The 555,421-nt window shown below is 38.1% G+C and overlaps 21 protein-coding genes, 4 long non-coding RNA genes and 37 other non-coding genes across 85 annotated transcripts in view; 27 read left to right on the top strand and 35 right to left on the bottom strand.

Moving 5' to 3' along the window:
* Positions 1 to 690: 690 nt before the first annotated feature.
* Positions 691 to 15,930, bottom strand: LOC144027447 (uncharacterized). 5 transcript variants are annotated; one of them, XM_077534978.1, is made up of 60 exons: positions 15,821 to 15,930; positions 15,681 to 15,719; positions 15,535 to 15,588; positions 14,827 to 14,884; positions 14,242 to 14,349; positions 14,080 to 14,125; positions 13,850 to 13,903; positions 13,729 to 13,773; positions 13,596 to 13,649; positions 13,469 to 13,513; positions 13,230 to 13,283; positions 13,101 to 13,145; positions 12,948 to 13,001; positions 11,966 to 12,010; positions 11,828 to 11,881; positions 11,703 to 11,747; positions 11,508 to 11,561; positions 11,305 to 11,412; positions 11,176 to 11,229; positions 11,039 to 11,092; positions 10,820 to 10,864; positions 10,676 to 10,729; positions 9,990 to 10,034; positions 9,857 to 9,910; positions 9,691 to 9,744; positions 9,558 to 9,611; positions 9,430 to 9,483; positions 9,290 to 9,343; positions 9,130 to 9,174; positions 9,004 to 9,048; positions 8,269 to 8,376; positions 7,988 to 8,041; positions 7,860 to 7,913; positions 7,624 to 7,677; positions 7,449 to 7,546; positions 6,727 to 6,780; positions 6,555 to 6,662; positions 6,229 to 6,279; positions 5,441 to 5,477; positions 5,284 to 5,337; positions 5,108 to 5,161; positions 4,926 to 5,033; positions 4,752 to 4,805; positions 4,558 to 4,611; positions 4,396 to 4,449; positions 4,272 to 4,325; positions 4,119 to 4,172; positions 3,870 to 3,923; positions 3,731 to 3,784; positions 3,403 to 3,456; positions 3,272 to 3,325; positions 3,160 to 3,213; positions 2,995 to 3,012; positions 2,295 to 2,357; positions 2,049 to 2,204; positions 1,812 to 1,956; positions 1,620 to 1,726; positions 1,420 to 1,503; positions 1,145 to 1,342; positions 691 to 1,068 (listed from the first exon to the last, which is right to left on the bottom strand). In XM_077534978.1, exons 2-60 carry the CDS (start codon positions 15,685 to 15,687, stop codon positions 916 to 918), a joined length of 3,840 nt encoding a protein of 1,279 aa, XP_077391104.1. In that variant the 5' UTR covers positions 15,688 to 15,719; positions 15,821 to 15,930; the 3' UTR covers positions 691 to 915. The 5 variants fall into 5 exon arrangements, with proteins under 5 accessions (XP_077391104.1, XP_077391102.1, XP_077391105.1 ...); XM_077534976.1 differs by having other exon boundaries at positions 692 to 1,068; positions 5,424 to 5,477; positions 7,449 to 7,556; XM_077534979.1 differs by lacking the exons at positions 15,681 to 15,719; positions 15,821 to 15,930 and having other exon boundaries at positions 692 to 1,068; positions 5,424 to 5,477; positions 7,449 to 7,556; positions 14,831 to 14,884.
* A 7,980-nt stretch (positions 15,931 to 23,910) lies between these two features.
* Positions 23,911 to 117,011, bottom strand: cacna1ea (calcium channel, voltage-dependent, R type, alpha 1E subunit a). 3 transcript variants are annotated; one of them, XM_077534575.1, is made up of 48 exons: positions 116,880 to 117,011; positions 109,623 to 110,123; positions 90,242 to 90,510; positions 80,220 to 80,326; positions 80,002 to 80,141; positions 67,501 to 67,604; positions 67,168 to 67,326; positions 65,993 to 66,183; positions 65,233 to 65,336; positions 63,622 to 63,737; positions 63,433 to 63,486; positions 62,277 to 62,318; positions 59,817 to 59,909; positions 59,515 to 59,724; positions 58,260 to 58,372; positions 58,068 to 58,180; positions 57,855 to 57,986; positions 56,120 to 56,189; positions 55,902 to 56,019; positions 55,639 to 55,706; positions 55,353 to 55,444; positions 49,152 to 49,982; positions 47,612 to 47,814; positions 47,422 to 47,527; positions 46,257 to 46,386; positions 45,788 to 45,847; positions 43,820 to 43,926; positions 43,394 to 43,490; positions 43,110 to 43,270; positions 41,763 to 41,900; positions 40,530 to 40,731; positions 39,941 to 40,105; positions 38,247 to 38,357; positions 38,088 to 38,168; positions 37,694 to 37,879; positions 36,758 to 36,849; positions 36,041 to 36,215; positions 35,818 to 35,945; positions 32,971 to 33,067; positions 30,385 to 30,490; positions 29,259 to 29,366; positions 29,087 to 29,187; positions 28,737 to 28,843; positions 28,494 to 28,656; positions 27,698 to 27,826; positions 27,346 to 27,493; positions 26,972 to 27,144; positions 23,911 to 25,782 (listed from the first exon to the last, which is right to left on the bottom strand). In XM_077534575.1, exons 2-48 carry the CDS (start codon positions 110,117 to 110,119, stop codon positions 25,279 to 25,281), a joined length of 7,401 nt encoding a protein of 2,466 aa, XP_077390701.1. In that variant the 5' UTR covers positions 110,120 to 110,123; positions 116,880 to 117,011; the 3' UTR covers positions 23,911 to 25,278. The 3 variants fall into 3 exon arrangements, with proteins under 3 accessions (XP_077390701.1, XP_077390702.1, XP_077390703.1); XM_077534576.1 differs by lacking the exons at positions 32,971 to 33,067; positions 62,277 to 62,318 and adding an exon at positions 34,738 to 34,834; XM_077534577.1 differs by lacking the exons at positions 32,971 to 33,067; positions 62,277 to 62,318 and adding an exon at positions 34,738 to 34,834 and having other exon boundaries at positions 49,152 to 49,829.
* trnap-ugg (transfer RNA proline (anticodon UGG)) lies at positions 56,330 to 56,401 on the top strand. Its single transcript has one exon. It is a non-coding gene; the product is annotated as a tRNA-Pro (tRNA).
* trnap-cgg (transfer RNA proline (anticodon CGG)) lies at positions 56,612 to 56,683 on the top strand. The gene has a single exon. It is a non-coding gene; the product is annotated as a tRNA-Pro (tRNA).
* On the top strand, positions 73,928 to 74,000 carry trnar-ccu (transfer RNA arginine (anticodon CCU)). Its single transcript has one exon. It is a non-coding gene; the product is annotated as a tRNA-Arg (tRNA).
* Positions 117,012 to 117,838: 827 nt separating the features above from the next.
* On the top strand, positions 117,839 to 144,469 carry cep350 (centrosomal protein 350). Of its 3 annotated transcripts, none has more exons than XM_077534574.1 (38): positions 117,839 to 118,190; positions 121,643 to 121,725; positions 121,819 to 121,859; positions 122,134 to 122,242; positions 122,346 to 122,496; positions 122,941 to 123,560; positions 123,648 to 123,761; positions 123,846 to 123,953; positions 124,604 to 124,720; positions 125,885 to 126,627; positions 126,728 to 126,846; positions 127,369 to 128,342; positions 128,466 to 128,607; positions 129,075 to 129,202; positions 129,292 to 129,419; positions 129,755 to 129,896; positions 130,070 to 130,221; positions 130,359 to 130,469; positions 130,596 to 130,670; positions 130,789 to 130,904; positions 130,990 to 131,061; positions 131,158 to 131,369; positions 131,491 to 131,678; positions 131,892 to 132,170; positions 132,261 to 132,410; positions 132,515 to 132,675; positions 134,249 to 134,371; positions 135,766 to 136,004; positions 136,106 to 136,296; positions 136,445 to 136,583; positions 137,101 to 137,261; positions 137,383 to 137,516; positions 137,596 to 137,648; positions 137,733 to 139,381; positions 140,452 to 140,976; positions 141,124 to 141,270; positions 141,354 to 141,476; positions 142,293 to 144,469. In XM_077534574.1, the coding sequence occupies exons 2-38, from the start codon at positions 121,647 to 121,649 to the stop codon at positions 142,446 to 142,448; spliced, it is 8,871 nt and encodes a 2,956-aa protein (XP_077390700.1). In that variant the 5' UTR covers positions 117,839 to 118,190; positions 121,643 to 121,646; the 3' UTR covers positions 142,449 to 144,469. The 3 variants fall into 3 exon arrangements, with proteins under 3 accessions (XP_077390700.1, XP_077390699.1, XP_077390698.1); XM_077534573.1 differs by having other exon boundaries at positions 124,604 to 124,726; positions 130,115 to 130,221; XM_077534572.1 differs by having other exon boundaries at positions 124,604 to 124,726.
* A 2,286-nt stretch (positions 144,470 to 146,755) lies between these two features.
* Positions 146,756 to 174,719, top strand: qsox1 (quiescin Q6 sulfhydryl oxidase 1). The gene is made up of 13 exons (XM_077534636.1): positions 146,756 to 147,414; positions 148,191 to 148,291; positions 148,999 to 149,047; positions 149,245 to 149,347; positions 150,028 to 150,118; positions 150,201 to 150,346; positions 156,452 to 156,586; positions 156,665 to 156,794; positions 163,522 to 163,644; positions 164,911 to 165,049; positions 166,524 to 166,700; positions 171,960 to 172,121; positions 172,890 to 174,719. The coding sequence occupies exons 1-13, from the start codon at positions 147,129 to 147,131 to the stop codon at positions 173,600 to 173,602; spliced, it is 2,355 nt and encodes a 784-aa protein (XP_077390762.1). The 5' UTR covers positions 146,756 to 147,128; the 3' UTR covers positions 173,603 to 174,719.
* Positions 174,720 to 203,991: 29,272 nt separating this feature from the next.
* lhx4 (LIM homeobox 4) lies at positions 203,992 to 215,897 on the top strand. The gene is made up of 6 exons (XM_077535466.1): positions 203,992 to 204,186; positions 207,245 to 207,416; positions 209,310 to 209,512; positions 210,480 to 210,634; positions 210,730 to 210,901; positions 212,248 to 215,897. Exons 1-6 carry the CDS (start codon positions 204,108 to 204,110, stop codon positions 212,634 to 212,636), a joined length of 1,170 nt encoding a protein of 389 aa, XP_077391592.1. The 5' UTR covers positions 203,992 to 204,107; the 3' UTR covers positions 212,637 to 215,897.
* On the bottom strand, positions 206,297 to 210,075 carry LOC144027696 (uncharacterized). Its single transcript, XR_013285510.1, has 2 exons — positions 208,866 to 210,075; positions 206,297 to 207,395 (listed from the first exon to the last, which is right to left on the bottom strand). It is a non-coding gene; the product is annotated as an uncharacterized LOC144027696 (long non-coding RNA).
* Positions 215,898 to 223,271: 7,374 nt separating the features above from the next.
* On the bottom strand, positions 223,272 to 254,834 carry acbd6 (acyl-CoA binding domain containing 6). Its single transcript, XM_077535467.1, has 8 exons — positions 252,091 to 254,834; positions 251,910 to 251,974; positions 250,982 to 251,078; positions 247,831 to 247,907; positions 244,271 to 244,376; positions 242,773 to 242,862; positions 226,336 to 226,366; positions 223,272 to 223,877 (listed from the first exon to the last, which is right to left on the bottom strand). The coding sequence occupies exons 1-8, from the start codon at positions 252,367 to 252,369 to the stop codon at positions 223,723 to 223,725; spliced, it is 900 nt and encodes a 299-aa protein (XP_077391593.1). The 5' UTR covers positions 252,370 to 254,834; the 3' UTR covers positions 223,272 to 223,722.
* xpr1a (xenotropic and polytropic retrovirus receptor 1a) lies at positions 254,171 to 306,345 on the top strand. The gene is made up of 15 exons (XM_077535465.1): positions 254,171 to 254,777; positions 260,016 to 260,067; positions 286,905 to 287,006; positions 289,094 to 289,314; positions 290,727 to 290,876; positions 290,949 to 291,032; positions 291,931 to 292,012; positions 292,120 to 292,307; positions 292,374 to 292,553; positions 296,831 to 296,999; positions 297,092 to 297,292; positions 302,487 to 302,653; positions 303,091 to 303,230; positions 303,415 to 303,636; positions 303,719 to 306,345. The coding sequence occupies exons 1-15, from the start codon at positions 254,709 to 254,711 to the stop codon at positions 303,774 to 303,776; spliced, it is 2,085 nt and encodes a 694-aa protein (XP_077391591.1). The 5' UTR covers positions 254,171 to 254,708; the 3' UTR covers positions 303,777 to 306,345.
* Positions 281,110 to 281,191, bottom strand: trnas-aga (transfer RNA serine (anticodon AGA)). The gene has a single exon. It is a non-coding gene; the product is annotated as a tRNA-Ser (tRNA).
* Positions 287,870 to 290,876, bottom strand: LOC144027697 (uncharacterized). Its single transcript, XR_013285511.1, has 3 exons — positions 290,741 to 290,876; positions 288,645 to 289,560; positions 287,870 to 288,319 (listed from the first exon to the last, which is right to left on the bottom strand). It is a non-coding gene; the product is annotated as an uncharacterized LOC144027697 (long non-coding RNA).
* A 313-nt stretch (positions 306,346 to 306,658) lies between the features above and the next one.
* On the bottom strand, positions 306,659 to 306,873 carry LOC144029168 (small nucleolar RNA U3). Its single transcript, XR_013286750.1, has one exon. It is a non-coding gene; the product is annotated as a small nucleolar RNA U3 (small nucleolar RNA).
* Positions 306,874 to 308,130: 1,257 nt separating this feature from the next.
* LOC144029178 (small nucleolar RNA U3) lies at positions 308,131 to 308,349 on the bottom strand. The gene has a single exon (XR_013286759.1). It is a non-coding gene; the product is annotated as a small nucleolar RNA U3 (small nucleolar RNA).
* A 438-nt stretch (positions 308,350 to 308,787) lies between these two features.
* Positions 308,788 to 309,005, top strand: LOC144029172 (small nucleolar RNA U3). The gene has a single exon (XR_013286753.1). It is a non-coding gene; the product is annotated as a small nucleolar RNA U3 (small nucleolar RNA).
* A 1,041-nt stretch (positions 309,006 to 310,046) lies between these two features.
* On the top strand, positions 310,047 to 310,159 carry LOC144029193 (U5 spliceosomal RNA). Its single transcript, XR_013286773.1, has one exon. It is a non-coding gene; the product is annotated as a U5 spliceosomal RNA (small nuclear RNA).
* An 820-nt stretch (positions 310,160 to 310,979) lies between these two features.
* LOC144029190 (U5 spliceosomal RNA) lies at positions 310,980 to 311,090 on the bottom strand. Its single transcript, XR_013286770.1, has one exon. It is a non-coding gene; the product is annotated as a U5 spliceosomal RNA (small nuclear RNA).
* Positions 311,091 to 311,709: 619 nt separating this feature from the next.
* LOC144029179 (small nucleolar RNA U3) lies at positions 311,710 to 311,925 on the bottom strand. The gene has a single exon (XR_013286760.1). It is a non-coding gene; the product is annotated as a small nucleolar RNA U3 (small nucleolar RNA).
* A 429-nt stretch (positions 311,926 to 312,354) lies between these two features.
* LOC144029176 (small nucleolar RNA U3) lies at positions 312,355 to 312,572 on the top strand. The gene has a single exon (XR_013286757.1). It is a non-coding gene; the product is annotated as a small nucleolar RNA U3 (small nucleolar RNA).
* A 1,377-nt stretch (positions 312,573 to 313,949) lies between these two features.
* LOC144029181 (U5 spliceosomal RNA) lies at positions 313,950 to 314,063 on the top strand. Its single transcript, XR_013286762.1, has one exon. It is a non-coding gene; the product is annotated as a U5 spliceosomal RNA (small nuclear RNA).
* Positions 314,064 to 315,056: 993 nt separating this feature from the next.
* LOC144029189 (U5 spliceosomal RNA) lies at positions 315,057 to 315,167 on the bottom strand. The gene has a single exon (XR_013286769.1). It is a non-coding gene; the product is annotated as a U5 spliceosomal RNA (small nuclear RNA).
* Positions 315,168 to 315,787: 620 nt separating this feature from the next.
* Positions 315,788 to 316,003, bottom strand: LOC144029173 (small nucleolar RNA U3). The gene has a single exon (XR_013286754.1). It is a non-coding gene; the product is annotated as a small nucleolar RNA U3 (small nucleolar RNA).
* A 2,531-nt stretch (positions 316,004 to 318,534) lies between these two features.
* Positions 318,535 to 318,748, bottom strand: LOC144029166 (small nucleolar RNA U3). The gene has a single exon (XR_013286748.1). It is a non-coding gene; the product is annotated as a small nucleolar RNA U3 (small nucleolar RNA).
* Positions 318,749 to 319,176: 428 nt separating this feature from the next.
* LOC144029165 (small nucleolar RNA U3) lies at positions 319,177 to 319,394 on the top strand. The gene has a single exon (XR_013286747.1). It is a non-coding gene; the product is annotated as a small nucleolar RNA U3 (small nucleolar RNA).
* A 1,040-nt stretch (positions 319,395 to 320,434) lies between these two features.
* LOC144029180 (U5 spliceosomal RNA) lies at positions 320,435 to 320,548 on the top strand. Its single transcript, XR_013286761.1, has one exon. It is a non-coding gene; the product is annotated as a U5 spliceosomal RNA (small nuclear RNA).
* Positions 320,549 to 321,544: 996 nt separating this feature from the next.
* On the bottom strand, positions 321,545 to 321,655 carry LOC144029191 (U5 spliceosomal RNA). The gene has a single exon (XR_013286771.1). It is a non-coding gene; the product is annotated as a U5 spliceosomal RNA (small nuclear RNA).
* A 619-nt stretch (positions 321,656 to 322,274) lies between these two features.
* LOC144029164 (small nucleolar RNA U3) lies at positions 322,275 to 322,490 on the bottom strand. Its single transcript, XR_013286746.1, has one exon. It is a non-coding gene; the product is annotated as a small nucleolar RNA U3 (small nucleolar RNA).
* A 428-nt stretch (positions 322,491 to 322,918) lies between these two features.
* Positions 322,919 to 323,136, top strand: LOC144029177 (small nucleolar RNA U3). Its single transcript, XR_013286758.1, has one exon. It is a non-coding gene; the product is annotated as a small nucleolar RNA U3 (small nucleolar RNA).
* Positions 323,137 to 324,082: 946 nt separating this feature from the next.
* On the top strand, positions 324,083 to 324,196 carry LOC144029182 (U5 spliceosomal RNA). Its single transcript, XR_013286763.1, has one exon. It is a non-coding gene; the product is annotated as a U5 spliceosomal RNA (small nuclear RNA).
* A 439-nt stretch (positions 324,197 to 324,635) lies between these two features.
* On the top strand, positions 324,636 to 324,853 carry LOC144029169 (small nucleolar RNA U3). The gene has a single exon (XR_013286751.1). It is a non-coding gene; the product is annotated as a small nucleolar RNA U3 (small nucleolar RNA).
* A 1,237-nt stretch (positions 324,854 to 326,090) lies between these two features.
* LOC144029192 (U5 spliceosomal RNA) lies at positions 326,091 to 326,203 on the top strand. The gene has a single exon (XR_013286772.1). It is a non-coding gene; the product is annotated as a U5 spliceosomal RNA (small nuclear RNA).
* Positions 326,204 to 327,207: 1,004 nt separating this feature from the next.
* Positions 327,208 to 327,318, bottom strand: LOC144029183 (U5 spliceosomal RNA). Its single transcript, XR_013286764.1, has one exon. It is a non-coding gene; the product is annotated as a U5 spliceosomal RNA (small nuclear RNA).
* A 617-nt stretch (positions 327,319 to 327,935) lies between these two features.
* On the bottom strand, positions 327,936 to 328,154 carry LOC144029174 (small nucleolar RNA U3). The gene has a single exon (XR_013286755.1). It is a non-coding gene; the product is annotated as a small nucleolar RNA U3 (small nucleolar RNA).
* Positions 328,155 to 328,583: 429 nt separating this feature from the next.
* Positions 328,584 to 328,801, top strand: LOC144029167 (small nucleolar RNA U3). Its single transcript, XR_013286749.1, has one exon. It is a non-coding gene; the product is annotated as a small nucleolar RNA U3 (small nucleolar RNA).
* A 1,039-nt stretch (positions 328,802 to 329,840) lies between these two features.
* Positions 329,841 to 329,954, top strand: LOC144029194 (U5 spliceosomal RNA). Its single transcript, XR_013286774.1, has one exon. It is a non-coding gene; the product is annotated as a U5 spliceosomal RNA (small nuclear RNA).
* Positions 329,955 to 330,816: 862 nt separating this feature from the next.
* On the bottom strand, positions 330,817 to 330,928 carry LOC144029197 (U5 spliceosomal RNA). The gene has a single exon (XR_013286777.1). It is a non-coding gene; the product is annotated as a U5 spliceosomal RNA (small nuclear RNA).
* A 742-nt stretch (positions 330,929 to 331,670) lies between these two features.
* On the top strand, positions 331,671 to 331,780 carry LOC144029200 (U5 spliceosomal RNA). Its single transcript, XR_013286780.1, has one exon. It is a non-coding gene; the product is annotated as a U5 spliceosomal RNA (small nuclear RNA).
* Positions 331,781 to 334,721: 2,941 nt separating this feature from the next.
* LOC144029188 (U5 spliceosomal RNA) lies at positions 334,722 to 334,835 on the bottom strand. The gene has a single exon (XR_013286768.1). It is a non-coding gene; the product is annotated as a U5 spliceosomal RNA (small nuclear RNA).
* A 610-nt stretch (positions 334,836 to 335,445) lies between these two features.
* LOC144029185 (U5 spliceosomal RNA) lies at positions 335,446 to 335,559 on the bottom strand. Its single transcript, XR_013286766.1, has one exon. It is a non-coding gene; the product is annotated as a U5 spliceosomal RNA (small nuclear RNA).
* Positions 335,560 to 336,142: 583 nt separating this feature from the next.
* On the bottom strand, positions 336,143 to 336,256 carry LOC144029184 (U5 spliceosomal RNA). Its single transcript, XR_013286765.1, has one exon. It is a non-coding gene; the product is annotated as a U5 spliceosomal RNA (small nuclear RNA).
* Positions 336,257 to 336,795: 539 nt separating this feature from the next.
* Positions 336,796 to 336,909, bottom strand: LOC144029196 (U5 spliceosomal RNA). The gene has a single exon (XR_013286776.1). It is a non-coding gene; the product is annotated as a U5 spliceosomal RNA (small nuclear RNA).
* Positions 336,910 to 337,490: 581 nt separating this feature from the next.
* Positions 337,491 to 339,240, top strand: LOC144027205 (uncharacterized). The gene is made up of 3 exons (XR_013285399.1): positions 337,491 to 337,773; positions 338,214 to 338,444; positions 338,716 to 339,240. It is a non-coding gene; the product is annotated as an uncharacterized LOC144027205 (long non-coding RNA).
* A 1,303-nt stretch (positions 339,241 to 340,543) lies between these two features.
* LOC144029195 (U5 spliceosomal RNA) lies at positions 340,544 to 340,657 on the bottom strand. Its single transcript, XR_013286775.1, has one exon. It is a non-coding gene; the product is annotated as a U5 spliceosomal RNA (small nuclear RNA).
* A 539-nt stretch (positions 340,658 to 341,196) lies between these two features.
* Positions 341,197 to 341,309, bottom strand: LOC144029199 (U5 spliceosomal RNA). The gene has a single exon (XR_013286779.1). It is a non-coding gene; the product is annotated as a U5 spliceosomal RNA (small nuclear RNA).
* Positions 341,310 to 341,758: 449 nt separating this feature from the next.
* Positions 341,759 to 341,971, bottom strand: LOC144029170 (small nucleolar RNA U3). Its single transcript, XR_013286752.1, has one exon. It is a non-coding gene; the product is annotated as a small nucleolar RNA U3 (small nucleolar RNA).
* Positions 341,972 to 343,129: 1,158 nt separating this feature from the next.
* On the bottom strand, positions 343,130 to 343,293 carry LOC144029161 (U1 spliceosomal RNA). Its single transcript, XR_013286743.1, has one exon. It is a non-coding gene; the product is annotated as a U1 spliceosomal RNA (small nuclear RNA).
* A 2,384-nt stretch (positions 343,294 to 345,677) lies between these two features.
* Positions 345,678 to 361,539, bottom strand: sin3b (SIN3 transcription regulator family member B). The gene is made up of 19 exons (XM_077534588.1): positions 361,005 to 361,539; positions 359,858 to 359,964; positions 359,546 to 359,699; positions 356,887 to 357,252; positions 356,599 to 356,754; positions 356,288 to 356,416; positions 356,128 to 356,217; positions 355,707 to 355,825; positions 354,821 to 355,034; positions 354,581 to 354,697; positions 353,046 to 353,284; positions 352,631 to 352,814; positions 351,090 to 352,002; positions 349,980 to 350,149; positions 349,723 to 349,896; positions 348,366 to 348,458; positions 348,183 to 348,277; positions 347,028 to 347,226; positions 345,678 to 346,756 (listed from the first exon to the last, which is right to left on the bottom strand). Exons 1-19 carry the CDS (start codon positions 361,119 to 361,121, stop codon positions 346,520 to 346,522), a joined length of 3,873 nt encoding a protein of 1,290 aa, XP_077390714.1. The 5' UTR covers positions 361,122 to 361,539; the 3' UTR covers positions 345,678 to 346,519.
* A 281-nt stretch (positions 361,540 to 361,820) lies between these two features.
* Positions 361,821 to 368,343, bottom strand: haus5 (HAUS augmin-like complex, subunit 5). 2 transcript variants are annotated; one of them, XM_077534753.1, is made up of 20 exons: positions 367,853 to 368,343; positions 367,642 to 367,792; positions 367,502 to 367,564; positions 367,243 to 367,275; positions 366,886 to 366,910; positions 366,665 to 366,797; positions 366,432 to 366,591; positions 366,253 to 366,349; positions 365,874 to 365,959; positions 365,735 to 365,789; positions 365,532 to 365,659; positions 365,360 to 365,441; positions 364,751 to 364,893; positions 364,505 to 364,667; positions 364,350 to 364,430; positions 364,122 to 364,267; positions 363,511 to 363,607; positions 363,080 to 363,218; positions 362,833 to 362,965; positions 361,821 to 362,094 (listed from the first exon to the last, which is right to left on the bottom strand). In XM_077534753.1, the coding sequence occupies exons 1-20, from the start codon at positions 367,860 to 367,862 to the stop codon at positions 361,995 to 361,997; spliced, it is 2,025 nt and encodes a 674-aa protein (XP_077390879.1). In that variant the 5' UTR covers positions 367,863 to 368,343; the 3' UTR covers positions 361,821 to 361,994. The 2 variants fall into 2 exon arrangements, with proteins under 2 accessions (XP_077390879.1, XP_077390878.1); XM_077534752.1 differs by having other exon boundaries at positions 367,642 to 368,343.
* A 194-nt stretch (positions 368,344 to 368,537) lies between these two features.
* LOC144027334 (fizzy-related protein homolog) lies at positions 368,538 to 374,842 on the bottom strand. 3 transcript variants are annotated; one of them, XM_077534755.1, is made up of 14 exons: positions 374,692 to 374,842; positions 374,124 to 374,211; positions 373,926 to 374,036; positions 373,523 to 373,586; positions 373,109 to 373,239; positions 372,922 to 373,004; positions 372,634 to 372,817; positions 372,321 to 372,386; positions 372,106 to 372,208; positions 371,127 to 371,311; positions 370,703 to 370,936; positions 369,453 to 369,557; positions 369,240 to 369,332; positions 368,538 to 369,166 (listed from the first exon to the last, which is right to left on the bottom strand). In XM_077534755.1, exons 2-14 carry the CDS (start codon positions 374,190 to 374,192, stop codon positions 369,125 to 369,127), a joined length of 1,470 nt encoding a protein of 489 aa, XP_077390881.1. In that variant the 5' UTR covers positions 374,193 to 374,211; positions 374,692 to 374,842; the 3' UTR covers positions 368,538 to 369,124. The 3 variants fall into 3 exon arrangements, with proteins under 3 accessions (XP_077390881.1, XP_077390882.1, XP_077390880.1); XM_077534756.1 differs by having other exon boundaries at positions 373,109 to 373,236; XM_077534754.1 differs by having other exon boundaries at positions 373,926 to 374,211.
* Positions 374,843 to 386,083: 11,241 nt separating this feature from the next.
* rx1 (retinal homeobox gene 1) lies at positions 386,084 to 396,157 on the bottom strand. The gene is made up of 4 exons (XM_077533369.1): positions 396,010 to 396,157; positions 394,576 to 394,901; positions 388,717 to 388,961; positions 386,084 to 387,580 (listed from the first exon to the last, which is right to left on the bottom strand). The coding sequence occupies exons 2-4, from the start codon at positions 394,871 to 394,873 to the stop codon at positions 387,119 to 387,121; spliced, it is 1,005 nt and encodes a 334-aa protein (XP_077389495.1). The 5' UTR covers positions 394,874 to 394,901; positions 396,010 to 396,157; the 3' UTR covers positions 386,084 to 387,118.
* Positions 394,874 to 408,683, bottom strand: matk (megakaryocyte-associated tyrosine kinase). 4 transcript variants are annotated; one of them, XM_077533363.1, is made up of 15 exons: positions 408,540 to 408,683; positions 408,430 to 408,470; positions 407,895 to 408,038; positions 407,689 to 407,804; positions 407,105 to 407,324; positions 406,701 to 406,794; positions 406,571 to 406,636; positions 406,320 to 406,419; positions 406,104 to 406,188; positions 405,853 to 405,926; positions 404,899 to 405,103; positions 404,229 to 404,315; positions 402,700 to 402,928; positions 396,010 to 396,122; positions 394,874 to 394,901 (listed from the first exon to the last, which is right to left on the bottom strand). In XM_077533363.1, the coding sequence occupies exons 2-13, from the start codon at positions 408,436 to 408,438 to the stop codon at positions 402,713 to 402,715; spliced, it is 1,416 nt and encodes a 471-aa protein (XP_077389489.1). In that variant the 5' UTR covers positions 408,439 to 408,470; positions 408,540 to 408,683; the 3' UTR covers positions 394,874 to 394,901; positions 396,010 to 396,122; positions 402,700 to 402,712. The 4 variants fall into 4 exon arrangements, with proteins under 4 accessions (XP_077389489.1, XP_077389492.1, XP_077389488.1 ...); XM_077533366.1 differs by having other exon boundaries at positions 407,895 to 408,010; XM_077533362.1 differs by having other exon boundaries at positions 408,430 to 408,573.
* Positions 408,684 to 408,706: 23 nt separating this feature from the next.
* zfr2 (zinc finger RNA binding protein 2) lies at positions 408,707 to 421,196 on the bottom strand. Of its 2 annotated transcripts, none has more exons than XM_077533360.1 (19): positions 421,059 to 421,196; positions 419,996 to 420,251; positions 419,471 to 419,585; positions 418,866 to 419,093; positions 418,091 to 418,461; positions 416,740 to 416,928; positions 416,310 to 416,547; positions 415,975 to 416,135; positions 415,769 to 415,888; positions 415,556 to 415,695; positions 415,261 to 415,387; positions 414,993 to 415,189; positions 414,436 to 414,604; positions 413,474 to 413,648; positions 410,461 to 410,549; positions 410,283 to 410,378; positions 410,069 to 410,180; positions 409,896 to 409,993; positions 408,707 to 409,811 (listed from the first exon to the last, which is right to left on the bottom strand). In XM_077533360.1, exons 1-19 carry the CDS (start codon positions 421,109 to 421,111, stop codon positions 409,644 to 409,646), a joined length of 3,102 nt encoding a protein of 1,033 aa, XP_077389486.1. In that variant the 5' UTR covers positions 421,112 to 421,196; the 3' UTR covers positions 408,707 to 409,643. The 2 variants fall into 2 exon arrangements, with proteins under 2 accessions (XP_077389486.1, XP_077389487.1); XM_077533361.1 differs by having other exon boundaries at positions 419,471 to 419,582.
* A 694-nt stretch (positions 421,197 to 421,890) lies between these two features.
* atcaya (ATCAY kinesin light chain interacting caytaxin a) lies at positions 421,891 to 431,848 on the top strand. 2 transcript variants are annotated; one of them, XM_077533367.1, is made up of 13 exons: positions 421,891 to 422,541; positions 423,365 to 423,464; positions 426,753 to 426,811; positions 426,890 to 427,138; positions 427,220 to 427,393; positions 427,473 to 427,575; positions 427,647 to 427,778; positions 428,737 to 428,823; positions 429,311 to 429,409; positions 429,539 to 429,574; positions 429,665 to 429,733; positions 429,819 to 429,878; positions 429,963 to 431,848. In XM_077533367.1, the coding sequence occupies exons 2-12, from the start codon at positions 423,388 to 423,390 to the stop codon at positions 429,850 to 429,852; spliced, it is 1,119 nt and encodes a 372-aa protein (XP_077389493.1). In that variant the 5' UTR covers positions 421,891 to 422,541; positions 423,365 to 423,387; the 3' UTR covers positions 429,853 to 429,878; positions 429,963 to 431,848. The 2 variants fall into 2 exon arrangements, with proteins under 2 accessions (XP_077389493.1, XP_077389494.1); XM_077533368.1 differs by lacking the exons at positions 421,891 to 422,541; positions 423,365 to 423,464 and adding an exon at positions 424,919 to 425,166.
* Positions 431,849 to 432,832: 984 nt separating this feature from the next.
* On the top strand, positions 432,833 to 437,352 carry mibp (muscle-specific beta 1 integrin binding protein). 2 transcript variants are annotated; one of them, XM_077534864.1, is made up of 8 exons: positions 432,833 to 433,024; positions 433,975 to 434,065; positions 434,835 to 434,883; positions 435,047 to 435,221; positions 436,447 to 436,518; positions 436,613 to 436,719; positions 436,841 to 436,926; positions 437,015 to 437,352. In XM_077534864.1, exons 1-7 carry the CDS (start codon positions 432,999 to 433,001, stop codon positions 436,924 to 436,926), a joined length of 606 nt encoding a protein of 201 aa, XP_077390990.1. In that variant the 5' UTR covers positions 432,833 to 432,998; the 3' UTR covers positions 437,015 to 437,352. The 2 variants fall into 2 exon arrangements, with proteins under 2 accessions (XP_077390990.1, XP_077390991.1); XM_077534865.1 differs by lacking the exon at positions 434,835 to 434,883.
* Positions 437,353 to 442,807: 5,455 nt separating this feature from the next.
* Positions 442,808 to 448,352, top strand: loxl5a (lysyl oxidase-like 5a). Of its 2 annotated transcripts, XM_077534863.1 has the most exons (8): positions 442,808 to 442,913; positions 443,231 to 444,070; positions 445,204 to 445,312; positions 445,908 to 446,045; positions 447,355 to 447,511; positions 447,594 to 447,689; positions 447,765 to 447,880; positions 447,982 to 448,352. In XM_077534863.1, exons 2-8 carry the CDS (start codon positions 443,311 to 443,313, stop codon positions 447,986 to 447,988), a joined length of 1,383 nt encoding a protein of 460 aa, XP_077390989.1. In that variant the 5' UTR covers positions 442,808 to 442,913; positions 443,231 to 443,310; the 3' UTR covers positions 447,989 to 448,352. The 2 variants fall into 2 exon arrangements, with proteins under 2 accessions (XP_077390989.1, XP_077390988.1); XM_077534862.1 differs by lacking the exon at positions 442,808 to 442,913 and having other exon boundaries at positions 443,041 to 444,070.
* Positions 448,353 to 451,552: 3,200 nt separating this feature from the next.
* On the top strand, positions 451,553 to 461,521 carry mydgf (myeloid-derived growth factor). Of its 4 annotated transcripts, none has more exons than XM_077535563.1 (7): positions 451,553 to 451,741; positions 453,173 to 453,223; positions 453,574 to 453,635; positions 454,421 to 454,502; positions 458,151 to 458,223; positions 458,867 to 458,991; positions 460,145 to 461,521. In XM_077535563.1, exons 1-6 carry the CDS (start codon positions 451,589 to 451,591, stop codon positions 458,944 to 458,946), a joined length of 501 nt encoding a protein of 166 aa, XP_077391689.1. In that variant the 5' UTR covers positions 451,553 to 451,588; the 3' UTR covers positions 458,947 to 458,991; positions 460,145 to 461,521. The 4 variants fall into 4 exon arrangements, with proteins under 4 accessions (XP_077391689.1, XP_077391690.1, XP_077391688.1 ...); XM_077535564.1 differs by having other exon boundaries at positions 460,138 to 461,521; XM_077535562.1 differs by lacking the exon at positions 460,145 to 461,521 and adding an exon at positions 459,400 to 459,631.
* On the bottom strand, positions 457,924 to 477,156 carry LOC144027756 (uncharacterized). Of its 2 annotated transcripts, none has more exons than XM_077535556.1 (5): positions 475,665 to 477,156; positions 467,455 to 468,296; positions 465,939 to 466,010; positions 459,747 to 459,866; positions 457,924 to 458,021 (listed from the first exon to the last, which is right to left on the bottom strand). In XM_077535556.1, exons 1-2 carry the CDS (start codon positions 476,607 to 476,609, stop codon positions 467,478 to 467,480), a joined length of 1,764 nt encoding a protein of 587 aa, XP_077391682.1. In that variant the 5' UTR covers positions 476,610 to 477,156; the 3' UTR covers positions 457,924 to 458,021; positions 459,747 to 459,866; positions 465,939 to 466,010; positions 467,455 to 467,477. The 2 variants fall into 2 exon arrangements, with proteins under 2 accessions (XP_077391682.1, XP_077391683.1); XM_077535557.1 differs by having other exon boundaries at positions 457,937 to 458,018.
* A 1,136-nt stretch (positions 477,157 to 478,292) lies between these two features.
* On the bottom strand, positions 478,293 to 481,396 carry LOC144027760 (uncharacterized). 2 transcript variants are annotated; one of them, XR_013285533.1, is made up of 6 exons: positions 481,367 to 481,396; positions 480,907 to 481,221; positions 480,740 to 480,796; positions 480,556 to 480,612; positions 479,498 to 479,629; positions 478,293 to 478,549 (listed from the first exon to the last, which is right to left on the bottom strand). It is a non-coding gene; the product is annotated as an uncharacterized LOC144027760 (long non-coding RNA). The 2 variants fall into 2 exon arrangements; XR_013285534.1 differs by lacking the exon at positions 481,367 to 481,396 and having other exon boundaries at positions 480,907 to 481,307.
* An 8,009-nt stretch (positions 481,397 to 489,405) lies between these two features.
* On the bottom strand, positions 489,406 to 510,713 carry tnfaip8l1 (tumor necrosis factor, alpha-induced protein 8-like 1). Its single transcript, XM_077535560.1, has 3 exons — positions 510,215 to 510,713; positions 495,284 to 495,563; positions 489,406 to 492,607 (listed from the first exon to the last, which is right to left on the bottom strand). Exons 2-3 carry the CDS (start codon positions 495,553 to 495,555, stop codon positions 492,319 to 492,321), a joined length of 561 nt encoding a protein of 186 aa, XP_077391686.1. The 5' UTR covers positions 495,556 to 495,563; positions 510,215 to 510,713; the 3' UTR covers positions 489,406 to 492,318.
* On the top strand, positions 509,855 to 518,733 carry cope (COPI coat complex subunit epsilon). Its single transcript, XM_077535559.1, has 11 exons — positions 509,855 to 510,778; positions 513,777 to 513,937; positions 514,124 to 514,186; positions 514,280 to 514,380; positions 514,523 to 514,675; positions 514,896 to 514,949; positions 515,028 to 515,109; positions 515,241 to 515,396; positions 516,990 to 517,058; positions 517,666 to 517,740; positions 518,064 to 518,733. Exons 1-11 carry the CDS (start codon positions 510,580 to 510,582, stop codon positions 518,115 to 518,117), a joined length of 1,167 nt encoding a protein of 388 aa, XP_077391685.1. The 5' UTR covers positions 509,855 to 510,579; the 3' UTR covers positions 518,118 to 518,733.
* Positions 518,734 to 518,904: 171 nt separating this feature from the next.
* Positions 518,905 to 555,421, top strand: part of cers1 (ceramide synthase 1) — a 47,302-nt gene continuing 10,785 nt past the window's right edge. Inside the window, exons 1-6 of the mRNA XM_077534011.1 lie at positions 518,905 to 519,929; positions 540,191 to 540,350; positions 543,766 to 543,946; positions 544,019 to 544,180; positions 545,809 to 545,944; positions 546,118 to 546,311. Of these exons, the coding sequence (XP_077390137.1) occupies positions 519,696 to 519,929; positions 540,191 to 540,350; positions 543,766 to 543,946; positions 544,019 to 544,180; positions 545,809 to 545,944; positions 546,118 to 546,311 (1,067 nt within the window). The 5' untranslated portion in view covers positions 518,905 to 519,695. The remainder of the gene's footprint in view (positions 519,930 to 540,190; positions 540,351 to 543,765; positions 543,947 to 544,018; positions 544,181 to 545,808; positions 545,945 to 546,117; positions 546,312 to 555,421) is intronic.

The raw sequence follows: 555,421 nt of genomic DNA, 5'->3' as shown, positions 1-555,421 counted from the left end.
TTTACCTGCCACTGACATAAATTGTGACTCCACTTTCAAAATTCTACCCATAACTTTAATACTTTGGAACCCTAATTGTAGTTTAAAAATTAGGCCTAACAAAAAATAATAATTGAGAAACACTGCTGTAAATACACAATCGGGTTGGTGTGCTGTGGATGATGATCTTTTTTAAAAACTCAAAACAATTGCAGATGATGTTAGCAAGAAAGTCATTGCACGTGAAGATTTTTCATTTTTATTTTTTCCCAAATCCTGTGTCTGCTATAGCATTTTATGTTTGTTTCAGGGATAGCTACAAGTGTATATTTCAGTTCCCGTCATGAGCTTTCAGACAAGTTGAAATGATGTAAGAAAGGAAGCATTAAAGTTTCAAAAAAAGTTGGTCTTATGAGTGGAGCATGTCCGACTTGATTAGTGACAAAGACACAAGAGCACATTTACGAAACTGAGCATCTTTGTTAGGTTTTTTGTGTCAAACGTTCCCCTGCAGCATTTTCTGGTCAGTGATGACCAAGTATGATGTCATATATCAAATTATACAATAAGCATATCCCTCCACTTGGAGGGAGCTTGGGAGCTCATGTAGCTAAAAACTCATCATCCTTCCAAACATGTTCTGTGAATGATATTAGTATTAATGCATCAAAATAAATCATATAAATCTTTGTGAGATGATTTTATTATCAAGTAATCTTTAACCATCTGATATTCCATATAAAAAATACATACTGACCATCCAACGCTATGCGAGCATTTTGCACGAGCTCTAACATATCCACTTCTATCAACGTTAATTCAATAAATACAAACAGAATAAGAAAGCAGCACAAATGTACATTGTCGAGAATCCATACATCTCTATTATAGTTATTTACAGGTGACATCATACATACACATATACAAAGTCATTCATCACAAGAAGCAGAGGGGCCCCAAGTCAGCACTGATCTCAGGGATGTACGGCCAATGTGACGCCATCTCGATCCCCAGATCTCTGATCGGAAGTAACTCCATATCACCTCGATGTAGTTCCGTACTGCCCCAAACCTTCACAACCAGGTCCACCTGCAAGCCAACATCAGAGCGCATGAAACATGGATATTTTTTTTAGTAGTGAGAGCTGCCGAAATGTACTCGATACCTCACGCCCATGTCTGGACACTGTGGTGTAGTTTGAATGTATATTTTTGCTGGAGTCTCCAAGTAAGTGGACAAAGTCGTCTGTGCCATTCATCGTGAAGTTGTTTGATGTCCATTTGAGTGTCATACGCTGGAAAGATGTATGGCTGTGTAATCGTAGGAACCTCAGCTGAACGACATCCACGCCACGGTAAACAAACTATGGAGCATTTAACACATATTTACTCTGGGAATGATGTTCAAGTTCCGTTTTGAGTCCACAATGGTCAGCATTACCTTGTCGCCACCATTTTGCTGACTAAACCACTGGACTGATGATGTTTTTGATTGACGCTTTCCCGAATTCCACCTGAAAGTCATCTACACAGCAAAATATTATGAAGTAATTCCGAGACCAGAAGAATAATGTACATTTATCTTACATCCTGAGAGTTTATCACCATTTCCAGAAGTTGGTGACATCAAGAAAATCTTACCCGCAACTGCAGTGGGTCGACGCAGGTGCTTCCCCCTGCTGTGAAGTTACAAAACACTCGCAAAGCGTCATAGGGACAACCTTGGTTGGGGTCCATGTAATAGTAACCTGAAAAATATTGGACTTGAAAGTTTGCCCATCGCTTATCGGCAGCAGACATGAAATATGATTACAAGCTTGCTTGAGCCCTCACTATCATTGAAATGTGGATGTATGAGACCCAGCTCGTAACAAGAGGTGCCAGGGTCGTCTTTTGTGCCTTGGGGCCAGCTGAAAGATTCATCATCTGTCTCATCTTCGAGGTGCAGTTTTGCGTCAGGCTTCACTGGGCTTGGCTCCTACATAGGAATTCATTTTTTTGTCAAGTTAGATGATGATGAACATTCCTCTCAGTAGTGTAGCAACGAGGGGCAGGAAAACTTATACCTACTTTTTGTTGTCCTTCCTGTATATTCAGGAGTGTTGACTCCTGTATCCCTTTAGACTTAAACTCTTTACTGGATTTTGTTATGGCTTCGACTCTTTCAGCTGGTCTACCCTCAGATTTTGAATTAGGTCTGCTTTTGCCTTGTAAACCTGCTTTTCCCTGAGGAGGAAATGAGTAGTAAAAGCCCTAAAATTGTAAAGGACCGTTCACAGCAACTCATTTTTAATTTGTGTTATCTTAAAGTCTTACTGGGGGTCCTTGCTTGCCCTTTACTCCCTTACTTCCGCTGGTGCCTTGGATACCTTTCATTCCCTGGAAAGGGTCAAAAGACAATCAATCAATATGCAGGTGCAAACAATCAAATAAAAGTAAAGTCCAAATTTTTCTTTGGAATAATAATATGTTGAATATTGCATCTGTGGAATATGAATCTAGCAGCAAAATGCATCAGTTTTTATCCATCTCAGGGGGTGGCCATTTTTCCACTTGCTGTCTACTGAAAATGACATCACAGATGCTCAGGGCTAAGTTAACAACCAACCCACAGCTCACCTGCTTTCTGAGTTTGGCCATTCACAAGCTGAGCCGTGATTGGTCATTAACTTAGCCCTGAGCAGCTGTGATGTCATTTTCAGTTAACAGCAAGTGACAAAATGGCTGCCCCTTTTGCTGCTTAATTCCTATTCCACAAATGTAGTATTAATCAGAATCCTATGTTTAGACTAGTTGGGCTGGATAAAACACATTATAGTAAATAATATTTTGGGGTTGACTCTCAGTTTAAATGAGGGGCAATTGTACAGTCTGCCCACTTTACATTATTAGCTCGATTGACACAACCCAAATCATATAATAAAAATATAGTTTTGTCGATGACCTTCAACTAAAAACTATACTAAACTTATTACAAGTTGACCGAAACAGGCCAATTAACTTAACAATCCCTCACCTTCATTCCAAGGTGGCCCTGTAAAAAGACGGAACAGGATTAAATACAAATATGTCAAGTGGCAATTACCAAGAGAAAAAGTTATCATTTTAGAATAAGGGTGCCCTAATTAAGGACATCCTTGTTGTAAAGTGGAGCTGAGAAGTCCTTTGGAACAAAACTTACAGAGTGTCCAGGGGGTCCTTTTTGTCCAGGTGGACCACGAGGTCCAGTATCCCCCTGTGATAATTAAACCGTGAGTCATAGAAAACCAACGTGAAGCTGAATAAAAACGTACCTGCTTTCCTTTATGCCCTTTTACACCTTTGGCACCTTGCAATCCAAAATTCCCCTAAAATGATGACAAATCAGGTCAACATCAATACACCATTCAATCTAAAAGTAGATGTTTAATATTACTTGGACCACCTTTATCCCTGCTGGACCAATTGGACCCTCTAACCCACTTTCACCCTGGAGACCCTGTTAATGAGCATAAAATGGATGAAAGTGGCTGAAAATTGCTCTTTTTCACAACATGCACACACTATAGCTTAACTATAATGTCGTCTTCACCCAACCTCGCGTCTTTCTTTCTTATTTAAGATCTTGGGGTGCTGCAAAGCGAGTACTGACAGGTGTTTCTGTCCTATCTCACTTTGTTTTTCATGTTTCTTGAACATGTTGCACATTTTAAGTCAATTTCACTGGTCTGCACTTGTGCACGTGCAATGACAATAAAGATCCATTCATCTACCTTGGGACCTCTTATTCCTGTGTCACCCTTCTCTCCTGGCAATCCTGGAATACCCTGGATCAAAAAGGTTTTGTACAGATCACATACTATGTTATGGTAATATTGACGTCAACATTGGAGTTTAAAATAACTTCTGTACCTTTGGCCCCATTGGTGCAGGAGGTCCTGTCTCTCCTACTGGTCCAGTTTCACCCTAAAAGAGTGAATTAGACACAAAATACAATACATGATGGTGGTATCCATCCATTCATTTCGTTTTGCACCTGTCATCATCAGGGCCAGAGATGAGCTGCAATCTATCACAGATGCAAGAAGTGTTGATTTTTAACAGGTAATGAGACTCACTTCTGTTATGTCCCATTTAGAATCTCCCTTGTAGACTTAATACCTTAATGCCTTGTTTCCCAGTGTTTCCTCTAAGACCAGGTGATCCAGGTGCTCCCTAAGATATTAAAAATGCATTCATAAAAACTGTTAGCCGTACAAAACAAAAAGTCATACATACTTTATGTAATGTTATCTCGTGTTTACTCCATTTTACCTGTTTACCAGGCCTGCCCGGTGATCCAGGTGCTCCTGTGTGGCCAGTATTTCCCTTTGGAGATAGATTCCGTTTTAGGAAAATGATTGAATATTTCATTTTACAGAATAACATGTTTTCTTACCGGATATCCTTCGTTACCCTGAACCCCATGTAATCCGTCCAAACCATCCAAACCCTGAAGATAAGACAGTCACCAGCAGTGCAGATCTGTTTATTTGCTTGTATTTGTGCATAATGTTTGTATATATTGTATTTACTGTTATGGATCAATGGGGATACTTGCAGGTATTCCACGTCCTCCGACAGGTCCTCGTTTGCCTGGTGGGCCTTCAGTTCCCTAGTAAAGACAACAAGAGATGTTATTTATTGTATAATAAAATACATTTCTATGGAGCAAATTCCAAACACGATTTTTTTTCACAATTTCTCATCATTTTATTTTATTAAGTCTCTTGATTAGTATGTTGTCCGACTCACAGTTTTTCCCGGTGCTCCTTTGTTCCCTTTATTACCAGGTTGACCTGGCAATCCCTTTATTTAAAAAAAAAATAAAAAATAAAAAAATACATTTCCATTACGGCTCATCACATTTAAACTATTAAGTTCAATGTACTGTAATATTATAGAAAATAACAACTGTCATTTTCTTACAGTTGCCCCATGAACTCCTTTATGTCCAGTAAGACCAGGAGGACCATCTGGTCCAGGACGCCCTTTAGAACCAGAAGGGCCCTTAAAGCCTGTCCTTCCCACTTTACCCTGAAAAAAATAAAACATAACAGTTATCCTCGTTGTATATGTATAAAGGAAGCTTATAATACAACAAATATCACCATTGTGCCGTGAGTTCCAAGCTCTCCTTTTGCGCCCTTTTCACCCATTATTCCCTACATAATTCACAAGGTTATTCACAAAAAACACACACACAAGTGCGTCACTGTGGTCATAGTAAGTAGATAATCAATTAATACAGTATGAGAGTGATGTGCGTCACAAAATGAAACCTCACCATGTCTCCTTTAACGCCTGGAGGACCAAGCTCGCCCTCCTTTCCACTGATACCCTGATTAGCATGCAAACATTCAAAACAAACAGAATCATACACGAGTTGATCACACACAGTATTTTGCAACAAATTGTGTATTTCACCTTTGGTCCGGTATTACCAGGTTTTCCATCGGGTCCCCTGTTGCCTGAAATACCCTAACAAACAATACAAAAATAAAATAAAGGTAAAACACATTAATAATCACATAATCAGCAACAAGGAGAAGGGAAACAACAGTCTATTGGAACGCTAATCGTTATCAAAGATGCCATCTGCATACAATGTTAAATTTATCTTTTAATGCAGCACAGGGAACACGTTTACAACATGGTGTGCCTCTGTGCTGCTGTTTGTGTTAGCAGTGGAGATCAAATTTCGCTTATGAATTTAGACATCTTCAACTATGACAATACCCTAAAACTAGAAATCTATTCGGGTGAGGTCTGGTGACCATTATGGCCATAATTCTATATAACCTTTACAGCTGTATACTCATCTATTTATCTATAATAATATTAATAGTACACATTATTATAATGCATATTTTAATTAGAAATTATTTTTTACTGATGTAAAAATGTATTTTCAAAAATTAAGACATTTCCAATAACTTGCCTGCTACCCACTACAGTTGAGCAAATATAACATCCCCAAGCACTAAAGTATCTCAGGAAATACGTGACCTTAACTTTCTCTCAGGAATAAAAACATTGCTAACTTTATGAATGGATAATGGTTATTGTATGATGACATATTTGATAATAATAAAGAAAACTGAACTTCTTCCAGTGTGCATTTGCCTGGACAAACGAAAACAACAGAGTGTGAGGGACAGTTTACAATAGTTCAACAAAGATCAGAGAGCACGTCAAATTCAACTGATGTGATCCAAAAACTATTTCTTACTGGTGTTGATGGGCCGATAAGACCCGGAGGTCCAATGCGACCGGGAGAGCCCTGAAATGAGAATGTGAAGTTGATGTTGAAAACGTCATCCAGGTCATGTCATTTCTTAAGTGAATTTTTGATGTAGCTTTGCACGAGGCTTTGAAATTTAACATATAAATTGTGAATATAATTCTCAACAAAAGAGATTCATCATGTGCAATGTAAAAATAAAAAGAATACAGATTTTTGCCGATTTTTCTTTCTGTTTTCACTTAAGCAAATAAGAACACAATATTTGAAAACAGTACCGGGAAAACTCATGCCAATAATTACACAATACTAACTGTGTGTCCCTGAAGACCCTTCTTCCCGTTGCTTCCGGGTTTTCCAGTGTCTCCGCCTCGTCCAAACTGTCCAAGCATACCTTGGAGACCCCTTTGGCCTGGCGGACCCTGGAAATGCACTCACATTACAACCATCATACTCTTAACCAAACATCCAATAGACTGTACTAACCTTGAGTCCAGGCGATCCCTGTTTGCCTCTGTCCCCTTGTGCTCCTGTATGACCCTATGAGATGGGAGACATAAAGCAGAGAGAATGAGTGGCAGGTGGGGCACTGCGCTTTGGCACAGTAGTCTGTGTCGCTTTTCGTGTCGCCCAAATATAGTTTGATGTTTATATTAGATACCCCCCACTGCAGTCCACAAAAACATCCACATACATTTTCTGAGTTGATAAAACCTTTTTTGAAAAATAGTTCTTTTGTGATCAAAAGCATTGATTTGAATCTTTATTAGGCTGTTTTGTCAATAATTGTCATCCATCCAGGTATTTTCTTAACTGCATGCTCCTCACAAGGGTCGCGGGAGTTGCTGGAGCCTATCCCAGCTGGATTCGGGCAGTAGGCGGTGGTACACCCTGAACAGGTTGCCACCCAATCGCACGGCCAATAATTTTCAAATATACAAAAAAATATAGAAACTTTTGATCAGTCTTATATCAATTTCAAATGATTTTTTCTTTCAATTTCATCCTAAAAAAAAAAATACAGTAATGTATTGATGTAAGCCACACCCTTTTGTTAAGCCACGCCCACCTATGGTTAAACCACACCCATTTCCGGTTTATGCCACGCCCACTCCGAATACATATCCAGGCACAGATAACTTAGATGTTCGAACAGATACAGATACAGATAGTGCTGTACTCGTTCATCCCTGATAATAAATAATAACCTGTTTCCCTGGACGACCCTTGACTCCTTGGGGACCTCGGACACCTTGTTCACCTGCAGCTCCCTTCTGACCTCGCTGACCAGGGGGGCCTTTGCTTCCTTTATCACCCTAAAATAAATGTCATCAACATACTAGCGTAAGATTTATCGACACATGTCTATTGACATGCACTCACTGATGTGCCATTTTGTCCAGGTGATCCCTCAGCCCCTCTGTGTCCAAGTGGACCCTAAGATGAAGGTTCAGATTTACAACAAGTTTGTTTAACAAAAGGTACAGGACACGCCAACCTTTATTGTCAGCTAATCCATATTGAGTAGGACACCATAAATGTGAGTGTGAAAGTGGGAGAGTGTGTTGAGGAGGTAATTATTGTCACTATTGAAAACAACACAGTCTTAATCTATCTACCTCCTCACCATCGAGACCTGCAGGTCCCTCCTCTCCGACAACCCCTTTAGTTCCCTAAAGAAATACAATCATAGCAAAGTTAATGCCCCATAAATAGTATAGCACTCTCTCATTCAGAAATAGCTCACCTTGTCACCTTTGACTCCAGGTGGCCCAGTTGATCCTTGGGGTCCATCTTTACCCTTAACATGAAAGAATAGAACATTATATGCTTCCTCGTTCCGACATTTTTACTGTTGTTCTTGTTTGGCTTTCGGCTTAGTTCTTGTCAATCAACTAATGAATTTGACTGATTTTAATTGCGAGGCCACTATTCAATATACAGTACACAAATTATACTACAGGGTGGGGAACCATTGGCTTTAATTAAAAAAAAAATGTTATTGAAATGTGTAAATAACAGACATACAGGATAACCTATAATTCCAATGGGGCCAACTGCTCCGCTCGACCCCTGGTCACCTGGATGGCCGCGTTGTCCAACCTCACCCCACGGTCCTATGTTACCGTGTGTACCCTACAAGGAGAGGAAAATCCTAGACATTTATTATTATGCTACAGAGCATGCGATTGTATTGATTGATTGAACTACTGTATTTCATTGAAGTTTGATCAATTTGAATGAATAAATTAATTGCTAAGTATATGAAATCAGGCTTTAAAATGCTGAAAAATGAAGATGATGTGGGTGAAATGGAACACAAGATGTCAATATATATGGAATTAATATGTTATAAACAAATTAACTTTACAACATTGATAAAAATGGTCAGAAAGGAAGAACGTAAAAAATAAAAAATAAAATAACCACGAGACCTGGATTGGGCTAACACAATTTTTAAGTTAAGTGTAGAAATTAATAGAAAGAAAAAAAACCTGCACTTTTTTTTCCCTTTACAGATGCCAGTGCATGTTAACATGAGCAATCTTTAATGAATTATTGACAGATTTGACTGATTGACTAAATGTTTAGTCATTTCGGGCAGCCATAAATCTTTAAATGAGTCTCCTGCAAAATGACAAAAACGGAATTAATCCACTCTAGAGCTCAGTGCCTCAAATGTATTTTGTAAGCCCCGTCAATGTCGATAATAAAACGCATGAAATAGTATAAAAGATGAATGAATCATTGTAATGATCATACTGGAGGTCCTGTGTGTCCTTGTGGTCCAACCATGCCTGTCTTGCCCTGAAGGATATTGAAGGATATTATTGAAAAATTACATTATTACTACATTTGAAAATAAAAGTACGGTATATAAATGCTTACTGGGGGACCTGGCTTCCCTCTCAGCCCCTTTTCACCTCTCTTGCCCTTCCCAATTAAAAAAAAACAAAAACAAAAAAAAACATAAAAATGAAAAAAGCGTAAACTCAATCATGATACGAACAAAATAACATTTAAATGCAGTGAACTTGTCTTTAATTACCTTTTCTCCTTCCATCCCTACTCGTCCCTTAGCTCCTTGTTTTCCTTTTGTCCCCTTGAAACATATTTTGATAGAATGTTACATCTTCTCCCTTTCAAACCAATTTGTATGATAGCATCCCAAGTGGTGTAGTTCCTCACCTTCATTCCCATTTTTCCAGGTATTCCATTCATTCCTGTACTTCCAGCTTCTCCCTGGAAATAAGCATCACATGCTTATATAGTAGAGACTAATTTGCAAATTGTATTTCACTACATCAAACACTCACATTTGGCCCTACTGGTCCCTGTGGGCCACTTGCTCCCGTCTTCCCTAAAAATCCCTGTCAAATGTTAGCATGGATCATAGTTGTAAACATTGACTACATAGTTTAGTACAGTTGTGTTAAAGAATAAACTCACTTTCGGACCTGGAGGTCCCGTGTCTCCAGTTATTCCGTTTGCACCAACAGGTCCCTAATGGAAATATATACATATTTCTATTGTTGCGATTACATAATCTTTTTTTGTATCTGATTATCATAACAACGATCCCAATGGAAAGCAATCTGCATGCAAATGGTCTTACCATGGTACCATCAGGTCCATCTTGTCCTCCAGCTCCTGAATAACCTCGTAAACCCTAAAATAGTAAACCAATCATTTTCTTAAGAGGACGAATTAACTTCTTAATCAGAGACTGTTTCAATAGTCAACATTACCTTGATGCCTTTTGGCCCACTTGTGGCTGGGGCTCCAGGCCTTCCCTGTACAAAAAGATAATATATGCATTAATAGCAATGAAACACAAACAACATATTACAATGGTTTTGTTAATATATAAATCACTGATAATTATGAAATGCAAAATGTGTATAATAGCCTATACTATTACTTTACGATTATATAATAATAAAGCCCATAGAGGATGAAGGTCAACGACACTGTATTTCATTTTTACCATGTGGCTGTTGGTACAGAAACAATTTTCATTCAAGAGGTTACGAAGGACAGCCAGGTAATAGAACACTACATTGCAGCGTCCAGTTGGAGTTGAACGATTTCTTTGTAGTCAACACTAATGTCATGAAACATGAGTAAAAGTTGATTAGTCAATGGCATACAGTAATTGATAATTTTCAGTATAGTACAGTGGTCCCTAACCATTTTTGTACCACAAATTAATTTCACGTAAAGCCGGACAAGTAATAAAGCAGTTATTCGCACAGAGTTGTTAGCCAATTGCAGGACCAACAATTCAGATTCACAAAAACACCTGTACACAGTTTAGCATGCGTGTTTTTGTTGTTGTTGTTTTTTTATAATAGTACCGCATTTCACAAAATATCATGTTTTACTGTATATGTGTCAGAAGAGTTCAGAATAAGAAGTTTAGACACATAAGAACCTTAATACCAGGTTCTCCTTCATGCCCTGGCTCTCCAGATTTTCCCATCTGTCCCTGCAATTAAAACACAAAACTGATGACAATTTATAGTTGACAATAAAGATAGCGCCAGAAATATAATGCTCTGCATTGTATTAAACTCACAAAAGGGCCAGGCATCCCAGAAAATCCTGAGTGACCCTCTCGACCCTTTGTAAAACATTGGCATGAGTTATTACACAATATTTTTTATACCAGTTCAAGTGTTTAACTTTTATGGACAGAAATAATTTATAAGAATTGATGGCAGCAACTCAATTCAATGTTGTTACAAAGCCATGATATGAACATGAACATATTTCAGCTGACTCATTCATGTCCAACCTTGTCTCCTCGTAGTCCAGGGGTCCCCTGAATGCCTGTAGCCCCCCTATCACCCTGCAAACACACACATTAGCGTAGTTAAGGTCATGCAAACCATGTCCATGCAGTCACGAGTTCCACAACTTCCTTCAACAGACCTTCGGGCCATCTTTGCCTTGCTTGCCGTGCTCTCCCATGATCCCTTCCATTCCCTGAAGGAGAAACCTGATTGTTTTTAATATTATTAACTCAAAAATGCACATTTTCATCTGTTGTTTTATACCCACGCTGGTTCCAGCAAGTCCTACTGGTCCTGTTGGCCCTCCAAGTCCCTCGAGTCCCATCGGGCCCCGACGTCCCTTATATCCTGGCTTACCTGGAGGCCCTGGGGGCCCCTGCGCAAAAGCAGAACAAGGTGTTGAACCTTTATCGAGCTTGTCAGTCAATTATGGAATTGGTGGAAGAGTAAAACAGGAATGCAGAAACATACCATGTCTCCCTTAAATCCTGGGTCCCCTCTTTGGCTGCGCATGGCTTTAGCCCCCTGCGAAATTCCCAACACACAAACACACAAGAGACAAAAAAGCTGTCCTTTTAGCAACACAAAGATGACAACAGAACATATATATATATATTTGTTTGTAAACGCTTGAGTCAATAGTAAAATTGCTTTAAATAATCTTACGGGATCACCTGAGGGTCCAGGCAATCCTGGATTCCCATTGGCTCCCTGAAATAAATGACATGAAAACCACATTGGGTTTCAAGTGTCTCAAAATGAATGTGTACGTATCTGTCTTGTCTTCTTACATAAAGACCTTCAGGTCCTGGTTCTCCTATGTCTCCTTCATCTCCTGGACCGCCCTAATGAAGGCACAGTGACACATATGGTATATGATGGCTTGAAATTATTCAATTAAAAATCATGTTTTGGGTTGCTATACTCACAGGGTCACCCTTTGGACCTGGAGGTCCAACAGGTCCGGGGCTCCCCTTGAGCAATGAAGTTATTGTTACTATTTTTTATACAAATAATCATAAACAAATAAGAAGGCTGTACTTAAAATAGAGACATCTTCCATAGATACACTGTATTACAAAATACCAATGTTACAAACAAAATATTGCATTATATATTCTGTTCATGTACTGTATATTGGAACTTTAAATTTCAAATGCCCCTGAAGTTTCACAAACCTGATAAAAATTCTCAGGAAATAACTGCCTGTAAAAGCATGGGTGCGCAAATATTTGTGCTCAGCCACATTTGATTTACAAATGAACAGATTTTCACTGAAGCAACCTGCTTCGCTCCCAGCTGTTTTACTGGATTTTGACTGATTTTGCAAGGCCCACAGAGTATTGGGTTCTATTGCTATAAAAACATGGAACCTATCAAATGGAAGATTAGAGTTCCTTCATTCATCAGGAAAAAAAAAAGTATATTTGTATCAGTTTCGGTTTTGCAGCAATTAGCATTAGAATATAACTAAGTTTCATCATTATTCACAAACCTGGTGAAAAAACTGGGGAAAAGGGCTTGGAGCATCATGGCCCCATGTTGATCTCTTATACTCTGCTGGCACCTGCTGGGCGTTTTTTTGTGATAACTACCATTGCTTTAAGTGATCTCTTCAGGTCAGAGGCTGCATCAAAGCCTTCTGTATGCGCTAGCATAAAAAAAAACGTTATATATACGTTTTTGGGGCTATGGCAATAATTAAAATTGAACGTTTTTATACGTTTTTGGGAGCAAATGAGTTAATATTGCCTGTAGTGTTGTTAATAAAGATATTGGTGACACTTTAACCCTTTCCTTCAAAATCCGCCAAAATTGGAGCATCCTGGAACAGACTGTTGCCATTCTTAGAGGTTCCAATGTAAGTCCAAAAGAGCGTACTGAATAAGGTTCGAGAGCTTAGTTTGTTACCTGTGGACCACGCACTCCTTGAAATCCAACTGTTCCATTGGGACCAGGCTCTCCCTAAATACATAATATTGAGGTCTAGGTTAGTTTCATGCGTTGCTCTTTCTCATTATTTATTAATAATCCATTAATAAAATGTTCAGAATGGTTCATCACCTGTGGTCCAATTGCTCCTCTAGGACCAATTTCACCTTGTTGACCCTGACAACAAACAGTCAACTCATGATTATGTTACCATTAATGTAAAATTATGACTAATACTATAAATTCTGGTTGTTAACTTACAGGAGGTCCTTTTATTCCTGGGACACCTTTTCCTCCTCTTGGGCCCATTTTGCCCTAACAAATCACATTCACTCATTAATTAACATAAAGTAGACATTTGTAATTCAAACCAAAATGGCCAATGAATCATGGCCAAGTAAAAGGTAGAAAATCCTCCAGGAACAGATATTTTTTTCAAAAGGACAGCCTATTTAACACATTTTAAATCCATAAGAAGAACTTTACTATTACATACTTACATGTGGACCTGGTGGTCCGCCAAAGCCTATCACACCAGCTGGTCCCTGGAAACATTCAACAACATATAAAACCAAAAGTTCATTTAATCATTTTTTAAATGTTCCCGTCATCTATAGCATCACTGACCCGTGGTCCTGATGTTCCGGGGAAACCTGGAGGACCCCTCGCTCCTGCTGCTCCCTTCAAACCAAAGAGAGTTCAAACATGTTTAACATAATTGTAGTGTTCATTCACATTTCAGCAGCAAAAGTTGTCTTACCAAGTAACCAGGAAGCCCAACGATGCCTCTGACACCTTTATTCCCCTGGTTACAATAAATGAAAGATTACATTAACGAAACCACTGCAATACGAAAGTGAGTGTCGGATATTCTTTTCAACCTTGTATCCTTTTCCACCTCTTTTGCCTTGTGGTCCAGGCTCCCCCTCATAACCCTGAAGGCAATGAAAGCACATTTCATCATCAAAATATAGTCAAATGTATTATTTCTGCTGTATCATGATACGCATCTCTTCGGGAATAACAGTTCTCAGGATAAAAATCAGGAGGTTCATCCTTATTGTAAGGCCTCTTTGAACATTGGAAGTTCAAGACATTCTTACCCACTCACCCAGCTCCCCTTTGCTGCCTTTATCTCCAGTGAAGCCTTGGGGTCCCTAAAGAGCCAAGCACGTAATTTTGTTTAAAACAAAAATATCATATTCAACACCATAAATAAATAACTTGCATAGCTTCACAACAATAATCGTATTTAATAGCTCAGGAAAGGTACCTGTTCTCCAGGCAAGCCTGGAGGTCCTGGTTTGGCATTCTCACCAGGAGTCCCGTCATTGCCTGGTCGGCCCTGTGGCCCTGGTATACCTTGTGTCCCGGGGGCACCCTGAGATACAAAGCAGCAAATATGAGAGTAGTTGTTAATTTAATAAAATTTTACTTTAAATTGGAAGTCAAGTAAATTATTTATTTCCTTTTCTTTACAATAATGTGTTCTATCAGCCCCTGTTAGTCTAAACATAGTATTCTAATTAATATAGCATTTGTGAAATCCAGCCATTTTTATCTTTCTCTGGACCATTTTGCCTTGTAGAGCCATTTGCTGTCAACTAAAAATGACATCACGGTGCCTAAAGGTTGTGGTATCGACCGTCAAGGCTCCTCTGTTTTCAGTCGACAACATGTCAATACAAGGCAAAATGGCTGCCCCCGAGAGGGATAAAAACAGTTCGATTTTTCGCCCTAATAGTTCCACATAATAGAATACTGTGTTTATACTAGTGGGGGCGCGTACAACATATTGTCTCAAGAACATTTTTAACTTGACTTCACCTTTAAATTATTATTTCATCGAACGCACTACCTACGATTTTCCCTTGAATTCCTTTCCGGCCTTGCTTCCCAGTATTTCCAGGCACTCCCTGAGAGACAAAATTAGAAACTTTCTTAATTTTTTTTGTATAGCTGAATATCTGAAAATTCTTCCACACCAAACTCACCCCAGTAAGCCTTTGGGGAACAGAAACGTTCGTTCCTCAAACATTTGTGTATTTAACTTATCAATTTTGCCTTAGGACTCTCTGCTAGCTTAACGCTAATACACAATGCAAAACACCAAATATGGGCAAACAAAACGAGTGCTGATATTGCGGTACTTACATCTCCTTTTAAACATCAAATATTCAAACATGGGCTATTGTCACACTCTAGGTCATTTTTTTTTTGTCCATATGGACATGAATTGTATCTGACTTTTTTCATACAATGTGACCAGTACAATTCCAGTTTTCATGTGACATTTTGTTTTTGTATGCTAATGTCTGTATTATACTGCCTCCCAGTGGCCAAAGCACATACTTGTGAAGGAGTACAAGGGCTGGAACAGATTGAGAGCATTTATATTCATTTAAATTGGTAAATAATAATAATAATAATACTATTAATGATAATAATAATAACAATAATAATAATAACAATAATAATAATAATAATAATAATGCAATGCACCATTGTTTTTATTTATTCATTTTTCAGAAAAAAAAAAAAAAATGTCTACCGGTCCTGTACTTACAATTGGTCCCACGTTTCCACGAGGTCCAAGCAGTCCTGGAGACCCCTTCACCTTCTGATGTCAAAAATAAATAAATAAACATATATAATTAAGATAAACAAATAATAATTAACATGTTGGCTCAGTTTCTTAAATCAAACACCAACCGGCCATGAAGAAATCAGCTTAACGTAGAATTTTGTTTTCTAGGAGGAAATGAGACAAATAACTGTTAATCTCCCAGCTAGCATTAAAATGAGTGAGTAACATTAATATCTGGAGTAAACTCAACAGAAGGAATCTTAACCTTGAATGCCTCCCACTCCTCCTCTGATGTTTTAAATACAACAATAGTGGGCATCCCAGGTGGACCAATCGGGCCCATATATCCAGTCTGTCCAGTTCTTCCCATCACGCCTTGATAACCCTAAGAGGGGTGGGGATGGGGGTGGGGGGTTTGGACAATTTTTGCATAATGACATAGCACTATTAGTTTGTAAATTGTAAGTTATTACCACATTTAGTAAATGCAAAGAGTTGCATGGAGCTGTAGCCTATATCACCTGAGAGCAAAAGTACTGGCCACCAGCCAATAACAGGTTACATTTGTTACCAGAAAACATTCACTCTCACATTAACACCATCAATGAGTGGAAACTGAAACCATGCTGACCGCATGGTTCTCAGATGTGTGAATCATGACACCATCACTGACTATAAAACATAATTAAAAATTATTTTTGACTGATGTATAATCCATCACCTACTTTGTCTCCTTTTGCTCCTGGAAGTCCTGGTTGACCTGGTGGACCCTGCAGGCCCTGAGGGAAAAATAAATATATATAATACAGTTAATAGATGTAAAAATTTATGTTATTAATACGGTAATTACAATAGAATTGTAACTAATAAAAATAAAAATGTGTTAATTTGATTATATATTAGTACAGTATATTTATATTACCATAGTGTTATTATTAAATACAATTTAATACAAAAAACATAAAAATAACAGCAACACCAATACTTCTTTCTTTCTTAAAAAAAATAAAACATTTTAATTATTACAATTCCTCAATTTCACACGATGCAAAGAACCACAAGGGCATATAAATAGTAATAAAATAACAACAATAACAATAATACTTATTATATTGTGATTTTAGTTATGTTTATTAAATAATATATAATAAATATAATTGAATGAAATAAATCAATAATGTACTATTTACAGTAAATGAATACCGTTTTTTTTTGTTTTTTTTTAAATTACATAGTGTAGGCCTATATTTATTATATTATATGTCGCTGGCGTCGGGCCGAAACCTCATAAGTTACAATTTGGCAAATTTCATATTTTTGTGGGTGTCATTTTTACAAATTATTGACAAATCTCAAGAGTTGAAAATGGCTTGATGATGTTTTGATGGTGCAATGTGGATGGTTGAACAAACATGCTGTTTTTGGGGTCTGCTGGAAAATGTACGACACCAGAAATGTACTGTATTTACAATATCAGTGTTCCCACATTTGTTTGCAGTTCGGTTAATGAGGTTTCACTCTTTGTGACCACTTGTGACATCTGTCACTCAATTTGTCCACGCATCACCAGAGAAAAGTGAGGGAAAGTCACATTCCTTTAAAAAAAAAAAAAAAAAAAAATATATATATATATATATATATTATTATTATTATTTTAAATTTCAATCAAAGGTTAAATACCACCATTTAGCCACGTGAGGGAGCCATTTACCACCTCCCGCCCCCTCTCTCTCATGGAACACATGCACATGAAGTACAGTACAGCATTGCAGTTACAATAAAACCATGAAACATATAATTACCATTTGACCTTGGAGCCCAGGTCTTAGTCGCTGTTCATCAGGCGTGTGTTGACGACTCTGGTCAATTGTTGTAGGAGCATTCAGTGGCGATTCACGCTCTAGTTGGAGGGATTCTGCGGGGCTCAGCGTAGTATTGTCAGCTGATGGTGGCTCCAGTTCCTCAAGGAGCTCACTGTTATTGCCGGCTTCTTCATAATCCGTCTCTACTCTCAAGTCTGCCTCATCTTCATTTCTGTCTGTTCCAGGAAGCTCTCGTGGTCTTTCTTCCACTTCTTTTTCCAGCTTGTCTTCCACTTTGCTGTTGGGCTCTTCCTCAGCTGCTGCTTCTCCGCTGGGAGAGGGAGTGGACACATTGATAGTTGGGATGTCTGATGTTGGCTCAGGAGACATTTCTCCTGCTTTTACTCTGAAGACCGGAACAGCGGAGACTGGCAGTTCTTCAGTTGGAGGTGACAATTCTCCATCTTCGTCTGTTAAATGGCTGCTGGTAGCCACATTCTCAAAGTTCGTGGTGGCGTCTCCAACTTGTGAAGAGCTCTCTGAGCTTGTTGATTCTACTGAGGGACCCTCAGGCTGAACGTGAGGACTTGAAATAGCTGTTTCGAGATTTTCCAAGAGTGATGTGTCCTTCTCAAGTTCACCAGGAAAATGAGCTTGGCTTAAATCCTGATGGGGTGAATGTGTTGGTATTACACTCAATTGGGGCTGACTTACTAAAGCTTCCGGTTCATTATCACCGCCTTGCTTTTGCTCCCTAATCAGAGGTTTCTGTTTGATGGTTCCGAGATCCACTGGAGTCATCTCGGTGGATTTAGCATTTACGCCTTCAAAGCTTTGAGGTCCAGATGATAGCTGGATGACGTACGATGATGGAGTAGTCACCTCATTGAAGCTGTCACCCTCCTGGAAGAAAAAAAAAATGCAAGAAACGTATGGTTTGTTAAAACTGGAAGAAATGCGACTGTCAGGTTGTCAGATTTGTTTTCACTTTTGAAAAGTATTCTGCTGGTTGTTACACGCCAACCAGGCACTTGCTGCTAGCAGCTACAGTGTGAGTGAGCCATTAGCTGCTAACGCCTGTCGTAACTAACCGTATTATACAATTTCAAATCAATGACAAGTGAGTTCCAGGAAAAAAGAAATAATTTGTTACCTGTACAACTGATGTATTTATTTATTTTTTAAAAGAGCACCATGTTAACATGTTTGCCTGTCATACATGTGCTTGGGGCAACTGAGAAGAAAATGAAGATGTTTGCAGAGCAACACTGCCACCTAGTGGTAGTTTATCGGTATTGCTGGAAATAAAATCAATCAATCAATCAATCAATCAACTTTATTTATATAGCACCTTTCATACATTTAAAATGCAACTCAAAGTGCTGGACATCCATAATGCAATAAAATAAAAGAAAGAAAAAGCCCCCCCATCCCCATGATCGTACCCACAGACACACCCAAAACCCAACAAACACATGAAAACCACAACATGGCGGGGCACAGATGTACCTTGTAAGGAAAGGCACCCAGGAGGAGTTCATCCACAGTGAGATGGATGAAGACCAAGCATCCCTCTCACTGTGGAGGCTCCCCCATGAGAAAACACTGGAGCTAAAAATTTTATAACTACCAAATAAAAACATTTAAACACTAAAAGAAAACGGTTAAACACGATAGAAAAAATAAATAAATAAAAACAAAGCTACAAGACAATATAGATTAAAAGTTAAATAAATAAAAGGGGATAAAAAAGTAAAAATAATAATAAGTAAAATAAAATAAAATAAAATAAAAATAAAAAAAGGTCAATCAAATGCCAAACTAAAAAAGTAAGTCTTAAGCCTCCTCTTAAAAACATAAATATTCTCTGCAGACCTGATGCTCTCTGGCATGCCATTCCATAGGTGAGGACCATAGTGGCTAAAGGCAGCTTCACCATGTGTCTTGGTCCTCACCTTTGGAATAGTTAAAAGGCCGCTGCCAGAAGACCTCAGAGGCCGCGAGGGGTAATAGGGTAAAAGCAAGTCAGATAAATAAGATGGGCCAAGACCGTTAAGACATTTAAAAACTAATAAAAGCACCTTAAAATCAATCCTGAAACGCACGGGGAGCCAATGCAGCGATTTTAAAACTGGTGTAATGTGCTCCCGCCCTCCGGTCCCCGTCAGCACACGTGCAGCTGAGTTCTGAAGGAGCTGTAGGACTGAAATATTCTTTTTGGGAAGACCAGAGAGCAGGGAATTACAATAATCTAAACGACAAGAAATAAAAGCATGCATCAGCACCTCCGTGTTGGCCTGTGAGAGAAACGGGCGGACTCTGGCAATATTCTTAAGATGGTAAAAACCGATCTTGGCTACATTTTTAATATGAGGATTAAAAGTTAGCTCAGAGTCAAAAAGGACGCCCAAATTCTTTACACATTGCGTGGGTGTAAAATCTTGTAGTTTAGGTAAAAGTTTCTCTCTCTGACCTTCAGGACCGATGACTAAAACCTCTGTTTTGTCCTGGTTGAGCTGCCTTTTATGTCACATTTTTCCAGGTACTGCACTCCAAATTGTACCATCTTGGGAGTATTCGACAGAGCATGATATGCTGCCTTGCCGTCAATGCATGATTATACTCTACATGTAAAATGTATAGTATGTAAAAAAAACAAAACAAAAAAAAACTCTAAAGGTTGGTAAGCACTGACTTCCCATGCATCTTTTAATACAACATGCATTCACCACTACACTATACTAAAAAAAAAAAAGCATCATTTCATATCATACTTTTCAGAATTAGCCTTTAAATGTTACAAGTCAGTACAGTAGAAGGACAACTTTGTGAATATACCAAGCCATACAGAAGGTTTTTTCATAAACCGTAAGAAGAAGAAGAAAAAAAAAAAAACTCATGATGGGCTTGCATGCACATATGAGGTGCAGTGACAGTCCAAAACAAATTCATTTTTTTTCTACCCAGAATGTCGAATTTGCCAGAGATAAACTATTTCCAGACAGACTAACAGACAGGAGCTCTGCCATCTCAAACACTTGAAGACACATCTGGGCGAATACGATGAAGTAATGTCTCTCTGCACTAACATGTCATGAATAAACAGCACGACCTACTGTACAAACACACATGCATGCACAGACCATTTTAAACACACACCTTATATGGACGTTATAGTGCCCAATGTGTGCGACAGTTTGTATCTCCAAGAGTTTTCATGGCTCACCTGTGTGCCTGTCAAAGGAGAGCAGGTGTGGTCGTCATGGAGACAGTCTTGTTTGCCTAGTCTCGGACCTCCCAGTGCGTGAATCATCTGCTGAATGGGCCCCTGCACGCATCATAAAACACACAGCAAATGAACTAAAAAGCCGTTCTCTCTAGTTAGCTTCATGTTACATCACTATTTATTGCAGAATAGTTTACAAATGAATCTTTCCGTCACGTTAACTGGCCAAAAATTAGGTACACTTATTGAATAGAAGGATTGTTCATAATATTCTTCTGTATGTGTTAATCGCCAACAGGCAAAATGAAAATGGCAGATCTATTATGTATACTATCAGCATCATCATCATCATCATCATCATCATTTTTTTTATGATTGCCTACAGATCATACAGCCATTTTTACAGCTGCGGTTGTTAAATGACCAAAAGTTGAGTTGGTCTTATTTATTTTTATGTTACAAAAATCTGGCATTTGAACAGGGGTGTGTAGACTTTTTACATTCACTTTGTGCGCATGATCTGTATTTTAGAACGGATTAAATCATACTGAGAAGTGTTTATAATACTTTGTAGCTAAAACAAAAACAAAAACAAAAAAAGTAGACAAAACAATAATAACTACAATAATAAAAATGAGTTAACACATTTTGACATACTTGAACATTGTATATATTGACAACTATTGGCATACATTACAAGATTTTAAAAAAATTTAACAACACATCATTATTATTGCGTTTGTCATATCATTATCATTATGTTGATATTTGTAGACATTACTTTGTAGTTGTGTTGTCTTTAATACCTTTAATACCTCTCTGATATCAGCAAGGTTAATGTGGAAAATAAGCGACTTAACTGTTTAATACAAACATAACAAAGTCAATATTATTACTATGGTTTCATTTGATAAAACAAAAAAACCCCAAAAGGCTGTGAAATATTTCCTCCCATAAAAAAAAAGACAAAAATGAAAAATTACACAGAATACTGCAAATAACAGTTCTCTCTCAGACTCTTGAAAAGTAAACACAAAAAAATGTTGATTTTACTTTATTATCATTTACAAAATACATTCACAACTATAGTCTATGGTAGAAAACTTAGTAGAAAAGCAAGTATTTTTAGTGCTAGTATTTGGAAACAGACATCTATAAGTGCCACAAAAAACTGTCAGCGGAATTATTCAAACTATTTTCATGTTTATTCATTTCATTATTAACATATAGGCACCGCATAAAAAGATGACTAGCAGACAAAAGTCTACATGAGGCTATGAAACAATTTTCAAATAAGGAAAAAAGTTAACAACATAAACATATTCTTTAGATAACTAAAACGAATACAGCTCCAGTATCAAATGCAGTAAATGTTGTAATAGACTGGCAGAAATGGGGACATACTTACAAAGGTCAGCAACAGTAGCATCAACGCTTGCATGGCTTCTAATGGAGGCTCCCTCGTGGCCCCTGTGGACTTATAGCTTGGCTCACGAGGACTCCTGTGGAAGCCGTGGCTATGGCGCACACACAAACACACGCACGCAGATTACAGAACATTGACCTCTGACAAGCGTCAAACGATCCAAATTTGGAACACCACCGAAGTACACACAGCTGAATAATGAACATGCTTATATTCCTTAGATTATTCAAGTAAAATCATATATCCAGGTTAACTCACATGGAAAAATAGCTACCAGATTTGAATACCAGTTAGTTTTTATTGGCCCGAGCTCAACAGTTTTAGTGGCGCAAACAGTCTGACTCTGGTGTGAAGTCACAATCAGTAATGAGATTTTCCACTATAAACATCTCTTTTGGCTCCCCATGTCTCTCCTAGGCAGAAGTAACACAAAATAGCAGAAAGTAGATATTCAACTCAATGTATTTCAATGCCAAGTTTCATTATATTGCCACCAAAAAGCAACTAAGCAAATTAAAAAAAACTAGCGTAGCGGACCTTTATTTATCAGTGTCAGAGAGATGACGACTCTCTTCTTTACCACATCCATTTTTTCTGCTTCGCTTAACATTGACCTTCACGTTGAACCTTCTCGCATTCCTCTTTTGGCTTGACAGGAAGGTCGGAGGGCGAGGACTGTGGCCCAGGTGAGGAATGTCGCATGGGAATCAAGAGAGTGCGCGACTGCCGTCTCGCCGTCGGCTCAATTTGGATCTAATTTACGGTAAAAGATCAATGGCTGGGTCGACCTCCCATAAGCTCTGACACCAGGGGACCTCATATGATGGTGCTAGAAGACATAGTGAAGGATAAATATTGAATAAATATTATATAAACAACAGTTACGATAACCCCCCCCCCCCCCCCCCCCCCCCCACCACTCTGTTATTTTAAGACACTCCTGTCCAATAGCAGTGAGCAAAACGATTTTATTAAAGAATACAAACAACAGCCTGTTACTGGATCACTAAAAGGTCACTCATGGGGCTGGGAGTCAAATTTCTTCACTCATTTTAAGAGAAATTACTGTTGACACTTTACCAGACAACTAAATAAGTAAGTAAGTAAGTAAGTACGGTAATAAGTAAAGTAAGCTAATGGTTGCCATAAACAGATGCTAATTCCCTTCTCTAAATTAGTCATCTGAGATAAAAATAATTACATACATTTAAGTTACCTTAATCACTCACCTCATCAACAAAATAGCGAGTGTCCATTTGAATTTCCCGATGAGGAGCAGTTTCGCACATCAACGCAAGCTTTATCACTAAGCTAATACATTTTCACGACGTTAGCACAGCACTTGGAAACAGTGAAGGTCAAAGTTCACGGAAGAGACTCGAGTAAAGACTGTTGTGGAAAGTAACGTCGGCCTGTTTGTTTGAACACTGCTGTCAGTACTGAAGATATGGTAAAAAGAAGTTTAAAATAAAAAAATAAAAATAAAAAAAATAAAAAACCACTAATCTGGGCAGTTTTCCTCTTCCCGTGCCAAGTCCCCATGCTTGATGAATTATTTTCCATGAAGTAGGTTGACTGTTTTCATGTTTTAAATGTAGTATTTCTTTTAATTTCTTTTATTGTCCTCCCACCCTTCTAAATACTGGTTACATTTAACAACTGTAAACTTTAAAATGCAAATTTTTTGCAATAGAATATGATATCAATTTAAAAAAAAAAATGCTAGAAAATCAGCATGTTTCACTTTTTAGGCATCTGTAAATATATAAATACAATTTTAGGCGTCCGTGAGACACGTTTCTACTGAATTGAAAAGATGATTTTGAGAACATACTGTTCTTGTTCTTTAATCATCATGTAAACACACTTTAGCGAAAGTGAGACGAGCATCGTTACTGAAGTCAAATATGAACAAGTTTTTATTGTGTCCACTTTATACAACATATTCAAGACAAAACCTCTCGTCAAGGAAATTCTGGCTTGAGAGGCAACCGTTTTGGGCGAATGTTCCCAGGCACAGATGAGGCTGTTATGGATACACTGACATTAAGGCTATGTTCACACATTTGGCGGGTATTTTTTCATCAGAATTTTTTAATCTACAAAAGATACCCCAAAATGCAACTAAACACATTCTCAAGCTGTCAACCTGCATAAGCAACAGGTGGCACTATTACCCCAAAATACAAGACCATTTTAGACAATAAGAACTTCAAAAGCAAATTCGATAAGAGACACAAAAAACAAAAAAAAACAAAAAAAACATGACGGCCAGTAAAGGAAAACAAATGGCCAAATATGTAAATGCATTCTTGGGCTGTCAAGAGCACGCCAAAAGCTGCAGCAGGCACATTAACCCGAAAACAGGGGGCCATTTGGGCCAATTAGATGGCTGCAGACAGTCATTTCCAGAAAAGGCACAGTAAAAAAAAACAAAAAAAAACAACAACAACAAAACTGTCCATATTAAATGCAATTCATTCACAAGCTGTCATGAACATGCCAAAGCAACAGATGGCACCATAACTCCAAACTGCAAGTCAATTCTAGCCATTTTTTTTTTCCTTTAAAAAAAAAAAAATAAAAAAATATGAGGAACACATTGAATACAATATTACAAGAAAATAGACACACTTTGTATACAAGGCTTGAAAATAGTTTTGGCACAAAAGTCCACAGATTGTGTGGACACGAGGCCAAAACAAACACACAAATATATAAAAAAAAAATAAGTAAATAAAATACCCGCTGTTGGTGTGGACATGGCCCAAGGTTAAGTGGTCAGCTGTTTGCTCTGCTGGCTAAAAATGTACCCTAACGTGTGCAGCACAAATGTATCATTTCTTTTCAATTCAAGACAATACGTTTAGAGACTCCAGCCAGCCTGTAGATTCTCCTTCTGGCAAAGTCCCGCGTTCACATTTGAGATACAAATTCAAGTTATATTGACCACTACAGAACATGATAATAAATACATAGCTTTTAAACAGTGTCCCATGTGTTAGGGAATGTAAAAATAAAACAAAACCAACAAACCAGAAGTTTTTGCCAGCATGAATACATAAAAGTTATACTGTCTTCAGGCTTTCTCCCAGCGTTTTATTAGCCAGGCACAGCATGAACACACAGCAAGTAGAGACGGACAGCAAACAATGCTGATAAATGGCAGTGGTGTTTAGTTCCGCCTGTAATGCTACATTTAGTGACAAGAGAAGTTGTCATCAGTTCGTCCTGTACATCGACTTCCTGTTTTTATTTATTTATTTATTTTAGCAGCGGTCGTCATCATCCGTGTCACTCGGCGGCTCGCCGTCCGGGCTAGCCTGTGCCAAGTTCTTCCGGAAATGTCCGTTCGGGACCTGCCAGGAGTGTCTGAGCTGAGGGGCTGAGCTAATGGCGTTGGCGCGTCCCAAACTGGTTGCCATGGCGCTCTCAAAAGTGAGGTGCTCTTGCCTCTCGCCCGCCTGGCCTCCCCCGAGGTCCTTGTGAAAAGGGAGGTAAGGCTCTGAGATGTAACGGTGGGGAGACGGATGGCTCGGGCCGGACGCCTGACACGAGGAGGACGGGGTCTGCTTGGAGGGGGCCGGGTTGTCTGAATGCGCACGGCGTCCTGTGGAGGAGGCTGCCGGTGTGGTGGCGGGGTGGTCTCGGCACACCAGTGGGGTGTAAGAGATGTGAGGGCGAGGGCGAGAGGGCGTCTGCGGGAGCTGGCGCCGATTACGAGGGGTGCTGGACTCGGTGGCTGAATGGGCGGGACTGCCCGTTGTGTTGACCTGTACACAGAACCTTCATTTAAAACCCAAGTGGCTGATTTGAAAGCCCAATTTGAAACCAAAACCATTCATTTGAATTTATTTAATGTAATCCTTTATTTGTAAGCAGCCACGGTTTGCAAACCAAATTTGAAACCATTTTTGAATTTGAAATTCTCCTTTGAAACCCTAACCATAGGTTGAAACCTTAATTTAAAATTCTAACATTTAATTTGAAAGCCAGTCTACAAACCCATACTTACAGCCCTAATTTGAAACCCTAAAATGAATACTTATTTTGAAACCCTGTCTTTAAATTGTAATTTAAAACCAGAGCTCTGACTTCAGACCCTAACGTTGGCTTTAAACACTAGTTCAAGACCCCAATCCTGGCTTGAAACCCTAACCTCAAACTTTAACGCTGGATTGAAATCAACATGCAGCCTATCCCCAATCCTAATTCGAAACCCTATCTCTGGCTTCAAACCCTAATTTGACACCCTAAGCTTGGCTTGAAACTGTAACTTTCAAGCCTAACCCTATCCCAGGTGACTTTGGGCAAGAAAAGGCCAACTGCAGGGCACATAACATGCATGTTTTTGGAGCACCCAGACAAAAATAAATAAATAAATAAAATCAACATATTTGAAACCCCAACATGGTTTCAAGCACCAGTTTTTCCAACAAGGTACCTTGAACTAGGTTTGAAACCCTAACCCTGGCTTGAAACCCTTATTTGACTCCCTAACTTGTCTTGAAATTCTGCTTTGAACAGCTAAACATGGCATGAAACAGTAATTTAAACCCAAATCCTTCCTTGAAACATTGAACCTTGCTTCAAAACCCAACCTTGGCCTTGAAACACTAACTTCAAAGCCTAACCCTGTCTTGAAACCCTGATTTGAAACCAAATCCTTGGCTTGGAACCCAAACCTAGCTCGAAACCCTTATTTTAATCCTGAACTCTTTTATGAGACCCTGCTTTGAAACCGTTACCATGTCTTGAAACCACAATTTAAAATCCAAACAGGAACTTGAAAACCTACACCTTATCATCTTAACTTATCTTAGCTCAGACTTCAAGTAACTTCAGCCTAACCCTGGTTTGAAACTCCAACTTGGCTTCAAACCCTACTTGGAAACATTAACTCAAGACTTGAAATCTTAACCCTAGTTTGAACCCCCTAAGGGAGTCCTACTGCGTTGTTACCTGTCTCTGCAAGGAGTGCGGGCGTCCTTCATTTGGCGAGAGGGAACGTGTCCTCTCACATGACGGGTCTCGACTTCTCTCCTCGGAGTTGCAGCGGGACACATCTGGAGACAGCAGGTGGCGTCGTTCCTTAGACCGACCCCTCTCATGGCTACTTTGATTGATTCTCGGGCCTGTGAGTGGAGTAAAATTGTGACGTTCACGCATAAAAAAAAAAGAGTTATTCACATTTATTAACCTATCTGATAAAAATGTGTCCTATCCCACGTGACTTTGGGCAAGAAATGGCCAACTGAAGGGCACATAACATGCATGTTTTTGGAGCACCCAGACAAAAAGAAATCAACAAAATTGACACAGAAACAAAACGTGACCTCTATAGTTCTTCTGCCGAAGTCTGAACGTGTTGTCGGGGCTGACTCGCTCCAGTGAATGTTGTTCTTGCCACAGGCGATTGACACATTGGTCTCCGATAGTGGAAAAGGAGCGCTTCATCAGTTTTCTGTCTGCTAACATTCCAGGCTGCAATGGCACAAAGGCAGTTGGGAGGTTGGATTCTCAGAAAAAAAACAAAAAAAAAAAACAAAAAAAAAAAACATGATCATGGGTGTTTCCAAGCTGCACACAGTATACCGGGCACAATCTTGACCATTACAGTAAACCTGCAAACTGATTTCAAAATTTCTGCTCGATCCTGTGAACCACCCCAAACAAATGTTTTTCTACCTGTGGCTCCACAGCCAGTCTGGGCATCGATGACGCTCTGATGGATGACGTGCGCTGAGGTGACCTGACGACTGTTGGCTCCTGCCTTGACTGTTGTGTCACTTGGTTATATTCTACGACATCGGGCACCTACACAAATGGTAGCAATGCAATTATGAGTCCTGCGAATGCACATTATGTGTTAGGTGCAGCCCAAGGATGGTCTGATATATCATCTGAGTAAGGGTGTCACGATTTCGATTTTTTATCGAAATCGATCGAAATTACGTCACGATTTCGAGCATCGAAATAGAAGAGAGGACACACTGACTTTTTGTTTTTGTTTTTTTATTTTTTATTTTACACTTCAGTAAGAACAAGACGGTTAACTTTATATTGTAAATAAATTCTTTGAATTTGATCATTCCTGCCTAATGTCAATTATCATATATTACATAAATTTACACAAAAATAATATGGAAATTGCATCACCTATATGTAGCCGATCTTTTGAAATAAGATTTACTGTACAATGAATAGAACCAATGATCATAGACTAGCCTTAGCCTACAGAAGCATATGCCTCTGTGTTATAAAGTGGGGGAGCGGAAAAAAAAAAAAAAAAAATCGAAAAAAAAATCGAATCGTGACCCCAAAATCGAAATTTAAATCGAATCGTGGAGTTGGCGAATCGTGACACCCCTACATCTGAGATATGTCTCAAATATAAATTGTCGTTCTAGCTTTCAGATGGAAAGAGGAAATAATTCCGGTTGTGCAGCTAAAAATATTGATTTATTTTAGAAAGCGTTGTTACCAGTGTGTCTAAATGATGATGGTGGTGGTGGTGAGGGAAGTGATAAGGGTGGTAGGGTGGGTAGTAATCATCGTTCTCTTCTTCCTCCCCGGAGCGAGGCCGCGGCTGCAGGAACATGTCTTGGGGGGAGATAGGACTGAGTGCCACAAAGCCCCCTTTGGTGCTGGAGGGACACATATAGAATACGTATGTACTACATATGATCACTAGAATGTGCAATTAGATTGAATGGTGCATATTTACAGAGCGGATCCTGCACTGTGGCTGAGGAAGGACAGAGATTTGGCATTGCATATGATCTCCTGAGGCAAGGAGGAAGCATCCATACGCTGGAACATGGGTGCGTGTTTCTGTGGAAATTGAAAGATTACATCAGTCTGTAAGTAAAACAATCAACAAATTAATAGTACTAGCAAAACTGCTAGCAAAACGAAAATGAGTCATAATGACTTTCCTCCGTTTGTTTACGACTAAACAAAATATTAGTTATTGCAATTGTCCAACTTGTCCAAATGATTACTGCCAAATTAAATATTCTGCCCCTTTGCTTCAACTTGGCTCAAACCAGTAAACAAAACTAAAACCAAATGTACTTGTTCCTCCAGCTGCTGTCGGAGCTTCTTGGCCTTGCTCTGCTTGTAGTAGTCCATGATCATCATGGCGGCATAGATCTTTCCTATCGTCATGTCACTGGCTGAGAAAATGGAAACAAATACTGTTACCACACTGATTCCAATAACAAACCCAATTTCATTCAAATGTCACCTTTGTTAATAGGAACCAGAAGGTCCAGCATTTTCTGAGGGAGGTGTGGCCAAATGACACTGATTTCCTTCTGAAGGTCCAAATCCATCTGATTTCGATCCTCTCCGCCTGTACATACACAAGCAGTGATGACGCTGCAATAGGAGTGGTGCTCCACCTGATGGCACCGTTTTTCTTTGTTTTAATAAATGCTTTATATTTAATACAGAGCAGCAATTCATTTTTAAGCTATATAGTAGGGATGTAACAATATACAAACGATTACGATATCACGATATGAGGGTCCCGATACGATAATTTTCATGATATTGTGGGGAGGTTGGTGATACCAAAAAAAGGTGACAATATTGTAAAAAAAAAAAAAAAAAAAAAAAAGGAGCTCATACTGAAAAAAAAAAAAACACATACACACAATATTGTGCTTTTGTACATTTGAGCAATGAAAAGTCTTATAAAAATATTATAAATAATATATATAAAAATGTACAACTATAATAGATATATTGAGGCACTTCCTTCCTAATGCAAGCACACAATGAGTTTTATATATTAACTCTGTTCACAAGCACATTACGTTCCCTTTCATCTGACCATTTGCATGGATTTTAAACATAGAAGGCCAAAACATGGCTTGTGAAAATTAAACCGCACTAAAAAACTAGTAACCAGAGGGTGCTAGAACTGCACAAATGGAAATGAACTCGACTTTTTTGTAATAGATGAGCTTCTTTTAATATCATGACATGATGACGATGCTAAATTGTGGCAGTTTTAATATCGCAATATCACAATATTGCCGTTATCGTTACATCCCAAATATAGAGTGGGGCAAAAAAGTACTTGGCCAGTTCCCCAGCTCATGGACATCATTAGGTGTTTAACCCTGGCATCCTCTGACAATATTACGTATTGTTGGCACATTTTTAACACTGCATTTTAATATGAGGTGTAGAAAGTGGATGGATGGATGAATGGAGGAAACAGGAAATAAGAAAAGAGTAAAGAATTCCTGTCCATGTTGATGAAAATGTATTTATATACAATCAGGACTCTTCAAAGACAAAGTAACCAAACTATCATCAAATCTCAACTGATAAATTGTGATCGTTTTGACTTTTCTCCTGACCTCCGGCTAGCTTGACTTCCAGGGCTGTGCGGATGAGGGCCATGAGGGTGGAGGTGAAGTGGACGGACATGTCCTCGTCCACTGGCATGTTCATCAGGACGAGTCGCTGGGGGTTGTTGACACATACAACATCATTGTCAGCAAAGCTAAGTCACAAAATGACGATGAAATATATTTATTTGAAAAAGCCCTTGACCCTGAACAGGATGAGAGTTGGAAAGTGAATGAATGAATTAAAATAATAATAATAAGAGAATAACTGTGGTGGCAAACGACCAAGTAAAATCTTATAGTCATTTCATACGGTGTTAAATTTACAAAGTGAAACTTTGGAACGAGGATTTTTTTTTTCCATTGTTATCAAGTGAAATGTAAGGCAAGTGCATGTATATGTACTGTATTTGCACAATATATACAGGCACCACAGTAATTCCATAGTTTTGAAAAGCAGTAAATACGAGTATGTTCGCCAGCCACAATAGTTACACTTTCAAATTAAATCCAATTTATATGAACTCTGCCTTTACAAAGACAGTATGACTAAGTTCTGAATGACACTGCCAGATGTATTAATTAAACATAATGTGAACTGTATCACACTCAGATATGTTTTCTACTATTAGAATTAGTGAGGCGGGAAGGGCAAAATTAGAAACAGCTTGAGTGGGATGCAGTGCACTGCAACAGTAATAACCAACATTGTTAAATCAATACCTCTCAATCAATCAAGCAAAACTGAATATCATTATGTAATTTCAGAAATGACTCTTTATAGTTTACATTGGCTAGGGTTTGATTATGCAGGTGCAACTAATGTGGCAACAACATGTACACATGCACACTGATGCAATGCTAGGCTGTGGCAGAAGGCACATGCGCATATGGAAGAAAAAGAAGTGTGATGAAGACAAGATCTAGCATGTGGATGTTTAGCAACTTGCTTAGAAAAGAACCCTCTTCTTAAAACAGCCACTGACAGACAAATGACTGACAAATAATGTGGAACACACATCCCGATAATCACATTTCTTACCAGCAAAGGATCGAGTATTGAGGAGTCTCAATGAAGGAGCGATAATCTCAAATTACCGGTACCTTTAATAATATTATAGATTAATGGATATTAATTTGTGTGAACACAATGGTTATCTTAATGATTTCTTATTAAAGTTAGGAATATCAATCTGCATCACATTATTTCTATAAATCTTTTGTTTATAAATTATCAATTCTACAGCATTCATAGAAAATCACCATGTCCCATCAATGGCAAGCTATTTATTAGGAAAGGCTACTCATGTGGTCCTTGGGGGCCGGTCGTGACACGTGCTTTAAAGGGATACTTTACTTATTTAGCCATTTTTGGCAGTCAAACATTAATATTTTTCCTATAATAAATTTGATATTTTCATTATTTCTCCATGTACAATTCTCACCTTTAAAAAAAGATTTTGCAACTTGCTGTTGACTGAAAATGACATCACAAGGGCTCAGGTAACCAATCACAGCTCTGCTTGTGAATGTCACATGACCAAACCTAGAAAACAGGTGATCTGTGATTGGTTACCTGAGCCCTTGTGATGTCATTTTCAGTCGAGTTGCAAAATGTGTTTTTAAAGGCACTATTTGTACATCAGAAATAATTAAAGTATCAATTATAGACAAAATATTAACTTATAATAAGTTAAATATTAACATACTAATAACTGAAGTATCCCTTTAATGTTTTCCCTGCGGGAATCTTTCAGATAAAAATGGACATGTACCATCTTATTTTGTGTTTTTGTGTTTTCATAATTACTTCAGTTTCAATGCACATAATTTGTTGAGTATGTTATAAAACTGAAATGATGGTGGAAGCGATTTAAAAAAAAAATCTTTTAAATTGAACAAACAATAATACAAAACAGTTTAACAGCCAGAGGAGAATCGTGGAAGTGACTTGAAGTTGCCCCTGTTGCCAAATGTTACACTTGTATTTTTAATTTAAAATTTTGTGTGCTATCTTTCAACATTTTTACTTTTTCTCATAATCTTTTGAGTGTTTAATTTTTATTAACATCAGCCAAAAACATGCAATGGGCTGCAAATGGCCACCAGACCAGACTCTGGGATGAGCTAACATTTAGCTTAGCATCTACTGCTACCTATTCTTCTTCACTGTATTTTCCATTAAGTCTGGATGGCACCACTGTGCCTCTCACTGGTCAGTCTTGGTACTATGACAGACAGCTGATTTTAGGAAGAAGACTTGCGATTGTCAGTGGAGATATTGTGTGGCGTGTGCTGGGTTTGTAGAACACAAATAAAAGAACACATTTTGTATTCCTCAACATATGTAGGGTCTTGCAATTAAAAAAAAAAAATACTTAAAAATAAAAACCGGAATGTGTGTACCTCTCAGTATTTGCCAAAAAGCAATGAAAACCAGGCATTTCATCCGCCAATGAACAAAAGTTACTGCTTCAAATGAACAATACAGCATCAGACAGTCAACAGAAAATGCTTTCTAAGCAAATGAAACAGAAAACTTGATCTTGAGCAGCTCTTCCCTTCAGATACATGAACAGCCTCTTTAGCGTCTACCTTATAAGCCACCTTGGATGGGCATTTCTTGCCTAGGCCAAGGGGTGGCGACATGTTGGTCAACATCTCATACATGTCAGTGTAATGGATGCGGCCACTGCGGACACCGGGTAGTCGTGACGACGGGAGGATGTAATGGAGGGAGGAAAATGAAAAAAAAAAAGGTCACAAAAATGAGAGTGACAGAATGGTGGAGAAACAAGAGAGAAGATTATTCCAGTGCATCACATAACAGGAAAGAGAAAAATAGGTTGCACTCTTTCTATGCTGATATGAGGGCATAGAAATTTCTGAGGGAAGGGTAAAAATCTTTGACAGAATGTGCAAAGGGATGACAGCCTGGATCTGGTGCAAATGACATACTTACAAGGTGCATGCGAGTATGTGAGATCTTTAAACCAGATCCAGAAGGCAGAAAAAGACAGGCCTCCCGCAATTGGCTTCACATTTCAGTTAAGTTTCCAGTATTAGAAATCACATGTGAATGCTGAGAGATGCTCTTGAAAAAATTCACACGGAGAGCCTAGACATGAGCTGATCACCAGTTTGACGGTTTTAACAAGTCAAATTTTAAATTATCGCTAAAACTGTCCATCACTAGTAATGCGCTATTCTTTTTTCTTTTTTTTTTGAGACAATTTGTATGCAGCTACAATATGATTGGCTGCTTGCAGACATCACTTAACAAGTCAGAGGCCAGACACTTTTTTCCCCTCTCCTTCTCAGCTGAGCAGAGAGGGGAGGTGTGAGCAGTTACAGGGAGAGCGAGGGAGAGGAAGGATGGAGGGAGACGACAAGGTGAAACTGCACTAACTCCAGTATACTATGTGGATAAATGTTCATTGTCCTAAAAAAAAAAAAAAAACGAAAAAAAAAGAAAAAAAAAACGCACGCAGTACCAGCGAGTACTAGTTAGCCCCCAAGAACAACATGAGTAGCTTGCTGGTCTGTTTTAAAAATAGCTAAAAAATGATGGGACACTGTGAATTACTAAGACGAATTAAACAGAAAAATGATGTTAATATTTATTTATTCATTTATATTACAAATTTGACAAAATATCAACAGAAAATACTGTAACCAAGTTGTACTGACAGTGGGCCAGATGTCAATTTTGCTTCCGCCTAGCAGAGGTAAAATTTAAATCCATTTAATAAAGATGCTGCTATTAGGTGAAAGGAAAACCAATAATCAGAAACATACAGGTGCCTCTAAATAAATTAGAATATCAAATATACAATATACTGGTCCATCAATATTATTGATTTTAGTAGTTCAATTTAAAAAATGTAATCTCATTTTTTTTTTAAATCAAACTTTGTCAAACTTATTTTTAGCAAACAGCAAAAATATTTAGAAAGGCTAATTCCTGCTTAATTGCTATATTAAAAAAAATATTTGGATGGTTTTCATTAGCTGTAAGCATTAAAATTATATTTAAAAAAAATCATGAAATAATTCACTCTGAATTGAAATCCAATATTCAAATTTATGGATCTGCAACTGCATGCATTGCATGAGTCTAACTGCTCATCTCTCCGCATTCACAGTGCGACGTCCACATTTGCTTGTGTGGGCCTATGGGGAGTCCCGTCCCTTAGTACCCTGACATTGGACTGTCATCATTCTTTGACCATTACATCGAAAGAACACACTCCTAAACGAGTCAAGCAAGGTGGTGGCAGAGGGAAAAGAAAGAAGTCAGCGAGGGTCCCACGCGACGGAGGCTGTGTGGGTTTTTGTTTGTTTGTTTTGGGGAGAGCAAACCTTGCATGCCACCCTGTGGGGGCAGTTCTTCCCAAATCCCAGGGGAGGTGAAAGAGAGTGTACAACTTTGTGCATGTCCTTATAGTGGATCCTACCACTGGAAAGAACATAGGAGTCTTTAGTTTTGCATCAGTACAGTCTCACAGGCCATTGGAAGCGTGACATAAGCCTAAAAATGGAGGTTGGTTCAAAATACATGTTAAATTTTCACTGGACACTTCATTAGGTACACAGCAGTCAAACATAATACTGTAGACTACAATGCAAATGCATTTGTTTCCCCCATAGGCATTTGTTTCCCCCATCTATAACACAAGATTAACTAATTTCTTTTCTTCTTCGCTCCCCTCATTTAATTTCAGTTGCTATCGTCTGTAATTGTTCACAAATAACTGGTTGGAGAAATTTCAATATCGAAAGGTATATCAGATGATGAAAGAGAAAAACACACTATAGCTTAGTCATGCGCAACACCATTTTACGTGTCCAAAATTGTATTCAACAAATTTGCATATTATGTAAATATTATCTTTAAAAGTGCAGAATTTGTCATATGTCATAACGGTGAACCGATTCGTGAGGGTTAGCAATCGAGCCCTGCCGTGTGAGTCTGTGAGTAATTGACACTCACCCAAAAGGTTTTGTAAATGCCTATAGTTACCACAAGATGGCGGCAAAGCACTTTTTCTGTTAGACAAGGCTATGGCCTGACAAAATTAAGGTCCTCCCCTGAAGTCAACATCGTTGCTTGGAACCAAGATACCACTAGATGGTGCCAAAGCAATTTGTAAATTAAACATGGGTTTGGTCCAAAAGCAGAACAGCAAATGAATAATGGAGGTTTTCTCCAAAATGTTGAAAATAGGCGAATTTATGAATGCAAAACCACAAATATGAGGGTGTTAACTGTAGATTGATGATCTAAATACTTAATGAAGTGACATAGCAGGGTTTTCATTCCCAGAATGTTCCTCCATGTCATCACATATTACACATGCTTTATCATACTGCAAACATCATAATTAATGTACACATTATAATAATAAAATGACAGTTGAACAAAGACTGAGTGACACTGACCAGGCAGCCCGATCGTACTCCCCCCAGATCCTGACAAATTCGTCCAAGTGGTGGGGGCCCAGGATGGACGAGTCTCGAGTCAGGTACTCAAAGTTATCCATGATCACAGCAACAAACAAGTTCAGCATCTGAATAGAAGATGGTTAATATATATATATATATATATATATATATTAATGCTTTTACATATTGTATTGAAGAGAAAAAGAAAATCTTTTCTTACCAGGAATGAGCTAAAGAAGATGAAGGACACAAAATAGAAGTAGGCAAAGTCTGAGCCGCAGCCTCCTTCCTGCTCAGTGTTTAGCACAGGTAAGGGATTGGAGGGGTCCGCCTCACAATGCTGCCCCCCCAGACAGGACAACATGATCTCCTGCCATGACTCCCCCGTGGCACTCCTGTGAAAACAACTCCTTTTTAAAAAAAAAAAAACAAATAACATTTATTCTACCCCTTTCTTCCCTCACTTTCACACACAACACTTAAGGAGTTGAGTGCTTTACTGCAGCATCCATCAGCTTCTGACAACAAGTGGCCCTTTGGGTACTTTTAGAAGCATCGCCTTACCAGTGTCACCTAGCAACATCGTCCCAACACCACGGAAGCGCCACAGTGGAGCAGTGGGTGAAGCACAGTGTTAAATGTCATTTTGGATCGTGGACTTATTTCCACATTGCAATCAGTCACAATCTGCATGGTGTTTTATACCAGTAATGTTTAAAAATAAATAAATAAATAAATAATACTACAATAAAAAAAAATCATGAAATGTTTTGATTTGTATTTTTTAAAAGTCCTTAATCCTTTGCTTAAATAATAATTTTCAAAAATTTACAAACCTGTGTTATACACTCCACCTTGCTGCGCCATATTTAAAAGCATGGAAATAACAGCCATAGTATTAATGAAGCCATTTCGAGGAGGACTCCATGCCATTTACCTAAACAGCAGCATCAGAGCGCCAGAGAAACTCTTGAAGTTGTTGTGCTGGTTAATGTGCGTCTCCTCATTCAGCTTGATGTTGCCAAACACCTGATTCACAAGTTAAAAATGTTAACAAGTGACAATTGGGTAAATAAGTGCAATGCAAAGCTCCAAAGTCACACAATCATTCTGTGATTCCTGTTGACTTTCAAGTTGTACTATTCTCAAAAGTCCCATAGGAAATAATGTCAAGTGAATTATTTCATAAAACTTTTGGAAGTGCACATGTGGACATTTTCATTCATCCAGGTAATTTCATTCTCAGGGCATTGAATCGGTCGCAATTGGACCTCTCTGTTTGTCTTAGAAGATTTTTTTTGCCTCACATCCGAGTATGCTTCAAATTGGAGGCACGCCCCACCATCATGAATAGTATCATTTTGAAATGCACAACAAGTCATTAAGATGCCTTGCATAATCACTATGTATAATAAGTACACGTTATGTGCTGCTTTCTTTTATTGCTCAGTTCCTTAGAACTCAATATTTGATTTGGCAGAGGCATCTTTTGTTGAATTACAGGTATAATTCTTTAATAAAAAATATACAAGTTTTTTCCTGTAAACATCAGAAAGCATATAATTTATACATGCATTTAAAGTGAGTATGTCTGAAGTCATCTTGTTTATGTTTAACAAATTTTGACTATTCATAAACCATGCTGTAAATGTGTAGGATCTTCACCCAAGAAACGTTTCTTGGGAGTGGTAATATGGCGGCCACACAGCTTCAACAGTCTTGGCCTATCAGCTATCCAGTTATACATACACATCAGTAGCCTAGCAATGCCACTGGATCACTGGGTTAGCTATTTCACCCAATTTGGGTTACTATTGACCCAGCAGTTTTACGAGTGTTGTCCTACACATCAAGTGAAGCGTGTGCATCTTACCTGCATCCCGATGATGGCGTAGATGAAGAAGAGCATGGCGATGAGCAGACAAACATAAGGCAGAGCTTTGAAGGACTGCACAAACGTCCACAGGAGGATCCGGATTGTGTAGCCTTGTCTCAGCAGCTTGATCAGACGCGCTGCTCTGAACAGCTTCAAGAAACTCATGTTGAACGTATCCCCGAACTGGGGGAGGGAGCGTGCAGAAGCACATCGTTAACGTCAGTGAAAGAAAATACTAAATTTCACATTGAGTCGTCATTAGAATGAGGTCGTATTAGAACAGTTTCAATTCAATTGATTCTACAAAATGAAACTCATTTGCATGATTTCAATTGGCCGGAAAAGTCCACCATAGAGCAAAAAAAACACAATTTGATCTGAGAAAATTCACCTGCAAGTCTACTACAATCTCAGTGATGCTGCCCAGTACGGTGATGAAGTCAAAAATGTTCCATGTGTCTCGAAAGTAATTCTGTGGAGACACAAGAGTCGTTTGGATTCATTCTGAGACAATCATGGCACCATCACGTGCGAATTTGTTCCCCCTCACCAGAAAGCCGAATGCCATTATCTTGAGGACGCACTCAATGGAGAAGAGAACGGTGAAGGCTGTGTTCAGATGCTTGAGGACGGCTTCATAGGCGGGCGGAGCTGAATAATACTGAACGCACACACGGGCACGCAGCAGATTTAAAACACAAGCAAAAGAATCCTTTGACAGCTACAGGTTGATGGAAGATTCCTCCAGAGCCAGAAATAGCAGCCGAGTTTCTTCACCCCTCATCCGTGGCACTATAAAAAGGAGTCATTCCTCCGGGGGCGGCAGCCACCGTTAATGAGGTCATGCTAAATAGCAGCCCCTGGACGTTTGGGATCAATATTTAATACAGGCTGAGTCACCATGCGTCGGTCTGTCTGAGCAGTCCAGGAAAAGAAGACAATTTGAGGAAAAAAATAGCTCTGGAGGAAATTTATTGCAAAAACAAGTGAAAACATAACAGTCAGGAAACAGGTTTTTGTATACTGTAGAAATTTGAATAATAAGGTATAGTGGTGTTGTGATTTTATTATTGGTTATGATTACGTTTTCCTTAAAATATGAAACACAATACTATAATTCAATAGGTATAGGTAGTAAAAATCCAGTACACTAATTTTAAGACATCTGTGAAATCTTACCAAGTCAAATATTCAGGTACAATTGACAAATATTTTTTTACAGATGGGCGAGTACCGGACGATACCAAGTATCGTAGTGGGCCGATACCCGGCCTTAGTTCAAGTTATCAGTATTTGCGATGGATGCTCGCTTGTGGCCATTTTACGATCAGGAAATAGAAATTAGAAGAAGGAAAATTGCTATATTGGGACTTTGGACTTTCTTTAAAATCAGCATAGATTAGGGAAGTTTTATGTATAAGTACTAGTGACATTGTTACTTGGTATTGGTATTGGAGATTATTCAAGATATGAATACTCATTCTGGTAATGGTTTGAAAGAATGCGGTATCGAACATCCCAAATATTGTTATTTAAATTTACGGGTTTTTTTGTTTTTTTTTTGGAGTGGTTAGCACATCCGCCTCCCAGTACTGAGGACTCGGGTTCGAGTCCAGGCTCCGGCCGCGTGGGTCTTTTCCGGGTACTCCAGTCTCCTCCCACATTCCAAAGACATGCATGGCAGGTTGATTGGGCGCTCCGAATTGTCCCTAGGTGTGCGTGTGGCAACCAGTTCAGGGTGTACCCTGCCTACTGCCCATAGCCAGTTGAGATAGGCTACAGCACCCCACGCACCCAGTTCAGAAAATGGATGGGTGGATGTTTTTTTTTTTCCCTGCCTCAGGCAACAGCCATTTGCCTACGTCACAACCTTATTTAGGCTTCCGGGTACAAAAAATATCAATTCTGCCTAGCAACAAGAGCCCATCCATGCAAATAAACATATCACATGATTTAAAAAAAAAAAAAAAAAAGAGAGAGAGAGAGATTACCTTCATGGGTTTTCTCTCTCTTTTTTTTAATGGATTATGGCTTTTCAGTTGCACTCTTTTAAAGACATCGCTTGAAACATAAATACACATAATTAATTGCATGTGCAATGAGCATTCGGGAGCACATTGTGAAGGAATCGATATCAATATGTCCACAGTAGGATCAATCAATCAATAATCTCTATAGTCATCTTAAAGTTCATGAAATACAAGATATTTAAGTAGTACAACTTAAAAAAAAAAAATCCCTTACCTTCATCATAAGTACGATAGTGTTGATTGCGATCATGGCCAGGACGGTGTACTCGAAAGAGGGCGAGACCACAAAATGCCACAGCCGGTACTGGAAGGTGTGCCGGTTCTGGGGCATGTAACGGGTCAGCGGCTTGGCACTGATGGCAAAGTCAATGCACGCCCTCTAAAGTGCAAAGAACAGAAGGAAGAGTGGAAAACAGCAAGAAAGGCACAGAGGATTTATGCACATTCTTGCTTTCCAAAAGTATATACAGTGGGTATAAAAAGTCTACACACCCCTGTTCAAATGATAGGACTTTGTGATATGTTTAAAAAAGAAACTAAGATGAATCATTTCAAAACTTTCTCAACAATAACGTGACCTACATGCGTGTACAACTCAATAGAAAATAATCCACACTCTTATAACTTATAACTTTGGTAAAAGAACAGTACTGCTACCACAAATTTGTTACATTTTCTAAGGGAATAGCATTCAGTGCTGTCAAAATTGCCTGCACACCTTGTTGTTTGTCCGCTACTGAGCTGAATTCCCTGTTTTCTTACACCGTGTGATGGATAAATAAAGTATGTCTGCCATCTCTCACCTCATTCTTCTCCAGGCTGCACTCTTCCATCATCTTATCTCCCTGTTCCTGGAAGGTGATAATGATGAGGGCCACAAAGATGTTGACAAAGAAGAAAGGAAAGACCACAAAGTAGATAACATAGAAGATGGACATTTCCATCCTGTTGCCGTGGCTCGGCCCCCTGTCCTCCTCTGTCACGTCCACCGAGTGCTGCAGGACCCTGCAGGGCCACAATACAACATTTGTTATCAGCAATATTAAATAGAGACCGGATTATTTTCTTCTCTACATGGAAATGCTCTGCATCTCCACTATATATAGTTATTTAACATACTCCAAGTTGCCTTATTATGGAATATACATAAGATTACAGTGTGAATCTAAACTAAGCATTACTGTCTTTATAGGCAGAATTTATGATAGCGCTCGTAACTCAAATTTTTCCCTAATGAATTGAATGGAAATGCCATTAGTAATTTCCAGAAAAACCCAACCCAATGTATTTTTAATAAAAAAAATATTACGGTACTCATTTAGATTGTACATTATCAAAACAGTAACGCAGTAAGACATAATTGAAAGGAATTTAAAGAATTAAACTCTTTTATTTTCTTCAGTTCAATGGACATTGTGCTGTTTCTTGTTTACATCTTTTCAAGTTTGCACCTTGGCCAGTTAGTATAATACAGACAGCATTAGCATTCTTTAGCTGTCAATGGGGGTTTGCATTGTTTGTTAGAATTAAGCTAAACAGCTAAAGCAAAGTTTGAAAGTAAACTTCAAGTATTAGTGGCAATAGACAGCTTGAAGTCTCTTTTTTGAAGAATTGTTCACCATTTGTCAAACTGTTCACTTATTTGCAAGTCAAAGAAAATGATGGCTTGTATTTGTATGGTTTGCTCTTAAAAAAAAAGAAAAAAAGGGGGGGGGGGGTCGTATCACTCATTTTTCAACGTAGCACGATATTTAATATAATTCTCTAAAATGCTGCGAGGTGCTAATCTTCTCGTCAAAGTCATTCCCTTTTCAAATGTCCCCCTGGCATTTGAAGAATGATATGATTTTAAATTATTAAATGAAACCATTAAATAGCTGTGGTTAATTTACAAGCCTTGCCAGTGAAATATAGTTTAACCTTACAGTTAGATGAATGGCAAAACCTTTCTTAAATGACTTGCATAATCATGTTTTGATCATCAAAAGGTCCGAAGGTGGAATCGCTCATGAATGGATGGACGTGCAGACACTCACTGTGGCCAACCCTCCCCGGTGGACACGGTGAAGAGCGTCAACAGAGCCCAGACGATGTTGTCGTAGTGGAAGTCGTGTCTTTTCCAGTCTCGTTTCTTCACCTCTTTCTTGTCCTTCGCGTAGTCTATATAGTAACCTCTGTACAAGAGGTTAGAAGATCGAAAAAAAAGCTCTAGCATTTGTAATGACAAATCTTAAATAACCTTGTGAAGCCGTCTGTCATCATGAGGAAATAAATGCACCTTAAGTTGAACTAACACAACTCACCATTGCCTAACCTCTTTATCAATAGTCATGAAGAATGAAGAAATAGTATACTGTTTAATTATTTTATACTAGCAATGGTTAACTTAGGAAATAATGTTAAAATTGGACAGTACTTAAAACATAACGGCAACCAATTTGACAGTAGAACTAATCATTTGGGCCACCCAGGACAACTGTCATTTTGTGTTAGCGCTAGCATTGATGCTAACACATACACGCTGAAATGATGTGAGAAGGGATAACAGAATTAAGAGATACAGTTTACTCTTACCTTAATATTAACTATTAGACAACCACGCAAATGAGGAAAAGACTAATATGCAATGATATTAAAGGGGAAGTCAAGTTTAAAAGTTTTTATCCATCCCAGGGAGCACCAAGCAACCCCCCCCCCCCCCCCCATGAATGGATACAAACTGGTGGATTTTTCTGCTTAATTCATATTCCACAAATGCAATATTAATGAGTATACAGTGTTTAGATTAGTGGGGGCACATACAGTGTTTTATTATATATAAAAAAAATATTTGACTTCCTCTTTAATTATCAATATAATCATCAATATTAATAATCAAAATTTGTGTCAACGCCACTAAAAATTCTAATATTTACTTATTTATCCAGTTATGTATAAGTACAATTGTTTCTTTTACATATATAGCTCATTGGCATTGTGGGAGGCATTAATTTCAGCATTTCATTTTTAAACTGTACACATTTTAATAAAATATTTATTTAATACTTATTATTATTATTATTATTATTATTATCATTATTATTATTATTATTTGTATTTTTAAATCTCCCTGTTAATGAAGGTTGGAAGAAATTTTCAATATTTTTTTTTTTTACTGATTATTAAAGAGAAAATTATTTTGATGAAATTGATGAAAGAGCATCCTGATTCTAATTGAATACTGATGATGCACGGCGATGCTATGATATCCTGGAATGTATCACTCATCGATTACAATAATGATAATCTTAGCATATTACTCGCTTGCTGACGCTTTAACGAGCACGCGGAGCCACTGGCAATATGCAAAAGAGCAACAGAGTGAGTCGAGCGAACGTTATTACTGGCAGTCCTTCTCCGTGTCCTTGGAGCTGTCGTTGCAGTAGAAAAACTTCCCCTTGAAGAGCTGCACGGCGATGACGGCGAAGATGAACATGAATAGCTTGTACACGATCAGGATGTTGAAGACGTTTTTCAGGGACGTCACCACGCAGTCAAACACGGCCTGCGGGCAGGAGAAAACAACAGTCAGGTTTTCGCGTCAAATGTGTATCCGTTTGTAAAGCTTAAAATCTAACCCACAACCTCGAAATTGTCAGACAAAAGTGTAATAAGCTGAAGCTCTGACCTTGAGTTTAGGAAGTCTCTTGATGGTCTTCAAGGGTCTGAGTACACGCAACACTCTCAGTGATTTGATGGTTTTAATGTCTCTTCCTTTGTTATTTCTGTGCAAGAAGATACAAGTGTGAGCATTCAAGTTAAGCAGCACACAATTAATGCAACTCATTTCTCCATATTTGCAACGTATTCAACCTGTCCAAAAAATTATTCTGAAGATTATTACCCCATCACATTGCTGCAGGATGTCCCACAAGGTCACCATTCAGAGACAGGAGAGACAAAGAGAGGGTCATGCATGTAAATAGTTAGAATGGAATACAGAAGATATGCTTAAGCCGTATCCAAACGCAGCAATTTGAAGCACAAGAGCCAACAAGCTGCTTTGACATGACTATGTTTCGATAGTCCAGCCTGAATTAATCATACAACTGACGTGAGGGCGAAGGCCACCAGAGCTCCCAACACTACGATGAAGTCCAGGATGTTCCACAGGTCTCGGAAGTACGAGCCGTCGTGGAGGATGAGACCCTGGTCGATCATCTGAGGAAACCAACAAGGATGTGACATTTCTCTAATATAATTTTAGGAACACTTCCCACTACAAGCATTATAATCGACATTTAAACAACAATTCTGACAGTGTCAATCAAACGAAGTAAGCCATTCTCTGTGGAGATGATTGACACATTGGCCAAGAAAATAACATTATACAGTGATATCTTGACTTACGAGTGTCCTAAGGTGTGAGTTTTTCTATTTAGAAAATGTGCTATTGGCTGATATTAGGAATTTGGCCGATTAAACACAATATTGCTTTCTCATGAAACAGTAAATGCTGTTCAGTAATGTAGGAATAATTGTAAATAATAAGTTATCATACATTTGCTGCAATGAAGAATCACTTCTGCTTGCAAAGAAGAATGCATTGCTCTGCTCCGCACCCACATTCACATAGCCTAGCTATATGTTATCTTCACAGAAGATGACTCAAGAAGCTCAAGAATCAGAACATCTAATGCAGCAGAATGGTTAGAGTCAGTCTGCTGAGGCCGCCTATTTTCTGTTAAGAAATGATTGCAAACTTGACCACACATGTACTCAGCAATCTTCCACTCACGTGCACAACACATTGACAAACAAGTACACTAACTATGCCTTTAATTTGCATTTTTAGGGTTGGAACACCCATGTAACTAGGGGCGTGGAAACCAAATAAAAAGAGGGTGAGGAAGGGATTTTTTTTCAGAGTGCAGTAGTGAATTGTATCAGTCAGTTCCTCTCCTCTCTCCTCGTGAGCCTTGAACTGAGTGTCTTCTCTCATTTTTGTGTCGAGTTTAATAGATGTCAAACAGGTAAAGCAGGTTTAAAAAAAAAAAAAAAAAAAAAAAATTGATGTCAAACAGGTAAAGCTAACATGTAGGTATAGACAGGAAGTAAAGGACATGCATGGCTGACCTTTTCCATACTCTCATACGTCAATTAAAACACAATGTATGTAATATGCTACATGTTTATACGGTTACATTAGTGTTAAAATCGTCTCCCGTTTCAGTTTAACTCTCTCTCTGTGCATCATACATTTGCAACTCTGCCAAAGATGACATGTTTTGACATGTGAGAAAAGGAGTCTCTAGCTTGAAGTCATCATTTCATAGAAAAGAAAATACTGGAGTACAAGAAATGTGATTTAAGCATAAATCATGTTTTAGTAACTTCACTAATTGGGCAATATATGGGTGGAGTTTTGCACTGTTGTGGAATGGAATGCAGACAACTCCTGGCCAATTGAAGCGGCTCCCCTGATTCTTTTTAGAACAAAGGGGTCAAAGCGCATATTGCGGAAGCATGAATTGACTCGCTGGGGTCTGCGCATTAAATTGGTGTGCGCAAAGTGTGTTCATACAGGTAAGCTGCAAAATTTCCTCTTGCGGATGCTTGCCTGTAATTCATATCTTTGTTGTAAACATTATGGGAACAAAGAGAAAGTTATTTTATTCATTAGTTTGAAATAATCAGTGGATTAATCAGATATCTGATTTTTATTTTTTTTTTTCAAAATATCGGAATTGGCCTCTATATAAGATAATATAATAAAAGAGTAACTTGAGTTACAAGCCTGGTAAGGGAACAATGAAACTCATAAGTCAAGGTGCAACTGTACTGGGAGGCAGACAAGCTCAACCCATGCCCCACCTTGCCATACAGATTCAACTCTTTTTAAATATGGCTGCTACATATTTCCTTATTTTCATGTATTTTTCGAATTTTGCATCAATTATTCATTGCTCCGCACATCTACCATTAAAAATAATTGCCCCCAACCAGTTTGCGGCCATTCCAGCCTGCCTCCTGGCTTCCTTTCACAGCAAAAGCACCTCTTTTCATTTGCACGGTCACTTACCTTAATAATCATTTCAAAGGTGAAGACGCCAGTGAACACATAGTCAAAATAGCGCAGAACCTAAATGGGAGCAGAAAGAAACATTAAATCATCAAAAAGTGAACTTGTGTCAACTTCTTTTTAAGGTAAAGCTCATTTCAAAACTCAAAGGCTCTCAGCTTGTGCTTTGATATGCAACAATCTCTTCGAAACATAATAATAATAGCTCCAAAAAAGAACCTACTGTCCTAATCACAATTTAATTGTCTCCCCCATTAGTTCTCAGTAGCATCATTTTGCAAAACAACTTCAGGAAATGTATTTTTTCTCATTTTTTATGCTATTTGACCTGCTGTGCAGATCAAGAGAGGCGCTGCACCCCAGGGATGATTTTAAATAGCACCTCAGGATAATGAGTCATGACATGACGATAAAAAAAAAGAAAAAAAAAGGCTACATTGTAAAAGAGAATTGCCATGAATGCACAAACCTTGTTCCAGTCCGAGGTGGCGGCTACGGGGTCCTCTGCGGCGAGCGCGATGCTACTTGCGGCAATGACCAGCAGGATGGACATTTCAAAGTACCTGAGGTTCACCACATAGTGACACGCTCGACGGACCCTGAGGACAAGCAGCATACGGCAAAAAGTGAAGACGCAGCAAGACTGAATCGAGATTAATCACAAATAATACATTGTAGGAAATATGCTAATTGGGTCGCTAATCTAATAAAGCTTATATGTTTCAAGATCAAAATCTATCTATCAAATTGCTTTTCCTTAGTTCAATTTTTTAGTTATTTAATTTGTTTATGTGATCTATAATAACCTTGATTCCAATACACACCTAGAAATCATAATTAAAAGGAAGTCAACACAAAAACTTTCTTTACAATATGTTGTATGTGCACCCACTAGTCTAAACACAGCATTCTGATTAATATGGTTTTATGGAATATAAATTAAGCAGCAAAATCCACCCATTTTTATCCATCTCAGGAGGTGGCCATTTTGACACTTGAACTGAAAATGACATCACAGCTGCTCAGGGCTCAGGTAACGACCAATCATGGTGATTTCAAATCTGTTTGTTTCCATTATTCAGTAGGGAAGTAATGATATCCTAATGTCATGATATGATAATTATGAGGATATTGTGGGGAGGTTGGCGATATAAAAAAAAAAAAAATGTTTATATTGTAAAAATAAAAAATAAAAAATCATATTGGGGGGAAAAAGCCCAACATTGCTTTTTTACATTATAACAGCAGTGACAAAGAAATTGTCATGTGCTCCTGTTGGCTCGGTGGCGCAAAAGTGGTCTATGGAGGTCACAATGGTGTGTTCAGCTAAAGCAGGCGAAAAGTCATGTTTTTTTACGGAGATGTTGAAACATATTTGCTGGTATGACTGATTTATGGGAGTTTTAACTGCTGCTGTGGCCAAAACATGACTAATTAAAATTAAACTGCACTAATAAACTAACCACTGCTGGAACTTCAAAAAATGGAATATAACCCCAAATTTTTCACAGATGTGTTGTAACATGACAACGACAACATTGTGGCAATTTTTAATAATGCGATATTACATCCCTCTTTTTGAGGTCATTATTACGAGGACAATCACATATGTGAATTTGGCCATGAGAGCTTACGGGTTGTCTGGTTTGAAGATGAACATGCTGTCAGGCGTCACAGTGTTGACAGCTTTGATGTCTTCAGCCTCCTCAGACTTGGACGCTTCAGGGTCCTTGCTGTTAACTACACAGGCAAAAACGGTTGAAGGACGTGTGTTGATGGTCCAGAGGGTCAAACCTGAAACAGCTGAGAAGATCTAACAGTTACCAGTAATGGTAGACAGCTCCAACGATGCCTCCATGTCGGGCATTTCGACGATCGCGCTGGAGCTGAGTTGAGATTTGTCCAAGTCTTCTTGGTTGCTCTCTTCTAAAGCAAGTGGACACGCTGCATCTTCCTGAGGGAGCTCTGTCTGCTTTTGGACATTGTCTGGTTGCTCAATGTCCACTGGTTCACTTTGCTCGCAATGCCTGAAGACATACTTGGAATGATTGTCTTATGGATCTAACTTTTTTTTTTTTTTTAACCCTATAAAATCATGAAATGTATGAGAGAAAATTCTAAATAGAGTATTTATTGGTCTTGTTGGACAAACAAAAAATGTTTTCACATGACTTTTGATTGATTTGATATGATTTGATCATATTTGATACATCCTGTCACAATGCTTTAAATTCGTACATTTATAGCTGTCAAAAATATAATAATATACAGACATATCAAACATATTAGTATTTCTAAAAACCAGAAAGAGCATTTCCCACTATTAACTATTTTGCTCCCAAAAACGTATAAATACGTTATATTTTAAATGTTTTAAGTGTCCCAACGACGTTTTTATACGTTTTTGTTTTTTTTAATGTTTTGTATTGTTTTTTTTTTTTTTTTTTTTTTTTTTTTTTTTTTTTTAAGAGCTCAGAATTGTTCATTCGGTAGTCTTACCGATTCAACGTCTTGTCATCATTGCTCTTTTTTTTTTTTTTTTTTTTTTTTTTTTGTGTGTGTATGTGTGCGTGCGTTTGCGTGCGTGCGTTTGCGTGCGTGCGTGCGTTTGCGTGTGTGCGTTTGCGTGCGTTTGCGTTTGTTTTTTATTGTTTTAATGCTAGAGCATACAGAGAAGGCTTTGATGCAGCCTCTCAACTGCAAAAAACAGTTGAAGAAATGGTAGTTATTACACAAATGGCCAGCAGGTGGCAGCAGAGCAAAGGAGATCAACTAGGGCCATGTTGGGAAAAAAGCTCAAACACACAATTCTAATTAGATTTGTGAATAATGATGAAACTTAGCTATTTTGTAATGCTAATTGCTGCAAAACGGAAAAAGATAGAAATATACTTTTTCCTGATGAAAGAAGAGACATTCTTTTGGTAGGTTCTATGTTTTTATAGCAATAGAATATAAAATCAGTCAAAATCCAGTAAAACAGTCGGGGGAGTGAAGGGGACTGCTTCTGTGAAAATGGCTGGGTGCGAATGAGTTAATAAGTATAGGTGTCTCCTTTCTCACTTGTGGTGATCTTGCATGGTCATTGGAAAAGTCATCAACTGGGTGATACTGCCCTCTAATGGATTATCCATGCAATGCATGTATCAAATCATAAACGTCAGGGTTTTAATGCGAAATAAAATATTATGCTCTTGAAATTGAGAGCTCAAAATGTCTTGTATTTAATAAGATATGTTTGGCATTTTAGGGTTAAACAAGGGTGATGTATGGTTAAGCTATCAAAGTTGTTGCTACTGGTAAAAAATAGATTGAAAAGATAAATAGAAAAGATATAGCGATAGAAAAGACTGTCTGTTCTCACCTGTTCTCCTCAGAATTGTATTCCTCTCTCTTGTCACGCTCCACATCATTCTCCTTCTCCTCTACTTTTGTTGGAACCCTGCTCCTCTCCCCGTTCCTCTCCCTGCTGACCGAGCGACTCCCATTCCGAGAAGATGATCCGTGACTCCTGGCCCCGTTCTGATGACTGCACCTGATCCCGCCGGCGTCGCCGTTGTCCGGCGGCCTGAACTTCTTCACGGCCCTGTGCTGACGATCACCGTTCAACCTGGGGCTCCTTCGCTCGCTGATCTTGTTGTGACTCTCGTCAACGTCAAGGCTGGGCTCTGGTATGGACTCGGGGGGATTCTCAGGGGTAATACTCAAGGGATCCGATGTCTCTGGAGGTGGCGCTGACATGGGTGGTTCGGGAATAACACCAGACATAACAGCTTCAAAAGACATCTTCATGGAGGTCTGGTTCTTGGTTGGAGATGCCAGAGGATCCTCAAGGGGGTCTGTCAGGCACTTCAAGCCCCCTGGTGGAGTGCTCTGCATAACTTTGCGGTGCAGGGACTGCGGGCGCGAGGCGGCAGATCCGTCCTTCTCCTCGCTGGGGCCGCTGAACAAAATCTCCCGGCTGGACATCTGCCGGTGTCTCCGCAGCTGGCTGGTCCTCTGCTCCCACACGGACATGGTCATCCTCTTTCTCCTCTCTCGCCTGGACATGAAAGAGTTAGACGGGTTGAGTGGCGGGACAGGGCGGCCCTCCCTGAGGCTGCCCTGCGCCTCCTCCAGGGAACGGGCATAGGCGGGTCGACTGCGGTGGATGGCTCTTTTTCTGTACAGGTAGGGCCGCCTCCTTCGGCTTCCTCTGTGGACAGAAGGAGAACACATACATTGATCACGTTAAGCTTCACATTTTAGAAAAGAAAGTGCTTTTCAAAGTAGCTCATGTAGGATGTTTTAACTGTAAAGTGTTGTAGTTCCAGATCTAAACTCATTTTGTTTGCATTTACAGTGGAACCTCTAAAGTCGAACAGCCCCAAGGTCGTACAATTGTGAATTTGAAATGTCACACAAGCATTGGATGAATCATTTTTCTTTGTTTTACTTTTGCAAAGCGGCTTCAACACTGGGCGTTAGAGAAGAAGAAGAAGGTGAAAAGAGAAGAAGTATAGGAACGTGCGTCTCAATAAATTGGAATATAGTCGAAAAGTTCATTCACTTTGGCACATTAATTCCATAAAGTGAAACTCAGAACTGAGAAGGCGGGGAATAAAGACTGCAGAGCAAAAATCCATGATTAATTGATGGCCATTATAACTGCATAAAATATTTGTTTAAATAAATATTGGAAAAAAAATCGCAACTACATAAATTCTATGGTCGCCAAAACCACGAATAAGCATGGTGAATTTGGGGTTTTTGTTAGATATAAGATAAAATCATCATCGAAAAAAAAAGATATAAATAAATAAATAAATAAAATAAATATTTCACTAAGTGTAGTGAATGTGTATAATACAAAAAGTCAAATATTTTTATTATAAATCTTTTTATTACAAATATTTTTATTTAACAGAGATGGTTGAATGTAAATAAAATACATGTGGCACACTGAGTTTTTGTCATATTATGTAATTTAATATCAAACATTTCTGTATTTTTTATTTTTATATTAGTTAATATGATGTAACAAAAACCTTTAAATAAAGCCCAGACACATGCAAATACTTCACAAAAAAATGAATGTAAATAAAAAAATTATAAATAAGTTAAAGTTATATATGTGGCTTTCTGAACGCCCTGTGTATGACTTTTAATTTTTGTATTCAAATTCCCACAGACTTCTAATTTATTGAATAAAATTAAGAAAAAATAATAATAATAAAAGCTGGTTAACTTCTGTTTACATTAGTTATACAATTACGATAAAAAATTAACATGCTTATGCCACGCCAATCATCTTTGCTTGTTATTAAATACTTGCTAGTAAGTGTTTAACTTGTATTTATAACATTGCAAGTACAGTTTATTTCTATTTGCATTATTTCCTATGGGAAAATTTGTTTCCAGGGGCGAAGCAACATTCCGGCATGGCTTGTGTTCGACTTGAAGAGTTTCCACTGAATTTTATTAATATGAAAAATGATGAAAACTGACGTGCATAGCAGATGCTGTAATCAGATGCTTCAGTAGCAACAGCAAGCCATTTAATTTCAAAAATGAGACCACTGATTTACCGGTTCAGTGATGATGTTTTTGCAAAAATTGCTGTGTGTGCGTTCAACAGAAAGAGTGAAATGTAGAAGGGAGTCAGAGGCATGAATATAAAAAAAAAAAGATGTGATCTGGAGCATGAAGAGAATGCGGCTGCTGTGTCTAGTCAGTGAAGAAGGTTGAGCAGGTGCGAGTGAGACATTCAGAGAGGTGAACGGTAACTGAGCAGTACGTGTTACTTACTGGGGCGTGGATTCTTGTGCGGTCCGTGTTATCAATGAGCGATTGGTTGAAAACAAGACATTAGTGCTTTGGTGAGCAGACACAAAACAGGCTGGGAGACACACAGCAAGAACTGCTCATCCTTGGAAAATGAATTGGATTTATTTGTTGGAAAAAATTGGATTCGATAACATTACCAGATTGCAAAAAGCAAATCACACATTACTACAGGGATGTCCAAACTATGGCCTGGGGGCCATTTGTGGCCCGCCGCCCATTTTTTAGTGGCCTGCGGGATATACTGTACTAAAATTCCATTTGTTTTGTTTACTGCGAAACTTTTCTCAATACGCAAAGAAGCAAATTAATATAACTAGTAACAACATTTATGTTCATAGCAATGTGTTGAATAAAGATAATTAATTTTTACAAGCAAAAATGGTTTCCTTGACTTTTTGTTCTGTCAAGGTCCAAATTGTGAAAATATCAAATAAATGATTTCCAAGTAACTGCAGATTCCTCCTGTTATGGTTAAGAATGTAGGATTCAGCGGCTATTTAGTGCAGGGGCTGCTATTTCTGGTGGGCTACAGCGTCTTTGACTGTGGAGGACCAAAAGTGCCAAAATTAAAAAATAAATAAATTACTAAATAAATAAATGAATAAATATATGACTAAAAGTGCCAAAAACTGATATAAAAAAGTATAATTAAAAAACAAACAAACAAATATATATATATATATATATATATATATGTATAAACAGCACAATTTAAATCTATCCCAAAATAAATAAATACAAGTAAAAATAAATACAAAAAAATAAATACAAAAAAATGTACTTGATGTACTTGATAAATAAATAATAATAAAAAAAAAAATCAAAGTGTTGCATCTCTATGTGGCCCTTGGAGGAAAAGTTTGGACACCCCTGCATTACTATTTTTTTTTTCATATGTGTGAATGCTGAATTAATAAAAGACCTGGAAGTGTTTGCGTGTGTACGGCAATGTTTCTCCGGAAAATGAGCACTATATTAAACTGTTAAACAATCAGTCAATAAAGGCCATATACACAGTGTATAAACCCCTGTCGTTATTTTGTTGTTGGCTTCTTATGGTGTAGATAAAGACCCATATGTGCACTTCAATTACCATTTACCAGTATGATCAAATTGGATTTTCCATTTTTGCACGCTGATGTGTTTTCTGGCAAACGTACAAATATGCAAATGCACATTTGGTGAATGAGTCTAATATATACCGTATACTAACTTTAATATCTGATGAGAAATTCAACTCACACAACAATCTAAATATAACACTGTGAATATTTTGGTGTGTGTCTCCACAGCAGCCAAACGACACATTGACACACAAGATGGCTGTCGGATCTGAAAACATTCATAAACATTGAGAGCACATCAATGATCGCAGAGCATTTCAGACTTTCACAATTAACATCATGTGTTACACAAAAACACAGATAAAAATAACAACATAGAAATGTGATTTTACAACACAGAAAAGAAGTATGTTTAAAAGGTTTCGACACAAAGCATCTGGATGCAGCTGCAATGATAAGAACCACCTCCAAGCATTGACACATCCTCAGGTCATGCTTGACCAACTTAATGCGTGAATTCAGGTAGAAGCACAATATTCGGAGGAGGGTGCAGAATGGAGAAGCAATTCAAAGTCTGACAACGTCTCAGCAAGGGTGTTACAATTCATGATTTTCTTGCCAACCAAACACATGCAGAAAATTTATCTTCAGCCTCCATCCGACATGCCGCAACTTCTTATTTTTTTTATCTCCTGCCGCCATGCAAGTTTGTTCAAGGTCAGCAGTGCACTGGCTACTGAAATGAGATAAAGTTCAGAGCGCCCTCCGTGCATACAGATGCCGGCAGACTCCCGTTTTCTCTCTCTTGGTTGTGACGAGCAGCCGTCACGCTAGATCAGCTCAAACCGACGCACGTTTCTTCTTTTTCAGCCAGTGCCATTTTCGTTTTGGGTGAAAACAAAAAGGAAAGGGAAACATTTCTTTCACATGCCCATACGACAAATGTGTTTCTCGTGCATATCGAGTCAACGGCAGGCTACAATCCTGTCATGCACATGCGCATCCACCACTACACATAACACGCTATGTTCAATCTTGTCATGTGGAAACGTAACTTTGAGGGAACACAGGTCACACAGTGTATATAAAAAGTCTGCACACCCATGTTCAAAATCGGCACCTTCTTAAAATAATCGCCTGTCATTTTTTCCAGATTTTTCAGGAAACACAAAAAAAAATGAACCATTTGGATCACGAGGAGATGATTTAGGCAAAAAACAACAAAAACTTTTGCAATAAATAAATAAATAAATAAATAAATAAATAAATAAATAAATAAATAAATAAATAAATAAATAAATAACATATTCTCCAGTCCTGACTACTCGCAATTAAAATTTGTCCTCTGTAGTGGACCGTTTTAAACCTGAATATCTCCCACCCAGTGCATACGATTGAATTAACTCCTTTTGTGCTCCATAGATGACATTCAGAGCTTTCCAATGATAGCAAATGTGTAGGGGTGGGGCTTTGCTACCTTTGATTGCATCATAAAAGAAAATGGCTTCCCTCAGTGCAAGCACTTTTTAGGGAAGAGGAAAAGTAAGCGTATAACACTTTTTATTGAACAAATTTAGGCTTTAAATGTTGTTAGCATGTTTTCTATAAGACTCTTAAGAACACATTAAACTATTGTTTGAATTATTTTAACTGTATTTGAGCCTAGCATTTAAGTTTAAAAAAATGTCCTCTGTAGTGGACACATCATAGCTTAAAAATAAAAACTTTTTTGTCTTCCAAAAATTTTTTTTGCAGTAGTCCAGTTACTTCACAAAGATTGGGGAATATCAAAATAAACATGATTGGTCAATATTTTTTTCTTGGTAATAAGGAGGATAGGCAATTATTTTTAGAGGGTGACGTAAGTAAGATTTTTGTGATATAACAAATAAAACCATACTAAATCATTTCCAAACTATTTCCACCAAAAATGTGGCCTATAACCAACTCAACTCAGCTGAATTGAATTTTTTTTTTTTTCTTTTTAAAACAATGCAACTACAACATGTGGTTGCATAAGTGTGCACACCACCTTATAAGTAGGATGTTGCTGTGTTCAGCATTAAGCAATCACATTCAAATTCTTCAGCAGTGTGCTTGCATATTTCTTTTTCTTTCCCCCTGATGGCCCACCCCAGAATTTCCTGGGATTCTGACAGAGTGGATCAGGACCATGAGATATATTTGACCATTCACAGCGTTTCGTCACGTGGCCGAAAATTAGTGTAATAGGCTTATTCAAACAATGTCACCACTCACTGCAAAGGCAATCTATCACCAAAATTAAACAGGGTCCAGTGTAATTGTCAACAATGGGCCAGGCAGTGCCTAATTTTCCACACACGCTTTAGTTACCTTGCATTACCTAATACACATCTCTAGCAACAATATTGACTGACTAAAGACCCTACAGAACATAATAAGTGCACTTGTCTCTATGACAACAACATGAACCTATTATGTTATTAATATCCAAGGAGAGAAGGACTAAGAGTGAAATTACATGGCAACAAGTCTGCACCAAAGCTTCTATCCATAACTACTTCATCGAACTAGTCAGTCGTGTGACTTAAGTTCTCGATGGACGCTCACTGCAGTGGGGGAGGCAGTAAGGAAGAAGACGAGGAGAGTGACAGAGGGAGGCGATGTGAAGGTCAGGCAGAAGAAGGACTTACTCTGAAGACATGAAGGAGGAGAGTGGGCCGACCTCCTTCGCCTTCTGGAGAGCATGCTTCTGGTTGAAAGCAGCTTCAGCTTCCTCCTCGTCCTAAGAGCGAATACAGAGTCAAATAGGATTTTTCTTTTTTGGCTAATGGCTGCAAAGCCAAGTAACCACTTGATATCCATCACAAGCGTTTTAGTTGTGAAATGAATAACAAGTGTCAGAAACGAACAATATTATCTTTAGAACTGTCAAACCTTTGATGCTGCTCTTGTATTATTATGTTCATTGGGTTTTACCTTAGTGAGCTCTTGTGCATTAGCAAGGTTGTCCACAGCAATGGCCAAGAAGACATTCAGCAGAGTGTCTGGTCAAACTTGAGTTAAGGAAAAACAGTATTTGTGTTTCATTTCCATTATATTCCCATAATAGAGTGAGAAGAGAGCGTATTTGTTTGCCACTGCGATAACAAATAAATGGAACCAAAAACTATCCTGTTGGTTAACACTGTTGAGCCGAAACCTGAACTAGGACGAGGCAGAAGAGTAGAGGAAGAGGATACAGTTCCCAAACAAAGTGAGGACGATGAAGTATATTGAAGACCACATGCCAGACTCGACTCCCCCCTGAGAGCGAATACCATTGTACATCACCTCATTCCAGTCTTCACCAGTCAGGATCTGACAAACAAGAACAAACACATCAAATGGCAGTACAATGTATTGACTAATGTTTCCCAGTAATGTGTCTGAATAGCTTTAGCTTGAGTGACTAGCCAACCTGAAAGACAGTCATGATGGCTGCAGGGAAGGTATCAAAGTTTGTGGGAGTGTAGTCCTCAAAGATAAACCTGTGGGGACCCAGAAAATTTAGACAACAAAACACTTTATTGACACTTGAGGATATCTTTTAAGGCTATAAAACAGCTATGCTAGTGCAGAGAGAGACATATTGATCAATAGTGAAAAAGATTCCCATTGAAGTACATGTGGCTCATTGGTCTAGTGGTATGATTCTTGCTTTGGGTGCAAGAGATCCTGGGTTCAATTCCCAGATGAACCCTACTTCTATCTACATTTAGTTTAAGGCTGTTCAGCCATTTTCACCCTTCACAACATCTTGGGCTTGAAATTTATCGGGTGTGATAGGAAGGGGCTTGTTTTGGGGGGGTGCGGGGGGGTCATGGGGGCTGGGGACCGGTGGGCCGCTTTTGCAGGTCCCAGTAATGTGACAATTTGTATGGTGCTAAACTAGTGTAGCTCTCACTCCAGCGGCTCGTTGGTCTAGGGGTATGATTCTCGCTTCGGGTGCGAGAGGTCCCGGGTTCAAATCCCGGACAAGCCCTTCGTTTACTGTGAGTTTCATGATTGCTTGTACATATTTGCTGATAAGTGATAACTTATCACATTTAAAATTTGGGCAAAAAGTGAGAAAGGGGCTTCACTGTGGATTGTTGTCTTGGGTACGAGAAGTCCGGTGTTAAAAATCCCAAATGACCCTTGACTTTAATAATGCATTAAATGATTTACTGTGCTGCTACTCCGGCACAGTCAAATTGGCGTTTGAAATGGGTTATGCTTGATGAAAATGGCCAGTCATTGGCTAGATGTAGTTCTTTGGTCTGTGGTATGATTCTTGCTTTCGACTTGCAGATGAGTGCTTACTTTACAGGTAGTAATGAACTACGGACCTTTCGCACAGTTTCTGATATGTTGGCACAGTCACGCTGGAATTTAAAAGTTACTGTCAAATGGGATAAGTCCCTGAGTTCATCCTGGATGGGCCGTAATGGGCTCTAAAATTTCTCACTTGTGCATGTTACATAAGGCTCATTGGTCTAGGGGTATGATTCTTGCTTTGGGTGCGAGAGGTCCCGGGTTCAAATCCCCGATGAGCCCTCAATTTATGTAAGATATGGTGATGTGTAAACTTCTTCATCACTCCGATTGAACATCTCTGGTCTCTTTTATTCTATTTCTATTTATTCTATTTATTTCCCCTTCTATTTTTCAGCTGATTTTTCCCCTCCAAATCCACACTGTGTTCCTTTGTTACAGGAGCATACTCAGGTTTGTCCCCCTCCGTACTTTGTGTTTTTCATCTGAGAAATTGTGCACTACTTGGCGACCTAATAGGCTTCCCATTCTGTCTTCCTCTGTTGTTCATTGTCTTTACGTTTCTTGAATGGGTTGTAAATGTAAAGTGATTTTTATTGCTGTAGATTTGTGATGACAAAAAAAAAAATGTGAACATCGCACATCAACAGCTGTACATGGTTGGTCAATAGTCTAGTTTACTTACTTACCGTACTTACTTAGACCTAGTTCAATGCTCTTTTGTTTGCATTTATCAAAGCATGTTAAAAACATAAAAGGAGGTAGAAAAAAAAAAGTGTGATTAGTCCTTAGTAGTTTAGGTGACTTTATGTGATTGAGGTTTGATAAAGATGAATTTCTGACTGCAAATTCTTGACCTAGGCACAATTTGGATCCAAAGACACACTTCTAGGTGTTACCTGCCACCAAAGAGTTGCATGCCCAGAAGTGCAAAGACGACAATGAAGAGGAAAAGGAGGAAGATGAGGGAGATAATGGACTTCATGGAATTCATTAGTGACACCACCAAGTTCCTCAGAGACGCCCAGTACCTTCACAGGAAATCAAACAGTTACGCAAAGTAGGAGTGGATCAAGTTTTTAAGTCAAATAATCTTGGAAAGAAGCACTAACTTAGTGATTTTGAAGATCCTTAGCAGACGAAGAGCACGCAGGACGCTGATCCCAAAGGAAGTGCCCGGCCTGAAGACACCCCAAAGCACTTCAAAGATGCTGCCGACAATCACCTGTGGATATAGAAGGACAGGAAGTGAAGATTTTATAGAAGAAGAGGAGCGATTGAGGAGAAGGAGACGGGACACTGACGCTGAAGTCGAAGCAGTTGAAAGAGGAGTGGAAGTAGAGGCGGGGGCCCAAACTGTACATCTTCAGGAACATCTCAGTCAGGAACAGAGCAAGGAACAAGAACTCTGCATAGTCTGGAGCAGCAACAGACACACTCAGATTAGCATCGTGAAATGATGGAGTCACTTTAAGTCACTTTTCCATGAAATTGTATTCATTTATTACCAACAATGTATTCTCCTCATTTCATAGAGTTTCTCTTAGCTGCCATGTCATAGCAATGGGACTGTTTTTTTTTTTTTTTTTTTTTTTTTTTTTTTACCAATCAGATTTAATATTCATCCCCCACAGTAATGTGAACATAATTACATTCTCTGATTGACGCACCTCGGAAAACGTTAATAATTGCCTATAGGTGCCACAAGATAGCAGCAAAGCACTAAATGAAGCTGCACTGTAAAAAAATAAAAATAAATAAATAATAATACTAAGAGAATTTTAATTTTTTAGTATTTTCTGTATTTTAAAAGTATTTAATTTACACAAATAAATGTTAAATTTAAAATAACATGAAATCACTGTAACTGTAAAAACACAATATTTCTGTTCTTTAAAAAAAAACAAAAAAAAACTACAATTTCTCTAACGTCCTATAGATGGTAGCATTCATTGTATTAACATTTATTTTGAAAGGACATCTAATGAGATATACACTGTAAAAAGGTAAATAAATGAATACATAAATAAATAACCTGCAATTGACTTTCAACCAGTTCAGGGTGACCCCGCCTACTGAGATAGGCTCCAACACCCCCCGCGACCCTTGTGAGGATCAAGCGGTTTGGAAAATGGATGGATGGATGGATGGATGGATGGATGGATGGATTGATTGATAAATAAATAAATGATAATTTTCCAGCAGCTGAATAGCCAGAAAAATACTGTGAAATAACAGAAAATTACTTTCACGTAAAAGAACGGTATTCCGGCAGCTGAATATTATATAAATAAATAATAAATGAATAATCCATCCATCCATTTTCTTGACCGCTTACTCCTCACAAGGGTCGCGGGGGGTGCTGGAGCCTATCTCAGTTGGCTTTGGGCAGTAGGCGGGGTACACCCTGGACTGGTTGCCAGCCAATCGCAGAATAAATAAATAATACGAATAAATATTATTTTCTGGCACCCCAGGTTCCGGAAAATTAGCATTTTTTTTAATGATTTTTTTTTTCAGCAGTGTACTCAACACACTTCAACATAAACCTTGACTCACACAGAAAATTGGACAGCCAGAGTGGCTGGTTGTGGTGAACAATAGCCACACATAGCGTGTTGAGAGCCACCAGGCCCAGCACCGTCCAGTAGAACGTATGCGTCTTCACCACGCGGCGGATGGAGATGCGCAGAAGGCGTTCCTTGCGGCGGAAATACACGGCGGGACCTCGCCTTCCGCTCCTGAAGCTCTCTCTGGCCATGGGGATGCCTGCAGGGTAAGTAGAAAGAAGCGGCGGTGCCCTGCTGCTCAACTTGAGATGAAAACGTTCACCTGAGAGAATCGGCAAGACGTCCACTCACCCACTGAGGAAATGTCGCCATATTGTTCCTCTCCTGGACCCCGATGTGGCGACTCCATGCCTCTCTTTTTTATAGTGGTGGCTCTCTTCAGCACTTCACATGGAGTGGTTTTAACACAACAAACAGATCAGTAAAATACTTTTTTGTGCAGGTGCAGAACCAAGGCTTTACATATTATTACGCAAAATACAGTAGTCAGTTTACAAATAGAACATATTAGAAAAATAGTTTGTGGAAACAAAAAAGCAACCAAGTCCACCAGCCTTCCATAGATGTCATTGTGGGAATGCTGAAAGCCTCCCACATATGCTATTCGGATTTTTATTCTCCTCACTTTTTGGTCGTCAAATAACTCCCACATAATACTTCCGATTTACATGGTTCAAATTTCAACTTGCTTAAAAAAATTCACGCCTTCCGGAGTATATATCGTCTGATTCCACATTACTTACAGCACTCGCACGATTTAATGTTAAATATCAAATGTTCCCCATTTATTGTCAATAGGACTGACACTGAACTTTTTGTAAGTCCCACTTTCCACGCCCACTTCCATATATACAACTGATCATCATTAGCAGCCCTCTGATACACTTGGTTAAGTATGTTGTCCAGTTACCAGGAGGCCTCGGGTTTGAATCCCACTTCCGACTGTACGTTGCAAATATATCCCGGGCCATATGCTTCGTGATACAAATGTTTACCGACTGACTATCATATCAGGAAATGCTATACAATTTCACTGAAATGATTAAATCCCACCTTCGACAGATTGCAGTACAAGTTTTCTTTTTATTCATTTATCTTATCTTCAATTAATACTTTGTAATTTTCACATAATTTCTCTTTCAATTTACTTCATAAGCACACAGCTTAGCATTCAGCTTTCAACATTCCCACGCAATTTCTGCAGAAATTGCACTTCGTCTAGTTTTACAATCAAATTTTCCTTTGCCATTTAATTGAGTTAAAAACAGACCAACAAAACATCTTCTTTCAACACCTTCATGCAAAAAAAAGGCAAGTGCACACCCGTTATCAGAAGATGCAACCCAACCACAAACACAATGAGACAACTGACATTAAGGAACGCTTAGACCGCATGACACGCTAATGCCAGTATAGTTTTAGCAGAAAGGCAAAAGTTCATTCAAACTCATTTGCATTTCGGTAGAAGGAAACCAAAACAACAATCCTTTAATGTTCACTTCATGATCCAAACAGCTGAATGCCATTTAATGATCTCTCTCATCGCAGACCATGCTCCGAAGGGGCGTGGCAGGCCATGCATGTATTATTCATTCTTTTCATTTACAATCGGAAATCAGTCAATTAAAAACGAAATAGTGACTCATTATTTTGTTATATCTAACACACACACAAAAGCAAAAGACAAAAAAATACTTAATAATTAATAAATAATTAAAATCTTGTCTCAGATAAAAAATATGACAAAGAAAACACAGTCACAGCAAAGAGTTTCATTTTATTATTTAACGGGTTGTGTTTACATGGACCTAAAGTTACTTAAGGGGCATTAGCAAAAGATATGTTAGCTTTAGCTATCACCAGTGGTGTTGTGGTCCCTGGAGAAGTGGGTATACTCTAAATTTAACTTTTGTTTTTGCTTCTAAAAAGAAAAATCCTGTTTTAGAACATTTGTACCGGTAACTATATTAGAGATATTTCCTGCTTTTGCAAGTCATGGGAAATGTAGTCCTATTATGTACTGTGGTCATCGCTCACCGTTCAGACATTGTGCTTATCTTTATTGATGCTCATTACCAACTTCTAGATCACATAAACACAAGCAACTAAATATTAAAATACAACTCATACTTGTGGCCCATTTTTCAATTTCTATTTTTTGGCTCTGTTCAAATCACTTTTTTTGTGTTATATTAAAAAAAAAAACAACAACAAAATAATGAGTCAGTCTTTCATTTTGGTTCCACAAATCCATGCACTTGTTTGAAGGTGAGTTCTCATTCAGTTTCACGAGAGTCGACGTGCATGCCTGGTTCAGTGTGATGAGTGCGATTTGACCTTTTGGTGCTGGAGGCGTTTATAATTATATTACATCCTGTCCTCATACGCCCTCCCCATTTTCCTTCCTCTATTGCTGAATATACTACTCAATATTTGCTTGGGGACTTTTTTAATAGGCCACTAATCAAACACAAGCACGCACTGTTTGCTAAAGGTGTGAAACACACGCTCACCATGCACAAGCACTTGCATTCCGCTTATTTTTTTCCCAGACTGGTGGTTGTCAAGGCAACAACAGAGCACCACCTTTCTTTTCAATCAAAGCTATCATCGCAATTGCCTTCATTCCCATCACAACAGCTGCTCCCACTAACAACGCTGCAAAAGTTGCTCCCATGAATGTGTGCACATGTGGCAAATGGCGTGGTGAAGTTGAAGAGGCAGCGAGCAGATGAGAGGAGGGTTGCTCACCGTAGGCGCCGCCTGTGCTCCACTCAGGGAGCCTCCTGAGAGCTGCCAATCAATCAACATTTAATAAAAGTCCTGCGGCTTCAGTGAGGAGGAAAGGTCACAGTCATGAGAGCAGGCGCCTGGCTTCCCATTGGCTCACGTGCCAAAATGAGCAAACTTTGTGCCATTGGTGGTCTCGTAATGACACGTAAGTGACACTCTTTATGTTCCAGTACATTATGGATTTTACATTTAATATAGAGGAAAATGCCTAAATAGGAGCGTCTGACGTATGAACATTGTTTTTTTTCATTCAAGCCAATAAATATGGTTGAATAAGTGATGAAAATGTACAGTATGTGTTATTGGACCACTGATCTATAATAGCAGAGAGATAGGCCTGTATGTCCCCCCCCCCCCCAGGGCCGATTACCGATACTGATTATTTTTAGTCAAGGAGGCTGATAACTGATATTTGCAGCCGATATTCATGTTCAGTAAAAGGGAAAAAAATATTGGCATAAAATAACAAAAAATAAATAAAATAATAATAATAATACAAATTCCAACTCTTAACTTTGTTTAAATGTCTGAAAGGATGTTTATTGAACACAATTTTTTTTTCATCTTAGGCAATAGACAGCTTCGTTTTAAAATTCTAGCAATTCTAGACTCTCTATTTTTGTCTACAGTAAATAATTAGAAAATTTCAAATAACTGAAATGATAAACTTTCACGTATCTTTATTTTATTTCAAACAAAAACAAAAGGTTTGTAGGGTGCTCAGCATCTCTTATAAAAAGATTACTGGAATTTTAAATAAATAGTCCCCTCTGATTAAAAAAATAAATAAATAAATAAAAAAGGCCAACACTGATATGCGACAAAATGCTGAATATTGACAATGATAATCGGCCTGGCCAATTATATAATGTATACTTTTTTAACTGAACCACTCAAATAGATTAAAAAGTTATTGTGAAGCACCTGTACATTGTTTTTGGAATGGAAATCTTAAAATCACATCAGACAGTAAATGACAAGACCGCAGTTTCCTGCTTTGCTACTCTCATCCAGAAAATGAATAACATATTCGGTAACTGAAAAATTTGACCTGCTTGCGGTGTAATCAAATAGAGATAAAGAAAGGAAATAACTGTAAAAAATGCTGACTTACCATCAAGGGCTGAGGGTCCGGGATTTTTATTTTCCTCTGCAAGCATGACCTCCTCTGGAAAACGAGAACCACAAACAAACAGCAGTCGTACGTGCACATTTCTAATCTTGTTTGATTGGTTTGGTTTGTCTCGAATAAAACCAAGTAAACTTATTTATCTTTGTGATATAAAACTGTGAGCAACGCCACCTGCTCTGTCGATCCAGGCCCGGTAACCGTTGAGCTCTCGCTCGATCTGCTGCTGGCGTCGCAATTTCATGAAGGCCCTGCGGTTTTCCACCCTCTCCCTTTCTTTAGCGAACTCGCTGAAGGATCAAAGCACAAAATTACTTCAGTTACTTTTGCTCAGCAAGGACTGAAAAGTATTTGGAGGAGACATAAAGTGATTTTGTAGCAAAGACACATAGCGTATTGCCGACACACATAAACACTCCCCACAGTTCTTTAGAAATGAAACAATAGCTTTCTTTAATGAATAGTGAACACCCCACTCCTGATATATATGTTATGTACAGTATTGTTGATGCATGTGTAGTCGTTACATACAGCGGAACCTCAATTTAACAGAACTGGAACCAACAGACATCGGATATAACAAAGAAAATAGTGAACAGTCCTCTCAAAACACCCCTTTTCACAGTAGTTGTCACAGTCTTGTTAGTTCCAGAATTGGCCACAATCAAAAGACAAAAGCCGTTTCTCAATTGCCGTTCTTTTCCATTCTTATATACTTGTTGTTTCATGAAATTTCATCAGTTAAGGCTCAAGTACTGTTCCAATTGAAAGTACGTATAAACCCGGATGTTGTTCTTGTCAGATAGCTTAAACCAAGGATGCATCGGATATTTACTTGTGAAGGATTATATATAAATATCCCAAGATTTAATTTATGCTGCTATCACTTGAAACACATCAGATTTTTTGGGGGTGGTAGTTAACAAATAAATAGCCATTCCAATTTACAGAGTCTTGCCTTTGGGGAAGAACTTTCTCCTGTTCTTTCGAAGAATTTTCTCATGTTCGTTCTTAGGAAGACCTTACTTAGCGAGTTCATGAGACCGTACTCTGCTTTCTTCATATGAAGACACTGGTCTAGAGCAGGCTCATGTGTCTACATGGCGGCAATGTTAGCAGGGGCGTATGTACCATGAGAGATATGGAAAACAAACATTAGCTTAGCATCGCCATTAGCACGTAGCTGAAAAGTACTGTATTGTTCTCATCATGTAGTACTGTACATTTATTTACAAAAATTGTGTACCTTACTGGGCATTTTTAGGTCACGAAAAAGTACTTTGGTACTGTACCGGGTGTTTTTAAGGTATGAAAAAGTCCTTCAATTTAACCGAAAATTGGCACTTCCTCCGAATTAACCTGTTAAATCAAGGTTCCACTGTTCAGTGTCATTGACTACCCTTATTGCTTTTTTTTTCACATTCACATCTGTGTATATAGTTTATTTATTCACATGTAGTTGTCACGCCATTGCTGTTAGTTAGAGATATTGATGTTCTCAGTCGCCTGCTTATAAATGATTGACAAATTTCACAACATTTTTTTCTACAACATCCAATGCTGCTGACTCTTGTTGTTGTCATTTACTTCTGTGCATATAATAGCCTATCTATTCATATACTGTTTGTCACATCCACATATATGGTATTTATTATTCAAGTACAGTTGCTATATGCAGTACTGCTGCTCATTTTGCCCAGTCCCAACGCCTGGGGTTGTAATTATGCATTGATGTTATTATATTTATATTTTTATGTACTGGGAAGAAGTGAAAAGTGTGTATACCCAGAGAGGACTCCAAGCACCAAGTTCAGGACAAAGAAGGAGCCGATGATTATAAGCGGGATGAAGTAGAGCCAGTTCCAACTGGGACCCAAGGCATCGTCGGCCTAAGACGTAAACACACATCAGAACACAAAAGGTGTTTACATTCAGGTGGCTGCTGATGCTTTGAGATTTTTTTCTATTCAAATTTTTTTGGGGGGGTCGGACACTTCTTTGAATGCCATGATCAACGCCATGATCATATCATGATCATGATCATACTCGCGGTTTGGCACCTGTGGATTCGGATATTTGCAGATTTTTCGCAATAAGCAGCCCATCCCTCACGAATAGCAGGACTCCACTGTACTTCCTTCAGGGATACTGAACTGTGCCATAACTAGTAATATGGTCTGCAATAAACTGTAACATGCTGCAAGAGGTTTTGGAGAAACCAGGGAAACCTGGTCAGGGAAGGTATATAAATGTCAAACTGGAGTTGACATGACACTCTGCGGATTTAACTGCCTGGAAGGGGGGGGAGGGAGAGAGAGCGAGAGAGCGAGAGAGAGAGAGAGAGAGAGAGAGAGAGAGAGAGAGAGAGAGAGAGAGAGAGAGAGAGAGAGAGAGAGAGAGAGAGAGAGAGAGAGAGAGAGAGAGAGAGAGAGAGAGAGAGAGAGAGAGAGAGAGAGAGAGAGAGAGAGAGAGAGAGAGAGCTAAAAACAGAAATAGCCAATAACAGAAATAACAACACAGACTCGAACGTTCATTCCAGCCTTACATTGTAGAGCACAGTGGTCCATCCCTCCATGGTGATGCACTGGAAGACAGTGAGAACAGCAAAGAGGATGTTGTCAAACTGAGTGATGCCATGATTGGGGCCGATCCACGTGTCGCTGCAGGCGTATTTGGCCGGGCACTGCCGCACACCGCACGGGAACTCGTACTCAGAGGAGTCCACCGTCTCGTTTTCTGGAGAGGTGCAGATGCAAAAAAAAAAAAAAACTTAAAAAGTCTACACATCCCTCTTCAACTTCTGTGATTGAAAAAAACGAGAGGGATAAATTACTTATATATTCCCCCCCATTAATGTGACTTATAATCATACAACTAATGACTATATGTTAAATTTGAGCATACAACTGCCACCATTTAAAGTGCCTCTGATTAACTGCAAAAACTTCTGATCTTCAAGTAGTCTTTTCCTGGCTTTTTTTGTCTTTTCATAATTCCCTCTACATGTACCTGTCGAATGCACATATAATGCCATGTGTGCTCAGTCATGCATACATAATTAGAATAATGCTGCTACAACCAAAAGCGTTATGTAAATATGGGTAGCAGAAGGTCACTCATGCATTACCCACCAAATGCAGCTCAGTCATACCTCTTTGCATTTAGGTTGTGCAATGCTAGAAATTTCAAAATGACTTTTTCATCTCTTCACGCTGATGAATTATTCATGAATTTTCCAACTACAAATTGCTCCCTTTTGTTTCATTCATTCCATGAGGGCGAGACAGAGGATGCTTTTTTTTTTTTTTCCTTCAGAGCAGCCCAAATTAGTGCTAGACACAGGAAGAATCTTAAATAACAGTAATATCCGGATGCCACTGCTGGGCTCGCTCACAAAATTGTGCAGCATGATTTATAGCATCATTGTTCTGTTCGCATCTAAAACTGGGACATGATGATTCAAGTATTTATTGGTGCCACTCAGTGGGAAAAGCCGCTTTGAACTGTTTGTGGCTGTGCAGCTAACATGAAGCTATGTGCATATATAGACTCATTGACCACTTCATAAGGCACACCTTCACAATCATCAGTGCGTGCTCATTCATTTTGCCACATTAGATCACGTCGGGGATCACCAATGTGGCAGAATGATGTATTACTATGTTTGGTAAGATTATGTAACTCGTGTGTTTGTGATATGCATGCGCTCGAAAGGCTAACCGAGAATTCCAGGCTGCGGCGTGCAGGTGTGGTGCAGTTTGCCGCTGTAAAACTCCAAGCCGATGATGGCGAACATGAGGATGGCGAAGAAGAGCAGCAGGCCAATCTGGAGCAGGGGAACCATGGCCTTCATTATGGACTTCAGGACTATCTGCAGACCTGAGAAGAGAGGGAGATTTTTTTTCCCGCCAATGCATTTCTATGGACATCAATTGTATGCTAATTTTCACTATTTGCCGCCCCTATCCTATTATTTTGTTACTTTTTACATCAAGCTTGCAGTCTGACAAATAAAACTTTCCACACAAAGAAAACACAATGCTTGCTACTCACTGGGGATGCCCGAAACCAATTTGAGTGGTCGCAGCACCCGCACTGCCCTCAGAGTCCTCAGATCCACAGATTTATTCATGTGAGCTCCTGCTGCCGCCAGAATCCTTATCAGCAAACCGAGAGAGAGAAATGTGAAAACAAGAACACAAGGCATGAATATTGTGATTTCATGCAAAAAGTGGATACCCTGAAACGCACACATAGTGTCGGAGAAGGTGATATGGAGCATGAGGACGTGAGGCTCTGCAGCCGTAAACAACTGGTAGGTTTTTCGGGGTTGTTTTTCTGTGTGTAGGAGGATATGCTGTGGCAAGTGGGAGGTTAGGGCACAATAAAGAAAGCGGCTCCACCACGGGAAGGGATGAAACCCCGCAGCCTGAAGCTACGTGAACCTCATGGACACAAAGTCACACATACTGTATGTACACACAGACAGTTAGCTTTTTACAGCTACACAAAGCCAACTTTTTTTTGTCTCTTTCTCTCTCTGTGACATTTCCACCTCACAATGGAGGTTCTCTGTCCACTCTAAAAACTAGGGCTGCGCACAAATTGAGATGTGAATTGACCATTGAAAACAAATGACGAAGCAGAATTTTTGGATTTGAGTCGGAATGAATCTGTCATGGTTCGGGTTGGGTTTGGGTTGATTTTGTTACTTTTGTTATGGCATAGGTTTTATTTTGGTTTAGTTTGATTTTGTCCTCATGTTTCTTTAAGTTCTGTCATGATCTGTGTTTTGCGTTGTTGTCCTAGTGCGCCCCTCTAGTCTTGTCAAGTATTGTCATGTCCACCTGTTTGCCTGCCCTTCCTCATGTGTCAACCAATCAGCATCCTCTGCCACGTGTCTTGCCCAGCTGTGTCTAATTGTTAATTAGTGTGTGTGTGTATTTAGTATCTTGTCTCCCCTCTGTCCGCGTCGATTCATTGTGTTTTCCCCCCGTCATGCTGCCTATTTTTTGCCTAGGAGTTCACCCATGTTTTGCATTGCTGTTTTTGTTGGATACATTCGTTTGTTAGACAGAGCCTTGGTTTTGTTTAATTAAATCTTTTTTTGACTGCACCTCCACGCCCTGTTTCCCTGCACCTGGGTCCCCTCCATACTTTAACAGAATCATAGCATATTTTCGTTTGTACAAGTGTCACAGTAATGTTTGAATGGAAATGTGTGTGGGAGGTGCACTGTGCACTCTTCTAGAGCGACACCTGGAAATGTTTAGTGAGCATTTGTATTATTTAATTAACCCAAATTAAATGTTTGTGTTGAGTCACATTTCGGGGTTATTATTATTTTGGGGCAGTCACCAAACTAATTGGGTCAAATTGTATTGGTGAACATGGCTGATATGTTAACCCAATTCATATGTTTGTGTGTTGGGTCAAATTTTTTCCGAGAGTAACGAAATTTTTGGGTCAAATGAACCCACGAGTTGAGTGAAACAAGCGCAGATCTTGAAAAACTTTTATACTGCAGTAGCACAACGGTTGAGCCAACATAATTTTCAGCATTGCGTGATTTGTTTATCCTACTATTTTGGTCTTTTACTAGTAGACCTAATCTACCCCAGTGGCAGCCCATCGATTTGATACCTGGGCCTTCAATGGGGATTTCACCAACTTAATCTATACCTCTTATTACCACCACTATCATGCCACAATTATGGAAACCATTAAACACTGGTAAAAAAAAAAAAAAATAAAAAAAAAAAATAAAAAAAATAAAGGTAACCAAGTCCAGTAAGTCGACCACAATGAAATCTTTGCCCCGCGTCTTGGCTGGCACCATGTTGGCCATCCGCACAGATCAGACGGTTCCAGTCTACATAAACTTCCATTCTACTGTAGGCTAAGCTAACTACCCACAGCCTATTAACATCCTATATTGGTGGAAAGTTGATGTAGTCAATGATGTCTCATCAAGGGTTGCCACGATGTTGACACCAAATGCCCATCCTGACTTATCCGGGTTTTGGACTGCGCGTAGTTGGGAATTGGGGTCTAGCATTAAAGGTCATTGTTAGCGGTGTTAGCCACTCAGTAATCTAATGCATCACTCAGCTGAAAGATGTTATAGTTTATAATCTACCATTACTAGTTGGAGTATGGTGTTTGTAGACTACCGGTAGATATGTTAAGCATGAGGAAAGTTGGAAAGTTAGTGTTAAAATACAATAAAGCTAAACTTAGCTTAACATAGCTTGCTGCTAGCTTGCTGCTTTATTTATAAAGCGAGCGTGAGTACAGTGGCATGATTATTGTGAGAAAGTGTACAAGAAATATCGTTTAAGAAATGAAAAAAGAATGCCATTAAAAGAAGACCAGACTGGACTGGAGGTAGAACACATCAGTTCAGCCAGACATAAGTCACGGGGTGTGAAGGACTGAAATAGCTCATCATCATCATTATCGCCAAAAATATAGAAATGGAATTATCCTCATGAGCGTCACACCTCCAACTATCCCCCTGTGGAGTTTCCCCTCAGCCTCATTTGTTCCCAATCTCTTTATCTTGTTGGTCTCGCTTTCCACAACTCCCATTTGTTGTCATGTCATGCGGCACTTGCCGCACGTCTCTCTTCTCTCGCGCCTTTCTTCACATCATTAGGCCGTCGTGGCTGCTCTTTAGTTGTTATGGCGACAAACGGCGAGGGGTTCTAAAAATGTCACCCTCGTTTAGTTCAGTCAGTCAGTAGATGTGTGGATCTCACTTCGAGCATCCACCAACTCTAATAAAATCCGCTATCTGCTGTCCTTTATTAAGCAAATATATTTGTGTACAAATGAGTTTGTTCATGCAGGACTGTTGGATATTCAGTGGCAATTAAAAAAAATACGACTAACCTCGCCTTCACTTGTGTGCAATCGTTAAGTACGACAGCTTTGCCGTCTGGAGCTGGAAGTCTGACAACAGACGACAGTGCGGCATGTAAATAAGCCAAGGGAGTAAAAACACACGCTTGGATTGGCACAAAACAATTTGGCTCACATTTTGTGTCCTCCCTGCTTTCCCTCACTCACAGAGGCTGTTCATTTATTTGTGCAATTTTGTGTCTGGCAAAATAGAAAGTAAGATCCAACAATATTTTATCCACAATGAGATGATTATAATAAAAATGATATTGCTGCCTTGTGCTGGTCCTGACTCGCCAACCAACCATCGGTCTGCATTTTCCCCAAACAGGCAGTCTCATTAAACTCCTACACACTTTCCACAGCCAAAACAACATCTGTAACTAAAATTATGATCTTTTAACCATAATAATGCTCACTTGTGAAAAGCTGTCTTTCTAGTTTAAATTTGCAACAGAGAGGATTGATTTCGCACAGATTGCATTGAATGGGGTCTGAAGATGACAGCTACGTAGATACACCAAAAAAATCGGCCATTTTAGTTCAAAGCAGCCATTTTGGAAAATTTCCACTTTTAGTTTGTAGCACTTCATTATGCTGAGACCGGTTTAGTCCCCACATTATTTCATATTCCCGTGTCAAATTTTACGTGTTGAGTTTAATGAACACTTAATGGAAGCAATTAAGTGTAGACATAAATGGCAGTTGAACACTCGTTGTATTATGATGACCTTTAAAATATTAAATGTCATCGCTTCATTAGTGGTCCCTCACAGGCATTTGTGTGAAAAGTTGTGGTAATCAAGCGGGGGTCATGGTCTTCCGTGAGGTCCACGAGGCTGTCCACTAATCAGTTCATTCTCGGGTCGAAGTGGATATGTGGGTCAAAACCAAATTAATTTCCTCTCAGCCTTTTATGTTTACAAAGCACATAATAAAAAAAGGAATGTAATGTAGTTGATTAATTTGTTCCAGGTCAAACTGTCACAATCATAAAATGATTATGGTGCAGGTTTGTAATATAATATATTGTACTTGTTAAACTGAGAGCTATTATTTTATTCGGTTCTTTCAGCTGAGAACTTTCTCATCTTACTCAACTCCCCTCTCTGCTCTGGTGTTCCCCAGGGCTCAGTGGTTGGTCCCATTCTGTTTATAATTTGCTTCCACACACTTAGCCACACAATTTACAAATAACAGCCGCTTTTCCTCTGTTATCCAAAATAGTTATTTATTCCCTACAAATGCTATTTTTTTTTTTCATGGGTGTGCGTACAGTATGCCAGCAGAACAATTAAATGCTGTTTCAATAGAAAATACAATTAACACTGTTGCCATTCACACAACAGAAGTAATATCTTTTTGTTCAACTGACTTCTTGTGTTTTTTGTTTTTTTTCCTAATGTAACATCTTTGAAGTGGCTCAATAAAAGATGAGCAATACTGGTCTAAGGCAGCACACACAGTGGTAAGCTCATCACACCTGCCAGCCGTGACATGTCAGGACCCATGACGCCTCCACACGGTGTTGAAAATCTGCTGAGACAACTGCCAGGCCACAATAGTGACAACATTGTGACTTGCGCGCCATGTCACTGTCAAGACGCAAACCGGCATATCTACAGTACGCTCACCACCCACAATATGAAGGTACAACTGCACATGTTTCAGTAAGAGCTGAATCAAATATTCAGCCTTTACAAAGATATTAATATTCACTTTTTAGTGACACTGTTCGAGATGTTTTTGTCATTAATAGCAACTGAAGTGGTGGTACTAATAGGTGGTCTAAGTTGGGTACTGTTGTCCCTACAGAAAACCTGGGCTACCAAAATACACAGCCCACCACTGAGTAACCCAATAAAACTCAACACGAATTAAATGTATTGCACTTTTATGCGGCAAATGGTGCTCATAACAACCTCCCTGCACCATTTAAATATCCACTGTAAAACATTACTTCAGTGTGTCATAAAACCATTTCTTGTGGGCAATTACTGTGAGCATTTATAATATAACGCTGATTAGTTAAACAGACCTGAAACGATTTATGCTGAAAATCTGCTTCTAAAGTCACCAAAAAAAACTCTCAACTGCCATTATGCACAACATCCCATGAGACCTCAGAATATTAACACTGTGGGCTACATATTCATGCCCAGTGCAAGTCTAGCGTAAAGGTGGAGTTTCCTTTCAGTTTGATATTTTAGCAGCTGTGTGCAGTTAGAAAGGGGTGCTTGTGCCGTAGCTATCATAAGAAAATCTAAAATAACAGGAAATACTATGGTTGTGAAATTTAATCATAATTAAATGTTATATCTGTTCTAAATGCACAATAAAATGTACAATAAAATATTTTTTCCTAAGTTTTCATACTCTTGTTAGCATAAAAGTGGAAAAAATGTTTAATGTTTAAAACTAATAGAAATATGACTGCATCTTTTAGTCACTGATACACTAATTTAATAATAATTCCTAAAATGGAGTTAAAATTAAAAAAGATATACTGTACTGTAAGTAACACGTGTGATATTGATTTGTGTAATGGTCATTTTTTTTCTGCCACTAGATGGCATAATTGCATTTGTAAGACTGGTGACAGCTCAGTGTATTTTTCTTTTTATATTAGGAGCTATCGAATCTTTAACATGAAGTAACTTGTGAAATTCTGCACATTTTTAAATTTATAAAATACAACTTTACCCCAGTCTCCACAAATACATGCATTATTATTAAATTTATTATTGCTAAATTTTGACGTGGATGTTCCTGGAACTCATGGAATTCCCCAAAGACAGACTTTCCAAGGAAGGGTCGGTCATTAATTAAAGATAAGAGGTGTTAAAGGAACTTTAAATTAACTCAAAATTAACACACTAATTTTGACACCCCTAGAAATTTCATATCCATTGTTCTTGCATAGGATTAGCTGGCCTTGTGAAGCCTCCAAAATGTTCTTTTCTAGCAGCTATGACTCTATTGGCCCACAGCGCAAGGATGGGGGTGGCATGTGTCTTGACGGAAAAAGAAACTCTTCGTGAAGTCCTACACTTGCAGCCCTCAAGCTCACCCTCACACAAACTGAACCCATCTTCACACGTTATATTATTTTGAAAGATGTTATGCAAAACAAAATCACTCAATGTGTCAGCGAGCAACAATACTGTGGCATTCAAATTCACTGTGACTGAAATTGTTTGGAAGAAAAAGCAAAGCAAAAAGCAAATAAGAGGCTTTAGGCGTTAGGATTTAACAATATGTATTGCAAATGATTGATGAGATATTTATTCAACTTCAACTGGACATTGTAACATATTTTGGGTTAGACTTTTGTCTTCCATAGTTGCTCCAGGTGCTGTCCTTCCATGCTTAACATTACAAAGAAATATCTATAGTAAAATTATGTCGTATCGTTTCATTTTTGACAGAATTTTCTGAAAAAAAATGGCAATTTTAAGTGAATAAAAACTTAAATTTGCAAAAAAAATTAAAAATTTTAATGTGAGTGAATTTTAATTCAAATGCTCGGAGATAATGTAACAATAGTCCATATTTTAGTGAGTGATAACTAACATTTGCCCCAGTGGCCTAATGGAGAAGGCACTGGCCTCCTAAGCCAGGGATTGTGGGTTCGAGTCCCACCTGGGGTAGAACCTCTACGTGAAACAGCATCAACCTTGTAACATACCTAAATATTTTCGTCAGCTGCAAACTCAAAATTGTGGCAGCATTTCCAGCTTGAAAACGCGAGTCTCTCTCCTGGCTCCATTGTTATTTTTGGTTTAAATGTGACAAGGTGCATACACATGATGTCACTCTCCCTGAGGGGCTGCAAATTGTTAAGTCCCAGAATGCCTCACTTCATGCTGTAAACACTTTAGTTCTTCTTTCTTTTGTGTTATATAATGTGCTGTGTGTCTTGTCTAAGAATGGTATTTTATAATTTTTTAATTATTACTGTAGTTCTGCATACATAGAAGGGAACACCGTGACTGGAAAACATGTGGTCCCTATTCAAGTGTTGTCAAATGTTTCCACTGCACTTAAAATGCATTTGAATGTGAATGGTAAGCGCAAGTGAGATTTCAGTGAGCTATATGTCAATATTGTTGATTGCCAATAATAATAATAATAATAATAATAATAATAATAATAATAATATTGCGATTGGCTGGCAACCAGTGCTGCCCAAAGCCAGCTGAGATAGGCTCCAGCACCCCCCGCGACCCTTGTGAGGAATAAGCAGTCAAGAAAATGGATGGATGGATGGATTAATGGATAATAATAATAATAATAATAATAATAATAATGTATTGGACAAAAGCATTGTTTCTAATGTGTTACCGGCTTTACTGTATTACAGCATCTTATTGGTTCAATTACAGTAGTGGTGAATGTCTTCATTTTGTGTGCATGACTGTATTATACTGCCCCCTAGTGGTATTAATGGCATTTCCAATCCTTTTCAATAGAAAAGGACGATTTGAGATTTGAGTGTTTTGAGTTCCAACGGTGGCTACACAATTAAACTCATATTTCAAAGCTCCATTATGATCCTGGGTCGCCATGCAATAACAGAGACACAATTGTCCTTAGTGTACTGTCACGTAGTTATTAAAAAGTACAACAATTATATTGCTGTTTTAATGTAGCAAAAAAAAGAATGCAAATTCAAAGAGCAGTTTCATTGGAATTGAGTTGGCTCCTGCAGCCTGCATGATGGCCACTTTCATCTCGCTTCAGCACTTCATCGTCTCTGATCACAACCAGACGAGACGGATGAGACGCGAATGCCCTCGATGGGCTTTGTTTCATGGCCCGCTCAGCCCCTTTATGGTGGCATGAAGAAGGGAGGGAAAACAGGGGCAGCGAGCTTATCAATTTCCTCAGCACGGGCGCCTTGGTTAACTGATTGATTGTGGATCAAAGAGCGACGTCACTCACCGGACACCAACGCACGCCGTTGTTTTACACTCACAGTTCCACTTAAATGCGGCAAAGAGGTTGAATGCAATTGTGACGGCAAGGCAAGATATGGGAGCACGAACTGTGCACGATATTGTGTAGGGAATGTGACAGCCTGACCTAGGGCGGGGTCCTCTGTCACCACGGCAACGGCTCTTGGGGACATATGCATCCCTGTTGCAGGCCGCCTATGTCATCAATTGATCCGATGACAGAGAGGGAATACGATTGGTGGAGACAGCGCTCCCTCTCTTCTCTCCCTTTCGCTTTCTGTGTGTGTGTTACTCAATGTTACAGGTGTATGACTGCCAAGCTGACAGAAGGCGTTGCTGGCTCAAAGTCATGTAGTAGTACTCCATTTGGCACACACACACTGTATTTTTAACGGTCATACTGTATATTCCATTTCCTATGTCGTCGTGAGAGGCGCTTGGAAATAACATGAAGCAAATCTATCCACACATGCAGTCTTTACTTTGTCTTACACATCGGGATGACTTAAGCACGGGTTGGGCGTCTCCTCCTGCCAATTGCTGTCTTTCTAATTGTGGCCTTGTCACTGAGCAAGACTGCAAAGGTGCCAATTAGCATGTAAGATCACGCCTGGACACATTTTCAGCATTTGCTCTTGCTTAACCTCCTTTTTCCCCTCTTCACATGGATCTCTTTATTCATCTCTTTCTCTCTGTCATTGCCTCTCATGTTATCCCCTCATTTTTCTTCTGCATCTTCAACTATTAAAAAAAAACATCTCTAAGTGTTGTCTGTGTTTTTTTGTTTTGTTTTTTGTTTTGCCTCCCCCTCACTTGCCATCTGTGAAATATAAAGCACCCCATAAAGCACTGAGGCATCTGAGAGAGGAAATGGTGTCCCCCAGTGTTGATATAGTAAGCAAAGGCTCCCGTCAACACAAATATTGTAGTGTGAGTCAGGGGTTTCCGCTGAGAGAATGTTTTTTTTTTTTTTTTTTTTTTTTTTTATGCCTCACTCACGCAGGAATAGAAAAATGTACTACACTGTTTAATTTAATCAGGCTGGGATTCTGTCTGCATGAGTCATATATAATACCTTCAATGAAACTAGATTTAGTTCAGATGAGGTAGCTGACATTAGAAGCTGGCCCTTTTGCACTTCCTGTAAAAGCTGGCAATTTTTAATTTTCCTCACGTTGCTGTCCTGGAGTCATATTTTAATAACATAAATTAATACTGTCGGTATGGCATTACAAAAAAGATTTGTTAAAAAAAATCTGTCATTTTGTACCTTTAATTTGACTTTTAATAAACCATTGGCTGAGGAATATAATAAATAAAAAGTCTTTCCCTCATTTGCCAAAAACAAACTACAAGGTTTCAGAAGTGGCACAGAAAGAATTGGCAACATTTCCGCTCAACAGGTGCATTCATCTCCTCTTTTTAATTTATAATTCATTCTACATTCCAAAAAAATAAACCTTCAAACCAACAACATTGAGTTCATCCATTCCAAATAAGACATGCTAGCAATGTAGCAACGGTGGCTAACGTTAGCTTAGTATTGCTAGCGCTGTTATATTGTTGAAGCTACAGCTTTATTTACTGTTTATCACAACTTTATTAATTATTTGTTGGAAATACATTTTAAATTTGGGACTAATTAAATGAAATATGTTAATTTCTTGCAGTGCATCAAATGATTTCTCAAATTACACTAATAAGCCACAGGTCAGGAATCACTTGCCTACACCATAAAACTTTTCCAGCAACAATATCCTGTGAAGAAAGACTTTCAAGAAGAAGAAGAAGAAGAAGAAGAAGTCATATTTCCCCTAATTCTAACTTTTCCCTACAAATCCTATTAAATTCTCATGTACAGAAAGGACAGGCTCTCTTCAAGAAAATAAATGACAGTCAATTAAATGTCGCGCGCGTTTGTGTGCGGGCTTGTTTGAGAGACTGCACCTAATTACCAGCTCACTGGCAGCATTGCCTGCTCACCTAATATCATCAGCGTATCTCATAAGCGTCATTCGGCGTATAATGAGGCTCTGCACTGCTTGTGACATGTATACGTGTACTGGAATGGAAGGAAAATCAGGAGGCAGAGAGTTCACATCGCTATATTCTGTACCTCCTGTGCCCATAATGATCACTTGGACAAGGATCTAGCAAGCCTCTTCGTGCAAGTGAATGTTAATAAAAGAAGACCTGGATGATTCTATCACACCACAGTTATGAATAGTTGATTATCTCAAACACGCACGGTGCAAAAATGAAAAATGTCTTGCCGTATTTCTCCCAGTTAACGAGTGAGAAATTTGCAGTGCCAGTCGGCCATAATGTATCCCACCATATACGGCAGTTAATCATGCAACATGCAGGACTGGCTGACTCCAAAATATATAACCGCGATGTAATGCGCAATTTAAAATCACTGTCCAATTTACAACTCAAGTCAGAGACTCTTGGCTTTAGATAATGCGGCAGGGGTATTTGTGGCAAGTCATATAGTGCACTAGAGGATTCTTCAATAAGGGCTATCGCACGCATAGCAAGTCTGATTACAACACACGTCACCCCTTGGGGGAGCCTCTGTGGTCTTACTACTTTCCTCATTTGTGCCCGTGCAGACAGCTGCCGTGACAATAATCCATTAACAACGGCTTGTCTCACTGTGTTTTAATTAAGCTTCTAATTCTGGACCAACAGTACCTTCTCCTCAAGCGATGTCAATTGATCATCAGGCTATAGTGAGCCCCCCCCGCCCCCACCCCCTCCATTGTCGTCTCCCCTCCAACCTCGCATCCTTCCTCTCTCCTGCAGCGAGAAGAGCATCCTTGAGCCCGAGCCTCAATTGGAGTCATCAATAATGGAAGACGCCGGAATCATATAGAATTCTCTAAGAACACCGTCAGATTCCCATCGCACTTTATTCAAATTGTTTAATATTTCATTTCTGTGCGCTAGTGTGCGTGTGTGAGTGCGTATGCATGAGGCTTATATGTAGGCTGATATCTTTGATATCTGAAAGCTCGCATTCTGGTTGCTGCTCTTAAGAAGTGTGGATGGTTTTGCACACGATAACCACTTCACAGCTCCGTGCAACTCTGGAAACACGTCCAGTGTGAATTACCTGATAGTAGGGCAAGGGTCAGAAACTTTTACTGTCAAAAGAGCAATTTTAGGCAAATGAATAACAAAAAAAAATCTCTCCGGAAACATTTGAACATTGTGTTGAAGGTATGTTGTCATACAATTTTAGACTTTTCTGACTTTTCTGAAATTTCCGACATTTTTTGGGAGTTATTATGGTTATTTTCAGACTCTTCCTTTTTTGAACATTTCATGATTATTTTTTTGACATTTTTTTCTGCCCATTTTTTATTTCTTTTTTTGCTATGAATTATCTGACATTTTTTGGTAATCTTTTGGACATTTTATGGTAATTTTTGAGATTTCTTTGTTTCATTCTTTTGTTTTTGGACATGTTATGGTTACTTTTTGAACATCTTTTTAGCTTTTTCTTTCATCAATTTTTTTTTTACTTTATTGGTGGTCAAATTTGTTAACATTCTAGAATGATTTTTCGGGTTTTTTCTTTTGTTTTTGTTGTTTGACATTTTGCATTTTTTTAACATTCTCTTATCTGCTTTTTAAAAAATAAACTTTCTGACTTTTTTTTGGGGGGGGGGGCAATTTTGTGTACATTTTATGGTAATTTTAAGTAGTTCTTTTGCTTTTTATAGCTACTTTTTTTAACATTTTCTTTCTGCCTTTTTATTCAAATCTCTGACATTTTGAGCAATTTCATGGACATTTTATGGGAAATTTCTGCTTTTCCTCTTTGTTTTTGGACATGTTATGGTTACTTTTTGGATATTTTTGGTAATTTCTTTTCTCTTATATTTGTAATTTAATCACATTGAAAAGTGTTGATTCTTATGGTCTGCGTTCCAATGATCTTTTTTTGCTCTCTGTTCCATTTGCCCTCACTGAGCTGGGGAAAAAGGCTTTTGTTTTCTCTGCCCCTTCTGCATGGAACATGTTGAAAAGGACTGGAAACTAACGGAACTTGTTTCATTGAACGATTTTAGATCCAGATTAAGAGCACTTGAGACGGCCTCATTGATTTGTAACTGTTTTATATAATTTTTATGTGATTGTAGGTGAAACTTTTATTTGTAACTGTAATGTAAACTGTTTTGCTGCCTCTTGGCCAGGACTCCCTTGAAAAAGAGGTTCTTAATCTCAACAGGACTATCCTAGTTAAATAAAGGTTAAATAAAAAATTTAAAATTATTATTTTTTTTTTGACAACTTAAAAATTTGGACAATTTATGAATATTTAATTATTCATTTTTTTCATCTAAATCATTCATTCATTTAAAAAAAATAAATAATTAATTCATTAAAAAAATATCCATCCATAAATTTTCTTGATCACTTAGTCCCCACAAGGGTTGCGGGCATTAAAAAAAATATTTTTATAAAAATAAATATGTAAAAAAAAATAATATTAATTTCTACTCATATTTTTAGGGATCCACATGAGAGAGACTAAAAAGCCATATGTGGCTCCAGAGCCACAGGTTGCAGACCCCTGTATTAGGGTATACATATCTCTCAGACAAGACGATTCAATATGTATCTCGATACATGGTTGCCGTACGATTCTCACTTCTCGGGAGATCATGTCGCATCGACTCACCCACTGAGCACCACAATGAAATCCATGACGTTCCACCCATTCCTGAGGTAGGAGCCTTTATGAAATACGAAACCCAGGGCGATGATCTTTATTCCCGCCTCCAAACAGAACATCCCGATGAAGTAGGGCTCGGTCTTCTCCTATTGGGGCAAAGCAAGAGTGTCTTAATCAACAGCTCAATCGTAAAGTGCAATTGAATGTTCATATTATTGTCTCACCAGTCTCTTTGACATTGGTGTTTTGTCCTCTTCGGGTAGGTGTTGCTCAAGAGCCAGGACGATACAGTTGGCGATGATGGTGGCGAGGATCATGTACTCAAACGGAGTGACGGGAGGAAGTTAAGGAATACAAGACAAATATCTAAAATAATGCCTTCTTGAAGACAACTTGAAAAGTTGACCCGGTTAATTTAAAAAGTCATGAAGTGTCAGGCGATACTGTCCCACTCCAGTCCTGCAGGGGCAGTAATGTGCATGGCAATGTTGTTTTTGTGTTATCTTGCTAACTCATGCTCACACTGGCACTGAGGTAGTATTTTAAATAAAATACCTTATTTATGTATCCATGCACCCATTTTCTATCACACCCACCGTAATTAGGATCATTGATGACCTGGAGCCTATCCCAGCTGAATTTGGGCAAGAGACGAGGCAAACTCTGGACTGGTTGAAATAGCCAATCACAGGGCATGTAGCCAAACAACCCATCCTTCTCTCATATAACAGTTTTAGGTAATAAATTAGACATATTTTCTGCTGAATTAATATGAACATGCTGCTAATTAAATTTGATGATGCTGTAAGATTTACACACAGCTGTCACTTGAAACTGCATTTCGCAAGTGGCATTAAACTACTCTCCTGTTGCATGATAGCGCTAACAAGTTACATAATAACGATGGAGACATAAATTGTTGTATGCTTTAATCACCATGGCTGTATTTTTCACAAGCTAGTAGTTGTTCGATCAACATTACAAAACAGTACACATAAGTCATGATTTCGCGAACTAAAATCAACACATACCAACCAACCTTGCCCAAATCACTCAAAATACAAGCAGCAACACATCTAAATAGAAACATTTTAGTTTGATTTACCAGATAATGCTTTTTACTTTGCCATTTGTTTGCGTTTGTCATTTTGTTTCTTGTCTCGCACACTGTAGCGCTAGCTAACAGCTAATACGCAAAATGGCGTCCACCGTTTTGCATATTGAACCTGGCTCATTCATTTAAGTCATATCTAAGAAACATGGTGACTGGCAAATGAAAAATATATAAATGCTCCACATACACAAAGACAGAACCGATCAACGTAATGTAACGGCAAATGCTAAAGAATTTGTGACCAGAAATGATAAACGAATACATTATTTTGGGGAAATTTAAGTAGTTTATTTAATGAAACCCTGACTGTGGATGATTTTGAACAATGTCATTTTAACACTCTAATTTTGCCATTTTTGACTGTGTTGTAGTGCATCTTCGATTACAAATCTACTAATTTTTTGGAGAAACGTGCTTTGCTGCCGAATGAAAACGACAAGCACACAGAACGAAACATACTGTTCAATGAATACCTCTGTGACTGTCATCAATCTAAACTAAATACAATACTTTTTGTCAATATTGGCTGACATTAATTAATGTGTGCAATGTGCAGAGGTACCTAATATTGTGGGCAATGAAAGGATGAGACGTGGTCAATCCATGAGTGCACTCAGGTGTTTGTAACTGGTACCTTATGTTTCATACCACACTCAGCTGATATTTCACACCCCAATTATTCCTTACTCCCTACAGAAACTGACTACTAATGTAGTCAATCACATTGGAACTGCTATTACAAAGTCATTATTGTAAGCCAGAGACAGTAAGGCTATTACTGTTCCTTTGTATAATATATAAAAAGAAAATGAACCAGCCTTGTTATATACCTATTCAGACTGACACCTAATCTTTGCTGCAACCGCATTGAAACAGTGTCCCTCACATTTCACACTGTGCCGAAGTAGAAGGATGAGGCAAGGCAGCGCCAAAGAGATAATAGGGCAGGAAAGACAGACGAGAAAGTGATCGAGAAGGAGGAGACAGGCCGATGCTTGCGAAACAAGCGGGTGAGGAGGATAAGTGGGAGGCATGAGACCAAATTAGGCTGACACCGGACAGATCGATAGCGCGTGGCTGTTGATGCCCAGTGGGGTTACTCTGGGGCGTGTGAGTTATGAGAAGCTTAACAAAAAGAGCAAATACAAACGTCAACACCCACCAGCTCTAACTTGAACCTGGGCCGCACTGTACATTAGCACAGGGGGGCTGCCATACATTTGTGAGGCCATCAGAAAGCAGCAGACAAGAAAATGTCTTCATGACATAATATCTGCATCAGATAGTTTTTTTTTTTTTTTTTTTTAAATCTCATGCTGATAAGATAAATGCTGCCTCCACGTCCTTAAACAGCAAGCAACAGGAGGGAAGGAGATGTAATGGAGGGAGGGCGTACGGCAGTAAAACAAGGTGGAAGGTGGTATCCACGGCAACAGGTTTCTCTTGGCGCCAAAAGTCAATGCTTGGTGCTTACTGGGGCACTGTCGTGTGTATTTTTGTTGATATTCCTATATTAGTTTTAGCTTCTATGCTTGCTTGGGACCTTAAAAAACAAATCATGAAGAGAGTGGATTCCGATATTGTGGAATTAACTTTAGCTGAGCTCCAAAAGCCTCCCAAAAGTAGATGAGTGAGGCGAATAAATCCTTTTGTGACAACTTTCTGTCTGCTTTTTTGATCTGCACCTGATCCTTCAAGACTTAATGGGTTTTTCAATTTGATAACAGCAAAATTAGCACTGTTAATTCAACACCTGCAGAGTTGAATTTAACACTTCAAAAGCGTAAACATATAGTTACAACACTTTTGTAAGTTCATTTTTTTCACTGAGATAGAGTTAAAACAACGCTGATGATAGTCACTGGTCGGTGTTAATTTTACACCACACAGCACAATTATTACACTATCTAGTGTTGTACTTTTTAACACTCAAAACGTGTTGCTTTCATTCCCACTAGAAATATTAAAGGGATACTTTACTTATTTAGCCATTTTTGGCACTCAAACTAATATTTTGCCTATAATAAATTTGATATTTTCATTATTTTTCATGTACAATTAGTACCTTTAAAAACACATTTTGCAACTTGTTGTCGACTGAAAATGACATCACAAGGGCTCAGGTAACCAATCACAGCTCACCTTTTTTCTAGGTTTGGTCATGTGACATTCACAAACTGAGCTGTGATTGGTTACCTGAGCCCTCGTGATGTCATTTTCAGTCTACAGCAAGTTGCAAAATGTGTTTTTAAAGGTATGTGAACAGTAATGAAAGTATCAAATTAATTATAGACAAAATATAAACTTTTTGTTGCTACAATGGGCTAAATAAGTGAAGTATCCCTTTAAGTAAATATTTAATGCTGGTTGAGAATCAAAAAACGCTACAGTGTCAATTTAACACATTCATTGCCAGACCAGCAAAAAAAAATGCATCATTTGACATCTTTTTCCGTCAATGGCAGTGAATGAGTTAAGCTCCCAATTATATCCCACACATTGTACAATATAATTATGTTCTACTAAAAACAAAAAAACAAAAAAAACAAAAATCAGTGATGGGACAATGAAGTGCTGCCTCCATGAGGGAAAATACAATCCATGCTGACTTTGTGGGGGGTAGCGTGTCCTTCACAAGTTGTGCCCTTTCTTTTTTAGGGTTGGGGAAGCCACCACTAGCTCCTCCGTTAATCGTCATGGTAACAAAATTCTCAACATTAGTCCATCGGTATATGGGGCAAAATGAGAACAGACAAAAAGTATGTAGGTGTAAAGGGGAGTAAATTCTTTGATCCTTGAGGCATTTTGACAAAAGTGTTTTACAGACTTATTAGCAAGAATTTGAATTTGTTTAAAATTGTGAAGAAAGTGAAAACATCTATATTAAAGTTAAAGAGACTGAACAAGTGTCTGTAAACTAATCACTCCAGTCCTCCCTAAGTGCTGCGGTCACACGCCTCGTGCAGATTCATCAGTCAAGCGCCTCGTGAGCGATCCCGTGAGTCACAATGACGCTCGCGCCGTGCTGCAATTCCTCAAAACACGCATGTAAAAATAGACACAGAGACGAGCTGCCGTGCCGCGCGCAACCGCCAATATGCTCAGGCTCCAGTTCTCGCATCCACACACTGAAGGTGAAAGTGGAGAAGGAATTGCTGGCTTCGAAGACTCGCTTAATGGAAAGATTGAAAAATGAAAGAGGCGGACAACACCTTTCAGATAATTATAGTAAGGCTTTAGAAAAAGAGTGTGACATTAAGAACGACGTAGCGTTAACTATATGGCACAGTCATCCCCTCCAACGCATCACCTTCACGCATCAGCAGGTTGCTTCTGAGAATCCATTTTGAAGATAAATGCAGTCAGCCATCAGTCAGACAGCCCTGCAAGTCAAAGTCAACTCTTAGGTAACTTCTGGCCAAGACAAAAATAGGAAATGGTCTTCGGTAGCGTGAACATCGACCTCCGATGTCTCGGATATAGACTCAAGTAAATTTAGATTTTTGCCATAGGAATAAATGGAAATAGAAACAAGTTACAGAGTACACTGGACATAAGAATCAAACTTTGGGTGTCATTGTCCCCCCCCCTTTAATACACTATTTGAGTTATAATTACACTGTCAACCACTAGATGGCAGCACAATATTTTGTTTAACACTCATAAAACAGGTGAGCCATGATTGGGTGCTACCTAACCCCGGGTTTTCACCGGATGCGGTTGCGGTGCGGTTGCGGTGCGGTGCGTCTTGACTGCGTGATCCGGACGGGTCAATTTTTTTGTCAATCCACACCGGCTCCGCACAGCTGCGGTTCGGCAGCTCCGTCGCCGCCCACTTCCCAACGTGTCTCGTGGGACCGCGCGCGCACGATCATGTGGCATTTCACAACGACAAACATACAGAAAGTCTGTGCTCAACAGAGAAGCAGAAAGAGAGGTGGACTTCTTTTGATTTAACCTTTTCTTCTTCTTCTGCTATGAGATTCCATGCAGCATCCTTTTTTTGGGTGTCCTTGTAAAGTATATTAATAACGAGAGTCGGGTCAGTGCGGGTCCACTCTTTATTTCTGTCTTCCGCGTCCGGCTGCCGCTCAGTACGGCAAGCGAGACGGGCACAACAAGCAATCGCGAACATCAAACTCACAATACATTACAGTCCTTATAAAAAGGATGTGCCGTGTCATATATTATTTTGTGGTTTTCCACCTCCAATATAAACCTCTCCTCGTCCATGTTCGCTGGTGTCTAAACCGTGAATGAGCACATGGCCCGGCGACGCCCACGTCACGTTTTGCTGAAAAACTTGCGAAATAGGAGCTGGCGAGTGTTTTATTCTGAAAGGTAACCGGAAATTTATTTTGAAACTGCCTCGGTCTTCCTGTCCCGCTCGATGTGTTTTGTGCTAGCTTGCCATTTGCCGGAGGCCTACCGCTGCGGCGTCCGGCAAAAATAGAAAATAGGCTATCCTTGCGGAAGGCTTGCGGCACGCCGCAGGCCTTCCGCAGTCGACACGCAACGCACCCGCAAGCGGTGTAAACTGCACCATTCGAATGAATGGAATCTAATTGCTTGCGTCGCCGGACCGCACCACAACCGCACCGCAACCGCACCGCAACCGCATCCGGTGAAAACCCGGGATAAGCCCAAAGCATTTGTGTCATTTTCAATTGACAGCAAGTGGCAAAATGGCCGCCCCCAGAGATGGATAAGAACAGGTGGGTTTTGCTGCTTAATTCATATTCCACAAAGCCATTATTAATAATCAGAATATTGTGTTTAGGTTAGTGGTGGCAATTACATCATATTATAACGTTGTTTTTTTAACTTGACTTCTTTAAAACCTTGAATGCAGTAACACTAGACTGAGCTGAGAGACAATATGTCAAGTCAAGTCAAGTCAAGTCATCTTCATTTATATAGACTGGATTCACATTTTCTTTTGGCATCAGAGGTTTGTCCATTTCAGTAACTTTTAGTTGTATTTCACACTAATATTCAAATGACAATAAGTTGAGTAAACGCTGCTCTTAAATAATTGAAACATACTGATCTTTCAAATGTAGCATTTTATAACAGAGCAAACCTACTCTACATAGTACATTCACAAAAATAATGAAATTAATAAGTCTAAAATTAAATTATTTAAAGGTGTAGCCTCTCAATGGGGCATTTCCCGCTCGAGAGAGACCCAAGGGGGATCAAAAAGGAGCAGCAGCTGTCAGTCTTCCATCAGCGTTCAGCGTGAAATTTATCCCGGGTGTTTGGTTAGTGTTACTTCCTCTCCACATTCCCACCAACCTCAGAGAGATAAGTTGCCATGTATCAACCCTTGCACACAGACAGACCCGTTCTCATGTTTGTTTATGTTAAATACACCAAGCAATTTAATGAACACACAGTTGACCTTTAGAAGATTTCCTGCAAGGACCCTGCACGTGTCTGTTAGTCATGTGCATTTTGACAGGTGACTTCAACTTCCAATTGAATCAATTGTAGTATGACAGCTACTTTCTTGTAATAATTGGCATACAAATAAGGAGGATATCTAAAGAACTTCAGTCATTAATTTAAAGTGTGTATATGTATGTAACTTTGAATGCAAGCTAACATGTTTCATAATATTCTTACAAAGCTCATATTGGCCATTTGTCACTGTTATAAAGGACAGATATGAGTTTTCAGCTGTGGACAAAAATGGAGTATGAGTAAGATGGGTATGAAATACTGGACTACAAAGGAAGGCCTAGCCTCTAAAATGGTTGGCCGCATGAGAAGTACAAAAAGTAAATAAACTCAAATTCAGAGCAGTAAGACTGTTACATAAACGATTCACAAAAAGGTGACATGTCAGGATGACCCTAAAAAGCTCTATTACTTGCAGAAGAACTTAGTCTGACCTGTATGTCAAAAAAAGACTCCATATTTCTCCCCCGCAAAATTTTATATATATTTTATATTTTTTTATATATATGCTAAGTGATTTTTTTTAGGCTCTCTATTTTTCTGCATCTGGTGAAAGTAACTAATAAAGCAACATGTAATGTAACTTAGTTACTTTAAAAACTAAGTAATCAGAAAAGCAATGAAATTATTGTAAATTCAATAACTTTATTATTTTTATTTTATTATTTTCTTTTTTATCATTATTATTATACATTTATTTGTTTTATTTATTTATTTATTATTTTTGTTTGTGGCTAAAAAGGGAAGTATGGAGAGACTGACAAAATGCATGAGTGCACTCAAGGAATGGCGATATCATTGCCCTCCCTCTCACCTAAACGGTGCTTTGCAAAAGTGTTAGCCCCCCTTGAACTTTCTCACCTCATGTTTCAGGCTTCAAGCATAAAGATATAAAATTGTATTTTTTTTTTTTTTCATGAATAATCAATCCCAAGCGGGATACAAACATGAAATAGAGCAAAATTTACACATTTTACACTTTTTTTTGTTTTTTTTGATAAATGACAAACTGAAAAGTGCACCACGGATACAAAGAGACTGGTAGAGTTACAGAAAGGCAAAAAATATTGTTTGATTCCTGGATTTTAGGTTAAATCATAAAATTTCCCTGAAAAGCCAAATATCGTAAAATTTTAGTGAGCACCGTACTAAACAATTTCCTTTGCTTAGCTAAACTTTCAGTGCCTCTTAACTGCCTCTTCGTCTCTGTGCATTTCGTCAAAGAATATATGTTATGTGTGACGGGTACGCATTCAGCTTCTAGCATCTCCTTGGCAATTTCTGTGCCTTCCCGTTGATTCACTGACCAGAGCACAGCAACATTCAAGCATCTCTCCTCCATAAAACATATTAGCTAACCATATAATCCCAGTGAGTGACGACTTGTTGCAATGGTATATGACACAGCGATCAGATATCCTTACATATAATTCTTCTTAATATCTGTTCATCATCCGCAGGAGAGCTCATTAGATGTAATAGGACACTCCCTCCCAGACAGCACATTAACCTGCTTTGCTTCCTGTCACTACAGCATACATAACACTTATTTAAAGCCAGTCTAGTCATCATGGTGCAAATACTGCCATTGGTTTCTAAAACAATAGCAGGATTTCAACACTGCCTGTTGATTAGATTTCATTCCAACTCTATTTTTAATAACATCAATGAATGGGCAAATGCAGAGGAAACAACAACGGATGACGCTTCACAATAGACTGCTCTCATTCTCTCTCTTTTTAATCCAGTAGCAGACGATCCAGTTATTCACAAGAGTGCTGTATTGAGCACAACAATAGAAGAGAAAAAGCCACACCTGGCCTGGACACCTGGTGAGCGGGACCAAAAACACACGCACACACACACACCAACACCTATTATCAAGTGATTGCAGATGGAATAATAAAGTTGCTACATTGGTTATAAAAAGTAGTAAATAGCTCTAAACAGAGTTAGAAACACATTACTTAATAATGTTTTTGTTTTTTACTGTTTCATTCTGCACATAATGGAATTTTCCATCTCCCAGAATCAAAATGGCACACCCATCAGACCATTAGTAGGAGGAAGTAGTCTGCTAACATACATAAATACATCAGCTGGGTATTTAGATAGATGTTGTAGATGCACAGACTGACAGACAGACAGATAAATTTATACTTTACTAATCAACTGGTGGAAAGATTTGGAGAAGTTTTTCTCATATGTTTTTGTTCCCTCATATTCAGTAGCTAAATAACATGAACAAAACATTAGAAACTGGTTTGAAATGACAACGCAGTGCAATTCTACCAGCCTAAAACATGTGTCTGAAAACAAAGTCTGTGATATTCTGTGATATTAGAATAGACCTGTGAACCTACTTGGATTTGCAACTAACCATTAATTTTCTCTAAATGTGTCTTCAATTTCACATTTTTTGGGGGTGCTACGTAAACATAAACATTTAAGTAATATAATTCCATAGTTCTGAAACAGACAAACAAGGCATGTAAATACACTATGTGGCAAAGTAGAATGTACAAAAACAAAAAATTTGTATTTTTATGAGTTAAAAATTTGCAAATTTACCAGTTTCCTTGTAAAAACAAAAGAGATTAATTTCCCCGCCAATGTGATTCCAAAACTTTACTTATGAAAGGAAAAAAAACAAAAAAACACACACAAAAAAACAGGCTGGTTATTTTTCAGTAAGGTCATATGGCATAAAAACTGTGCCAAACAAATCCTTTGAGTGACTCAATGAGTAACCGGTACAGGCAGTTCACCATCGCTTGCCCATAGTCGGCTGATAGTTTTGTTATTTTCTGTAGGTGTGTGCGGTGTGTGCGTGACATTCTGATTTTGATGTGTTCACCTTAATTTCACCTCCTAGACTGACACCACCTACTGTACACCACTGCAAACTGCAACCACAATGATACACGCTTTGCAATAATCGTGTATCTTTTAAACTCTTATGTTTAAAAATTATGTTTAAATAAGTCTGATTTTTTTTCTTGTTCCAAACGAATCCCACCACAACATACAGTGTACCAATAAAGTGGCTCATGTAGTGACTGTGGATGCTATCCATGGGTGTTTTCTAGTCTATTTGGGGGGGCATAAATTGAATCACATCATCAATAAAATGCTTTTTTTTAAATTTGTTTTTATTATTATTATTATGCTGTATGTAAAATGTACTTATTTACTTTTAAAACAAGCTAAAAAAACATACTGTGCTTGGCTGAAATGTAATATTTTAACCAGAAAAATACAGCAACCCGCGACATCTTAAAACGAGGATACGTGGTTCTTCTCATGAGCATGTGTTCATTTTAAAGCCAAGCTACTTAACAAGTTTTACATTACTGTATAACTCCTATAGGACACAGAGAGAGGGACTGTTACAAGTGTGTTAAAATGTACTAAAGAGTGAAATGTTGCCTGGTCGGGGTTTCAGCACCCTTAAACCTGTGATCCTAGAATCGCCCCTGATTATTGCTATCCATGGTGCTGAATTTTACGCGCTGCTTGTGTCGTCTCTTGAGAGCAGTTTGTCTCTGATTTTTATCTCAGTTAAATCTCGCGTTAATATCAATATTTGAAGTGTGATTATTTGGATCAAGTAGATCCCGTCATAGACGTGTTTGGACAGCTTTGTGTGCAGCATACCAAAAGGATATGGCCACTCAGTGATTTTCTTGGCGTACTTGCGGACCTCGTTGTCCTCCCCAAGGATGAAGAGAGACCTGTTGACGGTGAAGCAGTTCTCCCGGACGGGGATCCGGTTGTACAAGGCCATGGCGCGGGCACGCTGCGCTTTGGTCATCTTGAAGGCTGCGGGGGACACGCCACCTGTGGACGCCGCCGCTCCATCGCGGCTCCTGTTGCGCTCCGAGCCGCCGTCGCCGGTGCTCAACAAGACCGGAACGTCGTCCCCGAAACGGGCCATTCTGTCCAGGCAACAAAAGAAAAATAGAAAGAAAAAAAAAAGCACGCAATGGGGGTGATGAGAAATCGAGGTGATTGAAAAGGGCGCGGTGCTGCGTTCGATTGCTCCCCGTGATCAATCAGTCCATCAAGTTTTTGCTTAGAAAAACACTTTTCTTTTCGTGTGGTCAAGGGGGGACAGCAAGTAGACCACCGGTTTGTGCGTAAAACCAAAACGTATCCTTCCACACGCACCCTAAAAAAATCCGCACGAAGCTGCAACAGGTCACATCAGTTGAAATAATCCACCATTCACAGTTAGGGCTTCATTCCTTGCTGGAAGGGAAATAAACTTTGCCATTTCTCCCCCAATTAAATCAAGAGAGAAGAATTGCAGGGTGAGGGAGGGAAGCCTGCACCTCTCCTCCACTCTTTCCACACACAAAAATCAGGAGACGGGACCCGCATGACGTGTCTTCATGCAAATATGTCACGCCCCCTTCCCTGGGCCAAAATAAATCCACTTTGTCTGAGCGATGAATTTGCAGACAAGTTCTACTTCAACTCCAAAGGGAAAGGAAATCATTGGATGCTGAATAGCAGGGAATCAATCAGCTATTATTTACACAACAAAAGGACAACTTCAAGTGCGTTTCTAACTATAGTGTTCATACAGGGGCACGGATATGTTGGGGGAGGTTGTTTTCACTATATATATATAAAAAAAAAAAAAAAATGCAATTAATCTGTTCCAGCTTCCCAAAACAAATCAGAAAAAAATGTAATAAATAAATAAATAAATAAATAAATAAATAAATAAAAAGTTACAATGTTGGCTCCACATAGCATATTAATTCGTATTACTTACCATTATTATTACCCCCTTTTTTTTTTTTTTTTTTTTTTTTTTTTTTTGCAGTTAGCAAATTAGCATAATGGTGCATTAGCACCAACAACTAATATTGTTCATCGACAAAGAATCCAGTGTGAACTGTGGATGGCCAGATGTTGTGAAGTTTGCTGCCCCCATCTAGTGGTGGGGGTCTGAAATACAAGCAACAGCCATCTATACCTGGAAGTTCCAGAAAATGTATGCAAACGCTATTTGACAATTTATTAGGTATGCTTATTGTAACCAGTGCAAAAACTGCATCACAGACATAATGTTAGTCACTAAGATGATACTTGTATTTTTTCAGTACATGGTGTAAAAAGAGAAGGACTGACTATCCTTTATTTAGAACATGCAGCTGAAAATAATCCTCATGTGGCACCTTATTAAAATCGGACTCTTATGCGTCATCACTTATCTCTAAAGATTAATGATGTCTGTATTCACCAAGAAGACCCAGGCGGATAATTTCACTTGGTGGTAAAGCGCGGTAAAGAAATTAAAAAAAGTGACGTGTGTTAGCGACGAAAACGCTAATGTGTGTGGCTTCTTCCTTATTAGCGCACCAACATTAAAAATAGAGTATAACTTTTTCCTCGCAGTTAGATGTGAGGGTCACCATTTCCAACAGGTTACGAGTGTAATTGAAATGAGAGTAAATGATGGCACTACATTGTCCTCATGTCAGGCTGAGAGTGTGCAGCACTCACAGCTTTTTTTGGCTGAAAGGTAAAGAGGTTATTATGGTAATTAGGTGTTGATTAGGGAGTAAGGATGATGTCTACTCCCTGGAAAAAAAAATAAAAATAAAAAAAAAAGGCATTGAGTCAAGTATTTTCAGCCTTGAGGACTCTATTTTTTCCCACTTGCTTGAACATTTTTTTTTTTAATAGTTGTATGTGACTTCAGTGTATTTCACCAGTTGTGTCATACAATACAACCTTTTGGAGACAATCTTAAAAAAAAAAATCTGAGAAGCATGTTGTTTTGATTTGACGGTTTAGGTTAAGGAAAAAGTTGAATTTGAGTGGACGCATTGTACGGAAAAGAGTTATAACACCGTGACACTGATGCTATTTGTTAGCCCAATTTTGGCGTTTTAAGCTAGCAAACAATGTAATTTTACTAGGTAGTAATTTACATGAGGTGACTGTGATGAGTAGGTGTCATCCATAAAATATGCATAGTATCAACACTAATAACTTAAAAAAAAAAAAAAAAAGGTTACCAGGGTGACCATGTTGCATGTTTGACAGCAGGCTGACAGCAACTTCTCCGGTAACAGGACTTAGTGGCACATAGCACTGAGATGCAAAGATTTCCATCCAAATATAGAACACGAAAACGTACATATATATACCTGGCAGGCTCTTGTCTGAAATCTGGTCATTATCGTTGTTTCTGCCTCGAAGGCTTCTTACGAAATCAGCCTCTGTCTCATGAGAGCAACAGCCAGGAGACAATGCGGCAACTCAAATGTAAAGGGGGGAAAATGGAGCATATCGTCAAAGTTTCAATAAAACTCCTACAAGGAAAAAGGACACACTACCTCGAAAGAACTTGTGGCTGCTTTAATACTGAAAGTTTGACGAAAAAGTGGATCATTAACATAATAAAGATTCAACTCTACAAGGGAGTTTTATTTTCATTTCGTTATCTTTGCTGGTAATGAGGAAAAGTGCCCCCCCCCCCACCAATAAATCAATAAATAAATAAATAACATTGTGTGGTTTTGTATTTTTGTTTAAAATAATAATAATAATAATAATAATAATAATAATAATAATAATAATAACAAAAAATAGTAATAATAACAATAACAATAATAATAATAATAATAATAATAATAATAATAATAATAATATAACCCAATTTTGTGTTTTGCCCCAATTTTGGGTTAGTCCCTTTTGTTTTTAGAGTGTACTAAATGTACATACATTTCATAAATATATGATATATGGCGGATATAAACTTTCATAATGTTCTGAAATACAAGTCCAAGTCACAACAAAAAAAATAAAAAATGTGATGTAATGTGTTTTTTTTGTGTGTTTTTTTGTTTTTTTTTGTTTTTTGCGATTTGTCAGGTCAAGTTGCCCACAGCACGACTAGAAAACAGATACATTGATAGCATTTGACCAAAAGTGTTATTAAAGCAACTGAAGGTCACAAAAATGAAACAAACATAATGAAGATTTTACACTAAGCTATGACGTCAAAGAAGAAATGTATCCGTGTGTGGTTTGTGCTGTCATCACATTTTCATCTGTGTGGTTGGAGGCACTTGATGACAAGCATGGATGAGGATGAGAACGTGCAGGTAAAGTATATATGGCTCTACTAAGTAACCTGGATGATTGACCATAAACGACAGTAACTCATTCATTGATTAATATATCTTTATCTAATAAATTATTAATAAATTCCAATGCTTGATTAAATATTTAATCAGTTTAATCACTCACCAGACATTTCATTAGGAACACTTGGAAATCTAATGAGATCCGTTAAACAAACTGTTAATTAGCTATGCTCATGTTTGAAATGATTTGGGATACATTTTTACTCCACTGTACTTTGGTTACCATATTTAGCCACACAAGAGCGGCTAAGTATTCTAAACGGATCTCGATTTGATTCAATTCAAATAATCAATCAAAACTGAACATTAAAATCATTAAAAGGCAGCAATTTTGACACTGTAAATGTCATATTTGATCTCATTAGACTATGCAAGTAACCAGCATTTAGTGGCCGAGTATCACAACGTTTTGGGTCAAATCCTCAAGCCAAAGCGCTGGATATAAATAACCCAGCGTTGCTTTATGTGGAGTCAAGCCACCTCTGCCAAATTTCACACTGGTGCAAATGCACAAAGTGAATCCTTACACGGGAAATCCACTTGAAGTTTAAACAGAGTAGCAATGCGTCACAAGAGCATAACTGCTATTCTTTGTTTTGCTCACTCAAATATTGCTTTCACTTATTACAAACTCCAGCTCTCCTTGTCAGCATCTCTCCAGAGAATACACAATTGAATTTTGTTTGTTTTTTTGTCCCTCTCCCTGCGTCAAACTGAGTAAATGTGCACCTGGTCTTCAGACGCAAATTGGTGGCTGCACGGGTGAAAACAGTCTCTGAAATTTGTATTTCTTTATGATTTGTTGCAAATCTTTAAATTCACGTTATACAGTAGAGAAGTTCAAATTTGGCTTGTAATGTTAGCTTTGTTCGTTTGTAAATATACGAGTACTTGAACTTTATTGACCTTGCAAACTGCTGACATTGACTTTTTTTTAAATTATGATTGCACATTAATCAGGTTGCATAAAGAACTTACATATATAGCGGTCAATCTGAATATTCTTTTTGATTACATCATCATTCAATTACCATTTATTGAAGGTAGAGGGAGGTTTGTGAGCACTTGAAATCATACAAGACATGAAATTATATGATGGCAATTTCATAGAAAACATGGTGAAGTGGCATTTAGCTGTTTTGCTGCATGCAAGTGGAATAAACGGCCAACAGAAGTGAAGTCAGTGCCACGTGTAAATGCTTCACACCTGTAGCTTATTTCTGGATGTATAGAAATAAATTATTTTTTTCTGTTTTCAGATTTGTTTTTTATATTTTTGCGAATATTTTCTTTTTTTCTGTTTTGGATTTTTTTCTTTTCTTTTTTTTGTTAATATTTTTCTGTTTTTTACAATACATTTTATTCAGAAAAACAGAAAAAAATATTCCAAAAAACATTAATAGAAAAAATATTTAGAAAAAAAGAAAATAATTCAGAAAATAAACAGGGGAAATTATTATTTAAAAAAATTGAAAAATCAATAAAATACAAAAAACAAAAGAAATACAGAAACTAAAAAAGAAGATATTCCAAATAAACAAAGCCCCCCCCCCCAAAAAAAATAATAATAATAAATGTCATAAAAAAAAGGAGTTGCATTTTTCAAGGGAATGCAATACACATCCATAATATTGAATTACTACTCTGTATAAAATAAAACTATATTAGAAAGGGAAAAATGTCATCTACTGAAACTAGTTTTCTATGTTTATCACAGCATATATTTCTGATGTTAATCCTCCACAACCCCATAACATAATATCGTTAGTGTCTGTCATTTGGCTGAATGTTTCCCTGCCATTAAAAGCTCCCCAAAAACTTGTCCAAAATTGGGCACTGACGTGCCAAAGCTTGGCCAAACACAAGAGCACTTCCAGAAAACAAAGGCAGCCCTATTGATGTGGCCACATGAAGGGGATGAGAGTGGGGGGGGGGACTTGACTATATTTAGCTTCATTGAGATGGTAATGGTTGGGACATGAGAGGACCTTGCATGTGCCGCTTTGCATAAAAGTGACTGTGTCATAAACGTAAAACATTGAGGGATTCTAAGGTAACAACAATTATATGTTAGGCTTCATTTTTTTCTACATTGCAAACCACATTATTTATTTCCTTGTTTCTTAACCTCTACTATCTTAATCCCCTTTTTTCTACCCACCCCAGAATCCTCCTTCCAACTGTTGTCTTCCTCTTCCATGTTTCCTAGCAACACAACTGACATGCCCTCTATTCCCAGCCCTGTGAATTTGCTGCCGCAACATTACATTATGATGAAACATCCTACAGTATATACGATGCTCAGGGGATGAAGAATAACGGCTATTCTACAAGTATGACGTTAAACAGCTTTTTACCACAGGAAGGGATGCAACAGTTGGTTGTTGAATGCAAACAAACCATGTTGGATGGTTGGATGGATATTTGAGGTATCTTCTGGGGGGGGGGGGCACATTTATGAGGTACTTAGTAATGCTGTGCTACTCTTTTAACACATTTTGTTATGTTACAGGCTTATTCCAAAAATGGATTAGAATGGACTCGAGGGGGATAGGGACCAGACCGACCTGTCGGGAGTGAAACTCTGCATATTGATGCCATTCATTGAAAATAAAAAATAATAAATAAATACAAATTCTTGGGGGAAAAAATGGGATAAAACCACATTAAGCATTTTGACTTGCAGTTAATTATTAACTTATTTTAGCAGGCCATGTGCCCATATGGAGTAAAGGTGCTATAAGTTCTACCAGGTGGTTTCTTCAAATGTATGCAGCTAGGTTGAATGTTTTTTTTGTTGTTGTTGTTTTTTTGACCAAATACACTTTGCTTCATTTTGAAGAAAGAATTCAGTGAGAGGTAACAAGCAAAGGAAATGGGATGACTCCCTCTAGTGGCAAAAGGCAACACTACATTGATATGAGTGTACGTAATTGTTCCAGGATTTGAGGTACAGTACAACCTTAATCTAAGTAAACTGGGGGGGACTAAATAAGCAAATTACTATATTTCAATTTAATTGAAGTCTATGGCATAGGCCCTATACAAACTTTCATGATTGTAGAAATATGAATACAGTTTGAATTATATCAGACATCAATTGAAGTGTTTCTAAAGCACATATTGCATAACAAATACAATTGCACAATTTATATTTGCATATGAGGAGCTTGAAGACAAATACACAGAATGCTTAACCTTTCCCAAGTGTTGCACCAGCAACTGCAGTGAAAAATAACAACATAAAGCAAAACTAATCTTGTACAGCTGGACCAATAAAATAAATCGATACATTTTTGTGCTCACTGCCTGTTTTTAGCTTTAATGAAGCACACATCACACAGTACAAAAATATGTCTCAGTTCCAGTTAAACATTTAAAGGAGGAGCTGAGTGAACATTGCATCCAAAAAGGGCCTCTAAATAAGACATTTTATTGTGCAAGAAACCCTGTATTGCATAAGGCACTGGTCTTAAACTCGCAGCCCGGGCCCAGTTCTGGCCCATCACATCATTTTATGTGGCCCTCAAAAGCAAATTATGTGCATGGACATATGATTAATAGTAATACAAACAGGCAAAAGATAAATAATTATTACAAAATTGTAACATTAATCAATAAAAATAATTAAGTTGTATTACAGTGTGTATATATATTTAATTAAAAAAAATAATAATTAAATTTCCTATCCATCCATCCAACCATCCATGCGTCTTCTGTACTGGTTATTTTGTTCAGAGTAATGGGTAAGTGGAGCTTATCCCAGCTGACCTATAGGGCATTAGCCATTACATTAGCCGTTCATTTTTATTTGATTTTGGCATTTGTTTTTTAAATTCAGTTAGTTTTAATTAGTTGACAAGTCTGTTAGTTTTTAATTGATTTTTTAAGAGCATGTTTGTTTTTGTTAGTTTTTGTTTCTTTTTTTTCTTTTTTTTTTAAATCATTTTAGTTTAGTTTGTATTAATTTTAATATTAGCTTTACTTTTTTCCCAAGGATTAAAAAAAAAAAAGGTTACTAAGAATTGTGAAAAGAGGGAGGCATTGCTGGGGGGAAGCAACTTGCCCTATTTATTTTATTTTATATTATTTAAGTTTTCTATCGTGGAATGCAAGGCATGTCAATCACTGTGGAGTCATCCTTGAAGAGATAACTTTTCAAACTCAAGTTAATGAAAATCCACTTGAGGTCATTCATGTCCCAGGCTCGTTAATTCATTGGCCTCCGCATTAAAAGCGTCAACCACACCGCTGAGGAGCAGATGTCATACAAGGACGTCAGAGACAATTTTGCAGCAAGGACACTTCTGAAATAATTTAACAAACTAATTTTGAACATAAAAGAAAGCAAACACACAGGGAGACAAAGCCATCATTATTCTTTGATTGCGCAATCACTGCAATGCACTTTAATGATGTTTAGTAGTTACTTATTTGAATAATTCTTTGCTGTTGCTGTATTCTTATTTGCTTATAGTAAAGAAAATTAACAGGGGTGCATTATCACGTGACGTGGTTCATCCTCAAGAGGATCTTCTTCAATCGATCCCTCCCTCTTACCATCAATGGCCTAACTGGGAGTTCACATTAAACATACTGACGTCAAATTATATAATCAGGCACCAGCGATGACTGACCATGAATGGGGCTGTGCATTATATCAACAGTTCCCATTGGCTCCAGTAGGGGTCACAACTAAGTCAATAAAGTCCAGTTTTTGCTGCTACGTTGGATATTTATGAGCATGGAGTTTGCTTACCAAGCACCTCCTTGTCGTTTGTCAAAACTGCCCTCCTCTAAAAGGAACATAAGTCAGGCTGCTGCAATATTTGGACTCCTTCTGGTTAGGAGTGCGAGTGATGAATAGCACTGAACACACACTTGGACACACGCACGCACACACTGTATGTCTGAAGTTCTGTGTATTAGCCAGGAGGCAAGTTTAATACTGTATGTGGATGCTGATGCTGACCCCACACACAATCTAGGTAAATGTAATGTGAAGCAAAGCCCATGAAAAGCATCTAAAAGGAATCCTGTCGCTACAAAGCACCAATGCGCTAAGAGCATTACATTGACAACAGTGCAATGCTCAAACAGCTTTGATATTGTAATTAAACCGGTATGAAAGAAGCATAGACTCTTTGACAGGCCTGCTCACATTCAAAACTAAACGCATTAGGACACCACACCACATTATGATGCTTGTTATATCATATGCTAGATTACATAAACACAGGGCGGTCATGTGTGTGAGTACAGTAAACTGCAGCCACTGTTAGCCATTTTGTGCTAGCATGTTATTTAGGCTACTATGCTAGCTCCTCTGACTGTCATGTGAAGGTGATTTGCTTCTGTTGAATAATGACTGGCATCTGTTATAGTTACCTTAATCTAAAGAACGAGGGTCAGAATATTTGAAACAGTACAAAATAATACTTTCTCTTGAGTTGTCAATCAAAACTGAGCATTAGCATGTTGGTGTGCCGAATGGTGTTGTCCCCAACAAGTACAACAATTGAAATCCGGATTTGTTATATTATATTATGAGTCAGAACCCAAATTAATTTTGTGTGTAATTTGACTTAACGAGCTCCAAATTGCTGAAAGCATAAATGTTTCACGTCTCCAAGCATAAAAGAGCGTTCTTATTGGAGCTCGGTTTAAGGGTCACATTACTTCCCGTATTAAATGCTTTCACATCACAGGGCAATGTGAGAGTTCAACACAAAGTGCTACGGACCGGCTGAACAGAGAAATAAATTTCACTAGGAAGCCTCTCACAGGGACAAAGAGCACATCAACTTTAACCTTTTGAAGTAACATACTATTGTATATTATTCATCTAGTGGGCAGTGGCTCCTCAAATCCATTGCTTTCTATGAAAGATACTTTTGAATTCTCATACCCAAGTTTCACCATGTGGTGGGCCACGCATTATGTACCTGGGCCTTCAATGGGGGAAATTAAACAAACTATCACATTGCAGTTATCTGCACACAAGTGTGCCACATACATCATCTGGAGCTGTTCAAAATCAATATTTATAATGTGCAGATTGTTACGGACGTTTTTTTCTATTGTAATCAAAGTTGCCTGCAACAATCTTTGCTCTGAGGACAGAAATTGAATTTAATGAAGCAATCCCATTGCTAATTTAGTCTAGGCTACATTAGCCATCACTGCTATTTCTGTCTTTCACAGATTCAAATGGCATGGCAGCACCTATGATAGAGGCCGAAATCTGATTGGACGAAACCTCCAACATCCACATAAAAGCAGCCAATACTGTAGGAGTCGCCATCCTTGTTGCAAGCGAGTTATCAACCATCCATTAAGCTTAATAATTAAACATCTAGTCAATACTGATCTATGCATGTAATTAGACAACCACACATATTTGGACTCATTGCTTATCTGAATGTGAAATGCAGGTGAAGGCGTGTGCTGCTGTACTGTAGAGAATGCGAGAAGCAATGGCCATTTTTCACAAAAGCGCATCCTCTGAGGATGTAGGTGTTGTCTGGAAAGCAGGGCATGGGCCCGAGATGCATGGTACCGACATACTGAGGGCTGGAATTCTAAAAAGGATGGGGATTAAAGGGAATGAGGACACCCAGGTGAGACAAAATCTAGGTCAGCTAGTAATGTTTGCGATCTGATTTACGCATGCGTAAACAATGAGATGGCAGTCAAAGTAGTGATAGTATTGGCTGACTTGTGATGTTACCTGACATATTCACAGCACAGTAACATTAATTATATATATATTTTTTTTATATTTACAAAGGATTAAGGCCACTCTGAAAAATGTTTTTTTGTGCTTATTCATCTACAAAGCCAGGAAGTGTTGCAATACATAGCTCTACTGCAGCAATATTTTCCCACCAAGGTCCTCTGTTACAGACAGCTATACCCACCACATTTTATCAACCAGCAACTTTATGCAAAGTGTCTTATCGTCACAAACTGAGTGCACACTTCCTTTTGCACCCCCAGGGCAACATTCAACAGAAAACTCAGACACCGTCTTGTGATTTCTCTCCGTTTCTGTTCTTGACAGTCACAAACAGTTTCTAACATTTTACACGACAATTTGAGAGCACAATTTATTTATTTTTTAAATGAGGAAGTTGCACTGAAACTTACCACAAATGTGTGCATGCAATCTAGGAAAATAAACAGTGTCTGAGCAAACAAGCGCACCTATTCTCAATGAAACTACATCCTCTATCATGGACATTATTTAACTTTTGTGGCATAGAAAATGGCTTTTCAGCGTGTCATCATTAATAATTTACCCGTGTCAAACAGGTCTGACATTTACACCACACTGTGTGTCTGTGTGACACTGACAGGAAGAAGATATCGGAGGATAATTCACTGCGACAGACTCTTTCTCAATCCGCCAGCAAAGTTGAATGGATCAAAGTAAGGTAATCAAAAAGGAATTTGGCATTGGATATGTAGTAAAAAAAAAATAAAAAAAATAAAAAATCTAATTGGTAAGAATGAGTAACTGTTGCTATGGTAGCTGGCATGCCTTGCTGTGCAATTAAGACCTCGGAAGCAATTTCACATGCACATCCTCGGCTTTCAAATGTAAATAGGCAATTGAAGAACTTTATAAAGCGCTGCGTTGTCCCTGCTGAATACCTGTCAGGTTTGTGGATCAACAGGCTGCGCACCCGAGTCCCAGTGCAGATGCTAATAAGTTTGGGGGCAAACGGGGAGAGAGGCACGTGGACTGAAACTAATAAGATGGTACGGTCACACTCTTAAAGAAAAATAAAGAACCAAAATAAAGAACATTTGTGCCAAAATAAAGAACATTGCTTTGAATTGTACATGATCAATTGTTGAGTGGATCAATTTAGAATGGTAAACACTGGCTTGCTAATTGCTGCGTCGACGAAGTGAATGCGACATCGTTATAGCGCTTCAGTGCCATCCACAAATTCAGTTGACAAAGAGGAAAAGTAATGAAGACATTTTGTATTCTTTTTGCATCGCTCTGTAGATGTTTGTTTACAGATGCGCCTCTCGCTTTTTCAATTTCCCATATCCTTCTCTCAGCACCTCCTGTTGAGCCTGAGATGTTGAGACGTTTTAGAAATTTTACCTTTGATGTTGCTTCCATGTTTATTTACATCCAGGGAATTTTGTATTAAAAATATTTTTACCGTGATATCCCCTTTTAGTTTTTTTTCTGATTCACAAAGCATACATTTCATTTTCTTGAGAATTTGTAACTTTCTTCCAATGCCACACCGTAGCTATTTTACAATTTTACCAGAAAAAAAATAACATGTCATTTGCAAAATTATATGATGATGAGTAACTGACACTTGTGGTACGCCACAGGAAAATCTGACGCAATATTATTATTTTTTACACATTATTGCCTATTTTGTAAATATAATTTTACCCATGAATAGGCAACACCCCTTGTCTTGTACTTTTCAAATTTTCTAAATTATTGTCTACAGAAAATATTTGATATTATAGATATAATATCAGGGCGGCACGGTAGTTGAGTGGTTAGCACGTCCGCTTCCCAGTTCTGAGGTCTCCGGTTCGAGTCCAGGCTCGGACCTTCCTGGGTGGAGTTTGCATGTTCTCCCCGTGCCCGCGTGGGTCTTCTCCGGGTACTCCGGTCTCCTCCCACATGCCAAAGACATGCATGGCAGGTTAATTGGGTGCTCCGAATTGTCCCTAGGTGTGCGTGTGAGTGTGGATGGTTGTTCGTCTCTGTGTGCCCTGCGATTGGCTGGCAACCAGTCCAGGGTGTCCCCCGCCTACTGCCCAGAGCCAGCTGAGATAGGCGCCAGCAGCCCCCGCGACCCTTGCGAGGAATAAGCGGTCAAGAAAATGGATGGATGGATGGATGGATATAATATCAAATATTTTCTGTAACTCGAGCTACCAATTGAATTTTCATCAATGCATGGTCCTATTTTCTCTAAAACCATATTCCATAAACCTTATTTCCACTCAAAATGTTACTTTTATTCATTCAATCTAATAAACAAATTCAATAGTTTCACAAATAAATTTTAACATTTTAAATTGGAGTAGTAGGTATCATACTGGTTTATAATTTTCAATTAGATGCTTATTCCCATTTTAAAAGATTAGAATTACTTTCACCACTTTCATCTTATTAGAAAAAACTCCCTTTTTAAATGACAGATTACATACTGTATATATGTCAGAGGTTTACAATGCAACCAATAAGCTTTTAAATGATTTCTATATCAATATGGTTTATGTCTGTTGATCTTTTGTCTGCCTTTATTTATTTATTTTTATTTTTATTAATTTTTTACTATTTCGGTTATATTTTGCTCATCTACCCCACTAAGAGAACGAGAAGTTAGATTATGATTAAGTTCTTAAACTTCTCTTTTTTTTTTCATTAGAAGTTAGTCTTCCAAGCCAACGACGAGCCAACCTTCACAAAATAGTGAATTGAATTCATGAGCAATGACGTCTCGATTATTATTTCACCACTATTTATAAGAGAAGTTGGATATTGTGTCCAATGACATCTATTCTGACTAACATGATTTCTTTTATCTCCCTCCATGTCCTTTGAATATTCATTTTACATTCAGTGTTTTACTAAAATAGCTCTTATTGTTGTGCTCTTACAATATTGTACTCTTATAATTTAATCTTATAATTTTGTACGATTACAAAAACAGAAATGTGACATCACTCACATCACTGATAAGTGAATCACTTGTTTCTTGATGATGAGCATTTGGAAGAACAAAAAAAAATATCAAGAAGTGTGGCGCTTCCTCTAGTTATTCGACCAAAGACCCAAACTAAACATTACAATGAGAGTTAGATTCCATTTCATCAATAAGTTGCCACAAACAAATTTCAGTTTTTTGTCAAATACATTTCTGAAAATATTACAAATAAAACAGTATTAACAACAATACAAGGCATTCTTTAAACACAACAAAAAAAATACTCACAATAGTCCAATCAATTTCAATTGTCAACTTCTCCGTAATCTCATATGATTATGAACAACTTAAGAGTGAGAATCATCTGTACATAAAATGCCACAATGCCACCACCCCTTTTACCGTTCCTGGTGCACTCTGACGCATCTTATTTTGACCGTATCTGTTAGAAAGCCACTTGAGTAGTACACGGGTAGTTGGAGTGCTGTCAATTTGAGTAATTTTTGAAAAGTGACAATGCAAATCCTAATTCTAAAAGAAATACTGTTTGTTTTGTTTTGTGTTTTAATCACAAATATTAGTAGCAAATATAATAGTTCACTGTTATTGCATTATTTAGGACAAGTAACGAAAACAATGTCCTCCTCAAGCTCCTCAACATCATATTTCAAAATTGCAAACTCCGAAAAACATGGTAGATGTGCCATGTTTGATAAACTGATACACTAACATAGCAGTTACATTTGTCAGTTTGTGTACTAAATGCAATGCAACCCTTCTAATGACTGTAAGAATAGACTGACTGCAACAGTGCATGACTAAAAAGGTGATAATGTCCAGCAGAAATGGTACAGTATATTAATTGAACCAGCATAAACTTTAAACCATTTCTCAAATGGCTTCGTCCACAATGCTAGTGGACAGATAATGAGATTTGTGGTTCAGCCTCCAGGGATGAAAAAACGGGCAATTTTCCAACCGTTAGCTTTGAGCAGTGACTGGCGGATGCTTTATGGATGACCAGCAGCACAGCCAGAGTGATCCAATCACATTGTGATCAGAAGACACGAAGATCATACACGGGGTCCCGTCCGAGTCTGTGAACACGCCTGCTGAGAATAGCTGCCACAAAGGACACACAGCCTGAAAAGATTACTAATGAAAAGCCAACACACATATACTGTATTGTACAATATATGGCCAACAGCAATTAGAATGTGCTGGTGTCGTAACCTTTCAACTATAAACACCAATTCTTTTCCAGTATATAATCCGCCATCTACTGTTGCATAAGTTGTTGATTTGACATGTCAGTATGTACCGCTAGCACTGATTTTATGGGCGTTTCTGCAGAATAAACACTTTCACTGGTAATGTGATCCTTAGTGTGAAGCACAAAACTGCAGGGTTGTTACTTGTGTGGCCATCAATTACTACGGCTTCCTTGTAAAATGCTGAGAAATAACAGGAGCCGCAACCAGGGGCGGAGCAAATGCTCTCTGGCCACCCCGATGTCTTACATAAAAGAATCTTTCATAACAGTGAAATATTTGATACTTGTAGTGATGATTAATCAAGATTATTATTTTCATGGCACATTAAACAGAAGTCATTGATTACAAGTATCATTTCATCCACAGTCAGGGTTTCATGGGGTGGAAATGCACAAATACAGTATTGTACAGTATACCAATCTCACTCAGCTCACTTATAATACAAACAGGAACAAAATCTAAGTAAAAATTATTTTTGACAAATTAAGAGATTGTTTTGTCATTGTGCTTCTTGAACTGAGCTGTCAATCACCGTTTAAAATGGTGTCAGACGTCGGTGACAATCGAGCACTCTGATTGGCTAGCAAATCAGACACAAAAGCAAAGAAACGGCAAAGCAAAAGGCATCTAATTTTAGTAAATTTAAGCATAACATTGCTTTCACTTAGATTTGAAACCGATGGGCACTGACAGTGCGGCACGGTGGACGAGTGGGTAGCACGTCTGCCTCCCAGTTCTGAGGACTCGGGTTCGAGTCCAGGCTCCGGCCTTCCTGGGTGGAGTTTGCATGTTCTCCCCATGCGTGCGTGGGTCTTCTCCGGGTACTCCGGTCTCCTCCCACATTATTGTGGGAGACCGTACAGATTCTGTCATGGAAGCTAGCATACACCTGCGCCCACACAAGCACTGTAATGCTAAGTAAGCTACGATAAGAAGGTCAAATGCTTGGTTGGTAGTGTTTGATAAGGAAGTGGAGACAAATGGTATAAATAGAGACAGGCATATAGTATAAGTCAAGTAGTCGGTGAGATTGAGTAGGTATAAATACAGTAGGTAGCATAGACAAACAGACAAACCCTCCGTGAACAAACACTAAGGTCAGAAGTCAAACAAAGTTCAACAGATTGCTATTGTTCCCAGCTGTTTATAGCTAATGTCCAGTCCGGCTCTTGCTCAAATGCCAGTCTAATCACTGACATTAAACCAGGACAACACTGAGCACTGTTATTATCCGGAGCAATGAAAAGATGTCATTAACATTTGTAATGTTGCACATGCAAGCTAACAAGCGACAACCACTACACAAAAATTTGAGGATTTAAATATACTTTACTTTTACAGTGTTTTAGGTAGGTTTAGTAATGCCTCTTTTTTTTTTTTCTTGCGTTTCATATTTATTTATTCATGATTTTCATTTCTTCTCTAGTCTCTAGTGTGTCTCCACTGGTGAGTGATTTTTTTTTTTTTTTTTTTTTTTTTTTTTTTTTAAGTTAAAGTATCACTGGCAAACAAGTCTGGTATGCAAAGTGGGTAAATAAAATAATTTAATTGATTGTTTTTTTTTTTATCCTGGCAGGGAGCACTAAATAAATGAAATTAAATTCTCTGCTGGGCAAGGATCCACATCACCTCACGTTATCATAACCCATTTGTTGGTCTGAAATCATCCTGGAAAGAAACCAGATGCACATGTTGGCTCAGGTGCAATGATTCTAGTCCATGAGATTGTGGCTTTGGCTCTCAGTACACCTGAAAAGTGGATGTTCACGGTCGTAACACGTTGTGACTCACTCGGGTCTTTGTCCTATCAGCTGCTGCGGCGTCCATCTGACATGAATGGATCATTTTAATTATAGTAGGCAGGCCAGAATGTTACCTGCTCCATGACCGAACATCTCTACAAGGCCTCACAATCATGCCATTTCCCCAACCATTCGTTTGTCACATGGACTTATTACATTTATTAAAACAAGTGCAGATGCGATATTGGGTGACTACATCATGAGTTATATTTAACGCAGGGCAGTGCCTCATAAGGGAAAATTGGAGGATGTTTCCTTGGCTAATTTTGTGTTTGCCTGTTTTGTGTCAAGGGGATAAGCATCATCTATCCCTACTTTGCCATTCCAACAGCCTAGTCGCAGCTGGCATGATTGAATATCAGAAAAGTTGACTCCCTTAGCTGAACTGTTATGTATTGTTTGATTTATTTTCATCTTCTCATTTTCTCTCTCTCCGAACATGTTGTAAACTCCGCATTTTATATTTATTGGTGTGTTTTCTTGGTATGAAGCTTATTTATTTCCCTTTTCCATGCAGCAATACTGATATCAACTAATGAAAGCTGTTAAAACAATGGAACTGTTCTTTTCATAGTCAATGCTTCGTAATCTCATGTATCACCATCTTCATTCATTTTGGATCAACACCACCTCCCCTGCGCTTTCTCCACCCAGTGATGTAAGCTACAGACATCAACTCAGCATGGATTGTGGCATCCTGAGCCTGTGGTGAGGAAGGTGAGATGGGCACCGTGGGGGTCAGCCCCAGCTTCAGCATGGAAACCGAAGGGGCGGGGCATCAATCCCTACCATTCACTTTGAGATTTCACAACTCCACATGGCAGGAACCCAGTGAATACCTACACAGTATGTGCACGCATGTGGACGTAGAGTACATCCAATTAAGCGTAAGCCATACTGACAAGGAAAATACTGGTACACTGGTCCGCTAACCAGAAATCACATTATTACAGTAGTGGCTGGGACAAACAAAGCAAGGTGAATTTGCTTGGATGACACTCGAATGGCAATCGCTTGTTTCCAGCTAACATCACATGATTACAAAATGGCAACAAACAAACAAACTAACACTAATCCATACTTTACTGGTATCAAGGGAGCCACAAAGTCTTCTCAGACAAATTAGAACCAAGCATTGACTGAGATATGAAATATCTACAAGTCCAGGACAACGTGCATACTCACACAAACACGCACGCACAAAGTCGAACAGGCACAATCAATAACGAGAATATTGACAGTGAGTTTAGGGACATGTGGATGGGTGTCAACTGTACCAGGTTTTCATCAGCCTAATCTTTTATGGTGAAATTTGGAGTGAAAGACATATTTTTTTATTTCATTTTCTATTGTCATGGACTCATTTACAAATAAAAAAAATAGCTAGCTAACTAGCTTAGTGAGTTAGTAAAACAGACTTTTGCCAAAAATGTACTAAATACTGTATATGTCTGAATTTCTTGTCATTACCTCTACCAAGGACAAACAACTGCAATTAGAACACACGTACAGTGAGTGAACCCAACTATTAATTACTCTACTGTAATTCCCTATAGATGCCACCTGATGGCAGCAAAGCATTCATTTTGTCAAAATGAAACTCCTCAACTTATTACAACAAATGTCCTTGCCATCAATATGCCAAAAGATAGCACCAAAGTAACACTTTTATTGCTTTGACCTGAGCACAAAAATAGCAAAACAGTGAGATTTTTGGTTGATAATGGAGGATAGATTCCTTCCCAAAAAATACAGTGAGTAGGTGAATATGAGGCGCTTCTCTGAATTATGTCATTACATCTGCCAAGGCCAAACTATTAAAACGTGTACACAGCTAGATACTGAACCAAAGAGGTCTGTATGTTGCCTTGATTAAAAAACTGTGAAGTACAGTGTGACTTCTTATTTCTATTTTGCAGCAGTTTTGTTCCTCTTTAATTCCGAAACTTGTCAGTGATGCATGAATCAATGACAAGCAGCCCATAAAGGTACAGAAAACAATTATTCAGCCTTGGCAGAGGTGTGTGCTCTTCCTGTCCATTAGTCATGAACATGAGTGTTTCTAACTAGTTTTACAACTCCAGTCAATGATTGATGAACTGATTGCAGTTAAATCAGAATATAAAATGTTGATCTATGGGCCCCCTCTTCTCCAGTCTTGACTCTAACATGTTTAGTTTAAAACACAGCAATCAATCGTCCATATGATTGCCTGTTAAATGGTATCTGAAGTCTCTCACAGCATAAATCCAGTGCAGACAAACCTTGTTTTCCCATCTAGCTGCAGTCAAATCATAAATAGGTCGCTGTGCACCGAGTAAATGTTTGACTCACTGAAGATTGCTGTAAATAATGACAACCATATGTAAATAAGCAACATATGTGAGTAAATCATAGCATTAAATTGTATATGAAGAAGTTAAGTTGGAATCTGCTAAACTTGTGTGGTCTGAAATCATCCAATCAAGAGGTGAGGTTCAATAGATTTTTTTTCCCATCTTGGGCTTGCATAACAAGAATTACATCTTTTTAGACTATGCAGGTAAAGGGATGTTAACCTTAAACATTATTATATTTTGTTATATGTGACTTCACTGGTGACATGAGAGTCTGATTAATATTACATTCATGGAATATGAGTTATAATATGAGTTAGAATGTTGCTCAGGTCTAAGGTAACAACCAATCACAGCTCAGCTTCAGAAAACAGATAAGCTGTGATTGGTCGTTGCTTGAGCCTGAGCAACTGTGATGTCATCTTCAGTCGACAGCAAGTGGCAAAATGGCCGCCCCTTGAGATGGATTAAAAACTGCTGAATTTTGCTGCTTAACTCATATTCCACTAAAGCAATATTAAGTAAAACAACCAGAATACCGTATTTAGACTAGTGGGGCTGCATAGAACATAAGTGTCAATATTTATTTATTTTTTTATGGGGGTTGACTTCCCCTTTAATGAAAAGGCTAGCAATGTATATAAGTGTAATATAGCTTAAAATGTGTGGTTAACATAGTGAAACTCCATTCAATACCCAACCGTTATAGTGGAAAATAGCATTATATAGACACGCTGGACTTACTACAGTCTCTGGTATGATACTTACTCCCACTCCTTGCGACGTGCCTGTGGGGTGCTGTGGATCTTATGAGCCTGGTGGGCCTTCACTATGTCCTTCTGCTCGATTATACCACCCCGACGTCTCTTGATCACATTGGGACTAATGGACAAATCTCCATCAAGCACCAGCATGCTACCTCCAACATCAAAAGCTGACGTCACATCCAGAGTGAGGCCAATTCTGTTTTGGTGAGAAGGCGGGCTGTGGCCCATCATGTGGGAAAGGTAGAGGGTGTCGCGGCTGCTCGTGAGACTGTGGGGCTCGAGGAGAGACGGGGAGCCAGAACGCAGGCTCGAACCTCCAGCCAGGCCCGTCCGATGCTTCTGCCAGCTCTCACAGTCTGTATGGGATGGGTGGAGAATGTGGTGTCTGGGGGTGCTGTTGCCGCATATGGGCTCCAGAGCAAGACCCGAAGCATCCTCTGGACAATGGAGTCCTCTTGGAGGTCTGGGTAGGCCCAACGTATTATGGTCCCCTGTCATGCTGCTGCAGGAACGAGGAGAAAACAGGAAGTGAGTATAACAAATGAGGAAATAACTTTTAGAGAAACACTATAACTTCAAATTCATTCAAAATAGGGGTGTCAAAATTAGTGCGTTCATTTTTAGGTAATTGAAAGTTCTTTTAATGCCACAAATGTCTTTAATGTGCAGTTAATGACGGCCATTTACTTAGAAAGCCATGTAAGAATTCCAGTCGCAACGCAGCAGACGCATACATTTGTGGAGACTGGGGTCAAGTTGTATTTTACAATTTTAATAATGTGCAGAATATCATAAGTTACTTCATGTTGAAGATTAGATAGCTCTTAATGTGAAGAGAAAACTGAGCTTGATATCTTACAAATGCAATAATGCCATCTAGTGGCAGAAATATGACCAACACAAATCAATATCATATTAGTTTTTTTTACAGTACAGTACATCTTTTAATTTTAAATCAATTTTATAAATTATGACATTACTCTATAAATTACTAAAAGATGCACCCAAATTTCCACTTTTATGTGAACAAGAGTATGAAAACTTAGAAAAAACATTTTATTGCAAATTTCTTATTGTACATTTAGAACAGATATAAAGTGTGAGATTAATCATGAGTTAACTCTTGAAGTCATGCAATAAATTACGATTAAAAATATTAATCTCCCTATACTCCTAATTCAAATACAATTTGTCCTTTACTGGGAAATTCTATTGTGTGTAATAGAGTCTTCATATAAACTGTGAATTATTTAGTATCAACATGAGCAAAAACCCGGAAAGCCATGATTGGTCGTTATCTGAGCCCTGAGCAATTGTGATGTCATTTTAAGTCGCCAGCCAGTGGCAAAATGGCCGCCCTCTGAGCTTGATAAAAATGGGTGGCTTTTGCTGCTTAACTCATATACCACAAACACAATATTAAACAGAATACTGATGATGACTGTTGATTTTCACTTTAGTAGTAAAAAGGAGTGGATGACAGATTATTTTTAAGGAATCACCTATTTTTCTCCCGGTAATTTGTAGCCATTAGCATGACAGGGGAGTGGGAGCCTCTCAACTGGCATTAATTTGGATGAGAGGTGGGGACGCACTGGATTGATTGGTAGCCAATCACAAATACTAGCATTAGTGTAAGAGACAACTGAAACGGCATATTGAAAAAATATTGAAGGTAATTTAGCAACCGCCATAAACACTGGAGACTCATCTGCTGATCTGAATCAGATGGGTTCAACTGCTTTTGCCTGTCACCATGGTAACACTAACTTTTAGTAGGCTATCTACAGTGATTGCTTGCGACACCTTTGAAGCTGCCATCACAGCCCCTTCTGTTGGGAATGGCTTGGCCAGCCTTTAAATCAATAGTATCATAAATCAATCTGTGAAACTCGCGTTTTGCTATTTCAGCCACACAATCTGCTGCTGTAGTTTCTGACTGATGAAGTCCATTACTTCTTACACTTTCAATTTCTTGCTCTCTAATGGCAGATGAGGACATTGTTACTGCTTCGGAACCCAAAGAGTAATATGACTATATGTAAAGTGGCTTTCGTTGTGGCTGGATAAAAATGTGCACAACAATGACAAAGGTATTTTGGTCCAATGCGGGAAAAAAAAAAGCTTTGTCTCATACATTGATCTTTTGAGGCCATTTTGTAAATTGCGTCTTCAAACTTACTGGACAGTGATGCCAACACAATCAGCTGACATTTCAGGATGCTGGATTTCACAGCGTTTGATCCCACTAAGATCTGAATTACTTCCACTAATGCATCACTTTGCTGATGACACAAACTCAGCTTTTGTTTACCTCTCTTCACATAAACAATGAAAGTATTAGAGTGGAGCAAGGCACTGAAATTACTGAATAGACCTATAACAAAAAAAATGTAACTTGAATACAAGCACTAGTTTCATGCCCAGCACAAAGCTTGTAGTTTGATGTGGTAGGGCAATATGTGACGGTTAACGTGCCTGCCTCATAGTCAAGTGTCAATGGCACAGTAGAGCCTCATTGATTGGCGTCCAGTCCAGAGTGTACCCTGCCTCTCAGTCAACAGGGATGGTCTCCGGCCCACCTACGACCCTAATGAGCACATGTGCTATAGAAAATTGATGGAAGGATGGATTGATGGAGAGGTTGCTAGTTGTTAGTGTTGTAGAACTGCAACGCATTGTATTGGTGGGTTTTTCTATTCTAACACAGTATTTTTGTCCATATCAGTAAGGATGGGCAGTTGACTGAATGCTGGGGATGTTTTAAAAACTGTTATTTATAATACGTGAGGAGGATTGTCTCTTTCTGAACGTAATGACCTACTGTTTCTTTAGCATTGTCACATTTAAAAAAATGTAAAGTATTTAAAGATGTCAACCTTAAATATTTCTTGACAATAAAAAGGTTATATGTGACCTCACTAGTCTAAACATGACATTCTGATTAATATTAAATTTGTGGAATAAGAGCTATGAAGCAAAATCCAGCCATTTTATCCATGTCAGGAGCAGCCATTTTGTCACTTGCTGTCGACTGAAGATGACATCACAGTTGCTCAGGAGACAACAACCAATCACAGCTCACCTGTTTTCTGAAGCTGAGCTGTGATTGGATGTTACCTGAGACTTGAGCAACTGTGACGTCATTTTCGCTCATCAGCAAGTGGCAAAATGGCCACCTTCTGATATTGATAAAAACTGCTGGATTTTGCTGCTTAACTCATATTCCACTAATAAAATATTAACCAAAAATGCCGTATTTAGACTAGTGGGGCTGCATAAAACCTATTATTGTCAAGAATTTGTTTTTGGTTGATATATCAATGGATGGTATCGGCAGCCTTCATGAGTAACTGATACCGTACAATAAGGCCTGTATCAGCCTGTGCTAATACCCGGTTTTCATACTCTCCCATTCCTAATATTTAATAATGATTGTTTAGTGAATGTAGCTTCCCATAGCTGTTGTCATGATGTTCGACTTTTTTTGTGTACTTTTTAAGTTTAGATTTTGGTTTACTTAAAAAAAATAAAAATAAAATAAAAAATAAAATAAAAAAGCACAGAAAGATTCAAACAGAAAAAGTGAGGTGCAACAAGTTCATTCTGAGCTAAAAAATAAATAAATAAATAAATAAAAAGGTGCCGTTACATCACTGGCATGCAGAAGTGTGATGGTGGATTGGCAAGGACAAACAAATATATCCAGTCGGTCTTTATCCTAAGTATTCAGCAGTCTGTTAGCAGAACTGTACCCTTGCAATGATGTGAAGAAACACATCCCCGGTTGCCTCTGACTCCATTGCGGTTACTCTTCTAACCAGAACTCACTCATGGTGACATTGGTTTGAAATAACTTCCCCTAATTAGCTTTTAAGGAGGCTGGCTGCTGATTACCGTTTCCTTATTCACAGAACTTTCCGTCTGCCACTACACCACTAAAGTCCATTCAAAAACGCTCAATGTGTTGTCAAGTTGACATGAGCAGGACCAATTGTTTTTTTATGCTCTCAGCTGTATAGCCAGGTGTTTGCATGGTCGCTAATATGGAACGATGGAGGTTCTCTGACAAGCGAGAGACCTTTGCGCACCTGCTGTCCACATGTCCACGGTACAGCCTCATTACACATCACATCTCATCAAATTCAAAAGCAATGTAACATGTTTCTCAAACCTGAAAAACTTTATGATTTGATTCAGTACAAACACCTTGCTGAGCGACAGGTTAGCAAATGACACATCAAAACCACATTTTTGCCGTAATTATTAAGAAAACAATTGACTAATATTAGAAATGTGTCGATTACGTGTCTCAACAGCATGTAGGTGTTACTACAATACAACTGGACATGAAAGTAGTACATTATCCTAACTTAAAGATTGTTATGACTACGAACTTACTCATTACTACGCTACATGCAAATAGACTTCATACAAATGACTTAATCCAACGCTCAACTATAAATTTTTCTACTGAAGCAAATAATGAACTGTCCAAACATTTAGTCGGTGTGTTTAAGATGAAGAATGAATCTCTGCTTGAATACTAAACACACATTATCAAGTGCCTCAATACTTTTGCCCATAGAGTGAATTTTTTGTTATTCCACACAATTCTTTGCGGTTACTTCCATTTCCTTCATGTTCCATTAACAACAACCAACTGCTGCTGGGGCTTATTAAAGTTTCATGTCGCTGTTGCCTATTGCATTATAAATACTGAACGGCTTTAGATTTGATGGATCAATTGGTATGACGCCTGAATGACAGACCTTTGATGGTGTGCGTTCAATGCAATTTATGGCTAGAACCAAAGTTAATAATTCATTGACAGTTTTAATATCTGTCAGACAGTCCTTCAGTGTTTAGTTTAAAATATAACATCAACTGTCAGTACATTCATTTGTTTGTCAACAGATGATGAAACTCTCACTCTTGAATGGCCTTAGGTACAGCCCGGAAGTAATTAATTTCATTTTATTTAAATAAAATGCTTAGCGATTAGCCTTGGCTGCTCTATGAATTGTCATCAAATGTGGTAACTGATGCTAAGTGGATTCACGTGTCATAGCCAATGGTCATGGTTTTCTACTGGGTATGCCCATCAGATGATGAAAAGACATTTCTCAAAGAAACCCTACTGTGGCGTTGACCTTCCTGAACTGGAGTCATTATGTAACACCAGGGAGACGTCGTATCGCTAATGATCAACACTACTAATAAAAGCATCACACGGTTACAGCCCAATCACTGGAAGCCATACAGGAAGGAATTGAACTGTAATACTGTGCTGGTCTCTTGACTTTTGTGCAGGATTTAACAGCTTGTTGTGTTTCGTTTGACTTAAAAAAAAATATAATTGTGTATGCTAATGCTATATTTGATAGCTACTGCTACTGTGTGGGAAATTATGTTCAAATAAACAATTGAACATTATGGACATTACTGTATACAGTACGCCCCGAATCTCTTCACTTGCTTTGCTTTTATCTATTTTGTTTCAGGTATCATTTGGGGAGACCATCATGCATTAGTCACCGTTGTGGTTTTTGTCAGCATATGCCCATGACTCGCCAATTGAAATTGGAGCATGACGGTAAAATTGCCACCTGGAAGGAAAGTTTTTCTTTCCACAACTGTCCAGTACATTAAAGCCCACCAGATTTAACGAGTCATTCGTTGATTAATCTGCCCGCCCCTAGTTAGCATAAGTATAGCAAAGGCGTTTGTTCACAAGATGCAGCATTTTACAGCACACCTGTGCAATTATCATGCTGTGTAATCAGCATCTTGATATTCCCCACCTGTGAGATGCACGGATTTACTCAGCAAAGAAGACGTGCTCACTAACAGATTTATGAGCAATATTTGAGACAAATTTCTCTCAAAGGCCTTTTATGTACATGGAAACAGTCTAAGCTTTGAGTTCAGCTCGTGAAAATTGGAGCAAAAACTAAAGTGTTGCATTTATATTTATGTTCATGCACTACATTTTTGATTCCATATTCTTAAAGAAGGAAATAAGTGGTAATGTCGAGTCTGACTCTGGAGTGAAGATAGCACTTTTTGACGGCGTTCACAATATCCATTTTCTATTTTTCATTACACACAGATGGGTAAACCACCAATTAATACAGAAAATCTGCTTCGTGTTTTGCCTTCATTGCACTCAATTCACATCTGCACATTTTTAATTGGATGGGATTTTTGAAACAAGACTTCAAAGTAAAGTTTTTTTGATCACTGTAAACAAAGAACCACTGATGATGAATTGCTCAATTTTCCATAATCACCGCACTAATTTTATATAGCTCCAATCCTTCCATCATGGGTGTTATTTAATTGTGACACCAAACCACAATGAAAGTAAAGATAAGAAGAAAATAATCACCCAACTAGATTAGACTGGAAAGTACTATGTGTTAATGTGATGTAGTCATTAAGCATTATTGACCCAAGCAGTGGTCAGTGTGCCTTCAAGTGCAGTACACCAATAGATCAATGCTTCCACTGATAGTTCTGCTGCTCAGTTAGTATATGTGGAGAATCCGAAAAAAGAATCAAAGAATTCACCAAAATAATTTTAAAAAGCCGTGCAAGTGATGAAGGTGTCTTGTGACATTGTTGCCTCCAGCAGTCTGCCAACTCCTGCACTGATTATTCAAACTGCCTCTCCCTTTATTGCCACACTCCCATGGCATGAGAATATAGGCTGTGCTCGCTCTAATTGATTACTTGAGCTACTGACAACCGGAATAGGAAGCAAGTGTGCATGTAGAGTAGATTTACAAAAAGAAAGGCAAAAATTATGCATGCAAAGAAACATAAATTGATTTTTCTTTTGAATTATTCAGCTCGACTTTCAATTATGTCTGCATTTCTTAATTCCTGAGCTCTCACTGGGTGTGTTCCTTCTAGGCAAAATCACGAGCAGGAGATATGCTCCCATCCATTAAAAAATAAATTGAAACATTTTACTTTAAAAAAAAAAAGCTGTTAGTGTTTAATGTGTTTAAATCAATCAACAAAAGTGACTCAATTAACACTCTCTTGCTAATTATATAAATGCAGTGTCCAAAACTCTACATTCCTTCACCTTTCCCTGATTTACATTGCAATAAAGAGTACCCGCATTGAGTGTTAAAGCACCTTGCACACACTTTTGAATGCAACCAAGCAGCCCAAAATTGACGTGAAAATTCACGAAACTTTTAACTATAGCGTCACTCCAAAATGCAACATACACACGATTTCTTACCTAGTCTTGTCCTTTTCGGGAGATGAACGGCAAGTGTAGCAGCGGCTTGAGCCGCGTCCGTCCGCCTGTAAGCGAGAGCTTAGAAAGGGGCTGATGGGGGTCGAGGATGAGGTGGGAGGGGGGTTCGTCGTTGGACCGCTTTTATTCATTCAAAAGAAGACCACGCTAAAAAACAAAAAAAACAAAACACAATATAAGTTATTTTATATATTTTCACACATTCGTAATTGTTCTTCAAGATTCTTGTTCAGCGCGATCATGACACATTTTGTGTATTTATGAGCCACCTGTAAGCACTTACTAATAGTATTGGGTTTATTAGTGGGGATGTGATAGGAATATTGACCGCACGGTGGCACTAAAGGCACGTAAATCACTTACAACACATTCATCGAGCTATGCATGGATAAGAGTTCTTTTTCTTTTTTCTTTGTTTTTTTTGGTTTGGTTTGGTTTAGTTTTATCCATTCATTATCTTAACCGCTTGATCGTCACAAGGGTCGCGTGGGGTGCTGGAGCCTACCCGGGCTGGCTTCGGGTATGCGGGGTACACCCTGGAATGGTTGCCAGCCAATCGCAAGGTTTAGTTTTAATTGATCAAAATGCAGCGGTTCGAATCCCTGCTCTGACTGTCTGACTGATCCTAAAAGGCAAGACACCTAACTGTGATTTGCTCAGACATGACTTGGGCTTGTATGTGTTTCCGTTTTTAATTCAAATTAATTAAAATAAACGAGCATTTCTATGATATTCTAAATTATTGATATGTACTGTAGCCTACCTATTAACCAAAATTAAATATATATATATATATATATATATATATATATATATATATATATATATATATATATATATATATATAGGGGAAAACAAATCATTGGCTGAGTTTTCCCCGTGTTTTTTTGACGTGTCCAAAATCTCGCGATATTTGACTGAGTCGTCCGTCACAAAGCGCCCCATCTTGGATGTTTCGTTTTCAGTGGTTCTGAAAGGTTCATGGCTGTAACCCGGCAAAGATAAACTAAGAAGCGCGTACCAACTTTTTGTTTCCGCAACACTAACTATCCAGGTGAAATTTGTTTTTCATCTCCAGGGAGTGTCTCGGACAGCAACAATGGCTGCGCGTCGCTGAAAAAGTTGCTAGCTTAGCACAAGTGGTAGTTGCTAGCTGCTTGGAGCTAAGCTAACATTAGCAAAGAGACTACTGGAGCGATCTGAAGAGTTCTGATGATGCAAGGACTTTTTCCTTTCCTGAATTTATCAGCGTAACTATGGACGTCTAAATGATTCGCGACGCCATCTTAAACGGTAAGCATTGTATTTTGATTAACCTTGTTTTTTTAGCGTTCATTCTCGACTTCTTGACGGTTAGCTCGAATGTGAACTCTCGAGTTGTCCGGTAATTTCCTGGGCCGACGATCATATGAGTTATAATAAAGTTAGAAGTCGAAAAGGGTTTGTGCCGTAAAAACGCTTGAAGACTTAAACGCTCATCGTTTAATTGTAGGTCATACTAGTGACATCCCACCTTTCGTTCGTTCACCCCCTAAGAAGATTATCAACTACATGTTTTAAACCCCTTGTTCAAAAGTACTGTCAGCAATTTAAATACTGTACAAATGTATATCAACAAATCTCGTAAACCGTATCCTTAAAACGCAATATTGAATCCTCACGGGGGTCATTCCTTTCTGCTGCTTTATGTTTGTAGCAAAGCAACTTACAAATTCTTCAATACTTGTGGATAAAACCTTGATATTATAGTTGTCCCCCACTATATTATGTTTATGCAGAAATCTGCAGATTTTTTTTTTAATGCAGTTAAAGGTAGTTTTGATTGTCTTGTTTATATGTACTGTACACAAAAGTGATGTTATACATCGTGTCGTACAAGTTAGCCACCTCCATTTTCCAATTCAAAACATGCATAAATGTAAGCACTTTATTTACATTTTTGCATTGGATGTCACCTAGGCCACCACGGTACTTCTTTACTAGTAGGACTAAACAATTAGGCAAATTAAAATCAACATTACAGTTGTAGTAGAATAGAATTTCCAAATTGCAAAGGCTAAATTGGTTTAGTGTTTAAAAAAATACTGTTTTGCCTTTATTTTAGCGTAAGCCTAACCAAGGAGACCAAAAACGTTTATGTAATGTTTTATTGAAATACACTTATTTATTTATTTATTTATTTATTTATTTATTTATTCATTCATTTGTTGCGTTTGTTAAAAAGAATACATGGGAGGAGCACCTGGAAAAAATAATTGCTTATTAAATGGTAATCGCAACATTGAGGGGAATTTTTTATTATTATTATTATTATTATTATTATTATTATTATTATTATTATTATTCATATACCCTCAGCCTTGATTACCCATACGTGGTTTCAGACAGTTGTGTGACTGGCATCATTAGATTTACTAGTCCCCACCAAAATTATTGGAACGGCAAGGTCAATTGAAATTCCTTTGTTTTTGTTTTATGAATGTGATAAATGATGAAAATGATGTAGAAATTCATAATTTCGTCTTTTATTTCATGGTATTCGATTTACATCTCAATGTGTTAAACGACTCAGGACAGAACACCGCATTTTGTTTGAGCCCGTTCACTTTTCAAGTGAGAAAAAGAATTGTGACACTTGAATAAATTAGCTTGAAGCGAATAATATCATTTTCAAGTCTTTTCGGGTAGTCATCAACTGCTATTGGCCGACCCGTTCGATGTCTGTTGCTCAGTACACCAGTAGCTTCTTAAATTGTTGTATCAGCTATGCCAAAGGTTTGTGCATTAGCTCTGTTCAATTTCCCTCTTCTATCAGCTTCAAGCAGCGGATATTTGAACACATGGTAGAGCAACACGTCAACAGATATTACAACAGTACAAACATGTTATTTATCCTCTGCGAAGAACGTCAAATATTACTGCTTACTGAGGAACTAAGATCGGCTCCACGGCATGTACGTTTTATTAGTATGTCTCATTATACAGGGGCCAAGCAGCACAATGTCAATTTAATTGAAAGCAGTTTTTCAGTCTGTTAGTCAATTGTAAAATTTTGTTTACGTTGGCTCATCTGTCTATAAAGTGACACTCCTGGTTTTAGGTATACACATCATACATGACTAAGCTAGAATTGTAACTAGCTCTGGCTGCTTCCTGTTCATTGTCAGAAAGGGAGTGTGTTGAGCTCAGGGCATTGTCAAGTGATTCATAATACCAAGCTGCATGACTTTTCTTCTTTAAAGTCCCTTTAAAAAAAAAAAAAAAAAAAAAAAAAAGCAAACTAAGCAAGAAGTGTTCTTCTACAATATGAGCCTGTGTTGCCGCTGAGAGGAGGAGAGGGCCCTCAAAGTGTTGTGTTTTGAAAATGGTTGCCCAACTTGGATTCTATATGGCTGTTGCACTCTTGTATTACAGGTCTTTTTAGGTAAACATCACACACACATGATATCTGATAATCGTCAAGTTTCACCCTCCCTCATGGAGACATTTAGAGGAAAGGACAATTGTTGTAAAACCAGTTTTAAATTACAAGTTGACATAACATTGCTCTGTAGAACTGAGTGTCATAGCAGAGGGTATATAGAGTCAAAATGAACCTTGCTCATTTTATGCACTTGATTGATTGTGTTCTTTATGTATTGGCATCAAGGGCTGTTTTATGTGTAATTGGCTGTGGCTGACTCATTTCCTTGTTTGAAAGTGCTGACTGTTCTTCTCTTCCTCTGCGTTTATTCTTTGTTTTGATTTTGGTCTGAGGAAGCCCATTGTTCTGGAAGTTAGAAGAGCTTGTTGAATGTCAGTTTAAAATGGACCCCCGCTATCGCTAACAATTGACACTCCCCTACAACTGATTATAATTAACTCTATTAATAGTTAATTAATATGCTAGTTACAAACATCTTCAAACATTTTCTGTGCCCTTAAAGTTACACTACACTCACCAGCTTACAGCTAAGCAAGCACAGACACAATGTACAGTATTTGACATCTGTAGGTATTAACAATATGTTAACAATTCTGATGAAGATGATGATGAAGACTTATTACTGAAGTTGTACACTCCTATGTAAAACAAAGGACATTTGACTGTTAAGTAAATCGCAGGCGTTACATCGATGGTGCAGATGCAGCTGAGGCTACTAGGGAAAGCCACTGCGTCATAAGCTTAAGTTGTGTAGAATGGCTAGAGCTTGGTTGTTTACATAACCAAATTTCTGAATCCACACAGTGAATACATGGACTGGCAGTCGAACATGGAAACGATTTTCTGCCAGTTATAGTTTGGAGAATGTACTGTAAAGCAACATATACATATGTGCACTTACTGACATATAACAGTCTAACTGAACTTCGACCACCTTCGTTGTGCAGTGGAAGTTTGGTTTAGCGGACAACTAGCTTTTGGATTTAGTGGGTTTATGACACAGTAATGTTCGTTTTCATAATTTAAAACATGCTACAACAATACAATGAGTATCCGACTTTTTTTTTTTTGAGATGTTACAGAAAATCAGGACTAGGTAAGATTTTCCTGCACATAACGGATGAACAGTTCAGAAAAAAAAATCTGTACATAAGTGAATTCTGAAATCACGGGTCCACTGTATGCATTTATTGCTCTGTTTGCTAAAAATAAGTACAAACCATCACAGTCGTACATACCCAGTACATGGGTTCATCATTCTCCCTTTTGTTTTTTTCTTATTCTACATATCAGGTAATCTCTTTACTAACCTTGTCTGCAGGTGAATGGGTGAGATGAGGAGTAGTAAGAGGGCTCTGCCCCTTGGTGTCACAGTTCATCAGCACACAGATCACGTTGATACAGGTGTGTAACAAAACAGTGTGCTTAATTTTAAGAAATTGATGTGTCCAGTACATCACATTTGATATTTCTTGTCATAACTATCTTCCTCAACAGATTTAACTACATGGAACAGTTTGCCTCAGTCCAAAGCCACTGTAAGTCCACAGAGGAGCAATATTGTATTGTAATGCTGATCTACTTATCTTATTTGTCTACATTTAAGGCATAAAAAAAAACATTGTAGCATTTTCATTGCAGATTTATGTGGTACAATAGTTAGGGTGCTGTTGGTTATGTAATTGATATTTTATATTTCATTAATCAGACAGTGTAACATGGGAATGACTGATTTTTAACAAAGACAATACTTGAGTCCATAGACCAATTGCATACCACACACCAAATGATATGATATTATTGCATGTGTAGCTGCGACGAATAGAAAACCATGTGGAGGCCGTTCCTGGGACAACAGCCCTCCTCCTCTCTGTCATGGACCCGCCCAAGAAGAAGCTATCTGTATCGGTCCGTAGCAGAAGTAGGTTATGCCAAAAATGTTGCTGAAGCATGTTACGACAAATAGAGAATTAATATCTCTAAAATATTGATGGGATATTAAGTTTGCCTTCTCATCATCACAGATGAGACGAGGGGGTCCTTGAAGTCCAAAGAACGTCAGCGGTCAAATTCCAAAAAGAGACGCTCGCGCAGCCCGCTAAGAAATGCCACCCAAGACAGCAATGTCAGCCAGAGCAACAGTATGGCGCTCAGGGAACAGCTGGATTCATACAGGTTGTTATTGATAATTTGGACTAATGTTTCTGTCTATGTCTGTCCTGTCAGATGTTTGTGGCTTGTGGTAATCTAAAATGCTAACATATTCAAATTCTATTTTACCTAGTATTAAAACTAATATTATATTTTAGATGCCATGAAAAAAGTGGTGAACTGTAAGTTGCATTTGCAGTTTAGAAATTCAATGTAATGTCAACTTAAATTCCCCCAAAAGCAATGGAAGAACCATATCACAACAAAACTTTCTCTGTCTTAACAATAACACTATCCAATGAAATGTGCACAATATTATTTTCTTGGATACATCTACTGTAATGTCAGTTAATGAGTGCACGAAATGGAACCATCCATGTGAGATCTCCACCCTCCATATGTGTGAATGTTGAATTAAGACTGTCTTGATCCTCTTTGCTGATCCAATGTAATCTGTTTTTTCCCCAGAGAGTCTACCCCTCCATCGCAACCCTCATCTCAGCTGGAGGATTACAGACTGCAGTCAATGTCAGGGTCTTTGTCCCCTTCATCAAACGCTCCGCTTAGCAAGCCCATCTACCAGCAAGATTTTTGGGACAAGCAGACAGACGCGCACCAAGACATCACACGCCCCGCAGACAGTACAGAGGTCTGCTCCTTTAATGACCCGCTCACTGTGACAGACACCCTGCAGACCTACGCCAAGCTGTCACATGCGACAAGTTCAGTCCCAACTGTGGAAGACGGCAGTCCCGAGGCACAAATCACCCAGAACATGGATATTCAAAACTCCAGTCCGTTTCTACCTCCTGCCTCTGACTTATGTAGATGGGAAAGCACTCCTTCCACTAGTCCAGGCTCTGATTCCCAGCGTTTGGAAAACCTGAGGCGACACCAACCAGATGATAAACTGGAAAAGCTCAAAGAGCGTATTCGAAAGCAGGTAAAAAATCAGGAGGAGGCTGCAGAGAAGGAAAAAGCGTTGGACCGTCTTGAGCAACCCATAACGTCCAGCAGGATTAACAGAGGTGGCACTACAGCCAAAATAAGGAAGGTCGCAGCTGCACCACAAGCGCCTACTTATAGAGGTAACATGGACTATTATAGTAGTAGAAGTACAGCTTTGAAATTAATTTTCTATGACTAATGATTAAAGTTGTTTGCTTCTTTTTCAGGCTTCAGCAAAACTGAGGCAAGTACCCGTACTACTCATGGGAATGCATTCAAAGATGAAGATCTTCACAGTTTAAACAAGGACATACAGAAAGAATCATTAAAGCAGTCTGCTGGTAAAACGCAACATAAGCGTTAGAGGTGAGGAGCGAGACCCTCGGGGGCAGATGACTTACTTGTTTGTTGTGTTTTCTTTACAGAAAACTCAGCAACAAGGCCGCAACGGGAAAAGCATCGTTACGTGGAGAGAGAACCTAAACCAACCAGAAAAATCCACAAAGCTGCCTCTGGCCAAAATGCAAAAACAGGTAGGAAGAAGGATGAATTTGCACTTGACCAAAATTTACAGTGCTTAGATATATAACATGCCTGATTGAAGGCTAATATTTTGGTATTAGTATAGCTTACTGAAAATTGTATTGAAAAATCGAGGATTTGGTTGAAATTTAAAGAATGTTAGGAATACAGAAGACAAAATAACACATTGAATGAACGACCAAGTGGTTATCACAAGACGTCTGTGTGCACACCAAATAAACAGGTACTCAAGGCATTAAAGAAAAAAAAATCTTGAGTATTTATTTTCATCAAGGTACTCGAATTACTCACTCGTTTCAACCCAAGACAGATGTAGACAGTAGACTTGTGTTGCATACACTTGTCTGCCTCACGTCTATGTTATCCATGGTTTTTGTTACATCTTCTAGCTTGGCTTGTTTGAATTCATTCATGAGGCATGGCGCCATAAATAACTCCGAAACCCGCAGCCAAGTTCATGTGATTCTTCCGATCAGTTCAAACAGAAGCTTGTTTGTCTGCATGTATTTTGATTACCAGGAACAACTTGAATTTCTGTGGGCCTTTAAATGACATCTTTCCGATCTTTCATCGCCAGTTTATTATATCTGTACTCCACTAGACAAGTAAACACGATATTAACATTATATTTTCCTTGCAGTGATTACCCCTGCTTCCTGGCGGGAGGGCTTAAAGCTGGTAAACAAGGTACTTGGTACAGCTCCCAAGCAAGCCAGGGAGAATAGGCACCATATCGATGACAAGCTGCAAGAAACAGGTTTGGGCAAGTGAACTCTTCAATCCATACATTAAACCACAAAACCTCTGTTTTTGTTTTTTACAACACACATTAGGCCATTGCAGTATAGACAGCGGACTCAGCCCAACTGTAATCTTGCCATCTTTGCTGTTTCTCAAATGGTCTTCTTGCACCTCTTGGCAGAGTATCGTTATGCAGTGTGTCAAAACACTAAAAAGAATGCAGAGATAAAAAAAATAGGTGATAAATGGTGGAGTGCTTTGAGCAGCCACTCGGAATGTGTCACTCAGACGTCATAAATGTGCCTTTTCGTTATTTGCATCAGCTAGGTGTCTGACAAGGATTCATTCCTTAAGAGAATTATCTTTTTCTTTTTTTTTTCTTTTTTTTGCCCTCACTGGTCCAACATTTTTGCACAGGCTGTGTCATGAAATTGATGGTGTCAATATAAGTTTTCTTGTCTTTTATGACGTTTGAATGTCTACATGCAAGACATGCTATACTTCAAGACAATTCAGCTTTAATAAATAACAATCTATTAAGTCAATGACTGACAATATACTGTCATCTTGCTTATCTTTGCCCCATTAACGTTTTCTCTACTGGCTGGCATTGACCGGAAGAAATTGAGGTTGACTGGCAGTTTTGGTTGGGTGAACAATGAGGCATGGCCTGATTCGATGAGGAGGTTGCTCTCACTGCTGGCGGCAAGAACCCCGGGGAGCGGCAGAGTGGGATTGGCATCCAGCTCGACTCGGCTCAACATAGCGTGGTTCGCAACTGTCTGGATTAGATTCTTTAAAATCTAGACTGCGATTTTCTCTTTGGCACAGGATGATTAAAGTTGGCATGACAACCTCCCACTCGATGATTTAAAGTTGGCATGGCAATCTCCCACTCTCCACCCTGTTACTTCCATGTGATGTCTTTACATGCTAGGCCAAGAAGAGAAACATACTTAAATGTTTTTTTTCCCTTGGAAAAAATGATGACAAGCAGCCAATATATTTTAATGGTCATCAGTTATACACGGAATTTATTTATTTGTGGGCCCTATCCCCTGCAAATACCTGGTGTCCACAGTATTGTTTTGGCATAGACATACATCATACGCATTGTGATGCTTTTCGTGATCTCATTGTTTAAATGTTTTAACCCCCACCTACTCCCAACTGTTTACAGCTTCCCATCGGCGGTCCAGTGCTGACAAAGGCTCTGAAGCAAACCACCCCCCTCGCCCTACAAGTACAGGCAGGAGTCGCAGTGCGTTTCAGGGTCAAGCCAAAAGCCACTCTGCATCCACTTCTAGCCCCTCATCTGCTCGTCAAGACAAGTGCCCATTGCCTTTAGGCAAAGATCTCTTGGCAGCAGAAATTCGGGCCATATTTGATGACCCACAGCTCGAGTGCAAAGCAGCTGAGGAGGAGGAGAGGTCTCGGACAAAATCTGGGAGAGGTAAGGGTGGTCAGAGGGGGAAAGCAAGATCATTGTCTCATACAAGGACTCCCCTCTCGTTCTGGGGAACTACTGTGCCAACATATGGCCCCCCAAGAGGTTGCCGTAGTGCCAACCCCTCCCCACATCGACCGGGGTCAACAAATGTGGCTGACACTCAGGAGAAGAAGCGCCACTATGATTCAGACAAAATCCGTCTGTACATGGTTAAGCAAAAAGAGGAGAGAAAAAGACGACAAGCAGAAGAAAAGAAATCTTTGAAAGAGGAGTCGGAGAAAAGAAACCAGAGGCTTCAGGAGCTCTACAGAAGACAAAAGGAAATGGCTAAAACTGTAGTCACCCCCACAGAGGCAACAGCGACCCCTTGGCAGAAACGGTTTCGAGAAGAGACCTACAACCTTCTTACAATGGATGAGATCCATCTTGGGGAGGCCACACAGACGCAATCTTCTGCTGTGTCAAATCAACTGGTATTTATCACAAGCATTAGAGTCATTTCTTCTTATCAGATATGTTGCATACAATTTGATTAAGTGGTTTCCTTACTCCTGTTTCAACTTTGCACCACAGAGACCAATGTACCAGCCGTCTGGAGAGTCTGATAAAGAGAATAAGAAGATGGAACTACCACAGAGCCCCTCCAGCAGTGACAGGTCTTTGACTGATCAACTATCTCCTCAATTAGCAAGGTAAATGTATGCAAGATGACCCGCAGCCATCTACTGTGGACAGTAATAACAATATAGGCATATGCATTCTCCTTTTCTCTATTTTTAAAAGATCCAGCCTGGTTACACCACATTCATAATTCATATACAATTTCTTCAGTTACAGTTGAATATTGATACTGTAATCAGTTCACGTTTTGTTCTGATGAGATTCGTTTGTCTCTACATGGCTTCCTCTTTTTGCTCAAATGATCAACTAAAAAGTTTTGTCCATCCTTGGGTTCAAAACCAGGTCATTCTTTCAGAATTCTGAAAATTTGGACAAGTTTAAATTTAACAAGCTCTCCAATAATAAATAGATTTTTAAAATAATAAATAATTATCGATTAATTTCATAAGAGTTGTTGTCAATTATAAAATAAAAATGTACTTAAAATTTAAAAGGGTTGTATTCTAGTCAGTCTGCAGCAGTAGAGCAACTGTACATTTATAATGACTTGTGGCTAGCTGCTGCTTACATCTATGTTGTCATTTCTGTTTTAGGGGTGATTTGGATGTTGGAGTTACTTCGAGACTTGATCCTGACCTCAACCCAGCTGTTAAATCCGTCTCCGCCTTCAGCACTGGTGCACTAGGGTGTACTACAAGTTATGACCCTCTCCATGCTCAGCCTCTGAGGCTTGAGAACACAGTGGCAGCTAGTGATTTCAAGCAGACTTTCGCAGAAAACCCTACCTGGTGTCAGTCAAGGAGGTCCCGGATTGACGCACTCAAGGCCACAGCCATCGCTCTCTCTAACCGCATAGAGAGTGAAGCCCGGCAGATTGCCCGGGTGGGAATCAACTTTGGTGAGATAACTTCTTTGGATGGGGATATTTTGGTCCCATGGTCCACTCGGGCTGATCTTGATGAGAGAGGCTTCGCGGCTGGACCTGGCACATTTGAAGATGGCGACTTGACATCAAGGATCCAGAGACTTATAACAAGCGCAGGTCTTAGTCCATACAGTAGTGCCTCTCTTCCGGGAGCTGGGAATTTGCACACTTTCAAAGGGCAACCACAACAAATTCCTGCTGATCGAACAGAACACTCTATCAGCTGTGGACTAGAAATGAACCAAGTCAATGGCTTTGAGAGAACACATGACATGCCTCAAATGAGTCCCTATAGAGATGATGAAGAAAACAGAGGAAATAGGACAGATTTACATGACTCAAGTGGCAGTTCTATCAGTGAAGGCACCATCCTGAGTGAGGGGAGCTTGAGTAAGGATGAAGTTAGCCCTCCTCATCTTCCCAACAATCAACTTTCAAGAGCAACAAATCGCTCCAGTGACTGTGCTGGTCAAAGAATGGAATTGCAGCGCCTCACTGACTTCCAGAAAGAGGCTGCCAAGTGCTTGGCCCTCACGTCACCATTAACACCTGAGAACAGCAGTAAAATGCCCTGGGAGGAATTGAACAAAGGAGACCCTTTCAGTGTAATCAACATTTACTTAAAGAACTTCAATGTTAAAGGTCAGTTTACTCATAATTAATCTGCATGACCGTGCCTGGTGTACCCATTTATGCAAGGATAGGATAGTACTTGAAATGTAGACATAAACACCTGAACATTTGTCTTGTTTTGTCATCGCACAGTGAATGACAGGAATTCTCCGTCTGCTTGCTCTTTTCAACCTGGAGATTCCCCTGGAGATGCAGCTGTCTATGAAGATGACTTTGTGTCATTTCATAGCAGCGAAGTTAGCCAAGAGTCAAAGAATGGTTCCAGTCCACACAGGTGATTGAATAAATCTCTGCTTTTAAAATATACCACCAGGTGGCATTCATGTCACATTTCAGATTTCTTTGTGTTTCATTTTGTTTTGTTGTTTTCTTCGAATAAATGATCATCTCCAAACTCTATCTTTGACCTTTATTTGCTAATCAACTCAAAGTGTAGCAGAGGTGCCACTGATAATTTGTCTCAATCTTAATCTCAATGTGTCTATTCTAATATTAGTTTATTCAGAGCATGATCAGTCGACTATAGGTAGTGCCATTGATGCCCTCTTTTTTTTTTTTTTTTTTTTTTTTTTTTTTTTTTTTTTTTTTTTTTTTTTTTTTGGTGGGGGGCAACCCTTTTCTCTGGAAGAATGTTAAATGTATTTATACAGCCATTTAACTGGATAAATTGCAAAGATGGTTTTGTTCTTTGCATCGCTACATGGATTTATGGTTCTGTATGTTGCTGTTATGGACTTCTAGTGTGGCAATAGAGGGTAAAATGTCTCCACCATCCCGACAAAGCCTGGCTTCTCCTTCAGCCTTCCCTGATTTGGGTTTGCCTCAAGCCGCAGCGTCTCTCAAGAATGATTCTCGAAAAAATGGTAAACCTTTCTTTTTTCTTTTTTTTTTTAAACATTGTGTGTTATTTGACATTAGATGACGTGAGCTTTCCCTCTGACTTTGTGTTCAGGTAAACTCCAATATCCATCTACTGCCCTGCAACAGTATGTGGCAGCAGAGCTCAAGTACAAGGAGTCCATAGACGAGTCATTGAGACATGTTGGGGATGTAGAGAGGCTGATTGGTCTACCCATGACTTCGCAGGTCAGTGCACAGTTTGCCTTAATGCTGGATGTGAAGGAGCATTTTTTTGGTTCTGTTCAGAATAGTAGTAATTTAATGTCATTAAACCAGACATTTGAAGTTTTGCTGCTCAGAATTACTATTTACATTGTGTGTATCTTATATTTCACTTGTAATAATCTTTGGAAGTATACACTGATTATCTTTTGTGTTCTTTTGGGTCTTTCAAATGATTAATAATCTGTGGCTCATTCATAAATACTCTCAATTTCCATTCAATAGATTTCATTGATTTACCACCTATCCATTGTAATACCGTCTAGTCATCTAATCAAACTGTTCCCTAAACATTGCAGGCCAAGCAGCAAAGGTCTCCCCCATCAAGAGCACGAATTACTCCTCCTTATGGCTTTCTGGACCCTTCTCCAGCCCCAGATGTTCACTGTGAACTTCCAAGAAACGACTTTAGTGTTGGACCCAACAGCAGCAGGGCCACTGGTAAAGAATTACATATTGCAAACATTTATAAAAGATTAAATGGCTTTAACATTGTTTGCATGACTTTTTATTCATAATAAAGCTAGAGAAATTACACAGTTAAGTTCCTTAGCTTTTCCCAGTCATGAGTCGTCATCGTCACACCTCTAAAATTCTGATCCTTTACATCTCAGGTAATGTTCAGTATTCTCCTTCTGCCCTGCATCATCATATGACAGCAGAGACCCAGTACCAAGAGTCCATGGATGAGTCCTTGAGACATCTTGGGGATGTGGAGAGGCAGATGGCCCAGCAGGAGAGTGCTTCATTTGCACAAATACTGAAGGTGAGGCAAGGCCTTGGGTTTTTATTTCATCCAATAAGCACACATCAATGATGTTAATACTTTCATGTATACTTGTATTTATTTTTTTGTCCAGTGACATAATAACTTCAATGTGCATTTCTTTATAAACATTACAGTCCGAGCAGCAAAAATATGAGAATGACCTTTATGAGCAAAAGATCCAGGCAGAAAGAAAGGCTCTGGAGGCTCAGCTGCAGCGGGAAGAAGACAAGCAGCGAACAGCCCGGGTACAAATTCACATTCATACTAAATATTTTTATGATATATTTGTTACTTTATCCTCAGCAAAAAATTACCAGTTGCTAATATGAAGAGATTCATGTTTATTAAAGTGGATGTTTGCTTTGGGCCAGGCTCATGAAGAAATGCTGGAAAAACTAGTGTTAACTGAAAAAGGCACAGCTGAAGCGGCACGTCAGATCAAAGAGGTTAGCAATTCTTCGACGCGACTAATTGTTGGGTCACCATAAATAAATGCAATGCATGATTACTCGTGGAGACACAAGCGCACAATTTGTCATCTGTGTGTGAATTTTTGCCTTCCAGTTAACAGATTTGGCGCGGACTCAGATCGAAGGAGCTCTGGCTTTGTCTGTTGCCCCTGAGTCTTCGGTTCTGCCCAAGCACAGTCGGGAAAAGCAGAGCAAATCGGATTCCGACAGGTAAGATTCAGAAACAAATCTTAGCTCACTGAAGTATTAACTACAATATAATGTGTAATAATTTCATGGAATTGAATTCTTTCAGCTTCCAGAGAGATGAATCAAGTCGCAGTCTCAGCCATACTGATTCACGTCCCATGCAAAGACCCAGCCTCATGTACTAGCTATACTTATTTATATAACGCCAGTCTCATTGAAAGAGTGAACATGAGAAAAAAAAAGTATAACGCATTTTTTCTTCTTGTTTCTAAAGTGGTGCAGATGATAGCTGTCCCAATAGCCCCTCACACACATCTAGAAAACATATCCAGGAAGTAAACAAACAAGAAACAGAATTGGTATGGAAGAAAGAAGATGACAAGCAGGCAGAGAGGGAAGCAGACAGCAATTCAATAGAGGATTGTCCCACTGCGGACAATGATTCCCTCTGTAGTGAAAGCATCCCCTCTGTAGCTGATGACAAAGGTACCACATAAAAAGCACACCTCCAGTGAATTTTAAGCTCACAGTTCTGTTTTTGTGCAGCATTCTTACATTCTGCCATGAATTACAATGGACACTGCACTATGCTTTTCTCGTTTCTCAGAGTTCTCTTTCAAGTTCGACTCGAGAACGGAGGATGAGGTGGAAGAGCGCTCCTTCAGCTCTCTGCTGCCATCTAAGGTGCACAGTCGTAGTTCTTTGGAAAACAGGTCACACCACCATGAAGATTCAGATGATGAAGCCGCAAATGACAGCGCAACCTTAATCTCAGGGTCACATTATAATGCAAAGGTGAGAGTCCTGTTCTGCCATCGAGTTTTGTGTAATCACTTCCATAGGTACACCTAAACATCCCAATGTGGATCTCCACTGGTAGGTATAGTTCAATGTCACATTTGCACTCACAATGGATTGTCTCACTTACTTTAATTTCCTTTTGTTTTGTATCAATTGTGTTTTCACCAGCCTTAGCCTGAAATTATTATATGGCATTTTCTCTCGCAGCATCAGAATCCAAGTATGGCCTTTTCTGGTGGGAAGGACAGCTTTTCCCGCTTCACCATGGACATGGTGCGTCAGCACATGAAAGATGAGGACCTACGACTGCAGCATCAGAATGCTCTGCTGCGTCTACGCCAGAAAGCTGTCAAGGAAAAGATCAGAACTGAGCTGGCGTGGTTGGAGCACCAGAAAAAGCAGCTGAGGAACAAGGGCGAGGATGATAAATTGCCGCCTATCAGAAAGAGGCAGAAGGGCCTTTTGTTGAGACTTCAGGAGGAGCAGGTAGTTGACAGTTAACACCACACATGCACATCCTAATCTAGTGACCCATAACTTTGAGCTTATGATTTTTTTAATATTTTGTAACCTTAGGCTGAGATCAAGCGTCTTCAAGAAGCAAATAAGGTAGCAAGGAAAGAAAAACAGCTGTTGTTGAAGCAGCAAGAGGAGATTGAGCGAATGAGGACCTCAACACAGAGACTAAAAGAGCGTCTTAAGTCTGCTGGGTGTGACGCGCCGCCTGTAAGTAGTACAGCAGTCGTTAATCATCACAGAAGAATGGTCAACTTTAAACTTCTTCAAGTCGAGAATGTGAACTGAATTTTTAAACTCAATTTGTTCCCCAGGATTCTCCAGTGTCAGAAACGCCGGTGTCAGAAGCAGCGCGTTCCAATATGAGACCATCCGATGACAGTCGCACACCATCGCCATCCCCTTCCATCTCCGCAAGTGAGACCAGCAGCATCATGCAGAAACTCAAGAAGATGCGTTCTCGCATGGATGAAAAGTAAATGCTCTTCTTCATTAATACAATTTTTGTGGTTTTTGAGAACCTCCATCACCCTTGTTGCAACGATCAACTCTGAGTGTTGAGTGCTAAAATCTGATTAGACACTGAAACAATTATTCAACTGCATTTCCTCTTTTTCTTGTTGTGGATCTGAAAAGAAGTATATGCTCCATGTTTTGCTATTAGTCACACTCAACCAGCTTTCACAGTAATGCACTGCCCCATTTAATCATTTGTCCTGTGTTGGAGGTTAGATTTTCAAATTTTTAATTTTCTTTTCATTCTTTTTCATTCTTTTTTTTTTTTTTAGTATGGATGCACTGATAGCAGTATCAGTATGTATATATATATATATATATATATATATATATATATATATATATATATATATATATATATATATATATATATATATATATATATATATTTTTTTTTAGTATATTTATATTTTTCATATTTTGGGTTCACCTCTCCCCCCGGGGATTCATTTCCCATGTTTCTCCCCCCTTTTTTTCTGGGAAATTGTGTAATGATTTTATCAATGTTTTTTGAAGAAAAAAAAACCCATTTATCTATCTACCATCTATCCATTCAATGTATTTCAGTTATACACAGATTTTCGCCCGGCCCGATCCCTATCTCCGTGAATGGTGGGGGTCGACTGTTTTGCTATTGCTAGCTCTAAAAAGTTTCACACTTGAGTGACAAATAACATGTTTAAGAATAGCTTTTTTTTAAAATAATATTTAATTATACTGTAATTGGTATTGAGTGCTCAAATATAAGTACTTATACTTGGCCTGAAAAGTGGTATCAGTGCATCCCCAATTCTGTTTTTGTTCCTACTTGTTTTCATTGACCAGTAGCTGCATGTGATTGGAATTAATCAGGCTTTTTTGTCTTGACTACCAGCTTAGGTCATGTGATTGCAGAGCTTTTCACAGCTGAGTAGTTCAAACAGTTGGGTTTATTTTTCTACAATTTAAAATTTCACACTTCACTTCTGTGATGGTGGTTCTTTCAATTGGGTGATATTAGTTTTGCAATTATAGTACAGCATTATGCTTCCTTACCTGCATGTCAATTCATATGTGCTATGTTTAGAAAATATAACAGATATAACGAACATTACTAACATTGATCACCTTTCACTGGGGGTGCTTTGTTGTCTACTCTCGCATTATTTTACAACCATTTGCCCACTTATGCTACCGTAATTGCCTTCCTCCATATTGTGCAATGTCCCTAAAAAGACAAATGGGCAATCACTCAGGCATGGCAGATTCTTTTGTTAGCATAATGAACGAGTACTTTTTAAAATTGCAAACACATTTATTATTAATGCATGCCTAAATGTTTGAAAATTAACTATCACTGCGGACAGCTGACTGTTTACAACAAGACACACAAAACACATGCTCATGTGGTTCTTTTCTCTCCCTCTTTCTCTACTTGTTTCCTTCCCTTTGTTCCCTTGTTTTGCTTTTTGTTCCTGTCACATTGCGTTTCTCCTACATTTCACATGTCCGTGTGCTTGATATGTTTGCTGTGTTGCATGTGTATGTTGTAGAGACTGTTCTCCCGTCCACTGCTTCTTCTCTGTGTTCACTGCCCAGCACTGGGCCTCCCTTAGTGTCTGTCTTCCCAGTCTTCATCCTAAATTCCAGCTCTTTATCTACAACCAGTTGGACAGGTACTGTGCAGTTCTCCCTAAATCTTTTGCCGCACTTGCACCTAGCCTGGGCACCCACCCTCAACTCACCTTCACCTCCTCCTTCTCCCAATGGAAAATCTTGTGTTCAACAATGGGCCCCCTCACAAGGGTGTCGCGGACAATGATGTCTGATATGATGAGTTTGGGGTTTCTGAGGCTTCAGGATTTTTTTTGTTTTGTTGTTTTTCTTTGCAGGAAGGCATTTGTGATGAGGGGCGTTATAAATGTACAAGGAAAGATATGTTGAAATAAGCTAAACTTTTGACAACATCACATTGGCTTTAAAAATCCCAAGACACTAAATGTAGTCACAATAATTTTCGAATGAGAGTCCAGTAATGTGCAGTGGCTGATTCGAGAAGGTCAAAGATTATGCATATTTTCATTGTACCTTTCCTTGTTGGATGGGAAGTCTTGACTCCATTCTGCAATTTGTACTAATTTCTGTGGCGTTGAATTTAAAGCGTCTCTTTTCTTTCTCGGCTTACAGGTTTACAAGAGCTGCAGATTCAATTTCTTTGTACTTTGGTGGTAGTCATTAATCCAAAAGGTTATAAATTAGGCCGCACTATCGCATGGAATTAAAATAATTATATTTAGAAGAGTGGCACAAAGGTAGTCTACGTAAATAATCCAATATATCTTAATTGCCCCTCATTTTTGGGTAACTGCTGCACAGCTCAGGCTGATAAGTAGAAAGCCCCCATTTTTCTGCAAGAGAATAAGTCGATGATTCTTCAGTGTCTGATCTGCCACTTTGAATTAGGAAAATAGACTAACATTTAAATTTGATCAAGAATAAATACAGAGGCGTAACAGTATTTGTGTTATTGAGACGCCACTTTATTAGCCTTTATATTGTTTACTGTAAAGTACTTTCAATTGGTCAAATGAAAGAAACACGTAAATGAAACTTTACTTTATTTGTCTTTTATTAAACCTACAAATGTGTCAGATCATTTTGCCTGACCCTGTATATTTTGGAGTACAGTATCTCAGGGATTCAACTTGTTGCTCAAATTAACTATTTTTTTCTTGCTACTCTGTAATCACCTTTGGTTGATGGATCTTCCTCACTTATATGATTAGTTGGAAGTACTTGTAGATCATGTAAAGCATGTTTGAAGTGAGTTTGCTGTGAAAACGGTTATCTTGGTGATTTGAATCTGCCTGCTTTGAACTTTTTGGTGATGCTAAACGTCTTTCTCCTACTTGGCCCTTGTTCATTACCATTTTTCCTGGTTTACCAGTACTATCTCCTGTTACACTTCTTTTTTTAATCACATTTTAATTTTTCTCTTTTCTTTCCCTCCCCCTCCACACACACTTCTCTGCATTTTTCTTTTGCATTATTCCTACCATCCACCTATTAGATTCCTGACTAAGCGGGAGCAGCAGTTGATGCAGAGGCGCCGTCATGCTGAAGAGCTGCTGCAGTGGAAAAAGCGTCTTGATCAAGAGGAGGCAGAAGTCCGGAGGATAGAAAAGGAGGCCCTGGCAAGATGGGGGGAGGACGCTGTCATATCAAAGAATCGAAGCAAGGCAATCTCGGAAATTATCCCAAAGTCCAGTCGCCATCGAAACTCAGAAACAAGAGTGATTAGTGAGAAAGGTGATCAAATTCTTAAATTGTGACTTGTGATTATAACATCAAAAAATTTTCCAATACAAAATCATCTGTTTGTTTTTTTTTGTGTGTGGCTTTGTTTTCAGAGTATGTGACTGAAGATGATTATTCCTCAGCAACATCTGAGTGCAGTATACACACAGAAGGACATTTCCAGGAACCAAGAAGTCCATCCTCAGCACAGCCTGCATCAGTGGCTGAAATGACGCTTGCTTCGAACCTATGCAGCCCTACAAATTACATTGAGGACTTTGCTTCCCTTGCACTCAGCAAACAGGTTTGCACAAATGCATATAGCTACTCTAAGATGGTCTTCACATAGAATGTCTGTTATCATAAAATGTCTGTGCAGCATTTTGTTGTTACTTAAAGTTGCTGCACACTGATATTGTCATCCTAAAGCAATATATCTCTTCTCTGTTCAGTCTTCTCCAATCAAAGGCAGCCACAATCGTGCCTCTCCCTCTGATAGCAGTGCGAGCAAGATGCAGCTTCACTCCTCGTTCCAAATATCCAAACATGCCCCAAGTAGGCCCACAGAAACACCAGTGGCTTCACAGACTGGTGAGTTTAGCAATCAATCAATCAAGCTTTAGCAACATAACTAGGCATGTAAGCTTTGAAACCTGAGCCCAGTATGATGTCTTTACTGTCACTCCCAAAAAGTTGTAATAAGGCAAGTAGAAAGGATAAACAATGTGTTGTCATTTGCAATGTGATGCTGCAAGCAAGTTACACTGTGCAGCAAGAAAAGAGATGACAAAGTACCTCACTCAGTACAACAAAAAAATGAAAATTGGTAAAGGAATCTACCAAAGTACCAAATGTATGTAGTTTAATCAACAAATTCATCTGAAAAGTATGTAACTCCAAATGTGTTTCTATTATTGTATTATGCAGAAATAGTTTGTCAAGTAGCTTATAAGTGGACTTTACACATAAGGAAAACATACTCTAATCCCTAAAGAATTAGATTTAAGTTTGAGCGGGCCCAAGTTGGATTACACTTTGCTAATGCTAATCACACAGGTCTGATTTTGCTCACACATTCTGTGATGTATTTTTCACATTTGCTTTTCAGAACCTATTTCAGAGCAGTGTGACATAGAGAGCCGTATCAGGGCCCTGAAAGAGGAGCTGAGAAAACGCAAGTCAATGGCGAGTCAGCTCAAAAAGGAGCAGAAGATGAGGCAGAAGGAGCGCCTGAAAGCACAAGAGGCCAGCCTGCTGAAACAGCTAGAGGTAAATATTGTGTATTTTCTACGGGTTTAGTGTTTGTCGTGTTTTTGTTTGTTTGGTTTTTTTTGTTTTTTTTTGTTTTTTTTTTGTTACAGTTATATTTCTATCCTATTTTTATTTTCAGACCTATGACAACTACATTGGGAAAACTAAGGCAGAACTAAACAAAGAACCTGCATCAGCTCCTCACAGCAAGTATCAGAAGAAGGAGTCTACCTTAGTTTTAGATCAATCCGGCATCTTGTCGCCTGTCAAAAGGTACACAAATTTGTAATAAATCAAATCCATTATTATACATGTTAGAAAATAAATTAAACTAAAAGTGTAATATTTTCAGGTCTGAAACCAGTGAAATACCGACTGTGGGAAGTAATTCATCATTTCACCAAAGTATGTTTGTTTTTCTCTTTTCTTAATTGTTTATTAATGCTATGTATTTTGACTATATTTATGACGTGTCGCTCCTTCATTCAGATCATAACAGATCTACCTCGGTATCTGAAGAACTCGATATTGAAGCTGTGCCTCCATCCCCGACACACGGCGACTCAGATTCCCTGACTTCGGGTCAAGAGCGGTGTCAGTCACCAGACTCTACTTTAAGAATATCTACTGAAGATGCCCAGTCACAAATAATTGAGTCTGAGAAAGATAACACTGTGTTGGAATCACCTTCTGCTGCAGCGGACCTCATCGCACATGCTAATGAGAAACCCCCATCCATTGACCATTCTTGTAGGCCGGACTTGGATGTAATCTCCTCAGTGAAGCAGGCAACGTTAAGGGATGTCCAGGTTTCTTACCAAGATGACTTTGAATCATCGGTAACTTCTTTACCCAGGAAGGAACAGCATATTTCCAAGCCGGACTCAGTTTGCCAAACTGCAATCCCGTTTAGCAGTCAAGAGGAAGAGATTGAAGAGGAGATTGCAGAAGACTTGAGTCACTTGTCTGTTAATAGTGTTGCAAGCCAAGAATCTGATCGACAAGTAGATCTTCAGGAAACTGAAGATTCTAACAATGATAGCCAGAGCATAAATTCCATCTCCCCAGCGCCCATCTCTCACGCTCATGGCCCTTTCCCTTTCACTATAGATGAAATGCCAAATTTCAACATCGGAGACCGTGTTCTTGTTGGTAACGTCCAGCCTGGGACACTAAGATTCAAAGGCTCAACCAGCTTTGCTGGAGGCTTTTGGGCTGGTGTGGAGTTAGACAAGTCTGAGGGGAGCAACTGCGGCACCTACAATGGAGTTGTGTACTTTGAATGCCAAGAACGTCATGGGATCTTTGCACCCCCTGAAAAGATCACTCATCTGTCCAACAAGATCTTCACAGACGCTGCAGGACACGACGAACCGTATTCTGATGTGTCAGAGCTGTGTGAGGAGCAACATAAAAGTGAAGAGGATATATCTGAAAAGATACAAAGTCTGGAGAAAAGTGAAGAAACCTCTCAAAATGATGTAATCTTAGAGTTCACAGATGTAGTAGCTAACCTAGAGCAAAACCTCAAAAACCAGGAACTACCAAAAGATGAAACGCAGCTCGATTCCCAACGTCACAACCTGTCCATACCACAGAATGGTCAGGAATTAACGGACAATCACGAGAAGAAAAATGTGCTAGATCAGTACTTGCCACCAAGTAGTCAGGAAATTGCCGTAGTTGAGAAGGATCACTCTCTTGATCAGTCCACACCAACAGATAGTCAGGAGATTTCTGCAGTAGCTGGGATAGATGATGTACTAGACCAGTATGTGCCACCAAATAATCACGAGATTTCTGCAATAGCTGAAAAGGACGAGTTAGGCTCAGATACCCAGTTGATACTTTCTGAGGTTACCCATGAAGCTGGTGATCACAAGAACACGCAGAAGGATCAAATTTCTCCATACATATTAGCAGACAAACTACTAAGTAACTTTGTGATTGACACCGTTCAACATTTGCTTCAGATTAAAAGGGCTAAAGAGCAGAAAATTGAGGCTTCCAATCAGCTCAACGGAGGAGTTCTCGAGTCAGAGGAACAAGGGATTATTTCGTTATTGGAACCACAAGATGCTCTGTCTTCCTTTTTACCCGAAGAGGAGCCGTCCTCGCCAGAGTTTTGTAACCGACCGGTGAGCCTGATTCTTCACCTTAGTAAATCTAACTTAGAATGTTGTAAATTATATTACCCACCAACTGCTGATGACACCAACTGCAAAAGCTTTATCTAGAATTCAGCCTGTAGTTTTTTTATATATTAAAATACATTTTTAGATCTGATCTAAATGTACAATAAAATTTTAATTTTATGTTGTCATACTCAACATAAGTGGGAAAAAAAATTTTCAACTAATAGAAATACGGCTGCATCCTTTAGTCATTGATGAAGTCATTTCATAATAATTCATAAAATTGAGTTAAAATTTAAAGATGTACTGTACTGTAAAAAAAAATAACATTCAAATAAAACGTGTTATATTGGTTATTTTTCTGCCACTAGATGGCATAATTGCATTTGTAAGACGGACATTAATTTGCGAAATTCTTCACATTTTTAAAATTGTAAAATAGAACTTCACCCAGTCTCCACAAATATATGCATTATTGTTAAATTCATTACTGTTAAATTTTAATGTGGACATGACTGGAATTCCCCCAATACAGGCTTTCCAAGTAAGGGTTGGTTAATAATCCCGCATTTAAAAAAAAATAGTGGTGTTAAAGGAACTTTAAATTAATACAAAATTAACACACCAATTTTGATACCACTAATATATATATATATATATATATATATATATATATATATATATAAAATGATCCTCCGCCATTTTGAGTAATCAACGGTATATTTAATAATTGTTTTACCTAATGTAGCTAAACTAGAAAGGCAAATATTTGAAATGCCTCCTATATAAAGAGATGCACTTCAAACACTACAATACAATAATACATTTATTCTTAATTCTTCCCATTATTGCAAAGGCAGGTAATACAGAAAGATGGTGCTTTGATGGTTGAATAACAGTTTCAAAGAAATTTTGAGAGGTAAAGACAACTGACAAACAGAACGTATTGATTTGCCCCTTTCAATTGATTTTTTTTGTTGCAACCAAAGTCCAATGTTATGCGGCCAACTTGTATCTAATCGAGCAGAGAAAGAATAGATAAAAGTATTAAAGCATTTTTCTTTTTACAACAGGAAAGTCCAATTTTGGGAGCCAGCGGGCAAGAAGAGCTTGCCAAGCGACTTGCTGAGCTGGAACTGAACCGCGATCTGCTGGACGAGCTTGGCGACGATCAGGATTGGTTTGATGAGGACTTTGGCCTCAGCTCACGTAGGGAACAGCAGAGACTCCAACAGAAGCAGAGGGACAACGAGACGAGGCTGGGAGCAGACGTGGGAAGGTCTGAAGATTCCCTGAGGGGACTGACGCCGCACCGAGATGGAGACCAGTCAGCAAAGACGCCACCGAGACCCGCGCTTCCGCTTCCCCTACCCCCCAAACTGCCAGAACAACCTGCCATGGTGGTGCCCCACTCAGCTGGCGAGGTGGAAAACATGGTCCATACTGCTATTCAGGAGATATGGGAGAGCTGTGACCTTGCAAAGGAAGGAAGGGTTTCACTATCACACATGGCCTGCCCCAAACCTTCCAAAGAGTTTTTGGTTGTTGAGGACAGCACAGAAGACCAGAAGGCCCTCTCCATCCGCAGCTACAAACAGGTGATAACACATTAGGCACTATTTGGGGTTCACACTTGATTGTTCGCCAGGCACTCCAGACAAGCAATTAGACATCGTGGACATATTCTATCAAACAAAACTAACGTATACAATCAAAAAGATAATAAAAGGCCTGTATTCCCACAGGCTGTGTATGACCTGACGTGGGAGATCCTCCAGGAAATCTACGCTGAAGACCCCAACGCCAATCAGCCTGAGTGGGTTAAGCCACAGCGAGTCAGGCCCGCCTTTTCCCACCGAGTCAAGACGCCAGGAGACATCAATAAAGTGCAGGTATGATTTGATTGCCTCCAAAACACCGCCACATATCCAAAACATTGTTACTAATCGAAAACCTTATATTGTCTTTTGTTCAGGAATTTGTCACAGAAGAAGTTCTAAAACTTTACGGTTTGTCCAAAAACCAGAATAAAAAGTCTGACTGGCAGAAGATGCTGAAATTTGGCCGAAAGAAACGAGACAGAGTTGATCAAATACTGGTAAACACACACACAATTACATGACAGCACCGTGCAGAATTGGGAGTTTTTTGAGGATATGTAGTACAAATAATGAATGAATTTCACATGTAGTTCATGTTTTTATATAACTCTCAAGATTTTGCATGCAAATGAGATTGTGTTTTAAACATTCTGATGTCATGAACAGCATTTAGCTTGTATACAATCATCTACCCATGTTACATAAACCACTATTCAGTTGTAAAAGTATTCAAAACTCAGTAAAATATTTGGGCTGTTACTGCATCTGGAGAGAAGTGGAAACATACATTGAGTTTCATTTTGACTGTGCACTAAGTGCATTCAAGGACCACTAACACAAGACATCTCCAAACACTATCAATTAATTACACAGTGATTCCACCAGATGGTGCCAGTGTCATACTTCTGTTGCTTTGGTCAGCGCACAAAGAGAGCAAATAGATTAGATTTTTAGCAAATAAGTGAGAAAATGTTCTGAGAAAAAAAAAAACATGCAAATTTGCCAGTGATGAACCACAAATATGCAGGGTTTACTGTAGCTAGATGTAATCACAGCAAAAAAAAAAAAAAACAGTCATTCCAAAATAAGCGACGAGGCAAAAAATTAAATCAATGAGTTGCAATCAAGTTTATAAATGAAATAAAGTGAAATGTTTATAGTCAGTTTTGTTTCTAATTCCTATCCTTTGTACCCAAACGGGTAAAACTCCCATTTTTTTAATGGTGCACACGCTCTATCAGTGGTTTTAAGGAGTATTTCTTGAAACAGACTTCAACACACCCCAACCTCTGCTCTGTGTATTTGACGTGAAGGTACAGGAGCTCCACGAGGAGGAGGCTCAGTGGGTCTGCTACGAAGAAGATGAGCTGTCAGTCAAGATGCAGCTGGCGGACAGCATCTTCGACTTGTTGCTGAAGGACACCGCAAACTTGTTGAGTCTCATCACCAAGAGGGCTGCCGTCAGTTGAATGTAATCGTTAAATCTCGTAAATATGTATAAGGGTTTGAGAGTGTAATAGACATAAACAAACAAAAAAAAAAGTGTACATATAACAACTAATGTAGGTGGACAGTTGGTTGATCAGTGGCACATTTTCTTTTGTACAATCTACACTACAATCAGTGATTTAATTCGTCACCTTTTTATTAGAAGTCATTGTGCATCGGGGTGGCACATTTGCCTTAAACTCATCTTGCTGTCAGTCATCCTCCTTCTGCAGTGGCTTTTCTTCTTTAGTTATTTAAAAACAAAACATGTTTGACTTCAAACTTTGAAATCTTATAACATACTTTTAATTTCAGTAACAGAAATGTGTCACTGATTGATCTGAAATATGTAGACAGCCCTCGACTGGGACATCGCCGATACGATGTGTGAAACATTATTTATTTTGTAAAAAGAAAAAAAAAATGATAGAGCAGCAAGTTTACTCTGGAGTTGTGTATTATCCTGTCAAAATGGAGAGTTTTAATGTTTTTCAAAGCAAACCTATGAGGATCTAGTTGTAAAAGCACAAATAACGTGAACGTGGCAATAGACTTTATGTCAGAGATTTAAGAGAATGAAATGAACATTTTTAATATTTAAGAGTCACATTAATGATTCTTGTGTCCCACTTTTGTACTGTGTGTTAATGGTAACTATCCATAGAAAGTAAAATACTACTGGTTTCATTTTAAGACTTTTTAAGCGAATATTAGTTGTTTCTGTTTACCAATATACAGCAGGTTTAGGATGCTGTCAAGTAGGTAAACTACAGTTTTCGCATACAGTGTGAAAGTGGGACACAAAAAAAGGATAATGTACTGTACTATGGTACTGAAATGCTGGATTTGAGCCTTTCTCCTTAGTGTTTTTCCTTTCTACGACATGAGACAACACCTCCTGCTCTCAAAGTGCACGTTTGGTTAGCGCAGCGTCTCCTCATCCTCAATGCTGCAAAAACTTTCGAGATTAATAAACAACAGCCAAGAACGTAGCCAGGAGACGACAGTCAACGTTGAGTTCAAGTGCCTCTTTATGTTGTAAGGACACTGTTTGATTGTTCATCATGTTTTGGACCTCCCTTGAATGTCGTGTTTTTCACCTGCTGAAAATAATCTTTCTTTCTTTCTTTCTTCTTTTTTATTATTTTTTATTTTTTTATTTTAACTTTTAACTGGTTTACCAAGTCTAGCCTCATGACTTCAGTTTGGGCCTTATCGCTCCTGATATGCCCAAGCGTACAGTTTTGTTTTTAACCCTCTCGTGTTGCTGTGCCTCAGCCTGATGCACGTAGACACAGTTGAGTGGTTACTCTGATACAGTAAAGACTCTCCAATTGATTTTCCATGAACACGCAGTCTCACTCCACTCTGCAGGCTGTGACCTTATTTTCATCCTGTAATTTTTTCTAGCTTATGTACAAGGCAGATCTTTTCTTTCTGACTATAAGCTGAAGTGACCTTAACTTGAACCTATTTCTACCCTCAATGTTTTTTTTTTTTTTTATATATAAGCGCTGGTTAGATAATGTACCAAAAATGTGATGCCAACCTCAACTCTCCCAGATTGTCTTCTCGAATTGATTGTATATTGGAGAAAGTAACCTTCTCTGTTGTAACTATGCAGTGCTTCATGTAGTAGACTGAACACCTTTTCGACCTATCGTCTGTCTAAAACTTTCATCATCTTGGTGTAGAGGGGAGCCTTTTCTTTTCTGAAGCAGGAGATGAATATCTGGTCCTAGTTAGATTTATTAAGTTAACCCCACCTTGCTAATTACTCCCTTTATTTGTTTAAAATGTTGATGAATATTTATATTAATGTGCTGTGAGTGCACCAAGTGCACTTGGCTTGTATAATACTTATATGGGTGTAAATATACAAGCCTATCAGACCCACTTTTACTGGCACCTCAGTGATTGTTGGTGAATGAACGGTTTACTTTACAAACATGTACATATTTGTAGACTTTGGAACTGTAAATAAAGCTTTGTTTGTAAAGCAGCGCTCTGAGGCAGTGTTTGACTTGAAATAAAAACATGAAGATGGTTCCTTAGATACAATAGCATCATCTAAATGTTTAAGATTTACATCAATGTCAATGTTTGCACTGGTTTTGTAGCAAAATCTGACATTCACATTACTTGACTGCAAACTACAACCACAACATAATCACTGTCAAACATATAACAGACAGAGCACTGTTACCTTTATGAAAGCTGATTTATTGTATTAGATGATGTGCACCTAATGGTGTGGGCAGTGGAAATGCTGTGCACTGTGCAAGGGCTTACCTCACTGTGATATTCCGTCACAACTCTGATGGTTGTGGCCCTAGACATTTATTCAGAAAACTTGAACATTGAACAGTTTCTATCTTGAGATTCAGCTTTTGGGTGATATTTCAGGATGAACCTGAAATGTGCACTAACCTTTATTGAGGCTCTAAATTTAACTTTTGAATGGGCATGTAGTGTTTTCATGCTTTTTGTACAACATGCTTATTATGTAACAGGGACCTGAATGGCAAAATTCCCAGCAGGTGTTTGTCCCATGAAAATTTCCAAGAGATATGCTTCATGCCTGAAAGTTGCTAACGACACTGTGTGGCCATTTCCATCTGCAGTACTGTTGATCAAATGTTAGGTGTCATATTTATCTCATGAGGTCAAAATGTGAACAGTATGTTAAAGTTGACTGTTTACTAATTCTACATGAACAAGGAAATGTACCTGTCGATTCATGGCTCACTGTTTTTAATTTGCTTTCAAGCAGAACAAGATGGACGTGCAAAACTTCAGCAAAGGTCAAATTATGTATGTTTTTGTGAGTAGTGTATAAAGTGGATATAAAAAGTCTACACACCCCTGTTCTAATGCCAGGTTTTTGTGATGCTGTATATTATAAATAATTGAAAAAGTCCCCTCCCCCTTTAATGTGTACAACAAATTTCAGGAGGAAAAAATATCTTTTCGGGAGGGGTAGTAAAACTTAAAAACAGAAATGTGGTTCTACAAGTGTGCACACCCCTTTGCAACTGGGGATGTTGATCTGTTTAGCATGAAATCATATTACTCAAACTCATGTTATACAGAAGTCGGCAGACTAGGCACACACCTACCATTATTTAAATTGATTGACCCCAAAAAAGTTCTGCTGTTAAAGGGTACAAAATAGATTATTATTAGTTATTTATACTTACACTCTTGAAAATCTAAATATATTTTTTCAACCAAACTGCACAGGTTGTATATCACATTTATGTAAGATAAAGTTTGGTATTTAACTCTTGTCTCATTTTATATATCACAAAACAGGCTTTTAAACCGGGATGTGTAGACTTTCTACTAAACATACATACACACAACAAGCTTTAAGTGGAGATGACAGGTTGGGGGACATAATTGTTGGTGTCTTCATCATCTTTTCTATTGTTACAAAACCAAATCGATCAGCAAAAGACTGGTGCCAAAAGTCCAGAGCTGCTGGCACATGATGTTGCAACAACAGTGGACATCTACATAGCTGTCAACAAATTACAAACCACTTGTTTGTGAAGCTATCTCACCACAGTTTGTACTTGATAACCTTGATAGCATAGAAATAACAAAAAAATAGGGCACATTTTCACCACATAGCCTGTGGGGTTGTGTTTGCTGTCTTGCATGTATACGATGATGATGACGACGACCCATTTAGAATCTGCTCAGATGACACTGCAGTGACATACTAGTACAACATTCCATGAGTGCAAAAAAAAAAAAAACACTTGAAAGTACAGCAGTTACAGCATGGTTCATCATCCAACATTTTATATAGCATTTGGTCTCATTAGGTTCACAGGTGAGCTACAGGGGTTGATCCCAGCTGACTTTGAAATGTGACAGCTCAGGGTGTTTGAAAGCGCTATATAAACTTGACTTGGTTTAATTATTTTTTTTTTTTTTTAATTAAATCCCGACCAAAGTATTTAAGTACTGTACAGCTGTATTTTACTTTTAAGTACACTACTACAGTACATTTAATTTGATCTGTGAATAGCTGTTTTTGAACATTTATTTAGTTGCCGTTTATGCAAACCAGCTTCTGCGCATTTGATCCTTATCGCCTTATCTCTTTCATGATCCTTGCAAGAAACGTCATACTTCCATGAATGTCTATCCCTTGTGGGTCACCGCACAGTGCCACACATACAATTTCTACCTTGTTTTTCGATTTGCACTTGGGCATATGTACCTATACTAATGTTTAGTTTGAAATGATCAGTACACATCCGTGTTCTTATTTTGAAACCCGGATTTGGCTGCCCGTTTATTTCCGGAAATCGTGCCTAATGAACGAGTGTAATGAAGTGCTTGGATTAATGTAAGGTTCCGTGGTGCCGCGTCATAGATTTACCATCATTTAGCCGCACCCAGGTTGGAAAACCGAACAAAATTACGCCGAAAAGAAGTAATCGTCGATGTTTCGTCTCTGTACGTGACACTTGCTACTTGCTTTAGCGTGTCATTTCCGTCCATTTACCGTATAGGCTAGTGTAGGGGCGCACGCGAAATAATTGGATGCTGTGCGTTAGCGGACGGCAACTTGCCGCTGTGTTGAAAAATTTCTCATTGGTGGTCAACTGTGCCTTCGAGTGACAGCTGTGACACAACCTGGGAAGATGGCGCGGTGCTACAACTTTGCCACGTCCCGTTTCAGCGGAGAAATCAACAAATACCACCGACACGTCGCCGTGCTCTGCCTGAATTTTTGTCTGATTTTGCTGTCCTCGGTGGAGGCCGGGTTGTACACGGAATCCGATCAAATCATCGCGCTCTCCCCGGACAATGTCAAGTCTGTTTTGGTCAACTCCAGCTCTGCTATAGTGGTGGAGTTTTACGCGTCGTGGTGTGGACACTGCATTTCATTCTCGCCCGTTTATAAAGGTCTAGCAAGGGATATTAGAGGTACGTAGAATCTTTCTATCTATCTATCTATCTATCGTAGCTGATCGTATTTTATCATCATTGTTTATGTTAGTTTACCTCATCTGATCGTCTCTTGTGTTGTTAGTTCATCTGATTGTACTGAATGTTGTTTGTTATAACACCTTATCGTACGTGTTGTTATTGGAGCTTATCTCCTATGTTATGATGTATGTTATTGTTATTGTATCATATCATATTGTAAAGCCCGTATATCAGTGGTGTCCAAACTCTGTACTCTAGGGCTGGAGTCCTGCAGGTTTTGGATGTTTCTCTTCTCTATCACACCTGAAGCTCATCAACACATTGCATAAGCCTGATAACGATCCTGTTCATTGGAACAGGTGCGTTGTAGCAGGGAAACATACAAAACCTGCAGGACTCCGAGCCTCGAGGACCGAATTTGGACACAACTGCCGTATGGTTAAGGATGACAATCATGACACCATCACTGATTTTCTTCCTGGTGCTTTATTTCTATCTTGCTTGCTATCTTTCTATCTTATGACTGAACCATTGAATTAAATCAAAATATGCAATTGCAATTTTAATCAGAATCCTATGTTAAGACTAGTGGGGATGCATAGAAGTTATATAGTATTGTGATGTCAGTTGCAGTCGCAGTTCCTTTTTTTAAAAAATGGCTCTTCGTTGAAAAGGGTTCGAAACAATTTTCCAACTAGATAAATACAATGTGATCTTCTCCAGCCGATCTGTTGATAATAATAAATGTTATGTTCTTTGATGTTCTCTTTCAGAGTGGAATCCTGCTGTTGACTTGGCAGCTATTGACTGTGCAGATGAGAATAACAGGAAAGTCTGCACAAGTTTCGGCATCAGAGGATTTCCAACTGTGAAGGTAACAAATGTCTCCTTCAAGTCATTGGTGGTCTTGAGGTTTAAATTTTACAGGTTAAAGAAGTCAGGCGTGAGTTTGATTCCAGGTTGTTTAAAGTCATTTATTGGCAAGTTCAAGTAAAGTCTTCTGCACCCTCTCACTCGCATGTTGTTACGCTCCAAGGGAGTGGGTGTGACTTTAGAAAATATTATAATTATTGGCGTCATGTCAACAGTAGCAACCAAGCCCTTTTTCTCATAGTACTAGTATGTGATCTTAATATCATTCATTTAGAATCCTAACATTAATTGCATGATGTTGGTCTGTATTTACCAATGCAGCTTCCAGATCAGTTAGCATTCAATAACTGTAGAGGGAGCCAAGGCGACATAAGTTTTGTGATTTTGACATTTCCTCAGATAAAAAAAATCAGCTTTAACATCAAAACCTTGCATGTCGCCCCGCTCACTGTCAAACAGTGAAGTTGAATGAAACAAAGAGCTCCTTCTTTACCATTTCACAATGAATCTTAAACATCTGCAAGTCATTTTAGCCAGTGGGGATTAAGGGGTCGAGGTGGGCAGAGGGGGGGATGGCTGTGTGCCAGCCAAACTTTGCACAACGTCGCTGTGCTTCTCTCATGGCTGTGTGAGGACTGTCTGATTTGATCTCTCCGCTTCCTCGGCTTTCAGTGTAACCCAAAACTCTTGTTTTGTTTCACCTCCCAGTTCTTCCATGCATACGGCAGGGAGGATTCTGCTGGAGAGACTTTTACAGGTAAGGTATCATAGTACATAGCTTGATATTTATTTTTGCGGTTTTAGCTTGTGCCTAAGTTTTGAGACCGTGCGAGTAATAATTTTGATGTGGATTGCATTTTAATGGGACAATTTTGCAACTAGGTGACTTCTGGCACTGTCTTAAAACAAACAGTAATGTTTAATGTCCAATATTTGATGTTCACTGACCTCCAGGTTTGCCCCATGATGTCCGGGCCCTTCGCCACCTCATTGTGGATCGAATGGAAAAACACCAAGACCCGTGGCCTCCAGCCTGCCCGCCACTAGAACCCACCAGGTAGACAAAAAGCACATCATGGCAAACCCAGGAAGTCCCCTTTAAACACTTTGGACGGCTGTGGCTCATTTGGTAGAAAGAGCGGGTGGCCCAGTGACCGAAGGGTTGCCTGTTTGAATCCCAGCTCTGCCTGGCTGCAGTCGAAATGTCGTTGGGCAAGACGCTGAACCCTGTCTTACTCCTAGTGGGCTTGGCAGTGCTTTGCATGGCAGCAGCATTGGTGTGTGAATGTGTGCATGAATGGGTGATTGTGTTTGAATTATATTGGTTCATGTTAAAAATGTCTTCCAGCGTGCACTTCTCTGTATGCAATCTCTCTTGTTATTCAAATTTAGCCTTTGTTTAGTGTCTTGTCTTGTCAAATAAAAAAATATTTGCTTTTCTACTGTTTGCCTGAAAACAGAACTGTAGAAGTCATCCTCAAGATCTCGTGGGAGCGTTCAAGCTGCCTTGTTTTCACACAGATTATAGTAACACGCAGATTCTAATGTTGACACGACAGTAAACGATAACAGGAAGTGAGATTCAGCAATGGTTTTTCTTCTGCTTATTTATATTACAAAAAACAGATTTCACCCTCTAATAATCACAAATATTTATTTATTGAATAAAGCATTTTTAAGCAAAGATTGTAGAATGGTTCCTCACGATCAAAATGCAACTTTGGTTTTCATCCCTAGCCAAGCCGAAATTGACATCTTCTTGGAGACAAACAACGTTCGACACCTCGCCCTGATCTTTGAGGATGCAAGCTCGTACATTGGCCGAGAGGTAACTAGCATCAGCCTCCATCCATGCTGTATACAGTACATTCAAAAAATGCAATCACATTTGTATTCCTTGTGTGCATTAGGTGACCTTGGACTTGTTACAGTTTGAGAACATTGCAGTGCGGAGGGTCCTGAGCACTGAGAAAGACCTCGTAAACAAATTGGGGGTAACTGAGTTTCCCTCCTGCTACCTTTACTATCCTGGAGGCAACTTCACCAGACTCAAAGTGTGAGTTATTCAACTTGTGAGGTTTTATTTTGTCTAGGAAACAGTGGGCGAGTCAAAATTCTCATTTTACACCTTATTAAACCATAATGAAAAGCAAAAACTGGTTGGACGTATGTACATTAATGTGCTGGCGCTACTTAAGGCACACCAGCTTGCTAGCGCTTCAGCTGCCTGCTAATTTTGCTAAATTGCACACTAGCACAGTGGCTAATAGCAATTATCGCCTCCAATAAGAATACAAGTATTGTTCTCACAAAGGGATGATGACTAGTAATTAGCAGATGATGAAGATGCCATGCTAATTGCTAAGCTAACCCAAGATAGACAAGTAAACGTTAACTAAGGGCTTGGGTGGTCGAGTACACTATTCACAGAAGTCTGGCTGGAGCCATTTCTTTTTTTAACAGTAGGCAAATTCATAAGTGTATGGAGAGACAATTATACACAATAATTGATACACAAAATGAATTGCGTTAGATTCGGGCGTACATCAGCCAGGAGGAGTGACCTAGATCAAGGGTGGCAAACTGCGGATCTCGAGGGCTGGCGTCCTGCAGGTTTTATAGATTTCCCTACTCGAAGTGCAGCTGATTCCAATTAACAGGCTCGTTATCAGGCTTCGGCAGAGCTTGCTGATGAGCTGATCATGAATCAGCTGTGTTGAAGAAGGGAAATATCCAAAACCTGCAGGACTGCGGACCTCGAGGACCGGATCTCGACACATGTGCCTAGAAGATAAAAAATATATTAATATTGGATATATATAATATCACTAATGTTTACTGTTTGCTTTCACAACACTGAGTATTTTGGCTTTTGCAATCTGGACAACAAATACTCTCAAAATTACATTACAGTCAGTCAATCTCATCTTTTTTTTTTTTCTTTTTTTTAAATCAATTTAGCGTTGCTAAAGAAGCATACAACCAATTCAAAAATACAAAGTTTAAACTGAAATTTATATTTGTGTTTCAAATTGCCTCACTACAAATTTTTCCACACACAATTTTTCCAAATGGCTTGCTGCTATTCACAGTGTGAATTTATTTTGTTTTATTTTTAATAAAAAAGAAAAACAATGTGTTATATTCCTGGGATTAACGTGTTAAAAAAAAAAGTACTCCTCATCTGAAGTCACTGATTGGCAAAACTGCTCCTCAAAGAAAAAAAAACAGTTTGAGCCTTGAGAGTACTAGATTTATTTCACATAAAGCGCTTCAGTCCAACACCTTTTAATAGTTAGGCATTAATTCCTTGGTGTTAGTACCAAGGCCAACGTTATTACCTATTAGCTTTTATAACAGTGTAGTTTAGTCCAATTCCGCACAGAGCTGTAAAAAAAAAAATGTTTAAAAAGGCGAAACATCCAAATGACCTTTGATATGAAAATCCACAATTTTCCTCTGACATTACAACCACATCACACGTGTAATTCGACAAACCTGATGACCTTGGGATTTTTTTTTATAACAATATGTTGATCATCTCTCAGATGAAGGAAGAGCACCTCTGCTCGTAACCTCATTATTTATTCAAATGTCAAGGGCACACAACAGTTTTAGGTCGTTCCCAAACATGATTCATGGAGTGATGTCACTTTCAGCACTAATCGATCGGACAGCGGCTGTGAAAAAAAAATTGTTATGAAGGATTGTCATGTAGTGACGGCTGTTTCAGCTCATAAATCGACGCAACAGGAATGCATTACATGGCCGAGTTCCAACTGCAACTTCCTGTTTGCAACTTCACATTTATTATAAGCGGAGGCCAATAAATTGACAAGCGGCAAACGAATGTGACTAGCGATTGATTGAAATGGTTGCTGATAGCCAAAATATGTAATTTTTGTGTAACCTTTTATGTGCACAAACTGGGAGCAGAAACTTGTTTGGTAAATATAGTGCAGCACCTAATTGAGAACTGAGATGGACACTTGTCAATAATGATTGAATAAAGAATAGGACAAAATCAGACTTCAAAATTTTGACAATACCAGTTACAACCTTAGGAATTGAATAGAATAATTTATATAGCCTCAATTGCAACTTAAGTTATAAGTTCAGTTTTCATGGATACAGGGATTTTTTTTTTTTTTTTTTTTTTTTTTTTTAATTGTCCTGCCTGATACCAACACACATTTCCACATGGAAAAAAATACAATACCCGAGGTCCCGGGTTAACCAGTCCAGAGACTTGTGTAAATAAGAATAGGACAACAAAATGAGATTAAATAAATATGATTAAGACATATGACGCTTATTAGCAATTTGAATGTGCAAATTTGCCCATGCTCCAAAAACAAGCAGATGCAGAAGAATGAAAATTCTTGAGGCTTGAATTTCACTTGACATTCATAAGGTCATTTTATGCTTGTCAAAAATAATAGTGTTAAAAAATAATGCGTTCAACATGCAGGGGAGAATGGGCATGAGGCAATGATTGTAGTTTTGAGTGAGTAGTTTAAGTTTTGGTTGTGAAATAAATACTGTACTAAGTTTTGCAATCAATGAATAACCATTTTTATACATTGTGATCTCAGTATCAATCCAAAATAATTATCGTTAAGTGAAACAAAGCAAAATAAAAACAAATACAAATACATATGCAACAAACTGTACGATCAGATATAGTATCACACTAACACTGCATATTCATAGCATTTGATGAAGATTCATAACAGACTAAAAAACAGGCGACAGGTAACAATTTTTTGTTGCAAAATACTAATAGCGAACTCCAAGCATGAATATAAATAAACCTTACATACTTACAGAATTGGCATGTTAATGGGTATTTGAGAGCTACCAGTCCAGGGTTTCCCCCGCCTACTGCCCAGAGCCAGTTGAGATAGGCGCCAGCACCCCCCGCGACCCTTGTGAGGAATAAGCGGTCCAGAAAATGGATGGATGGATGGACCGACGTTATCGGCCATTCATGCCATTTACTTACTGATAATAGAACGGCCACAAGAGGGCGCCGGTGACTGTATCGGCAGCCGTCACAATTACTACTCTTGTCCGGCAGTTCTCAAATGGGGGGTACGCGAATACACTCCAGGGGATAGCAAGATTTTAAAATAAATTTAAAAAGCAGGATCCATGCAAAAATCCTTTAAAAATAATTAAAACATTTTATGTAAATATTTCAGAAAAATCTAAGTAAATAAAATGAATTTTGTATTCAGTAGGCTATTCAATTTCATTGTCCCAACAACCCAGTTTAAAAACCACAATGGTTCAACCCAAACTGTCATATGCCATCTAGGATCATCTTTACTGATACCAAAGAAGGACACTTATCGGTGATATTTTTTTATGTACACAAATCTTTATTTGTAAATAATTCTTTTCTCTTTTTCTTTTCTTTTTTTTTAAAGTCTTTTGATTTCCAAATAGGTCAGGAGAGACCAAATGAAGTTCCAAAGTTTAATAGATCAGACAACGATAACTGCTTTTTTTGTTTTTGTTTTTGTGGGTTTTTTTGGGGGGTAGCCAAAAATGTTTTTCACTGGTTAGGGTGTATCGTTGGCTGGAAAAAAAATATATATATATTTCACAGGGTGTACATCACTGAAAAAAAGGTTGACAACCCAACCACTGCTTCTAGTCTATACCCTCAAATAAGGCCGGTATCAGCATGTATCATTATCGCCTATACTGGAGATTTGTGTCTTAATACTTATCCATATAGTATAGTAAGTTGAAAGAATCTACATGCACGACCTGCAACCTCACAAATCAGTTACTGTATTGTAGCGTGCGTCGCTGGGGAGCTTGGAGGTGCTCCCAGCATGCTTTGCGGCACTGGGGGAATGAAAGGGCGTTTAAAATGCATGTTCTGGGTGAATTGTTTTGTTAGTTATTGGTTCAGTTGTGTTGGTTTGTGATTGTGTTTTTTTAGGTTGTTGTTTTGTGGGGATTTGATTTTTCTGTGACACAATAAGTGGATGTAACATGGAAATGAATGACTTGCTTGCATTTTGGCCAGTTGAGGAGTGGGCCTTCGGCTTACAAAATAAATGTGTTCATGTTACCTCACTGCCTCGTCAGCGCCACAGTATATTGAGTTCACCTCCATCAACACCCCACAAGTGTATATTCCCTTTGCATTTTGAATTGCATAGCACACAACAAGTTTGCGTCCTCATTATCTGAACCCTATTCATGAGACTACTTTTAAACATCTGGCCTCTTAATGGGATCAGAGCATCAAAATTGCTGCCATTATTCACTATCATAAAGCAGCCGCCGATCGTTCCTCACCTCGCAAATCCATCTGCCGCTTGTGCCTCTTTGTCTGGTGCTTTCAATAACTTGGCATGCAAAAGAGGACTCTTTTTAGTTGACAAATGCAAAGAGGAAATGATTTATTGCCGATGTATTTATTCACCCTCCGCGTCCGCACTGTACAAGAGTGGGGGGAGGTTTTTTAATTTCTTGCATGAAAACAATGCCATTGCTTTTCTGGCTTCACCTGCGCAGCGGCAGATGGCATCCCATCATCGCTTGAATGTCTGATTGATCCTGGGAGAGACGCGCTAGTGTGTGTCTGTGTGAGAATGCGCACATCCGTCATGCATGTAATGTGCACTGCTCCCAGGTGAACGAGTCTGCCGTTGCAGCCCAGGGGGGGTGACTGGATAAATGGTTCTCCTCCCTCTACGTGTGCAACACTCCCACCAGGCCCGCAGGTGTAATTGAGTCTGGTGTGAGTGAGCACGGGCCTCCTTTTAGCTTCCATCCACCTTATTACCATCCCCTTCCACTTTTACGATGCTCCGTCTTCCCTCCGTCCCGCACAAGGGGAGAAAGTCAATGAGGGTGCAGGAAGGAGCGCTGCGGCGTTTTAGCGCGCGGCTCCATAATCGATGATCTCGCCCGCTAGCCTGGCACCAGCTGCCCCATCCCCGCAAATGTTTTCCAGTAAGTGTGTAAAATATATGGCCGCAAAAAAAGCGCAAGGGGCTATAAAGCATTTTTATAACACTAGACTTGAAAACAAAAAGAGTCCAATGCATTTTGTTTCACAATCCCTGCTTAGCGAATAAGCTGCACGTTGCCAAATGTGTTGCCTGTAAACGTCTCCATCCTTCTGGGATTCACTCGCTTTCCGACCAGTCGTTGGCAAGGGGCGGGGCATGATGAGGGCTTCCTGATTTGAGCCAAAGTTGTCTACAAAGGTTTTTAACCACACAGTGGTTCGGTTTGGTGTTGTATTCCACTGCTTGATGTCTAATTCATGTTTTCCGTAATTGATAAAACCTGGTAAAATGCTTTTGTAATACACTTTAATGCAAAATTCATCTGGTTAATTGATTGAATAATCGTAGACTAATCAATTCTTAAGAATATTAGAATATTAAAACAGTCATTACTGCATGCAAAGTGATGTGAATGGAGAAAAATCAATCATACAATAACAAAGATAATTAAAAAACAAACAAACAATAAATGAATTAGGGATGGGTGAGTACCGATACCAGGTATCGGTGTCGGGCCAATACTAAAGTCCTATTTCAAGGTTTCGGTACATGCGACGGCACCCGTAACCAGTATTGGCCGCCCTCTTGTGGCTGTTTTATAATCAGGAACTACGAATTAGAAATTAGAAGAATATAAAATTGCTGTTAATTTCACGCAATTTTGAGGAAAAATGCTATCTTGGGACGATCAGTTTTGTTGTTGTTGTTTTGGGGGAGAAATTTGCTTGATATTGGTGACCAGTCAAGTTAATTTTTTTTTTTTTGAAACACGTCTTGTTCTGATTTACGCTTTCACTGCAGCATTTTTTGTAGTTTCCATATGAAGGGGAAAACCGACCAACAACAACCATGGCATTTTTGCCACCCTACTTTTTGGGTGCCAACCTTAATATTGAGATCACTAAATTTTAAACACATTGCTGTCTTTTGATTTTCTCCTCTTCTATTAAACAGCTGAATAACAAAAAGGACACAAAAAATGCATACTCTCAAAAGATAGCTCTCAAGATGATTTACACCTACCTTAATTGCTTTAAAAAAAAAAAAAAACTACACTTAAAATGAGTTTAACTATACTAGTACACTAAAAATGTTTTAATTTTGTTTAACCCTTTCTCCCACAGGAACATCGAGGCCCGTACTTTCTACTCTTACGCTCTTCAGGGGCTTCCAGGGGTGGTGCGTTCAGGGAAGCCCGTGCTGGCCGCTACTGACCACATCAGCACACACGCAGAAGAGCTCTGGAGACCTTTCAACAGGCATGAAACACAAACCTTCCTTTGCCTTCTCTATTGTCTCCATCGCAGTGCCTTCAACTGTTTTTAATATTTGCACAGGTCCAGGGTGTACATGGCCGACCTGGAGTCGATGCTGCACTACTCGCTGCGGGTTGAGCTGGCTTCTCATCCTGTCATCACAGGAGAGGCGCTGACTTCTCTCAGAAAGTACATCTCAGTCTTGGCAAAGGTGGGAGAGAGAGAGAGCAGTGCATACCCACACGCACACATAAACTGATTCAGGCTCATTATTTTTGCGCTTTTAAATATTTAATGCAAGTTGAAATCTAATTTCAGGAAGATCATCTGAAGTGAAAACATGTTGACCATGTTTGATTTCCCTTAACTCTCCTAAGCATCTTTTTTTTTTTTTTCCTGTGGGTATTTGTGTGTTCAGGATATCTGCTTCATGTAGAATGATAGTGTAGTTAAAGCAGGTCACCACTAGATGGCAAGTGAGACAGAAAAATGTCAGACTCAAGCCAGAGAGCATTACAGCTCTTGTACAAGGCTACAAGTACACTCTAATAAGCTCTAATACTAGTATAGAAATCCAGCTCAAGTTACTATTACAAACAGTACAATAAAGTTTAAGTGTAGAAGGAAGTGCAAATTACATTTTAAACACAGGTGTATCGCAATAAATTAGAATATAGTGGAAGATGTCATTTATTTTAGTACTGTTGTTCAGTTCAAAGAGTGAAACTCATATACTGTCAATTAGTTCACAATTTATAATTTTATAATCACTATATTAGAATATTATCAACATTTTTAATTGGCCTTCTATGAATTAGTGTGTAGTTATAAGCAGGAAATAAGTGATGTAAAAGAAGCACACCCTCAAAGAATATGCATAACCTCCTGACGACCAGCAATTCAAATTTGTCCTCTGTAGTGGACATTTTCAAACCTGAATATCTCCCAGCCTGTGTATACGATTGAATTAACTCCTTTTGTGCTCAATAGAGGACATTCAGAGCTTTCCAATGATACCAAATGTGTAGGGGTGGGGATTTGCTACATATGATTGCATCATAAAAGAAAATGGCTTCCCTCAGTGCAAGCACTTTTTAGGAAAGAGGAAAAGTGTATAACACTTATTATTGAACAAATTTAGGCTTTAAATGTTGTTAGCATGTTTTCTATAAGACTCTTAACAACACATTAAAGTATTGTTTGAATTATTTTAACTGTATTTGAGCCTAGCATTTAAGTTTTTAAAAATGTCCTCTGTAGTGGACACATCATAGCTTAAAAATAAAAACTTTTTTTTTTTTTTTTTTTTTTTTTTATATTTTTGCAGTATTCCAGTTACTTCACAAAGATTCTGGAATATCAAAATAAACATGATTGGACAATATATTTTTTTCCCTGGTAGTCAGTAGGATATTTACTGTTTTCAAAAGTTTAAATGTTGTATTGTATATTCTAGCGGATGAATTGAGAGGGAGCGTAAAGACTCTCATGGGCATTGTTGACCCTCTTGATTTTGGCTCCCTGGAGTATTGAAGCGTGGCCGCCACCCACAAGCTTTGCATTGATGCGGCCTCATTAGAAGCAAAACCTGTCTGGGATAACCCAGCGTCCTCCACGTCACTCCTTGTCCTCCCGCATTTGAAACTTTTGACTTTCTCTACCTACCAATCTTCCACTTTGTGTCGTTCATCCTCTGCCTGTCCTGGAATCCTCTTGTGGGGGATTTTCGGAATGCCACTTGTCTTTTCCTCTCCCTTTTCCCGCTCGGGCTATGACTCTCTCCTTCCGTCCTAGAAGTGTGCCAGCCAGCCAGGCAAACATGTTGCGATGATGAGGTCTGACCCGCTCGCCTCGTCCCTATTGGCCGTGCACCAGGCTGTCTCACTGCCACCAATCTCCCTGATTATACGGCACTCTCTAGGGAGGCCTTGTAGCAAGCTGACGTGCGTGCGCGCGACTGCGCGGGCCACGCGCCGTGGCCTCCCATTAGCTCCCGTTTGTTTAGTCAATAGCAGCAGGTCCCTGTGGTATTTTTAGCCCGTCGCACCCCCTCCCCAAACAGAGCGCCGGTCGGGGCTTTGTGTGGCTAAGCCGGCTGTCATGCTCGCCCACTTGCGAGGGCCCTTGTTGACGTTTGACTGAGCGCTCGCGCCACAAAGACGATCCATTCATCCAGTTAGCTTGTTAGGCGTACTTAATGTAAGACAAGCGGGGTGTTGGTTCTGATCAAGCTCAACAAATGCTGAGACAAACACATTACCGCTGGCTTCTTCTTAGACTTGGTGTAAAATCTGAACTGAATTGACTAATGGAAATACATGTATTTGAAATTTGCACAGAGGTGACAAATATATGTTGATTAAGGGATGTCCTCTTGGAGAAATAACACAATATGTAAAAATGTGACACCTGAGCTCAGTGTGTGAGTCATCATGTGAAATGATTAAAAGTGACTCATGAGGGGTCATTCGTCACATTTGGATTCAAGCACTTTATTCATCTCAAAGGCGTTCATTTAGCCCCTATACATTGATATTAATGATGCATTAAAAAAAAACAATCAAACAAAATTGAATCTTAATTAATACTATTGTGTCAAAACTCCAAAATCACAGAATAGCCACCATGTTGGATTCTAACTTTTTTTTTTTTTTCAGATTGATACCAGTACAAGTACTCAACTCATGATACAGATACCAAGTTCTGATACCACTAGTACTTTTGATAGATAATATTTCCCAAAAAAACAATGGCAGATAATTTTAAACAAAGAACTATATATATTCCTTAAAACTGCATGAAATTAATGACAATTTTCTATTCTTTTAATTTCTTGTTCCTGATCGCAAAGTGGTTACAAGTGGGCAGTTGGTAATGGTATCGGGCACCGTTGCGAGTACCTTGAAATAAGGCCAGGAATCAAGCCTGATACTGGTTTTGCCCAGCCTTAATTCTAATATAAACATTTGAATATGTTGCATGGGATTTTGCACTGTTAAATTAAAATACCCTCTAAATGCTGATCAGATCAAAATAAAACTGACCCTTCATGTGTAGCACATTTTATTTTTTTTAATATTTTTTGCCAAATATGAATCATATTTAAACTCCTTTCTATACCAAAATCAAATTGGACCCTGTCAAAATGAATATCAGCATGATATTCTTAATATCAATCCCATCCCTTTCGATCCTGCTACACATTATTAAATAAACAATCCAGTTGTACACAAAATTACACCAACAAGCACATTACTTACTCTAAAAACAAACAAAAAAAGATCCTTGGCAGAAGTGATGTGATAAAAATGTTTTTTAAGATTATAGTCCTTAAAAAAACTGATTATATCACAGCCATGTAAGAAAAATGAAGGGAACACAAACAATAAGGATTTCTATATGTCCCAAAAACAAATAGAAGGAATTTTTTGGGTGCCTGATGATGTTTTTGTGTTAGTACGGCTTACTGTGACATATCATAATTTTATCGTAAAGGCTGTGTTCAGAAGGTTTGTCGCTGTTTTATGGTAATCTTCCTTTGTCCAAGAATTCCGTGAAATGTTTTTGTTATTCACCATCAAACCTTTATTGCATTTCCTTCCAAACATGTTCACACTGGCTTGCGCTTCCCATTTGCACACGCTCATAATATTTTACTAGATTTACGGTCTTGTCGGACTCAAGCCGGATTTATGAATCCTCTCTACATGTATATGAGGATTAAAAAAAAAAAGTGGATCTTGGGATACGTGAGAGCATTAAAGGGAGGTTTTTAGGGATTACACCGCCAACTTGTTTTTCTTGAAAGAAGACCACAAGAGCAACAAATGAAAAAAGAGGAGTGATCTAAATGGATGCAAGCTCCTCAAGTCATTACACTCGAAAAACAGTAGTGTTGAAAATAGCCCAAATTGCGTCAAAAAGGGATGATATAATTTTCTGGGTTATTCATGTAACCCAAAACGTTTGGCCAAATGAAAAACCCACAAAACGACTATATTGTTGTGGGTTGATTTGAGTATCATTTTATGTATTTTTGTACTCTATAAACAATTGGGTCAAAAATAACCCAAATTGAGTCAAAAAGGGACTGACTCAACTTCTTGGGTTATTCATTTAACCCAAAATCTTGGGTCAAATAAATAACTCATAAAATAACCATATTTATGGGGGTTGTTTTGTTTCTTATTTCATTTATTTGTTGTACCTACACTCGAAAAACAGTTGGGTCAAAAATAGCCAAAATTGGGTCAAAAAGTGACCAACACTATTGAGGTATCCATTTTACACCAAATGTTGGGTCAAACTGATTAACTGGTTGGTTTGTGAGTTAGTTTATTTACTTGTGTACTCGCAATTTAAGAACAGTTAGGTCAAAAACAAAAAAAACAAAAAAAAGGATACCAAAAAGGGGCCGACACAATTTTTGGGGTTATTCATTTAACCAAAATACTTGGGTCAAAATTAATAACCCACAAAAACAATCCAAAAATTGGGTTGCTGTGCGCACATACAAAAATGCCAAATTTGGCCAAAAATATTTTTGTTTGTTTTTGTGGTTTATGCATATGACACAACTGTTTTGTTCATTTTTTTTTTTGCTTTTTTTTTTTGTGGTTTATGCATTTGACCCAACTTTTTGGATTAATTATATACAACCCCCCAAAAATGGGCACAAAATGGACCACCCTTTTTGACCCAATTTGGGTTATTCTTGACCCAAGTGTTTATAGAGTGCAGGTTCATGCATTTTTTGTAATTTTTTATTTCTTTTTATTTTTTTTAATACTGTCATAGCATATTCGTAAACTGTAAAGTGACAAAGTTGTGTTGTTCTCAAAGATCTTTGTGGACAGAAATGTACAAAGAAAAGCAGTCAAAACATTTTAGGACTAAGGATGTCTTTAGTTTGATTACCAATTTAGTCCTCCAATAGACGATAACTTCACAATTTAAAAACCGTTAAATGCTGGGGAAATCATGTCTGAATTCTTTCGCATGTGAAAGTAACAATTTCCCCAAATCCACCACAATTTTGCACCCCATCATTGATGAATATGTCACATGACCTAAGTGGTTCAGCACCATGGCCCAGTGGCAAATGGTGAGCTTCTGATAGGATCACTCGGAGCATGAAGACATGAATAATGTTGCTTTGGTGATGCGCTTAAGCCCATTACTGGCAAACACCTGCCTCTTCTCTTCTGCTTAAATTCATATGACTGTTTAATGAGCTTTCCTGACTGGTTGTTATTCAGACCTCCGATCCACACCTAAACCCATTAGGTCACTTTCCCAGCAGCAAGTAGCGAACACTAGGCTCCTTTGTTTGTCCCTTAGACACACCACCATGAGTTTCTTTTATATGATTTGCATTGGAACAGCATCCATATTGGTCAACACATATTTACGATGTTTCATTATTTTTGCTGCAGTTTTGAGAGTCGGCACTCTTCCAAACATTCCAATATTCAGAATTTCTCTCCTACCTATAAAACTGTCAACAAAATGCGGCACACAAACCAGCCTGAGAGGGTTAAGTTAAGTGGTGTGACTTCCAGATCCTGTTAAAGCGTGATGAATAGAAGCGCGAGATTGTCCCCATATGCAGGTGCACTTAGGTGAACAGATGGTGGGGACAAATAAAAAGGAGTACATTTTTGGATGACGTTTTCTAAATCTCCTCTGAGACTCGTAGCTGGATCTGTTTGCTGTTGGCAAGCATTCACGCGACGCTAGTAACTTTGATTTAAAAATACCTGCAGTATATTATAAGAATTAATTCCTGCCCGAGAGGTTACCATGGTAGTGGTCTATTCGAAAAACTTGTAATGTGTTTATTTGTGAGCAACATACTGTAAACCATTCCAAGGTTGATTGTGAGAACAGGAAGCATGTTTAGCAGACACTTATTAAAGTCTAAAGTGAGTCTTTTGTCAGCGTCTTAAATGTGAAGACGTGCTAGTGTGCGTTTGCATTTAGTCTGTCATCGCCGCTCTCAAACACCCCTCAGCTGGATTTCCTCCTCCTCGCCAGTGTCCCCGCTTTTGCTAGCTACTGTATCGTGTTTCATTCACGGGATATCGCCATGGTAGCAAACATTGAAAAGACGTAAACCTCAGGTGAAAGCCCCCGCCCCTGTTGCCACGGTTGTTAGCGGCTTAGGAAATGCATCTGAACGAAGGAAGCAGCTTAAAGGTGGAATTCTGTCGGAAGTTGCTGAGATGGAAAAACACTCGCGCCGTAATTCAAGTGCAGCTCATAAATGTTGGGAAAAACATTGTCAGGGATTTTTTGTCAACTGTTAATCAAGCTATTACAGTGCTGATTTAGTGCAATTTGTGTGCATCAGTATTGAACGGGAGGGATGAGGAAGTGGCTTATTCAAGATAATAGAATTCTGTTGCTTACAGTTTTATTACTATTTATGCAATACACTGGCCCATAGCCCTTTTTAACTATATTTGGTAACTTTTTCATTCTAATGGACATCAACGTTTGTCATTGGTGAACCTTGATTATCTTCTTTTGTGCGCAATAATTTTAACATTCTTGACATTTTGATGATATTTTATGTCAGCATAGTTCATTCAGGAGGAATTTTGTAGATTTGCAAAATTAGACATTCAGGTAAACATAACACAAGGTCATGTTTTTTTATGTAGTGCTTTTGTCCAAAGCACTTTGCTGTATAAATCTAGTTAGCTGACACACCGATGTTGGAGGTGGCTCAGTGTCTTGTCAATGTGACCTTCCCATTTACTAGAGGACCTCTTGAGCGGCCCATCTTCGAGTAAATAGACATTAATGTGTCATGAATTTTGTAATTTCGCTGAATGAAGCAGATGCTACAAAAACATGGCTTAAAATTGCTGTTACATCTCTCCGTACACGTCATCACGTTGGACTCCATTCAGTGTTCTTTGTGTCCTCTGCAGTACTTCCCGGGCCGCCCTATGCTGATGAACCTGTTGAAGACCCTCAATTCATGGCTACAAGCTCAGACCGGTGACCAAGTCTCATATCAAGCGTTCAGTGAGATCCTGGAGAATTCGGCGCAGGTGAGTTTTGACAGGACAATTCGTACAAACGTAAGGTGGATTAATGGGGGGAAAAATTGTGATATACATTCAATGTGTTTTCCACTCAAAATGGAGGAAATGGGGGAATAGATTTCTTTTAATATTGAAAAAAAAAAATCCAGTCTATGCTGCCGAACCACAACTGTGCAGGGATAATTTAAAAATGTGTATTATTGTGGTTATAGTTCCATTTCTGCCCTGTAGATCTTTTTTCACGGCAATTGCATCCATAGATATCTGCAAGAACACTAGATGGCTCGTGTGCGCCGTAAGCCAATAAGAAGTAACTTTGTCACAGAGCAGCCATCTTGGGACAGTTCTGCTCGAGCATTCATAACATTACAGTCGATGGAGCACAGACTGTTGGAGCTGTAGACTGCTCAACTCTCATTTTAATTTTTCTTGTTAAGTATTATATTTTTCATCCTAGCCACGTAAATGAAGATTGTCATAAACCAGTTTTTAATATCGGCAACAATTCAGCGAGTTATAACCGACTACAGCGCACCAGAGCATTCGCCTGTCCTAAGATGGCCGACTAGTGATGATGCTGCCGACTACGTTGAGCAATCTAGGGTTCTTATGTCTATGGTTGCATGATCAGCCACACCACTAAGTTTCTCATCATGCGGGTGAACTACCCATTTAACAGCAATTAAAATATTAACTAATTAATAAACCTTTCATCTCACACAGTTTGTGCTTTATCTTTCTTTCAGTCAAAATTGATCTGAGGTTTAGATTTTATTTTATTTTTTTAAATATTATGCTGATGTATTTAATGATATACTTCATAATGAGACTTTTCAATATGTATGAAGGTCCTATTGTCCGGAATGAAGCGAATTGAAAGACTCACTTACTCAGATCATTAGCTTTTAGCCGGCCCGATCAATGAATCAATGAATCAATGAGAAGGTATGAACTGACTTCACTTCCGAGGAAATGGACTTCGCGCACGCCCAAAATCTTTACTATTGACATGTGAGTAACCCTGTCAATCACAGCCGTGGCGAGAGAAACGACTTTGTGTCAGAGGGAATATGTTGTCTGATTCAGCCGCGACTCACGGTTAGCTATCAGGACTGCCCGTGTTCATTAGCGCAAGGCCGAGCCATTAACCTGAGATTGACTTCTCATTGATCAAGAAAACTACACGTAGCAGCTTTCATTCAGTTGAACAGGTTTGGAGACGGTGACGGCGATCCATTTTTAAAATCCTTGTCTCGCTTTCGTTTCTTTCAGGCTCCAGATGCTGCTTTGCCCGAGGGGGTGAGGTGGGTGGCTTGCCAAGGGTCACAACCCCACCTCCGACGTTATCCTTGTGGCGTGTGGACGCTCTTCCACATTCTCACAGTCCAAGCCAAGAAGGCCGACGGCTCAGGTGCACACAACTCAGGCATACTTTGTGCTACCGCGGGCCATTTAGAGTTCACGAGGAGGAGGGGGGCTGTGGATATGTCTGTGTTAGGGGGGGGGGGGGGCAAATTAGCTTCTTTTAACGGTGACCTGATTTAACTTCACACACAACCATCCAGCCGTTAACACAGAATGCACACACATATACACAAATGCATCCAAACTTTGGGATTATACACTTGCCAACTTTTGGTCACAGCTGCATTGAACCTAATTGTGACTGTGTGAAAAGAGATTATGTTAGATTAGTGGAATGTGAGTGGTTAATAAAACAAGGCAGATGACTGGAAGCTCCACTTTTAGCACGCATGTTAATCTCTCTCTTCAACACACACACACACACAGGGGTTAATCCCGGGGTTTATGGGACCATCATGTGACCTGCAGATGGACCGGCGAAAAGGGGTGTCCATCTGGTACCCCACGGACCACCATCTATCTCACAGGACAGATACGGGCACATGCGATACGACATAACCCTCATGCATGAACTCACAATTTGAATGCGGTATTGCAGGTGGGGACCCGGGTGGATCAGGCACTCTCTCCGAGCAGCAGTGCGGTTCATAACTAAGCCAAGAACAAAAGCAAATTACTGCCGGAAAAATATGTTTGTGGACTGTGGAGCTCCTGAGACAACAACCTGGCCGCCATTCACACAGAGGGTTAACTTCCTTTAATCTCCAGATTGGAAATAGATTATTCATCTCAATATGGGGTTAACCCAGCTCTCTGTGACTCCTGGCCCACAAAAGCGTGGGAATCCAGGAAGCTGGTGCACAAGTTTGCGATTTACAGTGCCAACTTCATAGTAGTCTTCATGTGTCATTAAAACTTGAGCTTGTTAACAGTAAACAATTAAACATACAAATCTGAACATACTATATCAATCCTAATACAATGTAGACTATAGATTTGGCCTATATTATAGATTAGGCCGTCTATTATCTGCCTTAGAGTGAAAATAACTTCAAGTGCATCTGACCGCAGCGCTGCAGGAAGCTAACGAGCTGCGACTGGCTAGCTAGAATGGCTAAACACACATTCAATGACGCAGACCTTTAAATCATTAATCCTTACTTTCATGTCGGCGTATAAAACAGACTTCTGACAAGTATTGTTATCACGAGAGGAGGACGAGGAGTAGCTAATCATGCAACAACACACCAAGCAAGAAGAGTGAACAGGAGGAAGACAGACAAGTCATGCTAACTGCTAAGCTAACGTGAAATGTTGAATACAAAACACGAAAATAAGTGTTTAAGTGCGTACAGCTCACATTTAACAGATGTTTGCCTGGAACTGCAAAAGCAAATTACCAGTTAATTAGGTAATAAGTGTCTATAGAAGGGAAATAATAATTCAGCAGTTACACATGGAAAACGGTGGGGGGGGGGGAAGCATTTTTGTGCAATATTAATGACCAAATCCCCTCCCAGATCCCATGGAGGTGCTGAGTGCGATGACGGGCTACATCAGCAATTTCTTCGGCTGCAGGCCGTGCGCCGAACACTTCAAGAACATGGCCGCCGAGAGCCTGTCGCAGGTGAACACCTTTACTGACTCCATCCTCTGGCTTTGGTCCCGACACAATCGGGTCAACAACAGAATAGCAGGTAAGAGCGCACATTCTGCTGGTTTTCCAGCAACATATGCACATGTTGAATTTGTTAACCATGTATTAATCACAATATTCAAATGTGAGATTGCTGATGTACACCTGTTGATGATGGTCTACACCCTCCCTCCGCTGACCTTCATAGTTACCTCACAGAGTTTGTGGGGAAGATTTAGGCTCCATCTTCCTCACATGGTCAGTGGGTCGTCTTAATACGACTAGAGACGGTGCTGGGTGGTGCAAGGACGGATCCTCAGATCAGACACCAGCTGTCACTATGTCTTAGAGCCCCCCGCCCCACCCCACTCTTAGAGTATCATCGGTCTCTGTGTCACCCATTTTCTCCCGACCGCCCTCCAGTACTACCATCCCGTCCTCCTCGTATATCGTCACTATCGCTTGCCCCTTTTCTCATTTGTCTCGTTTGTTTTGCACCTCCTCGCTGTCCTCTTGCACCCATAAACTGCTCAGTTTCCTCAGGATTTTGAGGAAGATCTGTCGTCTCTATAATAGGGAATTTTGAAGAAGAATCATTCAGTTGATACTTTTTTTTAATTGGGGCATATAGTCAAACAAACACTGATTTTATTTAGACCACTCACTTGTTTGTTTTTGTCTCCTTTGTATTATGTCATACATATGTGTAGAGGTATTTTATTTTATTTTTTGTTAAAGGAAATTCACATCAAAAATCATTACAATATGTTCTATGTGTAGCCCACTAATCTAAACTGCATTTTGATTAATATTGAATTAAGCAGAAAAATTCACCTGTACAAACAGATGGATTTTCCATCTCATGGGGGGCCATTTTGCCACTTATTGTTGACTAAAAATGACATCCCAATTGCTCAGGGTTCAGGTAATGACCATCACATTGCCAAAGGGCTCAGCTTGTGAACGTCACGTGACCAAAAACAGAAAACAGGTGAGGTGTGATTGGGTCGTTACCTGAGGCCAGAGTAGCTGTGATGTCATTTTCAGCTGACAGTAAGTGACAAAATGGCCGCCCCCTGAGATGGATAAAAACGGGTGGATTTATCCGATTAATTCATAATCCATAAACACAATATTAATCTGAACACTGTGTTTATACTAGTGGGGCCCATATTGTACTCTACAGAATATTTTTTTTGACTTGCGCTTTAACTAATAATAATTAATTGGCTCATGCATGTTTTTTTTTTCTCCTAAGTTCATTATTTTTCAACTTTCTTCAGCCTTTTGACTAACTAAATGACTTTTTAACATCACCTGTTGCTTTTGCATCCTGACCGTTTGTAAGATTTTATTAACTTGGACTGGGTAAAATATGCGTTTGCGTAGATAGTGTTAAGGAAAAAAACACTTTCCACTCTCGTTTGACTGTATAATCAAAGTATATTACACTTAAAAGAGCAAAACCCTCCTCCCTCGCCTTTGTTCCCGTGATTTTATTAGGCCCCGCGCCGTCATTAACAGCCCACTTTGTTAAATCACTATCTTTTGTTTGTGCAGACCGCCCCCCTCTTCTATCACTGGGACAGCTTGTGTCCTGAACAGCAGGGGCTAGCGGGACACCCGCCTCTGCGTGTGTCTACTCCCCAGACTATTCAGACCCCCCCCAGACCACCTCAATCCGTCTTCCCTCTCATCCTCTGTCTTGTCCCTCTCTCTGTTGCGAGTAGACCCCCAAGCCAACCGTCCCCCGAGACTCATAACCTCCGCTTGACAAGTGATAGCACAGCACCCGGGCAGGATGGCTTCCCTGCACGCACACACACAATTCCCAAGGTATTGTGCGACAGCAGGTGGCAAACACAAGACCCAAGCACCAAGCCACACGATCCTCCCATCCTCCAGTCTGCCCCGCACACACGCAGGTTGCGGCGTGCGCTAGGGGGATCAGTGTGGTGAATCAAAAGGAAAGCGAGGGAGGAAGGATGCAAGCTCTCTCACCCACACAACCCCCTCCTCTGCTTTTCAATTTTTTTTTTTTTTTATACTCCAAAGTGGAGCCGATCAGCCGGCCGGCCGCGCGCCGCCTTTCAGGAGCGGCCACGCATGAAAGAGGAGCTATTTGTAAAGCGGCGGAACAATTAATTTAGCTGGCAACAAAGAGGCCCCAGGGCCCTCTGACGCCACCTCACACGGGCCGCATTAAGAGCGGCAGCAGCTCGGTCCTGTTGCTGCTTGTCAACAGGCTGAGAGGGAGACACATTTCGACACACTGCACTTGGATACAAACTGCACTTGTTATTTTTTGTGCGGCCTGGAGGACCACACTCGTTAGTAGGGGTGGGAACCACTAGCTACCGCACGATACGATATGCGATACAAGGCTCACGAAAACAATTATCTCATAATATGACAATACAGCGATTATCAATATATTGGTCAGGTAATAAATCCACAATAATCTACGATAAAATTAACCTGACAATATTACATATCCATCTGGTACCTCTCCACAGTAATTTCGTCGGGAAAAGGCGGGACATTCTGTACAATAATTTGAGCTGATTGGACGACGCGACATTCTACACGTTTGTTTTAACCAATCACAGCCACGGGTGAAAATTTCGTGTTCGTTGTTGTCGAAAGGGGAAAAGCACGAACATCCTACCAGCTAGAAAAGCATGAAGCGCCCCTCGCTGTTCAACATTCTACAATGAAACGGTGAGTTATTCTGCGAGAACAGAATTAATTGTAGCGTCCATTCGTCCATGTTGGGTTTGTTTGTTAGTCCTGGCGTCGGCGGTGGCTTCCTGGTTTCGTCACAATTGCATATCCCGCCCCCAAACACAATGTTGCCATTGTGTCGCCATGGTAACTCGGAATTTCGGAAAAAAAGGGAAAAAAATTCCCCGCCGAGGCAGATCGAGCCGCATCTTTTGATGCCTCATTTGTGTTGGTACGTTGTCTGAAAAAATCTGGTAAATAAAGAAAAATAATAAACGCCGTTTTCTAGGACAGTAATATGTGCCTCCTTTGCTTCGAAAGCGGTCGCTCCGCTACTGCTTTGCTCCACAGCAGTCACATGATTAAATCAATATTAATATTCCTCAGAAATTGTGTGCTTCAAAAAGTCAAAACTAAAATGTGTTTTAAAATTTTAAACTTGAAGATATAATACACATTTTTCATAGAAACATACAAAACTGAGTCACTTGCTGGACAGTAAGCTCATGAGTCTTATTCGCCTGAAGACTTTCCCCTTCACTCTTATGAGGTGCTCCCCCTAGTGGCCTACCAAGTAAGTGCTCAAAAAATAATTTGATTGCATACCAACTACAAATATCAATACTTGGCGTTGGCGCATCGATAATCTATCGGGAGGCAAAGATCACGCTTTATTGTAATATCAATATCTCGTCACACTCCTAACTAGTCAGCCATGTTGTATCAGCTCGACATGCTTTGAACCCTACCTCTAGAAATATGACCTCATAGTAGCTGTTTTTTTTCCCATGGCAAAATGTCAACATCAAGTAGAGCTCCCTTGAGACAAATAGGAGGAAAAAAATTGTGGTCCAACTCGTGTTATTGGTGTCGCAAACCGAACATCAGCTGCATTCATCCCAACAGCTGGATGATGCTGCGTGATAGGTGATCTCCACTCAACAGAGTCGATGCCGAGGAAGCTGGTTTGCCTTGCTAAACAATACATATTTATACCCGATGAATATGTATGAGATAGTGATGACGGGCCCACGCTGGCAATCTCAATATGGCCGCTATGGCTAAAGTCACCCTGGCCGCAAACATGGCAGTGTGATTAGAATGAGGGGAGCGTGCACGCGTGCGCCTGTTGGCGCATCCTCCCATCCACCTGCTGAAATGTATAAAAGCCACACACGCACACACATTCCCGCTTCCAGGCTCCCAAGCTCCCAGGACAGAGTGAAATAAATGTCTCTCTTATGTAAAGCAGCGTATGCAGAGTTCATCTAAATGCATATGATTGAGATTCACGCTGAGCAGCATGGGGAAAAGGGGTGGGACTAAATTGACGGCGCCGTAAAGTGACAGAGCGGCTGTGTACTCGCACGCACACGCAATAGTTTGTGGGTGACGACAAGCAATTTATGACGAGATTCTGGCCTGAGTGTAAGGTAGCCGAGTGTATGCGTACACGTATTTACATACAAGATATGGGGTGTGTGTGCGTGCGTCGTCTTGGGTAAGCTTTGTAACTTAAATTAAGGCTGAGAGAATAGTTGAGTTTACGAATTGGTTCGTATACAAAAGTGCAGTCAGTGTTAGCAATTTGGTGGAATCATTTTTGTCTGAATTGATGCAATGTAAAAATCAGTTTAAAAAATAACAGTTTCAAGGCTTATTTATTTATGTCCCTTTTTAAAAAAAAAGCACAATTTAAATTAAATTAAGTTTTGTTTTGTTTTTTCAAAGGGGGATTAAAATTTAAAATCAGATTTTTGTAAAATACATATTGCTGGGAAGTAGTCTACTCATGACTGTAATATTTAACATTAGAAAGATTATATTATATATAAATAATTAATATTTCGCCTGGCTTTTCGCATGGTTTCCACCCAATCAGAATTTTGTGAATGCATGAATTGCAATCTACGTTTAATTGTGGTTAGCGTGATGCTAACAGCCAAAGCAAAGATGTTCAAAGGAGACTTTTCCATTCATTTGGTGCATATGTGCCCTCCTCCGAGGCTTCTGTTCTTCTCATGTTCAATTTGAGGATTGCACTTCGCTTTCAAAGGGCTGCGAAGGGACCAGACAGGTGGTCGTCACCACTGAGGTCTGCTGCCTCACCACAAGCCATGCGTGTGTGCGTGTGTTGGGGAAGCTGTCCACTTTGGTCACATCTATTATCTCACCAGCCCTCCCACTGGGACATCCCTGAAGCCCATTGATCATTGTGAAGACACACACACACACACACACACACACACACACACACACACACACACAACCATATCAATCGCTAGATTACATGCACACAAACACAGACAGGTGATTTACATACACGCTCTTAAAAGAGCTCCATGCACATATGCATATAGGCACCAAGATTTATGTGGGCGAGTGACAAGATGAAATGGCTTCAACACAGATTGCATCCAATCCTCCGAGCCGCACTCGTGTCCTCAAATCAAACATGCCAACACATCCGCGTGCAACAACTTTGCGTGACCTTGTGCTTGTTGGAACCTTTCTGCAGAATAGTACAACATATGGCCGCCAATCCAGTTTTCTTTTCATGAATGACTCGATATTATTCATCCTCTTTGTCGTGCAGGTGCTTTGAGCGAGGACCCCGACTTCCCAAAGATTCAGTGGCCGCCTCCTGACATGTGTGCCGACTGTCACACAGTGAAGGACAACGGAGACCACAAGTGGAACAACCAGAAAGTTCTGACCTTCCTTGGGGACTACTACTCTGTCGAACGCATCCTCACAGGTAAGATCTGGATTCCGTCTTGTCGCGTTTTGACTCGGGATGTAACGATATCCAAATGTCACGATACAATATTATCGCGATATGAAGCTCACAATACGATTATTTTCACGATATTGTGGGTAGGTTGGCGATATTTAAAAAAGGGTCACAATGTTGTAAAAACAAAAAGTGCTCATACTAAAAAAAAACACACACACAATATTGTGCTTTTGTACATAACAGCAATGTTATTATTAGAATTATGTTTTATTATTATGTTATACTGTTAATGCACGCACACATTGAGCTCCTCCACATATTGACTTGCTTCACAGGCATATTACGTTCCACTTCGTTCTCACAATTAGTGTATATTTTAAACATAGAAGGGCCAAAACATCCCTAATGAAAATTAATTTGCCCTAAAAAAAAAAAAGTAGCCACCAGAGATTTTCACCAGAATGGTAATGGTTGGGAAAATTTATTTCGTTTTTGGGGTCTCTTGAAAAGTGACAATTTTCGGTTGCCAGCCCGACACCAGCGACATGCAACTTATTGCACGTCTTATTGCATGGGAATTATCGTGATGATGATTTTTCAGATTTTTCTGTGATTGTGCATGAGTTACTGTGGTCAAATATTGATTGCATAAAGGGTTCTAACTGCCCATCTTTGGAATTTGACATTCCTTGAAGCCTCTTTTTCAAGAATTGTAATAATTTGAGGTTCCACTTTATGCTGTATTAACCCAAACTGACATACGCACATGTTTCTCATTTGCCTCTTTAGACTACCTGGAAGACGAAAGTGAGGTTCTGGCCAAGCAGAAGGCAAAACGTGCCCGCATGCAGCAAATTTTGGAGGCTCAGAAGCGTGTGGAAAGAGAAGCCAAAGAGGCCCTGAAGCTGAACCGTCCTCGTCCAATGCAAGATATGGTGGAAGAAGAGGAGGAGGAAGAGGAAGTGGTGGCAAATGAAGAGGACGACGTCGCCGCAGCAGCCCGAGTGGAAGGTAAAACCCTCGAACCGACACCGTGGGCCGCCGGAGCGGAAGCCAAGCCGGGCTCGGACCGGCGACAGAACGCCAGGAGGCCGAGCATCGTGGGGATGAAGGTGCGAGACACGCAGGAGGACATCGTGGACCTGGACTCGTTCGTCAACCAGCACTTCAAAGCCAAAGCGGCGGAGATGGTCACCACCAACCGGGTCAAACAGCGCACCCTGCAGAGGAAGCGGGAGGAGCGGGACGCCGGGCCCGGCGCCGGGCTGGGCGTGGCCGTCCTGGATCCGGACGCGAGTTCCGACGAGGGCGCACGCGCGCAGAAGCGAGAACTGTCGGGCCGGAGGGGCCGCTGGATGTCCGTGCTGAGCATCGGCTTCTCCAAAGTGGACGTCAGCTTGTGCGTCATCCTCTACTTCCTGTCCTCCATGTGCCTCCTCGCCATGTACCTCTTCTTCAAAACACGCCTTCGTTTGCGGCCCGCCAAATTATCAGTACCCTGATCACAAGTAAGGAGATGCGTCCAGATTAGCCCCGCCCACTTAACTGCTTCCTATTGGAGACCACATACACATGTTCGCTGCTGATCTGGTTTTGTGCTTCAAGGCACGTTTGGTGCCTGCCATTAATTGAGATCTTTTCAGAAAATGGCGACTTTGTGCGAATGGATGTTTATTTTCATCAATAGAGTTGTGTGAGTGAAGGAGAATCTCGTTTTTTTTATGCTATGAAGGATATTTGAATACATCCACAGTCAATGGAACTACTTGAACTTCTCTACTGTGATTTCAAGTTTTTTCTTTTTAATTTTGCAAGCATTTTATTTCAGATTTTAGGCTATAACATTAGGTACAGCTTTACAATCTAATGCAGTGTTTCACAATCTTTTTTGAGCCAAAGCACGTTGACAAAAATTTCAAAGTACTAATCAACATTTTCTTCCTCAGTGTGAAATTTGGCTGTTTTAGTTGACACACAAAGCTATTATACCTTTTATGGCAACAAATAAAATATACAGGTTGATTGTAGTTGAAATGGAGGTAAACCCAAGCATTTTCTTTACAATAATGTTTTATTGTATGGCATTCTGATAAATATTTGGTCTGTGTAATATGAGTTAAGCAGCTACTAAGTTCAACTAAGTTCAAATGGATTTTTGACGTCTATACTCGTCAATGGCAGTGAATGAGTTGAAATTTGTAAACAGACCTCTGATTGGAGGAACTCTTACTGTAGAGTGTGCTAGTGTACCTAATGAATTGTTCAATGTATATATTTGTTTGAAACCAAAATCCTCACCACTGTTCTTGAATTGCAAACTGATATCCAGTCATTGGGAGATGTTTTTTTTTTTTTTTTCATTCCGTAACTAAATGGCATCGTTTGTTTCATTGTTAAAATTTGAGACTTGTCGTGCAGCTCCCGTGTGAAACACGTCACATCTGAGACGATGACATCACAAGTGCTTGTGTCGTCAAGACGGATGCCAGTAACTAATGTTCTCAATGAAAAAGTACGCATTGATTGTGGACAGGAAGTCCACACTTTTGTGTCTTATTTTGAATATACAGAGATCTGAAACATCTGTATTGAGCGTGAAATTAAAAAGTGTTACCAGAACGTTTTGTGCTTGTTGTTGTTTTGTGGCTGTGGTGCAAGAAGCAGCAGCAGCAGCAGGGTGTTGCATGTTGAAATGGGGAGTGGTGGGAGGTGAAGGGGGTTAAATCATCACAAGGTTGAAGGAAAAAGCCTGTTGCCATCTGCTCGCGGCACAGGCTAAATCCTAACAATTTCATTGGGATTAAAGCAAGTGAGTAATCCAGTTTTCCTTTAGGGGGAGAGATTACCCATGAGGATTAGCTCCCCGTAGATAATAAACTTTATTAAAACGCAATCGGCTTTCACGGGCCTTCTTCCCCTCACACACTTGGAAGTGGACTCCGCCGGGGCCCCCTTTGGTGGGGCGGGGAGGGGGTGGGACTGGATGAAAGAGTGCGGGAAGGATAAATGGATGGAGGGCCGATGTCGTCGGGATTACGACGGACTCATCAGAGGGGACGCTTGTGATCTTGAGCTTTGTGTTTCCTGGAACATTGGATTGAAGTGTCTTCAAGCTCTCAGTGAAAACAAACACTCTCATCTCCTCATCCGCTTCTTGGGCGTGAGCAGCGTGACGGCACCGGCTACTGAAATAGTCCACATGGGCGTCGGCAGTGGCGTAGCAATAGTCCCCAGGGGCCCCAAGCAAGAGGAGTCAGAAACCAGGAAAATACAATTACGAATCACATGGTCGCTTAAAAAATGACTTACTATACATGGTTGTTTTTTTTTAAGACCTTACTATACATAGATATACATTTTTTTTTTAAATTTAAGCAAAAGCTTTACTATAAATGGACGTTTTAACTTAAGAAACATCGTTTGCAATGCATGGTCGTTTACAAAAACAAAAAATCAGCCTTACTATACATGGCAATTTTTTTTATTTTTTTTTTATTTAATTTTTTTTAAGTCTTGCAAAACATGGTCGTTTTGGCCATTTAAAAAAATAAAATTACACTTCACTATCCATGGTCGTACCACCATGCCGCCTTCTTACTGTTCATGGTCATTAAAAAAAAATGCCTTACTATACATGGTCTTTTTTTTTTTTTTTTTTTTTAATAAACAAAACACAAAATACAATGCATTACGATTCATGGTCATTACAAAAAAACATGCCTTACTAAACATGGTCTTTTTTGTAAAAAAAAAAAAAAAAAAAAAAAAGTCTTACTGTTCAAAACAAATAAAAGCAAAACAAAAAAACAATGCATTATTATGCATGGTCATTTAAAAAAAATGCCTTACTATACATGGTCTTTTTATTTTTAAAACAAAAAACAAAATACAATGCATTACTATTCATGGTAATTTAAAAAAAAATGCCTTACTTTACATGGTCTTTTTTTGTAAAAAAAAAAAAAAAAAAAAAAAAAGTCTTACTGTTCATGGTCATTAAAAAAATGCCTTACTATACATGGTCTTTTTTGTAAAAAAAAAAAAAAAAAAACGTCTTACTGTTCATGGTCATTAAAAAAATGCCTTACTATACATGGTCTTTTTTGTAAAAAAAAAAAAAAAAAAAAAGTCTTACTGTTCATGGTCATTAAAAAAATGCTTTACTATACATGGTCTTTTTTTGTAAAAAAAAAAAAATTACAAAAAAAAAAAATGTCTTACTTTTCATGGTCATTAAAAAATGCCTTACTATACATGGTCTTTTTATTTTTAAAACAAAATACAATGCATTACTATTTATGGTCATTAAAAAAAAATGCCTGACTATACATGGCCTTTTTGTTAAAAAAAAAAAAAATTCTTACTGTTCATGGTCATTAAAAAAATGCCTTACTATACATGGTCTTTTTTTATTTAAAAAAAAAATAAAAAATGTCTTACTGTTCATGGTCATTAAAAAAAATGCCTTACTATACATGGTCTTTTTTGTAAAAAAAAAAAAAAAAGTCTTACTGTTCATGGTCATTAAAAAAAATGCCTTACTATACATGGTCTTTTTTTTGAAAAACAAAAGCAAAACAAAAAAACAATGCATTATTATGCATGGTCGTTTAAAAAAAATGCCTTACTATACATGGTCTTTTTATTTTTAAAACAAAAAACAAAATACAATGCATTACTATTCATGGTAATTTAAAAAAAAAAAAGCCTTACTATACATGGTCTTTTTTTGTAAAAAAAAAAAAAAAAAAAAAAAAAGTCTTACTGTTCATGGTCATTAAAAAAAATGCCTTACTATACATGGTCTTTTTTTGTAAAAAAGAAGAAGAAAAAAAAAAAAAGTCTTACTGTTCATGGTCATTAAAAAAATGCCTTACTATACATGGTCTTTTTTGTAAAAAAAAAAAAAAAAAAAAAAAAAAAAAGTCTTACTGTTCATGGTCATTAAAAAAATGCCTTACTATACATGGTCTTTTTTTGTATATAAAAAAAAAAAAACAGGGAGAACATGCAAACTCCAGGAAGGCCAGAGACTGGACTCGAACCCGAGTCCTCAGAACTGGGAGGCAGACGTGCTAACCACTCGACTACCATGCCGCCTTCTTACTGTTCATCGTCATTAAAAAAAATGCCTTACTATACATGGTCTTTTTTTTTTTTTTTTTTTTTTTTTTTTTTAATTAAAAAAAATAAAAATAAAAAAAATAAAAAAATAAAAGTCTTACTGTTCATGGTCATTAAAAAAATGCCTTACTATACATGGTCTTTTTTTTATTTAAAAAAAAAAAAATTAAAAAATAAAAAGTCTTACTGTTCATGGTCATTAAAAAAATGCCTTACTATACATGGTCTTTTTTGTAAAAAAAAAAAAAAATGTCTTACTATACATGGTCCATCCATCCATCCATCCATCCATTTTCTTGACCGCTTATTCCTCACAAGGGTCGCGGGGGTTGCTGGCGCCTATCTCAGCTGGCTCTGGGCAGTAGGCGGGGGACACCCTGGACTGGTTGCCAGCCAATCGCAGACTATACATGGTCTTTTTTGCAAAAAAAAAAAAATGTCTTACTGTTCATGGTCATTAAAAAAAATACCTTACTATACATGGTCTTTTTATTTTTAAAACAAAAAACAAAATACAATGCATTACTATTCATGGTAATGAAAAAAAATGCCTTACTATACATTGTCTTTTTTGAAAAAAAAAAAAAAAAGTCTTGCTGTTCATGGTCATTAAAAAAAATGCCTTACTATATATACATGGTCTTTTTTTTGAAAAACAAAAGCAAAACAAAAAAACAATGCATTATTATGCATGGTCGTTTAAAAAAAATGCCTTACTATACATGGTATTTTTATTTTTAAAACAAAAAACAAAATACAATGCATTACTATTCATGGTAATTTAAAAAAAAAAGCCTTACTATACATGGTCTTTTTTGTAAAAAAAAAAAAAAAAAAAAAGTCTTACTGTTCATGGTCATTAAAAAAAAAATGCCTTACTATACATGGTCTTTTTTGTAAAAAAAAAAAAAAAAAAAAAAAAAAAAAAAAGTCTTACTGTTCATGGTCATTAAAAAAATGCCTTACTATACATGGTCTTTTTTTGTAAAAAAAAAAAAAAAATTACAAAAAAAAAAAAATGTCTTACTTTTCATGGTCATTAAAAAATGCCTTACTATACATGGTCTTTTTATTTTTAAAACAAAAAACAAAATACAATGCATTACTATTTATGGTCATTAAAAAAAATGCCTGACTATACATGGTCTTTTTGTTAAAAAAAAAAAAATTCTTACTGTTCATGGTCATTAAAAAAATGCCTTACTATACATGGTCTTTTTTTATTTAAAAAAAAAAAAAAAAGTCTTACTGTTCATGGTCATTAAAAAAAATGCCTTACTATACATGGTCTTTTTTTATTTAAAAAAATAATAATTCTTACTGTTCATGGTCATTAAAAAAATGCCTTACTATACATGGTCTTTTTTTATTTAAAAAAAAAAACAAAAAAAAATGTCTTACTATACATGGTCTTTTTTGTAAAAAAAAAAAAAAAAAAAAAAAAAAGTCTTACTGTTCATGGTCATTAAAAAAATGCCTTACTATACATGGTCTTTTTTTATTTAAAAAAAAAAACAAAAAAAAACGTCTTACTATACATGGTCTTTTTTGTAAAAAAAAAAAAAAAACAAAACAAAAAAAAACAAAAAAAAAATGTCTTACTGTTTATGGTCATTAAAAAATGCCTTACTATACATGGTCTTTTTTTATTTAAAAAAAAAAAATGTCTTACTGTTCATGGTCATTAAAAAAATGCCTTACTATACATGGTCTTTTTTTATTTAAAAAAAAAATAATTCTTACTGTTCATGGTCATTAAAAAAATGCCTTACTATACATGGTCTTTTATTTTTAAAACAAAAAACAAAATACAATGCATTACTATTCATGGTAATTAAAAAAATGGCTTACTATACATGGTCTTTTTTGTAAAAAAAAAAAAAAAAAATGTCTTACTGTTCATGGTCATTAAAAAAATGCCTTACTATACATGGTCTTTTTTTGTAAAAAAAAAAAAAAAAATTACAAAAAAAAAAAAATGTCTTACTTTTCATGGTCATTAAAAAATGCCTTACTATACATGGTCTTTTTATTTTTAAAACAAAAAACAAAATACAATGCATTACTATTTATGGTCATTAAAAAAATGCCTGACTATACATGGTCTTTTTGTTAAAAAAAAAAAAATTCTTACTGTTCATGGTCATTAAAAAAATGCCTTACTATACATGGTCTTTTTTTATTTAAAAAAAAAAAAAAAGTCTTACTGTTCATGGTCATTAAAAAAAATGCCTTACTATACATGGTCTTTTTTGTAAAAAAAAAAAAAAAAAAAAAAAAAGTCTTACTGTTCATGGTCATTAAAAAAATGCCTTACTATACATGGTCTTTTTTTATTTAAAAAAAAAACAAAAAAAAATGTCTTACTATACATGGTCTTTTTTGTAAAAAAAAAAAAAACAAAAAAAAAACAAAAAAAAAAAAATGTCTTACTGTTTATGGTCATTAAAAAATGCCTTACTATACATGGTCTTTTTTTATTTAAAAAAAAAATGTCTTACTGTTCATGGTCATTAAAAAAATGCCTTACTATACATGGTCTTTTTTTATTTAAAAAAATAATAATTCTTACTGTTCATGGTCATTAAAAAAATGCCTTACTATACATGGTCTTTTATTTTTAAAACAAAAAACAAAATACAATGCATTACTATTCATGGTAATTAAAAAAATGGCTTACTATACATGGTCTTTTTTGTAAAAAAAAAAAAAAAAAATGTCTTACTGTTCATGGTCATTAAAAAATGCCTTACTATACATGGTCTTTTTTTGTAAAAAAAAAAAAAAATTACACAAAAAAAAAAAATGTCTTACTGTTCATGGTCATTAAAAAAAATGGCTTACTATACATGGTCTTTTTTGTAAAAAAAAAAAAAAAAAATGTCTTACTGTTCATGGTCATTAAAAAATGCCTTACTATACATGGTCTTTTTTTATTTAAAAAAAAATAAATGTCTTACTGTTCATGGTCATTAAAAAATGCCTTACTATACATGGTCTTTTTTTATTTAAAAAAATAATAATTCTTACTGTTCATGGTCATTAAAAAAATGCCTTACTATACATGGTCTTTTATTTTTAAAACAAAAAACAAAATACAATGCATTACTATTCATGGTCATTAAAAAAATGCCTTACTATACATGGTCTTTTTGTTAAAAAAAAAAAATGTCTTACTGTTCATGGTCATTAAAAAAAATGCCTTACTATACATGGTCTTTTTTTATTTAAAAAAAAAAAATGTCTTACTGTTCATGGTCATTAAAAAAATGCCTTACTATACATGGTCTTTTTTTATTTAAAAAAATAATAATTCTTACTGTTCATGGTCATTAAAAAAATGCCTTACTATACATGGTCTTTTATTTTTAAAACAAAAAACAAAATACAATGCATTACTATTCATGGTAATTAAAAAAATGGCTTACTATACATGGTCTTTTTTGTAAAAAAAATAAAAAAAAAATGTCTTACTGTTCATGGTCATTAAAAAATGCCTTACTATACATGGTCTTTTTTTGTAAAAAAAAAAAAATTACACAAAAAAAAAAATGTCTTACTGTTCATGGTCATTTAAAAAAATGCCTTACTATACATGGTCTTTTTATTTTTAAAACAAAAAACAAAATACAATGCATTACTATTCATGGTAATTAAAAAAATGTCTTAAAAAAAAAAAAAATGTCTTACTGTTCATGGTCATTAAAAAATGCCTTACTATACATGGTCTTTTTTTGTAAAAAAAAAAAAAAAATTACAAAAAAAAAAAAATGTCTTACTTTTCATGGTCATTAAAAAATGCCTTACTATACATGGTCTTTTTATTTTTAAAACAAAAAACAAAATACAATGCATTACTATTCATGGTCATTAAAAAAAATGCCTTACTATACATGGTCTTTTTGTTAAAAAAAAAAATGTCTTACTGTTCATGGTCATTAAAAAAAAATGCCTTACTATACATGGTCTTTTTATTTTTAAAACAAAAAACAAAATACAATGCATTACTATTTATGGTCATTAAAAAAATGCCTGACTATACATGGTCTTTTTGTTAAAAAAAAAAAAATTCTTACTGTTCATGGTCATTAAAAAAATGCCTTACTATACATGGTCTTTTTTTATTTAAAAAAAAAAAAAAAGTCTTACTGTTCATGGTCATTAAAAAAAATGCCTTACTATACATGGTCTTTTTTGTAAAAAAAAAAAAAAAAAAAAAAAAAAGTCTTACTGTTCATGGTCATTAAAAAAATGCCTTACTATACATGGTCTTTTTTTATTTAAAAAAAAAACAAAAAAAAATGTCTTACTATACATGGTCTTTTTTGTAAAAAAAAAACAAAACAAAACAAAAAAAAACAAAAAAAAAATGTCTTACTGTTTATGGTCATTAAAAAATGCCTTACTATACATGGTCTTTTTTTATTTAAAAAAATAATAATTCTTACTGTTCATGGTCATTAAAAAAATGCCTTACTATACATGGTCTTTTATTTTTAAAACAAAAAACAAAATACAATGCATTACTATTCATGGTAATTAAAAAAATGGCTTACTATACATGGTCTTTTTTGTAAAAAAAAAAAAAAAAAAATGTCTTACTGTTCATGGTCATTAAAAAATGCCTTACTATACATGGTCTTTTTTTGTAAAAAAAAAAAAAAATTACACAAAAAAAAAAAAATGTCTTACTGTTCATGGTCATTAAAAAATGCCTTACTATACATGGTCTTTTTTTATTTAAAAAAAAAATAAATGTCTTACTGTTCATGGTCATTAAAAAATGCCTTACTATACATGGTCTTTTTTTATTTAAAAAAATAATAATTCTTACTGTTCATGGTCATTAAAAAAATGCCTTACTATACATGGTCTTTTATTTTTAAAACAAAAAACAAAATACAATGCATTACTATTCATGGTCATTAAAAAAATGCCTTACTATACATGGTCTTTTTGTTAAAAAAAAAAAAATGTCTTACTGTTCATGGTCATTAAAAAAAATGCCTTACTATACATGGTCTTTTTTTATTTAAAAAAAAAAAATGTCTTACTGTTCATGGTCATTAAAAAAATGCCTTACTATACATGGTCTTTTTTTATTTAAAAAAATAATAATTCTTACTGTTCATGGTCATTAAAAAAATGCCTTACTATACATGGTCTTTTATTTTTAAAACAAAAAACAAAATACAATGCATTACTATTCATGGTAATTAAAAAAATGGCTTACTATACATGGTCTTTTTTGTAAAAAAAAATAAAAAAAAAATGTCTTACTGTTCATGGTCATTAAAAAATGCCTTACTATACATGGTCTTTTTTTGTAAAAAAAAAAAAATTACACAAAAAAAAAAATGTCTTACTGTTCATGGTCATTAAAAAAAATGCCTTACTATACATGGTCTTTTTATTTTTAAAACAAAAAACAAAATACAATGCATTACTATTCATGGTAATTAAAAAAAGTTCTTAAAAAAAAAAAAATGTCTTACTGTTCATGGTCATTAAAAAATGCCTTACTATACATGGTCTTTTTTTGTAAAAAAAAAAAAAAAATTACAAAAAAAAAAAAATGTCTTACTTTTCATGGTCATTAAAAAATGCCTTACTATACATGGTCTTTTTATTTTTAAAACAAAAAACAAAATACAATGCATTACTATTCATGGTCATTAAAAAAAATGCCTTACTATACATGGTCTTTTTGTTAAAAAAAAAAATGTCTTACTGTTCATGGTCATTAAAAAAAAATGCCTTACTATACATGGTCTTTTTATTTTTAAAACAAAAAACAAAATACAATGCATTACTATTCATGGTAATTAAAAAAAATGGCTTACTATACATGGTCTTTTTTGTAAAAAAAAAAAAAAAAAATGTCTTACTGTTCATGGTCATTAAAAAATGCCTTACTATACATGGTCTTTTTTTATTTAAAAAAAAATAAATGTCTTACTGTTCATGGTCATTAAAAAATGCCTTACTATACATGGTCTTTTTTTATTTAAAAAAATAATAATTCTTACTGTTCATGGTCATTAAAAAAATGCCTTACTATACATGGTCTTTTATTTTTAAAACAAAAAACAAAATACAATGCATTACTATTCATGGTCATTAAAAAAATGGCTTACTATACATGGTCTTTTTTGTAAAAAAAATAAAAAAAAAATGTCTTACTGTTCATGGTCATTAAAAAATGCCTTACTATACATGGTCTTTTTTTGTAAAAAAAAAAAAAAAATTACAAAAAAAAAAAAATGTCTTACTTTTCATGGTCATTAAAAAATGCCTTACTATACATGGTCTTTTTATTTTTAAAACAAAAAACAAAATACAATGCATTACTATTTATGGTCATTAAAAAAATGCCTGACTATACATGGTCTTTTTGTTAAAAAAAAAAAAATTCTTACTGTTCATGGTCATTAAAAAAATGCCTTACTATACATGGTCTTTTTTTATTTAAAAAAAAAAAAAAAGTCTTACTTTTCATGGTCATTAAAAAATGCCTTACTATACATGGTCTTTTTATTTTTAAAACAAAAAACAAAATACAATGCATTACTATTCATGGTCATTAAAAAAATGCCTTACTATACATGGTCTTTTATTTTTAAAACAAAAAACAAAATACAATGCATTACTATTCATGGTAATTTAAAAAATGGCTTACTATACATGGTCTTTTTTGTAAAAAAAATAAAAAAAAAAATGTCTTACTGTTCATGGTCATTAAAAAATGCCTTACTATACATGGTCTTTTTTTATTTAAAAAAATAATAATTCTTACTGTTCATGGTCATTAAAAAAATGCCTTACTATACATGGTCTTTTATTTTTAAAACAAAAAACAAAATACAATGCATTACTATTCATGGTCATTAAAAAAATGCCTTACTATACATGGTCTTTTTGTTAAAAAAAAAAAATGTCTTACTGTTCATGGTCATTAAAAAAAATGCCTTACTATACATGGTCTTTTTTTATTTTAAAAAAAAAATGTCTTACTGTTCATGGTCATTAAAAAAATGCCTTACTATACATGGTCTTTTTTTATTTAAAAAGATAATAATTCTTACTGTTCATGGTCATTAAAAAAATGCCTTACTATACATGGTCTTTTATTTTTAAAACAAAAAACAAAATACAATGCATTACTATTCATGGTAATTAAAAAAATGGCTTACTATACATGGTCTTTTTTGTAAAAAAAAAAAAAAAAAAATGTCTTACTGTTCATGGTCATTAAAAAATGCCTTACTATACATGGTCTTTTTTTGTAAAAAAAAAAAAAAATTACAAAAAAAAAAAATGTCTTACTTTTCATGGTCATTAAAAAATGCCTTACTATACATGGTCTTTTTATTTTTAAAACAAAAAACAAAATACAATGCATTACTATTTATGGTCATTAAAAAAATGCCTGACTATACATGGTCTTTTTGTTAAAAAAAAAAAAATTCTTACTGTTCATGGTCATTAAAAAAATGCCTTACTATACATGGTCTTTTTTTATTTAAAAAAAAAAAAAAGTCTTACTGTTCATGGTCATTAAAAAAAATGCCTTACTATACATGGTCTTTTTTGTAAAAAAAAAAAAAAAAAAAAAAAAAAGTCTTACTGTTCATGGTCATTAAAAAAATGCCTTACTATACATGGTCTTTTTTTATTTAAAAAAAAAACAAAAAAAAATGTCTTACTATACATGGTCTTTTTTGTAAAAAAAAAAAAAACAAAACAAAAAAAAACAAAAAAAAAATGTCTTACTGTTTATGGTCATTAAAAAATGCCTTACTATACATGGTCTTTTTTTATTTAAAAAAAAAAAATGTCTTACTGTTCATGGTCATTAAAAAAATGCCTTACTATACATGGTCTTTTTTTATTTAAAAAAATAATAATTCTTACTGTTCATGGTCATTAAAAAAATGCCTTACTATACATGGTCTTTTATTTTTAAAACAAAAAACAAAATACAATGCATTACTATTCATGGTAATTAAAAAAATGGCTTACTATACATGGTCTTTTTTGTAAAAAAAAAAAAAAAAAATGTCTTACTGTTCATGGTCATTAAAAAATGCCTTACTATACATGGTCTTTTTTTGTAAAAAAAAAAAAAAATTACACAAAAAAAAAAAAATGTCTTACTGTTCATGGTCATTAAAAAATGCCTTACTATACATGGTCTTTTTTTATTTAAAAAAAAAATAAATGTCTTACTGTTCATGGTCATTAAAAAATGCCTTACTATACATGGTCTTTTTTTATTTAAAAAAATAATAATTCTTACTGTTCATGGTCATTAAAAAAATGCCTTACTATACATGGTCTTTTATTTTTAAAACAAAAAACAAAATACAATGCATTACTATTCATGGTCATTAAAAAAATGCCTTACTATACATGGTCTTTTTGTTAAAAAAAAAAAATGTCTTACTGTTCATGGTCATTAAAAAAAATGCCTTACTATACATGGTCTTTTTTTATTTAAAAAAAAAAATGTCTTACTGTTCATGGTCATTAAAAAAATGCCTTACTATACATGGTCTTTTTTTATTTAAAAAATAATAATTCTTACTGTTCATGGTCATTAAAAAAATGCCTTACTATACATGGTCTTTTATTTTTAAAACAAAAAACAAAATACAATGCATTACTATTCATGGTAATTAAAAAAATGGCTTACTATACATGGTCTTTTTTGTAAAAAAAATAAAAAAAAAATGTCTTACTGTTCATGGTCATTAAAAAATGCCTTACTATACATGGTCTTTTTTTGTAAAAAAAAAAAAAAAATTACAAAAAAAAAAAATGTCTTACTTTTCATGGTCATTAAAAAATGCCTTACTATACATGGTCTTTTTATTTTTAAAACAAAAAAAAAAATACAATGCATTACTATTTATGGTCATTAAAAAAATGCCTGACTATACATGGTCTTTTTGTTAAAAAAAAAAAAATTCTTACTGTTCATGGTCATTAAAAAAATGCCTTACTATACATGGTCTTTTTTTATTTAAAAAAAAAAAAAAAGTCTTACTGTTCATGGTCATTAAAAACAATGCCTTACTAGACATGGTCTTTTTTGTAAAAAAAAAAAAAAAAAAAAAAAAAAGTCTTACTGTTCATGGTCATTAAAAAAATGCCTTACTATACATGGTCTTTTTTTATTTAAAAAAAAAACAAAAAAAAATGTCTTACTATACATGGTCTTTTTTGTAAAAAAAAAAAAAAAAAAAAAAAAAAAAAAACAAAAAAAAAATGTCTTACTGTTTATGGTCATTAAAAAATGCCTTACTATACATGGTCTTTTTTTATTTAAAAAAAAAAATGTCTTACTGTTCATGGTCATTAAAAAAATGCCTTACTATACATGGTCTTTTTTTATTTAAAAAAATAATAATTCTTACTGTTCATGGTCATTAAAAAAATGCCTTACTATACATGGTCTTTTATTTTTAAAACAAAAAACAAAATACAATGCATTACTATTCATGGTAATTAAAAAAATGGCTTACTATACATGGTCTTTTTTGTAAAAAAAAAAAAAAAAATGTCTTACTGTTCATGGTCATTAAAAAATGCCTTACTATACATGGTCTTTTTTTGTAAAAAAAAAAAAAAATTACACAAAAAAAAAAAAATGTCTTACTGTTCATGGTCATTAAAAAATGCCTTACTATACATGGTCTTTTTTTATTTAAAAAAAAAATAAATGTCTTACTGTTCATGGTCATTAAAAAATGCCTTACTATACATGGTCTTTTATTTTTAAAACAAAAAACAAAATACAATGCATTACTATTCATGGTCATTAAAAAAATGCCTTACTATACATGGTCTTTTTGTTAAAAAAAAAAAATGTCTTACTGTTCATGGTCATTAAAAAAAATGCCTTACTATACATGGTCTTTTTTTATTTAAAAAAAAAAATGTCTTACTGTTCATGGTCATTAAAAAAATGCCTTACTATACATGGTCTTTTTTTATTTAAAAAAATAATAATTCTTACTGTTCATGGTCATTAAAAAAATGCCTTACTATACATGGTCTTTTATTTTTAAAACAAAAAACAAAATACAATGCATTACTATTCATGGTAATTTAAAAAATGGCTTACTATACATGGTCTTTTTTGTAAAAAAAATAAAAAAAAAATGTCTTACTGTTCATGGTCATTAAAAAAAATGCCTTACTATACATGGTCTTTTTATTTTTAAAACAAAAAACAAAATACAATGCATTACTATTCATGGTAATTAAAAAAATGTCTTAAAAAAAAAAAAAAAATGTCTTACTGTTCATGGTCATTAAAAAATGCCTTACTATACATGGTCTTTTTTTGTAAAAAAAAAATAAAAATTACAAAAAAAAAAAAATGTCTTACTTTTCATGGTCATTAAAAAATGCCTTACTATACATGGTCTTTTTATTTTTAAAACAAAAAACAAAATACAATGCATTACTATTCATGGTCATTAAAAAAAATGCCTTACTATACATGGTCTTTTTGTTAAAAAAAAAAATGTCTTACTGTTCATGGTCATTAAAAAAAAATGCCTTACTATACATGGTCTTTTTATTTTTAAAACAAAAAACAAAATACAATGCATTACTATTCATGGTAATTAAAAAAAATGGCTTACTATACATGGTCTTTTTTGTAAAAAAAAAAAAAAAAAATGTCTTACTGTTCATGGTCATTAAAAAATGCCTTACTATACATGGTCTTTTTTTATTTAAAAAAAAATAAATGTCTTACTGTTCATGGTCATTAAAAAATGCCTTACTATACATGGTCTTTTTTTATTTAAAAAAATAATAATTCTTACTGTTCATGGTCATTAAAAAAATGCCTTACTATACATGGTCTTTTATTTTTAAAACAAAAAACAAAATACAATGCATTACTATTCATGGTCATTAAAAAAATGCCTTACTATACATGGTCTTTTTGTTAAAAAAAAAAAATGTCTTACTGTTCATGGTCATTAAAAAAAATGCCTTACTATACATGGTCTTTTTTTATTTAAAAAAAAAATGTCTTACTGTTCATGGTCATTAAAAAAATGCCTTACTATACATGGTCTTTTTTTATTTAAAAAAATAATAATTCTTACTGTTCATGGTCATTAAAAAAATGCCTTACTATATATGGTCTTTTATTTTTAAAACAAAAAACAAAATACAATGCATTACTATTCATGGTAATTAAAAAAATGGCTTACTATACATGGTCTTTTTTGTAAAAAAAATAAAAAAAAAATGTCTTACTGTTCATGGTCATTAAAAAATGCCTTACTATACATGGTCTTTTTTTGTAAAAAAAAAAAATTACACAAAAAAAAAAATGTCTTACTGTTCATGGTCATTAAAAAAAATGCCTTACTATACATGGTCTTTTTATTTTTAAAACAAAAAACAAAATACAATGCATTACTATTCATGGTAATTAAAAAAATGTCTTAAAAAAAAAAAAAATGTCTTACTGTTCATGGTCATTAAAAAATGCCTTACTATACATGGTCTTTTTTTGTAAAAAAAAAAAAAAAATTACAAAAAAAAAAAAATGTCTTACTTTTCATGGTCATTAAAAAATGCCTGACTATACATGGTCTTTTTATTTTTAAAACAAAAAACAAAATACAATGCATTACTATTCATGGTCATTAAAAAAAATGCCTTACTATACATGGTCTTTTTGTTAAAAAAAAAAATGTCTTACTGTTCATGGTCATTAAAAAAAAATGCCTTACTATACATGGTCTTTTTATTTTTAAAACAAAAAACAAAATACAATGCATTACTATTCATGGTAATTAAAAAAAATGGCTTACTATACATGGTCTTTTTTGTAAAAAAAAAAATAAAAAAAATGTCTTACTGTTCATGGTCATTAAAAAATGCCTTACTATACATGGTCTTTTTTTGTAAAAAAAAAAAATTACACAAAAAAAAAAAATGTCTTACTCTTCATGGTCATTAAAAAAATGCCTTACTATACATGGTCTTTTTTTATTTAAAAAAAAATAAATGTCTTACTGTTCATGGTCATTAAAAAATGCCTTACTATACATGGTCTTTTTTTATTTAAAAAAATAATAATTCTTACTGTTCATGGTCATTAAAAAAATGCCTTACTATACATGGTCTTTTTTTATTTAAAAAAAAAACAAACAAAAAATGTCTTACTATACATGGTCTTTTTTGTAAAAAAAAAAAAAAAAAAAAAAAAAAAAATGTCTTACTGTTTATGGTCATTAAAAAATGCCTTACTATACATGGTGTTTTTTTATTTAAAAAAAAAAATGTCTTACTGTTCATGGTCATTAAAAAAATGCCTTACTATACATGGTCATTTTTTATTTAAAAAAAAAAAAAATGTCTTACTGTTCATGGTCATTAAAAAATGCCTTACTATACATGGTCTTTTTTTATTTAAAAAAAAAATAATTCTTACTGTTCATGGTCATTAAAAAAATGCCTTACTATACATGGTCTTTTATTTTTAAAACAAAAAACAAAATACAATGCATTACTATTCATGGTAATTAAAAAAATGGCTTACTATACATGGTCTTTTTTGTAAAAAAAAAAAAAAAAAAATGTCTTACTGTTCATGGTCATTAAAAAATGCCTTACTATACATGGTCTTTTTTTGTAAAAAAAAAAAAATTACACAAAAAAAAATGTCTTACTGTTCATGGTCATTAAAAAAAATGCCTTACTATACATGGTCTTTTTATTTTTAAAACAAAAAACAAAATACAATGCATTACTATTCATGGTAATTAAAAAAATGGCTTAAAAAAAAAAAAAAAATGTCTTACTGTTCATGGTCATTAAAAAATGCCTTACTATACATGGTCTTTTTTTGTAAAAAAAAAAAAATTACACAAAAAAAAAAAATGTCTTACTGTTCATGGTCATTAAAAAAATGCCTTACTATACATGGTCTTTTTTTTATAAAAAAATAAATAAATGTCTTACTGTTCATGGTCATTAAAAAAAATGCCTTACTATACATGGTCTTTTTTGTAAAAAAAAAAATAAAAAATAAAAAAAAAAAGTCTTACTGTTCATGGTCATTAAAAAAATGCCTTACTATACATGGTCTTTTTTTTGTATATAAAAAAAAAAAACGGGGAGAACATGCAAACTCCAGGAAGGCCAGAGACTGGACTCGAACCCGAGTCCTCAGAACTGGGAGGCAGACGGGCTAACCACTCGACTACCATGCCGCCTTCTTACTGTTCATCGTCATTAAAAAAAATACCTTACTATACATGGTCTTTTTTTTTTTTTTTTTTTTTTTTTAAACAAAAAACAAAATACAATGCATTACTATTCATGGTAATGAAAAAAAATGCCTTACTATACATTGTCTTTTAAAAAAAAAAAAAAAAAAAGTCTTACTGTTCATGGTCATTAAAAAATGCCTTACTATACATGGTCTTTTTTTATTTAAAAAAAAAAAAAATGTCTTACTGTTCATGGTCATTAAAAAATGCCTTACTATACATGGTCTTTTATTTTTAAAACAAAAAACAAAAAACAATGCATTACTATTCATGGTAATGAAAAAAAATGCCTTACTATACATTGTCTTTTTTGGAAAAAAAAAAAAAAAAAGTCTTACTGTTCATGGTCATTAAAAAATGCCTTACTATACATGGTCTTTTTTTATTTAAAAAAATAATAATTCTTACTGTTCATGGTCATTAAAAAAATGCCTTACTATACATGGTCTTTTATTTTTAAAACAAAAAACAAAAAACAATGCATTACTATTCATGGTAATGAAAAAAAATGCCTTACTATACATTGTCTTTTTTGGAAAAAAAAAAAAAAAGTCTTACTGTTCATGGTCATTAAAAAAAATGCCTTACTATACATGGTCTTTTTTTTGAAAAACAAAAGCAAAACAAAAAAACAATGCATTATTATGCATGGTCGTTTAAAAAAAATGCCTTACTATACATGGTCTTTTTATTTTTAAAACAAAAAACAAAATACAATGCATTACTATTCATGGTCATTAAAAAAAATGCCTGACTATACATGGTCTTTTTTGTAAAAAAAAAAAAAAAAAAAGTCTTACTGTTCATGGTCATTAAAAAATGCCTTACTATACATGGTCTTTTTTTGTAAAAAAAAAAAAATTACAAAAAAAAAAAAAGTCTTACTTTTCATGGTCATTAAAAAATGCCTTACTATACATGGTCTTTTTATTTTTAAAACAAAAAACAAAATACAATGCATTACTATTTATGGTCATTAAAAAAAATGCCTGACTATACATGGTCTTTTTGTTAAAAAAAAAAATTTCTTACTGTTCATGGTCATTAAAAAAAAATAATTCTTACTGTTCATGGTCATTAAAAAAATGCCTTACTATACATGGTCTTTTATTTTTAAAACAAAAAACAAAATACAATGCATTACTATTCATGGTCATTAAAAAAAATGCCTTACTATACATGGTCTTTTTTTATAAAAAAAAAAAAAAAAATGTCTTACTGTTCATGGTCATTAAAAAAAATGCCTTACTATACATGGTCTTTTTTGTAAAAAAAAAAAAAAAAAAAAAAAAAAAAGTCTTACTGTTCAAGGTCATTAAAAAAATGCCTTACTATACATGGTCTTTTTTTATTAAAAAAAAAAAAAAAAAAAAAAATGTCTTACTATACATGGTCTTTTTTGTAAAAAAAAAATAACAAAACAAAAAAAAACAAAAAAAAAATGTCTTACTGTTTATGGTCATTAAAAAATGCCTTACTATACATGGTCTTTTTTTATTTAAAAAAAAAAATGTCTTACTGTTCATGGTCATTAAAAAATGCCTTACTATACATGGTCTTTTTTTATTTAAAAACAAAATAATTCTTACTGTTCATGGTCATTAAAAAAATGCCTTACTATACATGGTCTTTTATTTTTAAAACAAAAAACAAAATACAATGCATTACTATTCATGGTCATTAAAAAAATGCCTTACTATACATGGTCTTTTTGTTAAAAAAAAAAATGTCTTACTGTTCATGGTCATTAAAAAAAATGCCTTACTATACATGGTCTTTTTTGTAAAAAAAAAAAAAAAAAAAAAAAAAAAGTCTTACTGTTCAAGGTCATTAAAAAAATGCCTTACTATACATGGTCTTTTTTTATTTAAAAAAATAATAATTCTTACTGTTCATGGTCATTAAAAAAATGCCTTACTATACATGGTCTTTTATTTTTAAAACAAAAAACAAAATACAATGCATTACTATTCATGGTCATTAAAAAAATGCCTTACTATACATGGTCTTTTTGTTAAAAAAAAAAAATGTCTTACTGTTCATGGTCATTAAAAAAAATGCCTTACTATACATGGTCTTTTTTTATTTAAAAAAAAAAAATGTCTTACTGTTCATGGTCATTAAAAAAAATGCCTTACTATACATGGTCTTTTTTTATTTAAAAAAAAAATGTCTTACTGTTCATGGTCATTAAAAAAATGCCTTACTATACATGGTCTTTTTTTATTTAAAAAAATAATAATTCTTACTGTTCATGGTCATTAAAAAAATGCCTTACTATACATGGTCTTTTATTTTTAAAACAAAAAACAAAATACAATGCATTACTATTCATGGTAATTAAAAAAATGGCTTACTATACATGGTCTTTTTTGTAAAAAAAAAAAAAAAAAAATGTCTTACTGTTCATGGTCATTAAAAAATGCCTTACTATACATGGTCTTTTTTTGTAAAAAAAAAAAATTACACAAAAAAAAAAATGTCTTACTGTTCATGGTCATTAAAAAAAATGCCTTACTATACATGGTCTTTTTATTTTTAAAACAAAAAACAAAATACAATGCATTACTATTCATGGTAATTAAAAAAATGTCTTAAAAAAAAAAAAATGTCTTACTGTTCATGGTCATTAAAAAATGCCTTACTATACATGGTCTTTTTTTGTAAAAAAAAAAAAAAAATTACAAAAAAAAAAAAATGTCTTACTTTTCATGGTCATTAAAAAATGCCTTACTATACATGGTCTTTTTATTTTTAAAACAAAAAACAAAATACAATGCATTACTATTCATGGTCATTAAAAAAAATGCCTTACTATACATGGTCTTTTTGTTAAAAAAAAAAAAGTCTTACTGTTCATGGTCATTAAAAAAAATGCCTTACTATACATGGTCTTTTTATTTTTAAAACAAAAAACAAAATACAATGCATTACTATTCATGGTAATTAAAAAAAATGGCTTACTATACATGGTCTTTTTTGTAAAAAAAAAAAAAAAAAAAATGTCTTACTGTTCATGGTCATTAAAAAATGCCTTACTATACATGGTCTTTTTTTGTAAAAAAAAAAAATTACACAAAAAAAAAAAATGTCTTACTGTTCATGGTCATTAAAAAAATGCCTTACTATACATGGTCTTTTTTTATTTAAAAAAAAATAAATGTCTTACTGTTCATGGTCATTAAAAAATGCCTTACTATACATGGTCTTTTTTTATTTAAAAAAATAATAATTCTTACTGTTCATGGTCATTAAAAAAATGCCTTACTATACATGGTCTTTTTTTATTTAAAAAAAAAACAAAAAAAAAATGTCTTACTATACATGGTCTTTTTTGTAAAAAAAAAAAAAACAAAACAAAAAAAAACAAAAAAAAAATGTCTTACTGTTTATGGTCATTAAAAAATGCCTTACTATACATGGTGTTTTTTTATTTAAAAAAAAAAAATGTCTTACTGTTCATGGTCATTAAAAAAATGCCTTACTATACATGGTCATTTTTTATTTAAAAAAAAAAAAATGTCTTACTGTTCATGGTCATTAAAAAATGCCTTACTATACATGGTCTTTTTTTATTTAAAAAAAAAATAATTCTTACTGTTCATGGTCATTAAAAAAATGCCTTACTATACATGGTCTTTTATTTTTAAAACAAAAAACAAAATACAATGCATTACTATTCATGGTAATTAAAAAAATGGCTTACTATACATGGTCTTTTTTGTAAAAAAAAAAAAAAAAAAATGTCTTACTGTTCATGGTCATTAAAAAATGCCTTACTATACATGGTCTTTTTTTGTAAAAAAAAAAAAATTACACAAAAAAAAAAATGTCTTACTGTTCATGGTCATTAAAAAAAATGCCTTACTATACATGGTCTTTTTATTTTTAAAACAAAAAACAAAATACAATGCATTACTATTCATGGTAATTAAAAAAATGGCTTAAAAAAAAAAAAATGTCTTACTGTTCATGGTCATTAAAAAATGCCTTACTATACATGGTCTTTTTTTGTAAAAAAAAAAAAATTACACAAAAAAAAAAAATGTCTTACTGTTCATGGTCATTAAAAAAATGCCTTACTATACATGGTCTTTTTTTTATAAAAAAATAAATAAATGTCTTACTGTTCATGGTCATTAAAAAAAATGCCTTACTATACATGGTCTTTTTTGTAAAAAAAAAAAAAAAATAATAAAAAAAAAAAGTCTTACTGTTCATGGTCATTAAAAAAATGCCTTACTATACATGGTCTTTTTTTTGTATATAAAAAAAAAAAAACGGGGAGAACATGCAAACTCCAGGAAGGCCAGAGACTGGACTCGAACCCGAGTCCTCAGAACTGGGAGGCAGACGTGCTAACCACTCGACTACCATGCCGCCTTCTTACTGTTCATCGTCATTAAAAAAAATACCTTACTATACATGGTCTTTTTTTTTTTTTTTTTTTTTTTTTTAAACAAAAAACAAAATACAATGCATTACTATTCATGGTAATGAAAAAAAATGCCTTACTATACATTGTCTTTTTTGAAAAAAAAAAAAAAAAAGTCTTACTGTTCATGGTCATTAAAAAATGCCTTACTATACATGGTCTTTTTTTATTTAAAAAAAAAAAAAATGTCTTACTGTTCATGGTCATTAAAAAATGCCTTACTATACATGGTCTTTTATTTTTAAAACAAAAAACAAAATACAATGCATTACTATTTATGGTCATTAAAAAAAATGCCTGACTATACATGGTCTTTTTGTTAAAAAAAAAATTTTCTTACTGTTCATGGTCATTAAAAAAAAATAATTCTTACTGTTCATGGTCATTAAAAACATGCCTTACTATACATGGTCTTTTATTTTTAAAACAAAAAACAAAATACAATGCATTACTATTCATGGTCATTAAAAAAAATGCCTTACTATACATGGTCTTTTTTTATTAAAAAAACAAAACAAAAAAAATGTCTTACTATACATGGTCTTTTTTGTAAAAAAAAAATAACAAAACAAAAAAAAAATGTCTTACTGTTTATGGTCATTAAAAAATGCCTTACTATACATGGTCTTTTTTTATTTAAAAAAAAAATGTCTTACTGTTCATGGTCATTAAAAAATGCCTTACTATACATGGTCTTTTTTTATTTAAAAACAAAATAATTCTTACTGTTCATGGTCATTAAAAAAATGCCTTACTATACATGGTCTTTTATTTTTAAAACAAAAAACAAAATACAATGCATTACTATTCATGGTCATTAAAAAAAATGCCTTACTATACATGGTCTTTTTGTTAAAAAAAAAAAATGTCTTACTGTTCATGGTCATTAAAAAAAATGCCTTACTATACATGGTCTTTTTATTTTTAAAACAAAAAACAAAATACAATGCATTACTATTCATGGTAATTTAAAAAATGGCTTACTATACATGGTCTTTTTTGTAAAAAAAATAATAAAAAAAATGTCTTACTGTTCATGGTCATTAAAAAATGCCTTACTATACATGGTCTTTTTTTGTAAAAAAAAAAAAAAATTACAAAAAAATTTTTTTTATTTCTTTTCATGGTCATTAAAAAATGCCTTACTATACATGGTCTTTTTATTTTTAAAACAAAAAACAAAATACAATGCATTACTATTCATGGTCATTAAAAAAAATGCCTTACTATACATGGTCTTTTTGTTAAAAAAAAAATGTCTTACTGTTCATGGTCATTAAAAAAAATGCCTTACTATACATGGTCTTTTTATTTTTAAAACAAAAAACAAAATACAATGCATTACTATTCATGGTAATTAAAAAAATGGCTTACTATACATGGTCTTTTTTGTAAAAAAAAAAAAAAATTACACAAAAAAAAAAAATGTCTTACTGTTCATGGTCATTAAAAAATGCCTTACTATACATGGTCTTTTTTTGTAAAAAAAAAAAATACACAAAAAAAAAATGTCTTACTGTTCATGGTCATTAAAAAAATGCCTTACTATACATGGTCTTTTTTTATAAAAAAAAAAAAATGTCTTACTGTTCATGGTCATTAAAAAATGCCTTACTATACATGGTCTTTTTTTATTTAAAAAAATAATTCTTACTGTTCATGGTCATTAAAAAAATGCCTTACTATACATGGTCTTTTTATTTTTAAAACAAAAAACAAAATACATTGCATTACTATTTATGGTCATTAAAAAAAATGCCTGACTATACATGGTCTTTTTGTTAAAAAAAAAAATGTCTTACTGTTCATGGTCATTAAAAAAATGCCTTACTATACATGGTCTTTTTTTATTTAAAAAAAAAAAAAATGTCTTACTGTTCATGGTCATTAAAAAAATGCCTTACTGTACATGGTCTTTTTATTTTTAAAACAAAAAAACAAAATACAATGCATTACTATGCATGGTCGTTTAAAAAAATGCCTTACTATACATGTTTGTTTTGAAAAAAGAACGCCTTACTATACATGGTCATTTTTTTGTTTATTTTTTATTTTTTTAAAGCTTTACTACTATTCATGATCATTTACAAAAAAATGTAAAAAATAATCCTTTGATGAGTGGTTAGCACGTCCGCCTCCCAGTATTGAGGATGCAAGATTAAGTCCAGGCTCCGGCCTTCCTAGGTGGAGTCTGCATGTTCTCCCCATGCCTGTGTGGGTCTTCTCCAGGGACTCCGGTCTCCTTCCACATTCCAAAGACATACATGGCAGGTTAATTGGGCGCTCTGAATTGTCGCTAGGTGTGCTTGTGGTTGTTTGTCTCTGTGTGCCCTGCAATTGGCTGGCAACCAGTTCGGGGTGTACCCTGCTGCCTCCTGCTCGAAGCCAGCTGAGAGAGGCTCCAGCGACCTTTTTGAGGAATAAGTCAAGAAAATGGATGGATGGATAACAAAAAATAATCAGCCTTACTATAAATGGTTGTTTTGTTTTTTTGTTCATGGGCCACAAGCTGCTTCTCTCATTGACTCAAACACTCTGAATTCGAGCCTCAAAGACACATTAGGCTCTTTGGTTCTTAAGGTTTCCGATTTTAACATCGTGCCACACTACCCGACACCTGGTGAATTTTCACTTAGGGGTGTACGCCCTCTTGTTGCTATGGTTTAGATATTAATGCCTTTATCTTGAGCTATTTTGATGAAACGATTGTAGAAGCTCCTATTAAGTTGTAAACTGACTACTCTTCATTGTGTCAGTGTCGTTTCTTCATTGTCTCGTAAAAAGGTATCGTTGCAGAAATGTGAGGGGTGTACTCACTTTTGTGAGAGACTGGGATTTCCCTTCATACGTAACTGGCATAAAATTGAATGAATGTGCAGTCCAATGCCAAAGGTCATTCCCCAAGCTCGCTCACGTTCCGTCACAAAGTCATCAAAAGTTGTCCTTAAAGCACTTTTGTCCCACGCAAGTGATCTGTTAATCTGTTTAAACGTTACCTGCATTCGCAGCCCACTGCACACTTGAGCCTCATTGAGCTGCAAACTAATGATTCCTAATGACGACCGCGCTGGCAGCAGTGAGCTGTTGTTGCTCGCTGCCAAGTCTGAGGAGGGGAGGTTCACTCTGAGGACATGCCGTTCAAAGCCCAAGCGAGGATTTGTTTTGCTTTTTTTTTGTTTTTTTTTGTTCATCTAACATAAAGAAGTGAGGGTTCTTCAGTTTTGTTTATCTAAGCCCATGTTAGGTTCATTGAAGACTAAAATGTATGATGGTAATGTGAATGCTTGTTTTACTTGGTGAGGATAGGCACTATAGAAGATGTGATGTAATCTAAGATATTAAATACTAGTTCATTTACCTCTCTCCAATGACTTGTAGACTTTGTGGAGTGGTGAACCCATTCAATTTTGGTGCAATAATAATAATAATAATAATAATAATAATACAGCCAATGGCATTTTTCAACTGTTGCAGTCTACAGTCTGCATTGGGTCAAGTGGGAGGTTTAATAGCAAACAGATCCAATAGATGGTACCAGACCTTACAGTGTTTGAGTGGCCATGTTTAAAATTGCAAACATTGATGTTTATAGTGCTGTGGTTCTCAAACGTTTTACAGTAAGTACTACCTAATAAATGAATAAATAAATAAATAAATAAATAAATAAATAAATAAATAAATAAATAAATAAATAAATCTTTGTTTTACACCAGTTCCACCAAAGGAATCATTTTGGCCTGTTTGTTCCTCAAAAACAAGACAGATTTATTCTTTAGACGTATACTTAATATTATGTAAGCCACTGAAAAGTGGTAGTTTGAGCATCATTGTTTAAATATTAAACAATTTTTTAAAATAATTCGTAAATATTGATTCAATTATTGCATAATTGTAATTTGTATATTTTGCAAGTTAGCCTAAAATTGTTCCTAAATGAAAATTAGAAAACAAACGACCCCTCAAGATTAAATGCAAATGTATTGAAGTTAAAGGTTTATTGGTTAGTTAGTTAGTTAGTTAGTTAGTTAGTTAGTTAGTTAAGCAATAGGTCAGTCAGTTAGCTATTGATAGCTAGCTACCGAAACAGTCAGTCAGTCAGTAAATCAGTTAGCTAGCTTGTTAGCTAGCTTGCTAGCTAGCAATTAGCTAGCTGTAGTTTGGATAGCTATTTGTCAGCAGGATGAGGCCAAAGTGTGCCACTGATTTCCATGAAACTTGAAGACCTTGAAATGATAACCGCAATGGCAATATTGGACAAATATCACAAATAACCATCATGAACCTAGCATGAATGTTTTTTTTAATCAGGCAGAAAAATGGAGGAACCAGGAAAAACCAACAAAAAAGTTCTCCAAAGTTTTCTTTACGTTGCCAAAAGCAAACATTCCTCCCGGAGCACACAGTGAAGGGTAAACACGTCACCTTGCTGGCCTGTTGTTGTCTTCCATAAATTAGAAGATGTAAGCTTTTATAGTAGCTCCTCCTGCCTGCGTGTTTATTACCCGGCTGCTATTCATATTAGGATGCAGGAGGGAACCTTGATGCATTTTTCTGTCATCTCTCTTTCGGACTTTAATACGACTATAAAGCTTCCCGCTGTGGCCAGCGTGGAGGAGGAGGACGAGGGAGAGGGGCTGCTGGCTGAATACATTATGAAGAAAAGGAGGTTAATATATTGTATTGGTATATATCACATCCAAATATGAGGCCGGGCCCCCCTCGGTTTCAATATTCCGCCTTTTAAAAGCAGGAGTCAACTAGGGTCACATCTATCGGCTTTTACGGCTCGCGTACGCACAAACGCCCTCCCCCAAACTTGCTTTGCAAACACCACACACTTTCTGTCTCAACATGTTGGTCAGTGCTCATTTTATTGCCATGATCTGGCAAATGATGGTGGTACCCGCTAAACATGGGTCGCCATTGAACCCTATATTTAAAAAAAATAATAATCTACACACCCCTGTTCAAATGCCAGATTTTTGTTATATGAAAAAAATTAGACCAAGATAAATTCTTTCCACCATTAATGTGACCTATAACATGTACAACTCAATTTAAAAAAGAAAAATCTACATAGTAAACTCAAATGTGTTTGCAAAAGTGTACACACCCTCTTGCCTGTGACTGTTTAGCATTAACACATTCAAACTCATGTTAAAAGGGAGTAGGCAGAACACATCCGCTACAATATACAGTGCCTCGCATGAACCCAAATTTAAGCTCGGATGTTCGAGTAGGCTTTTCTTGACATTACTTGTTTTTATCTCGCAGAAGCCTGAAGGTTTTGTGCTGACACTGATGATATTAAAATTCATTTCTGTTGTATTGTACATTTGTTCAAAGTCATGAAGTCCTAAAAAAAAAAAAAAAAGCCAAACATGCACATCATTAATTAATTCCACTGCCACCATCCACACTGCTGCAAGAAAAGCCTTGTGAAACATATATCATTAACATGTATTCATGTATTTGTTATAAATAAATATAATACCTTGATTTGTATTATATGGTGTTGTGGCTGCATAAGAAAATCACATATTGGACATGTCAATCATATACTAGTTGATATGTGCAATACAGGATAAATATTTTATTTTATTTTATATTCAAGTCACATTAAAAATAATATTTGATAATAATAATAATAATAAATGGTTGGATGTTGAAGGGTTAATTGTTCAATTAGACTTGATATTTCCAATTTGAAACCAATGAATAGAAAATACAGTAATAATATTTTTACTACTACTATATCAATGATATTAATGGCGATAATAATAATAAGAATAAGAATAATGATAATAATAATAATAATAATAATAATTATTATTATTATAATAATTATAATAATAATGTTGCAAATGTTCAATTACACCTAGAATTTACAATTTGAAAAACAACTACAGCTAATGGAAATAATAGTGTTTGTTATACGTTTTTCAATTGTATATAGTGTTCTGTGTTTTGTTACATCTACAGTTATTGTGAACACGCCATTTGAGTAAAATATGTTGAGTAATAATTTTGGTCAACACTCCTAACCAGTAGGTGGCGTCAACGTACCATTTTGTTGTTTGCTAACCACCACAAATTCTAAAGAAGAGGAACAAAAACAATTACTACTACGACTACGACCGCCACCACTATGCTACTACTACTACTACTACTACTACTACTACTACTAATAATAATAATAATAATAATAATAATAATAATAACAGTGCATACCACCACTGCTAGCACGAGCACTTCGTGGTAAATTGTACAAGATAGCTAATGATGACAACAAAAATAATAATGTAATTGTCTGTGTGTTTTGTGTGGAATAAAATGAAAGTGAGTGGTCAGGTGACGTTTGACAAGTTGGCTGAACTTTACGGTTATTAGCGTGCAATGAGCCTATTAACGCCTCGTCCGCGCACATACACACACGCGCGTGCGTTATAATGCAACTGTCTCTCTCTTATAATGTGATGTAGCGTACAAGAGGGGGTCAGCTTCAATCAGGGAATGGTGGAAAATATCATTTGTGACAGTTGGAGGCAATGCGGGCGACTAATTACCCAAATGGACAGGAGCTGTCAGGAGACTATAACTATTCCCTAATACAATTTGCCCCCCAAGTGCAATTTCATTTTCTCTTCCGTCGGAGGTTGCGTTGCCGCCTGCCTGCCTCCTCTCATCTCTGCCCTGCTCTCCCTCGCTACGCTTCTTCTTCTTCTTCTGCTCCATCTTCTGACTTCCGCCACCAAGGCTGCTTAGGGGGACTCTTGGTGGGATTCACCTGCCGGATGCAACACTCTGTGGCGGGAAAGGTGAGGAGGAGGAGGAAGGTGAAGAAGAGGAGGAGGAGCAGCAGAGATATGAGATGAGGTAGGTCTGCCCGATACCAAACATCATCAATCCAAACATTTATTGTTGTAAATATTTCCCTCAAAGTTGTAGTGCATGAAAACTGATTCATTTTGGGGTCATAAGATGGCGGGGTTTTTTTTGTTGTTGTTTTTTTGTCCGTGAGTGCGCGCGCGTGCAGATGTCAATAAAGTGAAAGATGAGCTCTAATTAGAGGTGGTGGGTCAACGGCGATGGCAAAGGAGTCACCTCGTGTGAATTACTGCTTCCGTCGAACACGGCGTTGCTTTCTTCTCAAAATCGAACGGATATTTTTTGTTGTTTTATTATTATTATTATTATTATTATTATTATAGGTATGTTTCGGTACAATGCTTTTCGTGAGACAAAGCGAAATTTGGGGGCATAATCAATTCAAATAAATGCTAAAGCTGTTTTGATAATGATTTTTTCATCTAACGTTTATTGCTTTACTTCACATTTTGTGCCTATTATTAAAAGTGTTTTTTTTACGTACTAACAACGTAGCTACTATTTTTGCATCGTTTTGATTTCCACCTGAAATTTTTTTAATTAATAATTAAATGTAATCATTTCTGGGTAGGCCATATGTGGATGATTAATATTTTTGTGTATCATATTGTTGTGGCATTGCATAACAAAATGTGCCTTGCATAATTTTGGCAATAATGTTTCAATTAATAAAAATAGATCTTTAATATTTATATTACATTTTTGGGATGTGAAAAGCAAGATTGATTTCGTCTATGATATTGTCACATTGATACTGATTGTTACGATTATTTGATGTGATATGCTTCGATGTCACGGATCTACTCGTGCGCCAGCTGTTGTGAGCGTGCAGGTGATTGTCAGTGGCGGGAGCGAAGCTAAAGGCTCGCTTCTCTTCTCTCACGTGAAGTCAATTGGAAGCGACCACCGAGTTCATCGAGCTTGAACTCGCTGTTCCAAGCTGCCTTAAAACCTCCAATCACTTGTGCCACTGTAACGTCAAAGTGACGTCAACACTTAACTGCGACAGATAGCCGATAGTCCAAGAGCTTTATTTTCCTCCCTCATGAAAACAAACCTGAAATCGAACAACAACAACAACAACAATAATAATAATAATAATAATAATAATAATAATAATATTCTTAATTTAATTTAGCAACAACATTCCATCGTATTATATGAATGATATTAATTCTTTGGTGAAGCATGGGCACCAATATTCCAGTCATTAAATATTACACTAGCTTACATAGAAGAAAATAAGATTGATAATTTGATAGTCTAGTATAATAGTCATGGATAGTATAGTTGTAGTATAAGTTAATAGTATCCTGTTTGCCTATAAGTAATATTGATTGTGATTCCATCTTCATCATTGTTATTTGCAGAATAAGAATGTGCCTGTTGAAAATTGTTGACATCCCGTTTACCTTCAAATATATGATTACTTCAATAATATAATTAGTGTCTGTCAGTAAAAATGATATCCTGCTGACATATGAGAAAAGGTTGATTGTGTAGTTCAGCATCACATGATCCTTATAAGAAAATACAATTAATAGTAAATGAGAATGTGAGATTGGATATTTTTGCTTCAATAAGAAAAACATGATTGTCTTTGTAGCACAATGGAATAAACACTTACATGTACCTTTGCTTGTATATAAGAACAAAAATGATGGAGAAAATAGCACCTGTGTAATTACTATGTTATTACTTCAATATGAGAAAATAGTTTTGAACAAGCATTAACTTATCACCAGCATCACCCATATTGATTATTGTTTAAAAATGGCTCTTCACAAATATGATAGTAGGCCTGAAGTTCCTAGCTGAGAGGTCATCCTGATGGTGGCCCCGGGCTTCCTCTGGGGGCCACTCACGGCTGCAGCCAGCTATTTATGAGCGCCAGCATCCCAATGCCCGCCTTTCCACCTCCCGAGGATGCAGCTCAAAAGAGGAGGGCGATGTCGGAGAAGCCCTCCCATTGGCCCCCCGGCGAGCCTGCGCCGTGATGACGTCACTCCCCGCCGCCCCTGCAGGACTCTGCAGCCCGTCTTGAGCCTCTCCAAAAAAGAGCTCGGCACGGCCCGGCACAAACGCGGACGTCATCCATCCCTTGTCGGACGTAAACGGAGCGGGGAGCGACACCAGTACGCCTCGTTTTGCTCTTTTTTTTTTTACATTCTTCTTCTTTTTTTTTTTGACAACACGAGAGGGGGGGAGAGCGCCCACCGTGTTGCGGGCGCGTGCGCGTGTCGGATCACGATGATGCAAAGTGCGGCGGTCCTCCCCACAGAGAGTCCCGTTAAGAGTTTACCGGACATCCTGGGAGTGCCACTGCAACGTAAGGAAACCGATTGATCCTATTTATGCAGAGATATATAATATTTTTTATTTATTTGTAGTGTTATTAGTGCTGTACGAGGACGCGGATCACATTTGTACACGTTGATTTTTTCCATGTTGTTAACGCAACACATTTGCATTATTATTCATTCTTGGTTTGATTTTATTTTTTATTAAAGCACCTTAGTTTCAGTTTATTTAATAATGTGCACGGCCTGTAATTTCCCTGTTGAAAGGCCTTTGCTTGCGCGGTTCATTTCATCCCAATGACAAGAAGATATCTTGAAAAATATGTCCAAAAAAAAATAAATAAATGACCGTGCTATAATCTTTGTATTTATCATAAAACCACATAATGTAAATAATGTTGTGACCTCATTCTGTAAAGCTTTACTCAAGCTGAATTTAAAAAAAAACAAAACACGTTATTGCCTACTTAAAAAAACGTTTAGTACGTTTCGAAATAATATATTTTAATTATGACACCGTTAAAAAAAAAACCAGACTATATATCCTATATATGGTGGGATTATGCTATTTAATGTTATAATTCGAGGCAGCTTAAAAGATTGGATAAAGATCCTGCCACTCAGCCCCCTGCAGTGCCAACATCCTGCTTGCATTTTCTTTTTTTTAAGAGGAATAAAAGAGATTTCTTTTACTGTCATGCGTGGAAATTCGGACAATGAATTTAATATAGGGAAGGAAAAAAACTGTAGAAAATGGATGCATTGCGTGTGCGTGACCTCTTGCATAGTTGAGGTGATGAAGATGATGAGGTTCAGTGTGATGATGAGGAGCGCAGTCATGGCAACCGAGATCAGAGAAAGCATCATTCTTTTTTGAAATGCCCTTTAAATAACTCACATTTGTTAATAGTCACTCAAAAAATGATGCATTCATAAACCAATTTTAAGTATACGAAAATGGCTGAGCTATTTTGAAATATTTTGAATATCTTGACTGTTTGTAGAAAAAGGTCAACAACAAAATAGCTTGAATGATTATGTTTTTTTTTTCGTTAGTTTGTTTATGTTATTTAGAAAAATGATTTATGTCATCATAATTGTCCTCAATTTGCCGACAAAAACAGGCGCGTTTTCTGCAGTTAAAATAACAAATTGTTATCAAACATTTTGAGCAGCATAGTACTTGTGTTGTTTATTTATATTGGTGCATTTAAATATTTGTCACCGTTGCATGAATCAAACGATCACTATAGTGGCTTTTATTATTAATAATAATAAAAAAGTGTTATTTACAACGTGTGTCAATACCATCACCGTCTCGAGCTCATCTGATTAAGAGAAAGTGTAAAATGATCAACATGAGCACCATGGACAGACACACACAAGTGCCAATCTTTCCATGAGAATATGCTTTTAATCGCAATTAAAGTAGGTTCATTAAATATGCATGAAAAACATTAGATTGCATACATGTTAATAACATTTTCTACAAACTGAAATTGCACACCTGTTTTACGAAAAACCTATGGCTCATTTCAAACGTGCCAATTTCTGCATTTTAGTCCTGACATTTTCTTTGTTATAGCTATTATGATATGATAACAATACATTTAAGTACAATTGTATTACCGTTTTCCTGTTTTCTTTATATGGTTATTGGGTTTGAAATCACATATAATGAAGTGCAGTGAGGCCTGCAGGGGCATCAAGATCAGTTTGTCATATAGGTTTTTCCCTCAAGGGCAATTATGAATGTGAAAATCATATACAGCTAAATCAAGTCATATTATTATGTCACTGTTTGAATACTTTAAAACATATATGAATTATAGAGCAGAAGTCACAGAAAATACAAAGATGTCAATAAACACTTAAGTTAAAAATAAATTCCAATTTTAGTTCCCATGAGAAAATGAGAAGAAAAAATCAATTCCAGAAAAAACAAAGTAGACATATGCACTATTTGCTTCATAAGTTATAAGTGCCACATAGTTTTATTATTATGTGATGGGTCAGATTTTGACACACAGGCTGTAGCAAGAGTGGCTATGTTTGGATTTTATTGTTATATATTTTTTCCAACAAATTGAATTTGAAATCATATGGTTTGGAAAATGGTGGCAAGCCAATATTTGAGTGTACAACAATATTCTACTTCTATTTCGAAGGGATTTGGTCATGCTTGTAAAACTGCTTCACGTGACGTTGACAGCAATTCAAGTTTTTTTTTTTTTTTTTTTTTACAAAATGAAACAAGAAATATGAAGTAGATTCACACTTGGCTTTAGAGGCCCACATCAAGGCATGCCTCCAGGATTTTTTTTCTCCCGGAGATAGATGTGCGTTTGACCAATAAGAAAGTATTTTGTAAATATGTTTTCGAATATCAAATAAAATGCTGGAGGGGCTCAGCTTTATTTATTTTTTTATTTTTTTTAATGGGATTACAGCACCGGTGTAGCACCATCCATGGCCACATCAAATAATATGGTGGACCAAATGTGGCCCCCGAGCATTAGGTTTAAAATACAGCTTTGAAAATTTCTCCAAGGGCCATATTAAATTTATGAAAAGGTATTCAACAATCAAATAAATATTTGTTATTGTATTTTAGGAGGATTTGAGGGTCAGATACTTTTTCTTTTTAATAATTTTTTTAAACAAGATTTTCAGTAAATAATCATGGGCCAAAGGTTTCCCATCCCAATTTAGCAGAACCAGTTTTGCACTTAAAGGGACAGAACTGCGATGGGTCAAATGCAGAGGTCAAATTTCCCGTCAGTGTACAGAGCAAACTAAAGATGATTCTATTCTATTACAATCTATATTTGCGAGGAAAGCTTTGGAATATTTCCCCCCCGTCTCCCAACCTTCCTTTATATTTTTTCATCTAAGAAAATCAGAGCGCTGTTTGGTAGCCCATCAGGCTTCTCTGTTCTGCCTACCGCTGTCAATCATACACATGCAATGCAATGACAATATTAAATATCACCAGATGAAGTAAAAATATCTTTTAAGTGCAAATAAAGACAATAAAAGTGATGGCAAGGAATGTTAAAAGGTGAACGTGTGTTCCCCACCCGGCAGAGATCCCTCAGTGCGCCGGCTGCAGTCAGCACATCGTGGACAAGTTCATCCTGAAGGTCCTGGACAGACACTGGCACTCCAAGTGCCTCAAGTGCGCCGACTGCCACACGCCGCTGGCCGACAAGTGCTTCTCCAGGGCCGGCAGCGTCTACTGCAAGGAGGATTTCTTTAAGTCAGTCTCTCCTTTGTCACTTGCACCTTTTTCTCATGACCTACTAACACACGTTTTTCTGAGGAGCTTCCTCAAATGGGTGGGGGGTGCGTTTCATCTTCATTATGTAATGCGAATTGTTGCTCTTTTTATGAGAGAGGAAAGCGGTGGAATATTTTTCCTATCATGGCATATTTTAGTACATATAAAGCCATCCAAGAAAAAAAATACAATGCATTGTTCAAAAAGTAGATGTTGAAAATATGTATAACATATTAGTATCTGTCCATGACCCATATAATGAATCGCTGACCCAATTTTTGTGTTCCGACCCACTATTTGAGAATCAGATTTAGCTGATCAATTCATACATTTAAAAAAATAGTCTTGCAATTAGTTTTGAGGCACTACAAATGAAAATGTGTTGAACATTTTATGAGTTTTCGGCAGTTGCACACTTTACATGTCATCACCAGACACATTTGGTACACCTGCACTATCCAATTGTTACTCTTTCATAAGTTTTGTTTTTTGTACTCTTGTTTTGATTATATACATATAGAACTCAAAAATTGCGCATATCAGTTTAAAAAATAATCTTTGGTAATTAATTTAATGCATGAACCTTTGGGGATGATTTTAAATATAATTTTAAGTAGATTTATTTTGATATTAACCGCAATAAGGACGTTTGAAAGTGTGTCACACAGAAGTGACATCATCTAGCAGCAGCCAATAGAAAAGGACTTTCAGATGACGTTGCTCCCTAGTGTTTTTTTTTTAATATTACGCATAAGTAATACACATTAAAAAAAAAAAAAACTACAACTAATACTGAAGCTAACTAAAACTGAAAAAACTAAAACTAAAACCACCCTTAAAACTTATTAAAATTAACTAAATTTAAAAAAGAAAACTCAAAGCGAAAGGAAAACTAACTAAAATGAAACATTGCAAAACTATAATAACTATAATATAATAATAAGGGACACAATGAAAATTAAAAATAGACTAAATTGTTTTCTGTTTTTTTTTTAAAGACAATATACAAAGTGTAGATGGAAAATGTTTAAAAAAAACACACTTGTAAAGGATTCAAATGATTATATTTGATGGTCAAGGCTCATTTCAGGAAGTGGGGAGAGACAACAAATGCTATTTGTATGTAGTAATCAGATTACTGTGCAGGACACTTTGCTTAATGAAAAAAAAATTACAGTTCATTTTATTGTGCATTGATACATGTTATTGGATAGGGATGCAAATGACACCAAGCAAAACAAAAACAAAAATGCTTACTGGTTGTATACATTTTGCTTCATAGAGCTGTTGAACTCCCATGTAGCTACATATTTTCTATATTATACATATTTGTCTGTGAGCATTATTATCTTTGCAATGGTGCAGTTTTGCTTCAGCTCCCCCTGCAGGTGTACCTAATGTTGTGTCCTGTGCGTGTGTATGCCTCACCTTGCTCTTTTACTGTGTCAGGCTCGCTGGTGTGATTTAGAGGCTCTCCTGAGTCAGTGTTTTATTGGTCCTCCTGAGGGTGTGTTTACTGGGAGCACCCTCCTCTTCCTCCTCCTCCTCTTCATCCCCTCTACTTCTTCTGCAAACACATCAACACACGCGCACACGCAGACACACACGGCGGCCGCAGTGCATTGATCTTCTCCATCCATCAACTCGCAGACAGGTCTATCGTTAACAGAAATGCATTCCAGTGCTGATTTTCCCCCCCCCGCTTCAACAGCTGGAGCTTCTATTAACGCAGGCGGCGCGCCATCACTCTTGACTGCAGTCGAGAGGAAAAGACACACTGAGGCCGTCTAGTATGGGGAAACTACTTTCATCTCAGCTGGTCTCCGTCGCTACGGTCCGAAGCTGACGTTTCGTCTTTCTCGCTCCCCGCAGGCGCTTCGGAACAAAATGTGCATCCTGCCAACAGGGGATCCCTCCCACGCAAGTGGTGCGGAAGGCGCAGGACTTTGTGTACCACCTGCACTGCTTCGCCTGCATCATGTGCAGCAGGCAGCTGGCCACCGGGGATGAGTTCTACCTCATGGAGGACGGCAGGCTGGTGTGCAAGGTGGACTACGAGACGGCCAAACAGAACGGTCAGATACAATTTGAAATACATGCAAAAATAAATTGAGGGGAAAAAATAATGGAATTTCGGCCTAGACTAAATTTTGAGCAAAACTAAACTGAAATCAAATCCAATGTACATATTAAAAACCTGACTGAAATAGAAAATAAAATACTACATACTAAAACATGAAATGAAACTATAAATATAATAAATAATTTTTAAAAAGCATAACAAAACAATGTACATAATTACATGTCCACGTTAGTATGTCGCAACATTTTCTGAGCCAAGGCAAATATTTTAAATGAGAAAAATCCCACAGCACACCCACCAAATAAAACTGTCACAATAAGTTCACAGGTTACTTGAAGAAGCTACTGCCATCTAGTGGAAGCACATTTAATTGTTCTGCGTGTCACTATACATCACTGACATAGAAAGATTAACAAAGATATTTGTAGTGAATAACTGTAAAGTATTCAGAATAAATGTTCCTTAAGTATTTATTATTATTAATGTATTATTTATTTAAGTATTTTAGTAATTTTGCTGTGTACGAGAAAATGTGTCTATTCCACAGGTGTCAAGATTCGGTCCTTGAGGGCCTGAGTCCTGCATGTTTTTGAGGTTTCTCTACTCTAACACACCTGATTCAATGATCAGGATAATTATCAAGCTCCTGCAGAGCTTGCTGATGAGCTTATATATGAATCAGCTGTGTTGAACGTGGGAAACCTCTAAAACATGCAGGACCCAGGCCCTCGAGGACCGGACTTTGACACCACTGGTCTATTCTATGAAAAACAAACAAAAAACTATTAAATACTAATCACTCAGAAATGTTAAGTAAATTTTACATGGAGAGATTTTGACTAAATTTGACTAGAGACTGGACTGCGGTACTCTGATACACATAATGCACCTCAATTGACACACATAGAGAGTATGCACAAGCGATCACTGACCTATTTTGTCCTGTGGATGCTTGTTAGATGATTCCGAGGCGGGGACCAAGCGACCGAGGACCACCATCACGGCCAAGCAGCTGGAGACCCTCAAAAGTGCCTACAAGAATTCCCCCAAGCCGGCACGACACGTCAGGGAGCAGCTTTCCTCCGAGACGGGCCTCGACATGCGAGTAGTGCAGGTAGATGTCACTATTTATTGCCAAAGTTTCATGATGATCTCAGGTAGGAAGATGCAGATGACACAAGATCACAATTTTGTTTCCTCCCTTGTCAGGTTTGGTTCCAGAACCGCCGAGCGAAAGAAAAACGTCTAAAAAAAGACGCGGGCCGCCATCGCTGGACTCAGTTTTACAAAAGTGTTAAACGCAGCCGAGGAGGGTCGAAGGTGGAGAAGGAGAGCTCGGCGGATGACGCGGGAATCAGTGACAGCGAGCTGAGCTTCAGAGGTAATACAAATAAAATAAAAGTTTTGATAAAAAGCCGTAAACCTCGTCATATTTTTGTAAAGATGCAACACTATAATATTGAAGTTAAAGTGTAACAAAGTGACAAGGTTAACTTAGTTATTTTAAGTGTATACTGTATAATTTTATTTTCCTAATATTACACATTTTCTTCTGGAAAAATGCAATTTTTTTTGGACAAAAATGGGACTATGTTCTCAAAAAAAACTTTTAGTTGTTGAAAATATAAGACTTGATTATTGTAATACTACACCAGTTGCCATATGTGGATGTGAACATTTTAAAAATAATTGTAAATTATTTTGGGGACCCTCAAACTACAGTTTGCGGCCTCCTTGGGCCCCAGGGACCCCAGTTTGAGAACCCGTGCTTTATTAAACTGTATCTATTGCACGTACCGGCCTGACGGAACATTCTCGAAAGGGACTCGTCAGTGTCATGACATTAAGTGATGCCGCAAAATGTTGAAGTGCAGTGCTGTGAGTGTGTCAGCTATCACATTTGTCTTTGTCTTGAGTTTCTTGACGTCTTTGTTGTCAGGCAAATGCGAAATGTGGTTGTTGATTCACATTGCCCTCACACTCCTCAGACGCATCCTGCAGCCAAACACGGGATCCTAAGTAGGATGAAAACCCATTAGACAACCTTATAATATAATATATTCCCAGACACCTTCCTTAGATGAAACTTATATCATCTTTTTACCTGATAAAATACATTTAAATTGTAATTTCGGCATGTAGGAAAAACCATTTAGTGGATTAGAAAGAAAGCTACTGACAAAAGTATTTTTGTCCATCTATCCCTTTTCTTATGGCACTTATCCTTCATTAGGGTCACTGTTTACCCATAATCTAATTAAAATGAAATGTCATTAATCAGTTCTTGCCCCAAACAATCATCACAAGTTATTTTTTTTATAAAGAGCAAGCAGCGAATGAAAAATTTGTCAAATAAAAGTTGTGAGTTAAGGTACTTGGTAAATTCAAAGTAACTCCAAAACTAAGCTAACCCAGGTGAGCTTAGGCAGCCAGTGAAGAGAGGCCAGGATAGGGGTTATGTGTTCCCTCTTACGGGCACCAGTAAGGAGACGAGCAGCAGCATTTTGGACAAGCAGGAGACGCTTGAGGGAGGACTGGCTGATTCCAAAAAGGACATGTAGTCCAGTATTCCGAGTGACAAATGCCCTGTGTATAAAATGGCATCTATTCTGGAAAACAGTCCCTCAGAAAAGTTTAAAACAAAACCAAAAAAGTACTATACTGTCCATAAAAATGTACTCACTGCACTAGTACCTCATATTTGACACGATCATCTCTCATTGTCAGACGACCAGGTGCTGTCAGATTTGGGCCACGGCAACGGGCTGTACGGCAGCGTCGGCGACATGACGAGCGGCGCGGTGCTGAACGGCAGCTTCTCGGTGGACGCGGCGGGCCAAGCGTACCACGACATCCGCGCCGGGAGCCCCTACGGCCTCCCGCAGTCGCCCTCCTCCATCGCCTCCCTGCCCGGCCACACCCCCCTCCTCAACAACCTGGCCTTCACCATGGACGCTCTGGGGGCGCAGGGCGGGCCTGGCGGCGTGGGCCAGGCCCTGAGGGCCATGGCGGGCGGCCCCACCTCAGATCTGTCCACGGGCAGCAGTACGGGCTACCCCGACTTCCCCACCAGTCCCGCGTCTTGGTTGGACGAGATGGACCAGTCCCAATTCTGAGGACGGAACACAAGCAAGATTTTTTTTGTTGCCATCAAGCCAGCAGTTAAAAAAAAAAAAAACACAAACGTTTCAGCATTTATTCGATTTGCTTGATGTCCTACACTACTAGTACACTCTCGGTCCTCACTAGTAAGACAATTCAGTGCACTAGTACAATGACTATGTTTGACTAGTAATGTTTCGTCCACTACTCGTGCCACCCTAGTAGAACAAATTAAACCTTGCTAGTCGACCACTGTGCTGCACTAGTAGCACTACTAGGCCTAACTAGTTGCCATTTGTCATGCACTAGTAGCCTCTTGGACCTGACTCATAGTTATACTAGTAGGACAACTACATATCACTAGTTAACAGGTCAACTACATATCACTAGTTAATCATAACCACTACACCCACCAAGCAGAAATGTCATACATACAGTATTAGAAAATGTTACTAGTAAGACACAGCGGTTATAATAGCTGTTCTACTAGTGTGCTATATTGTCTTACAACTAACAACTACCTTCTTCTTTCTTCTGTCATACTGTTTCCTTGATATCCATCTTAAGGTCCATGCACTAGTAAGCAGAATTACATATTACTAGTGAGGTAGAACTGTGCCCTAGTTGACAAAATGCACAGTATTTGTCCTTCTAGTATGCATACATGTCGCACAGACAGTCATCGTAATTATGTGACTAGTATGCTGAATTGTCTTACTAGTGAGGACAAAGCGTGTACTAGTACCTTATGCTGGATATTTTTGATAAAACTCCCATGTACTAGTGCACACTTTGTAGTCAATAGTAATGAAATTCAGCAGACTAGTTGTACTAGTAATGTTGTCCCGCTACTAGTTATTAAACCTTGTTGTGCTAGTCACACAAGGACCAGCAAGTAAGCCCAACTAGTACGCATCTAAGGTACTAACTAGTGCATACTTTGTCCTCAAAAGCAGGACAACTGACATACAAGTAGAACACCTTGTAAAGATGTGCACTAGTTGACAACTACGTGCTACTCGGACTACTGTTTATTGACATAAAATGTCAACTAAAGCAGTTTTGCCTCACTAGTGTTTACAGAAATGTCATGCAGTAAAGGAAATTAAAACTTACCAGTATGACAGTCATTCTATTAGTGCGCTAAATTGTCTTACTAGTGAAGACAAAGAGTGTACTAGTACATGGACGTTAAACTGGCCGTCAAGGATATGGAATAAAGGCTGAAACGGCGTTCGGTAGGTGTCGGCGTGTGGTTAAGGGGACACCAAGTGAAACTCAACAGTGCATCTTGCAAATGCTGACTTGCTGATTGTGAACTTCTCCAAAACGGGACTGACAACAAACCACAAGGAGGCTCGGACAAGAGTGTCAGTCCGGAAGCACCCGCATGTTTCTGACGGATCGTCCCGAGCCTTTTAGATGCACTTTACTCTCCTCCAAGGAAGGAATGAGAGAAAACAGGCGAGGGGTATGCACAAGGCTGACACAGTGTCGCATCGGGGAGGGAATTTTACAAGCACTGTGGCACAAGTGTTCATTTGAAAAACTCACATGGACGTGTTTATTTATTTTTTTTCTACTACGGGGTGGAGGCCGACGTGGGACGCTGATTTTTTTCGAACTTAACGTATATCTGTGGCTGCTTGACTTGTTCTCGTCTGTGTAACGAAGTGTTGCGCTTGAGGACGCGCGTCAGTGTTTTAATGTTCACGAGTGTCCAGTGACAACATTGAAATGACTTTTCAGTATTTAATTTATTAAACAAATGCACGGATGCAATGTGGTGAATTTTTACAGGACGTAACAAATCCCCCCCCCACCCCCCTTTTTTTTAACATATGCAAACCATTGATATGCTCTGGTGCACGGCCTCAATCAATTATAGGAAAATTAATGATTAACAATTGATTAGGCGTAATTTTTTTAAATATGAATTTTTGGAAGAGTCTCTCGCTCTGAATGTTCTGAACTCCTGTTTCCACAACAGACTAATGCTGCCTAGACAAGTCACACTACAGTGCACGTTTATGCACAGTGGATATAAAACGCCTACACAAAACCTTTCCGCAAATTAGTCATTGACTTGAACTGGCTGGGCTGGCAGTAAATGAATTAATGTGACCTATAACATGTAGAACACAATTCAACCACATTACTTTTATTTTCAATAAAATAAAATAAAATAAAAATTAATGCTGTGTAAGCTCCCTTCGAACCATGGCTTAGGCGGTAAAATGGGTCTGCGAAAAAGCCAGGAAAAGCCTACTAGAAAAGCTCAAGTTTATTTATTTATTTTTTAATATTATTATTTTTATATATAAAAAATGGCGGCAGGTGTTTGCTGACTCCAGTTAACATTAGTTTAATTCTGAACACATCCACATCCCCAGTTATAGGAGGGTGTGCACACTTGTGCAACCACATCTCAGTTGTTTATTATCACTTTCCCTCAAATTTTTGGATCTTGCTGTACAGAATGTAGGTCACATTAATAATGCAAAGTTTTGAAATAGGTTTAGGGTTTCCCTTTGTTTGACAATTCAATAAGGGTGTGTAGACTTTTTATATCCACTGTAAGCTCAACTTCATTTACTTCTTTACACAGCAGCGCTCCCAAGAAGTGTTTGCTTTCGTTGATTCCAAACTGGATTAGTCACCAATCATAATTAACTGGACAATTTAATTAACCCTTTTTTTTTTCTTTCCCCCTTATTATTAATGGTCACATTCAAGTTAACATTATTGCATATGAGAATATTTGTGGAAGTAGAAGCAATTTTTCGGTGATGACTGCTTGGAGGCCAGCTTGACCTGTTGAAAACACATCGCAATGCGCCACGTGCATCCGCGCCTTTGTTTCGGCTCTGTACTTCCCTCCGTCTGATCCGGGCTTCTCTTGATAATCTCCTCAGTGAAGCGGTGGGTCTATCTGCTCCATCTATCTGGCCGCGCCCACTATCATCCTACTTACGGAGGCCAGATGTGTTGTCAGCCTGTTCTCCAACGGTTTGGCCTCCGTGTCACTGGGATTAGCAAACAGTGGCAAGGCTGAGATATCTTACAGTTCAGTTCGGGGCTTCGAAAGCAGATTTGTTTTTTTTTCCCTTCAAAGTGCAATCGTTCAACCAACTGGAAGAGGACCAATAGGTGTGTGAGAATTCTGAGAGATGAGGATTAACCCCAAGGCTATTGTGCACTGAGAAGAGAGCACACATACTGTATCGTCACGCTAATGTAACTCCCTGACTACATTTGTTTGTTTTTTTTTGTTTTTTTTTGCGAAAGTCAAATTCTTACAGAAAATGACTTTCTATATAGTCTAATGCAGATGTTGCAAAAATATCTCAAAGGCAAAAGATGAGTAGGCAGGTCTGTTATTAGTGTGACGATATTGTTCGTACTACTGTCGACCACCGCTATATGCGGGGGTTAAGGACAGGCTGGCCCGCGAACAGCAAAAATCCAAGGATAATTGACACCAATTGAAATGCAATGAAAGAGAAAAAAAAATACCAATAATAAAAATAAATTAAAACCCTAAAAAAAATCTTAAAAAAACAACAACAACAAAAAAAAACACACTAAACATCCACTACAAATTTTCTACAAAAAAAAAATTGGAAATGGGGAAAAAATAAAAATAAAATAAAAATAAAATAAAAATAAACAAATAAATATGCAGGAGTTAACTGTATTACGTTCAATTTCCATTTCTGAAATCTGGGAATATATAATGGCGACTCTAAAAATATCTTCCTGTGTTGCTCACAGCCACAAACATTTCTGGGGAAAACTCAAACGTCAATTTTAAATGAACGCATCCTGTCACACACATTTGCTGCATTTTATATTCATGCATTTTACTTTTGTCGACTGAAGAGATTAATCAAACGATCCCTATCGTTCTTTCCCCTCTCCGTTTGAAACGTCTAAAACCATCACAACGGCTTTTTCTGTCTGCGTTGCCTCAAAAAGTTTGCATCTTAATTGTTGTAAATGGTGTACAGTTTGACAACGTGTTGATCGTCTTGTTTCATGAGTGCTATTTATTATTATTGCCATGTGTCTTTGAAAAGATGTAAAGGAGAGCACTGAATTTATTCATTTATGCCTTCTGTGTAATGGTATGAACTGTGTACAGTCAAATCTATATGAGGAAAATAAAAATGGATTGTCTTTTGGGTTAAAGTCGGATGCTTTGTCGCCAATATCCAAACTAGGCGTTTGCATTATTTTTTCCCCGTATGGAAACGCTCCTTAGAGAGAGTTAACCCGCAAACTCATTTAGCCATTGAGAGCATTTACCACACACTTAGACCTCGATTCAATTGTGGAGATCCATTTAGCAGAAACAGCAGACAGTGGTGGGTCAGTTAACAGTGATTGATGCGCTCTCGGGGTGGGGGCGACCACAAAGACACATGACGTGACGAGGGAAAAAAAACAACAAAAAAAAACAAGTAGAGAAACAGCTGTCTGATCCTGTCAGCGTTAAAGAGACTGCAGCAGATTGTTGGAGCTCGCTTTAATCCTCATGCTGTTAACTAATTGTGCAGCGCTTTGTGAAATATGTGTTAATAATCTCTCTAGGCAGGAAGATCTGTAAACATGCCGTACACAAACTAGCGGTCACTGTATAGTATTTCATTTAAAGCAGGAGTGTCCAAACTTTTTCATTCGAGGGCCACATGCAGAAAATCAGAAGGACGCAAGGGCCACATAATGTTATGAAGAGAAATTGTGTTTAGCCCTAAAAATTGTACAAATAATTTATTTGTGCTTTTGCATAATAGAAAAATACTACAGTATATAAACCAATTTATTTGTAATATGGCAGTAGGGTTATTATAGTTTGGGAATTTTTCATTTTAGTTAGTTTTAATTAGTTTTCAGGGTGGTTCTGTCAGTTTTTATTAGTTTAGTTCTTTAAAAAAAATGCTTAGTTTTAGTTTAGTTTGTTAGTTTCAGTATTAGTATTATTTTTATTATTATTATTATTTTTTTATAAATGTGTATTACTTGTGCGCAATATTTAAAAAAACAGCATGGGAGCGACGTCATCTGAAGGTGCTTTTCTATTGGCTGCTGCTAGATGGCGTCACTTCTGTGTGACATACTTTCAAACGTCATTATTGCGGTTTATATCAAAATAAATCTACTAAAAATCACATTTAAAATTATCCCCAAAAAATTCATTACCAAAGTTTGCCATAATTATAGTTAGTTTTGTAAACATAAAATGTAGTTTCAATTAGTTTTCGTTTTTTTAAAAACATTTTCGTTTTTATTTTATTTTGGTAAAAATATTGTTTGTTTTTTTTATTTTAGTTTTTTCATCAGTTTTAGGTAACTAAAATAACCTTTAATGGCACCAGTTTTTGGATACCCTCCCTTCTTACTTTGACCAACTCCAAACATTTTTATTTTATTTTATTTGAACTGAGTCAAATGCCATTTTTAGCATATGTCGCGGGCCACTGAAAAATGGACGGCAGGCCGCAAATGGCCCCCAGGCTGCAGTTTGGACAAGAACTGATTTAAAAGGATGAACCTCAAATAAATTTCAGATGTCCCAGCAGGCCTTTTCACATATTCACACCTCACATTTTTTTTGGAAGCCTGAAGGATTTTTTTGTTTTTTTTTAAATTAATTTGCCAACACTGACTTCTATTTAGAACTGTTCATAATTCTTTTCACCTTGTCTAAGTCTCAAGTTCCAAAGAAACAAAAGAATTACAGAATTACAGCCCCCAGAAAATATTCATCTTGGATTCATCAACCTTTTTTCCCCTCGCATGTTTGTGAGATTTCAAATGTTTTCTTTTTTGAGGGGGGGGGGGGGGGGGGGTCACCCCCATCACCCCCAAAAAGTCAATAGCTGAGCTTGGAGCCCTGGCATGTGCAAAATATGAGAGATTGTTGTTACATATAGTAAACAGCCATTACTTACGTGAAATTCCTGCAACTTCCATGTTGCGGGCAGCCTCTCTCTTCTCGTCTTTCCATCAATTTTGAAGGGACGTCCATTTCTTGTCGTCGCTGTTGTGCCATATTTTCCCTATTTGATGTCTTCGCTGTGTTCCATGGTAGATTCAATGTCTTGGAAATTCTCTTGTACCCGATTCCTGACTGATACCTTTGAAAAACACTGCAGACATGGCTTGTGGTTTCAAGATGTGACGGCAAGAAGAATGTCAGGAAAAGCCTCCTAAAACATCAGACATTTGTTTATAAAAGCCTGGCAATTTAAACACGGGTGTGTAAACTTTTTATATCCATTGTACATACTGTAAGTCATGTGAACTACAATATATATATATATATATATATATATATATATATATATATATTTTACTGTGGCAGAGCTTTAACATCAAAATGCAAAATGTTTTTGTTTTGTTTTCTTCAAAAGATGGATTTTATTTAACTGGCTAAGAAGAACGTATAGAATCACAATGAAATTACACACCAGCATGCATCTATAAGCTCATCTGTATGCTGCAATGTCAAGCATTAGTCTGAGGGCGGGCCAAAGCAAACCCAAACCTAAGTGATATTGATTCGGTGTGTTTTAGCTATTCCTGTTGCATTACACAAACATCAACAATAACAACAACAACAAAAACGTAGAGTCAGCTTAGTTGAAGTTTGCATAAAATGTTACAAATGGAGTTGATTTTTATTTAAGCATTGATTGGCTGGACTATGGGCATTAATGGATGGGCTCTAATAGTAGCGCCTTACAAAGATAGAAAGCCACATGGACAGTTAGGATAATTTACACGCCACTTACAGCACTAGTATACAAATAAATCTGCGGCAACTCCAGCAGCGTTGCTTTTGAGAAGATGACAAACACAAGCACAAATGCCATTATCATCGATCGCCACGCTTTTATTACTAACTTTCTATAGGAAAGTCTTTTTTTTTTTTTTTTTTTTTTTTTTAAACAGATGAATAAATTAACATGCAAAACAGACGTGATTTGTTTTGGCCTGAGAGTCAGTCGAGCAGCTCTCCGACCGGATTTTTTTTTTTTCTTCGTCTCCTCATCGAGTGAACAATGATGTTCAGCGTGATGGAGTGAGTCTTAAAGAGAGCAGCGGCAGTCAAACAGAGGCCTCTCAATGACACACTCAAGGTTGTGAGCTTGGTGCTGTTTTAATGTGAAACTGGCCTTTTTCCACTCAATATCAGCGGCGTGTGAAGGCACCAGAGGAGGCGGGGCCACGCTGGTGAGGAAAACATGAATAATATCTTAGGATTGAAATTTGTTCAATGCCTTTCAAGGTTTGCATGTACTGTATTAAGAATGGAACCTTTTTACCCCAAAAAAATAAAATAAAATCATTAAACCCTTTGCTAACAATACCGTTGAGTCATTCTTAACTGTCATTGAAGTGTTAATATGTTTACTGACCTCCATAATTATAAATTAATTCATATTTCCCAATTGTACGAGACTGCACAATAAATTCAGCCAACGGTCTGGTACATACATGGTTGACACATGTAACAAAACCAACAGTTAACAAATAGTAAAATAAAGGACATTATGATTACATTGAAACTTTAAAGTAATAATGATAAAAAATTAGGCTTTCATGATCAGGATTTTTCGGCTGATCACCAATTACCGAGTTTGAAAAAAAAAATGAAAACTGATCACTGATTAGATCAGATGATGGAGCAATATATCAAAATAAACAACTTTTAGATTTACTCTATAGTCGGCCGCCGCCATTCACGAGGGAATTCATAGGGACTGGCCTGGCCCAGGAATAAGAGAAAAGTCACGTATAATTTACGCCAAGTAAAATGCATGGAGAGGAAAAAAAACATTAAGCCCCCCAAATTCTTCAAAAACTACTAATAAACATATCATGCCGCCCATTATTTTGCGGAGCCGATCAATTATGATGTCACTGATCCATCGTGCAAAGTAAGACGTTACAACCGATCATCAATTGTGAATAAAATGCAAAATATTGGTTGTTCTCAATCCAGCTGATCGCATCTTTAAGTCTACAAATGATTTATATTTTCGACCTTCATACATCATCTATGCCCTATTGTCTGGGGAAGTGACATCACATGTAGTAAACAAAAGCAACGGTTCACTACGTATCTCATTTTTCGGTGCGTTGACTCCTAGAGAACTAAAATAATTCCTGAATCCTTTTTTTAAATGTTTTTTTTTTTTAATATTAAAGCTGATAGCGATTCTGATGATTCATTTGCACAATTCTGTAAATATTTGCAAAAACATTCTCTCTTCCTCATTTGAAGCATTTTTTGCGTTGGCCAGACTTTGTGTCATCTGTGTTCTTTCTCTGTTCAGTGAGGCAGTAGAAGTATCCGCAGAAATAAAGTATTGTCAATGGGGAAAAAAAATCTATGACATAAGAAGAAGAGGTGGGCAAAACCGTCGCTAAATCGTCCCGTCATTGACAGATGTCCACCTTTCGGTGAGTGCTTCCGCATTTTTGCAAAGTCTTAAAAAACATACAAGGACTGAGCACCGATTGAGGCAGGTTGACGTCGTACGTTTTTTACAAGGTGTTGTATCATAAAGCACTCACTCAAAATGCGGACACACTTCCTGAAAGGTGGGCATCCGTCAGTGATGGGCCGATGTAACGACTCTGGTAAAAAAATAAATAAAAAATAAAAAATTCAAATCACTTTCAAGCATCCCACTGAGTATTTTTCTGTTTCCTACATGTTAGGCAAACAAGCACTGACATTCAAAAGCATCAGTAAATATTCTCTGAAACAATAATGCGGTTATAAAGACAAAAAGTGAAATGTCTTTTAACAAAATACAGGTATGGTGGTTTAGTGTGGAGAGGGAAGGAGCTGCGGTGCCAAAAAAAAAAAAAAAAAAAAAAAAAAAAAAAAAAAAGAAGAAGCTGAGAGGAAAATTGAAGGCCCATAATGGAAACATAATGGGCTTAGTGTCAGAGTCTTGCAGACGGGCCGAGGGGGGCCGCGCGGCTGCCGTCACCCTCTCTTAATTCAAGCTGGTATTACAGGCTTTAGGAAGGCACAAGACGAAGCCCCCCAACAGGCTTTAGCGATACACCCGCTGCCTAATGGCTGCATGTGGATGGAATCCATATGAATGACATGATCACGGAGACGCACTCCCTGTCATGTCTTAGAATACTCAAAAGCTTTCAACTCACGTGAGGCTTCTTTCATCGTTTCTTCCTCAGATTTCTTAGCGGGACGTTCGAAGTATTTATAGAGAAGACTTGTGTAAGAGCAGGTTGTGAGTTCACGGCATGCATACAATATAGTACATCTCGATTCTCTCTGGTTTCACCCCCCAACAACCTACGCAAAACAAACATCGAATGTGAAATGAGCGCAAACGTTGTCCGTGAGGGTGAGCGACAGACTCCAAGCAGACATGTTGAGACTGTTATCTAACACCTCCAATCAGGCCAGATTGACAGCCGAGTTAAACACCAGCGACGAGGGGCAAGGGTGAGACGCGTGACAGTTGTGCTCGAGAGAGGAGGATTAAGATGCGCCCTCTCGCCACTGTACATATTGTGTATTTGCGTCTTCATCAGGATGCTGTGGTTAAGAACTGCAATCCAGATTTAGTCTATTCTCATCTGTCAGTGTGTGTGTTGTACTGATCAGAGCAGCTTGACAAGTAAAGCAGATTTGGATGTGCACCATGTGCTGGTTATTTCGGCAGAACATCTGGATGGCTCCTATATGACACACAATTCCCTTTGTGTAGTTAAAACAATGGAGTTACAGTGGATATCAAAAGTCTACACACCCTTGCTCAAATGCCTTGTTTTTGTGTGATCTACAATTTCCACAATTCAATTGGAGAACAACAAAAATACTTTCAAAAAGGAAATAAACTGAAATGTGCTAGTAAAAGTGTGCACACCCCGCTATAACAGCAAATGGGGATGTGTCTAGACGTCCAGACTTCTATTAAATTGGAGTCAACGCATTTTTAAAGTACCTCTGATTAACCCCAAATAAAGTTCAGTTGTTTTAACAAGGTTTTCCTGACATTTTTGTAGTCACATCTTACAGCACAAGCCAAAGATTGCATCAGAGGGAGAAGAAGTCAGTTCAGTGAGGCTGCCAAGAGGCAGACAGCTACATTATTTGGAGCTGCGGGACTTTCTGGCAAGTGCTGGCTGTTTAGTCCAAGTGACAACAATTTCCTATCTTTTCTTGCCTGGGCGAAGGGGTGAAAAGAAGACACAAGCTTATCTTGTGAAAAACAGCCAAGCCCAACTCCATTTGGCAAAATATTATTAACAGTTGCATTCACCAGTTAGTGTTCTGTCAGAAAGCAAAAAAAAAAAAAAAAAAGTGCCACAAAAAGCCTACTAGAACAGGTGAACTTCATTTGGGATTAATCAAAAGCAAATTTAAATGATGGCAGTTGTGCTGGACTGGATATTTTCAATTCATTCTTCTCATTCTGTTATAAGTGGGTGTGCACACTTTGCAACCACATTCTCGCATTTGTTTATTTTTTACTTAACTTGATAGTGAAAACATAGGCCCCTTTTATTGTGCTTACAGATATATTTTTCTAAATAAAAAATGGTGAAAAAAAATCAGATCTGAATTGATTGCAGTTAATAAAAACGAGATAAAAATCATTTGAAAGTATTTAATGTTGAGAAATGATAGACAAAAATTCTTTGGAATGAAACAGAAGTGAATCATCAACCTGCAGCAGTGGTCAGAAACATCTAAAGTGGTTGTTGAAGATAAATCAGAATAAGTCTTTTGCCTCATCAAAAGATAGAAATTTGTGACAGTGCTGTAGATAAATAAATTTCATGGATCCAGCACCATGTCAGCCAACCTTAGTGGTTAAAGTAGGTCAAAAACAAATAGTTTCAAATGAAAATTAAACACAGCAAAGCCAACTAACCTGAAGTGATTAGGAGCAAAACAAAAAATCCAACACAAACTGCTGGGCTTGCACAGTCTCTCACCGGGGACGTGAGGGATGCTGGGAAATCTGGGTTGATGAAATCACAACGTGGGGGACGGGGGTTGTGGAGTTGAGGGGCAGCACGGCACGGCTTGGCTTGGCTGCTCTAGCCTTTGGGAGCGGTGTACTGGCGCAAGAGTGAAGAGATGGCGCCGGACTCTGTGACCTCCTCGGGAAGCGAGCCCTCCATGTCTTTGATGGACGGGTCAGCGCCGGTGCTCAGCAGGAGCTCCACGATGTCGCCAAACTCGCATGCTGATGCTACGCAGAGAAGAAGCTATTAGAGCAGCAAGAAATGTCACCGTATCTCAGGAAGTCATACTACCGCCTCGCAGTGTTCGTTTGTTGTGATGATGCCAAAACAATTTACTGGGTTTCTTCAAAAAATAAAAAAATGTATAGCTCAAGTCGTGCAGCATGGGAAACCATTCAATTCTGGTGCTGGCCCAGAAAAATGTGCTGATCAAGAATTTTCCTCCCTCCACTTTATTTAACATAACTTGGCTTTCACAATTTCCTTTATTCCTGAGTGGGCATTATATGAATTTTAATGACTTAATATAAGCACAATGTACAAGGTGGATAATGTGGTTAAGTTAGGTCAGGGGTCAGCAACTTTTACTGTCAAAAGAGCCGTTTTAGGCCAAATAAATAAATAAATCAGTCTGGACCCACAAAACATTTGAAGATTGTGATGAAGGAAACCACCTGTCAATGTTAGTCTGATGTAGTGAGGGCCCAAGAGCTGTACTACAACATAAAAATATGCAGTATCCAATACGGAAAGATTCATTTTCTTCTACCATTTGTCTTCCGATTTTGGATTTTTCTTTAACTTATTTACTTTTTGGGTGTAATTTTTCACAACTGTTTTTCATACATTTTAAGACTTCAACTTTTTGTCAAATTTCTGACACGTTTGGCAATTTTATGGACATATGGTCATTTCCTGCCTCTCCTACCTTTTTGGACATTATGGCTATTTTATTTATTTTTTTTTACATTTTCTTCTGCCTTTTTAACATCAAATTTCGGACATTTTTGGCAATTTTTGTGGATGTTTTATGGTAATTTTTGGTTAGTTGTTTTGGGTAATTTTTCATAACTTTGTTTTTCATACACATTTTAAGAAATTTCTGACATGTTTGGCCATTTTAATTCAAGTTTTATGGACATTTGGTAATTTTCTGCCTCTCCTACCTTTTCGGACATTTTATGGCTTTTTTTTTACTTTTTTAATGGTGATTTTGTTACATTTTTGGCAATTTTGTGGACACTATGGTAAAACTCGCTGGACTCTGTTGGACGCTGACATTTTATGAATATTCAATTATTCTTTCCGTTAAAAAACATCTAAATCAATTTGTTTCAAGAATATGTAAAAAATATATATTTCTACTATTTTTTTTTTTTTTTTTTAAGAGATCCATAGGGAGCGACAGGAGAGGGACTAAAGAGCCACATATGGCTCCAGCGAGGCAGACCCCAGGGTGAGGTGAATAAAACTGATCTCAAAGTTTGATTATCTATGTGAGCCATTTGGTAATAATGACAAGAGGGATTGTTTGTGCTTTACTGACTATCATTCTTTAACGATATGTTAGTGTCCCACCAGATCCAGTTGATAAGATTTTATTTGTTTTTCAACTTCAATTGCAACACTGTTCTGTTCATCTAAATTGGGATATTTGTAGCCTGCCCTGGACTCACACTATTTTAACCTAGTCCGTGGACCTCTGCATTATCAATGCACCTTTCGCCCTGCAGGAACCCCGCAGAGCCCCCCTTTCGCTCTCGCAATGTGAGCGTTCTTCCCTGTCAGGGTCTATCAACTGCTGCTTTTAAACAGCGGGCTACGTGCTCGGCCACGATCGCTGATGTCAGCAGCGGCGTTGATTGACAGCCAGGCCTCTTAACCTCGAAGAGCGTACGCGAGATGTGATGATACATCGGAAACGCTTGAGATGTGCGCATGTGTGGCTTATTTTTCTTTCGGAGTGAGCCCCGCACTTGAGTGTTTTATTTAGCCGCCGCCGCGCGTGTGCCACGTGGCTAACGTCTCGCCTGGGCCTTGGGGGGGAAAAAAAAAAAAAAAAAGATAAGAAAAAAGAAAAAGTAGCCAGCCCTCAGGGGAGCCATAGAGGAGGAGAACAATTTATGGTGAGCAGTAAACCCTCAATTAATCACTTGCCAGCCGCCACGGCCTGTGCAAAGAGAGCTGGAAATGAATTTTCATTCTCTGCTATTTGTCTCTCGGAGTTCATCGCTTATGTTTATTAGTCATCTTTTTACATGCCACCTTCCTCTGTTTTGTAGCTTATGTACCGGCGGGTGACGCAACATGGCCACCACCAAACTACCGCGGAGGGACAGATGGCACAGCCACACACGCAGGCTCAGAAGGACAAGGGAACCGCCCCTCAGGGACATTTGTGTTGGGGCCATGAGGGGGTCAGGGGGAGTCTGAGGACCGCCGCTGATTTCCTCGGGGAGGGCCTGGCGATTATTACACACACACACACATCACAAAACCAGACTGGAATCTCCACACAAGCATGCCGGATACAAACATGCCAAAGGACATGCGCACGAGAAACAGGAAAGCCTCATTAGGATGGAAAAGGAGCACAGGAAGTTGACGGGGACACATTTCCATCAAAGTGCAGATGCATTAAAAAAAGTTAAGAGAGACAACCCGCATCAACAGCTGCCTTCTTACCATAATGTAGCGCCGTCTGTCCTTCATTATCCTGTGAAAGGCAAAGACAATATTCAACAGACTTGTGACGAGCGAAGAATAAATCAGCACAGAGTTATGATAATAGAAATAAATTTGCAGCCACCAAATGCTGAAAATTCACCTGTTAGCATACCAATCAGTGGCTACTTGTTGTGGACGGCTTTAGCAGGATTTGTTTTCATTGGCCCATGGGGGGGGATTATGAGGAGATGAGGTATTGATTTGGGGAAACACGTGACTCAAAGCGTGATCGTGATCTGTCAGACTGCTTTGTGTCATTTTCTTGCATTCAATAATATGTTTGATTTATGTATTCCAACTAGGGGTGAGCGTTACAAATTTCCATCCGCAACCAGGGGATTTGTTTGGTTATTTATTTTTTGGTAAATATTTATTTTTAATGACATTGGATTTTTCTCAATGTTCTAAATTGAGATGTTTGATATCACATTTTTCAAATCCATACTAGTAGTGACCGGTGCTAAGTTCTGATACCACTAGTACTTTTGATACATAAAATTCTCCTCCCAAAACAACATCCCAATATAGCATTATTCCTTAAAATTGCATGAAAAAACGGTCACAAGAGAGTCGCCAATACTGGTATCAGCTATTGACCCAATACTAATGCCACCCAGAGGAGTTGCATCGCCCGACGCCCCATTGTGATCATCATGTAGTTTTTGCACGTTAGATTAGAAATACAGTAGCTAAGATGGAATCAACAGTGGCTCTACTAGTAGCAGTAGTGCTACATTGCATTTTGACACAATTGCTTCAAGATATGAATAATCAACACTTAATTCTATGCAATCATTATGTCCAATCCTCAACAGGTTACTTGTTTTGATGAGGCTCTCATTGGCTTTGGAAAGTGTCATGCTGAGCACAGACATAATTTTAGGGACGCTCTATTTAAAAAAAAAAAAAAAAAAAAAAAAAGTACTCAACTCTTGAGTAGTCAACGATACCGATACCACTAATAGTGTTAATACATAAACATTTTTATTAAACCAATGACATATTCTTAAAGAAAGACCTATATATCCCAATGTAGCATTACAAAATGCTTTTGTAATACACTTAAGAAATGCAAAATGAAAATGAATCCGTATACTTGGTTAATCGATTGAATAATCTATTGATTAATCAATTCTAAATATATCTGATAGAGACACCACTAGTCTCATTTCAAGCTCCTGATCATATTTCAATACATGTTTACTGAATTTAACATGGTAGCCATGTGACCCTGACACACATCATTCCATGGACAGCAGAGATGAGTGTGAAGAGTCAGTGGTCGTCTATGTGTGTGTGAATGGTACAAATGGTAGTTTAGGTTAAAGGGTCAATGGTAGAGACATATTTCTTGTTCGAAATGTGGCTTGAGGACAGGGCAAGAAGAGTGTGTATAGGTATAATAAGACCCAATCTATGACAGGCATCATCAACAGAAGATTCAGTTCTTAATCACTGCTCCAGCCAGCCTTTGCAGCTCATAATGATGATGAATGAGCAAAGTGCTGCCGGCGCCCTCGGAACAAAAGTCCAACGGGTTCACGTGATTGGAGGCGGATTAAAAGGCAGCAGATTTGGTGACATTTTCTGCTGTGCACTGAGCATACTTTGAAAAGATTAAAAACATGATGATGAAAGTGTGCATTTGTCTTTACCACCTTTCGTAGTTGAACAGTAACTTTTCTTTATCACTACAAAGTCTTCCTCGTGTCTTTTCTTTCATCCCCCTCTATCCCCTCCTTCCCGTCTCTCTGCTGTCATGACCACATCCACCTTTTCCCTCTTTCCCATTCACTCACCTCCTCCATCATAATCCCTCTGCTTTCATTCCCTCCGTTTCCTTATTCCCCCTCCTTCCCTCTCTTCTTCCATCCTCGCCTTCGTCAGTGCATGGCGATCCTATTGTAATCCTCTCTCTCTCTCTCTCTCTCTCTCTCTCTCTCTCTGTCTCGGAGGGCAGCACTTTGGGGACCTTCTGATTGGATTAGAGCTTTCTATTCCCTCTGGGTATATCTCAAACACAGATGCAAATCTCTACAAGTGAGTGGAAAACGGGTGGTAGTTAGCCCATGACACCACAACTGGCAGTCAGACTGGCAGATCCTATCACCGTTTGTTGGTGTTAGAACTGATAACACCGTACTAAAGTTTAAACAAAAAAATCATCCTCATTTATCACCGCAAATGTTTATAATGAAAACAAAGTAATTGTATATCAAATCATTTGTGCAATGAATTTTTTGTTCGGCCGATGTGATACTGATTTTTGGCACAAAAAACAAAAAAAAACAAACAAACAAACAAAAAAAAAAAACGATTGACGATTACTTGGCCGGTTATTAGAGAAAAAATCAAATACATACGCAATACGTAATACATTTCAGGTCACTATTTTTGGACTGACCTGGTCCATATTCCTCATGTACAGTGGGTGTCAAATGTAAATAAATTGTTTTATTTTTTTTATTTTATTTTTTATTTATCGTTTTATATTTAGAAAAAGAGAGAGAGAAACCGAGAGAGCGAGACCGCTAGAGATATAGATGGTAGAGAGCGAAAGAGATATAGATGGTAGAGAGAGCGATAGAGAGGCAGAGAGATGGAGATAGATAGAGGCAAATAGCTAGATAGAGGCATAGACAGACAGACAGACAGACAGATAGATAGATAGATAGATAGATGGAGAGGGGAGGGAGGGAGCGAGAGCCAAAGAACTTAAAAGAACTATGTACAGTAACAAAATTCAGTATTTAACATTTTAAACATCAAGGTGTAAATAAATGTTGATGTATGGCGTAGAGAACGTAGACTGTTTTTAATGCACTGTGTGTGCACATGTGAGGGGTCAGTGGCCTGTCCTCTCAGCGTTCCCTAATGCCCCTGGATCCAGGACCCAGGCTTGATGGAATCACGGGAAATTGGATTGTCTTCCATTTGCTTTGGAAGTAGCTTGGATGAGACACCACCCCATTACCCCCCCGCTCGGGTACACCCCTGTTCCCATCCCATTACAGAGGCATGTTGCAGCAAACCTCTGCTTTCGCATGTCATCCAAAGTTTCCCCTTGCGGTGCAGAAACGTCAGCAGAGTGTTCAGTAAAGGAGCTGCATGCACAATAGCAGCTAGCTCCAGCGCCGAGCAGTGGATCACCCTAATGGGCCGGACCAATATGCTTAGGTGCAGCCTGAATAGGGATTGACCTATTAGTACAATTGCAGTATTGCTGGATGTAAGTCACACCCATCTATCATTTCTACCAAGCAAGCGAGGTGAGGTAAGAGAATGATGATAGAGAAAAGTTTGGATTTTTGAGACTTACAATGAGTTGGTCCCAAGAAAAGATCAGGTAGCATATTTACATTTTTGTGTCAACTTGTAAAAAAAAAAAAAAAAAAAAAAAAAAAAAAAAAAAAAAAAAACACATCTGTCATCTGTTTGATGAGAGCGGAGGAATGTCAGATGAATCTGTCAAGCAGGAAGAAATAAAAGCCTCAGCTGTACTTGAACTTATCCACAGCACAGACACACAGACGGACTGTCGCAAATGTCATTCATGGAAAGTGACTGAACTGGTTTTATGCATGGATCCGCTTCCACAAATCTCTTGCCGGTCGGACAAGAATAGTCCAAATGTTGAGCCTAAACTGTTTACAGCAGCATTAAGTGGCGGCTTCAAGGGCATAAAACATAACTGGGTTTGGGGATACAAATAGAGCGCAGACGTCCCTGGAGTCTACGATACACTCTAGCAGCATTTCATTCTGATTGTGCGTCTGAGCCTCGGATGAGATTTCTTTAGGTTGATATTAAAGCTTGTACTGTCAAAGACAGCATATCCAGCTGTGGATTTTGCAGGACAAGCCTCCCTGCTACCATAAAACAAGGTGAGTACACGCAGATAGAAAAAGAAGAACATATATAAAAGGTAGCAGGACTAGGTGATTTCTTCCAGAAAGCAAAACATCATAACCACGAATAATATAGTAGATTAAACTAAATGATCGCAACGATTACCCTTGTATTCTAAGCATTAGCCAATAGTGCACTAGGGATATAACAAAAAACAGTTTGAACTGGAAAGTTAAAAGATGCAAGTGAACTGAAATGAATCGTTCTACTTTGAAATATAGAGATACGTATTGAACTGTCTTTTATTAGAAAGATATATCTTAGAACGAAATTAAATAGTACTGAAAAGTTCATTCAAAAGTATGTAAAATGACAACAAAAAAGTAATTGCATCATCTCCTTTCGAATCCAACCATATCATATAAATCAAATCAAATCAAATCGTAATCCCACTAATTCGAACTGAATCAAATCATTCTACTTTCCAAATGAACCGTTCTTGAATCATTTCACACTGCACTTTTTATCAATCTACTGCACTTATGAGGACAATAACGTTAACACATGCACTTATGAAGACAATAATGCCCACACGTTATGTTTATGATCAGGAGCAGTTTCTTATAATTTGCCTCTCGCTGAGACTGTTATAAAAAATTGTGATGCATATCTTCCAATGACTCATTAGATCTTACAAGTGTGCCTTTGATGGGGTGACTGTGCCTTTCATTAATCAATCACTGCTTACAATTTGAGACATTACTGTGATTAGCTTCAATGACAGTCGCCAACATAATCAGAAGACGACCACATCTTGGCTACCAAAAATGGCAACCGATTTTATCCTTATAATATACAGGCCTTTGCATATAATTGCCATTGGGTGGAAACCTCGTGTATCCAAATATGGTCAATTTCCTTTTCTTTCTCTCTTTCTTTCTTTCTTTCTTTTTTTTTTTTTAAACAAATGGACATTATTGGTCTTACTGGTCCTCTTGCTATCTGTTCTTCTTATACATTTAAATTAGACCAGATTTACAGTGCTGAAACGAGCTTGAGACCAAATCTATGGGAAGTGTTTTAAAACACAGCCTCTTCCCTCACTCTGTGGGAGCTATGCAGGATTTCGTCACCTCAAGATTAAAAGTCAGAATGCTTTTCAGACAATAATGAGTAAAAATAGACATATTCGAGTAAGCCTGTTCTGTTACAAATGGATAGCTGTCATGCTTCGGTGCAGAAGGAAATCGACATCTGTGAAGGTAGCTGGGTGCTGAACCATTTCCACACATTCACACTACACAATCAGCTCATTGTTTCATTCATTGCCTATTTCATGGCTCTCAGACCTTTGAAAAAGAGTTTGGGAAGATGATGTAACCACATGCTTTTGTGAAATATTAAAAGCTTTTTGTCTGGTTGGTGGGTGAACAAGAGCGCAGATTTTGATTTGGACGCCTGGCGGATGCGACATGCTATATGTGAGTATTAAATTTAATTAAATTAAATATGATTTTGGGGTAGTGTTGTGCTGATGTTGATGAGTATCAAAAAAAAGGATTATACCAACTTGAATATTACAATGTTGGAAACAAGATGGCATTTTTTCCTTGAATAGTATTGATTTTTTTTCAAGAACCGTGAGTACCGTGCTAAAAAAAACAAAAAAAACAAAAACAGTTGCTGCTCAGCATTTAAAGGACGACAATTCAATTTTATTAAAATTCAATTGTGATTCCCTTTCTCTGTTATTTTCTTTTTCAAACTTTACACTCTCCTATTTCCCGTCTGCCCTCCACCCCTGACAGAAACATTAAACAAGAGGGGGGAAAAACGGACAAGCAATTATAATTTATGATCAATGAATGCAGCAGCTTCTGACTTTCATAATGACAGCGGCTGAGAGGAAGTGCGTGCGTGTGTTGGCTAAATCGATCGACTGGAATCATTGGCATGCAGATTCCGGCAGATCGCATTATGAAAGAGCAGGTGCTATTAATCTAAAAGTTGAAAGATGGAAGAGCTGAAGATGCCGGTCACTTCCCCGGGACCCGTCTAGAACCATAACAGCAACCGTGGCCCCCAAAACCTGAAGCTTCATATGCTTCTTTTTAAAGATTTTATGATGAATGACTGCAAAGCGCAGGACATACCAAGTGAGTTTTTGTGAGTGGGATGGATTGCAAAGACTCGTGAGACACACAGGTAGGTACGAGTAATACGCAATGACAGATCACTTTCAGGTTTACGTGATTAATGACTGAGTGAACCACCAGAATCATTTTAAACATCTACTTTTGGTCATTACATTTTTTTTCTTGCAAGACTTTGTACTTTTACATCCCACCATTGTATATACATCTACAGTCACGTGTGTCCAGATTTTTTGACTGGTACTGTACATACAAACAGGGGTGAGAAGTAAAAAAGTGCAAATACTTAATTTAGTGTACTGTATATAAATGAAGTGCCATTTACCATTTACTTAGACCTCCAAAGCAATACAGAAATAAGCCATTAAATTATGCAAAACATCACTCGTCACTAGCAGCAATGGATTAGCGTGTAGTTTGGATTTTGTTTTCCTAAAATTGTTAGAAAAGAAGAATCCTTGATTTGTTAATAAAATTACCACTGACTGCTTTGTAATTCAACTTAAGCTTTTCTATCAACAATGTTAAAACGCCAAAATGTCCCTCTACCGATAATAAAGCCTTTATGATGGAGACAGTTTCACCATGTAACCTATTGTTTGCGTATTGCCATTATATCCATCCCTCCATTTTCCAAACCGAGGAGAAAAATTCATTCAAAAGCTGAACAAATTAGAGGTCAAGACGAACAAATTGTGTTCCTTACAGGTTCAAGACCTGCTTCAAATGAATTCAAAGTCGGTTTCCATTGTTAAACAGGTGATATGTTGTTTTCTGAGCATTATTAAACTACCACTGAGCAAGGCACTAAACCCACAAAAGCTCTCTTGAGAGTGTAAATTGAATTTCCACACGCAGGCCAATTAAATATTTATGTTTATTTATTTAGTTGAGATGTTTGCGAGTGTGTATGTCTTGGAATTCCAAATGACAAATCAGATGCGCGTGCGTGAGCACCGTGCGCTTTATGTGCGTACTGGGAAGGCCCCGGTGTTAAAAGGATCTGCTCAGTGCAGAGGCATCCTTAATTGAATCTGGGCCTCCGTTCTGCGCCGCAAGAGGTAACCTTGCCACTCAGCGTGTGAGGACTGCCACCCGTGGTCAAATTAGCCTGACGCCTAACTCGCCGCCCTTCACACCGCCTGGGAGCGTCCTTCAGGTGGCCGGGTGCTCCCCCTCACCCACCCTTTCGCCTGTGGCTGACATCATAGTACCAGTAAAGGTGGTATAGATTGCAGATATATATATATATATATATATATATATATATATATATATATATATATATATATATATATATATAATTTTTTTTTGTGTGTTGCAACGATGGCTGTTTTTATACTGTAGTCAATTCAACAAGTATAGCAAAAGCATTCAATAAACGCACAAAAGTTCAACTTGGTTGATTTTCAGTTATGAGAACAAAATGCTTCTCTTGTTTGTAAATCGTTTTTTACCCAGGCGCAGCCCCCTCCCCGCTTTGCGTCACCAAGCGTGCTTGTTCCCATGGGACGCCTTAGCCTCCATTACGGTCATCAGAGTGGAGGATAGGGTTGAAGCCCAGCATTAACGTGGCTGGGGGGGGGGAAGCCCCCACCGTCTGTCCTCCTGCAGCTCATCGATGATGTTTAAAAAGAAATATATGAAATAAATAAATGCAAAAAAAAAAAAAAAAAAAAAAAAAAAGAGTGTAATATGAAAATCAATGGCCAGGCGAGCGAGGGCTGCAGCGGAGGCAGCGGGAGTAGAGGAGGTGGGGGGCTCATAAAGCTGAGTACTGCGGGAGACTGATGGAAAGCAAAACACTTACTTTGTTTATTCTCTCTCCTCACCCCCCCTTTCCCTCCACCCACAGTGTTTCCAGCTCTTACTCCCCCCCTTCCCTCTGTCTGAAGCGGTCGAGGACAGCTTTAATGCTCCTGACAATTTATGTGGATGGTTAAGAACGATGGAAATCAAATAGTAGGATGTAGGCGAGGCCCAGTGAGTGGCCAATAAGAACGAAACGAAAGCTGATGAAGGCAAAGACGACTGTTACCTGCTGCAAGGCCTCTATAGACAGCAGCAGCATTACTGTCAAGTCAAAAGCTCGCCTCTGAGCGCTCGCATTATACATTCATAAGTGTGTGAATGTCTGACCGGCTCTTTTGACACTGCAACAGCTCTCATTTCATTAAGTCAAGCGGTCTGACGACTACTTAACATGAATCCTAAAAGACCATCTCACAGATGCATTCATGAAAATGTAACGTGCGTGTGATATATGCCATTTGAATTGTTCGTCAAACTAATGGGGTAAATTCCACGGAAGAGGCGGGACTGTTTTTGCACATCAGTTTGGTTCCAGTTCGGTTTGCAACGTGTGGGCTGCGTCAAAATACTTGTGCTTGCGACTTTGTGCCTCTCGGTTGTGCGTTCGCAACCCGGACCAGAACCAAACTGATGTGCAAAATCACGTCCAACAACATGTCGACAAACAGACAGGAACTAGTTTACAGACGCATGGTCAGTGTTGACAACTTTGACATCTCTGATTCCTTTAGCAACTATTTTTCAATCGACTTTTGAACCGAGGTACTGTGTGCTCTTAAACAGCAAATATTTTTGCCAAGGTCAACTTGCCACACCTGCTCCTCCACACAGAGCTTTCTGTGCAATAGTAATAATAATTGGTTTGTTTTAATGGTGCACCACTCCCCATATAAAAGTATACCTGTTTTTTTTTCCCAAAAGACCTCCCAAGTTATGCATTGCAGACAAAAGTTTTAGAACCACTGCTGTAGTTACGCAATCAGTTTTAGTTTGAACCCTTTATAAAAGCACAAGAGAACATTCAAATTCGAAATGTCATTAGCTGGGTTTCCATTGCCCTCAGAAAACGTGCAAAATAGAAATTACGCAATTGCAAACAGATGGAAAGAGAAATTTCAAAAAAATCTCTCAAATATCACAAAAAAAAAACAAAAAAAACGGTGTATCGCAAAAGTGTAGTAGACACATTTTTCGCGTTTCCACTAGTCATGTGCCACCGTCTGGTCATATGCGTAAGAAGTTACCGGTACATGACTAACATTCCTCTTATCTTATCTTGGTTTCATGGCGGCTACACTTGACACGCTACACAAGGACAGAAGAAGAAACTAAACTTCATTAGGAAGGACAATATAACCTCTCGGTTTAGACACAAAGCAACACAGGAATGCAGACTTTATAAGGAGCTAGAATGGAAAATGAGAGAGGAAAGGGTTCAACAAAGGAGGTTTTGCAAACCGTACACAAACCTCTGGCGAGAACATTTCATGAGATTTTACAAGAATTATGAGATCTTGTACGTGAATTACGCTTCAGAAGCCAAACACTTTTCAAGAGAAACACCTACAAGTAGAAATTGTACTTTTATCAAAATTGTAGATATATCGCTTTTATTTTCTGAAAAACTGTGATGGAAACCCAGCAACTGACACAGTATTATTGGAGTAAGTTAAAATATGACTATCATCGGACCAGTCGCCATGGGCGGGCCTTGGGGGTCCGTGCCCGCCCTGTCAGTCAGCCGTGCCCGCCCTAGCAAGATGACTCACCAACTATTCGTCCTATCAGTCACGTAAACTTGCGCCTTCTGTTTTAAGTAAAGCATGGCGTGCCAGCCAACCACATACCTCCTTTCAAGTTTGGCTGTGATTGACAACTAAGCGAGCCAATGACAATCAGGATCAGGAGGGATGGGGTGGGGTGGGGGGAGACGCGAGCTCTGCAGACGTGCCTTAGCCAAATCTACTTCCGGGTAGATAGTGCGCATTTGCCGGCTGGCGCTGGGACCAAAGACTTCATTTCAGACTTCAGATTTCAGAACGAACTGCCACTTTTAAGTGACAGAAAATATTTCTGAACACGTTTGCAGTTGTCACAAGGGTGATAAAGTGTGCCCCCCCAAAAAAAGGTAATGCCCCCCCTACAATTTCTTTCTGGTGACGGGTCTGACTATCATAATAATAGGGTAGAATCTTAAGTAAAAAGCCTAGAGAATACTTGGCTGGCTATGCAAATGAGGTTTGGTTGCTGAAGAGATGCCAGTACACATCCATACTGTAGAAGCGCCGGGGTTTTATTGGGCAAGGTACCAAATTGCCAACCGTTAGGCGCAACAATATCATTACATTACAGCTTTCCTTTGCCTGCATGCTCGTAGGATCTGTGATTATGCTGGATTGGAATATATAATAAAACAGAATTTTGAGGCAGTAAAAGATGTTTATATTGATGTGCTAATGATCTTTCCCCAAAGACAGCTGTAAACATAACAAAATGCCAAAAGAAAAAAAATCCTCTTGCATACCTTATTGGATGCATCACAGGCAATAATGCCATAAAGTTACAGGAGAGGCAAGTCGGCCAGCAGACAAACTTGTAAAGACAAGAGTAATATTTTACAGTAATGCTGTCATTGGGTCTATTATGAAGAGGTAGTCAGAGGGAGTGCTCTTAAATATGTGTAACAGTATATGAAGCAAACTACAGCTGAATTCAGTATTATTAATCAGTCAAGCTGCCAAAGGAGCTGAAATGTGCTCATTTCACATCCAAAATGAAACAGTCGTGCTCAAACATATTGTGTGATTGTGGTGCATTGCAGCGTGAATTTATACTTATTTGGTTTCTCTAGAGTGCATTTCTCATTTTTATTCCTTTTTGTACATACATAATGCGCTAAGGGAGGAAGGTTGCACATTTACACCTGCACACGTATGCGCAACAAACACACTTGGGCACACAATTATGATGAATCTTACTGGGTATTTGTTATGACTGGGTTGACTGCGCCATTAGTTATAGACAGTATTGCTGGGAAAGGGCAGAGTAGGCAACCTGTAACAATGCCTCCAACATTGACTTTCTATCAGAGGAGTGTGTGCGTTTGTGTGGAACTGCATGAGCTACAACGATGACGCTGAACAGGGAAAAGAAACCCCACCACGGCACAGCCCCCACAAAAGACCGTATAACCTCGTTTTTTGTAATATATTTGTTCGAAGAAGTCTGACTAAACCTGAATCATGAAAACTGAAGCAATATTCCTGATATAAATAATGTAGACTAATTAATTTACTCTGGACAACAAAACATATGAACAAAAAATAAATTTGGGAAATTGTAGCAATAATTGTAAATAATAAGTTATACATTTGCTGCAATTAAGAACTGCTTCTGCTTGCAATGAAGAATGCTTTGCTTTGCTTCACACTCACACATAGCCTAGCCATATATGTTATCTTCTCATACATTTGCTGCAATGAAGAACTGCTTCTGCTTGCAATGAAGAATGTTTTGCGCTCCTCCCACTCACATTCAGATAGCCTGGCTATTTTGAAGATGACTCAAAAAGCTGAAGAACCACAACATCTAACGCAGCAGACTGGTTCGAGCCAGTCTGCTGAGGTCGCCTGTTTTCTGTTAAGAAATGATTGCAAACTTCACCACACATGTACTCAGCAATCTTCCACTAACATGCACAACACATAGACAAACAAGTACATTGTCTTCCAACTATGCCTTGCATTAGCATTTTTAGGCTTGGAACACCCATGTAACTAGGGGCGTGGAAAGGGCGTGGAAAACCAAATAAATGGAGCGGGTGAGGAGAGAAATCTTCAGAGAGTGCAGGAGTGAATTGTATCAGTCAGTTCCTCTCCTCTCTCCTTGCGAGCCCTGAACAGAGTGCCTTCTCTCCTTTTTGTGTCATGTTTAATAGATGAACAACGGGTAACCCTGACAGAAATGTGTAAAATAATTAGAAATTGTAACATACAGGAAGGGTGGAAATATGTCACAACCAAGACAGTCCAATCCTGTACCAGTAGCCAGGACAGCCGCATCATGTCGACTTTGTTGTTTTGTGTTCCTCAGCCGCCAATTGCGGGCCATCCCCACAGTCAGATATTTATTACTATTGATCTAGCCGGTCCCGGCTGAGGACTTTTGTTCTGTCGGCTCCGGGCTCTGACCTCAATTAAGTTATGAATTTCTATCTGATAGACTGGGAGCACTTGGGTCCTGCAGCGGCCGTGCTACCACGCTGGATTAATTAGAATTAGCGGTGCTGCGAGTCGCCCTTTCCGCCTCATGGATCATGTTGTTTTAATACAACGTGGAGGCGGAGGCGAGTGAGAGCGAGACAGTCGCGCATGAGCATGCGGCACCTGCTCTGCCTCGTCTTCAGCTCACTTCCTGTTGGTGTGGTGTGAACAATGTGTCCTTCCTGGCGTTGTGTTTGCGTGGTGTTAACCTGCACTTTGGTTAATCCCAACTTTCGCTCTACGCCTCTGCCACTTACTCCCACTAATCACGCTCGAAGTACCACATTGTGTAAATATACTCTGGGCTGCTCTCGACCTTTGTGACCGTCTGGAGTACCTCCGAAACATCTGACTCAAGTTCCCATGAATAACTGCACATTACCATGGCAACTGTCTGCCTTGTTGGGATGTTTTAGTGGAGGGGCTTGGATTTGCACCTGAAAACAAAAGTTGGGGATGTGTGGGGATGAGTGAGCAGTGGATGTTGGACCAAAAATGACCACACAGGCACACACATTACTGGGTGTTGAATGTCACCGAGAGACTCCCAAAGTCACCAGAGCATTAAAAATATAAACAGTCACTGTCTCAAATGTGTGGGAGAAAAATGTGAGTTAACTGGTGATGCTTTCAGTCACTTCTCTTGCTTTGCCTGTCTGTTGGATTTCATAAAAAGTAGAAAAAAATACAGTCAGGCGATGACAGAGACACACATTCAACTTGGGGGCAGATTTATCTAGTTCCAGTAAAACATTTTTTTTTTTTTCGTTTCATTTTTTGTAAAATTCATATAGAAAACCATGTATACAATGCTGCTTGAAGACACTATAATTTGCATACAGTGGCAGCAGCAATGAGCGTGTGCATTCCCTGTACACCAGCTTATCCAAAAGTCTACTTCCAATATTATTACATGGTGAAGAATTTGAGCTATGGAAGTCTTTTCACCAAAAAAGTGTGATCAAGCTTTTTATTCTCTTGAGTGGCGCTCACACAACAGTCCCATGTGCCATAATTTGTATGTTAAATACATTTAACAGACACCCCATGTGTTTTAGGGAACATATACTTTTCAGTGTTATGCTGTTCTTTCACTTCCACCACATTTTGAAAATAAATAAATGCCATTTTCATCTCCAACACATTGCCTTCAGCATGGATGGGCAACTGAGGGGGGCACATTTTTATTTATTTTATTTTTTCATCAGTGTTACTCGGGGGCGACCCCCTTTGTGTTTCGTGGAAAACATATATTGAATGTTTAACGGTGTTTTGTCTTGCACATTCTTGAGGAAACATTATTTAAACTATTATATCTACCCAAATAAGGACTATATTTGTCAATGTACGGAAACAATTACAGAAATAAATAAATAATAGTTACATGATATTTAAATTATATGGCAAATCTGAGAAGGGAAAAATGCTAATTACGAATGAAATTGACATCTGATCCATTTTGACACCAGTTGTGATATGATGGAATGCCTTAAATGAATTTAAGTCTCAGCCTCATTCAGGCTTTAAATACATTATAGTACACACAGTGCTTAATAAGTACACTTGTTAAGCTGTAATTTCCATTATTACATGAAGTGAGATTGTACTGCACATGTGCCTGTCCCACTTTTACTGGGCTTGTGGCAACATTGAGAGGATGGGGCCTCAACTACAGTTGGCAGGTGGCAGAGCCGTGATCTGTGCATTCAAATGCACACACACTTCCATGCGTGCACACGCAAACACGCACATGCACACACCCCGGTCTATTGTAGCGCCCCGCCCCCAGGCTTGATCCAGGATTAACTATCAAACGAGCCCTTAATGCAGGTTACCGGGGTTTGGGAACAATTCACTAAAACAATCAGTTGATTAATTTCAAACGATTTCCCTCCTCAGCCAGGCAAATAATACTTTTTGTTTAACTCCAAAGCCCCCCCCTCCCACCTTTTTTAATCAACAAATTAAGCATAAATCATGTTTGATCTTTATTTACTGGTTGCTCAGCAGTTGGTGGAGGTCAAGAGAGATTACCCGTGGCTCCAAACAAACATTCCTCCATTTCGCTTATAAATGTTTTTTCTTTCTTTTTGCTGTCACACATTTTGGCCACAAAGGACAGATTCTCATTACCTCTTCTCTGATTAAAAGGAAAGCGACAAAAGGCGGAATCAGGCAAGTTCTAATAAGAAGGGCATCGTTCCACAAGCTTTAAATAATGAGATAATTTGGCATTGTGAGGGAGTGGTATGATTTAGACAACTATATTTTTCTCTCAGCCACCTCATAAATCTGCTTCCAATAACACTGCTTGTCTAATTTCTGGAATCTCTCTCTAATGAGACGACGTGCTGCAAAACGCTTGTGAGTTTGACCGCGACTCTGATCAGCTAATTTGCAGCCCTATACTTGAGTCTTACACAATGTGAGTGTATTTACTATACTTAATGAGGAAGTCAGCAAATCATATTTTCTCCTTTTGACGCCTCTGAAAAACAAAAACAAAAAATATATATATTATGGCAAAAATTCGGGATGGGCAGCTTATCAGTTATCGGCCACTCACAACAACAACAGATCCAGTTTTACGATCAGAAACTAGAAATTACAAGATTATAAAATTGATATTAATTTCATGTGATTTAAGGAAAATGCTATATTGGGATATAATGAATGATTGAATGATTATGTTATTGGGATTTTCTTCTATTTTGATTGTTGTTGTTTTTTGTTTTATCTCTGCTGTTCATTTGTTTATATGTTCAAAAAAATAATAAAAGAAAAAAAAAGAAAGAAAAAAAAAAATATAGGTATTTCTTTAAAATTATCTATTATTCATTGTTTTTCTTGGGGAAATTTCATGTATCAAAAGTACTGGTGATGTCAGTATTGTTGACTACTCAAGAGTTGATTACTCGTACTTGTATCAGTCAGAAAAATTAAGTAGCATCGAACATCTACTAGTAAAAATTTACAAATGGCATTTTTGGCCTATAATCTAAGTAATGTTGATATACAAAGTATGACATTTGAAATAATATTGCGGCCTGTGGCAATACTTTCCAGCACAGTGCATTCTCAAACCACAGAAACCTGCTGTAAGGCAAAACTACAACAATGGATGCTTGCTTTTTCCAAAACGGACAGACGCCTTTATCTACTGTATCTTTTGAATGCTCTATATCATCAGTTATATGTTTTTCATAGTTATCCCTCAGTTAAGTCCTTTATGAACCATTCCCAGCAAATCCCCCCTACTCCTCCTCCCTGCATCACTGGAAACAAAAAAGGCACGTATGGTCACACAAAGTCATTTGTGAAATGTCCTGATTATGTGGCTTGTAAAACAATTTGCCTGATTACTTCCAATTGATTCAGCCTTACGGTTAAAGCCACGGTGTGCAACCTGGTCTGGTGGCTGTCGTGCCTTCTGGGCAGACAGAGGACTAATTTCTCCGATGTGCAGCTGAGCCAGCTTACAGTCCAAGCTAAAGCCCTCCTGGATGTTGCTAAACCTTGGGGAAGCTAAAGGGTACACTAGTACTGACCAGCCACCTCTTTTTGATGAAGCTGTGGAGGATTTGTCTGGGCCTCAATGTGAATTAAAGGTGACCTTCGGACAGGGGTTCGGGTAAGAAGAGGAGGGAAACAGGGATATGAACATGACTGAATATACATTAATGATTGCTTTTTTGCATGTGCAAGTACAAGTAACTCTAATAACATCTCTTCATTCACACTCAGGGTATTTCTATTAGTAAAAACAGCAGATACAGTGTTATGGGGTTTTCATGATTGATGGTTTTGAACGGCCTTCAGAACTTCTTCATACATTAAGAATTTTGTTGATCAAGTGGAATTGAATTGCTCAACTATTTCTTCAGGCTCTGCTACAAGAAGTAGAGAAACTTCTGAACATGGCCAGGGCAGAGGTAAGAGTTGAGACGTAAGATATTGCATTGATGTCTGGTTTGTGACTTATCAGGATTACATCAATACTACATTACCAATTAAATGAAGGTTTTGACTTGTGACCATTATAAACCACTTGAAATGGAATCAAGTGTGACGGTAGCAGGCATAGACCAATTATTGGCCAGCCCAATTATCGACCGGGCTAAATCTCAGCGCAAATATTTGACTAAATAAATAGATTTAAACTTCGATGAAAGGTTTCATCTGTTGTGTTGATGTTTTGTCATTCTAAAACGAATCCTTGAGCTAAACGTGTCTCATGTTGACCACCATATTTGGTGTGAAGATTATCAGGATTCTGCTCATTCCCCTTAAATTTCCTCAATTTACTAATGTGTGCCTACCTGGCTGTTGATATCGGCTTTGTGCTGCAGGAGAAAAGAAACCAGCTCCTTGTGGCCTCTGTCACAAGCCCAATGCAGGAGAGCTCGGCCCTGCAAACACACACACCTGTCAGCACGGAAAGGTACCTAAACTCTGTACGAACAAAATGGAGTTATCAGTTGGGTTTGTTAAAAGCGCTTGTTGAGCTTGTTTGGCCAGGTCATGCACACCAAGATGATAACCATAATAAAGCTAAAACATTTCCATCTTTTCACTATGTTTTTTTTTTTTTTTTTAAAAGTGGAGAACGAGGATTTCAAAATAAAAAGTAGCAAGTCCGTAGACTTGATTGATTGGCCTGTGTGAGCATGCGTGCTACTCTATATCATGTTGAAACACAGAGTGGCCTCTCCTTTGGTCCGAGATCAAGTTCATTTTTCAGTGGGGGCAATTAGGTAAAACAAACTCTCCAAGTCCAATTCTGCTGCTTAAATCATATTGATCACCGCAGCCGCATGTTAAAACGGATACTTAGGAAAGGGACCGGAATACCAATGGACTTGCCCCACACTCATTCCTCTCCTTTCCTGCTCTCCTCAGGTGTGTGGCAACTGAATGATGCTTGCATCATCACTAAAGACAAGAATTAAGTAGTAGGCCAATGGAAGTATTAAGTGGAGAGCTTTTGAGGGGCTTCAATGGACTACCATGAATCAATCAGGGAATTATTTTAAAAACAAAAAGGAAACTAAGATACCATGCAAGAAATCTGTGCTCAAGCTCAAGATAAAAACCAGCAACTAGGGTAACTTAAAGTCTGTAAATATACTGGAATATACTGATTGGTGTTAAAATTTTAACAGTTAAAATTGACAGAACATGTTTGACCTGATGTTCAAGCAATACAGCCCTGATTATTGGCAATAAGGTGTAAGGACCCTTTTTTTTTTTTTTTTAATCTAGTATAATGCCATCCAAGTTTGAGAAATTGGGCTACCTGAAAAGGTCCTCTTAAAAAGGCCTTTCGAGAATCATTTACAAAGTTATGTGTTATACACAAAATAGCATGACTTTGACTTTGAGAAGTGCCTTGCATTTTTCTTCCCCTATAATATTCATGTACAAAATTAAAGATGTATTACTGCTATGGTGTCCTCTGTATTAAATGGCTGTTTGTAATTATCACGAAATAACCTTTTAAAAAAAAACTGATTAAAGATTAATTTGCAGGATCATTAAACTGACAAGTTGGATGTCTCCTAGATATATTTCTCCCATGTTGAGCCTCGCAAGGAGTATTTCCACACATCTGGGGAGGAGTGCAAGGAAATGGTCACAGGCCCTTGGCCTGCAGTCAGGCTGGTGGCTTGTGTGAAACTTCACCACTGCCCTCTACCGTTAAACAGGGAGTACTGTAATTAGATTTGAGTTCAAGCTCAACTGCAGTGATGAGCAAGGAGAGATGTAAGCCATGTCGTGCATCATGCATGGCTGATTTTTAACAGGTCTTTTTATTACCTCTTCGTCTTTGGAGTTGACGTCCACTTTCTGAGAGCTGATGGCCTTGCTGATTTGCTCAATGTTGTTTTCTCGACAATAATCAAAGATGTTCTTATCCTCTTCTCTGACAATAAACAGAAAAAGAAAGTGCCGAGTCAAATGATTTTCCAAGGAATTGCCAGCAAAATTAAACTTTAAAATGTTTTGCTTTTCTTGTCTATCAATCGGGTATAATTAATTATTAAAAGTTATCATTTCTCTTAGTTGTCAATAATTTGATTAATCTTTTCACCTCTATAAAATGTTACAAGTGAGGCAATGTCAATATCTGTTTTTGATTAAGGTATTCGTTGTTCCCCCACATTAAGGATCACATCAAACGCACACAGACAGATAACACAACCTCTGTCTGCCTCATGCACAGGCAACAACCACATGCCACATCTCTTGGGAACGCTGACATACAACGGGTATACAAACCCACGTAGAGGCACCATCCGACCTCTGATTATATCTCTGCATCTCTAATCACCTCCTGGCATTGGGGACAAGCGTGAGTGCTGGTGTGTTGGGGTGGGAGGTGGGGGTGATGTTGTGGTAGTGGTGGGGGGGGAGCGGCAAAATCTCATTTAGAGCTTTACGCCTTCCCCTCCCTCTTACTCATGCTGGCCATTCAAATTAATTGAATTTAGTGCTCTATTGTGTGACAGACAGCCCACAAACCCGCCTCTGTACGGCTGCTGTATCCCCAAGGCCAAAAGCTTGCCATGAGGAGCAAACCTGAAGCAAAATATGGACGAAACCCTTGTTGGGATCCAGTGCTTCTCAACATGAGCACTACTAAGCTAAACCATATTCCATGCCAGTTACCTCACGATGTGCAGATAGTTGAATACAATATCTGTCATTTAAAATTTTGACTCACATTGACTCCACACAATTAACTGTAATATCCAGTGAATAATTTTTTGGGAAAATGACCCCAAATCGAGGAGGGGGTGGGGGTTCATACAGGGGACTAAATGAAGATTTTTCACATAGACATTTACCAGTACGGAAGCGCATTACATTCACTTGAAAAAACACACACACACACAAACAAAACCTCCTCTTTTTCTGACTATTTTGGGGCCGATCTTTGATTATTATTTTTTTTTCTGTTTTTCTGAATATTTTTTTCTAGCACAAAAAAAAATCAGAAAAACAAGAAAAAACAAAAATGAAAAAAAAATATTCAGAAAAACAGGAGGAAAAATTACTCAGAAAAAAACACAGAAAAAATATATTTATTTTTTTATCTCTGTACTCCAAGCGACTTGCTTCAGACTCACTAATGGCGGACACTTTCCCGCATGCAATACGCTAGAAAGTTAACCTTACTAAAATCATGCCGATCGATCGATTGACATGTTTGCATAATTGCATGCTCCATAAAACGATAAACCTAGCTTACATTAGAATAATAGTACATAGTGAAAAAACATAAAACATTACCAATAGTGTGTGTGTTACTAATTACGGTACATGCCCTACCTTAACTAAGCCTGTAAGTCATATAGTTGGAGGTATGCGGGAAAGTGTCTGCTATTAGCAAGTCTAAAACAAGTCACCTGGAGTTCAGAGGTAAAAAAAAAAAAAAAAAGAAAAAAAAAGAAAAAGAAAAAAGAAAAAAAAAGAAAGAAAAAAAAAGAAAGAAAAAAAAAGAAAGAAAAAAAAGAAAAAAAAAATTAAACCGAAAAACAGAAGCTGGTGCTCTGTTTTTCTGAATATTTTTCCCCCTTTTTTCAGAATATTTATTTATGACAGAAAATGAAATCAGTAAAACAGAAAATAAAATTCAGAAAACAGAAAATAAAAAAAACAAATAAAATAAAATACACAAAAAAAAAAGGTCCCCCCCAAAAATAGTCAGAAAAACATTTTTTTTTCCAAGTGAATGCAATACGCTTCCATATACCAGTACCATGGAATTGTAATAATAATAATAATAATTATGATGCTAATACAATTACTGATGTATAGATTTTATGGTAGTGGTTTTAAGTGACGCTATTTTCATGTTGTTTTATCATCACATTCTCTCATCTGACTCCCCTCCTTCGGCTTTCTGCCCATCAGCCTGTGATGAATCATGAATAACTCATTAGACTTTTATCACCGCAACGTTTGTATGAGCTCATGCATTTACATATTCCTGATTACCGCTCTAATGTATATTCATGAATTTCCCGCTCGGACACGCCCACTCCCTTCCTTTGCCCGATGGCCACAGTGACCCCAGTGTTACTGATGTGTGCCCGCCATCCGTCTCCCACGGCAACTAATCAATAGGCCAGCTCATCAGTCTTTTGTCAACGATCAGATTGGGATACTGTGCACTTTAGTGCCAAAGGTACAATAAAGGTTTATTATATAAGAAAACATCTATATGGTATGTGCCTGTAATCTACACTGTGACTGTGTACGTAAACTGAACAAATGATTAATGCGACTCCTGTAAGCAGTGTGACATCAACAGTGCAGCAATGCATGCTGGGAAGGTCACCAGCTTCCCTGTCATAAAAAAAAGCTGCTTGTGCGCATTGTGTATATACGTCCGGTGTGATGTACTAGAAGATATGGCCTTCATCCATCAGACGAAACTGGCCACAGTGGTGGAGCAGGCACACATACATGTACACGCTCGCAATAAAGAAGCAATGAGAAGTGAAATAACTCAGCGACTGCTTCCGTCAGAGAGTCCAGGCAACAAAGCCCCCTGTGTTGATCAGCATGTTTTGTCGAGGGGGGATTACAAACGCGGCGCTCAAAGCCTCCTCAATCACACACTGATCAGCTCAGTAACGTCGCGATATTGCAAATCAATGCCGCTTTTATCAATACGCACTCATTTTGAGAGCGAAGTAAGGAGCGATCGATGCAATTAACTCCGACAGGTGCGTAGCTGTTGAATATTGAAGGCTGCGTGTTTGTGAGCAAAGATGAAATTGGAATGCAGCAGAGCAGTCAATGTGACAGTTCCGGCGAGTTCTGCATGGATTCCAACGCAATCGCCGAGATCGTACAGTGGCGGCACGTGTACATGGTTTTTACCTGCGAGGGGAGTCAGAGTTGTGGGAATGGAACCGTGTGCCTCCACCACGTCCTCATCACGCACCCTCCTTCTTCAATGCTAACATAATTAAAAATGGGAGACACTGGCCGATATCTCCAAAGACTGTGCATACTAATTATAAAAAGAGAAACCTGCAGGATTCTAACATCTCATTTCAATTGCCAAAAGAGCTTTTTTTCCATTTGGAAGGAAGATGAGGTCTTTAAGCTTGAGTAAGTCTGCCAGGCATGAGGAAATGGGAGAAAATATTCCATTAACATAAATCTGGAGTGTATGTTACGCTCTGTTGAATGTAATCAAACACGGCAAAGTCGAGGACCAGGGCGACGTGAGCGCTGCGGGATCAGCCAACTCCACAATCCTCCTGACTTTTTACATTCTTTTGTCAAACAACAGAGGCTTTCAGAAAGCATTACAAATGAATATATTTGGTAGACTTTTTGTGTATTTTGAATTCTACTACCTGATTGTCTCCTCCTGGTACAAAGAGCTGACCGCTGCTCCTCCGAAGCCCGTTCTCCTCTCTGCTCCTCGGCTTTCCTGTCACACACACATTAGTGAACAGAAATAAAATGAAGGAATCACAATAATGCACTACTAAAAATAGAATATCCTAATTGTGTTACAGTCCTTGCTCTGGTACTGCTTAAAAGACAAAAGTTCAGGCCTGGTATTGATTAAGGTTAAGATTGATTACAGTTGTGTTTCTCTACAAATATATTTTTAGGGTGGCCTTTTGTCAAGGTCTCGGCATTTAATTTTAGGCAATTTTAAGGAAAAATGTTATATTGGGATATATATTGGAAATTATCTTTTTTCTTTTTTGGTGGAAATGTTACGTATCAAAAGTATTAGTGGTATCAGTACTTGGTATTAGTATCAGTGACTACTCAAGTGCTGAGTCGTACTGGTATAGGTATGAAAAAAAGTGGTATAAAATATCCCGACACAATTTCTAACCTTTGTACTTATAACATGGTGCATAAAAAAATGGGAAAATGCAAGATGGGTTTCAGACGTGACCTTATAAATAAAAAATACCAACGGGAGGTGTTTATTAGTGGTTTTCAAAGTGTGAAATGTTCCTCCTACCTTGAGAAGATTTCAGGCATATTTTAAAGATTCTAATCTAACTTCAGATAGGTTAACACTTATTGTGCGGAGGTCCCACCGGTGGCAAAAATTCTAAGTGTTATCTTGAAAAAAAGGTGTTTTCGGCAAAACTGCCCTAAAGATAAGGACTTTTAAACGTAATACGGTTTTGATTTTTAAATTCCAGATTTATGCCGTTTAATATTTTGACACAGGAGGCTTACGTTTCAACACTAAGCTTTGTAGAGAAGGGTGGAACATGGGCCGGGAAGAACCCATTATGTTTTGGTTTGAATGTGAATAAAGGTGCACATATTGTGTCACTATTTTTTTCCTAATGTTGTGGTAAATAATGAGTGCATCCTAATAAAATTCAGACATATGCATGAGGTGGGTACAAAGGTCCTGAGGAGGTCTGTACTCAACTGCATTATGTTTTTAATGGAATTCCTCATTAAATTTTGTTTTTTCTTGCGACCCCAGCCTATCCTTCAGTGACTAAACCTGACTGACAAAGAAGCCTACATAAATCTGATTTCATCAAAATGGAAAAAAGTGGGGGAGAAACACGACAAGTGAAAGAACGGTGCGTGCACTTTTGGGACAAACTAATCCACTTGTGAAACAGAATATTCGCTGATGCGCGGTCTCTGCTTCCCTGCTGTATAATCTAATAGAAAACCAGTATCTCCTCAACAATTGAAGCAGGAACAAAGGTCGACTTCTGGCTATTATTCTCGGCCCTGTTTCTCTGTCTATACACTACTAATTTAACGGGGTTTCCAAAATAATGGCCATGCCGCGGTAATACAATCAGCTTCTTTTCAGGTTTGTGCCTTTGCAGGCAGCTCTCTCGACTGCCTCACTGGCATTGTGTGGCAATGAGGCACAGTTGAGCAATTATTCCCCCTCTCTGCCCGCCGAGGAGAAAAGAATGTGTCAAGCATGGTCATGTGCATGAGTGTGACGTCATTAAAGTGACTGACAATACGGAATTTCAAACAACAAGTAGGGGCTTAAAGAAGAGGGCGGGGCAACATTATCGGGAGGACGACAGGTATTGTACATGTAGGGAACAAAGAAGGATTGATGTGAACAGGGACTGTGTACACGGTCAAACAGGGCTTTAAAGGCACAATCACATTATTTGTGCCTATTTTCCCAAAGGCATCCTTGTGTGGACTCCCTTTGTTAATACTCACCAAAATATATACAATGGAAAGCTCTTAATCCAAAACCTACATTGTTATAGTATCCAATCCATCAATTAATAAGGTGCTTGTCCTCATTGAAAAAATGCTGGCGGTAATGTCAAAGAAAACATCCGAGGGTTTCTGAAAGGGATTAGTTTACCCAATTATGACAGGGTGTGGAGCAATTTCAGACACGTACAAAAGGTGCAATAATATGATTATGAAAATAGAATATACTGTATGATCAAAATGATTCGTTTTATTGAGAATTTACCGTGGAAAACAAAACCATGTAAATCTTTGAGTATCATTTAACCACTTAGGACACACACTGTAATTTCCATACAAGCCAAAATCTTGTGCATCCAATGAATGAAAAATGGTATAAAATCAAGTTAACCTATTTTGAGAGACTTGTGATTGTACTGGCATAAATGTTTGGCCACGAGACCCTAAACTTGAGTTACTCCAGTTTCATGTTGACTGAATGATTGTGATAACAACAAACAGTGATATTGACCAATAAGATTTTTACGTGTTTTATTCACTCCAACACATCCCATATTTTCTTTAAGCATGTTGTTAAGTCTGCATAATTTGCATTAATTTTATTACTATAAAATAGTTTCTTTTTATCCTTTATATTCTCTTTTTATTAATTTATCTTGTTGCCCTGTCCCATGAGTTATTTTGGAGAAAAAAGTTCTGTCTGCTACTTCACCATACAGTGGACAATGGCTTCCAGTATTTTATTTTCCTCCTAAAGCAATTCGACATGAGCAGTGTTCCAATGACAATGTACAATGACAGTGCAATGTTATTGTTGTGACTGAAGAAGTCTAAAGCCGCCCCCAAAAGACTGCTTCTCCATGGCAACACAAACTCCCCTGATACAAGAGCGACAACAGCTATTTACGCCGGCTATTTCAAACTACAATCAGGTAAGGTCTGTGACAACTTCTTGCATTATTTAGCATTTAAAACGACAACTGATTAAAAACTATAGCGAAGCATGCCCATTATTTTCATATGTTAACATTTAAAATTGATGCAGTGAGACTGACCTCTAATGGCAAGAACATTGCACTGCATTATTAAAAAAAAAAGAGATAAATCAGTCATACTGTATTGAACTCCCATCTGTAATGCTTACATCTTGTTTAGGGTTACACAGGGTACACAGTGTGAAAGATGACTTCACACTCACGTTTGAACTAGCATTGAGTGGGAACGGAACCGTCGCTGCCTGCACTGTCAGGCAAGTGTGTCGCTACATTATCAGCAATGATTGGATTACAATCACGCTGTGTGGAATTTCATTAGTATTACCTTCCGGCTGCCTTCAGGGTCTAACGCATTGACACAGGAAATATATTCTTGCATTGCCTGCTCCGCCTCCATGTCCCCAAGCTGCTTCCAGGCTTGCCTGAAAATGGGGGGGGGGGGGATAAATAAAATCACATGTCCTTTAGTGATAATTATCGGCAATTATCGACCATGTTGATGTCAAACAGATAATCCAGAGAATAAAGAAAGCCGCCAATAATAATACATACCACATTGTTCCACCTGTTGTGATTCAAGTTGTGCCCAACTCCTCACCTCCTCCCATCCCCCTCCTATGGTAGTGTCACATATTTGTGACATCATAATGTGCACGACCTCGTGTTCACAAAAGATGCATCATGGCGACATCACATGGCAGTCGCCAGTGTGGGCTTGCTTTACTGTGTCTCCCCAAAATGTTACCCTTGCAGTTTTTTGGTTGAATTTTTAAAACATGACTGTTTTGTTTTGGAAAACTCAAAATGAGTTACTGGTTGTCTTTGAAACAGATATATCAATAAAATTCAGCTTCATGGTGCTTTATACAATGTTTCAATGTATTTGTACATGTTAGACTTATAGTAGGACTAGAAAATATATTTGTATACAAGTTAATTTTGCAAACAATTTTTGGCTTACTTATCGGGTATCACCATCGGCACTTTTTAAATTATTGGTTTATCGGTATCGGTTGAAAATAGCATTATCGTGCATCCCTATTTATTTCGCCCCAGATATTATAAGGGTACAAAGACAAGTGGTTTGGTCAAAGCAGTGACTTGTTGAGGCTCGAGAGACACACTCCCAAAGCGAATAAAATATTAACACAATTCCACATGAGCAAGGAATGAGGGGACAATGGTTAGGGGACGTAGAATCAAAACCAAGTGTGTGGTTGAGATGGACAGTGAGAGATTAGGAAGCTACATACCATTTCCTCTGTCCTTCGAAGTCGAAGAAACCTGGCTTTTGTGTATTGCATTTTCCCACTTTCACCTAAAACAACATTTATGTTATTCACCTGCTCACTTAATATTGACTGTCTGGTGCGTTTGGTTAATAGGTTATGCTAGTGAATGACGCCTTTACGGGGCACAGAAGCCAGTACTCACCTGCTTGTACCGCGCATAGAGATACAGTAACTGGTCTCTGCTGGCCGTTTGGACCAGACCTCCAACACGGTCGGCGGCAGACTCGAACTCCTGTACTAGTTCATCACCCTCCAGGCGGTCTCCCGCCTCCATAGCACCGTAGTCAAATTTACTCAAACCCAAGTCTGAGTCAGAATCCGAACCCGCTCCACCGAGGGGCTCTCCAGTGTCAGGACGGGCCGGGTCGGTACCTGAACCCGTCGCAGTGTCCGGAGAGGAGGACGGCGACCTCGAAGCCATTGTTTTTTCTTGGTGTTAGCAGACAGTTATCAACGACGTGTGGCTTATAATCGTAGAGAAATTGTAAAATGGTAACACAAAGTAACGGTCCGATCGATACTTGTCGACAGTATAAGCTGCTGTCTGGTTTAAACGCCGTTAGAATTAAGAATGTTGACAGTCGGATTCATTTCCGCGTTTGGTCCGTCATCAGTACGTTCGACTAATGGCACCGACTAGAAACAGACTGCTAAATGTTGCGTCTTACATTAGTTCCCTTGTTATTGCACTCTAAGACGACTTCGTGTTATCTATTCAAAAAGAACGATATAAATAATGTAAATGTATAAAGGTTTTCGTAATATCGGCTTCTAACAACAGATTATTATGATATCGTGTCATTCGCGCAGACAACCCATCGCTGGGAAAGTGCACTAACCCGACTGTCCGCCAGATGCTGCTATTGGTTCAATAATAGCCTGTTCTTTTACCGTGTAGCATCTGTTCATACTTTTAATTCAAAAGTAGTAGTCCAATGCAATACTGTAGTTCATTGAGGCGATTAAAAGAGCATAGTTTTGTATCATTGTGTTGTATTAACTGCGCTTTGTCGGAAAAGAAGAGACTTAAATGCGATTGCTAATTGCACTCTCAAGCAACACAAAACTTAAAAAAAAATAAAAAATAAAATAAGTTTTGCTGTTGCACCCCACACAGACGAATTACAGCAGTCACTATAGTAATGGTAATGTTTCTTGCTTTTGCGATATTGCATTGCATTAAAAACTGCAATGGAATAACACAAAACAGTCCTTTCTTCCAAAAATAAAAAATAAAAAATAAAAAATAAAACTCCCGTTTTGCCGTTTTTTTTTGATGAATGGATGGATATATATGTTCATCTGGTGTTCACCTAGCTATCCCATACTGTGACAGTCAAAACTAGTAGGATGCTAGTAGGAAGTGCTCTTCCATCAGATGGCAAAAGTAGAATAAACCTTTCCAACTGTTGTCATTCATAGAACAGAATAAGTCATTATTGACAGTTCCTGCATGTATGTCAGATTTGTGGGCCCCAAGGGATAGGTTAATTTGTGATTTAATTGAAAAGAGATAATCATTATTTCAGTATTTTTGCTTTGTGGTGTGTAGTGAGATTTTTGTTATGTAAATTAAGTATATTGGCTTAAGTGTTGAAACATTTCCCAGCAGTCATTGACATGGTGCTTATGGACACCAAGTCTCCCTCAAAGGCCAAATGTATATCCCGGGGTTCTGTTCTAACATAGCTCAGTGATGGGACATAGTGATTTCCTAGGAATAGTGCAGAAGGACTCATTTGAAATTTTAATAGCTTGCAGAAATTTGTAGAAATATTTATGGATACATAATGATATTAATCTTTTTTACTACCTTGTTGTACCATTGTTGATAACTATTGTGAGAAATCATTAACACGATTAGTGTCGTCACATAGATGAATATAATTAATTATTGATAATGACATATTCATTTTAGCAAATTTATTATTTCACAAGTGTGTATCAAACTGACCGCCCTTCAGCACCAGAGAGGTCACTGTCAGTTTCAAAAAGGTTAGTGACCACTGCCCCAAGGACATTTACAATATAAACGTTGTTGTATGGTTATTACAGAGTTATTGGCCACTTGTTGCTAGGCAGAATTCATTGGGTTCAATCATAACTGCCCAATTGACCAATTAAAAAATTACTTTGTTAACCACGCCCACTCAACCGTGAATGACTGTGGGCTAACGGCTCTCTTGCCAGAAAACCGGAAGTCAGACTCGAATAAATTACAGTACGGTACAGTGCACAAAAATAATTTAATAATGAACAAAAACACTAGACGTTGTCGGACAAGTTCATCGAATACATATAAACGTTCTCAAAGGACAACAACTTGAGTTCGTGGATAAGGTGCAACAAACGGAAGTAGCGGCGAGCGGTCCCGAACAGCAGCAGCTGACAGCTCGCGCTCTGTGACGCAAACACGTCACTGATGGCGGACCGCACACTAGCCCACAAACACGCACTCGCCAAGGGACGGAGCAAAGTCACCGGGACACACTCGCGCGAGTCCAACTCCTGCCAAACCGAAAGTGAACCTTCCCGGGTGAGACCGGTTGCAGCAGTACAGTAGTTTAGTAGTATGTGGGACGGGACGGGACCGGATCGGCGAGCAGAAGTGGAGTGAAGCGGGCCGCCTAAGGGCTGACTTGCTCGCCGCATGTTGAGCCAGCAAGTTGACGGACAGAAAAGTGGCGTCGAGTCGGAGGAGGAGAAGAGGAGCCGGGCTCGGATTTAATATCACTTCGGAGAATCCTCATTCCTGCAACTATGAAATTCGCGGAGCACCTTTCGTCCCACATCACTCCGGAGTGGAGAAAACAGTACCTTCAATATGAGGTAACGGTGATTTTTAGATGAGATGACTTTTGGGTTCCCCAATAATATTTATGCCTATTTTGTGTAAGAGGCAGTTGTAAAAAAAAATAAGAAATAAAATAAAAATAAATAATAATAATAATAATAATAATAATAATAATAATACATGTAATCATATATATATATATATATATATATATATATATATATATATATATATATATATATATATATATATATATATATATATATATATATATATATATATATTCTATAAGTAATAAAGATGCCCTTTTTAATGGAAGGGTAATTGACTTATCATTAAGCTTTATTACTATTGGCAACATTCATTCATTTAATAACACATAAAATTAACAGTTGCGTTAACCAGCAAAAATTAATGAATGGTCTTTACTTAAATGTTTCATATGCTTGTACTGTGCTCTATGAATAATTAATCAATTATTTGGCTTTTTGTGTGTTCACTAAAAAGAATATTGCCAGAAATATAAATAAAAAAATCACTTTTATTCTGCATGAATCATTTGTTTTAGTCCAATATTGATTTAGACTTTTTATTTTACCAAATACAAAATATTTAATAGAAATTGTGGATTTTTCTAAAATCTTCACACCCATTTCCTTTGTTTGTACTTGAGCAATAGTGATAGATCCAGATGTATTCAATGACTCTAAATCTTCTGTCTGGTTGCTGATGTGTCTTTTCTGTTTGCACACAGGGTCTTTGTTATGTCTTGTATTTTTATTAAGAAGTGTTTTTATTATGCACCCCTTGCTTGCCAGCTATATGTATTAAGAGCTTTGGAGCAAACGTGCTGTGACAGCGCCATTCCATTTAAGTGTATGAATTATAGACAAAGACCCTGCTCACCTCTGGCTCAGTGGCCTACAGGAAAAACCTTTTTGCACTTGTTATATTTTGGAAACACTACCCTATCATTGAGTTGTATAATTTTTTAACAATGAATAGTTTTCTCTGTGTGTTCATGTGGATGTTGTGTAGTCACTGTGTGACAAAAGCATGTTTTGGCGGCACTTCGACAGGTGTGAAAATGTGTGATGCTGTATATTTGTTGAACACAGTGGGATAAAAACAGATTATTACTATGGCAATACAATTCTTATGTGGGCTCTCTGTAATATATTGCAATCTATAAAGTGAGCCAAGGGACAAATGTATGGTCTTATGTACAGCCATTTTACGCCTCCGCTCTCCATCTTGTCACTGCATGAGATGGACGGCGATGGATCAATTGACATTCTTTTTTTTTGTAATAGTCTCTGTTTCTCAGATCAATTTACATTAATTTTTGTACTCTTGTACAATACACCCTTCATATGATTTATTACAAATGATATTTATAAATGAACTTTAAGCATATCTGAGATCCATCAATGGACTCATGAACTACAATATAAACGTATGCCTTTCAGCCATCATGGTTATTTTTCATTATGACATGCTGTTGTCGAGTTATGAAGAAGTCACTGTCGTTTCTGTTTATCCTTAGACTGGTTGTTTCCATAGATTCATATTGCAAGGGTGTGGGCAGTGCCGTGAGACACCTGTTTCACGCTTTAATCCACATAGGATGCTGCATAAGCAGTCCGCCAGTTTCCATGCAGGAAGCAAACAATGCAAAAATGCAGACAGTAAAAACAGTATATTTCACCCCAATCGTCACATATTCCTCAATGTGTCTCATCGTTTCCATGCCTTGCAGTCCACATGCTTGCTGTGACCTGTGCAGTGACTCATTGTTCCTGCAGCACAAGTCATTTTAACCGTAACTCGAGCTTAAATATTCAGGGCCGAATTCAGCAGTTTGTGTAAAAGCATCTTTCTGATTGAAAGTCAGTTTTACGTCTTCCTTTATGCGCTAGTTGGATTTATTAACCTCTGACCCAGTTTTCAATCACCTCCCAACGATCGTGTCTATTCAGACTGGCCATGGTGTTCGCAATAGAGATAAGAAGGCTGCAGTAAAGTGGCTGTTCCAGGAAATATCCCAGTTTTCGTTAGCGTGGCACTGCATCTCGATACAAAGGCATTGACAAGTCGATTGAGTGATGGCCTAATTAGGTGTGAGTTGATCCTGTGGGATTGTATGTATGATCCTATATGCTCAAAACGTGTTTGGTATGGAGGGTGCGTACGCAAAGGCCTCTCTCACGGCTTCTGCCCAGGAACAGAGATGCAGAAATGAAGTCAATAACCTTCAGTTCTCGGCTGTAATCAAGAATGGTGACTGGAATTCAGATATCCATTCATTTGACGTCTCATTATGTATTCAGAAAAAGCAAATTCCCATCCGAAGCGTCTGATAAGTGCATGTTGTTTTGAACAGACCTTATGTATTTGTGTATGTGTGTGCGCGTGGGCGAGTAAGGCCACTTATGCATTTACCTCTGCAGTCCAATCACTCATGTACCTTCCATAATGGCCATGATGAGGAGGAGTAGAGTGGATGTGAAGGCTCCCATTTACAAGTCAAACTAGCTGAGTGATGATATTTGGATTTAAAACAGGTGCTTGTGTGATTCCAGTTTGTGTACTGTGGCGATGAAACTTTGTCAACTACAGAAAATTAAACATACATCATTCTTTCTACGTCGTGCAAATGTATCTATCAGCGTGTTGGAACAGTCTGAACATGATGTAGACAACAGGCATTGGCAAGGCAACTGCTGAGAAGCTACCCCCTTCCCAAGCACCCTCCCTCCTTCCATCCTCACCTACTGTAGTCGTTCCTCCCCCACTGGGAGGACATCTGGTCCCAGACCTGCCCTTTCTCCCTCTCCTCCTCCCCCTCTTCTTTCACCATCCTCCCTGACTTCTTCACTGGGATCCACTCGTGCTCAGAATCACTCAAATTGGTCTTTTTGAGCTGCAGAACTCTTCAGGCAAACGGTTTCATCTCCTGCATGGCCTCAAACATCCAAGTGGGTTTATTGTACTATTCACCACTAAAATACATTTGGCACTCAACATATCGCAAAGGATTATTAGAAATCCATGATATTCCTTTGACTCCAGACTGTGTTTGGCACTTGCACGAGCATGTAGTGTCCAGTACTGGTAAGTATGCATTACATTAATGCACAGTCATTTAGAGCTATGGCCCCATTAGGCTTGGATTAGTTATTGTCTACAGGTTCCAACACTGATTACTTGCAAGCCTGCAGGTTTATCCCAATTCCCCAAAGGGCTAACCCCACATAACCGCCCCCCCCACCCCACACCTTCTATCTTCTATCAGTGCCATCACCATGGCAATGCCTCCTTCTTAATGGACGCCTCCTTCGCCCTGATTGGATCTGAATATCTATTTTCTTTCGGTTAGTATTGTGTGGGTTGCATTGATGAATTGTTCATGTGGTTCGGAGCAGAACTTTACCTGCAACAATGCAAGCTACCACTAACAGTCTGTTACTTCCACACTTATTGACTATGATCTTTATATCAAAATCAGCACCTGGACTCTGAGATCTTAGCGAGTCCCAGCAGGTTTTCCTTAGTGTATTACAAAACCATTTTTCCACCGATTTGTGTTTATTAATCAATTATTGTTGTTTATTTGTTGTTGCTTAGTGATTAAAAACAACAATTAAGCAAAATCACATGGGAAGGACTGATGTACACACCAACCTTTTTGAAATTGTTCAGTTTGGTTTTCCAAATTAAAAGCAGATGTTTGGATATGTCTTAATTTCATTAAACACCAAGCATAACCAGTCTGCTTTCATGAAATTGGGGAATAATATTGTTGAGAAGCTGAAATCAGAAGAGAATTACTCACTAATTAAAACAGTTTTCAATTTATTTGGTAATCAATAAATTTTCAATTACTCAATTAAGTTTAACAGTTATACATTTGCATGCAATATCAATGTAAAAGTTGAAGACCCTGACATATTTTTCAATCTTCTGGGATGATTTAGCTGCAAACTCATCTTTATTATTAATAAGAAACATGATCCAGTTGCCACTGATCTGCTGAAATGAGCCACCATCAATTACATCCACTTTCATTCATCCATTATCGTTAGCGATCAGTCTTCCTGCAGGGAAGCACTTCATTCGTCTGCAGCAGCTAATCTCTCCCTTTTAGTGTTTCGTGTCAGTGTCACAAGTCTGCTGGAAGATTTTTACTTTTGATAAAATATTAGTACATCACATCGCACAGTGCTGGCGTCAGAGGGAAACCCAAACAAATAGCTTGTTTGTTGAGCCACATTGCATCGTCAAAAGAGAGACCAAATGTGGACTTGAGAGGTTTCGGCCCTATCTCAGCAAGTCCAAACAGACGTTGTTTGCAATGGATTGTCTTAACTTGTCACCACCAGTCAATTCTCCGTATTATATTCCACACTAACAGTGGATATTAAAATTAATACACACCTCTGAAATGACAGATTTTTGTGAAATAAAGGCAATCAAAAAAATGTGTAACTCAAATGAACACAGATGAAATCTTTAAATAGGAAAAAAATAGAGGCTTGTGCTGTGAATTATGATTAGGAAAAAAAGAAGAAAAGCCTACTAGAACATCTGAGCTTTATTTTAGTTGAGTGGGAGGCATTCTAAATTGTGGCAGGTGTTTGCTGGCTTCCATTTAAGATGCATTTGACTGTGATTGGTTCATTCTGAACACAACAAGCTCAGTTAGGAGAGGGTGTGCACACTTGTGCAACCACATTAATCTTTTTTTTTTCCTCTTTTTTTTTTAACACTTCCCTTCGCAATTTTTTTTCCCTTCAATTGATTTGTACAGGTTATAGGTCACATTAACGGTTGAATAAGTTTTGAAATAAATCTTTCATTATTTGCATTTTTAAATTTTATTTATTTATTTATTAAAAATTATTATTGAATTCATATAGGGGTATGTAGAAATGTATTATCCACTGTAAGTTCAAACCTATGAGGTATAAAGTACATCCATCCATCCATTTTCTTGACCGCTTATTCCTCACAAGGGTCGCGGGGGTTGCTGGAGCCTATTTCAGCTGGCTTTGGGCAGTAGGCGGGGGACACCCTAGACTGGTTGCCAGCCAATCGCAGGATATAAAGTGCATAATCTTATAAACGTATACTTCTTGTAAGAAAAAAATATTTGGGCATTGACTTTACTATATATTTGTCTGATGTATTTTTGTACCATTAACCGTGTTATGTTGCTTGAGTCAGTGTTTGCAGATAGCTGAAAATCTGTGATTTTCTTTTTTTTCCATTAGGCATTCAAGGATATGCTGTATGCAGCCCAGGACCAAGCCCCGTCTACAGAAGGTAAGAGGATTCCCTGTAGTAAACAAACCTCATACACATGCATCTGTGCACAGTGCCCCCTGTTCTGGGACAGTTTGGGCATCCCCAAAATAACCCCCTTAGAGCTGCTAAAAATAGTGCCAATCGCCACTAACGTGCTGCAGGCTCAAGCAACCTGAGGCTTCTCAAATCATCACGGCGTCTTCATTTGAATTGAAAAGTTGTCTTTTTTGTAGAGTTGGTGCAGTTGATGAAAAAGTCTTTTTCAGCTGGGATAGGCTCCAGCAGTACAATGCAAATAATGGATGGATTTTTAAGAACGCAACATTCTTTAGTTTCACAGCGGAGACGTTGTGATGTGGTTACTGCCGCGTCTGCATGCCTCCTAGTGCGCACTTTTAGCTGAGCGTCATGTAAATATGATGTGAATCAATCCCGTGAAGGAGGAGATCTTACACAATTAATGACTGTGGCGGAGTTGTTTCTGTTTGTGTGTCTGTAAGCTTCAACACTTCACACATTAGTGCTGTCTTTATTTTAGAGCAGCTGTCTGGGTCATTAACTTTTTCGGTGGTTTTGAATTACATCTGAATGTTCGCCAGCTTCTTTGCGAGATCCTGACAGGATCAATGTGATTTCTCCGTGGCATCACACCAAGAACTACCAAGAACTTCTCTGACAGCGCAATTGTTTTGAATCTCATTCAATTGTGCCTGTAGCTCAGCAGGTATGATGGATGGCTTCCAATCTCACGTTGGCGCTGCCAACATGGGTCAAAGGTTGAACTCTTTAAATTTGTCACAAGATGAGTAGTTGTGTGTGGCTGAGTGCTGTTGTGAACAGGATCAATCAATCAAATATCACCCCTTCTCGTCAACCATGCAGTCTTATTATGATGATGTTTTAATCTTCCCCCCAAGTCCATAAATAGAGAAGCTGTGTAATGAGCTAACAGTTGATCAAACTTGTGTTGTTATTGTCTTGAACCAAGTGTGTTTTTCTCTGGCTGCGATATTGTTCCTGAAGACAAACATAATTAAATATTGTGGCAGCATTTTCTGTTTTTATTACACTAGACAGAATTTGTCAAACAAGATTAAAGTTGAATAAGGGCAAATTGTATTGGAAAAGTATGATATTGGCCAGTAGCAAACGGTAATCGGATGAAAAGGACAAATACAATATATGTAAGTTTTATTACACAGTAGAACCTCTAAGATACTAGACACTGTTGAGAAGGTAGTGCATGCTCATCACTTTAACTGATTATATTAAATAAAATACATGTTTGGCCTTAATTTTGTTTGTGCAAGATAAAAAATTTCTCCTCAGAGGATGTGCAGTAATCAAGAGAGCTTGTTGCTAACTGACAGACTACAAATGCCATTACGGCATCTATAATGCGCCGTTTGACCCTTTCGCCTCGCATTAAGATCATTTTGGTCTTGTCCCTTTACTGGTTGTTGTGCAGTTGAAATTAATACACCGCTGTCCCACGTGTTCTGTGGCAAGCCAGATGAAGGCAAGAACAGCTGGTTGGGAACCGTTATCGTGAGTTATATGCTTCAGTCTAATTCAATTAGCCCCGCTGACTATTTCCAAGCTGAGACCAATAGCGCTGCATAATTAAAACCCGTCTTTAACAGGAATCTGCGTGCAAGTACACTTGCTGCACATCCCATAAATGATTTTATTCATGAAGCTTTTTCTAATCTTTTAAGTCTCCCCCTCACTCATTGCTCTCGTAACCCATTCATTGTGCTGCTCTACCGACGCCTTCCCATATCATGGCATGTCATGATGTCGACTAGCACACATACACGTCCGTGAAAGGGATGTGTAGCCACATGAATGATAAGCCCTTGATTCTCAGAGAGCAAATGAGTCAGGCCCAGCAAAAGCCAAATTGTAGTGAGCGTGGTAGGAGTAAGTTAAAAATAAGAGTTGTAAACCTCTCCGTCTTTTCACGGCTCTCCTGTGGCTCTTCTGTCAGCAATATTCCTTCAGGGCTTTTCATGGTTTATGCAGTCAAATCAATAGCGCTATAAAAGAGTGGGGCCAGGGGTAAAAATAGGATGCTCATATTGCTATTTGTGCATGGATATTATTTTGTGTTATCAATTATTAGAGTAAATTATAATATTTACTGTAAATTTATGTTGCCTTACGTTACAGTATGTAGGTAATACTAAATGGACATTCACATTTGTGATGTATGGCATTGGTCCCCTAATTTCAGCCACAACAGACTTTTCCCTTTATTCAGAAGATCATTTGAGAGGTAAGAGGTCAATGATGATTTTTGCGATGTAAAATAAATGTGCCTTGGGTCAATAAAATTTAGATTATACTGTTATTTGTGTTGTCCTAGATGAGAGATAGGATGTTATGGTATGCGTCTCCTGAGGTTGTTAAGTATTATTGTTTACATTATGCCACTGGTCATTTCTTTCTGCAGTTTTTCTAATCATTCCAATCGAGCAGGATGGCAGATTGAAGCTGGAAATATAATGAATTTTAAAGTAGAATCATCATGTCCTAATCAATATTTGAATGTCTGTGTTTCCCATTGTTCTTGTACCCTCCATCCAGCAGTTATTGGGCTCTATTGTTGTTTGCCTGCCATTTTGTCCCCTGTTGTTGATCAAAATGATGAGAAGCTAGTCGAACGCTGATTGGTATTCTGCAGGGATATATGATGGTGTATATCTATTATTACCGTCGCAGTGGCAGTCTTTGAGGCTAATCTTGCCTCCCCATTTCCATTTTCTTACATTTGGCGCATTGGATATAGATTGTTTTTATCTTAAGGATGGCCAATATATTTTGTTCAACTGTGTTCTCAAGACAGACATTTGTTGCCAGGTGGACAGTAGGATGTATGTAGTGAGATAGCTGGATACACAGACTGCCAATCAAGTAGACAGATAGGAGTGCTCAGCAAGACAGTTTCAGAGGAGCCGGGATCACACAGGCTGCATTATTGATGGGATTCTTACTTCCCAATGCTAATTGTTGGCTTTGGTTCAGTATATTTCCTCCACATCCTGGTGCCAATACACAATAAGATGTATGGAATTATGGAGCGACTTGAATGTGATGAGCCTCAACACTATTTTCCAGAGAATGAGAATATACAGTTCTGTATATTAAGCTCTTTTGTAGGTTGGCTTCAATTGTATTAAAGCAGGTTTAGGTGCCATGGAAGATCCAACAAAGCATCACAAGAGGGAGGGGGCTTGTTTGATGCAGCTGTCTCTTTGATGAGGCTTCTACGGGTATTAGAGAGGAGGCGGGCATGAGAGGGTCAGGGTCAATGCAAGCCTGGGATTGCTCTTTCAAGGTCAGGAACTAATCGAATGGAGGTAATGAACGATGAAAGGTAATTGGTGAAAAAGCTGTCTAGCCGTCAACTTGTTTCTTTCTGATGTGACAATTATGTACAAAATGAAGCAAGAAATAGAACAAAAACAATGAAGAACAATCTTAAATGTAACTCATAGCTTGTCAATGACCATTCAGGCAAAGAAAGGCTAAGGCCAATAGATGAAGAGTGGGAGAGAGATGCTCCGGGCGTCAGACAGACAGACAGAGTGAGTGGGAGGTCCCTGGGCTCATCTCCAATGCATGTTGCCCTGCATTAGCACTACAGCCATCTTGCTTGAGAAGGAAAGAGAACCTTCACAGTCTTATATCCATCCATCCAGCAATCCATTATTCATCAGTGAATTAGATCTCGCCTCAATGAAGTGGAGGGGGAGAAACGAGTAGATCGGGTCGGGGGTAGTACTCTTCGGACAGAGACAGACTTTGTATGGTAGTGTTGCTCCGGTGTTTTAAGAATTAGGCATTTGTCATGAATCGGGGAAAGATTTGCACTAGTGTAAAAGCCGGGCTCACCAAAAGGCAAGAAAAAATATTCAGTGTAGGGAAGATGCAGTATCATGCAGTGATGTGTTGATGTGTTTGGAGATTATATTGGAAAGGGGTTAAAGAGAGGTCTACCTCAGAAGGTCAAGATCATACTTCTCATCTTTTTATGTGGGTTCCCGATTGTCGAAAGGTTATTAAGACTGAAGGCAAGTGTATGATTATGGGACCTTGTGTACATTAACATTTCAGCCTTGGGTATAACCTCCTTGCCTTCTTATGAACATCTCACCTTATGTCAGATAAGGGCAGACTGCTGATCTCTTTCAAGATGGACCCTAATGTTTTAGTGAAATTAGAGCTTACTTGAGCCTTGGCTCAAGTGGGGGAAAAAATCCTGTAAAGGTTGAATAAACAGAAAGTATAAATCCTCTAACCTTGCTGTTTGCCAGATGCACAACAACCAGAGCTCAACAGAGAATCTGAAGCATGGATGGCTCATGAATGTAAGATCTTTTGTATTTAAGATTCAGCTGTGGAACTCTCTGGGGCGTGTTTGTTTAGCATTAGTAACCTCTCTAAGTATGCCATCAACCTTTTCAATTAGGCAATTCATTAGTTTTCATCAGAATTGATCTTAATAAAGATATTTGGCTGCCAGCCAGTATTGAACCAGGTTCTGTTGCATCTCGACCATCAATCTGACTGCATGGGTTACATCCAGAGACCGCCCAGAATCAACATGGCCCACTGAAGGGTCGTTTCCCGTATGGGTGTCAGTTTATTTTAGCTGCGCTTTTAGGGGAGAAGTGAATGTAAAGGTTATAGCACATTCTTTGGTACATAGACACCAAGTACGTACTCACACATGGCTGTTTGAACTGAGGGACTCTTGGCCGAGATTCTCCCTCTTTCACCTTTCCCCACTAGCCTGCATTCACACTGCATTCGGCTCTGTTTTTTCCATCAGTTTATCATACACGAGCCAAATGTTCCAGACTTAAGGTGTCAATGGGCTCAAGCAGGACACAGATTGCTTCGTGTGACAACACCCTGCAGACACATTTCTACTTGGCAGTTCAGTTCATGATGTGGTTGTGATCAGTCAATTCTAAAGAGATTTTTTCGGCATTTCTTCATGTACTAGCCATTTGGACTGAGTGATATGAACTATGTTGGACAATTCCCTACTCACAAATGGTAAATGGTACTTCATTCATATAGCGCTTTTCCACCTAACAAGGCCCTCAAGGCGCTTTACATTTTGACTACCCATTCACCTACTGATGACACAGCATCAGGGGTTCAGTATCTTGCTCAAGGATACTTTGACGTGGTCACAATGGCATGGGATCGAACCCACAACTTCTGGGTTGGGAGACGACCACCACACCACTGAGCCACACCACGCCGAAGCAGTTTCTACATTCACCACAGCTCAATGTGTGAACAGAAACTAAGCAAAGTGAGAATGGATGAGAATGATAATAATTAAAAGCATGCAACCTATTCCGTGATTTGGCTGTTTTTAATCTTCTCACATTGTAGCTGCACACATGCATGCACACACTGTGCTACTAAAGGCGTGGGTGTGATTGTGAACTATAGGTGATGACAGCAGTGCCATATGCTAAGATATTTCTGCTGTTTTTGTCTGCAATTAGAGCCAACCAATGAAATGTAATCATCACACTATCCTCTCTGCTGTTAACACATTGTTACAAATGTGGTGGAAAATGCCACACTCTTAAAATGAGTCTGACCGATCAGTTCCGTAATTTCTTTCCTGCAAATCAGAGGATATATTTGTCATTGGTGGTGTCCTTCACTGCGGCATTCCTGGGAGGCTGCCAGAACCTTCTTAACATTGGCTGACACGTAGGAAAATGCTGTGAAAATGTACCACTCATAAGAACACATGACTAGACTGTACCTATCATTTATGTTATTTTATTGTAATCTCAACATATTTCTAATATTTTGAATAGCTTCTTTAGCTACATGAAAGTTGAAAAATGTTTTAATCGTCTTTGTGGTTAGTATGATGCAAGACACATCTACACCATTACAGACTGCAACCACAATAAATGAACCCATGACATTGAAAGTATTTGGTGTATTTTGTACATCTCCTGTACTTCATTCTTTACAAATAAGCACCTGATGAAATGAAATGATGGTGATGGTAGAGTTTGGTGCAGTTAGTGTATATACCTAATGATGACAGACATGGTGGGAAGAAGCAAGGTGAGATTGGTGGTAATTGGAGGGCAGGAGACAAAAGCCTCAAGGGACTCTTCTTCCCCAACCTTATAATACATCACAGCAGTGAGAAGTGAAAATAGAAAGAGGAAGAAATATCAAGAGGGTCTGACTGGCTGTAGGCTGTAGTTTTGCCCGAGTGCATATTTAACCAATTTCCAAAGATAGCAGCAATAAAATTCCCTAAATTAATTGAGGATTCTCAAGGGCCAAGAAAAATAGAGTATTCTTATTTTCCACTGTCACTGTCTTCTTATCCAAGGACAAGATTAGTGAGACAAATCAATAATTCACTTCTATTGTTTTCTCCCAGACTGCCTCCCTGTTTCTATATTAAATGTTGAATTATTAACAGTGTATAGGATTGTCAATATGGAGGAGCTTTTGATTCATTTCATGCGGAAATAAGAGCACCTCACAATCACTCGATCCTATCCTGGAACCACACTCATATTTCCCATCATTGCACTGAGAGACACGAGTCTGGCAAGTGTTTCTCCTCTCTCATCCAGCTGCTATGTGCCGCCTCAGAGAACATACATATTTCATAATACCACTCACATGTATTTATAATACCAGTATGTGGAAATGACTTCAATGTGGTCAAATCACTAAGGGTCAAATCTTGTGTATTTACTGCGTACTGTAGTCGGATGTCTACCAGTCTTTAAGTGGTCTTCTTTACTGTATCATGGAGCGAGAGACTACTGAGTGTCTTTTGAGTAGAACAACAGTTGTCTCTATTTTGCATATTGTCCTGAGGGCAAACTGCACAGCTTCCCCTTGACAAGTGCCATCTGATAATTAGACCTCATAATCACCCTATTAGTATGCAGCTCAATTGAGCGGAGGACTGCGTATTGTTCCCCAGGCAAAGAACTGCAGCCTTTTGTAAGAGGATTATTGTCAATATCTTGTTTGGGATTTCTTCACAATGCGTTGTGCGTTTTCAATCTCTGGAATCTCGCATGTTACTTCAAGAAGCCTTCCATGAGGAGATCACCGATCGTTTCTTTTATTTCAGCTGTCACACTAAACTGAGCTGAACTTTCTCCATCACAGTTACCATGGCACCAAAGAAAGAAAATGGAGTCATGCGAGCCTTGTTTGGTTCCTGGGGTATTCTGGAGGACTCAAGGTGGCTGGGGTGCTAAGGGGAATTTTAATAGCCTCTGGTGAAACCATGCAGTTACCAGTCAGGAATACTTGGGAGCAAAATGCACATCCTTCCATTTTCTGAACAAAAATTAGTTAAGTTATAGCCATAAAATCCATAATCTCAGTTCAAATTGTATTCCATGGCTCCCAGCTGATAAACCAGATGGATTCTTCACAGTTGAAAGAAATGCACTGACCAACCACAATCATGTTTCATTGACAATGCTGGAGAGTATCTATTTAAAATATATTATTCCTACACTCTAAAAACAGATTGGTCAAATCTACCCCCCCAAAAAAAGGGTTAAATTTGACCAATCTAGCTGGTAGTTATGTGTCCGACAGATCACATATTAATACAGAGATTATTAATACTATTACTTTAATTAATAATAGTAATACTATTAATGTTATTAATACATATTATTACATATTAACACAGATTAATGACAATTTTCTATTTTAATTTCAAATGTTCTCATTCTTGATCTTATAAGGTGGTGGTGGGGGGGCTACAATACTAGTATCAAGCAACCCCTGTCGCGAGAACCGATACCTTGAAATACCTGGTATCGGTATTCGCCCATCCCTATTATATATCCAAGCAAACGTTAACAAGTAGCAGCAGACTGTGTTAGAAGAATCACTGTGCTGGGGGACTTGAGAAGGCTCAGTTAGTTTTGGTTTGTCTGCTTTCCGTCTCACACACACACATACACGCGCACGAACACGCACACACACACACACACACACAGACAAATCTCCATGATTTGTTGGTGTGTTTGTACCAAGGCTGGATCCGAAGGATGAATGGGAGCCGGCAGCTCCACTGCTGGCTTTAGGTTGATAGACTGTGTTTGTCTGTCTTTACTGCATGCTTCCCTTGTAGTTCTGTCTGTTGTCTACCTCACACTGCTGAGGTTTCAGTCACCTGTTGAAATGCTTATCAAAGTTTATGCAGTTCATAATTAGTCCAGTGATTTCACGCTACATGTAACTGAATGGGAAATCACATGACACAAATGATTGAAAAGTTTTTTGTTTTGTTAAAAATAGTACTTCCTGTTCACGTAGTACTTCCTGCTCATGTAAATCAAGGTAATAACATCATTCCAAAGCAGCACACGGTCAATATGGTCCTAATCGGATTGGGTCAGGAAATTGCTCCTGATCTAATAATGTATTGGATTGCCTCTTGCATAGCCTGAACAATAAAAGGTAGAATGGACCGTATGATGCTCTATTTAATTCATTGTGTTATAGTAATTTAAAAGGATGAGAAAATAGACTGTTTTGATAACTTGCAGAAAAGAGTACAGCATCGCTATATTACACATTGACCCTGGATAATAAGCTACTTTAGTAGTTTAAAATACAGTGGTCACTTAGTGTACGAGTTTAATTCATTACCATGTGAACTCAAAACACTTGTATCTCAAACCATCTTTCCCCATTGAAATGAATTGAAAAATAGGGGGAGCCCTGGATCATAATGTTCATTTTTTCTAGTATTATTAAGTTATTCTTGATTTTATTTTGACAAAGGTTTGAAATATTAAGGAACCCCAAATTGTCATCTTATTAATTCCTCTTTGATCTTAAATGATCTATCCAACACAAAAGGGCCTGCACAATATGTCCCCGGCATGTTGTAACATGCAGATAATCTGCGATGTTACTGTGACCTTTCAGGGGTTTACTGTTTCGACAATACATCCAGAAGTGTTCCAAAGAGCTGCAAGACACCATTCAGAATTATTTCTTCTCTCTCGAGGAAAACGTCTTGTTTCATGTTTGCTAATCCGCGAGCTTCGAAAGAAATGCCCCGTGTTACACAAATGTGTTTTTCACTCTTTTTCTCATTCGTTTCTTCTCCGATTTCAGTTCATTTTGTCCCCAAAATCAAGTTGTTTAGTGTGACTCTTATCGAGGGGCTGCAGCTGCTGCTGTGGCGACCTTCAAGGCCGTCTACACATTCACAATTCACACGTGCTAATAAGTTCGCACACCTTCATTCTCCTGCACTGGGCCCAATGCACACAACAGTCAAATCAGGCCTGAATAGTAGCAACAATATTATGGTAATTGGTTAAAGAATACTCAGTAGCGTAGCAGTCTCATTAACTTTGAACACTACTTCTGAAAGAACATTTGTTTACATAATTCTAATTATGTGTGTACTTATTTTAAGTTTCATTTATGTCGTTTTTGTCTCCTTTTTCAAAGGTCTAAAGAACACCAACAACATGGATATCATCTACGATTGTTTTTTAATATGCTTTATGTGTGGCAACTCATGCTCAAGTTCAAATCATGCCAAGCTGTCAGTTCGCTAGTTCTAATGTTACCTATTTGGCCTTCTGTGTTAATGGCCTGGCCACCATCTGAGTTAATGGATGTTCTGAATTTCCTCTACCGCGACAGTCCGTCTTCGCCGTCTCTTGTGTAGTTACAAGAACACTGCGCGGGCGTTCATCCCTCTTAGATTAATGGCTCCGGTTTGGACTATTGACACAACACTTATCTTGTTTTTATGAGTCCGCAGGGTTCTATCTGTAAACCTTATAGGCACACGGGTGTCACATACACAACATACTAGACGTCATCATGTAATAAAATGATGTTATTCTACTATCTTGTATACTGTTTGGAAATCAATTTGCCATATCTGAGTCAATCCCATTGTTTTCCCCATTACTGTTAAACACAAAAAAATTGCCATTATGTTGTCTTAATGTATTATTATTATTGTATTATTGTATAATTGTCTGGAACCCCTTTATTGAGTCAAAAATTAAGTCAAATTTCAATTTGAACAATTTAATTTGGTATAGTCAGATTATTTTCAAACCAGGATGAATGGTTAAGACATTTTGTTCTGGTATTTATTACATACTTTATGTCCAATGACAATCTATTAAAATTGGAAGGGTAAAATGACAGCTGTGATGCCATCTAGGTACAACATCTTTTATCTGACAAAATACCATAACTGGTACCTTTAGCCATAAAAAGCAAAAATAAGTCATAATAAAATAAGTCATCCAGTGTCCAATCATTACCCCATTACTGCATATAGGACCTTGACAGACAGAAATGGACTCTTTCGGTTGACCTTGTTTCTGAAAGGCTCACCCAAGTAAAGTGTTACTGTAAAAATATTCTGTGTACAGTAAAGCAGTTTTGCATGTGATCACAGGGAGGCAAAATGAGAACGCGTAGGTGAGAAATCCCAGTAGGATTTGCTTCCTGCGTACCTGCAGGATCATACGCTTTGTGGGATCGGAACATCACAGGAGCCGCCAGACCTAATGTCGTGAGGCTAACAGATTGGCTTGCCCAAATATTTTATAAACGCGTTTGGGAGATACTTTGCGTGACCAGCGAGCAAGTTGTGTAATGATTCCGTTCTGGCTGCCGATTCCCATTAGAGCAAAGTTGAACTATTGCAATATATTTCCATGTTGTTGTTTTTTTTATTTTCATGCCATTTCACACCTCAGTGCTTGGAATGTTATTTTTATTATTTTTCCACAGGGATAGGTCATATAAATGGCATCTGCCTCAGTCTTAGAGGGAAGTGTTGAAGGAGAGATAGAATTCATAAAATTAAGTTTAATGGCTCAGAAATAAGCTCTCAGTGTCTCATAATATCAAGAAAATTGACTGATTTCAGGAAATCCACAGTCGGGAAAGTAACCAAAGGAGGTGCACAGGTGCACATAGAGATGCTCGTGATTGGTTAAGGGGGGTTAGAAATGGATGCTGATGCTAGCTGGTTGCCCTGGATACTGTCATCGCACAGTGGCCTTGGCAAAATGACGGGCGGCATAAGTGCTCTGCTTGTTTGAAATGTTGTTTTTTTCACTGAATACATTTGCATTGTAATATATGCATTGACTCGTTACAGGGGAGTACACAAGCCAGTTACATTATAGGACTTCACGTTGTGGTAGGACACTTTTCCCATTGTTGTTTGTTGCCGAGAAGATAGTAGAGAAAGAGGTTGGACAGAAAACGGGGAAAAGACCGTCCGAGCTGCAGTTGGACAGAGAGATTTATAATGTTATGTGGAAGCACAAACAGATTAAGTTGTTAAACTTGATGGTCTCCGTGGTCAGTTGAGTAGCCAGCAGAGCGTAAACAAACATGGCCCACCTCAACTGGACTGTGCTTAAATGCATCATTATGGCTTATTTTTTAACTTGCTGTGAGTCGGGCGTGTGCAGTGAAGTCATGTGAATCCACATGTCCTTCACTCGTCGCAAACTAATCAGAATGATTTCCCATCAGTCCTTTCACTCCTCCTCCGCAGCAGCCACCCATTCTTCCCGCCATGATTGTCTCTCAAGGCCGGTGACACGCACCCGCTAAACCTTTGCTCGGTTACCTTGACAACTAGCTTTTCTCTCACTGGGCGTGGCACTGCTCCGATTCTCAGTAATGGCATGATAAGTGCTGCAATTATGTAAATCATGTCTAAGCAAAGTGCAGAATAAACACTCTTGCTCCAGTTCTCACATTTCTATAGAGAATATATCATCCTCCATTGTTCCAAAGTATGAACTTTCAGAACTCCTAAAATATAGTCTAGTCGTCAGACAACATGTAGTGTGTCAATTTCATTTTGCTCCCTGATCCTCTTGCTTTTCCCACACAACTGTTTGGGCATGTGTGTGAGCTGTCTGCAATTATGGATGCATGAAATCGAAGTGAATATTTCATAAACTTTCATCTAAATTATGGAGTTTGAACAAACAGTCGTGAGGAAGAGATGTGTGTGTACGTGTGTGGTTGTTTGTGCACTATACCTGTTTTTTTTGTTGAGGAAATATCTATAATTTAGTCAAGAGTTCTTCCATTGAAAGTCTCTCACTATGGAACGATGCTTTCCCGAACATGAGTGAGAAGACAATAATACTGTATTTGTAAATGGTAGAGTGGTCAAGACCATGTTTGACCATAAAGGCAAAAATCACCCTTTTAATGTTTCCGCAGATTCCTCATTTTACAACCATACCCATTCAGTGATTCAAAAATGTACAAAATTCAACATCACACTGCAGTCATGAATAGGTGAACTTTGCTCTTCTCACATGTAATTACATGAGAAATAACTGAAGGGTCCCTTAGTGACAGACAGGACACAATAGAATTCTTTGGACTGAAATTCAGCCGTATCCCAGGCCATACAATGAGGACACTACCATTACAAGGAGTGAACACACATACACACTCAACACCCAACCATCACTTTTAACAGAAATCGCTCATTCATTGCCATTGACGGCTATTCACGTTGAAGATTCCTTTTAACTGGGCTGGCAGTGAATGAGTTAAAAAATAAATGTGTATTTTTACCACATAAGAAATGCACCGGATTTGCCTGAACATGGATATAAAAGTGCCTGAATTACACCCCAAAAAGGTGTAACAAGCCTTCTTTTTCCTTGCTTCTCTCTGGCTGCTGTCTACCTCTGGCAGGCCTTCAGGCCACAGTCCGTTCATCTATAATCACTCTTCCCTAAGCCTGATTGCCAACACAGGAATTTTGCACTGTCACTGCCCAGTGTTTGTTCAGCCAGACGACTTAAAGAGCACGTTGGCTCCAGAACGTTCACAGGCAAACAGCAAGAAGGAGAATAACTTTCTGCATATTACTTAAATTCTATTTCTGCCCACAAAATTGGGACTTGCAGGACGAAGCAGCTTGTACACCAACAGATTTACGGGTACATGATCTGTCTAGGTGGCACACTTAAGTAGAGCTTTACAAGTACAAGAGTGCCCCAGCAATGACCCTGTGTGAGTTCACGGTGGCTTTCCAATGTGAAACATTAACAGACTTGAGCCCTTAGGCTGCTATTAGCGCTGCCATTGGCCAGACAAACACAACATAACTCAGTTTGTCACAACATTCAACAGCAGATAAAGATGATGATCACCGTGATATTTTTATGTCATAGCATTTTCATTTGTGTCAAAAATTTTATTTGAAAATCCCTACTTGTAACCGCTTGGTACCCGGACAAGACTGTTTAGTTACAGACGCGTCATAAGGTGACCTGCAGAATCTACAAAATTAAAACATTCTTTACAAGAACACTTGGCAGAAAATAGAGCTAAGCCAAGGGCAAATGATGATGCCAGACAGATGATGAGTCAGAAGATTTGACATGTTGATATGGCAAGCACAAACACAACCTTCTCTCAGTCAACCTTGGCAGAGTTAGTAATTCTTGTTTTAAAGGGCAAAATATAAGGTTATGTTTACACTGTGTTCCCAGCGGTCTCAACAATCTGTTCGCTGCCAAAACAGTGCACCTTGGTGGAATTTTGATCATTTTTATCTACATACTGTGTACCAGTGGTAGCCAAGTTCGGTCTTCGAGAGCCGCTATCCAGCCTATTTTCCATGTTTCCCTCCTTCAGCGCAGCTAAATCTAATGATCAGCTCATCAGCAAGCTTTGCCGAAGCCTGATAACGATCCTGATCATGAACTACGTGTGTTAGTGATGAGAAACATGGAAAATAGGCTGGACAGCAGCTCTCGAGGACCGAACTTGGCCTCCCCTGCTTTATACGTTTTGTTAGGTCTTTTGCTAAGTCACCAGTTTGGGAGCCCGGCCTGCCAAGTCAGCAGCTTTGAAGGCTCTAATAAAGGAGATCTTACTATTATGCACTCATGCAGTGCAAACTGGTACTATTCACATTGAGTTAGCGCTTTTGCTACGATGTACTTGTCATGAGATTTACACTGCAACCGTCACACAATGTAAAAGTTTGGTTCTGCTTGGTTTGAATGGTCATGCCTGCAAAGGGACGGTGACCATATGTCATCTTTTAGCTCTCGTACTATTAGCATTTTTTTTTAGCACATTGCCAGTCTGCCACTGACCGCAACATGAGCACTCCTAGTGATTGACAATCATGCCGAGAAATTTAAATGGTCATAAGTGTGGCTACATTTCTCAAAAGTTGATGTTGACAGCATGTACGTCGTTGCCACAAGTGCAACCAATCATTTGAATATGAGGGTGAAACACAAGAAAGCTCATTTAACAAACATCGGTAATAGATCATGTGTATCTCACATCACAGAAGTGCTTTACTTTGTTTGTTTGTTTGTTTTTTAAACTGTCTTAATTCTAATATTTTTATTTTGGCAATTATCTAAACAAAAAAAGAACCATAAGAAAAATACCGTTAAAGTACCAGATCAATAAGTAGTATCGTCAAGAGGAGTAGTAGTATTGTAAAATCTTAACGATATCCATCCATGTTCTTGTAGTTTGGGTTTATACTTTTTAATTATATTTTCAAAAATAATGTGAATCATAACCTTGACAGTTCAACATAGTTGGAGGAGGGAATGTAAAAAAAAAAAAAAAAAAAAAAAAAAAAAGGCTAAAATAGCCTTGAAATAAATATTATGTTGAAGCGCCTTTTGCTGTAATGACAGCTTGTATACCTATAATTTGAGATTAAGTGTACATAAATAGTCTTTACGATGCATTAATTCACAATAGCATACGTACTGGTGTACAACTCCCCCTTGAGGCTGATACCTGTTGACGAGCAGAGCCGGTGTTGCCCCATCCATCACAATAAAGTCGTTTATATGGAAGCTCAGCTCTGTGACAATTTAGGGTCCTTAGAGGACATTTCCAGCATTGTAATGAATAACACATCAGCTTTTGCGGAGGTTATACAAGCCGCCAGAAGGGTCCTCTTTGTCACATCCATCATCTACTGCTCAGCCCCAAAGTGCCCCCAAAAGCCCAAGTAGTGTGGCAGACAGGTGACAAAGAGTGAATGAGGGCTCCACATGTCCACCATGTGTGGATTTTGTGGATTCTACTCATCTCTGGCACACAAGAGGGGATTAGAACAAGATTTCACCCGTGGATGACATATGAGATACGATAAGGTTGAGGTGGGGGGTTGTCCCACTCTGTGATGCTTTGAGGGGTGCGATTCCCATGGGACATTTTTCTATCAGCTCCCATGTGCTTTTATTACGGGCCTGATTAAATCCATACACTAGCCTGTAAAGCAGCTATTATATATGTGATATATTATACACTAGGGGTGTTAAAAAAAATCGATTCGGCAATATATCGCGATACTACATCGCGCAATTCTCGAATCGATTCAATAGGCGGCTGAATCGATTTTTAAACTTCCATTTTTAATGGAAAAATAATCAACAAAACATCTTACTTTGGGTTAGGGTTCACACCTTAAGAATGGAAGAATGTTTTATGAACGTAACATTAAACCTTAATATTTTATTTTAATGCTGTTCAAGCATGAAATAGATTACAACTTGTATAAGACTGAAGTTTCAGATAAATAAATAATACATTTTCATACAAATCTTATACTCTACAAGTTTACTGATTAGCATTTTCTAAATTTGAATGAAAAAAATCGCAACAATCGGCTTATAAATTCGTATCGGGATTAATCGGTATCGAATCGAATCGTGACCTGTGATACGAATCGAATCGTCAGGTACTAGGCAATTCACACCCCTATTATACACACACAAAAAAAATACACACTCAGACCACACACTTCCCATAGGTGTTCTTGAATGCACTGTATAGACACAATCACATGACTAGCTTCTGCCGAAGCATGGGCAAAGCCTTATTAGCATAATTGAGGCTCCACAGTAAGTGCTGTTTATCTGCCTCTATACACACACCTGCAGCAGTAGAATGCGCCATCCACAGGTCATAATTAATCTCCAAAAGTAGAAAGCAACGTGATTTGTGGAATTATTATTGTTCATCTTTGCAGTACTGCTACTCGACGAACCCATGCAAGTGTTTGTTAGTAGTTGTCTTTTTCTCATAACACAAGACAAGCATTTAAAGGGGAAGCCGACCAAATACATTTCTTTACCGTAATATGGTCTAGGAAGCACCACTAGTCTATACAAGGCATTCTGATAATATGGTGTTTGTGAAATATGAATTAAACAGTGAAATCCACCCATTTTTATCCATCTGAGGGGGCGGCCATTTTGCCACTTGGTGTCGACTGACAATGACATCACAGGTGCTCAGGGCTCAGGTAATGACCAGTCACGAATCAGCTTGTGAAGGTCACATGACCAAACCAAACTACCAACACCTTGAAAGAAGGCCGGGTATCAGCTCGGTACCAATAGTGTCATGTTTCGGTTTTGGGGGGTTGGGTTTTGGTTTAGTTTTGGGTGTTTATGTTGTCTTTTGTCCGGTTTTGTCTCTTCTTGTCTCGTCATAGTTAACCTCATCCACCTGTGTGTGTCTCCCATCCCCGTATGTGTTGTTAATTAGTGCCCTCTGCCTGCTGTGTTTCCCAGGTGTGTCTTGTTAGTGTCTTGTTAATGTTGTATTTAGTCAGCTTGTCCAGTTGAGGTGTGCTAAACTGTATTGGTAGCGTCTACGTCGAGTCAAGTTTCCCTCCGTCTGGTCAAGTTTCTCTTCGTCTGGTCAAGTGTCTCACCTCCAAGCCAAGTGTCTCTCTCATCCTGCCAAGTCTGTCCTGCCAAGTCTGTCCACGTCCTGCCAAGTCTTCTCACGTTCCATCCAGTCCTTTATTTAGTCACTGAAAATAAAGTTCCTTATATTGTCCTTCCTGTTTGTCTCCCTGCCGTGTTTCTCCGACTTTGGGTCCATCCACCATACTCCACACATCATGACTAATAGCTAGTATCGGTACTATCCCTAATCAGTAGTTGGCTGATGTAACTTTACTATATTATAGGACCGTTTCTTTGACCAATCAGATTTAAAATTTGCCTCACAGGGCCAGGTAACGGGCCCAAAATAATCAGCATTTTTCTGTCTTATGATTGGTTGGTCAGAGCACGCAAAGTTTGACTATCACATCTGTACACAAATGAATACATTTAATAACAAACATCTCTGGGGAGTATGATGGAATGTATTGAAGTGTTTATGTTTTATCATGTTAAATATTGATTCTCAACTGTTGATGTACATTACACAATTGAGTTTTTGTATTGATGTTTTCTTGTAATTTGTCACATGATGGATTACGTTTGGTAATTATAAAAGATGCCCACTCTATGAGGGAATACTTTTTTTTGATTCATTACATCGTCATCTAGTGTTCCAGGAAACTAGCCCTTCAAAATAGTTTTGTTTTTCTATCAGTCAGTCGCTATAGTGATTTTGCAGGGACATTTGACATTCAGGTGGTGTCGGCCGCTCTTTCCTTCCACTTCTTTGTGATCTATACACACACAGACCCAATCAGAAAGCTGAATATTGATTTGCAAGCACACAGAAAAGCGCTGTTGCCTGCCATGCAATACGGTGAGCAGGCTTAATCAACGCCTATTGATTACTCCACGCTGACCGCTTTCTTCCGGCCTGCAGTTTTGTGTTCAGCAGGACAAGTGTCATGTTTCACGCTGTTGTTTTGTCCCTGCCGCAAAATGATTAAATCTCATGGCCTTTATCAGTGAGGCTGCATCAGATGCAGTAATCAGCGCAAACACATTCAATCATGTTTTTATCAAAGCGCCGAGTCCAGACGCGGCAACACCTGCTCATTGCCATGCGAGCGCACAGACACGCAGTGATGTGGCAGCAATCGGCTGCCGCAGTGGCCAGGCCAACTCCCGTAGTTGGTTGCTAATGGCTACGGAAGGACAAGGGGGGTGTATGGGGGGGCGGTAGGTGTCGATACTGACAATGTCAGTCCCAGCCAACCAGCCCGCTAAAAAGAGGAAGGGACACTCACGCGCATTCACTCAAACATACACTGCACACTCACACATACACAATCGTTTTTTGCAGAAAATGGAGCGGAGCAATTTTCTTCCTACCGGGTGGTAGTCTGTTATTATAGCCGTCAAAAAGCAGCAAGGTGCATTTGTGATTTTCTCTTTGCTTGAAGAGACGATTTTCTTCTGCAATTGTCAAACCGTGTTCACATTCAGTTCCCTTAAGTATACATTTCATTCCGAAGGTCAGCAAGGACAGACGACTTTTCTTACCGTTTGTTTCCTTTGTTGACACACAAACTGAACTGGCCGTAAGCTTTTATCACATTCATACCATCTCTATTAGATTTCGTACTAGTAGAGAGGGCAGTGTACGCTTTTCATTAAGTCGACTCCAGTGTTTAATGAGGCCTTATTTGCTAGACACTTAATATCCTTTTTCCATTCATCAAATTTATGAAATCAAAAACACACACACGGAACCTGATTGGCGTACCCACTTTGACCATGATTCTTCATTGGTGTGTTTTCACCATTCATATTGATGATCAGGGCAAGTAGAGATGATGCAAGGCTGTGCAAAATCAACAGCACAGCCTTCGTCTCTTGTGTACTTGTTCACACATTTTTATTTATTTTTTTAATGGACGCCACAAGGCACAGTGCACGTTCAAGAGAAGTTGCTGTGTTACAGTCCAGGAGAGAAATTCGAATGTTATCATGTTTTAAGCTTGTAAATGTAAAGGTATTTGATTGGATAAAATTGTTTAGGTGGGCTGGTTGAGTGGTATTGTTTCTACATGTGCAACGTAAGTGAACTACAGTCAGGTGAACTTGACGACTTCATCTGTGGCCTCTCAGGCTCCTTTTATTTTCTGTATGAATATGGCGGGTTGCGTGTGGACCATTTTAACAACCTTGTTGGGGCGTGAAGACCAGGAGACTTGAGAGTGGAAAACAGAGTGAAAGGAGGACGTGGTGTGACAAAAACCAGGAGAAGATGCTAAAGCCACGAAAAGATGACAGTGTGGTGTTATTTGGCGGTTAAATGAGACATGAAGTGCCCCATATGTGCTCGCCGCGGACAAGGTGGGAATTATTATCAGTCATGTTTGAAGAGAGAGTAGAACATAAACATTATTGCTGTCTTAATGAGGCGTGAACTTAGAGGCCAGCATGGCTAATGAGAGAAAAAGTCTATACTGGATTCTTTCCTGTTTTTTTGTTTTGTTTTTTTTTTCCTCCTCAACTTCCACCAAGCCTAAAGAAGAATTTCACTATTTTTTTTTAACAAATGTTGAAGAATATATGCCTATATGAACATTATTATGCCTTTCTACATGTACTGATGCACCTTTTGTGTTCAGAGTCATAACTACTAACATTGATGTTAGTTTAATTAGCTTGTCTATGGCGTTTTATATTGTGTGTTAGCGGTAAACTAAGAAGAAATTTCTTTTTGAGGTTCCACTGTAGTGACATTAATATTTACTCTGGAAAATGTTTGGAGCGGGTATTTGCAAGGTGTCTTTTCTTTCATTTATGTATTCAAGTCACAATTCTTTTATTTCTAATGTGATGATAGTTGATGGTCACTTGCCAGTAATATAATACAACTCAAGCTGTACACAATTTCTAGACAATAAATATAAACCAAAAAAAAGATGCATAATTTGTTTTTGCATTAATAGTTGCAGTATATTGGGAAATGATGGAGAAAAAGAAGTATCTTATAAATTAAAAAAAAAAAAATGACTCAATGAAAAGGCTGTGAATTCACACCCTCCTTGAAGATGACCTCCACCTCTCTCTCCCTCTCGCTCGCTCGACCAAGAGACTCACCTCCCTCCTCATATAACAGCTCAGCCCTTTTTCTTCCTGAACATCTCCTCTAATTGAGTAATTTGATTTCCTTTCCTATAAGCGTAATTTTTCCAGCTCGGTGAACCGATGCGTAATTAGCTGTGAACAACCTGTTATGTGGCCTCCTGAGGTCTGTTTCGCCATATTGTCGTATGCACTCATATAGGGTAGCAGACTCACGTTTATACTGCACAAATACCGCAAGTAGACTCAACATTAGGTACACCCGCACAATCAAACGCAAACTCATCGCGCTCTGTCAGAGAATCTCAATTATTTTTATAAAGTTAATAGGAATAACATTGTGTAGGTCAGTGTACCTAATAAAATGGCCAGTGAGCGTATATGCACTATAAAGATAAGCTGGGGCGGATATGTTTTTTTTCTAAAATCAGGCCTGGTCCCTTTTAGATTGGATTTTTGTCAGTGAATGTTTGATCAGTGTTATTCCTGAGCTGGTCCACTGTGACATTGATGCTTATCTTCCGTTATTTATTTGGCTGCCGTCACAGGGATTTACGTATTTCATCCAAGGCATGCGGCTCTGTGAAGGAATGTGATGTTGGATACAAAAGCTCGTTCAAATAGGAATATTAGTCCTGAATCACTGACAGAACACTCAGTCAAGTGTTCATTTTTATTTTATTTATTTATTGTAACAAAAAAGTTTTCAATATATCACTGTTTTTAAAAATGAATGACAATTTGGGATGCGGTGGGCCGGATCCAGCCACTGGTCTTTGAGTTCAACACCTGTCAAGTACCCTATAATTAAGGTGGTACTCTTCTGTTTAACACAATGTCAACAATGGCTTTAACAAAACATTAAGATGTTCGGGTTAGAACCATCTTGTCATCCACACGTAGTTTTGCTCGTTATCGCTACACACACAGCGGGTCATCGAACCTGTTTTCCGGGTTTGGTCACGTCATGTTCGCAAAGCAACCCGTGAGAGTAGTTGTGACGTTAATTTCGGTTGACAGCAGATTGGAATATTGCGCAACATGGTGGTGAATGAAAATTATTCAATTCATCTGTTAAATTCTGAAATGTTGCGTTTTAAAATTCGTAACTGTTACACAAGTGAAAAAAGGTAAACATCTTCATTTTTACTATTTTACCTGCATGTTAATAAATGGCTGGACACAAACAGGTATGTCACGTTGTCGGCAGGATTCAAACCTGCGCGGGGATACCCCAATGGATTTCTACTCCATCGCCTTAACCGCTCGGCCACGACAACTGCTTATAGTGATTGTCATTGTAAAAGATGACCCAAAAAAAATACGAGTGCTACATACTTGGTTTTATTTATATAAATCTTCTATATGAAATGACGACTAAGTTATTGAGAATTTTTGTGCAATTTTTCTCATTCAGTGTTGTTATCCCACTGTTGTCTAAATTATACTTTACATTATTTTTTTTTCTTTTTGCTGCCATATGCTCTGCAATTGATTGCTGACCAGGGTCTACCCCAATGAGGACAAGCGCTATAGAAAATGGATGAATGGATTATTGTGCATACATGCCAATGCACCATATGTATCACATTCTCCCACATACACCAGACATCACTGCAGGTATGAGCTCAACAGTCTCGCAGTGATGCGACGTGTGATGTCGTTTGCACTCGTGTTTGCCGGTTGATATTTGGGGCCTGCTGAGCTTGCAGTCTGCTGCTATAAAAAGTTCACAATAAGAAGAACCGGGGGACGCGGCTCCCGAACCTGCCTGCGGTCTTGCCTGTCTGCCTGTGAGTATGCATTTCTAATGTTCCCCTGGCCAGCATCACAGACGTGATTGGGAGATTTAATTGTGGCTGCAGGGCCGAATGAGAATTTGTGGTAAAAAAAAAAAAAAAAAGATGAGAGGAAAGAATAAAGGTGTGGGTGTGAGAGTATGTGACTGGGTTTGTGCTGCGTTTGTTTCTTCCTTTTTGCCCGACAATGAAGGAAGCCAAGTTAAATATATTGTCATATATTATGCACTCAGTAGGTTAATATTAGACTAGAGATAAAAGTCAGTCCTGCTCTTTGCTATAGCACAGTTTATCTTTTGCTTATACATGTGCGGGAACAAGATTAGCCGTGACGGTGATAATGGCTTCTTTGGCGACAGTATTGCTATCATGACATCGTGAGATGTCATAAAATGTGGTCAATGGAGGTGAGACATACAATTTGTATGTGCACATGCCTTTCCTTTTATTTTGTAGGATTGAGATGGGATGAATGCAGTTTGCCCACCCACCACAAAATGATAAATGGTACTGAATTTACTTAACATTAATTAAACTTAAATACAATATATTTAGATTTTTGTCAGGGGAAAAATATTGGTTGAATCAAAAAATGTGAATCTTAATCTATTCTGATAGATCACAGAACCAAAAAAAAAAAAATTAAATGAGCAAAAATGATCAAGTGCCTCTAAATGACAAATAAACACCGGCAAGTAAAGTGGATGAAATCCATTCAAAATTAAATGCTAATTATATATATTTTTTTGACTGTTCACAATGCGCACAAGATGTATGAGTAAATCATTTTACTGATGTGAGTTTACTATTTCCATGAAGGATTTATTTGCCAGAGAGTTGGGGTCATGTGACAGAATTCCTGTATGGAAATATAAGAACCTGGGGATAATGTTTTTTTGTTTTTTTTTTGTTTGTTTTTTGAGGGGGTGGGTGGGGGGGGGTAGTTTGGTTCAGGGGAAGCTGTCTCATCATTTATTTATACAATCTACAGAAGACGGGATGAGCGAGCGAGGGGGATGGAGATGGAGGCCAATGCCGGCTACAACTGACTCGCTTTGGGAATACTCTGGGTCAAGTCAAGAATTGTTTTTCTGGCTACTAGCACAATTCTTTGTGTCTGTATGCTGCATCTGCCTGCATGTTACATGGGGTTTTTGGAAATAATAATAATAATAATAATAATGATAACAACAACAACAATAATAATAATAATAATAATAATAATAATTTTTTTAAATCATTTGAAAAATGTACAAAATGTTTAATATTTTATTTTATATATGTAATATGTAAATCTATTTCATTTAAGTGTAAGACTTGTGTACATTACAAATTAAGATGATTTTTATTTATTTTTTATTAATAATAGTAAATCCTAAAATTAATTAACTCATTCGCGCCCAGGGATTTTCACAGAAGCAATCCCGTTCGCTCCCGGCTGTTTTACTGATTTTGCAAGGCCCACAGAATATCGTGTTCTATTGCTACAAAAACATGGAACCTATCAAAAGAAAGATTAAAGTCTCTTCTTTCATCAGGAAAAAAAAAGTATATTTCTATCTCTTTCCGTTTTGCAGCAATTAGCATTAGAATATAGCTAATTTTAATCAATTTTCACAAATCTATTTTGGATCGTGAGTAATTGAGCTTTTATTTTCCAACATCGCCCTGCTTGATCTCCTTTGCTCTGCTGCCACCTGCTGGCTATTTGTGTAATAACTACAATTTCTGCAACTGTTGTTTGCAGTTGAGAGGCTGCATCAAAGCCTTCTGTATTCTCTAGAATAAAAAAAACAAACAAACAAAAAAACACACATAAACATGTCTTTTGTATTACGAATTTATACGTTTTTGGGAGCAAATGAGTTAATAATAACCCTAAAGTAAACCTCGTTAGATATGTATTCGTAAATGTAATATGTGTATTAAAATACAATACAATACAAAAAGGTACTTTACTGGATTAAAAAAGATAAACATAAATAACAGCATAATGTTTTAATTCAGAAATTGTCACCTCCAAGTAGAACAAGTCTGCAAACCGCCCTTTGAGAATCACTGCTAAATGCTTCCTTATTCTATTCATAAATACTTTGTGGATTATGATAATTCAGATTTATGGATTTAATTTTAGTATGACTAATGCCACATGTGTTTTGGTAAACATCATTACCTACCATCGCGTGCAAATGTGGCATTTGTAAACCTGAAGTCTACTTAAATAATAAACGTTCTATGCGGCATCAAATCGTGACGATGGGAGTCAAAGAATAATAAGCCTGCTGTTATTAATCTAGGGATTGAGTTGATCCAGATTTAGGGCCATGTCACACAAACACACATGAACATAAATACAGGTCAGAGCACAGGTAGTAAGTAATATGTGAAGACAAAAGTGATTACAGCCGTCAGGTGGCATGTGTGCGCTTATGTTCTCTCAACAGATAATACACACATTGAGAAGGCAAAAACTTATGTCATAATAAAGCCTTGGTGGGACAGAACCATTATGGGTCCCCGCTGAGGCGCTTCATCATTGTGACACACACACACACATACTCTTCCTACCCTACCACATATTTTTTTTCAATATATAAATATAAATATGTCCTTGGCATTGAATGAGAAAGACGGGAATTAATTAACTTTTGTACTCCATTCAAATGTAATGAGATGCACCTTTAAATCTCTGGCGATTAGATTAGTTTGTGATTTGTTGGTTTTTATTACATTTTCTTCGATTGGATTCAGATGAATCTTTGCGGTATTCAAAATCTCTTCCTCTCATCGGTATTGGATGTGGAACTAAATCTCTCATCTAGCCAGACGAGCGCTAATAAGGAGCTGCGGCGTGCAGCCGAAATTGAAGCTGTGACATTTACACGAAACACTCAGTTTGATTCAATTAAAGATGCGCCATGCACGGGCAATCACTGCATGAATTTTAAAACTTTGGGTGATTGTGTTTCATTGGATTTACGGGAGCTGAGCCGAGAAGGCGTAATGAAGTGATGTTCATGCGTACTCATGCAGCAGCTGAGCAGATGATAGCAAGACCAGAAGTGAGGCCTGGTGTGCCGATTCAAAGGCGACGGTGGCCTTTGTTGTTTCACGTCACGTGAGCATGAAGTGAGTTATGAGTTATTATTCTGCAGGTCAGCAGGGGCGAAAGCCACTTGGCCTTTTCTTAGAAATTAATTCAGCAGTTTTGAAGGTTGACCTAAAGCAGGGTTTGCCAACCTTTATTGAGCCAAAGCACCCCTATGACATTACAAAATATCACAGCACAATACCCAACAAAAATGGCACAAAAAGTGAGAATACTAATAATCTTCTATAAATTCACTCACAAATTGACTTTGTGTGAAATCTGCACCTGTTTAATGAACATAAAAATGTGCCCGTAGCCATCTTGGGCAGGCTCAGAATGAGCAGTATCAAATATGACTGAATAGATTGGTTATCATCACACTGTACGGTTCATTGCATATCAATTTAAACACAATATTTCCCCATTTCCTGCTTTTTTACTTTGTTTTAATTCCTGTGAATATCACTGTTTAATGTTTATTCCTCCTAAGTGCCAATAAGCAGCAGCAACCTTCATTCAAACCTTTTGAATGATAATGTAGATGAAGCAGAATGCAAAATAGCATGTTAGCACATTCTGCTGTGGCGTATTGACTCCACCAGCTACTCAGTAATTCAGCAGAACCATCAAAAGGGTTTATAGGTCAGCAAATGGAGCTGTTGATGCTGGTGCTGATGCGGCTGGCATCAGAGATATCTAATGTAGCACTATTTCCACATTATTGTGGTTGTAGTTAATTGCGGTTACCTTATTTCAATATAAATATCATATTCATCCTCACCAATCATTCTAATCAACACACTTTTACTCTGTACACTTCTAGAACTGCAGCTATCAAATGTTTTTATAACTGGTTGTTCTACTAGTTATCAACTATTAAAGTAGTCAGATAAAAAAAAAAATGTTTTGCACTATTAGACAACAAAATGTGCATGTAAAGGTGGTTGCCATCATCACCTTCCTCACTGTAATATCTGTGACTTTGAGTGTGTGTAGCTTAAAAGGGTTGGCTGGTGAGTGACGTGGGAGCCGGGGAATAATATTCTTATAAATACAAAAGAGTTGGCTGTTTTCAGCAAAGCAACTAGCAGTTAACGTGCTAACCGTTAACCAATCAGGGTAACTAATCGGAGTTTCAGTTGTGGCCATAGCAGTTAGCGTGTAAATGTAGGTTTTTATTTTGATATTATAGTATTTTGAACTTTTTTTTTCAAGTTATTTGATGAATTGTTTCAATCTATGCTCTCTATTGTCAATGTACAGCTTTTTTTCTTCTGTACATCAGTATCTATAGTTATATACCTAGCTTCTTATTTTACAACTGGTCTCATTACACTAATGAATCTTGTTCGAGATGCGCTGCATTCTCTCTCCATGAATGTCGCTGATATCAGGTGAAAGGTTAATTTGTATTACGGCTGCTGTGTGAACTTCCCGTTTCCCTTTCCTATTAGATTTGCCCTTCTGCAACGGAGTGTTTGCTCCTGCAGCATGTGGTTTATTTTACAGGATTGAAGGCGGGATCTCATCATTTTTTCTTGTAAAACTGTTGGGCTTTCAGGACGTTGTTTAATGTTTTATAGGTTTTCATCAGGCTTGGCGTGTGAGTTGTATGTGTGCATGCAGGGATATTGACAGACTGCCTGGGGCATGTCTTTCTTATTACTTTGTAGAATAGAAAGCCTCTCTTTCGAGCAGTGGTTCTATTATAGCTGATGTTTATGAGGGTCGTGTTTATGAGGTGACATTACCATCAGATCTAATGCTGCTGCTACTTTATCCTGTGTAAAGCTTCTCCTGTAGAGTACATTTCAAGCTACTTTCATTTTACACGCTTCTTTATGAATTGGATAAGTTGATCAAATAAATTAGAGGAGAAAATGTGATTCTTTTATAGTTATTGAACCGTTTTAATAGGGAAAAGGTTGTAATTGTGTATTTTTAATATCAGACTTTCATTTCACTTATGTTTTGGAATCCATGTTCTAAACTGTTAGCAATAGCAACTGCCTGAAAACTTTTATTGTGTAATGGTGACTTTAAATGGCCAGGCCTATGATATACAGTGAACTGACATTTTTTTTTTCTCTGTTTACCTTCCAGTCACAGATGAGGACACCGTGAAGAGGTACTACGCTAAATTTGAAGAGAGGTTTTTCCAGACCTGTGAGAAGGAGCTGTTGAAAATCAACACTTTTTATTCAGGTAATTATCACCAACATTCGATCAACTACGTTATTTCTTCAAATAGTCAGTTGAAATATTAGATGCCGCACCTTCAATATACATCTTTTTTCCTCTTAGGAAAAATAGAATATTGTATTCATTTTGAAATTTGACTTTACTGCTCAAAATGGTATCATGTCGAGATCTCACTGAAATTGAAAGAGTCCACATTAAAGCATCGTGCTGGAGGGAAATGTGATTGTGGAATATATTTAAGCACTACATGTTTACCCAAGTCTTGAATATTCTGATGAGCTAGTCCAGAGCCAGACCAGTGAGTATTTCAGGGGGCAGGGGAGAATGCCCCCACAATGTAATGTGAGACATGGGTCGTAATATATTCTGGTATCTTTGTAAATGAACTTGAGCTGAGTTGCTCCCTCTAGAGGTATTTTTTTTTAGACACTGCAGACTGCAGGTCGACAAGAGGACAAGGCTGATTTGCCGTAAGGTTCCACATCGTAAGCATGGAGATTATTCACAGGTGAATGAATATCTGTAAGGTCACTGTAGACCGTATTATGGAGAGTATGAGTTACCAAAGTACTTACTAAACATACTTCTATTTTTCTTGAAGGACATATTTGTTTTGAGGGCTGACATCTTTATTGCATAGCTGGAGGTTTGATTGAATAATCTGACAGTTTCACTTAAAACTACTGTTCTATTAGATCTCAGTGGACATCTTGTATTATATATCTGTTGGTATGATGCCAACTTTTTACTGTTACCCATTAATACTAACACCTTCTCTGTGCATCCTCACACCAGTCTAGTACATAAAGTCCATCGCTCCTCATCCTCTCAGCACAGAAATTGAAAAGTCAGGTGAGCTACTTTATCTGATGCCAGTTAAGGTGGGCGAGCGTCTCGGCAGTGGAGCAATGGAGATAAATTGTGTGCTGACTTCACATAACATTCTCGCCTCTGTGAAAGGGGTTGTGACCTCACTTAAAGCCATTGCGCTGTACTCTGCTCAAATCCATGCCTGTAACATTCACAACTGGCTGAAAATGCTGCTAAAGAAATCCTCCTAAGTCATTCTGTCTGTTTTTGAGACATTATGAATACATTTCCGTGAGAACTTTCCAGAGTGGAAAGGGAACTCACCTCCTACTGTCTGTTTAGGTTCATTAACCCGTGCCTGCCTGGTCAGCTGTTTTGAATTCCACTTTCCCACAGCATCAACGCCTTGACTTTCTCACGCCTCTTACGCCCGTCACGTGCTGGTGGCGTGTCCGCCTGTCCCATATTATTACTGTCCAAGTAGAGAATAAGCCAGGTAACGTGACCTGTAGAATGGGTGATAAGAGGATCAGATAATGCACAATGCAAGCATGTGCCAACCACAATCACAACTCATCTAGAATGTAAAAAAAAAAAATATATGGCGCCTTTCAAGTCACTCGAGGCCACCTTGGAATACTAAACAATCACAATAAGTAAATATCTAGACTTAAGAATTATTAAACCGAATAAAGTGTATTTGTAGCAGGATTTGAACTGTATGACAAGGAAAAGTGTCATGCAAAAGTGGTCATTTCAATCCAACAGGAGGATAAATGCATGGGGTAGTTCATTCAATTCCATTTATTATCCCCACCCCGTAGGATTCACCTCGTTTATCTCCCCGTCTGCGTGTGGTAACTTATCTCTGACCCACATAATGATTCCTCTCACATATCACTTCAGAGTAGACTAACAGTCTCCGCGCTCAAGCTTCCTGGAACAGCTGCATGCAGACAGGATGTAGAAAAGGATTTATTTCATTATTATAATTATTATTTTTTGTAAATAAAAAGCAGGTGTTCAAGATCACCGGTGTCAACCTGAAGCATTATTTTACCATCTTGCTGTCAAAATGTCATTCTCATTCTTATTATTCATATGAAACAGCTGAAAAAAATAAAAAAATAAAATCATGACAGACAATACAGCTGTTGACACTATCCTTTGAATACAGCCCATTCTGAACTCTGAATAATGATCCCGAACATGGTAAGTGGTAGAAAACGAATAGATGATACTGTAGCCCTAAAACCTTGATTTGTACTTCCTCTCTACAGAAAAGCTTGCGGAGGCCCAGCGACGCTTTGCCACTTTGCAGAATGAGCTGCAGTCTTCTCTGGATGCCCAGCGCGAAAGTAGCGCTCCGCCCGGGCTGCGCAAACGTAAGACCGTGTTCCACCTGTCGCAGGAGGAGCGTTGCAAACACCACAACATCAAGGATCTGAAGCTTGCCTTTAGTGAGTTCTACCTTAGCCTCATCCTGCTGCAGAACTACCAGGTATCATTATGTCCGTCAACACACTTCTTCATGGACTCAAGAAAAAAAAAATATGCAGTTCAGTTTCACTGGCCACATCCTTGACTTATTAGCTAATAACATCAGATTTGTTGAATCAAGAAATAATTTAAATAGTACCTGTGTTCTGTCTTCACTAGATGTGTGATTGTTCTATCCAGCTAGACAGACAGTTAACAGACGAGAAGTTCTTTAGGGTCCATTTATTGTCTTCTCTTTTATGTAAAACTGGAATAAGAAATAAATTAAGTATTAGTGCAGTGTTGAAAATGTCTAACATTGGTTTCTAGCTAAATTAGCATACACCAATCCCCAAATATAAGGAAATATACTACAAATTATTACACCATAAAGTGCGCTTTTTACATTGTTTAGAACATGGATTACATGACAAAACGTGTTCTTAATTAGTGTAGATAACAACATACAACAAATGTACCTCAACATAAAGTCAAGCCCGCTAGCATAAAAGGCTAACAAATGCTCACATCTTAAATGCCTCCTTCTTAACAGTTTTTGTTTTGTTTTTTTAGCAGCAGCATTTGAATTCCCCAAAAGGTTTGAACTGACTGCTTACAAAAAAGAAAAAAGAAAATACAATAATTGACTGCAAAACGTCACTTACTAACTTAGGCCCACGCTCCACCCTTTATGTGGTGTTGCTCTTCAGAAATATCAACATGGCAGTCTAGCGTTTTATTACACATTTCACCACTAGAGGGTGCTAAAGGTCAACATAAATTGATGCAAATACAACATGGAAAAAATTAAAGCATTAGAACCTGCAGAATTGATGTTGGCTACAAGAATTGGCATGCCACATAAATTCAAGAACAAACAAACAAAAAACAATCTGGAAAACATTACCATCTCATTGTCAATTAACCCAGATGTTCAAATAAAAGACAAGGGCTCATCTCATATTTGGATTGAGTGAAAAAGCAAAAGTTGAACTTTTTGGAAGGTGTGTTCAATGTCATCTGTCTTAAAAATGACACAGAATTTGATCAAAACAAACAACACCAATAGTGCCAATAGTGAAAAAAAAAGTGCTGCTTTGGCACTTCAGAACCTGGATGATGTCCCTAAATGTTGGGTTATGTAGCAGGACAACAACTCAGAACATAAAAACAACAAAACAAAACCTCATCTGCACTGCTGACTCCTAATTTCAGTTATTGCTGGCATGGGTGTCAATAACGGTTCAGGTGGCAATTACTTTTTTTACTCCAGGCCAAATGGATTTGCATTTATTTCCCCTTGATAAATGAAATTCTCATTTAAAAACTTTAGTTTAGATTTACTTTGATTGTCTTTGTGAGTATTATGATAAATACAAAAACAAAATAGCAGGGTAAATGCATATTCAACAGTGTCTCTTTTGGTGCCCACAGAATTTAAACTTCACCGGTTTCCGCAAGATCCTGAAGAAACATGACAAGATCCTGGATACCTCCCGCGGGGCCGACTGGCGTGTGGCTCACGTGGAGGTGGCGCCATTCTACACCTGCAAGAAGATCACACAGCTCATCACGGAGACTGAGGTGTGCACATAAACACGCCGTCCGATTGACAAAAACATGCACAGAATCTTTGATGCGTCTTTGTGCAACCAGACGTTGGTGACCACAGAGCTGGAGGGAGGAGATCGTCAGCGGGCGATGAAGAGGTTACGAGTTCCTCCGCTGGGGGCCGCTCAGGTCAGAATTGCAACACAAGTGCACTGGCAAACTTGATAACAGTTTCAGCAACATTTTGACAAAACACTTTTTTTGTTGCCTGTATCAAAACATATTACCCCTAAAAATGTTAGGGTGGAGTGTTATATAGTGTATGTAGAAATATACACATAGTTTGAGTTATGAATAATCGTAATAAAATAAATTTTGAATAGGGATGTCAAAATTAGTGCGTTAATTTTGAGTTAATTTAAAGTTCTTTTACTGATATTAATTTGTTTTAATTTGCGATTAATGACCGCCCCTTACTTGGAAAGCCTGTACTGGGGGAATTCCAGTTGCAACGCAGCAGAAACGTCCACATTAAAATTTAGCAGTAATAAATTGAATAAAAATGCATATATTTGTGGAGGCTGAGGTCAAGTTGTATTTTACAATTTTAAAAATGTGCAGAATTTCACAAGTTACTTCATGTTAAAGCTTAATATGAAAAGAAAAATGCACTGAGCTGTCATCGTCTTACAAGTGCAATTGTAAAAAATGACCTCAACACAAGTCAATATCGCATTTGTTTTTTTTCCCAGTACAGTACATATTTTTAATTTTACCCCAATTTTATGAATTATTTATCAATGACTAAAAGATGCAGTCATATTTCTATTAGTTTAACATTTGTTTCCACTTTTATGTTAACAACAGTATGAAAAGTAATAAAGATAACGTGAACTAAAAAAAATACGGACAGATTCTCGTTCATCATTTCATGATTTAATAAAATTTAAAAAGTCGCTATAGAAAATGCTGATAATTGGATGATCATATAAGAATGATCACTATTTGGTCAGCTCAATTTTGTTTTATTTTTATTTATTTATTTATTATTTTTTCTTAAAACTAATGTTGATATGTGTTGCTTCAGCCTGCTTTGGCGTGGACGACCTTCCGTGTGGGTCTTTACTGTGGCATCTTCATCATCCTCGCCATCGCCTTTGTGCTAACAGGTAACTCCCACCCACCTTGAAACATTTTCTAATATTGCTGTTTAATGTCCAATACTTGAAAGATTTGTATTGTCTTTCCTCACCTTGTTGTCTTGTATGTTGACCAGGCGCAGTGTTCATCCGCTACGAGAACGTGTGGCCTCTGGTGCGGATCTACCGCGGCGGGTTTCTCTTGATCCAGTTCCTGTTCCTGCTGGGCATTAACACATATGGATGGAGGCAAGCAGGAGTCAACCACGTGCTCATCTTTGAGATCAATCCACGCAACAACCTCTCACACCAGCACCTATTTGAGGTTAGAATGAGGCAGTATTGCGGCTCGTAATGAATGCTGCATTCATTTCATTTTCCATTTTTGCAGATCGCTGGGTTCCTCGGTGTGTTATGGTGCCTCAGCATCCTGTCGTGTCTCTACTCGGAGTACCTGTACCTCCCCATGCAAATCAACCCCCTCGTCCTCTACGGCTTCATGCTACTCTTCCTCATCAACCCTTTCAAGGCTTGCTACTATAAGTCGCGGTTCTGGCTGCTCAAGCTGCTGGTCAGTAGAACGTCACCTCCATTAACAAACTAATTACTTATTTGAATGTTGATCCACATCTGAATTACTTATGTTTTACTTTTGATAACATAAGGCATTTTTCATCAGTTTTACTTTAGGATCTTGTCTGTTCAAAAAAAAAAAAAAAACAGACTGTAACAAGTTTTGCTTTAGCCAGCCAATCAGAAGACGGAAAAATTGAGGGCCAGCTCTCTGCCCTATGAGGATGAATTTGAAATTTGATTGGCTAAAGAAACGTTGCTAATCCGGTTCGCTATAAAATTAAGACAATTGACTGTTGAGAATGAATTCATGTAATTCCGTGAAACAAATATTCTGATTACTTTTTTTTATGCAACCCATTTTTAATTCTTCATTTGTGTTTTTTTTTGCTATCAATGTATAGCCTTCATTTATTTAATAGCACTTTAACATAATTAGAAATGCATATACTAACTAGAGCTGTATTTTTTTCAATCAGATTACACACATTTTAGAATCAACTAATTCAAACCCAAAAACATGTAAAAACGTGTTTTAATACTTTGTCCTTCACTCCCAAAAACCTATTTACACGTTGTTGTTTTGTTTTGTTTTACAAGAGCATACAGAAGGCTTTGATGCAGCTTCTGACTTGATGAAGTGGCTTAAAGGTAGTTAAAAAAAAAAAAAAAAACGGCCAGCAGGTGGCAGCAGAGTGTAAGAGATCCGCCAGGGCCATGTTGCTTTTTGAAAGTGTTTTTGCCAGGAATTTGAATATTGATGAAACGTTGCCATATTCTAATGCTAATTGCTGCAAAACGGAAACAGATATAAATATATATTTTTTCGGATGAAAGAAGAGACTCTAATCTTTCTTTTGGTTGGTTCCATGTTTTGATAGCAATATAACTAGTGCTGTCAAATGATTACAATTTTTAATCTGATTAATCACACTTTTTAATTTTGATTAATCACGATTAATCAGCTAAATTACTTGCGTATTCGCCTAATATAAAATAAATACAAAATACTGTGATATTTTTACATTAACGCATTTTATTATTGACAGCACTAATACTAACATTAGGGATGGGCGAGTGCTGATACCTGGCCTTACAGCTGCTGTCGCGAGTACCGAGTGTCTCTTTTAGCTGTTTTATTATCAGGAACTAGAAATTAGAAGAATAGAAAAATGTCAATTATTTCATGCAATTTTAAGGAAAAATGCTATATTGGCATAATATATGGCTTTTTTTTAATTATCTGTCATTGTTTTTTGGAGGAAATTGTATTTCTCAAAAGTACTAGTGGTATCAGTACTTGGTATCGGTATCGGTAACTACTCAAGGTTTGCTTACTTGTGCTGTTATCCGTCTGAAAAAATATGGTATCAGAGATCACTAATTAACACAAATAAATGCAGATTATATTTCCTTTTTTTGCTAACATTGATAAAAAAATAAATTAAAAAAATATACAATTCTCTGTGTGCACTTTTTCTTGAGCTTTTCTTATATTGTGTGGTTGACACAGTTCCGATGTGTCAACAAAGACGAATCCTGTACAATTCAGATATGTATCGCAATTTTTCTGTTAACAAAACCCTCCCGTCTTGCTTTCCTCTTTGTCTGAGCTGCGCTACATGGCCGCAGTGTGCTCATATGTGTGTTTTATCTGTATGTGTGTTGAGGGATAATAGAATGCCTTCTCATCCCAGGGGGGGTGGAGGATGTGACTGTGCAATCATTACCGGCATAGATCCATCAGTATGCTGAATCTCCAGCGGTCGCCCCCTTCACCCCTCCCCGTATTCGTGTCCTTTTGCTTCAAGTCTCCCTGCGGTCTTCCTAGTACGCGGTTACACCAAGCTAATCATCTGCAATCTCAATTTGTTATGCCTGATCATACTAAATCACACGTAATTTGAGGACCTTTGAGCTGTAGCTCCATATTGTCAGTCAGGTGCGTGCGATGGAGTGTTATTAAGAGTTACATGTGGAAATAAATATTGTTAGAGTGCGTTCATCTAAGCCAGGTGTGAACCAGAAGATGAGGCAAAAGACAAAGATTTCATTAGAGGGCAAACTGCAGCTGGGTTATTATTGTTTGCTAAAGCAATGTAGCGGCAGCCTTACAGCCTTGAGACGCGCACACACAGCGGATCGGCTCGATCAATACGCACTGTGATTGACAGGTTATATTACTTATGTGTTCTTTGACATTTTCAGTGTGTGCGTGTGCATGTGTGTGCTAGGTTTAAGGGTGTACATTAGGCAGAAAATGCAGAGTCGCAATTAAATGTCACATGTGGCCTGAGGGTGGAAGCGAATAGAGGGTTGAAACGTTTTACAAAAGGTTTAAGAATTGTCCTCTGGCTAATGTCATGTGGTGCACGAGATTCAATAACAATTTAGATACAGTACAAGAACTGTCTGACAGTTAATTTAACAATCTGTTCGTTACTGGATTGTGGTTTGCAGTGATGTAGAAACAATTGTGAAAAAAGAAAATTAAATAATGGGCTGAAAAAAACTACAATTGCTTACAGTACTAATCCCGGATCCCAAAACACTTAATAAATATTTTAAACTCATCTTACATTACCCTTAAACCCCCCAAAATTTCTTTACAATAATATGTTGCATGTGCCGCCACCAGTGTAAATTATATTAATAATAATAATGCATTTGTGGAATATGAGTTAAGCAGCAAAATTCACCCATTTTCTTCCATCTCAGGTGGCGGCCATTTTGTCACTTGTCACTGTGGCTGAGGGCTCACATAAGGCCCAATCACTGCTCACCTGTGTTATTTGAGCCGTGATTGGTCAGTACCTGATTTTCAGTTGACAGCAGGTGACAAAATGGCCGCCCTCTGAGACGGATGAAAATGGTTGGATTTTCCTGCTTAATTCATATTCCACAAACACATTATTCATCAGAATGAAATGTAAATAATTATTATTATTGTAAATGTTTGGGTTGACTTCTCCTTTAAAACTAAATGGCTTACATATTATATGACTCCTCAAAAAGTGGACCACAGCTTCACTACATGTAAAAATGACAATTGTTGCTATCCTATTTGCTATTTTATTGCATTTTTGACTCACCAATGAATAGATACTCTAATTTCTTACTGATAACACAAAAGACTAAAATTTTAGTTGGGCACATTTGGGCCTGATTTACTCACATCCTAAATCATTACACTTAATTGGTTTTCATTCTAACACATTGCGTACACTATTGATGGCTCTTACCATCAAAGCTCCATAAGTTCAAAAGGAAGTTTGAAGTGATGGAATTGGAAGTGTTAGTGGAAAACAAGCAGTAATCTATTGCTCTGTTAATAATAACAATAGTAATGTCCATCCTGCATAATATTGTGCTTACAACTTCGGACAGCACACGAATCAAATGTAGTCCAGTTGACACTCAAATTCATCCTCATTCAGCGTGTCCTGTGGTGTGCTAAAGAGGCATCCTGCCATGTGCGTGGTGAATACCATTACGTGCGGTTGTAAACTGCTTAGCACATTCCAACAACAATTATGTGCTGCTTCATTGTTGACGATCCCAAATTGCAGTTTAACTCCCTGCAATGGGATCCCCCAAGTAGTTAAACGAAGCAATTAAGCACCTCTCACTGTGATGCAGCGCACTTTTACAGCATTGTTTTACACAAGGTTGAAGAGATCATTGAACAAGAATGTTTTGTTATTGTTATATAATTCATTGATTGTTCCATACCTGACCTATTGCACTGAAGTGTGGGGGTGTGCAACCAAAACCTACACTGAACCCATCTTTCTTTTACAGAAACGTGCAATTTGTGTCGTTTTCGTTTGTGGATACAGAGACCACAATAATCCATTATTTCCATCCAGCCATCCATTTTCTTGACCGCTTATTCCTCACAAGGGTCGCGGGGGGTGCTGGCGCCTATCTCAGCTGGCTCTGGGCAGTAGGCGGGGGACACCCTGGACTGGTTGCCAGCCAAACCAACTCAGTCTATTTGTACTTTTAAAAACTGTATGAAAGCACAACTATTGGAAAAATATATTTAGCACAAGGCCATGCTGTTGAATTATTTTGTTAAATTGTTACTTTGAAAGTGTCTTGACTGTTTGCTGTCATTTATTTTATATTATTTTTTGTGTTGATTAGAGGCCGATATCACAAGTTTTACTTCTTTCTGTCACCTTTCATTTCTTTTTTCTTTTAATTAAAGAATGACAATATTTTCAAACTGTCAAACTGAAGCTGTCTTTCCACCCCGTCGTGTGTTTCCAGTTCCGAGTGTTTACGGCACCGTTTCACCGAGTGGAGTTTGCAGACTTCTGGCTGGCCGACCAGCTCAACTCGCTGGTGGTTGTCTTGATGGACATCGAGTATCTCATCTGCTTCTACATCTTTGAGCTGCAGTGGAGCAACAGCAAGGGCTTATTGCCCAAAATAAACGGTGCGTCATTCATTCTTCCTCACCCGTTGATAATAATAATATCAATCAAATGGCAAAGAGAAGTAACAACATTTGCTGTATTTGCCTTGCAGACTCGACTACCTTCGTGTGCCACAGCTACTCGTACGGCCTGCGCGCCATCATCCAGTGTCTGCCCGCCTGGCTGCGTTTCATCCAGTGCCTCAGGCGTTACCGAGACACCAAGCGGGCCTTCCCTCACCTGGTGAACGCCGGCAAATATTCCACCACCTTCTTCGTGGTCACCTTCGCCGCGCTCTACGCCACTCACAGAGGTAACGCGCACGCACTATATGCTTAGAAGAGGGAGTCTATCACCTCAAAGAGCATTATTGGCCCGAAGGAAGCATGTAAGCACACAGGCGAGGTGACCTTGAGCAGAGGAATGCCAAAAGTTGGCTGCCTGAAGCTGTGTGTTGTAGAAATGGGGAAAGGTTTGTCAAGCGCATCCGCGGGTGAACAAGGTGTTGATTCTTTGTTCGGTGTGAGGGTCACATAGGTCAGAGAGACAAAAAAAGACAAGAAAGGAAAGAGAGGAAGCAGAAAAAAACAGTTTGTGGTACATTAACTTATTCACTCGCAGCCATTTTCACTTGAAGCAACACCCTTCTCCCGGCTGGTTTACTGGATTTTGACTGATTTTGCAAAGCCCACAGAATATTGTTATTTTGCTATAAAAACATAGAACCTACCAAAAGAAAGATTAGAGTCTTTTCTGTCATCAGGAGAAAAAAAAAGTATATTACTATCCGTTTCCGTTCCGCAGCAATTAGCATTAGAATATAGCTAAGTTTCATCACTATTCACAAATCTGGTTAAAACTGTGGTGAAAACAGTTTTGTTGCAAAATGGCCCTGGTTGATCTCATACTCTGCTGCCACCTGCTGGCCGTTGTTGTAATAACTTCCATTTCCATTATCATGCTCTTCAGTTTAGAGGCTGCATCAAAGCCTTATGTATGCTCTAGCATAAAAAATAAAACCATTAAAAAAAAACAACGTACAAATGCGTCTTTTGTTGCATGGTAATGTTTAGAATAGAACGTATTTATACGTTTTTAGGAGCAAATGAGTTAAAAGTCAAGTCACTCTAAATCCGACAGCATCGCAATCAGCCTGCGATTATTCTTATCTAGGAGGCCAATCACATGCTCAAAAGAGCAGAAAAGCTTTTCCTCAGCGCTTTGTGTTAAGAATAGTCCATCACACATTCTCATTTCAAAGCTCTCCCTTTTCCTCTCAGATGTCAGTTTATAGATTTTTTATTTTTTTTCCAGGCCATGTCCAATTGTCCAGCTCTTCCCCTTTTGAACAAATGTGATTTACACCCATTTGTCACTGCATTAGTAGATACACCTGCAAATTCTGCATTTACAAAGATAATAATGTTGAGTATAGTTTCACTGGTATGCATTCTGAGTGGTATTGAAAGCTGCACAGGTTTACTGAAGGCAAGCAGACTATAAGAATTCCTGGAGCCTGTCATGTGGTCTGATGAGACCAAGATAAACTTATTTGGTTCAAATGGTGTCATGGTAATGGACTTGCCAAGCTTGTCCTCATGATTTCCGTGTTTTGTGGAACTCAACTGCATCATGCGCAGATCTATTTCTAATATTTTGCTTTAATTCCTCTGATGTGGAAAACCAGAGAGGAAGACCGTTGACGGAGACAGGCCACTAGGTAGCAAACGCTTCCATTAAGTCACATCCTCCTCCTTCCTCTGGTCTGAAGCCCGTTGACTAATGGCCTCCCTTCATGTCTTATTCTCTGTGAAGCTGTCTTTCATCACACACTATAATGGAGGCATGGATCTCTGGCTGGTTCATTGATGGAGGATGGTGGGAAATTGGACACTTGCACACATGCAGCGTGAATATTTGATGTTATCTCCAGTACATAAAAAACACTTAAGTAATATACAGTTTTGGAGACGTAGCTGGTTGTAATATTTGATTTTGGGACTGGTTAAACCACTATAAAGAATGACAGCAGACTTATTAACTGAAGAAGGCAGAGTGTAGTTCATAACGCTGAATCTCACTGTTCATTTATTATCAGCTTGGCTGCGAGGATGTGTCACTATCATCGCTAAAGCCACGGATGGTGTTTGTGTGTGTGACCTCACAGCCTCGCTCCTTCCTGGAATGGCTCGTTTTTATCTCCGGGAAAGCATCAAAGGTGATAAACATTCAAGCCATTGCGCTGACCATTGAATTTGACCGCTTTTATTAAAGGCTGCCTTCGCAAGATGCTCACAAGCCTCAAAAAGAGAGATGTTGGATAAATTTAAACCACTTCAAATTTAAAGTGAGAATTAAATTATTAGGAAAAAATTTTAAAAACATGTTTTTTTAGTTAAATGAGGCATCATGAGTAAGAAACAAAATGCAGAACTTGTTGTCAATGTCACATGAATATTTTTAAACACTCTTTTGTCTGTAATGTCTGCCAAGATGGAAAACAAACTTCCCAAAACCAAATAAGTACAGACCTTTTTTTTTTTTTTTGTATTTACAGCATTTCCGTTATTTTCCATGAAATTATTATTAGTCTTTTTTTCTTTATTCCTCCCGCTTTTTTGACATGCATCTCCTTCCATATAATTCAACCACATCTTTCAATTTCAGCAGTCAGCACGGGCTAATATTTTTCTCATTGCAATTTCTGGAGAAATTGCATGGGAATACTGAAAGCTAAATGCTAAGATATGAATGCATGTGGAATGCTTATGAAGTAAATTGAGAGATAAATTATGAAATTATGACCTCCTGGTTACTGGACAGTGCACTTTACCAACTGTGCCACTAAGCAGTGTAAGACACCTGGTAATGATGAAAAGCTATATGTATGGAAGCGGGCGTGGAAAATGATACTTAGAAAAGATTTAATGTATGTCCCATTGAAAATGAATGGGGAAAAGTTGATATTACAAGTTAAATTGTGCAAATACGGCAAGATATGTGGAGACAATATATACCCCGGGAGGCGTCAATTTTTTAAGCTAGTTAAAATTTGACCAGTGTAAATTGGAAGTATTATGTGGGAGTTGTTACATGGCAAAAAAAGTGTGGAGAATAAAAATCACAATAACATAAGCATTCCCACAATTAGAAACATTTTTCACCCAGGAATTCACCACCCATTCCCAATGACGCTCAATAGGACATATTCTAATTCACGGCTCCCTCAACATTACTTGACCAAGCCATTCCAACTTCAACATATTCAGCTCAGTCCAAGTCATTGTATATCATTCCAAATGATTCCAAATAATTCCACATGCTTCGATGTTTTTTTCATTCAGCCTTTCCACGCAATTTCTCCAGATATTGCAAATGTCGAGTTTGTAAAATCATAGTTACAGAGACAGTGCTTCTTTTAAACTTCACATCAATTACTTTAACATTATACTGCATTTTTATTTCAGTAAATGTGCTGCTAAATAGGAAAGGAGTAAAAGAGGCCCGATGTTGAACACGAATAGCAACGAGGCTGAAGCTTGACAGCTTTTACAACTTCATTTAATACGCCCTTGTCAGTGATGAGGTGAGAACGTGTCGCAGAACACGCAAACGCATGTTAACCAAGCAAGATGAAAGACGCCTTATTAATTGAGCGCTGATAAGGCCAAGCACGGTCCGGCTGCAATTTAGAATCCAAAGCCACACTTACTGAAGACCATGAAGCTCTTTTATGTTGCTGTAAGTAATCGACATCATAATTTTGCTGGAAAGCGAATGAATGAATACATTTGGTTTATTCGGTGATAGCTGCGTGTTGCCATGGAAACAGAGAATTCCATTAGCAGTGACTGACTGATGTAGTAAAGTGCTGAGTTGTCAAGTGCAATTATAGATTTTATTATTATTATTATTATTATTATTATTATTAATTATTATTATTATTATTATTATTAATCAGTTATATTTTGAATAGCCATGATCATAATTGACGAGAGCCACCTGTCTGTTGATGTTTGAGTGTTTGCATCACCAGCCTTTTAATGTGTCTGAGATAAGAGCCCTCGAGTCTGACCGCCATTAGCCCGTATCGCACCGCCAATCATCGTCCATTTCAGCTTGTGTAACCTTTTAATTGTCCCGTGGCGGACCAGGAAAGTGAAGGGTTAAATGGCCAGCACGTGGCAGGAAGGAGCAAACACATCAGCCGATCTACTCCAGGGGCTGGAAAGAGTCAGGACTCTGCATGGTGGCTTCGTTAAGAGTAACGACAATACAATGAAGTCAGCAGTACACAGAGCAGCACTGTGGGTGGGCGGTTGTTGGAAATGTCACTGCCAGTGCCACACCGCTTTTTTTTTTTTTTTTTTTGTGCAATGCTGTGACCAAATGACATGGAATCAGACAGCGGTATTGACTTACGCATGCACAATTGTGGCATTATAGTGAAAAAAAATAAAAAAAATTTAAAAAAAGACAGGTTTTAGCGATTGTCCAATATTTTGTTTGAATATCTGCAGTACATTTGAACAACATAGCCCAGTCAAAACTTTTTACTCAACATTGATAGTTCCGCGCTTTCTAGAATCCTTATTTTTAATTTTTTATGTTTTTTTTTTTTTTTTTAATACAAATCTACACTATTAGTCAGCCCGCATGTGTGGGTGTTATATTTATTTATTTTATGTATTTATTATAAATATATATTATATATATATTTATATATATATATATATATATATATATATATATATATATATATATATATATATATATATATATATATATTATCGGTTGAACCAAATGTCATGTTTGTGTTCTCCTGAAAAGTGACGATTTTAGAGGTACAAGAATTCCTCTTGATGCCAGTGATATGCTGAAATTTTTGCGGTTTCATGCTGTTTCAGAAATTAATATGCTGCTGAAGCCTTTTCTAATTGAAAATTAGTCCTTTAGCGCCATCTTGTGGCATGTTGCCAATGAACTATTTTGAAGTGAGGGGAAGCTTCAATTAGACCAGCAAAAGATGTGAAAGTGCTATGTGATAGTAAAGTAGTGCTTTGGTACCATCTGGGGCATCGCAGTAATTATACAGGGCTGTTATTTGCAGGTGATTACTGTATGCACTACAAATAATGCATCTGTTCATCTATCTATGAATGCAATGAACGCGTTTACTTTTTTTTTTTTTTTTTTTTTTTTTACCTGCTGCCGTTCATACCATTTATTTATGTCCGGGGTGCGTTATACTTTTCGGGGCATTTGTTTTATCTCGTACTATGAGATTTTTTATTTTTTTTTAATGGCTGCATAAACGTGCTTTGGCTCAATAATGCTTTGCCCCATTGCAAGTTGACTGTAACATTGAGAGTGTCGTCATGGACAATTCATTAGGTACACCTGCACAATGTAATGAGGTACAATGTCAGAGACTACAAAAAATCTGCCTTTGGAATTATGATTATGCTCAGTTTTAAAAATGTTGCGTGTATGTGTGTGTGTTACAGAGCAAGGTCACACGGACGCCGACGTGTTCTTTTATCTGCTGATCGTCTTCTCCACCATAAGCTCGTTTTACACACTGATCTGGGATCTGCGCATGGACTGGGGTCTGTTTGACCGCGGGGCTGGAGAAAACACCTTCCTCAGAGAAGAGATTGTTTACCCGCATAAGGTAAACTTCCACACACACGACACAACGTTAGCCTAAGAGCATAATTGCCTTAGTCAGCCTTAATAGCATAATGAAGTACAGTAGGTCAGTGAAAAGCAATGTACAGGCGCCCTCTAGTGGCAAAAGCATAAATTTCAGTTGTTCCGTGATTCATTTTTGTTAAATTATTTGGAAGATTATCTTACATCTTAATAAAACTCCATCTCAAGAAAATAGATTACAAAAGAAACTATCCAAAATAATTGTAATATACAAATTAAGAAGAAATTGGCCTTGTGAGAACTATTTTATGTGTTTAATGAAACTGTATAATATGAGTTTAACTTTTTCAACTGAACCAGTGAAATAAATAAACTTTTCTAAGATGTTGAAATATATTATGATGTCCTTTTGTATACGTGGAATGACCCTAATGCCAGCCCCTCTTTTGTACGTAGGCCTATTACTACTGTGCCATATTAGAAGATGTGATCCTGCGTTTTGCCTGGACAATCTCGCTCTGCCTCACCACGATGACCAAGATTCACTCGGTGGGCGACATTGTGGCCACCGTCCTGGCTCCTCTCGAAGTCTTCAGGTAAAATAATAACACGAAAAACTAATCGAAAATGAAGACTAACAAACCTGCTCTAAAAACTACAAATGTAATTCAAACTAACTAAATTTTAAAAAAGTCAAACAAAATCAAAACTAACTACAAGTATAATGAAAAATCTGAAACTATTCTCTCAACCGGTTTCGTGTATGTCAACGACCCGCAGGCGTTTCGTGTGGAATTTCTTCCGTCTGGAGAACGAGCACCTAAACAACTGCGGCGAGTTCCGCGCGGTGCGAGACATTTCGGTGGCGCCGCTCAACGCCGACGACCAGACGCTGCTGGAGCAGATGATGGACCAGGAGGACGGAGTCCGGAACCGCTCGGGCAAGAAGACCTGGAAGAGGTCCTACAGCCTCACGCTGCGGCGCCCTCTACTGTCCTCTCAGTAAGATACAACACTCGCTCACTATGACGGCCGACTGTAAAATGATATTCATATTCAATCTTCCTTTTTTTTTTTTTTCTAGGTCCAAAAAGGACACCAAGGTTCTAATTGAAGATACGGATGATGAGGCCTTCAGCTGAATCACCAGCAAGCATCAGCATTGTCTACACACAACCACACACATACACTGATGAATATTCTTCACCATTTTAACCTTTAGTCTAAAACTTAAAAATAAAAAAATAAAAATCTTTAAAAATACCGTTTTAAAAATTGTTGCTGGGCAATGAAAAGCATGTATCTCCATCTTCATTTTTTTTTAAATTATTTTTCATCCAATACAAAAACAATGGAAAGAATGTTGTGGGGGGTTTTTTGTTTGTTTTTTTACTTAAAGCTGCTCAATGCAGGAAATTGAATTTTTGAATCACTACTGATATGACTGTAAAATAATTATAATAATAATAATAATACATTTATAAGAATGTACACTATATCCACATTCTGTGTATTTTTTTTAGCTTAAAAAAACAAAATATTGACTAGATTGTATCTACATTTATGTGGATTTTTCCCCCATCCAAAACAAAATAAGAACCAATGAAAAGCATGCATGTCCAAATGTTTTTTTTCCTTAAATAACAAACATTTTGTGGATTTTTTTTTGTTTTAATGAAAACATTAACAAGAATGTATTCACAATTTTTTGTGGATTTTTTTCCCTTTTTGTTCTTTATTTATTTTTTTATTTTTTTTAAGGCAAGAAAGGCATCTATGTCTGGAATTTGGGAGTTTTCTTTTCTTACAAATAATACAATGGAAAGCAAGTATGTCCAATTTTTTTCAAGAGTTTTTAATGGGAAAAGAAATTCAATTTTGTTTTTAAATTCCCCAAATTTGGAGATACATGCTTTTGTTTTAAATTGTAGATATTTGCTCTTCATTGCTCAGTGAGAGGCTCACAAAGGAGACCTCAAGTTACCTCATCCTCATGTAAACGCACGCACACACATGCACGCGCACACACACAATAATGTGGCGACACAACCTGCTGAAGCACAAACATAGTTTTCAACCCGACATGGAAAACAACATGTAACCTACCAAACTGCCATTTTTTTGTACTTTTCATTTTGCCGTGCAGCAAAAAGCAAGTATTTAGATAAGAGTTTTTATTTGATTCCAAAAACTCGCCCAATTTTTTTCCCATGTTTTAGAAAATGAAAAAAATAAATTGGAGATATATGTTTTTTGTTGTTGCACAGGCAACGTTGTGCTTTATTTCTAATCCAGCTCCATGAACGACTGTTTACACGCCTTTTTGGACTTACAGGATCAACAGGGACAAGAAACTAAAAAAAAAGACTCCACGAAAAAAAGAATTCACTCGAAACCCGAGCAAGGACTCTTAACATATCACAACAAATCAACTAGTTTGACCTCAATGATGATTATTTTATATTCTTTCTTTCCTGTTTTGTTTTTGTGTTTCATTTTGAGTTGGAAGAAACTGAAAAAGTGCTGTCGCAACGCTGTAGGCACTTGCAGGAAAAGTGCATTTAAGACACAGACGACTTACAACGAGGGTTGTTGCTTTGTAACATAAAATTTGATGTGCATTAATACTGTCGTGTCTAGTCCCGGTTCCGTGTTGTTTCTACTAGTGAAGTGAGCATCCACTCAATGATGTTTTTTCTAATGTTTGGACTTTTTGACACGTTTCTACTCAATTTCTTGTTAGACCCAAAACTAATCAGAGCAAAATGAATGATTTTAATGAAAACAGTTTTAGCATTTATTCCATATAATTATAGCCATCTTAAAGTTGCTAGTATGCTCTTCATTCAGCGCTCGAGTGTCTTCTACAACAGTGGCATACCAGTAGGTCAACTGTGTCACTAGTTGACATTTGTGCGCTACTAGTAGACTCCAAAAGGCCAGGATGAGTGCAATGTTGTTGTTTTTTCTTTTCAAATACACAACACCGCTTCCCTCAACACAATGTTTTTGTACAGTTGCCTTGCCTGCATGCTGCTTTTGGTTCAACAATGTACATATACGTTAATTTATTGTTCCTGATGTGTATATTTATATTAGCAGCCATGATTGATGTTGCCATTTTGGCCAAGCAGTATTTTGTAGCTTTGTTTCGCTCTCTGTTTGCGTGCGTGTTCTAATCCTGCTGTTTTTCACGTGTACTTATTTGTATTTTTTTTTTTTTTAAATTGACTTATTTTTATTTTCCCCCAAGTGTACATTAGTGAATGTGCATGAAGCTATCGTGGCTGTGGCATGAGTTGTAGTAGATGGACAAATTTTTAACCCACTGGAGTGAAGAAGAAACGGCAGTAGAGCCCCCACCTTCCAAGATTTTTTTTTGTTTAATCATTTCTTTATTTATTTTTGTCGTTCAAATGCTTCATTGTTGTGCATTTTCCCTTCTGTAGTTCTCGTGTAGACTAGCTGAATGTCATGTTCGGTGGATGTTGTACTTTGATAAGAAGTCTAGATTGTGGCGAAATGTGATTTTAAAGTAAGACTAAAAAGAAAAAGAGAATGTCTTCTTGGAGATGATCCTCCTTCTATTGAGTAGTTTGTACATGTTGAGTGTAGAACACTGTTCTCTCGATGATGTATTTGTATTTCTGTACACACTTTGGTGATCCTGTCATATCTGGGTTTTATAAACCAATGTTATTTTTAAAGCTCGCTCTGCCTCGCCACTCTTTTTTTTCTTTTTTTTTCTTGTGGAAACATTTATTTAGCTGTAGAATGTACTTGCATCTAGAAGGGTAATGTTTTTCTTTTATTTTTTAGGGGAAAGCAAAGCTATAACACTGTTTTTTTTAAAACTCAAGTAGGTTTTAACAAATAATTATTTGAATAATCTCAAATAAGTGATGAACTAAATTTTTGACAGTTTAAATTGCCATCCCTTTCTTCAAAAGCACTATTTCAAAATGATGACACGGGAAAGGCACCAACATAAACTAATTACTTTTCAATTAGCCACTAAACAGTAACTACTCTGAACATATTCCTTCCACCAGTGCTCTGTTACAAAGCAGTGAACAATCATCAAAGGCAGAAAATGCATGACAGCACCATCATTTCCTGCCAGTTTCATGCTCGGGATAGAATATCTCAGCTCATCATCGCAGTTTGCGAGACCAAACACTTCACAAGCACATTTCACAAGTCAAAAACTATAGAAATGATCCCTGAAAGTATAGTCTTAGCTCCACAGTGCCAGATGACAAGAAGTCACCTGAAAGACAACCATTTTCACTCGGAGGACAATTTTGTGCAAGAAATCAAAATCTCAAGTTACAATGTCTACAACAATTACAAACAACTACAATCACTGAACAAACAAAAACTGAAACCCTGCAATCAACTCAACATTCAAACAAACTTTCAAGTCTGTCTGTGGTCACATGAAAAACTTCACTCAAATACAACACTGTACGCTCAGATTTCTTATTTTTAACAAAGGCCACTAGCCTACATTTATATATGATTTAAGCTTGATTAAAAAAAAATAATAATAATTACTAAATTTATCCTTGTGTATACTGAAGCACACCCGTAAATGGTTGTTAGAGCATTTCCTGTCTCTTAAAGCAATACCATCAATTTTTAAGGTCAGGCATTAGAATGCTAACTTTCTGATATTTTAAATAAGATGTATTCAACATGTCAGGGGACCTATTTTCGTTCTGTCTGTGTGTGAGGACGTTAAGGTATTTGAATTTGATTGGATGAACGGACGAGGTCAGGGCAAACGAGGACGGCGGGGAGTGAGGGAACTGAATTGTCTTTTGGAGGCTTGCACAGCGAAACAAAACATGTCAATGATGTCATTGATTACTTGTCATCACCTTAGCATTGACTAAAAATATACCGTATATATGTCTATTTTTTGTGGGGTGAAAAAAAATGGCCTTCCTGTTAATGAGTGATGACCAACATGAACTACTAGAAAAATCAGCCCTGGATAAAGATGTGAGACAGTCAGGACTAGCATTTCTTCAACAGTTATTGGCCATTTTTTTGGTCAATCTAGTAGCCACCTACTTTCAATACAGAAAAGTTTACGCCACTGATTTAAGGTATATTAACTCAAGTTAATCGGACTGGTAAAAGACTACACACCCAATATTATCATGAATCAGACAAGCAGAAAATAACATCTGAGCCTAAAATAGCACATTAAAACGGTTTGCTTTGAGCCTTACCCTAAAGCAGTGTTTCTCAATTCCAGTCCTCAGGCCCCCCTAGCCAGCCTGTTTTCCATGTCCCCCGATTCCCAATGCAGCTGATTCCAATGACAGCTAATGAACCAACTTCTGGAGAAGCCTGATAATGATCCTCACCTGCGTTGCAATTGGGAGACATGGAAAACAGGCTGGCTTAAGGGGGCCTGAGAACCGGAATTGAGAAACACTGCTCTAAAGTGACATTTTCAACCATTTTAAAGAAGCAGCAGTTCCAACTACTCAGAACATATTCCTTCCATCATTGCTCTGTTACAAAGCAACAAGCATTCATCAAGGGCAGAAAAATGTATGATTATAAAACTGTAACTTTCTGCCAGTTTCATGCTCAGAAAGAAATATCTCTTCTCATCATTGTAGTTAATGATACCAAACACTTTAAAAACACATTTCTCAAGTCAAGAACTATAGAAATGATCTCTGAAAGTATAGTCTTAATGTCACAAAACCGGGTGACAGGAAGTCACCTGGAAGACAACCATTTTCACTCAGAAGACCTACTTTTGCTCACACTGACATAAAACAATCAGCTCATGGTACAAAATGAAGGTATTCCGTTTTTTTCATTACTGGTTTGGCTTATTTGAGCTCATTTGAGTTTTGCTTCAAACCGCACTCTGCGGCCAGGAATTACTTTTCCGTGGGGAGCAACAAAACAAGTATCTTGATTTTTTTGATGCTCTGTGAAAGCAGAGCTTTCTATTCTGTCAACGCTCTTTGTAACATTAGTTGCTAAGTTACTAATGTTAGTTGATAACTACCTTCATGTTGTGCCATGAGCTGGTTGTTTTAGGTAAGTGTGAGCAAAAATAGGTCCTCTGAGTGAAAATGGTTGTCTTCCAGGTGACTTCCTGTCATCCGGGTTTGTAAAGTTAAGACTATACTTTCAGGGATCATTTCTATAGTTTCTGATTGGAGAAATGTGTTGCTAAAGTGTGTGGTCTCGCTAACTACGATGACGAGAAGAGATATTCCTTCCTGAGCACGAAACTGGCAGAAAATTATGGATTTATGATCATACATTTTCAGCCATTGATGAATGTTTGTTGCTTTGTAACAGAGCACTGATGGAAGCAATATGTTCTGAGTAGTTGGAATTACTGCTGCTTCTATGAAATGGTTATAAATGTAACTTGAGACAATTGTTATGAGCAGTCCAATTAACTTGAGTTAAAATACGTTAAATCAGCAGCACAAACTTCTCTGTATTGAAAGTAGCTGGCTGGTAGTTTAAAAAAAATAATAATATAAGTTGTTGAAGAAATGCAAGTCTTGACACAAATTCGCCAACTATTTCCAGGCTTTCCTGGTGGTGGAGCCATCTGGTGGCCCTGCCAGAACCAGCACTGGTCCTTCTTTGGGCCAAAACATCACGTCTAAATTTGGTCAATTGAATATATATATTTTTTTTAATCTAAACTATTAGTCAGTCAGAGTGTTGAAAATGTATATACAGTTTTGTATATACTTTCTTTCAACCGTCAACTATATTTCAACCGTAGTAGAGTAAAAGTAATACATTCCTAAGAAAAATAGTACTCAAGTAAAGTTAAGACCCTCATAAACCCTACTTAAGTAGTATGGTGTTTAAGAAAATTAACTTTGTTACTGACCATATGTTTTTTTAATAACTTTGTAGCTGTTCATTTTACCAACATGTTTGTTTGTGTGACTCAGAGCGAATTCCAGCGTCTGCTCACGTGGAACACCCACATCATCCACAAAAGCAGAAATGCAATGTATCCAATCAAGCAGTACAAACTTGCAGAGCACAATGCATACAACAAGGACCTGATCAGACAGCGTTCACATTATCCTCTCAGTTGATGGCAGACTACTTCCGTCATGCTCCATCCTGATGAGGCATTTGAACTGTACCTCTTTTAAGAACCTGCATATGTCATAATCTGTGAAATAAGACACCCTGCATTTGCGTGTCACACTTAAGAGTAGGGCTGCTTTGTTTCTAAATGTAGTGGAAAAAAACATCTGTATCTGAACATGAATACTGAGACGATGCATCAAGATGCTATCATTTGTGTTATAAAGAAACAGTTGACACATTTGCAAAACCGTCTGTTAAATTGGTATGACAGGTAATGGCATAACCCGTTTTGTGATGGAGCTGTTAGTTCACTCTTGTTTCTCTTCAAATCGTATAAATCTTTCGCCTTTTACTAAAGATTTCCGTGGGGAGGAACAACAAGAGTCTATCTCAATTTTTTGATGCTCTGCGAAAGCAGAGGTTTTTGATTTTGTCAAAATAATATGAAGACCAAATAGTGGTTCATTTCTTGAAGTTTCATTAATAGTGCCCTTCACTGGTGAAAAGCTAGAATGCACTCACAGGGTTTGTAATATGTTTGCTGTGGACTCTTTGAAGCGCGGTTAGTTGCGCACAGCCGCAAAAAAAAAAACAAAAAAAAACGGAGCTTTTTTTTTCTTACTATGAGTGTTAAAGAGGTTTAGATTAATTCCAAGTGGCTCTTAAATTGTTCCATACTGCATCGTTGGTTGGTGTACAGTTAATCTGTGTGATACGAGTTGTAACGCGTGGAAATATCAAAATACTATAGGCTACATGAAAAACTGAAAAAATACTCAGTCGAACGTTCTTCCAACTCATGACTTTTCAGATGTAATAGTTATTCTAGTTTATTCATTTTTTCAGTGCAGTTTAACCATTTGAATATGAATGTAATGTTGCTAAATTGACAATTTACTTTTCATAGTAAAACATTGTGGTAACTTTCCAGATATCTAATTCAGAGTTTTGTTGATGTGCTGTGTTGTCAACTTTTTTCAGGAGACCTAAAATACGGCATTTTTGTTAAATCATTGGCATTGCATCATCAAAGAAAGCAAACCATTTTCAACACTCAAAATTGGTTAATAATTTGTTCAAATTAAATACATAAAATAAATAAAATAACATATACTGACTGACGAATAGTATATATTTTTTTAAATGTATATTAAATTGAACAAATTTAGACGTGATGTTTCGGCCCAAAGAAGAAGAAGCCCTTGTCAGATTATTATTATTTATTTTTTTACATAATGAGAAGCTCTGCTTTCACAGAGCATCAAAAAATTAAATGGACTCTTGTTGTTCCTCCCCACGGAAATCTTTAGTAAAAGGCGAAAGATTTATGCGATTTGAAGAGAAACAAGAGTGAACTGAGGAAACTACCTCAAAACTGACTATGCCATTGCCCGCCGTACAGTTTTAACAGACGGTTTCACAGTCAAATGTGTCAACTGTTTTTTTGTAACACAAATGATAACCCTTTGCTGCATTGGTCTCATATGTTCAGAATCGGATATGTGCTTTGTTTTTTTATTTTTTCACCAAATTTAAGAAGAAAACCTTTCTCAGGTTTAAATAATAGTTTTCGTATATGTTCCTTACAAATACATCATTTGATTTTTTTGTGGGATGAAAAAAAAATGGCCTTCCTGTTAATGAGTGATGACTAACCTGAACTACTAGAAAAATCTGCCCTGGGTAAAGCTGTGAGAACAACATTCAGGACTTGCATTTCTTCAACAGCTATCGGCCATTTTTTGGGGCATTCTAATAGCCACGACTTTCAATACAGATAAGTTTACGCCACTGATTTAACGTATATTAACTCAAGTTAATCAGACTGGTAAATGACTACCAACCCAATATCATCATGAATCAGACAAGCAGAAAATAACATTTTTGCCAAAACTAGAACATAAACAACACAGTTTGCTCAGAGCATTAACCTAAAGTGATGTTTTCAACCATTTTAAAAAAGTAGCTGTAACTACTCAGAACATATTCCTTCCATCAATGCTCTGTTACAAAACAGTGAACATTCATCAATGGCAGAAAACATGGTCACAAAGCCATAACTTTCGGCCCGTTTCTTGCTCAGAAAGGAATATCTCTTCTCATCATCATAGTTAGCGAGACCACACACTTTAGAAACACATTTCTCAAGTCAAGACCTATAGAAATAATCCCTGAAAGTATAGTCTTAACTCCACAACACCGGATGACAGGAAGTCACCTGCAAGACAACCATTTTCACTCAGAGGACCTACTTTTGCTCACACTGACATAAAACAATCAGCTCATGGGACAAAATTAAGGTATTACAGTTTTTTTCTTTATTGGTTTGGCTTTTTTGAGCTATTCTTCAGACTGCACTCTGCGGCCAGGAATTACTCAAGATTTCCGTGGGGAGCAACAAAACAAGTATCTTGATTTTTTTATCCTCTGTGAAAGCAGAGCTTTCTATTCTGTAACGCTCTTTGTAACATTAGTTGCTAACTAATGTTAGTTGATGACTACCTTAATGTTGTGCCATGAGCTGGTTGTTTTTATGTCAGTGTGAGCAAAAGTAGGTCCTCTGAGTGAAAATGGTTGTCTTCCAGGTGACTTCCTGTCATCCGGGTTTGTAAAGTTAAGACTATACTTTCAGGGATCATTTCTATAGTTTCTGATTGGAGAAATGTGTTTCTAAAGTGTGTGGTCTCGCTAACTACGATGACGAGAAGAGATATTCTTTCCTGAGCACGAAACTGGCAGAAAATTATGGATTTATGATCATACAATTTCAGCCATTGATGAATGATTGTTGCTTTGTAACAGAGCACTGATGGAAGGAATATGTTCTGAGTAGTTGGAGTTACTACTGCTTCTATGAAATGGTTATAAATGTAACTTGAGACTATTGGAATGAGCAGTCCAATAAACTTGAGTTACAATATGTTAAATCAGTAGCTCAAACTTCTCTTTATTGAAAGTTGCTGGCTATTAGTTGGGAAAGAAGGTTAGTATAAGTTGTTGAAGAAATATTCCTGACACAAATTCACAAGCTATTTTCAGTCTTTCCTGGTGGTGGAGCCGTCTGGTGTTATGGTTTTATGATCATACATTTTCTGCCCTTGATGAATGTTTGTTGCTTTGTAACAGAGCAGTGAAAGAAGGAATATGTTTGAGTAGTTGGAACTACTTGTATAAAATGGTTGAAAATGTAGTTTGAGCTTACTGCTATGTTATGTCTGATTAACTTGAGTTAATATACCTTAAATCAGCAGTGCAAACTTCTCTGTATTGAAAGTAGCTGGCTATTAGCTGACGAGGAAAAAAAAAAAAAAAAAACAATAGCTGTTGAAGAAATGCAAGTCCTGACACAAATTCGCCAACTATTTCCAGTCTTTCCTGGTGGTGGAGCCATCTGGTGGCCCTGCCAGAACCAGCACTGGTCCTTCTTTGGGCCAAAACATCACATCTAAATTTGGTCAATTTAATATATATATTTTTTTAAATCTAAACTATTAGTCAGCCAGAGTGTTGAAAATGTATATACAGTTTTGTATATACTATTATACTTTCTTTCAACCGTCAACTATATTTCAACCGTAGTAGAGTAAAAGTAATACATTCCTAAGAAAAATAGTACTCAAGTAAAGTTAAGACCCTCATAAACCCTACTTAAGTAGTATGGTGTTTAAGAAAATTAACTTTGTTACTGACCATATGTTTTTTTAATAACTTTGTAGCTGTTCATTTTACCAACATGTTTGTTTGTGTGACTCAGAGCGAATTCCAGCGTCTTGCTCACGTGGAACACCCACATCATCCACAAAAGCAGAAATGCAATGTATCCAATCAAGCAGTACAAACTTGCAGAGCACAATGCATACAACAAGGACCTGATCAGACAACGTTCACATTATCCTCTCAGTTGATGGCAGACTACTTCCGTCATGCTCCATCCTGATGAGGCATTTGAACTGTACCTCTTTTAAGAACCTGCATATGTCATAAACTGTGAAATAAGACACCCTGCATTTGCGTGTCACACTTAAGAGTAGGGCTGCTTTGTTTCTAAATGTAGTGGAAAAAAACATCTGTATCTGAACATGAATACTGAGACGATGCATCAAGATGCTATCATTTGTGTTATAAAGAAACAGTTGACACATTTGCAAAACCGTCTGTTAAATTGGTATGACAGGTAATGGCATAACCCGTTTTGCGATGGAGCTGTTAGTTCACTCTTGTTTCTCTTCAAATCGTATAAATCTTTCGCCTTTTACTAAAGATTTCCGTGGGGAGGAACAACAAGAGTCTATCTCAATTTTTTGATGCTCTGCGAAAGCAGAGCTTTTTGATTTTGTCAAAATAATATGAAGACCAAATAGTGGTTCATTTCTTGAAGTTTCATTAATAGTGCCCTTCACTGGTGAAAAGCTAGAATGCACTCACAGGGTTTGTAATACGTTTGCTGTGGACTCTTTGAAGCTCGGTTAGTTGCGCACAGCCGCAAAAAAAAAAAAACGGAGCTTTTTTTTTCTTACTATGAGTGTTAAAGAGGTTTAGATTAATTCCAAGTAGCTCTTAAATTGTTCCATACTGCATCGTTGGTTGGTGTACAGTTAATCTGTGTGATACGAGTTGTAACGCGTGGAAATATCAAAATACTATAGGCTACATGAAAAACTGAAAAAATACTCAGTCGAACGTTCTTCCAACTCATGACTTTTCAGATGTAATAGTTATTCTAGTTTATTCATTTTTTCAGTGCAGTTTAACCATTTGAATATGAATGTAATGTTGCTAAATTGACAATTTACTTTTCATAGTAAAACATTGTGGTAACTTCCCAGATATCTAATTCAGAGTTTTGTTGATGTGCTGTGTTGTCAACCCTTTTCAAGAGACTTAAAATACGGCATTTTTGTTAAATCATTGGCATTGCATCATAAAAGAAAGCGAACCATTTTCAACACTCAAAATTGGTTAATAATTTGTTCAAATTAAATACATAAAATAAATAAAATAACATATACTGACTGACGAATAGTATTTTTTTTTTAAAATGTATATTAAATTGACCAAATTTAGACGTGATGTTTCGGCCCAAAGCAGGGCCAGCGCTGGTTCTGGCAGATCCACCACATGGCTCCTGGCTGACCACCCCCCTAAAAGACTTAAGGAAAAAGAGTTAAGTTTAAAAAATAAATAAAATAAAAAACAGTAAACATTTATGAATTTGTGGCCATTGTTGGGGAGTTGGGAAAATGTGTACTGCCTTCATAAAATGGAAACCATTCAGAAGAAGCCCATGTCAGATCTTTTTTTTTTTTTACATAATAAGAAGCTCTGCTTTCACAGAGCATCAAAAAATTAAATGGACTCTTGTTGTTCCTCCCCACGGAAATCTTTAGTAAAAGGCGAAAGATTTATGCGATTTGAAGAGAAACAAGAGTGAACTGAGGAAAACTACCTCAAAACTGACTATGCCATTGCCCGCCGTACAGTTTTAACAGACGGTTTCACAGTCAAATGTGTCAACTGTTTCTTTGTAACACAAATGATAACCCTTTGCTGCATTGGTCTCATATGTTCAGAATCGGATATGTGCTTTGTTTTTTTATTTTTTCACCAAATTTAGGAAGAAAACCTTTCTCAGGTTTAAATAATAGTTTTCGTATATGTTCCTTACAAATACATCATTTGATTTTTTTGTGGGATGAAAAAAAAATGGCCTTCCTGTTAATGAGTGATGACTAACCTGAACTACTAGAAAAATCTGCCCTGGGTAAAGCTGTGAGAACAACATTCAGGACTTGCATTTCTTCAACAGCTATCGGCCATTTTTTGGGGCATTCTAATAGCCACGACTTTCAATACAGATAAGTTTACGCCACTGATTTAACGTATATTAACTCAAGTTAATCAGACTGGTAAATGACTACCAACCCAATATCGTCATGAATCAGACAAGCAGAAAATAACATTTTTGCCAAAACTAGAACATGAAGAAAACAGTTTGCTCAGAGCATTAACCTAAAGTGATATTTTCAACCATTTTAAAAAAGTAGCTGTAACTACTCAAAACATATTCCTTCCATCAATGCTCTGTTACAAAACAGTGAACATTCATCAATGGCAGAAAACATGGTCACAAAGCCATAACTTTCGGCCCGTTTCATGCTCAGAAAGGAATATCTCTTCTCATCATCATAGTTAGCGAGACCACACACTTTAGAAACACATTTCTCAAGTCAAGAACTATAGAAATGATCCCTGAAAGTATAGTCTTAACTCCACAACACCGGATGACAGGAAGTCACCTGCAAGACAACCATTTTCACTCAGAAGACCTACTTTTGCTCACACTGACATAAAACAATATTCAACAAAACGTCTGACTTCGGGTTAGGATTCACACCTTGAGCATGGAAAAATGTTATATGAACGGAACATTAAGCCTTAATATTTTATTTTAATGCCGTTCAAACATGAACCAGATTACAACCTCTATAAAACTGAAATTTCATATAAATAAATAATACATTTTCATATAAATCTTACACTCTACAAGCTTACTGATTAGTATTTTCTAAATTTGAATGAAAAAAAATCGCAACAATCGACTTATAAATTCGTATCGGGATTAATCGGTATCGAATCGAATCGTGACCTGTGAATCGTGATACGAATCGAATCGTCAGGTACTATAGGCAATTCACACCCCTACTACTTATATTTACTCATATTAATTTTATTTTGTGTTATTTTATTTCACTTGTGTCTACTAAAAGACTAATTTCTATTCCATTCACAGCACTTTGTATGCAGCAATGGCTGTTTTAAAGTGATTTAGAAATAAGGTTGAGTTATGTCGATGATATACAGAAACAACATATGGGTTCAGTGAAAAACTAAGCAGAATATCAATCCAAAAGAATGTGTAAAGTGCTGTTTTTTTTTTTATTAGAACTTAGTGACAGTCATCAACATGAACAAACTTGGCAATAAAAAAAAGAGAATTCAACTCACATTGTACTGCAACTGCTTTAGTGATAAATAATTTTATGCTCCTTAGTTGTTGTTGTGTATGTGTGACTGCTTGGGTCTGTTAACAGCATACTGTGTATTGCTACAATTCATCCGTGCTGTGTGGCTTGACTAATTAAAATAAAAGTTTGACACTCACTTGTAAACGTAACCAGTGGACTCAGGATTCCCATTGATGTCAACTGTGTCATCCTGGATCGAGGTTTGGCATTTGGTGGCTTCCATTAAAGAGCACGACCTGCTCACTGCTCAGTCTTTGTCCCAGCGCCAGCCGGCAAATGCGCACTATCTACGCGGAAGTAGATTTGGCTAAGGCACGTCTGCAGAGCGCGCGTCTCCCCCCACCCCACCCCATCCCTCCTGATCCTGATTGTCATTGGCTCGCTTAGTTGTCAATCACAGCCAAACTTGAAAGGAGGTATGTGGTTGGCTGGCACGCCATGCTTTACTTAAAACAGAAGGCGCAAGTTTACGTGACTGATAGGACGAATAGTTGGTGAGTCATCTTGCTAGGGCGGGCACGGCTGACTGACAGGGCGGGCACGGACCCCCAAGGCCCGCCCATAGCGACGGGTCAGGTGATGACTAACCTATATCCAGGAAAAGCGCCGTGGATCGGTGACTTATCGTTCTGGAAAAAAAGAACTGGAAGAGCTAGACAGGGCCCTACATACAAATTAGTTTTTGGAGATTTTGTTGCCCAGTATGAGCACCTGAATTTGGACTGGAATGGTCTAACATGCAAAATGATCTTTCAAAAAATAAATGATGCACGTTTTGGTGGGGAGGTAAATTTTAAATTTTTAGACAGGAATCAAAGCACAGAAGTTATCCGCATGTTAAATATAAAAAAAACCATCATTCCAGAAGCGATGAAAGATACAAGATGGCTGATCGCTGTAGGAAGACTCCCAACCCGCGCAATTGTGTCATGGTCATGCTATGTTACTACAAAAAAATGTCCTATGAGTAACTGCACAGAGGATGAAACACTGCAACATTTATTAATTGATTGTCACAGAGCTCAGCAAGTCTGGACTTTGATGAAAGATGTCGGACTTGAAATAGATGTTAATTATATCACTATTATGTATGGCTTGATAGAAAATAACATACCTTCAAAAGATAAAGAATTATTCCAAATTATTATAACTGTTGTCTGTGTAAAATTATGGAAAACTAGATGTGTTATGAGTATGAAGAATGTAATAATAGATAGCAACACTGTGTTTAGACAAATCCTCTGTTTTTTAAGGAAAGAACGAAATAAGGACAAAAAGAAGCTTTTCCCCTGGCATATTTTACAGTTGTAAAATGTTTTGGATGTTTTGAATTTTGTGTGTTTTAAATTGCACTTGTATTTTGTGTGTAAATAATGTTTTTGTACTTGGTGTTTTGAAAAATTTTTGTAAATGATGTAAATCTGAATAAAGTTTTGTAAAAATCGTGATGACTAACCTGAACTACTAGAAAAATCTGCCCTGGCTAAAGCTGTGAGAACAACATTCAGGACTTGCATTTCTTCAACAGCTATCGGCCATTTTTTGGGGCATTCTAATAGCCACGACTTTCAATACAGATAAGTTTACGCCACTGATTTAACGTATATTAACTCAAGTTAATAAGACTGGTAAATGACTACCCACCCAATATCGTCATGAATCAGACAAGCAGAAAATAAATTTTTTCCCAAAACTAGAACATAAAGAAAACAGTTTGCTCAGAGCATTAACGGAAAGTGATATTTGCAACCATTTTAAAAAAGTAGCTGTAACTACTCAGAACATATTCCTTCCATCAATGCTCTGTTACAGAACAGTGAACATTCATCAATGGCAGAAAACATGGTCACAAAGCCATAACTTTCGGCCCGTTTCATGCTCAGAAAGGAATATCTCTTCTCGTCATCATAGTTAGAGACCACACACTTTAGAAACACATTTCTCAAGTCAAGAACTATAGAAATGATCCCTGAAAGTATAGTCTTAACTCCACAACACCGGATGACAGGAAGTCACCTCCAAGACAACCATTTTCACTCAGAAGACCTACTTTTGCTCACACTGACATAAAACAATCAGCTCATGGGACAAAATTAAGGTATTACAGTTTTTTTCTTTATTGGTTTGGCTTTTTTGAGCTATTCTTCAGACTGCACTCTGCGGCCAGGAATTACTCGAGATTTCCGTGGGGAGCAACAAAACAAGTATCTTGATTTTTTTATGCTCTGTGAAAGCAGAGCTTTCTATTCTGTAACGCTCTTTGTAACATTAGTTGCTAACTAATGTTAGTTGATGACTACCTTCATGTTGTGCCATGAGCTGGTTGTTTTAGGTAAGTGTGAGCAAAAATAGGTCCTCTGAGTGAAAATGGTTGTCTTCCAGGTGACTTCCTGTCATCCGGGTTTGTAAAGTTAAGACTATACTTTCAGGGATCATTTCTATAGTTTCTGATTGGAGAAATGTGTTTCTAAAGTGTGTGGTCTCGCTAACTACGATGATGAGAAGAGATATTCCTTCCTGAGCACGAAACTGGCAGAAAATTTTGGATTTATGATCATACATTTTCAGCCATTGATGAATGTTTGTTGCTTTGTAACAGAGCACTGATGGAAGGAATATGTTCTGAGTAGTTGGAATTACTACTGCTTCTATGAAATGGTTATAAATGTAACTTGAGACAATTGTTTTGAGCAGTCCAATTAACTTGAGTTAAAATACGTTAAATCAGCAGCACAAACTTCTCTGTATTGAAAGTAGCTGGCTGGTAGTTTAAAAAAAATAATAATATAAGTTGTTGAAGAAATGCAAGTCTTGACACAAATTCGCCAACTATTTCCAGGCTTTCCTGGTGGTGGAGCCATCTGGTGGCCCTGCCAGAACCAGCACTGGTCCTTCTTTGGGCCAAAACATCACGTCTAAATTTGGTCAATTTAATATATATATTTTTTTAAATCTAAACTATTAGTCAGCCAGAGTGTTGAAAATGTATATACAGTTTTGTATATACTTTCTTTCAACCGTCAACTATATTTCAACCGTAGTAGAGTAAAAGTAATACATTCCTAAGAAAAATAGTACTCAAGTAAAGTTAAGACCCTCATAAACCCTACTTAAGTAGTATGGTGTTTAAGAAAATTAACTTTGTTACTGACCATATGTTTTTTTAATAACTTTGTAGCTGTTCATTTTACCAACATGTTTGTTTGTGTGACAGAGCGAATTCCAGCGTCTTGCTCACGTGGAACACCCACATCATCCACAAAAGCAGAAATGCAATGTATCCAATCAAGCAGTACAAACTTGCAGAGCACAATGCATACAACAAGGACCTGATCAGACAGCGTTCACATTATCCTCTCAGTTGATGGCAGACTACTTCCGTCATGCTCCATCCTGATGAGGCATTTGAACTGTACCTCTTTTAAGAACCTGCATATGTCATAATCTGTGAAATAAGACACCCTGCATTTGCGTGTCACACTTAAGAGTAGGGCTGCTTTGTTTCTAAATGTAGTGGAAAAAAACATCTGTATCTGAACATGAATACTGAGACTATGCATCAAGATGCTATCATTTGTGTTATAAAGAAACAGTTGACACATTTGCAAAACCGTCTGTTAAATTGGTATGACAGGTAATGGCATAACCCGTTTTGCGATGGAGCTGTTAGTTCACTCTTGTTTCTCTTCAAATCGTATAAATCTTTCGCCTTTTACTAAAGATTTCCGTGGGGAGGAACAACAAGAGTCTATCTCAATTTTTTGATGCTCTGCGTAAGCAGAGCTTTTTGATTTTGTCAAAATAATATGAAGACCAAATAGTGGTTCATTTCTTGAAGTTTCATTAATAGTGCCCTTCACTGGTGAAAAGCTAGAATACACTCACAGGGTTTGTAATATGTTTGCTGTGGACTCTTTGAAGCTCGGTTAGTTGCGCACAGCCGCAAAAAAAAAAAACTGAGCTTTTTTTTTCTTACTATGAGTGTTAAAGAGGTTTAGATTAATTCCAAGTGGCTCTTAAATTGTTCCATACTGCATCGTTGGTTGGTGTACAGTTAATCTGTGTGATACGAGTTGTAACGCGTGGAAATATCAAAATACTATAGGCTACATGAAAAACTGAAAAAAATACTCAGTCGAACGTTCTTCCAACTCATGACTTTTCAGATGTAATACTTATTCTAGTTTATTCATTTTTTCAGTGCAGTTTAACCATTTGAATATGAATGTAATGTTGCTAAATTGACAATTTACTTTTCATAGTAAAACATTGTGGTAACTTTCCAGATATCTAATTCAGAGTTTTGTTGATGTGCTGTGTTGTCAACTTTTTTCAGGAGACCTAAAATACGGCATTTTTGTTAAATCATTGGCATTGCATCATCAAAGAAAGCAAGCCATTTTCAACACTCAAAATTGGTTAATAATTTGTTCAAATTAAATACATAAAATAAATAAAATAACATATACTGACTGACGAATAGTATATATTTTTTTAAATGTATATTAAATTGACCAAATTTAGACGTGATGTTTCGGCCCAAAGCAGGGCCAGCGCTGGTTCTGGCAGATCCACCACATGGCTCCTGGCTGACCACCCCCCTAAAAGACTTAAGGAAAAAGAGTTAAGTTAAAAAAAAAACAAACTTTTTTTTAAAACAGTAAACATTTGTGAATTTGTGGCCATTGTTGGGGAGTTGGGAAAATGTGTACTGCCTTCATAAAATGGAAACCATTCAGAAGTAGCCCATGTCAGATCTTTTTTTTTTTTACATAATAAGAAGCTCTGCTTTCACAGAGCATCAAAAAATTAAAAGGACTCTTGTTGTTCCTCCCCACGGAAATCTTTAGTAAAAGGCGAAAGATTTATGCGATTTGAAGAGAAACAAGAGTGAACTGAGGAAACTACCTCAAAACTGACTATGCCATTGCCCGCCGTACAGTTTTAACAGACGGTTTCACAGTCAAATGTGTCAACTGTTTTTTTGTAACACAAATGATAACCCTTTGCTGCATTGGTCTCATATGTTCAGAATCGGATATGTGCTTTGTTTTTTTATTTTTTCACCAAATTTAGGAAGAAAACCTTTCTCAGGTTTAAATAATAGTTTTTGTATATGTTCCTTACAAATACATCATTTGATTTTTTTGTGGGATGAAAAAAAAATGGCCTTCCTGTTAATGAGTGATGACTAACCTGAACTACTAGAAAAATCTGCCCTGGGTAAAGCTGTGAGAACAACATTCAGGACTTGCATTTCTTCAACAGCTATCGGCCATTTTTTGGGGCATTCTAATACCCACGACTTTCAATACAGATAATTTTACGCCACTGATTTAACGTATATTAACTCAAGTTAATCAGACTGGTAAATGACTACCCACCCAATATCATCATGAATCAGACAAGCAGAAAATAACATTTTTGCCAAAACTAGAACATAAAGAAAACAGTTTGCTCAGAGCATTAACCTAAAGTGATATTTTCAACCATTTTAAAAAAGTAGCTGTAACTACTCAGAACATATTCCTTCCATCAATGCTCTGTTACAGAACAGTGAACATTCATCAATGGCAGAAAACATGGTCACAAAGCCATAACTTTCGGCCCGTTTCATGCTCAGAAAGGAATATCTCTTCTCATCATCATAGTTAGCGAGACCACACACTTTAGAAACACATTTCTCAAGTCAAGAACTATAGAAATGATCCCTGAAAGTATAGTCTTAACTCCACAACACCGGATGACAGGAAGTCACCTGCAAGACAACCATTTTCACTCAGAGGACCTACTTTTGCTCACACTGACATAAAACAATCAGCTCATGGGACAAAATTAAGGTATTACAGTTTTTTTCTTTATTGGTTTGGCTTTTTTGAGCTATTCTTCAGACTGCACTCTGCGGCCAGGAATTACTCAAGATTTCCGTGGGGAGCAACAAAACAAGTATCTTGATTTTTTTATCCTCTGTGAAAGCAGAGCTTTCTATTCTGTAACGCTCTTTGTAACATTAGTTGCTAACTAATGTTAGTTGATGACTACCTTCATGTTGTGCCATGAGCTGGTTGTTTTTGGTAAGTGTGAGCAAAAATAGGTCCTCTGAGTGAAAATGGTTGTCTTCCAGGTGACTTCCTGTCATCCGGGTTTGTAAAGTTAAGACTATACTTTCAGGGATCATTTCTATAGTTTCTGATTGGAGAAATGTGTTTCTAAAGTATATGGTCTCGCTAACTACGATGACGAGAAGAGATATTCCTTCCTGAGCATGAAACTGGCAGAAAATTGTGGATTTATGATCATACATTTTCAGACATTGATGAATGATTGTTGCTTTGTAACAGAGCACTGATGGAAGGAATATGTTCTGAGTAGTTGGAATTACTACTGCTTCTATGAAATGGTTATAAATGTAACTTGAGACAATTGTTATGAGCAGTCCAATTAACTTGAGTTAAAATACGTTAAATCAGCAGCACAAACTTCTCTGTATTGAAAGTAGCTGGCTGGTAGTTTAAAAAAAATAATAATATAAGTTGTTGAAGAAATGCAAGTCCTGACACAAATTCGCCAACTATTTCCAGGCTTTCCTGGTGGTGGAGCCATCTGGTGGCCCTGCCAGAACCAGCACTGGTCCTTCTTTGGGCCAAAACATCACATCTAAATTTGGTCAATTTAATATATATATTTTTTTAAATCTAAACTATTAGTCAGCCAGAGTGTTGAAAATGTATATACAGTTTTGTATATACTTTCTTTCAACCGTCAACTATATTTCAACCGTAGTAGAGTAAAAGTAATACATTCCTAAGAAAAATAGTACTCAAGTAAAGTTAAGACCCTCATAAACCCTACTTAAGTAGTATGGTGTTTAAGAAAATTAACTTTGTTACTGACCATATGTTTTTTTAATAACTTTGTAGCTGTTCATTTTACCAACATGTTTGTTTGTGTGACTCAGAGCGAATTCCAGCGTCTTGCTCACGTGGAACACCCACATCATCCACAAAAGCAGAAATGCAATGTATCCAATCAAGCAGTACAAACTTGCAGAGCACAATGCATACAACAAGGACCTGATCAGACAACGTTCACATTATCCTCTCAGTTGATGGCAGATTACTTCCGTCATGCTCCATCCTGATGAGGCATTTGAACTGTACCTCTTTTAAGAACCTGCATATGTCATAATCTGTGAAATAAGACACCCTGCATTTGCGTGTCACACTTAAGAGTAGGGCTGCGTGACACATTTGTGAAACCGTCTGTTAAATTGGTATGATAGGTCATGGTATAACCCGTTTTGCGATGGAGCTGTTAGTTCACTCTTGTTTCTCTTCAAATCGTATAAATCTTTCGCCTTTTACTAAAGATTTCCGTGGGGAGTAACAACAAGAGTCTATCTCAATTTTTTGATGCTCTGCGAAAGCAGAGCTTTCTGATTTTGTCAAAATAATATAAAGACTGAATAGTGGTTCAGTTCTTGAAGTTCCACTATTAGTACTCTGCACTGGTAAAAAGCTAGAATGCACTCACAGGGTTTTTACTATTTTTGCTTTGGAATCTTTGAAGCTCGGTTAGTTGCACACAGCTGCAAAAAAAACAAAAAAGTTGGTAGATGCACATGCAGTTAATCTGTGTGATACGAGTTGTAACTCGTGGAAATATCAAAATACTATAGGCTACATGAAAAACTGAAAAAATACTCAGTCGAACGTTCTTCCAACTCATTACTTTTCAGGTGTAATAGTTATTCTAGTTTATTCATTTTTCAGTGCAGTTTATATATCTACCCATTTGAATATGAATGTAATGTTGCTAAATTGACAATGGTTGTCTTCTAGGTGACTTCCTGTCATCCGGGTTTGTAGAGTTAAGACTATACTTTCAGGGATTATTTCTATAGTTCTTGACTGGAGAAATGTGTTTCTAAAGTGTTTGGTCTCGCTAACTACGATGACGAGAAGAGATATTCCTTCCTGAACATGAAGTTGGCAGAAGGTTATGGCTTTATGATCATACATTTTCTGTCATTGATGAATGTTTGTTGCTTTCTAACAGAGCAGTGACGGAAGGAATATGTTCTGAGTAGTTGGAATTGCAACTGCTTCAATGGGGTATATGCCACAGAAGAGGCAGGATGTGCACATCAGTTTGTTTCCTGTCGAGGCTGCAAATGTGCAACCGAGGGGCACGAAGTCGGAAGCACAAGTATTTTTGATGCAACCCACATGTTGCAAACCGAACCAGCAACAAACTGATGTACAAAGACAATCCCGCCTCTTCCGTGGCACATACCCCATAAAATGGTGAAAAATTTAACTTTGGTAGACAATTGGTATGAGCAGTCTAGTTAACTTTATATATGTTAAATCAGCAGCGCAAACTTCTCTGTACTGAAAGTAGCTAGCTGTTTGTTGAACAAAAAAAAAAAAAAAGGTTAATAAGTTGTTGAAGAAATGCAAGTCCTGACACAAATTCACAAACTATTTTCAGTCATTCCTGGTGGTGGAGCCATCTGGTGGCCCTGCCAGAACCAGCACTGGTCCTTCTTTGGGCCAAAACATCACGTCTAAATTTGGTCAATTGAATATATATATTTTTTTAAATCTAAACTATTAGTCAGTCAGAGTGTTGAAAATGTATATACAGTTTTGTATATACTTTCTTTCAACCGTCAACTATATTTCAACCGTAGTAGAGTAAAAGTAATACATTCCTAAGAAAAATAGTACTCAAGTAAAGTTAAGACCCTCATAAACCCTACTTAAGTAGTATGGTGTTTAAGAAAATTAACTTTGTTACTGACCATATGTTTTTTTAATAACTTTGTAGCTGTTCATTTTACCAACATGTTTGTTTGTGTGACTCAGAGCGAATTCCAGCGTCTTGCTCACGTGGAACACCCACATCATCCACAAAAGCAGAAATGCAATGTATCCAATCAAGCAGTACAAACTTGCAGAGCACAATGCATACAACAAGGACCTGATCAGACAGCGTTCACATTATCCTCTCAGTTGATGGCAGACTACTTCCGTCATGCTCCATCCTGATGAGGCATTTGAACTGTACCTCTTTTAAGAACCTGCATATGTCATAATCTGTGAAATAAGACACCCTGCATTTGCGTGTCACACTTAAGAGTAGGGCTGCTTTGTTTCTAAATGTAGTGGAAAAAAACATCTGTATCTGAACATGAATACTGAGACGATGCATCAAGATGCTATCATTTGTGTTATAAAGAAACAGTTGACACATTTGCAAAACCGTCTGTTAAATTGGTATGACAGGTAATGGCATAACCCGTTTTGCGATGGAGCTGTTAGTTCACTCTTGTTTCTCTTCAAATCGTATAAATCTTTCGCCTTTTACTAAAGATTTCCGTGGGGAGGAACAACAAGAGTCTATCTCAATTTTTTGATGCTCTGCGAAAGCAGAGGTTTTTGATTTTGTCAAAATAATATGAAGACCAAATAGTGGTTCATTTCTTGAAGTTTCATTAATAGTGCCCTTCACTGGTGAAAAGCTAGAATGCACTCACAGGGTTTGTAATATGTTTGCTGTGGACTCTTTGAAGCGCGGTTAGTTGCGCACAGCCGCAAAAAAAAAAACAAAAAAAAAACGGAGCTTTTTTTTTCTTACTATGAGTGTTAAAGAGGTTTAGATTAATTCCAAGTGGCTCTTAAATTGTTCCATACTGCATCGTTGGTTGGTGTACAGTTAATCTGTGTGATACGAGTTGTAACGCGTGGAAATATCAAAATACTATAGGCTACATGAAAAACTGAAAAAATACTCAGTCGAACGTTCTTCCAACTCATGACTTTTCAGATGTAATAGTTATTCTAGTTTATTCATTTTTTCAGTGCAGTTTAACCATTTGAATATGAATGTAATGTTGCTAAATTGACAATTTACTTTTCATAGTAAAACATTGTGGTAACTTTCCAGATATCTAATTCAGAGTTTTGTTGATGTGCTGTGTTGTCAACTTTTTTCAGGAGACCTAAAATACGGCATTTTTGTTAAATCATTGGCATTGCATCATCAAAGAAAGCAAACCATTTTCAACACTCAAAATTGGTTAATAATTTGTTCAAATTAAATACATAAAATAAATAAAATAACATATACTGACTGACGAATAGTATATATTTTTTTAAATGTATATTAAATTGACCAAATTTAGACGTGATGTTTCGGCCCAAAGCAGGGCCAGCGCTGGTTCTGGCAGATCCACCACATGGCTCCTGGCTGACCACCCCCCTAAAAGACTTAAGGAAAAAGAGTTGAGTTAAAAAAAAATTTTTTTTTTAAAAACAGTAAACGTTTGTGAATTTGTGGCCATTGTTGGGGAGTTGGGAAAATGTGTACTGCCTTCATAAAATGGAAACCATTCAGAAGAAGCCCATGTCAGATCTTTTTTTTTTTTTACATAATAAGAAGCTCTGCTTTCACAGAGCATCAAAAAATTAAATTGACTCTTGTTGTTCCTCCCCACGGAAATCTTTAGTAAAAGGCGAAAGATTTATGCGATTTGAAGAGAAACAAGAGTGAACTGAGGAAACTACCTCAAAACTGACTATGCCATTGCCCGCCGTACAGTTTTAACAGACGGTTTCACAGTCAAATGTGTCAACTGTTTCTTTGTAACACAAATGATAACCCTTTGCTGCATTGGTCTCATATGTTCAGAATCGGATATGTGCTTTGTTTTTTATTTTTCACCAAATTTAGGAAGAAAACCTTTCTCAGGTTTAAATAATAGTTTTCGTATATGTTCCTTACAAATACATCATTTGATTTTTTTGTGGGATGAAAAAAAAATGGCCTTCCTGTTAATGAGTGATGACTAACCTGAACTACTCGAAAAATCTGCCCTGGGTAAAGCTGTGAGAACAACATTCAGGACTTGCATTTCTTCAACAGCTATCGGCCATTTTTTGGGGCATTCTAATAGCCACAACTTTCAATACAGATAAGTTTACGCCACTGATTTAACGTATATTAACTCAAGTTAATCAGACTGGTAAATGACTACCCACCCAATATCGTCATGAATCAGACAAGCAGAAAATAACATTTTTGCCAAAACTAGAACATAAAGAAAACAGTTTGCTCAGAGCATTAACCTAAAGTGATATTTTCAACCATTTTAAAAAAGTAGCTGTAACTACTCAGAACATATTCCTTCCATCAATGCTCTGTTACAGAACAGTGAACATTCATCAATGGCAGAAAACATGGTCACAAAGCCATAACTTTCGGCCCGTTTCATGCTCAGAAAGGAATATCTCTTCTCATCATCATCATAGTTAGAGAGACCACACACTTTAGAAACACATTTCTCAAGTCAAGAACTATAGAAATGATCCCTGAAAGTATAGTCTTAACTCCACAACACCGGATGACAGGAAGTCACCTGCAAGACAACCATTTTCACTCAGAGGACCTACTTTTGCTCACACTGACATAAAACAATCAGCTCATGGGACAAAATTAAGGTATTACAGTTTTTTTCTTTATTGGTTTGGCTTTTTTGAGCTATTCTTCAGACTGCACTCTGCGGCCAGGAATTACTCAAGATTTCCGTGGGGAGCAACAAAACAAGTATCTTGATTTTTTTTATCCTCTGTGAAAGCAGAGCTTTCTATTCTGTAACGCTCTTTGTAACATTAGTTGCTAACTAATGTTAGTTGATGACTACCTTCATGTTGTGCCATGAGCTGGTTGTTTTAGGTAAGTGTGAGCAAAAATAGGTCCTCTGAGTGAAAATGGTTGTCTTCCAGGTGACTTCCTGTCATCCGGGTTTGTAAAGTTAAGACTATACTTTCAGGGATCATTTCTATAGTTTCTGATTGGAGAAATGTGTTTCTAAAGAGTGTGGTCTCGCTAACTACGATGACGAGAAGAGATATTCCTTTCTGAGCACGAAACTGGCAGAAAATTATGGATTTATGATCATACATTTTGAGCCATTGATGAATGTTTGTTGCTTTGTAACAGAGCACTGATGGAAGGAATATGTTCTGAGTAGTTGGAATTACTACTGCTTATATGAAATGGTTATAAATGTAACTTGAGACAATTGTTATGAGCAGTCCAATTAACTTGAGTTAAAATACGTTAAATCAGCAGCACAAATTTCTCTGTATTGAAAGTAGCTGGCTGGTAGTTTAAAAAAAACAAATAATAATATAAGTTGTTGCAAGTCTTGACACAAATTCGCCAACTATTTCCAGTCTTTCCTGGTGGTGGAGCCATCTGGTGGCCCTGCCAGAACCAGCACTGGTCCTTCTTTGGGCCAAAACATCACGTCTAAATTTGGTCAATTTAATAATATATTTTAAAAAAAAATCTATACTATTAGTCAGTCAGAGTGTTGAAAATGTATATACAGTTTTGTATATACTTTCTTTCAACCGTCAACTATATTTCAACCGTAGTAGAGTAAAAGTAATACATTCCTAAGAAAAATAGTACTCAAGTAAAGTTAAGACCCTCATAAACCCTACTTAAGTAGTATGGTGTTTAAGAAAATTAACTTTGTTACTGACCATATGTTTTTTTAATAACTTTGTAGCTGTTCATTTTACCAACATGTTTGTTTGTGTGACTCAGAGCGAATTCCAGCGTCTGCTCACGTGGAACACCCACATCATCCACAAAAGCAGAAATGCAATGTATCCAATCAAGCAGTACAAACTTGCAGAGCACAATGCATACAACAAGGACCTGATCAGACAGCGTTCACATTATCCTCTCAGTTGATGGCAGACTACTTCCGTCATGCTCCATCCTGATGAGGCATTTGAACTGTACCTCTTTTAAGAACCTGCATATGTCATAATCTGTGAAATAAGACACCCTGCATTTGCGTGTCACACTTAAGAGTAGGGCTGCTTTGTTTCTAAATGTAGTGGAAAAAAACATCTGTATCTGAACATGAATACTGAGACGATGCATCAAGATGCTATCATTTGTGTTATAAAGAAACAGTTGACACATTTGCAAAACCGTCTGTTAAATTGGTATGACAGGTAATGGCATAACCCGTTTTGCGATGGAGCTGTTAGTTCACTCTTGTTTCTCTTCATTTCGAATAAATCTTTCGCCTTTTACTAAAGATTTCCGTGGGGAGGAACAACAAGAGTCTATCTCAATTTTTTGATGCTCAGAGCTTTCTGATTTTGTGAAAATAATATAAAGACTGAATAGTGGTTCAGTTCTTGAAGTTCCACTATTAGTACTCTGCACTGGTAAAAAGCTAGAATGCACTCACAGGGTTTTTACTATTTTTGCTTTGGAATCTTTGAAGCTCGGTTAGTTGCACACAGCTGCAAAAAAAACAAAAAAGTTGGTAGGTGCACATGCATTAATCTGTGTGATACGTGTTGTAACTCGTGGAAATATCAAAATACTATAGGCTACATGAAAAACTGAAAAAATACTCAGTCGAACGTTCTTCCAACTCATTACTTTTCAGGTGTAATAGTTATTCTAGTTTATTCATTTTTCAGTGCAGTTTATATATCTATCCATTTGAATATGAATGTAATGTTGCTAAATTGACAATTTACTTTTCATAGTAAAACATTGTGGTAACTTTCCAGATATCTAATTCAGAGTTTTGTTGATGTGCTGTGTTGTCAACTTTTTTCAGGAGACCTAAAATTCGGCATTTTTGTTCAATCATTGGCATTGCATCATCAAAGAAAGCAAACCATTTTCAACACTCAAAATTGGTTAATAATTTGTTAAAAATAAATACAGAAAATAAATAACACATATGTGGGAACTGACTAATAGTATAGATTTTTTTTAAAATATATATTAAATTGACCAAATTTAGATGCGCTGGTTCTGTCAGATCTCCTACCCGAAAAGACTTAACGAAAAGTGTTGAAGTTTAAGAAGAACAATAAACAGTTTATGAATTTGTGGCCCTTCTTTGGGAGTTGAGAAAATATACACTGCTTTCACAAAATGAAAACCACTCAGAAAAAGTCCATGTTAATTCTTTTCTTTCTATTTTTATTTTGACAGAATAAGAAGCTCTGCTTTCACAGAGCATCAAAAAATTCAGATAGACTCTTGCTGTTCCTCCCCACGGAAATCTTTAGTAAAAGGCGAAAGATTTATACGAATTGAAGAGAAACAAGACTGAACTGAAGAAACGACCTCAAAACTGACTATGCCATTGCCCGCCGTACAGTTTTAACAGACGGTTTCACAGTCAAATGTGTCAACTGTTTCTTTGTAACACAAATGATAACCCATTGCTGCATTGGTCTCTCTCATATGTTCAGAATCAGATATGTGTTTTGTTTTCTATTTTTCACCAAATTTAGGAAGAAAACCTTTCTCGGGTTCTTTCTCGAGTTTTCGTATATGTTCCTAACAAATACATCACTTGAAGTATGAATATCTGGGAACCACTTTTTATTTAACTGCTAAAAGTAAAATGCCAATTTATAAAAATTCCAACTTAATTCATATTCAAATGGATAGATGTATGTATTTGCAAACAGAATTAATTTCACATGAATTTCAGCTGCACTGGAAAACAAGTATAGTGAAGTAGAGGACTGTCATTATCCGTGTTAAGTCTGAAAAGTCATGAGTTGGAAAAATGTTCCACTGATTACTTGCAGTTTTTCATGTACAGGAATTTTGTTTGATATCATTTTAGCAAACAGTGGATGTTGTATTAGAACTAAGCAGGTAGAACTAAATTCAAATCAACTTTAACATTGACAGAATAGAAAGCTCTGCTTTCACAGAGCATAAAAAATTGAAATAGGCTCTTGTTGTTCCCCCCACGGAACCAGTCCAGGGTGTCTGTCAAAAAAAAAAAGAGTTGACATGGGCTTCTTCTGAATGGTTTCGAGATAGTTCTGGTAGTTCACTCTTGTTTCTCTTCAAACCGTATAAATCTTTCACCTTTTACTAAAGATTTCCGGTGTGAGGAACAACAAATTATTTCAAATTATTATAACTGCTGTTTGTGCAAAATTGTGGAAAACCAGGTGTGTTATGAGTATGAAGAATATAATAATTGATAGTAACACCGTGGTTAGACAAATTCTGTTTTTTTTTTAAGAAAAGAAAGAAATAAGGACAAAAAGAATCTTTTCCCTGGCATATTTTACAATTGTAAAATGTTTGGACTATTTGAATTTGTGTGTTTTAATTGTGTATTTTGTGTGTAAATAATGTTTTCTTGTTTTGTACTTTGAAACTGTTTTGTAAATGATGTGAAACTAATAAAGTTTTGTAAAAATCGGAACAACAAGAGTCTATCTGAATTTTTTTATGCTCTGCAAAAGTGGAGCTTTCTGTTCTGTTAAGAAAAAAATAGCTTCAAGTTCTGAGTGTTTTTTATTGTATGAAAGCAGGACATGTGCCCCCAACTTCAAAGAATGCCCACAGTCACAATGTATTTATTTCTCTTCCCACTCTAAGCTCTTTTCATTAATCCTTTTCAACTATGTGGTAGCCCTGTAATAGCGCTGGCTTTGTTTGGACCAAAACATCACGTCAAAATATGGTCAATTTAATATATAGTTTTAAAAATCTATACTATTTGTCAGTCCTCACGTTATTTCACTTCTTTATTTATTCACTTATTTTTTGCAAATTATTTTTGCAATTTTGAGTGCTGAAAATGGTTTGCTTTCGATGATATGCAATGTCAATGATTGAACAAACATTTTTTTAGGTCTCCTGAAAAGGGATGATGACAACACAGCTCATCAACAAAACTCGGCATTTCATCACCGCAAGCATGACGCCACTTGGCAAAACAAAGTAAACAATAAAAGGTAAGCCCATGGAGCCATCGTTAATCTGAGCCTAATCATGAGGCTATCTTTTGTGTTACAAAGAAACAGTTGACACATTTGACTGTGCACATTTGACGGTCCGTTAAAATTGTATGGTGGGCAATGGCAGAGCCCAGTTCGATTATATATCGAGAGATTATCTCTGGACAGTCATGCAGCATTATGGTTTCCCCCGAGAGTTTGTCAATATGGTCAGGTGCCTATATTTTAAGTCTCATGTGAAAATAAACATCAATGGGTTTTTAACAGATGGTTTCGACGTGGAGAGGGGTGTAAAGCAGGGCTGCCCCCTGAGCGCTGCCCTATATGTTTTAGCCATGAGTCCCTTGATTAATAATATCAACTCGGATAACCGAATTACCGGTATACACGTGGGGCATGCTCATAGGGTGGTAGCAACTGCGTACGCGGATGATATCACTGTTATTATTAAAGATAACCATGAGATGGATATTTTAACTGCTCATTTAAATTCATACGAAAATGCATCAGGGGCCATGTTGAACCATGCGAAATCTGAAGGTGTTTGGGTCGGGAACGAAAGTGAAAAAAAAAGTATTAATATCCAAATTAAACAAGAAATAAATATTCTGGGCTTAATTATTTGTAACGAGATTTGTAGTGAAAGAAATTGGCAGGATAAACTTGGAGTTATAAAAGAAGAAGCCCAGAAATGGGAAAATAAAAATACAACCTATAAATCAAGAATAAATATAATTAAAACATACATAATGTCTAAAGTTTTATTCCTCGCCAATATCTTTCCACCTGACCATAAAACAATTATAAAAATGAATAAGATCTGCGTGAACTTGGTCTGGGGAACAACACGCGAGGTTACAAAAAGAGAGCTTCTCTTCAAAGGAAGGAATTTTGGAGGTCTTGGTGCGGTGGAGTTAGGATGCCGACTCCAAATCGCCTTCGTAAAAAATATGTATCTCGCTATATCCAGGAAAGCGCCGTGGATCGGTGACTTATCGTTCTGGAAAAAAAGAACTGGAAGAGCTAGACAGGGCCCTACATACAAATTAGTTTTTGGTGATTTTGTTGCCCAGTATGAGCACCTGAATTTGGACTGGAATGGTCTAACATGCAAAATGATCTTTCAAAAAATAAATGATGCACGTTTTGGTGGGGAGGTAAATTTTAAATTTTTAGACAGGAATCAAAGCACAGAAGTTATCCGCATGTTAAATATAAAAAAAACCATCATTCCAGAAGCGATGAAAGATACAAGATGGCTGATCGCTGTAGGAAGACTCCCAACCCGCGCAATTGTGTCATGGTCATGCTATGTTACTACAAAAAAATGTCCTATGAGTAACTGCACAGAGGATGAAACACTGCAACATTTATTAATTGATTGCCACAGAGCTCAGCAAGTCTGGACTTTGATGAAAGATGTCGGACTTGAAATAGATGTTAATTATATCACTATTATGTATGGCTTGATAGAAAATAACATACCTTCAAAAGATAAAGAATTATTCCAAATTATTATAACTGTTGTCTGTGTAAAATTATGGAAAACTAGATGTGTTATGAGTATGAAGAATGTAATAATAGATAGTAACACTGTGTTTAGACAAATCCTCTGTTTTTTAAGGAAAGAACGAAATAAGGACAAAAAGAAGCTTTTCCCCTGGCATATTTTACAGTTGTAAAATGTTTTGGATGTTTTGAATTTTGTGTGTTTTAAATTGCACTTGTATTTTGTGTGTAAATAATGTTTTTGTACTTGGTGTTTTGAAAATTTATTGTAAATGATGTAAATCTGAATAAAGTTTTGTAAAAATCGCAGAGCCCAGTTGGAGATAGTTTCAGTAGTTCACTCTTGTTTCCCTTCAGATCGTATGAATCTTTCGCCTTTTACTAGATTCTAGATACTACATTCTTCAAAAGCAGAGGTTTCTGTGCTGTCAAAGAAAAAGTTGACACAGACTGTTGTCAAAACTACGTACTTAGTAAAGGCGCACATCAACACAAATTCACAAACTATTTGAGAGCGAGACCCTGCGAGTAAATTCTGGTTTTCCACCACTAGAGAGCACTATTAGAGAGCTTCAAGAAATGAACCATTACTGTTTCATCATATTATTTTAACAAAATAGAAAGCTCCGCTTTCGCAGAGCATCAAAAAATTGAGATAGACTCTTGTTGTTCCTCCCCACGGAAATCTTTAGTAAAAGGCGAAAGATTTATACGATCTGAAGAGAAACAAGAGTGAACTAGTGAACTGAATTTGAAAGGCCCTAAGCCATTATCCGCCATATCACTTTAACAGACGGTCTCACAATCATTTGTGTCAACTGTTTTGTTCTAATACAAATTATACTCCTTCATATAGTTTATACATTTACTGTACCTAATTGAAGATAGGCAAGTTAATTAAACGAGGACAGCAGTACTGGTAATACGTGGTTTTAAATCGTCCTTGTCAAAATGTATTTGTTTGGCGCAAAGGATTGTGGGTAGGCTAGGACCCCTGTTTTTCGAAACAGCGTCACCTATCGATTGGGCGAATGTTTTGGTCATGTCGAACGACAACTGCGTTAAAAATAAAAGAAAACCACCTTTTATTTCATTTGAGTGGGTCGTGGATGATATGTAGAACGGTTGTGCAGAAGTTACACATGAAAAGACTACCAATGTGGACTGTCAAAAGCAAAACACCAACTTCAAATTCAAGTGTGCAAATAAATGACGTTAAAAAAATATAGAATTATGCCTGGCCTGACCTGCGACTTAAAACGAGTCGTTGCTAGTATAAAACAGAAAGATCGTAATTAGCCCCGTATTGATTGTAAGGTTATTTACTTTTTTTTAACAGAGTAGAAAGCTCCGCTTTCGCAGAGCATCAAAAAATTGAGATAGACTCTTGTTGTTCCTCCCCACGGAAATCTTTAGTAAAAGGCGAAAGATTTATACGATCTGAAGAGAAACAAGAGTGAACTAGTGAATTGAATTTGAAAGGCCCTAACCCATTATCCGCCATATCACTTTAACAGACGGTCTCACAATCATTCTGTTCGTTCTAATACGAATTATACTCCTTCATATAGTTTATACATTTACTGTACCTAATTGAAGATAGGCAAGTTAATTAAACGAGGACAGTACTGGTAATATGTGGTTTTAAATCTTCCTTGTCAAATTTTATTTTTTTGGCGCAAAGGATTGTGGGTAGTATAGGACCCCTGTTTTTCGAAACAGCGTCACCTATCGATTGGGCGAATGTTTTGGTCATGTCGAACGACAACTGCGTTAAAAATAAAAGAAAACCACCTTTTATTTCATTTGAGTGGGTCGTGGATGATTGTGCAGAAGTTACACATGGAAAGACGGCCAATGTGGACTGTAATCAAAACACCAACTTAAAATTCAAGTGTGCAAATAAATGACGTTAAAAAAATATAGAATTATGCCTGGCCTGACCTGCGACTAAAAACGAGTCGTTGCTCGTATAAAACAGAAAGACGGCAGTTAGCCCCGTATTGATTGAAAGGTTATTTACTTTTTTTTAACAGAGTAGAAAGCTCCGCTTTCGCAGAGCATCAAAAAATTGAGATAGACTCTTGTTGTTCCTCCCCACGGAAATCTTTAGTAAAAGGCGAAAGATTTATACGATCTGAAGAGAAACAAGAGTGAACTAGTGAATTGAATTTGAAAGGCCCTAAGCCATTATCCGCCATATCACTTTAACAGACGGTCTCACAATCATTTGTGTCAACTGTTTCGTTCTAATACAAACTATACTCCTTCATATACTTTATACATTTACTGTACCTAATTGAAGATAGCCAAGTTAATTAAACAAGGACAGAAGTACTGGTAATATGTGGTTTTAAATCTTCGTGGTCAACATTTATTTTTTGGCGCAAAGGATTGTGGGTAAGATAGGACACCTGTTTTTCGAAACAGCGTCACCTATCGATTGGGCGAATGTTTTGGTCGTATGTCGAACGACAACTGCGTTAAACAAATAAAAGAAAACAACCTTTTATTTCATTTGAGTGGGTCGTGGATGATATGTAGAACAGTTATGCAGCGAGAAGTTACACATGAAAAAACGACCAACGTGGACTGTAATAAGAACACCAACTTCAAATTCAAGTGTGCAAATAAATGACGTTGCCAAACACAAAGACCGTATTGATTGAAAGCTTACTTTTTTTAACAATGTAGAAAGCTCCACTTTTGCAGAGCATCAAAAAATTGACAAAAACTCTTGCTGTTCCTCCCCACGGAAATCTTTAGTAAAAGGCGAAAGATTTATACGATCTGAAGAGAAACAAGAGTGAACTAGTGAAGTGAATTTGAAAGCCCCTAAGCCATTATCCGCCATATCTTTAACAGACGGTCTCACAATCATTTGTGTCAACTGTTTTGTTCTAATACAAATTATACTCCTTCATATAGTTTATACATTTACTGTACCTAATTCAAGATAGGCAAGTTAATTAAACGAGGAAAGTAGTACTGGTAATACGTGGTTTTAAATCGTCCTTGTCAAAAAAAATTTTTTGGGCGCAAAGGATTGTGGGTAGGATAGGACCCCTGTTTTTCGAAACAGCGTCACCTATCGATTGGGCGAATGTTTTGGTCATGTCGAACGACAACTGCGTTAAAAATAAAAGAAAACCACCTTTTATTTCATTTTAGTGGGGCGTGGATGATATGTAGAACAGTTGTGCAGAAGTTACATATGAAAAGACGACCAATGTGGACTGTCAAAAGTAAGCAAAACACCAACTTCAAATTCAAGTGTGCAAATAAATGACGTTAAAAAAATATAGAAATATGCCTGGCCTGCGACTAAAAACAAGTCGTCGCTAGTATAAAACAGAAAGATCGCAGTTAGCCCCGTATAGGTCGCTTGCACATGTCGTCACTTCCGCCTCGGATTTCTCGTAGTCGCCATGCTGGGTGGCCTCCATTTACGTAGCGATTCGGTCTAACACGTATCTATCACGTTTGTTTTCTGCGTTTAAAATTGTACATTGTTGCTGCATCGTTGGCTGTTCGAACAAAGCCGGGGAAAATGGTCGGTCTTTTTTCCGAATTCCGAAAATAATTAGGAACCAGGGCCTGGAGACAGAGGAGTGCGGACTCCGGAGTGAAGTCGTTACTTTGGGCTCGTGTGTGCAGCGATCACTTTGTGAGCGGTAAGCTTGTTTACCTTTATTTAATGCATGAGGATTAATAACGTTTCGACCGCCCATATATGGGCAAGTTGCTTATGTTTTGGATTCATGAGCAAGCAAGTTCGGTAGTACAAGCTGGCTAGCGGACGTTAGCCGAAAGCTAACATCGAACATTTTCACCCAAGTAGTGCCAGTGCAAAGTGTTTACTGCTGAAATTGGATTGATTAGTCTTGGGCTTTTAATGCCGATAACATGTTTTTTGGTGGCAAAATGTAAACTTGGAAAAAAAAGAGACAGAAGGGGCTGATGCAAGAAAACAGACCCCCGGGGGTGATGCAAGAAAACAGACCCCCGGTAGCCTACACATCATGCTAAAGAACTTATTCACGGCCACCCTACTGCGGTAAAATAACCAGTCTTTCCATATTTTATTTGTTTATATATTTGTTTATTTTAACAGGTCGCCCTGCGCCCGTTTTTCTGTCCAATCATCCCGACTGGGCTCCAACATTAAAGTTGGGTCCCAAGTTACAACATCTATGTCTCAGCCCAGTCGGTGCCAAGATATGAACGTGCACAGGAGAGACAAGCAAAGAAAAGACGACTCGAAGTGGCAGAGATTGTTGCAGTTATGCAGCCAGATGGCTCCAGTAACCTGTACCCTCAAGTACTGCTGACATCATTGACTCTGGTATGCCACTCAGAATTCATTACATGATATATTGTATGCATGAGTGAATGTATGTGTTTGTTTGTGTGTGTACACGCACCTTATATTTTAGAGACATTTGGAAGTGTTTATAGAAATAAGTATTTGCCTGTAGCAATGTTCATACATTAAAAAATGCAACAAAATGTGTACATTTCTTTTACACTGACAAAAAAACTATACTACTTTACTATATTAAACCTATTACTGGTACCATATTTTTTTGTGATTTTTTCTTTATTTTTTTCTTTAGGGATCTCATGCCACACCGACTTGATTGCCAATGACATGATGGAAACGAAGGCGAGCATCAAAGCATTGGAGGAGGACAACATGCGACTGTTTGTTTGGCGCTAATAAAGGCAGCGTTTATACAAATTCTATTGTTGGGTTTGTTTACAAAGCTATACATAATACAAATGACAGGATTTGACTCAATGTGCAATATGGTCCCTCTTAAAGTAATGGCATAAATCTCTATTATTTCTAAAAGCACAAAAAATGAAGTGAATAATGATTAGATGTAGTAATTTCAGGGTTAAAAATTGAACTGTTAATTAATGTAGTTTATTTTAGCACAGGTGCCTACCATCCTGATGACGGTATGATGTAATGTTGATGGGGTACGCAATGACTTTCATTATACTATGTACAGAGGAAAAAGTTGCTCTCTTTTAAATTTGTTTAATGTAAGACAAGTACCAGTACTGTGTTTCAGTTTTCCCAATAATCCTTGTTTCACACTTGTCACAAAACCACTGTCCTTTTGGCAGTCTAGATTGGCACACTTCCAAGTGATAACATTTGATTTTACAATCTGCTGCAGCACAAAAAACTACTTTATTCCGCATCTTTGAAGTACATGAGCAAGTGGTAGGTGACAGCGGCTGAGCAGGAACACTGGAAGTCCACTGCTGATCTAGTAAATGCTCTCCCGAGCAGTTCAAGTAAGGAGGGGATTTTGGGGAAAAAAAACTCTGGCTTTTCCAACTGGCCAAAACGAGCGATCTGGGTGGACTCGCTCAATCACACTTTGTCCACACCACAAAGTCGCAGAAGTCCGTCCAGTTAAACTCATCTGTGCCTGAATCTGAAAATATTACAAACATTGTAATGAAAATATGAAACATAGAATTAAATAAGAAACTACAAAAAGTAAAGCCATACATACCTGGTAATAATATTGGTGTTGTCGTGACAAGTGATGGGAATTGTTGCCATCTGGCACCAGACAGAAATTGGGTGTTGTGACAGCCTCCTTAACCGTGAGATCATAAGAAAAGCTGTCAGTATGCTCAGTAGTTACCATGAACACGTTTTATTGTACTGGAAACTGAAACTAAAAATACGTCCTCTGAGAGTGGTTAACCTTAACCATTTAGAATAAGTTGATTAAGTAACATGTAACTAGTGAAAGGGTAGCATTAAATTTAATTAAGCCACGGGGAGGCTGTGCAGTTATTTTTATTCTTATACGCTCTGCCATATTTGCCTGTTATAAAATTGTTAGAAAAACCACATCAGGTAAACCTAGCTGTGCATGTAAACACAATGATAACAGGAAGCCTGAGAACAAATCAACATTTTTGTGTGCAGAATTACCAACACCATGTGGTTTACTTACGTGCAACAGCAACCGTTTCTTCTGATGCGATGTTAAAGTTTACACTCTGTATCCACCCGCTTACAAAATAATTGTAAGCCTCCAGGGATTTGTTGGCGTGTTATGGAGCATGTTGTCAACACGAGGTAGGGAAAGATGTCCAGAGATGTCACATTTGGCCAGCAAGCTTTCTCCGTCAAAAAAAAAATCACCCTTGGTCAGGACGTAATTAGGATCAATCCCGCCACACAGAGACACATTCTGCCTGTATCGTTGTTTTTGATCTTCCGGTAAATCGTGAAAATACTGCGAAAATGACATCAGGTTGATAAGCTCTACCGTGTAACTCGCGAGTGTACCTTGTGAACCGGCGGACACCCAATATGGCGCCCGAAGGAAAAACTCCCATGATGCATTACGATTTGCAAGCGACCTATTGATTGTAAGGTTATTTACTTTTTTCTTTTACAGAGTAGAAAGCTCCGCTTTCGCAGAGCGTCAAAAGATTGAGATAGACTCTTGTTGTTCCTCCCCACGGAAATCTTTAGTAAAAGGCGAAAGATTTATACGATCTGAAGAGAAACAAGAGTGAACTAGTGAATTGAATTTGAAAGGCCCTAAGCCATTATCCGCCATATCACTTTAACAGACGGTCTCACAATCATTTGTGTCAACTGTTTCGTTCTAATACAAACTATACTCCTTCATATACTTTATACATTTACTGTACCTAATTGAAGATAGCCAAGTTAATTAAACGAGGACAGAAGTACTGGTAATATGTGGTTTTAAATCTTCGTGGTCAACATTTATTTTTTGGCGCAAAGGATTGTGGGTAAGATAGGACCCCTGTTTTTCGAAACAGCGTCACCTATCGATTGGGCGAATGTTTTGGTCGTATGTCGAACGACAACTGCGTTAAACAAATAAAAGAAAACAACCTTTTATTTCATTTGAGTGGGTCGTGGATGATATGTAGAACAGTTATGCAGCGAGAAGTTACACATGAAAAGACGACCAACGTGTACTGTAATAAAAACACCAACTTCAAATTCAAGTGTGAAATAAATGACGTTGCCAAATAGAAAGATCGTATTGATTGAAAGCTTACTTTTTTTTAACAATGTAGAAAGCTCCACTTTTGCAGAGCATCAAAAAATTGACATAAACTCTTGCTGTTCCTCCCCACGGAAATCTTTAGTAAAAGGCGAAAGATTTATACGATCTGAAGAGAAACAAGAGAGAACTAATTTTCAAAAGGAGACGCGGGCTATACCATTACCAGCCGTACCATTTTAACAGGCGGTGTCACCAGTGTCAAATGTGTCAGTTATGTTGCGCTAGGGAAGGTCGTGGCCGACTCACATGGTGACGTCAGGACCCTTGTTTGTAATCGCATGCATTTTTTGTCAGTAAAATGAAAATAAATGTAAATAAACAATACAGACAAACAATACATTTCTTTCACAGTCGCAGGTTACAGCTTTTTGTAGGTGTTCCTCATAAAAAAAAGCTTATTTGAAATATGAATTACTATCTTGATCAAGTAATTTACGATTGTCTGAATTTTAGATTGCATAGATTAGTGGTAAAATGTGGTTATATATAACTTAACTGAGAAATAAATTATGTCTGTGTTACTCAGCGCTGGCAAATGTTATTTTTCTTTTTTTTTTCAACCGATATACACTAAACTACTCTGAACATATTCCCTCCATCAATACTTCATTACGAAGTAGCGAACGATCATCAATGACAAACAACAAGCTACAAGCATTGTTGTTTGCAAGTTTCACGCTCAGGAAGGAATAGCTCATCTCATCATCGTAGCTAGCGAGACCAAACACTTTTGAAACACATTTCTCAAGTTAAATACTATAGAAATGATCCCTGAAAGTATAGTCTTAACTCACCAATAGCAGACGACGCGAAGTCATCAGGGATAGTACTATTTTTACCCAGAGGGCAACCTTGTCGCGACTTTGGCCCAAACCCACTACACCAAGACTGTGAACGACAAAACAGAGGAAACGTCTATATACAGTCAATATAATTTAATTTGAACGACTTATCATAGTTTAAATGTAGGTTGCGTTACCAGTTTTCGATTCCCATAATGCTTTGCACGATCTATGTTCGCTATTATCTATCTTTAACAAAATCACGTATTTTTAAAGCGTGACGCTTGACCAAAAATGTTAGAGGAAATAAAAATACAAATTGACATGAAAAGGTTATCTTGAATTTGTGAGTACTAGTGGTTTAATTTTGAGTTCTTTCGTAAAATAAGCAAAACCACTGTACGTCTCTTATAAAGTTCCGGCAGTAAAGTCGTAAAGTAGAAAGTTTCCGCAACAGTCATAACTGTACTACGTAGTGATGAGTTCAATCGGAAACAGTTCAATGTAAAGGGCCGTTTCAAAAGATTGGCACTTTTTGATTCAATCAACTGCTTCCGTGCTCCGCTACGTCTCATCGAGCGGCTGCTAACACACGAACATGTATATATATTTTTTTAATAATGTTTTATTGAGCAAACAACAATTCAAAACAGCCAGGGAGACAAATACGCGAGAAAAGAAACGCACTTGCTTTCTTGTTTGTGGTGTCCAATAGATTTAATGTATTGTTTGACTTAATTTTCAAACATGAAAAAAATAGGTCGGTTAACGTAGCGACATTTGTGTAAATGTCATCTAGCCGATATTAGAACAAGACCGATGAGATAAAATGCCTTTTTACTTCCAGATGGATCATTTTTAAGCCAACAGTATATTTTCAAAACAGGGAGAAAGGTGTGGTTTTTAATAATGAAAACAGAATGACATTTTTCCTAAACTTTTTAGAAAACGGGCATTCACAGAACAAATGATATATCCTCCAGTGAATCTTCAGAAAAAGACCACACTCACACTTAATATTTTTTCTCATCCGCTGTAGAAGAACATCGTCATTGTTTGCCACGTTAACTTTAACTGATTTTGAAGAGATACATATTTGAAAACAGAGTACGGTTCTAGTGAGAGAATTCACACTCGCTTTCGTATTGCTTTGAACAAGTTATCAGGGGAGAGCGCGAACGCAGTCCCCCACTACCAGAAATTATGCAGTCGAGATTCCCACATTTGGGGAATTCGCAGAGGTCAGCACAGCCGGAGTGCAATGGCTAAGCCTCACCCTGGGTGAACCACCTTCTTGATCATGGTATCTCCCCTGCCAGGTAAGTATGAGTTGGATGCGGCGCGAGCACGAGTGTCATTCGCGCGCACGCCATGTAAAGCGACGGTTTCACAACACGTTCACAATCATACGCACACATCGGAAAACATTCGCACGTACTCGAATTTAAAAAGCAGTCTAAGCAAATCCACTAACAAATATGCTGTTTATTTGAGTATTTGAACTAGTTGGAGTCGACAGTCAGTGGCTACCCATAATGCATAGCGACACCGACATATTACGGCATTGAAAGACGTTAGCCTAATGTAGCTTACGATGAAGTAAGTTTGTGTGTGAGTGTGTGAGTGAGTGGTTAAAAAAAAAACAAAATAAAAAAATAAAATAAAAAACGTTATCCTAATGTAAACTGAGCTCATTCACCACTAATCTGATATTACTGGACAGCCGATAGGCCTAGCTAGACTTTTGAAGCCATGAGGCCGCCATATTACTACTCCCAAGACCATGATTTATGATGTTTTAAAATTTTCCAAAATAAACAAGAGGACTTCAGATATTTTACATCTTGCCTAAACTTGTATTATTTATTTATTTATTAAAGAACTACACCTGTAGTTCAAGAAAAGATGCCTCTGCCAAATGCCAAATCGAGTTTTGTGCGGTCTAAGGAACTGAGCGACAAAAGAAAAAGGGCGTCGTCAAAACGGCGGCGACCGTTCACTTGTCATTTTTTTTATTATTATTTTAAAAATAGTGCCCAATCTGTACGGTATTACTAATGTGTAAGGTGTGTACGGTACTAGAACAGTAGTTGTCTGCTCGTGAGATGGGAGGAGTAAGATGGCTGGCCTGTCGCTTCAACGGGTTGCACAGGTGTATGGGCTATTATATCGGCTATTATCCAGTAATATTTTCAGATCAGTGATTTAGCTCAACTTGCAGTTTCTGTGACATTTGAGGGCAGCCATGCAAGCAATGACCATTACTCTGACAACAATTAGTTATCTAATTGTTTTCTGCTTTAATATTTTTAATGGACGAAACTAATGCAGCGACGTTTTCACACGCAGAAATAAATGCTAGCTGAAGGCGCCAAATCACCAGGAAGACCGTACAACAAATACAATCAAATACTTGTTTTAGCTAGCCAAGCTAGCATTACCAACTGTTGTACTGTACATTGCCCCTCCGCTCGAGAAGTACTCTTTTCTTTATTTGAATATTATTATTAAGTTAAATATTAACTTACCAGTGTATTGTGCACAGAAGAACGGAACACAACGCATCATGAATGCAAATGTCGGTGAGTTGACTTCCAAAATCCCCATCCGTCCATCAGCTGCTGCTTTAAGGAAAAACGCGGTTTCGAAAATTGCGCTCATTGCGCTCATTGCGCATGCGTTAAGCAAATTGAGGCCTGTTATCACCTGGGGGGGGGGACTTCCGAACTTAAATGGACTTTTATATTTCTATTTATTGTTCTACAAGTTGTAATTATTAAATATAAATTTGTAAGAAATTACATTCCAGAATTTGAAAACTTTGAAGAATTTGAAGTTTCAAGCCCCCTCCCGAATTTCAAATAATATATGCATAAAATAAACATTGCACTCGCTAAATTACCGTTGGCTTGAGACAATGTTTCAAAACGTAATTCCTAAATACAGTATTTAAAAAGCCAGCAAATGACCACGCCCCCCCCCCCCACACACACACACACACAATCTGACCCAAATGACTTCTCTCTTGTCCCTCCATTTATTGACCAACTTCTAGAGAAAAAAAAAAGAAAAAAAAACTGATAAAATAAATTTAAGATTAGGTTAATTTTGTTGCAGTCTTACCGTCATATGTACATGCAACTATGCAAGATAACAGTTAATGCTCACTTATTTGATCAACAATTCTGTGGTATTTATTTCAGTGTACTAATACTTTTGCATGGTATTTGTTGTACCTACTGTTTTAGGCCACAAGCTGCAATATTCCCACTGCTTTGATATGTGAAACATGCTGCACCTTGATGGCAAGAAGTGGCATTGGCTATAGTGTAGCAAGACACAAGATTGTATTTAACAGCATAGTGTATAATGAAACTGCAAACAAAAATACCTATCCATTTTTTTTGTCCTCATTAGGGTCACTGTTGATCTGGAACTTTATTGTAGGTGGGTTTGGCTGAAAGTTTACCCTGTACAGGTCACCAGCACAAACAGGCACATAAGTATTCATACTCACATCCACATCTAAGGACAATTTAAGAGTTTTTGCTTAACCAAACGTGTGTGTGTTTGGCGCGCGGTGGAAAGCATCTCTCACAAGGCCGAAGTTGAGATTCCAAACCAGAACCTTATAATTGCGAGGCAGATGTGCTAACAACTTTCATAAGGATTTGGTTTGGCTTCATTAAATAGTGCTTCAGACAAGACGTGTCCATCAACGTCTAAGAAGGTCACAACTAAGTTGTTTATTTTATGATAACTGATACAGGATAAATGTTATACATTCTATTTTAACACTGATATTTTTGCTTTTATTTTCAATGTCAGTATGCAAAATGAAAAAAAAAAAAAAATCAGACCACACAAAGAAAACATTCAGTGAAATCAAGATTATGATACATAATTTCAGTATTAAACCAATCAACTTGTAGGGCTCCTTGTTGCCCCACTGATAACGTGTTTAAGCTACGATACAAAAAAGGGGGCGGAGGGAGAAATTAACGCAAACATCAAGAGTTGGCCAACAGCAAACACTGAGAGAACCACATGAGCTTCAGATGTAAATGCATACTGTATATAGAAAAAAATACATATGCACATACTTGTCATGATGAAGTACAGGACACACAACCATACATAGGCGCGTTTATACCATGAAATCCTTTGTAAAAACGCGCATTAAATCCATCAACAAGCAGAAAGGCTATCTGGCTTTACAAGCTAAAAACTACACGAGACTTTCATTTAAAAAAAAAAAAAAGAAAAACAAAAAAGAAAAAAAAGAAAATAAAGAAAAATGAAAGACATTCACATTTCTGAAACTATTTCCATTATGTGGTCAAGTCTTGTTGACTTTTAGTGCCAGATGATACTGCTGATGTTGAGTGAGATGGTGTCTCGTGGCCCCCGCGAGTCCACACTTGTTCATGATTTTTTTTTTTTCTCCCAACATGCTCACTCTGCACGAGGGAGTGAACACGTGGGTGAAGGTACACAAGTACTGCACTGTTTATTTAGTGTAAGGATGTCCATGCATGAATGCGAGTGTCCTCTTAAGGCGAGGCAGGGGCTTTGCTGCCGCTGTAATGAACGCGGTATCTGTTGACCGCCTGCCCCTTGAGCTCCGTGGACAAGCAGGTGGTCTTGCAAGGGATCATGTCCTCCTCGTCCTCTCCCATCAGCCATTTGTGCACGCCGCGCTCGGCCGAGGCCGTCACGTGCTCGGCCCGCCAGCCCCGGTGCCACTTGGCTAGGCGCTCGTGTTGGCTCGCCGCCACTCGGTGCTGAGACTAAGGCGGGAAAAACAATTGTTTAAAGCAGTTCAATCTCCAAAAGGCTTGCAAAGGTGTGGGAAAATTCATATTGATTTCCAACTAATAAGTCAAAACGTATTAATACATTTTGGTTGATAGCTCGTGACTGGCAGAACAAGCGAACACACCACTAGATGGCACATAGCCTGATTTTTACACCAAGTACATTTGGGAACAAACTAAAACAAAAAACACCATTATTACAGAGTTTGGATTTTCTGTCAAGAAAGACGATGTGCCACAGTACCTTCCTGGCCTTGACCAGCGCTCCCCTGCGGTACATGTAGTCCTCGGAGTTCATGACGAACACCATCTTGTGAGTGTTGATCTTGAAGCGACAGTCCAGGCTGCCGGCGTTCTCCACTCCCATTTGCCGGTGCCACTCTCGCCTGCAGCGCATCGCCTCCACCTGACGCACCTGCCAACGCCGAAAACGACGAAGGTTCCTACAGAAGACCAACACGCACGCATGAACCTTTTTTCAGGAGAATACTTCAAAACCAGAACAGGTACAAGCCAATATGGTCGCAAGGGGGTGTGAGGAGCGCAGGCAATGATATCAGACACACAAAGACAAAGAAAGACAACATGCTCGAGCATAAAGAAGGCTTTGATGCAGCTTCTGACCTGAAGAAGTAGCTTAAAGCAATGGTAGTTATTACAAAAAAATAAAATAAAATAGCCAGCAGAGTATACGAGATCAGCCAGGGCCATGTTGTAACAAGCTCTTTTTGCCAGTGTTTTCAACAGGTTTGTGAATAATGATGAAACTTAGCTATATTCTAATGCTAACTGCTGCAAAACGGAAACAGATACGAATATTCTTTTTTTTCTGATGAAAGAAGAGACTAATCTTTCTTTTGGTAGATACCATGTTTTTATAGCAATAGAGCACAATATTCTGTGGGCCTTGCAAAATCAATCAAAATGGTTGGGAGTGAATGAGTTAACTAGTAGTTCATGTCACCCCCAACAAAAGCCTCTCAGATAAAAATTAATTAATTAATTAAAAATCCAACTGCCATGAGGCATGATGTCAAATTGTTGTCATTTATTTTATGAAGAAAACCTGAAACCATTTCCTCAATAAAGTTTGGACTTAAGTGTTTTATTTTTACACATGTATAAATTCCTGTGGTTATTTATTTTTACACTTGAATGACAGTTAACAATGTAAAATGTCCTCTTCTGTGTATTTCAAACAAACATTGCCTGTACTTTTCATAGCAGTTTATTGGCAACTATATGTCCTTTGAACAAAATGACACTTTTCCATTATTGTGTAATGATAAAATGCTTGAAACCATGAAATAAGTGAAGGTCAGCCATCATACAAGAACAGATTGTGTTATGAAATGCCACCAAGTACAAAACTGAACAAATGTGAGCTGAACAAACTTACCGCGGAAGAAAGACAGGTTTGAAAAAGTAGCCATCTACTTGTGAACACAGACTAGACTCAGTTCCAACAAACTGCTCCATGTAGCTGGACAAGCACTGAAACAACATAAATGACACTATTTAATTGGACCAATCACACAACTTGATGTTATGCTTTAAAAGTATATCTAATGCATTTATTGACCTGAACGTCCAAGGGGTCATCAGCCTGGGCCTCCTCGGTGTCCTGCAGCTCAATGGTCATTGTCACTTGACCCTTGTTTTGAATAAACATCACCTGGTGAAATAAAAGGACATTGAGCCGAGGTTAAAAGCCATTAAATGTTTCCCAGTGAATAAAGAACTATATTTATCCATTTTCCACTTATCCTCATTACGATTGCTAGCCAACTGAAGGGCAAAAGGGGGGGAAACAAAAAAACCTGCAGTGCACAAAAACAATGACTTAAAAGGAGAAATAGACCCGTTCATGAAAGTGATGCATGAACTAAAAATGAATTCAACAGTTGGAATACAAAGATTTGCCGGATAACGTGTGCATACATATTGTATAAAGTTGATTTAATAAAAAAAAAAAAAAACTCACATTATGCTGTGGTTGCGTTATTGTGAGACAGACATGTAAATGCTAATGTAGAAATGTAGAAACTTCTGCATTACTTTTTCTTAAACATCTGTGTCCGAGTGCAGTGAATTATCTCAAGTGCAAAAATCATCAACAGTGGCATGAGTGCATCCCATAGGTTGGCTCATCTCCTGCTAATCAGGTCTGGTTACTCGGTCACAAACACTCAGCCATGGTGGTTTAATAGCGTAATCACGTCGCCGGAACAATAACGGGAGAGAACCTTTCTCTCGTCTCAATTTCCCTTGAGGGGTTTCGGTTGAATATGAAGTGCAGAGTGCAAATTTTGCTGTGTGCTGTGGCAGTGAACTTAGACATACTCACAAGCTAAGTTTAATATGCAGACCAGAGATATCCATATCTCTCCAGGAAAAAAACAAATTATATCTCTTTCAAGGTTACAAGTATTTGTCCTTCACTTTAAAGTGGTTCTCGCCTGACTTCTGCTAGAAGTGTCCTCAGTGACCCAAGCGCTTAATTTCAGTGTTAAACGTACTGTGTCAATTTTAGGTTAGCTTAGCAATTAGCATGTTTTCGCCATCCCACTGTCAATATCCCTTCGTGAGAAGAATACTTGTCAGAAATGTCGTGAGTCCGTAACAAGTTTAGCCACACTACGAGCTAGCTGAAGCTCATTGCTAACTAGCTGGTGTGACACAAATAGCAAAGTGCAAATTTTGCCTCACAAACTGCGATGTGAAACCACTTTGTATTTCGATACATGCCCTTTAAACCTCAAACTTGTCAGTTGATATGAGGCTATGAGTACAAGGCTGTCATATTTCACCTAATTGGAAAAAGGTAAACTGCACTACCTGCGATCAGCGTGTGCCGGTCATGACATCAAGTTGTACCATATAATGAGGTCAAGAGGTGTGTCCAAATGTCTGTTTTTACGCCTTTTATCGACTCTGACCTTGAAACAGTTCTCCTCAGCCATGGCTCTCTCAGCCTTCCACTGGTAGCTCGTCTCCCAGGCGGCTCGCACGCACTGAGAAGAGAGGTTCCCCCCGGCGGCTCCCCTCTTCCTCTCGGCAAGGTATAGATCGACCACTTGCAGACACACCTCGTCAGTCACCAGGTGCTGTAGCTGGAGTCGCACCACAGTTAAATTTAAGACCCGAGAAGCATCACATTGGTCGCAATAGTGCAGTATGTGGGACTTTTGCCTACCTGCCGGATGATGTTGTGGATGACCTTGTCGATGGTGAAGCCGATGTAGGCGTGAATGGTGAACATCTCCCGCAGTGTGTCCTCGTACTGATTCGAGTCGAGGTTGCCATCCAGCAGGCTGCGCACCATGTCTAAGAAAGCTGGGTAGTACTCTTCTAACTCCACCTCACCTGCACACACAGAAACAGGAAACATACCATATGCGTGGGCTTCCTCACAAATTTAAAAAATATGCATGTTGTGTTTGTTGAAGAACGGAAAATGTCCATAAGTGTGAATGGTTGACCATACTGGCAATGCACTGCATTATACTAAAGACCTGTTTCCAATATTTTGGTCTAACACAGGTCTGCAACCTGCAGCTCTTTAGTCACTCTCCTGTGGATCTCTTATAAGGGGGAAGGGAAAAAAAGAAGTTGAGACGAAAAGTAAATACTTAAAAAAAAAATAATTTAAAAACTGTCCAAAAAGTGACCATAAAATGCCCAAAAAGGAGTAAAAGCAGAAAACTATCATAAAATGTCACAGAATTGAGTAAAGGGCTAAACAAAAATTTTCAAAAAAAAATAAAAAATAAAAAGAAGAAATTCTAAAAGTTACCATAAAATTTCCACAAAATTTAAAGCAATAAAAAGGCATAAAACAGCAATAAAATGTCTAAAACAGAATGAGAGGCAGAAAATTTCCATTTCCAAATTTCTGATTACCAAAAACATCAGAAAATTGACAGAAAGGCAGAAAAGGTCTAAACATTATGAAAAAAGAAGTATCAAGAATTACAACAACAAAAAACAAAATAGAAGACGAAAGGTACAAGAAAATGAATCTCAAATTATTGGATGCCTCATTTTTCTGTTCTGGTGCAGCTCTAATGGGCCCTCTGTACATTAAACCAACACTAACAACACGGTACACACTGTTTCGTTCATCATATTGTTAAAATATTTTGCAGCTCCAGACAGATTTTTGATAATTTATTTGGCCTAAAATGGCTCTTTTGGCAGTAAAGGTTGCTGACACTCTGTCTCACAAAATATTTTTCTTATCGACGTCGTCAAACTGTGAAGACACCAAGAACAGATATATTCATTAGAGGCTTATCCAACTCACTTGGCTGTTTGAGGCGCAGCTCCATGGCGAGGTCGCACGCCTTTTCCCGCCTCCCCTCGGCCACGAGAAGCCGTTCCCTGCTCTGCTCGGCACGGTGCTCCAGCAGCTGCCGCTCGGCCTGCCGGTACACTCGCAGCAAGCGCGAGCACAGAGTCTGGTGCAGCCGCAGGAAGAAGTACCAGTTGTTGTTGGCGAAGAACAGGTTATAGACATCGTCAAGCTCCTTTTGGTGCTCTGCTTCGGGGTCACGCAGATCCACCTTCTCAGCAGTGGCGCCCGAACTGGCCTCCATAGGCGTGGATCCCGGGATGGATGTGGTGGGGGTCACAGTTTGGCTGGTGCTGCCAGAAGTGCTGCAAGTCTCGGTGTCTGGCGGTTGGGATGGGCTGCAGCGCCTCCTTCTGGATTCATTGTTGAACTGCTGCTGGCTTTGGGCCGGGCCTTGACCTTGAGCTGGTTGAGGTTGAGACTGACTACTGGTTGCTGCTGCTCCTGTCGCATCAGAACTGTTAGCACTCCCTCCTGTTGTCGTTGTCGTTGTCGTTGCTGGTGGTGGTGGCGGCGGCGGCGGTCCTGTCGTCGTTGCCGTCGCGGCTCCGCTCGCCCCTCGTTCTCCTCCCTCATCTGGCTCCGCCTCCTCGTCTGTCCAATCCTCTGTGTCGCTGAGCTCCCCGCGGCGTGAGAAGAACAGATCGGGGACGAAGTGCTGGATGATGCGCTTGATGTGGTCCTTGTCGTCTTTGTGAATGGTGGGCTGGCGTTTGACGTGGTAGATGATGAGCGCGGCGGCGTCCTCCAGGACTTGTTTGTCCTCGTACGTGAACACCATGTGAGGCTCGCTGGCCGACGCCGCGCTGGAGCCGTTGCGAGACTGCTGGCCGACGCCTCCCTCCTCTGTGCTCTGCTCCTGTCGCTAAAGCACAGGTGCCAGGATGAGATTTAAATAGGCATTTTGTGGTGCTATTTTGTGAAGCAGAAGTGTAAGAAAAGAGGTTTATTTTCTTTTTTCCCATTACAGGAATTACAAAAGTCTCACTCCATTCTTTTCGGTTCTGTGCTTTTGCAAAGATGAAGGAATTCGGCAGTCTCTGGGGATGGGAATCTGTTTGGTCAAACACGCAGCAGCTGCCTCAAATGGTTTACACATAATTACTCATGCAAAATTTAAAAAACACTGAGGCAAATTATGCTGTTGACCTCCACCAACAGACCAAGCCGGTAACACAATAATGCACGGGTGTGAATGGAAGTCTGCAGAGTAAAATGAATTCAATAGACATTAAACAAACATTAACTTGTTTCATGGATTAAACCTGCAACAGAACAAAAAACATGACTGAAATCTACAAGAGCTCATCACTGGACGTGGACAAAACGCTAAGGAGTAACAAGCCAGACTTTCCTATTATGACTCAATTATGTGGGTGTATTATGGTGCTGCACTGAAACATTGAACAAAATATTAAGCTCAACATAACACACTATCATGGTGTTTATTTGTTAGGTGATGCAAGTAGTCGAAAGAAAAAAAAAGTGTTTACCTCATCGTAGACACTTTCTATCTCATTGAGGAGACTCTTTGAGCGCAGGGCCTTCATGTCATTCTGCTTGAAGTTGACTCCTTGGTGGTCCAGGGACTTGAGGTAGGCCTTCTCATACTGCTCCCTCCAGATCTTGTTGAAACCCTGCTGGGCCTCTCTCCACTCCTCTTCCTTGGCTTTCAACCTGTGAACCACAATGCAGGTTCAATTGAAGACTCTTTACTGTGGTAATGTGAGCACTGAGCACCACTGCATGTTACTGACTGGCAGATTTCACTTTAAGTTACATTTTTACATCCCTACATACTCTATGCATAATACACAACAGCCATAACTTTTGGCACACGTATTCAGCATTATCTAAAAAGACCTCGACCAAACATTCCACCTGCAATAATACAAAAACAGCTGTGACCTCTTGAGCACCACAGGGACTGCCGTGGCCGGACTCTTCTTAAGCCCCTCGATGATCTCGGGGGCCTTGTCGCCATAGATCCGATACACGGCGCGGCGCTGGATGACCTCGGAGGTGCCGCCCAGGCAGTCGTCTAGCCGGAAGCGATCCTGGTCCTCGGGCGAGAGTCGCGACAGCTTCTTCTGGACGCTCTCGAGCACTCGGATGGTGGCCAGGTTGGTCTCCAGAACAACATCCAACTTGTGGGGAGAGTTAGAAATTAAAAGTATTTTAATTAAAAATGCCTTCATTCAGTTTGTGAACAGTGGACCCACACCGATTTACGATTCACCAAAAACAGTTTGTGATATACGCACTGTATTTAAATACGGATCTATGCATCACTGAGTCAAAAATGTAAGAGGGTGGCTAATATAAAATTAGTAAAAGACATTTTTACTGGTGGCAACTTCATCATAATGACGGTGCATTTTTTAAAACGAAATAATCTTTAAGACATTTATTTTAAAGAGTAATGTAAGATGAGTTTGAAATGATAGTGTTGGGGATTACAGTCTTGAATATAAGGGGAAGTCAAACCCCCGCCCCCCCAAAAAAATCTTGACAATAATATGTTTTATGCAACCCCAGTAGTCTAAATATGCTATTTTGGTTAATATAGTGTTAATGAAATAGGAGTTAAGCAACAAAATCCAGACCTTTTCATCAATATCAGAAGGCAGCCATTTTGCCACTTGCTGTTGAGTGAAAATGACGTCACAGTTGCTCAGGTAACAACCAATCACAGCTCAGCTTCAGAAAATAGGTGAACTGTGATTGGTTGTTGCCTGAGCCCTGCGCAACTGTGATGTCATCTTCAGTCGACAGCAAGCAGCAAAATGGCCGCCCCGAGATGGATAAAAATGGCTGGATTTTGTTGCATAACTCAGATTCTACAAATGTAATATTAATCAGAATGTCATGTTAGACTAGTGAGGTCACATATAACATTGTCAAGAAATGTTTATGGTTGTTTTCCTCTTTAAGGTTTAAACTATAATATACTATACTTATAAATCTATACTATACTAATACTAATACTAAACTATACTATACAGTCTTCCCTCGCTATAACGCGGTTCACTTTTCGCGGTCTCGCTGTATCGCGGATTTTTTTTTAAGTGCAATTTTGCATATTTTTTTGCAGTAATATACCCATTTTATACAATTTATGAAGTTTTGAACATTATCAATGTTTGAACAAGAGAGAAATGTGACAACATGTAAATGCCTCAATGAGAAAAGTGTCTAAATTGTGTGGTAGGGGATTTTAGAGCCTTAAAACATTTATAAGAATTGTAAAACATAAAGCTAACTACTTCGCGGATTTCATTTATTGCGGGTATTTTTTGGAATCTAACCCCCGCGGAAAATGAGGGAACACTGTAACCCAAACCGCGGTGAATTAGTGTTCCCTGTGCATGCAGATCATATACACCGTCTATAAAAAAATATGAATACATAAAAATAGATATATGAAGAACATCTACTAGTACCTCAAATCTTTCATCCTCACAGCGGTGCAGCTGCTCCTCATAAGGAGTCTTCTTGGAGCTAACGAAGGTGGAGTCCTCTGACCAGGAGGGGAATGACACCCAGGTGTCATTCAACACCTAAACACATCAGTGCAAACCATCAGTGGCAGGTTTCTCTGTGCATAGGATTCCAAGTTGTGTATCCTGTATTTATCCGTCAATTAAATATTGTAACAGTAACTGAAAGGGAAGGGGACACACCTCTTTGCATAAGGCGGTGCGCCCACTGCATTTAGGCTGCTGGTAGGTCTTGGGCAGCGCTCTGTAGCTGGAGCCCAGGCGTTTACAAGAGGCATAATCCACCTCCCTGCCTCCTCCTGCTTCCATGTAGCGATCAGACAGCCCCGACATGGCATGAGAGAGCTCTTTGTCTCCCAAAAAGGACTTGAACTGTGTGTACACTTCAGGAAACTTCCTGGAGAGTGTTTGGATTCAATCATGAGTGACAAATATCAGAATTCTGGACACTGTCTACTTTTTTTTGATTACAAATTAGTGTCAAATATTGCTTTTTGCTATAATACAAATATGTGTTACCCATACGTTTCTGTGAGAGTTTTACAATCACATGGTCTAATGCAATTTAAGAATCCACCAAAACTGATATATTTTTGTATTTTTTCCTTCGCTCTTCCCAAGTTTGGTTGTTATTTTTGACCTCAAACTCAGATTTGAGTTTCCTAGATTCCAATTATATTAATAGAGCTTGACAGTGAGAAGGATGCAAATCAAGCAAGTCGGAGCAATCTTTGTGCGACTCTGAAATCAGAAAATAAAGTCACATCTTTCTTTTAGCACTTAACCGAGGTTCAAAATATACAGAAGTGCTGTAAATCTATGATTGAAATGCTAGTGGGTGCTAGGAAGATTTTAACTTACAGATTTGAGACAGGCTTGGCCACAAATGGAAAAAGTACTTTGAAATATTTCTCATCTTTGTAGAGCGCTTCATGTTTGATTGAGCTTCAGTAAATTACATTTAGGCATTTAAAATGTCATACTGTACTTTTAAAATGGATGGATGTAGTGATACATATATATTTTAAGACAATTGCCCTACATGGGTCATTTCCCACTTCGTACTTACCCCAGGAAAGGAGTGACAAGCTGAAGTAGCTCGGCTCCAGATACCACCTCCTGGTTGAACAAGGCAATGCAGCGCAGGAAGTTCTCATACACTTCCTGGCTTTTAAACAGGCGGCGAACCTGAGGGACGAATCACATTGATAACGATGCTATACGGGGTGGGCAACCTCGGTCCTCGAAGGCCAAGTACTGCAGGTTTTGGATGTTTCCCTTCTCCAACACAGCTTGCACATGATCAGCTCATCAGCAAGCTCTGCATGAGCCTGATAACGATCCTGTTGATTGGAATCAGCTTGTTTTGGAAGAGGGAAATCTCAAAACCTGCAGGACTCTGGCCCTTGAGGACTAAGTTTGCCCACCCTTGCGCATAGAACCTGCACACAGCACTAATCTGCCATGGAAGACGGTCAAAGATTCCTCACCTTATCAAAGAAGGAGAACTCTCGCAAGACTCCATGTTTGCCAACTGAAGCAATGGACTGGTCTTTGGTACAGGAATACTTCATTTTTTTCTTTCGGGGGAAAAACAGTCATGTTGAAATACTCTAAAGTACAGACATTCAATATACTCCAGTGCAGTACCTTGAGTAGTGGAGACATGTGGGGCAGGAGTATGGGTCTGGGCCTTTTTTTGTTCTGTTTGGTTAACAGGTCGTCATCTTCTGGTCTTTTCAGCTGCTCTTTCGCTCCCGTCAGTGAGTTCCCAGTAAACTATTGATAACAAATTGGATCACCTATCACTGGGCTGGATATCAATTAACTAGAATAATAGATTCATATGAATGCGACATGTCTAGCTCATTATTAAGAATATAAGGTTATCAGCATGACATTTTGCAGACTAAACGAGGGACCAAAGCGGAAATGCTAAATGTCGCTCCTTATCTACTAACCAGCGATCTTTTGGCATCAGGCAAGAATTGACCAAATTCGGCCAACAGGTCCTCTTGTCCCTTAAAAAGACTGGCAACTTTGGAAAAGACCTCATCTTCAGTCATCCCACAGGTACCTCGACTGCCCCGGCTCTCTTTCACCTCTAGCTGCTCCTTCTGGGAAGTGGAAAGCAACGAGAGTATTATCACAATTGGCAATAATCAAAGTGAAGGAGAAAAGGCCACAGCGTAGCCATGACTAGCAACTTAAACAGAACAGTGCAATGCATCTCTCAGAATAAGATGTACCTGGTATGTGTGAAGAATCTCTAGGAAGGCTCTGTAGATCTCCGGATGGTCCAGAAAGCGGTTTTTGATCTTGTTTACGTAGCTGATGGCACTGTCGAACTCGACCGGGCTGGTCTCCGAGGCGGGCGGGGACACTGACGAGGTGGCGGCCTGATTCTGACTCTCTCTGCTTGCCAAGGGGAGGGACAGTCTGCTGGCATTTTCCGGGGGCCCAGCTGAAGAGGTTGAGGAAGATAGGGACTCTGCTGAGGTCGACTTCACGTCACCGGCGTTGGCTGATCCGGCTTCAGAAGTTGCGGCGGACACACCGGAGGTCGATGTCACAGTGGACGTGCTGACAATCTTCCCCTGTTGGCCGGGCGACACCTGAATAGATGACAAAAGTCAAGTCCAAGTGCTCTGACAGGTTGTCTCACAGAAGAGGTGTATGTTCCATTCGTTTTTGACAAAAGTAGGAGTCAGAGAATGATTGCCCACATGGTGGGCACAATTTTAACACCAGAGACACTACATAACCTACTATTTGTTTGTTTTGTTTCCAAAAAGTGTATTAATCCGGATAATGAACCAACACCAACGTGTTATGTTATTATAGTTGCAGATACAGCCCTATTATGAGTGTCAATATTTAGCTTTATTGTTTTGTTTTGGTACTTACAAGCATACTTTAACAGCAGCGGTTCAAACGGAAAAAGCTCTGAAAAGCCACTTAACGCCACCAATGCAGCATTGCAACAGCACAGAGTCGAACTGGTGCACCGAGCAGCTTAAGAGCCCAAAATGGCCTTCACAAGTTGAAGGAGACCACACAAAACAAGACAGAGAATAATGAATCGGAAAGATTGTGTGTGGATCTGTAACTATCTAGAGTATGAAAGCAAATGTTTGCTGGAATTCAGCAAATGGAGAACATTCAACTTTGCATGCCTGTTGGATCACACAAAAGCCCATTTGAAGTGTTTACATGTGAAAATCCCATTGCAAATCTGATGTGAAATTAAACAAAATCATACACTAAACAATACTGGAGTGGGTTGAGTATTTCTGTATATAGCATCTTGCAACGTGTGAATAGATCTCTTGACGTCATGTCACAGCATCTCACTCACTCGGGCTGAGGTCAGGAATTTGACTGGACCACCCCAGAACATGTATTTGCTTCTTCTGAAGCAATTCTATTGTTTTTGCTTCTGTGTTTTTGGATCATTGTCCTATTACAACACCCATCCTTTTTTGAGCTTCAACTGTTGGGAAGACGGTCTAAACTTCTCCTGCAAAATATCTTGATATATTTTTCTAATGATGATCACAAACTGTCCGAGCCCTGAGGAAGCAAAGCATGCCCGTACCATGCTTCACAGCTGGGATGTTTTGATGTGGGTGTGCTGTGCCATTTTTCCTTCACATGCGGCACTGCGTCTTCTTCCCAAACATTTCCACTTTGGTTTCATCTGTCCACAAAATATTTTGCTAGTTGTGCTGTAGAAAATCCAAGTGCTCTTAGTCAACTTCAATCATGCTGCAATGTTTTTGTTTTGTTCCCCCAAACAGCAACAACTTCCTCAGTTTTCTCCTATGAAACTTTTTCTGATTTAATGTTTGACGATTTCTCGAAGATCGGAGGCACACAAAGACAATTGGGCTGGTTTTGTCCCGATTTTGCTCCTTCACAGCTAAAGATGTGAAACACTTGACTAACTTATTATAAGATTGTCTGATAAAATTATCTTTGTGTCTGAGGAATGTTAAGAGTGAATTTTGCCAGATAATAGAGTCGGGCCAACAATTTTAAATATTAAACGTGTTCAATATTTACAATTACAACCAATAATCTTCATGTGTGCAGGGAAAGCCAGCTACTCCCGAGTATTTTCCTCCAGGACGGTGATGTGAACGGATCGTAGCCAATCAAAGAAGGGCCCTGAATAACAAATAAGGATGCGGCGGGAAGTGGCTTCGCCTGATGGCAGGAAGTATTTTCCAAAGCAGGTCTTTGCTTCCTGAATTCACCATCTTAAAATGCCCCTACCCCCTGGTCCTCTTTGGACCACTCAATTTTGGCCCGCAGGCCAGACATTACAGACCCCTGCACTGTGGACTTTAAAAAAAATAATAATAATTTAACCTCACTGAGCATTTTGCGCTGCGCTCTTACAATCATCTTTACATGACAGCCACTCCTTGGAAGAGAAGAAAGAGCACTGACCTTTCTCCATTTATTGACATTTTGTCAAACCTTGGACTGATGAACAGCAAGACTTTTAGAGATACTTTATAACCCTTTTCAGCATCGTATCTATCAAAGCGAGAAATAAGGTGGGGCTATGACCAGAGTGTGAAGTTTAGGACCCAAGACTCAGTGTCCCATGTCACTGAAGATATATTATGATTTACCTGCAGGCTGTGTGGGTTCAGTTCACAATCAGTGACAGTGTGAGTGTTTGTATGAATGGTTGTCTATCTTTATATGTGCCCTTTGATTGACTGGCAACCAGTTCAGGGTGTGGTCTTTTATTTGTATGATGTCAGCTGGGATGAGCCCCAGTCCTCGCAACCCTGAAAGACCGTCACTGTCCCACTGATGTGGTCACTCACCTAATTATAGCATCTGGATCACCAATTTACCGTGAATGCAGTGTGAAAGTGGCTACTGTCTCACCTGTGTGGAGAAAGGTGACTGAAGGAAGGCAATTCCATTCTTTGGGACCTCTATCCGATACCCTGGTGGGAGGAAGGCATTGAAGCCCAATACTAAGTCGGGGTGTCCATGGAAAAGTTGTGACACTCTATTTATCACTCCTGGAGTGTCAATGCTGCATTGGAGAATAGAGGAGGGAAAATGAAAGGTCATACAAACCTATTCAAAATTGAGGTAGGTAACTCAAATTTAAGCACTGCAATGAAGTCATGCAAACAAATCCCAACGTTTGCATGTTAAGTTGATGCTCAGGAGTAGAGAAATTGGAAATACCTCTGTGACTTGAACTCTTTCATGATGTCGAGAAACTTGTTGTATATGCCAGGGTCGTTTGCAAAACGTATTTTAACCTGGTCCAGGTATGACAAGGCATCTTCAACCTGCAACCACACATCGACAACATTCGAAGCATTACGCACACTACAGAAGCATTTTGACGTGGTCAAATAACGAAGCAGGATGCTGAATCAGCTCTGCTGCAGTTCAACGGCGTACGCTTCATATTTAGCTCAATAAGCAAATGACCGCGACGATTTGTAGGCGAACACACACAAATGCACAGCGGAATTTCCTCAATGGTATGTTCTGAACACTGTATACATTTTCTTTGTACAATCCGAAATCTCTATCAACAAATACTCAAGTAAACAGCTGTACGCGGTGTACGGGAAGTAAATAAATAAATAAATGAATGAATGCGTGGCTACCAAAACACGCCAGGAGGCTTTTGTTCACTGCTTCGTGTCTTTCTTTATTCGCTGCGAGCAAGTTTTGGATTAGGTTACGACGAAATAGTGTTTGTTCGCACAAAGCATTGTCAGATATCTTTGCAGGGCTACTCGTGTTAGCATTAGCCAGTAAAATGACGATAATAACTCCTCGACCACCTACACACGCATGCACATTTTGACACTTGAGGTTTATTCGTCGCCCATTTTAACCACCACACGGAAAGGAAAAATGCAAACACTGCAATACGAATAAACGTGTTAAGAAGCTGCTAATCAAGTGGAGTAGCTTCTCTCGGTTAGCCTGACTGACGTCCTCCACTTTGTTCAGGGTGGCTGAAAAAGGGAACAAGGAGGAACTTCCCACAAGCGAGCTTTTTTCGAGTTCACATTTGCTCTCCGTGGCCGCCAATGACATAGTGAAATGTGAAAGTAGCGCAAACTGTGTCACTCGACTGTCACTTGTGACGCCCGCTCATACAAAGCACACTTTCCACATTTACGCTTGAATGTTAATGTTGTACTGCTGAAAAATGAATTACTTTTCATAGGCCAGTGATCTTATTTAGCCAACAACGCTTTCACTCGTCTCGACGTTCGGTGCCTCAAACAAGGCAAGCCCGGTGTAATAAAACAAAATGGTTGTGACTCTGAGGGGACTTTTTCCTCCCCCTGTGCCGTTGTGTTCTTACCTTGAGCTTCTGGAAGTGCTGCTGTTGCTGCTGCACTTGCTTTTGTGTTATAACGAAAGGCTTGTCTTGAATTTGGTTGATTTGTTTCGCCGTGCTGTGCGCCTGGATCTTCGCCATGAGCCCGGCGACGGGAGGCTGCGGGAGCCCAACTTGCGAGGGAAGCTTCGGTGTCGCTTCGGCGGGTTGGCTAGCCGACAAAGCGTCCTCTCGGTCGGGGAGCCAGCCTGCCACCAGTGAGCCAGATAGCAAAGCAACACTACTTTGCCTGGCTCGGGCAGTCTCGCTCTGCACGGCGCTAACGGACGGAAAATCCAGGCGAGTGGAGGCAGATGACAGACAAGCTGCTATTCGACGAGACTTTGGCGGAACATCGTCGAATTGCGCGAACGGAGTCGAGACGCATCTGAGGAGGGGGAAAAAAAGATGAGGAACAATGGTTGCTGTTTATCGTGTTTAAAATAACTATCGCCTGTCTCTTTAAATTCGGCGGCAGCGCTGTTTCTCGTCGTCCGGAAGCCAGAGTCAAGTGAGAAAAAAAAAAGGGAGTGAAGAATTCTAGTACGCATGCGCGAAGATGGGAGGAGCTGAATTCACAAGAATGAGAACGCTCCACTCCCCCTACACTGCTACAAAGGAGCCGTGTTCCTTCATGAGAAATCACAGCGTACACATCACATTTACAACCACAACCAAGTTTAGCAACGAACCGATCACTGGACTACATCGCCAGGGGGATGCAATTATCCGCATCGCTAAGCTTCGTTTGCGTAATAATACATGGTCGCAAACGTTCATAATTCCAAGAAAGACAACAAATGATGAACGTGTATTTATTAGCACCACATAACATCACACAGTAAATAAAACAGGAACAGAACAACCAATGACGAAACAATTTTGTGAGAATCACAACTACCTCTTGTGCATATTTTTATTTTAAAATAAGAACACCAACTGAGTTATGCCACTCTAGAATGCAACTCCTTTCATCTAGGCTTTGGCAGCTAGTTTCCACCTCTCTAGCCACTGCTGAAAAGTCAATCCTCCCTTGCGGACATCAGGTAGGACATGCTGTGCTGGCTGATTCCACCTACGGGCGTGAACCCACACAAAGACACACGTTAAACAAATGTGGCAAATGCACGTGATGACATTTGACAGTGTGAAGAAATGTACCCTATGTTATATAAAACATGATTGTGGTTCATATATTCATTATGATCTGCGATCATACAATGCTTCCTTTACAGGACAAGCTAAAACAACTGATCAATCGGAATGTTTTTAACCATGTCCAATTAAACATTAGTTTTTCTTCAGTCAATATTCATTCACTGAACTGTAAAACCATTTCTGAAAATACAAAGTCAAACATATTTCCAGAGAGATGCTGGATGTGTAAAGAATGTTTAACAGGAGTCACCAAAACGGAGGTCACATCCAAGAACCACAAGTAGCTAGGTACGGTAATGTAAGTGGTATGGCATATATGGTAAGGTAAAAGTGATCAGTTGAAAATGGAAACACTAATAATAAAGTGCTGCATATTGATGTTCAGGTTTCCAAACTTATAATACAATTTTTGATAATGTCAGAAATTATTAACACGTTCAGTGTCTTTACATAGATGAGTATCAATAATTATTAATAACAACATATCAAAGGTGCTTTGAATGAATTTCAGAAGAGTTCATCGATCTTGTAACCCTTCGCATTAATCAATACCAAAAAGTAGCGCTTATTTTACAAAATGTAAGTGCTGTGTAATTGACAGAAGTAATGGCTGAACCTCACGAGTATTCAGTAGGTATCGAGCAATGTGTCTCACCAGTCAGAAATGGCCACTTCAACCTTCTTTCCATAAGAAAGACTTTCTGCACATTTTTGGGTAAGAATCCTGGCCCTTGGCACCAAAGACTTCTGCAATTTCTTATCTTCCTCTTTTACCCTGGACAGCAAGGCTTAAAAATGCATGAAGGCAAAGAATAGTTACAATACAATTCAAAAGTATTTTTGTGTGAACGTGTACACTCACTGTATGTGTCTCGAGAACACTCAGTGCTTTATTTGATTACCTTTGTGATCGGATGCAGGCAGCAGCGCCGCCTCCTCCTCGAATTTCCGCAGGGTCGTAGAGTGAAGTTGTAGTAACTGACAGAGAAAACGCCACTCGAGCTGGTCGCTGCACGCTTGGGCGCACAACTCTTCTGGAGCCTTGATAAAAATGATCAAATGGAATTCCAGAAAAAGAAATGTCAAATGTCCATACTTGGATGACGGTCTTTGTATGTTCATGTTAAGTCCGCTTTGATCTTAACAATCCAATGAATATGACATTTAGCAATCAAAACAAACCACTGGCGGGGCCACGACACCACAAGTTTTTCTTTTTGAGTCATACTGTAAACCGCCGACTCATGAATCCAAACTACGGAGAGCTGTGATGCGTGAGAACAAAAAGTCGGTCACACTTTGCTCGCGACAGATGGAAGTGTTGTGCGCTCACCCTGTAGAGAGGGAACGCCATGTTCTGACACAGGCTGCTGAAGGTCGGCGACTGCAAGCGATAGATGGACAGCCACGTTACTGGAATTCTCTGCATTCTGAAGCAATAAATATGAAGACAATTTGAATGCGTTGGTTGAATTTAGACATCATAATTTCATCATGAAATCAGAACATCAATCCCTTTTTCTTTTTTTTTTAAATCAATATACAAATACGAAGTAGGAAAAACACCAATCACTGCTTAAAAAAAGTAACCACGGGGGAAAAAAATGCTATTGTAATACACTAATTCAAAATTAAAATAAATCTGAATAGTTGATTGAAAAATCAATTGCTTAATCCTTTCTAAAACTATTCGATAGTGACACCACTAAATCAGAAATTGTTCAAAACTAGCATGAAATGAAAACAATTAAATGCAGGGGCAATGATGTAGTATAATGGACCAATTATTGATTTTCCTACACAAGAACACAAACTTAAGATTCATAATTATGCATGATTACACTTTTCACAATATGTAAATATTGCAGCAATTTGACACAGTGTTGCTGGTTGTTGATGTAATGCATGTAAACTTCATCAAGGTGCTGAGTCACATGTTGTTACCCATCAACAGTCATCCGGTCCAGAGCTTGAAGCGAAACGTTGCCCATCTGTTTAACCTCCTTTGAGATGGAGTTCCTAATACAGTTGGCAGCAATGGTAAGATCTTTGCACTGTGGCACCACCTTGCCCTCCAGAAAATCCTGTAGCTAAAACAAAGACAAATGAAAAAATGTCCTTTTTGAAAATTTGGATTATTCAAAAGCGTGGCATCAAAGATGGAGAAGATACCTCCGCGTGCATCCGGATCAATTCAGTTTTAGATGATGAATTTGCCTTAATCAGACTTCTAATCTGTTCTTGTTTGAGGACCTGACCAGACACAGCAAGACAAGTTGAATGAATGAATGAATCAATTAATCCCAACATTGTCCATCAAGTCTCACCACTAGTTGTCTGAAGTTCATAACTTTCTGCCACTGGTCGTGAAGCTTGCGGATCGCCTCCTGCCGGCTTCTGGCATGCTGGTCAAGCTGGATGCACCATTGTTGAATATGATCCCTGGTTGCAGCCTTCATCACACGCTGAAGCTCCAGTTCCAAAGCTGACCTAACCAAGAAATGACCAATACATAAACTTAATAAACGTGACTCTTGTGGCGGGTTGTCAAGAGTTCCGAACTGTGGACTTACAGTGCCAACGCATCATCAACAAAGCAAGACACCTTCTGTACTGCCTGCTTCCTGCAAGCCGCCAGCTGGTACTGGAGTTGCTGGACTCTGGAGCGAGTTTGGGATAATTCCACACAATTCTCCTCCACTTCTTGCCATTTAGCCTGCAATCAAATACACAACACTTTATGTATCACTAAACATGAATTCAGTGGTGCCTTGACTTACGAGTTCAACTGGTTATGTGACAAGTTACAACAGTCCTAATGTAAAACACTTGTACCTCAAATCATCTTTCCCCACTGAAATGCATGAAATGCAATTAATCTGTGCCAGCGCAGGCAAATTTTGTAATTTATTAATATGTAAAAAACATAGTCGACACAATTAAATAGAATGTGAAGTATTTAGCAGTTTGCGCATCATGTTATGCTGCTCATTCTGGAGTGCGTTGCTTTGGCCACCAGGGGGCAAGAGGTTTGGTCCCAAAATAACCAAACCAAACTAATAATAATATAACATTAAAAGTATACGGTACCTGTATATTTGATAGATTTGAACAGACAAAGTATTAAAACATTTTTACGCGTTTTGGGGATTGAATGAGTTAATCGGGTTTGTAAGAATGACCTGTAAGAGGGCCTTAACAGACGGAAAGTCGTCATCCTCTTCTGCCGTTATGTCTATGAGATGATTACTTTCATAATGGAGCCTATAATAGAAAGAGCAAATAATAACCCACAACAGAAAACTCTTTCACATAAATCAAAATACTTTAACATGAACTTGTTGCTTTGCATACCCAAGAGCTTTCACATCCTGAGTAACATCCAGAGAGGACACTTTCGCCTCCAATGCCTTCTGCTCTTTGGAAGCCAAATGTTGCAATGCAGAGAGGATGTGGTTTGGGGGGTAAACGTCAACCAGGTTCTGAACATATAGCAAGCAGTAATATATTTTATGTAACGTTAACATTATATACATAAGAAGTTTAAAAATACCGACCTCCACTGTACTGAGCCAGTACTGATACATAGCAGTCCTTTGCGCACCAGTTGTTCTGGGACGAGAGAAAAGAAATTAACCAAGCCGAAAAAAACAGTTGAAAATATTTTTTATAAGCAATATAACGTGAGGCTCCCACCGTGCACCGTCTGCCGTTTTCAGTTCAATTGCTTGTAAAGACCGATAAAAATGGACCCTGTCGTTACACAGCGCTCTCACTTGACGCTAATAAAAGACATGAGGTCATTAGTTGATATGTTGCCAGGTCAAAGTTCACATATAGTATAAACTGGATCAATAAATCAATACCATTAAAACTACAATAGTTAACATTATTTAATGTATACCACTGTCAGCATTATTAAGGTATATTTCCGAAATATCTTTTGTATTGGATCTGCCCATGTGCCGAAAGATGCCCACTGCATCTTAACTGTGTTGTAATGTTACTGTGAATTGTGTTTTTCTGTGTTAAATTTCTATTTAAAAATAATAATAAAAAATGTCGAGCATCTTACCAGGACTTGTGGCTCCACTGGAGATTCGAAGAAGAGTGTGTCAACGGCACTGTTGCTGGAAAGCTGACTCTCAAACAACACCTCTACCTCTGCTTTTCTACAATGGAGAATAATGAAAGTTAATCCTTTACAAGTGAGTACACATGGTGATATTTTTCTGCAGACTCTTTCAGCCTTACCTGGCCATCTGCTCCAGAGCCCGACAGCAGCCATTGATCTCTTGAATGTCACTTGACAGCATCTTGCGACCTGAAACACAGCATTGCTTGAAGGCCTGGAGAAGCAAATTCCTCTGTTGACTGTCCTCCACCTGAGTCCAGGTAGAACCGATAGACTGCTCTGTGGAAGAGGGGGGAAACAAAAAAAGGTAAACACACCTCAACATAATTTGATGTTGTTACAATGTACTGACCTTGTGTGGCAAGCTGTTCCTCAGTTGCTTTGATCTCAGAATCCAGGTGACCGATCTCACTTCTGAGCTGCACTATCTTCCTCTGAAGCTCGCTCCGTTTAGCAGACACACTCTGGCCCTCACACTGCTTCGCCTGAGTACACAAAACAACATGAAAATGAACTTGGAAATGGTCTTTAGGAGATGACAACAAATGAAGTTTGGAACCTATGGTAGCCTACCTCTTTTTCTTGAAGCACTTTGTACCTTTTCGGTAGTCAAAGAAAAACAACAACAATGTATATATATTTTGTTTTGCAATTTATTTGGCAGACTGAAAAACTGAAAATAAAATGAATACAGTAATAGTAACCTTGACTCAATGACAACAACAAATCATATATGATGAAAGTGATTGGGTGCTCCAACTTAAATGTTTGCCAAAAGATACAGCAGAGTGCAATTGATTGTTTTTTTTCCCCTCCTTGGGGATTCTCATTAAGTATATACAATTCAAAAACATGTTACAGTTACAGTCAAGTTACAGTACGTGGTTACTAAAGTGACACCGTCAAGATGTAAATGAGGCAAAAGGATACCACTGAAGATTGCCTCGCTTGCGCTTCACAGTCCTAGAAAAGACAGAAAGTGAGAGCCCAGTTGTAAACTACGGAAGCCACAAAAATAAATAAATACTGTATGTATCACAAAATGTGTAACATGATATCTTAGCACATTAAAACGGGGTAAACCCGCGGACCCCTACCCAACGCTATAACACAACACCAAAGTACATAGTATAGGAATTAAATACGGCAACAACAATTACGACTTGAATTATAAATGTTTAAGACAAACCTCTGTTGGAAAACGTGGTGGATGATGTACTTCCAAATGGGCGTTCCTTTCCCAACACACAGCCTAGAAACCAGAGTGGCGCTATGTTCAAATCAGTTGTGACAACTTAAAAACCATAATAATGCACTAATGACACTGACGTTTTGAAGTAGCTGTCAGACGGCAGTCTCTCTGCGGGAAGATTGAACTCCTCTGTCGCCCAAAGTTTCAAATCCTGTCCAAGATGTCTACCCGCCATCCTGCTCGACGTCGGATTGGACTTCCAGCTGTCTGGCTGGATGCACAAGCTAACTATCGACGAGTTGTTCGTAGTTACTAGTTGTAGTTGTAGTTGCAGTACTTCGTACTTACATACTCGCATAAGGAAAACCCATTATACACGACTCATCGAACTTTTTTCTCTCTCATTCGCTCTTTTTTTAATTTTTGAAATTAAAAAAATTCGTTGAACTTCCTACTTCCCGCCCGTTCACATCACTTCCGGGATACAGTTACGTTTTGGTCACATGTCAGGTCACATGACTAAAGTGACCCAGCCCATTTTTCCTTCTACTACTGCATTACACTCTCCGGCTTGAAGAGCGTCCAATGTTTATACCTAAATTTGATTAAAAGTTGTTTTATAAATTACATGATAACTTATGATTTCGTTAATTTCACATTTATTCAGAATTTTTGCTATAATGTGTTAAAATAAATTACTAAAAGTTTTCACACTAGCTCTATGGCCACATACGGCAATCCCCGTAATGTCATTGCCTTGATTTAGCATCCCACCCCAACCCAAAAAAATGGCTCATTGAAATGCTTTTATTTAATTGTATACTTTTTAATTAATTTGCCTAATTAAATAACTAGCTAGTTGAGTAAATAATAAAATACTAAATGCTGTGTACATTGTCCATCTCTTCTTTTAAAATTAAAAATGTGTCCCTTGAGCAAAAAAAATAAAAAAAATTGCTCACCACCAGGCAGATATGGTCAGTTTCATTTGTATGAATTAATAACCAAATTAATAAATTAAGAGACTAAGCCATTACATACAATTTTGTTTAATTTAAAACATGAAATGCCTTGCAAATTTTTAGAATTTAAATTTTGATAGCATTCTATGGAGCCCCACCGCATTCCATTAATGCAGCTTGAAAAATCCCAATCAGACAACAAAAGCACAAATTATGTGGAATAAACCATTTGCCGCAGTTAACAACGAACATGCCAGATATTTCAAATCAAATATACATTTACTAAATGAATACATTTACTACAAAGAATCAACGATGCAGTAATGATTTCAATGCACAGCATTAGACAAACTGAACCCAAACTTTAGGATCTTGGTAAACATTAATTCTCAAACTGCAGAAACCAAGGTGATTACGTTAAGCAATGTCATATTTCAAGTGCGTTAAATAAAGTAGACCTGTGCTTGTAAAATCAAAAAGGTCCTCATCTCTTTGATTCACAATGGTGAAAATCTTTTCATAATTCAAGTAAAGAATAACATAACACCCTTATACATTTTGAAAATAAACTATCCTTCCACAAAATCTAACCTGCATGAATAACATGTTAAATTGCAGAAACGTGGCAATGATAACTGTGCTTTGTTGCTGTTCAATGTCACCGAATCCTGGTAAACAGATTAAGTACCGACACGGATTCCTGAAAGAAAAATAACAAATATGTGAATGATCTGGCAGATATGAAGATGATCTGTAACAAAAGCTTCACCAACCTTTGTGGATCTTGTTTTACTGAACACATTCCAAAAGCGTAGTGTCTCGTCTCCAGCTCCTGTAACAATCGCTTCACCATCCGGGGACATAGCCTGACGTTTAACAGAAAAACAAACAAACAAACAAAAAACATTAACAAACTTTGATAAGGCATCAAGTGACGACAAATGACCTAAAAATTCATATGAAGAACAGGAAAAAAATGAACTAACTAAGTAGAGAACTCTGTAGGAGTGCCCTGTGAGCTTGGCCACTTGAGTGAGCGCTGGATATTTCCACACCAAGATCTGGTTTTGAGAGTAGCCGTGAGTGCTCACCTAGAAGGCAAAAAAAAAAAAAAAAAAAAGGAATTATACCTAATTGCAAACATGCTGTGGCAAATTTAACCTTAATCCAAAACATCTTTGGTGCTCTAATGTTGCAATGCATTTAATTGGCTTTATTTTTGTGTGTGTCAGTGATACAGTTACTCCAAGCTGACTTCATGTCGCTATTTATTGAAGCATGTATTTGGTTTCTGATTTCCTAACAGAATTTATTAATTGAAACAACTAAGCGCAACAGTGCTTATTCCTTCAGAGTTTTCTTCGCATCAAACCGTGTCATTAGCTCCACACATGACTCTGTTTAGTAGTGTGCCATTATGTCTACAGACTGACACTGAGTAACTGACTAACTGAACAGGATGCAGCTGCGCTTAAACATTACGCACTTAACCAACACGAAGAAAAACTAGTTCCAAATAACCGCATAACATTTAGGCAATATCTCAATAATTTAGTTAGTACAATTACCTTGAATAACTTAAGTGGAGTTTACAGTTAAGAAAAATAAAAGAAAAAAATTTGTCATAAGTGTGAAAAGTGTCTGAATAACCTCAGATAAGAATATTAAAATAACCTTTAGAAAAATCCTTTCTGGATCCACCTTTTGACAATAATTAAATCCTAATTATTATTTTAAAATGTGGCACATCATGGCAGAAAGCCTATCAAAGGCGTGACCAAATAGTGTGTAGGAAAATGAGACTATATTGAAATATTGCTTGTAATTTGCATACTCCACTTCTAAGAATAAAAAGTGTCGATATTTTGATTTGGGGTCCAAATTTTAAATGCTACTTTTCAAACATTATAACTATTTTTTTAAGGCCCTTCCAATTGTGTGTTGAAAGGCCTTCCTTGTAAAATGTGATGATGCATTTTCTTTATAAAGCAATTGTATGTACTTCCAACATCAAATTCAAGATTTTTCCAGCACGTTAAAGATTCATTTGAATATGCAAGCAAACCGAGCTGGCCTGAATTTATACAAAACGTTTACTTATTTCCAAAAGTTATATTATATTGGCAGTCAATCATTTCATTTGATCACTTATTTCCCTCCTAACTTCAATCAAATTGTTATTTGTTTGAAATACCACAATGTCAAACAATAAAAAAAATTATCTAGAGTCACTTACTAGCTCATTTGTGTGCTTAGACCAAGCCAGGTTGCAGACCTGTGAGCCTGTGTCCACACACTGCAGGGGCTGCGATGTCAGCGTATTCCAAAAGCGAATGCAGCGGTCGGCCGTGCCGCCCCCAGAGGCCAGCAGGCCATGCTGGTGAGGTGACCAGGCGATGGCCTTCACTGCAGCCAGATGATTTGTGTAAGCTTGCACCGGGCTCAGTGAGGAGTGATTCCAAACCAGCAACTGAAATGATGCGGAATGCATTCAATGAGCAAATGCTCACGTTGACTAGAAGTACGGTATGTGCCAGAGATACAGACTGAAATGTAATAATGGGAAAAAAAAGATGCATTCTATATAGTTAGTAAACTATAAATAAACAATTATTTGTCAGAAAAGGAGTAAATCAAATCTGTGAATTGCGACGACAAACCTTGTTGTCATTGCCGCCAGAAGCGAGCAGCTGATGGTCGGTGCTCCACTTCAAGCCACACACTTCCTGCCTGTGCCCCTGAAGGCGTCGTTCCGACTGGAGTGGAGGATTCCGGATGTCCCTCTGAAGAATCATGCGATCGCGACTGCCAGAGGAGAGCTGGTCAGCATTCCATGCTAGCGCTCCTGAGGCAAGACAAAAAAAAAAAAAAAAAAAATCGGTATTTTAAACATCTAAACAACTATGTATTGAGTTACTAAGGCGAGATTTACAGTACATTGTTTAATAATTTTTTATAGAAAAAAAATGAAGGGAATCGGATATCTTCAGATCAGAATCATATGGAGAACCAAAATTGCCCAAATTAAAAATAATTAAATGACTAAATAAATAAATAAATCAAGGAATGAATAAAAGTGAAAATAAAAACGGATATACGAAATAGATACAAAAATAAATATATAAATACAAATAAATATCTATCAATAAATAAAAACGCATTGCTCTCACATTTATTTATTTCATGCTGCAGACACTCTGTCAGGTTGAAATGTTATCCAAATGAGGGTGCAGGAAGTGTGTCTTGGGTTGGGCACATGCAGCATGAAATAACTAAATGTGGGAGCAAAGCGTTTTTAGTTATTGATTGATATTTATTTATTTTTATATATTCATTTGTGTATATATGTAGCCATTTATTTATGTATTTATTTTTATTTTTCAAGTCTTTTTATTTTTGTATTTATTGTTACTTTTATTTATTTACAGATATATATATTTTGTTGTTTTTATTTCCATTTTTATTTAAACTTTTATTTATTTATTTATCTAGCCATTTATTTATTTTTTTAATTTTGACAGTTTTGGTCCTCCATAGAATCAGGCCTATTCCAACACAAATAAAAACACCCACTGTACAGTCAATGTTATGTAAACATTTCAATACGGTCTAAATATGGTTAACTGAAAATATTCTGACCAACTCTGGCTGAATGTCCTTCCAGGGTGGAGAGTTTCTTTCCGCCGCCAGCGTCCCAGATCTGAACGTAGCCCTTTTGAGTCCCCACTGCTACCAGGTTGCCCTAAACATAACATATGAAGAATCCTTTCAGCATAACATAAATAACAACCCACCCACCACTTCACTAGAGCCATCCATCCAGGTATACTGGTATACTGTATGTGAGCACTTACTCTCTCAGACCATCCGACCGACGTGACCGAGTCCCCCTCCACAGATAGATCACACAGCCTTGTTACCTAAGGAAGATAGAAACAATTCTAAATATGTTTGCTGTTTATTTCCATATCGTCACTAAGAGAGAACCAGTTCTGCAGCAAAAGTTACACATTGTTGCATTATGGGACATCACACATAAAGTTACAGTTGATCAACTGTTTGGTTCAGGTAGCAATCTGTACTAAACTACTGTTGGGCATTTGTAGAGTAAATCGGGTCAATTAATTATTTTAACATTTAATAGCATGAGTTGAGTAGCGGGTATACCTGGCTGGTACAGGCACTCCACAAGTAAACGCATGTTCCCAGGCCCACGCTGAGCACATTGAGAGACGACCAGTCCACCAAATTCAAGTAAAAGTCATCCTGCAGCTCCGGGGCATCCAAGACTTTGAAGGGGATCTTGGGAATCTTTCTGGCTGGTTTTCTAGGTGATCGCAACAGTTTTTGACTGCAAGAAAGAAAGTCAGAAATGTTGAAAACTTACCGGTAGGCAAAATAGAACTTAAAATTTGACATATTCATCAAGTATGAGAGTAAAATAAACTCTTCTACCTTTTGCTACTGACAGGTGATAATGAGTATGGAGAGAGGTTAGTTTCACTTGCTGGTGATCCTCTTTTTAGCTCAAGTGTGTACTGCAAAAAAATCATGGGATAAAAACTCTTCAGTGTTTCTCATTTACTGTATGATATGTTAGCAGCAGCTATATTTCCTTTTTTTAAATTTGAAATATTCATACAGTGAAGAGTCTCTGCTTTTCAGGCGTCAGTAGCTGTAAATGACTGTCTTCCGTCTGAGGGTCTTGGATCCTTTCTATTCCTGCTCCCAAGAGCTCATTTTTCAGTAGAGCAGTGTATGTCAAACCATCTGCTGAAGGCACAAACAATTAGAATTTGATACAAACAAAAATCCATAGCCAGCTACTGTATTAAACTAAAATCTTTAAAAAAAAAAAAAAAACAGACAAACATGCAAATTATCAACAATAGGCCAATAGGCATTATATACACATAGGAAAGGCTCTGGGTTTGAACTTGAAAAGTATTTTGCTTGAGTGGGTTTTCTTCAAGTATTCTGGCTTCATACTACACTCTTAAAAACATGCATGCTGGGTTAATTGAAGTCTATGCTATAGAGGATGAAAATCATTCACCTTTAACAATATCAGAAGATGGTTCCTTGGTTTTCCTGTTTTGATTTGCTGACTTCTCGTTTTCCTATTTGAAAACAAAAGACTCATCATTGATCACAAGTCACGAATTTGTCTTACACTGAATATCAAACAATACACCTTAAACAGAATCGAATTTTTCTGGATTGGCACGATGCATCGGGGCATACATTTGACTTTCTACTGACCAATGTTGTTTACCGCACTTCAAAATAACAAACTCATTACATATGTCACAAAACCGATAAGTGGATAGAGTGATTCCAAACACAGAATTCAGTGCTTCTTCCTAACTCTACATGTTATATATTACAGAATTGTGATTGACTTGGAGCTACACTAAAATGATTACATGTTCCCTGTAAATTTTGAGCAGGGTACTTACACTGAGCCTGTGGAAGTTGATATCCCAGTTGGCCCCCGCTCGAGTGGGAATGAATCTGTCTCCAAGCTTATTGGGCGACATTACTGGGGAAGCAGTGGGAGGTGTTGTGTTCTGCAAACACAACACATATAGACTGTGAGGTGTGAAAGGTGTAATATTTGTCACAGAATGAACTGGAATAAAGGAAAGAAAACTCACAGTAAGACTCCTGCTGTCATTTTGATGGTTGATTTGGCGCAGAAGACGGTATTCATATTGAGGATCCATTTTGAAATTCAAGTAAGACCTAGGAAATTTATTACATTATATTTACAAAATTATATAACATCAAAGGCATACATTTCACAACTCACACTGTTCAAACTTTTACTGTTGCACTTTCCTAAAAAAAAAAAAAAAATGTCTTGAATTGTGTGTTCCTTTGTAAATTATTGCACCGTATGTATTGTGAACCAAACCGTAAATTTAGATCCCATCGTTCGTTACACCACCATAGCTTTATATATTTGTGTGCTTAACATCACGGGCTATCTTCTGAGGGCTAATTTGTCCGCGATGACAACAAATTATACACATCTAGCTGAAAGTGAGCTACGCCCATTTTTGAAAGTTCGTCGTTTACACATACACTAAAAGTGAAAGACCCTTTCCCATACACTACAGCGACTCGTTATGGTACAAACAAGTGTAACAGTATGCTAACCTTAGCCCCCTTAGCGTGAGTAGCTAATTGTGTTAACGTTCTACGGCTTGTGAGAAGACCCACCTTTAAAGTGAAGAGTCACTCTCTAATGCCACCAGCCAAACTACAAACATTACCCCGGAAAATCCAGATGCGGGGGAGTTCTAAACTAAAGTACTGTACTGTACACAGTGGTGACTGTACATGTCAACAACAAGTGAGGTGAGGTTCACGCGGGTGCATTATGGGAGAGATAACACCCACGTGACATAAACACGGAAGTGCGGCACTTTAGTTCATACAAGTTATTTTTCTATAACTTATTTTTGTTCCACGTCGCTTTATTTCACCGCACAAGTGAAATCATATTAAATTGTTACTTAATGTTTTCTTATTTGTCTCTTTTTTTCTTCAATACAAAAAGTTCAGTGATAACGATCTACAAGTTTAGCACTATCCCCAATTACTAACCAAAAGAGCCTGTGCTAAGATCAACGCAAATTAAAATGTTTGAATGGAGGTAAATCATGTGCACATTTTTACATAGTTTTAAGAAACAATTATGAATGAATTGTGAAAAAATTGTCACCATGTTTCAGGTGCCTATGAAGTTAAATAAACTAAACGTATTGACATTATAAAACAATGGCTCTCCCTGTAATGAAATAAAATTAATTATTCCTTGAAATCTATCAGTCCTTCGACTCATACAAATTACTTCTATATCATGTTACTTCAAATGATGCACAGTTTACCTTTCTAATGAGGACGTATTGATTTATTTCTGCATATCTTGAAGCATGTCATGTCTCTTATCCACACATAGGTGGCGTGCTAACCTAACTGTCTCCATTATGTGGTTTCCACTTGCGGGTGATTCGGGTAAGTTCTCAAGATCATACTTTATGTTTGCTGTTGGTCTATATTTCATTATGAAATTTTCATAGTTATATAAATCTTATATTATCAACAATTCTGCCTTTCATCAAAGTTTGTACTTTGGACATCATATCAATCTGCTTTACAGACTCAAGGGCCAGGGATAGCTAAGTAACAATACACACAATATTAGACCTAAAGATAAAAATATACAGATACACAAAATAATCACAAGATCATATCTACTACATATAAGGTATCATACAATAGCCACTGGCGCCAACATCTGAAATAGATTTGAGAAATCATGGAGCACTTAACCTTACATTTTTGTAATCAGAGCAAATAGACAACAACAACAACAAAAAAAATAAATAAAAATGAGAATGTGCAAATTCAGATACTGCCTAACGATATCACCTGAACTAAAAGTAGCCTAACAGTAATGAATATTCCTAAAATTACTTAAATTAAAGTGACAGTGTGTAAAATTTAGTGTCATCTTGTGGTGAACTAAAAGAATGCAACAACTTAAGTTCAAAGCACTATGGTGCCTCAGAAAGACCACACTTCGAAAGCCTATAGTGAGCGGCGAGTAAGCCAGCAGCCTGGCAAGCAACGGTGAGCGAGGTAGCAAGCGAGCAGGAGTTTGCGGGAGTTGTGAGCAAGAGTGGCTCGCAAGAACTAGCTGGAGCGGCTACCAAGAGCTGCTATCGTGAGAAGCTAGCAAAAGATAGTGAGAGCAAATCAAAGAGAGACAAGAATGGATTGCAGAATGGATCTCAGTTTAATGGAGAGAAAAAAAAAATCATTTTCTATTCAAACTATTTATTATCCAGCTCTGATGCACACACATGCAATACTGTCACTATGTCTTTAGTGGTGGCAAGTGTAGTAATAATAATTGCCCAATGACCCCACAAAGGGACCCAATGAACTATGCTATATGTTTTATGGTGAATGAGTCTATAGAAAATGCACACAGTTCTACAAGTGTGAATGATGCCCCTCCTCTTCTATGTCTGTCTCACTCACAGACACACCCAGGCAACACTGGCGCCAACCAGAAAATCCCCACCACCTCACAACCCCCTCATCACCACCCTCCAACCCCCCCAAGTGACCTCTAATTATGTCATGCGAAAAAGCTGTGTCCCATTGAAAAGCTCTCTTAATCAAACCCAATTAATTCCGCTATTTTCCCTTATTATCCTTTGCGAGGAACGCGTCTTCCCAATAAGACTGTTAACTCCAGCCGCGGCCCTTTCAGATCTGCTCGGGCACCGGAGTGAAATAATGGAGCGCACAATTAATCAATTAGTAATTAGGGACTGTGTTGTTCTTGATGGACACAAAGACTGTTGTGCATTGTGGGGATTAGTTAGTGGCTGTCCTAGTTACACTTTAGTCAACATGCTTTCAGTTTAATTGCCATCAACTTTGCATTTTGACTGGAAACAAGTTACACTGTGTCATTTAGCTGACACTTAAATGCAAACTTGCACGGCAACTTCATCAGTAGTGCACAATTCAAACATTTTGAGTTTTTTGGTTGGTTCAACATTATGTTTAATGTTGACGTCAGTCAATAAACGAAAAGTTGACTTTTGGGTGATACAGTTGCGTTGCATTAATGTTAAATTGATCTAACAATAACATTTGGATATTCATTTGAGGGATTTAATTAAATCAGTGCAACAATTGAGTAAATGAGTACTAAATAATGTGTTTATCAAACATCTAGAAAAGGATGCTGATCTGCTTTTATTTATAAAGACTTTAAACACAGTATTTATTTATTTATTTATTTATTTATTTATGTGTTTGCTTATTTCTAGGGGTGTTAAAAAAAATCGATTCGGCGATATATCGCGATACTACATCGCGCGATTCTCGAATCGATTCAATAATCGGCAGAATCGATTTTTTTTTTTTTTTTTTTTTTTTTTTTTTTTTTTTTTTTTTAGGATTCACACCTTGAGCATGGAAGAATGTTATATGAACGGCACATTAAGCCTTAATATTTTTATTTTAATGCTGTTCAAATGTGAAACAGATTGCAAACTGTTTGTGTACAGTGGCTCACGGTTATAAGCCTCAAGTTTTAGATAAATATATTCATACAAATCTTACAGTGTACATGTACAAATTTACTGATAGTATTTTCTAAATTTGAATGGAAAAAAATCGCAACAATCGACTTATAAATTCGTATCGGGATTAATCGGTATCGAATCGCGACCATTCGTATCGGGATTAATCGGTATCGAATCGAATCGAATCGTGACCTGTGAATCGTGATACGAATCGAATCGTCAGGTACTAGGCAATTCACACCCCTACTTATTTCCTTGAAAAAAAATATGCCTACAAATACGTTCCTTTTGATTGGCACAGTCAGAAATATTAATATACTATTCATAGAATAGAGTGTGCCCCCCAAAAGTCTAGATGCTGTGCAAGATTCACGTGAATTTAATACGATAATATAGTCATAATTAAACCAAAACCACATCAGTATCAAAATGTCTGCAATTACAAGATAAGAACACGTGCAACGTTTTTATTAAGGCTATTAGAAGAACTACAATCACGTTGATAAACATTCATACTTCTCCAACTATTTCAGTAAAAACTGATCATTAGTGTATTATAGTTGTAAAGGCTTATTAGGTGATCAAATTCTTGTCCAGTAATTACATTTTAGATCATTATATTGTGCAGGTGTTGCTCATGAAGTGCATATGTGACATACGGTGGTGGCCGATAACCTTGCAGACCTTATGTTGCTCCGTGCACGTGCGCCGCCAAGGTCAAAAGAAATCTCCTGGCCGGAGCCTTAGCTGTCGTGACAGAAGGCTGGACACATCATCTGTGCAAAGTCAGTTTGTGCATGGGAAGCCGCAATAAGCCGACGACATTGATTCTCCCATCAGTGCCATTGTGCAGATAGGATTAGTTATTGTTTTGGAGGCGCAAGATGCCTGTGATTGATGTAACCGCTAATAATGTATGCAGCCGATACAGGAAATAAAATATCTTTTTTTTCTTAACCTTTAAATCGCCACTGATCTTTTTCCATGCACACATACTCATATATGGATATATTGGAGTCAGTGTTGACCCGGGCCAAGAATATCCTCATAACTGTCTACATCAACTTCTAAACTAATGATGTTTTAAAAATATATTAGTAGCCTGGTTGACATTATTAAATAGATGAATAATCTTTAATCAAAAGTACATTTTATTTGCTACATTGCAGCTACTTGTTTTTGTAGGTGCAGACTGCACAGCTTGTGCCTGTCAATGCATTCTTTGACCTCTGTATGACTTTTGAGTCAATATCACCATAAGGTGCCTTTGAGATTTAAAAAAACCCAAAAAAAACCCATCAAACTTAATGTTCAATGTTTATTAAGTACTGTAAGCGGACAATGGACAATTCATGTAAACAGTAAAATATGAGCAATTGCTAACAGGGTGGACATTTTTGACTTATGTCAGGATTTAATGAGCACATTTTCTTACGTTTGAAACATTTATTTATCAGAATCGGCCTTTTTTCAAAATCTGAGGGTCGATAAAAAGGTAAAGCTAAAACCTTTTTAATCTCAGAGTACTATTTATTTAAAATTTCAGTTAACTTTATAAGAGATGCTTCCGAAACCTTTGTTTTTGTTCGACATTAAAACAAAGAAAGTCCAAGATTTCAGGATTTATTATTTTTTTTGGAAAAAAACAGAACTATGGTATTTACTTCTTTATGTTTCCATTTAACTTTTTAGTACGTACTGATAACCTTGGGATCTCCCTGAACATGTTTTTTTTTTTAGAAATTTAAAATGAAGTATATTGTCTATTATAAGGTCAAAAGTGGCATTTGTATTTTTAAAAAATTCACACCAATATTTCCCCCCTTTATACTGAAAATGAATATCGGCTTCCAGAGCTGGACTGGCCATCTGGCATACAGGGCAGACGCCCGGTGGGCCGGTGTCTTTTGGGGCCGATGTGGTACTATTCAATTATTATTTTCCTCCATTTTATCCCAAGAGACAGGCCCACAATTTAGAAGGAGCAACTCATCAAACCATTAACCAAATAGAGAGCAAACTGAACCAATCAACATGAGTGGTAGAGCTATGTGGTAGCCAAGGTTGGCCACATATTATTTGTACCTGTCTAGTCCTGTCGGCTTCAAATATCCATCATTGGCCTCCTTGACTACTACTAATCGGCATCAGTATCAGCCCTGAAAAAAAAACAAAAAACATATCGGTCTATCTCTAACATTAAAGGTATTTTTCTTGCTGTCAAATGTCAAACCAGGTCAGATTTGACCCAAACAGTATGTAAGGGTTAAATCGGATGTAATTACTTTTTAGTGTTGTTGCTCTTTTCCCATGCTTTTCTTTGTGCCGCTCAACGCATGCCTACCCCGGCCCCTGGCTGGGACCACGGCCCCGAGTGGGCCCCAACTGAGCAGTGCCAAGTTGTCCGGCTAGTCAGTGCCCGTTCAGGCCCGGCCCGGCCCGGTTCGGCCTGGGTACTAATCCCCGGTGCTGTCAAAGGACCCTGCACTGAACTCATCCTGCAACACAGGAAAACGCTCTAATTGGGGGATTTTCTCCATCATTAATTCCGATGAGCAGCACCCCCCCAACACCACCTTCCTCTCCACGCCTCCTCCATCCCTCCCTCTCTCTCCCACACTTTTCTGCTTCCTAATCTCCTACTTCATGTTTCCATTTTTCATTATTTTCACTGACGTCCTTCCTTGTCACAAGTTCTCACTGCTGGTCATCAGTATTGCAGCAAATGTTTATCCCTGATTTCTTGCCCAATCAGATTTCAGCCTCTGTGTATTGTCATATCAGTCAAACCTAGATAATCTAACTCAAACTATACGAGCAATGGTCTTTTTTTTTTTTTTAACCAATTGGATTTCAAATAGGGATGGGCGAGTACCGATACCACGTATCGTATCGGGTTGATACCAGGCCTTATTTCAAGGTATCATCGGTACTAGGACTAGACTGATCAACTGAGCCAATTATATTTGTCAAAGCTTAATGTTTTAATTATTTAGAAATTTTGGAAAAATAGCTATTTACTGTAGAAAACTATAGAGAGCTACGGTATTTACTTGTTTAAGTTTTCATTTAACTTTTTAAGACATCCTGATGATCCTGAGAGCTCCCTGAACTTTTTGTTAGAATTTTAAAATATCGACTGGCTAAGACAGCAACAACAACAACAACAACAACAACAAAACAGCGACATTTTGCAAACCTGAACAGCGGTTCAATAAACATATGCTTTAAGACATTTCAACAAAAGTTGGAATATGTATTTTTAAAAATTTGGACGCCAATATTTGTTTCTGTTTTTCTGTAAATTAATATTGGCTCCAAATATCGGTTATCAGCTTCCATTACTACTACTAATCTATATCTGTATCACCCGTGAAAAAGAAAAAAAAAAAACATATCGGTCTTCCTATTGGTTTTACATTTTGCGAGGGGCTAGAAATTACACTAATAGAAAATTACCATTAATTTCATGCATTTTTCTATTTTTTATTTTATTTTTTTTTTCTTTAGAGCTCAGAATTGTTCATTCGGTAGTCTTACCGATTCAACGTCTTATCATCATTGCCCTTTTTTGTGTGTGTGTGTGTGTGCGTGCGTTTGCGTGTGTGCGTTTGCGTGCGTGCGTTTGCGTGCGTGCGTGCGCGTGCGTGCGTGCGCGTGCGTGCAAATACGTATAAATTTATACTCATTAATTCACCTAAAGCCTTATAAATATCCCATTACCCTTCGCCTTAACCAGGTACTTCAGAATCTTGCCAGAGTCGTGAGATTTAAATGGTCAGGAGACCAGAGAAAAGGTCAGAAAAAAATAAAGAGAAAAGAAAGATAAATCAAAGTGAAATCCAGCACCGACCAAACACTTCCTGCCTTCCCCATGATTACAAAATCAAAGTCTTACGCCAACCCCGGAAGCCTCTAAATTCCAGCAAATTTAGCGAAATCTCAAGAGACCAGAGGAAAAACTAAAGAGAGGAAGGAGGGAAGGATCGATAAGGCAGAGTGAGATCCATAGAAGCCAGTACATCCAATCCATCAAAGTGAAATCCAGCACCAACAAAACCCCTTACAAAACCAGAGTCTTATGCCAACCCCAGAAACCTCAAACTTCCAATAAATTGAGATCTCAAGTGACCAGAGGAAAAACTAAAGAGAGGAAGGAGGGAAGGATAGATAAAGTAAAGTGAGATCCACAGACACCAGCACCAACTGATTCAAGGGGCTGTGGGAGGGAGAGGCTACTTCTGTTGAGTTTCAGTAGATGCTGGTGCGACGGATCTGGCATGCATAAGGACCACCACCAAAGAAAGAAGCCGTCAACCGCGGTCCAGCAAAGCGAGCACCGCCCCCCCCCGAAATCTCCAGGCCGCGGCAGCACCAAGGCCACCCCCAAGCCACCCGAGCGGACACCGGTCGGCGAGCATGCATTTTTCAGGAAAAATGCTATATTGGGATACATAGGCCTTTGTCTAAAATTATCTGTCTTTTTCTTTTTTTTTTTTTAATGTATCAAAAGTACTAGTGTTATCGGTACTTGGTATTGCATTGAGGACTACATTGCGTTTGGCACACATTAATGCATTTATTAAATCATAAACACTTTATTTTGATGTTTTACTCATGTCATTAGATAAACATTTATTCTGTACTGCACAAGATGATGTATGTGGAACAGTGGCGTGCTCTTCTGTTGCGTCTTTGTATATTATTGATGGCTACTCTAATTGCCACATGATAGTGGTGGTATTAAGAGGTGGATTAAGTCGGGTAAGTCCCCACTATAAGGCCAAATACCAAATGTACCGGTACATTGAAACTGAAAATTGTGGTAGTCTTAAAAAATAAATAAATTGACGCAACTGCCCCCCCCCCCCTCCCCCAAGTAAAAAATATTAACAAATTATGATGGTGTATTAGGGCCATGTATAAATATTATATTTTTAGAGAGTGGGGGCAATATTCAGAGAAAAAAAAAAACTCACAAATTTTGCATGTTTATAAAGTGGCAAATTTGTGAAGGTCCATACCCTGAGGGTCAAGCATTTAAGTTAACAGAATTATTTATTTACACATTCATACATTTTTTTTGTACAGGTAGCTAAGTTGATGTGTCAATTCTGCTGCTCTCTGTCATTCACTTGCATTTACCTAAAGTATGCTAGCTTCTGATTGGTTAGTGTTAGTCAGCTGATCGGGGATCAGGAAATGTTGTCGCTCTAGCTGCCGTGTATGACGAGTAAGAATGAATCCGTCTCCATCCTGCCTTTTTATTTTATAAACAGTGTCCCATTAATCCTGCGATTTAGGGTTGATTAACCGGTTCAGGGTGTACGCCGCCTACTGCCCATAGTCAGCTGTGATAGGCTCCAGCACCCCCGCGACCCTTGTGGGGAGCAAGCAGTTCAGAAAATGGATGGATGGATGTCCCATTAACCACCAACAAATCTTCACAGACCATAGCGCCGCAATGTGTATTTGTCGTAAGTTTCAGTTTTTTTTCTTTCTTTATATGTGACCCTAATAGCTGTTGTAACAAATCAAGAATCAACATAACAAGCTAAACAAATTCATTACACAACTTCTGTCTTCAAGAAAAACAAGTAGCACTTGGGGAAAATGCCTTTACTGTGCATCATTTTTTTTCAACTGCCCCAGCTAATCAACACAAAAACACCCCCCCTGAAGTGTGACACAGTAGCTGATATCTTTGGCGAGATGTTAACTGAAACATGTAAACATTACCCTCTTACTGTTTATCCATGCGCCGACGTGCATATGGCCGTCCATCTGTCCAAGAAAGTGATGCAGCGGCCCTCATACGTCAACATGTGTTGCAGCGGCTCAGCCTGCAGGCCTCGCTGCCTCACAGCCCGCTGGCTCGCTTGCATGGGGGCAATTAGGGAGCCGGGCCCTGCGCGGCGAGGCCCCCCTGGGAAGCCCTGATTGATTGGAGTCTCATCTTCCTAACGGGCTGGCACCCTGCCATCCAGCTATGGATGATTGGGAGGGGTGGGTGGGGGGAAAAAAAAGAAGAGAGAGAGAGGAGACGCACACAGACAGGGAGTTGGAGCACAAGTGACAAGCACAAGGAAAAAGAAAGAAAAATGTCTCTGTGCATGTATGTCAGATGATAACGATTATTCTCTTGTAATCTTGGATTGCTCTTTAGACTTACCGGGCTAAAACGGGAGAAAAACTGTGGGAATGGGGACACGGGTCAACATGAAAGTGAGAAAGTAGTGACACATGTTCTATCAAACTATATTTATTTCCAGTAGATCTTTGTTCATGTCTTTCCAGAATATGCACCTCGATGTTGCAGACAAAAGGAAAGATTTCTATCACTACGACATGTATTGCTAGAAACAAAACAGCATCACAGGGTCAAAACAAAAGAAAAGAAACCCTGTGCCATTTAAAAAAAAAAAAAAATCTAGTGCAGTTTTTTTCCGTAACCTTTGGCTTATTCGTGGTCCCAAATCACACATGTAGGAAGCTCTATTTGTGCAAGGTAATCCTCATTTGTCCACAGTGTGAGGTCCAATCAGATGGCCAAACAATAACCCGCAATACAAAAAAACAAAAACAAAAACATTATACAATGAAAAAATGAGCAGCTGATTGATATTCCAAACCATTAAAAAAAGGAAGTCAACCTAAAATGTTGTTTATGTTCTATGTGGAATATGAATTCAGCAGCAAAATGTTTGTATTCATCGAAGGGGGCGGCCATATTTTTCACTTGTTGTTGCTTGAAAATGACATCACAGTTGCTCGGAGAATGACCAATCACAGCTCAGCTTGCTCACATGATCAAACTCAGAAAGCAAATGAAACGTGATTGGTCGTTACCTTAGCAACTGTGATGTCATTTTCAGTCAACAGCAAGTGAAAAAATGGCTTGGAGATGAGTAAAAATAGGCGGATTTTGCTGCTTAATTCATATTGCACAAGCACAATATTAACTCATTCATTCCCAGCCATTTTCAGTGAAGCAACCCCTTCACTGTTTCACTAGATTTTGACTGATTTTGCAAGGCCCACAGAATATTGTGTTCTATTGCTATAAAAACATAGAACCTACCAAAATAAAGATTAGAGTCTCTTCATTCATCGCGGAAAAAAAAAGTATATTTCTATCTGTTTCAATTTTACAGGGATTAGCATTAGAATATAGCTAAGTTTCATCATTATTCACAAATCTGGTTAAAACAGTGGGGAAAAGAGGTTGTTGCAACATGGGGTGGTTGATCTCTTATACTCTGGTGCCACCTGTTGGCCGTTTTTTGTAATAACTACCATTCTTTCAAGCGTTCTCTTCAGTTCAGAGGCTGGATCAAAAAACGTATAAATACGTCTTAGGGAGCATGGTAATATTTAAAATAGAACATATAAGTTTTTGGGAGCAAATGAGTTAATCAGCATGCCTTGTTTAGACATATCAAGATCATTTTGGGGAGGTTGACTTCCCCTTTAAATGAGTGTTTAGGTGAGCGTAGTGACAATTGGAGCCACACTCAAAGACAGATGGACGAGTCCGATATAATGTCACTAATGATCATAGCAGCTCCAATCGATGCTTCCCCTCCTTTGATTGAGAAAGAAACACAAATGGTTACAAGGGCCTATTTAGTGCTGCCTGAGACCGTAACCCCCCCGCACCCCTCCCTCAAGTGCAAACAAAGAGAATGCACTTGGATCAATTGTGCTGAACAAAGGCCGAACTATGTGGGGTGACGCATCACACGGTGCTGCCCCGCACGTACGCGCAGCCACCCAACACTGAGCTGCCAACAGCCTTTCTCCTCCAACAGCCACTCAAGCGCACAAAATTAAGCAAAACAGTTGTTGTTTTTTTTCCTCGCAGCCCCCTTCTTCATTTTAAAAAAAAACTAGCTACATTCCGTCCCTCCCTCGTTAAAGCATGACAGCACACCCACAAAGCAACTGTGCATGATTATTTTTTTGGTATATTCCCGTCTTACCTCGGATTACTGCCCTTTGAGCAATTATTGACTTTACAGTCAAATTTAGGGGATTTTTTTTGTTTTCTTTGTTTTTGTAGCCACCTGTGAGCTGTAGGCATAAATGCACCCACACTGTTTGGAGTAGTGACCACACTATAGTGATCTATTCTGATCAGCTCCACTAAAGTACCCCCACAGGACAGATGATTGAAGTAACTGTTGTACCTTTTCCAAGACCATTATGTACAGGTATTTTTGGGGGGACTAAATTTGAGTGACAAACCAACAAGGGAGTATCAGCGCACACTGAAAAGAAACAAAAAGTCTTATATTAGAAAAAGTACTTAAAAAAAAAAAAAAATCATTAGTAGTATTATGAGAAAGGATCACATCACGTTGGATCTTTCATGGGGGGGGAAATATATATATATATATATATATATATATATATATATATATATATATATATATATATATATATACATATATATATAAAACATACCTAAATCTAATCATAAAGTTATAATTTTAGGAAAATAAAGCCATTGTTAAAAACGTTTTATTTTTAATAAAAAGTCATAAATCCATTAGGAAAATTATTTTACAGAGGGGCATATGTTGAATGAATTTTTTATATTGAGAATAAAAGTACTATTTTTCAAGAAAAAAAAAAAACTTATGAGAATTTTTTTAGAGGAAATAAATCATAAAAAAAAGTAAGGGGAATTCAAATTTTTCATTTTATTTTTTTTGGAGGAAACAAAATCTCATGAGAATAAAGTTATTTAGACCAATAAATCAATAATGTTATCATGTAAAAAAAAAAAAATGTAGTTAAAAATCTTAACCTTACGAGGGGAAAAAAATGTAGGGATGGATGAGTATTGATACCAGGTTATTTCAAGGTATCGGTACTCATGAAAGCAGCCGATGCCACTATTGGCTGCTCTCTTGTAGCCGATTTAAGATCAGGAACTAGAAATGTGAAAATTGCTATTAATTTCATGCAGTTTGAAGGAAAAATGCTATATTGAGATATAAAAAAAAGTCTTTCTTTAAAATGACCTGTCATTGTTTTTGAGGGGAAATTCTATGTATCAAAAGTACTAGTGGTATCGGTACTTGGTATCGTGACTTCCCAAGAGTTGAGCACATTTCATGATTTTTTTTTTTGCATCCAAATTCTTTGACAGAACTTCTTCTCAGTGTGGACCTAACTCTCCTTTGTGGTTTACACTCTGATTATCTCATTAACAAATTGGCAATTTGATTCAATTTGAAAAAAAAAGAAAAAAGAATTGAGGGTTAAAGGACCAAAAGGGGGTAAAGAGCAGAAAGTACATTATACGATTGGATTCGATTCACTTCTGAAGATGGAAAATATGGCCGCGCATTCAAAACGTGAAGTTTAAAAACAGATCAGTCATCCACTGTATCCTTCAGATGTATAAAAAGAAAGAGAAATAACAAACGTGAAAAGAAAGTCCCTAAATCCTCCGTTTTGAATCATTTCCCATTGCATTGTGGGTAAGGTCCCTGCCATCACGTGACCATGTCAGCACTCCGCGTTAGTCACATGGGCAGCCAGGTTTTATCCATGGACTGGATGTGTTCCTTGGCTTTCATCCTCAGCGCAGCGATACTCGAGCTGCGCTGGTCCATGTCCTCCAGCGGGAACTTGTCGGGGTACGGCGCCGGACACTGGTAAGGCGGCGGCGGCGCCATACTCTGCATTCCCTGCCCCATGGACGGATGATGAGGGCTGGAGTTGAGGAAGCCGTGGCCGGGGTAGTTGGGCTGGAGGCCTTGGGCGGGCGGGCCCATGAAGCCCGGGATGCTGTGGACCGGCGTGGCGCTGGACAAGGGCGAGGTCAGCCACGGGTCCAAGGGGAGGGAGTTGCTCATGGGTCCCATGGCGGTGTGGACCGGCGCCGCTCGGTTGAAGGACAGCATCGGCGGGTCGTGGAGCTTCATGGTGCTGGCGTCCATTTTCTCCTGACGCCGCCATTTCGCTCTTCGGTTCTGAAACCACACCTGGAGAGTGAAGACATATTTATTAATTTTGTAGTACACATGGATGTTCAAAGTCGTTGTCATCCAATCAGATTTCAGCCTTTATGTGTAACATTTATTTTTCAATCTGTTGAAACTAGTGCTGTCAAAGTTAAAGCGTTAACTAATTAATTAATCAAACAAAAATGATCACATTAATCATTTATTAACGCAGATTAATCGCACTATTAATTTTTTGTCCTTTTTCTTGATAGCAGATGGTTACGTTAAAGGTAGCAGGTTGTGTTTTAGCAATAAGCACAATTACATGTATTAAAGTAAAGCATTTAATAAATTGTTTGCGTATGACATTCAGAATATTTGTTCATGTCAAACTATTTTTTCCCGTGCAGTGTTTAAAAAAATGTTAAATGTCGAAAGAATTACCACGTAACAGGTGCTCTTTAAATTTGGCGGGGGAAAAAAATGTTAATTAAAAAAAAAAAAAGCGTTTTTAATTATGCGATTAATTGTGATTAATCAAAATTCTAAGATGTGATTAATCTGATTTAAAAATTGAATCGTTTGATGGCTGTAGTCCAAACTCAGAACTGAATAGGGCTGCGTATCGATTCTAATTTCCTCAGTTGATTCAATTTCGATTCACAGGAGTTCAGTTCGATTCAATTTCCTTCGATTCACTTCAATTCAATCCAATCTTGATTAATTTTGGAACATCAGTACTTAATAACAAGGATATGATAAAAACGCGATTAAAAAAAAAAAAAAAACACCACAAACATTAAATTCCAAATAAAAATTTTGATATATTCATAAATCTAATACAATAACTGCAAATATAAATTAAAATGATTCTGAATTGTCTTAAAGTGCAATAAGTCAGGTCTTTCATAAATATGTATAAACACCGGAAATATCAAGAAAACAGTAAGATACAAAAAACAGTGGCCTTAAAAATTATATTTTCTTAAGAATTTATCGGAGAAAGAGATATTAAAATAATCAAGTCATGGTTTCATGAACCGATGTCAGGCTCGAAAAGGAAAATCATGTCTCTGTACTTTTCCGGACTTATTACATTGAACGCCATGGCTCACCTGTTTTCTGCGTTTGACCATGTGATGTTCGCAAGTTTGAATCGAGGACGCCGGTCCTACCTGAACTCGAACTTCGGGGAGGTTGACCTTCATGGCCAGCTCCTCGCGGCTGTACACGTCCGGGTAGTGAGACTTTTCGAAGGCACGCTCCAGCTCGTGCAGCTGGTAGGTGGTGAAGGTGGTGCGGTTGCGTCGGTGCTTCTTCTTGGGCTGATCGTCCTTGCACGGCTCGGGCGACTTGCCCTCGTCGCTCTCCACGCTCTTCCTCAGTTCCTCCTCGCACTTGTTGCTAAACAGGTCGGCATCTGAGCAAACACGCAAGCGTAATGACTTTCATCGGATTTGTTTTGGGGGATTTATTATGTTTCTGTGACCACGCTCCATTCTCAAAAAAATCAATGAACGGAAAGACCCGCCCCAAAAAAAACATCACCCAAAATGTTTCAAATACATGTTCATTCAAAAATTACACTACCACACTATCAATGCTAGTTTCTTAGCCTTTCAATGGCATGTCCCATTATGTGCTAGCGTTAAGCTAATCATGAGTCAAAGTTATGCGACAATTTCTTTTGCGATTAATTAGTTAACTTTTTAACTTTGATTTGAACTTATAACAAAAAAATGCAAGAACCTCCAAGTCAAAATAGAATGTGTGCATCTCTAAGTATTCATCACATTATTGACAAAAATGTAATCTGTTGTGTATTTACGACACAGCTGTCATATTGGCTCTTATTAGATTGTGCAGGTTAACACATCTAGTAGAATCGAAGAATGTGACGGGCACATTCCAGACAAGCAGCCATGAGTTGGACACATGCATCATTAAGCTACTGTAGATGAGTGAAGCCGTCAATCCTCTCAACCTCAATGAGGCTCGTAAACACTGCTAATCCGATTTGTTATTAAACTTGTTTCCACCCTTTATCTGCTCCGAAAGTAAAACTGACAAAAATGAAATGCTGTGGCCTGGATAGCAAGATTATGAAACAGAATTAACTTACATTGGAAATATATTCACCATGATTGAAGAGTATAAATCGCAAGCAAATTACAATTATTTTGATGTCTGGTTGAATGAAGCTAATGAACTATTATATGGACCTATAACCTCTTTGGCTTTCCTTTTGGAATAAAAACGTACTATAAAGTACAACCTTGTTTACTGTGATTAGCTCTGTCAAGCATGAAACTACATTCCTTAAAAAGTTGCCATTCCTTTAATAGATATGCCCCAATTCAGTGGGTGTTTCATTGACTTAAGACATAAATGCTTCTCTTGAATAATTGACTCATTCAACAATCTCCAGTCATAGATTGTATGTGCTCTTGGATGATTGAGTGTGAACAAATAAACAAAACAAATAACACAATAAATGACAAAGCAATCAAGATGCTTTCATGGTAACAATTAAAATGATTCAACAGCATGACCTTGTGCTATAATGTGTATATTTTCCAATAATTGAGCTTTTACACGTTTTTTTTTTAAAATACAAATAAGAGTGAGATGATTTAGTTTTGTAATCCAGATTGTTCCACAAACTGACACCTTGACTTGAAATACATCGTTCTTTTTCTTTTGTTGTATATTTAGGTTTGGCAAAAAATATCCCCCTTTGTACTCACTTTCCCTTTTTTTTATTTTTTTTATTTATTATTATAATAATTTTTTTTATTTGCATGTTAATTGGTAACATTTCATGATGGGTTTTATACACCATTTTAAGGCGGTTAAACTCCATCAATTCATTGAATTTTAAAGTTTTTAGTGGTATAAATATTGGATGAGTGTGGTCTCTGTATCCACATCCAAACATGACATGAATAGCATGTTTCTGTAAAAGAAAAATGGGTTCGGTGTAGGTTTTGCAGGCACATTTGGCCTGACATTTTAGAAAATATCATATTTGAATGTCAATATAGGTCTTGACCCCCATGCCAGAATGAAGATGGTATCGTCTTATTTGCCCAGTCACTTCTTCCGGTGACTTTGATTAGCCAAGGACGAATCGATAAAAGCTGGGTTAGGATCTGAGTAAAGATGCAGATAGAATAAAAATAAATAAAAAATTAAACTAACATTTTGTATCATTTTCTGTGAACTGAAATTCTACAAAGATGGCGGACACTTGTCACGTTGCTACTTCTAACGTAAAATTCAATATGTATGTGCCTTGGCACAAGAAATGTTGAGAACACCTGCCTTGTGACAGAGACCGTTGACAAGAAGTCATAAATGAACTGCCGATTGCATTCACTTCATAGCCTGCATGACATCATTGTTTGGAAAAAGCAAACGAGCGGGCCATGTAGCAGCCGGCTTGTTTTCGGTGAATGAGACGCGCCGGTGGCACATAAAGGAGGGGTCGTGGTCCTCTTTCAAGTGGCGAGCTGGAGCGCGGGCGGCCACAATGCTGGATGCGGAGCTCGCTTTATCGAGCTCTCATTAAGCAGCAATGACAAAGGCCGGGCCGGGACAAAGGCCCGAGGTCGGGTGTGGTTCAGCGCCCAGCTCTTGCGCCTGTCAGCCCATCACAGCCGCTAGTCTGAAGGCTGCCCACTGTTTAGCAGCCAGCACACATGGGAGGGGAAGTGGGGAGTTCTGGGACAGGCGGGGGTGAATGACACCCAACTTGGGAAAAGTTGCTCATCCAAGGGGAAGTGGCCTGACTTCACTGGACAGTTACATACTGTACAAAGGAGTGATGTCATAGCGGTGGATGGACAGTCATGGCAAATGGTCTCATGGAGTATTTTTGAAAATGTGTCATTTTACGTGAGGTGTTTTAAATTTACTGTTGCAGGATGCATTTCGGGTCACAGAGCATTTTTGGAATACTTTTCACAAAGATGCTATAACCTCATGAGACGTTATTTTATTTGTAAATTTTTCTATGCTATATCAAATGGAGCTACAATGTAAAATCTTGTTGTGTCCAGCAGTTCGCTACCACTTTGTAATGCACATTACTGCCACCTACAGGTCTGGAGTGCAACATTATAACAAGATAGTTGTATACAATCGAGAGATGTCACCTTCTGGATGGGCATTCTCATGTATTTTTTTATTTATGTGCACCCTTTAAGTTATGTATTTATTTATTTATTCATTTATATTTTTTTATTAGTGTTGTCAAAATTAAAGCGTTAACTAATTAATTAATCAATCACAAAAAATGATCGCATTAATCATGTATTAACGCAGATTAATCGCAAAGCATTTAACTCATTCACTCCCAGCCATTGTCACTGAAGTGTTATATTTATATCTTTTTCCGTTTTGCAGCAATTAGCATAAGAATATAGCTAAGTTTCATCATTATTCACAAATCTGCTTAGAATTGTGGGGAAATCAGCTTGTTTTAACATGGCCCTGGTTGATCTCTTATACTCTGCTGCCACAAACTATTTGGGTAATTTTTCCCCATTTTAACTTGTACAAGTAATTAACTGATTAGAAAAAAAAAGAGGATGAGAGCGTGCAATGGATCAAATTTTTTGAAGATGTACTCAACATTAAATGTGGACAAAAAAAAACACACACATAACAGGTGCTCTTTAAATTTGGTGGGCAAAAAATGTTGATAAAAAAGTCTTTTTAAGTGATTAATCAACATTCTAATGTGATTAATCTGATTAAAAAAATAATCGTTTGACAGCCCTAATTTTTATATCCTCATGAGAGAAGATTTTATTTTTTGGTTGACTTTTAAAAGATAGATAATTAGATATATTTTGATAGATGTTTGTTGGTGGTTTAGTTTATTCCACAAGTTGTATTTCAAAGTAAAAAATACTACATGATTACACATTAATTTTCAGTGGCACTCTGTCTTGATAGATAAAGGGATCGAGGAGTTAATTATGTTACAGTCTGCTTGCATTGGGGCCAAGTGGGGTAGTGAACCAGCCGATTAAGATAATGCATCAGTTGAGTGAAAATAAAGCAAATTACTGCCACCCACAGGATTGGAGTGGGATTTTAACCATTTATTATACGTAAATACCAAAGAATGTCACATTTACCACTGTTGTTACCTTTTACGGAAATGACTTTATTCAAGCTTCTGATTGGCTAAAATGACCTTACAGTTACATTTTATAAATTTTATATATTGAGGAAAAACATTTAAAAACACTCGTGTATGTGTGGATAAGATTGAAATAGAATCCTGATCATTCTTCATATACATGTATTGCAACCAAATTCATGGAAATTAATATTTGTCATGTCTGTGCCACAACGTCATCAACCACCTGTCAAACGTGAAGAAAGCTTCAGATTACTGTAAACATCGACATAACATAATGGCGACAACTAAACCAAGGCCCGTGCATTCTAATCTGCGCACTGGAGAAGATTAGGGGGGAATTCCACAAGGAGATGGGATTGGGATTTGGGGTCATAAACCCCCAGCACCATCTTGTTCTGTGATTTATCTCCCAATCTCAGCCTACACAGCTCATTTCACGCAACACGTTGGACACGACAGTGCGGCGAAACATGTTGTTGATTTGAAATAGGCTACAGTGTCAACACTGCTGACATGAATTGAAGATTTTTTTTTTTAAATGTATTTTTACAATTAATCAGTGAATTTTAAAGCCTCCCTTGGTTAAAAAAAAAAGTGTTAGGTTCACATCTAACAGCAGTTGAGCAAATAGTGCATAACTCTTCGAAAGGAGGCTTCAAGTTTCAACAAATGCTGTGTCCTGTGTATTTAATACAACCACATAACGTTCAGTCAGCTAGCTCAATGCTAATGCTAAATAGCTTCTATGTTTTTCTTTATCAGCATTGTGGTGCTAATATCCCTTTCAGCAACGGATTGAACACCAATGGTGCAGCAACACATATAGACAGACAACATTATCGAATAGTACAATGTTTTTTCAGGGTCGTTACTGATTATTAGTAGTCAAGATGGCAGATAACTGATATTTGGAGCTGAGATTCACTTTTACTAAAAGGGAAAATAGTCACATCAAAATAAAAAATATATATAAAAACGTCAACTCTTTGTCAAAATATTTTACGCATGTTTATTTAACATTTCCAATTTACAAGATAGTTAAAGTTTACAAGTTTAGGGTACTCTGAGGGTCACTATCTCTTACAAAGTTAACTGAAAATTTAAATAAATACTTCCTTGAAGTTAATAGTTTTCAATTGATCTTTTATTGGACGTCAGATTGTTGTTGTTTTTTAAAGCCTATGCTGATATTGGTCAAAATGCTGAATATATGTGCTGTCATATGGCCTTTATCCTCTGCGAAGAACAACTACTAGTGTCACACTTACAAGTTCAATGAGTTGCGGGAACACCAGAAAAAATCAGCACATATGTCCATTTAATTGATGCAGTGTAGCAAAAAACTATTTCATTCTATTTGACAGCTAAGGCTGTTTGAAAGCGCTATATAAATAAAGATGACTTGACTTACATCACTCTAAGTTTTCATAAAGTACAATATGATTTTTTTTCCAATTAAAATACACATTACAACAATTTTTTTTTTAACCGACTAATGGCATTTCCCTCCAGTAGGAAAAGATGATTTGATATATGAGTGTTTTGAGTTATGAGCATGTTCACAGAACAAACTAAACACTAATTTTTTAAAATTTGTTTTAAAATTCAATATCATTACTTCATGATGATACGGTACAACAAGATGATTTTTTCTAGTATTATATTGAGTTTTTAATGATTCTCATTAGCTCCTTCACTGATTGGCTGATCGAAATCACATGGATTTACTGCCATAAGGTGAGGTGTGTGGGGTCCCGTTTTCGCTCGTGTTCCCAAATATGGTTCCTCAGCTTATTATGTGCCAGATCCACATTTGGACTTTGAATCTAAAGACTGACTGAGTTCCCATCTCAGTAAGTGTCCTATCCGTTCCACTCACCTTGATACTGGTGCTCCGAGCTATCATCTTGAAGGGTACCAAGATGGCCGCTGTAGGACGGGTGGGACTCATGCTGCTTCCCGGAATCCGCCAAGCCCTCGACGCCCACCTTCTGAGGCCCCGGGACCCCGGCGGGGCCGAGCATCGAATCCTGGTCTTTACTGAATCCAAGTATGACGTCGATGCTGTGGACGTGGCCCCCCACGGTGACGCCTCCGCCTTTGGCCAGGTCGTGGAAGTTGCTGGGCGAGAGGCAGCCGTCGTCCACCATGCTCACGGTATCCAGTGATAAATGCATCCGAGCGTGTGGGGCCCCTCAGCGGCTCCTGCGGCCAGAGGGGAGGAGGCCTAATTGAGCGACGCCGCGCAAACAGGAGGTCAGAGATCACCTCGTTACCTCGGAGGAAGCCTGACGTGCGTCTAAACCCGCTTAGCTGGGCGCTGTGGCGGGGGGTCCTAAAGTCTATCCCCTCGACTTTCAAAGTTTCGACGCAAACCCTCACTGTTGACTTTTAGCTTGTGAATCGGACCTGCACCAGCCAGAATTCCATCCAATTCCACAATCTGATAAAACTTGATATAGTGAATGCCCCACAAAACTATTAAACTATATTTGACTTTATTAATATAACTTTTAAAAAATAATTATTTTATTCATATATACTGTATATATATATATATATATATATATATATATATATATATATATATATATATATATATATATATATATATATATATATATATATATATATATATATATAATGTCTTTTTCAAGGTGTTGCCATCAGAGAAAGACTGAATGATAGTTTTCCTTCTGCAACTTATCAATTTAAACTATATTTAAACTTTTATTTTACATACTTGCTATAACTTTTTAAAACAAATATACTGTACAAATTTGAATTGTATTAATTTAAAAGATTTTTACACATTGATAAACTCAGTATTTCATTTGCATTTACACATTTTAAATCAATGTTTTTTTGCCCAATTGTGTATATATTTGAACAGAAATTAATTCAGAAATTTTATGTATTTTTATACATCTAATAAACATTATGCTAGTCTTCTGTTTGCTTTACATACTTTATTATTGATTTTTTTTTTTATTCTTCAATTTTAATCTTCAAACACATTTTAATATGACTATTTTTGTCATTTAAAAAATTATGCCTCCCAGTGGTCTGCTTGTACAGTACATAGATACATCGGAATACAGTTAAAGAGCAAAAACGATATATCGTTATTGTAAAATCATCATATGCCAGTTAGTAAAATACATTTATCAACTAAATAAGTGATAAGAATGGAAGTATACTTAATTAATAATCAATCTAATGCCATTTACTTCTCTTATGTATGCTCAGTAAAACTTAAGAAGCCTTCATGAACTCGCATAAGAAAAAAAAAAAAGTAGTCCAAGCCCATTACCTGCTGTTACAAGTAAACGAGTTGCTCAATTACTGATCCTCTTCTCCTCCACATTCACTCCTCCGGGATCCACTGTACGCTCTCACTCCGCAGCCTTTGTTCACCTTGCATCCCTTAAGAAAAAAAAAAAGAAAGTATAACATGCAAAACAGCGCAGCCAAACGCTCGTACTAGTAAAAAAAAGTTTTTGGCAGTGGAGTTCAGCCAGCGTGCACTGCGGCGAGGAGAGTAAACGAGAGGCGGGAGGAGACGAGAGGGATAGGTGGACAAGGATGGTGGGAGGTGAAACAAGGGGATTACCACGAGGGTTTATTAATTGGAGTCCTTCCCCTTTAAGAGTGATTGGCAGCTGTTTTCTGCTCAACTAATTGTATTAAATGTCAATTTCATTCACGGCCACGGGAGGAGGCCTCGCCTAATGAAGCCCGGCTCAAGACTTTCTTTGGAGAAATTCTTTGTCGTTGGGAAAAAAGACGCGCCGAAAGTTTTCACTCGGCACCACCGGACCTCATTGTGTTAAACGGCCAGGGAAAAGAAACTTTGACATTAGAACACTTGAGTCACAACCAGGGTTATTATAGTTTTGGAATTTTCATTTTCGTTAGTTTTTATTTCGTTTTGAGTTTTGTTTTTTTAAATGTAGTTAGTTTTTATTATTTTCAGGGTGGTTATGTTAGTTTGTATTAGTTAATTTTAGTTATTTTTAGTTTCAGTATTAGTTTTAGTTTAAAAAACAAACAAACAAGTGTATTACTTGTGAGCAATTTTTAAAGGGATACTTGACTCATTGAAAAGGTAATATTTTGTCCAGAATTAATTTGATAACTTCATTATTTTTCATGTATGATTAATACCTTTAAAAACTATTTTTTTTGATGATGACATCACCTGTGCTGAGGAAGTAGGTAACAACCAATCATGGTTCACCTGCTTTCAGCAAACTGATTGGTCGTTACCTACTTCCTCAGGTGATGTCATCTTCAGTCGACAGCAAGTAGAAAAAATACTTTTTTAAAGGTATTAATTGTACATGAAAAATAATGAAGTCACCACATTAATTCTAGACAAAATATGAACTTTTTACTGCTGAAAATGGCTCATTGAGTCAAGTATTCATTTAAAGAACAATATGGGAGCAATGTCATCTGAAGGTGGTTTTCTATTGGCTGCTGCTAGATGACGTCACTTCTGTGTGCCACACTTTCAAACGTCCATATTCCGGTTCATATCAAAATAAATCAACTTGAAATCACATTTAAAATCATCCCCATGGACTCATGCAAAGACTAAAACGAAGGCCATTTTTGCGATAATAAGTAGGTTTTAGTTAGTTTTGTCAACATAAAATGTAGTTTCAGTTGGTTATCGTTTTTTACAAAGCATTTTCGTTTTATTTCGGCAACAAAATTATTTTTTGAATTATAGGTTTAGTTTATACGTTAGTTTTAGTTAACTAAAATAACCCTGGTCTCAACACATTATAAGCGATTTGCTGGTACACAAGCATTACACTATACAAATGTGGTACTGCAAAACACATATAACACAAAATTCCTCACTTATGTCGATAGAATTACTTTTAAATTATTCAACAAAAAACAAACCAACATTTTTGGAACACTGCAATGACTGTTACAAATAAATGTTAAAAAAAATACACATAAGAGTTAGCATCACTGTTAAATTGTGTCAACTGTGTTCCCTCTCTTTCCAAGAGGTTCCCAATTTGGGCAGTATAGTGGCTCAGGGCAGCTTCGCCATATTTAGTTTAAACCCCGGAGAAGAGCCGGTAATCTTAAAGCAGTCGACCTGAGAGCTTTTCAAGTTTCAATCTGGATGACTGTATTTTCTACGTCAGCTGTTCAGTAACGTACGGTATTTAACGTCTATTCAGACAGACGTGCCGAGCTCCTACTTCATCAGTTCATGCAATAAGGCTCGATTCAGACTGCACCAGCCTGTGTTGGTGTTGAAATACTGTAGTTGGGTTTACAATGTATTTTTTCCTGATAAAATACGTGTTTTTATGGTATATAGAAAAACAGAAACCAATTACCATGGTTATTGTAGTACCTTAGTATAAGTAGTAGTATGTAGTAGTACAGTATATGTATCTTAGTCTCTAGACCCTAAAATGCAATAAGTCTACACAAGATCTCTGCGGACCCTTACGTGATTAACTCTTTGACCGCCAAAAACGTTTAATAACGATTAGTAAAATCACAATGTATGCCCCCATAAACTTTAAATTATGTCAACTATGTTTTGTTTTTTTTTGTTTTTTTTTCAATCAATGGGCAGTGCAACGTCTAAGTGCAGCGCTGCCTGGTCAATGGGTTGTGGAATAAAAAACAGCCAATGACTATGGCCAGCATTTTTTTATTTTTTTATTGCTAGAGCACACAGAAGGCTTTGATGCAGCCTCTCAACTGCAAAGAACGGTTGCAGAGATGGTAGTTATAACACAAACGGCCAGCAGGTGGCAGCAGAGTATAAGAGAGCAACCAGGGCCATGTTGAAAAAATCAATTACTCACAATTCCAAATAGATTTGTGAACATTGATTAAACTTAGCTACATTCTAATGATAATTGCTGCAAAATGGAAACAGAAATATATATATTTTTTTTCCTGATGAAAGAAGAGACTTTAATCTCTCTTTTGATAGGTTCCATGCTTTTATAGGAATAGAACACAATACTCTGTGGGCCTTGCAAAATCAGTCAAAATCCAGTAAAACAGCCGGGAGCAAACGGGATTGCTCCTGTGAAAATGGCTGGGAGCAAATGAGTTAAATGATGTTACAAAATATTACACATATTAGATATTAAACATTCACACATCTATCCTAATCCTGTTCAAGGTCATGGGAGAGTTGAAGTTCACCACAGCTGACCTTCACCAAAAATATGGACAACCATTCAGAGTCACATTGTCACAGAGGGAGAATTGAGCACACACTACCAGCATGGAAAACTGAAATTACCAGTAAAGGCATTATACATTTCCATGGGGTCCATTGACGATAATATGCAAGCCAGACAGCCTGATCATGTGTGTGCGCATGCGTACGCTTTGTAGACAAGTACAAAAGTGACTGCTTTAACCAAGGGGAGGACACAGAGTTGAAGAAGCTGATGCCAGCTTAGTGTCCTAGAAATCAGCCATGACTCTAAAGACACTAAAGAGATTTCCTGTGACCTCAAACAAATCTAAAGATAAAGTTAAAGAGAGAACATTTACTTGAGAGTCTCTTGTGGTTACTCGGATGGACAAATGTTACACTAAAAACTGTTGCTGGTGCCAAGTGAGAAAGACGGTGATTGCCTTTATTGTGTTACGCCAACAAGTGAGTTAAATGCATCCTCCTGTGTATGATGTACTTTTCATTAACCCCATTAGAGATTAGTTTGCTACACCAAAGGCACAGTAAGTTCAAGCACAGACAAAATTTTCTTGATTGACTTTTTTGTTTTCTTTTATTGGGATGGGAACATTTTTAAAAATATATAATTTGAGTGTGGTTCCATTGTCTGTCAAGTGTTATTTTCAAATGGATGGATGTTCCTTATCAGGATATTACACCACAATATTGATGCTAGCTGCTAGCATCTGCTATTGATACTGCTAGGAGTCTGCTAGACTGCTACTGCTGACTGACTGATATGGATTTTATTTTTATTTTTTAAAAGGCTGATTAATGAATAAAATAACTTCTTTTTTGGAACCTTAAAACTTGGCAAATATCAGCCAATCTTTTTTGGGGTGGATGGAACTGTATTTTGTAATGTGTTAATTTGTATTTAAAAAAAAAAAAAAAAAAAAAAAAAAAAAAAACTTTGCACAAAAATCACCACTCCACCCCACCCCAAAAGAAATTAGGCTGATTTTTTGCAGATTTTAAAAGAGCTAAAATTGGCCAATGAAGTCCTGCTAGTTTCATTAGCTGGTCTATGGCCTTTTGCATAGCATGTTAGCAATAAGCTAGCAAACTTTCAAAAGACAAACTCATGTGGTTTGGCTAAATACAGGTGTATGTTTTTTTTTTTTTTTTTTTTTTTTTTTTTTTTTAAGTTTATGCTAAAGTTTTACAACAAACTTCAGGCAGAAGAATGAATCAGTCCGGTCCTGCTAGTTTCCTTCGGTCTATGGCCTTCTGCCTCGTGTGCTAGCACTAAGCTAGCAAAAATAAATAAATAAATAAACAGGTGTACGATATATATATATATTTTTTTTTTTAATTTATGTTAAGTTTTACAGTAAACTTGAAGCAGAAGAATAGTTCACAATCAGTCAAACTGCTGCTGCTCATTTTGAAATTTCACTTTTCACAGACAAAACTATATATCACAAAACCCATCAGTCTCTTTACCACCATCTTCCCTTTAAATTTCACATTTTTTTCAACAAAAAGTCTTCCAGATGATAGCTAAAAAATTATGTTTCCATTCACTAGTAAGGAAGGTAGCATAATGTTTGCAAGTAAAACTTGGACTCCCTCAGTCACAACAAGATTGCGGCGATTATCCCGTTCCAATTTTGCGCTTACAAATCTTTGTCCTTCTACTGTTCCACTGTTTGCCCGTTATCCTGTGCATAAATTGGCTAAGGGGCCAGCAGTGTAGTTTTCAAGCTGCTTGGTTTTATCAAATGACAACCTAAGTCGCCCTGATCCTATTAAAGGTAAAAGCAGCTAACGTGTAAATGCGCAGTGTCAGCTTACCCCGAGTGGAGCACAGACAGGCTGTGGGGAGAGGGGGGGGGGGGGGGGGGTGGATGAAGGAAGTGGAGGGAAGAGTGAGGTAGCGAAGGTGATGGTCATGTGATTCACTAGTGCTTTTAACATGGACTACTAACCAACAAAAAACCAGCAGAGACTTGTCGCTTAAATGCACATTTGAATCAGGCATCCTTAACCTTTTGACCTTGGTGGCTATTTAATTATTTACAGTATTGTATTTAATCATTTTTATGCATTTATTATTACAATGTTTTTTTTTATTTTTTAAATAAAATTATTTTTTGTATATAAAACACTATTAGCCATCCAGACTGCCAATTGTGATACATGAATGAATTGCAAAGGTTTTACCAAGCACTTTTGATTAGAAATTGAACCAATCCCCAATATATTCAGCGACACAGAGCACGACCTAATTACTAAACGCGTTGTGGGCTAAACATACAGTTCTTAGCGGGATTGCGGTTAGTTGACAGGTAATCTATGCAACTGCTCCACTCTAATGATCAAAATGACTCCATGAAAGGAAGTGGTGGAGAATAACAATAAGTGCTTATGTGGATTTGAAATTGTGAAATTTAATAAATGCAATGTTTCATAATAAATAGCTCGGGGTATGAGGCTTATAATTTTTTTTTATTCTAATTTTTATTTTTTTATTTTATTTATATTTATTTTCAATTAATCGCATAACTTCAATAATTAAACCAAAATTAATTGTACAATAAAAAAAAGTTTTTCAAATTTTTCATACTCTTGTTAACAAAATTGGGGGAAAATGTTAAATAGAAATATGGCTGCATCTTTTAGTCATTGATACAGAAATGTCATAATAATTCATAAAATTGAGTTAAAATTAATTAAAAAGATGTACCTAAAAAAAATGAGTGGTATTGATTTGCGTTGAGGTAATTTTTCTGCCACTATATGGCACAACTGCATTTGTAAGACATTGGTGACAGCTCAGTGCATTTTTCTTTTCATATTAAGAGTCATCTAATTTAACATTAAGTAACTTGTAAAATTATGTACATTTTTAAAATTGTAATATGCAACTTGACCCCAGTCTCCACAAATTATTACTAAATTTATTGCTGCTAAATTTTGACATGGACGTGTCTGCTGCATTGACTGAAATTACCCCAGTTCAGTCTTTCCTAGTAAGTAATCGTGCATTACATTTTTTTTGTGGCATTAAAGGAACTTTAAATTAAGTCAAATTGAATTCAATCAATATAAATTTAAGCGATGAAGATTTAGCATGAAGACCAGTGAAAAGATTCCGTTGCCGTCTGTCACTTGATGGTCATTAGACAGCTTGTTGTCTGTCAGAGTTAAACAGAAAGCCCACCTTAGAAGGTATTAGATGCCCCATTAACATATGGCCAATGGGATAAAAGCACCAGTTTGTCCTGTGACACAAAAACACACCAGTACACAGCCAGCAAAAGTAAATCCTTCACACAACCCCATCAAATCTTCTATTATTATTATCATCATAATTATTTTTTTTTTTACATTTGGTTTTATAGTAAATCCTTGTGTGGAAAATTGCAGCTCATCCCATTATGGGCCTCGAGGAAGAAAGAAAAAAAAAAAAAAAAAAAAAAAAAAAAAACACGGAGCAGATTGTAGCAATGCTCCAGGACGCTGGTTCATTGGGTGATGAGGATCAAGCCTCAATTTGGGTTTGCGTCTCGCGGGACAGAGACAAATACTGAGCTTACACCGACTTCAATCTCCTCAATGCGCTCATCCACTGTGACAACAATCCAGCAAAAGGGACTTCAAGTGAAATTGCTTGTTGGCCAGCAGCAAAATAACATTTCGTTACATGGGAGCGGGCGTCACATGCATTTAAGTCCCAGCATACATACACAGATACTGTAGTAGGTTATCAAGACTGACAGATTCAATTTATTTACAATTTAAACAGAGTGGGATATCCACCTCCACTTCCGGATCAGTGCCCGACTCCATCTTGGCGTTTTGCCTCATAACCAGGGCTGCGTTTAGCCATCTCTTGTTCAAGTTTCCCCCTCATTTTGTGGAAAGTGGGCCTTCTGCGAGGCTCCTTGGCCCAGCAAATGGTCATGAGGGAGTAAACGGCGGGGGGACAGTCCACTGGTGCCTCCATTCGATAGCCACCTTCCACTCGCTCCGTCACCTCCTTCAAAGACTGAGGCATCCATAACACGCAGAGAGGAACGATATTTCAATTAGATATACAGTGCGGTATTTGTGTTCTAAATGCAATAAACCGTAAACCAGAACATTCAAAATAATCAAATAGATTAAGTACACAATAGGGCTGTAACGATAATAGCAATATCGTGATATTGAGATATTACAACTGGCACAATATATCGTCGTCATCATGTCACGATATTAAAAGTAGGTTGATTTCCATTTGTGCAGTTTTAGCACCCTCTGGTGGCTAGTCTTTTAGACAGTGCAGTTTAATTTTCATAAGGGATGTTTTGGCCTTTCTGTGTTTAAAATTCACCCTAATGGTCAGATGAAGGGGAACGTAATATGCTTAAGTTGTGAACCGAGTTATTAATATTATATATAGTATAATATTAAATGTTAGAGATTGTAGGTGCTGTTATGTACAAAAGTACAATATTTTTTTTACTTTGTTTTTTTAGCGTGAGTTTTTTTGTTTTTTTTACAATATTGTGACCTTTTTTTTATTTTATTTTTTTATGTATTTATTTATTTTTTTTAATATCGCCAACCTCCCCACAATATTATAATTATCATATCATGAGCTTCATATCGTGATAATAGCGTATCGTGATGTTTGGATATCGTTACATCCCTAGTACACAATACTCAAACGTTTCATAGAAACTACTACTAACAACTTTTTGTAGATGATGTAACTTTGTAATGCTTTTATGAATAATTTGTATTTGTTACTAATTTTTTTTTAATTGAACTATACTAATTTTTGGGTATGGATAACTTAAAGTCTTCTTTCTATTGTTTCAAAATAGGTAATATTTACAAATAAATGAATTTTATACAATACATACTAAAAATAAAACTTAATATATGTATTATTTTATGCTTTGTTTTATGTTTTGTGTATATGTTTGATAATTTATTTTACTTGTTAATTTGTAAATTTTATTTTTAGCCTTATTTTAGTCTGTCTGCAGTTGACATTGTAGATGATCATCTGTTCTGTTTCCTTACCTGGTTAAATAAAGTTTAAATAAATTAATAATAATTTGTCTGATTATGAAAAATAGCAACCGATTAGTTCACCCTTTTTCTTTTGTTCTGCTAACTTATTCGGGTTAACAGTGTATTGTTGATGTCCTTCCGGGACCTTTGCCTAGTATTTACTTTTATAGTCATTACACTATCAGTAGTCTTGAGAAATAATGTCACTAATCATCCATTCAGCTAACAAATGTGTATATATATTAAAATCTACATATTGCATTTATTACATTGAGGTTTCATACCATCTTTGGGTATGGTTGTCGACCATAGGAGAAGATTTCCCAGAGAAGAACGCCATAACTCCAAACATCGGACTTTGTGGAGTATTTCTGCATAACGGAGAAAATATAGGAAACATAAAAATGCATTAAATGCTGCATATAAAAATACAATACCCAATCTTTAGAATCAATATAATAAACGTGTGCATAATTTTGCCTTTGTAAAGATAACGCTCATATTTAGTTGTCAGAACAGTATTGACGTACCAATGTAAGTACAATTTAAAACATATATTGCAATAGCAATATAATATGGTTCAAAATTAAAATGAGTTTGTGCATTTCAGCTACCTAATTCATCTGTTTAAATAAACCCTAAAATATGGAAACAGGGACAGTGTTGACTAAAGGGATGCAAGCTTCGTGAAATCAATGGTGACCATATAGAAGGTGTATTAAATAAGAGAAAAAAAATACTAGTGTATATCTATTTATTTGCTCTTGTTTATTTGCTAAATTATAAAGAGACTATGGACACCACTGTATTGCATGATTGCCCTTGTAACCGACCTAAAAAGGTCAAATTAATAAAAACACTTCTCAGATCGAAGTAGTACAACTTTCACGCAGCTCTTGTATTGAATCTATTTACTAGTATGACTATGCATTTCAAAATCCTGTACTCAGCAACCTCTTTCGTCAGCAGCGCTTCAGGGGCACTCCAGCGGACAGGCAGTTTGGCACGTTGGTTATCCGCCACCCTCGAGGCCGCCCTTGTCAGCCCAAAGTCGCTGACCTTGGCCACGTCGTCGTCAGAGACCAGGATGTTGCGAGCCGCCAGGTCTCTGTGGACCAGCTTCTTGGATTCCAGGTACTCCATCCCCTCACACACGTCGCTGTCGACGTGCACACAAGTGACTCCGATTAGCATATTCATTGAAAGACTTTGAAAAGCCGCCTGTTTAGGCACACACTAGTTTTGATTTCATCAGCCATTTTGAAATTTCAATAACACTTGCTAGTTTTTATCATAGTTAGTCAACCTCATCCGTTTTTTTTGTCCCCTTTTAGTCGATCATTTCAGTCATTATTTTAGTCCAAGAAAACAATTTCATTTGTCTAATTTTAGTCAACAGAAACTGATAATTTGTAGTTCCATCTAATCTAAAACTTCTTCACATACAATTTTATATCATCTTTTTGATTTAAAACAGCTTGACACACAATTACAGCTATAAGCTAGTAAGTTAGCTAGCATTAGTTAGCGGTCAGATTAACATTGTTTGAACGTTAGCCTATAGCTGTTGCATTAATGCACTCGGTAGCTGCAGATTTGAAATAATGTTAGTAACAGGTTAGCAGAGACATGATTTTACAAAAATCATTAATTTTCATCTCGTCTTTGTTCGTGAACTAAAATGTCCATACATTTTAGTCCCGTCTTTATTAAGTGAGCTAAATTTTCATCTCGTCTTTATTAGTCGAAGGAAATGCATATTGATTTTGTCCCAATTATTGTTTATTAATGGAGTTTTAGTCTAATCTAGTCTAGTTTTCGTCCGGTGAAAAATGTGTGATGATGAAAATATTTTTATTTAGTTTTCGTTAACCAAATTAACACTAGCACACACAATCTAAAACTTACAGTGCAAAGCGAAGAAGGTTCACGGGGCTAACGAGTGAACGTCCTCGTGTCCTGAGGAGGTTTTCCAGATTTCCCTGCGACACAAGTACACTCAAGTCAGATAATTATAACATTAGGATGGATCTATAGGCGGTTTTCAGTTAGCATTATGACAATTATTGATCACAACTAGAATGATCAACCCCTTTTACACAGATAAATTATTTGAGTTTTTTAAGTGCTGTTATTGTACATGCAGGTATGCGACATACCTTAGTCATGAGCTCTGTGACAATGAGAAGACCTTTGTGCAGGATGACACCCAGCAAGCGCACCAAGTTTTTATGTTGTAGCTTCCTGGAAGGAGTCAATCAAACAGGCAAGTTGAAACAATTAAAGTTCCATGTGTTGATGGATGTGCTGCTGGGAATTTAGTATGATCACATTGAGAATTGAAACAGAAATGGACGTCTCCAGATTAGACTCACGTCATCACTGTGGTCTCCTGCAGGAAGGCCTGAGCTGTGACATCACACTTAATGGTCTTTATCGCCACCCTCTGGCCCAAATATTCGCCTTCGAACACAGCTGGAGGACACGGTCAAATGTAGTAATATTTACTCTTAGTGATTGGAAACTAGCTGGATTAGCACTTAAAAGTGGAAAAATGAAGCCGTATAAAGAGATTATAAATGCCTTTATCTGCATTTGATGTCAAGAAAATCTGCAAAACGCTCACCACCAAACTCCCCCTCTCCGATGATGTGTCCCAGTTTCAGTACACTGATGTCCAACAGCCATCCAGCTACAAAGTGGAGACGCTTATACGATCAGTGATGACTTGAAAAAGACAAATTTCTCATTCCCACCTTTCGTCAGCTCCATCTCAGCAGACTTAGCTCCGTGTTTTGGTTTCGGCTTCAGTAGAGTTTGAGCGAGGGCGCCCTTGTTTTGTGAGTAGAACTGCAAAGAGGGAAATGAACACTGTCAAAGGGTGACCATCCATGTGTACCACATGAAAATCACGTTGTATTATTCCTCTTTTGGTTCCATTGTTTTGTGTTCCTCATTTCGGGGTTATAAATAGGTCCTATTGCTTAATATGGTAAAATAATATTACTGGGTCATGTTGTTCTTCCTGCAAGATTTTGAGATGCAAACCTCAATAGAATAATTTTCTTTCTGTAGTGTAATGCAAAAAAAAAAAAAAATACAGCAGAGTAAAAATAAAAATAGCATACATACAAAAAAATAAATAAAACAACTACTGTACCTCTATCATATCAATGAGGTTGTAGAAGTACTGCTTGTTGTCAATGGTCAGCTTGTTGTCCTGATACATCACTCGGTAATGGATGACGTCACCGCAGACGCTGACACACAGCACATAGTCGCCAGGGTGCCGGATTGACTCTCGCACCAGGAACAGGCCGTCCTGAGCCGGCTGCAGCTTGCGGCCCGCCTCTAGGCCCGAGATCTTCCCGTGGAACCATCTGATGGACGACAGGCGAGACGGCACGTTAGTTCCCAAGCCTGAAGTTTTTGTGGATATTTGAAACAGATCATAATCAAGTCATGACTTGACGTAAGCAGGTCATGTGACTTGAAACCCTAGCCTATGATTTTTAGTGTCTAGAAAAAGCCAGTACATTTTAATTCATCCTCTCTCAATCTACTCAGAGTTTTGTTCCAACTGTGAAAGGTCAACTTTTAACATTTAACAATACAGGAAGTTACGATCATGACTCTTTACGAGGGCGTCTGTGAGAAATAAGTGCCACTACGTCAGCTGCATCCTACTGATGTGAGACCACAGTGTCAAGTCAAAACTCCCGTGAAAAGACGAAGCTTACGTACGGCATGAGGCTGAGGCTTGGATCCACACGCAGAGCTTCTCTTTCCCGCACGTCGGCGCCATTTATGATCCCCTCTTCTCCGGTGGAGTTGTGTTTGGCTTTGTAGCATCTCTTACTCTAAAAGAAAATATCAATGCTACCAGTTAAGGCTCATTACTGGAGTCTAGGCTGACAGCTTGAGAAGTTCAATACAGTGCTTTTTTTTACCGTAGTCATGGCAACAATAGTGAGTATGTCTCCTTTGTGGTACAACAGCTCTCCCGGTTTGGGCTTCCTGTGGTCTCCCTTGGCAACACATTGCGTACCGGTGGTCCAGCTCATCTCTAAGTTATTGAGCAGAAGTGTTGATTCCTAAATTGTTGTGAGATGATGTTTGTACTACAGATTTGCATGTGGTATTACCATAACTAAATACATTTACAAACATGTTGACATGGTTCTAATGATGTCACAAATTGGAATAAAAATGTTTCAAAAAAAGTCACATAGCTCCATTGCTAGAAGAGTATAACAATCAGTGCAAAGGAGCCTTAATGTGTGGTGGTGGTGGGGGGGGGGGGGGGGGGGGGGGGAACTGCTTGTACAAGCTGTTAGGTGGTCACAGTAAATATGTAAATAAGCAGGTAGAATTACTAGAGTTAAAAATATTAACTTTTTACTTTTTCAAATCTATTCACAATTGTGCCAATGCTCTTGAATTGGATATTTTGTTCATAGCATTTAAATAAAAATAAGTACCTACCTTTGCCATGAGCAGGTCAGAAGGTTTGGAAATTTGAACACCTGGGGGAAAAAAAAAAAAATATCAGTAAAAGGCAGAAAGCGATTTTTGAAGATCTTCTGTTTTCTTACCTGACACAGCCAGCTTGTTCAGGAATAAAATAATAAAATGCTTAGCCGCACGTCATTTCATTCTGCCGGGAGAGGAGTTACTGACCAAAGACGCATTCCAGTTTCTTTGTCACAACACTTCCTCAATATTTCTCTCCTGGCATATGACGCAGTTAGTCAGACGGAGGTTCTCCTCCACAATGGTTTATTTACAACAGCGTAAAACCATAAACAACACAAACTCAATTTAGAGAACAACTTCGCTAATATCAGACTCTAAACAAAGAAAAAAAAAGGACAACCAAAAACAGGGACGAAAGTAACATTTCCCATTTCAACAGAAGAGATAGTAACATAGTTTACCACTAAACAATTGCACGTGGCAACAAACAAAATCACTCATACAGAACTTTTCAACAAAATTGTTGCACAATCACCCTTTCTTTCGTGTGTGGTGACGCAAGATGACGTGTGTCCTCCTGTTTTCAGTGTACTGCACCATCATGCAGGCACAAAAGCTCATAACCACAAGATCATTACGTAGGCTATTCAGTCATCTCTTCTGCGAACTTAGAAGAATCATTACGTACTGTTTACAGACAGTAAACAGTAACGATTACTTCTTAAGTGCTTGTCTTTCGCTCTGACAGTGCAACATAGGAGTTCTCAAAAGCAGTTTTGCTCTTCAGCTGGACGTCCACTGATGAGATTGAGGTTGTATTTTGGCTTACTTTAATGTGTCACCGCATGTCTTTTTGCTGTACTTTTTCATTCTGGCAGGTCTATACTGCCCCGTCTGCCTGATTATGCACCCTGTTGGTTAAAAAAAATAAAAAATAAAAAAATTAAAAAGTTGTCAGCTGTGGTTTGTCTATTGTGACTAATCACTGATTATCAGTTTGTATGTGGTTACAAGGAAATGGAATGATGCAATCAGCCGCTCTAATTTTTTACTGTTTACATACTTCTAACATCTCTATACATAATGTAAGTAGTAATGATCATAAGGGGGGAAAGGAGTCAGCCGCACTTCTTAATTAAACAGTCATTTTTTTCAAGAACTCAAATCTGTTCTTTTAACTACATTCAATAAGATACTAAACTAGCAAGCTGCCCTTGTGTACATCAAGCACTTGCAACCTCTTCCTTCTTTTCCTTTTTGACTTCGCCTTCGCCTTCGTTCGTGCCGCAGACGTCCCGTCGGCGTTTGCGAACGCCGGCCTTGGTCACAGGTACGGAGTCCATGCCAAGGACCTGGTGGATCTGACGGAAGGCGAGCAGCCGTAGCGCATGCTGGAGTAGAGGCGGCAAGGTCGTCAGGTTTGCTTGTGACGATGAAAATAAGCCTGCTTGGAGAAAAACATTTTCATAGTTCACCTGCGCGCTGGCGGTCACGTCCTCCCGGTCTTGGACCGTCATCCTGTCCAAAGCATCTGTCGGCTGTTTCTCACAGGGGTCCAACAACCCTGAACCATCTGAGAAAACGGGATGAATCATTATGAAACGACCAGGTGGATCATCATCTGTAGCATAGTGGGCGGAGACTTTACCTGGTAGCAGGATTCCCGTGGCCATGCACTCCAGCACCCGGCGCAAGGCTTCTCCGGGGCTGAGCGGGCCCGTCGCACTGCTGATGACCTTCTCCACCAGCAGCTCCATTGCCTAAGACAACAAACAGGATTAATCTCTTTTGTGGCACGCTTTTTTTTGTAATCATTTCGTTACAGTTGGATCATAACATAGAAGACTAAAGAACCCACTTACCCAGCTTGGAACCTTCCCCCACACGGGCACCCGTTGACATAAATCTCTTAAGACTCGAATGATGACGACACAGGACTGCAGTCCGTTGGCACGAGCCTTCAGAGGAAACATTCATGGAGATGACGTCCACACCTCTAATAGTGAATTTGAGTAAAAATGATCCATGCAAAACTTCTACCTGAAACCATTTGGCATGACGGAGTGCGGCCAAGTGTTCCAAACATGTTTTCTTATTCAGAAGATCGGGTGGGTCATTCTCAGCAACATCTGATAAAGAAACCAGAAACGCACACACTCAATGATTAGCACCATGAATAAACTACAACCTGTAGCTGTTTCCAAATAGTTTATCACGCATAAGCGGATTTCCTCTCTGCTCCTTTTAACTGTGCTTTCATAAAATTAGTGAGAGAGAAACAGAATGAGGGTCAGAAAGTACCTACACTGTCTTGTACTTGTTTTTCTGGGTGAAAGAAACAAATGTACAACAAAAACGATACATGCATAGAAAAAAAAAGGTTGTTTCGGAGAAAATTGTGGGAAAAATTAAAGAACCAGTGTGAAGGATTTAGTGGCATCTAGTTGTGGATCATCACATATTGCCTTCTTTAGCTATAGTAGAGGGGCAAAATATTAGGCAAAGCTCTCATTATGACAATTTCAATCCGCGACACATTTTAATAAAAATGATACCTCTCTAAAAGTGTCAGAATTGTTGATATATCTTGTATTGGATGTCATTTGATTAAACTGAAAACATATACCTATGGGAGATCACTATTCTGCTACCTGAGTAATACTGCCCTTACTATAAGACAAAATAATTGTCTTCTGCAGAGTATGTCATTTCTGAAGGGCTTAGTCAAGATATTTAAAAAACAACAAAAATATATACATACATTTTTACAAGATTGTTATGAACACTAATTTCCACTTGTTTTCCTCAATAGAGTCCATTATGTCCTACACACCGGTCCTTTAAATGGACTTGTGCATGATTCAAATTGTTGTCAGCCCAGAAATGCACATTATAAAACAATTTAAAGGGGAAATCAAACACCCAAAAATTATTGACAATAATAATGTTCTACGGAGCCCCACCAGTCTTAAAGTATTTTGGTTAATATTGAATTAGTGGAATATGAGTTAAGCAGAAAAACCCAACAGTTTTTTGTTTTTTTTTATCAATATCAGAAGGTGGCCATTTTGCCGCTTGTTGTCAAGGGAGAATGACATCATAGTTGCTCAGATCTCAGGTAACAACCAATCACAGCTCAGCTTCAGAAAACAAGTAAGCTGTGATTAGCTGTGATTATCTTCAGTGGACAGCAAGTGGCAAAATGGCCGCCCCCTGAGATGGATAAAAATGGCTGGATTTTGCTTCATAACTCCCCACATAGGATAAATCAGAATGTCACGTTTGGACTAGTGAGGTCACATATAATGTCAAGAAATGTTTAAGGTTGACTTCCCCTTTAACAAGCAGATGCTTGGATAACGTAAAATATTGCATTAGAGACTGCATTGCGTCTTCTAACATTTTCAATTGACTTTTTATTTTGGGTTCCCTCTTTTTTTTGTGTGTCATTTGATCTGCTGCTTTACATGACGAAACATCAGCTCAACCTATTTTTGCTTCTTTGCAGCATGAAACAATTGAAACGTGCATGTCATCGTCCTTCAAACATTTAAAAGTGTGTTTGTAGTTTGTAGCGTCTCCCAAATATCCTCTCGTGTCAATCTTAAAGCAAAGAAGGCACAGCTTCTGATGTCATGCGTTTGAAAGGCACTACAGTAATATTAGTTTGATGCACCTGTGCCGTCCCTTCTTTGCCATTTACACTATAAAGGAAGCTTCTTGAGCAAGGATGTTTCCATCCATTCACGCCTTTATGCAAGACAAAAACAAAATATCAAGGATATCAATGAACAAACGTGTCAGAGAGATGATCACAATTATCAGTATTAAAGCAGATTAAATAGTGGTTTGTAAGCAAAAACATGCAGATTATTTGTTGTGTTTGGGATTTTTTTTGAGAGTATGAAGGGGTTCATGAACAGAGATTGGTGACAAATTGAAGGTACTAATTGCAAAATGTGATTACAAAAATATTGATGGTCGCTACGTGGCAACTTTTCATCCATTGGGTTTCTCACAAGCTAAATAAAAATAAAGCCAGGCCTTAAGAAGTCTACATCATCAATCCACTTCGAATGAATGACCCATATTTAATGAGCTAACACTAATGTGAGTTGCTGCTCCACAAGGCTCATTAAATATGGGCCACTCTGTCTCATTCATTTCCCCATTCCTAAGTGGTATGAGTGGCCTTAATAGCGGCTATGTCTAAATAAGGAATTACTGTAGATGATCATGAACAGTAAATGAATGATAGCAACCATATAAAAAAAATAATAAAAAAAAAAACATCACGACCATACTTTCTCAATGGAAAACATGCAAATAAATGCTGAGCATTTGGAGCAGGAGTGTTTACACCACAATGATTGTGACATTTCACTACAATGTTGAGTGGGCGTGGCAACAAAGTGAGGAAAACATTCAAGCTCCTTACAGGTGAGAATGCAACATTAAGACAACTGGGGCAAACCGATTGGGATGAAAAAGCTCGCTCACGGTTGAGTTGTAGTCATGCAACAAAACGACAATATGGACAGAAGTATTTGGCCAACATTTCCAAAGCACGACTTTTATCACCAGTGGTAATGGTGTTGAATGAAACACCTGAATTCAATGTGTGGCCCAATTCTTTTGTCCATATAACTGCATACTTGTTATTTACAGTAAATATCTGAACGGTGATCCTCAATCTGGTCTGTTTGTTGATCTCATCATGTGAGTGTATCTGGGTGCTTAGATAACAACATACACCCTCGTGGCACAGAAAGGTCGGAGAGCCCGGCTTCTGATTCTCATGTTGTGAAAAGTAAAAAAATTTGGGGGTACTTAAGGTGGCTGTAAGAAAAAGGAGGGATGAAAATATTGGGACAAATTAGTAGGGGAATTCTTCTTTTCAGGGTTTGCTAGTCAAAACGTATCCAAATCCAGCTAAAAGTTGGGCAACTAACAGCATAGGATCTGGGGAGTTTTGAGGGAAGTATACTGTGAGTGTATTAGACAAAGTGCCAACATGTTGTTCTCTGGTACTAAAAGCTTTGGCTTCTCTAACCTTTCTCAGCCGCGTTTCCTCCTGCCTGCTTGTCCTTCTCGGCAGCAGGGTCGTCCCTCATGAGCGGCGAGGTGAGAGAAACGGTCACCTGCATTATGGGCTCCTTGCTCGATAATATGACGACGCTGGCCTCCTCTGGGTGAGCCTGCACCTCATACTGATCTTCAGAAAATGTCTGCCGGTTAAAAGGACACTTGGAATTACTCACTACAGAGGAGGTGGGGTACATATGTGGGGGGCAATGAGCCTTATGAGGCAAAAGTACAGGGCAATTCTTTTTTCTTTTTTAAGGTTTCTAAAAAATATATATTTACTTAATAGTATTCAGGGGAGGAACATGAACAGTTTATGAAACCCCATATCTCGCTCTGTAGGATTCAGGTGTCATAACCAGGCAGTGCATCTAAAGATCAGTGGATTAAACATTACATATACAGTAGGAGGGGAAAGCTAATTTCAACACGTCACAACCTTCAAGTTGATGCCTTCTGACAGACAGAAATTGGGTTTCTCTCCTAAGCCTAGAGATGGATTTGTATTGTAATTTGTAGGGATACCATCAATCCTTAAAAAGATACATTATTGTCTTAAATCAATAACTGATTCACAGCGAGATAACCACCAGTCTAGGATATGAGAGAAACCCGTGTTGAAAGAAGCAGGACAGTCCAAAACAATCACAACCTTTTGGTCTCCTGAAATGTAAAACTTATTTTGACAATCCTGCTGCTTAGCCACAGTGCTGATGATATAACCTGCAAAATACAATGAATTAATTTTGAAAATCTAAGGACTACAGTGTCAAGTAGAAAAAAAGTCATCCTGCAAAATGTTAGGGGGAAAATGTGAAGAAAAAAAAGCCATCCTGTAAAATGATTGGGGGGCGGGGTCAGGATTCATGCACAGAAGCGCATCTTTCATCCCACAAAATGTGTCGTGATACATGGATGAGATCTTCTTACCGCCAGTTCCTTGGGCAACTGCTTAGCAATGCTCTTGAGTAAGGAGATGGTGGGTTTTTTCGAAGTGAGCAGGATGAGTTGAACATTGGTGTCGCCCCGAAGTAGCAGGCCTTTGGCTAGGATGCCCACACGCATCACACCTCTTAACAGCCGGGCCGCGTTTGCAGCGCTATCAAGAGAAGCACAAAGCCAAAAACTCAGTAGAGTGGATGTCATTTGGATTTCTACTATTTTTATGACCTCTGTTTTTGTTGACGTAATAACTTAAATGTTAGCTTAGTAGTCTTGTAACTGTAATTTAATTCTCATATATTGTATTTACCCAAAGTCTTCAGTTTAGATAGATGTGGAGGCATTACAGGTTACAAACATTTTGCTTTTTTTCCACCACTGTAGGAACAGAACTCAGAAGATTTAGAGCATTAAAAAAAGTTCCAAATGATTACTTGATTATTAAAACAGTTGTCAATTAATTTGATAATCGATTAATTTTGACAGCTCTAAAACAGAGTTTATGGTATAGACGCCATAACCTGAAACTGTGCCCAAATTTGTACCTTTTTAGGTCCCCACTCTCAATAGCAGCAGTAGGGCTGTTCTTCTCAAGCAGAATGTCTGATACCATCTTCAGAGCTCGCTCAGAGTGGGAGACGATCCTCTGAACCGCCTGCAGCTCTTCCTCCCCTGGGTAAATGGTCGCGTGTTTGGCCATCACAAGGCGGTCGTCAGGTGAGTCCGGCCGCCGCACACACGACTTACACAAAAGGGGGAAAAAAAGTTACGGGGCAGATATGGTGAAAGGAAGCTTGCATTAACAAAACTCACCAGCAGAGGGGGCACAGGCATACCCGGGCGGCTCATGAGAGGTAGGGGAGCCATCCTGCGTCTCTGCTCACCCCAGTACATTTGCTCATCCTCCATTCTTCTCCGGTACATGTCCTCCTCATATCGCCTGCACAAGTAGGTGGAAAAAGACTTCATGTGCACAGATACCTATCTAAAAATTCCCATTCAGCCTTCTTAAACGACGCTTAGCATTTTATAGCAGGAGTGTACCGGGCAATAAGTCCAGTAGGGATATCAGAGTTTTCTAAATCTATTTTTTTAGAACCATCCTGACCTCCTTTCCATGTTCCAGCGCTGCTCATCATCTTGCTGTCTCTTCAGCACCGTCTTCTGCTTCTTAAGTTTGCTCTCCTGTAGCTTTCTGGCTCGGTTACTAGGTTTGATCTCCACTGGGAGCTCTGGGTTCACTTTCCTCTGCGGAAAGAGCAATAGGCCCAATAAAGACATGTCAGGAATTTCTTGGAAAATGTAGCTGCATCTTATCTACCTTGTACTGCAGTCTGTGCCTTCTTCCCTTCAGGTGCATGTCTTTAGCATTTGGGTCATTGAAGCTGCACTCGCATAACTTACAGTGGAACCGAATTACTTTGCCGTCACTGTTACGCACCTGAAAAATACACGATTGGTCATTTGCTGCACAAAATAAATAGCAACCTTTTGCCCGCAAAGATGAGGTTGTTTTTGCCTGGTCACCTTCTCCACGTAGTCATGCCCAACTGGCTGGATGTCCCCCTGACTCGCGACCTTGTCGCAATCCTCCTCTGACACTTGTGGCATAGTTCTCTCTTCTTTCACCGCTGCTGCCACAGGGGGTGCTGCTGTTGCTCCGGCAGCAGTGCTGGCTAGCTTACTGGCTGTAATACAGGTAAGAGGATAACAAATAAAATGACGATTGTAATAACACTCCTAATTAGTTGTGGGTCAAAACAAAGTTATTGTGTACAAAAAAAAATGGAATGAGTGTCAGAGTAATGGAAAAGAACGAGAAAATTAACTCATAATGAACAACAAATGACTTCACAACTTACAAGTCGAAGTTGTTTTGGACGGATCTACTTTATTGACTGTCGCTACTGTTTTAGCCACAGTGTTTCCAACTGGTTTAGGTGCAGCAGTAGAAGTTGAAGTGGCCGTGACTGAGGCCACGTTGCTGGTGGTGGCCAGGTTTTTGGCAGCTGTTGATGTTGTGACGACCGGTGCAGAATTCACCAACACGGGCTCCGTGGAAGGAATAGGTTTGCCCAGCTTTGTGTGCAGTTTTACCACCTTTACAAAGTCACAAACAAAATTAGCTGATATTTATTCCCTCTTCATATCAGCGTAGGGTGTCTGCCTCGAGGATATCGCAGAACAGATGGGAGATCCCGTAAATAAAACATGACATTGAAGCATGTTGACTGACTTTCTGCTAGGCTGAAAGAACAACAAACATTCAAAGAATTGCACAGCTGCGCCAACCTTCTGGTGTTTGGAGCCACGGATGTGTGCAGCGTAGGCATCAACTCCAGTGCAGGATACGTCACACAACTCGCACCGTAACTGAGTCTGGATTCCTCTGGGCCCGTTGCAGGCCCCCGTCTGACCGCCATTCTTCTGAGCGGCTTCTTTTTTCTTATGTTTCTGGCCCTCGAGGTGCTCCCGGTATGTCTGATTCAATAAGATTGGGTTTTAAAAAAAAAAAAAAAAAAAGAAAAGAAAAGAGAAAGACCTCATTTAAACTACATTTTACAAATGTAAACAGTGAATAGCCAATCATTAGGTGAAATCTGTGATGCAGAGAGATCAGAAACTATTTGAAATAATGAAGTAGATACGTTCCACAGAAAAATCTGTTATGTGAACAGTAATAAATTAATCAAAATTCAATTACAATTTCAATTACTACACTTTACAATTACAAAATCAGCACAATCGGGGGAAAAAAGGTTAATATTTTTTTTATTTTTTTTTAATAATCTTATTTTTTTTTAAAAAAGGTTATTAATACTAATTTTCAGTTGTTTAAATTAAATAAATTAATTAATTAAATACATGTGTACTTTTTTTTACATTTTAAGATAACTATTACATTTTCTTTCATCCAAAAGGAACTTGAATAATTAAGTGTTTCAAAGAATTTTATTTTTGTCTTAATATTTTTTACGTTAAAACATTTTCTTCTTTTGTACCAAAAAAAACCACACAAATGATTGTCCTAATCGTGATTTCAATTATTACCAAAATAATCGTGATTAATATTTTCTTCATAATCGAGCAGCCCTAAGTACACTATATAGTCATTGTATGTTTAGTGACAAAAAAAAAAAAATTAAAGGGGAACTCAATGGCCAAAAAAAATGATTGGCAAAAATATGTTCTATGCAGCCCCACTAGTAATACGGTATTCTGGTTACTATTGCGTTACTGGAATATGAGATAATCAGCAAAATCCAGCAGTTTTTATCAGTATCAAAAGGCAATTTTTGCCCCTTGATGTCGAGTGAAAATGACATCATAGTTGCTCAGGTCCCAGGTAACAACTAATCACAGCTCAGCTTCAGAAAACAGGTGAGCTGTGATTGCTTGTTGCGTGTGCCCTGAGCAACTATGATGTCAACTTCAGTCGTCAGCAAGTGGCAAAATGGCCGCCCCCTGAGATGCATAAAAACGGCAAGATTTTGCTTCATAACTCATATTCCACAAATGTAATATTAACCAGAATGTCATGTTAAAACTATAGGTCATCACACACATTATTTTCAAGAAATATTTAAAGTTGACTTCACCTCTAAATCTTCTTTACCAAAGCAGTGACATTTGATCATCTCACCTGAGGACCTGCGCAGCTTATTTTGCAAATGTCACAGTAATGAAGCTGGGGCTGCTTGACAGGCCCCTTTGGCTTCTGTAGCTTGTTCTGGTGAAACGTAGGCTTTTTGTAGGCGCTCCCCACCGAGCTTGTCACCATGTTGCTGCCAGGATTGCTCCAGGAAGCGCTTCTCAGTTGCTTGGAGGGCTGCGGTTTTGGGGGCTGATGGGATGGGGGCGGCTGCTGCTGCTGCTGCTGCTGCTGCTGCTGCTGCTGCTGCTGCTGCTGCTGTTGCTGCTGAGGCTGGGACAAAGTCTGCTGAGCCGGCTGGTAATAGGAGGTGGCAGATGTGCTGGGGTAGCCAGTTGAATCATAGTTAGAGTAGCTGAGGCCTGAGGATAAGTGAGAAGGACAAGAATACATTTCAACAGACGCTAGGTTGAACTTTCACTTCGCCAGGGGAAAGTCTGACAAAGAAAATGCTTGCTTTCAACGGACTGCCCAAGTCACATTCACCTCTGAACTTACCTGACTTATACAAAACAAAACCTCATTATTCATCTCCAGATAACAGTTCTTGCATTACAGAATTAGATTATTCAAGAGTCACTCATATCGCTACTGCTAATATTACTAGGGATGTAACGATATCCAAACATCATGATACGATATTATCACAATATGAAGGTCACGATAGGATAATTATCACGATATTGTGGGGAGGTTGGCGATACAAAAAATAACAAACACAGATTTGAAAACCTATTAATCTGACTAGATGAGTGTTGTCTCTTACCTGAGTACGAGGTGGCTGAAGCAGTGGAGCTGAAGGTGGAGCCGAGGGTGTAGGATGAAATCGATGTTGGCGCTTGTTGTGCGCTGCTGGACACCGGGTAGATGTTGTAGCTGCTGGACACCGAGCTGCTTGGCGTCAGTGGCTTTAGCGTTGTTACCTGCCTCTGGGGAGGAGGCGGGTGGCTGTACACAGTGGTGGGGGCTGGGGTGTAAGCGCTCTTCACTCCGACTGAAAGAGCATAGGGGGCAGTGAGAAGGGCGATGGGACATCGGATACGCCCGGCGGATCTTCCGGGACTTCCTATCAGCGTTTTTGATGGGATGAGCACTTAAACTGAAAGCATGAAGGCCATGTATTATGTGGCCTAAAAATGCAAGTCAAGTGATGTGAACTAACTCAAATTTTCAGCAACAAGGGGGGCAACATATTAGAGACATGCAAGGGCATTAGCCTCAATATAATGAACTTTAAAAACCCATTAAAAATGATCAATTAAAATCTGCGAGATAGCTTTTCCACAGTCATAAATGAGAGGTTGCTGTGTCATTACGAACATTTGACATACGGTAGCTAAATGAGCTTCCTCAATAATAGAAACGACTCACCGGTCTGGTAGTAGTTGTCAGTAGTACTCTGGGCTGAAGCGATACTTGTCTGGTAGTACTGTTTATTGTCATAGGTGGTCACAACAGCAGGAGGGGCATAGTTGTAGTTGTCCTGCTATAAATAACATTACCATTATCAGTGCAACACGTTAAAGGAAATGGCTTTTTATGTACAGGGTGTTAAAAAAAAAAAAGAGGTATTTTGAAATATTAACATCTGAGTAACTAATGTTATGGAAAATAATTATTTAGGACGTATTAACATAAGTTTGCGCAGTATTGTGGACACCTGGATTTTCTTTAACAATGGGCTTTTCAATTCTTGTACAGGCTGGGACCCAAACAAGAATTGGTGCAACAGAAAATGGCTGGATGGATATGTTGGATCTGGATGAATCTATTTTCTAGTTGGTTTATATTTGAAATTATTATTTCCTAGAAAATGAATCCTGCATACTCTTGTTGCATAATATAACACAAAGTGCCTTTTCATTACTTGTGACTATAATTCTAAAAGGAGCTCACCGTGTTGGAGTACACTTGATATGTTTGTGGTGTGGTGGTGGGATGCGGGGCTGCCGGGGGGTCCGGCGGTCTGTAGGTGTAGTCCGGAGGAGGCTGGTGGCTCTGATAGCTGGCATAAGGGGCGCTGACAACAGGCTGGGCTGCCTGCACTGTGGCCGGAGAGTATGATGCTGTCACGGCATGAGGAACGGCGGAAGCCTGCTGAACGCTGTAGGTGGCCGTCGAGGGATGCGAGTAGGCAGGGGGAGGCTGGGTACTGAAGAAAAACAGATGGGCCAGTGATTCAAAACATTTAGAAGGAACAGCCAGAACACTTTGCAAATAATTTTCCCCAGTCATTTATCCTTATCCATCCATTTTCTATAGTGCTTGTCCTCATTAGGTTAGTGGGTGTGAATGCCAATTCTTAAAATTAAGCGTACATTTTGAGAGGGAAGGTAAATTTACAATAATCTGACATTAAACAATAATAAGACAAATTTTGACCACAAGTCGTTATTTCCATTCATTTTCATTTGCCTTTAATTTAAAAAAAAAAAAAGGCGTTTAAATCAACAGGCACAGCAATCAGGGAAGAGCTCATCCATTGTTGGGACATTACATGACTCACTGAGCCGCACTGACCTCATGGTAATTACTTTTCATCAGCACTTACGCAGTCAAACTTAATAGCATAAATGCACTGCTGCAGTGTTGTTACCGTGTTCGTTATTATTCCAACACAGTGTTTAACTCAGGTTTTGACCTAAGTCAGTTCACACTCAGACCATTTTATCACTAGCGAACTTCTTTTCCGTCAACAAGTGATTTTATCAATATCAGCTTTGGCACTCTGTACTTCACACAGTTTTTGAACGTGACATTTAATCACGTCAATATGCGACTGATGGTAGGCAGCATGAACTCGGCTAGCTAACGCAGTTTAGTTTAGCTTAGCTTAGCGGCTGAGGGTAGCTTGTGGCAGCAGAGCGGCGCTCGTGGAAACGTCGACAGCTCGTATGACGGCGTTCTGTTATAATGACTCAAATGTTAGGCTCACGCGACCGTATATCATTTGAATTACCTGTACTGGGGACCGGTGGCGTGCGTGAAGCCAAAATAATTGCTTGCAGCCATCTTGGCTTCTCCGGTACAGTACAGTGGTGCCAGTCATCAGAGAGTCACTGAAAGGTAGAAAACAAGATAGTTCACCCCCTTGACTGCAGCTAAACGTTAACACCCAAACGGCAATATATTGTTGGTACTTGATAATTATCTGCACAGGAATTGGTTAAGAAACATTCCATATTTTATTATACGCAAGTCACGCTATACCCGTGTGACAATATATCATGAAAGTATAGAAAAAAATAAAATGTAGAACTAGAAATATACCGGAAGTACTTTAAGGGAATTCCGTTGCTCCAGTGGGGAAAAATGCTTTTCCCACTACCTCCCCCCAAAAAATGAGTCGTCAAAATGTCTTTATTTCTTACTGTACATCATTTACAAAAAAAAAAAGAAAAAAAAAAAGGGCGGTAGGTGGTCCAGAGAACTACAGCTAGGAGGCTATTCAAATGTTAAAAATTGTTGCCCTTGCTTGCAACTTACTATCAGGGTATATAAGACAAAATATAATAACAAAAAAAAAAAAACTAAACAACAACAAACAAAATGCGCAGCACACTTTGATTATTTGTCTCTGCCCAGTGTGCACCCAGTCTCTTTTGCCCTAAGTCGGTTTGGATGAGCTACAGCTCACCTATGACCCAGATGAGAACAAATGATATAGGGGGAAAATGGATGGATGGATGGACTTAGCAGTCAGCTGCATTTGGTCGAGAGCTGATCTGATTGGCTGCATTTGAAGTAAGGATGTTGAATAATGAATGTGTGGAGAGGGGATTTGAGAGTTGGGGCAGTGAGTGTGAAAGAGACACGGGTAGGAGGGGAGAACAGGATGCTGTTGCCAGGGAACACTGACGACATCGAGAACCACCAACAGCATCAGGATTATAGCAGAGATCAGTGCTTCTTTTCCCCAAGTTGCTGCAGGATTAAAAAAAAAAGATTCTACCGAGGAAAAATTTTGATATAGTCAATACAAGTAGGGTTAGGAAATGGGTAATATTTAGAAGCACGATTGAGAGGAATGATCAAGATCATGATGCCGCAGCTGATGCTCTCTGACTGAAGAAATTCAGGGTTTAAGAGGCAGCCTGTCGACTCACTCTTCACAACCAGTCTTTTCCCAACAAAGGTGGAAGAGCCGAAGGAAAAGAGACGGGGAGGGCGGCTGGGGGGGGGGGGGATCCAGCACAGAGGTGCCCCCTGTCTTCAAGCACCTGCTGCTGGCTAGCAACTGACATTGAGGACACTGTCTGCGTGTGTATGCATGAGTGTACGTGCATGTGAAGTAGAGGAAGAGGAGACGTATGCATTTGGGTCAGTTTGGAGGATGGACTCAAATTTCTGTTCCTGTGAGTGAGGAGATGGAAGGTTAACAATACGCACACACGGAGGGCCAGACAATTTGAAGAATTTGAAGGAGTTCTCCACCATCTCATGTGAGTATAGTCGTTGACGTCATGCCAGATGCTAAGCTGACCTCATGAAATCCAACTGTTCTAGGTCACACCAAAAAAATGCAATGGGGCCGTCTTGTTGTTAATGATGTGCAGCAGCTTCACAGATTGGAGATTCAGATTTGTGCGCCAATTGGCATGTTTGACTTGTGCTGCAGTTTCTCCCCCCTTCCATGGGTGGAAATCAGCACATTAAAATTCCAGTGCATTTTGGTTGAATTTTTATTTATGTCACACGTGCGCCTTACAGACGTGCGCCTTAGAGTGTATGATAACCTTGACTTTACCAATAAAATTATGTTATTTGGTAAGATTCTAACCTCAAATATTATTGAGGGGCTATTCAACAATATGTTTATTGTTGTGGTTTTCGTTTGCAACATTGAGAGGTGTTTCTCATATTTTGGTTACTTTATTTAGCAATGTTGGTGATCTTAAGGTAGGCTAAAACAGGATTAGAAAATAGTTAGGAAGAAATAGTGTATTCTCAATAATGACCTATTGATTTCCACCCAGGAGGAAGCTCGTACAATATCTGACTTGACTCACAAAATGGGCTTCATCACATGCTTCTCACATGTGCGAAGTGGGCAGGGGTATAGAACAATGTGACCCACAGTGCTTTCAACCCCTAAATGTCACCATGAAGTGTAAATTGAGTGGATTTAATCTAGCCACTAAAGCAAACGGTTTCATTTACTATTTAAATGTAACATCTCTTCACTGGAGCTGGTCAGCTAGTTTATCAGTTTTTGTCCTGCGTTTCAAATTGTTTTTACAAATATGTGTCTGCGCTTATTTTTAGGCCCTTGCTCCCCTTGCTGAGGGATGGGCACCACCGAAGCAACTCTAAGAATGGAGAACATGGAAGTGAAAGACGAGTGGCAGGATGAAGATTTCCCCAGGTGAGTTATTGCTACTTTGAACTGGTAAGAATCCTCTCACTTGTTTTGTGTTATTTGGACCTGTGCATGTCATATTCCTGCATTGTTTGGCACTGTAAATCTACTTTGACTTAAAGTCAGAGGGATAGTAAAATGCTATGGCTCATCGTGACAGATGAAAGATTTCTCAATATGGTGACCAGAATAACAATCACCAACCTGATCTCTGACATTCACAGAGCCATGTCTTAACAGTCTGGTTATTTTCTGGTTATCCCACAAACTGTAAATCGATAAGTGATTAAGAAAACAGAAACAAAAATGTTCTGAGCATGTTGAAAATGGGATTTATGTGTGTCATCCATGGTTTGACATCTTGTGAAGTCATATTTCAGAGTTGATAGAGATGCAAAGAGATACAACTAACTAAAAATATGCAAGGAGGGAGACAGTTCAAATACAAGTACAACCTGATGGCTGGTCTAAGAAATGACTGCCTCCTTCTCATTATGCGAGGTCATATATTATGCACATGAACAGGCAGTTATCATCTGCCTCATGCAGCTGGTGACCACCAACCACAGACGTCTTGTTTTGTCTCACAGCAAAGATACGATCAGAGAGACACATCATCTGGTTGCTTATCCTCATACTAAAACACATACAATACATTTTACAAGTGCAAAGGCATATTTTTCCTAATAGTACTTTAAACAATGATGATGATAATTATTCATGTGGATTGTTTACTCTTCTCCGGGTACTCCGGTCTCCTCCCACATTCCAAAGACATGCATGGCAGGTTAATTGGGCGCTCTGAATTGTCCCTAGGTGTGCGTGTGAGTGTGGATGGTTGTTCGTCTCTGTGTGCCCTGCGATTGGTTGGCAACCAGTCCAGGGTGTCCCCCCCCCTACTGCCCAGAGCCAGCTGAGATAGGCGCCAGCAGCCCCCGCGACCCTTGTGAGGAATAAGCGGTCAAGAAAATGGATGGATGGATGGATTGTTTACGAGAAATGTCCTTTGACAAATGCTTAACAACTAGAGATGGGCTGTTATTGTTTTTTTGTTTTTGTTTTTTTTTTTTTTTGGGAGGAGGCTATATTTTAGATAAAAGTACTATTGGTATTGGTGCTTTGTAATGATATTTGGTATTGGTATTGGTGGCTACTCAAGAGTTGAGTGTTTGTACTGATAGTAGTCTTAAAAAAATTGTATCAAACATCCCTATGAGCAATCATAAAAACAAAACAATACAGGGAAAATAAGCAGTACAAGCAACAGACAAATAAGCATAATAATAATCTTCACAATCTTTACATTGTTGATGCAGCTGTTAATTGTGCAAGTATGATGTGATCATCCAAAAATGTAAGGTGATGATGCAATGCTCGGCGGACCATAAAAGAGAACAAATGTGACACAGAGCCTTCCTCCTCCCTGCTTCCTAGAGCAGGTGCGACACTCTTTGTGAATGGTCTGGGGATGGTCATGTGATGCAGCAGCAGTCACCGATCCAAAACACAACATCGCCATTGCTGAAATGGTGTCAGCTTTTAGTGGTGGAGAGAAACAGAAGGAGCAGAAGCGCTTTTTAAGTGGCCTCTGAGAGATGCTCTGTATTGAACTAATGGAGGGAAGACTGAGGATGAATAAGAATACGGAAGATAAAGGCACACTTGTGTAGCCCTGCCCAAAATACTGATTTGACCTCACTTTTGTAAGGTAGGAATCGCTTAATACTCATATTGATGGTTGAAATTCACCTAGATTGCAACAAAAGGGATTATCTTGCTCTCTCTGTTCTATTACAATTTTATCCTGTACAAAACTGATCATTTTGCAAAAGGGTGCTTGAGGGAGGGACTCAGGATGTTTATCAGTGGCTCAGAGGGGACTGTTCGCCATTCTCCCGCAGAAGGGATGATGAAGCATACGCAGGAATGCAGCACGTGGAGACGCGCAAAGACCACCTTAGCTGGAAAAACACACTGCAGTGTAGCTCCCTGCATCACTTGCACTTATAGTTAGTGTTGTCTTGGGTGATGTGAATAAATTATGAAACACACAAAAAAGAATTTGATGTGTTTTGTTCCCCTCATCCGCATTTTCTCTCCTCCCTTTTCCTTCTCCTCCCTCCTCTGCTCTGCCTCATGTTGCCTGGCAGCCTTGTAATCTTCATCTGTCCCCGGAGAGAAGTTAATTACCATTTTCTTCTTCGCATGCCCATTTTCGGTGTTAAGATGGATTAGTGGCAAAAGTGTTATTTTGAATGGTCCATTGAACATCATAGTAATTGGAGTAATCTAACATTCTTTTGTGTAAAGTTATTATTATGGTACTCTCTCATAGGCAGTGGACACAACATTCGGCACACCAGCACAGTTTACTGAGAACTAAATAATAATAATAATTATTATATTGTGTTTGTAGAAAACATGACAAGCAGCAAATTTCATCTGTTTTTATCCATCTCAGAGGGCGGCCATTTTGCCACTTGCTGTTGAATGAAAATGACATTACAGTTTCTTAGGGCTCAGGTAACGACCAATCACGGCTCACCTGTTTTCTGAAATTGAGCCATGATTGGTTATTACTTGAGCCCTGAGCATCTGTGAGGTCATTTTCAGGCAAAATAGCCGCCCACTCAGGTAATGACCAATCACCTGTTTACTGAAACAGAGAATTTTGTTCTTAACTCATTTGCTCCCAAAAACGTATAAATACGTTCCATTTTAAATGTATTGTGTCCCAAAAACGTATTTATACATTTTTTTAATGTGTTTTTTTTTATGCTGAGCATACAGAAGGCTTTGATGTAGCCTCTCAACTGCAAAGAACAGGTGAAAAAAATAGTAGTAATAACAACAACGGCCAGCAGGTGGCAGCAGAGTATAAGAGATCAACCAGGGCCATGATGAAAACAAGCTGTTTCCCCACAATTTTAAGCAGATTTGTGAATGATGAAACTTAGCTATATTCTAATGCTAATTGCTGCAAAACGGAAACAGATATATACTTTTTTTTTCCTGATGAAAGAAGAGACTCTAATATTTATTTTGGTAGGTTCCATGTTTTTAAAGCAATAGAACACAATATTCTGTGGGACTCGCAAAATCAGTTGAAATCCAGTAAAATAGCCCGGAGCGAAGAGGGTTGCTTCAATGAAAATGGCTGGGAGTGAATGGGGAGTGAAATAAAAAAAAATAATAATAAATTAAATGAAAATAAAATTAAATAAAAAGAAATAAAATGAAATAAAATAAAATAAGCTCATCAAATACATAAATGTTGTGTTGTTTGTCACTCAGACTTTTACCCGAATACGGAGACATGGATTCCTCCTGTGGCCTCACAGACAACAGAACCTGTAAGACAATTCATTGAGAACCTCTCAATTTCTCATTTTTGGAAAGCTCTTATGTCACCTCTCCTGTTTCCTTCATAGCTCCTCCCGACACCCTCAACGTGAGCCCACCTGGAGGAAGCGCGGGCGTGTCGTCCTCGCACCGTACACGCCGTACGTTAGTTGCGCCGGAGATGAATCTGTCCCTGGATAAAAGCGAGGGATCGCTGCTGTCGGATGACTTTCTGGACACACCCGACGACTTGGACATCAACGTGGATGACATCGACACGCCGGATGAGACGGACTCGCTGGAGTTCATCACCAATGGCAATGACCTTGAATGGGAAGGTAAAGGACGACATCAACAACACCTGCGCTTAGATTATCCAGGTGTTCTTAATAATTTGACGAGTGAATCAATCATTCCAGATGACACTCCAGTGGCCTCGGCAAAAGCCGGTCCGACTGGTGGTACGGGAGACTTGGACGAGGACGGGAATGCCAACAACGGACGCCTGTGGAGGACGGTGATCATTGGAGAACAGGAGCACAGAATTGACATGCAGATCATCCGACCGTACCAGAGAGTCATCACGCATGGAGGTCAGTGATAGCGGAATATCTAGTGTGAATTTAAAAAATATACTGTATATATTTTTTTAAATCCAAACCCTCTCCTCAGGTTATTTTGGAGAGGGCCTGAACGCCATCATTGTATTCTCTGCATGCTACCTGCCTGACAGCAGCATCGCAGAATACCACTACATCATGGAAAACCTCTTCCTGTGAGTTCTAGAGTTTTATGTCACAATTGTGGATAGGAAACATGAATAAGTACCGTTTCCTGCTCTTCCAGGTACGTGGTGAGCAGTCTGGAGATGCTGGTAGCTGAAGACTACCTGATCATCTACATGAATGGAGCCACACCCAGGAGTAAGATGCCTGGAATTAGCTGGCTCAAGAAATGCTACCAGATGATTGACAGAAGGTGTGAAAGAAACTTTTAAATGCACTGCATTTGGTTTTGTCTCTTCTTTTTTTGGGGGGGGGGGTGTGTTTGTGCTTCATGTCTTTCCCTTCACAACGGGTTGACGAGCACAGGCGGAAAAAAAAAAAAACTAATGAGCAGGCAAGACATGAACCACAACAAAACAAGACAAAATCAAACGCAATCCAAACAACAAAAATATGGATCACGACATTTAAATTTAACGCGAATTAGATGCACCCAAAGCATTCAAAGAGATTGAAGAGCTTCATTGAATGTTTATGCCTTTAGAAAGATACCTTGGGTGTTGATAAGAACATTGCTTTGCTAATGCGGGCAAACAAACTCCACTAATTTCAGTGGAAACATTTGGTGGTGTCATATTCATTTTGGTCGTGGGTGTAGTGTTCTAAAACTACACTTGAAAATAATATTTTCCATTATCTTATTCAGGTGCAGGGAAGGTGCAAAACATTTCAAAGACCCCTACAATAATAAGGCAAATTTTTAAAGTCATACTTGACTCATTGAGCTATTTTCAGCAGTAAAAAGTTAATGTTGTGTCTATAATTAATGTGGTAACTTCATTATTTTTTATGTACAATTAATACCTTTAAAAAGTATTTTTTCTACTTGCTGTCAACTGATGGTGACATCACCTGTGCTTAAGAATTAGGTAACGACCAATCATGGCTCAGTTTACTGATCAAACCCAGAAAACAGGTGAGCCATGATTCGCCGTTATCTACTTTTTCAGCACAGGTGATGTCATCATCAGTCGGCAGCAAATAGAAAAAAATACTTTTTAAAGGTATTAATTGTACATGAAAAATAATGAAGTTAATTCTGGACAAAATATTACATTTTCACTGCTGAAAATTGTTCAATGAGTCAAGTATCCCTTTAAACAGAATTCTAAGATGTTTTAATTCATTTTTTTTTCTTTTTTTGATATCAGATTGAGGAAGAATTTGAAGTCTCTGGTCATTGCTCATCCTACTTGGTTCATACGCACTGTGCTGGCGATATCCAGGCCCTTTATCAGGTGAGATTCACAAGCCTAAAAAATATGGTTTAAAGACCTAATCTATGTCAGATTTTTTTTTATTTTTATTTATTTATTTATTTATTTATTTATTTATTTTACGCTTTAAGCATCGGTGGCTGGTATCGGCAGGCTCCATGAGTACCCGATACCTTAAACTAAGGCAGTGTCTCGTAGGTTTTCGGAGAAATGTCCTGCACAAACCTCGCACAGAGCTTAATTGCCAAATACAATATTATAAAAACAAGTTAAGATCATAAATACCAGAAAAAAAACATTCTGAGGTCCTAATTTGAAAAAAAGTGAAGACTATTGCTATTGTCTGTCACCATCTTACTATTTTTATTCTAAGACTAATTAAATAATTAAATAAATAAAGTAAGAAAGATCATTCAGGATAAATGTATACCAAATCATATTGCAAAAATATAAATGTTTTAGTACTTTACATGTATTGATTGTGCCGTTCTCTTGCTGTCATTTACAGTGTGAAGTTCATGAATAAAATCCAGTATGTTCACAGCCTGGATGAACTGGCCCAAATGGTCCCTATGGAGCACGTACACATACCGGAATGTGTTTTGCAGTAAGTTCTTCTCACGAGGAATAGTCTGACTCCCAAATCGCAAGCAGTCACATTCTTCAATTGTTTTGCAATTGTTGAAAATGTCTAAACAGGATTAACTGTAAGATTAAAACATTTTTTTCATTGCAGGTTTGACGAGGAGAGGATTAAAGCCCGTAGAGAAAGGTGAGTTTTTAGTCCTAACTCTTTGTCTAGCACTTTATTCCTTCGTGCAAACTATTACTTCAGATCATATTCAATGTGAATGTCAATTAGAATGGAGCAAGAGCAGAAGCAACAGGTGGAAAAACAGCCACAGGAACCAGTCAACAAAAAGTCAGAGAGGTACATGGTCCAAAATGTTTTGTTGTGGCTGTAGATTTGAAATTTGATGTTCTCTCATTCTCACTGCATTTTCCTCTCTTTACAGGCCAAAGTCGATGATTGTAGAACAAGGATTATGAAAAGGAAGAACATTACGATTGCACAGGTAATATGAGCTATATAATAGTCATAATACAGTAAAACATTGTGTTGCTTTTCTCTTGAATTCCCTCACTTTCTTTTACTGCAGTGTGCCACTTGGAGCATCAATGTATTCATCGAAGCCTCAAAGACTACATGTGCTTCCTTGAGCGCTCATTTTTCCATCACAGTTAAGGTGGCAAATGCAATGTGAACGTCCCATCTTTTTTCTCCATTTTGATGAGAGGGGTTCATTCGCAAATGTCACATTTGCAAAGGAGCTTCTTGGTCCTTTGGACTTTTGCACTTTAATGGTGGCGCGGCTCGCGCTGAACGTTTGCTTTATGTGATTCACTGGAAGAATGGCAAAAGGATTTTCCTCTTCTCTGGATACTGCACAGACGAAGTCAAACCAGACAGATGGAAGACAGGCTCAGTTAACGTGTTTTACATGTAAATACTGCAATACATTGTGTACTGACCTGAGAATTGAGAATGTCCATGACTTGACTGACAAGGACCTCCATCTCCACTTTCACACTTTACCACGTGCCTCTGTCACTTGAGTTTAAAATGCAGACAACTATGATATCACATCACTGAATCCACTATTTCCTATTTTGTAATCATTTACCCCTTTTGGCTTATGGCTACAAATAGCTCCATAGAATCACAGTTTGGCAAATAAAGGCTGAGCAATTGTTTAGCATAATCCTGCTAAAATGCAAACAAACATCACTAAGAAAACATAAGGTGGAGTTAATGAACACAACTGTTTTAATTAAGACCTTCTTTGCTCTTTCTCGGTATTTGCCGTATTGTACCGTATTTGCCAAAGGGAGCTAATCCTGCTGATTTTAAAACATGCAAGATTTAGTGCTTCCTTTATTCACGCATGCTTATGATCATACAAATAGCTTAAATGTAAAATACGTTATTAGTTTGGGTATCACTTAAGTTTTGCTTATTTTTGTTTATTGTATTTTATTTTACATACAGTACTGTACCTTTTGCACTACTCTTCAAAGCACAGTCACATTTTGCACGTTTTTATTTTTACGAAGAAAATTTCCTTGATTGTAAGAGGAATACACGTATAAAAAAAAAGTTGACCTGTTCAACATGATTGCGTTTTATTAGTTCAACATAAAAACCCCATTGTTATACGGGTCCAACATAAAATCATTTTCTAAGTTTCTCAAATATCTCAGTTTCTTTCTTCTTCTTCTTCTTCCGTTGCCAGCAACAGTTTTGGTAGCAGGAGAACAGAACGCTGTAATTTATTTTTCTACTAAATCTACATCAAGTGTATTAACAGCAATGCAATTGTGTAAATTGTTTAGCCTAAAGAGTTACTGATGGCCTTCAAAATGTATTTAGTTTTATTAAAAACTTGTGCATGAGAGCCCATTTGGAGAATTTATTTGTTACTGTTAAATTCTTCTGCGATTGGTTGGCAACCAGTCTAGGGTGTCCCCCGACTACTGCCCAGAGCCAGCTGAGATAGGCGCCAGCACCCCCCGCGACCCTTGTGAGGAATAAGCGGTCAAGAAAATGGATGGATGGATGGATGGATGGATGTTAAATTCTTCGTTAATTTGATATTTTGTGATGCTTCTAAAACTTGAGACACCCCTTGAAATGTTTTATCGAGCTTGATGGTTTCTATTATTTTGTTGTTGTTTTTTGTGCCTCATATTGAAGTCATCAATAATAATGACAAAATATGACAATTAGTCATATAGACTTGTCATATGAAGCCAAACTCTGCTATGTTATCTCTATGCTGTGTATACAAACATGAACTCACATGAATTTTCCAAAATGAGTTTACGCTTGATCATAAAAGCACAATATAGTCACACAGACGCTGGCTATTTATTTTTTGTTTTATTTTTTTTACGTTATTGCGATACAAGTTGTTGTTGTTCATAGTTGGATGATTATGTCTGCTTTGTGAATAGAAATTAATAAATAGTCACTCCCTAAAATCAACTTGGTATTTTGCTTGTAGCTATGACAGTCCAGAGTGAAATTTAGAGTGGAAATAGACCATGAAATGACCTCTACCAATGTTTCATTTGGGGCTTTTTATATGTCATTCACCCGACAAGACCCATGTTCATCTTTTCTTAGATAAGAGGGAGTCCCATGACATCACATGGTGACATGTGACAAATCACACCCTTCTCCCCAGCACACTTGGGAGAGGCCCCAACAGCTGACCCCCCCTGACCCCCTACGACTGTGACAGAATTCACACACAGACACAAATAGAAACATGTTTCATGGAGGAAGCAAAGGTCTGTTCAAAGGTGGCATAAAAAATAAAAAGCTAAAATGGGAGAACAATCTGTAAAATGGTATTGTTTGTCCTGTACTCCCTTATATTTTAGGTTATTATTATATTATAATATATATTATTTTTTAGTAATAAAATGCTCAAGCTAGTGTACAAATGGGCCAAAATAAAATTATTCAGTTATTTGGATATAATTGCTATTGTTTTGTTATATTCAATTTCAATTTCAATGGAAAAAAAATACAATAATAAGCTGCTCCAGTGTTTGGTTTCAAAATAAAAATGCCATAAATCATAAATACAGCATATGACTAATTGTTGCTAAACTTTTAGGTTTAAATAAAAATAACTCCAACTTTTCCCATCGTAATAATAAAAATATAGATTATGAACAAATGGGTCCAAAAGAAAATAAATGTTATGTTATGACTTAACTGACGGGAGTTTTCCACACTGTTGTTACATCAGTGGTACTATAGGGAGCAGATGGAGAGGAATATTACAGAACGGTCCGACAATGATCGATATAAGCAGGTGCAGAGAAATATGAAAATATGCTTGTTTTGATTGGTTAGAGGTTCCGGGCTAAGGATAATCTGATTGGATGAGGGGGTGCTGACGCCTGACTCGTAAAATTCCTCACTGGTGCCTCCTGCGTCGGCTGACGTCACCCGTCCTCGAGAATACTGTATATAAATCCTAGTGGCTCGTGCTCACGTTCAATGAAGTAGTAAAACGAAGGAGAGTGCGGAAAGGAAAATAGTGTTTAATTAATATTTTGGGGTTCATATCAGGACTTCGTGTTGCTTCACTTGACAAGGACCACTGAGAAGAGGAGAAACAATGAAATACGTTATAGGAATTGGCGGGTAAGTCTTTGGAATTTGCTGTTTTGACTATTTAACTACTTCACATGTCTCGCTTACATTACCACAAAAAGACAGCAGTGAGATCACACAAAAACAATTTGTAGTACGACATGCATTGCTGGTTGCTGACTTCATGAGCATTGGAGTGTTTTCCCCTTTTCCTTTTATTTTTCCCCCCCATGTAGTAATTTTGTGTTGTTATCCTCCCGCCATTGGAACATGGCCAGTTTAAATTCACGCCGGCGTCGATGGTTCGTCATCCTGAAATGAGCGCGACATTTCGAATGTTACCGCGAGACTTCACCCAAAAATGGAGGGAGATTCAAAACACTAGCTTCGACCACAACTATAAACGGCAAAGACTTATCCACATTTATCTTTTAAACTAGCTTGACACTTGTTAAAATTTTACATGTACAGAAACGTGTGCTTCAAATGTGTTTTTGGGTGCTACTTTGTCTTATGGTAGTAGGATCATGAGATATTTCACTTTGTTTAGTGATTCTACATAATACACTGTACTCATTAATTTAGTGAAAGTGGGCTTTTGTGGACGAAAGAAATCAAATAAACTTATACTAACTACTGAAGCAAATGAACTCTTCTAAAATATTCAACTGTAATGAGCTGCACCTGTAAACATGACAGTTTACAGCTTTTTACAGCTTTGGCCAATGCTTGTGTTTAAATTTCCCTCCCTTTTTGAGATGACTCACATGGAAATGTTTCAAATGTCCCGCTCAAGTTTACCCAGAATATGTTTATTGCAATACACCTTTAATTTTAGCACATAATGGCACATTTTGTCCTGTATTATCAACAAATTATGAATATTTAACATCTTCTTTTTGGACAAATGGTCCATGACTACTGTACTATCATATTTAATGCTCAAGTGACTGCATGACTCCCTCCCAGTTTTACATGATTGCATTTGTTCTGTTTTGCAGAGTCACTAATGGTGGCAAAACTACCTTGACTGACAAGTTGATCAAGACGTTGCCGAACTGCTGTGTAGTGCACCAAGATGACTTTTTCAAAGTGAGTTTTGGCACGTAGGAGTTGATTTCGTAGTCCCCCAAAAATCGTTTGACTATAGATTGCATGCTAACATCTGCTTATCTTTGTAAGTGTGCTAGCCATACTTCTTCTATTGGTTGTACAGTGACTCCCCGTTTATCGCAGGTATACTTTGCAGAACCACCGGCAATCCAAAAAAAAAAATCCATGACATGGCCTACTGTATTGTTAAATAAAAGCCTAGGTAAGTCATATTTAGAAAAAAATGAAAAAATTGCATAATTTTGTGGCCATCTGCTAAATTTAGCTATATCCTTAGTTAAACAGATCATTCAATTCTAGCCCTGAAGTGAAATTATTAGTACTGTACAGTAAAAATAGTAATATTTAGTCCAGTTTTTTTTTGTCTTTTCTGAAAAAAATTACTTGGGCTATTACTTTAGGATGGTGATGATAATCTCTCTTGTGTGGGAACAATACAATAAAGTAGAAAAATATGTTACTGCATTACATTATTCCCCTTGTTTTAGGTTTTGAACTTTACTAAATCTCTCCCAGTAGACCTCAATGCTCTCTGAACTGAATTCTGGATTTGCCTGTATCTGTACAACATGATGAACCGCGATATAGCGGGGAACACTGTACGCAATTAATGTACCCTCCTTAATTAACTCATTCGCTATGGCCAAAAGTATCTCCTTCATCTCTCTTTGACACATTCCCCACCCTCTTCAAGTGTTTAGATGGCTTTTAGGTTGCAGCAATGTTTTATTGGTGACTGTTATTTCAGAAACCAGATCAGATAGAAGTCGGGGAGGACGGCTTTAAACAATGGGATGGTAAGACCTCACTGAAGACTGCCAGCCCCTTATGACTTTGTATTGTTACACTCTAAAGGAGTCCATTCACTTGGACAATACAAAAACAGTTACCTTTACTCCACAATTCTTGTTTTGTCTTTGCTCATATACTGTTTTTGTGTCTTTTAATATTGTTCCGCAGTAATCACAGCTTTGGACATGGAGGCCATGACCAACACCGTAAAAGGCTGGATGGAGAATCCAGTGAAGTTTGCCCGGTCGCACGGTGTATCGTTGTCGTCTTCCTCTGATGTGGCCAACCCAGATGAGCAGACCCACATTCTGATTGTGGAGGGCTTCCTGCTCTACAATGACCCGTAAGTATATTTTAAGATGAGTGAGACAGGCCTTATTGATCCTTAGAGTGGGAATTTAAACGTCTCAGTAGCATATAAAAATATTTGTTTGACAAGAGTTTTTTTTTTTTTTTTTGTATTTATTTATTAATTTTTTTATTTTAATATATAAGAAAGTGCTAGTGGGATAAAGCACCATATTAAAAACAAGCATTTGGGGTAATGAATGGATTAAAGTGTTCCTTGGTGAAAGTCAATTTTGATAAACGAGTATTGAAATTCACCTGTTGGCTGAGGTTTTTTTCTTTGTAAAGTTGAGGATATACAGTATCGTCTGTTATTTTCAGAAAATTGTTTTTGGTGCCATCTGGTGGCAAGGAGCTACTGTGCACCTCGGTTTACGTATGAACTGGTTTATAAATATATTCAATTTACGCACCAAATTTTTGAAGACAAATTACCACTGTTGACAAACTACTTTTCAATTTGCAAACAGTGCTGGCATAGAATGCTTTTTACATTCACCATGGGTAGAGCTTCCCCAAAATGACACATTTGGCTTCCGAGTTGCACTGTGGAATGCGGCGGACATTTTGGGCTAGCGCTATCCATGGTCAATGTAATTGGTACTGATTGTGGTAAAATGAGGAGTTAAGATAAGACACTGTGATTACGCGCTTTCACTCATTTCTATAATATACAGGGATATAGTATTTTTAACCACATATGAGTAAAAATTTGGTTAATATAAATTATTCAGATTCCCATTAATTTCAATAGGAAACATTAGTTCGGTTTGTAAAGTGTATCTGTCTAGCTATTGTGGGGTGATTACTGTAATTTATTTCTTAGCATCAACTTTATAGATTCCTGGTCGGTCCTGCAGTCAGTGTGTATTCTGGTAATAACATCTATCCCGACAAAATATTTAAAAAAAAAAAATGTTATCCTGATAAAAATGCTCTAATTGAATTGCTGTGTTTCATTACCTGCATGCAACATGACAGACCTTGGGGGTTATTTAGGGTGTCGAGGCCATTAAGGGAGTGACATGAGTGATTTTTGGCATCTTTCTGTGCACATTTAGCGCGTGTGCTCCTGTCTCTAAGAGATAAGCAATTCAACTGAAAAGGCCTTTCTGTGTTTAATAGGAATTCAACGATAAGCAGTACAGACACACACACGCACATGCGCAGTTCTTTCATGCGTCAATGTTGTTAATCACCTGCCACGTGTGCCCCTGCAGACAGCTGCTGGATGTTTTTGACAAGTGCTATTACATATCCATTCCCTATGAAGAGTGCAAGAGAAGGAGAAGGTAACATTTCTACTTGAAGCAATTTCTGCCCCAATCCTTCTCCTGGTAATACAATTTCTCACACTAAATGTCTTTTTTTTTTTTCTTCTTCCAGTACAAGACAATACACGGTCCCAGATCCTCCTGGCCTGTTTGATGGCCATGTTTGGCCCATGTACCTCAAACACCGCAGAGAGATGGAAGAGAGCTGCTTAGATATCGGTAAACAAACTGTAGCAAGGATGCTTGCCCCCAATCACCCTTTCACAAAACAGTGTTGAAGTTATTTTTTTTCCCCCTGTTGGTTTTATTTTTAATGGATATTTTTCTGTGTTTCACACAGAGTACCTGGATGGCTTGAAATCCAAAGAAGAGCTCTACAACCAAGTGCATGAAGACATTCAGAACAACCTGCTTAATCGTTTATAGGTGAGAGAACCACCACTAGTTAAATTCAAGGAAGTCAACCTGCATTATATTACCCACTGTTTAACATTCTGTTTTTGTTTTCTTGCAGCATGAAGACAGCACTTCAGGGCTGTACAAATACTTGTAAATAGCTCCAATGATTGTTTTTATTATTTTATTTTTTATGACTTTATAGGGTTTTTTTTTTGTAAATACAATGCATTATTTTTAACTTATCAGTGTTTTTGTTTTTGGTCAAAGTGATTGTTGAGTTGATTTTTATCTGCTATTCACACTGGATCACATTTTTCTTACACCAATAAACATGCGGACTATTCATGTTGGAGAAGAACATCAAGCATCTGAATCATCTTTTTAGCTTATATAGAGCTAATAATGTGTACATTTTTTTTTTCACTTTAAAAAATAAATTTACTTTAAACTGTGTTACTTTTCACTATACCTTGCAGACTAACTCTGTGTCATACAGCAACAGTACTACAAGTTACTAATAATTTTCTTAAATACTCTGTGTGTTTCTAAGCCACTCCAAACCCATGACCTGATGGCATCAATAAAATTGGGTATTATCTTTGCGGAGATGAATTTTGCTGATGGCTACTAAATACACGTCAGTAGGTCATCAGACATTCATTTCAGATAAGGGAGGATTGTTTAAAAGGCGATTTTTAACCTTGTGCCCTACTTCTTGTCATTTAGGGAATTGGGGCCTTCGTGTATGCTAATTATAGCTAGACCTTCATAGCACATGCGCGCTGAAATTAAGTCGTCCCCGTTTTCCTTTCCCGCACATTGACTTCTGGTATGTTTTGAGAGCTTCGCCTGCTCACTTTAACGCCTGGATCAGCCCTTTTAATTCCCGTTTCTGAACCCTGTTTAACCTCTAGCGGCATGCTGGAGTATGTCATGATGAGTGAGCCTCAAGATTTAGCATATTAGCACTGGATCGCCAACACGTGAGGTTACGAGGCACATGCTGTCATTGTCCACATTATAAAACTAGGTTACAATCACTTCATGTATCGCTTCTGGGAATCGCTTTAATTTTCTGCTCTTAAGGTCAACACAACCACTCATACTGCTGTTAAATAAAGATTTATTATTTTTGTCTGTATTTTGTCTGAGTCACTGCAAAGTGGGAAAAATAGTAATTTAATTCGTGAAACATATGGACATAATATTCTAACATTGAGCACTGACATGCTAAGTGAATGACGTGGTCCAAAAAGAGCAAGGATATTCTTTAATTTCCTTTTTTTTTTTTACAGTTAGTCATTGAAATAGTTGGAAATAAAATTTACTTTTTTTTTAAGCAATTATATATGCAGGTGTATGCATCAATCTTACAACAAAAAAATACAATTACATTATATAAAAAATACATTAAAAATGATTTAATAACTAAATTAGGTGGCCCTCTGAAAAGTATGTGCCCATGTGTTCAATGAATATGAGTTTCACTTTTGGAATTGAACTGCTGAAAGAAATTTTTACGATATTCTAATTTGTTGAAAAGTGCCTGAATTATGCTTGTATACACTGGGAAAAAAATCAATTCAAGAGAACGTCAAGGTTTTATATTTATATATATATATATATATATATATATATATATATATATATATATAATGTATGTATGTATGTGTCAACAGTGTATTCATATGTAAAAATATATGTAATTATATAGTCACCAATACCGATACCAAGTACTGATACCACTAGCGCTTTTGATACATATACATTTACCCAAATAATATGGCAGCTAATTTGAACGAAAGACCTTTATATCCCAATGTGGCAATTTTTTTCCCCTTAAAATTGCATGAAATTGGCAATTTTCAATTTTTCCAATTTCTAGTTCATAAAATGGCCACAAGAGTACAGCCAATGTGGTATCAGCCGCCGTTGTGTGTTGTGGTACCTTGTAATAAGGGCAGGTATCAGTACTCAGCAATCCCAATTTAATCAATGAAGCCATAGTGGTCATGAGGGATGGCTGTTTGGCAAATTAAAGATATTTTTTTTCCCCCAAAGTGATCTATAAATAAACTTGAGTTAAAATATTTGCAATGGAATAGGAGAATTTGAATGTTCTAAACTCCTGTTTCCATGCTAGCACTGTAGTGATCAGGTTGCCTGGAGATGTTGCTATAGCGTGAATGTGCCGCAACTTCCCATTGCTGACGTCACATTGTACTGAATCGATGGCGCCTCTGCCGAATGCAACAGCTAACCTCAAGTACGTGTCACTTCTGTTTATTATCGTCACTCATTATTGAAACAGTATTCCTGACATCAGCTGTGGCTTTACGCAATGTGACACATGCATGTCTTGTGGAAACGGACTGACAAGGGGATTGTTGTGACGCCCTAACAGGTGGACGTGTTCGGAAAAGGCGCTGGCTTAGCTTCCCGGTGCTAAAAGTGACAGGAGTGTGAGTGAGTCAAACCTGCAGGCGTGCACACGCTCACATTTAAAATCCTCTCATCAAGTACACCCAACCGAGGTAAAGAGTCAATCAAGGTCGCAGCCTTTGCGTATGTCAGTCATCGGCGTGTGCGCCTGTGAATAAAATAGAGGCGTAAAATTAATGCAGGAGAATGTGAACACAATGGCTGCATTATCCCAAGCTGCTTTACAGTGAAAACAAATCCAGTCTAGACATTTTTCCTAAACAGACTTGACCTCATTACATGAGTGCGTGGACCCTCAAACTAAAGCCCGTCCATAAAGAGTTACAAAATTAATCTTTTGAGATTGAAGAACAAACTCCACACAGGAAGGCCAGAGCCTGTATTTGAACCCATGACCTTAGACCTTTGAAGTGGCTGTGTTAACTAGTTGGTCATTGTGACACCTAAAACCAAGTCAATAGTAGCCTATGTACTCTAGCGCTAACCTTTTCCCCACCCATAATCCCGTCATATGAATTTAAAACATGGGACATTACATTAGATCCACATTGTAACACAACCACCTACAAAAGAGAATATGTCTTTAAGAAAGTTGTGGTATCGAAGTCAATTACCATAAAGGAAGTTGTTACAGCACTTTATTTAGCTATTTTAGCTACACATGAGTGCAAAGTGCAAACTATAGAGAAGGTAGTGCTCTAACTTATTATACTTAATGGAATATAAGTATCGTGACAGCACTACCTATAATAGGCTATATGCAAGCTAACATATATGCTAGCTTTTAGGAAAACGAAAGACAAATGTAAGCTCGCAAGTTAGCTTTTAGCAAAAAGAATGACAAAGATGTTTTGCTGTAGTTAGCTAACCTAGGAATCACTTTGTTACCTTTCAGTCGCTAAATTTGACAGGCAAGACTAAATAGCCGTCAAAAAGTTGGGGATAAGATTGTAGTAGTGCACAAGGCTGGAAATTGTTAGATAAAAGGTGAAAACTATTGCTACATTATACAAAAGTGGAAGACACACCATATAATTAAAATGCATTCAGTCTGGACTGGAGGTTGATTATGAAAGCTAAGCGGAGCAGCCTCAACTACATAGCGGGAACTTGTTCAAACAGTTTGTAACAATGTGCTGCATTAAGATACTGAAATCTCCCTGCTTATAAAAGCATGTAGGCCTTCACACTGAACTACATGACTCAAAGAAGGCTTGGCAATCGTTTCCATTCCGCCTTTTCCACACGTGTGACAATTCAACCTCCAAAACGAACTTGGGGGTCACTCATTGATGGTATCACATCTCGTCTGTCAGGTTACAAGAGGTAAGTGTGAGTACAAGACGGGACAATGAAAAGCATCCCAACATAGCGGAGGAATCATGCTCATGTGGTTCCAGACAGCCACGGGATCATTGCCTGTCTGGACTTTGTGATTCAGCCCGGGAAGAACGTGTCCAAGTACTCGTGTTGCTCACACTTAGTGGATTTATATTTACAAATTGTTTAGAGGCTCTGAGTGCTTGTCACCATGTGTTGGTGTATATTTAGATGTGCTTTTGTGGTGCTGGTGGAGGAACAGACCCTGGAGGTTTTTACATATTATCCAGACCTCTTTTAGGCCTCTCAAAGTTAATTTGGCAGGATGGTGAACAAGAAACATACTCACAGGTTTCTGGCGGCTCCAAGCTTATAAAGAAAGGGCCCTTGTCAACAGATGTGAATTAGTGTGACTGGTTATTTATCATGTGAGTTGCTATATGTCCACGCACTCACTGTCTCTCTACCTAAGTCACCTGGGATACACCCTAGTCTCGTTTACCTGTCACCCTAATCAGAATATAAGAAAAAGTAGTCAGAAAGATGCAGTGAACTGTGAACCACAATAATAGACAAATCGTTAAATGAATCTCTTTGACAGTGTCAATCAAAGGTGAGGATAAGTAAAGATAACCATTTGATACAGTCATGTATAATGTGCATTTGACGCTCTGCTGTTCATTTTAGTGCGTCTACTGCCACCATGTGGTTGAAACACTGCATTGTGGCTTGTGGAGGACACGCTCGCACGTACTACAATCGCTCCAACAGAACATATTGCTTCAGCTGGGCCCATGTTTGTCCGATTTTCTTGACAACACTCTTCCAAGACTGTCTAATTGGCCTCCCACTCCCCTCGTTTTTATTTTCTCTTCTTGCTTCCGGTTCAGCGGTTTCCTTCTACTCAGTGGTGGTCCTAGCTTGAATGGTGCCTGCCCTGTGCGAGACCCTTATTTTAGCGGCAGCCTCCCCACTACCAAAACAAACACACATACACACGCACACATGGACACAGTTGAAAGACGCACTACAGTGAATTTTGTATTGCATGATAAATAATAGTGCAGGGACAGCTAATTATAGTTAGACAAATGGAAAATTAAAATAATAATAATAATAATTGCAATGCACAAGAAAAAATAAGAAAAAAAAGTAGGGAACTGTATCGCAATAATTTTATCTGTGTTTCTTGGTGAGCACATTTTGCTAAAGATTAAATTGTTAAATTAATCCAAAAGTATTGCCTTTTGGCTTTTCCTAAATCATCTTGTCGTCTATCTTCTCCCATAACATTCATCTACAGTATTACTGCACTCCACCATGCATCTCGTAAGTAAATCCAGAAGGGGGCGGAAATTCCCCATACAATCGCAAACGAGTGAAGCAAACAGAAAACCATGAAGTTTCTTTTATTTTGAGGCACGTTGCCTGCGTCCAGATAAACATCACCTAATTATTATTATTAGTATTAGTATTAGTATTAGTATTAGTATTAGTATTATTATTAGTATTAGTATTAGTGTTAGTATTAGTGTTAGTATTAGTAGTAGTAGTAGTAGTAGTAGTAGTAGTAGTAGATTATATTAGTGTATTATTTATTTTTGTTTCTTTGTTTGCCTTTTTTTAATTACAGGACAGCAGGAGAGGGAAGTAAATACCTATTTGCCCAGGACTCAAAGTGGTAGAAACACAAGTATTTACTATAGCATACACCAGGACTGTACTGTCTATCACTGGAAGCGCCATATTCATCTGTGGAATTATATATAGGGTGTTCGGAGGAGCAATTGAATAGAACAAACAATTTTTGAGACAAGGGGAATTTTGTTGTTAAAAATATTACACACAAAGCAGTAATACAATTCTGTAGCTATGGGGTATTTTAAAAAGGACATACTGTACATAAAACAACAACAACAAATAATAATAATAATCGATAAGGGGGCTGGGATTCCGGGTCGGGTACACCCCCAAAAATGAACTAGAAACGCCCAGATTTAGGCCCTACCTCTGTAACATTCTAAACTGCCCTCAACAATTTGTTACAAACAGTGTTTCCCTACAAAAATGTTATTTAAACAATTGCATTTACCTAATTGGTTCCTGTAAATCAGGAGTGGCCAAGTTCGGTCCTCGAGCCCTATCCAGCCTGATTTCCATGCATGTCTTCCTCCTTCAGCGCAGCTGAATCTAATGATTAGCTCATCAGCAAGCTTTGCAGAAGCCCAATAACGATCCTGTTCATGAATCAGGTGTGTTAGTGGAACCCTGCTGTAAATAATGATACAAATTGGTTGAACAAATTTAGATTTTAAATCAGACATGAGTAAATTAATTATAAATAATAAATTTGAAAAAATGATTAATTTAATTAAAAAAAAAAAATAAATTGCCTTTTTAGAGCCTTAAAATTTGCCCACCCCGTCCTACATCATTGCACCTCCTTAGCGGAGGTCCGCGCTTGTTGGCTGTCTGTGTGTTGTCAAGTGACTCATAATAGTCTCAAAACAAACATTTGCCCAAAATGTGTCACGGAGCTGTGACAGAATGGCTTGTGTGTTTATAACAGGAGCCTTGCAGCCCACTCCCACTTACACGTTTGGGCCCCACTGCATTGGACCTCCTCGAAGTCAGAAGAAGAAGTCGCAGATGGAGAAATTCGCCTTCCTACTGCTTTGCCTCTTGGATGTTGTGGTGCGCCTGAGTAGCGCGCAACCTCGCCATCCTACGCGCGCGCGACCCCACCCGTGGAAGCACAGGTTCGAGTGGGAGAACAACGGCCGGGTCTACAGCTTATTGAGCACAGGAACCCAGTACCGAGCGCCCGCGCAGTCCAGAGGCCGAACCCAGCTCCTGTTGACCACCATAAACCGTGCTCACCTCCCGTCTCCATCGAGAAGAACGTCTATAAATGTGGATCGCGCAAACGCTCCCGATGCGGGTCAGAATTTAGTTCCGAGGGACCAAGCGTGGTCACCCCGCATCGCAGCGGCCTACACCAATCAGGAGTTCTCCGGAGGAGGACAAAGCTCCTCTTCGGAGGAAGCCATTGCGCCCACACAACCATCTCCGGATTTGACGCACAGACCCGAACTCGTGAACCCGACGCCTCGCTCCACGGTGGCCAATGACGACAGAAGGGACGCGACACAAACTACAAACACGGAGCGCAGAACTGAACCGGAACCAACAGCCGCACCGGCGATACTGTCCAGAAATGTGGTCGAGGTACATTACACTCAACAGAGGACCGATCCGATCACCACTACGACGAACGCGAGCGAGCCACGGCAGGATCAACACAGGAACTCCGTTTTCTATAATGTTTACCCTCCCGACCAAAGGAACAGGGTCCCCGGGAGACCGGTTCTACCAGGACCGGGTCACGGTACCAACTTCTTCCATAACGGTGCGACGCAATTAGCTGTCAACTAGTAGGCCTATACACTCTTTGGAAGACAATTTGGCCCAATCGAGAACAAATCGGTTGTGCTACTAGTAGAATGTCTGAGGTGCAATATAGTGACTTTTTTTGTTTTTTTTGCATTGATAGATCCACTTGCATTTCATTCCTAGCACTAGTAAAATGACAAGGGCGTACTGTAAAATGATTAGGGTGCACTAGTAAAACGAATTATATTTTCGCCACAATATTTTTGTGCACTAGTAGAATGACAAGGGTGAAATAGAACTAGGACACACTAGTTGAATGCCTATAACTGAGTCTTATCGTTGATATTTTTCCATTACTGTCTTCCACTGGTTATATGACATTTCTGCATACTACTAGAATAACAATTGCATATGCTACTAGTAGAACAACTAGGGCTAATTAAATATCTAGAGTATGCCTTAGAGACATTATTTCCTCTTCTGCATTCTGGCAACTAGCGTATGACAGTTCTGCATATTTGTAGGATGACTAGTGCACATTAGAAGAACAACTAAGTTGCACTAGTAAAATGGCTAGGGAAAACTAGTAGAATGAACACTGCTGACTTTCCACTACTGTCTGTCAGTATCGTGCACACTGGGAGAACAACTGTTGCACTAGTAGAATGGCTGTCTCCTTGTAAAACTTGCCCAACTACTGCCTTCCACTAGCGTATTTCTGTGCACTAGTAGAATAACTATGTTGCACTAAAAGAACAAGTACAGTATATTATTACTGATGTTTTTTCAATGTCTTCCACTATGTTATTTCTTTGCATCGTCAAAGGAAATGGGTGCACTAGTAGAATGACTGTGTTTAGTGATGTTTTTTTTCCACTACTGCCTTTGTGAGTTTTCTGCACACTAGTAGAAAACAGGATGCGCAAATGGAATGACCTACAAATGTTGCTAATGAGGCAAAACTGCATTAGTTGATGACTGTGTGGTACTAGAGTACTACTAGTGTCATCATCAATTCCTTCTTAACATTTAGCACTTCACCGTAGAACTAGTAGCATGCAGATGTGACACTAGTGCAGTTTTGCCAGCTAGAATCGACTTGACTGATCTTAGGTACTGAGTACTTCACATTGATACTGTCTTGCGTAGGTCTCCCCGACTTGATTCCTGACCCATACTACATCCAAGCCGCATCCTACATCCAGCGAGTGCAGATGTTTGCACTCCGCTGTGCCGCTGAGGAGAACTGCCTGTCCAGGTACACTTCTTTTGTTGCTGCATGGTGCATTAGCTACATCATCAATTTTCCATACTAATCATCCTGTTCGTTCTTCTGTCCCGGATACTGTCAATTTTAAAATTACTTACCGGTAAATGATATCTATTATCTGGATAAACGTTTTGGCCATAATGAAAACCTACACTAGCTACATCATAGTCAGCAATGTGAAGCACTATATAAACAAACTGATCCCAGCGCTTGCATTTTGCATTTACCTCCTCGGAATATTTCATCCAGTGTGATGCTGCTGATGCATACAAAAAGGAGGAAACGTCTTCCCCTTGTGTTGCATCACTTTATGATGTGTGCTGGCCTGTTGCCCACTTGGAAGCTGAGTGGCACACCAGCTGGCAAACGCTAAGGATCTGTTGCCAAGTAAAACAAACAAGATGATGGGAGCAGGCAAGACCGCAAATGCATATATTATGACCCGTACGTTGCACTAGATCTGACATTTGCTGTTAAACCAATAAAATGTGGGGAATCAAACTTTCTATTCAGTCAACGCCACATGTTGACAGTTCCCTCAATACAGCTGCAGCATGTGCGTGATACTTTTTATGACGTGCAGGTCTGCGTATCATCCGAGTGTGAGGGAGCTGGATTACAGAGTTCTTCTCAGATTCCCGCAGCGTGTGAAGAACCAAGGAACGGTGGACTTCCTTCCGAAGAAGCCCAGACACGAGTGGGAATGGCACAGCTGTCATCAGTGAGTTGACAGCTCATTTGTTCATTGCAGTTATATATTGTTACTGTTCAGTACTGATTTGTCTGTTTATATTGTATACATTAAGGGGATACTTGACTCATTGAGCCATTTTCAGCAGTAAAAAGTTAATATTTTGTCTATAATTAATGGGGTAACTTCATTATTTTTCATGTACAATTTTAAAAAGTATTTTTTCTACTTGCTGTCGACTGATGACGACATCACCTGCTGAGGATGTCGGTCATGACCAATCATGGCTCAGTTTACCGAACAACCGCAGAAAACAGGTGAACCTGATTGGTCATTACCTACTTCCTCAGCACAGGTGATGTCATCATCAGTCGACAGCAACAGGAAAAAATAGTTTTTAAAGGTATGTACATGAAAAATAATGAAGTTATTAAATTAATTCTGAACAAAATGTGAACTTTTCACTACTAAAAATGGTTCAATGAGTCAAGTTTCGCTTTAAAGTTCACACATCACAATGTTTTTTGATGTCCTTTCATCAGGTTTGCAAGTTATTTGGGTTGGAAATGCCATTTTTAAGCTATTCTCGTTGGTCATAAACGCCTGGCATCTTAAATGACCTTTCTCAATAAAGAGGAAGTCAACCATTCAACGTTAATTGACAATGATATCTTATATGTAACCTCGCTAATCTAAACATGACATTCTGATTAACATTATATTGTGGAATATGAGTTATGAAGCAAAATCCAGCCATTTTATCCATCTCAGGCGGCGGCCATTTTGAAACTTTCTGTCGACTAAAGATGACATCACAATAATTGCGCAGGCTCAGGCAACGACCAATCACAGCGCACCTGAAACTGAGCTGTGATTGGTTGTTACCTCAGCAACTGTGATGTCATTTTCATTCGACAGCAAGTGGCAAAATGGCCGCCTTCTGATACTGATAAAAACTGCTAGATTTAGCTGCTTAAACTCATATTCCACTAACGCAATATTAAGCAGAACATCGTATTTAGACTAGTGGGGCTGCATAAAACATATTTTTGTCAAAAAGCTTTCGAGGGTGGGCTTGATTTGTAATATACAATATGTAAATAAGCTTTGATCTGATGGATCGCTGTTCCCCTCAAACTAAATATGGAACAGCTTTCCTCTGATTGGTAGTAGTCATATCTATTAATAGTCTTTGGCGGCCATGTTGGGAATCCATCAAGTGATCAGCGACATGGAAGCTTATAAGCTTTTGCGGATTTATGTCCTTCCTTTGTACTTATTCATTCAATTCGTTCTTTTTTTTTGTTCCATCTGTCTGCTCTGACTTTTCTGCCTGAAGCCACTACCACAGCATGGAGGCCTTCAGTAACTACGACCTGCTGGATACCTCCACCGGACGCAAAGTGGCCGAGGGCCACAAGGCCAGCTTTTGTCTGGAGGACACGTCATGTGACCGCGGTGTACGGAGACGCTTTGCCTGCACCGCTCACACGCAGGTCTGCTCGCAGATGAATTAGAAGCATGTCATAAATGATCTTGCACAAAACTAAGTTGTTGTTTTGTTTTTACCTCTGTCAGGGGCTAAGCCCTGGCTGCTATGACACCTACCACGCCAACATCGACTGCCAGTGGATCGACATCACCGACGTTTCTCCGGGGAACTACACACTCCAGGTAATACAAATGCATCAATAACACACATAAAATGTAGTATTTTAGAAAGTATTTAGTACGTTTTCCATTACTCAGGTGACGGTTAACCCCTACAAACTCGTCGAGGAATCGGATTTCTCCAACAACGTGGCGAAGTGTGACATCCGGTACACAGGGAGCTACGTGCAAGCAACAAACTGCAGGATTGCAAAGTAATGGGCCACTTACTGCAACTGTGTCATTTGTTTACATGACCAAAGTGTTTTGGAGCTGAAAACTGACTGACAATTAAAAAAGGTCTCTTGTTTAACAGGAGCTGACCTGAGTGACAGCAGAGTGTCGCCATGTTGTTGAAAAGTCCTGCTGCTGAAGGAGTTGTTTGAGCACTACAACGTTGCTGCAGACAACCCAGTGAAATTTTAAATTATTTTAGTTTTCTAACAGTGCATTAATATTGTATAGTGTTGTCAGTATAGGTGCTTTTTTATGAAATAGAATGGAAGAGCAAACACTGAGAAAATACTTGTTTATCAGTGAGGCCTTTTGTGATCTTAAAAAAAAACTGGTTTCTTGCATGTATTATTTAAAACGTCTCGATTTTTTACCCTTAGAAGTGTATATTTATGAAAGTGCATTTTAACGTATGAATTGTTATTATTTAATAAAGAATTTAACAGACTGCCATTCTTCTGTTGGTTTTTTTAATCCTGCCAAACCACACTTAAAATAACTCTAATTTTCCATCATCATTCTTTAGTATTGCATGCATTTAATATCAGTGTTATATACTTTGTATTTAGTTTTGCTGATCTCATAAAACCATGTTAAATTAAGAAGTAAGGCAGAATGTACTCTGCCTCAAAAAGGCAGGTTTACCGTACCATTTGGCGACACAGGCAATTGGTTAGGACTCCCAAGATTTTCAGGGGTGCACAGAATGTCTCATAAAAAACAACAACAAAAGATTAAAAAAAAAAGAGTTTTCTTTAAATTAAAGCAATTTTTATTATTTTAGTCTTAATTCACATGCTTAATTAAAAACAAATGATTTGACTCCCCCCTACCGTCTCATGCAATGGACTAGTCCATCTTACAGTTTATACTGTATGCTGACTTGATTGAGGAAGATAATACAAACTTATTATGAGGCAAATGAAGCAGCAGCTACAATCGTTGCTAAAATGTTACTTCAAAGGAAATCCAAACACGGATGATGTTTTATCTAACCTTTAAAAAAATTTTTTTTAATAGTGGTGAGTAATATTTTGACTTTTTTTTTTTTTTTTTTTTTACTATAATACCTACATTTGAAAACAGATACATGCAGTTTATACTCCTTACATTTATCCAAAATAAATGTTTTTTTTTCCAACCTCCAATAATAATGACATTACATTAAAAAAAAAAGATGCATGCATAGCTTATTATTATTATTATTATTATTATTATTATTATTATTATTATTATTTATTTATTTTTAATTATGTTGGCTGCTAAAAGAAGCAGAAAAGTAAACCATAAGATTCCAGCATTGAAAATACTTTGGCTAATTTGAAAACTCACATACAGGTAAGATATATTTTCTTTTATTTTTATTAGTTAATTTAGCACATTTTGTTATGTTGTTTTGATTTGTTTATGTAGCATCTGTTGTCGTTGTGTATTTTTTTTTTTATGCAAGTGAACTAACACGCGAGTACTTTTGCCACAGTTTATATGGTGTATGAAAGACAAAACAATAAATGATGTAATTGTCCAAATACTTCTGGGGTTAAATGGATTCTCATTCCCCTTTGGAAGGGTAAATCTGACTAGTTGGAACACAGCCTCCTCTTCGTCCTGCATTTCCCCTCATGGGGCTGTTTGTTGAGGGCAGGTCGTCGTTCAGACGGTGCGGGACGGACAGAGCGGCCTGTCAGCATTCCTTCTCCACCCCAAATGGCAAGGAGGAGAGACATTTCACAGATCTGCGGGCCAAGGGGGAAAGCAGTACTGCGAAATATGTACGTCAGCTTGCTGTTGTTATCCTGACGAGTGTGAGAGGCTGGCAGTCAACAAGTGTCAGAGCCAACAGTGACACAACAACATTGGAAGACCTCAGTGTACCTGAGGGGTCACTTTTGTTTGAAAAAGTAGTTGCTAGTTGATGCTAAACAGGCAACGAGATGTGTGGGTTTTCTCCAGATACTCCAGCTTCCTCCCACATTGTAAACATTGAGAATTCTAAATTGTCCATAGCCGAGAATATGAGTCAGAATGGTTGTTTATCTATATGTGATTGGCTGACAACCAGTCCAGGAAGGCGACCCTAGTGAGTATAGAAGATGGATGGATGGCAAAGTACTGTCTGAGAATGAGAACTTTCCTTCCTCTGGTGCTGTTTACAACTATTTAAGTAGCTGTATGTATTTGTGCTGACACATAACCAAAACAGACATGCTGACATTTCTTTCACATCCCCAGTGTGTGCTCAAAGTCTGGGAAATGAGCGTCATTAGTGAATGGCTGTGTTGCTCGGTCTGAATGTATTTGCCTATCCCAAATGGTTTGTTTGCAGTCGTGAGAAGAAGTTAGTGTTTGTGTGAGTGTGAAGCGAATGAACAAATATATTTCTCTCCCTCTGACATCCTGCGAGAGGAAACCATTTCCATTGAGTGGTCTGACGTGCTGTTCCCTGTTTAAAATGGAAGAACGTGTGACCTTGGTGTTTTTGCTACAAGCCCCTGTGCGAAAAACACGGCACAAAAAAAATGATTTCAGGGAACATGCTAGACTGAAGGGCCTTCATTTTTTAGCACAACATACAAGACCAAAATATTGTTCTTGTTTTATTTTGGTTCCGTGAAGTGTGATAGGACAGAGAGGCACCAGGTGAACATTTGAGGAGGAAGGAGGTGACTTAACAGTACAGTACTGTATGTACATTTTTTTTAAATCCTTCTCGTGTTGTGCACTTTCACACATGTCTGTCAGACAAAGTTGAGGTTTGACGATTTGGGCCAAACATATGTTCACCTGTCACACTTTGCTGGGAGGATGCTTTATGGCTCCAAAGACATACGTGTAAATATACGCTGACATGCAGTAACATTGTTTATTTTTATTCTCGTTTTGCTTATTATGCAAAGATGGAGGTGTAATATTAGTACCGCAAATACTGTATATTACATATAAGTTCTTGTTGCGCAACAAATGTTATTCACAGACAGTGATCGAGCAGTTAGCATGTCTGCTTCACAGTTCTGAGGTTTGGGGTTCAAAATTCGGCTCCGGCCTTCCCGTGTTGACTTTGTATGTTCTCCATGTGCTTGCATGGGTGTCCTGCGTGTATGTGAGTATCTTGATTATTATTACTAGGCACATTTGGATGGATCATGGATGCTACAATTAACAAAACAGTTTCTTGTCGTTATTTAAATTCCCAAGGAGGCAGTGTCACAGACGAGTCCCCAGCCCATTAGTTGAGAAGAACCTCTGGGGGCTCCAGATGGACGAGTTGAACCGTCATTTGCCTTCGGTGCCGGTTGGCGTGGGTTCACGTCGCCGCCTGGGAGACCATTATGTGGCTTACGTAATGTACGCTTGTGTGAGTGATTACAAAAAAAAAAGAAAAAAAAGAAAGGAGCATATTTGAAAGTGGAGGCAACAACTACATTTTTTATGATTTTGAAGCCTCATGTTAGTTTTTTTAAATATAAAAATCATTCAAATGTTAATGTTAAGCTTTAGAGTTGTTAAAAGCTTTTCATTGTATGTCAAATTTATTTAGAATACTTTTTACCCGCTGTCAAGTGCAGTTCTCATTAGCAATCAATGGGTGGCGACAATGCACAGCAAAAACAAATATTTGACGCCGCTAAACAAACAGAAGAAGAAGCCACTCAACAGTCATTTTCACTAAACATACACAAGAGGGAAGGATGGCAACGGAAAAGAAGTTTCCTGTTACTAACTTGACAGTTTTTCTTCTCTTTGTGGTGCTTTTGCCGGCTCATGCTTCGGACGAACAAACGAAAACGGCGGAGTTTGACGTGAAACCTGGAGGAACGTTGTACACCTTCACCGAGTCCATTGTACGTATGTTCATGTAAGAACGACTTAATAGTACAGTGTGTATTCTTTTAAAATTGAGTTTTTCACGTTTTGTTTCTTATTATTTAGATGTAATTTTAAAAACATGCCGGTTTACTACTCTGTTGTCACCGCCACACGACAAGAGCCACTGTCTTCTTTGTGTACAAGGCATTTATTGGCTTTATCAGATCTCGTTATTTGTGATTGTCTTGTCAAACATAAGGGAGGACCTCCTGCCTATCAGAAAGCTCGAATGCCGGTTATATCGATGTGCACCGATTTTTCAGCACGCGGTTATGCACCATATGATGTTAAATAACGCGCCTATCAAGGGCTTCCGTCATGTTTTGTCTTTACTTTAAACTGGAAGGCTTTTAAGTCAGCGTTTATAAGCTTACTCATATTTCCTATTGGACGCGACTGCAGACTACCAGACTACACTATGTCGCCTTTTGATGACGCCATAGCCCGTGAACGACTGACACGTCGCTGGCTGCTACAAAGGTGCCATTCATTGGCTGAGGAATGGGAACTCGAATATGCACCTTGGGGGCTTATTTTATTCAATGTAACAATGCTGAAGAAACCATCCCTTAATTGTATCAATGAATTTACATTTCATTAATTAATATTTAACACATGTTATTATTGATTTATTTATTTATTTATTTTACAAGTATTAGGTGTAATTATGTGAATGGAACAAAACTTCATAGTAGCTATGTACACTTTGCACCTTTTAGTCTTACTGATGCTCTTTCATTAGTACTGTTACTATTATTGTTATTTTAATTATGGTGGTACAGAGTTAGTGGTTAATAAAGCTCCCAACCTAAGCTTCAACCTCACAGTTCTGAGGTCGATGGTTGTTCTCAGCACATAAGTGCCAAAATTAGTCAAGTAAAAGACAAATAATGGATTGTCAAACTGAACCAGTTTCAAAAAGGTCGGTGAATACATTTCTGATGTTTCTTAATTGTTCAGCTTTTTTATATACATAAACAATACCAAATAAAGAACAATAATTGCTTAATAAACAATAGTAATCATGAAAAAAGGGTTATGCACTTAATGCAAAATAAAATGTAATGAAATTATTCAATTAATCAGTAGAATAATCAATAGATTAATTGATTCTAAAAATATTAGATAGTTGCATTGTATACAACTGTGTTTTTGTTGATGTAGTGCAAAAATAATTCCACAGCTGGACTGTAGTAAAATTAATTTAATTTTAATAATTCAAATCATTATTCAGATTACTAGTAAAATGGTTGTAATTAGATTGTAGAGCTCAGTAATTTGCACATTTGTACGATAAAGGCTCTGTAATTAGACTAATCAACAATCATCAACTCCCAACTTCTGACACACAAAACTGACCAAACATGAATATAGCTGACCGTGTGTCAACATTCTGTTTCTTTCAGGGTGGGTACGAATGCTCATTCTCATTCGTTGCTCAAGGAGGCACCAATGAGGTTAGTGTAAAAAACAAACAAACAAATGTTTTCCCCACATGAAGTTGCAGCTCTCATAATTCTTTGCACCAAACACACAGAAGCCATCACTGTCTTTTCACAATTTTACTGAGCACCCTTAGTAATTCAAGTCTCAAAAGATGTAACCGCTCAGGACAATTAGAATCAGGACCTGCACCTGTCACAATGCGGAATGTTGTTTGACAGCAGGTGTGAGTCCTGCACTGCAACAGGCACAACAATGCAAATGTAGTATATGTGTGCAAGGGATGATTCATTGTAGTCAATTCCAGTCAACAGATGCTGATTTATTTTGATAGTGTTGAGCTATGTTGTCCTCTGTTTTCTAGAAATGGCACATGAGTGTGGGCCTTAGTGAAGACAACAAGCTGTTTTCCTGCTCTGTGTGGAGGTAAGCCCAATGTGCGCGTGCACACACGACCCACTGTATTAGCTCAGTAATTGGAAAAAAAATTAAACAAGCAAGAATAGCATTGAATTGCTGCCCTGTGTCCTGTAGATGGCAGTATTGTCATTTGTATTCACGCAGCCATACAAACACTGGTGAATATGTTACCACCTTCACTGGTGCTTTGGTGCAGGTAATAAGACTAATAGGAGCGTCAAAGTAGCAATTAAGTTGGAAAAATCCACCATTTGGAATTTATAAACAATGGCTGAGTTTATTGTTTTAAGTTTCATTATAAAGATAATAAGGTACTAGCTGATAATAAGCCTCGTCTATTTTTGGCAGCCTTGTTCTGTGTACACCCCCCACCCCTCCCCCAAAAGGGTTTTTAAAGATGCCACCACAGAAGAGTTCCAGTGATGTCAACCATTGAATCGGAATTGTAAATTACCGCAACATGGAAAAGTGTGTGGGCGCTCAGTATACAATTGTTTTTTATCTTTTTTTTTTTTTTTTTTTTTTTTTTTTTTTTAGGAGCCCACAAAATTGTGCTACATTGATGTATGCATAACGTAGGCCGTAGCGACTTCAAACTATGCAACAAGGAGTGCGCTCTATTTTTCTTAATTTGCTCCAAGACACGATTAATCACCAAACAATTCCACACAGGCGACCAAATAACGATCAATCAATCGATTACAATATCCATCCCTAGTGACAGCAATGAATGTATGCAAATGAATTAATATGCATGACAACTGAAGATTTTGTTTGTTTTCTCTGCTAAGGCCCACAGGGAAATCATACTTGTTTTTCACCGCCTTCAAAATGGAGTTGAAGGGAACCAAAGTTGAATATGCAAATGCGTTCGTAAGTATAAACAAACCACTTTGTGTCATCAGTGTTGTCTTTACAAGTTCACAAACATGAGTCCTGCAGTGTTGGTGCTTGGGGAAAGGTACAGATGGTTAGGTCCAGAAACATTTGGACAATGACAAGTTAATGAATATGAAACAATAATAGTGGATTTAAAATAAAATAATTAAAATTTGCTTGAAGATATTATGCATTATTATCACAGTTTCCAGGTGTTTAAATCGCATCCCTGTGACATGCTTTTGTCAAAATACACCAATCACAAATTATAGTACACTTTACGCACCCTATACCTGGTCTCTGTTGAAATTAGCGACTTTTTAAAAGGGGGGGGGGGGGGGGGGGGTGAAAAGACCATAATGGCCAAGTCATGAGTCAGCCTTTCCTTAGCATAATGACAAAGTGGAGCCAGAGTCTTGTGAGTAGAACGTCATGCAAGAGGGGAAAAAGCGAGACCCCATTAAGTGAATAAAATAATTTTAGCTAGTCAGAAGCTACAGTTAGGTAATCCAACAAAAAATGGGGCACAAGAACTGAACGGTTCCCAGAACAGATCCATTTCCAAAAATAATTTTAGATTTACTTGGTTGTATAGTTTCACTCTTTATGGGTGGGCAGACAGTCCAGAGAATTCAACCAGTTGTGTTAATTTTTTTTAAAAAATACAATAAAATAAAATACAAATAAAATACAAATAAAATACAAATAAAAAGTCATTTTTTGGCCATAATAATGACCTTTTGCTTTTATTGCTTTTGCTGGACAGTTTAAATTCAAGGGTTCCCCAGTTTTGTGTGCCTCACCGGTTGGTAGAATTGAAGTTACACTATATTTTAGCCACTAATGTTCATTTTCCATAATATGTCCCTTCTAAGAGGTTTCACAAAAATATGGTACAGTATTTACCATTCCAATATTAACACATTAATGCAAAGCAAACATGCTGGAAAAAAAAACTGGTGGTGCCCAAACAACTGTGGAAATGACTGTAATCCCTTTTTACACTGCACTTGGCTTTCACCGCAGTTTAGCGCAAGTGTGTCCAAATTTGGCAATGGTTGCTAAGCAACCGAGCAGGTAGTAGCCTGATGGTGTTTCCTGCTGGTTTGGAAGGAGTTCCAAATTGAAACCTTTTAATGAGGTGGAGATATGATACACTACTAGTAAAGCATGTGTGACTACGCTACATTTCATTTCACACTTGTGCTAAAGTGCCCCACCACCTGGTGAATGCAGGATCTACATTCTCAAACACTCTGAAGTTTGCCCCGCCTCCGTTTCTCCTGATGTGTGATCAGTTGGCACAGCACTGGTGTTGGACAGCAAAAAGCTGACACCAATTCAACACCATCGCAAAGACACAAGCCCCGGTGACAGTTTTGACTTGCTATTACCTCGGATGTTCTCCGTATGCACCCGCAACCTCCGTCATTGTGCTGATCAAAGTGCTTCCCCGCACTCTTGAGGAGGTTTGGAAAGTACAGAGTCGGCACAAATGTCACATAATCAAAGCAAAGCGGCGCAGAGGACGAACTTTTTTTTCTTTCTTCATGTAGTCCGTAAATAAGGACGCCTCTAGCTTGGCAGTACAACAAGGCTCACGATGTCGGTACCCTACGCTTGCCTAAGTTTGCCTTTAATATAGCTGAAAACATCTTGAGAGAAATGACACTTCCATTTCCACCACCACTTTTGATATGTTTTGTAAGTTGCCCATGAAATGGGGTAATTTAAATTACCCAGAGCTTCTCCACTAATGATTTGACATAACCTAATGGTCTTGCAAGCAGTGTTCAGATTGTACGTCAGCTGAGTTGTTGTTGTTAGATGCGGAGATTCGTGTTATTTGTAATTTTTTTTTTTCATTTTTCCCCCCTTCAGAACCCTGATATATACCGGTAGTCTCAAAAATCGATGGATTATTTGTTGTCGTTGATTTATTTATTTTTTTCCCCTTAGTGATACTGTTCTCGTGTTGGATGTTTATATCAGTGATTCCCAACCAATTTATGGTACTGCGGAAAAATTATTTAAGATCTCAGTGTGTGTCTTTCTTGAGTTTAGCTTTGTGTTCCACTGAACGGGCCCAGATTTTAAACTAAATGCAGTACATTTGTGAATAAAGTGAGACAAGATCATCTTTATCTATTATTTATTTAAATTTTTTAAATAAGTTCTATTTAAAAAAATCATTTTATTATTATTATTATTATTATTATTAATAATAATAATAATATTTATATTTTATTTATATTTATTATTATATTTATTAATTTAATTTTAATTAATAATTATAAAAATAAATAATAACATTAATTAAAATTTAATTATTTGTTTATTATTATTATTTTTATTATTTATTTCATTTTTTTTTTTTTTTATCTCAGGATATTGTAAATTGACCACAAATACCGATAGGTGCCATTTGTTGTAACTCAGAGTAAACGTACATGTCTGTCTTTATTTTATTTTATTTTTTTTCAATTTGATCATGCACATATTGAACTGGGCAAACTTATCAGCCCATCTTCAGGTAGCATTTTGTTTTATTTTAATGTCACTGTTTTATTGAAATTGAGTAAAAGGGGTGAGTTTTTAGCATAGAATTAGCTAATACAGCAAATAATTTTTATGCTAGTAGCATGTTGACACTAAGCACATTGTAATTTACCCACAATGTACTGTAAAAATTAACATTACTTTAAAAAAAAAAAATGGGTTAACCAACCAATTTTTTGATTTTACCCTGCATTCTCCCCAGTCATTTTTGAAATATCATTAAATATACAGAAAAATAAATGAGTGAACTTCTGATAGAGGATTAGAATGATGTAACTTCCTGCGAACCATGTGACTTGTGGATTATTCCAAATTTTTCAGAGGCGATAGATAATGTATTAGTGTTACAGGACCGAGTGAAATAAAGGGATGCAAATAAAGTATACATTTACAATAAATAGTTTTGTTTTGGTTACCTATGTATAATATGTGCTTTGGTTCAATAAAGGTTGGGAAGCACTGCGTTCGATTGGGCAGTTGAACTTTATATTATGGCCAGACAGTAACATTTCTGCTGTCTTTATTGTGGACGGAAGTGATATCCTGACAAGAGATGCATTATTTGTAAGCCACAGTGTATTTTTTGTAATTAATTTTTGAGGTGTGATAAGATTAAGCCACTGATAGGTTGCCTTTACATTGCCGAGCCAAATTGAATGACGCACATTATCACCACCGTCACTTTGCTTTCTCTTTGATTTATTGTTTTATTTTGCAACTTATCTTCCACCGCTTGTCTCCATGGAAACCTGTTTTATCTATCTCAGGTCGTAGCTGCCACCGTACTACCCAAACAAAAATGAAATCAGGCAGAGGAGACGAGAGAAAAAGGTTGAAACTTTATTTGGGTTTCATGGGGGGAAGGTTGTGTTTGGACTGTCTTCCTGAGCGATTGTTGTGGCCACGCCTCCTTCCACCATTAAGGACGTTCGTTCGCGGCGTTCCCTCCACCTGCTTCGCACACACACAAACCATGTACACGAAGAAATAAGCTTACTGAGTACACAAACGCATGACCTTGTTGTCATATCTTCAGCCTCTTCTTCCCATCATATTCATGTGTGCGTGTGTGTTTGTTTCCAGTCACAGGCAGCAATAGCAGGAGGACAGGATAAGGATCTTAATTCAGAGGAATACACCATCGCAGAGTCCACAGGTGAGCTTTAATCATCTCCCAGTGCTCGTTGTGTCTAGGTCACCCCCACCTCTCATGTGGCCAGGCTACATTAGAATTCACTTTAATCAACATTTTTGGCTTGTTCGCTGTCCAGAATGTCAATTAATTAAAGCCAACAACCATCCGGACCCTAGAATGATCCAATTTTTGGTCTGTGCAGGGATGGCCACTTCTCTCAGTACAGCAGATAATCATAATAATCATGACTGGTGCGTCATGGCAGGTTGTGGGGAATGCATCGGACAAATGCACTTGAATCTAAGATGAAGCTGGTTGCAATCTATCTGACCCACTTTTCGATGCAGGCCAGTCTGTCAAAGTTGAGACAAAAAGTACTTTAAATTATGATCAGATTTGAAGTGTGTGTATGTATGTATGTGTATATATATATATATATATATATATATATATATATATATATATATATATATATATATATATATATATATATATATATATTAAAAAAAAAAAAAAAAAAGCCTTCAGCCTTGTGAAATGAGCCGAAAGTGCTACATTTAAGGCCCACTTTCCTTGTCAAGATTGTCTCTCCAGTTGAACGACGACGACTGTGTCTTTTCCCCTCCATAAAGTAATCTTGTGTCCCTTGTGCCCACCCCCACAGTGACCCACACACAAGGCAAGTTCAACTCTCAACTGTCCAAGCTGATGGCGATCGGACGTACGAGACACGAAGAGCTCTGAGTAGCTCGGGGCTCGGACGCCGCGTCGGGCGAGCGTCCTTCCCGGGTGAGCTTCTGACTTTTAGCTCATTCGTCAATGGTTCCGTTTTGGAGAATGGCTGAGGATGATGAGTAAGAGTGCGAGTATTTGCCCCTCCTGGGCATAAATACAATCAACAATATCCTTTTTAAATTTCCACCGTTTGATGTTTTACATTAAAGGAGCATTCCTCCGTCGCATATTCTAAACTTTTTGAGGCATAATGTGTGCTGATCCGTCAGGGGCTATTCCAGTTGGAATCATAAATGTGCAATTCTAATCATCCGGGCCTCGCAGGACTTTACTGAGAGAGCCCCCAGTAGCACTATAATCCTCAGTATCATCACATCAGAATCTCCAAAACATTTTCTTCAATATTATGTGCAGCATATTTCACACATCATCACTACCTGTGAATTTTATTTTTTGTGTTAGGGTGGGGGTTTGGCCAGAGGGGATTTTTAGAACAATAGCGACTTTTTCTGCAGAGAGATGAAGGGTGTTATTGATACATCATTAATGTGAACTTCATTTGAAATATTTTCAAAACGGTTTTTGGTGCTGTTCGGAAGCAATATGCCATCACGGACCACATCAGTTGCTTACATCCCCCAGAGGAAACATCTCCATAAATTGCTCTCTGATGAATAAAAACTCCAAACACACATCTGATGCTTGTACTTTACCTTGTTTTGATTTGAAAGTTTTAGAAAGTTACTTTTCCCCTCTATTCTACAAAAATAAATAAATAAATAAAAATCACACAAATGTGATGTTTATACCTTCTTGGCTTTGTGGCAGCTTGTGTAGGTTGAGGAAATGGTTTTCGTGGGAATTTTTTTTTTGGCCGCTGGTCAGGTGTTGATGGTCTCAACAGGATGTAAACCACATCTAGGTGATGGCTGGGGAAACACAAGTAAATAAGATGTTGATTAATTTTGTATGAATAGGCATTTTCTTTAAGCAGCGTGTGATTCCTGGTTCAATAAATTTGAGTTGTTATTGAAAATTCTTGTGTTTTTGGAGTTGGTGAACCTTTTCCCTTCACTGCACCTGCACAAAATGGCCAAATTGGCCAAATTATTGCTATGACATGTGTTGTTTCACTTTCACTTGTGCAAGTGCATTTTTGTGACTTTTTGAAGTTTACACTTTGTTGTTTGCTGTTTTGAGTCCACAGACGGGGGAAACGTCATCATCTTGATTTGTTTTGACAGTCGACAACTGTTTTGATATACTGCTACAACTCGGTGAGTTCATCTGCTTTGGAAAGTAAGCGTTTGATCCATTTTTCAGTCAATACAAGAAAATGTTCAGAATTTTGATGATGACTAGATCACTGATTCCAAATCGCTTGAGTGTGCAGTAGCATAGTCCAGCGTTTGCCAACCTCTGTTGAGCCAAGGAACATACTTTAAAAAACATCTCATGTCAACAAAAAGATAAAAAGTTGATACATAGGTTAAAACCCATATAATGAAAGTACATTTGTTTGTTCTGCTCGTCACTATATGTCACTGGCAGAGATGGGTGAACAAAAATACATTATTTGTAGATTTGTACATCATATATATATATTTTTTAGTAGTTTTAAAAAGTCAAAAGTTTCAATAACTGCTAATACTGGCCGTAACCGATAAGGGTGAAGAGACATCGAAGCAGGGCACAATATGATTGGCTGCTTGCAGAGCTGAACCTTATCGGTGAGCAGCAAGGGAAGGGGTGAGCATTTAGGCATGGATGATACCGTACAAACACTTGCTCTTATGATTATTGTGCATTGTCCTACAAAAATTAATTGGTGCCAACAGGTTTTAGTTAACCTCAAGGACAACATGAGTAGCCCATACACGAGTGATGGGACACTGCAGAAAAATAAAAATAGAAGGAAGGTTGACATTTATTTATTTAAACTCAACATGGTACACATTTCTTCTGTACCAAATTGTTAAAAAAATAAAATAAAAAAATAGTGTTCAATGGGGAAAAAAAATGTTGCTTTTATTTACCCAAATATTTCAAGAGAAAGTCATTTTGGATCATTAATTTTAATATTGTGATAATGCAATATTTTTCCTACCGTCATAATCTAATATCGACTCATGCCTAGTTGGAAATTATTTTTATTTTTTTGTAAATATTGTATTAGCAGAGGTACAGTTAACCTGTGTATCATACGACAGAATAATTGCATCATGTTCAATGCAACAATCCCGGATTTCACGCTAAGTAGACGTGCAAATGAATTGCGTTGATATCATTTTTATGTTCATACTTTGTGTGACACTTTGTGTCTTGTTATGCCGTGAGATTTTTCTTATATAAAATATGTGCCTCGCCGCAATAAAGGTTGGGAAAAATACTGGATTAGTCTTTGGTTTGAACTGTTATGAATTATATTTTTTTATGTAAATTGTGCCTGCCAGTGAAACACTGTCAAATCTTTTATGCTTCTTGTCATGCTCAAGATAAACTCATTTTACACACAAATATTCTTAATTTAATCTCTGATGTGATGCAACAATGCGAGACAGTTGCTCAACAAACGCGACTTCATTAAAATAAATGTTTCTAAATGTATTTGCTCCATTAGCATGTATCGTCCCGGGATACATATTTTTCCGTGAGATAAAGGGCTGTCATTGTTTCGTGGCTTTGCGGGGATAGACTAAATCCTGCAGCACATATGGGAACGTATATGACGCTGATCATTCGTGGTCTTATGCAGATACATTATATATGAGTCGGGAGGGATTAATTCATTTTATGTTGAGCCTTAGAGAAAGCAGCTCATCTTGATGGCCGACCTCAAAAGCTGATTAAATATAAAATAAATGTCACATTGACCTGCAACACTTGACCAGTTGATGTTGACTACAGCCACGACACCCACGAGGCATCGTCCCTGTAATAAAAGCATCAAAAGCCGTCCTAGCGCTCTGAATCTCGCCATCACTTCACTCGTGTCCTCTTTATGACACTCCAGGCAGCCTTTATGTTGACATCACCACTCTTTTGCACTTCTAACGTTCCCCCCCGCTCCACGAGCAGAATATAAAAATCACTTTTTTTTTGTTCTAAATACACTCCACGCTGGCAAGAAGCGGGGCAGATTGTGATGGCGTGCTATAAAAGTCCACTCATGATGTTGCTGCTGGGCAGACACGACTTTGTTTGCCAGCTGGTCCGCCTCTCTGCTGCTCCCTCCAAAATATCTCGGCGGCCATCTGATAAAGGCTGTCATGAGATGTTGTAAATACTTTCATGTTCCACTTTTGATGAGCTCAACTTGACTTTGGAGTTTAGAGTCAGAGGTCAACGCGGCAGATTGGCTGCACTAAAACTGCCAAAATAAAGATGTTCTCTGTTCTACTCGTTTGCCCCAAACAGTGGAGCGTTCCAAATGAAATGACCCCAAAGTGGTACAATTTAGAGGTCAACTAAAATAAAGGTTTCATTAAAAATCAAATGAAACCATGTGTGGGGCAGGCAGTGTTGAAACAGTTACCCTATAAAAGTAACTTTACTGATTACTTGCTTTAAAAAGTAACTTGATTACTTTACTCATTACTTGATTTTAAAAGTTACTAATTTACAATTTTTTTTATAGTTATATTCAGCAAATATCTACAACCCTGCTTATCATAATGAACTCCGATAGCGAAAATGTTTGTTTTAATTTAACACATAACATGAGCCTTTGGGGTTTGTTTTTAAATGTGATTTTTAAGTATATTTATTTTGATATTAACCAGAATAATATTGCACACATCTAATATACATTTTTTTTAAATTTATTTTTTATTTTATTTATTTTTTTTTAGAAATGAAAATTACTACTGGAACTAACTAAAATTAAACTAAAACTAAGTATTTAAACAATTAAAAATAACTAATAAAAACTCTGCCCTGAAAACTAATTAAAACTAAATTTAAAAAACAAAACTCAAAACAAAATAAAAACTAACTAAAATGAAAATTCCAAAACTATTAAATCCCCTGCTGCCTATTTTGGCAGCCAACAGATAAAATAATGCCTGTAGTACCTATAAACTGCCCCTAGTTGACAGTATTGCTCTTCCCTCTTCTATAATGTCTGCATGCTTGTAATATTTTCATAATGTGGGCGTAAAATTGAAATGTTTACCGGTACTTTGTAATTCTATTTAGTGCGTGTATTCACTAATTATAATGTAATATTTTCATTGCATTCTTGTTTATTTTTTCTTTATAGGGGAAGCCAACCCAACAATTTTCTTTACAATAATGTTATACGCAGCATTCTGACTAATATTGTATTTATGGAATAGGAGTTAAGCATCAAAATCCACCTGTTTTTAGCCATTTTGGGGCAGCCATTTTGCCACTTGCTGTCCACTGAAAATGACACCCCATTTGACAAAATGTCCGTCCCTTGAGAAGGATAAAAATGGGCTAATTTTGCTGCTTAATTCAAATTCCACAAACGCAATACTAATCATAATGCCATGTTAGGACTAGTGGGTGTGCATAGAACATATTGTAACGAAAATATTTGGGTTGACTTCCCCCTTAACGTGCAGCCCGATTACTTCTTTGTGGATTTTAATTCAATGTGGTTCACAATCAAAAGATTCTGGATTTAAATCTCGGCTCAGCACGTTCTGCGTGGAGTTTGCATGTCCTCCCTGTGCTTGTGTGGGCTTCCTCCCACATTTGGGAAAAAAAATGCAGTTTAGGTTCATTCAATGCTCTGAAGGTGTGTACATGAGTGTGAATGGTTTTCTGTGTATATTGTCTTGTTATTGGCTGGCAATCTTGGATAGGGTTCAACTCGCCTGTGATCCTTATGAGGATGAGCGCTATAGAAAATACAGAAAGTGGAGGATGGATTTGATTGTGATCTATAAATATCTTTAGCCATCCTTAGTTGTTTTTTTCCCCCTATGCTGCTAAACCTCAAGTGAAATTTTCTGGTGAATAATACTGGGAAAAAATAAAATAAAAAATCCGTATTAGTTTGAATGAAACCCCACAGCAGATGACAACCATTCATAATAGATCACTTCCATATACTATGAATTCACCAAATGTTTTTTTTATACTGGTGTGTTATTTTCCATTTTAGTTCAAACTATAAAGCCCAGCTGGTGTTTTGTCATTGGAAAAGCAGCTATCTTCTTCAGCATGACCAAACAGGCTTTTTGGCTTAAGTGATGCTAAAGTCACCAAGCAATCTTATCTTAAAAAAAAAATAAAAAATAAAAATCCTGCTCGAAATAAACTACATAAACACCTCGGGTGTGCGCAATGAGCGACCCAAATGAATAAAACATGGCTTTGCTGTGCCGTAATGAATCAAGACTGCATTCCACAGTCTCCTCTCACACACACCTGCCCCCCCCCTCTATTTTGCATCTCCTGATATTTAGAAGGGAACAGATGGAGATTGTGGCCCGGGTCAGTCAAACCATAGGCAGCAAAGGCAATAGGATTTTTCTAACACCAGGGGTCCTTGAAGGACTGAACCAATGGCCAGCTGCCCCCTGTCGAGTGTACGCTGACCCTGTCAGCTTTGAGCTGCTAGACCCTGCTCTAGTCTTATCTGGCCTGAATACAATTTATCACTTCATTCCCGCCCGCCCCCTATGTGTACTTTAGAGCCAAAGTAGTCTGAGCTGCAATTAGTTCCCATTACATCCCAACACTTGGTGTCGTGTATGCAACCCCCAAGGTTGTAATGCGCTCAGGAGTTGTTGCTTGTCATTTTTGCAATCATGACGCTCTTTTAAATTCTCTAATTGGACCTTATTTTTCTGGTGTCCTTTAAGGGTTGTACGTGTAAAGAATAGGTGAAAACTTCATTACTCAGGCAGGTAGGAGGCACTGGCAAAAATGAGAGACGATGGGCAAAACGGATCTTTTTCACTCTTGAAACAAAATATCGTAACTAGGGGTGTCAAAATTAGTGTGTTAATTTAAAGTTCCTGGAACGCCACAATTTTTATTTTTAACGTGCGATTAATGCCCACCCCTTGGAAAGCCTGTACTATGTCAAAATAATGCATATACTCATGGAGACTGGGGCCAAGTTATATTTTACAATTTTAAAAATGTCCAGATTTTCACAAGTTACTTCATGTGAAAAATTAGATAGCTCCTAATATGAAAAGAAAGATGCACTGAGCTGTCACTGTTATTACAAATGCAGCTATGCACTGCGTGTTTTGTTAATTCTTTCAACATTTAACGTTATGAGGACGTCTTCAACATTTTTTGATCCACTGCACACTCTTATCCTCCTATTTTTCTAATCAGTTAATTACTTGCATAATTTAAAATGGGGGGGGGGGGGGGGGGTGACCCTGATGTTTTCACACGAACAAATTTTCTACACTATTAATAATCCAAGTGCTGTCTTGGAGCCAATCACAAGAAGGAGTCATGCCATATCTCCTATAACAAAACTTAAATTTGGATTTTGTTTTGTGTCGTTTCAGCACACTGTACCCAGATCAGTTTTTCAGGTGTGCTGTCTGAAGTTTTAAACAGTCTTATACAGGATAGTCACATACATCAATTCACACGTAATCAGAATGAGTTAAATAAAAAAAGCTTCGCTTTTATGCGGCTGCTGGCTTGCCTAAAATCATCTAAATTAATAGATTTATTTTGTATTATTCCGTTTGTTCCCCTTTTCCACCGACACAAAATCATCACTTTTACACCTCCAGCCAATCGTGCCACAATCACAGTAGATCAAGCGTCACACAACGAGCAAAAGTGGCCGCAATCTGTTAGAGTGAACATGCAATTTAGCGGGCACAATTTGGGATCATCAAGCCCGAAGAGTGCAATCTGTGGGTGCAAAGCGAGCATCTGCACAGGGGCTCTTGTTACCAGAACATTAACCCAGACAGATGTTATGATGGCCTGTGTGTGTTGCGTCTAAGTACCAAAGAGATTTGTCGACAAGCTGTTCTTTCCTTACTCACCCCAAGTCTACGTCCCGTCACCTTGGAAACCTGCTCTGTCTCAGCTCATTGTGGCCCGGCCTGGAAATTCTCCTGTTGAGTAGAAATGAACTACAAATGGTCATTCATGCCTTAGTATCCTTACGTCTTGACTGTTTGCAATTTTCTCTTCAGGTCTCGCAACAAAACTTCATTAGATCATCTCCACAATCGTTGTTTTTAGCACCATAAGGTCTACTGTATGCAAATTTTTGTTAGCCTAAACTATGGCATTTCTCATTACACTGTATTGGCTAAAGGACTTTTGGTAATGGAATGATATGGTTTGATTGAACATAACAGAAACATTTTTGTCAGCACAATGCATCATGAGATGTATTACAAATTCTAGAGACCATCGTTCACTAGTTTTCATGAAGCATAATTATGGAATACATCGAGGGCACTATATTGTGGTTGACTTATACGGTACTATACAGTAGTACCTTGAGTTTCGAGATCCCCAATTTGGGATTTACAGTATTCAATTTTCTTTTTTGCATTGTGTTCGTGATTAAACATCGGGCTTTAGAGTGAATGCTTGTGTTTGCATTTTACATTTTTTTTTAACGTATTTGTTTTTCTAACCATGGGTCCTACTAAAGTGAGTACTGAGAAGAAGCGGAAGATAAAGATTAAAAAGCTTGAAATTAAATTAAAAAGATAAGCAAAAATAAATAACTAAAGTTCAGCACAAGTGAAGCAAAAAAAAATCGTAAAGGTCTGCAAAAGTGAAGTAAAAAAAAGTAAAAGTTCAGCAAAAGTGAAGTAAAAAACAGTAAAGTCGAGCAAAAGTGAAGAAAAAAGTAAAGTTCAGCAAAAGTGAAGTACGAGCTACATGTTATGTGCTAAGCATGCTTTAGCCCACATTAGAAGAGGCCACCCCCCCACACTATCCCACCCCCACACGGGATGACATGAAACCTGACATGTTGAGGATTTTACTCTGAACAGAATTAGCGCAATAATTGGGATAGAAGATAGTTCTTTTCGTGCCCATTACGTCAGCAAACTCCCTTTCAAATAAACAATGGCGGCTGTTGTAATGTTTACGCACGGGATACGTCATCACGATCACGTGACCAGGATAATGGCGTTCACCACAGTATGTTCTTATTTTGATACTTAATCGGTTTAAAAGAAAATTCAGGGAATAAGATGCCAGAGATATTTGGACTTTTATTCTTGATACTTCATACCAATACTGGAAAATGGGTTATAAGTCTTGTTTCGCTTTAACTTCCCCCTGGTGGCCGAGTCGCACACATTTTAAATAGCACAATGTGCTGGGCTAAAATGGATTAATGGCATTTCCTTTCATTTCAACAGGATAGTTGATTTGAGATACGAATTGTGAGTTATGAGCGTAGTCATGGAATGAATTCAGCTCATAAATCAAGGTACCGCTATATAGTGGATAGGGAATGTTTCCAAACACAGTCTATGTGAAGCAATTTTCGAGTCCTGTCTGGGAAAAGTGCTACATAAATAAACGTACTTGTTGTCGGAGGGGCCGCAGTCTCACACCGTGGTTGAGAGCAGTCTTCTCTTCTCAGGATAAGGAGGAGCTTTGCGGGGATCCTGCGTTGTCTTTGCGGCTTCCGAGAGTCTGTGGTGAGGGTAAGGCGGAGGCTTGCGACCCTTGCGGCCTTGCGTCTTGGCGGCCCCCGCGAGAGGGGGTCCCGCTGAGGACGCTCGCCTCTCTCTGTCCGCGTGGGCCGGCGTCTCCGAGTCTGCGGGTGGGCAGCTGGCGGACGGGTGTCGGGATGTCGCGGACGGACAGAAGCGCACGGTCGGCGGGTGCTCGCTTCGCGGCGGCTCGATAACGACGGATGGGCTGAGCACGGCGGTCGCGTGACACTTTGGGGACAACGGGGAGATGGGGCTAACCATGACGGAGGACGAGCCACCCGGGGAGGATGGAGGGGACTTGGGGAGGTTGACCGTCAACGGGGAGAGTCCGGGGGTGGGCGGCCGAACGGGGAGACTTCTTTGAGGGGATGAATTGGGATGCGGCTGAGTGGAGGAATCGTGATTGTTGACCAACGTTAGCAAGCCTCCGCGTCGGGGGGAACTTCCAAAGCGAAGAGTTCTGGTCAACTCTGTGCTTAGTTGGCATGGCAACTCAACTGGGGGTGATCTCCTCGCAGTGGGATGGTCTCTCCTCAGGGTGAAAGTGGCTCCTCGGTGGTCTATAGAGACGGAGGGTCTCGGATGAGCGCTGATTACTGTCACCTCATTGGAGCCAGAAGAGGAACAGCTCTCGCCTCCTTCTGCCTGGTACTGATCTTCTTCATCCAGGTCTATGCAGGAGGTCAGATAGTCGATCTGATGCACCACCTGGATAAAAACAACAGTTATAGTTAGATAGCTAGTGAATGACTTAATCACTCCATCACGCACGGCAACAAATGGAGTTAGTACGAGAGAGATGTCTCCCCCAGCTAGCTAGCTAGCCATTTTCACTGAAGCAACTCCCTTCGCTCTCAGGCTGTTTTACTGGATTTTGACTGATTTTGCAAGGCCCACAGAATATTGTGTTCTATTGCTATAAAAACATGGAACCTACCAAGAGAAAGTTTAGTCTCTTCTTTCATCAGGAAAAAAAAAGTATATTTCTATCTGTTTCTGTTCTGCAGCAACTATTAGAATATAGCTAAGTTTCATCATTAGTCACAAATCTATTTAAAACAGTGGGGGAAAGAGGTTGTTGCAACATGGCCCTGGTTGAGCTCTGCCACCTGCTGGCCGTTTTTGTTTTCAGTTCAGAGCCTGCATCAAAGCCTTCTGTTTGCTCTACCATAAAAAAACGTATAAATGCATCTTTGGAAGTATGATATTTAAAATAGAACGTATTGTTAGGTTTACACACCAAAACATGTTGAACACACAGACTCAAGGATGAGAAGACAAGACTTTTGGTTTTTACTCGCAGCGAGGAGAGCAGAGTTGTCAGTTACAAACTGACAAAGATGCTCTGACAATTCTCTTGCTTCCTTTCTTTTTATTTGGGATTGTTCCCTATCCGGTTACAAAATGGCGTTGCACTACTAAGGGGTGGGGAAAGCGCAATATTGCAATGCTGAATTTTCTTAGATTAACGTACTGTTTGATTGGATGTAAGTGTGTTGCAATAAGCATGTGATTATCCATTAGCAATGAAAGTTCTCGTTTTCGCTTCTGCCCCAGACTGTTTGACTCATTTTAAACACAGCCACACTGTCTGGTACAGTTCATCTGAAAAAATGGGTGCAAAGTAGTTCACTTAAAGTTCATATGAGTGTGACGCATTTTAGCAAATATATAATAACTTAGATACACTTTAACCGTAACACGTATTTATACGTTTTTGGAAGAAAATGAGTTAAGAGGTTGGCAGTGGACTAGCAACAGTCATTGATAGACCATACTGCTTGGCATTTTACTATCCCTAGCCTCCATATAGCTGGATGGTAGCGTGCTGCACTAAAACCTTGACAGGTGAAATTTATTTGACTTTCTCTAAACCTTTAAATACATATGTCCAAACTGTTTGGTGTTTCAGTACGTTTTACAAAGCTGGAGCTGAACATGAAAATGTCTTAACCGTACATGTTCATCATCTAACACGTAATTATCAGTTAAGCACAGCTCATCCATCCTATTAAGCAGATAATGTGCTTTTAGATGATCCGATCATGGCTTCATCGGATTTATAAGAACGTTTAGTGCCGGGTTTTAATTATTAGGTTTAAATAATGAATACAATGTGCGTGTGGTGAAAAATATTGGAGATAGTCTCCCAAAGCCCAAAATGTGTGGCTGTTATTTGGCACACTTGAAACTTGATTGATTATTGATGAGGAGCAGTGACTTGAATGTTAGCATACTTCGTATTTGTGTGTTCACCGAACTTATTGCATGGATCAGCTTGACTTCAAAATATTAGTAATATCAACTATTTGTTTTTTCTTAGTTGCTGCATTTGAAATGTCAACATTTAAAGGCGCATTCATAAACCAATAAAGCCACAGAAGATTAAATTGTAGGCAGTTTGATGGTGTTTGACATTTATGAAGGAGAAAGTCAATGTGCAATTATGAAAATTGATGTTTTGCATTTGATTGCTCTATTTTTTTTTCTCCTTCCAGGTGTGCTTTGTCCCAATAAAAGTTGGGAAGCACTGATGTAAAATGCAGGAATAGACAGACAGTAAGATAATGATTGCAAAAGGGACCATGTATATTTATATAAGCCAGTCACAGAGTTACAGTGTCTTTGGCGCGGCACACACATCGAGTAAAATAATGGCAGCTGCGATGATTGGAGAAAATTACTCTGGGGGAAATGTTTGACCTCTCCCTCCACCTGTGCACGGATAAATCCTGAGCTGCAACAGAAGTATTGTTTTTTTGTGTGTTTTTTTTTTAATGTTCAAAAAACATCCTTGCTAATGTCAAAGGATGACCTGTTTTCCCCCCCTCCATGTAGCTTTATGGCGCAGGCATTTGGTTATACTTTGAAGTGCAGAGTGCGTGTTTGTGTGTCTGATGCTGGGCTAGCAGCTTGTTATAATGTCAGGAATCACCAGAGATAAAAGAGCACAGGACCCTGATTTACTGCTGCTGCAGCTCCCCAGTGTGTTGATTATAAACAATAGTTGTTCTTCAAGCAGTGCTGAGGAATGCTGAGAGACGTTCACTTGTCGAGGGGTTGCACGTTGTTGGGTTTAATTTGCACGAATGGCGGCTAATGATGTGCTTTTAATCATCTCAACGTGGTCGATATTGCAGTAAGTTGGTTAGTTATGTAGAATTTTCAATTACTTAAATACTTAACGGACGCATTATGGAAAATTGACTTTTCAATGAATGTATAGGCCTACTTTACTCCATTAAGTGTGAAATTAATATTTTCTGTAAACAAGCTGCACTTCTTAACTAAATTTACAGAATAATTGCCCCCGTATAGAATTTCGACTTCCATGACATGGTCAGATAGGTTAGGTGAAGATTCAGAGCCACTATCAAGTAGGGATGAACGATTGATTTAATATGCGATTATTTTTTCAAAGTCCCCTCATGTATTTTCAAACAAACAAAAGCAATAACTAACAATAAAGAGTATCAAATTAATTATACATAAAGAAAAAAAGGTACTGTAAGGGTCAGTTTTTGATCTCCAGACTTATTTTTTAAATGTTTTATTTTTCATTTGCCAAATAGACTGTGAATTCATATGAAACTACTTCAAATGGAGTTATTTACTTACGAAACACTTTGACTGCTGATCAGTGTGATGTTTTGTATTTAATTGTTCATACCTACTATCAAGTGAATTGTAGCGTATATGAAGTGCTGTCACAATGTGTGAAAATGCGATTACTGTAAACTCACTATTCACGGAGGTTAGAGATCAAGAAAAAAAAACAGTTACATTGGGGTCTTTACTTACAAATTCAACTTGTTCTATGACCACGCTCATAACTCAAAACTCTCGTATCTCAAATCATGTTTGAAATGAATGGAAATGCCATTATTCTGTTCCTGCCCCATTCTGTGCTCCTTTTGTTCTCGCCTTGGCCACCAGGGGGCAGATCAATACAGACAAGAGTACGTAAATTCGCAAAAGGGCCCTTTTTACAAAACTGAGCTCTACTTCCACGAGTGCTTGCTTGCCCGTTTGTCTTTTTTTTTTTTTTTTTAAATAAATAAATATTTGCATATGCCTTATTTAAGTGCTGCTAATTTGAATAATAGACAGACTGGCAATGTTGACGAGTAACTAGTGCCCATTACTGTAGTTTGGATGAGCGAAAGTAAAAAAAAAAAAAATAATAAAAGAAGTGTATACTACCAATGTTGAGTTAAAATATATATTTAACATTTTTATTTATAAATAAATACAAACACAAAATAACGAAAAGCAAAATCCTGATGGACACAGACAGACAGCACTTGATTCTGGCCATGGCTTGAAAGTGGCTTTGAATCTTCAGCCAGTCTAGCTTGTCATTTTGGCAGAGAAATTTGGTTATAATGTAAATTTGCCTCGCAGCTTTGCCTTAAAAGACAAAAAAAAGAATTACTTGACTGTTTAATTTTACTCTTGATGGGTGGGCAGGCACTCCTGAAACCCAAGTACTAGTTTTCAAACCACTTAAAAGTACCAAATTTGGTTTAAGGTACAGAATAATAATTTCCAATAACTCTGGAGTCTTTGATTGTTCGTGACTGTTATTCTAATGAGCAGACAGTAATCCGGTAAACGCCGTAGCAAAACATCGCCTTTCTACTTTTGCTCTTCTGTTGGTAGCGGCTGTCAAATGGGTTTAACTTAAAAGCAGCTGCAGGATCATTAGAATTCAACCAGTAATTGGTTCCTAAATCAAACTGAAGGAGCGGGTTCATGCAACAGAATGATATAACAGGCCTTTGAAATACAGAAAGGCGACCAAAAAGTCTTCTGTGCCTTGTCTGTCTTTGATGTGTTGACTCCTTTTTGTGAAAATGGGGGATTTTTTTGTCATTCACACAAAGTGTCAGCCTGTTGCCAACCTCCTGTCGAGGCGACGCGCTCTTTCATCAGCCGTATATCAACACAAGCACACGCCAACCGTTCCCCTCCGACCCCGCATGACGAGGTTAATGCCCGAGCTTTATCACTGACCCAGCGGATGCGGATGAAATGCGGATAATGTGCAACGCGCGAGGGGCCCGGCGATAAATGGATAGTGAAAGGCGGTGCAGCTGAGCCTTGAACAGCATCTGTCCGGGAGAACGAAGAGTTTGGAGGAAAGGGATGATGATGATGATGATGACGGTATAGGGGGAGGAAGAACACAGAGAAGCAGGTGGACGTTTCGCCTAATGTCACAGCGCATCATCTCGGGAAGCCCGTGAACGCGTGTGGCAAATGAGGCGTGACTCTCGACTCATTCACTCCCGTTAAAAAAATAAATAAATAAATAAAAAACTACGCATGACTTGAGAGCAAACACTGCGCACGGTGGAGACGAGAGATGCGAGTGGGAGCAAGAGAGGAGTTTCGGGAATAATTTGCAGACTGTGTTGGATGCACCCAACCCAAATGCTGACTCTCTAATGCATATTTAATTCTGCTGAAGGCGTACAGTTTGAGTATGCAAAGTCATAAAAGTCTCAAGACGGGGGTGTCATAAGGAGGTAGGGGGTGGAGTCGGTGAGGTTCCACATTTTTACTTTTAAGGGTCTAATGGCTTGTCACCTGGGCGTTATACCCTCGAGGATACGTTTTGGGACCCTTACACTTTGTACACATTTGCTTTACAGATTACTGTCTAGATCAGGGATGGTCAACTTTACAAAATGGCTTTTGCTAACATGCCTGATCAGGTGACAGTTGCAATAACACCATTCACCAGTAGATGGCAGACATCACTTAGTACTGGTCTAGATTAATACAACTAGTAGGGCTGTGCAATAAAATCGAAATTCAATTACAATTTCAATTAAACTCCACAATTACAAAATCAGCATAATCGTAAAAAAACGATTATTGATACTAATTTTTCAGTTGTTTCAATTTATGCATTTGCACCATTTGACATTTTAAAATAACTAATTTAATTAATTTTGTTTCATCCAAAAGGAACATGCATAATTATAGTGTTTCAAAGAATTTTATGTCCTAATATTTTTTTGTTTTTTACATTTAAAATTGTCTTGTTTTGTACCAAAAATACATGAATACATGAGTGTCCTACTGCACAGTGCACATGCTGCATTCCAACTTCAAGTTTTTGTCTAAATATATATATGTATTATTATGATTATTATTATTATTATTAATTCTGTTTGGTCCAAGAGGAACTTACATAATTACTATTAATATTTTTAAATGGTTAAACATTGTTTTGTACCAAAAAATAATCATCAATAATCAATAATAATCGTGATTTCAATTATTGCCAAAATAATTGTGATTATTATTTTTCCCATAGTCGAGCAGCCTTAACAACGTATTTATTTCTGTAAACTGCATTGTGTACAATTGGCTCTTTCAAAAGGCATTCACATAGAGTGAGCACTTATTGTATCCTTACGTGTAAACAAACATTTTAAATGTTCATTTATGTACCTCTTCTAACCATAAACAGTATTTTTTGTACCTCAATTGTGAACCCTTTTAATTTAAAATGGTCAAAATTACAATTATTACATTAATACATACAATATAAAAATATAAATATAATAATTATGATAATAATATAATGTAAAAAAATATAATAAACATTACAAAAATTGCCCCCTTTTTTCCGAGTATGCAGTAGTACCTTGACTTAAGAGTTGTATTTGTTCTGTGACTAAAATTGTAACTCAGTTTACTTGTACAGTGGTGCCCTGAGATATGAGTGACCCACCTTAGGAGTTTCTCAAGACAAAAGCTGGCATTTGGCTGTTTTTTCCCCATTTTACTTACAGCCTGCTAGCTTAATGCTAACACTACCTGGAAATGGCATAGACAGGCTAATAAATAGCATCGAGCCTACATTGTCTTATATTGCTTTAAAGGGAAGTCAAGTCAAAAATGTTCTTTATTATGTTTAATGCGAACCCACTACTCGAAACACAGCATTCAATTAATATTGTGTTTGTGGAACACGACTTAAGCAGAAAAAAAGCCATCTCAAGGGATCACGATTTTGTCCCTTGCTGTTGATTGAAAATGACACCACCGTTGCTCAGGACTCAAGTAACGACCTATCATGCTCACCTGTTGTCTAAGTTTGGTCATGTGACATTTGCAAGCAGTACAACTCACATGCATATATTATTTATCCTCTGCATAAAATTATTAATATTACTGCAGTTTACCGAGTCACAGTAGTTGTGAAACTCTTTTTAGTTTGTGTGGCTGACTGTATTATACTGCCACGTGGTGACCCTTTAAATGATGTTATTACTAAATGTCTTATTAAAGCACATTTTCCAGATTTAAAAAACACATTACATCCAGTTTAATGGGTTATTTAGAGAGGCTGTAACGAATTAATGGCATTTCATTAGTTTGAGTGGGGAACGATGATTTGAGATATGAGTGGTTTGAGTTACGAGCGTGGTCACAAAACAAATTAAACTAGTAAAACAATTACATTTTTCACATTGAAATTAATTCAAATGCTCGTATTAATCTTTTCCTGCCCTCCAGAAAAAAACCCATTTTTTTTGTTTTTTGAATGAAAAAAATATAGCATTGTTGTGAAAACAAAAAAACATTGAGAATGTAAAGTAAACTGGTTTTATTAAGTGTAATACTGTATGTACTGTAGTATTCGTGTAAGCCTTTTAAGGGGCGTGGCCAAGTTAATGATGTCAAATGGAGTTGGATTTAGTTGGGCCCTGCAGCTGGTCTTTGCCAGTGTTTTGTATTTCTGTCTTTGACTGACCTTTTCAATTAACGTCTAAAGTTTATTGTTCTGAAGGATTCCAGATTATGGATGAAACTCTAAAACATGCAGTCATCCGTCTTCTCATAACACTTGTTGTCATTAGTGTCTCGGGTGAGTAGTCGTAACAGAGCTCTGGGGGAAACGATAACTGCGACGTGGGCCTGCGACAATTTAATTAAATCTAATTTAGAGTCTTCAATAAACCTAACGCACATTTGCGGAATGTGGGAGGACTCCGAAGTCCCTGGAGAAAAATGCAAACCCAACACAGGAATTGTCTGAGCGTCAAATATCTTTACCTCTTTCATTTCCTGCTGAACATCCCTCAGTGCCGTCAGAACCTGCTCCAGATTGTCCACCACCCGCTTGAGCTGGTTCCGCACCATTTTGCGATTGCACTCCGCCCCCTTCCTGCGTGATTCCGCGTCACTCTTTGGTTTCTGCTGGACCCACCTGGCCTGGTTGGCGCCCAGAGCCGCGATGCGCTTGCCGTGTTTCCCTGGCCCTCGCAGAGTGGTGGTAAAACCCAAACCTCTGTGAGGGACCTCCGTGGAAAAAATGACTCCATTGCGCGGGGCGCCTGAGCCGTCCACAGGTGGTTCTCTGAGCACGCTCAGGTCTCTTTGGCTCTGACAGTTCCTGCTGATGTAGCTGAAACTGGACCGGAAGCCACGGTGTCCGTCTTTTGATGATCCCTGAGGGTTTGAGCTGAGCCAGACTGATGACTGAAGGTCTCTCTGGTGAATAACATGGCTGGTGTAGTCCCAAATGTCCTCCCTCCTCTCCTCCATGCGGACGCCAACCTTCGAGTCTGGGCTTTCGATTAGCAACGCGGGAGTAGGAACCTGGGGACTTCCCGCAGGAGGTCCGTGGCTAACGGGATCGAATTCCACTTCTGAGGACTGCTTGGCCTTTACCGGACTGCCTTCCTTCGGTTTCCCCAAAATGTGGTGGCCCCTCAGCACCACCGGTAGCATCCTGGCCACCCCCACGCCATTGCAACGCAACTCGCTCTTCTTCGCCTTGTTCTTCCCCGGGATGGAGAAGATCCCGATCCCTTTGGTCCTCTCCAGAGGGGCCAGGTTGTCGCGGAGCTCGGGATTGGATTTGTAGGGCCCGTTGAGCCCCAGGTCAGCACTTTGCTGGGACTTGAGACTGTTGCGCAGCCACGGGATGAAGTGAGGGGCATGGGGCTTGAAGGCTCTGTGCTCCTTGGCCGCCGGAGCCCTGCTGTCAGAGAACATGCTGACGGATGACGTCCGCGAGAAGCGCGGGGGGGACGGACTCCTGAGATGGCGAGCGCTTCCTTCCCTGTTGCCATAAATCTCCTCCCACTTTTGCCATCAACTTGGGCAGTATCTCCTCAATCTGTCTTCCCTTCCTCCTCTACAACTTTGATCCGATTTGCTCCCACTCGCAGCTCATCCTCAAAACCACCCGAGCCTCGTTTCCTGTTTTTGATCTTATCACTCTGCCTCCTTTTTCTACCTTCTCCCCCCGACTTCTGTCTCTGGAGCCTCCTTTTGGACCTGCGTCTCCTCTTCCAGCCCTCCAGCGTCTCACTGGCTCACAACGGCGGAGGCTTCTCGACTCTCTCACTCTCTCTCTCTCTTTTCTCTGCCTCCCCCCTTTTGCTCTGCAGCGCACCGCACTGCCTCCAATTCCCACTCTTTCTTCCTCCCACTCCCTCTCACGATTCTAACTCACTGCCCTCATCTCTCCGTTTCTCTCTCTCTTTCTCTGTGGTCAGTCCTTTATCGTCTCCTGTCATCGCAACTGTCCCGTTCGCCTCCCCTTTTCGTCACCCCTCCCAGCAAGCCGAACTCCAATCAAGACGCCAGTGTTGTTAATCCCTGGTTAGCCAGCATGTGTGCCCACGTGACTCACCCCTGCCTGCGTCCTCATCTGATTACTCCTTACCCCGGCTCAGCCCTCCACAATTAAATGCTGCTTTGGCTACCAGAGGGGGTTTTAGGAGAGGGATGCAGGAGGTGGAAAGGGGGCAAATAATTGCAACCTACGATAAGCTGTCCAGCTTCACATACGTTATAACAGTAGACAGTACTTGTGTTTTTGCACAAAACAACTTTCATTTCAATTACGCAGAGACAAACTGCTATTTTCGGCTTTCCCCGTCGCTCGAGTAGTAATTCTTGGCAGCGTGGATGAGATTTCTTGTCTCTGACAAGCCCGGAGATGCCTCCCAGGTACCCTTCCTCGCTATTCATGCGGCTGCTCGGGTCCCTCCCTCTCCCTTGAAAAGACGGCAGCGCGTCCCTGACAGTTTTGCTGTCACTCAGCAACCAGCAACTCAAAGCGCGTGTCATTCTGCGAGTCAGCACTCCGATGTATTCCTCTGCCAATGCACTGTTGATATGTCAACATCCTGTGACATGTACAGGTACATGAAGAGGAGGATATAGGCTCGGGAGGGGTACTGTATAATCTGCAAGCTAAGAAGATTTCCGCCTACATGTCGACAGACTGCTGTCGGCTAGTAATGACCACTAGTCTGGATAAAATAAACAATAAAGAGTAATAGAGCGGCTTCTCTTAATCCCGTGGAGCTTTCTTGCTCCGCACGGCATACAAGTGCATGCAGAGTGGGCACAAAGTCTGCCTCTGTCATTATGAGGATGCTCTATTGGGGATGTCCTATATGTTCTGCTTTTGGGTTCATGTAGTTTTTCAAGCAAGAAGAAGTTCAGGCCTGCAGTCTGCAAAGGCCACAAAATTAGGGATGCCTGAATAATGAGGTCCAATAAAGGAGATGTATTGTAAATTCTGCTTTGACAACTATATTGATGCTCAATTTCTATCAATAGTCAACTAAAAATGCTTTATGATTGTGGTTGTGGTTGCAGTTTTTATTGTAGAGCTGCAGTGCATCTTATTGACAAGTTTCATACATTTTGGGATGAGAGACAGACAAGATATCACACGCAACTCTTAGTATGATGCAATATAGAGCCCATCAGTAAACATGCAAGAACTAAAATTAAGACAGAAGATCAATAACACCAATAATTCAGCAATATAATAGAAATATTAGTAATCGTAATAGTAATCGACGGTGTAAATGTGAGTGTGATTGGTTGTCTCTGTATGTGCCCTGTGACTGACGACCAATCCAGGTTGTTAGTCTGCTTGTAGCCCGAAAATCTTCCCGCAATCCTCAATCATCCTGTAAGCAGTAGAAAATGGGTAAATTTAAGGGTTTTTATAGTACATACTGTAATGCTCTATGTAGGAAAGGAGATCTTGTATGACCAAAACTTAGAACAAATTGTCCCTAATGGAGCGGCAAACCAATATAAATGCCTCTTCAAAATTCCATCCATCCATTTTCAATAGGTGGGTTGAAATATGAAAACAAAACAAAACATCCATTTAAAATTCCAACGTGGAATTTAAAGCATTTATGGTTTACCCAGACGTCAAATACGTTTTTTTTTTTTTTTTTTTTTTTTTTTTTTAATCTAGGTAAACATCTGTAGCTGTTAGTTTTACGACCGATTTTTACATTTACCGCAGACACAAGCTCAGCAAGGTCAGTTTTTTGAGAATTGCAGTTTACTTTGTGAACGTTATGACTTTTTTTTTTAATATTGCACTTGACTAATAGTCTCTATATATATATATATATATAAAAAAATTTAAAAAAACTAATAAAAACTAAACCCAAAAAACCATTTTGGTAAAGCTAAAAACTAACAGCTCAGAGCTAATTAAAAAAAAAAAAAAAAGCCAATTTAAACGAATTAACGTTAACAAATTAAAAGTCAAAATGAAATAACTATAATGGAAAATCCCAAACTATTATAATCTCGGCTAGAGCCTATCCCAGATGACTTTTAGTGAGAGCCTTCATACACCCTACTTTTTGGATTATATTTGTAATTGCATTAGTCATGCTATATATGTCAAAATGACTCAAGTCAATAAAACAACAAAGCTTGTGATGGCCAAAGACTTTTGCACAGCACTCTATATTTATTACCCTTTTAAGACCTTGAATTTATGTCTCTTAAAAGGCTCTATTTTCCTCCAATCAGCCAGCCTCTTGGATGAGCTCCATAAATAACACGGCGGCGAAAGACACAATCATGGGAATAATAGGTAGCCGTCTCACTTGCAGTCCATTTCAGGTCGGTTGAGCAGCCTCACTGCTCGGGTTGCCTCCTGTCCTTCCATTATGTTAATGTGACCGATGTCTGTGACTGAGGGGGTCGTGCGATGACACAACACAGCTTTCGACTGAAAACTGAAACAGATTTTTTTTTAAACTTCTGGTTGTTCGGAGTTTTCAAGCGTGAAAACACAAATATTTGACAACAGGTGTCGAAATGCATATTTTGAGTGAAGGACCCTTCCAAGCAGTCTATTCTCTATTTTTGTGGTTCTCTTGACTGCACCTCTTCCAGTATGTCCAGTATGTTTTTACGCCCACAATGGCTGACAGAGGTACAGTGAGGTACAGTATTCATGGTGTCGATAATTGCAATGTGATAGTGGTGGTATTAGCCCAGGTACCAACCACATGACTTTACATTTTGAAACCCACATAAGCCTTTGAAGTATATTCATAAAAATGCTTTGATTTAGGGCAGCGCAGTTGTTAGCACGTCTGCCGCGTAGTTGAAAGGGGGCGGCCAGTCCAGTGAGTACAAAGTCAGAATAGACTCAGTTCACCTACGATTCTAATGAGAGCGAGCATATAGAAAACGATAATGGATCGTTTGAGCAAGACTTGGAAGCAAGTGTGCGTAGTGTTTCTGTGTAAAGTGAAATCACCAACCAGGGACCTGCGGTCAAGCAGGTTTAGAATTGTTACATTCAATTATTTTCTATTTTAGTTCTTTGGTCCCTGCTTTACATTGATCTTCTTTTTTAATTCAATAATGTTAGTAATAGCGGGATTTGTGTATTTCCTGTTCAAATACATGGGCAAGAACTTGGGGAAAGGCTGCTTGACAATCATAGCGCACTACAGTCTCAATATCAACACTTTTTTTAAAATCACACATCTACATGCTGATATTCAAATCTAATATTCTTATTAATGAACGTTCATGACAGTATTTAATCGTTTTTTTTCTTATAAAGCTCACGCAGTATTATTCATTGAGTCAACATCATCATCGCTCTCTTTGTTGGTGTGTGCGTGCGAGTTTGTGTGCTTTAATTCACCTGAAACCTGTTATAAATCCAAGACCCTTCGCCTTAACCAGATACTTCAGAGTCCCGCTAGACTCATGGAGTTGTCAGGAGACCAGAGGAAGGATCAAAGGAAAGAAAGACGAAAAAGTGAAATCCAACACAAACCAGACACCACACTCCACCCACAGTTACAAATCCAGAATAATTTACCAACCCCAGATACATCAAAATTCCAACAGATTAGGGAGACGTCAAGAGACCAGAGGAAAGACTAAAGGAAGGAAAGATAGATGAATTAGAGTGAGATCTGGGCACACAGTATTTAATCTTTCTGATCGTCCAGAGAAGCGAGTGAAAGTAGAAGTTGAGCCCAGAAAGTACCGTGCCGCTACAGCTAGCTAGCAGTGCTGAGCTCCATTAGCGCAATGCGTCAAAGAAGTCATGCTCTTCCTGTAGGCCGTTTCTCAACTGCCGTTCTTGTCCGTTCTCCCATCAACTCTAATGTTTCCGTGGTAGCAGAACGAAATGCGTCTTGGGATATTTTCCTCGCCAAGACTAAACAAGTATTCATCTTTGCTTTAAGCTAGCTGACAGGAACCATATTTGGGTTTTCCGTACGTTCTTGTTTTATGCGTACTTTCAATTGGAACATTATAACCACCAAAGGTCGCTTCAGCTGGTTGAGGACATGGAGACCTAAAAAAAAAAAAAAAAAAAGTGGTGTCGAACATCCCTACTATCTAACAAACATACGCCGAGAGAGGTTTGTCTCCTTGCAAACTCGTGCAAAGTCCTTCTCTTCTTTAACACACAAGCCCCAATTGTTGTCACCGTGATGTACCTTTCAGTTCCCAGCAGGAGTAGGAGGAACACCTTGTCACCTTGGCCGCTTCCTCCTCGAGGCGGCGTAGCATGTGTGCCGTCCTGCAAGTGTGTTGGCTCAACTGAACCGCCTCTGCAGAGACAGATTCTGTGAGGAGGGAGAGAGGGAGTGAGAGAGAGAGAGAGAGAGAGACAGAGAGACAGAGACAGACAAGGACACTGGCAAAAACCACGCACGAGCAACACTTTGAAGGGCAAAGGTAGCGTGTCTGGCTACATTTGGTGTACAAAATGCCTTTTAGTCACACCAAGGAGAACTTGTGGTATAAGGAAGTAGCACAGTGGAAATAAGTGAAGAGAAAGGGATGGAGAGTTTTTGTATTACTATGTTGTGACGATACAAAGCGATCAGTGGCATTTTGTATAAAAATGGTGCCGCCTTGACCTTTTTATAAAGCTACATAAGAGAAAAAATACTTTTCTCTTCCAGTGTGAAACCACACAGACATGAAATAGCCAACATTGAGGCACCGTAAAACTTTTAAAGAGGAAGTCAACCCTTTATTTTTTTATTGTTATTTTTTTTGACAATATGTTCTATGCAGCCCCACTAGTCTAAGTATATCATTCTGTTTAATATTGCGTTAGTGGAATATGATTTAAGCAGCAAAATACAGCCATTTTTATCCATCTCAGGGGGCGGCCATTTTGCCACTTGCTGTCGACCGAAGATGACATCACAGTTGCTCAGGTTTCAGGTAACAACCAATCACAGCGCAGGTTCAGAAAACAGGTGATCTGTGATTGGTCATTGCCTGAGTCCTGGGCAACATTGATGTCATCTTTAGTCGACAGCAAGTGGCAAAATGTCCGCCCCTGAGATTAATAAAAACGGCTGGATTTTGCCTTATAACTCATATTCCAAAATGTAATATTAATCAGAATGTCATGTTTAGACTAGTGACGTCACATATAACAAATTATTAAGAAATGTTTAAGGTTGACTTCCACATTAATGAGCTCACAAACACGGCTAGACAGCTTTAAATTGATTTTTGACGTTTATAGCCATCGATGGCACGGAATGCAACATTCTGAGAAGAGGTTAGGTAACACCGCTGACTTTGGACCGTGCACAGTCACCGCCGAAAGTTTGCAAAGAACACAAAGTTCTCTTTTGCTGCATTAAAAATGGAAGTGAACAGATGTTGTCTTCCCCCAAGTGTCCAGTGTGGCATTGTTGATAATCCTCCTCGGCTCACTCTTCTGTGTGTAAGCACAGCGCACCCACACATACACACAAGTATGTCTTTTGCTGTCCCCTCGTATATTTTCGTGTTTGCTTTCGGGAACCCACCCGTACACCCCGCCTCTGCCGTGCTTTTCATCCTCGAACACGTCAGTCAGTCTCTCTGAGGACTCACTGGAAAGAAGCAAAGCGAGAGACGTGGGGGACACCAAAAAGAGAGGGAGGGGGAGCGAGAGAGTGGAGGAAGAGAGGTTTAAAGAAGAAAAAAAGGCAGAGTTTTGAAAGACTTTTAAGTTGCAAGCAGATTGCCGTCGCTGTGCTTGCCAGAGGGGAGAGCACCTTTAAGCATACGGGATGAGAAATGATGTGGAGGGACTACAAAAGCAAAGTAATACATAAATAAGCAGCGTTCACGTTTGCTCTGCAGGGGCACTTCAACTCCTCCGGTCGCTGTTGAGGAACATTTGGAAAGCGCTCAGGAGGTCAGCGCCTAACGGCCTGTAAAAAGAATTTTTTTGGAACGCGCGGCTGCACCGATTGAGATGTCAGCCTTGACATCGGGATTTGCATAGAAATGAGGAACAAACGATAGAGGGGAAAGAAAAATAAAAAATCGGGCCGTGAGCGGACGACATCAAATTGTGACAAAATGTTCTACATATTAAATGGAACTTCATAGTTCTGCTTCATATTTGATGCAGCACGTATGAATCCGCTTCTTGTCAATGTCACATTAACTGAGGCCCCTGTGGGGTAAGTGGTTACAAATGTGGACTGTGACTTAAAAGCCACAAGGTTCATTTCTAATCCAGAAAACGGGAATGAGAAATATAATCTCTTAAATCCATACTCTGAGTATGAAAATCACACACAAAAAAAGTTTCCTGCAGCATCAAAATTGAGTCATTCTGTTTTTTGTAATTCAATTTTAAGAACAACTAGACTTAGTGCAATTTCTAGAGAAATTGTGTGGGAATGCTGAAAGCCGAATGCTAATAGCTAAATGCTAAGATGAAGTAAATTGAAAGATAAATTATGTGAAAATTACAAAGTTTTAATTGAAGTTGAAAGATAAATGAATAACAATAAAACTTGAACTGCAATCTGTCTAAAGTGGGATTTAATAATTTCAGAGAAATTATAATACATTTGCTGATACAATTTACTGATATCGAACCATCAAATGTACTCAAATGTGGTTCTCTGTGGGGGAGGCAATTCCTCTAAGGTCTGAGATAACTTGCCTTGTTCAGATTCATGGCTAATGGTGTATTTTTTATTTTTTATTTATTTTTTTAAGGAGTCATCTGAAACAGCAAGCCAACATGCATTTAATCATTTCAGTAACATTATAATCCACTTCAAAATGCATTTAATAATTTCAGTGATATTGTAATGCATTTCCTGATATGATAGTCACTTGGTATAGATTTATATCACTAAGCATAATTACCATGGATATATTTGCAATGTACAGATTAGGGATGTAACGATATCCAAACATCACGATATAATATTATCACGATATGAAGGTGACGATACGATTTGGGTAAAAAAGATCACAATATTGTAAAAAGAAAAAAAGCTCATACTAAAAAAAAAAAAAAAAAAAAAAAGCACAATATTATGCTTTTGTACATAACAGCAATGCATATAAACCAACTACAATCGCTAATAACAATATTGACGCACTTACTTGCTAATGCAAGCACACATTTATCACTTCACAAGCAAATTAGGTGAAGGGGAACTTCATCTGATAATTAGCATAGATTTTAAACATAGAAGGCCAAAACATCCCTAATGAAAATTAAATTGCACTAATAAACTAGCCACTAGAGGGTGCTTGAACTGCACAAATGGAAATCAACCTCTTTTTTTAACAGATGTGGTCCTTTTAAATATTGTGAACATGACAACGACGATATTGTGGCAGTTGTTCCAATATCAGGATATTGCCCTTATCGTTACATCCCTAGTACAGATGGAGGTGGGATTTGAACCCAGGACATCTGGGTTACTGGACAATGCACGTAACCAAGTGTGCCACTAATCAGTATCAGAGAGATGATGATCAGTTATATGTATGAAAGTGGGCGTGGAAAGTGGGACTTAGAAAAAGGTCAACGTCATTCACATTGAAAATGAATGGGGAAAAGTTGATATTTAACGTTAAATTGTGCGAGTACTGTAAGTAATGTGGATTCAGACGATATATACCCCGGAAGGCATGAATTTTTTTGAGCAAATTGATATTTGAATGGTGTAAATCGGAAGTATTATGTGGGAGTTGTTTCTCGGCAAAAAAGTGAGGAGAATAAAATCCGAATAACATATGTGGGATGCTTTCAGCATTCCCACAAATATGAACTGCTTCAAAATCATGGTGGCGGTACACTGGAAAAGGGCATCTCTGTTACTGCCATGGCAACCCCAGATTACCTACTTGAGTGGTCAACAATAATGCTGGACCAGTCAGGACACCTTTCATGTTGAGTTTACTGTTGAGTGTTGTGCACAGTGCAGGATCAGACACATTATTTTACAAAATAGATGAGTTTTGTTACTGAATAAAACGAATATTGACTGGCTTGGCCTCTCTGGATTCTGACTGCATTTTCATCACTTCCATTTCCCTCAGCTCCATGAAATTGGACAGAAAGCAGTTAATTAATGATTAAAACTAATATGCAATTGAAGCACTATTATCTCCATTGGGAGTGTCAGAATAGATGTATAATTTGATGTAATAGGCCACAGGGCTTCATTTTCTGAAGCACTTGCCAGTGAGTTCAGCAGTTCAAGCATTAAAGTTCACCGGTGGCAGCTTCTAAACAAAAAGAAAGTTTACTGCTGCCTATTTCTATTTGGAGTAAATCGCACTTAACTATTGTAGGAGGAGTCCTGGAGAAAAAGAGAGGGGAAAAAAAATCCCTCCTGCGTCATTTTCAGTCATCGGGCCCAAAGGGAATTGTAATTGGTGATAAAAGACAATCGAGAAGTACAACGTGCAGAGCACATGCTGCTTTTACAACATTGGTTCTAAAACTACGGTCCCTCCACCCGCAGGAGTCAGTGAGTCGTAGCTTCGGGGTCCGCAAATTTTCGGGGTTATGGGGCTATGGGGACTGGCGTGCAGTAAAACAAATATAATGAACCATTTACTACTCCCTACCTTGGAGCTTTGGGCCAATTAAAAGTACTAATATGATTGTGAAATCTCTGCATGAAACAAGCCAGTTTTGTTTGCATTTATTAAGGCAAAAAAGATGTATTAATACTAGGGATGTAACGATCCCGGCAATATCGTGATATCGCAATATTAAAACTGCCACAATATATCGTGGTCGGCATGTCATGATATTAAAAGCAACATCTGTTAAAAAAAAGTCGGGTTGATTTCCATTTGTGCAGTTGTAGCACCCCCTGGTGGCTAGTTTTTTACTGCAGTTTAATTTTAACAAGGCATGTTTTGGCCCTTCTGTGTTTAAAATCCATATTAAATGGTGGTCAATGAAGGGGAAATATATATATATATATATATATATATATATATATATATATACACACACAATATTTTTTTATATAATATTCATAATATTTTTATATTTTTTTCATTCATTGCTGTAATGTGCAAAAGCACAATATTGTTGTTTTTTTAGTATTAGCTCTTTTTTTTTTTTTTTTAAACAATATTGTGACCTTTTTTGTATTGCCAACCTCCCCACAATATCATGATAATTATCGTATTGTGACCTTCATATTGTGATATCGTATAGTGACGTTTGGATATCGTTAGACCCCAATTAATACGAAAAGAATAGTACTATTTTTTTTTTCATGACTAAAAGGCTTTTTTTTTTTTTCAAGAGTGAAAAAAATTAGAGCAGTGATTCCCTAAAGTGTGGTATGAGTAGGCCTACCACTAGTTGTACAAGAAAAAGTCACTGAATTAAATAAATTTGTAATTTTGAACTTTTTTTTAAAAAAAAATATTTTTTATTATTTTTTATTATTTTTTTATAATCTGGGACTTGTTTTTTCACTTTTAATTTAAAGTACTTTTTACGTGTTTGTATTAATTAATTTAATTAAATTAATTTTTTTTTCCAGACTGGAAAACTTGTTTAGACTGGTGGGGGCACATGGAACCAATTATTATATATATATATATATATATATATATATATATATATATATATATATATATATATATATATATATATTACTTGACTTCCTTTAGTGATATGTAAAGATTGACCTTTTTTCTTCGTTATCGTAACCATTATGACTTTCTGTCACAAAAACTGCAACTTTTTAATTCCAAATAGCCTCCGTTTTTTGTTTTTTTTGTTTTTGCGCCACCCAGAACTCAAACAGGGAGCTTTTTGTTTGCGCCCGTATTGACAGCCGCTCTGACATTGCCGCGGTATGCCAAAATCAACTGTATCCTCTCAGGGATGCAGCGTGAAAATCCTGCTCGGCTTGTCCCGCACTAGCAGCTCTGTTTTAGTGTGTGTGTGTGTACACAGCCAAACAAGCACCCGGGATGTCATCTTTGATCCTACACTGGAGCGTGATATTACAAATGTTGTTTTGTTCAGGTAAGGAATTCATAAGTGAATAAGGTGTGCTGGTTGCACAGGCAGGGATGCTAATGTTTCCTCTGCAGGCCTCGTCTTTATCAGCGTCCTCTTTCTGAGGATGCGGGGCAGCTCCTCTGCAGTCACTTCATTATGGGGAATGATAATTACGCCCCAGTGGAGGTTTGTTACTGCTACAACCTTTCTTCCTTCTCTCCTGCTGCTTATCAGGTCAGGAATACAGAGTCAAGTTTTCTCTATTTTTTAATAATAAGTTGATTGAGGCTAGAGTTTTGTTTGGTTGACGTTTGGATTTGGCAAGAATATCCTAAAACTCTTGTCGCTGTTCCAGAAATGACTTCCTTCAGGGTTTTGATTGGCTAAAAGGTCCCTAGGTTAGGTTATACTGCCCCCTGTTGCCTTGGCATTCACTTGACAGGCTGTGAAGGACATTTAGGGCTTACTCACACGAGGCCATTTTGAACCATGCTGGAGTTTGGCATTTTTCACACTCTCTCCTGGCCCCGTCTTTTAGAATTTTGTTCATTTCTTAAAGTGTTCTTTTTTTCCCTTTAAATACAGGGGTCAGGAAAGATGTGTTTGAAAAAAAAAATACTGGCGTATGGAAGGACACAGCCGGTAAGCACATTTGCAAACAACTCCCAACAGCACATGTTGCATTTTGGCTCACTACAAAATAAAATTAGGCGTGTCATGATAGTTTAGCTTTTTTGGCATCACTGTCAGCTTAAAAAAAAAAAAAGTACACGGCAAAACAATGATACGTGACGGAAGCAAATCTCCCTCAAGTCAGTTGACGGCCAACAGAAGCAGAGTGTGTATTCACCAAACGCACAAGCAGAGATAATGACCATTAGAGGATAATTGGACGCTGGGACCAGCCGAAAGCCTTTCAAGCGTGCCGCTGGGACCGTCTTCAGACACGCTACGGGCCAAATTATCTCTCCGTAGTCCAAGCCGTGTCAATGACAGATTAAACTTCACACTGGATTCATAAACGCAGCGCAGTGATTAATTTAAATATCCCAGAAACAGAAGCAAGTCTCTGGCTGACTAATTTCCTGCGCTTGCAATCGACTGCTGCGTGGGCCCTGAAGGAAGTGGAAAGAAATGACCTAAACTTGAATTGCTTGTGAGTCAGATGGGTTTGTGTTTATTTTCATGGCTTCCTCACAATGCTGGGAGCGGGAGGGGGAAAGAAGGGGGGATTTGAGTGACTAAATCCAGGTCAGACAGTTCGATTAGGGCCTTGATTTGACCGGAAACGTTCCAACATACTGTAACGTGAGGGTTCGTTGGTGGTCAACGGAACACTATAAAATGAAAACGCAGGATGGAGACGGATTTCTTCTAGAACTAGATTAAGTGCAATTTCTGGAGAAATTGTTTGGGAATGTTGAAAGCTGAATGCTAAGATTTGAATGCATGTCGAATGCTAATGAAGTAAATTGAGAGATGTATTATGAAATTATGACCTCCTGGTTACTGGACAATGCACTTTACCACCTGTGCCACCGAGCAGTATCAGACACCTGGTAGTGATGATAAGTTATATGTATGGAAGTGGGCGTGGAAAGTGATACTTAGAAAAAGTTCGATGTCTGTCCCATTGAAAATGAATGGGGAAAATTTAAATGTTAAATTGTGCAAATACTGTAAGTAATGTGGAAGCAGACGATATATACCCCAGGAGGCGTCTATTTTTGAAGCTAGTTGAAATTTGAACTGTGTAAATTGGAAGTATTATGTGAGATTATGTGAGAGTTGTAACGCGAAAAAAAATTGTGGGGAATAAAAATCACAATAACATATGTGGGAATGCTCCATTCCCACAACAAACACTGTTTTTACTCGTCACACGCAGCTACAGCGACAACACTTCCTGAAAACTCATCAGCTGACCAACACTAACCAATCAGGAGCTAGCAAACTTTGGGTAAATGCAAGTGAATGAGAACAGCAGATTCAACACAACAATTATACAAACTAATAAAATATCTCAATTTAATGTATAAATGTATATAAATGTATAATTCTGGAAACAAATGTAGAAGTAAATATGTTTTAAAATAAATCTTATTTCTGAACCTTACAATATTAATGTGAACCTTAACCGCGCGGTGGCTAGTGGTTAGCACATCCGTCTCACAGTTCTAAGAGTTAATTGAAATTGATAAAAAAAAAAAAAAAAAAAGACAAGGAAAGTCATCTTTAAGAAAAGTAATATATTTGATGTGTCTGGGTACAATATAGGAACACGAAAAAAAACTGTACATTCAACGAAAACATTTCACAATAGCAGTAAAAATGAATAGCTAAGCATGAAAGCTTTCAGTAAAAGTCACTGCAGACCACATTTCTATCCTTGTTTGATAAACAGAAAGAGAACCCTGAGATGGCCTCAATAAAAAAAAAAAGAAAAAGAAAAAAAATTGAAACCCCAAGCCTCACACGTCTTCATCACCGAGTGTTATGATAATCAAGTGCATACTGTTTTTGCGAACGCTTCCCGGGGAAGAGGCGACGTGCCGAGTAACAGCTCTTCTACTTCTCCTCCTCCTCTTTGGCAGAACGGCTGAGTTCGAGCAAGTTAAAGTTTCTGCAATACTATCTGGGAAACGTACAGCGCTTATTACACGGCTCAATTTCCAATTCTGTCACAGGTACGCACACGCACGCTCACTCAGTCACTCGCGGAATACGGAATTAGGCCGAGGCGCAGAGCAATCTCATGGACAGGCTCGGGTGATGGAAAAACAAAGACAGCCATTATGGAAGAGCCGAAAGCTTCTTTGTGAAAGACAAACAACAAACGTCCTTTGACTGCATTAAGTGACGTGCTGTGCAAACAGCACAGAGGTTGAGGTGAGGCTGCTGTGTGTAGAAATGGAGTGGCTGAGGACATTCCACCAAGCTCAGAGTGGTGAGCTGTAATTACAGTGAAAGAGTACAATCACATGCAGTGTTGTGCGGCTAATCTTTACATGCAGCCTTGCCTCCCCCTACACATGTAAAAATCACTTCATCACGCAGTTCTCCTCTTAGGTTTTTCTCTTTGGAACTTGTGGCCAAATGAACCCGAGATAATTCCACAGGTCCATTATGACCATTAGGCGGCATGCTTTTAAGCATCGCACCGGATATCATGCAAGGCTGTTCTCATAATGCCATGACGACTACTTCACTACTTCTACCTGCAGTCTCAAAACTTAGATTTGTACGGAGCACAGGAAACTGACGATGTGGTGTAAACATGTTTGACTTGTAAATGCGTTCAAACGTACTAGCAAACATATACTCGCAAATACGATCAAACAAATGTTCAAAAGTACTTGAAAGGCTAACTTGTTTTTCCAAAATGTCACAGGGTATTGACTTGCTCATGTATATACCCAGCGGCATTATGGGAAAAATGGTGAATGGAAAGCATGTACTTCAGACATAATTATTTAAAATACAAATAAACAATGTTTACTTGGGCTTTTGACTGTATTGGTATAATGTAGGCCAAAAAAACAAACAAACAAAAAAAAACATGTGCAAGTCAATACGCATAGCATGATAGGAAAACATGCTAAGTTTTTGAACATAATTTGCCAGTCAAAAATGTTTACTCCATGTTAGCATTAGCAGTTCCACGCCTACTTTGTTGATTGCCAAGCAGGCACACAATTTATAGCTTCTTTAGTTTGTAGTAAATGTAAGTGTGTCGTGTTCTTTATATGTACAGGATATATCAAGGTTATAGTAGTACATTTATTTTGGAGTGTTGAACTTAAAAAAAAAAAAAAAAAAAAAATGGGGAAACTAAAGCAATAAGAAAATAATGAATAACATTGTCTGACCATTAACTGTAGAGCGCTAGTGCTCGCTAAGCTCTCATTTCCATGCTTCTTGATCAAGCACCTATTTTTTTGTCCCCACTTCATAAAACTGTGACTTCTGCAAGTATGTCTCTATAGCAACCAACCAACAGAAATGAGCTTTTAGTCTGGTTAGCAAATGGTTCGCTAGCAACTCTGTTAGCTGGCTACGAGTTAACGTTATCGTTGGACCACTCTGTTGTGATTTTTTGCTTTTTTTTTGTTTGAAGTCACTTTTTGTCTTGATAACAACTGACTTGGCGCACGTTTTACAAGTACACTTGAATAGCAACAAACAAACATTCTTTTAAGCAAACTTAGCATGGCTAGCATAGCTGTCTGTTTGGAGTCGTGTTTGTTAGCTACGACTAGATTATGTGAGAATATTGTTTAGAAAACAGCTAAATGTAATCATATTTATTTAGAATCACTAAAAATATATTAACCAGACATTTAGGTTCGCTATTGTGATTTCCTATTAACGAATGCAGGTAGTAGAAGTGAAACGAGTGTCGTCACGGAGTATTACAGTCACAATGTTGACTCACTGAGAGAGACATCTGAGTCAGCGCAGAGACAACACACACAGCGCGGACTCCTTTATATTCCGGGTCCCCTATGACCCAAATACTTCATCTTTGTTGTGCTGGCCAGAAACCAGAATGTTTAGAAAAGTAGAAGCGGCTTTTTTGATGACTTTTGAACAAAAAGCCCAGCCTCACTATGAAGTTAAGATGTTTAAAATGCAGGCTAAGCAGGATTAATCTGCTCTGGTTCACATAGTTGCATTAATGCAAGCAAAAAACAACAACAAAAAAAGTACAGTACAGCGCTTATTCAGGCTTGAGTGCAATAGTAGTTTCAAAAAAAAATATATATATATAAAAGCAGAGTGTTTATGTCTTGCGTATTTGGAAACGGTATAGACATTTCTTTCCTCTCCAAGCCATTGTTTACAGAGATAAACCTGCCTGTTCAGGGTTTCGCTTCTTCTCAACTGAGTGAGACAGCGAGCATTGTGCCCTTGGAATGAGTAGGAAGGTGTTGAAGGCGCTCAGCCTACTATACGGTTTTACATTCATTTGTATGGACTTTGTTTGCTTTGAGACAAAAGCAAAAAGAAAGTAAAAAAAAAAAAAAGACTTTGGGCAAAAACAACAAAAAAGCACTTCAGTGTTATGATGATGTTTGACAAGCACGCACAAGCCGACCAAAACGTGCAGAAAAGTTTGTGACTCTGGGGCTGGAGCAGAGGTCAGAGGTTGCCCTCGTCCAGCATCTTGTTGACGCCGTTGCAGATCCTCTGCAGGTGAGCGCGATAAACCTCGGCGGGCCCGTAGAGAGCGGCCAGGAAGTCGCAGTCGGCGAAGTGATTGAAGACGTGGTTGACGCGCGAGTGGCTCTTGGCCGTCAGGTGGCGTTTGATGGCCTGGTGCAGCAGTTCGCGGCAGTCGTTCAGCAGCGCGCTCATGACGCGCCGGTCAAAGGTGAAGTCGATTTGGTGGAAACTGACCGCCGTCATGGCCAGAGTGTGGACTTTCTTCCTGGGAGACACACACAGAGGAGACAGCGGCTGCCAGTCACTTGGTTATAAATAGAAAATGCTGCTTTGTTCTTTTCTTGACAAACTTTGGACATCCGACAGGAAGTTCCAATGCAAAAAAAAAAAATCAAAAAAATTGGGATGTCAAAATTAGTGTGTTAAATTAAGTTAAACACCACTTTTTTTTTCTTTTTTTTTTTTTTTCTTTTTTTTTTTAATTCCAGTCACAACGTAGCAGGCACATACATGTCAAAATTTAGCAGTAATACATTTAAAAATAATGCATATTTGTGGAGACTGAGGTGAAGTTGTATTTGATCATTTAAAAAATGTGCAGAATTTCACAAGTTACTTCATGTTAAAAAATTAGATAGTGCTTAATATGAAAAGAAAAACACACTGAATGTCTTACAAATGCAATAATGCCATCTAGTGGCAGAAAATTGACCAAAACAAATCAATATCCCTTTTTTTAACAGTACATCTTTTTAATTTTAACTCAATTTTATGAATTATGAAATTACTGTATCAACGACTCAAAAGATGCAGCCATATTTCTATTTAATATTTTTCCCACTTTTATGGTAACAAGAGTATAAAGACTTATATTTTATTGTACATTTAGAACAGATATCAAATTTGTGACTAATCGTGAGTTAACTACTGAAGTCATGTGATTAATTATAAGTGCTGACAACCCTAAAAAACAATTTAGTTTGTCAACATTGTCTCCCCCATGCTGACATAATTAATTCAAGCTTGACATTGATTTTAAACAGGAGCGTTATTCAAGTCAAAATTTCTTTCCCACCTCAAGCAGCTGGCAAAAGTGAAGCCGTTTCTCACACAACAGGACTTTAAAAGGGTATTCGGTGCTTTTATCATTGCTGTAATGCGCTTTACTTTTAAGTCCTCTCAAACGTCTCCAGTCGGTTCCAAATGCTGCCGCTCGCCTCTTAACCGGAACACGGAAGAGGGAGCACTTAACTTCCATTTTGGCTTCCCCCTCACTGGCTTGCTGTGCACTTTACAGTTCATTTTAAGATCCTGTAATTTCTCTCTCCCTCTATATCAGGGATGCGACCAGTGAACCCTGATACAGCAGGGGGACACTATTGCGTAACTTGAAGTATCCTGACTTCCTGGAACACGACTGTATGCTTTGGGTAGGGGTACATTTCCTGTTCCATTAAATCAGAGGACGATGAAGTCAGACAAAAAACATCTGCTTGGGCGAAGCGGGAAACAATGGCAGTCAGATAGCGCGCGATCCATGTTGAGTGAAGATAGTAGATGGGGGCGTGACTTTAGCATGAGCAAGCTTTTGGCATGGCGCCGGCCAGAGAATGCCACATCGCTCACTCACAATTTCAGATACGAAATGTTTCCCAAAATAATTCAAACTGCAGCCTTTAATAGCTGGCAACAAAAGTGAGTACACCCCTAAGTGAAAATTTTAATTCGATTTCGACTCACACAAGTGCAGTTCGATTTTTTATTTTTTATTTTAAATATCCTTGCACACAAAAGAGGAGCTTAGAAGTAAGGACTGGGTATGAAAAATAATAATAATAATAAATCAATATCGAATCGTTTTTCCTTTTCGAGTCAGATATTGAGTCACAAAACCATGAATTGATAATTGTAATCTTTTCCCATAAATTCATAAGAAAATAGAATTTTATAAGCAACATTTTTTTGTATCTTACTGTTTTCTTGAAATTTACTGTTCACGTGAATTTAAAAGTATTTTCTTACATTTACATTACATTTATATTTTTACATTTATTTCTTAGATTTCAGACTACACTTGTACCTGACTTATTGCACTTTAAGACAATTCCAAATATTAAACTTATATTTACAATGATTGAATTAGAATTATGAAAATATTATCATCTCACCCTTGTTGATATCAGTGTTTAACTTTTAATAAACTAAATAATTTAACCAGTTACTAACTCCGCAAAATTTAATGTTTGTGGATGTTTTGTTTAATTTATTTTTTTTATCATGTCCTTGATATTTATGAATAATTGATGTTCCATAATCAATATTGGAATGAACCGAAGTTAATTGGGGGGAAAAAAAATCAAATCGAACTGCACTCGTGTGAATCGAAATCGAATCAATATGCAAAATATTGACACTTGGCATTTTCACTTAAGGGTGTACTCACTTTTGTTGCCAGCTATTAAAGGCTGTATTTTGTATTATTTTAGTTCGTATCTGAAATTGTGAGTGAGCGATGTTGTGGCATTCTCTGGCGCCATGCCAAAAGCTTGCTCATACCTCAAAAGTTTGGCACACTCTTAACTTTTGAAACCTCATAAGATGGTGTACTGAAGATGCCAATAGAGTACATGCTATTGTGGTTTTCCTGCTCTATTTACAGATAAGCCCACTGGGGTATCACTACTGGTTTGTTGATTTTGGTATGGTTTCAAAAGACAAGTTCAAGACTGGGTCAAGATTACGTCTGGAGAAGTTCAGGAAGGCTCGTTTTTCTGCTTTACACTGTCTCAAACCTAACGGGCAGTCTGGACTTGTGCCGTGTATGTTTACATTACTTACTATAGCTTTATATCACGTAACCTTTTCTAGTTCAATACACCAATAAATAAAATAGTGACACAAATTGACATACAATCCATTTTGAAAATGCTTAGCGACCCACCTGAAGTTCTCCACAAGCATCAGCTCCTCGCCATTGAACTGGTTGTTCCTGTAGAGCACTCCCAACTTGACCACCATCTTGATCAGGTTCTTGATGATCTTCTGGGACTCTTTACGGTTGCGGGTGTACTCCTTGGTGACCCGGTACAGTTCGTCCAACACTTCGCTGCTGGTGTCGTCGATGAACAGGTTAGCCATGCTCTTGGTGGCCATCTTGCTCATCAGCTTCTTTTGCGCCTGCAGGGCCAAACTCTTTGTGCTGAAAGAGTCCATGGTGAACTCTGGACGAGAGAGGAAAGGAAAGTGAAAAGGTTACATGCATGCACGATACTCGAGCAATAAATGCCCTGGTTCAATTTGAGCTCGTTTTTTGAGACAGAAACATTAAATTGTTGGAGAAACATTGATAAGCTTAGAGAAAATTCATCCTGAAGTTTCACCCGAAATCCAAATAACTTTCTTTTTGTGAGTTGTGTGCATACAAGCGAGAGAGAGCACAAATCATGTAGTTTTCCTTTAAAAGTTCATCTTCCTTTGTCTTAACGAACCTTGGATAATAACTAACGTTTTCAGCTGATGAGCAGCAATGAAAAGTATATTTGAGCTGAGTCGCATAACTGATGCACAGCCACAATCGGCTGCTTCAAGCAGCTATTAAACTATCAGTTACGCTGATTTCACTGCAAAATATAAAATTGTGACCTTTGAAAAAACATTTCATTTTTATCACAAATTGCTATGAAGATATGTGGAACAAGAAGAGAAGATTTGAGGCTCAATGGCGAACTCAGTAACAGGGTTAGTTCTCACTAGGCACGTTGGCATGACAACCGGAACGTTCCCTACTGGGCTTGGGGTTCTGGGGTGCCGCCCGACCCCTGGTGCTCCCTCTTCTTCTTCCCTCCCACAGTGTTCTGTGGGCGCGGGTGACCAGATTTTTTTTTTAATTAAACTGGGGCACATCCAGTTTTGCGGAAAATCAAATGTACATAAAATGAAGTCTCACAAGGACAAGGATAACAAATTTAACCGCTAGTCAAACTGCAGACCGGTGGTTGTGCTATTGTTAGCTAATGCTCAACGCCTAAATGCTATCTTGGTTTAACCATGCTAAATGAGACAACGCACCCACCATTAACCAAGCTTTTTTGCTTGGTCCCAGCATCTATAAACACTCCCGAAGTCGATGCTAACTTGAACTTCCCGTTAGCATTTGCTAACTTCCTGTTAGCGCTAGGCTATCGATGTTTAAAAAACAAAGCATGTTTTGTATTTAAATATACAGTGGATGTAATTCTTAATGTTGTGTATTTAGTTTAATAGTTAACTCCAACTGCAGTGTCATTAAACAGCTAAAAGGACGCTTTGGGACAACAGAAGAACCAGAATAACATACGCTACACACTTGCTAGTTGCTAATGCTACACAAGCAAAATGGTGCATTCAGGTTACTTTCACAGCGTTGGAAACTTATCGGTCATTTAGCTCAATTAGACGATTGTTGTGGCCGATGTTTGAAGGCCAATAATCGGTCATTTGGCACATTAATTTCCAGGGGGGTGGGTTGGCTGTATTAAAAGTATTGATTAATGGTTTTATGACTCGATAGTGGGCTATGAAAAGGAATATCATTTCGATATTGATATTTTAGACTCAGCCCTATTGCTGACTGGACAAACAAAAACATCCGGGACACCTGGAACTGTTGAAATCTGAATCGTGACATAAGGCTAAAAAAAAAACAAAAAACAGGATTGTCCTGTTAAACCGGGATGTCTGGTCACCCTACAAGTACAACATATATCAAAGGCTATAAAAAGAGATTACATTTCTGGTGCTAAAAATGACTATTAAGATTGTGGAGGTCTCATGAATGACTTAGCTATAGAAGTGATTATTATATTATTATTGCAGCTGAAAATAAAAATCGTCATCGGGCAGCGTTGTTCGGCTGTTGACCAATGAATGGATCCAGGTCCTAATTGCGGTTTCACCCCAAACGAAAGCCGAAAAGATATTTTGGTAGCCGTCCCAATTTATGACAATAAAAAGGAGGATCGATCAGTTTGTTGATTGATCGTTAAAAATGCGTTGTGTGGAATTGATTGTTGTTCTACCTTGATGATGGGGCAAAATTGAGATTATTATTGGCTGCAGCTGGCAGACGTGCTTCGGATTAAGTCTCCATAAGTTTGCTGAAGAGATATACTATTGAATATCACCGATGGTAATTTCTTCCACGCCGTGAAAACAAATCATGAGAATGTTGCAACTGAAATATTGATTTGTGGTAAAATACACCCTTTGGTGCCATCCAAAATTAATCTAAACAATTTTGAAAAGCAACTGATTAAAACTGATCAGCATTAAATGGAGTCAAATCCCCCATCCAGCCCTGAAGAGAAGCGAAACGTGCTCATACTGAAGCAAACAGGAACTGATTTGAGTGTTAGAAATGAGTCTTGAGAATTGTAATGTGTGCGGCCGATGCAAATAACACGCCGCGTAAAGTGCCGGCCCGAAATCTTTCGTCTTTATAAGATAATGAGCGGTGACAGCTTTCAAATGAGACCCCGCCACCTTCTGGCTCATGGCCTACAAGCTAGTTAGAGAAGAAGGAATCCTAATGCATGTGGACATCTCATCTCCTCAACACACTGCGAGGCCGGCGTGTGCGAGGGGAACTTAGCAGGAGACAGAAGCAAGCGTCACTCATTCTCTGTGGTTTGATTTATGTACGATGCTACTTCAGCGATGCTATACACAATGGCGGCTCAAAAATAGCGAGGCTCGCAAATAGTGAGGGTCAGTGTGTCTGCCAGCATCCACGGTCACCCCCCCCCCCCCCACCCCTCCTTTCCATCTCCCAAATCAAATGAGTCTGCAGCCCTCATCATCCTGGCAGCTGTGACTCAAAGCGGTCTGCGGGTCATCCCTTCAGGTTTGAACATTCTGTTTGTGAAAAATAAAATGAATGTTTTGCTGTGAACTCCCGCTATAACCCGCACAGATCTCCGAGGATAGCACACGAAAATAAATAGGCAACCAAAAGCCTTTTTCCCCGAAGGGCTTTTCAATGTCAGCACAAAGAGAATGAATAAAAAGGTGTAGAGATGGTGGAATTTTACTCTATGTGGAAGTCTACAGCTGACTTTAGATGGCCACAAAATAAAGAAAAACAGACTATTTCATTTTTGCCATCTGGACTATGACTACCGGGTACCGTACAACAAAAGGTCATGGTCAGACCTCAAATCAATGTCCTTATGTCGATACCAACATACGACGTTTGGAAGGCAGTAATGCATTAAATGGGTGCTTGGATGGCTGAAAAAAGGTGGATTATAGAGATAGACGGGTTTTTTTTTTCCAGGGCTACAGGGATTACACAGTTTTAAAGAGAGCTGTCAAAATTAATCAATGAATCAACAAGTAATCGATTATCAAATTAATTGACAACTATTTTAACAAGAGTAACCGTTTGGAGCCAAAAAAATTGGCCAAATCGTCTGATTTCAGCATATCAACAGTATTTCTTCACTGATTTCTGTAGTCCTTCAAGAAAGATTATCTTCTGTGCTTCTGTACTCATTTATTTTCTGGTTGTTCTATTTATTTGTAAATGTTGAGTTTTTGTACAACAATTAATAATCCTGTTTATTAATTGTAAACGCAATCAGTTAAAATATTCTTATTTTTTCCCCATAAACCGCCCCATCCGACTCAAGTACTGAATTACAAGCTCAGTCGTGAATCAAACTGAACTCATAAGTCAAGGTAGCTAACAGCACAGATCAGATTTGGCCTCGCATCGGAGCAGCACGATCTTGACGGCATCCTTCGAAGCACGGCATTGAGCAAAGTGTTTATTATGCAGCTTTGCGTGCAAGCCGCAAAAGTCAAAGAAGCGAAAGCAACATCGTCGGCACCCCTGGGGCCAAAGATGTAGAACAGGCTTAGATCTGATATGCCTGATACATCCCTGACATGCGAAACATTGTTTTGTGGAAAGCAGCCACAGTTGAAGCTGCAACAATTTGAGTCATGGAGTTCTACGCAACATTTGTATGATGGCCAAACCCTCCAACCACGTCCATGGTTGAGACTGATCTTACAGCTAAAATGCTTTTATTTATAAACTCACATGGTTCATACTAAAAGGTACTGCTTCAGTGTGACTTTCATTCCCTCCCTCTCACTGCAATGCCTCTCCAAGAATATCAATAAGACTCCTTGGAGAGTGTCAGCAGGATGCTTCCCAGGGAGCAAGACACGAAGGGAGGGGGGGCAGATACTAGCGAGGGAGGAGTGCTTGAATGGTACTGGCGGTGGTGTCAGGTGCGACATATCAATTCTCAGCCAGCATGGGGGAAACCTCGGTGTTGAATGAGGGGTCATTTATATACAGTCTCCCGCTGATCTACTTTCAAATCTCGCCTTTCTCTTTGCATGCGCTGGTCGAAGATCATCCAGCGTCACAGCGTCAGACTGCACTTGTTACCGGAAATCCTGCTCTGATGCAATGTGCGCGAAACAGATAACAAGGAGGAAGCTAATGATCCGACTGACAAAAAAAACAAAAACACCGACTCTGCTTTCATTACGTGCGATAAGTCACCGTCGCCTCTATTTAATCGCAAAAAGTGGAGTCACTTTTTGGCACACTTAGGCTAAGTACTAACCTTATCTCCGCAGCTTTCCTGACGGATGAATCACCGCGTCAGAAAGTGCGATAATGGATCATGTTTGCACAACCTCGTCTCTTAAGATTCACATTGCTCCGTTTAATGCGCCCTCGCCAGAGACTGCTGTCATCTAAGCTGTCAACTCAGTGTAGCTTGTTGATGCGCAAAAGCAAAAAGGATGAGGATAGGAGGGACTTTCATAGCCACAAATACAAACACAACCTAAGAGTGCTATACGTCAGGTTCCATCTTGCGAGGTTTGAATAGATCCAATATGGCTTTTGCTTCCCTTCATCTATCGCCCTATGGTGAGAAAAATGAAGACTTCACGGGGGGAAAAGATCCCCCACGGGACAAGTGCTCAGAATGATGAAAAGGCTTTGGATGGAGGAAGTTTCTTGGTGACTTAGCAGCAGCATGACTGTGTTTAAGGCCAAATTCAGACATCTATCCTCTGACAATGTGTGTGAACTAGACACACTGTCCACCATGTCCCCCAAAGAGCATCAACAGTGTGCTCAGAAAAGCTCCACTGTCATCACAATGGCGGCTCAAAAGTGTCCCCACGGTCACTACTATGTCCCCACAAGATCTCAACAATGTCTCTGCAATGTCCCCACACTGCACCTATTATGTCACAATGGTGTTTCTATAGTCTCTTCTTTGTATTTCTACATTGCATAAACCTTGTCAACACACAATCCCACTGTGAGGAATCATTAGAGGACCCATCCTGCTCATGGTCCTTCGGAGGATCCAGCCTATGAATTTGGACCTACTATAAGGACAGTAGGACACTTTTTACATGATTTCCCAACTCTGTCCCCACATTTTACCCATGATGGCTTCTTTGTAAAGTCAAATCTGATCAATATAACTCCTTTCGGCGAGATAAGGCGAGATAAAAAGATGGTTCCTTTTGAGGAAAGGAAAGGACAGCTCTGTTTAAAAGTAATGGAGTCCACTTTCCCTAACCGACATCATCGTGCGATGTCAAATATTGCTGACCGAAAGCCTCTAGTGTGCTGTCCGTTCTTCTCCTCTGTCATTGATAGTTTTATCCTCGCATGTTTTTAAGGTCTCATGAAACTCTTGAGCATCTTTGAGTTGGTAAACTTAGCTAAAAGGATTATGGTAACAACATCCTTTTGTAAAAGTTGGTCATCAATAACCTATGACAAAGCTGGGATAAGAGGTTTCATTCATCAAGCACCTTACCAAAGAATTTTTAGAGTTTTAACAACCTTTCCTTCAAGTACTTCCAGGTCATCTGGCTTGGGTAGGAGAGCACCGTTACTAAGCAAAAACAAGAATCCATGTGCCCATTTTTTCGATATCTCCATAAATTTCTTTGTGGCACATCTATGTCTGTCTCCATGGTAATTCCACTATCTCCTTGTCCCCAAGTGTTTCCATATGTCGCTGCTGTGTCTCCATCCCCTCAGTGTCGCCACATTTCTTCACTCTACAATGTTGCCACTATTCTTTCACAATGTCTCGTTTATGTCACCATAAGGCCCTCTCAGTGTCTCCACCATGTCTGAACTCACGACGCTTCAGTTTATTCAAAGGGTCTCAGAAATGAAAGGCAATTACACAGCAAGATGGTGAAGACATTATCCAGTCATGTCATGGTAAGATCATCCCTGGCCAGGAAACAACCAGCAGTAGCCCGCAGACGCAGTAATGTACACAGTTTAAGAATCGCTCAGAAAATATGATTCATGGAAGTGATAACTGACTTCCTCCCATGTAGGACTGGATGTCTTGTGATAGATAGTGCAGCAAACCGGATCACAGCCACAAAACTCACACCCTCATGCAGGTGCAGGCAGCCTGCTCAAGGCTGTGAGAAAAGCCGGGCTTACCGGTCAAGTGAGGCAAGAAAGAAAAAAAACAAGTAACTGTGCCAAAAACAACACCGCTTGTAAAGAGAAAACTAAAACACTCTTGGCTGCTCATATTTCGGGATAAATGGATGTGAGCAGGACACAAATACAAACCACGAAGCAGAACAAGCATCTTCTGTCTGCTTCAGACACACTTTCTTGTCAATCAGAGATCTACAGGGGTATGAGAGGTGACCAGAGGGCAGAACGTCTCTAGACGATGACACGGACGCTCAAAACCAACCAGCGTAAGGACAAAATCAATAAGGAACGTTTCCCTCTTGTGTTTTGCCACGACAAACACTCTGGGAGGGATTGAAGGACTTTCCATGACGCTTTAAGCTACAAGTGATTTGGTTGATGGCAGCAGAAAATGTCACGACTTGTATGCTCTTGGGGGAACTCTGGGTGAAGTCTAGTCACGTGGACCAGGGCACTGTGACCCTGAAAGAGACATCAGTCCTTGAAGCAGGGAATATTGTGTTTAGGAGGATTTACTGCTATAACGTTCTCAAGACTCATAAATCATTTCAGAATTATGCACTCCATAAACACAAACAAGGCGATAACCAGCTGCTGACAGCAACCGTTTTTTTCTGCTAAGGGATGAATTTGGCATATTAAGGTCAGCTGAAATCTTGTTTTTTCACCCCTGGTGTATCAGAATAAAATCACTCCTCCTTTGTTCAGCATCTTCTCAAAAACATTAAGAAACATTGCCGCAAACAGCCTGATACATAGAAAATAGAAGAATGTCAAGAAGCTCAACAGATGCACAATCACAATCAATGGAGAGCTCAGGCAGGCTTTTGTGAAGGCACTGAGACACGCATTATTTACATGTTGATTATTAAATTTAAATATCAAAACCCTTGGGGAAACGCTTCCTAGCTCGGAAAACATGAAGCAATGATCAAATGAGTTGCTGACAACTCGAATGATCTATAAGCAGAAAAGGGCATCAGAGCAGTAATTGATCAAAAGAAATTTGCTGATTGTGGAATTGATTAATTAATTGTGTCCTTAAGCAACTCGGGCAAAATGGAGTGCTACACTTGGCTGCAAGCAGCAATGCTGCCGTTTATTCACTATCAACTAATTTGCTGTCTGAAGAGGAACAATAAATGCTATTGAAGGCTTAGCTACATCTACAATATGGCATGACTCCACTGGGGCAACATTATTTGGCTCAGGCACTGAACGAGGAAATCAAGAGCGATTCTCCGATCCCATTTCAATTAATTACTTGAAGATTGATTGTTAATTTCCCCCACAAGTTAATTTTCCCAGTGTCCAGTGTGTTGGGCAAGTATTGCTTAAAGTGGAAGTCAACCTGAAACATTTCTTGACAATATGTTATATGTGACCTCACTAGTCTTAACATGGCATTCTGATTAATATTACATTTTTGGAATATCAGTTATTAAGAAAAATTCAGCCATTTTTATCCATCTCGGGGGCGGCCATTTTGCCACTTGCTGTCGACTTAAGATGACATCTCAGTTGCTCAGGCAACAACCAATCAGAGCTCACCCGTTTTTCTGAAGCTGTGCTGTGATTGGTTGTTACCTGAGACCTGAGCAACTGTGATATCATCTTCAATCGACAGCAAGTGGCAAAATGGCCCCCTAAGATGAATAAAAACGGCTGGATTTTTCTTAACTCATATTCCACTAGCGCAATATTGACCAGAATACCATATTTAGACTAGTGGTGCTGCATAGAATCGGATACATTTTTATTTGGCTGTTAAGTGTATTACACAAGAATTTGTTCCCTTGCTTACTGTATAGTAACCAATGATTGTTGTTTATTTATATTGTTTAGTAATTAAAGGCGGCTTGATGTTGTACTCATCCCTACTTTTTTTTTTTAATGAATTCAGTTATTGGTTTTGGTCATTGTTTTCCAAAGTAGTAAAACCAAACCAGTAATCAGTCTGCATCAACTCAGTGAGTAATTACTGTTGAGAGGCTGAAATCTGAACATTTGGACAATTAAGCAATGGCTCCATACGATTACGCAATTATTGAAATAGTCGATTATTTTGATCATCGATTACTTGTCAATTAATTTTGACAACTCTAGATGAGATGACTTGAGTTGCATGAATGCGAGTTGAAAAATGGACATTTTGAGCCATTGGTTGGATCTATTGAGAGAAGAGCAACTCTGTTAAACTTTGAATTCAAATGGATTACTCCGAGGGATGAGTACAATGATTAAGCGCGCAGAGAGTGAGCCGGAACGTTTGATCGTGATTAAAGTTCAATCGAGAAATCCTGAATGAGAAAACTCCCATCCACTAGATTCTGCCCCGGCTGCATGACATAATCCCCCCTCCACTCGGAGGGAAACAATAGACAATTGTGCTCGTTATATAAAAGGTGCATCCGTGCTTTGTGTTCACAAGTAAGCACTCAAATGAGCGTCGCCAACAGCAGGACATGAGGATGAGAGCGGGCTGAAATTTCAAGTTGACGAGTTGAAAGATTTTAACCATTGCATAAACCCGGATGATATACATGCGTGCAATTCCTTCAAAAGCGCTCACGTGTGGGCACAGTCCAACATGCGTGATTGGAATGCAGCATGATGATTAGGTGCCGCTTTCTCATCTTCCCACGCGGTCTGTCGAATCTTACGCGATCTGGCAGCCCCTCAATCAGACGCCGAGCACCATCAGACCCGGCGGCCTTTCCCCTTTTTTCATGATCTGCCACATTCCCGCGATCAATTAATAATTAAAACAAAGGCATAGAATGGCGCACTGATTAATAATTCAGCGAAGCGATTTGGACCAAAATAGACCCAAGGGCAAGTAAGGGTGGTCTGCTGCAACAGGTTGACGTGAGGATGTGAGGACCGGCAAACCGATGGCCTTAGCGTGGGAACATAAGTCACTAATATGCGTGATTGCGTGTATAATAAACCGCACTCGCCGAGGGGTCAAAACAACATTCGCTGACATTTGTTCCTGCATTAAAATGCACACTCCGGGCTGATTTGCTCTAACACGGAACAAATACAGTACACATTCTCCCTTCTTTGACTGCCAAGTCCAAATGTGAATTACACATTATTTACATTATAATAAGCAACAGTAGCAGACCTACAATTAATTGAATTCATACTGGCGCTGAAGTAATGACTGATGTCTGGGCCAATGACATTTTAATTAAGGCCAGCGCAGAAGCCAGCCACATAATGACTAATTTTACCTCACCTCCAGCCCACATAGCCTAATTTGTTAAGTTGGTTAATAGAACAGCGAGGAGTGCTTTTACGCGACCGGGACGGAAAGGTCACACTGCTGTTCTACCTCACCACTCTGTAGAAATTAGCAACTGGCATGACTAATCAACTGTGAATTACTGTTGTTGTATATCATGTCGATTTTGATCCATTTGACTGCCAGAGAGGATCCGGCAGGGAGTGCAAATTCAGATCAAACTTGCATGATGCCCAAAACTATCTAAAGTTTGGTGTGGAATCAGTGAGAACTTTCTTTTACATTGCTCCACTGTCTGTATTTTACCCCAACAAGAATTATTATGCCAGCATTTCTTTTTGTTAATGTTGGCTTTTAAATTTTAACATATCGGGTCTAAGCTCAGCGCCTCGGGCTGCACTGCTTTTATGAGCGTCACTATTTTTTCTTCAGTTTAAATAAGGCAGTAAATGTTTATTTGTTCAGATGACTGTTGGAATATCATTTCTTCTTGGAACAAAGATTTCATTGATAAACTATTTATTTGCTATTCAAAGCCATCACAAATGATTATTACAAAAGAGATTTACTGATAATTACTCCTAGGATAATCCATTTAGGAATCTTGTCCTCAATTGCCCTAACATAAAAGCAACAAGACAGCTGCATTTGTGATAATACAGCCATGAAATCGTACAAATATCTTGACAAAGCTTCAAACTGATGACTATGCCAGTTCACATCCTTAATGTAGATAGCAGAAGCTATGATTGTGCGGCAAGCAAATCCCTTCAAAGAGATTAGTGAGGATGTTGCCATCGCAGCAGTTATATCAGAACTGAACAATATGTCTTGATTGAGATATTCAACGAACAGCACTAAAGGCTCTTCTTGTTGGAAAATACTTTTTCACTCACACAATAATCAATTATCGTCAATAAATGTCTTTTACAATGGCTTTGAAAGCAAAGAAATTGATATTATCGCTTCCGTTAAGGCATTTTAGTCCCACTTCTGCTGTGTAGTTGGAGAAGCTCATTAAATGGGAAAGTCAACCCAACATTTCTAACAATATGTCCTATGTGGACTCACTAGTCTAAACACGGTGTTTTGATTAATATTACATTTGTGGAATATAAATTAAGCAGTAAAATCCACCCGTTTTTGATACATCTCAGGAGGGCGGCCATTTTGCCACTTGCTATCCAGTAACAATAACGTCACAGTTGCTCGGGGCTTAGCTAACGACCAATCACAGATCACCTGTTTTCTGGGTTTGGTCATGTGACATTCGGAAGGTGAGCTGTGATTGGTCGTTACCTAAGCCTTGAGCAACTTTGATGTTATTGTCAATGGACAGCAAATGGCAAAATGGCCACCCCCTGAGATGGATCAAAACGGGTAGATTTTACTTCTTAATTCTTATACCACACAATGTCATGTTTACACTAGTGGGGATGCATAGAACATTATTGTAAATAAGAATTTTGGGTTGACTAACCTTTTCAAACACCACTGTTGAGAAAATTCTGTTACAAGATTCTCTGTTTGAACATGAGCTGTGGTGACATTTTGATACATTTGTCTAACCCGAGCAGGGCGGCGTGATGGAGGACTGACTGGCATCTCTCGCTCTTTCTGTTCCAAACAACGCATTGGCCATTGTGTGAGGGAGTGTTTTGTGTTTCCAGGGAAACTGGAGGCCAGCTGCTGAACTTTTGCAAGCTAGTTTCAACTGGGTCAAACACCTCGACTTTGTGTGGTCAATAAGTTACCTTGAATTGCACTCAGCTAGAACAACAATATCTCAAGTGTTACTACCGCAGCACTTTCACACCTTGCTTTTAATGATAATAACACCACCACCACATGGGGACAGTATGGTGGTGTGACTTTATTGTCCTGTTCCTAAAGACGCTCAGAGGGGGAGCGTCTTCAATGATTCAGAGGAGACCCACCAACCAGCTTCTGTTTAGACTTAATGGCTCATTATTGCACGTCATTATTTATCATCTTCCAGAATTATGATGTGCCTGAAACGCGAGGAAGCTCCAGCGCAAATCTAAGATTAATATTGGTAAAGAAAAAAGCTCATTAAAAGCGTCCATGGATGAAATCTAAAATAAACAGATTAGTTGCACTTCTGCTGAACTACAGTCCACTTTTATAACTTTAAAGTGTCATGGGGTAATGAGAAACTGATACCGTTTTTATTATAGGATGGCCAGTTAAATTAAGTAACAACTTACAGCTTATGTAAACTAAATTAACAAAATCTTCCTTGTTTTGTCCAGTACAACTCAAAGCCTATTGAGTTAAATCATGTTCATAATTATAATAATGTAAACATGCCTAAACTAGTGATCGACGATCAATCGACAATGAGGAAAATAAATCAATTAGTTGATTCATTTTTTTTTTTTAATATGAAATGGTAGGATCCCTATATTAATGTCCTGTCCTGTTTCAATAAGTGGTTTCCATCCACCTATTTCTATTTGATTTTCAAGAATGGCAAAAATAAGCCTGAATGGAAATGACAGAAATTCAAAAAAGGGCTTAAAACTCGCAAACCACGTTTTGCGGATAAACCACGAAAGGACAAGATACCACATTGCACGTTTTGACAGGATATTACCGGTACTTCACACATACATAATGTGTTAATGGGGAATACAACGAAATTTAAATATTTCTGGAGTTAATAAATGTAGCGAAAATTATTCTTTTGGTTGATAGTCAGCCGAGTTTCGTTTTTTGAGACGCAGTCATCTTTCCTCTCAACATTTGCAAAATAAATGGCAATGGCCGTTGTATGTTCGTTCTGCGCATTTTCACTAAATTTGCTAAAAGTAAAGTCTGAATATTTAGATGAAAATCCCATTAATGCTCATGTTTTATTAAGCAGGATAACACTATTGCTGTAGCTCAACTTCCTGTGTTGATTTCCTGTTATTCTTTTCACGTCAAATTAGCTAAGACACACAACAGCGCCTCTTCTGACTGCAGCCTAGAAGTGCATTCTTTTTTTTTTCTTTTTTTTTCAAGTAGTGTAGAAAAACTGAGGTGTATATGTTGCAGAACTTGGTGAGTCAACAGTCCTTTCCAAACATTCCATTGATTGATTATTAAGCCCATCTCCTATCTAAACAGCTAAATCAACTCAGTAACTTGAACTTTTTGGTATTTGTTCCTCTGTGACTGCTTTGAAATTGTTGACTCATATTTTTGTCATTATTTTCAGACGCTGAAATGAGTTTCTCCAACTCTCATGACATTTTGTTCCACCTTGTGGCTTGCTGACCATTATAGTCAACAAAGACTCAAAAAGCATGCCTGTGAAATGGAAAGAGAGGTAGTGAAACTCCTCACTGTTTAAACCAGGACGCAATAGAAGAAGTTAAGTCTGAAAACCTCGATCCAAAGTCATCATTCATCAGACATGTCTGTGGAGGCTGTGCAAGATAACGTGGGCTGCAAGTGGCCCAGACCCCCGGGCTACACAGTGAAGCCATTCATCCACACTTGAGCCTTGTTCTGGAACGAAGCTTTACATTGTAAACACTGCAATGTGTTACAAAACATATCAGTGTTTTCAAAACACATGTCTCAGCCTTTTAGTCTTAGTGGTCACGCCGTAAATCAGCCTGCATGCGACTGCAGTGAGGCTTATTCAAAACTAGTCTTTCTCTACATTTCCTCCACTTCCTGTGAGCTCCTCGCAACGCCTAATGTGAAACATAACGCCCTTGTGCAATACAAAATATGCATCTTCTTTCTGTCCAGACAGTCTGACTCATCTATTGTCTGAAATATTGGGCCTCAAGCCTCTACATACTAAATGTGAAATATGGCAAACCATTTGACAATGATGTTTTATTTTGAAAAACAACTATTATAAGAAGGTGGGCGGATCATCAAACAAACTTCCTCAAAGTCAACATGAAAGCATAAATAGTCATTGACAGTTTCTTCGGACCTATATATCAAATCTGTCACACATTGCGGGTTCATATTCAAATTGAACTACGGACATACACAAATCTTAGTATCACCCTATGCAATTCCTTTAGAAATTGCATGCAAATGCTGAAAAATGAGAAACCTAAAAGGAAAAATTAAGTTACTGAATTGGGGACTACAAGATATTGGTCTCGTCCCACATATCAGGCAAATGTGCCTCCAGTCGCGGTGTTTTCTCATCTGAACACTTTTGAGTGCAACAAAGAAATTGTGCCAAATGCTTTTTCTTTGAGGTTTTTGAAACCCATATGTGATGCGCAGCAGCATTAACCAAAAATGCTCGACTCTCAGCATTCATCCAAAAAAGGTTTTCGTATAAAAAAAAAATAATAATAAAATAAAATAAAAACAAGATATTGGAATATTATTTTAGAATGAATGCTTGGCTCTGACTCATCATAAAGACCGGATGCGATGAGAATGCTTGAATCTAAGCATTCACCTAAAAGAATAATTGGACACAAAAACAGACTGATGAATTTTTGACTCTGCATTCGCCAAAAAAATGTTGAAAACCAAAGGACTGATGTAAAAGTGGCAATTCACATGATAAAATGAAATTTGTACTCAAGCTTGACTGGTAGCATTGACTGAATCAATGTTTTTGCTCCACAAAAGCATTGATGTGAATTTTTGACTCTCAATCATTCATTGATGAGAATCTTGGACTCTCAACATTCAAAAGCATTTTACATACTGCTAAAAGTGAAACGTAGCCTAATACAAACAAAACTGTAGTGGAAACTTGGCTATTTCAGCATTCACGCAGTTAACGCACAGGAAGTTTTGCTTTACAACCAAAGTAGCGTAAACGCTTGCGTCGGAATTCAAACAAGTACTGTATGACCTTCGCGTCTGTCATGTAGTAAAACACGGTTGAGTGACACTTTGCTTTCACGTCCTGGCCGCTATGCTTACAAACCACCGTTAACTATAAAAACTGTCACAAAACACAACAACAACCCCCGTTTAAATTGCTCGACCGTGCCAAAAGTGGGCTTCATTTGACAGCGGTTGACTTTTGACGACCCCGACCGACAAAGGCAAGCCCTTTTCAGCCTGTTGATGAAATGTTTCATTAAAAGCCGCTCGACCATTAAACGTTCGAGACGAAAGGGGCTCACCTTGCTCTCTCTCCACGCAGGAGAGGTCAGAGGGGACACAAGACAAACTTCTCTCAACTCTATCTGGTCTTCATCCCTCCCGGCCAGGCGGGGAACGGTGTTTCACAGCATGTTTGGCCGCCTTTTGCTTGTTGTCTCTCGGCTTGATGTCGTCTCGGGTGCTCCTTTTCCTGTTCTCTCTAGAACCGTGTGCCAGGCACAGATGTGTGAATTATTCAGACTTGTTTTCTTCCCTTGGCCGCGAGTGAGCTCGGTTGCGGAGCTCGTTTTAGTTGTAACCCGATTCCTGCTTGTAAAAAAAGAAAAAAAAGTTTCAAACTTGAGGGGAGACCTGGAAATGGCCAGATTGATGTGGTTTTGGGCCAATGGAGGCGCAACAAGGCCGCTGGTCCGGCCCAATCAGACCCAAAGAAAGGAGCATTGACGGACAAGCGGATTCCCTGCCCCCTTGTAGGTTTCCAGCAATTATCCAGGTCCCGGTCCCAACGCTGGAAATTTCCCAGAGGAAACGGGGCATGAGGAACAATGAGCAGGAACAGAGAGAAGGGACTTTTCCCTGCACGGGTAAAACCGTAACCACTTGTTTGGCACCCTTTTTTCTTCAATTTTAATATTTTGTGTTTCAGCGTCAGTGACTCACTCTAAAGCAGGGGTCACCAACATGGTGCCCCAGGTCACCAGGTAGCCCCAAGAACTCCATGAGTAGGGACTGTTCTAAAAATAGCTCACTAGTGAAGCCATCATTTGAACATATTTGTAGAGAATTGTAGAAATTAAGTTGCAGATGGATACAGAATCAGTTTTCTAAATTATTGTTGTTAATTATCAGTCCATCCATACATTTTCTTAACCGCTTACTCCTCACAAGGGTCGTGGAGATGCTGGAGCCTATCCCAGCTTGGGGGGAAAAAAAATCAGGAACATGATCTGTTTCTTCACATATCGTTCATTCTTATTAAGAATTATTGATACCCATATTCTCATTATGGTGAAACCAGTTCAAATACTTACTGATACTGAGTACGGATACTTTTGATATATGAAATTTAATTTGTGAACAAAACCTTTGCCGATGTGGCAAATTGCTTCAATATAGTGCCAACTACTGCAGAGGAGGACTTCATCTATGTCAGAATTTATTTATTTATTTTGTTTGGATTTTGCATCATTTTGCAATTTAAGCACAGTGTTAATGTGCAAACTGTGTTATTTTACCCCGTGGGTTCTCCAGGGTTAAATATACCTCCTTGAGAATAAATAATTATTTTTTAACACATAAGCATGCTACGCTATTGTATTTTAATGTTGGTCATGATGATGATACTTGAGAGCTATGAAAATAGTTTTTCAGGTGATGCTTAGCTTTAGTGTAAAAAGACCAAGAACCACTTGATACAGCTGTCTAATGCATACAATAAATAAATAAATAAATGAGGGAAACACTCGGGGTATCAGATACCATCGCTAGCCATATGTTAATAAAAAAAAACAAAATCAACAAAAGATTGGAAACTATTTGCAGAACAAATCCAACTTCCAGCGACTCCCATACTCTTCAGACAGAGTCAAAGCAATAACAAAAGCCATTAGTAGTGTTTTTTATTGCAAAAAAAGATCATACTGTTCAGTGTTTTACTGTTGCATACTTCATTTCCTAAAAAGAAGACAAATTATCTACATTGTGCTTTTCTCAAAAGATTTAAACTGTTGTTTCATTTTATAGTGTCTTTAAATATGTTGTTATTTATGCTAATTATAAGAAAATATTTATAAGCATATAAGACAAGCAAATAAAAAAAGCATGCAAAAAATGTGCTTACTGTGCCAGATGGGTACCAAACCATGAGCTTGAAACCAATGTAAGTATCAAATTGTGATTTTTGGCGTACCACTATCGATGCATGTATTTGCTAGTAACCAGTGATCTAGAAGACTAGCTGGTTTACGCTGATGCAAGATTCTTTCAAAAATATGTTTAATGATGTACAACCATTCTTTCATCACTACTGAAAAGGCAGATAATAAGTGAATGAAAAATGTGGTGGGGGGAGGTTTATGTTGACATGCTACAGGTATCCAATTTGATTAATTGCTGTCAACTCTGACATGGTCCCTCTTAACCACACTCTCATCAGTGTCATCGCTCTGAGCCACATTTAAATGTCACTCATCGTAGCATGTCTTATCGTCTACATTGTCTGTCCCTATAATCAGAGGTGGCAAAGTACTCACAATCTGTATTTAGTAGACATACAGCTTCAACTCCTTTAATTATGTAAAAGTTAAAAAGTACAGACTCTGACATGTGCCTAAGTACAAATGTAAAAATGTCAATTATAAAGTGGACATTTTTCTAACTGGGCACAACAATTAAAAAAAAACTTGTCTGCACACAACAGTTGCTCTCTTTTAACTTTCGTGCTGAGAGGGGGGGAAAAAAAAAGAAGCTAGCAAACGTTGGCTGCCATCACATGGTCCCAAAACTTTGCTGACATTGTGAGCTGACGAATAAAACATGCACAATAAGTTGTGTTATGCCTTTTTGAAAGGCTTACATTGGTGATGTTTAGGTCGGCAAAAGACAAAACATATTCGCCACAAATTATTCTTGGTAAAATTCTTTTAAGTAACGGTTACGGTTATTTTTGTTATGGTTGTTTTTAAAGTGCTCAATCAATAAAGTTGCGTTGAGTTCAGGATGGGGAATAGTTTGTTTCTCCAAATCTGATGGGCCATTGTCATTAATCCTCATTTGATCACGTTCCTTAATTTCAGGGCCTTACAAGTTAACTCAACTTTATTTATGAACACTTTAAAAACAACAACAACAACCATAGCTATAACAAAGTGCTGCATATAGCCTAAATCAAAATCAGGCATACAAAAAGTAGAAAACAATAAAACTAACAACGTGAACAACAATAACAACAACACAAATAATAATGATTATAATAACAGAATAGTAGTAATAACAATAATCCAAATACTGTAGATATTACTTTTTAGTAAATCAATCAAGCCTCAACTATGTTTGACACCATGTCATTATAGCGTATTCTGTCAAACAGTGCTCGAGTAAAGTGCAGATACTTGAAAAATCTACTAAAGTACACCAATAAAATCTTTGTACTGAATTACTCAAGACAAGAAAATATTATATAACATAACCTGTCAGGGTTTTTTTTTTTTTTTTTTTTTGGTGTGACATGCCAAATGATGACATGCCAATCACAGAATGGCAAAACTCTGAGCCCCGCCTATATTTAAAACTCGTTATGTCCAGGTGACAGGCACCGATGGTGATAAAATCAGTGCTGTAATATAGAGATCTATATCTTCGGCTCTGGTTAAAATTGGTTTGGCCCGCCCTCTACTGGTTGGTCACATAATTGAAAGGTTCATTCAAAGTGTTCATAAGAACTTATTTAGGACTTAGGACCATTTTTGTTTATATATTTGGTATTTTGTTTTATTTGACTACTGTAATTAAAACTGAAAATCGTGAACTTTATAATATCCTGACCTTTTTAATTCTTCGAACTCCATTCCCCACAATGCGCAGTTCTCGGCCAGGAAGTGACGTACTTGTGCTACGTGTCAGGAAGCACTGTAGTTTTCAACATGGCGGCGCAGCAGACTGATGTTGACGAGCTGTTCGATGTGAAAAATGCTTTTTATATCGGCAGTTATCAACAATGTATCAACGAAGCTCAGAAGCTGAAGGTAGGTCGCCTTTTGTGTTGGGTTTAACATTCTAAAGTACGATCGTTTGCTCCTTAGGAATCCTCTGCAGCCAACCCCATAGAACCGAACGTTACCCACTAAAATGCCAACTGTAAAATTGGTCGTAGCTCTGTCATAAAACTAAAAAGTAAACGTATAACTGTTTTTATTTTTGTTCTTCGAAAGAATTCTACACCAGAAAAGGAGACTGACAGGGACACGTTCTTGTACAGAGCATACATTGCCCAGGTGAGCAGCGCATTTGTCGTGCGACAGTCGAGATCCATTAAGTAGATTAAAAAGCTTGATCATATTCACCTTTTATCTTGTGTATTATTATAGAAAAAGTATGCAGTCGTCATGGATGACATTAAGGCCAACTCTGCACCTGAGCTTCAAGCTGTCAGGATGTTTGCAGAGTATCTGTCAAGTGAAAGCAAACGGTAAACAATATGGCAAAAGTGTTCAACTATGGGGGGATTAAGACAATTCTCAGGTCAGAGAGAGGATACACTGACAGTTGTGTTAATATAATGATTGAACTACAGGATATGTAGAAAAATTAACTGCAGTTTTCTGCTGTAGGGATGCGATTGTAGAAGATCTTGACAAGAAAATGGCGAAGAGTGTGGATGCTGCGAACACCACATTCCTCCTCATGGCCGCTTCCATCTACTACCATACAACAAACACCGATGCTGCCCTGAGGACTCTGCATCAAGGAGAAAGCCTGGAGTGGTAAGCAGGGCTTAAACGTTTTTACGTGATACATACTCTTTGCAGTATATAGTTTCACTGACAAGTATTTGATGCAGTCAAATAATACAATAGAATATACATGAAAAAAATAACAGGAGTTTAAATACCGCAGACAATGCTTTTGAATGATTTTCTGTTTCCATGATGCAAGATTGACCTAGACATCAAACTGACTTAATATAACTTGTTTATGTTTCAGCATGGCCATGACAATTCAGGTGCTGCTGAGTCTGGATCGTGTTGACTTGGCAAGGTAAGAAGCGATCAAACTGGCGAAAGAAAGCCATGAACGATGACCAGCACTAATAATAACAACTATATTCCCTGGCAGGAAGGAGCTGAAGAAGATGCAGGAGCAAGATGAGGATGCAACACTAACCCAGCTAGCTACTGCTTGGGTTAATTTGGCAGTGGTGAGCAGATCAGTGCCGAGATGCTCGATTTAACAGACATGATTTTCACTCACCTTTAGGTTTTTCATCTGTGGAATGCTTCCACAATTTTCCTTGCACACCGTTAATCGTCCTCTGCGTCGTGGTCTCAGGGCGGAGACAAGCTGCAAGACGCCTATTACATTTTCCAGGAGATGTCAGACAAGTACTCCTCGACGCTGCTGCTTCTCAATGGGCAGGCAGCCTGCTACATGGCTCAGAACAAGTGGGAGGAGGCAGAGGGAGTGCTACAGGAGGCACTCGACAAGGTTAGATGGAAATGTTGGTTAGACGAGTTTCTTGCTCATACGTCCTCACTCCTCACCGAGCCAAATTATTCAGAAAAGATCACTTTCTAATAATACTCACAGAATTAAACCGACGTAGTATTTTATTAATTTTCCCCCTATGAAAAATGTGCCTTTTTTTTCACAATTTAAAATGCTTCCCTGGTGTCTTAATGAATGAATGAATGAATGAGCTGTATATTTAGGAGGGAGGTAACGATATCCAAACATCATGATGCGATATTATCACAATATGAAGCTCACGATACGATAATTATCACGATATTGTGGGGAGTTTGGCGAAATGTAAAAAACGGTCACAATATTGTAAAAACAAAAAAGTTCATACTAAAAAAAACACAATATTGTGCTTTTGTACATAACAGCAATACATATAAACCACCTAAATCTATAATAACACTTATTGAAGTGCTTACTTTTAATGTACACAGATTAAGTTCCTCAACATATTGACTCGGTTCACAGGCATATTACGTTCCTCTTCATCTGACAATTACCGTAGTATAGATTTTAAACATAGAAGGGCCAAAATGTCCCTAATGAAAATTAAATCGCACTAAAAAAAAAATAGCCACAAGAGAGGCAACTTTTCTGACCAATTTAGCAATTAATTTTCTCAGTAAAGCAAGTGGAGAAAAGCCACCACTGGCTATTTATTCCATTTTACAGTCGATGCCCTTATGTACTAGTGTGTCGGCACGTGGATTTGCATATTCACTGATTCTCACCCTTATTTATTGTTTGTTTGTTTGTTTATCCACTTTATCAAGCAGAATTTGGGGTCTGTAAAAAAAAAAAAATCTCCACAATTGATTTTAATTGTCATCAGTTATACACATATTTACGCTCTTTGTGTGCCTGCCCAGTCCGTATCCTCCAAATATAATACAATCTCTTTTGAAATAGTAGGCTGGAAGTCCCCCCCAAAAAATAGGCAGAAAACAACATTTTTAATTGGTTGTTTAATTTCATGGTTGATATGTGTAGGCAGGCACTTCTGAGAACTATTGTATACAAATGGTAAAAATCTAAATTTCAAAAATATGTCCCCTTTTAAATGAAGTTTCAGAGGTATTAAATATGCCCCTCAGAGGATTTATTTTATTTTTTTTTAATTGGTAGGTTCCCACCCATGCTTTGTTGTATTTAAAAAAACAAAAGCATCCATCTGATCAGCAGAGGGCGCCAAAGTGTTTGTCATTAATTCCATTGGATGGGCAGGTTGGCTAATGGACATTGTTGAGGATGCACATTTGTGGTTAACATTTCATGTCAGGTTAACTTTGATTGTAAACCCCAGGTAAGACTTTTGTTAATGGGCTCACATAGTAACTGGGCTATTTGGTAATAAATAACACTCCAGGTTTATGATGCCATGATTGGCTAATGCTGGCGGTGGTAAAGTTATTACCTCGGTGGTTAACCTTTTGTAATTTTACGTTGTACTAAACAGGCCGAAATGCAATGCAGTTTAAATGCAGTTTATTGATGGAATACAAATCTCACAATGTGTCTTTTTTTTTTCTTTTTTTGTTTGTTAATCTTCATTTACAGGATAGCAGCCACCCTGAGACGTTGATCAACCTGGTAGTGCTGACTCAGCACCTTGGAAAAGCCCCTGAGGTTAGACTTTGGACCTTAAGCTATGAGCCAGGCACTGATGTGTTTTTTTTTTTTTTTTTTTTTTTTTTTAACCACGTGTTTTGTCATTGAACATAATCTCACCTACTCTTACTGGGTTCCCTTCATTTTGGTCACTTCACTATGTAGTATTCACCCTCAAGCATTTAGCCGTGCAGTTTCATTATTGCATTTTCTTCCTACCATGAAAAGTGTCGTCTAATCATATTTTGGTGTTTAATGCGGTGTCCGTGCTTTGTACTCTTGCAAACGTTCATAAGATAAAGACTCGATAGTAATGCTGACCATTGACTCCGAGACATCACTACACAAAGATAACTGTTGATTGCATCTTTTACAAGGTTAAAGCTTTGTGCAACATTTACGGCACACATTAAGTACATTTCGCGCAATCGTTTGACGGCCGGTGTAAGATGTATCAAAAATTCTCTTTTGCTTTAAATGGTGGTATTCAAATGTAAAATGTAATAAGGTAACCTAAACAATTGAGGGGAAAAAAAAGATAGTTTGCTACAGCTCAACCATCAGTTGAAACAACTGAGTCATGTTTGTTCCACTTCCTCTTCAATTTTCTCCAATTTGTCCACAGGTGACCAATCGGTACCTCTCTCAACTGAAAGATGCACACCGGGCCCATCCGTTCCTGAAGGACTATTTTTCTAAGGTGACCTACTTGTCGCGCTTGCAGTGCTCATCATTATCTTGGCAGTTCGGAAAGTGAGGGAGGATGCTCAAAATTGACACGATTTTCATTTATGTGTACATCTTAATTCATAACCTGGCTGGTTGTTTTGGTGAAGTACTGCAGACCTTCTGGGAGCCCTGCCAAAAGTTACTCTAAGTCTTTAGCCTTTGTCACACAGATAATTGCACAATTGACCAGATGTACATAAACACTGGATTTATCCACACATTACCAAACAAATCATGCTATGCACAGCTGTTGCTTAACGTTCTTTTTCCTGTTGTTTTGTTTTCCCTCTGCAGGAGGATGAGTTTGACAGACTAGCGATGCAGTACGCTCCCACAGCCACCGCATGATGGGCCTCAAGTTAACCTTCTACTTTCTTCCTGTGTTTAACGTGCATACCTGGATTTATTTTGATGTTTTATACGAGGAAAAGGTATTGACATGAAATTATTCCAATAGAAATGGCCAGAGGTTTAAATATAACAATGTTTATTATTGTGGTTGACGTGGTGGAGACGGAACAATTTGGGCCCTCCACGTCACTAATGCAAATTGGAAAATACTACTTTCTAGGACAGTGTTACAACAACCTTTATTGCTAACATGCATCAATTACAAAAGGATAAATTATTTGCAGTAAATGTTGCATCACTTTAGATCTCCTGGTTGTTGAACTGCGCTTGCATCATAATAAGATCTGTACCTAAATTGGTTGGGTTATCTGATGTAGCTACACAACAGTTACAAAATATTGAAAACAGCTCTGTTCACACCACTTCAAACCACGTCATTGTTAAATCCATAGACTCAAAACTGACCTGCAAAAAAAAAACAAAAAAAAAAAACAGACATCATTTTTGGATGCCAGTGTGCTACTCTTACAAACCATCACATTTTTCTCATGTTTGTAATTAAATTCTGTTTGATGTAACATTCCTTTGTAGTTCAAATAAAGCTTAACAAGTACATGGGTGTGTTGTTGTTTTTGGGGGTGGGTGGGGTGAAACAAACATTTAAGACTGTACTTGGCTTCCTTATTTTTCCACTTAACACGAGAGGACATGTTTCTGTTTCGACAGCGTGCATTTAGCGGTCCCCGTTACGTCACGAGCCACTGCCTCCCCCTGCGTTTTTTATTCCCTCCTTTTTTTTTGCATAAACGAGGCTGTCGCCTTCCCCAGCGTCTCATTTGAGCCGTGGACACTTCACATGTATGATCGACGGTTAAGCTGGGGGCCCCCACTTCCGAGCCGTTTTCTTTTAGACTTGAAAGATCCGTTATGTAAGTGGGGTAACGGTCTAGAGATGCGACATTACGTAGCTGCGGCGTAACAGCAAAACAGTCGCGTGCTGTCGGTCGCTGCTCTTTATGGACCCTGTTTGTAATTTATTTCGCGTTCGGGAGACTTTCGTGCAACGGCTGCCACTGCCAATGCTCGTCTTTTCCCTGTGGACTGATTTTTAAGTTAGCTTGATAGCTAACCAGCAACACGCCGCGCTCCTGCCGGTGAACTGACCGCGTGCGCAACGGAATGATGATGACGGTGATGATGATGATGGTGAGAGGAAACCTGCGCGCCGTGGTCCATGGCTCCTGTTAATTGCCTTTTAAATGGTCACATTTTTGCTATGGTTATCGCTGGTGTGTCTGCGGAGACGAGAAGATAAGAAGAAATCATCCCGGGTGAAGAATGAGCGGGCCCATGCCTTAAAAATATGAACAAAGAATAAGGCTACCCGACCGAGACAGCGGGGAGTCAGATCAAGCTTTTCTTTTTTATTTTAAGTCAGCTAGCAAGCTTGTTAGCGGATTAGCCACACGGCCCGGACTCTAGAGGGATCTTTGCATCCCGTATTTGGAGTACCCCCACTCCCCACCGCTTTTTAATTTTTTTTTTTTGCTACGTCCTCCGAAGCGCCGCGCTACGATGGGCGCTCAAACCGGGGATGTGGAGCCCATGCCGGGGTACTTGGAGCTCATCAGCCGAGCCTCCAGCGTCATGGTGAAAGCGTGGAGAGATTGTAGCCAGTGCGGTGTGGAGCTCACAACACGGACTCTCCTGGATCACGCGTACATCACCTGGACCGAGATTGCCCTGTTCTTCTTTTGCGCCTTTTTGTGGACACAAATCAGGCGGGGGCTGACAGAAAGTCTGTTCAAGGTGGGTGACCGTGAGACACATCATTCCGTAACATCCATAAATGTGGCATTAATTGCTCCCCGAAGGCACTATACAAACACAACAGGTGTGAGCAGTGGGGAGAGCAAGTGTTGGCTAGAAAAAGGATGTGATTTACACAACTGTGAGAAACTCGTATCTGGAGGAAGTGTGCACGTCAAACGCCAAAAGCAGGCCTTGCAAATTACAAATGCATACTCAACTCATTGGACACTTTATTAGGTACACACGCACTAACAAATAAGATGTACCGGTAATACAAACTATTAGGGGTGTGAATTGCCTATACCTGACGATTCGATTCGTATCACGATTCACAGGTCACGATTCGATTCGATACGATTAATCCCGATACAAATTTAAAAGTCGATTGTTGCGATTTTTTCTATTCAAATATAGAAAATGCTAATCAGTAAACTTGTAGAGTGTAAGATTTGTATGAAAATTTATTATTTATTTATCTGAAACTTCAGTCTTATACAGGTTGTAATCTGTTTGATGCTTGAACAGCATTAAAATAAAAATATTAAGGCTTAATGTTTCCGTTCATATTACATTCTTCCATGCTTAAGGTGTGAACCCTAACCCAAAGTAAGACGTTTTGTTGAATATTTTTCCATTAAAAATTGAAGTTTAAAAATCGATTCAGCCCCCTATTGAATCAATTCGAGAATTGCATGATGTAGTATCGCGATATATTGCCGAATCGATTTTTTTTTAACACCCCTACAAACTATGTAAGGTCATTTAGAGCAGTATCTTTCCATTTGTATTTAAGTGATATAGTGATTTGCACTGTTCTGACATTTGTGGTTTGAATTTGGATGATCTGATGATGTAAATGTCAAACTTGGAAACAGCTTTACTGATGCACAAGCACCAGTAGATGACATCATTGCCCCATTTTATACAAAATAAACACAGTTTGCGAGTCCATGGGAGTCATGGCTGCGTTTGGTGCAAATGATGCAACCTACATTTTTCTACTGTCAATTATAAAAGAACGGGACAAGGCAGAAAGGAGGGAGTTTATTCTGCCATTTGGTAGATTCGGTTTATGTATAATTACTGAACATAATATAGTGTTGGTATGAAAATGAGTTAATATTTGTACAATTCTTCCATTTCTATCCATTTTTGGGACCTCCAGAAAAGTCGTGATTTCGCCAGACGCCAGCGAGATGTAGGTCAATGCTTCAATAGTGTTTTGGCCAGCCGGCCCAGCACTAGTTTAATCCGTCCCTAGATTTTGTGCAGAGAAAACTGATCTTATTTACAGTACTTTTACAGCTGTGTGTAGTTTTTTTTAAGTGCTCTATAATGGATTCTTTTGTGTTGGCTTGGTATTAGTCAACAGCCATTTTCGGCTAACACAACTACCACCAAGCATCCATCCATCCATTTACTTGACCGCTTATTCCTCACAAGGGTCGCGAGGGGTGCTGGAGCCTATCTCAGCTGGCTTTGGGCAGTAGGCATGGGACACCCTGGACCGATTGCCAGCCAATCGCAGGGCACACAGAGACGAACAACCATCCACACTTACCACCAAGCATAAACTATGAAATATAAAGTGGATTATTTGAAATAAAATAAACAAACAAACAAAAACTATGAAACTGATCTCAGTTAAGCAGTAATGTTGCATCAGAATCAACAACATCCTGTATTTCACAAGTTCTCTCACTTGTGCTAAAGATTTCTTCCTACTTTTTAAGCTGTTTTTTGTTTTTGTTTTTTTTGCCATCAAGTAGACACCCTCGTCATAAGTCAGGTGCTTAAGGATATGCACTTAGACAAAAAGGCTCGAAGGCCGCCTGTCTTTGCTTCACCCATCCCGTCCTAAGTGCCTCCATCCTGTTGCTTTTACCGAGCAGAGAGGCCCTTCTCATTGTGGCCTCTGGCCTATTTGTTCTACCATCAATATGAGTGGGGAGTGGAGTGTGCACATCTGTTAGATGCGATGGGGAAGATGCTATGCTCTATCTCAGGGCTTTGTGCGTGAAGACAGATGTGACTGTGGCGAATGAGGCCTGTTTTTAAATTTTTTTGTCTCCATGAAGGACGGAGAACAATATCCGTCCGAGTCAATCGTTGTGCTTTTGATTATGGAGTGCTAGGTCGTGCATGCTAGCCCAAGCTTGTGCATGCTGCACAAGTACTGTATTGCTGCAATGTTTCTGAAATCTGCGGTGGGTTGTCAGATGACTCCAACCGCACTTAATTGACCCTGGGCTGAACAAACAAGAATGCTTATTAATTCACAGTGCTTTTATTAATGTGTCAGTTATGATTAAATATGTGGCTTTCACTGTGTGAGTACTGCACACAATCTGAGATGTAGCTGAGCTGTCTTTTGGACAGAATTAATGACATTGAATGCAGTCTGTGTGCAAACACAGTTAATTGGGGTTAAAAGTGTGTGTGCCAGTGGACAAATCCGGTAATAAATTCACTGTTCAATTTTAAATGTGCAGTTGCCATCTTGTAAAGATTTCAGTAATGAGATCTCAGAGAGTGGCAGCACAATTTTAGCTGGGGTGGCTGTGAGACTGAATTTCCTTGATTGACATTGGCGAATATTAACAGTCAATCGATTAACTGTAAAGGTCTTTGTAAATAGAGTAGTAATGTTGTCCTTCATTGGCTAGCAAGTTAGTTTACAGTAGATGGAATCAACAGGGCTGTGCTATTTCAGTCCATTTTTCATCAATTGCTTCAAGATATTAAATTGATCGTTATAAGCCTTTTGCGAATTCAACACTTGTTAATTAGCTTTGCATGTGCCCTCTATATAATTGTAAAGAAAAAACTTATGTTTCTGAATTCTCTTTTCAATTGACTTCAGTTTGACTTCATAGCCACTTCCTAACAAAAGTTACATTACCTTCATGCTTTGGACAAAAGAACCAAGACGCTTTGGCGGGGCCATCTGCCACAACTGCTTGATTAGATTAGAAACAGAGGGTAGTGGGATAAGCAAAGAGACAAAATGGAGTAGCATTTAGCATGTATGCTAGTTGCCTGTTGTCCTTCAATGGGGTGGCAGAAAGACTCACACTTTTTTAACATGGATACTTGTGTAAAAAAAATGATAAAAGTAGAAGTACTGATAACTGTTTTCAAACATTCAGAGCAGGTTACAAGTGGCCAACTAGCTATAGCGCGACCGCCTCACAGTTCAGAAATTGTAGATTCGGATCTCGGCACAGTACAGCAACTAAGTAAACATAGCACTAAGAAGTTACCCCGGGTTTTCACCGGATGCGGTTGCGGTGCGGTCCGGCGACGCAAGCAATTAGATTCCATTCATTCGAATGGTGCAGTTTACACCGCTTGCGGGTGCGTTGCGTGCCGACTGCGGAAGGCCTGCGGCGTGCCGCAAGCCTTCCGCAAGGATAGACCTATTTTCTATTTTTGCCGGACGCCGCAGCGGTAGGCCTCCGGCAAATGGCAAGCTAGCACAAAACACATCGAGCGGGACAGGAAGACCGAGGCAGTTTCAAAATACATTTCCGGTTACCTTTCAGAATAAAACACTCGCCAGCTCCTATTTCGCAAGTTTTTCAGCAAAACGTGACGTGGGCGTCGCCGGGCCATGTGCTCATTCACGGTTTAGACACCAGCGAACATGGACGAGGAGAGGTTTATATTGGAGGTGGAAAACCACAAAATAATATATGACACGGCACATCCTTTTTATAAGGACTGTAATGTATTGTGAGTTTGATGTTCGCGATTGCTTGTTGTGCCCGTCTCGCTTGCCGTACTGAGCGGCAGCCGGACGCGGAAGACAGAAATAAAGAGTGGACCCGCACTGACCCGACTCTCGTTATTAATATACTTTACAAGGACAACCAAAAAAAGGATGCTGCATGGAATCTCATAGCAGAAGAAGAAGAAAAGGTTAAATCAAAAGAAGTTCACCTCTCTTTCTGCTTCTCTGTTGAGCACAGACTTTCTGTATGTTTGTCGTTGTGAAATGCCACATGATCGCGCGCGCGCGGTCCCGCGAGACACGTTGGGAAGTCGGCGGCGACGGAGCTGCCGGACCGCAGCTGTGCGGAGCCGGTGTGGATTGACAAAAAAATTGACCCATCCGGAGCACGCAGTCAAGACGCACCGCACAGCAACCGCACCGCAACCGCACCGCAACCGCACCCGGTGAAAACCCGGGGTTACAGTTACCTGTCACCACTGGTCTGGTGGATTGTCCAGAATTGGGATAACTGTTGATATCAACAAAGATGCTAATTTTACATCATGTGTGTTGTTGTTGTTGTTTTTTTAAATTGCTGTTTTTTGCACCTGCTGCTGACCAATAAGATAAGGGAGCGATCTCACATGGCAAGTGGACTCACGTCAGTTTTTTTTTTTATACCACGTGTAAAGCAATGTGACCAGGAAAATCCAACTAATTTGGAAAAAAAAAAAAAAAGCTATTGGCTCTTAATCTACATAGTCTACATGTAAAATGTGGCATGTTTGGACTGCTAACCTCTATAAATTGTATCCCGATGGCAAACGAGGGCCAGTGGGCTACCAGTACCACCCTACAACCAAATGTGTCCTTTCCATGGCTTTTACTACTTAATCAAATATTAATAGATATAAATCTATAAATGATTCAGTATTACTGTAAGCACACTCCCTCAGACCGAAACCCTAAGCGTTTGAATTTTATGGATGATTTGGTGTTTGTTGATCCAGACACTAAACTAAGTGACACTGTCATTACTCACCAAACTGTGCTTAGCAGCACACTACAAATGTGTAGAAATATTACTGAGACTTTAGACATATCTCTTCCCATAGGTTTCGGTCTACGAGACGAATTGACGCCAGAAACATAGTAGCGATTTTACCAGCTAAAATAACACAATTGAGTAAGTGTGCTGAGTCATTTTTGTCAATTAAACTGACTTTGAAAAGTAATCCGATGGCTCTCGCCAAACTATAATGAGGCACTTGCTTAGCAGCTAGCCGCTAGCTGAAGCCACCACTAAATTCTATTTAAAAAAAAAAGCATTCCTAATCTGCGATTGAAATTGATTTTTAGAATGATATTGTCATAAAGATAAGTCAAGTCAGCTGTTACGCCGCGACGCGCTGCGGGGAAAAACAAAATAAAAGTTCAATTTTCATTTCATTGGACGACAACAAATCTCCTAAACACACGTGGCAAACTTTGTTATGATCCAAAGAAACCAAGTTTGAACTTCTTGGTCATAATTCCAAAAGGTATGTTATTAACAGAGTTGTAAAATGGTCTAATTTTTAATATCTCAAAAACTTGGCACTTGAACAGGAATGGGTAGACTTTTTATGACCATGATGTGCAGCGGGACACTCACTACTCAATAGGGGTGTTAAAAAAAATCGATTCGGCGATATATCGCGATACTACATCGCGCGATTCTCGAATCGATTCAATAATCGGCAGAATCGATTTTTATTTTTTTTTATTTTTTATTTTTTTTATTTTTTATTTTTTATTTTTTTTAGGATTCACACCTTGAGCATGGAAGAATGTTATATGAACGGAACATTAAGCCTTAATATTTTATTTTAATGCTGTTCAAACATGAAACAGATTACAACCTCTATAAGACTGAAATTTCAGATAAATAAATAATACATTTTCATATAAATCTTACACTCTACAAGCTTACTGATTAGTATTTTCTAAATTTGAATGAAAAAAATCGCAACAATCGACTTATAAATTCGTATCGGGATTAATCGGTATCGAATCGAATCGTGACCTGTGAATCGTGATACGAATCGAATCGTCAGGTACTAGGCAATTCACACCCCTACTACTCAATACTGAATTTGTTGATCACATGGAAGTACGGCCAAAGAGGGAAGAGAGAGTAGAGAGCGGAAGGAACAGAGGCCAGAAGTAAGACCTGCTGAGTCAGCATGTCGCCACCAATCATTAACATACTCAAGCATGAGTCCTCGAATCACTTGTGCACCATGCAACTTTCATCACGGGCAGCACATTCTCAACACAAGTAGCCAAATCATTCATGGCTGGAAATCTGTCAGCAGCAGCACTACGGCAGTTTATAACCACTCTCATAAATGTCGCATAATACCCTCACGCACACGTGTTATACACTGAACTGTTAGAGCAGCAGTGTGCTTGCCAGCGTCGCACAGCTTATATCCCCGGGCAAAGCCGAGGCGCAACGAAATAAGTGAAAGCGGCCTCAGGTTGAGCAAGTCTCCCCGACCGCACGATACACGATCACCTTCCTCGTCCGGCTCATTGTTATTGCATTAGAGCCGCAAGGAGAAAGCCGACACTTGAATTGTGGTCAGGGAAAGTGCTTGTCCATTGGGCCAAAAGTGCTCACTCAGGTGGACGTCTTGGAATTCCGACCCCTGAATGAAGTTCAGCTATTGTTAGTTGCATGTATGATACTGTAATCTAATTCCATCACCTGAACGGCACGTGGCATGTGATCCTTGTCCTATATGCGCCTTTGGGTGTCGTCTTCGTCTCCTCTCTTTGAATTGTCCTATAGCAGCGGTCAGCAACCTTTCCTGTCAAAGGAGCCATTTTAGGCCAAATAATTAACAAAAAATCTGTTTGGAGCCGCAAACATTTGAACATTGTGATGACGGAAACATTGTGTTAGTGTTTTAGTTAGTCTGCTGTACTGAGGGCCCAAGAGCTAATTACTGTAGAGCTGCACCACAACACAAAAATATGCAGCATCCAATCCATAGACATTCTTTTCCTTCTACCTTTCGCCTTTTGGATTTTTCTTGTTTTTTTTTTTTTTTTCTTTGTAGTAATATTTTCAGGCTTTGTTTTTCGTACATTTTTATACTTTTCGGCCTTTCTTTCAAATTTCTGATTTTTTTTGGCAGTTTTATGGTCATACAGTATTATAATAATTTTCTGTCCCTCTTCCTCCTTTTTTGGACATTTTATGTCTATTTTTTTACTTTTTTCCCCTGGCTTTTTTTTTTTTTAAATCAATGTTCTCACATTATGTTGTTTTTGGACATTTTATAGATACTTTTTGAACATTTTCTTTCCTGCATTTTCTTAAATCTATTTTATGACTTCTTTAGCAATTTTGTGGACATTTTGTGGTTACTCTTTTAATGTTTTCTTTTCTGTATTTTTTTTTATTATTAAATTCTCTGAAAATTTTAGGCAATTTCATGGACATCTTAGTAATTTTCTGCTTTTCCTCTTCCTTTTCGAACATTTTATGGTCACCTTTAGGACAGTTTTAGGTTATTTTGATTTTTTTTTTTCTTATACCGTTCATCTGTCTTTTTCTAACAACTTACAAATTTGGACATTTATTTTTGAATATTTAAGTTTGAATTTGTTAAAAAATCTATATCATTAATTCATTTAAAGAATATTTTGTGTATATGTTAATTTAAATATATGTAAAACAATATTAATTTTTACAAATTTGTTCAAGATCCACTGGGAGCCACAGCCCCTGTCCTATAGGATCAATCTGTTGGAAGTTAAGTCAAGTCAAGTCATCTTTATTTATATAAGCATAAACTGGATTAGAGATAAAGATGAAGGCGCATATCTTATTGGAATCTATCCAAGGATTCAGCTAAGGCAACATGCTGGAATTGTGCCTGCCTGCAGTTGTTCGGTTCCAGGTGACAGCGCGGGATCCCAGAGGTTAAAGTTAGAACATTGAAAATTGCATTCATACATTCAAAACACAAGGTCTCATGGCAACTCCACAGAATGTTCCCTAAAACTCTCTTTTAAAAATCCGCTTATGCTAATAGTACCTGCATTGTCACTCCAGCTTGCAATGCACATCAACAAACAACAAACAGCTCATGCCATAGAAAAAAAACAAAAACCTCTTACAGCCCACTTACTGAGCACCACCTACTCAGCACTTAACAGTAAACAGTGAGCAAGCGACTAGCTGCTGGCTCAAGTGCCAGAGTGTTGCCTCATTTGGAGAGAAAGTGAAAAAATATTGCATCTTTTAGCAGACGGATCGAAACACCAATGTTGATGTTTTGCGTGTACTACATATTGTACAACACGCGCTGTGAAATCTGCCTCAGTATTTTGCGCATCCAATTCAGTCAGCAGGTGTCTGAAGATTTTATTAGAGCGAAGCAACAAGAGTTGTACGCTTGCCAAACTCACAAAGCAGCCATATTTTCCCCTCCACAATGCAGTATCATGAATCACCACAGTTTGCTGACTGTGATGGTCCTGCACTCCTCCGGGCAGCTGGAATATGCCGTGCAGCCTTGACCGCTCCGGAGTTCCTGTGGTCAGCCACAAAATGATTTTCCTCCGCTGTTGGCCTTATTTACCCCCACACACTCAGGGTGCAGGCTTTCACCAGCCTGGACACGCTCGTTTCCAATTGGGACACTCTGTTATTGCTTATTAAGCGGCGGTAGTCAGTGGAAACACAACTTCATTCTCAGTCAGGAATGACTGATGAATCGGTTGCTCATCTGTTTGGACATGGGAGAGATTTCACAAGAATTCATTATCAGCTTCTCTCATACTATTACTTCACCAAGTATCATGTGATTTATTTTACAGATTGACACATTTTACTCAGAAAAACTTCTTTTTTTTTTCCTGAATAGAGCTAGCAATAGGCAAGCAAGCAGTGCACTCTGTTTTACCTCCGTCCCTTCACGATGCCATACATCAACAATTCACACAATCAACAGAATTTTTAATCCACTAATTGATTAGAGTACACATCCCTAGTATGTTATACATAATTCAATATTTCTTTTGATGTTGGATGTTAGAAACGAAACTAGTTACTGTACATTGATTGTAAGTGACAAAAAAAAAAATGTTAAAACTTCATTTAATGTTTCAAAAACTGCTCCTGCCCAAAATCATACAGTGTATGCCAGGGGTTAGCAACCTTTACTGTCAAAAGAGTCATTTTAGGCCAAATAAATAACAAAAACATTTGACCATTATGATAACGAGAGAGACAGTGTGTTGGTGTTATTCTCGCACTGAGGAACTCGAGAGCTAATTAGCTGCGCCATAAAAAAATAATAATAATAATAATTGTGGGAATCCTGAAGCATTTTTATTTATTTTTTTGAGATTTTAAGGTTACTACGTACTTATGAACATTTTCTTTCCTGCCTTTATTGTTCAATTTTGGGCAATGCAGTGGAATTTTATGGCAATTTTGTGACATTTTATGGCCCCTTTTTGGACATTAATTTTTTTATCTAAATCAATTTATTAAAATAGATTTTTATTTAAAAAATAAAAATATGTAAAAAAAAAAAAGAAAAAAGAAAAGGTTTTTTTTTTCTTTTTTTTTCTTTTTTTTTCTTCTTTTTTTTTTTAAGAAATCCACAGGGAGCCACAGGAGAGTGACTAAAGAGCCACATGTTGCAGGTTGCGGACCCCTGGCATATGCTAATATCTGGTAGCCCATTTATGGGGTTTTACATTATATGTTAGCATTAAGCTAACTGACCTTAGACTAGATGACATAGTTTGGTCACACATTTTGTTATTTACCAAGTTACAAAGTTGATTCCTCTATTGTTTTATGGGTCAGTTTTATAGCACACCTCTAATGGAAGTGACAATTGAACAATTTGAAGCAAGAACGCTTCCCTTTATTTGGTGCTGTGAAAACGTGTAAGAACAGGTCCTAAGGAATACTTTTATCATTTGTTTTAATAAGGTTTTTTTTAGTGATAGTTTACTGTTGATTAGTGTCCTTTTATGGGATGGCATCCACTGATTGAAATTCTGTTGTGCACACTAACAGCAGCTTGGCAGCTCATTCAGATTTTTCACACTCGCCTTTGGAGCGCCTTTCTTTTAATTCACACGCTGATATGAAAGTAAAGCAGCATGACAGTGGACTGGCAGGGCAATTTTGTACAATTGCCGCGTAAGAGAGGCTTTAGACTGGCTACAATGTGACAGCTACTATATAATCATCAGCCTGCGTAAATCTTCTCCAGCTAATACAGAAGAAGTCAGGCCTGTTTGAGACACAACACACATTTGCACACTGCTGTAGTGTTATGTCACGTGACCTGCCTCCTAAGCAGTGTTAATAGCATTAGCGCTCACCAGGGACGCAACCTGCTGGGACGCTAGCAGACATCCATTTAGATTCTCACATGAATGGCCTTTCTGGGATTGAAACTTGCTGTCAAGTGTTTCATGACTGAACAAATACTCAATGTAACTTTTGAATTTAGGGTCCGCAAGATGTGAAAATGAACATCAGGACAATGTGACAGACACGCTAACCGCTAGCTGCGCTGCCATTCGTTTCACAATGTACAGTATGTTTGACCCACTTTAAAGTGTGTTCTTAAGAAAGCTTCTTTATTCACAATGGCGAACTCTTGAACGACCCCTTTACTTGTTGAAGACATACACTCGTCTCATAGTGTCCGACCTCTTTTCTCCGCATGCTATCTGTGGCACAACTTCTGCATTATGAATGACAGCCATATGTCTGCTAACAGGCCAGCGAGACTGAGTGGTTTAAAGATGATTCGAGAATGAAGTCCCTTTCATGTTGCTTTAAATGAGGGTTTTAATTGCATTACTGTGAACAGTTTTTTTCGTCCACATGCGTGATATGAATTATGAGCTACATTTAGAAGTTTGTGATAAAATTGATAAAGAGCTCATGGTTTTACAGCAATGTGATAAAATTAAAAAATAGCACATGATTGTTTAAATACCCCCACTCCTTCCAAATGTGATTTTATTTATAGCATATGGTCTCTTAGTTAGTAGTTGTCAACATTTTTTAGGAATACAAATAATCAAATAATGTGATTTTTTTTTAATGTGAAACAAAAGTAAAAGGGTCAATTATGGAGACGGGCTGGAGTCTATTGTCAATATTGAATTATTTCATTCTATTTTATAATGCAGGAATTTAAACTATTGAAGGTTTTTCCCCTGATTCAATGCATAATGAGTGTTGGGAAATCCATATTACGTAATTTGGCATAGTTGTGGCATTACATAGGATTGAGGAACTTAAGAGGAAATTAGTTCAAGAAGTGAGTCATAGATGAAGCTTAAGATGTTTCCAAAAAGTTGACACTTTTTTCTGCACGTTCATAAGAAGCTGACCAGATGTCCTGTAAATTTGCTTAAGTTGTGACAAATGTGTGGCCAAAAAGCAGCTAAATCAGCAGAGTGTGATATTCCAGAAGGCGTCTTTATCTATTCCACAACACATGGATGCTGTTGATTAAATTATGTAATTATTTTCACAATTTAAAACAATTTTCAGGTGTCTTAATTAGGACTGAACAATTTTAAAAAATTATCTAATTGCAATTATTTTCCCTTCAATATTGAAATTATGATTGAATATACTTTTTTTTATAATACAGAAGCAATAAATTAATCTGTATTACAATAAACCATATCAGATTTATTATTTATACTGTACTAATTTTTTGGTCTTATGGTTAGGTTTACGCAAAAGTAAAGGCAAATTAACCACACGTTAATGTGAAAGATATTTTATCTATCCGCTTCAATTCAAGTTATCTTACGAAACACTTTATGGCCTATTTTCATGCCTAGCACAACCCTAACTGTGCAGATTGGTGGATTTTTTTTCTAGTAGTTTTCTTGACACTGCAGATAGAATAGTTTTGCTCCTTTGTGCGCTGTTGTGGGATGGAATGCAGATGACTTCCGAAGCGGCTCTCCTCATTCCCATTGAATTCAGGGCGGTCGAAACTCACACATTCCTCAACATTGCAGCATTTTATTTGTATTCAAGCTTTTACAAAGTACCCTTTACATGATACGGTATGCTGTCTTAAAGATTTGTTCTGGTTTTCATCATCAGATATGACTGACGGGTCTTAACTAAGTAACAGAATCACCATGAAAAAATTTAAAACAAGATCAGTATTCTATCCTGCTAGTGTTCGACTGGCCCTTGTGAGTTTTCTTTGCAGGACAGGCCTTGGCAGTCAGGCAGCACGTTTGATCCCGTGTTAGGCCAGCTTCATTCAGACGTCCTCATTACTTTGTGCATGAGGACGGAATGGAAAGTGTCCGCACTGTTGAGCTCATTCCTCTAAAAGGAGCCCATTTTTTGGTCCCTGCAAACAAGTGTGCGTTTCTCCGTTTCAGCCAACCGAGCCGTGCATTTAAATGAAACCATACGTAACCCCTGAACATTTGTTTACCTCATGTTTCCTCTGATGTTATTACCTCTGCGTTTTTTCACTAATATGCTCATCATCGTGAGGTCATTCATGCAGGTCTAATTCTTTTTCATTTAGCCTAATAAAAAAAAAAAAAATGCAGCTGGCCCATCTTGAGATGCTCCATGGAGCGCTGCAAGTGGCTCCAGTAAGCATACAAGATGTGGATGATTGAACTTAAATGACCCAGAGAGCGGAGTGCGTGTCTGAGTGGGTGCGATTGAGGGCACAGCAACAAGGGATCGCCATACTGATATGCCATCATCACATTTTATACATGCTTCTTTGCTTTTATTGTATTTCTTTTTAGAATTTCCCTGTAATTTGCATCAGGAAGAGGAAAGTGATGGAGGGGTTAATGGTGCTGACCTGTAATTATTATTATGGACCTGGTCAGGAACGGCGCCAACCTTCCTTGCTGGAGTCATTATCCGTCCATCCATTTTCTTAAATGCTTTTTCCCTGATGCATCCTCCAAGGAGCGCCCATCTGTCACTAAATTCAATGTGAACTGAATGGAAGCGTTTGGCGTGGATTTTCTTTTCAAGTAGAGGTAGTATTATGTCCTGGTTGGCTCATTGCTTGCATCTCCAAAGTGCAGACAGACAACCAATGACAACATGTTTTAGAATGCAGCGCCTCCATTGGCTGCCAGGACTACCCTTCAAAGTGTGTATTTCTGCGACAGACCACGCCTCCACCGTTTAAAGAGAAAAAACAGGAGGCAGACTGGCAAACTCACTTTGCTTTAATTGAATAAGTCAAATGCCAAGAAAAATTGGGCAACAAGATGAGATTGGCCTTTGAATTATGATGGTTTCAATTAAAATGATCAATGTATCGATGTTGGAAAAACATCCACTTTCTTATCCTCACACTCAAACAAAAGATTATATCACATCATAATTAGCATAAAATACAATTTGTGCGTACTGGCGTCAAGCGAAATCCTCTTACCTCCAAAATTAGGGCTGCTCGATTATGAATCATGATTATTTTGGTAATAATTTAAATCACGATTTTTTTTGTACAAAACGATAAAATGTTTAAACGTAAAAAAATATTAAGTTCCTTTTGAATGAAACAAAATTTATTAAATTAGTTATTTTAAAATTTTTAAAAAGGTGCACATGTATAAATTTAAACAACTCAAACAACTCAAAATTAGTATTAATCATCTTTTTTTTTTTTTACGATTATGCTGATTTTGTAATTGTGGAGTGTAATAATTGTTTGTGTAATTGAATTTCAATTAATTGCTCAGTCCTATCCAAAATCAGCACTTTTCAGGAGACCCCAAACACTGCATGCTTTTTCAGCCATAAATATTGCAAAAGGCGCAAACCATTTTTAACACTTTGGATTGGTCACTAATTTGTAAAAATGACACCCACATCATGTGTGGACTGGATTAATAGATTTGTTGCAAAAATAAGAAATTTACGAATTGTGACACAGGAGGTTTTGGCCCATCATCAGCAGCGATATATTTTACACATATCCATACATACACATATACATAGTATATAAAACTCACATTGACCTATACAACCTACAGCGAAAACCAAGCGACAGGAACTTACTGTGGTTGATAAACAATTTCTATCTCACAATACAGTTACATTCATCACTTTCTTATTTGCTAACCTTTGTTTGACTTGTGAACGTATGATGACAACCGAGGGCAAATTCAGGTCAAACCTTTTGATTGAAACCTACAAAGGAAAAAAAAACAAACAGAACATGAAACAAACCCCCACCACAAAATCCAGTTTTATGATGATCACTTCTTAATAAAATATAAATAACTGATTATCAGTTGACGTAAATACTGACAGAATTTGTGCGTGCGTGTAAACGTGCCACAGTGGGTGCCAGGGTGATGTCATACTGAATTGGAAAGAATCCAGCTGGAAGAATCCAGCGGGATGAGTGTGGACCATTCCGAGCAGAACCACATGAGCCAGCGTCCTGACTCACTGGCCCAGTTTATCTGCTTATACAACAGGCCAGTGAAGTCCATTCACCCTCCATCGTCTCTCATCACGTACTTCCTGGAAGGGTGGGGGGAACTTTAGAACATGGAGGGTTCAGTAATTAGAGCAGCTGCATGTCAGCGGGGAATGAAAGGAAATGACAAAGAAGGAATGAGGAAGAAGTGGAATAGTGAGCCAAGGGAACCACTTGTCATTAGGTCTCCTTCACACCAAGTCCAACTTTTATTTTTGCTTTCTTTTCTGCTTCCTCCTCGCCTTTTTTTTTTTTTTTTTTTTAAACACAGGTTAAAACACAGATGGGAGTGCGTCGTAGCATTCGAGTTTCAAGCTAATTCCAAGTTACTGTGGCTAATTGTTAAACTAAATTTCAAGCAAGTCATGTGACATTAAAAGTCACTTATTTTTTCATGATCACAAACCAATATACGTATTATCTATTACTTTACTGTCTTCCTAATTAAATTCATAACCGATAAGAAGCTTAGTTAATGTTTGAGCAGTTATTGTCAGTACGCTAACATGTAGACTCTTTAACCTAACTTAACCCTGTTGTTTTCATAGTGACAAGTGAAGTTAAATGTTATAGATGTGTTTTTTTTTTTATATCTTTGAGCTACAGTCCTAATTTGATGAAAAACATAATCCTTGAATATTGCGCCCAAATATAGTCATCTTTTGAGCTCCCTCCGTGATACTTGCTTTATGAAGTGGCCTCTCTGCATCATAGCATACTTATGAAGATTTCAAATATAAACCGGAAATAATAGTTTTAGCCAAGCAAGTCCCAAAAATTGCTGACTGACCTAAGTCTGATTTTGAGTCAAATTATGTGATATGAGAACCTCACTTCTGGTTAATAGAGCTCAAGAAGAACTTGAGGAATGAAATCCGATGTGGGTCTATCCGAGAGCGATTGAGGAGAGGGTTGAACGCGCAAAGGTGAGGTCAAGGCCGCTTCTCTGACACGGGTCCAGTGGATTATCTCATTGTCCTTCATCAAATGTCATAAATGACACTACAAGTTAGGACTTTGGCCAAACTCTTTTTCAGTGACTACGTGGGACTACCTCAAACTACTGTAAATCTAAATCTCACATGCTCCTTGTTTTGAGCAGAAGCTACTTTTAGCCTACTGTTATTGTTTTTTTTTAGACAGGCCCAGAAATGTAGCGGACCGTATCGCAGGCCTGTTGATAACACAGCGAGACCTAAAGAGAGATCTAAAAATATGTCACACTTCAGAAGACCCAGCGGACGTGGTCTACGGAGGCTTCCAGTGCATTTTCAAAAGCTTTAATGTCGGGCACACTTGGACACAAACAACCATTCACATTAATGTGTATGGACAATTTAGTCTTCAGTGCATGTTTTTGTAGACCAGGGGTGTCAAACTTATAGTAGGAAAATACATTACCAAGTTGGCCGGATCGGTAAAATAATGGTATATAACTTTTGCCGTCAATTATACGCAGATTTTCTCTATTTGTGGGCCAGCCCTAAATTACGGAGCTCAACTTTAATCAAAAAAATAACATCAATGCAAATGGAACACAGCAACACTTTGCCTGTATGCGTTCTGGACGTGTTCAATCTACCTGTTTTGCATATATATTGTTCCCAGAATGCATTGTGAGGCACGGTTAACTCATTCACTCCCAGCCATTTACACTGAAGCAAAACCCCCTTCGCTCACAGCTGTTTTACTGGATTTTGACTGATTTTTGCAAGGCCCTCAGAATATTGTCTTCTATTGTTATAAAAACATCGAACGTACCAAAAGAAAGATTAGAATCTCTTCTTTCATCGGGATAAAAAAAAAATATATATATATTTCTATCTGTTTCCGTTTTGCAGCAATTAGCATTAGAATATAGCTAAGTTTCATCATGATTCACAAATCTGTTTAAAACTGTGGGGGGAAACAGCTTGTTGCAACATAGCCCTGGTTGTTCTCTTATACTCTGCTGCTACCTGCTGGCCGTTTGTAATAACTACCATTGCTTCAACAGTTCTCTTCAGTTCAGAGGCTGCATCAAAGCCTTTTGTATGCTCTATCATAAAAAAACAAAACAAAAAAAAAACGTATAAATACGTATTTGGGACATTGTTAATATTTAAAATAGAACGTATTTATACGTTTGTGGGAGCAATTGAGTTAATTTGTGTTACCAGTAATTGAATTTGTGTCGTATTTAACACATTTGTCGGCCTATGATTTAAAATAAATAAATAAACAAACCAGGATGATTCCAAGTACAAGTTGCATTGCTCATTTGGGGACTGCTTGTGAAATTACACATTTCTATGTCTTGATCGTGGCCGGATGATTAATTGGTCCGACATTACAAATGTATTTTTTACTTTACAAAATCATCTCACGGGCCAGATTAAACCCCTTTGCAGGCCTGATCCGGCCCACGTGCCGTCTGTTTGACACCCCTGCTGTAGACCAAAACATTTATGTAAAACTAATGTATTGTAATGCAAATACCTTGAAAAAAAATAATCACGTATCAAATAATCATGGTTGGAAAAAATCACAATTACCGTTGATTATTTTTCAAAATCATTCAACCTTAGTTCATTGTGCATTGTTTTCATTTTTAATGAGGGAACACTGGCACTCCAAACTTGCGCCTGGCGCTGTGTGATCATTATAGAGATGTTAGATATCATCCACATAAAAGAAAACGTGAATGGTGTCAAACAAGTCGTGCGGGAATCTAGAACAGCCGTTTAACAACACACGATTGAGATATTGTCGTAGTACAGGCTTTCCCCTGCTGTAATGCGGTTCATCGTTCATGCCGGAGCGACATCACCAATCTTTGCGGAACATATCTGTATCGGAAACCCGTGGAACAAGACTGAGGGGGCACGCTGACAGCTGGCTTCTATAAATAAGTGTCGCAGGCAGGGGGCAGACTGAGAGGGAGAAGGAACGCTGAGAGTGAAGGAGGGGGCTGACAGATGTGCACAACGCAAAGTGCACGCAATCTGCTGTCCGCTTCCTTCTGAGCACGCATGCCAATGAGTCATGTGCTCGCTGTGTGCTATATTTTTTTTCTTATTGTTTTTTGACTCATATTTGTCACGACCGCACAGCCCAAAAAGTGTCGCAGTTGAATGATGCGCGTGGGCCTGGCAGCTTCCTTCCCTCTCTTACGTCAGACTTGAGGGTCACACAACATATCCGACTTTACTTGTACAACAACTGTAGACAACTTTTTAGAAAATATTTACAGCCATGAGCCATATAAATACATTTACATTTCATGTAAATACAATTATCTCAACATTTTATGAATGAATAAAGTCCCTGTATTCCAATAGTTCTTTTCAAAAAGTCAATCTTATAATTTAAATTATGTAAGTTCATTAAATACATAGGCAAGTAGTTTGCAAAAGACAAACTTCCACTTGAATTATATATTAATCATCTAATTTCTTGAAATTTAGATTTTTTTTTTAAGCTATAATATCACCTACTTCATTTTAAGTACTTTCAGCTATATCACCTAATTAATTTTAAGTACTTCAGTTTTTGATATATTTTTATACGATAATATGTTCTGTGCAGCCCCAGTTGTCTAAATATGGTATTCTGGTTAATATTGTGTTAGTGAAATATGAGCTAAGCAGCAAAATCCAGCCTTTTTTACCCATCTCAGGGGGCGGCCATTTTGCCACTTGCTGTCGACTGAAGATGACATCATTGTTGCTCAGGGCTCAGGCAATGACCATCCACAGCTCACCTGTTTTCTGAAGCTGAGCTGTGATTGGTTGTTACCTGGCCAACCCTAAGCTGGATAAAATGGGGCTAGATTTTGTTGCATAACTCGTATTCCACAAATGTAATATTAATCTGAATGTCATGTTTAGACTGGTGAAGTCACATATATTATTGTCAAGAAATGTTTAAGGTTGACATCCCATTTAAACTACTAATTAGATGTTTCAGTCATAAATGAACAAATAAAAAGGCTAATATAAAGATATTTTCGGCCAAATTGTTACAGAGAGCAGCTTTAAGTTTTTTATTTGAGGTCACTGGTGAGGCATTTGTTTGAAGATCACTCCAGCTCAATCTTGGATCAAAATGTACTTATTGCATTTTCAAATCTTCAAATTGACACCGCACCCTCATTCATTGCAGATTTATATCTATTAGAGCAGTAGTTAGTGCAATGTGATTGAATGTGATGTTAATAAAGGAATCCTTTGTGACCTTCAGAGGACGCATGGTTGACACGTAGCCGTTTCCACACTTCCTGCATCAAGTTGCGGTGTAATCATCAGAGCCTTATCGGATCACGTCCTGTTGCCCGTTTGCTCACAACTGACTCAGATGGACTGGATAGTTGAGGCATTGACAAGGCAGGCATCTTTCACTTTCCGCTTGCTTTCAATTGCCAAAGTGTTGTGTTTATGTGTGACTGTTATTTATGAGGCTGTCTACAAAGATGGGATGGATTTGAAACACTATAAACACCCTGGCTCTCTTATGCTGTTATAATTTCACTCTGACTGATCTTTTACCTGTCTGTCTTAATCTGCACAGGCTGTGAGATTTCTGGCAGTGGGAATTCACATCATTATGTGGTTGTTGTTGAGGAAGTGAATGTACAGTATGTGCAGAGGAGGCCGTAATGTTGGTAAGAGGGAAGCAGGTCACTGTCCTCGCTTGTACCTTTCTATCAGGCCGCATCAGGATGTCAGCAGGCCTCTCCTCCACTTCCTCTAGTTCTGCTTTTATGAGTGAGACACGTGAAGAATTCAGAAGTTTTTTGTTTTTTTTTGGTTAACTTTTCATTTACAGTACATTTTTAAAAGTACAGTTCAGCCATTACATTTGCATATAGTCTTTAAGAACTGTTTTTAAACTTGTATCTAGACATTTTTTAGAACTTAAATTGTATTAATTGTTTTTTTTACAACAACAGAGCATTTTCTATAATTCTCATCTAAAAAATAAAAATAAAATACAAATTATTTTGGTCATAAACAGTGTGATTTACAAATTCAGCAGTCGGATGCAATAACAGTCGAGAGCATAATCTCAATGATTAAAATTTTTTTTTTTTTAAATGGCACAACCAGAAACACTCCATGTTTATTAGGTACAGTTTTTAATGAACTTTTTTTTTAGAATTTAATCATTACTTCAGTACAGTTTTTCAAAAAATAGTCCCAATATTTAAGACATTATTAATGTTCAAACTGTGCATAATGTGACACTGGATCATTAGAGTAATATCAAATGTGCTTTTTGGAAATAAAAACTTTTTATTTCATTACTACGTTAGTGTAATGTCAATGTTGGTCATTATCGTGGTACATGGAGAAGCAAGTATTATGTGAGGTGATATTTGGTAACATAATAATAATAATAATAATAATAATAATAATATAAGATTCTCTGAAAGAGAAAATCCCATCATCTGCATTTATTGTAATGTTGTAAGAGGAGTTGAAATCATATTAGTGTTTTAGCATCATCCAGCAGTAGTTTAGGCACTTGATTTGCTTGGGTAGTTGTTTTGTTGTTGTATTTATTTATTTCTTTTGTTATTGAAGGCAGGGCTCGGTGGCGTTCCCTTGCGAATAGCGCAAGATCACATAAAAATGTCGCATACTATATCTCTCATCATATAAACAACATTCCAACACAATCAGCTTCAGAAGCCAGTAGTTTGCATTTCTGTACTTTATCATCACATTCCTGTGTGTGTACTTTTGTTTGACAGCGTGTTCTCAACTAGATGGTTTAAACAAAGAAACTAGTATTCAAAAGTCAACTTTAGAAAATAGCAAAATTGTTTGCTGGGAGTTTGAAATGAGAACAACTTGGAAGTGAGTTGCTCTCAGAGCAGGTTGTGTTTGACTTTTTCTAACACATGCCATGACATTATGTACAGTACATCTCCACAATCTAATGACATCCCGAATGTAGTAGAAGATTCCTAGTGAATCTGTTGCTTTCCTGTCTCACTGTTTGTTGTGTCTCATTATTTTCTGCAGCCTCTGGGACATTGGTGCAGGTTGCTGCCCAAAGATGCCGCCAAGATGCCGGAGAGTGCGTGGAAGCTGGTCTTCTACACCATGTCGTGGTGCTACAGCACCTACCTGCTCTTTTTCACCGCCTACCCCTTTTTCCAAGACCCGCCCTCTGTCTTCTACAGTAAGTCACAAGTCATTTTGGTACACCTGCAATGTTGGTGATGTCATGCCAGGGTTACGTTTGGGTCATGCCCATGAGGTCAAGTGTCTGTTTTGAACTGATGTAACCATCATCTGGTTTCAACTGGAAAAACGCTATGTGATGTCAGGAGCTATGTGATGTCAAGAATCTTTAATCTCTTTACTTGATCAACAGCCAATCAGATAATTCCATGTCAGTCCTGTTACCCACATGTCTAGCCACAGTCAAGCCGATCAATTCAGTTTATTTAAGCCAAACCTAGGAGGATGTGTTTGTCGGATTTTTACGTCGGTTCCTCTGTGCATCTCCACAGCCCAAGGGGGCTTGGTGTCTCGTGATTTTCGATGCATTCTCATTGTTTCTCGTCTATTCAAGTTTGTACTACGCCTCTTGATGGTATACGAATAAAGAGTTAAAATCTTATTTGTGTCTGCGCTTTTGGGATCCAACTTCAGAACATAACAGGTGAAGCCAGTAGATTTGATGAACATATAAGACAGGCATTTTTTTTTTTTTAAAGTTACACATCATTCCTGAACTTGTGCAAACTACATGTTGTTCATTTAATAACTCTCTGACATTTTTGTATCCAATCCAGATGAACATTGACATTTTTTGTGTTTATAACCAACCACAATTGAAATGTCAACATGATTAGAAAAGTTCAATTTGGACATTTTCTTTTTATTGTTTCAGTGTAATTCAAATGGCATAACTTTTCATGAGCTGACCTTATTAATGGAAGTTGGTTACAACTTTTATGTTGGCTGCACGGTGGAATAGTGGTTAGTACGATTGCCTCACAGTTGAAAGGGTCAGAGACTGGTCACCAGTCAGTAATAGGCTGTTTGTAAGGGGGGAAGGGGAGGGATGGGGGTCATCAATCAAAAAACAAAACAAAACAAACCACCCAGTAGAGTACAAAGTTGTTGTTTTTTCTTCATTGCCTAAAAAGGTCCACTGCAGTAGAAAATTTTGTAACTATATGTTTAAAAAGTTTTTAAAATGTATCCAAACTTTGAACTTTGTGCTTGCGGTGGAGGTTAATGGCATTCATCTGGTCTTGCTCATGAGCCACAATGTAAGTGCTTATTTTTTCACCTCCGTTAAAATTAGATGCCATAATAAGAGCTTTCCAAAAACACCAACAAAAACAACAACAGTGTTCTGTAATGAAAATAGCATGTTTGAAAGACATGTACACAACTAGTGGCTGAGGGAAAAAACAGCCATAGATATGACTAGGTAGCTATGACACGCTGCTTTGAGCTGAGGGTTTATGGTTAAGCTAATATCCATGCTAAGCTAATGTCCATGTTTTCCATTACAATTAATGGGAACATTGCCCCTGGCAATATGGCTGCCACACTGACGCACATTTTAGCCTGCACTAATCTACTGTGACACCACAGCGCCATTTACTGGCCTTGTGGGGAATTGCGGCCACTTCTAGACTAACAGACCTAAAACGGCTACTTTAGGTGTTTTGAGTGGACTGGAAATTACGTTCTGTCCATTGAATCCTGTCTCGGTTCCGAGTATGTTAAACCCAGTTTCACGATAATTGACATTGTTGCAGTAAAATCTTAACCTGAATTGAAACAATTTAACAGATTCTAGAGCGCTTGTGTTGTATCTCATTAGCTTGTGAAGGTGTACCTCGTGAGCAGTCAAATTCAGTTTCGAGTTGCACAGAGAAAATGCATATTTAATCGGGATGTTACTGAGCCCTTCTCTTACGTAACTGCTTAAGGTAGAGAAGTCAAGACGGTTGGACAGTATTTGATCCGCATAAAAAATAGAAAAGCTTGTGTATCTCAGCGGCAACAGCATCGTTCCATCCTTTTCCCGTAAGCAGTCCTGCTAGGCCACATAACCGGTGCAGAAGAGGCCTGTGGGCGGCCAGCCAGCCGTCTGCCCCGACAGGTTGCAAAGATAAGAAGCTGGAGACGTTTGTGTGTGTGAAACAGTAGCAAGCAGCCTGGCCTGTTGCCACTCTTGAGAGTGCTGCTTTCTTGTGCAAATAGCACCATTTTGGATGTACATTATTAAATTAGGTTCTGGACGGTAAACTAGTGGTTAGCGTGTAGGCCTCATTGTTGTGAGGTTTGGGCACTATAAAATGGATAGATGATCAAATTATGTTCTCTGCCTTAATAATGGGAATATATACATGGGAGGGGGTGCAAATGTCAGGATAGATTTGTAAGAGCTATATCAAGTTCGTGCATTGCTACCACAAAATTATATCGATAAAGCACTTTTTCAACCAGTAGTCAGCCAACCACCAGGGGGCAACGCCTGGTTAAGTCTTCATTAAGGAAGGCGAGTGAGATTAAACAAGTTAATCGCATATTTATTCAGTTAGCTCTTGGTAAACTTTTCATTCTTGAATGAGTTCTTTTTTTGTTATTATTATTCCTTTATTATAATATCTATCTATCTATCTCTCTATCTATCTATCTAGCTGGCTAGCTAGCTAGCTATCCATCCATCCATCCATCCATCCATCCATCCATCCATCCATCCATCCATTAAGGTTGTTAGATCATTTTTTTTCAATTATACTTAATCTATCTCTTCTTCAATACATAAAAAAGACATTGCGTTATTGTAGATAAAAGTGCTTTATAGGTGCACTCCATTTCCCATATGTGTGAATTTATTTGAGTACTGTATGATGATAATTTTATTTATGGTGTACAGTCTGGGATTATTTATTTACTGGACCAAATATTGGTTCCGATATTTTTTATAAAAAAAATGTGACCGAAACAAATATTTATCAAATGCATTTACGTAACATTATCCCCATTCCTCAGACTATATAGTTAAAGATCCTCTTTACAATTTAACTCTACCTGTTATAGTTGCAAATTTTGCATTAACTTTTCCAAAGTAGAAATCATTATTGAATCAAATGTATTACTTTCAAATGCAAGAATATGAAATGTGTGTCATTTTGGAAGTAACTTGCCTAACACTGCCTGTTATACACGTCCGCCATTTCCGATGCAGCCTCTGACGTGCTGGTTTGCAGCAGATTTGACATCATTGTGGTTGAGGTGCGGCGAAAGTATTAACCTCTCCTTGTGTCGACTGTAGTTGGCAGATGTTGAGCTGGTGTGACAACTGCCGCCGCAGTGTTCACACGCGGGGCAGAGCTGCTTGTTGGGAGTCCACCTAAATCCCTTTTTATCACGTGGATGTGATTGAAATCGCTCTCTCGGGGCACAGAGATTACATGACAGTAATGTCTGTCAGCAGAACTGAGGAAAACACACAAAGTCTGTCGCCATCCATCCATTTATTTTCACTTGTCCTCATTGTGGTAACTCTCACCCTAAACCAGATAATTGGTGGCAATTGTTACATCCCCTCTTTGTTTCTCCAGACTGGAAGAGTGGAATGCCAGTGCCTATCGACATCGCCATCGCCTACCTGATCCAGGGCAGCTTCTACGGTCATTCCATCTATGCCACCGTCTACATGGACGCGTGGAGGAAAGACTCCGCTGTCATGGTGGTGCATCACATCATCACCCTGGCACTCATCTGTTTCTCCTACGCCTTCAGGTATTTTTATTTATTTTTTGTTATTACTATCAAACGTGTACGTGTAGTCACACCTGAGGTCTTGTGTTGTAGATACCACAACGTGGGCATCCTGGTGTTGTTCCTCCATGACATCAATGACATCCAGTTGGAGTTCACCAAACTCAACGTCTACCTGAAGTCCAGAGGAGGAGGCTACTTCCTGCTGAATGACGTGCTCGCCAACATGGGCTCGGTCAGCTTCAGCATCACCTGGTAGGTATATGGAAATGTGGAAGAAGAGATAGGGCTCATCTAATGAGAATACAGGTTATGCGCAACTAACTTCTGCATTTAGCATAACAGGACTAATGCTGCATTCAAGGATGGTCGGATGTCGGATTTATCCGAGTTGTTTTTTTCCCCAATTCCGACCTGAAAGCGTTCATTCAGCCAAAATGGCAGATAAGTGCTCATTTATTTTTTTATTTTGGCCCTCAAAGCTCATTTTGACCTCCAGCAAACTTATCTTCTCACAATTTTGCTTCATTTATTGTTTTTATCTTATTTCATTAGTATTCCATACAGTTCAGTAGTTCACCGTATAATGTCATGCAGGGAGATAGCGGCATACTGTCATGTACGTTGTGTTACGTGAAGTTTTGTTGAATATTTATGAATGAAGAAAGCTATCTAGTTTTATACTCAAGTAAATTGTTTTTTACCATTTACGGTCTGTGTTTCCATAGGGGTCGCCATTGAGTGACGTCGGTGAAGTCGGGGTACTTTTTTTTTTTTCCTCCAAAGTCGCAAGTGAAATTTCCGAGTTCAAGGAGGCGTTCCCGCACATACTTCCTGGTTTGAACTCGGAGAAGTCAGACTTTTGACTGTCCTCGAATGCAGCATAAAATCTTGCACACAGGAAGTTCGCTAACCTGTTTTATGTATTTGGTCATGTATGCTAACATGCTAGTAGTTTCTGTTAACATACATCAACTTAGTCACCTGAATAAAAAAAAAAAAAAAAAAAAAAAAAGGTGAAATGGATAGAACAGGATTTTACTAACTGTATTCAAATACTTATGAAAATTGGAAAAAAATGCTAACATGCTAGCAGTTGGTTATAGCGTTAGTTGACTAATGCTTCAATGACAATTAATCAAATGCTAACATTAGTAAAATGTGTTCTTTAGAATCAAAAGTGCTGATCAGTTTACACCACACACTAAAGTCAAATACAATTGTGAACCAGAAATATTAACATACATAACATACAACCATACTAGCATTTGCTATGCTAACTTTCTGACAGTGCAGTATATCAAGAAACCGACCTGACTAGCAATGCTAATGTGGATTGATAATTATTTTATAATCATGCCCTAAAGTCACATACAAGTTCAAGAGTATTATTGCTATGCTAACATAGCCTACAGCAACATTGTAAAGTGTGTAATGAAAAAATGTGGATTTTAAGATTTTTATTTAAATAGCATTTTCTTCCCTATGCTGTATTTATTTATATATAGATACCAATTGAGACTAAACAAAAAATGTTAACATTCTGTCAACTTATTGCAAGATAGCGCCATGAGAAGTGATAGTGCTAAAGAAGAATTTGATGAAATTACATCTTACCCTGGAGTCGAGTACTGCAGTAATCACTCACCTATTTGTGGATTGCTATGCGCAAAATCACATATTCATGTTTGTTTGTTTTTGTTTGTTTGTTTTTTAATAAAACTAAGACGCTTAGGTTGTTAGCAGAAAAAAAGTGTCTTCTACTCAGCTGCGTGTACATGTGCACCTCAGGCGTTTTTCAAAAGCATAACATCTGTAAGTCATTTCATTTTGGGGGGATTTGTTAAAATGAGTTCATAATTCATGATCCGTCTGTCCCTCAGGTTCTGGTTCCGTCTGTACTGGTTTCCCCTAAAAGTACTGTACGCCACCTGCGTGTCAGTTCCCAACATTCCATTCTACTTCTTCTTCAACACTCTGCTCCTCGCCCTGTTGCTCATGAACATCTACTGGTTCTTGGTAAGGAAACATACTGTAAATACAATACTCCCACACTATAAGTGTGGTTCACATACTACTGGCCAAATAATTTTTTTTTTTTCCAATATATGGTATGATCACAAATATTACTAAGATTTTCACCAGCTAATTCTGGAAAGAATTTGATTGGCTCTGTCTTTCCCCCGCACCAGTTCATCGTCATCTTCGTCGTGAAACTGCTGAAGATGAAGGAGGTGAACGACGTCAGGGAGTACGAGGAGGGCGAGGAGGAGGAGGAGGACGCCAAGGCAGCAGCGGGTCTGCTGCAAACGCCTCAGGCAGCGGCCATGAATCACGGCGACGATCACCCCGATGATGATGCTGGACATCACAAGTCTGATGAGGGGTGAGTAGATACTGACACTTGATTTTTATGGCATCTGAGTGGGTAAAACACGTGCTTCCTGTAGACATCAACGCTATTCAAATTGACGAGATTATTATTTCAGTTGATTAAATTAACTCATTCAATCCCCAAAACGTGTAAAAATGTTTTTTTAACAATGTCCTTCCCTCCCAAAAACATCTTTACACGTTTTATGTTTTTTTGTTTGTTTGTTTTTTAATGCAAGAGCATACAGAAGGATTTGATGCAGCTTCTGAAATGAAGGGGTGGCTTAAAGTAATGGTAGTTATTGCGGCCAGCAGGTGGCAGCAGAGTATAAGAGATCAGCCAGGGCCATGTTGCAGCAAGCTCTTTTCATCAGTGTTTTTACCAGGAATGTGAATATGGACGAAACTTAGCTCTCTTCTAATGCTAATTGCTGCAAAACGGAAACAGATACAAATACACATTTTTTCCTAATGAAAACAGAGACTCTAATCTTTCTTTTGGTGTGTTCCATGTTTTGATAGCAATAGAACAGAATAGTCTGTGGGCCTTGCAAAATCAGTCAAAATCCAACAAAACAGCCGGAAGCACAGGGGTTTGCTTCAGTGAAAATGGCTGGGAGTGAATGAGTTAATTGGGTTACTATATAATAATAATAATAATAATAATAATAATAATAATAATAATAATAATAATAATAATAATAAACAAATGATTTACTTTATTAAATAATTAGTTAATTAATTCCAATGACATTCATTAAAAGTAAATAATAATGAGCATGCATTTTTTTTGGGGGGGGGGTTATTGTATTAAACGTATCATAGATAATACAATTCAAATTGAACAGGAAATAAAAAGTAAAGAAAGAAAAAAATATTTAGCAATTTTACATCTGTCTGTTTTCATTTGCTCATTTCCAAAGTCAATTGGATGGATTTAAACACAAACATTTTGGGTCTCACATTCATTCACACCTGCGGACAATTTAGTCATCAATAACATGCATGTTTTTGGAATGTGGGCGGAAGCGGTAGTAACTGGAGAAAACCCAAGCAAGCTATTCAAACTCCACACAGGAAGGCCTGAGGTGAGATTCAAACCCAAAACCTCTTGGCTGTGAGGCAGACGTGTGAACCACTTGTCAATGTGGGGGAAGTGTATTTTATAATTCTCTCAGAAAGTGTTACCATTTAATCATCTTGTGGAGCCAATCGATCTACCGTAAATGTACATGTACTCATTATACGCTCCATTGAGTATCTAATGATGGTCACTTCAGTATTCACTTCAGTATTCAGCCAAAGACTCACAAAAAAAAAAAAAAAAAAAAAACAGCAGCTATGTAGCTGCTTCAGACGGACAAAATATTATCCATAGAAACTTTGGGCTGGACTAGTTGTCAGCTGATCACAGAGCAAATGTAGACAAACATTCACACTCACACACCAGGTTCCCTACGGTGGCCCTGAAGTGCAAAACTAATTAAAAACAACATGGCAAAAACAAAACAAGAAAAAAAAGAAAAAAAACAACAACAACAAATAGCTAAACAAAACAAAAACAAAACGCTAATGCAACAGCAAATGAAAAACTACAAAAAGAACAAAAAACACAAAATCAGGGAGCTCAACAAAACAAGGCACAAAAAAACAATTAAAAAAACACAAAAACAAAGAACTAAAGATAAAAAAAAGAAAAGAAAAAAGCTAACTAACACAACAGCAAATGTAAAAAACACAAAAACAAGTAGAGAAACAAAACAACAAAAAGCTAACATTAAAAAAACAACAAAAACAAATGGCTAAACTAAACAACAAGCTAACACAACAGCAAATCAAATAACACAAAAACATACAACTAAACAAAACAACAAAATGCTAAAGCACAGCAGCAAATAAACAAATCACATGAACAAAATGTCATTGTGTTGAGTCATTTATTTTGTTGTTTGTATTTGCTGTTTAGTTTGTTGTTTTGTTTATTTAGTTTTGTGGTTTTTTTTATTTGCTGTTGTGCTTACATTTTCATTTTTTTAGTTTATTTTTTGGATTTTCATTTACTGTTTTGTTCAAGTTTTTGATATGTTGTGTTTATTTTATTTTATGTTTAGCTTAGCTTTTGTTTTTAATTTACTATTGTGTTATTTGCTATTGTGTTTTCCACTTCAGGGCCACCGTAGCTTCCACTAAAATCAAGATCCACAAGTCTCAAACTCCAGTCCTCTAGGGGCGCAGTCCTGCATATTTTAGAGGTTTCTCTCGTCAAACACAGCAGAATCATATAATGATGATCATTATCAGGTTCCTGCAGAGCTTACAGATGAATCAGGTGGGTTTGAGGAGAGAAACCTCTAAAACATGCTGGACTGTGGCCCTCGAGGACTGGAGTTTGAGACCTGTGACTGATAAACTGTGAAACTCTTCACTAATGATCAATTATGGCATCATAAAGATGCATGTGTGTTGTGTCGAGCAATCTGCACATGATAACTTGGCGAGCGTAAACAAGAAAACGCCAAGTTGACTCGAATTCAAGTCCATGTCACGGATCCATCATCATACTTTGACTCCATATTATCTTCTACCGTGGACCTTTGTACTCAAAAGAAAACCATTGGGAGCTGTTACTGCTATACAATGGTGATGTTTGTTTGAGTAGTTTAAAACAACCACGAATAGTAGTGCATTGTATTTTGTTTTTTGTTTTAAAAATAAAAAGACCATGTATAGTAAGGCATTTTTTAATGACCATGAATAGTAAGAATTTTTTATTTATTTTTTTTTATTATTATTATTATTTTTATTTTATTTTTTTTTACAAAAAAAGACCAAGGCATTTTTTAAACGAACATGCATAATGGCCATGCATTGTTTGTTTGTTTTTGTTTGTTGTTTTATTTTTTTTTAAAAAAGACCATGTATAGTCAGTCATTTTTTAAACGACCATGAATAGTAATGCATTGTATTTTGTTTTTGTTTTAAAAATAAAAAGACCATGTATAGTAAGGCTTTTTTTTTTAATGACCATGAATAGTAAGACGTTTTTGTTTTTGTTTTTTTTTTGTTTTTTTTAACAAAAAAAGACCATGTATAGTAAGGCATTTTTTAATGACCATGAATAGTAAGAATTTTTTTTTTTTTTTAATTATTATTATCATTATTATTTTTTTATTTTTTTTTACAAAAAAAGACCAAGGCATTTTTTAAACGAACATGCATAATGGCCATGCATTGTTTGTTTGTTTTTGTTTGTTGTTTTATTTTTTTTTTAAAAAGACCATGTATAGTCAGTCATTTTTTAAACGACCATGAATAGTAATGCATTGTATTTTGTTTTTGTTTTAAAAATAAAAAGACCATGTATAGTAAGGCATTTTTTTTTAATGACCATGAATAGTAAGACGTTTTTGTTTTTGTTTTGTTTTTTGTTTTTTTTACAAAAAAAGACCATGTATAGTAAGGCATTTTTTTAATGACCATGAATAGTAAGACTTTTTTATTTATTTATTTATTTATTTATTTATTTATTTATTTATTATTAATTTTTTTTTTACAAAAAAAGACCATGTATAGTAAGGCATTTGTTTTTAAACAACCATGCATAGTAATGCATTGTATTTTGTTTTTTGTTTTAAAAATAAAAAGACCATGTATAGTAAGGCATTATTTAAACGACCATGCATAGTAATGCATTGTATTTTAAAAATAAAAAGACCATGTATAGTAAGGCATTTTTTTAATGACCATGAATAGTAAGACATTTTTTTTAACAAAAAAAAACATGTATAGTAAGGCATTTTTTTTAAACGGCCATGCATAGTAATGCATTGGTTTTTTGTTTTGCTTTTGTTTTTCAAAAAAAGACCATGTATAGTAAGGCATTTTTTTTAATGACCATGAATAGTAAGATTTTTTTTTTTTTTTTTTTTTACAAAAAAGACCATGTATAGTAAGGCATTTTTTAAACGACCATGCATAGTAATAGTAATGCATTGTATTTAGTTTTTTGTTTTAAAAATAAAAAGACCATGTATAGTAAGGCATTTTTTTAATGACCATGAATAGTAAGATTTTTTTTTTTTTTTTAAAGACCATGTATAGTAAGGCATTGTTTTTTTTTTGTTTTTTGTTTTTTTTTTTTGTTTTACAAAAAAGACCATGTATAGTAAGGCATTTTTTTCAACGACCATGAATAGTAAGACTTTTTTTTTTTTTTTTTTTTTTTTTTACAAAAAAAGACCATGTATAGTAAGGCATTTTTTAAACGACCATGAATAGTAATGAATTGTATTTTGTTTTTTGTTTTAAAAATAAAAAGACCATGTATAGTAAGGCATTTTTTTTTTAATGACCATGAATAGTAAGACGTTTTTGTTTTTGTTTTTTTTTTGTTTTTTTTTACAAAAAAAGACCATGTATAGTAAGGCATTTTTTAATGACCATGAATAGTAAGAAATTTTTTATTTTTTATTATTATTTTTTTTTTTACAAAAAAAGATCATGTATAGTAAGGCATTTTTTTAATGACCATGAATAGTAAGACTTTTTTTATTTATTTATTTATTTATTTATTTATTTATTTATTTATTTATTTTTACAAAAAAAGACCATGTATAGTAAGGCATTTTTTAAACGACCATGCATAGTAATGCATTGTATTTTGTTTTTTGTTTTAAAAATAAAAAGACCATGTATAGTAAGGCATTTTTTTTAATGACCATCAATAGTAAGACATTTTTTTTTCATAAAAAAGACCATGTATAGTAAGACTTTTTTTTTTTTTTTTTTTTTACAAAAAGACCATGTATAGTAAGGCATTATTTAAACGACCATGCAGAGTAATGCATTGTTTTTTTTGTTTTTTGTTTTTTGTTTTGTTTTACAAAAAAGACCATGTATAGTAAGGCATTTTTTTCAACGACCATGAATAGTAAGACTTTTTTTTTTTTTTTTTTTTTTTTTTTACAAAAAAAGACCATGTATAGTAAGGCATTTTTTTTTTAATGACCATGAATAGTAAGACATTTTTTTTTTTTTACAAAAAAAGATCATATATAGTAAGGCATTTTTTTTAATGACCATGAATAGTAAGATGTGTTTTTTTTTGGTTTTTGTTTTTTTTTACAAAAAAGACCATGTATAGTCAGTCATTTTTTAAACGACCATGAATAGTAATGCATTGTATTTAGTTTTTTGTTTTAAAAATAAAAAGACCATGTATAGTAAGGCATTTTTTTAATGACCATGAATAGTAAGATTTTTTTTTTTTTTTTTTTTTTTAAAGACCATGTATAGTAAGGCATTGTTTTTTTTTTGTTTTTTGTTTTTTTTTTTGTTTTACAAAAAAGACCATGTATAGTAAGGCATTTTTTTCAACGACCATGAATAGTAAGACTTTTTTTTTTTTTTTTTTTTTTTTTTTTTACAAAAAAAGACCATGTATAGTAAGGCATTTTTTTTAATGACCATGAATAGTAAGACAGTTTTGTTTTTTGTTTTTTGTTTTTTTACAAAAAAAGACCATGTATAGTAAGGCATTTTTTAAACGACCATGAATAGTAATGAATTGTATTTTGTTTTTTGTTTTAAAAATAAAAAGACCATGTATAGTAAGGCATTTTTTTTTTAATGACCATGAATAGTAAGACTTTTTTTTTTTTTTTTTTACAAAAAAAGACCATGTATAGTAAGGCATTTTTTTTAATGACCATGAATAGTAAGACATTTTTTTTTTTTTTTTTTTAAAAAAGATCATGTATAGTAAGGCATTTTTTTAATGACCATGAATAGTAAGACTTTATTTATTTATTTATTTATTTATTTATTTATTTATTTTTACAAAAAAAGACCATGTATAGTAAGGCATTTTTTAAACGACCATGCATAGTAATGCATTGTATTTTGTTTTTTGTTTTAAAAATAAAAAGACCATGTATAGTAAGGCATTTGTTTTTAAACAACCATGCATAGTAATGCATTGTATTTTGTTTTTTGTTTTAAAAATAAAAAGACCATGTATAGTAAGGCATTTTTTTTAATGACCATCAATAGTAAGACATTTTTTTTTTCATAAAAAAGACCATGTATAGTAAGACTTTTTTTTTTTTTTTTTTTTTTTTTTTTTTACAAAAAGACCATGTATAGTAAGGCATTATTTAAACGACCATGCAGAGTAATGCATTGTTTTTTTTGTTTTTTGTTTTTTGTTTTGTTTTACAAAAAAGACCATGTATAGTAAGGCATTTTTTTCAACGACCATGAATAGTAAGACATTTTTTTTTTTTTTTTTTTTTTTTTACAAAAAAAGACCATGTATAGTAAGGCATTTTTTTTTAATGACCATGAATAGTAATGAATTGTATTTTGTTTTTTGTTTTAAAAATAAAAAGACCATGTATAGTAAGGCATTTTTTTTTTAATGACCATGAATAGTAAGACGTTTTTGTTTTTGTTTTTTTTTTTGTTTTTTTTACAAAAAAAGACCATGTATAGTAAGGCATTTTTTAATGACCATGAATAGTAAGAATTTTTTTTTTTTTTTTTTTTTTTTTTTTTACAAAAAAAGATCATGTATAGTAAGGCATTTTTTTAATGACCATGAATAGTAAGACTTTTTTTATTTATTTATTTATTTATTTATTTATTTATTTTTACAAAAAAAAGACCATGTATAGTAAGGCATTTTTTAAACGACCATGCATAGTAATGCATTGTATTTTGTTTTTTGTTTTAAAAATAAAAAGACCATGTATAGTAAGGCATTTTTTTTAATGACCATCAATAGTAAGACATTTTTTTTTTCATAAAAAAGACCATGTATAGTAAGACTTTTTTTTTTTTTTTTTTTTTTACAAAAAAAGACCATGTATAGTAAGGCATTATTTAAACGACCATGCAGAGTAATGCATTGTTTTTTTTTGTTTTTTGTTTTTTGTTTTGTTTTACAAAAAAGACCATGTATAGTAAGGCATTTTTTTCAACGACCATGAATAGTAAGACATTTTTTTTTTTTTTTTTTTTTTTTTTTACAAAAAAAGATCATGTATAGTAAGGCATTTTTTTTAATGACCATGAATAGTAAGATGTTTTTTTTTTTTGTTTGTTTTTTTTTTACAAAAAAGACCATGTATAGTCAGTCATTTTTTAAACGACCATGAATAGTAATGCATTGTATTTTGTTTTTGTTTTAAAAATAAAAAGACCATGTAAGTAAGACATTTTATTTTATTTTTTTTACAAAAAAAGACCATGTATAGTAAGGCATTTTTTTAATGACCATGAATAGTAAGACATTTTTCTTTTCTTTTCTTTTTTTTTTTTTTTTTTAACAAAAAAGACCATGTATAGTAAGGCATTTTTTAAACGACCATGCATAGTAATGCATTGTATTTTGTTTTTTGTTTTAAAAATAAAAAGACCATGTATAGTAAGGCATTTTTTTTAATGACCATCAATAGTAAGACATTTTTTTTTTCATAAAAAAGACCATGTATAGTAAGACTTTTTTTTTTTTTTTTTTTTTACAAAAAAAGACCATGTATAGTAAGGCATTATTTAAACGACCATGCAGAGTAATGCATTGTTTTTTTTTGTTTTTTGTTTTTTGTTTTGTTTTACAAAAAAGACCATGTATAGTAAGGCATTTTTTTCAACGACCATGAATAGTAAGACATTTTTTTTTTTTTTTTTTTTTTTTTACAAAAAAAGACCATGTATAGTAAGGCATTTTTTTTAATGACCATGAATAGTAAGACATTTTTTTTTTTTTTTTTTTTACAAAAAAAGATCATGTATAGTAAGGCATTTTTTTTAATGACCATGAATAGTAAGATGTTTTTTTTTTTTTTTTGTTTTTTTTTACAAAAAAGACCATGTATAGTCAGTCATTTTTTAAACGACCATGAATAGTAATGCATTGTATTTTGTTTTTGTTTTAAAAATAAAAAGACCATGTAAGTAAGACATTTTATTTTATTTTTTTTACAAAAAAAGACCATGTATAGTAAGGCATTTGTTTTTAAACAACCATGCATAGTAATGCATTGTATTTTGTTTTTTGTTTTAAAAATAAAAAGACCATGTATAGTAAGGCATTTTTTTTAATGACCATCAATAGTAAGACATTTTTTTTTTCATAAAAAAGACCATGTATAGTAAGACTTTTTTTTTTTTTTTTTTTTTTTTTTTTTTTACAAAAAGACCATGTATAGTAAGGCATTATTTAAACGACCATGCAGAGTAATGCATTGTTTTTTTTGTTTTTTGTTTTTTGTTTTGTTTTACAAAAAAGACCATGTATAGTAAGGCATTTTTTTCAACGACCATGAATAGTAAGACATTTTTTTTTTTTTTTTTTTTTTTTTACAAAAAAAGACCATGTATAGTAAGGCATTTTTTTTTAATGACCATGAATAGTAATGAATTGTATTTTGTTTTTTGTTTTAAAAATAAAAAGACCATGTATAGTAAGGCATTTTTTTTTTAATGACCATGAATAGTAAGACGTTTTTGTTTTTGTTTTTTTTTTTGTTTTTTTTACAAAAAAAGACCATGTATAGTAAGGCATTTTTTAATGACCATGAATAGTAAGAAATTTTTTTTTTTTTTTTTTTTTTTTTACAAAAAAAGATCATGTATAGTAAGGCATTTTTTTAATGACCATGAATAGTAAGACTTTTTTTATTTATTTATTTATTTATTTATTTATTTATTTTTACAAAAAAAGACCATGTATAGTAAGGCATTTTTTAAACGACCATGCATAGTAATGCATTGTATTTTGTTTTTTGTTTTAAAAATAAAAAGACCATGTATAGTAAGGCATTTTTTTTAATGACCATCAATAGTAAGACATTTTTTTTTTCATAAAAAAGACCATGTATAGTAAGACTTTTTTTTTTTTTTTTTTTTTTTACAAAAAAAGACCATGTATAGTAAGGCATTATTTAAACGACCATGCAGAGTAATGCATTGTTTTTTTTTGTTTTTTGTTTTTTGTTTTGTTTTACAAAAAAGACCATGTATAGTAAGGCATTTTTTTCAACGACCATGAATAGTAAGACATTTTTTTTTTTTTTTTTTTTTTTTTTTACAAAAAAAGACCATGTATAGTAAGGCATTTTT

The sequence above is a fragment of the Festucalex cinctus genome, chromosome 10 (assembly GCF_051991245.1).
Source record: "Festucalex cinctus isolate MCC-2025b chromosome 10, RoL_Fcin_1.0, whole genome shotgun sequence".
In the NCBI taxonomy this organism is placed as follows: domain Eukaryota; kingdom Metazoa; phylum Chordata; class Actinopteri; order Syngnathiformes; family Syngnathidae; genus Festucalex; species Festucalex cinctus.
The sequence above is the reverse complement of the archived record's forward strand: the minus strand, read 5'-3'. Positions and strand labels throughout refer to the sequence as shown.

Excerpts from the sequence above, each read along its gene's own strand:
- LOC144027447 (XM_077534976.1), bottom strand. Across the intron at positions 13,514-13,595 it reads CCGGAACATCAGGACCACGG|GGACCAGCTGGTGTGATAGG; the intron begins GTCAGTGATGCT and ends GAATGTTTCCAG. Across the intron at positions 9,175-9,289 it reads TAGGGATGGAAGGAGAAAAG|GGCAAGAGAGGTGAAAAGGG; the intron begins GTAATTAAAGAC and ends TTAATTGGGAAG.
- cacna1ea (XM_077534575.1), bottom strand. The coding sequence starts at position 110,119 with ATGACAGGGGACCATAATACGTTGGGCCTACCCAGACCTCCAAGAGGA. Across the intron at positions 67,605-80,001 it reads TTCATTGTGGTGCTCAGTGG|GATTCTGGCGGCAGCAGGAG; the intron begins GTGAGTCGATGC and ends TTTGCTGATAAG. Across the intron at positions 25,783-26,971 it reads CGCACTCCTTGCAGAGACAG|GTCAACACAACGGGCAGTCC; the intron begins GTAACAACGCAG and ends TTCTGTGTACAG.
- cep350 (XM_077534572.1), top strand. The coding sequence starts at position 121,647 with ATGGGTGAGATGAGGAGTAGTAAGAGGGCTCTGCCCCTTGGTGTCACA. Across the intron at positions 121,726-121,818 it reads CACAGATCACGTTGATACAG|ATTTAACTACATGGAACAGT; the intron begins GTGTGTAACAAA and ends CTTCCTCAACAG. Across the intron at positions 123,561-123,647 it reads ACAAGCGCCTACTTATAGAG|GCTTCAGCAAAACTGAGGCA; the intron begins GTAACATGGACT and ends CTTCTTTTTCAG.
- qsox1 (XM_077534636.1), top strand. The coding sequence starts at position 147,129 with ATGGCGCGGTGCTACAACTTTGCCACGTCCCGTTTCAGCGGAGAAATC. Across the intron at positions 156,795-163,521 it reads ACATCTCAGTCTTGGCAAAG|TACTTCCCGGGCCGCCCTAT; the intron begins GTGGGAGAGAGA and ends TGTCCTCTGCAG. Across the intron at positions 163,645-164,910 it reads TCCTGGAGAATTCGGCGCAG|GCTCCAGATGCTGCTTTGCC; the intron begins GTGAGTTTTGAC and ends CGTTTCTTTCAG.
- lhx4 (XM_077535466.1), top strand. The coding sequence starts at position 204,108 with ATGATGCAAAGTGCGGCGGTCCTCCCCACAGAGAGTCCCGTTAAGAGT. Across the intron at positions 207,417-209,309 it reads TGCAAGGAGGATTTCTTTAA|GCGCTTCGGAACAAAATGTG; the intron begins GTCAGTCTCTCC and ends CGCTCCCCGCAG. Across the intron at positions 210,902-212,247 it reads CAGCGAGCTGAGCTTCAGAG|ACGACCAGGTGCTGTCAGAT; the intron begins GTAATACAAATA and ends TCTCATTGTCAG.
- acbd6 (XM_077535467.1), bottom strand. The coding sequence starts at position 252,369 with ATGGCTTCGAGGTCGCCGTCCTCCTCTCCGGACACTGCGACGGGTTCA. Across the intron at positions 251,079-251,909 it reads TTCGAAGGACAGAGGAAATG|GCAAGCCTGGAAGCAGCTTG; the intron begins GTATGTAGCTTC and ends CCCCATTTTCAG. Across the intron at positions 247,908-250,981 it reads ACCCTGAAGGCAGCCGGAAG|GAAAGCCGAGGAGCAGAGAG; the intron begins GTAATACTAATG and ends TGTGTGTGACAG.
- xpr1a (XM_077535465.1), top strand. The coding sequence starts at position 254,709 with ATGAAATTCGCGGAGCACCTTTCGTCCCACATCACTCCGGAGTGGAGA. Across the intron at positions 290,877-290,948 it reads AGCTCATCACGGAGACTGAG|ACGTTGGTGACCACAGAGCT; the intron begins GTGTGCACATAA and ends TTGTGCAACCAG. Across the intron at positions 297,000-297,091 it reads CTTATTGCCCAAAATAAACG|ACTCGACTACCTTCGTGTGC; the intron begins GTGCGTCATTCA and ends TTTGCCTTGCAG.
- sin3b (XM_077534588.1), bottom strand. The coding sequence starts at position 361,121 with ATGGCGAAGATCCAGGCGCACAGCACGGCGAAACAAATCAACCAAATT. Across the intron at positions 356,755-356,886 it reads AGATTCTTCACACATACCAG|AAGGAGCAGCTAGAGGTGAA; the intron begins GTACATCTTATT and ends TCCACTTCCCAG. Across the intron at positions 355,035-355,706 it reads CTTGTCACTCCTTTCCTGGG|GAAGTTTCCTGAAGTGTACA; the intron begins GTAAGTACGAAG and ends AACACTCTCCAG.
- haus5 (XM_077534752.1), bottom strand. The coding sequence starts at position 367,862 with ATGCGAGTATGTAAGTACGAAGTACTGCAACTACAACTACAACTAGTA. Across the intron at positions 366,350-366,431 it reads GCTCTGGAGCAGATGGCCAG|AAAAGCAGAGGTAGAGGTGT; the intron begins GTAAGGCTGAAA and ends TCTCCATTGTAG. Across the intron at positions 364,894-365,359 it reads CTGTTAAGGCCCTCTTACAG|GCTAAATGGCAAGAAGTGGA; the intron begins GTCATTCTTACA and ends ATTTGATTGCAG.
- LOC144027334 (XM_077534754.1), bottom strand. The coding sequence starts at position 374,192 with ATGGATCCTCAATATGAATACCGTCTTCTGCGCCAAATCAACCATCAA. Across the intron at positions 373,240-373,522 it reads ATCTTCTGATATTGTTAAAG|CAGATGGTTTGACATACACT; the intron begins GTGAATGATTTT and ends TTGTGCCTTCAG. Across the intron at positions 372,818-372,921 it reads TCACCTGTCAGTAGCAAAAG|TCAAAAACTGTTGCGATCAC; the intron begins GTAGAAGAGTTT and ends TCTTTCTTGCAG.
- rx1 (XM_077533369.1), bottom strand. The coding sequence starts at position 394,873 with ATGCATTTATCACTGGATACCGTGAGCATGGTGGACGACGGCTGCCTC. Across the intron at positions 388,962-394,575 it reads CTCGGAGCACCAGTATCAAG|ATGCCGACCTGTTTAGCAAC; the intron begins GTGAGTGGAACG and ends GTGTTTGCTCAG. Across the intron at positions 387,581-388,716 it reads TCCCCGAAGTTCGAGTTCAG|GTGTGGTTTCAGAACCGAAG; the intron begins GTAGGACCGGCG and ends TTCACTCTCCAG.
- matk (XM_077533363.1), bottom strand. Across the intron at positions 407,805-407,894 it reads CTATTGTTGCCATGACTACG|AGTAAGAGATGCTACAAAGC; the intron begins GTAAAAAAAAGC and ends ATTTTCTTTTAG. Across the intron at positions 405,104-405,852 it reads AACCTTCTTCGCTTTGCACT|CGACGTGTGTGAGGGGATGG; the intron begins GTAAGTTTTAGA and ends GCACGTCGACAG.
- zfr2 (XM_077533360.1), bottom strand. The coding sequence starts at position 421,111 with ATGGCTGCAAGCAATTATTTTGGCTTCACGCACGCCACCGGTCCCCAG. Across the intron at positions 419,094-419,470 it reads TGACAACTACTACCAGACCG|TCGGAGTGAAGAGCGCTTAC; the intron begins GTGAGTCGTTTC and ends ATGCTCTTTCAG. Across the intron at positions 409,994-410,068 it reads CACGGGAATCCTGCTACCAG|ATGGTTCAGGGTTGTTGGAC; the intron begins GTAAAGTCTCCG and ends CCGTTTTCTCAG.
- atcaya (XM_077533367.1), top strand. The coding sequence starts at position 423,388 with ATGGGCACCACCGAAGCAACTCTAAGAATGGAGAACATGGAAGTGAAA. Across the intron at positions 427,576-427,646 it reads ATCATGGAAAACCTCTTCCT|GTACGTGGTGAGCAGTCTGG; the intron begins GTGAGTTCTAGA and ends CTGCTCTTCCAG. Across the intron at positions 429,410-429,538 it reads ATACCGGAATGTGTTTTGCA|GTTTGACGAGGAGAGGATTA; the intron begins GTAAGTTCTTCT and ends TTTTCATTGCAG.
- mibp (XM_077534864.1), top strand. The coding sequence starts at position 432,999 with ATGAAATACGTTATAGGAATTGGCGG. Across the intron at positions 434,066-434,834 it reads ACCAAGATGACTTTTTCAAA|AAACCAGATCAGATAGAAGT; the intron begins GTGAGTTTTGGC and ends CTGTTATTTCAG. Across the intron at positions 436,519-436,612 it reads GAGTGCAAGAGAAGGAGAAG|TACAAGACAATACACGGTCC; the intron begins GTAACATTTCTA and ends TTCTTCTTCCAG.
- loxl5a (XM_077534862.1), top strand. The coding sequence starts at position 443,209 with ATGGCTTGTGTGTTTATAACAGGAGCCTTGCAGCCCACTCCCACTTAC. Across the intron at positions 446,046-447,354 it reads GAATGGCACAGCTGTCATCA|CCACTACCACAGCATGGAGG; the intron begins GTGAGTTGACAG and ends TTCTGCCTGAAG. Across the intron at positions 447,512-447,593 it reads CCTGCACCGCTCACACGCAG|GGGCTAAGCCCTGGCTGCTA; the intron begins GTCTGCTCGCAG and ends TACCTCTGTCAG.
- mydgf (XM_077535563.1), top strand. The coding sequence starts at position 451,589 with ATGGCAACGGAAAAGAAGTTTCCTGTTACTAACTTGACAGTTTTTCTT. Across the intron at positions 451,742-453,172 it reads ACACCTTCACCGAGTCCATT|GGTGGGTACGAATGCTCATT; the intron begins GTACGTATGTTC and ends TGTTTCTTTCAG. Across the intron at positions 454,503-458,150 it reads TTGAATATGCAAATGCGTTC|TCACAGGCAGCAATAGCAGG; the intron begins GTAAGTATAAAC and ends GTTTGTTTCCAG.
- LOC144027756 (XM_077535556.1), bottom strand. The coding sequence starts at position 476,609 with ATGTTCTCTGACAGCAGGGCTCCGGCGGCCAAGGAGCACAGAGCCTTC. Across the intron at positions 468,297-475,664 it reads TTCAGCAGGAAATGAAAGAG|GTGGTGCATCAGATCGACTA; the intron begins GTAAAGATATTT and ends GTTTTTATCCAG.
- tnfaip8l1 (XM_077535560.1), bottom strand. The coding sequence starts at position 495,555 with ATGGACTCTTTCAGCACAAAGAGTTTGGCCCTGCAGGCGCAAAAGAAG. Across the intron at positions 492,608-495,283 it reads ATGCTTGTGGAGAACTTCAG|GAAGAAAGTCCACACTCTGG; the intron begins GTGGGTCGCTAA and ends TGTGTCTCCCAG.
- cope (XM_077535559.1), top strand. The coding sequence starts at position 510,580 with ATGGAGGCGCAACAAGGCCGCTGGTCCGGCCCAATCAGACCCAAAGAA. Across the intron at positions 514,381-514,522 it reads CTGTCAAGTGAAAGCAAACG|GGATGCGATTGTAGAAGATC; the intron begins GTAAACAATATG and ends TTTCTGCTGTAG. Across the intron at positions 515,110-515,240 it reads CTTGGGTTAATTTGGCAGTG|GGCGGAGACAAGCTGCAAGA; the intron begins GTGAGCAGATCA and ends TCGTGGTCTCAG.